The sequence below is a fragment of the Lemur catta genome, chromosome 7 (assembly GCF_020740605.2).
Source record: "Lemur catta isolate mLemCat1 chromosome 7, mLemCat1.pri, whole genome shotgun sequence".
NCBI classification, from domain to species: Eukaryota; Metazoa; Chordata; class Mammalia; order Primates; family Lemuridae; genus Lemur; species Lemur catta.
Genome location: NC_059134.1, coordinates 59093992 through 59670707, shown reverse-complemented (window position 1 = coordinate 59670707; position 576716 = coordinate 59093992). Strand labels below are relative to the sequence as shown.

Below are 576716 nucleotides of genomic sequence, written 5' to 3'. Positions count from 1 at the left end.
CTATGGCCTGACAAGGGCGAGGCGAGAGGGCTGAAGGTCTGCGTCACCCCACCAGGCAGGTCACTCAGGCCAGGCAAAGTGCTGAGTGAGGGCGAGGGAAGCCTAGGATGGCTGGTAGAGGCAGGAGATGAGAATATCAATTATGGCCCTGGGTATCAATTATGACCTGCTATAATAATAAGAGTTAACCTGGATTTTAGCAGATTGCACCTGGCCATCAGCTTGAGAATTGGGTTTAAATTTCCCTTCCTGGGGAAAAAGTGAGAGCATCGTTTTTTTCTCGCACAAGGTCCGGATGTGAACAGGGGTGAACAGATCTAAGTGGTGCAGTGGATGGATGCACAAGATCCTGTTTATTTGCACCCAGATGTGCTCCGCCTGACTTGCCCACTCCTCTCCCTTGCGGCCTAGGCCACTTGCCCTGTTTTCTGACTGGATTGGCCCCAGGCATGGCTCATTTCATTCCAGTGGTCATGGCCCTGGCTCTGGTCATCTCAGCCTGCCCTCAGGGTGGAGGACCAGGCTTCAGCACAGCTTCCGTCACAGCCACTGCTATCGGGGCCGCAGCAGCTCCGGCTTTGGGGCTGACCTGTCTGGACCCATGGAGGCTCTGGCTTTCCCAGCCACTTCCCAGAGTGGTCAAGTACACAACCTGCAATTTGTAGGGAATTAACGCCCCATGGGGATGATTTGACCAATGAGAGAAAGAACACGAGAAGATAGCTGGGCACGGTGGCTCACGCCTGTAATCCTAGCACGTTGGAAGGCTGAGGCAGGAGGATCACTTGAGCCCAGGAGTATGAGAACAGCCTTGGCAACATAGTGAAAGCCTTATCTCTACAAAAATTTTAAAAAATTAGCTGGGCATGGTGGTGTGCACCTGTATTCCCAGCTACTAGGGAGGCTGAGGCACCAGGACTACTTGAGCCCAGGAATTCGAGGTTGCAGTAAACTATGATCAGGCCATTGCACTCCAGCGTGGGTGACAGAGTGAGATTCTGTCTCTAAATTCTGTCTCTAAATTAATTAATTAGTTTAAAATTTACAAAGGATAAAGAAAATGAGAAGACATGAGAAGGAGATAAATGGCTTCCTTTTCCTCTCATGCTGGATTAGTTTTAGTTGCATGGGTTCCAGGAGGCCTCTCTGGAGAGTCCTGTGAGCAATGCTGTTGGATACTGTTGTGAAGATGCTGCCAGCTCAGTATAGCACACCTTGCAGTTGCTCCTGACTTCCCTGCCTCACTCCCCTTTTCCCTCACTCTTGCTTCTTTCTCAATAAAGCATCAGCACATTTGCTTTGCCTTAGGCTGTTCCAGGGAACCTGGGTGAGGAGAGAGGTGTGGCCAGAGAACGGGATATGTGAAACTGAGCTAGTGGTCAGATTGAGGTTACTGTAATGACAAGGTCTAGAAGATGACCGTGGAAGGGAGCAGCTTAGGTAGAATGGATGACCAGCTCACTGGAAAAGAGAATATCAAGGAACCTAGAGTCTAGGTCACTGGAATAATTGTCTATGGGGACAGGGAAATCCTCAGGAATGTAGGAGAAAGTGACCAGGAGCTGAAATTGTTAAAGCATAGTGGGGAGGGGACAGAGATGCCTACATACAGAGGGGTGGTGGATAGCATAGATTCTTCATATTCTGTAAGAGGAAGGGCATTTGGGGCTAGTAACGAGGAACAAGGAGAACATGTATGTCGCCTCCAGGCCCAGTGGCACAAGGCCTGTGGAGGGGACTGCAAAGTAAGCAGCATCCTCAGAGCAAGAGGATGAAGAGAAAATTTGACCAAAAGGGTGAGGATGCAGAATACTCTGCTGATGAGTAACCTTGAGCTCCAGGGTGCACAGTGGGAAGATTGCAGGAGATGAGGAGCTATGGAGGATGGGCAATGTACAGGCTGAATGGGGATAGAGCTGGGGAATGAGAGATCACCCAGGTGGCTACATGCACAAGGCTAAAGGGCCTAATGAGTTCATCCACCAGGAAGAGGGGAGTGAGCTCTTGCCCAGAGTATGCACTTTCTGGGGTTCCCACTCAGCCCTGCTGATGGCGGCAGGGAGTCCTGCAGACATCAGTGGTAGAGCCTGCTCTAAAAGCACAGCTCCTCCCTTTTACCTTCTATGGACAGGAGGCCTCCAGGATAGCAGAAGTGTCCTCTCACTGCAGTTGAAAGGGCAATAGCCTCCTGTGGGTCCCAATCATACAAGCACTGGCTGCAGTCTTTGCTGTGAGATCTTAAAGGTGCTGGTGTTAGGCTGAGCTGCCTGTGTTTTCATTGTCCTCCTATTCTGCCCTCTAGCAAGGGACTGTATTTCTTTGCTTGCACTTGGTGCATGTCTACTTATTTCTATGACACCATCAAACTTAGGCAAACTTTCACATCCTTTTATTTTTCTTTTCATTCCCTCACCTATTTTACATAACTCTTTGATCTTTATCTTCCTATGAAAAAGAGTCTATTTTTAATCTCTTGACATTTCCCCCATTCTCTTTTTCTGTTACACTGACTCCTTCTTTTACCTTAACTGACTTTGTTCTTGTTTGACTTCATTCGGTGCTAGCCGGGATTGCTTCCCACTCCTCCAAGCAATGTGCAAAGCCCCCTCCTGCTTGGCCCCACTCTCAGAAGGATTTGGTGACCTGTGCACAGCAACCTGAGTTTACTGACTTTGTGCATTTTATTGCTATTAATTATGTTTGATACCTTCCCTTCTTCCATGACAGTAGAGTTCCTCTCGCTCAGTATTAACCACCGAATATTTCTCCACCTTTTACTTACTTTTTCCATCTTCCATAGCACTTCCCCCATCCACAAAATTACCCTCACTTTATGCAAATATTCCCCCACTTTCTGCAAGTACAAGCTTACTTTTAAAACTATTTTCCATGCTTGATGTATGTCTTTTGAAGATTTTTTTCTCCCCAAGACTACTCCTAAAGTTTATACTCTGGGGTATGACCAAAATGCCAGTGCAAGACTCACAGTTTGGGCTGATCAATATAAGACATTAAATTAATAATCTTCTGAGCTGTGTGCACATTCTTACCACCTTTTGGTTCCCTTTGTGACAACTTCCCCATAACTATTTAGGATCTTTATGAGCTCACAGTTCTTTTAATAGACTCCACTAGTCCTGATTCACTGTGGTCGTTGTTTCCCTCTCTGGAGTTCATGTGGTCACTCTCTGACCATCACAGCCCTGTTTTTAGGCTGGACTTTCTGACCTCATCAGATCTGCCCCAGGTATCTCTGAATGTGTCTTTCCGTTCTTGAATGACACGATGTTCCAGGCTCAGTATGAAATGCTTCCTACTTCAAGAGGTAAAATCAGTTTCTTTCCCAGAATCTTACCAGGTTGATATTAGAGTTTTCTCGGGCCACTTTGATGACCTATCGAGAGTGTTCTTCTTTTTGCTTCTCCCCCACCCTCCCTTTTTTGTAAAGAGTCATGAGTCTATCATATCATGTATATATATTATATCATGTTTCAAGTTACTGCCACCTTTACCAAGGTTCTTATTACTTTTCTCTAATGTTTGATATGATTAGCCAATTTCCCTCCTTTCTTTAGCTGATAATTTTTTCATTTTTCCTCCAACATTGATTTAAAAACTGTGGAACCAAACCACATGTTTTAATTATAGTTTTGTCCCCCAATTTATAAGCCTCCAGTTTATTTTCTCTATTAACCCTCAGCTGTAGCATTGCTGGGCTCCCAACTGTGCATGTCCAGATGATCTGACCTGTAAGCATTACTCACATAAGTGCCAGCCTTCCCAGAGTAGCCTTCCTCTCAAAGAGAGTACCAAACACGAAGGGTAGCATATGGACAAATAGTGTTGCTCAAGGTTTCACTTAAATTTCTCCTCTAGTTTTCTCCATTTGAGCCTTAAAATTTAAATCTATTTTCTTTCCCCTTTACATTAATATTTTCCCTTTTACTTGATGCTTACAAATGGTTTGTTTTGGTTTTAGTTGTTTAGAACAGAACTCCATTTTCTCAAAGATCCTAGGATATGTATCTTTTACTCCCCTTCCTAATCCTCCCAATATGCTTATAACATTGGGATTTATTTATTTATTACTTCTGTAACTTTAAATGCTAACTTACACGTTTATTACTTGTTTCATTACCTGTAGACTATGTCTCTTGACCCCAAGTGGTTTTTCGTTATTGTTGTTTGTTTGTTTTTTTAGAGACAGCCTCTCACTCTATTGCCCAGGCTGGAGTGCAGTGGCAACATCATAGCTCACTGCAACCTCCAACTCCTGGGCTCAAGCAATCCTCCTATCCGAGCCTCCCGAGTAGCTGGGACTATAGACGTGCACCACCATGCCCAGCTAATTTAAAAAAAAAAAATTTTTTTTTTTGTAGAGATGGGGTATCCCTGGCTGGTCTTGGACTCCTGGCTTCAAGCAGTTCTCCCATCTCAGCCTCCCAAAGTGCTGGGATTATAGACATGAGCCAGAGCATCTAGCCTCTTGACCCCAAGTTTGAAAGATATTCATGCTCTTGTTCTCTATTTACTTTTCCTTCTACTTTCCACCTCTGTTTCTATCATCTGTACTTTTTCTATTGTCAAGGTTAAAAACACTGATATTCTCTTCTGTTGCCATGATACAGTCTATTCAATCAAAAAGTTGAAAATCAATATGCAAATGCATAAAGTCTGTGTCAGTTAAGAATATTTCTGTTATACACAGGAGAAAACCCAACCCAAACTCACTTAAGCAAAAAGTAGATTTACAAGCTCACATAGCAGAAAAGTCCCAGATTAGGGCTGGCTACAGGCGTGATTTAAGCAGGAACTTGTAAAATATAATCAGGACACGGGTCTTCTCTATCTTTTGGCTCTGCTCCCCACTGCGTGATAGTTTCATTCTCAGAGAGGGTTTCTCTTCCCTGTGGTTTTGATCTGGCTGCCAGCAACTTCGGGGGCTACATCATTCCAGGTTCATGTCCAGCAGGAAAGAGTGAAAATCTTTTTCTCACCGTTTCCAGCTGAAGTCCTAAGACTCCCTGTGATTGGACATTTTAGGGCAAATGTTGCCTCTTAGCCAATCAGGTCGCTAGTGAGTGCTTTGTATTGTTGAGCTTAAGCCTGGCTTACATGGGCCACCCTCAGCCTTGAAAGCAGAACCCCACTTAAATCAAATGGCTGATTGAAGAAGGGCTTTGAGCTAGTTGGGAAATAGATATCATATAATATTTTATTTCCTTATAATTTCTCTGGCTCTCCCAGGCAACAGCTTCCTTCAACCCCAAAGCAAAGCCCATCTCCTCTCCCCTCAGGAATGTCAATTCTCATAAACAGACCCTTGGGTGGGAGTTTCAGGCCACACACCTTCAATTTCTGAAAAGGCTCTTCAGGGACAGCCAATTCCTGAGAACTTCCTGGAAAAGATACAGAGAAAAGGAGAGAATTGTAGGGCACATTCATCAGGGAGGGATTTTGAAGCAATTTTTTAAAAACAGAAGACAATGGTTTTCTAGAAAGGAACATGGCTTTCATCTGCTCCTTAAGTTTCTCCAAATTCTCAAGGATATCAAATCTCTTGAATCCATGTTCTCCAGCTCCATCCCTGCTGGAGTTCCCCATGCTCTGGCTCCAGATGTCTGGTAATATTTCATTGTTTATTTTTCAGATGTCTAGTAATACTTAGTGATTTATTTTTAAGAATGAACCATAAAGACCTGACTGTATGAACATGTACTGGGCTTGTTTATTGGGTGGATTCGCTCTAGGCTGATCCAGTAACTAGCCAGCCACAGTGCCAACATTAGAGAAGCATGTTCTAAATATCTGTTTGAGAGGCAGATACCTGCCTGCTGGGCTTTCTGTGTGCAGGTGGGGCAGGAGAGGGTGCAGTGTTCTGTCTGTAGAACGATGTATTTCCCAGTTTCCATGTGCAAGTCTTCTTTCTTCCTGTGGCTGTCCCAGTGTTTCTGAGTATTGAGGCTTTCTTGGGTTCACAACCCTGTCCCCTACCGTCCCCTTGCACATTCCAGGCTGCAGCTTCCTGCACCTGCTTCATCTGTAACTACTTCTCTATAGAGCCACTTTCTTTCACTTAGAAATATGTTGAAATTTCTCTTACACTGATCTCCTCTCTCTCATTTTCTCTTTGCTGTGGGTTTATATATTTCTAAATTTTCTATCATGAAAAGGGTTCTTAAGTGGGAAAAGACACAAACACATGTTTTGTATACTGAACCAGAAGTCAAAAGATTTCTTTAGGCCAGGTGTGGTGGCTCATGCCTGTAATCCTAGCACTCTGGGAGGCCGAGGCGGGAGGATTGCTTGAGGTCAGGAGTTTGAGACCAGCCTGAGCAAGAGCAAGACCCCGTCTCTACCAAAGATAGAAAGAAATTACCTGGACAACTAAAAATATGTATAGAAAAAATTAGCCGGGCATGGTGGCGCATGCCTGTAGTCCCAGCTACTCCGGAGGCTGAGGCAGTAGGATTGCTTGAGCCCAGGAGTTTGAGGTTGCTGTGAGCTAGGCTGATGCCACGGCACTCTAGCCTGGGAAACAGAACCAGACACTGTCTCAAAAAAAAAAAAAATTATTCTATTGTGTATAAGGACTAAAAGAAGAAAAGTAGAGAAAGACTCCAACCATTTAGTACCACCTGACTTCTTAGATGGAAGCCCTGTGCATGCTTCACGCCAAGATGGATGTGACTTATCGCGGGCAAGCTGTTAGGGGCTACTCCTGGGCCATGGCTCAGCTCTGGAGGTCTTCGTTTTCCCTGTCCTGGAGAAACCCATGGAAGGGTTGAGAGGGAGGGATATGCCTAATGGAATGGATGCAATGTAAATAGCATTGGCCTGAGTTGTGACCAGGGCTCAGATACCTTGCAGGATCCCCTCTACTCTATGTTCCACTCTTCCATCCCACCCCTGCTACTCCTGAGCATTCAGCGGGACCTGCCTCTCACTGGGCTTTCTTTCTCACAGCTTTTCCATCAGACAGGGAGAACTTATCATTCACTGGCTTATTTCTCTTAAGGTTTAGTCAAGGTCTGATACTCATTGGGCTCAATGACTTAATTTTGCTTAGGGACACAAGTTTAATAAATTAGCATATGCTTCTGACTGTATCATGTTGGTGAGTACAAAAAAACTTTTTTTCATTCTTGATATATTCTGGGCCAAAACATGCTAATTATTTAAATTCAGGACATTACCTCTATATTAACGAAGAGGAAAAGTATCTGAAGAAGAGATTTCCCTACATAGGATGAAACTGGCTTCACCTTTTGAATGCAAACCCTCAAATGTAGATGGCCACAAACAGAACTTTATGAAATACTCTGAATTTAAGCAGAGTGGGTGTTTGCCATAGACAGCTGTTGTTTGCCACTGTTACTTGCCACAGTGTGAGATGTTTGCTGAGTCAATGAGTATTGGGCTAGAATGGTTTGAATACTTTTCGCTCAAGTCAGTATTCATTCTAGAGACTAGAATAGACAGAGACTCATTATGCAGGTAGCATTAAGTACCATAAGGTGTAGGGAGATGGGGTTTAAGAAGCTGAAAAATAGGCCAGGCGCGGTGGCTCACGCCTGTAATCCTAGCACTCTGGGAGGCCGAGGCGGGTGGATTGCTCAAGGTCAGGAGTTCGAGACCAGCCTCAGCAAGAGCAAGACTCTGTCTCTACTAAAAAAAAAAAGTAGAAAGAAATTATCTGGCCAACTAAAATATATATATAGAAAAAATTAGCCGGGCATGGTGGCGCATGCCTGTAGTCCCAGCTACTCGGGAGGCTGAGGCAGGAGGATTGCTTAAGCGCAGGAGTTTGAGGTTGCTGTGAGCTAGGCTGACGCCACAGCACTCACTCTAGCCCGGGCAACAGAGCGAGACTGTGTCTCAAAACTGAAAAATAGAGGAAACCTGTTGTTGAGTGTTTGGAAAAGGTGGGAGAGCAATCATTAGAGTTTACCTACTTTCAGTTCTCTCTAAAGTTGACTCTGGTTCTGAATTCATTTAAAAGGTCACCGTACAGGATGTTCACAGAATATTATTTTTAACAGTGGAAAACGAGAAACAGTATGAATGCCTAATGCTAGAAAAACAGTTACTGGATGGAATAATAATGTAGTCTTTTTAAAAATAGACTTAATTTTTAGAACAGTTTTAGATATACAGAAAAATTGGGGTGATAGTACAGAGAGTTCCCAGATACCCCACACCCAGTTTCCTCTATTATTGACGTCTTATAGCTGTATAGTACTTTTGTTACAATTAATGAACAAATATCGACACCTTATTAACTAAAGTTCATACTTTATTCAAATTTTCTTATATATTTATTTTAATTAAACAATGATTTTATTGCTTGAGTTCATAGGTACATTTATGCAACCAGGGCAGAGGCTGTGGATGACTCACACTTCCAATTGGGAGGAAGAACTCGCTTGGTCTTGTAATATCAAGCCAATCGATGAATTCGATTCTATCGGAATCAGACGGAATTTAGCATCCTTATCCTTTCCTATTCCTCTCAAGATGCTTTCGAATAGCAACCGCTTTCTTAGTTAAATGGTAGAGGTCCTCAGGAAGATCAAGAGCGAGTGCTTCAGACTTAGGGATTCTCAAGGTTTTATTTCCTGTCACAAAACATACTTGTGCAATGCCATGTGAGTCCCTCAGGATCACGCCGATCTGTGAGGGTGTCAGCCCCTTCTTGGCCAGTTTGTAAATCTGCTCTGTCAAAGGCAACTTCAGCCAAGTGGGGACACTGCAGCGAAAGGGCAAAGCCAACTGGGACAGGCACTTCCTGGGAGCATGCATGCGACCCATGATGGTGGAGATCAGGCAGCTAAAAAAGCCAGATCTTTCTTAGTTTTTACCGAATGTTCTTTCTGTTTCAGAATCCCATCCAGGATACTATATCACCTTTAGTTGTCACATCTCCTTAGAATCCATTTGACTGCGGCAGTAGTTATAATGTTGTCTTTTTAATAATGAATCTGATAAAAATATATGAGTATATTTATACATAGGAATAAACACTAAAAGGAAACATAGGCCAGGTGCAGTGGCTCACACCTGTAATCCCAGCACTTTGGGAGGCCGAGGTGGGAGGATCAATAGAGGCCAGGAATTGGAGGCTGCAGTGAACTATAACTGTGCCACTGCACTTCAGCCTTGGTGACAGAGCAATACCCTGTCTCAATAAAAGAAAAAAAAAAAAAAGAAGGAAACATAAAGAAATAATACTGTGTTGAGTAATATGGTTATGGTTGAAATACATATTTACATTATTTGTTTTTATCATATTCTAATGTTGGTTCAATTATAAATTCTGAACTCTTCACCTTTACTTCTCCCCATACCATGTTTATATAATTTTTGACTCACAGATAAACAGCCTATAGACATCAACTCCAACACAGCAGGTGGGAACCCACAAGGAGGCCTCTGTAGCCTCATGTGAGGTTTGGTTGGGCTCTGAGCTGTGAGTAGAATGCCACTTCTTCTGGACTCTTTATCTCCCCATCCCATCATTTTGAGACTGAAATAAAACAGGTATTTAGTCTTCAAGTTTAGACAGGGAAGAGTCTTCTCAATTTCTCAGCCTAGAAATCTAATTCTTTTTTTTTTTTTTTAAGATGGGTCTCACTCTATCACCCATGCTGGGATACAGTGGCTCGATCATGGCTGACTGTAGTCTCAAACTCCTGATCTCCAACAATCCTCCCACCTCAGCCTCCCCAGTAGCTAGGACTACAGGTGCACTCCACCACACCTAGCTAATTTTTTAGAAAACTTGTTTTGTAGAGACAGGTCTTGCTATGTCGCCCAGGCTGGTCTTGAACTCCTGGGTTCAAGTGATTCTCCCACCTCAGCTTCCCAAAGTTCTGAGATTACAGGCCTGAACAACTGTGCCCAGCCTTTAGAAATCTAATGCTTTAGTAGGTTGCAAGATTTCTTGATCTAGTTAGAGAATAATCACCATGTGGTTCTTTATTTCTCTCTCTTAGGCAGCGTTTCCCTTTCTTCAGCATCAAAGTGCTCCTCGCCTCACTGCGTGCCATATAGAACTGATTCATGTGCACAGGTGAGTGTAAGGGAGTTTTCAGCCTATTCTGCCCAGGCTCTGGGTAGACTCTGCTACCAGAGAAATAGGAAGGATGCAGAGAAGAGGGGAGAACAGAGCAGGCTTTCTGGAATTTGAAGGGTTTTGAAACCATTTCAGGGAAGTGGAAGGCCTTAGTGGCAGAGAGTGGCCAGATGGTCACCAAACTTCTTTCCTCTTCTTCCTGGGAACACAACTGCTATACATTTCCCAGTTTCCTTGCAGGTGGGTGTGCTCATAGGACTGAGCCCTAGTCAGCAGAATTTGGGCAGAAGTGATATACGCCACTTCTAGGTCTAGCCCATAAAATCTTCTCACCTGAGGAACGTTGGTCAAAGAGAAACAATCATGGTCACCAGCCCACACCTTAACTGCTCAGCACACATACCCGTCTTCTCCTATGTACAATCCCAAATCCACCCCCCCCCCGAACATTATCCACATACCACCTCAAACTCACTAGTGGGTGACAATCCAATCACATGTAACTTCTGCATCCAGCTCCAAGTCCAGGATCCCCGGGTATGATCTGCATCCAGTCTTCATATTGTTTCTCATGATCCAACCCATGAACTAAGAGATGAGGGTCTCCACCTCTACCTAGCAGTTCCAAAAGTTTTTAGCCTGTCACTAGAAACACTTCATTTTTGCTATCAATTTCTGTATTAAATCTGTTCGTTGACAGAAATCCAGGGTGTTTGGCAAAGTAATTAAAGAATCTGAGGCCAAGAGAGAAAGAAGTTGGTTGTGGCGTCTGTAGCATTTATAATTGGGATCCGTGAAGCAGTGATATTCTGCCATGCAGGCTGATAGACCAAGAAAGCTAGACTGAGAGAAGTGAATGGGGAGACCTTGCAGAGTTTATATTTACAGTTTCCAAATTCCCCCCTTGAGGGCCCACTGCACTCTCCCTCGGGTTCTGTGAGACACTTTTGTAGTTTTATAATAAATTATCCCCCTCTTTCTGTTCCCCAATTCTTTTTTAGCTTAATTATCTTGAGTTGGTTTTCATAACATGTAATTGAAGAATCCTCAGTAATACAGTCATGCCAAGTTTAGAAATGCAAAAGAAGATGGCATCTGCTAATATTAGGTTTTATCTACTTCCTTGACTCAAAAGAGTGGATTCCAAACTGATGTATTCAGCTCTTTCATGATTTCCAGTTTTCTTTCTCTTGGAGTATGATAATCACCTTTTAGAATTTCCCCTATGGGAATTTATTTATACTTATATTTAAATTTTTATTTATACAAGAATGATATCTTTAATTGGTTGACATTTCTTAGGTTAAGAGATCCCAGCTAGAAAGAAAATCTAACCCCTGAATCAGAGTTTTAGGTTAAAAATCCCCACCATTATTCATTCTTAACATCCTCATTCCTCCCTCAAGGAGCTGTGTTTCTGAAATATTAGTTTAGAAACAGCTGTAGAATGTACTGATGGGGTGGAACCTGCACACTAACAAGCAAATTAGGGAGCCATTGCAATAGAGAGAGGGGAAATTTTTTCCTAGATCATGGTAAAGGGAAAGGGAAAGAGGGAATGGCTTTGGGAGATGTGCAGCAACAAACCAATAGGATTTAACAACCAAGTACTTAAATTTACATATAAATTTATATTTATATGTAAATTTACATTTACATAAATTAAAAATACATGTATATAATAGAATATATTTCACAGGAAACATACAAATAAAAGGATTCACATCAAATATATTTGAGTGGTTGCCTATTGTTGGGAGTGGGGAATGGGAATAAAAAGGAATAAATAAGTAGATAAAAGAAGGGAGAGGCTTTGAATGGACCAGTGATGACAGAATGCTGTGAACAAAGGAGTTTGATGGACTCAACCCTCTGATCTAAGGTTAAAAAAGACTTCAGTGAAGGAGGTAAATATCCCAGGGATATCACTGGGCTTGAGGAACCCCTCGAGTGGCACTCAGCCTTGGAAGGCATGCTTTGATAAAAAGAAACACACATGGCAGAAAAGAAGGAAGAGAAACCATGCATGTATAGAATGTGTACTTGACCATGTGATTGTTCACAAAGTTCAGGGATAAGCAGGATAGAGGAGAGAAGTTAGAGGAGAGAGGCAGAAAGCATGATGGAAGCAGGATTCAAATTTCCAGGCATGGTGGCATGTGCCTATAGTCCTGGCTATTCAGGAGGCTGAGGCTGGAGGATCACTTAAGCCCAGGAGTTTGAGGTTGCAGTGAGCTGTGATGATGCTTGGGTGACAGAGTGAGACTCTGTCTTAGAACAAACAAACAAACAAAAAACAGATGCCCTTTTTGAGGGGTAATTAACATGACCTTGGAATATGTCAAAATGAGCATACTCATTAGCAATAGTATTAATAATTTAAGCCAACAGGGTTTGGAGATTAAGGGGAGTCAGCAACAAGCAAGATATAGGTAATTAAGTGAACCAGAAAATGACCATCAAATTCATTTTGAAAGTAAAAGTATATTTTTCCTCAAGACAAAAAGGGTCAGAGTTCCCAAGGAATCAAGAAGCCTAGCTGATCTAAACTGGAGGATTTGTGGGGGTCTATGAATAAGAAACTGGAGTCTAAATTAACCTAAGTCCTCCTCTGAAAATGAGAATTTAGGAGAAGCTGAGGGAAGGGGCCTGGGGCGGGGTGGTAATTGGGAGGTGGTGTGGGAGTGAAGAACCAAGTTCTATACTTGGCGAGAAGTATTTTAAGTGGGGAAATAACATCGCTTTAGAATTCTAAAATTTAACCATATCATGTAATTGTTCTCTGGACCCTGGGGCAGCCCTGCTGGCTGCCTGAATCTCGCATGTTCCCTTGTCAAAATGGTGAAACCCAGTTCCTCAAGGACAGTTGATGAGTAGGAATATTCTATTTTCCCACCTTTCTATCCTCTCCCCTTCAAGTTCCCATGTCAACCATCTCCTTTTTCCTTTAGTCAAATTTTTATTTGGAAACAAAAACTGTGCAATCAAACAGGGTTGGGCTCAGTGGCTCATGCCTGTAATCTTAGCACTTTGGGAAGCCAAGGCAAGGGGGAGCGCTTGAGGTCAAGAGTTCAAGACCAGCCTGAGCAAGAGTGAGACCCTGTCTCTACAAAAAATAGAAAAATTAGCTGGGTGTGGTGGTGTGCCTACAGTCCCAGCTACTTGGAAGGCTGAGACAGGAGTATCGCTTGAGCCCAGGAGTTTGAGGTTGCTGTGAGCTGTGATGATGACCGGGTGACAAGGTGAGACCCTGTCTCAAAACAAAACAAAACAAAACCCCCAGATGCCCATTGTGAGGAGTAATTCACAGAAGGAAGATCATATTTCTTATATTTCCCATGCCCATTTGGGCTCTGATGGAACATTCTGTTCTACTTCTAATGATTCAGTTTTATTGAGTTATCATGATGGGGGTGGGTATGAAAAAGAGTACTCAAAAATGTCAAGGTAAGAAAATACTTGAGAGCAAAAATCTGCCTCATTCATCTTTATAGTTCCCTGAGCTCAGCCTGGCATCTGGCACACAGAAGGTACCAAAGCCGTGACTGTGGTGTCAATGAGCATTGAGCCAGATGTGCTAACTCCCCCACGCCTAGGGTCAGGATTCGCCCTACAGCCTGGAGTGGGGCTACAAAGGCAAGTGGCATGACGTTGGCTGTGGGGAGGGGACTGTAAAAGCTAGAACCCAGGAGGTCCTGACTTTCCAGGTTTGGAAGATGGAAAATGGCCAATGATTATTAACTTCCCATATTTTATTTTTTATTTTTGTGACAGAGTCTCACTCTGTTGCCCTGAGTAGAGTGCCGTGGCATCAGCCTAGCTCACAGCAATCTCAAACTCCTGGGCTCAAGTGATTCTCCTGCCTCAGCCTCCCAAGTAGCTGGAACTACAGGCATGCACCACCATAGCCGGCTAATTTTTTCTACATATATTTTTAGTTGGGCTGCTAATTTCTTTCTATTTTTAGTAGAGATGGGGTCTTGCTCTTGCTCAGGCTGGTATCGAACACCTGACCTCGAGTGATCCATCCGCCTCAGCCTCCCAGAGTGCTAGGATTACAGGTGTGAGCCACCGCACCCGGCCTAACTTCCCAATTTGTTATAGATAAATATCCATAAATAAGATACTTAGAGAAGAAGCAGGTTTCAATAATAGGGACATTATGTGACTATTAAAATGATGACTATGTAGAAACTGCACGTGCATATTAATGAATGATGATAATCCAAAAAGAAACACACCAACATTAAAATAGTTTCAGTGAGAGTGAAGTGATCTTAGGTGAGATATTCATTAATCTTTATAATGCTCTAAATGTAATTTTCAATGCTTAAAGAAAAAATACTTGACTGCACTTTTGCATGATACATAGTCAGTGAGCAGATACTGACTTGGAAACAGCATATGGGCATCCACACTCAGGACTGTAGCTCATTCTAGGTCTCACCACAGGCTCTGAACTGTGGGTAGAACACTTAGCCACTCAATTTTTAACCTCTTTCTCCTATATCATTTTGAAGATGAAATAAAATGGGTATTAGGCATATCAAGTTTAAACAGGGATCTTGTTCCATCATCTTGGAATTTAAGTGGAGAATATTCTGTAGCCCCACAGCATGAAGTATCTAGGCACAGTTGGAACATGGGGAAGATATCATTTTCAATTTCCTGTTTTCCTGTCTTTTCCCCCAGTCGGTTCTAGACGTTCTCTGTTCCTTTAGTCACAACGCACATTAATCAATGCAAATGGATTCTTGTGGAGCTGCTGCCAAATTTACACATTCAGTATTGGATCTGATCAAGCTCTGCTGGAAAGCTCTGCTATGTCTAAGTTCTGGATGGCTATGGAGGAAAGGAGTGATCAGAGTAAGCAGGGCTTCCAGTACTGTTGCCCAGTTTGTGCACTGCCTAAAGATGCCTTTCTGAGGGGGTGCGTGAGGACTGAAGCCCAGTCCCTCTTTCATTCCACAAGCTATGTGCACCTGTAGCAGCTGGTTCAGAAGACATGCCATTTTCTTCTCACAAAGATGTTGTCCACTTGCCAGAGTGTGGCCCCCAGAGGCTGCATGTGCTCAGAGGAAGGCACTTTTGTTTAACTTGTCCACATAGAAGGAGGCTTCTTACATCCATTCAAAGCACATACACTTAGCAGCTGCCTTCAGCGTGGGTCAGGGTTACTCAAAGAAAGCTCCTTGGGGGAGAAGGATTTTGAGACAACTCTGATAGAAGAAAGGAAGATGGTTTTCTGGAGTGAAAAACTGGGAATGCACAGACTTATTTAGGGAAGGGACCAGATGTGGTGGATACGCTCAGTGTCTTGCCGGTATTCCCCCCAGACGCTGCCATCTCTGTATCTGTTGCATCTCTGTCCCCGAGGACTGTTTCCAGGACGTCTCACACCCTGCGTGCTGGAAGTGCTGGGGAATTAGCACTCCCTGGAGCAACCCAAGCCAACGACTGATGACAGTTGGTAGAAAGCACCCCAGCTCCCACATCTCTCTAGTGAGGTCATTCTGAGGTGTGTGTTTTGCACCTTTAACCAGAATTTCCCATGGGATTTAGCGCTAGTTGCTCTCTGTGGCAGTTGGCTTAATAACACACAAAGGAGCCTTTATTGGCACCTTCCCCTCCCTGTGTCACTTCCCTCTCCCTCCTACAGTGGCCCCTGCATCTCCTCCCAGACTACCTGCACTTCGCTCTTTAGGTCTGCCTCTGCATGGAACGCACAAAGGCATGGTTTGCCCAGCTGGGACAGAGACCCCGCTGGGACTGAGGCGAAAGTGGACACAGGACTGGGGGCCGATTGGAAGGACTCAGAGACCAGACTGAGAGTTTAGATTCGATTTAGGAGGCAGTTCATGTGCTAGATAATATATGAGTGATATAGTTTTCTTTCAATTTATTATTTTAATATTTGATTTATTAATTCCTAGGTTTCTGCAAACCTTGCATTTTCCATTGAGTTATGGCTAATGAAATCTTGCCTGAAGATAGAGACTGCAACTGTCTTATCTACCAGTAGCCAGTAAAAAGAAATTCTAAAGACAGAAGTGTTACTGAGGTGCAAGACAGATGAAATTCAGAGCTATGAAACCATTCCCAAGACCTTGTTAGAGAAAGATAAATCACAAGACTATTGCGAAAATAATCACAAGACTATAGCTCTTATAAGAGGGTTTTGATTTGCAGCCATCCTTTTCAATATTTTATATCCTAAAGAAAAAGGTAACCATGTAAGGTTATCTGAATAGTCTCCTTAAAAACGCTGGGCCTTCAAAATTTTAACATTATTTCCTATGGTATGAAACCTTGAATCCCAAAGCATTGCATAATAATTGGTTGTCATGGGAAACTGCATAATTGTAACTGGTTTCTGTAACTCTTAAATGTATATAAATAACTTACATCCCTTTGTTCTGCAGAAGAGTCTGAAAATTCTATATGTGATTCTTTGCATTTAGACTCAGAATAAAATTAATAAAGTCAGTGACTCTGGCAGATACTTTGTCCTAAGACAACACATTTGGGAAATTTAAATAAGAAATTTGGCAAATATGTCATATTCTCTCTGCCTTGCAGGCTTAGAAACACAAATCAATTTTCCAGAAAGGCATTTCCCTCTGCCATGAAAGTTCAGAAGCCTAGAATCATCTTTAACATGTGGACTCTCATTAATCAATCTCACAGAGAAGGCTGCATTTAAAAAAAAAACCCAGCAGAATGTCAGTTTGTTAATTCACACAGGAACTCTTTCTGCAGAAGGGTGTGGACACTCAGATTCTCTAATCAGAGCACTTCTGCCCTGCGGGCAGCTACCCAAGGACCCAAATTATAATCAGAAATTTTGGTGTGCATAAATTCAAAACTAAGGGAATTTGACGATTTGAATGGTTAATGGCTTCAGGCCAAGTGGAGGCGGCACTCCCATCCCACTCCTGGGACTACAACAGATGGATTTCTTGGTCCAGAGTCCTCCCTCCCATGGGTGATATTTGGATGGACACTGACAGTGTGTCTTTGTGACTGTTTTCCATACTCTTGCCTAACCAACAAATCTCCTTGTGATGGACACATTTTTTTCCTTAGGTATTTTTAATACATTGAACCAGTTCACACAGGCATGGGTTCTTAACTATGGATTTCTGAATTGAATAACTAGAGACTCTTGAGCACTTGAAAATTGAATGCCAATTTTGTGTCTACACATATTTTCTCTGGAGAGGATTCGTGGCTTCTTATCAGACTCTCGGTGTGATTTGTTATCCAAACAGGATTATGAACCGCTGATGTAAATCAAGTCAAGTCCTGCCAGCCTGGGTCCCCACTTCTCCTTAGAATAACTTTTTAATGTTCCCACTCTGATTCATTGTGTGCTGTTTTAAAGCTTAACTCTTCTGGGGGTCCCTTATTTCTAGGTTTAGGGGGAAAAGAGAGTTCCTCACTGTGACCATGAAAGATTTGATAGAGAGAAAGGGGAGGATATTCTCCACAGAGTGATCGATGTGCTCCAAAAGAGAAATGTCCTGCCCATCAGGAGTCTAGATGTATTTTTTAAAATGTACCCTCTGTTGTTTTGGAAGTTTTAAACTTGATTTCTTGCTTTATTGGTTAGCCTGTGTAAAGGTCTGCATAGGGACTATTGCATTAAACCTGGAAAAGCTGGAAAGTATATGTGGAAATGGATTCTAAATGCATTAGACCAAAGAGGATGAAATGTAAATTTGATATGCATGAAATTACCAACAGGAGTGCACTTACATGGATTCAGGCTATGGCATTTAACTTGAGTGCCCACAAGTGGCTTTAACAGCTTGCTTGGCTAGTTTGCGGAAGCCTGGACTCAGCGGTGGCCTACAGTCAATGAGATAAAGGTGTCAAAGGTCCAAAATCTCAGGAAGATGGGAATCTTGGAGTGGACCTAAATGTGCAATTTTCTCAGCCACCCTCATCCATAACCCGGGGGAGGCTCGGAAAATGCTCTGTTTGCCACGGCATTGAGATATGTGGAGGTGATAGGCACCCCTGAAAAGCAATGCCAAAGACGGGGGTGGAAGATGTCACCGGAGAACTGGTTTTTCTGATTTTAGTGGGAATAACAAGATTCTGGATTATCTGAGGCCAGGTGGTGGCTCTTAGCTTCAGAGTCAAGGTGGGTGAATTACCACAATATGTTACGGGAACAGATGGGCCAGTAGATCATTTTGATTGTCAGAGATCTGCGATAGCAGCTAGTTGATCATGGGGTTCCTAGGAATGATCAGATGGGCAGTCTACTAGAGTGTGGCATTATCTACATAATCGAAAAACAGAAACCTGACTCAAGTTACCACAGTGGGAATTTACTGCCTCATACCCAATCATCAAACCTAAGCCAGTTCACAGGCCTGTAGCCTATGGATTGAGAGAAGGACCCTGCAATGTGGCTGTAAGTATACATCACAAACTTTCCTCCAAGCCTCCAGAAAGGCCTGCAGCCACTTATGAAAATGACTATGCATTGGGAGGAAAACTCCTACCTGGGAGCTCTTAGACATTGGTTCTGAGGTTATGCTAATCATTGGGGGTACAAAATGCCACCTTGGTCTGCTGGTTGGAACAAGGGCTTATGTGGGTCATGTGCAGTCTTGGCCTCAGTCCATCTGTGTGGTGGGTCCGGTGGATCCAGTTATCTCCCTAGTTTCTGTATATGTGAAGTAAACATACTGAGTAATTGGCTAAATGCCCCATTGGTTACCCAGAACCCTGTTTATTGTCTCTTGTTCAGCCCACCCCCGTGGCCTCTATGGCTTTGTGACAAAGATGGCCTGGAGAAGAGAGACATAGATGGGCCCCCTGGAATGGGTGTAGAGTATGAAGACAATCAAGTCTCACAGAAATGCCCAACAGGGACATCTGCTGTAGATAAGTCACTCAGTAATCAGTTGGACAAGATGACCAGTCATGTTGATGCCAGTTGGCCTCTCTCCCCAGCCCCTCCAGTGGTTGCTCAATGGACCAGGCACAAAGTGTTGTGGGGGGCAAGATGGAAGCATGCACGAGTGCAACAGCATGTATATCCCATCACCAGGGATAATTTGGCTACTCCACTGGTGAGTGTCCAGCTGCCCACAGCAGAGGCCAATAATGAGCCCCCAATAGGGCACCATTCCCTGGGGAGACTAACCAGGCATTTGGTGATGAATTGGTTTCATAGGAACCCTTCCTTCACTGAGGACAGAAAGTGTCTTTGTGGGAATAGATACATTTCCAGATTTTTCTTCCTTGCTCCCAGTGCGTCTGCCAGAACCATTATTCAAAGAATGTCATCTTTACCACCATGGTACCCTGTACAACATTACTTCTAAGCAAGAAGCTAATTTTATAGTGCATGCAGTATGGCAATAGGCTCATGCCATGGAATTTATTGATTTTAGGATATATAATATGTTATCACCCAGAAACAGTTGGCCTAAAAGAATCACCTACTGAAGGTCATTCTGCTTATTGCCAATAAGCAGAATGACCTACTGAAGGCCAGTTATGGTGCCAGCAAGACAGCACCCTAACAAACTGGGGAGCAGTGCAGTCATTAAATCAGCAACCAATTCTGCACAGCTGAGACATGCAAGTATAAGAAGCAGGAGGGTACAGTAGGAGTGGCCCAGCTCATGAATATATCTAATAATCCAGCTAAAGAGTATTTATTAATACTTCTTGTCCCCTATAATCTAGGTCCTGGCAGGTGTAGAAGTCTTAGTTCCTAAGGCAGAAAATGCTTCCAACAGAGAACACAGTCATGGTCTCATTCAGTTGGAAGCCACTGAGCCAACAGGCAGAGATGTGGGCTCCTCTATTGGCTGGGATAACTCATACTGATTATTAAGGGGAAAGTGGGTTATTGGATGTTTGGGGACAACATAGTCCAAAGAAGTATCAAGAAGAAACTCTAATTTTGAGTCATTTCCAGTATACCAATTATTTTATTTTATTTTAAATTGACGTGACAATCCAGAGACACGTGGTCCAACATGAAATGTGCAGAAGTGGCAATTCCCTTCTAAGCTTTGGTCTGGGAGAGGCCTGTGAAGTCAGTCTAGCCTAGGGATAGAAACAGAAAACTCAATCTCTTTACGGGTTGCACAGGAAAGATACAAGGAGTGGAGAGGCTCAGTTTATCATCACTACCTGAAATGACAAAGACTCCTGAAACAAAAGCAGTTCAAAATGGAGTCAGAGCAGGAAGAACTCGAAGACAGCAAAGAGGCTTACTGCAAATACTCAGTCTCATCCTACTGGGCCCCTCTCCTGTTCTCAGGTTCTGCAGTGCTCCAGATTCTGGTAAAATCAGGTCAGAGTGTGGTGGAAAATAGGACCACAGATTTAAAGATGGCAGTAAGATTCCATCAATTTATAAAAGCTCCATGCAAGAGGAAATGGAAAACACTAGAAAGAATCAGTTCCTTGATTTGCCTTGTTAGGTACATGGTTTATGTTGTCCAAGCAAGAAAATAAGAGGTAAAATATTTTCTCTAGATGCACTAAATCATGAGACAAGCTGGATAAAGCAAACGATCATGCCACTGAGAAATTTTCTGTTGGAACTTATGGAAGGTTGAAGGTGTCCAGGATGCAGGTGTAAACATTGTACAAGTCTGGAGTTCTGGACCCTAGAATGGTGGTTGACGATCATTAGCATAGAAATAATGCACCCAAAATGCAGCGAATGCGCATGCCTCACTTCCACTGTCTTCTGTGAAGTTCTGTGAAGTTCTTGTTCAGTTAGTAGATGCCATCAATTTTAGACACAACAGACCACCTTTTGACCCCAGCTCGATGGCTAGTGGTACAGGTAATGTTTCCTACCCCTGGATCCTCATCCTGCTGACAGCTATTCTTCCTTCATATTTTATGGGACAAGACAACTCTAGGGTGGAGATATGACCAGGGTCTGTTAGAGATTATGGATTCTAAATGAGAACAAAAATCTTTCTGAAATGATACAGCTAAAAAAGCCATAAAATTTAATTCCTCATAGGACCATTACTGTGCATTGATTATACATGTTTCACACATGAGCTCTGTGACACGCAAGTGTGAAATTTCAGGCTGAACAAGAAATCCATGTTGTAGGTTCGGGGCAGCACTCAGCACGCGCTGGTTCCTCAGTGAATGGGTCAGGGGGACACTGCTCCTTCTTCACAGGTGGCTGCCCAGGCAGGCCTAGACGTGGCTGGCAATGCATTTGATGATCGGCATGTGGGCTGTACTGAAGAAACGGAAGAAAAGAGCTGTTAGAAGAGGAACTGAAAGCAAATCAAAAATTTAAAACTAAATGTAAAAGGGCAGAGGGAAAGTGGAAGTAAAAACAAACAAAACCGAAATAAGCAATTCAGTGATTTCCATGGAACAGCTCTAGTGGCCTGTCCTGCGTGTACTGCAATAGAATTAGCAGAGCTAGAAGAGAATTCCTTCCACATTCACGTAACCTTCAGTTCAAAGCCTTCCGTTATTTGACAAGAGCTCTTCTCACCACAGGGTACCGTTACACCATTTATAGAGGCTCTTGCACCAAGTTTCATTACAGCGGAGAGGAAATGGACATTTTGGGCAATTTGCCTCACATCTTTTTCTCAACAAATAGCTTCTCATCCACCATATTTTAATGAAAAGTCTCAGTCTTTGTCATCAGAGCCTTCTTAGGAGCTTCTGTGAAAGGTGTGCTTTTGGTCCATGCAAAAATGAAGTGCTGATTCCAGAGTATAAGGTGTTTCAGAACATCACCCTTAAAAAAAAACAAAAACCAAAATACCACCAATTTCCACTGCTTCTCCAGTAGCTCAGGTGAGTCTGGGTCTGTGTCGAAGGTGGGAGTGTGCGGCCATGATGAAATAGAAGAAGGGGTGCTCTCCTACCAGAAGCCACCAGGGCAGAGAGCAGTGGGCCTCCAATCAACTGAAGAGTGCTAGGTTCCTGCAAGATCTGCGGGGCACCAGGCAAAATGAGTTAAGGAAACCACTGCTATGTTGGGGACATAGCAAGGGGTCAGGGAAGCGGGTAGACCTGGCTCCAGGGAGAAGGGTGTGTCTGCTGCAGTAATCAGGGCAAGAGACGAGGATGCCTGAACTGAGCAGGTGGCCGTGGTGATGGAGGCAGGTCTGGGGACTGGTGCTCCAGGAGGAAGAGTGTGAAGGCTGGGCAGGCTGAAGGGTGTGGTCAGAAAATAGGTGGACCTTGGGATTTTAAAGGTAGAGTCATTTCAGGTTCTGATTAGATTCTAGGATATTTTATGGAAGTTTGTTCTGAAATTTCTCTGGCAAATAGAAGCATTGTATACACAGAAAACAAAATCTTAAAGACGGATTTCGGGGGAACTTTGATCTTTCACGAGGAGCTTTTGTGAGCTTTATAAATTTACATCAGGCCTTAACGGAAGAGGATAGTCGGGTAAATAGGCCAGCAGAGAAAAGCTGCCACCCAACATTTGAATCAACCGATTACCACCAGATACTGGTAAAGAAGCTAGATTTCATTGGGAATCAGAAAACCAATTAACATGTGAGTAGAACACATATTTCGCAAAGTCATACTCAGCAGAGAAAGCATTTATTGCAAAAAAGGATTTTCAGAGCCATAGGTACCTTCAGGGCTGGAGAAGGAGAAGCACAGAGGACTCTGCACATGGTTGGAGGAGCCCCAGGCCCAGACAGGAGAGGCCTCGCTCATGCAGGGAGCAGCACCAGGCTGCCAAGTTCACTCAGAGCTGAGGACTTGCAGCCCGAAGCACAAAGACCTAGAAGAGGAAGAACTAAGTAATTCATCAGGCTTGACAGCTGCAGCAATCTAAGACCTCCTCAGGTTGGCCTTTCCAGTGGAGAGGAAAGGAATGAAAGGGTGATATCCTTAGGCTCTCTCCTGAGCCTTGCAGGAATTGCTGGCGGTGAGAGGGGATTCCAGCTGGGGGTCTGGAGGAGTGGACTGAAAAGCCCTCTGCCTAGCTTCTTGATAGAAGGGTGGAGCTGGATATTTAACTGGTCAAAACCTCCTGTCGAATCCACCTTCTTGAATTATCTCTCAAGTCTGTTTCCTGTTCTCTGTGGCTTCTGAGGAGATGCACAGGGATGTTCCCAAGGTTTGGATGGGCTGCAGTAGCTAAATATGGCCACTGGGTGGTGTCCGTGCAGCGTCAACGCTGTAACCTAGAGGCATTCCCTGAGCCAGGACCCTGCATTGCCCTAGAGAAGCAGCTGGGCGTGACTCCGCCCAGGCCAAGTCAGTAAATAAGACAACATCTATCTACAGAGTACCTACTGGGTGCTGGGCACTGCAGAAGGTGTTTTACCCACAATAGTAAGAATCATTGTTAACCTTTACTGAGCATTTTCTCCATGCCAGACGCGGGATTCTGTGCATTGCGTGGGTTCTCTTCTTGAATTCTCACAATAATCCTAAGAAACAGATGTATTCATTAATTTGTTATCTCTATTTTATACATAAGAAAACAGAAGTACAGAGAAGTTAAGAAACTTAAAAAAATTCATATTTGATGCTTTCAAAAATGTACAACAAATTCATTTAACTATTGAATGCCTACTAGGTGTCACGCGCACTCTTGTAGGTGCGAGGTCATATTTTTAACCCAATATTGTGTGAGAGAAAGCAGGTCTCAGAATGTGAGGGTTATAGTCCAAGTATGCGCAGCTTGCCAAGTCGGTATTTTAACTTAGGGCTGTGTATCTGATTCCTGCACTTTCCTCTGCATCCATATTAGAACCCAGTGAGAGGGCCCCGGAGCCATGCCTCCTCCCAGCTGGCTCTCTGCTGGTCTGCTAGACGACAGGGCCCTCACATGCACCTGCTGTGTGTCAGGCACTGTTCTGGGCATTTGGAGGTGAACGAGACCAAGACCTTGCTTCCATGGAGCCCTGTGTGGGAGTGGGGGCTCAGGGAAGACAGCTGTTCAAACAGCTCATTCCAGAAATCATTAAATACAACTGTGTTGAGTGCTGGAAAGCAGAAGCACAGGACAGGAAGTTGTGACATTGTTTCAGGGAAGCCAGCCTCATGTGGGAAGTCAGGACAGGCTTCCATGGAGAAGGGACATTTATGCTGAGAGTTCAAGGTTGAATAGAAGTTGACTGAGCAGTGAGTCAGGGAGGAACTGTCTATAGTAGGAACGAAAAGCCCGAGAGGCTGGGAAAGAACTTGCCCCTAATGGTCAGAAGGGTGAAGGGTAGCGAGCAAGGGAAAAATAACAAAAATCCTAATTCATCGAGGTAAACACAACTAATTTTTCATGTGCCTCATTCCATCCATTTTTGGTTAAGAGCATGAGCTCTGGAACCAGACAGCCTGGGCTTGCATTCTAGCTCCACCATGTATTGGTTGTGTGGCACTGGGCAAGTTCCACCTTCCTGTGCCTCCATTTCATCATCTGTAAAATGGGAGCAAAATTGACCCTATCCTTTAAGGCTGTTGTGAGGATTAAATAAGTTAATATATGTAAAGCACCTAGCAGAGCACTTGGTACATGGTAAGTGCTTTCTATTAGTTATTACTATTATTATACAGTTTGTTATATAAAAATGTATATTCTGCTTCCTTTGTTTTACAAGGAAGCATCTCCCCATGTCGTTAAAAATTTCTCTGTAAATGCACACTGCGTGTGAGCTCATGTGGCTGCAAGAGCATGGAGGGAAGATAAATGCCTCTTAGAGTGATAACGTGGTTACCTCAGAGAGAAGAGGGTGGGAGGACTTTATCCACTTTTCCTTTATACAGCTCTCTATTGCTCCTCTGGGAACAATGGCAGCAGCACAAAAGAACAAATCAACTTAAAGAATAGAATAGAAAGCCCAGAAACAGACCCACACATATATTTATGACAAAGACTTCATTCCAACTTATCAGAGCTATTTTAAACAAATGGGTTGATGGGATGACTAGGTTGAAAAAAAATGAACCTTGACCCCTTCCTCACAGCCATCGAAAATAAATTTAGGATAGATCATAGACTTAAATGTGGAAGCTAAAACAAAACAATCAAGCTTCTAGGAGGTTATAGGTAGAATTAAGATTTCCTAAACAGAATATAAAGGATTGAAAAATTGGATTTCATTAAAATTAAGAACTTCTGTTCATCGAAAGACACCATTAAGAGAGCAAAAACACAAGTCATAGACTGGAAGGAAATATTTGCAACAAACATATCTGACAAAGGGATCATAGAAGAATGTTTAAATATTATATATGGAATATCATATACAAATAATAATATGTTTATAGCACCAATATGAATATATCATATTTTGGAAACATTAAACAGCAATAAGAAATAACAAACTAGGAATATGATACATGAAAAACATGGATGACTCTTAAAGACAATGTTAAATGAAAGAAGTCAGACACAAAAAAGTACATAGTATATGATTCCATTTATATGACATTCAAAAATAGGAGAAACAAATGTATGGTGACAGAGATCAGAATAGCAGTTACTGTTGGAATCCGTACTGATTGGGAGGAGGCACAGGAAATCTTTTGGGGTGCTAGAAATATTCTATGTCAATCTGGGTGATAGTTCCACAGATGTATGCATAAGTAAAAAATGTTTGAATTTTAGATTTGTGCACTTTACTAAGTTATATGTCAATAAAAAACCTTTTAAAAATCTTAGAAATAAGATTCAAAGGAAAATAATCAACTTATAGTGAAAAATAATTAACCACACAAAAACATAAGGTACCATGGGCAAGAACTAACAGAAATGACAGCAGAAAGATATTCAGAAGAAATTGCAGTAATGGAATTTTCAGAGTTTATGTAATAACATGACCTGTAAGGTTTTTTTTATTTCAAAGTACTACAGGAGTACAAATATTTTTGGTTACATGGATCACTTTTATAATGCTTGAGTCATGGATATGAGTGTGCCTGTCACCCAGATAGTGTTCATTGTACCCGTTAGGTAGGTTTTTGCCCATCCCCTCTTCCCTCCTTCCTCCCCCCTGCTTGGTTTCCGTTGAGTTTTACTTCCCTCTATGCACATGTGTGCTCATCGGTTAGCTCCAATTTAACAGTATGCCCCATAAGTTTAAATAAGTAGCAGAAATGCTTTAAAAACATGTGTAAGAAGTAAGAAACTACAGGGAATTACCAAGTCTGCTACTTGAAAAAAAGACAAATAGACTTTCTAGAAATAAAGTCATAAAATAATTTTAATTAAAAACTCAATTCATGGGACTCCCACTTCCCTGAAGATAAAAGAGGTGTACTTTTCCCTATTCCTCCCTCTAAGTACAACTAAAATCCCTGGATATTACATGTAAGAAAAATATATGGCTTTGAAAGATGTAGAGAAGGCAGAGCAGACAGGGACTTTGGGACGGAAGGAATGACATAGTGATGAGCTCCTTACATTTTCTTCTTGCTTTATATCCCAGACTTGGAACTGAAGAAGCCAGCAGGAAATGCCAGCAGGAAATGCCAGCAGGCACAGACAAAAAAGGCCCAACCAAAACCTGCTCTTTCCAACCAAGGGACCAGGAAAGGGACAGTATACAAAGACATAAAACTTCTAGACAATAACTCTGTACTCCAGGCAAACATCAAAGAAAAAGCTGTGATTCCTCCAGCGCCCGTGCCTGCAAAGGCCAAGTGGGGTGTGTAGATTTATACCATACTACGCTAATGAGGCACCCCAACCCGCTGCCAGGTTAATGTCACAGGAGACTGAGTAGAAAGCTGGGACTCCCATCCCTGCTGGGTGGTAACAAGGTCCTCTCCCCAGCTGCAGTGTCGGTGGAGACCAGTGGGAAGCCCGGACTTGCACTCCCACCCGGTAGTCACGAAGAGCCGTCCTCCTTACGTGACACCGGAGGCTGGGTAGAAAACTTGCACTTCTAGCCCCATCGGGTAATAATGAGTTGGCACCACCCTTTTTTCTCCTACTGGAGTGATATCATCTTTAAAAAATCAGGTAAAACAGAAAATTTAAGTAAGATTCAGATCTCATAATATAATACCTACAATTTCCAGGTTTAAACAGAAAATCACTTGTTATACCATGTTAGTCTGTTCAGACTGCCATAACAAAATACCATAGATTGGGGTAGCTTAAATAACAAATTTATTTCTCACAGTTCTGGAGGCTGGGAAGTCTCCAGTTTGGTGCCTGGTGAGAGCTCTTTTCCTAGCTTGCATGTGACCACCTTCTAGCCAGGTCCTCCCATGGTCTTTCCTCTGTGCTCACAAGAGAGAGAGAACAAGCTCTTTGTTGTCTTATTATAAGGACACTAAGCCCATCACACCAGGGCCTCACCATCATAATTGCATCTAATCCTAATTACCCCCCAAAGGCTCCATCTTCAAATACCAATATTGGGGCTCAGGTTCAACATAGGAATCTGTTGGACTCAAACATTCAGATCATAACACAAACCAAGAACCAGGAAGATCCTAAATTGAAGCAAATAAACACCATCCATAGATGCCACCAATAAGATGACAGCGATATTAGAATTATCTGACAAAGATTTTTAAGCAGTGTCATCAAAATGCTTTAATGAACAATTATGAACACACTTGAGACAAATGAAAAAATAGAATGTCTCATCAAAGAGATAAAAGATATAGAGAAGAACCAAGTGGAAATTTTAAAATTGAAACACACAGTAAAGGAAATAAAACTGCTCAGTGCAAAGGCTCAACAGCAGAATGGAGGAGACAGAGAAAAAATCAGTGAACTGGAAAATAGAACATCAGAAATTGCCCAGTCTGAACAACAGTGAGAAAATAGACTGAAAAAAATTAACATATCCTTGGGGACCTGCGAGACTATAGCGAAGATGGAACATTCTTGTCACTGAGTCCCACAAGAGAAGAAAGAGGGTGGGGCTAAAATGTAATTGAAGAAATAGTGGCTGATTTACCCCATGCAGGATAAATCTAAACAAATCCACTTCAAGACACATTAAAGCCAAATTGCTGAAAACTAAAGACAAAGAACAAGATCTTAAAAGCAGCAAGAGAGAAATGACTTCTTACTTACGGGGGAAGAACAATTCATATTACCACAGATTTCTCATCAGAAATGATGGAGGAGACTAGAAGAAAATGGTGCAACATTTTTCAAATGCTGAAAGAAAAAAGGTCCCAACCCAAAATCTTTTTTTTTTTTTTTGAGACAGAGTCTCGCTCTATTGCCCCCGCTAGAGTGAGTGCCGTGGAGTCAGCCTAGCTCACAGCAACCTCAGACTCCTGGGCTCAAGCAATCCTCCTGCCTCAGCCTCCTGAGTAGCTGGGACTACAGACGTGCCACCATGCCCAGCTAATTTTTTTTCTCTATATATTTTTAGTTGTCCATATAATTTCTTTCTATTTTTAGTAGAGACAGAGTCTTGCTCTTGTTCAGGCTGGTCTCGAACTCCTGAGTTCAAATGATCCACCCGCCTCGGCCTCCCAGAGTGCTAGGATTACAGGCATGAGCCACCGCGCCTGGCCTGTCCAGATAATTTCTTTTTATTTTTTTTAGTAGAGACGGGGTCTCGCTTTTGCTCAGGGTGGTCTTGAACTCCTGACCTCTAGCAATCCTCCCGCTTAGGCCTCCCAGAGTGCTAAGATTATAGGCGTGAGCCACCATGCCCAGCCCCAACCCAAAATCTTATATCCAGTGAAAATATCATTCAAGAATGACAAAGAAATCAAGGTCTTCATGAAAAAAGAGAATGTATCTCCCACAGACCTACCCTAAAAGAATGGCTGTCTCTAAACAGAAAGGAAAGCAGTGAAAGAGGGAACCTTGGAACAGCATGAAGGAAGACTAAACAGGGTATGGAAAAATATGGATAAATAAATACAAATGTTCCTTCTCCTCTTGAATTTTCTAAATTATATATGATAGTTGTAGCAAAAATTATAACACTGTCTGATATGTTCCTAACTGCATAGAGAGGAAATGTTTAAGACAACTATATTATTAATGGGGAAATAAATGGGTTTAAAGGGAGTAAGATTTCTATCCTTCATTTCAACTGGTAAAATGATGACACTAGTAGACTGTGACAAGATATGTATGTGTATGTGTGCATGTAATTTCTACAGCAACCACTAAAAAAAGCTATGCAAAGATATACACTCAAAACACTGTGGATAAATAAAAACAGCTCTAAAAAATGTTTAAGTAACCCACGGGAAGGCAGGAAAAAGAAAGCAGAGAAAGAAAAGAACAGAAAGAAAAACAGAAAACAAGAAATAAAGCAGAATAATGAAGCCCTAACATATCAATAAATACCTTAAGTGTAAATGGGTTAAATATACCAGTTAAAATACAGAAATTAAAAGACCAGATTAAGAAATATTACTCAACTATAGGCTATCTATAAAAAAAATTCACTTCAAATATAACAATGTAAGCAGGTTGAAAGTGAAAGGATGGAAAAAAGGTGTATCATGAAAATATTAATTAAAAGAAAGCAGGAATGACTACATTAATATCAGATAAAGTAGACTTCAGAGCAAAGAAAATTATCAGAGACTGAGAGGGACAGAGATATCCAAAGACACAACTGACCAGTATTCCTGAAAGCTCTCATGGTAAAAAAAAACAATGACAGTCTGAGAAATGTCACAGCCAAGAGGACCCTTTTTTACCAAAACTAAATGTATTGTGGTATTGTGGATAGGATCCTGAAACAGAAAAAGGTAATTAGGTAAAAATTAGGAAAATCTGAATAAAGTATGGATTTTAGTTCACAATAATGTATCAATATTGATTCATTAATTGTAGCAAATGTACCATACTAATGTAAGATGTTCACAATAGGAGAAATTTTGGGCAGAGGATATATGGGAACTCTTTGTACTATGTGCTCAATTTTTCTGTAAATTAAGAACTATTCTAAGGAAGTGTATTAATTTTTAAAAAATAACAATGGTCTCCTGGATATTAAAAAAATGATGGCCACAGTAAAAGTAATCAATGGAAAATGCCAAAATATTGACATTATCTTATCAAGCTTAATATTCACGTACCTTAAGACAAAGCAATTATATTCCTAGGTATTTTCCAGGATTCAGGTACAAGAATGTTATAGCAGCAAAATCCTGGAAGTAAACAAATGCCCATCAATAAGAGAATAGATGAATAAGTCATTGTGATAGTTCATGTTATGTATCAGCTTTACTGGGCCATGGGGTACCCATATTTTGGGTCAAACATTACTCTGGGCCGGGCACAGTGGCTCATGCCTGTAATCCTAGCACTCTGGGAGGCCGAGGAGGGAGGATCGCTTGAGGTCAGGCATTAAGAGACCAGCCTGAGCAAGAGTGAGATCTCATCTCTACTAAAAATAGAAAAAAATTAGCTGGGCATGGTGGTGCACACCTGTAGTCCCAGCTACTCAGGAGGCTGAGGCAGGAGGATCACTTGAGCCCAGGAAGACTGAGGTTGCTGTGAGCTAGGCTGATGCCACGGCACTCTAGCGTGAGACACTGTCTCAAAATAAACACCAAACATTATTCTGGGTGTTTCTGTGAGAGTGTTTCTGGATGAGATTAACATTTAAATTGATAGACTGAGTAAAGCGGATTGCCCTTCCTACTGAGGGTGGGCCTCATCCAATCAGTTGAAGGCCTGGATAGAACAAAAGAGTTGATCCTCCCCCAAGTCAGAGAGAATTCTTTCCTGCCTCACTGCCTTTGAGCTGGGACATCAGGTTTTTCCTGCATCTTGACCTGAAGTGAAACATTGGCTCTTCCTGAGTCTTGAGCCTGCCAGCTCAGACAGGAACTATACCATCCTAGTTCTAAGGCCTTCATACTCAGACTGAAACCAAGCCACTGGCTCTCTTGGGTCTCCAGCTGGCCAACTCACCCTGCAGATCTTAGGGCTTACCCACCACCATAATTGCATGAGCCAAATTCCTTGTAATAAATCTACCCATATATACACACAAATCTTACTGGTTCTGTTTCTCTGGAAACCCTGACTGATATAGTCACAGTATACCAAATCAGACAAGACATGTCAAAAAAAGGAAAATTATAGGACCACTCTACTCATGAATATGGATATAAAAAGATCCTTAAAATATTAGCAAATCTAATCTGCGAGTGTGTGAAAAAGCAATCACACCATTGCTTAGTTGAATTTAACCCAGCTATGCAAAGCTGGTTTAATATTAGAAAATCCACAACTGTAAGTCATTGTATTAACTGATTAAAAGAGAAAAAATCATATTATAATGTCAATTGTTACAGAAAAATCCTTTGCTAAAGTCCAACTCTCAACCATAAGTACTTATGGAAAATTAAGAATAGAAGAGAAAATCTGAAACCTAATATAGAGAACCTATTAAAAAAACCAGAGAAATCTCATCTTAAATGGGGAAACTTTGGGAGCGTTCCTCTGAAGTCAGGAAAGATATCATCACTTTTTTTTAATATGGTGTTGGAGATTCTAGCCAATACAATACAATAAAGAAACATGACATTAGCTACAAAGTATTGGAAATAATGACATAAAAATGCCAGTTTTTGAAAATAACAAGCCCAAACAAATGTACAAATAAATTATGAGAAATATTTATAGCTGATGGTAGATATATGATTACCAAGTCAGCCGGATTTCTATATACCAGCAGCAAACAGCTATAAAATATAATTGAAATTTAAAATAATCCAGGCATATCAAAGAATAGCAAGTCCCTAGGAATAAATCTCACAGAAGATCTTCAAGGCCTCTACAGAGAAAATTGTAAAGATGTCAATTCTCCCCAAATTGATCTGCAAGTCTGATGTGATTCCAATAAATATCCCAACAGAGTTTTCATGGAACTCGGTACGATGCTTTTAAAATTTATGTGGAAGAGTAAAGGGCCAGGATTAGCCTTCTTTCTGTAGCTGAAAGGAGGGAAAGCTGGTGCTTGGGAAGAGACAGAAGGAGAAGAGAACCAAAGGCCCACAAAGTGTCTGTTCCCAAGTCCCCTGAGGAACTTCTCCTCTCAGCTGACCAAACTAGCAGACTCCCAGGTCAGAAACCAAGATAATATTTCCCTCTGTAGTGTGGAAACACTCAACGTTAATTTCACTTTGTTAGAAGAAAGAAGTTGGGGACAGAAAGGAAGAGCTCAGAATAAATGTCATTCTACCCACAGCTCAGAGCATACAGCCAAACCTCAAATGAGCCAAAACCCACTGCATGTGGTTTCCGTCTGCTGTTTGGAGTTAAGGTTTGCTGGCTGTGTACCTGTCAAAAAGTTTTCAAAAGGGTGGGAGACATAAAGGCAAAGCTTTCAGTATTTATGAAAGAATCAACTCAGAACATGATTTTAAAAAAAAGAATTTAAATTTCACTCATGAGTCCAAGCATCCCAATGCAAAAACTATTTTTATTTTCTCATGTTAATAGTCTTAATTACTACATATAAATATAGGCACATAGTTTTTTGCAGAACCATCACTTTAAGGGCTACATCATATTCATCCACTAACTGTTCCTCTGGTTTTAGACATTTCCGCCGTTTCTGATTTTTATCACTTTTATAAAGAATGCTCTATAGGCTGGGCATGGGGGCTTACGCCTGTAATCCTAGTACTCTGGGAGGCTGAGGCAGGGAGATTGTTTGAGGTCATGAGTTGGAGACCAGCCTGAGCCAGAGCAAGACCCCCATCTCTACTAAAAATATAAAAATTTGCCAGGCACGGTGTCGCGCACCTGTAATCCCAGCTACTCGGGAGGCTGAGGCAGGAGGATTGCTTGAGCCCAGGACTTTGAGGTTGCTGTGAGCTAGGCTGATCATGACACTCTAGCCCAGGTGACAGAGTGAGACTCCTCAAAAAAAAAAAAAAAAAAAGAAGGCCTTATAAACATTTTGTGCAGTCATGTTCTCCATCATTTCAGAACCAGGGTCAGAGAGATTGAGAAGTATGCTAGGTTTGTAGTCATTACCTTTTCTCTCTTCCAAATATTCAACAAGATGCTCTAGCTATCTTTTAAGCTCTATAGATACCCTTCCCCTACAGTTTACTTAATGTTATCTGCATAATAAATATGATTCCAGTTTCTAGAATGAATCCCAATCATTAAGAAGGGTTATTTAAGCCACTCCAGCCTGATAGTAATTAATAATACAAGCATTAATCGAGTATCAACCATGTGACAGGCAGAATACTGAAGAGGGCCCCTCCCAGGCAAATCTCTGAATTCCTTAAGGTAGAGAATATTTTCCAAAGTTTTGTCTGTGATTATGTGCATTGAGCTCATGACAGACTCTCATTTCTAAGACTAAACCTTGGAAGAAGTAAGCCACAATCTGTAGGCCACGCTGTTCTGATGGGCAGCTTTGAGAAAGCAAGGCCACAGGGTAAGATTCTCTTCAATGCATAAGAGTAACGGAAGTGATGTGATGGAGTGCAGTGTACAGGATTCCCCGAAAATACCTGAGCCCTGGTCATGTGCCGGGCCTTATGGGACTGAAATTACATCTATTTCATTTGAAGAAACCACTCTTTGACCCCACTCCTCTCCTGTGGCAAAAAATCTCCTCCTTTTTCCACGACAAGGAAATTGAGGCCCATGCAGCTAATCTAGGACCAGGAACAGCCATTAATGTGCATTGACACCAGGGAAAAGATGTCTGCCTCTGGCCAGCTGGCTACTGGTTCACGCTAAGGTGAAGTGCCAATAAATAGGCCCAGTACATGTACCCAGAGCTCCCAAGTCAGGCTCTCATGACCTTATTCTTTCTTCCTCTTTCCACAGCCACCTATCCCATGGCCCCAGCATATAAAAGCTCTGTTTGTTACTCCATCTCTGAGATGTTTCTGGCTTAGGCTTTGAGCATCTCCCCATTAAAGTCATCTCCTTTAATCAAGTCTTTTCTTACAAGTCTAAAGTTCAGACTTGCATTTCCCTACCTTTACATAGTCAGTAGGCTTTGTATCTTTAATGGAATACCAATCACTGGGGCCACCCAATAATATATTTTTGTCCAAAATACCCCAATGGGATTATAACCTGTGTTGTAACATTTTGGCACCACTCATTAAGAATAGTTCAGAACCAAAATTATTAGGTAGATCTACAGCAAAAGAAAGGTTAGATTTCTTACTTGTAAGATCTGAAAAAATGACTTGCCTCCAAGTATACATCAGTACAAGAAGACTATGCTCTTGTCCTCTTCAAAGCTCTATATCTGTGAAAGTTCAGCTACAAAAGCTAGATACCACAGAACGTCTCCAAGTATTATTTTGGTGGAGCCTTCTTTTTCTATATATGATGGAATAAGAGATTTTAGATTTCTGGCAGCCTGGTCTGTTGTATTTTCCATCTAAAAAGTCACCTAGTGTCTGAATCCAGTTACCCAGGAAACCAATTGATTCATTACATGAATCTAGGACCAAGAGGAGCTTGTAATACCCAAAGGAAATGGTGTACAAAATCAACAATCAGTTTGGTTATATGCTTTAGCCTGTTCACAATTAAATTGTAGACACATGTTGGACTTATACCAAGGAGTGAGTGATGAAAGATGCAAAAATGATCCTCAAAAGCACTCACCTCTGTACCCTTCTCCTTGACTTAATCCCCGCAATGGCTCAAGTAATTTGTAAAACCAAATGTATGGGAGAAAAGGATCTACCAGCAACTTCTGCTTTTTCCAGGATCTACCTGCAAGCCACAATAAACACACACACACACACACACACACACACACACACACACACACCTCAATCCCATGGAGAGAAAACATAAAATTTCCTACCCTCTTCTTGGGACAGGAAAAGGAAATGGTACAATATCAAAACACAATTAACTAGTTTGTAAACTATCCTGCCTCCCTTTCAAATCCAATCTGAAACTGAAAGCACATTTTCCCCCAGGATAACAGGGCCAGAGCACGGCCTCCTCAGGCACTGTGTCAGAGGGCAATGGGGACCAAATCACCAAGAATCTGCAGGAGATCAGGTACTGACAACTTTGAACTCTGTCCTGTGAAAGGGAAGGGTCTCTGGAGGTGAGGAAAGTACAAATGGCCCCTGACCAGGGCTTGGTGTTAGGATAGGGCTGGGAGAAAAATCTAAGAATTGGGGTGACTACAGTAAGCGAGGTGGGGTTATCAAAAGCCAGAGCTATCAACTCCAGTTCTGGGAAGAAATATTCCAGCTAGAAATATTCCAGAAAATTTCCAGATCTGGAAAGAGGAAAACATCTTGAAGGACAGATATGCAGTTCATCCATCCCTCTAGAAATTTAAAAATTTAATCTAGGCCGGGCGTGGTGGCTCACGCCTGTAATCCTAGCACTCTGGGAGGCCAAGGAGGGTGGATCCTTTGAGCTCAGGAGTTCGAGCCCAGCCTGAGCAGGAGCGAGACCCCCATCTCTACTAAAAATAGAAAGAAATTATATGGACAACTAAAAATATATATAGAAAAAATTAGCTGGGCGTGGTGGCACATGCCTGTAATCCCAGCTACTCGGGAGGCTGAGGCAGGAGGATTGCTTGAGCCCAGGAGTTTGAGGTTGCTGTGAGCTAGGCTGATGCCATGGCACTCTAGACTGGGCAACAGAGTGAGACTCCGTCTCAAAAAAAAAAAAAAAATTTAATCTAAGATCATGCAGTTTATCACCTGGGCCCCGAGAGGCAGCACAGCTGGTGCCTGTGTCCCACATGGTCCCTTGTGCCAAAGGGCCTTCCCCTTCCTATGGTTAGTCAAGTCTAGATTTTTAGGCCAGAACAAGAATATGCTTAACTTCCCCATTTCCCTCCCAACTCCATGCACATACCAACTTCTATCCTCTTCTTTCATCTAGGAAACCTCTGAAATCTCCATATACATTAACTCTCAGCCAAAAATCCAAGGTTCTAAATTAAGCTCATAGACATAGATGCCTGGGCAATGGGAAAGGAAGTTGCTGGCTCCCAACTCTCATTCTCCATTAAGGCTCAGCTGGGATGCTGGACCAACGTGATCTAAGTATGATGGAAACTGGCTTTAAAAATTCAAATTTTTGGCTGGGAGCAGTGGCTCACACCTGTAATCTTAGCACTTTGGGAGGCCAAGGCATGAGGATCACTTGAAGCCAGAAGTTCAAGACCATTTTGAGCAACATAGTGAGACCCTGCATCTACCAAAAAATAGAAAAAATTAGCTCAGCTTGGTGGCACCTACCCACCAAGTAGTTCTAGCTACTCGGATGGCTGAAGCAGGAGGATCGCTTGAACCCAGGAGTTTCAGGCTACAGTGAGCTATGATAGCGCCACAGCACTCGAGCCTGGGTGACAGAGCAAGACCCTGTCTCAAAAAAATAAAAATAACAAAATAAACTTTGGGTAAGAATTTTATGAATTGTCCATAAGAACATGTCCACAAAGAGCCCATTCACAGATGATGACTTTAGAAGCCATCTGTTCCCATCCTTTTTGGTGAGATTGTCATAACCTTACACTTACGATTGTACCCAGAAAAATAAGGACAATAATAATAATTTTCATCTAACTTTCCACATTTTCTCTCCACTCTCCTGGTATGAACTACCAAGCCCCATGGTCTGGCACTCAGTTTTATGCTTGCAGCTCCTCTACTGAATTCCAGAGCCCTATATGGCCACTCTTCTGCTGACACATCCATCTGGATTCCTCAAGAGTGGTCAAACTTGCCAGGCTCAAACCCAAGCCTGGAAGCATGAGTTGTGGGCTGAGGAGTGGTGAAAGACTGGAGAGAGAGGCAGAACCAGATCGTGGAGGCGCTCGCTCACCAAGCTGAGCTTCAACCTCAGGCTGCTCCGTGCTTCTCAAAACGCAGACTGCATCAGAGTCACCTGGGGAGCTCATTACACATGCAGAACCACCAAATCCAACAGCCTGAGACTAGAATCCAGAAATCTCTGTTGGCAACAAGCTTCCCAGGTTCTTATGCACGTGAAGCCTTGAGAACCACTGTGAGCGGGAGATAAGGAGCGGCTAAATGATTTTAAAGTATACAGGATGTAAAAGCCAAGTATTCTCTTATCACTGGTATCTTAACTCAGGGCCAGTGAAAATCCTCCTCCAGGAGGATTTTAACCATTTAAGGAGGACAGCTAGGGTCTTAAAATTCCTTAAAGAAGGCTATATGAAATATTATAGAAGCTTTTACAATTTTGCCTGAAGATCAAAAATTAGAATTTACTCTTTCTATAATAATATCAGATAAATATAAATATTTGTTACTATAAGGCTGTACAATTAGAAAACACCAAGAGCCAATTAAGAATGTTAGAAAAATATTATCGGAGTATAAGATGATGAAGCAATTAAATTAATAAATAGCTGTTTGGGAATCTGTGTCAGATAGCATCCGTTTCAGTTGTGCTCAGATAGTTCAAGTGAAAGCTTTCCCATACAGCCATATAATTTTCAGACATAAAAGATTACTTTTTACAATTATAACACATTTCAAGCTTTCCCATACAGCCATATAATTTTCAGAGATAAAAGATTACTTTTTACAATTATAACACATTTCAATTTGCAAAAGATTTCAGTTGAACACCCATGTTTATATTACTTTTGCATAATGCTTTAGCTGTTTAATATTCATGAAGAAATATAAATTTTCATATAAAATCAAAATATGCCATGATCAAAATTCCCAGTTTATCGTTCTATAAAAAAATGCAGTTATCATCACAGAGAAAACCATAAAATTATTTCTTTTAGAATTAAGGGGAAATGTTAAGTTTCTAGTTCCAATTTCATTTTAATCACTTTTGAGGTTTAACAGCATTTAACACAAAAGCCCCCAAATTCAGAATAAACTTTTAGAACAATAACAATAAAATATCACCATTATTATTTAATCAAAGAAAGCAGGGTGTGGTTGGTTCAACGTTGGCTGCCATAGTTTTGATTGCTCTAGAACCAGAGATTGCTCCATGACAAGATTAAATTAGACCAAAAAGAAAAATTATTTGTTTCAAGTGTGCCATTCTTAACAGACCACCATTCTGGATAAGCTGAGATCTTAGAACACTATTTTAATTCAATACAATATATTCCTATCAATTAAGCCCCCCAAGTGTTTTGTGGAGGAAGGAAATCCCTTGTCTGTAAAACAAAGGTTGCCTCACATACTGAAAGAGTTTTCAAGATCACACATCAACTTCGGTATCTTCTGAATGCTTCCTGCTAGATTGGGGAAGATGCAACTACTCAAATGCTCTGCCTTTTACAGACAAGGTAAACACTTGTCTCTCAGCGTAATTTTTTCTACAAAGATTGCAATCTAGATACTTGTTTATTCTATCTTGACATCATGCTAAAGTAAGTTTTTCCATGTCCATGAGGTCAACTCTTAGTTTAAACAGTTGCTTATAGTTAGTTTATGGTAATTAATAATTCTTTTATTTTAGAATCCAGAATGAACAGAGGGTGGCGCAGTCTCCACTGGAGTACAGAACTCCCAAGTCTGTTATTTCTAGTGTGTCCCCTACTGGCTCCGGGACAAGCACTATGGGGCAAGCACTATCCTGTCAAGACTAACCCAAAATGCCATGGAAGGTAACACAATGGGTCTAGAGTGTAGAGGAGAATTGTCATGATTTGCCAAGGGCTGCAAGCAGGAAAGAATGACGGGAGCAGGGCCCAACCCTAGGCGGGGTGACTGTCACGCCTCATTCTTTGACCTGTTTTGCTACAAGTGTAAATTATATCTCCATCCTTCAAAAAGAAGTTAAAAATAGCACATTTTCATCAGGTCCAGTAATTAATCAGGCAAGCTGATCACAGGGAAAGCTGACAACGCTGAGGGATACTCAGAAGTATTGACTTCAGTTTGAGCCCCACGTTGACAAAACTTTGAGAAGAATTTTTTAACCATTTGTGAAAGGACTCAGAACGGTTCTCTCGGGGGAGTAAGATGTCAGGGCCTAGGAAGGGACTGCTAAAGTGTGATCTGTCTCTCACTGGCAGTCTGAATGACACGTGGCTCTGCCTGTTCCCAGGATAAGCTGTTTCAATCCCAGCTCCCTACTGTGGACTAGATGTCAGAGTCACCTAGTCCCTGCTGCAGGATCCAGGCAGAGCTGTTCACAAGGACCCCTGGGCAGCTGTTCGGAAAGCAGTGTGCATAGGAGCCTGGGCTCTGGACTTGAAGTAGAGATTCATTAATACAGAGCAGATGCATCAGCACACTGGGAGTGCAGCTAACGTTCACACCTCACTTACATTGTCTTATGCTTATTTGCAGCTATTTTCGAACTTGAAGATAACATCTCTTCCAGGCAGAGCAGTTCATGTCTTCATGCTAACTTGGTCACCAACACAATGGGTAATATCTGCCACCCATTCCCAACCTACATCCTGCTACCTTGCTTTTCTCTCACATCGTTGAGACAAGGGTTCCCAGATTTGGGCCTGTGGCTAGAGCCTGTTAGAGAGCATGAATCTGAAAAGTATTTAAAAATAATATAGTAAACAAAACAGAGTTGCAAAGCTTAGCTTTCTCTTTTTACACGACTCAAAGTGTAATAAGATTGTGGTCCTGCATGTACCGTACAAGAGCCCTGCGACAGGAACATGTGAAAGCTCGTACTGAGCACGAAGCCCACGCTGGGGGCTCTGGGCAGCATCCCACACACGCTGGTTCCACAGCAAACAGGCCAAGAGACTCTCCTCCTTCTTTACATGTGACCAGCCAGACATGGCCAGCCACGCTCGGCAGGGCTTACAATGCATTTGATGACCAGTATGTGGCTTGTACTGAAGAAATGGAGAAAAAAGCACCCCAGCTGTTAAAAGTGAATAAAAAATTAAAAATTGAATGGGAAAAGGCAGAGACACGATGGAAACTCATAAAAAAAAATAAGCCATTTCAAAAAATTAAATGATTTTGAAAGAACAGCTCTAGTGGCCTAGGGAACATTGCAATAGGTTTTATAATAATAGTCCTGTAACAGAATTCTGTCAAAATTCACAGGACTTTTGTTTAAAGCCTTGCATTATTATTTGACAAGAGCTCTTCAGCTTCTCACTACAGGGAATTTTTACACAGTTTATAGAGGCTCTCCAACCAAATTTTATTATAGTGGAGAAGAAAATGTACGATTTGGGCAATTTACTTCAGCATTGTTGTTTCCAAATGTACCTGCTTCAATATTTCTTAGAGAAGATGAGACACCATTTGTCATCACAACCTGCTTGGGCATTAATATCAAAGACTTCTCTTTCCACCCTGCTGAAGGCGAAGTGCCAATTCCAGGGTGTGAAGTGTATCAGAAAGTCACCGCAAAAGAAACAGATGAAAAATACAATGTAATTTTGCTTGAGAGTCCCCCCCAAAATGAAGACTAACTTCAATTGCTACTGTGATGGTTCTCCTAAAAAATCCCAGAAAACATGACAGCAATTTCAAGAGCTCAGGTGAGTCTGGGTCTGTGTCGAAGGTGGGAGTGTGGGGCCATGATGAAATAGAAGAAGGGGTGCTCTCCTACCAGAAGCCACCAGGGCAGAGAGCAGTGGGCCTCCAATCAACTGAAGAGTGCTAGGTTCCTGCAAGGACAGGGCTGACGTCCTAGAATAGTCTGCAGAGCCCAGGCCCAGAGACATGGGGCAGTTTCTAGTCCAGCCAAGCTGCCAACCTCCCTGCTGTGCAGAAAGGTCAGAAAGATCTGCGGGGCACCAGGCAAAATGAGTTAAGGAAACCACTGCTATGTTGGGGACATAGCAAGGGGTCAGGGGAGCGGGGAGACCCGGCTCCAGGCAGAAGGGTGTGTCTGCTGCAGTAACCAGGGCAAGAGACGCGGGTGCCTGAACTGAGCAGCTGGCCGTGGTGACGGAGGCAGGTCTGAACAGAGATGAATAGTGTTGGAGTGAGGAGATGAAAGAACTGAAAGGTTTTGCATGAGTGGGTCACACAGTAGACCACGTGCACAGGGAGGATGGCTAGAATGACAAAGATTGGAGGTGGTACAGCCAGAGGACAGGAACCTCAGTGGGGGCACATGAATAATGGGTGGAAGTAGTGAGGAAGAGCATCAAGAAAGGCTAGCACCCCCAGCCCCACGATGGGTGAGAAGTGCCACCATGAGCACTTCACAAACCCTTTTGCACTGGGTCCTGGCTTTCAGATCTCTGTGGCTTCCTGAAGTCTCTTTCTTCCCTTGAGCATATACCACATTTCATCCAATCAAAGACACCATCAATTTCAGTACAGTAATTATCTTTCAAGACCTAGCTCAGATATCACTTCCCATGGCAAGCTTCCCTCGATACTTTCAGGTAAACCTAAACATTGCACCATGCTCCGTGCCATAGGTTGGAGTGAGATCACCTCAACCGTAATCAGGCTCAGCCTGCACCAGCTCTGTGACTGTGGGCAAGTTACCTGAGCAATCTGTGTCTCGATTTCCCCATTTGAAAGGTAGAGGTACAAATAACAAATGCTTCAGTAGTATTGCTGTGAGAATTAAAAGAGAGACATTCCATAACTAATGCCTGGCACATAGACACTGCTCAACAAATACTAACTTTCTTTTTTCCCACAGAGAATGCTATGCACATCTCAGCCACACACTCACCATTTACATGACAATCATTCGTGTACAGTCTGGAGACTTTGTCTCCCTGTTCATCTGCACTCAGGGCTTGTCATAATACCTGGCTCGAGTCATAGCTCTAGTACATGTTGCTGAAGTAAGTTAAGCTTTGTCGAGAGGCCAGGGGTCCAGCCAGAAGTGGATCTGAGCTGCAGAGGGACTGAGTATCCAACAAATTTAGACCAAATGCATCTTTATGCTCTGAAGTGGTGCCGAAAACACCTGAAATTTTGGGGTAGAAATGGGACCACAGAGAACAACTGCAGGGGGCCTGTGAGCTTTTACATAGAGGGATTTCGAGTTTAGAGCGAGCCTCATGGAAACAGGATAGCCAGGCCAGCGTAGGACACATGTGGCTCCCGTCTTGAGCCGAATGGTTGGTGTTCAGATTCAGGCAGACGGAGAAGCCCAGGTGACGAAGCCAGATCCCGCCAACTCCAGTGGACGCCAGCTAGTAGAGAAAGGAGTCCATATGTTGCTGCAAAACATGGACTTCCAAGAGGTCCAGACCCAGAAACATCTTCCTGGGTGGAGAAAGACAAGTGAGGAGAGGCTCCCACAACGGCCAGGGGAGCTGCAGGCCCCAGATAGGGAAGGACTTTCTCACCAAGGCGCCAGTAGCTTGGAGCACAGGGGCCTCGAAAGTGGCTTTGGGAGAAGCTGAGGGACCTATCAGGCCTGAGAGCTCAGTCAATGTGAGGAGATCTTAAATCTAGGAACCCAAAGGACGTGTTCTCACAGTCTCTCTCCCTGGCATTTCTGAGTGCTCCAGGAATCCTGGAAAGGCAAGAGGTCTAACCAGGTCTAGCGAGCCCTAGAGCCCACCTGCTTGGTTTTTTTGACCTTAAGGTGAAGCTCTAAAAGTTTGGGAGGCCCCTATCTTGAGAAACTCCATAGAGAAACCTCCCCTTCTCTCCCTCCCATCTGCAGGAATGAGAGCAGGCCCTGCGTCTCCTCTGCGGCTGCCTGGTCTCCTCATCCTGCTGCTTCTCCCAGCTGAGCTGTGACCTCCCCTGCCTGGTGCCTGGCTCTGCGTGGAGTTTGTGGAGCAGGGGTGTGGGATGGAGGCAAGGACAGGGACCTGACTGGCTCTCCAGCGTCAGCAGTATTGGGAAGGGTGAGATTGTTTTTGTGGTCTACCTTAGAGCTCATGTCGCCCATAGATATATGAGAAAACTACTGGGTCTGACTCCAAAAGCGAGCACTCCGTCTTAAAATTTGCTACCTGAGATAACTTCCTGGTCCCTCAGCACTTCACTATGATTAAAAAGCAGTGTTTGCCTACACTGTCACCAGTAGCAGGCCTAAAAATGGAATTTAGTTGTGATGAATATTATGGTCTAAAGAAATAGACCATTTATAATCACACCTTGCTTTTCAGTGACTAGGTATTTCTATAGGTTGTGTTATTTGCTCGAGAAATTCTCCTAAGGCATGAGATTTGACACTGGAATTGTCACAGTTAAGAAGGTTCATGGTGTACATTTCTCATAGATCTCCTTGCAGGACTGTTGATTGAGCCAGAAATACAAGGGCTGTCCTAGATTAATCCCTCTCCCTTTACTACCCCACCAGAAATTCAGGCAGGTACCAAGCCCTGTCAATTAATTTTAATAATAGCTCTCAAATCTATTCCTTGCCTCTTGTCCGCTGTGATTATCTCTGAGGAAATTGAACAGGCACATTCTGATGTGTGGACAGAGCCAGGAAGTCCAGGCGCTCTACTCACCAAGGGTGGGTTTGGCTAAGAGCCACAGAACTTCACTCACTCCTCATTCCCCTCTCTCCCTGTCTGGAGACTCCCCTGCCCTTGACCTACCAGCTATTGAGATAAATTACAAAGACATGGTAAGGAACACCAAATAGTGTAATGGTGCAATGATAGACAGAAAAGATCAGTGAAAAGAAAAGAGTCAAGAAAAAGACCCACGCAAACACAGGCACTAGGTATACAGGTGGGGGGGGGCACAAATAGAGGGAAAGGATGAGTTACTGCATGGTGTTGGGACCATTGTCTGTTCACAGGCAAAAAAAGAAATGGACTTGGATCCCTACATTGCACCTGTTAAATAAAATTCATGGAGGCCATTGTTTTGGGCTAAGCTTCTTTGAGCAAGGCCCCCACAGACCAGACCAGACCAGAATGAAATTACCCATGCTAGGTCCGATTCCCCAAAACAAGAGATTCACTGCGACTCATCAGAAGGGGCCCAGTTTACTGAGTTGATGGTAAGGCAGTCCTCTCTGTCATAACCCTGGAAGGAAAGTAACTTCAAAATGACCAATCCTTTTTTCGTTCTTTATTTCTACTTTCTTCAGCCCTTTTCTGCCTATACAGGCAGCTCCCTCTGCTCAACTCATCAGAACAGCCGCTCTGTTTTTTAGAAGGAAATGTTGCCCGATTCTAGAATTGCTAATAAAAACCAATCAGATCTTTAAATGTGTTGTAAATTTGCCTTTGGACACATCATATGTAAAAGTAATCCCAAAGAAATGAAAGACCTAAATGTGAAAAAATAAATCTCTAAAACTATTATTTAAAATGTAGGAGAATTTTTTTAACATCAGAGTAGGAAGATTTTTTTACAAAAAAAAATATAATAATAAATATATTTCTTGTCCATGCCTAATTCAGGCCACAACAGGGCTCTGCTCAGAGCCACTCAGGGATGCAGGAGGCTCCGTCACAGAACATTCTCTCACAGTGACTGAGGCAGGAAAAGCAAATGTGGTAAATGGGTGACTGCATGGATCCCTGGACCTATAACGTCTGCCCAGAAGCGACACCGTCACTTTTGTTCACATTTCACTGGTCAGAGAAAGCTACATGGTAACACCTAACTTCAAAAGCAGCTTTCCAGGTGTCTGGAAGGAGAAGAGGGGAGGAATATTTGTAATAAGCCCAGTTGATTGGAGAAGTATTTCTTAAATAAGACCAAAAATCATAAGCTATAGAGAAAAAAAATAAATTTGACATATGATAACAATAATATGAATAGCTAAAATATATTGGGTGATTACTGTGTATCAGGCACTCATTATTCTAAGCACTTTACATGTTTACTCATTTAATCCTCCTGATAACCCAACAAGGTAAGTTCTATTATTTTCCAGTTTTACAACGGGGGGATTGAGCAATTATGTGATGGCTGTCAAAGAATAAAATACAGGCAAGAAACAAGGGAAGGGAACACACCAGGGGTAGGTCAGGGGTTTTTAAGTGTTAGGAGGGGTTATACTAATTAGGCAGTGAAAACTGGCGTTCCAGATAGGATGGAACCCATAGATCTGCACAGAATGGGCTAAAGGAAATCCTATTGTTTTCTGGTCAGAAAAAAGTCTCAGTTAGCATCTGGCACGCAAGAGTAGTTAAAAATTCATGACTGTTTATCAACTTCAGCAGGGAAAAACCAGTTGTGTTGAAATGAAACATTCAGTTTTGATGTCTCCTAGACAAGCGCTTCTGGAAGTCAGTAATTTTCCTTTCACACAACAAGTAAATTAAGTCAGAATCAAACATTTAAACTTCTGAATGGCAGAAGACACCACAAACAAGCTGAAAATGCGGAAGCAGATGGGGAAAGGATCTTTGCAAGATTTCTAATGTGTATAGAACATGTACAAATCAATTTTTAAAGAACAAACAATAGTAAATTGGAAAAACATATGAACAAGCAATTTATCAATGGGAGACATTTTTAAATGCTTTTGTTTATGCAAATTGCAAATGAAATGCAAATTGAAACAATAACATATTATTTTACCTATAAGATTGGCCACTAGAGCCTACCAAGCTTTTGCTATTTAAGTAACATCTTATCCTATCTTTGAATCTGCATGAGATTTGGTACCTCCTGTTGTTATATTTTCTTTACATTGTTTATTTAATATCCAAGTGAGAATGTTTTTGATGCAGCCTTTAGGGCTGCAACTTACGCAACACATTCTAAGCAATATCACAACATGAACTATTATTGCCACACCAGTACAATATTGTGCACAATTTTTGTTCAATTCAAGAATGCACAAGATCAAGGAGTGTCTAAGGAGGCTTTCACTCAGTTTTTTGTGTTTATTTTTCTTCTGTCTCCAAACATCCATGACATTTCCACTTTCTCTTTCCATTTGCCAGACCTCGCTCTTGTGGGCTCCATCTTTCTGCTTCTCTGCTTTTCCTTCTCCACAATCACACTTCTCCAAGTCTCTTTTCTTTTAAGTCATTGCCCGTCCACCCGTCAGACATTAACTTGTAGGAGAATCCAGCTGCACGCTTAGCCTCGGGCCTCCCCAGGACCCTTGTCTCAGGAGGGGATGAGCAAACTGGGCTTCAGAGCCTCTCCTCAGGGTTGAAAGACTGGTTTCTCCTCAGTCCATTCAAGATACGATGATTGCAGTTAAATGCAAACCAAAAATGGCAAAGCCTGATCTCCTAAGACCAGAATCCGAGTTTAGGCATCTTCTCTTCTCCTGGGCATCAGGGGTCTTGACCACCCTGGCTCTACCCAGACTCTTCAGCCTGTCCAGAAGTTTCCACTACAGCCGTCCAGCATCAGGAGAATTCTGGGAAGGCTTCATGACATACATCTGCACGGGAAACATTTCAGTTGATCGGAAAGCCAGAAAGTTTTCAGAGATTATGTGTTGGAAGTTTAAAGGGTGAAAGTGAAATAAGGCAATGGAGGTGGCAGAGGTGAAGAAGAGCCACGGTTTAGGCACTGGAGGCTGATCTACGAAACAGGGCCGTGACGTTCTTCAGCAAAGGTGTCTGTGGGAGTTTGGCCAGGTTCATGACAGAGCCCTGCTAACTGTCGTGGGTCCGCCATTGCGGCCTACAGAACCAGGTGGGAGAATTCACAGAGGGACCTTGCGTACTGACTGCTACCTCCACTTCCCGGGACCATGAGGCACCCACAGCTCCTTGTTTAAAGCGGCATGTCATACCTAGGAACAAGGTGGCATTATATTCACAAGGGTCTTACTGGGTATTGGTTACAAATGCAGGTTCATGGGCCTCCACCAGCAAGGGTCAAGGGGGAGCCTCAGAGTGAACTGTGCTTTCACTAGAACTCTCCCTCACTCCAACATTGACAGCCTGGTCATTGCTTTCTGCCTGGGGATTGTAAGGACCCATCTCTTTTGCCCTTAGCCCCTGTCTATGAAGCCCAGGTCTTCCAGGTCCTCCTGCGTCCTGGGACCCGATTCACATACGACTCCACCCATCCTCTTGTTGAACCACACATGTCACGCTTCCCTCCCTTTGGAAACACGGCTACTGTGTCCCCGGAACCCAAGGCCAGTTGTTAGTAAATTGCTCCATATCCTCAACCTCTCTCTCAACGTTCCCTCCACCCTCTTGCTCTAACTGAAACACACTGTCCCCGAGGACACCGCAGCTGCCTCCTCCCACACACTCAGACTGAGAAACTAGGAGTTAACCTGTGACGACTCCTTCTCTCACACCCCATATCCGGTCCATGAGCAAAACCTGCTGTTTCTATCTTCAAATTATATACTGAATCCAATCCAGCCACTTCTCACCCCTGCACCGCGGCCACCTTGGTCTGAGCCACCGCTGTGTCTCACCTGGCTCATTGCAGTCACCTCTCTGTAGATAATTATTAATACGTTGTTTTTCTCGACTTCCCTTATTGCTCTCCTCGTGTTTGCAGAAGTTGGAAAGTGAAAAACTACACTTCCCAGACTCCATTGCAATCTGGGCCTCATAATTAGCTCCTGCTAATAATCACACACACAAAATACAAAAGGTGGTAAGTGAAACAGGGGTCTCGCCAGGCACTGGCAAGCAGAGATGGACAGATGTGACTATTTGGTGATCAGATTCTGGGCTTCCTGTTCCTACCAGGGCCTCTCCAACCAGTTTCATGGGTGTGAGGGCCAGTTGTGGGGACAGCGATAATTGCAGGAGTAGAACTAGCTTTCTGATAACGGGGTTTTGGTTACAGTGGTGTGACCTTGAAGTCCAGTGCCAGTGGTAATGCCTGACTTCTACTCCTCCAGCGCTTCTGACAACTGTGTATGCCCTTCGTTCCCTGCACTGAACACCTTTCTGTGTGAAATGCTTACAGTGGCTTCTGTTTCCTTTACGGAACCGCAACTGCCACAGCCTCCTAATTGGTCTCCAGCTTCTGCTACTGCCCAGCAGAGTGACTTTGTAAACTTAAGTCAAAACATAATTTCTCTGTTCAAATCCTCAAGTGGCTAAAGCCAAAGTCTTTACGATGCCTGAAAAAGGCCACATCCAATTTGGTACCCCATAAACATTCTGATTTCACCTCCTGCTACTCTCCAAACTGCTCATTCTGCGCCAGCTGCACTGACCTCCTTATAATTCTTAAATATGCAGGCCCATTTTTGTCCTAGGGCCTTTGATTTGTGCTCTTGTTGCCTAGAGCTTACCTCCCCCAGATATCTGCCTGGCTCCCGTAGCTCACTTCCGGTCTTCACTCAAATGCCCCACCTCAGCGAGGCATTCCATGTCCATCTCCAACTGTAATTGCCCCCTGCACACTCACTCTCCCCCTACCCTATTTTATGCTTTTCCTTAGCACTTGTCACAATCTGAAATATTATACACACACACACACACACACACACACACACACACACACACACACATTAGAGATAGGGTCTTGCTCGGTTGCCTGGGCTGGAGTGCAGTAGCATCATCGTAGCTCACTGCAGCCTTGAACTCCTGGGCTCAAGTGATCCCCCCAAGTAGCTAGGACTATAGGTGGGCACCACCATACCCAAATAATTTTTCTTTTTTTTTTTTTTTTTAGAAATGGGGTCTCACTACATTGTCCAGGCTAGTCTCAAACTCCTGGCCTCAAGGGCTCCTCTGCCTCAGCCTCCTGAGTTCCTGGGATTACAGGTATGAACCACCATGCCCAGCTATTTTTTTTTTTTACCTGTTTCATATTGCAACTTGCCCCCTCCATGCTCTTGATCCTCCTTGTCCTTCTCTAAGTTTTCCATTTGCCATAGCATTTACCTTCAAGCATACTATATAATTTATTTATTATGTTAATTTGTATATTGCTTGTCTCTTCTCCACTTCTAGAATTTAAGCCTCCACAAAGGCAGGGATCTCTGTATGTTTACTTCACTCATGTGTCCCAAGCACTTAGAATAATGTCTGGCATGTAGTAGGAGCTTAGGGAATCTTTATCAAGTAAATGAATTGCCCATTCTATGAATGAGAAAACTAAGGCTTAGGAAAGGCTGCTTCCTCAAGGTACCCAGCTACAAAGAGGTAGATCTGGGGTTATTCAGGGCAATGAGTAGGTGGGGAGGGGAGCTGCATTAGTATTTTCAATGTTTTATTAAAATATAGCATGCATACAGAAAAGTGCACAAATCGTAAATGTACAGCTTGACGGATTTTCACAAAATGGTCACAGTCATGTAACCAGCACCCTGGTAAGAAAAGAGAACATTACCAGTGATCCAGAAGCCCCGTACAGTCCCCTCAGTCATTACTTCCCTGAAGCATAGGCACTACTCTAAGTTCCAACACCAGAGATTAATTTTGCCCATTTTAGAACTTTATGTAAATGGAATCCTATGGAATGTATTCTTTTGTGTCTAACTTCATTCACTCAAGATTACATTTGTGAGACTCATTTACGTTGTTGCATGTAGCTGTATTTTACTCATTTTCCTTGTTCTATTATATTCCATTGTATAAATTTTTTTTTTTTTTTTGAGACAGAGTCTTGCTCTGTTGCCTGGGCTAGAGTGGCCAGCTCAATCCTTCTGCCTCAGCCTCCCGAGTAGGTAGGACTACAGGCATGCGCCACCATGCCCGGCTAATTTTTTCTATATAGGTTTTTAGTTGTCCATATAATTTCTTTCTATTTTTAGTAGAGATGGGGTCTTGCTCTTGGTCAGGGTGGTCTCGAACTCCTGACCTCAAGCGAACCTCCCGCCTCAGCCTCCCAGAGTGCTAGGATTACAGGCATGAGCCATCGTGCCCAGCCCCATTGTATAATTTATTTGCCCATTCTAAACAGTGGGCATTTTTTTTTCAAATTATGCCTATTAGGAAGAATGCTGCTATGATCATTGTTGAATATGTTACTGAAAGTTTGGTACTTGTCCCAGAGGCCAAATCAATGAGAACGAAGAATGAGGACAAGTGGTTTGAGTAAAAGAAAAAAGTAGTTTATTAATTTGCCAGTAAATGAAGAGGGCAATAGACTAGTATCTCAAAAGACCACTGTCCTGGCTTTAAGCAGAAAAACAAACATTTTTTTGGCCAGGTGTGGTAGCTCATGCCTGTAATCCTAGCACTCTGGGAGGCCAAGGTGGGAGGATAGCTTGAGGTCAGGAGTTCGAGACCAGCCTGAGCAAGAGAGAAACCGCGTCTCAACTAAAAGTAGAAAAAAATTAGCCAGGTGTGGTGGCGCATTCCTGTAGTCCCAGGTACTCAGGAGGCTGAGGCAGGAGGATCATTTGAGCATAGGAGTTTGAGGTTGCTGTGAGCTAGGCTGATGCCACGGCACTCTAGCCTGGGGAACAGAGCAAGACTCTGTCTCAAAAACAAACAAAAAACCAGGGCTTTTTAAAAGGGGGGGTTTCAGCAGTTGGGTTTGGGGTCTACATGACCAGTGTTAACATGTTGTGGCTTCAGGCTATTGTTGTTTCACTATAATTGGTGGGTTTTGTGGCTCTCATCTCCAGTGAGGATGATCTTATGATCTTTCTCAGTTCTGCTGAGACATCTCCTGTGGTTTAAGACACTAGAAAACAAACAGCAAAGAACATTTTCCTGCCTCTTTGATTACTGGCCTTGGGGAAAGAATGCAGATTGTAATTCCCAAAAAGGGTGTGGGTTTTAGAGAGACAACTTGTAAGACATTTCCTTGCTCTTTTGCTGATCTTTACCTCTGTCATATATATACTGTAGAAATGTGCACACACTGTTGTACATATCACTCATTTCTGTCAGGTATATACCGAGGAGTGGAATTGCTGGGGACACACACATATATATTGTTCAACTTTAGTAGATACTGCAAACAATTTCCCAAAGTGGTTCTATTACCTTCCATTCCCATCCGAAGTATATAAAGTTCCTACTGGTCCATTTTGTCATCAGTACTTGCTATTGTTGATTTTTTAATTTGGCCATCCTGGTAGGTATACCATTGTGGTGTTGTTTGCATTTCCTTGATGTTTATTGAAGTCGATCACTTTTTTTTTTTTTTTTTTTTTTTGAGACAGAGTCTTGCTCTGTTGTCTGGGCTATAGTGCCATGGCATCAGCCTAGCTCACAGCAACCTCAAACTCCTGGGCTCAAGCAATCCTTCTGCCTCAGCCTCATGAGTAGCTGGGACTACAGGCATGCACCACCATGCCTGGCTAATTTTTTCTATATATTTTTAGTTGTCCAGCTAATTTCTTTCTATTTTTAGTAGAGATGGGGGGTCTCACTCTTGCTCAGGCTGGTCTTGAACTCCTGACCTTGAGCAATCCTCCCACCTTGGCCTCCCAGAGTGCTAGGATTACAGGCGTGAGCCACTGCATCCACACCAGTCGATCACTTTTTAAAGTGTCTGTGGATCATTTGAATACCCCTTTGTGAAGTGCATTCAGTCTCTTGGAGTCTCTGCAATTCTCTTATTGATATGCAGGAGTTGTTCATATAGTCTTCAAGTGAATCCTCTGTTGGCTATATGTGTTGCTAATGTCATTCTCCATTCTGTCTACTTTTCCACTCTTTTAAACATGTGTTTTAAATAGGAATAGAAATTAATAATTTTAATGTAGTCTTATTTGATTCAGTCTTCTTTTATGGTTGGTGTTTATTGTGTCCCATTTAAAAGATTTTCTCTAGCCCCAAGTCAGGAATTTTGCCAGTGTCATCTTCTGGAAGCCTATTGTCTTGTCACATAGAGATCATCAACCCACCTGGAGCTGATTCTGGGGTATGGTTGAAGGAGGAGTCAAATTGCATTGTTTTCCCTATAGATATCTGCTATGGTTTGAATGTGTCCCCCAAATTTTATGTGTTGGAAACTTAATCTCCAAATTCATATGTTGATTGGTGGTGGGTTCTGTGGGAGGTAATTAGGATTAGATAAAGTCATCAGGGTGGGGGCTCCATGATGGGACTTCTGGCTTTATAAGAAGAGGAAGAGAGACCTGAGGTGACATGCACAGTCTTGCCCTCTGCCATACTATGATGTAGCAAGAAGGCCTTCACCAAATGTGGCCCATGTTCTTGTACTTCCTAGCCTACAGAACCATCAGCTAAATAAATCTCTATTCTTTATAAAGTACCCAGTCTGTGGTATTCAGTTACAGCAGCAGAAAATGGACTAAGAAAATATCCAAGCCAACTGCCCAGCAGGTCAGCGTTTGAGTAGAAGACCAGCTCACTGCTCTGAAATACTTCCAGAAGTTTCCTGAAAGGTGCCATGCCCTCGCTGGATCTCAAGGGAGAAGCAAGTCTCTGATCCCTGTGTTTATGAGAACAGAGATTCCTAACAAGAAGCTGTTAAATGGGTGGAGTGTATTTTCTTACAGTGAGAACACAGTCTCTAAGACTGAAAGCCTTGGCACCTGTATAATGGTTAATTTTATGTGTCAACTTGACTGGCCTAAGGGGATGCCCAGATAGCTGGTAAAACATTATTTCTGGGTGTGTCTGTGAGAGTGCTTCTAGAAGAGATTTGCATTTGAATCAGTAGACTGAGTAAAGAGGATCCACCTTCACCAATGTGGGTGAACATCAAGGGTGAACTCTCTCCCTCTCTCTCCCTGAGATGGTACATCCATCTTCTCCTCCCGTTGGACATCAGGGCTCCTGGTTTTCAGGCCTTCAGACTCAGGGACTTCCACCACCACCACCACACCCCCCCTGTCTCTCAGGCCTGTGGCCTCAAACTGGGAGTTACACCGCCAACTTCCTTGGTGCTCAGGCTTTTGGGCTCAGACTGAATGACACCACCAGCTTTGCTGGGTCTCCAGCCTGCAATGACATATCATGGGATTTTTTTGACCTTCATAATTGTGAGAGTCAATTCCCATAATAAATCTCATATCTATATCTATATAGGTATCTTCTCTTGGTTCTGTTTCTCTGAAGAACCCTAACTAACACAAACTGTCAGCCATTTTAGTACTTGGCAAGGCTGGATAAGGTCTCTTCCAGCGAAGTACCAGTGATGTCTTTCTTTGATAAACATCATGTGATCTCAGTCAACAGCTTTTACCATTATTCTGTCTGTGGAGGTCAGTTGGTAGGTTGAGCCTAAAATAGAATGCTCTGATGCAAGTGATTGTTGATGTGCTTTGAAATGATGGACATAGTATCATCTGGCGTACAAGTGCTCTTATGGGGAGTGGCCATGGGGGAGTAACTAGAAATAGCGCAGGCCTCCCACAGACGAACCATATGGGAAGAGTCCTGGTCTTCGCTTTGCAATAGATGTCATGTTCATAAGAGCTGTGGGAAGGGCATCTGAACACTCTAGTCTCAATTTCTGCATAAATCCTGAGCAGTTTATCTTTTTCAGAATTCCATTTTGAAGTTTCATTACCTTCTCTGATTCTATAAATGTGAGCCATAAAGGTATTTATGAATAAGTAGGGCTTTACAACTATTAACAGACAAGGGTAATTCAAGCTTAAGAATAAACCTTTAGAAAACTTTTAGAACTTTTCGCCAAAAGGCATTGTGTCAACAATTGCACTTGAGGGAACTCTCGTACACTGCTGGTGGGAATGTAACTTAGTGCAACCACTATGGAGAACAGTATGGAGGTTCTCCAAAAAACTGAAAATAGAGCTACCATATGACCTAGCAATCCCACTGCTGAGTATATATCCAAAGAAGGGGAATTCAGTATATCATAAAGATATCTACACTCCCTTGTTCATTGCAGCACTATTTACAATAGCTAAGATTTGGAATCAGCCTAAGTGTCCATCAACAGACGAATGGACAAAGAAAATGTGGTGCATATACACAGTGGATTATATAGTCACAAAAAATGAAATCCTGCCATTTGCAACAACATGGATGGAACTGGAGGAGATTAATTTAAGCGAAATAAGCCAAGCACAGAAAGACAAATCTTGCATATTCTTACTCCTATGTGGGAGCTAAATAATAAAACAATTGATCTCATGGAGACAGAGAATAGAATGACGACTACCAGAGGCTGGGAAGGGTAGCAGGGAGGGAGCATAAAGTGGGGATGGTTAATAGGTTCAAAATTATAGTTAGATAGATAGAATGAACAATATTTGATAGCACAATAAAGTAACTATAATCAACAATAAGTTCAGGTATACTTTAAAATAACTAAAACAGTGGAATTGGAATGTTCCTAACACAAAGAAATGATAAATGCTTGAGGTGATGGATACCCGATTACCCTGATTTGATTAATTCATTGTATGCCTGTATCAAAACATCACATGAACCCTATAAAGATATACTATTATGTACCCATAATAATTAAAAATAAAAAACTAAAATAAAAAAATTGCACTGGAGCTTGCTTAAAAAGTGCATACACTTACTAAAATGTATTCATGTGGCCAACACTTCACTTGTTTAAAAGCAACAAAAATAATGTATATAAAATCAACCTGTGAGAGAAGGTTGAGTTGCTCTCCTGTCTTAATAGGTTTTCCCACAATGTAGTCTTGAAAAGCATTTAGTTCTTACAACACTGTTGAAAAGTTCTGAAAACTAGCACATTCCAAACGTGCCAATCTTCCCTGGAAGCCTCTTTGTGTTTGTTGGTACTGAACCATGGGTTACACGCACCAGATGAGAGAGAAAACCCTTGGTGCTGCCAGCAAACCCTTTTGGGAGCACTGAAGATGGTCCAGGCAAAAAGACACTTTGGTCAGTCTCCAAAAGTTCTGATTATAGGTCCTGATCTTGGAGTAGGGGAACATATGAAAGAGAGGTTAGAGGATGTCAGTTGACTATAAATGAGAAAAGTACCTGAGAACAGGAAGTGGCTACAGCCAATTCAGTTGCTAATCAAAGTTACAATATTTTATGATAGCCATAGTAGAAGGTTACATAAGCACCATAAGAAATTTTAGGTTCTTCATTAGTGTCTTAGTCTATTTAGGCTGCTATAAGAATACCGTAAACAGGGTGGCTTATAAACAACAGAAATTTATTTCTCAGTTCTGGAGGCTGGGAAGTCCAAGATCAAGGTGTCACCAGATTCAGTGTCTTGCAAGGGCCCATTCCCTGGTTCATAAACGGCCATCTTCTCACTGTGTCCTCACATGGCAGAAGGGGCAAGGGAGCTCTCCAGGGTCCCTTTTATATGGGTGCTAATCCCATTTATGAAGGCTCTGCCCTCATGATCTAATCATCTGCCAAAGGCCCTAATTCCTAATAACATCACATTGGGGGTCAGGATTTCAACATACGAATTTTGAAGGGACACATTTAGTCTGTATCATTCCACCCTTGGTCCCCCAAAATTCATGTCCTTTTCACATGCAAAATACATTAATTCTATCACCATAGCCCCAAAAGTCTTAATTCATTCCAGCATCATATTTAAAGTGTAAAGTCTCATCTAAATATCTTCTAAATCAGCTATGAGTGAGACTCTAAGTATGATTCATCCTGAGGCAAACTGCTCTCCAGCTGTGAACCTATAAAACTAACATGTGATGTGCTTCCAAAGTGTAGTGATGGGACAGGCATAGGATGGACATTCCAAAAGGGAGGAAATAGGAAAGCAGAAAGGAGTAACAGGTCTGAAATCAGTCCAAACCATGAGGCAAACTCCACGGGGGCTTAAGGCTTAATCCTCTTTGGCTCAGTGTCTGATCCTCCAGGCCTAGTGGGGCAGCCAAGGACAACAGTGCCACCAGAAATTTATTTCTCACAGTTGTAGAAGCTGGGAAGTCCAAGATCAATGTACTGGCAGATTTGGTGTCTAGTGACAGCTCATTTCCTGGCTCATAGATGGCTGTCTTTTTGCTTTGTCCTCACAAAGCGGAAGCAAGGAAGTTTCTCAGAGTTCCTTTTCTAAGGACACTAAGCCCATTCATGAGGGCTCTACCCTCATGACCTAGGCTCTACCTCCTAATACCATCACTCTGGGCGTTAGGATTTCAACATATGAATTGGGGGTAGGGGGGATACAAACATTTAGTCTATAACAATTAATGAGGAAATACTGGATTTTTAAAAAATAATTGTCTGCAGTCACAAAGTACACAAAATCATAGTAAGAACCGATACAAATGTAAACTGACTTTTGAGGAGTGAGAATATATTAATAGAATTTAGAAGAGGCAAAAAGTTTTACTACCTGAGCTGAAAATATAGAAGAATTTTTACTACCTCATGTTGAGAACATACTGCATAGGCAAAGACCACTGGCTTTTAACCACTAACTTTAATTTGTCTTAATATGCGTGCACATACCTTTTATTGAACACCTTTTGCACACCAGCTCACGTTCCCTCAGCTGCAGTGGAAGTTCCATGCTGGTTCTGTCGCTACACCTCTCTGCAGGGAGCACTGCCTCTTGCTTCCTGGCCCCAGGCTTCTCTGGTGCAGAGGCACAGGGTGCCTGTGAGAATCCACTCTGCATTTCACATCTGTGCAACCCAGAAGTATGGGGAAGTCACAGTTCCATGGAGCAACCCTCAACCAGTGGGTAACCACCAGTCATAGTGTTACTGAAAACTCGGCACTTGTCCACATCCACGAGGCTGAAAAAGAACAAGGACAAGTGGTTTGAGGAGGAAGGAAAGAGAGTTTACTTTGCCAGCAAAGGAGGAAAACTGGTAGACCTTCTTGTCTCAAAATCCAAATTTTTCCTGCACATTCACAGAAATACAGAGTTTTTTTTTTTTGGAGACAGAAGCTCACTCTGTTGCCCGGGCTAGAGTGCACTGGCATCATCATAGCTCACAGCAACCTCAAAGTCCTGGGCTCAAGCAATCCTCCTGCCTCAGCCTCCTGAGTAGCTGGGACTACAGGCATGTGCCACCATGCCCGGCTAACTTTTTCTATATATATTTTTAGTTGTCCAGTTAATTTCTTTCTATTTTTTAGTAGAGACAGGGTCTCGCTCTTGTTCAGGCTGGTCTCAAACTCCTGACCTCGAGGAATCCGCCCACCTCAGCCTCCCAGAGTGCAAGGATTACAGGCGTGAGCCACCACGCCTGGCTGAAATACAGAGCTTTTAAACGATGGGTTCTCAGCTTCAAGCAATTACTGTTCAACTATAGTTGATGATGCTGATCATACCATCTTCACTGAAGACAATCTTGTGATCTCCGCCCAGGACCTCCCTTTACCAGGTCCGGCTGGGCCATCCATCTCCTGTTGCACAAATAACAAAAGACTTATCCTGCCCCTCTCAACCACTGGCCTGAGGCAGGGATGCAGGCTTTAGTTCTCAAGAGGAGTGGAGGATGTTTAAAGGAGACAGAAAATATTTTTGCCATTTTTTCACCAGCCATTCCCTCTGTTACAATAGGATAAACGTGTCTGCCCTTTGTCCCCTAAGTGGATGGTTCTGAGATTCATTTCGTAAACCCCTTCAGAAGGTCCCAGCAGTCCCCAGTGTCAGTGGTCTGCTCCATGACACATCCTTGTCTTGGCTTCGCTCCTTCCCTGTTCCATCCTCTGGTCCAGCCCTTCTGCTTCCTAGGGTCACTTACCAAATAAGCCACCTAAGTGCAAGCCCCTGTCTCCAGTTAGACACACACTCACACATAATCATACCAAACAGTGTACTTAAGTGACAATATATAGTTTTTTAGAACATAATGAATATCATCAAGCACCTTACAAAGCAATGTATATGATATGTTGATTAATTTGAATATTTGAATATTTCTTAATTTGAATATTTCGAAGAGCAAATGTGCTTATACATAGAAAATAATACATAGGTTAGAAAGCTGCCTGGGGATGATGTGGCAACTGCATAATTTACTTTCTCTCTCTAGATTTTAATTTCTTTAAAAAGCTCCAGATAAACAATAGTAACTTATTAACACTTCTTCTATGATTCAGAATCATTTACAGATTTTAGCAAATATATTGTTAACAATAAGCAATCATTGTTGATTATAAGAATTTGAAAGAGAAATATGGAAACAAAACATTATCCAGGCTAAGTGGATTAACTGTAGATGCACATAATTTCAATATTACATAAGTTCCAGTAACACAAGAACCAATTTATAAAATATTGTTTTTTTAAATAATTCAACTAGTTGAATACTCATATTCACATTAACATACTCTTAAATATTAGTGCACGTAATAATAATCAGGAAACTTGGAAATTTCACTTAATTTAGCTTTTGCAGAGATTAAAAAATTAAATTCAAAGTCTTTCAAGAACTAAAATGCCATAATTACGTCAGGTTTTAGTCTGAAAATGTAGGTTCTTGGCTCATCCATGGCCGAAGAATGACCAAACATGCCAAAGTTAGGCAAGCATGAAAATGAGGTTTATTGAGGAGAGAAAGATAGGGTTATAGGGTAAGAGCAAGATATAGGTTTACAGAGCGTGATACATATGCCACAGATGATGACTGGACCCACTGTGGCAGCAAAGGGAGAGCCAAAGGAAGGGCAAAGAGGAGGGGCTGGTTATGGTCTGCATCTTCTTTTATAGTGCCCGGGTAGGGCCCTCCCTCATGGTTCAGAGGTCATCATGGAACCACTTTGATTGGACAGTTCGGAGTCACATGACCTGAGCCTTAACTACGCATGTTGGTTCTAGGTCACTTTCCCGACTTTATGGTACCCATGTTGCTTGGCCTGTGGGCTAGAGAGTCCTCTGCATTCTTTTGTAGCTGGTTCGCCAAGTTCTGACTGGCAGATTCATAGGGCATTCCCGCCTCCCCCGGGTATGGAGGATTAAGGTGGGGCAGGACTAAGATGGGGGCAACAGCACCCACTTTCATCCCTAGGAGACCCGGGATCCCTCACTATCTACCTAACAATTGAATTTTTGTTTCCCACTGTGGTAAAATCAGGGAGAAAACCTATAGTCATCTTTTAACTAAAATTCACAATACAGTTTATTTTATGTCAGGGTTTGCCATGAGGGAGAATATTAAGGGCACATGCATTAGCATTTGACTTCCTTCTATTTGTTTTTCGACTTTATATCTGTTTATTTGAGAGCTTTGCCTGTAAAACCCCTAACTGATAAAGGCATGTTGTTGCAAGATACCTGGGAGACAAATAAGGCAGAAGTCCTTCTGGTAAAGGGTGTTTACACAGGCAAGATCGGATGGCTCTTACCTACTTCTTTTCCCTTTCCTCCCCAAACTCCAAATCACAGCGAACTCCAAATCAGCAGCTAATTTCAAAGCTAATTTGCTCCACTCAGCCCCACTCTTGCCCTGAGAGCTTCAGTGACAAGTGTTTAACATGAATTCTTCAACTGGGAAGGATCACACAAAATACACATTCATACCCGGAACATGTTCTTCCTCCTAAACACGAGGATTCTCAGGGACCCACACAGATTTCGGATTCTGGCAAGATTCTTGGTCAAACAAAACCAACTCCCAGAGGATAATGATCCCCAAGGGTGAGGGTAAGAGCCGCTTGAGCTGGGATCAGTAGTCACTTCCCATAGGCCACACCACAGAGCTAAGCCACAAAACTCCTAACATCTTGGAAGACACACCCATGGCCTGAGCCACGGGGAAAGCTGAGCTAATTAAAGTATCAGATGCCGACTCAGAAGAAACTCACCTTTTTCTCTTAGAATTAAATCAACTAAATTGTTCCAGGTTATTTCCTTAGAAAATAATAAAATGAGAACCTTTCATGGGATGCACTGAGATTGTTACAAAATGCAGGAGAAGGTAGCAGGGTGCCCACCCACAGAGCAGCTTTGTGGACAGGCCAGAAAACACTTTGGTGTTCTTTCGAATCAGAACGATGCTGGGAGCCCTCGCCCAGACACGGGGGCTCCTCCAGGCCCAGGGGCAGCCGAGTTCGCTCCGTGAGCATTTGCCGTCTACAGTGGGCACCACGGCCGCCAGGGGGCGGGCGCTCCCTCAACCCTGGCCCTGCTGAACACCCAGGGCACCGCGGGTCTTTCTGGAACTTTCCGGCAGGCCAGGACCTCGTTTCCCTTGACTTGTGACAGAGGTGGGTCATCAAGATAAAGTAAGGGGAAAACACCCTTGAAGACATTAAAACTGAAATGTTGAAAAACACTGTCAGTAATACGTGTACACATTGTCGTTTACCCATCAGATAATTGAACAAGGACCAAATTACTTTAGGAAAAGGGAACTCTGGAGAGGAAATGAGGGGAGTGCCCAACTGGATAATTCGAATAAAGACCCTGCTGAACTGCTGTCTTCAGTAATTTATAAGCTGGGTGGTGGTGGCATATGCTGAAGCCACAGAAGGAAGCCTGGAGGCTGCGTGCAGGCCACGTGGCAGAGTGGCTCAAGGGCTTCCTTATGTTTATTTTACACAGTAATAGAATTCCCTAAGCTTTGATTAGAAGTCTTAGGACTGAAGGGTTTCTTAAAGTCTTTATGACTACCAATTTTTGGCCTAATGTGAATTTGCATGTTATTGGGCCTGATCTGCATGTTTATTTTGTAACTCAGCAGGAACCTTGAAGTCATTAAACCAAAGTTAGATTTTTCTCTTTTCCCGTCCAAAAACATTTTGAATAAAGGGCTTAGCTTTGAAAACAGGAATAGTGTTTAAATTTGTATTAACAACTTAGTTTCTTTTCCAAAGTTATTTACACATATTTTGTTTTATTCTTATAAGAATATGAAACTTAACTTTTACATAAACTTATTAATACTCAATTGAGTAGTTTCATTTTTTTCATTTGGAAGTCATTTTTTTCTTAATAGAACACCATTAAAAGATTCATTCTTTTGAAGACTAATTTCTTTAGTCTATTTAAATGTATTAACATAAAGTATAGAGTACAATTTCCAGCTCTAGTCTCTTTGTAAACACAGTGTTCTGTGATTTAGAAGGTTTTCTTTTTCTCTCAGCCTAGAGGGCTTTTCATAAAGGGCTGGCACATTTAAAGTATTGGAGGTGTGGCTTGACTTCTTAATTTTTCCCCCTGGGAGACATTGAGTTCCTTTATCTTAGATTTATATAAGTTCTCAATGGTCTCCTGAAACCAGTGTGAATGGGAAATCCACTAGAGAGACATTGTAGCTGTATTCTCCACAAATCTACAGAGGAGGCCTAATTAATTCAAAAGTATCTTTGATATCAAACTCATTTCTTTGTCATGCATAGTGTGTCCAGACCAGGCTTTCAGAAACAAGCAAGCTGAAATATCTGTTGGGGTTCCAGAACCCCCTTGGGTTCCCCACCTCTAATCAGTTCCTATCAATGCAAATCCAACGCAGTTGGGCTTTTACACAGGGGAGCAAATCTCTCACACAAACAGAAGAAATTATTCAATCCTTGGACAATCTGAAGACTAAGCAGTAGCATTTTTCCCCCAAAGAAAAGAAAAAAGACGCCATTCAGAAAAACACACAGCCACCCTGAATTTCCCTGAACTGTTATACACGTATTTATCTTCTAAGGAGCATGAGTTCTCTGTTTCTGGTGCAAAACAACCTTCTCTGGTTCTGAGTTTTGCCTCTTGGAGCCTTTAGGGAAAATTCACTTAGCTGGGACTTAATTCAAACAGAAAGAAAACACTCCAGCTTCCAATCAGATAAAATTCTAACCCAGAAACTAGAAGCATTCATTTCAAGAGACAGAGGCACAAAAGTTCTTCCAACATATTCTGGCTGCCGGCAGGTTTATGGAGTGGACTCCACCTCTGTTTATGTGGATTCATACCCAAGAACACCTGGCAAAATCCACAGGACAATAATCCACAACAATAGAAAACAGAAACTGCAGTTTTCCACTTCCCGATGTTGTGTAGATGTTCTTGGCCAGCTGCTCCCTCATGCCCTTATTTTGAGCTGGTTAGAAACAGATCTCAGAAACAGGCATGTGCTCTGTTGGGACTCAAATGGATTGTCATTGCCTGGGTTCCCTTCCCCAAACACAACCCAAGAGAAGGAGATGCCTGAAAAGGATTTATTTAAGAGGTGATTTCAGGGTGCAAGAGTGAACTGTTTAGGTGACCAGCTATCCCTGTTTACTGGGGTCTGAGGGGTTTCCTAAGATGTGGGCCTTTCAGTGCTAAAATCAGAGAAGTCCCAAGCAAACTGGGATGAGTTGGTCACCACAGGAACTGGGGAGCTAGACGCAGAAGAGGAAGGAAAGCCAGCTCAAGGCTGGGCTAATGAGTTGGTTTGATCCCAGGGGACCTCCTGAGGTGCCATATAGGGGGTGGAGGTGGGGAGCATTTATCCACTGGTTCCCATCTCCTCTTAAGTCAAGTGTTGCCTCTTGGGGTGTTAATTCTTCCCACATTCAGGGCTCATAGGCATGAGTGCCTGTGAGTTCCCGCAGGCATTTCCCACTGAGACTTCAGAGAAGCCCTGGGCAGAAAGTGAGAGAGACTCGGTACAGCAGGGAATGGCGCAGCTGGGGCAGTTGCTTACGCCTACACAAATCTGGTTCCTGCACCAATGGCTGGGATCAACACTGGACTGCCAGGGTGTGAGGTCGGGCATAAGAAGTGTCCAATACATGGAGCTTAATTTTGCCTCCCTCTGGTTGGCTCATGTGTGATCTCCCCATGGGATTACCAGGCTCTGCTCCTGGTTTCCCATTAGTTTATTAATTGAAATGAGATAAAACTCTCAAACTCTTTGCTTAAATAAGAAATCAAGCAGAGTACTTTTGTTTCACCTTGTGCATATAGAAGAAGATCCATACTAATGATCTCCTCTTGGCTAAAAAGAGAAAATTCATAGGTATTTATACCTCCCTCCAAAGCTGAGATGTCATCACCTGTGTAAATCATTATTAAGTGAGACAATGAATCAAAATCACAGACATTTAGGGCTTACTGTCGCAAGACATAGCAACAACCTCTGAAGCCCAGAATCTTGCAAAACTCTTTTTTGGAAATCATATTTGCAAGGATGATTTATATGTATTTTTTTAATTTCTGCAGTTCTTTTAAGCTTTTTCTTTTCTCTTTCTTTTTTTTTTTTTTTAAGAGACCAGGTCTCCCTCTCTTGCCCAGGCTGGAGTGCAGTGGCCTGATCACAGCTCACTGTAACCTTGAACTCCTGGGCTCAAGGAAGCCTCCTGCCTCAGCCTCCTGAGTGACTGGGACTACAGGTGCACCCCAGCACGCCTGGATAATTTTTCTTATTTTTTGCACAGATGAGGTCTTGGTACATTGCCCAGGCTTGTCTTGAACTCCTGGCATCAAGCAATCCTCCCATCTCAGCTTCCCAAAGTGCTGGAATTACAGGCATGAGCCACTGGGCCCAGCCTAAACTTTTTATTATGGATAGTTTTAGAAATAAACAAAAGTAGAGAAAATAGTATAATGAATCTTCCTGTACCATTAACAACCATCAACTTTTGGCCATTCTTTTTCCATCTCCCTCAGTTAAGAAAGCATGCAGCGGCAAGCAACAGAAAACCTAATTATTTAATCTTAAACAAATAAAAGCACTGTGAGTCTCAGATAACATAATGTCTAGAGATATGCAGTCCAAGGCTGGTGTAAAGTTGAAAAATGTCTTAAAAAATTCAGCTCCTCTTGTTTTGTTCCTCTATCTTTAGAATGTGGTTGCAAGGTGGCTGCTGTATCTCTAGAAATCACATCCTTGTTCCAGGGAGGAAGAATGAGGAGGGACAAAAAGCACCAAATAATATGCCAACTGCCTCAGGTTTCCTTTGAAAACCTTTCCCTGAAGCTCCACTCAGTAACTTTTACTTACATCTCTTTGGCTAGGACAGGATCATATGGTATCTACTTGCTGCAGGCGAGTGTGGGAGGTAAGTAATTTTAGCTGGGGACATAGCTGCCCTGAATTAAATCAGGGTCCTCTTAGGAAGAACAAGCTCCTGCCTTTTTGTCCCTGCTTTTCCCTCTGCCTCAAATGCCCTCCCTCCATTGCCCACTAAGGTTATTCTTTTATTTAACAAAGATTTATTGAACATTCACTCCCTGCCAGTCCCAAGGCCAGGTTTTGGGGCTCTAAAGAGAAATAAGAAGTAGTTTTTGCTTTTGAAGAGTTCCTAGTCTAATCTATAGCAGGAAGTCAATACCAATATCTAAACTTGATAAATCCAGAGTCTTACAAACACATTATTTAAAGATATAGAAGTAACTCCTCAAAGATAGTACATAAAACCAGAAATGGTTCAAAGGTGTTGGTTGCCTCTGGAGACCAGACTAGGGACACAGAGGTGTAGAACTGGGGACCGTTAATACCATTAAATATTAGAAGCTCTTCCATACTGCGTGGTGTTTTGTTTTGTTTTTCACCATGTGCCTACATAATTTTAACAAAATATAAAAATAATTCTAAAAAATAATATTGCACTAAACATCTTTGTGCATAAAGAATTATTGCCATTTGGGGTTATGTTTTCATGATATAGTTTTAGAATTTCTGTGTTAAAAATTACCGATACAAACTTTGTTTCCAGAAAGTGCAGGGCTGTTGAAGAGTTTAAAGGGAGTGCCACGGAAACCACCAAGCAGATAGCAGCCACTCAGTACAGATTCGCTACAAACAAATCAGTCACCCAGTGCTTTGTCCAGATTTCAACCCCTTCCCAACAGCTGCCACAAAGAAGTGCAGCTCTTTTAGTGACATTCCTCTGGGTCTTTTGCTAATACAAACAGTACTGCAGGGAGCAGCCTTGTGCCAACATCATCCAGGTTTTTGGCAGTGCGTCTTTGGGATAGATTCCTGGAAATGGGTAAATGCATGTGTAATTCTGTGAATATTGCCACCTTCCCCTCCACAGTGTTGTAGCATTTTCCACTTCTCTCAGTAATGTATGAGCAGGCTTTTCCCTCACAGCCTCACCAAGAGAAATTACTGTCCAACTATGGAATTTATAGTCATCTGGTGGGTGACAAGGAGTCTCTCAATGTAGTTTGAATTTCCAGTTCTCTGATACTTACCATTTCCCTTTGCACTGCCCATTCTAAATTCCCTTCACCCTTCACCAGCACTTCGGCTGGTCTAGCTGCTTGCCAAGGGGGTGACCCGGACCTTTATCCCTGAAAGGTCTGGGCCCTCGGTTGCCCTGCCCTTGGCAGGCCACGGGTGCTGCCATTGTCCATTCAGTGTCATCACGGAGCATGGAAGCACCACGCTGCATCGTAGGGCATCCCCGAAACTCCAGACATCCCCCTTCTATGCCCGCTCAGTGTCTGCAACCATAACTCTTCCTGAAAACCAGCGTCAACAACGCCTGGCCAGCATCATGCATCCATTTTTGCCTTTTGAACCCCTGGCATGGACATCCAAAAGTGACCAGGTAGCAGTTGTAACTTCAGGTCAAGTGGAACCCTACCGTGTGCCCTGATGGAAGAGCTCACCTCTCCCTGGGAATTCGGACTTCTGTGCAGCAGAACCTAATGTTGTAGGAATACAAAGCACACCTTGTGTGAGTGGGTCACAGGAAATGGCGGGAAGAGGAGCCACTCCTCCGTCTACCCTTTGGTTCCTGGGCCTCTGGCTTCCAGCTGACGCAGACAGAGCACCACGTAACAGCCGCTGGTTCGATACGTAGTCCACGTCCTCCAGGACGGCGCCTTGACCCTGCAAGGTGTCATCCCCAGGCTGGAGCCTTCTCTAAGCCTTTCAGACTTAGCGAAATTCTAGGCAACATTCTGCAGTAGGACCAGCGGGTGCTGTGGGAATGTGCCCACTGTCGTTCCTTCTTCACCACGAAGTGAGGCCCTCAGGCTGAGGCAATGCGAGGCAGGGTTCTGTCCCAGGAAGCCAGAAACGCTGTCAGCTCTGCGTTGCTGCTGGCAGAGGTGCTGTAGGCCGGGAAGGCAAACCCACATCCAGAGATGGTTTAAGTTCCCATAAGGAAGAATCACTCCCCCTTCCAGGCTAGAAGGGGTCTGCTGTAATCAGCCTGTTTGATCTCCAGGGCTGGAGCCACACTGGGGACTTGCTGGCCTGTTCCCTAATCAGCAGAGGTGGCAGCCAGCTCTGCCTCGGTGGGTGGGGCCCGTGCTGTTGGGCCAGTGAGTAGCCTCCGTCTCTGCCACTGTCACCATTCCTGGGTCCGTTGCTCAAGCACTAGAGTGGCCAAAGACAGGGGCCAGCTGGCATCCTGTCCACCGGGCTGATGAGCACTTCCTCTGTGAGCACTGACGTGAGGCCCGGCCACGTCCACACTCGGGGCCCAGCCCAGGTCCATCCATCCACACGCCTCTCCCCTCCACACGGTGCCTCTTTCATCACCACTGGGGAGCAAGTGTATTTCTCTACCGCAGGCCACCCCTCACGGCACAAGGTGCTTGCAACCAAATGTGCTGCTCTTTGCCCACTAGGAGGATTTTCCTTCTATACTCCTTTTAGGGACCCCGCTGCCGGGGGCCGTGGTGTGGCGGCAGTGGTGGGGCAGCAGTCCATTCTCGGCTCACACCAACCTACAGGTGAACCAGGCCTGGATGTGTCCTTCCTCCATTGTCTGGTAACAGGGAAGCCCCATGAGGCCGTAAGTGTGAGCTGCAACAGGTTATGTGACAGGGGCTCTGAGCACCTGCTTATGTAACTCATCTGTGCCTTGCAGACCTCCTCAGGCCCAGATGTACCATTTCCCTCGTGTGATGGATTGCTGCTGTGCCTGCCTCGCCTCACTATGACCTAACGGATCCAGCAATACCTAGCTTATGATAGGCAGCGCCTGTCTCATAAGTACTAGGTGTCTGTCCCATGGTCAGTCTCTGCTAGGGCCCAGTAGGATATCAGAAGTGCTTTTCAAATGCATAATTCTCTGATGCAGAAGGCCTGTGCCATGCATCTCCCATTGGGGCCTGCCAGAGACTCCGCCCAGCATCCCTATCTCCATGGATACCTCTAACACTACAGGCGAGTGGCGGAGCAGCTTGCACTGCAACCTGGTCCTGATGCAGAGCCCTCTCTTCCTCTGAGCCCCAGTTGAAACTGTTAGACTTCTGACTACTTGGTAAATGGATTGGGATAGTATTTCAATGTGGCATACGCAGCCTCCAAAATCCAAACAACCCATCAAACATGTGTGTCTTGCTTCGCAGTAAGGAGTATAAGGTGAAATAACTCCTTCTTTATCTCAGAACAGATGTCCCAGCATGTCTCAGACATGGACCCCCTAAAACCTGCACCTGTATAGCAGGCTCCTGAATCTTTGTAGGGTTTGTCGCCCATCCTTTGACACATATGTGTCTCATTAGGGCGTTCAGAGTAACGTCATATTCTTGTTTACCAGGCCCAATCAGCATGATGTCACCAACACAGTGGACCAGAGTGATGTTACACAGAAAGTCAAGATGTTCGAGGTCTTAGATTACATCGTGACAGAGAGCAGGAGAGTTATATAGTCTAGAGCTTGGCTGTGAATGAGTATTGCTACTCTTCCCACAGACATGTGAAGTGCTTTTGGTTCTCCTCACTAATGAGGATTGAAAAGAACACATTAACAGAGTTAAAGCCGAGTGCCAGAGGCTGCGCTCATCTAGTCCAATAACGATGCTACCTCTGGCATAAGAGCTGCATTCCAGGCCACCGCTTGGATCATGTGGCTACTACATCATCCAACTTGATCCAAATGGGTTTTGCAGACACCAATACAGGTGAATTAAATACAGGATATAATGTGGGCCACCGCCCTGCATCTTTTATGTCTTTAAGAGTGACACTAATTTCTGAGCCCAAATAATTTCCAACCTGGAGATTCAAGAACTAAATAAATGGTTTTAGTTGTAAGCTACTATTTGGAGCATGGTGTCATGCAGCAAAAGCTGCATTGGCTGTGCAGGTTGTGAGTACAGAGGAGAGATCTGAACAGGGAATGTAGATTTAGGAGTCATAGACAGTAACCGAAGTCACGGGAGTGGATGAAACTACCTTGGAAAATCATGTAAAGGAAAAACGGCTGGAAGCTCCCAAACTCAGCATTACCAGACCGAGTTCAGTGATTGCTATCTCAGAAGCTGGGCGCACTATTGCCCCCGGCACCTACGCTGGAGACCTGAGCCTTCCCCGGCACACATGTCTTCCGTGGTCTGGCCCTGCCAGCCTCACCTCTCTCCTTCAGCAAAAGGGAACTTCCTGATGCTCCCAGAGTGTGCTGTGCTCTCTTCCCACCACCGTGCCATTGCCTGTGCACCTATTCTATCTGGAACACCCTCCCCAGCCCATTCTTCATCTAACTGACTGCCATTCCAATCTCATATGTCACTACTTCTGGGTAGCCCTCCCTGACTACCCACCACCAGGAGAAAGGAGCTTCTCCTACATCTTTCTGTGCACAGCCCACCACAGCACACAGCACTGAGAGGACGGCTTTGTCTCTGCCAGTCCTTTCCAGCCTCCCCACCAGGCTACGGGGTCCTCACGGACGTGGACTGTGCCTTTTAGATCTGTAGGCATCTGTGTCTACATATAATGGAGAACTTAGAGTGTCTCCCTGGGAACAGATAAATGTAAGCTGGGTCCTGCTTGTGATGGGAAGGTTTCAGAATGGCCAGTCTGAGTTAATGACAAGTCTAATTATTTTTTCCTCTCTTCCTTCTATAGAGTGCATAGCAATCACTGTTGATGAACTAACACTCGTTCTGTCATTCTCAAACCGTTTTTCCTTTGTTCCCATAATTATAGAGGCTGAAAACCTACACAGTTGTTTTCCCAGGCTCTCCTGTAGTTAGGTGTGGCCACGTGAAAAAGTGTGGCCAATAAGGTGAAGCAGAAGTTCACTATGGGTTTCTGGGAAAGGTTTGGCTTTTCTGATTCAAAGTACACTTGGGCTGGCATTCCGCTTTCTGGCGTCTTCCTGCCTGGAATACAGATGCAAAGCCTAAAACTCCATGAGCCACCTTGCACCCTGAGGCAACAAGCCAGCACACTAAGGGTGGTCCGAGTGCTGATGGCATTTCAGAAGCACTGCCCAGCCTTGGGCTCCCGCCTCCAGATCCTCCTTATGGGAGGGAATTAAGTCTCCTGACTGCCGAAGCCACTGCTTGTCAGGTGTTTCATCCTTGAGCAGAAAGCAGTTCTAACCCAGAACACACACAGAGCAGCCGGAACCAACTGCCAGGAGAGCGGTCCAAGTCAACGTCACGCTGGAACCAGCGTTAAAGAGAAACCTATCAATTATTGGGTAATAGGGGTTTGCTTGTTTCACTTCAGCTCTTGGTGCTGCAGGGGAGACTTGGAAACAAGAGATGTAGCCTCTGTCCTTAAAGTGTTTTACAGCCCAGTGGGAAGCGGTCTGGTGAAAGAACTCCCTGGCAGCAGGCCTTAGTGCTGGATTTTATAAAGCTCAGGGGAGCTCAGTAAAGGGGAAGTGCCTTAGATGAGGCTTCCTGGAGAACGAGAGGCTTGAAGCCCGGGCTTCGGAAGACGAACAGGATTTGTTGACTTGTCATTAGCCCATCGATGTTCTCCGCCTGGAGAGGTCGTGAGCTCAGGGAGGGGACCTGCCTGACCAGCCCCCAGCAGAAGTGCATTGAATGCTAATGCCCTTCTGAGCCTCCTTACAAGGTGATGTAGAAAAATGTTTTTCTCCTCTCACAGTCATTTATTCAACAAATAGTTTTTGGCCCTTTACTACGGATGTAGAACTGCTTTAGGTGCCGTGGGTGCACCTGTGACCAGGACACACACACGTCTCCACCTCAAAGAGCTTCCTTTCTAATGAGGGAAACAGATGCTAAATGAAAAGCCCTCAAAGCTGGAGGGGGAAGGATTAACAAACTCAGGACTGGGCAGTTTCCTTCCCTTCTTTTAGGGCTCTGCCTTCCCAGATGGATCACATATCCGGGTCCTGTTGTCCAAACGATTCATTAGACAGCCCTGCTTCCTGGAGCACATTGGGAAAAGTGGCCTGGGGGTGCAGGGGGACATCAGCTGCGGGCGTCCTGTGCAGCCCACGTCTTGTCTCCTCGGCCCGTGAGCCTCTGCCGTTCCTACAGCCCGGCCAGGCTGAGCATCCCTTGCCACCGTCCCCATGCCCCTTTCTTCATCCCAGGGACAGCGTGTGCCACTGTTTCACTCTATACTGCCCCCGTCCTTCCTGATGTGTGGTACCATCTCTCCAACTGATACACTCCAGCCACACCGTTCTTCTCCACTTCAAGGCGTGCACTGCTCCCTCACCCGAAAGGGCCCTTCCCTTCCTCCTCCGCCAGAGCTGAGCTGGTCATATAGTCAATCATCCCAAACTGGGACACTCTGAAGGGTGAAAGGGGCACTATTAATAATCGGCTCACACAACAGGCAAACCAGGGCAAAGGGTCTCCTATCCAGAGCTCGATTCTGATGTCTCATCCTCCAGACAGCCTCTTCGTCTGTGAGATTTCCGTTTCCCAAATGGTGTTCTATGGAGCATCTGGGAGATCTTAATAGGAGCTTGAAAAAAACAAAAACAAATTGAAAATCCCACATTGAAATGATTTTGAGAAACTCTGAGTTAACCCAAGATGAACAGATTTCTTTATGGTAGGACTGCCCCAGATTAATATGTGTTGATAAGAGCACAGCACGTCATGTGTGCCAAACCTGCTTGACCATGCAGTTCTGTGTGCAGACAGCATCTCACAGAAGTAACACACTTTGAGAAATACTGTCCTAGACAAATGGAATTGTTCCCAGACTGTATGGTTATCTCTGTCCTGGGGTTTAGTATTAAGATATGAACACCAGGGTGGAGATGGGCTCGTACCAAGCTCTGCCTCTTTCCAGCTGGGAGCCATTTTGCATCAGGATGCTTTTAGCTGCAAGTAACAGATATCAGTAGGTATTATGGTTTATTACTCTTGTCAACTAATAAGAAATAAGACCAACACGGTGGAGCAGCAAACACGAAAGAAGGCTTTTTAATCAGGGTCTTAGGAATTGCAATTCAGGAGACACAGATTTAGCAAGCAGCTAAATTGCACTCCATCCAGGCAAGGTTGGGCAGGGGCTTAGAAAGGTTTACTATAAGTCCATACCAGGGGAAGAATTTGGCACAGTCAATGTTGATGATGGCTTGTTGACAGTTTCTAGGCGATGATTAGCTTAATTTGGCGCCACTGTCTCCCCAGGAGACTTATGATCAGGCCCAGTATAAACAGTTTAAATCAAATGCAGCTGCTTCTTAAGGATGTTGACGACTTGGCCCAGTTGAATGGGTCACATTCCAGTTGGGTGTGTGCGTGACTGGAGTCTAACTCCTCATGCCATCAGGCTCCTTTTAGATACCTCTGACATAACCTTCTCCCTTCTGGATTTTTTTTCTCACTCTAATGACAGGAACTCCTGAGCATAGTGTTTCCAGCACAGAATGGTCCTCAAGGACCCAGATACTGTCCATGTCTACCCCCTGCCATCCTCAGCCTGTTGCTTCTGTCCTCTCATGGACATGGGGTGGCTATGGCAGCTCCAGGCACAGCACGCAGAAACAAAGACATCCAATCAGGAAAGGCATTTCCTGCCCCATGGGTCTTTATGATTTATTCTTAGTATGAAAAAGGTTTTCCAGATGCCTCCCCCAACACACACACCTAGACGTCTTCTCCTTAGGTCTCCATGGCTAGCAGAGTGACCAACCAGCCCAGCGTGCCCAGGACTGGGGGGTTTCCTGGGACTCAGGGCTACTAGTGCCAAAACCTGGACATTCCTGAGCAAGCTTGGATGAGTTGGTAACTGGATAGGAATGACCATGTGAATCACGGTACTACCACAGTTGGGTTAGACTAATCAGGGTCTACAGCCTGAGGCTAGAAAGGGGGGGCCAGCTTTCCTGCACATGGAATGATGGTGACCCAAATGAAACCTGCTTTCTTACAGTGAGGAAGAGGGGGAAAGTCTGATGGGTATGTACTCAACAGGGCTGCCTTATCTGCAAAAATTCTCTCCTCGTGCTGTTGTTGTGAAGATTAGATGAAATGATATATGACAGAGCCCTACACAGAGAACCAATAATAGCATCTTTTTATTAAGCACTTACCATGTGCAAAGCACTGTGCCGAAAGCATTACATGTGTTATGTCACTACATCCACACAACACCCTTGGGAACAGCGATGTAAATCCCTGAGAGATAAAGAGGTTAAGTGATTTCCCCAAGGTCACGCAGGTGGTACGCAGCAGAGCCAGTCTCAGAATGAAGTCTAACACCATGATGTCCCTCTGTTTTTTAATAATTAATTTTACTTTTTTGCGGCTGGGCGTGGTGGCTCATGCCTGTAATCCTAGCCTTCTGGGAGGCTGAGGCGGGTGGATCACTTGAGGTCAGGAGTTTGAGACCAGCCTGAGCAAGAGTGAGACCCCCGTCTCTACTAAAAATAGAAATAAAAATTATCTGGACAACTAAAAATATTTATAGAAAAAATTAGCCGGGCATGGTGGCTCATGCCTGCAGTCCCAGCTACTCGGGAGGCTGAGGCAGTAGGATTGCTTGAGCCCGGGAGTTTGAGGTTGCTGTGAGCTAGGCTGATGCCACGGCACTCACTCTAGCCCGGGCAACAAAGTGAGACTCTATCTCAAAAATAAAATAAAATAAAATAAAAAATAAAAAATAAAAAAATAATTAATTTTACTTTTTTGCATTCTAATTCTTTTAAATATGGTATCCCCAACATTATATATAGGATAATTCCCAGTTATTCTGAATACATTTTATTCCTTGACAATGCAAATTGCCTGAAAGTGAGGGATACTTGTTCACTTTTATAAAGATTATTACATAAGAGGAGCATGTGTGAAAAAAATCAGAAGATACAGATACCAACAAGTTAATCAGTTTAAATCTTTGCACATTATCCTTTGTAAAACATCACAGGACATGATGGTTCTTTAGTCGTAGTGGCTCCTGTGTGAGTGTGTGGGCCTTGTGCCCTGAGCCAAAGCACATTCTCCTTTTGGAAAAATTCTCCGGCTGAGTTTTCCTCTTCTTCCAAATTACAATTGCCCTTAGTTACATGATCAAAAGGATCATGTAATGTGTCCTTGTTAATGACCAGCTTTTCAGTCCTGTGTAGAGATTTTTGGCCCACTTTCCATTCCCTCCATAGCTGAGCATCTGTGTCAATAAGCGGCATCAGAAATTTCTCAACCTTGGTTAATCTTTGCTTTGGTTTCTGCTGCCACTGACTCAGAGCCAGGATCCAGGCAAATCACATTTGCAGGAGGTCTATTGACCCCTTCATTCGGATGTCTTTAGCTCACTTCTGGCATTTGCTATATTTACATCCAGTAAACTTCTTTCATCAAGATTTGCTTCCCTTTCTCCTCCAGCAGAGCTTTGGCATCTGGGTACTGAGAGCTTCCATGAGGTCATCTTTTGAGAGACAGAGCAAGCCTGAGTAGCCAATACTTTTAATGTTTGTCACTCTTCGATTGCAGTTTTGCTGCCTTTAATGTCACACGTGCTGATCTCACCAAAGTAGCTGCTGTCACTCAGTATCACAAACTGAGTGATCCGTCATGTGCCACCGTGGTGAGTTTGTCTCCCTACATTCCTCATCCAATATCCCCTTTCTTGCAAACATAGATTTGGGATCCAACTCCACCAATGGACTAGCTTCATAGTCAGCAAAATATGTACTTTTTAAATGCTTCTAAGTGACCATGGACAGCAATTTCTGATTAGTTTATCAGCTAGATACTTCTAGACTTCTTTCTTATCAACTGGCTTTTGTTGATCCATAAGTAGTCAAACCCTAACCTTCTTTTTAATAGTCTTTGCTTACATTTTGAAAATGCCTGTATTGCTAAGCAAGTGCTATACTGTTTGATAGCATCAATTCTTGCTTAAAATTCTTCCCTGGCTGCATTCTCATGTTGGAAGTTATAGAACCTATTTACCAATGATGGCAGCAAAAAATTAACATTCTGATTAAAAAATCAACCACACAAAGACATACTCAGAGTCCCTCCCAAGAAGTGGTGTTTCACTAATGGTAGTCAAAGTCAGTATAGACCAGTAAAGGCTATATATGTATTTTCTAGAGAAATGGCCAAATTCAGGATTATTAACATTAGGATAGACCCATGTATCACTTCCAAATCCAATAGCTTTGGAAATAGAATGGTCCACAAATGAATTTCAGTGGGAAATGATGATGATATATATAACAAGGTTGGAAACCTCCAAGGTGTCTGGGTAGTTAGTCCTCGTTTCTGTTCTCTGGAAGAACTCAGACATGTGAGAGATCCTTAACAGTCTGTTTGATCTAATTTCTGGAGAGTTACATCCTAGCTTAAAATATGGCAGATCATTTGGTACCACTGACAGAACAAGTTTAAATCGTAAGTTTGATTTATATTTTTCTATGAGTTTAAGCTTTTCCTTCATCAGCAGTCCTTGTTCTAAGTAACCTGCCGTGTTTGTAAAAATATACCCAATATACACATATTTCATATAGATATACCAAAAAGATAGACCACATCTGATAAGTAATCAAAAATGAGCCAATATTCTGGGTAATCAGACCAAAGTCCATCAAAGCTCGCTCTTGCAGTAACCGTAATCCAGTTCCATATTAATAGGCAAGGTGATGCAAAGCAGTTGTAATACGTGTTTCCTCAGAGATCAATAACCATGACTTCTTTCTTCTCCATTTACTTCTTTATTATAAGGGATACAATTTGAGAACAGCCAAATGGAAGAGATGCACAGGGTGCGGTATGTGGGGAGGGGCGTGCATCTTCCATGCCCTCTCCAGGACTGCCACCTCCTGGCACCTTGCTGTGTCCACCAACCCTGAAGACCAACCATGGTTCCCTCTTAATCCCTCTACCCCACTGCCTCCCACATGTGTGCATCAAAGGTCAATTTCTTTCCCTTTCTCCTCCAGCAGCTGGCGCAGCCTGCAGCATATAGCAAGCATTCATTAAATATTTTTAAATAAGTACATGGTAACAGCTGACATTCATGCAACCATTATAGTTTATAAAGAACTTTTGCCTGAACTCAGGATTTTCTCCCTCAAAACTGGTCCTCTTCCAGGGATTATCCTCCCAGCAAATGGCACCAACATCCATCCAGTTGCACAAACCAGAAAACTGAGAGTCACCAGCTCCCTTCTTTCCCTTCCACACATTCATGCCTGGCCCATCGCCGAGAGCATCTCTCAGATCTGTGCATTCCTCTCTGTCCTCGTGACCCTGGTCCAAGGTACCATCACACTCTCACCTGCACTGCTCAAGAGTCTCCTGCCTGATCTGCCCACAGCACTGAGCCCTCCAGACTCTTCCCCATGCTGCAGCCACGGTGCTGGCCTCAGTTTCTGACCAAGTTGCCTGCCTGCTTAAAGCCCACAGTGTTCCTTCCTTTGGGATAAAGCCAACTCCTCAGCATGCCTGGCCTCTGCCCACCTCCCTTGCCTCATCCCCCACACAGTCCTCTCTCTCTCTCTCTCTCTCTCTCTCTCTCTCTCTCCAGCCACCACCACCAGCCTTCCTGAAGTCCCTCCTTCTGCGGGGCTTCCTCCTGCCTCGAGATCTTGGCACAGACTCTCCCCTCTTTGCCTCTTAAACCTCCATGCTTAGTCCGGGCATCTCTTTGTCTAGTGAGCCCCCAGGCCACCATGACTTGGTCAGATCCCCTTGAACACGGTCTCCTGTGGCTTCCTCAATAGCCCCGTTGCAGGTTTACATCGGCTTTGGGTTTATTGGATTAACATCTGTTCCTCAGCTGGTCTGTAAACTTGCTGTCTGGCTTCGTCTCCCTCTATACCTTTCCAAAGCCCAGACAGGGACAGCACGTGCTGTGTTTCCAGTAAGTGCGTGTTGAATTAGTTAGGTGACATTTCACTCCGGTTGCTCTGAGCTCCCTCAGGGTGGGATCCCTGCCTCAACACGCCCTCCCCCCTGCCACAGGTGCGAGCTGGGCCTGGGCAGGTGTGTAGTGAGTGACAGACGCCCACACGGCTGACAGGGATGGGAGGGCGTGTCAGGGGCAACCTGTAAGGGAATGGGGCAAGCAGGACAGGAAAGGTGACAGAGCTGAGGGAGGACATGGTCTGAGGTAGCTGCAGCCTCGGCCTGATGGGGGACAGAGGGCCTGGAGAAGAAGGCATCGATCGCACGGGAGCGTCGCACCACCCAAGGCAAGGTTCAGGCTTCTGTGTGCGTGTCCCAGATGGTCTTCGGTGAGTGGGCTGCCTGCCAATGGGCCCAAGATGCCAGAGCTGGAAAGTGACAGTCACCAGCTCTGCCTCCTCCTCTCTCCAGCCCATCTGTACCCTGTGGCCTGAGGGCCCCACTCTGACCCGCTCACTGTGTTGGTTTCTAGGGCTGCTATAACAAAGCACCACAAACTGGATGGCTGCAAACAACAGAAATGTATTGTCTCCCAGTTCCCTGTGTCTCTGTGTCCAAATTTCCCTCTTCTTCTGAGTCTTCTTACATCAGTCATTGGATCAGAGCCCGCCAAATCCAGTATGACTTCATCTTCACTTGATCACATCTGCAAAGACCCTATTTCCAAAGGCCCTATTTCACTCTCGCAGGGACTGCAGGTTAGGACTTGAGCCTATTTCTCGGGCAACACAACTCAACCCACATGCCCACTGACCTGGAGTGCCGCCGTCACCTGCTTTGAACTCAAGTCTCTTCTGCCCTTTCTGAGTCTGAGGCCAAAGCCTTCTTCCTGGGCCTTCCCTTCTCACCTCAGCCTTTGCCTGAAGATGAAGTTATGCTCCCTCATTCCCTGAAATGCACCTGTATGAAGCCCCACATTTCAGACAGCTGCAGTTTTGACGGTGGCCAAAGTCTCTCATGCCTTTTCTCATTTAATCCTCATAACGACCTCAAGAAGGTTTATTATTATTTTCATTTTATAGATGAGGAAATCGAGATCAGAGAAGTTAAGTGCCTTACACAAAGTCACACAGCAAGGAAATGGCAGATGCAGGTGTGCCTGGAGCTATAGCCCAGGCCCCTAACCGCTCTGCGGCCCAGGTGCTTCCCTCGGTGGGTGTCTGCCAGCGACCAGGAGGGTCCTTAAAGCACATCCACCAACTTAGAAGAGGGTCACGAAAAAACTACTAAAAGAATAAAAGAGAACAGAAAATTGAGGGCTTGCATTTGGTCACCCAGTCGCAGATTACATGAAGTGGTGAAAACAGATGCTTGGGGGCAGTTTTAGGTGACATTTCTTTAAGAAGGAATTTTTCACTGATGATATTTTAAAATTGATTTGATGACACATAATATAAATTCAGTTATTTTTCCCTGCCCCACTTTTATATTCACTCACAGCGAACATCGTTTTGCATCCTGGAGCTGCCAGTGTCCTGGGAGCCAGTTTGTTTTGGTCCGTGTCCAGCGCTGGTCACGCAAGCATGCTTCCACTGTGAACATGATTTGCGCTGGTGGGAGGCCTGACTGTTTGTCGTGCACCCTTGGTTTTGCTGAGCAAACTATTTCCTCCTGTTGAATAAGGTGACTCTTGCTTGGCTGTGACCACCACTGAGATACTCCTGAAGATATGTGGGCCAGCCGCAAGCTTCTCAGTAGACACAACCGCTCACATTGGATTTTCAGTAATAATTACCAGCATCTCACTGAAGCATTCAGTGACTTTCTGCCAAGTGCATACACTGTGTTGGGTACTAAGGACACAGAAATAAACTAGACTTAATCTCTCCCCTCAAGGAACTCAGGTTTTATTGGTGGAAATAGACAATCAGTCAACCCCCATCAGCAGCCCTGCATCAGTCGGTGCTTAGTTGTGTCCACCACACAGGATTAAGCAGAAGGAGAAGGGAACCAGGCTTAGTGCTACACGGCCAAGACAACAGAGCTGGAGACAATACCACCAGCCAAAATGCCCAGCTACACCATGAGAATTTTCTGGTGGAAACGATGTCACCACCCTGCCACCTGTAACTTGGCACCTATGTGAGGTGCTGGATATCAGAAACTCCTCCATGGGTATTGCTGGAATACCCAGGCACCTCTGTCACAGCTGCTTTCCGGGTGATTGTTTCTATCCGCATGCAGTCATCAATGCCTGTGATGTACTTTCACCTCTGAGTCTTGCCAGGGGCACCTTCTTGATGGAACTCAGGTCACATATGAAACCCAAGCTATAGTGACATCTGGGAAATGTCATTTTAGTTTTCCAGCCTCTATAACACAGGGAGGCAATCTAGAAGGGATTGGGCAAGTCGGTGATTGTATCTGCAATTTGGCAAAGATATATGGGCCGGTGAGCTGGGCCAGATCACAGAGGGTTCACTTGGGTACAAAGATTGGTGAGAATGGTGACTCAGACCAGGTACAGGGTGCTTTCCTTTTGGTTCACCACTGAAACAGCAAATGAGCTGGTAGAGAGAGGCAGAGACACAGGTATGAAGGTAGCTCCCTGCTGTTGCCCTGACTGCTCATACACGTGCACTTGGAGCCAAATGGTCAAAGAGAGAGCAAGAAATCCACCAGGGCAGGGGAACTTTCACTGCCCACTGGCCACCCCTTATTCTGTCGGGCTGGGGGAGACTCCACATCAGCACTCAGGGGTCTACTCACTGTCATGAAGTGGATTCTTTGTGCGAGTGACAACTTCTGTGCCCCTCTCTCTCTTAGTATCATCGAACCTATATTAATCTGGCCTTGACCCACCACAGCCAGAAAGACGGGTTTCGAGTAACCGTTGTCAACTGCGATGGGATTCCAAGATTGATGGCTAAAAGTGAGGTTGGAGAGAGGGGGACCTCTATATTAAAGCTTCTGGGCTTTTTATTTTTATATTCTTTTTTATATATAATATAGAAATAGAAGCAGAATTTACCTTTGGGAACAGAGTGATCAATTGTTTGGGGCAAAATATTTTAAGAGACGTTTTGATTACTCAGTGGTAAATTCAAAATCCTATCCTGATATGGAGAAGTTCTGAACAATGAAATGCTAAACGGTGCTGCACTAAAATGTAAATGCTGACTGAAAGGCATACCTCAAACAAGAGGGACAGAGGGAAATTAGTTTTCCTTTTCACCAGGCATCAGACAAGAAGGTAGAAAGCCCTGATTCCAGGTAGGGACACATCCTTGGTGACAGAGCAGGAGCTAAGGAGAGAGACTGCCACTGAGGATGCTTCTCTTGCAAGGAGGTGTGTTAAGTCTGAACCCTAAGGACAAGAATACAGTGGCTAATTTAAAATATTTCTCCATCTCCACATTATGATTTCTCTTCTGTTATCCTAGTATTTCATTAGAATTTTGTAGAACTCTCTTATCATGCTTTGGGAATTATGAGAAATGCATTTATCTATACTTGATGAAGATCATATCAAGGAAAGATAACAAAATCATAGATTGAAGAAATATTATTTGCAAACCACATACACAAAAAAAGAAATGCTGCGAACCTCGAACAGGATAAATACAAAGAAAACCACACCTAAGCACATTGTGATAAAACTGCTGAAAACCAAAAACAAAGATAAAATCTTGAATACAGCCAGAGAAAGAGATGCATTATTTTCAAACGAGCAATAATAAGACTGACAGCTGACTTCTCATCAGAAACAATGGAGTTCCAAAGACAGTAGAATGTTATCTTCAAAGTGATAAAAGAAAATATTTCCTAACCTAGAATTCAATAGCAGCAAAAATATCTTTCAAGAATAAAGAAGAAATAAAGACATTTCTAAATAAACAGAAATGAGAGACTGCATCAGCCACAGGCCTGCACTGAAGGAAATATATTAATAATGCTAAAAGGGTGTTTTTCAGGTAGAAGAGAATGATCCCAGATGGAAGCTGGAAGATGTTAAATTAACAATAGAAATAGATAAATAAATTCTAATATTAATATATTCATAGAATGGAATACTCAAAACATATACATACAAGATTGTTCATGGGAACATTGCTCCCAACAGCCAAAATGTTAATATCGAAATGTCTGTTAACATTCAAACATGGAGTACTATATAGCAATCAAAATTAATAAACTTATACTCTCATCTAAGATGGAGTAACAAAGATTAGATTTACCCTGCTGTCTAAAATAATAAATGAAAAAGGGACAAAATACATGAAATGAAGGTTTTCAAGGCATTGGATACCAGGCAATGACTACAATTCCTGAGAAGTAGGAAACAAACATGGTGAGGCCTATGACTGCTCAACTTATTTCCTGGAGACAGTTTACATGCTGTTGCACCAGGATGGGGACCCAGGTGAAGCCCAGAAGTTTCCCTGAGTTGAGGAGATGGAGTTATGAGTCTGAGGAGGGTTTGTAGGCTGGAGCACACAGGCCAGGGCACCAGAGAGGAAAAGGCTGCACAGGGAGAGAATTCTGGAGACTTTCATAGGGTCCCCTTCAGTCTTCAGCTGAGTTTTGATCAATGTATGCATCTGAGTCCAGACTCTGCCATGATCAATGTGCCTGTTTTGAGTACCTACTACTGTGTGTCAAACTCTGCGTAGGGATGTGGGAAACCAGAGCTGAGGCAGATCTGTTCCTGACATTAAGAGGCTCCCAGGCTAACTGGGGAGAGAACCATGTCCCCCTGAAAGGCACACGCTGCCCAGGTAGCCTGAGCCGAGAGACAGACGAATGCTTCAGAAGCCGGCGGGGTAAGCTGCTCTCACCTACAGGCAGGTACAGGGCATGGTGTTGTGGGAGAAACAAGCCAGCTCCCTGGTGTGCGGGGTGTGGGGGGTGATCCCAGGGTAGGGCCTAAGGTTGGTGATTTCAGGGACCAGAGACTGCCATCCCTCGGACAGGGGAGAGAACCCTGGGCCAGGAAATGGGAGCTGCAATGCCCTCATCTCATATCGCTTCCTCCCATGCAAATTCCAAGACCCTCCCCCCACACCCCAATCCTCAGCCTCCTCCAGGAAGCCCCTTTCATGACCTTGGCTCCCTCCCTGCTCTGACTCTTGTGAATATTTCACGCACAGAGGAGGGGTGGGGGAGGCATCACTTCTGCCCGCTCCTGATGGCAAGGCTGGCCCTGCCTTCCCAGGGACCCTTCTGCAGAGGGAGACCACTCAGCAGGCAGACACCCCTAGGGAACACGGGGTCTCACTCAGGTAGAACCAGATGGACCTCAGTCTTGTTTGGAGAACAGCTGTAGGGGCTGGAGGACTCCAAGAAACACTTCCTGTTTTCCCTTTGGAGTCTGTACAGGGTGTAGACTGTATAGGACATAGGCTGTATAGAGCCCGAGTGTGGAGGTGTCTGTGTGTACAAGAGAGAATGAGATGTGAGTGTGTGTGCATGTGTTGGTGTGAGAATGCCTCTGTGTGTGTGAGTGAGAAAGGGGCATACAGGTTGAGCATTCCTAATCTGAAAATCTGAGATCCAAAATGCTCCAAAATCCAAAACTTTTTGAGTGCTGACGTGACAACACAAGTAGAAAATTCCACACCTGGTTCAATATACACAAACTTTGATTCATGCACAAAATTATTAAAAAATATTGTATAAAATTACCTTCAAGCTATGTGTATAAGGTATATAAGAAACAAATGAATTTCATGTTTAGAATTGGGTCTCCTCCCCAAGATCTCTCATTATGTATACGCAAATATTTCAAAATCCAGGCCAGGCACAGTGGCTCACACCTGTAATACTAGCACTTTGGGAGGCCGCGGCAGGAGGATCACTTGAGGCCAGGAGTTCAAGACCAGCCCGAGCAACAAAGTGAGAGACTGTTTCTACAAAAAATAAAAAAATTGGCCGGGTGTGCTGGCACACACCTGTAGTCCCAGCTACTCAGGAGGCTGAGGCAGAAGGATCACTTGAGCCCAGAATACTTTGAGTTTGCAGTGAGCTGTGATGATGCTACTGCATTCTAGCGCAGGCAACAGAGCAAGACCCTGTCTCAAAATAAAATAAAATAAAATAAAATAAAAATATATACATATTCCAAAATCAAAAAAATTCCAACATACTTCTGGTCCCAAGCATTTTGGATAAGGGATACTCAACCTGTATATGAGTGAATGGGAATGAGGTTAGCACCCAGGGAGGGAGGTTAGCCCCAATAACATCCCCCACCCCACCCCAGCCCCGCCACATACCATTCTGTGACCTCTGGGAGGTGAGGGCAGCAAGGGTTGGGCACCACCTGGTGGTCACAAACTGCACTACATGCCACCATCCACTTCCCCGCCTTTCTCCCTGCTACCCTCCACCCCCACAACACATGGGCACACACACACACACATACACACAGAGCTGATCCTAGCTCCTTCTCTAGGGCCCCAACCCACTTCGTACTTACTGCGCCTACACCCCACAACAGTCCTGCACAGACTGAAGATGGAGATCGTGTCCTCCCGAGTCTCCTTCCTCTATTGCAGAGAAAGAGCCCTTGGAGGGGAGTCAGACAGGCAGGGCTCACATCCTGACCTTGGCAGATTATTTAACCTGTCTGAATCTTAGGCAACTTGGCTGTAGAATGGACTAACAGCATATACTCCGCAGAATCACTGTGAGGTTTAAATAAAATGTAAAGTGAAACCATTAAGCTGCGGGGGCAGGGCAGCTATAAGAAGCCAATGAGGCCAAGCCTTGTGCTCTGTGAGCTGGTGAGGGCTGCCCGCAAGCTCTACGTGGAGCTTCGTCCCACCCATCCTCCCACCCCTCCCTCTGGCCCTCCTCCCCTGGCATCCCCAGACAGCTGCTCCTCCACCTGTTCAGGGAGCCCACCCCTGCCAGAGCTCCACCCAGCACCAGGGCTCTTCATGGGGCAGCATGGACCCCGCCTTCCAGGGCACCTCCCAGTCCTCTCTCTGTACCCCCATCCCATTGGCCACCAAGCCCTGCCAATCCCACATCTCTGGAATTCCTCTCCTCACCCAGCCCTGGGCACAGAGCACCACCCATAGAGTGATCCTTGCCCACACTCCCCTTTTGAAATCATTTCTTTGCTTTCCAACAGGATCTTCCTAAAAGGCACGTCTGAGTCACTCTCCTACTGAAAACCTTTCCCTGGCTCTCCACTGCCCACAGAATAAAGCCAAACTCCGCAGCCTGCTGTTCCAGGCCCTTCTTGATCTGGCCTTTTCTCCCCTCCCCTCTCCACTCCTCCACCGGCAAGTGCCTCCCTCCTCTGGGCCTTTGCCAGAGCAGTTTGTCCTAGCAGGAGTGCCTGTCCCCCTTTACCTGCAGGAAAGCACCACCTGCTCATGTTCCCACCCTCACTGTTGTTCTGCTCAGGGTTACGATCCTGCCTGGAGCCCCACGGCTGGGCATCGCACTGGGTTGTCACAGCCTGCATCTGAGCTTGGATCTGTCTCCCCAGTAAACTGTGAGGCCCTCGAGACCAGGGACAAGGATGACGTTAGCCCTGGGTCTCGGCACAGGGATCTTCACGCAGGAGGAAATATTTGCAGGTTGTTTACTCTATTTGGTGACAAAGAGGGCTATGTCACAGCATGGGCCTCAAGAATGGGTTGGGCTGGGGCCAGACAGCAGGTGTGGGGTGGGGAGGGGAGCAAAGTCCCTAGGGTTTGTGCCCAGGCTGTGTTTCCCCTCTGCCCAAAGGCGTGTGGAAGAGACATACGCACACACACGTTCAGGGCTGGGGCTCCTAGGCAGAAGAGCAGCTCTGTCAGCCCACACCGACCCTGCTGTCAGCCAGGTGCTATTAGAATAGCCATCCCTTATTAGTCTGGAGCCAGGAACCACTGACCACCACCCCACCTTGGTCCCACTGGCCAAGCCTGTGTCCTGTGCTGTGAGAGGACAGAGATGGACCATAGGAGCCCAAAGCAGCCGGGCAGGGGAGGGGCCTGGAGGGCCATGACCCTAAGGGAAAGCGAGAAGCCTTGACAGGCTGGGGCCGGCGGAAGAGGAAGCACGTGGAGCTGTAGTCCCAAAGGCAAAGCTGGCATCCCAGGGGCATTGTGGTGGTCACAGGATAGCTCTGTCCCCTCCTCTCTGCCCCTCCCCCAAGAACAGAGACCCCAGCACCCAGCCCCCTAACATATCCTTTCCTGATCAGGAAGAGATGAACAGGGGGAGGGGGAGGAGTGTCAGCAAATGGGGGACAGGCCCAGAGACTTACTGGTCAGAGCCTCCTCGTGGCCCCCACCTGGAGTCTGGAGTCTGACTCTGGGATATCCCTTTGACAGGGCCCAGAGAAACTGGGATGTGGGACTTACGGGGACACAGACAGGCATTGCTGCGTCTAGGGAGAGGGTTCCGAGGTCCAGGCCCTGGTTATACGGGCACTCATGACCAGGGCAGGCCACCTCTTCCAGACAGCTCCCGTGACTGCTTCGGCCTCTCAGTTTTCCCTTTCTAGGCTACAATCTCTGCCAGCCAACATGTCCTCTCCCTGGTCCATGGCCAGGCCTCCTCACCCACCATCCACCCACGAACTGCACCATCTGGCACAGGGCTGGCCCAGGGAATACCCCAACAGGTCTCTCGCTCTCCCAGAAGAGGGGCTGGGCCCCAGGGGCAGGGGCTCCAGCAGCCAGGCAGTGCCAAAGGGCATCCGCCTCTCCCAGTTCTGTTTACCCGGACACCCCATGCACAAAGTCTGCAAATAGCCCCATGGGGGAGTATTGGTAGAAAGAAATAGATTTATTCTCATGTACAAAGCGGTCAGCCCACGGGACCATATACAACAGTTGCACAGAGTCCTAGAAAAACGCATCTCTCTAAAGGCAACTCAGAATAGGTAAGGCAGGTGGCCCCCCTCCCCCCACCCCACAACACACAGAACGAAACAGAGAAGAAGAGAGAAGCCAGTGGCCGGGCTGACCCAAGAGGCCCGACCCTATGGGGTCTCCCAAGCCCTGGGGCACAGGTGGATATGGCCTTGAAGAGGAAAGAGCCCTGCAGGGCTGAGGCCAGGCCCCTCTCTGGCTGTAGGAATAGGGGAGGGGCTCAGGCCAAGGGGATACACTCAGGGGGCCACTGAGGGACTCAGGGTTGGGCTCTCAGTGCCCGAGGGTGTCAGAGACAGCCCACAGCCTCTGTGGGACTCCACAGGGCTATAGAGTCATTTTAGATACTGGTCTCTAATGGGTCTTAGAGATCGGATTGTCTCACCTTCCTGTTTTTCCAAGGCAGGGGGACTTGCCCAGGGTCACACAGGCAGGAGGAGGCGTGGCTGACGCACCCCTGGCCTGTCTCCCAGTGCAGGGACCCTTCCTGCCTGTCATTCTCATCCTGCTTTCTTCCTGAGCCCCCTCTCCCCAGAGCACTGAGCTGCCCCTCTGGCAGCTTCCCCCTGGAGCCCCTGTGTCCCCCAGGTCCCCTCCCCCCATCAGTATGGTGGTGGTCCTCAGGGCACCTGCACCCCATGGCTATTTCTAGTCCTCCAGCAAAACTAATGACTGTTTGTAAGACCCCACCCTCTGCTCACTCAGATGTCCCACCTTCCCCTTCCATGGGGATCCTGGAGACCAAGGGGTGGGGGTCGTCCAGCGGGCAAGGGCACAGATCTGGTGTGGCAGAATGGGGCACAAGAGAAACCGTCCAGCTGCTCAGAGAAAGAATGGCTTGGGGAGGACTTGCCAAGGTGTGGTCACTGGCAGAGAGCAGGGCCCACTGTTCATCTGGTCACCCCTGTGCTCTCAGAGGACAAATTACAAAGTCTCGGTGAGGCTGGAAGTCTTGCTTCCATTATACAGACGAGAAAGCTGAGGGCCAGGAAGGTCAGTACTTGCTCAGCATCACACGGGAAGTCGTGGTCTAGAGCCCAGGACCCGTGGCTCTGGTTCCCAGTGCATCTGGCCAGACCAGCGGAGGGATGTGGGAGGAGGCCTGGGCAGGGAAGGGTCCCGGAGAGCATCACTCAGCATCAAGGCTGCAGCAGCCGTTGATGGGGACCCTAGTGCCATCCAAATCAGGCACCTCATACTCCTCATCCAGGAAGTCCAGCGAGTTGTTGCTTGGGAGGCCGCGGATGGTGAACTTGTGGGACACTTTGGTCCAGTGCTCACGGTTAGAGGCCACGCGCTCATACAGCTCCGCTGCTTTGGGGAACAGGTCCTGCAACAGCCTGTGGGTGCATGGGGCACGGTTAGAGGTCAAAAATCAGACTGTGGGCAGCAAGAAAGATTAGGGCTATACCACAGGTAGAACTTCCACAAGAGTATAAGGCCCAGGACTGGACCCACAAGGAAAGCACGATGGTCTGTTCCCACTGGGGACCAAGGAGAAAGCGAAGGGCCCGTTTAGGGACAAAGCAGGGAACAGCTGTCCCCAGAGGCAGGGGTGTGGATCAGTTGGAGCTGGGCCAGGGCAAACTCAGCTCGTGCCTTTGCTGTGATGTCCTAGCCGGCCCCAGCCTCTCTGAGCAGGCCGCCCAGCCACCTCGTGGGCTCACTCACTTGTAGATGGGCATGGCGATGTGCTCCATGAAGCTGATCTGCAGCTCGGGGATGTAGGCCTTCTCGCGGTCCATCATCTCCATCGGCCTGTTGCCCATGGCCTTCTCCTGCCGGTGTCAAGTCGTCAGGCCTGCCCCTCCCGTTCCCCCATCACGTACCGGGGTCAGGCTAACCCGGCCCTCCCGGCCCCAGGCCAGGAACCCTCCCCCAACACGGACATCCTGGGGTCACTCCACACATACCAAGTCTCCCTGGGAGAAGAACTCTTTGTAGATCAGCTCCTGAAAGGCCAAGAATCTCATCACATCCTGTGCATGGGATCCATTCACCCAAGCTCCCCTGACAGCCCGTTCCCAGGAGGGCACACCGAGGCCCAGTGATCAGTCCCACCTCAGGACCTGTCTTCACCAGCCTGAGTCTGGCAGTGGGATGGCCCCAGATGGGGAGGAGTAGCTGGGTTCTGGCCCACCTTCCACCAGCCACTGACTTGCTGTGCAAGTAAATCTGCATCCCTCTCTGAGTCTTCCCGTCTGTCACCTTGAGCTGGTCTAAGATTCTGTCTCCCCCAAATATAGCCCAGCTGACCACAGCACAGAGAGGGTGCTCTGGCCGCAAGGGGCCACACACAGCCAGGCAGGTGTGCAGCCTGTGCCTTCCCAGGGAGGGGCGGCACTTACCGCGATCTTCCTTGTGGTCTTCCAGCCCTTGGTCTGGTCAGAGAGGTCACAGGAGGTCATCAGGAGGCAGAGGAGGAGTCTGTGGTGCTGCTTGTTGGTTCGGTCGTAGCCCACTGTTGGGGGAAGACGGCATCTAGGAGAGAGCCCAGCCTCCTTGCCCCGTGAGGACGAGGCTCCCAGGGCCCATCCAGAGTGGCCCAGGGAATTGGGCAGTCTATGCGGGCGCCAAGGGGCCAGTGCTGGGTCTGTCTGGTGGGACTGTGCAGCCAGGCAGGGGTTAATGTCCGAGGGGGCTGTCACTCAGAGAAGCAGGCTTATCCCAGGGGACAGAGGGCTGATCCCCTGGGGACACTCCCCAACAAATCCTTCCCTGGCTAGCCCTCCCCAGCCCTGAGGCCCGGGGCTCACAGCAGGCACCTTCGGCCATCTTCTGGAGGTCCTTGAAGATGCGGAGGTGGTGGGCCAGGTCCGTGGCCAAGATGATGTCCCGCATCAGGTCCAGCATGCGCTGGTAGTCCTGGGCCGGGGCAGGTGGAGGGGCGTCACGGCTTCCTGCCGGACACCCCCACCCATTCGCACGCCCCCATGAGCCTCCACCCCTTGGCTCCTTCTCCCGTCTCCAGCCAGCTCCCAGCTCCCAGCTCCCATCCCCACCCCCGGCCCATCACCTTCCGGGAGAAGTGGTCGAAGATGTTGCAGCCGTGGGTGTTGAGGATGGCGATGGCCTGAGCAAAGTGGTGCCTCTGCGGGGAGAGGAGTGATGGGGGCCCAGCTGGGACAGAGGGGCTCCCCTCACCGCTGACCCCAAGGGAGGGAGCAGGGCCTAGATGGGCCCGGCCCCCAAGGTCAGCAGAGCAAACAGACAGTGGGAGTCAGGGGCCCCACTTCCCTTTCTGAGCTCAGTGTGACCCTCTGTGTAACCAGGGGCAAGTCCCTGGCCGGTTCTGAGCCTCAGATTCCTCAGCTGTCACATGACATGCAGGGACCTGACAAGGTAAGCTCTGAGGGCCCCACAAGCTGGAAAAATTCTGAAATGATCCCTCGGAATCCTGGACACTAATTCATGCAGAAAACATTTGTTTGCTGACAAGGAGAGGCAGAGATGAGTCGAGGGCAAGGCCCCCATCTCCTGCCGCCAAAGGACTGTCACTCAGAGGAGGAGCAGGCTTATCCCAGGGGACAGAGGGCAGAACCAGGGCTGCCACCAGGCCTCCAGGGACAGAGACAGAGAGAGAAAGCACCTCGTCTCTAGGGGTGTGCAAAGCAGGGGCAGCCTCTGCAGGGGTTGTGGGAGGCAGCGTGGGGCAAGGTGACCTTGGAAATTTGGTTCCCACTCTGTTCCAAGCCCTGTGCCGAGTGCAGGGAACTCAGAGATGTCTCAGACTCTGTCCTTTCCCCCAGTGGGGGTGGACAGACGCAAAGCAAACACTCGAAGGCAAAGCTGAGTGTGCTGGGAGTGGAGCTCATCCCAAGCTCGGAGGAGGGGCTGCACGGGGCGTTCCCAGACAGCCATAGGGAACCGTGCAGGACACAGGTCCTCCCGCCACACCTGCACCGCTCCAAGCCCACTCCAGGAAAACGAGCCGACACGCCCTGGAAGTGGCTGCAGCCCTCGCAGCCTGTCTGCAGAGCGTGGTTTGGACGTAGGAGCTGAGTCTCAACTCTGCAAGTCTCTAGCCTTAAGGGGACGAGGGGGACAGGGGTGGGCAGAATGGCAGTACCTCCATGACAGAGCCCTCAGAGCTGTAGAGTGCCGCCAACACAGATTTCTGGAAAAGCCCAGGAAAACTCCAGTCACTCCTCACATGTGAATCCGAGTGCCCCTGCGTTAGGCTAAGCATTGTCCTGCTCCTTCCCGCCCTCCCCTCCCTCGCCTCCCTATCCCAGGTACCCCGGCCACCTGGGCCACCCTGGAGAGCCGCCTCCTGTCTCCAAACCTGGCTCCTGGTCTCACCACTTTCCTCAGGCTGGGAGGGGGTGAGACTGCCAGACTCCCCAGGGGGGTCCCCGCTGTGAAGAGGGCAGGGTCTCACCGAGGCCACCTGGAAGGAGTTGTTCGTGCCTCTGTGATCCAGGTCATGACACATGCAGGAAATAAACAAGGCAAAGATCTCGATGTCCCTGGTTGGGAGGCAGAAAGGAGAAAGAGGTCAGGCCACAGCTTCCTCCACAGGCCTCTTAGAGGAGGGACAGCTAGATGAGATATTCAGGAGCCAGTTGGACAGAAGGTGGGGACACCTGAGTCCCCTTCCTAAAAAAATGCTTAGCCTAAGCTCTGGTTTGGAGTTCTAAATCAGGGCCATTATTCACTGGCCCCGTGGCTGTGAGCAAGTCCCTCCTGGAAAGTGGGCTGCTGTTCAGAGGATCTGATGAGGTGGTGCATGTAAAGTGCCTGCCACTCAGGGAGTGCTTCCTTGTCCCAGGGAAAGGGACCCCAGTGGCTGCCAGATGTGGGGAGATGCAGCCACTCACTCGAGGTAGTTGGCGAGCTCCAGGTTCTTGTAGAGCAGGTAGCAGAAGTGGGAGACAGAAAAGGCGTGCATCCAGTTGTGGTAGGGGGGGTCCCGGTAGCCCTTCTTCACCATCAAACAGAACCTAGGGGAGGGAGACGGCAGCAGAGGGGCTTCAGCCTCTCCTCCTCCAGGAAGCCCTTCAGGCTCTGCCCGGTCCCGGGTCTTGCCATTACTGACAGTCCCAGCGTCTGGGAACTGCTTCCCTTCATGGATCCTCCCCACCCTCTAAGACTGGGCCTCCCCTAGTTGACCTCCAAGAGACCCTTCCCCAGAACACTGGGGACAATGGATGTGAAAGTGGCAGACAGAGAGAGGCGAGACTGGGGCTGTCTGTGCGTAGACACACCGGGCCAGTGTCGGGCAGTCGATTTTGTAGTTATTGATGAAGTTCATGTCCTGCAGCATGCTCAGGATGGCCTGGGGAGGGTGGTAGGGAGGCACAGACAAGAGAGACAGTCAGTATCAAGATGGGGTCTCTGCCTGGATCCTTCTCCGAGCCTCACACTCAAAATTTTGGAGTCTTAGAACCTTAAATCTGAACTAGAGAACCATAATATAGCCAAACCCAGCATTCTCAGAGCTGCGAACTTTTAGAAATCCAAGGGATCTAAGAAGGAAGATGCAAGAACTCTCAGAACCAAGCTCACACCAAATCTTAGAAAACAGGGAGGGGGTGCAAACCCTGAGGGCACATGCCCTTGGCATCGTCAGTTCAGAAGCAGCCTTTGGGACCATCCAGTCCAGCCCCTGGCCCCTGGGCAGGCCCACGGCCCCATGATGGCAGACTACACACCCACACCATCTCCAGGGAGCCTCCACAGCCTTCCTCGAAGACTCTGTCTTACCAGGAAGTTCTCATGCACATCTGACTCAAACCTCTGGCTGCACACCCTCCCCCTCCCTGGTCAAGTGGAAGAAGGCCAGCTTACCATGGAGGTGTCATCCTCGGGCAGAGAGCGAGGGGTATAGGTGAAATTGGCAAAGTTGGAGTCAATAGCAGCCACCGGCTGGATCCCGTCATGAAGAAGTTTAGTATATTCGTCATCAGACACCTAGAGGGGACCAGCCAGGGCATGAGAAGGCAGCCTCCACCCCAGCCAGGGTCCTCAGCCTCAAATTCTCCCTCACCCAGAAAGCACCACAATTGGGCCATCACTCCATGGATTGTCACTGGGCAGGAGATCCCCATCCTCCCTTCACAGCCCTGTAGCCCACCTATTGCTCCCCCCTGCCTGTGACCACCCTTTATCTGCAACAGCCTATCCTCGGCAAAGATGTCACCCCTTATGACACCCCCAAGCCATGGCAGCCTTTCATAGATACTAACTCTAGTTTCCCACTTTTAGGGTGAACTGCACAGTGTCTAACCTTAATCCTTTCTACTATAGTTGTTTTTTTTTTTTTGGTGTTTTGTTTTTTTCTTTCTAGTCAAGTGCATTAGTGAGAAGGGGAAGGGAGAAGTAGTAGAACTATAGTTTTGATCATATTCACAAAGTCTGGGACTTTTTGGTTTGCACACAGGTGACAGGAAATGTCCAAATGAACAGTGACTACTCTATACTCTGAACTAAGGTTTGGGCCAGCTTTTACGACACGGGGTCTGGGAACAGGATGACATATCAGCAATGATATATCATTGCTGCATGACCAGGGCTGCATGACCGCCGTACCTGGAAAGCTCTGGGGAAGGTCCTGGCCTTCAGCAATTCCCAAGATGGGAATTATTCCCTGAGCCAAGCTCTTCCCTGGGCTGGTCCTGCTGGCCCCCTCCAGCCTTGGGGCTGAACTCAGAAACAGCTTGGAAGAGGGCTCTGTAAGTAGGTGCAGGGAGGGTGGCCCTAAGGGAAGCAGGAGGCCTGGTGTGCCTCTGGGTCTATCTTCTCAGCCTCAGGAGACAGTAATCCAAAAGCCCAGCCTAAACGTGGGCCCCTGAGGATTCTGGGAGGACAGATGCTCCCTGCGGCCTCACTCACCTTCATGTGGTACATCATCATCTCGTTGGCCAGGTGGCTGCGATACTGGGCCTCGTTCACTTTTTTATACAGGAGAGACTGGGGGAGAGAAGGAAAGGTGGGGCTCAAGGAAGGTGGCTGTGAACTCTTAGAAATGCCCAGACCTGGGACAAAGGGGTCTGGCAGAAACCCCCTTCCTGTCCCATTCTGGCCCCAGTCTGAGCCCTTGCGCTCCAGCCCAGAGTATAGACCCCACCCTCACCTTTATCCACACACCCCTCACACACACACCCTGCCCTCCCCTGCCCGCCCCTCCCCTCCTCCCCAGGTCCTCTTAGCATTTCATATGGCACTTTGCACCCCTCCGGGCCTGCCCCAGTCTTCAGTGATGGAGCCCAGGGCCACCGCAGGGAAAGAGAAGCAGGAAGGGGGATAATGTCAGGGACCTAGGGGTTGGATTCCCAGGCCAGAGCGGCCAGCAGGCCTGGACAATGAGATCCAACATTTCCTAAAAAGAATCTGAGCCAGGGCTTGGGTTGAGATTGCTTCCAGAGAAGGGGGAAAGTTTTGACAACTGGAATTTCTCATGGTCCTGGGAGGCTGAGTGGACAGGGCAAGAAATAGCATTTCCAATTTTCAGATGGGTCACTGAGCCCAGAGAGGGCCAGTGTGTACTGAAGGCTGCACAGCACCCCAGCAGCAGGGCTCCCAGTCCCAGACCAGGGGACCCACCCATCTGGACAGAGCAAGGCAAGAGAGCCAGTGGGGCGGGAGAACGCAGGGTCCCGCCCCGCCCCCCCGCCCTCACATGGGCGATGCTGATGCCGCAGTAGATGGAGAAGGCGGTCGCCAGGTCCTCGTCGAACTTGCTGAACCACGGCCCATTGATCTTGTTCACCAGCTCGGCCACACCGATGACCTCTGGGGAAGGGACAGGGGCTAGGAACGACTGGTTGAGGGGTCCGGCAGGGACCTGCGCTTGCAGAGTTCCCACAGGTGACGCCCCAGGCGTGGAACCCGCGACCCCTCTGCTTCCTGAAGCTGGAGGTGGTGAAGGACCGCCCCACCCTCTCGGCCCCGCCCCGGCCCCGCCCCCGAAGGCCCCACCCCTCTCGGCCCCGCCCCGCCCCGGCGGCCGCGGGCTGCACCCTGGTTCTCGTTCTTGATCGGGAAGCACAGGATGTTGCGCGTGCGGAAGCCGGTGCTGTCGTCCACGCCGCGGTAGAAAAGCGGGTGGGCATACGCGTCCGGGATGTTCAGGATCTGGCCCGTGGTCGCCACGTGGCCTGCGATGCCCTGGTCGGCCGGGATGCGGATCTCGTAGCTCTGCCGCCGCAGGGATGGAGTAGAAGAGGGAGAAGTTAGAGGCCCGGCCACAGAGGGGACCATCAAACGTCGGGCCTGCTCCCCAGAGCCCCCGGCGGACTCTCAGACACCCCCTGGGGCCACGCACTCCCTCACCTCATCGTCCACCACGCCCCCGTCGAACACCTTGGCCACCAGCTCGTTCTGATCCAGCAGGAACACGGAGCAGCTGGGGAGGAGTTCCGGGAGGGTTGGTCTGCAGGGCCGGCCCTCTCTGCCCACCCCCACCTCTCATGACTGGAGGCGCAGGCTGGATCTGCGAGGCTGGGAGGGGTGCTTGCAGCTGAGACACTCCTCAGCCTGGCCGATTCCAGGCACTCATCCATTCAAATGATTTTTTGTTTGTTTGTTTTTTGGAGCACCTACTGTGTGCCAGACACTGTAAGGGGCTGAGGACATGTGGCAAGCAAAGCATCAGAGCTCACAGTGGAGTGAGGGAGACAGGGATAAACTAAAAGATCACTCCAAAGGTGATGGGGTCCCACAAGAAGCCAGCCAGGGAGAAAGGGGGAAGGAAATGAGGGATGCGGACTGAGGCCCAGAGCCTCCGTCACCAAAGCCCCTGGGTAGATTCACTCACATCTCCGCGTTGCTGAGGTTTCTGGCCTCTGTGATGATCTCCTGGAGCAGGACAGAGACATCGTCTGGGGGAGGGAGAAGCGCGGGACAGTGGTGAGACCAGGCTGGAGCGCCAAGGCCAAGCCCTCCCCACCTCTCCTCCCCAAACGCCAGCCCCCACACCCACCCCACACCAGGCTTGGAGGAGAAAGTGCGCTCACCCAGGTGAGTGAAGAGGTTCTTTGCCACTTGGAGAAGAGCCTGGAATGGAGGAAACGGAGATCACAGGTTTGGGTTGCAGGGCTACCCTATCCAGCCTGCTGCCTCCCACACCCCCGGGGTCTTCTCATTCTCCCCTAGGGCTCCCGGGACAGGCTGGAAACCGTCAGTGTCCAATTATGCCATCTGGCTACTGAGTTAAGGAGCAGGGAGGAATAGCCCCAGTGCAGGTGGGTGGGAATCTCATGCGTGTCTGGCGTTCACCTAGGGCCCTAGCCGCCCAGATGTGGCTGTAGTACCCAAGTTGAACACTAGAGGGCGACCACACACAGTGCCTGCAGCCAGTGGTGCGGTTCCAAGGAACTACTGACCTTCCTCTTTAAGAGGCCTCCAAGTCACTAAGTTACCTAGCTGCCTCCAGCAGGGCAGCCATCCGTCCAGAAAGACCTGGGCATTTTCCCTGGTGATGGCTTTCTGGGGCTGAGAGCTGGGTAAGTTGGTCTCCAAGAAAGGCTGAAGGTGCATCACTCACCTGGCACTCACACTTGAGCTTCTGCTCCTTCTGGAAGGCCAGGGTGCTGGTGAGCACTGTGCTCGTGTAGTGGAAGCAGTGCTGGATCACGCGCTCATCCTGGTCTGTGAACCTGAAGGAGGGGCGTGGGAGTCACCCGAGAGGGAAGGGAAGGCAGGCTTCTCTCCCCGTTCTCCTAACTTCCATTCGGCCAGCATGTCAGCGGGCTCCCCACCAGCTAAGTGTAACTCCTCCACTGGGGAGGCGCTACTGTGTGGGCACTTGGAACCCCCACCCCACCCCCACGCCCCTAGAGTGGGGGCTCCCTGAGGGGAGGCTGCAGTCCTCCTCAAACCAAACTGTGCTTTCTTCCTTGGACTGCTGCTTCTTGAACCCAGAGCCACGGCTCCCTCCTCGAGGTGGGCTTTACCCAGACCAAAGCTGGGTCTCCTCCCTCAGACTAGAGACTTGCCCAGGCTAGAGGGGGTGCTCTCCTGCTCTTCCCCAGGGCCCCTCCAGCCTCAGGGAGGGACAGTGGCACTGCCCTGTCTTGTCCAGCTCTGGTCATTACCCCATTCTCCCTGGACTCTGCTGGCCCTGATTTGGTACCTCCAGCAATCCTAAGGTGGAGGGTGGTGCTGGCCCTACTCATGGAGCTAGCTCTTGCCTTACAAGATCAGCCCCAAATCTGCTGAGGCCTTCCAATCTGGTCACCAGATGACTTGTCATTGGGGAGCTGCATGGGGCTGGGTGGACCAATGGTGGGGTTCATGGGGTGGGAGCCTGCCTCAGCCCCCATCTTTCTGCCCCCAGATTTCCCTGCCTAGGCCCCTGCCCACTTTTTGGCTGGCCTCAGTGCTCCTCACTGCCAGGGGATCCCCCACTCGTGCCTGCTGTCATGTGATTCAGGTCTAGCTCCCAGTGCCTGGCACCCTGGCTCTGTCTACACACCTTCCTTCCCATGGCATTTGAGGCCCCTCAGTCTGGGTGCACCCACCTCTCACCCCTCATCCATGGGCATCTCTCAGCTTCAGCCACACTAAGATCATCATTCTGAGAAAACCTCAGGCTCTTTCACACCTTCATGCTTTTTTCTACACTGTTCTCTCAACCTAGAATATCTATTCCCTCAACCTAGAATATCAACCTATTCTAGAATATCTATTCTAGGTTGAGGGAACAGTGTAGAAAAAAGTATCCCTCTATGCCCTGAAAATAAGTTTCAAGTCTGGAAGGCAGGGCCCATGCCTTTTCACCCATGCCCTGTGCAGAGCCTGGTACAGGGGAGATATTTGGGAGGTGTTTGCTAATGTCTTAACTGTACCCCACCCCTGTCCTTGCCATGAGCCGGATCCCACTCCCAGCAGAAGGGAGTCTGGAGTTCCTGTACTCTGCTACTTAGCTGTGTTCCAGGAAGCTTGTCTGCAGTCATGGTGCTGAGCTGAGCCCCACCCTAGCTCACGCAGTCATTCAACACTCCCTACCTGAAATGTGTGGTACCCAGAGATGGCCCTGCTCCTGCCCTGGGCCTCAGGGCTGTCACCAAGGCCCCGTCTTGTTTTCCTTTCGAAATCACCTTTCCTCCAGGTTGGGGGCCATACAAGAACCCAGTCCCATAGCCGGCAGCCAGAGATCATGTCTGCTGCTAGACCCCCCACTCACTCTGCATTCCCCTCCCCAAAGGCCTTCCTGAGGCCATCTGGCCAGCCCTCGGATGGACACATTAAGTGCTCAATGTGTGTTTGCTGAATGGCATAAATGCTCCCACCACCAGGATGCCTACCAGTTCCAAATGTCACGGCTAATTCTGCCTCATCCCTGTGTTCATTTCCCCAGGCCCACCAACTGTCTACAGAGCTCCATGCTGGCAGGTCCTGCTGCTCAGATCTAGGACTCCCTGGTCTCTGCCCCACCCCAGCAGGCCTCAGCCGGGGCTCTGACACCTCTCTAGCCTCCACCTCCTGCAGGAGCTCCATGCACTCAAACCCAGCCTGCTTGCTCAGACCCCAGGGCCGGCACCCTGTAGCATCTCTCTGCATTAGGACTCAACCCCTCATCTGCCTTCTTCTCCCTACCTGGATGACTCAGCACAAACTGCGAGACCTGCCAGCCCAAGTGTGAACCTGCACCCGGGACAGACATGGGTAACCACACACAGCACTGTTTCTCTCTGAATTAAGATCCATTCACAACACAATGATTCAGGCAGCTACTACCAATTAATGAGTTGGTGTAGCACATGAAGTCTATTTATGATACCATTCCTATACCCCAAATTTGACCTCGGTTCTTGAGATGTGCTTACTAAGCCTCTAAGTCTGTTTACCTGGACCCTGTGCCCTGCCCGCCCCCCTCCACCCCACTCCCTGTCCTTCTGCTTTGTATCACCCTGTCAGAGGCTCAAAAGACCCACAGCTTTCCCCAGCCCCAAGCCCATTCCCTGTAGCCATTGTCCACTATGTCGATGATGCTCTGTGGTCCCAGAGGGTTCACCCATCCCAGAGTGCACCCACACCTCCATCAGGCAGTTTCCAGCAGGAACGCAGAAACAGGGGATGGTAAGTGGGGGGAAGGCCAGCACCCTAAGAGCAGATAATCCAAACTGCAGGAAGTGGGGGGAGAGGAGGGGAACCAGTTTGGGCCTCAACGGGACTTTCAATAAGTCAAGGTGGGTGATATAATTGTCTGTGCCTCAGGCGGCAGCAGCTGTCTGGAAGCCCCCAGACCCCCGTGGTCTCTTGCTCTGACAAACTGTTCTGCCCACCACTGCTGGGATAGTAGCCCCTGCCTAGTACCCTTCCCACTCTGTTTACCCTGGTGACACCCTGGCCAGCCTCTCAGCTACGTCTCTGGATCCACATCACCCCAACCAGACTCACAAATCTCCTCCAAGCTTGTTGAAGGCGCAGGCCAAGGCCACCACCTGGTCAGTGGCCCGGCTGATGACAGGGACACAGAGCATGGCCTGCAGCTCACAGCCCAACATGCTTTGCAGCTGTTGCACATCCTCCTGCCAAGGAGAGGCAAGTCAGGGCAGGGAAGAAGGGAGGGAGCATGCTTCCCTCCCCAGCCCGCCACCACACTGCAACAGGCAGTCCCAAGGGACTCATGCAGTGGTAGAAGCTCTGTGATATAGGGACGGGATGGTAGAAGGTGCTCTGTGATATGGGGATGGGATGGTAGAAGGTCCCAGGGTCTTGTCTCCCCCATTCCTTGGCTGCCTTGTCCCAGAGACCCTGGCTCTGGGGGCTGGAAATGGGGTCTCCCCTTTTCCCCTCCCCTGGTCCAGCCAGGCCATGACTTACAGAGGTGAGGTCCTTCAGGTGGATGGACTTCTTGTCTTCCACCACCTGGCCCAGGCCTCCTGTCAACTGGGGAACGAGGAGTGGCTGAGTCAGAACCCACCTGTCCCCAGGTCAAAAGGTCTCAACCCATCCCACCCTCAAGTCTGGAGGTTTCAATGAACTCTTCAGTCAGTCCAAATGGTGTGGGGGGGTCAAAGCCGAGGAGCAGAGAGATGCAGGGGCAGTCTGGCCAAAGTCCCTATAGAGGACTCTAGGGTCTTCCCTCACTAGGAGAGACTAAGCAGACTCTAAGGATTCTCACTAATCTCAACAGATTCTAACAGATCCACATCCAGAAAGAAAACCTTTCTGTAGATAAGAGAGTTCTCCTAATACAGCCTGATCATGAGAGGTTGTGATCCTTTGTAACAGTTCTAAGTAGATCCCAAGATCCAGATAATTCCATCGCATTCCAGGAGATTCTAGAGGATCCAAGTACTCCAGGCAGATCCCAGACGTGTCTGTCGGCCTTAACGGCCCCTGCTGACTCCAGGGGACAACGGGACTCACCGGAAAGCTGACCTCTTCCCCCAGCACTTTATCTCCGATGACCTGAGGAAGGAGTGGCGGGGCTGGTTAAAGGAACGGCAAGGTTCTTCCCCTTGGAGATCGGAGACCCTCGCCCGGCCCCGCGGTGGACCTGGGCCCTCACCTTGCAGGAAAGCTGGAGATTGTCCTCAGACACCAGCAGGAGGCAGCAGTGGGATGCCCGGGTCTCCTGCTGCAGCTGAGAGGGAGGGACAGACAGAGCGAGGGGGTGACCGCGGATCTGGGGCCACCCCCACTCCCCGCCCCCCTGCCTCTCTGGAGGAGAGAGAGGGGCGGGACGTCGAATCTGAGCTGGGATGGAGGGCTCGAGGGGGCTCTGGTCCCGGCAGAGAAACGGGGGAGGCGGGGGCTAGGGGCACAGGGACTCACGTATTGGAGGACTTTGAGCTGCAGGGAAGAGGCATCCAGGTCGTAGAGCTCCCCTGCAGGGGCAGGACGCGGCTCAGAGCGAGGGCTCCGCCCTGCCTCGGTGGCCGGGTCCCCGGGCGCCGCCCAGTCCGTCCCCTCCGCCCGGCCTCGGGCCTACCTCCCGCTGCCCCCGACCGCCCAGCCCCCCGACCCCGCCTCCAAGTCCTGCACGGCCCCGCCCACCACGCAGGCCCCTCCCCTCCGGGTCCGACCGTGCCCCGCCCTCACCGCACAGTTGCAGGATCTTTCTGTCCTGGTCCGAGTACGCTACCGAGCCCTTTCGGTCTTCCGCCGCCGCGTCCGGGGGGTTCTGGACGGCTTTGGGAGCCTCGCGGGGCCCGCGCTGCTGCAGGGCCTGCACCCTCCGCAGGGCCACCAGGGTCTGGAGCGGGCGAGTGGTCAGCGCGCCACGTGCCCCACCCTCCTCGCGCTCATCGCGCTTTGCTCGAGCGGTTCCCTCCGCCCATCCCGCCCCAGTCCCAAACTACTCATCCCGGGGCGCTCCACCCTCCCGAGGGATCCCACTGTTCCTGGAGCGGCCTTCGGCCCATGAACAGGAAAGCACAGGGTCTGTCTCCACCTCCAGCCCCCAGATTTTTCCAAGACAGGGCAGGGTCAAATTTCTCCGTCTCCAGCACCCACGGGGAGTCGTAAGTCCTTGTTAACGTCAAGAAATCATAAAATCTCAGGCATAAAAGAGCCTCAGTATCATGTAGATCGTCCTTCCTAAGTACAGAAGCTCCTAGACTTAGGATGGGGTTATATCTCCATCCTAAAGTCAAACAATTGTAAGTCTAACCATTGTTAAGTCGGGAACCATGTGTATTTACAAGGTATTTGACCCATTTTATCTAACGATTACCCTAGGTAGGCCAGTGCTATCATGATCCCCATTTTCAGATGTGAAACTGAGGCTCAGAGAGGTTTAGTGACTTGCCTAAGGTCACACAGCTCGAAAGGGGTGGAGCTGGAACTGAAAGCCAGGTCTGTCCATCTCCCTGGCCAAGACATCTTCCCAGCAGCTGTGATAAGGGTCTTCAGCAGCCCCATCCTATCATGGTTCTCCCTCCAACTCACATGCTTCTCCACTGCCTGCAGGCTCCACTCCTCGCTCTCACTCAGCTGGCCACAGTGCACCTGGAGGGATGGGAGAAGGGAATCAGCTGTGACCTCTCCCAGCCTCTGTCTCTGCCAGAGTGCCCTCTGCATGCCCAGCACACAGCAACACACACACTCCAGTCTGCGGGCCTTGATGGTAAGCCCATGCTCCTGACCATGTAGATAGCTCCAGGAAAACCCCCTCCCGCAGGAAGCCTTCTGAGGCTAATCCAAAGAAGTGAAATTTTTCTTGAAATTTTTCTATCTCTGCCTTTTCAATCACCGTCCCATCAACAGCAAGGTCCAGGTGTATAGTCTGGGGGATGGAGGGACCTTAGACCCCTCCTCATCTACCAGCGCATGGAGCCCTTCAGACCCTGATTATAGAATTAGTGGTGTTAGCCTCAGCCTCCCAGTTAGGGTTTGAGCTACCCCTAAGTCTGGGATAGAGGAAAGGGTCCAACATGATGCCTCTGCTGTGGGGAGGATGAATGAGTTGATGAAGTGCTTTGCCTTACATGTGATTCTGACCACTGTGTGATGCAAGCTTCCACCTTGCAGATGCACCAAGGCCCAGAAAGGTTGAATGACTTGCCCAAGATCATGTAGCAGAAAGTGGCACAGCGAGGACAGCACCATGCCCTTCCTCCCCTTCTCTGCCCACACCTTCTGCTCCCCAGACCCACTCTCACCACCACCCCCAGCATCGTGTCCCTCTCCACGTTCCCTGTGCCAGTCACCAGGGATCCCCTCAGCGCATCTCTCATACTCTATGAAGTCCCTTCCCCCACCCCTGCTTGTATGCTTGTTGAGGAAAATGAAAGAAAGGGGGGAAGGAGGGGTGGCAGTCCAGGGGCCCACTGCAGGCCCTGCCAGCAAGGCTCCCCACCTGCCTCACCAGCTTCCAGCACCTACTCAAAGCTGCTCACCACCTGCAGGGCTCCCCACAGTGCCTGCACTGGGGGGCCCTCCTTTGTCCTCCCCCTACCCCCACTCAGCAGTCCCTGCCTGCCTTGACTCTGGGTCCCCTGCCAGGAGCAGATGGGGAGGAGGAGACCAGCAGGTTGTCAGGAAGCTCACAGTCTGGCTGGGGCGGGATAAGTGGGGGATGTGACGGGGGCGGCACAGAACCTCATACCTGAGGAGGAAGGAGAAGGCAGACTAGGTGGGTAGCTCAGAGGGGAGGGCATCTGGCAGGCTTCCTGAATTGGCACTGAAGCATGGGGAGGACAAGTAGGGCCTGAAGAGAGGGGGACACTGCAGCAGGAAGCTGCCCTGGTAGTGCTGGGGGGTAGGTGGTGTGGCAGGAGGAGGACCCGGGCAGGGGTGTGGTCCATGGTGCCACAGAGGGAAGGGCCTTGAGCGACAGGCTGAGAAATTGGACTTTAGCCGGAGAGTACTGGGGAGCCATGGCAGACTTTAGCATCTGAGGGCCATAGTCTGCTGGGGGGGTAGGGTGAATTGGAGGGAGCAAGACTGGAGACAGGAAGACCTGGAAGAGACCTGGGCTGCCAAGGATGGTGCTGCAGTTTAAGCTCTGGGTGAGTCTTTATCTATGACTCCCTAGAGCAGGGGGTTGAAAGAAGCTGGGGCCGTGGTTCGTTTGCACGTGGTTTACATAAATATGTTGGCATTTTACTCTTAGTATGTGGAGGAATACATGGCTCTTGTTCCTTCCACCTGGAACCATCTCTCAGGAAAAGAGAAGGTGGGGACCCCTTTGGGGCTGTGGGTGCAACCAGTTCCTGGGCTGCTAAAGCAGCCCTGTCCCAGGTACAGAGCTGGGAGATGCAACAGGCTGCGGGACAGGAAGGAAGCACAGAGTCCTCCTCCACCTCCCTGGACCTTCCCCCACCTCAGCACACACTCCTGGGCTGCTTCAACCCACCCCACCCAGCAAGTGTACAAACACACACACACACTCTCCTGGAGAACCTCAGGCGCCCACACACATGCACTCACATTCACCGTCCTATGAAGGCATGCGCAACACACACGCACACACGGTGCACACCCACACTTACAGCGTCTACACCATCCACACATGCACATTCATGCCTACATGGGAAACTTGAGTTCAGATACCCAAGAGCCATACACACACTTCTGGCGCCCCCATACACAAACACACAGGATCCCTCCAACACTCTCACACGTGGTTTTTTGTTCACCAACAGGAACACCCACTTGCACCTGCTCTTGCTAATCAGGGTGGGTGTCAGGAGTCCAGTGAGAACACTCAGCAGTGAGCACTGGGGCTTTAGACAGGGCTAAATGCCCAGCACTACCCACAGTCCCCTGCCCTCACCAAGTTGGACGTGGCTAATGGCATGAACGCCACATCGCCATGCAAGGAGCTGGTGTGGCTGGCACAGCTGGGGGGAAGAGTGGACACAAATCAAGCATCAAATGCCAGACGTCAAGGGCCGCCCACTCCTCAAAGGGACTTATTATCCCAGAGTTGAAGAACAGAGCCAAAGACTTTCAACACAGAGAATCTGCAATCAGGGCGCCTTGAGCTGTGAGCTGCAAAGGCCCGGAGCTCAGCCACACAGCCCTGCACATGGACAGTGTGCTCCTCAGAGCCTCCGCTGGCCGTGTCTCCGGCAGGCCCGAATACTCCGCGCAGGACTCCTGGTTTCCTTGCGAGCACTTGCCGTCCTTTGCAAGTCTATCCTCATTTCGCTCACGTGTTTGTGAGCTTGTCACCCCTAACCCTCCAGACTGTAAGGTCTGTGAGAGCAGGGCCTGCCTGGTCTGTCTTGGTCACTTCTGTGTTCCCAGCACCTAGCACACAATGCCTGGCACATAGTGAATACTCAAGAAATAGGTGTTCAGTTGATGGATGGGTGGGAAGGTGGATGGGTGGGTGATGGATGAGTGATGGATCAATGGATGAACTCCAAGACCAGAGACTCAGAGAGGTAAATGGGCTTGTTGAGGAAGGAGCTGGCAACTCAGCCCTCCCAAAGATCTGCCCTGTGGCACTCCCTCTACTCTCTCACTCTCTGCTCTCGGGATCTGGTAGCAACCGGGAGATCCTGGGCTACCTGTGCTGCCTCTGGGAGGATGTGAGATCCTGTGGCCCGGGGAGCATCTGTCAGATGTGCATGCACTGGGGAGAGGGGTGTCCTGGGGAAGTGCATTTCTACGTGATTGGGAAGGTGCAGGCTTGGAGGAGAGGCAGCTGGTAAATAATCCAAACCCCTTTCAAGAGTTCTTCACTGCCCAGGGTATTTGAGGAGGTGAGGGGATGGTTGTGGAAACTTCTGGCAGCTGAAACCCCAGGTAGCATCTTCCTCAATAGCACACACATCCCACTTCAGCCTCACCGGGATCATACTCTTCCCCCAACACATCACTGCCCTTGCCCCATCCCTTCTTTGCTCATCCTGTCCCTCTGCCTGGAATACCCTTTCCCTTTTCTGCCTGTTGACCTCCTACCCATGCCTCAAAGCCCCACTCAAATGCTCTGTCCACTATGAGGCAGCCTGGCTGCTCCAGCTTCTATCACCAGAGCACCTGCTGGCAGCATTGATTTCATTTGGCCTGTGGTGGCCTGAGGGTGTCCCTGCCTTCCCCCAGATGGAGCTTCTGAAGGGCAGACATGGTCTGCCCCAGCACCCAGTGTGGGGTGGGGCCCAGAGCAAGGTTCTGCTGGGTGGGTTAAATGTAAGTGATCTGACCCTACTACCCTCCCTGAGCCAGACACACAGGCATGTACACACATACACACACACACACACACGCACACACACACACACACTCTGGCCTTTCCTTCCCCCAGGAGAAGGCTGAGGCCTGGGCTCCTGGCCCAGCGTGAGCCAAAGTGAGTAATGGTCACAGTGACCAGACCCCTGCTACACGATGAACCAGCTCCACATGTCTTCCCCTGGCCAGAGCTGCTTCCCTTCTGACCCAGTCCCCGCAGCCTCCACATACGGAGTCCTGCTCAGGAACCTGGCACCCACAGGCCCTTTTCCCCCAACAGAGAAGGAGGTGAGCGACCTACCGCTGCTGAGCCCCACCCCTGCACACTGCCCTGGCCCTGGTCCTCCGGGACAGACAGGGAGCAAGGAGGGGGGAAGCGGCCCACCGGGAACTCGGTGCCAACTACAGATCCTGTCCCTGCGGGAACAGAAGCTGGGGTGGGCGGAGCAGCTTACAGGAGAGACTGAGTAGGGGCCTCGTCTGCCTCAGTCAGGCAGATGGGGCTCGGAGGAGACCGAGCCAAGTATCCCTCCCCTCCACCCCCCTCCTCTCCCCTCGCAGCCATTCCACACCCACCGCCCTCTCCCCCCAGCAGCTCGGGAAAGGTCAGGCACCTGGGAAGCCTTTAATTCCATTTTAATGAGCTCTGGATGCACCAAGGCTGGCTCATTTATCTGTCTGCACCCCCAAGCCTGCCCCTTATCAGGGTGGCAGCCACCTTGGAGGAAGCAGACCCCCCCATAATGGTGATCTGAGGTGTTCTCCCTTTGATTCTTAGGACAGGACAAAGATTTTGAACCCCCACCTGCATATGGGAGAAAAGACTGGAAGAATGGCAGGACCCCGCCCCTGCAACGCTCTGCCACCCCCGCAACCCCCACAACCCAACCCCGTAGAAGAGCAGAGACCTGGGAACTCTACAAGGGACCAGGGACCGCAGAGGGCAGCGAGGGACCGCAGAGGGCAACGGGGAGCCCTCCTGGGTTCCCAGCCCTGCTCACCTCTCAGAGCAACCCCCTTCCCACGGAGGCCCCTCCCTGACCCCTCCAGGAAGCCCACCCTAGTTGCCTGGCTTCTCCCCAGACTCAGCCCTGCCGTGGGCGTCCTCTCCTCAAACCCCCCGGCTGAAGCCACCCCGAATGTCTGCCTGGGTTTCCCCCACTGTCTGTATAGGTCAGTGCCTTATGTCATTCCTCCCTCCTCAGGGCCTCTCAGTCACTTCCCACCTCACCATGTTCATGCCCTTTTGGACACTGACCCCAGTCCATCTGGGAAGATCCCAAAGGAGAACCAAGGTCAGGGCTGTGCCAAGGGCCGTGGGGCTGAGAGTCCACATGGGGCTCGTGCACCCTCAGAACGTTGCTGACTGGACCGGTGGCTTCAGCCGGCTCGCTCAAGGGGGGGCGTGGGAGATGCCCCAGATGCCTCCCAGAGCCCCAGTCCCCTCACTCCATCCCAGCTTGTAGCTCTCATCACTCACACGCGTGTGCGCACGCACACACACACACACACACACAGCCTCCATCCGCCTCTCCCTCCCCTGGTCTCCTCCCCCCGACCCGTCCCCACAGCCTAGCAGGCTCTTACCACGATGACAGCTGCCACAGCCCCGGCCTCCTTGTCCACCAGTGGTATGACCAGCACTGAGGGGGAGAGGGCAATGAGGTGGTCCTGCAGGGCCAGTGAGGCTCAGAGACTCTGAGCCGGGACCCAGGGAGGGAGACAAAGACGCAGACAGAGAGAGGCCGGGACAAACACACAGGAGACCCAGAGACCCAGAGAGACAGAGAGGCGAGTCCTGAGGCAGTGACAACAACCACAGCAGCTACCCCTGCACAGAAGGAAACCCCGTCACTTGACAACTTGCTCGTGATCCTCCCAGCAACCCTGGGAGGGAGGGAGGCAGGAAAGGCTGAGCACCCCTGTTTCATAGATTGGGGAACTGAGGTCCAGAAAGAGGAAGTGACTTGCCCAAGATCACACAGCAAGTCAGGTCTCCTGACTCCCAGTCTTGTGCACTTTCCACATCGAGACAGAGGACAGAGACCTAGAGAGACTGAGACATGAGGCAGAGAGACATGGCGGACAGGGGGCACGGAGAGGAAGAGAAAGAGAAACGGGGACAGTGACAGAGAGAGCATGAGAACAACTACAGCCCCATCCAGCAACAGGCACAAGCACGTCACAGCCACAGCCATGGGGCTCCGAGCCCTAGTGTGTGCCAGGCCCTTAACATGCGTCCTCTCGTTTGCTTCTCCTCGCAACACCCCTCAAGGTATTGTCCCCATTTTATAGTCAGGAAGTTGAGGCCCAGAGAGGTTAGTAGCACAATAGAGAATTAGATGGAGGGACTGCTAGAGACATAGCGCAAGAGAAAGGAGGAGACAGAGAGATGAAGACAGGGAGAAGACAGACATGACCTGGGGCGCGGGGGCCATAGTCCCTCCCTGCCCCTGCCCAGCTCCCAGCCCTTACCTTGGGTGTCGGCAGCCAGTGGAGCCACCAGCCTGGCCAAGGGCTTCCCTGGCAGGTCCGAGGGGCCCAGCCCATTGCAGCCCAGCCGCTTCCGGGAGACCACAGCCTCTCTGAAAAGAGGACATGATCCCACCTTGAGAGCCCTTGGATCAAAGAGGAGCAGGCCCCAGCCTGGGGACACACAGCAGGCTGGACCCTGCACACGCGGGAGGATCAGGACAAGTGGACCTGCCTCAAGGCAGACTCGAGGGCAGCAAAGATAAGAGTCAGAGACCCTGGCCCCAGTGTGGAGGGGCAGCCAGCCACAGTCTGGCCTCGGACACCTTGCCAGTAGATGCCAGAAAGGCTTTTGTGTGGCCCCGTGCAGATTCCCCAGGACGTGGGGAGAGCAGAGAAAGTGAACGCAAGGGCTCAGATCGAGGCCACCTGGGTCAAATCCTGCCTTGGCAAGTGACCTGACCTCTCTGAGCCTCCCAAGGAGAACTAGGGTGGGGAGAGTAGGACCCTCCCCATAGCAATCCCAGAAAACAATTGTAGAGCAACTTTTGGTGCTAAGCACAGGAGGGAGACTTCGGAGGTAACCACCCTAACTACAGTTCATTGAACATTTCCTATGTGCCATGCACAGTCCGAGCAACTTTACGTAGATTAACTCAGAATTCCCAGCAATTCTATGATATTATCATCATCTTTGTTTGCAGGTGGAGAAGCTAAGGTGTCTTTCCAAGGTCACATGGCTAATAAGTGGTAGAACCAGGGTTTGAACCCAGGCAGGTGGCACCAGAGCTAGGTTTAACTACTATGCTCTAACTTTCCCAAAACCTGTGGGGGTGTAAGCCTTTAACAGGGGACGAGCATGAGTGTCAGGGTGTGACAGAGGGAGAGGGGAGCGGGGAACTGAGGCAGGAGAGGTCGGTGTGGGAAAAATGAGTTTCTCTCTGCCCCACCACACATACCACCCCCGCCCCCACCCTCCTGGCTTCTGGCTTTTCCTGCTTAATTAAGCACCTGAGTTGTCACCGAATGTCACTCCTTGCTGATTAATTGTCCTGGGCTCCTCATCCCTCATGCTGCCTCCGCTTAATTGTGCTTGTTGGAGCTGCGTGGCCTGGACAGAAGAGAAGCCTGGGGGGCTGGGACTCTGGTGTGTGCATGTGCGGTCACTAAGGACAGCCCAGCAAAAGTCAGAGGGGGAAGAGAGAGGGTGCGGCCTGCAAGTCACCGGATCAACAGGTCACACCAAAGAGGTTGAGCATCTCGTTCAATGTCATGCAGCGTTCTGAGCGGGACCCCTTCCCTCCTGGCCCCTTTGAACAGAAACTACAAGAACCAGTGGTGTCTCCCACCCTCCAACCCTCACACCAGGGGCTGTAATTTAAGGCTCCTGGAGTGCTGGGCTCTAGTTATGGACTGTCCGGAAGTCACCCCAGGAAGGAATAGGGACCTAGGTCTGCAGGAGGGTGACAGGAACGATGTTTCCTGATGACTAAATTGATGAAGGCTGGGGCTTCATGGAAGCAGGTGGTGACCCTCAGCCAAACCCCACCCAGCCACCCAGCCGCTTGGCCTGGGACAGTCGGGTTATCAGGAAGCCACAAGGTGGCGCTGTCCCCGCGTTGCTGGTCAGTGAGTGCGGGAGCCTCATCCCACTGACCCGACTGTCCTCCTTGCCACCCCTAGACAGGGCTGCCTTGGCTTCTGCCCCCAGGACCCTGACGGAGGAATCTGTCCGCAGTCTTTCTTCTCTTCTGCACAAAACTCCCTCCTGTGCACTCAGGACCGTATGACGCCCAGCCTCACGAGCTCCAGACCCCAGACACCAAAAGGCCACCTGGAGGCCTCTCCTGGCACACCTCCCAGTGGGTCCTTTGCAGCTTGTGCGAAAACTGTCCTCGCTGCCCCTTCCCTCCCCTCCCCCATCCATCAGTGAGTCCCTGCCCATGTATCCCTCACAGCTGTCCCCTGCTGTCTATCCCCAAGCCCCTGCCCAGCTCAAATGGAGACACCTTTCCCCTGAACCCTAAAGCAGCCTCTCCCCTGGCCTCTGGCCTCCTATCTGGGTCTCTTAAATTCAAGGATAAGTGTTCTACACTAAAAACATTACGGGAGCATTCTGCTTAAAGTCTTTTATTCCACAGGGTCCCCCTGGGTCAGGTTCAGGGCTGGGGGCTGCAATGAGGAGCTAGACACGTGCCTGACCCGAGGCGGCCAGTGTCATGCAGCCCACACTTGAGTCAGGAGACGAGGGGTCCAGCAGGGAGGACAATCAGGCCCCCTGCCCAGGTACAGGACAGGAGTGGGGCCAGAGAAGGCCTCGTGGAGGAGAAGATGCCCGAGTTGAGTCCTGAAGGACATGCAGAGGTTGTCAAGACAGACAGGAAAGGGAACTGCACGTGCAAAAGCTCGGGGGAGAGAAGATTGTGTGTCTGCTGAAAGGTCCAGACATAAGGCGGCTGGTGCGCTGGACAGCAGAGAGCAAGGTTAGACAGGGCCAGGGCCCTCAGGAGCTGGGCTTGACCCTGAGGGCAGTGGGAGCCCTGGGAGAGATTTGAGCAGGGGAAGGTAACGGCAGGGTTTGATTTCAGACTGATCATGCTGGCTGCCTGGGTAAAACTCTCACTCTAGAGAAAGAATCTGACACCAGAAATCTGGTCTTAGTGGCCCTGCACAAGACCAGAGAGGCTGGGCTGGGGCAGATCAACATGTCCTGGGGTCTGCAGGGATCCTCAGTCCTCAGGAAGCCTTGGCACCTTGCTCTGCAACCTGTCCTTCCCTGGTCCTGCCACGTCCCACAGCCCCAGTGGGACCAGACCATGCTCACCTCAACCCACTCCCACGGCAGCCCCTTTCCTCTGCCTTACCCTTCCCAGAACTGCTGTGCTCCTGAAGGCTTCAGAGATGCCCACTGACTACAGAGGGGGCAGTGCCAAGGCTGAGTCTCCCCCACCCACACAGGACTGGGGGCTTTGTCTACTGCTCAGACCCCCCAGTGTTCTCCCCCAACTCAGATCGCCTCCCTGCCTCCTCTCCAGTACCTCCCTTCCTCATTCCCCGCCTCCTGCCCCACCTCTGGGGCTGATGCTGGGGTTTGGGGGGGACTCTGTACCCCAGGGCCAGCTGTCCAGGCTAATGACTCAGCCCTGGGTGCCTGGGTGGTCATGGTCTACCCCACCGAAGATAAAGACAGATGGGCAGAGTGGAGAGAGGAACGGGCGTGGATTTTATGACAGTTCCGTGCCTTTAACAACTATTTGTTTAATGGAAAAATAGAGGGAAAGGCTCTCTGTTGGTAGGGTCAGTGGCCTGGAAAAAGCTGAGTACCTAGGCCCTCTTGCACCTCTCTGAGCCCCTGCGTCCTTCTCTGATTCTCTTCTTCAGCGAGGCCCTTCCCCTTTCCTGAGCCCTTCCCCCCACCAAACCCCAGCCCTACCTGAGCCCCCAAGCCCTTTCCTGAGCCCCCACCCCCCACGGAGCCCGAGCTCTCACTGAGCCTCAGCCCCTCCCTCTCTGTCTGTGATCTGTCTTGGAGACAAATTATGACCCAGGCCAGGACCTGGACCCTCTTCTCCCTTTCTGTCCCCCAGAACGTGAGGATCCGGGAATGGGAGCTGGAGTCCGTAGTAAAAGGACCCAGCCATGTTGTCCTGTATCCCAGGTCTCCCATCTCCCAGCCCCGGTTCTTCCTGTGGATGATCTATCCCTGGGGGAGGCCACCATGGCCCAGACCCCTTTTCTGAAACTGGGATCCTCCTCTGGTAGGCTCTGAGGAAGAAATTTCTCAAGGCTGGGCCGTGGGATCCCCAGTGGTAGTAGAGGGAGACAACCAGCCAGGCTGGAGGGGGCGGTGCCTCAGTTGCAGCTGAAACTGAGATTTTCGCTGCACTCAGCAGCAGGTAATCAGAGGCTTTAAGATGGCAGAAGAAGGGCTGGGGACCGAAGTAGGCTGGGGGATGGGGGTGAGGACACCAACAAGAGGGAAGCGAAGTCTTCCAGGAAGACGCTGGCCCAGGCAGCCTTCTAGGACTCTCTCCTCTCCAGCCCTGTGGCCCTTATGCCACCCTTAGAACGCAGAGCCTCACCAGCCCTTGGCATTAGAATGCCCAGACGTGGGTAGACGGAGGCCCAGAGCAGTTGCATGGGACTGTGACTGCAGCTGCGTTGTCCTGGATCCCAGGTCTCCCGCCTCCCAGTCCAGGGTTCTTCTTGTGGACAGATCCATCCCTGGGGGAGGCCACCATGGCCCAGACCCCTTTTCTGAAATTTGGATCCTTCTCTGGCCAGGGAACTGGGGAGCAGGCTTCCCAAAGAGGATTCTGGCTGGGCCATGACAGATAAGTGAAATGGGGTTGGCTGAGATGGAGGGGGAGCGAGGAAGGGCTTCACAGGGGAGCAAACAGCACAGGTAAGTACAGAGGCAGGAAAGCCAAAACACTCCGGGGCAGGGGCTGGACATCCGAGAGCCTGCAGAGTGTTAGGGGCAGGGGCCTTGTCACCCCCACCAGCCCCACCTCCACCTTGCCTCTTCCCCCCTACCCGAGCCCTACCCGAGCCCGTGCTCGCACCCCCGTGGGCCTTATCTGTCTTTATGATCCAGCCTCCACGTCACACCTGCTGCTGTTTGCCAGCCTGCCAGATGCCCAGGGTTTCCTGGAGAAGCACCCCCCTCCCCCGGCACTGCCAGAGCCTTGGGCTCCGCTTCAGCCTGCAGGCAGGTACCTCCACCTCCGGATGGGACCAGAGCCACAGAGGTCACCATTGGAAGAACCCTGTACCCAACCCCATCCATTTCACAGAAAAAGAGACTGGGTCCAGAAGAGAAGTAATTTTCTCAAGGTCAGCCACAGTTAATCATTGGCTGAGGCCCGGGACTGCCACTGGCGATCACTGAGCTCCTACTGTGTGCTGGTTGCTGTGCTAACACTTGGCACCCATTACCTCGTTAAGCCCGTACAGAGGCCCTCCGGGAGGGACACAGTGAGTCAGGGATGGGCCTGGCTAGAATACCAGGCCTGTCTGACTCCCATTCCAGTGCTCTTCCCTCTTCCACATACGTAGGTCTCCAGTCCCCATCCTGCTGGGGGCTCCGGGGAGCAGGGCCCAGCCAGCCCTGGGGCCTCTCAGCCCTCCCTGTGGAGCGGGCTCACCACCGCAGCCCACTGTGCGCAGCACCAGAGAGAGCGCTGAGCCTGGACCCGGCCGGCCTGATGGACGCTGATCTCCTCGGCCTCGCGGAATCCCTGACCCTGTCTCCCAGCAGGCACCCGCTCCCATCTCCACTGAGCTCTGAGCTAATTGCATTTGAACATTCACTTCTAATTGCTTTTTTTTTCCCAAAGGCCTTACTGAGTGTGAAGTGTCTGGGGGAGGGTGCTAAAGGGCTGTGGAGGATCCGAGCCCCCTCAAAGAGGCCTGAAATACAGACTCCCACCCTCTCCTCCACGCAGCAGGCAGCCTGAGGGGAGCGAGCATGCGTGGGGGGGAGGGCAGACCCTGTGGATGACCCCTGCAGCCTGAGCCTCATATCCTCCACCCCCGAGAAGGCCGCCCAGGCTGCTTCAGGGAGGCTTCCTGGAGGAGCTGAGCTGGTATTAGGCAAAGTTCTTTAGAATTAGGGGTGGGAGGTGCTGGCTCAGAAGAGAACAGGGGATATTACAGCATTACTTTTTCTTTAAGAGTCCAAAGACCTTCCAGATGAGACACGGAGGCCAGAGAGGGGTGATCAGTGGCTTTGCTCACACAGTCCTCGAGGGGAGAAGTTGTCAGGAGAAGCAGAAAGGAACTCAGTGGGAGAACAGGAGGAGAAGACTCTGAGCTATTGGAGAAGAGCCAGCTACTTCCATGGGGACGCGCCAGGGAGAGACCAACCTCCTGGAATCCAGGGTTCCAAGTCCAGGAGGGGCCTCGGGACAAGTGCAGCCTCCCCAAACAAGAATTCTCTCTATGGCCTCCGCGAAAGGCCACTGGCTGCCCAGGCTTAGCTACTACTGGAAAAAGCCACATCCCTGGGCTGCTTGGCCTGTTTGAAAAGCCTTCCTCACAGGGGTGGAGAGCTGCCTTCTGGGAACACCCGCTGGTGCCCACTCTGCCCCAGGTCCCTACCCAGTGCTGCTTGGGCCCACGATGGCCCTTTGGTCAGTGCTTGGAAGGCCATGGCCACAGCCTCCAGAGCCACCTCCTCCCCACCAGCTCTGCTGCCCTCAACACGCTCTCATCTGACAAGCTCCACTTTCTCTCCTGTCCCCTGAGCGGCCAGAAGCCAGGAGACCTTCCCAGGCCTGTCTGGGCCTCATACCTGGCATGTGGCCTTGGACATGTCTCATGACATCTGCCCACCTGGAAAATGAGGTTGAATTCAGTGGGCTCAGGGGTATCAGGGGACCATGACTCTAAAGTCAGCGATTCCAGGATTCTATCGTAATGATGGTACCCGACAGATAGCACTCATGAAGATCAGCCTATTTTAAATGTTTTACATGTGGTAAACGCATTTAATCCTCCCAACAACCCTGTGAGATAAGTATTATTGTTATCACCTTTTCACAAACAAGGAAACTGAGGCACAGAGAGGTGGTGTGATTTGCCTAAGGTTACACAAGGAGCTGGGGTTTGAACTCAGGCAGTGGGGCTCCAGGACCCTCAGCAGGACGCTGCGTCTGGTCTCCCATTCTTAGATACAGGAGGTTGGCACCACGAGCTCCTGTAGGCCCTGCATCCTGGGACTCTGGGTCCAGCCTCAAGGAGGTTCTCGTAGCGCGGGATTCTAACTGAGAGACGCTGCAGCCCCAGCGTTCTAAGACTTTGCTCTGAGGAGGCCACAGCAATTTGGAAGAACTCTATGGGCAGAAAGCCTACCTGCTGGCACTTTCCCTGGGCCCACCCATTCCCCCCACAGAGAGAAGACATTGCTTTTGCTCTTCTATGCTGGGGTCAGTGACCTGGCCAAGGAACCCCACCTGGCAGAGAGGCTGGGTCAAAGCTGGACGGGGAGGGGCAGACCAGATGACCTTGCAAGGTGCCTCAGCCCTAAGAAACGTTGGCCGTGCAAGAGGGCAATGGGGGGGTGCAGAGAATGGCTCACCGGACTTTCCCCTCCTGGGGTAGCTCATGTGGGGGGTCTGCACACACCAGCCGGGACTCCCCATCCAGCAGGTAGGTGTAGACAGTCTCCTAGGAGAGAAGACACTCGTGAGACCCTGCGGAGAGGCCCTCCCAGCTGCCCAGTCTCAGCCTGTACATGAGGGTCTGCATGGCAAGGTCACAGACCCCCTGGGAGTGGAGCTTTGCATTTGTTTGTTTATTTGTTTGTTTTTACTCCCCAAGTGATTCTAAGGTGTAGCCAGGGTGGCAAAACATCCTTATGGACTGCCTCACCTTCTCCTTTTGGGAGGAGTTCTGGGCAGGCAGTCATCCATGAACCTGCAACTTTCTTTACCTATCACCCCAAATCCAAGGTGCTGGGGAAAGAGTTTGAAGGGTGAAGGTGCAGACAAATGACCCTCCCCAGGGGAGATCTCCCTGCCTGACTCCAGCCTCAGGCATTGAGCAAACAGCAACTTAGCATCCACTCTGGCCCACACCAGGGAAGGGGCTCAAAATGCCCCAGGAAGCTTCCCTCCCACAACTCCACGAGAAACCACAAACCCATGACCTGAGAGGGCGCTGAGGCTGCTGCACCTATCCTCAGTGGGGGCCTGGGAGGGCTTCCTGGAGGAAGTGAACTTTAAGCTGTAACTGAGTGAGAATTAAACACATTCAGGGAGTGGGCCGAGTGCAGACTGGCTCCGAGCCCAGTAGCAGGTACGCAGGTAGGTCCTGAGGTGTAGAGACCATCAAGCATTCAGGAACTGACAGCGGGGGAAGGGACACGGGGGTGGAAGGCTGGGGTCAGCCTGGCTGAGCAGGAAGGGCCTTATGAACAGGGCTGGGGGAGGGGTGGGCCATGAGCCAAAGGGAGAGACATGAGCAGATTTGTATTTTGGACGGATCATTCCCCAGGGGGAGATCAAAGCTCTTGCTCCAGGCTTGTTAAGTCTTCAGCTCTTCAATTCGCCCTCCCCAAGGACCCAGAGCAGTCTTGGGCCTCAGTTCCAGGCCATGTCTTGGCAAAAGTAGTTGCCTTCACTGACCTACAGGCAAAAATTCACATTCCTTCCAAACAGAACTTGCACCCCTTACGAATCCCTAACCAACCCCCATCCAGCACAGCGCTGCAGGGGAGCTCTGCTCTTTCCTCTGTGGGAGGGTAGAGAAGGCTCTCCGCTCTGCCAGGGCTGTGAGGGGTATCCGGGAGGGCTTCCAGAGGAGGTGACAGTGGAGCTCAGTGTTAAAGGCCCACCCTCCGTGAGCGTGGCATCCTCAGCAGAAGCAGTTTCCTTCCATGACTCTGAGAGTCCCCAATCCTGCCAGCCACTCTTAATGCCCTTGGCTGTCCCCAGCCAGCCCCTACCTCCTCCCAACGCCCAGGAGATGCCCTGGCCACCATTTGCAGAGACGCTGAGCCAGGTTCAGTGTAGGGCCGGAGGGGAGTGAGCAGGGCAGACATGCTCTTGTCTGGCTTGGAGCCCCCTTCTCCTCCTGGGAGGGGAGTCTGGGCGGGGAACTCAGGGTTAAAGAATTCAGTGGGAAGGAGGCCGCCCACTCCTCTGCTATATCCAGCCTCCTTGTCATCCTGCTCTTCCAGCAGCCTGGGAGGGGCCTGAGATACTTGGCTCTAAGAGGTTAAGACCATCCAGGGTCACACAGAGAGTCCTGCCTAGGCAGAGAGAGGGGTGGGTAATCCGTCCTCATCAGGGCAGAGGGGGACAGATCCTCACTTCACTTCCGGATGTCCGTGTGTCTCCCACCCCCTCACTCTCAGCCCTCTGAGTTAAAATTAGCTGAGTTTATTGGAGAGAAGGAGGGAACCATTTCAGACACAACAGCACCATCTGCATTCGGGGCTGCCTGCCACAATGGGTGCTGATGAGGAAGCCAGGTGCCAGCAGCTCTCCTCCCTGAAGAGGGGGGACCCCTCCCCACCTCCCAACCCCTTCCTGGGGCAGAGCCGACCTTAGCTCCCTTAACCTCACTGGAGGTTGAGCCCTCCACACGGTCGAGCCAGGGCTCCCCACAGTCAGGGCTTCCCTAGCGCCTGCAGGTCTCGGGTGGGCCAGGCTCCTGGACCGCAGCTGTTGTCCCAGCCCCCAGCTCTGGGAAGACCATTAATCCAATGCAGCACATCCACGCTGGCACACCCGCCAGGGTGCCCTGCCTGTGCAAAAGGAGCTGTCCCTTCCTCCACCCTGCTCCCAGGGCGGCCTCAGTGGCCACAGGGGCGCTCAGGGCAGCTCTGTGGAAACTGACTTGCTGGCTTCCCCCGCCCTCCCTCTCCAGATGCGCCCCGGCCCCAGGCCAGATGTTGCCTCAGTCCTATCCCTCTCTGGGAAGATTTATTTTGGGGCACCAATACGCCACCCACTTCCTACCAATTTCATGCTCAATAAAGCTCACTCATTAGCCCTCCTTCTGGGCTCTGAACTTCTAGGAGGTTTGGGGAAGGCAGAGCAGAGGAGAAGGAAAGGGGGTGCTTAGGTGCCAAGTCCCATTTGTCCCTGTCATGCTGTGTGACCTTGGGGGAAGTGCCCTCCCTTTCTGGGCCTCCGTGGTTCATCCATCAAGCAGATTCAGGGACAATGGGCTCTGGCGGGGTGGAAAGTTTGCATTCTGAGTTGGCCCTATTTCCTGGAGCAGAGGCTGCCCTTGGCTGGTGTTTAGAGTAGGACAGAGTACATTCAAGGCCATCCGGGACTCAGTTTGGGCATCTCCTCCTCCAGGAAGTCTTCCATGCCCCCTGGGCTGGATCAGCCCCTCTTCCCCAGGCTCCAAAAGTCCTGCTTCCCTCTATCTGGCAAGATTGAGACTCCTGCTGCTTTGGGCTTTGAGGGCCAGTTTATCCACCCTCCTGTCCAAAGGATGAACGGTAGCCATTGAAGCCAGGCTGGGCAGGGGCCTAGGGCAGCTGAAGAGGGGCACAATTCCCCCAGCGTGCCACTCTAGGCTCAGGCAACCATGGTCACCACTCTCTACCTGCCCCAAACCTGCAAACCCACCCATGGTATTGGATGGGACAGAGAGAAGCTGAAAGGTTGCTAGAGACCATTTTTCCAGCTTCCTGTCTCCAGGTAGGGCACTTTAACCCACTGCAGATCTATTCATCAAGGCTGAGCCCTATTCTAGCACCTCCCAGCCCTGGCTTCCAGGAAGTTCTTGCGCATGTCTACCCTCAACCTCTCCTGCTGCACATATTCCAAAACCCACCTGACTCCACTCTGTCCTAACTGTTATCCTAGGTGAATCCTTTCCATTATCTGAGACACAGTTTTTCCAATTAACTTCTAAGGCCCCTTCTGGCTCAGACATTGCAGGATTCCTATGCAAGTTCATTGTCTGGTGCTTAGCTTCAGGCCTCCTCCTCCAGAAAGCCCTCTGAGAACACTCACCCAGACCCTTCACTTTCCCATGAGAGTACTCTGGGCGGGGACCCTGCCTCTACCTTCCTTCTTGACCTTGGGTAAGGTGCAGCACAGATCTGGTCAAGGTTTAGGGGGTGGGGTGGGCACCTACCACTCTGGGAAGCACAGCCGACAGGGCCTCCTTGACAGCCCGCTGCAGGCCTGCAATGTCGATGACGGAGCCCAGGCTCAGCAAAGCGTCCTGGAAGAAAGGAAAGGGCGGTGAGGGCTTTGCCAGGCAGGCCAGGACAGCGCCACCTGCCCAGGGGGCTGTGAGCACAAACCCCCCAGCTTAGACCGGAGCCTGAGGCTCTGAGACACTTGAATCCTGGGATCTTAGCATCTGAAAATCAAACGATCTTAAGGTCATAGAATGTCCGAGTCCTCTTGTCTTACAGTTGGGGAAACTGAGGCTCAGAGGAGGGCCAGGGACTTAGCAAAGGCCTCACAGTGAGTCAAGAGGCCAAGCCTGGACTAGGCCCCTGGTCTCTTGTCCTTTAGTCGAGGACAACTCTGGCATAGCAGGGAAAATACAAGCCTCCACATTAAAACAGAACAAAGCAAGCAAATAGAAAAACCCAAATTTGAATCCTAGCTCTGCTATGTATTAGCAGTGTGTGTCCTGGTTGAGTTACTGAGCCTCAGTCTCCTATCTGTAAACCGGGGGCAACTGTGGCTATTGCCCACCACTGGCCAACATGAAGACAAAATGAAATTGAGCACTGAAAAATGAAAATAACAATGAAACTGAGCACTGAAAGCGCCTCCCAGAGTGCCCAGCACAGAGCAGGGGCTCAGCTGAGTGTTCGCTGAGGCTGGGTCCCACTCTCTCTTCCCGGAACACAGGGGGTCTCACCCACGCTTGTTTTCCAGCCTAGCGAGGGCCTGGGTTGAGAGTAGCAAGAGTCCAAAGGGTGCATGACCCATAAGGTGGGAGAGCAGTTGGGCCACCCCTGGCAACCACAGGAGAGAAAGAAGTCAGCCTTGACGGCTTCACAGCCTTCCCATCCCAGGAACAAGCCTCATCCTTGCAGAGCCGGAACGGAGGCAACGAAAGTCCCTGCTTCTCGCTCTATTAACTTGGCCAGAGCCATGGGGATCAAAAAGAAAGGTAACAAAACCGGGGATCCAGGGCCAAGGCAGGATCGTGACTCACACCATCCACTCAGCCATGCCCTCCCCCCAGCCCTTGGAAGTCCTTTCAGATGTCTTCCCTGTGGATGGCTGGGTTTGTGTTCAAAAAGTGAAGTGATTAACTACAAGGTGAAGGAGACCTGGCTTGGCCTCCATTCATGTGGAAAGGATATGAGGTTGAGGGTCTTAATGGGCCACAAACTCAGCATGAGCCCACAGGGTAAGTGTGGCTGGTGAGAAATAAAAATGCAGAAACTGTAGGCTGTATTGATAGAAGTCTCTTAACCCAGATAGTTTCCTCAGACCATCCCCACTTCATTGTGCCCCATGTGAGGACAAGATGCGACTCATCCATAGGAGGTGACCCATGTAAGGAGGGAACTGGAAACCAAGTCCTGCACGCGATGGACACTGGATGACCTAGGGACGCCTCGCCCAAGGCAGAGTAGACCCAGGGTTATCAGTCTCCAACTCCAATCCCTGAGATCCTCCTGGCTGGGGGAACTCAACTCTGTGGCTCCACGGACAGCCTGGGGACCCACAGGATTTCACAGGAGGCTGGCCTCGGTCCAGTGGGCTGAACGGCCTTCTTCCAAGCAGAGTCATGCCACAAAGGCAGAGGCCACCAGGAGAGAGGGAGGAAGTGAGCTGCCCATCCCTGAGGGTGTGCAAGAATGGGCTGAATGCCCATTTTTCAGAAAAGCTACAGACGGGAGTTCTGTGCTGGGATCTAAGTGAACCTGGGGTTCCGACATCAGCTTCAGGTTTCACTCTTGGATCTCCTTGGCTGCAGTTTCCTCCCTCACCCCCACCCAATCCTGTGTTCCCAGGAGGAGGGGGCAGCAGTGGGCTTTCTCCCCAGATGCTCACTGGGCATTGCTTTCCCCACCCCCAGCCAGTCTCCCTTTGATTCCTCCCACCACTCAAGGAGGAAGGCACATCTTGGTCATGGGGAGAAACCTGCCCTCAGACCCTGGCAGCTGCTGCTTCCAGACAACACAAGCCCCAGACTGGATGGCTTGTCCTTTGACCCTTAGGCGCTCCTCATCACAGTTCACACACCCTCAGCGCCACACAACCATAGACCCCCACATCCTCGCGGACACCCCAGCCTGCCTTCAGACACCCTCCACACACACACACACACACACACACACACACACACACACTCTCTCTCTCTCTCTCTCTCTCTCTCTCTCACCAGCTACTTCCTCATAGACTCACAGGGCAAGGGCTTGAGTAACACCTGACACCTGCGCACATTACACACGTAGGCTGTTGTGGCCTTCCAAGGTCAATTCTGCAGAGTAAAAAGGGGAGGAAAAGCTGGTGCCCCACATGGTCCCAAAATAAAGTCTTCTAGACCCAAGCACCCCAGATTGGGGCACTAAGGGCAGGGCGAAGAAGGCAGTGCTGACTTAGGTCTAGTCCTGCCTGCAGGCAGGGAGGTCACGAGCTGACCCCTGAGAGTCCCTGCTCTCAGTGGAGTTTGACATGTGTGCTGTAAGGTTGGGGAAGAAGGGCCCAGGTGATGGAGTGAGCCTGATATGGGGAAGAAATTCTGCAAAGCCACAGGCTTCAGATAGCTAAATCTCCCCATTTGACAGATGGGGAAACTGAGGCTCAAAGAGAAGCAATGACCCACCTGTGGTCAGCCAGCCAGTCAGGGCAGAGCCGGGTTCAGAACCCCAACCTCTGGATCTCTAGCCCCTGTGTGGCTCCTGCTCGGCACCCAACCCCAGCTCCTGCCCCAGGGGGCTTAGAAAGAACAGTCTGTCCTTTGTTCTGATTGGTGAGCTCTTCAACCTGCCCTTTGCTTCGATTGGGGGATGCCCTGAACTGTCCTTTACTGGAATTGGTGGGTGCCTGTCTGGCCTTTGTTCTGATTGATTGTCTTCTGTGATTTTTCAGGCCAAGGGCAGGATAATGGCAGTGGGGGGAGTGGGACAGGAAAGTTGGGGAGAGTTGGGGCAGCAGCAGGGAGGGGGCTTCACATTTGTGCCGGAGTGGGCTGGATGCAGACGTGGCCGATGAAGCCCAAGGCTCACTGCCTGGCATCCTTCTGTCCACCCGCCTCCTGGCCCTGCCCTGCCTGGCCCAGGCGTGGGGCTGTTGAGTGCAGGAACTGCAGCTGGGAAGGGCCACTTCCGACTGGCACTCAAAGGGGACTTCAAAGCTTGCTCAAATGCCACCCCCTCCATGAATCTTCCCCAGAGCTCAAAGAAACCTCACCTCCATTGCACCAACTTAGGGAAAGAAGCAGCTCAAATTCCAAAGCCCAGGAGGTGTGGGCTCAGAGGGCGGAGTGGCTGCCTCAGGGAAGAAAGGAGGGAATCAATGGGGAGAGCTGAGACGGGGAGTGGGAGAGTCCTGAATTGGAGGCACAGATGGAAGCCAGGCTCAAGTCAGGGGCTTGAATCTTTAAAGGAATCTTTCTTTAAAAAAAGAGGAAAGGAAAAATACAGACACAGCCATACCTGCGTGAATGCCCATTTACATGTCCCTCACAAATACATGTTGCCATGAGCACACCTCTGCCCATACATGCACACGCCCTCACAACAACATGCACCACAGATAAAAACGCAGCTATGTATCCAATGCACGTGCAAGTATGCACTTGGGCACGCACACGTGCACACATATACACACAAGGCCCAGGCTCGGGGAGGGAGTTCACATTTCCTGCCTTAAAAGGACAAACATCAGTACAAATATCAGCATAATGACCAGGCAATTTCTCAGACCCCAGGGGAGAATTTGTGGTGTGCAGAAAAGAGCAGTGATTTCCAGTCCTGTCCCAGATTGACTACAGAAGTTCTGTGTGGCCTTAAGCAGGCCCCTTTCCTCTTCTGAGCCTCAGTTTCCTCATTAGTAAAAAATGGGTCTTCCTGGCTCTGCAGCATATAGTTTTATGGTTTTATGGCTTATTTTAATGCAGATGGATGGATGGGGGTTGGATGGATGAATGGATGGGTAGATGGGTGGGTGGACGGATGAGTGGATGGATGGATGGATGGAGGCTTCCTTTTCTTCTCAGCTCCCTACCTGCTGCTCTGGGGTCCAAGGTAGGGCCAGTCAACACCACAGACAGCACCACTCCCATGCACCAGTCTTCCCCCAGGTACCGAGAGGGGGAGCCTGTTCTGAATCAGCCCTCTTCTGAACAGGATTGGGACACAGTTTGTGGCTGGATCTGCATTTCTGCACTTGTCCGGGGACAGGAGAGGGTCTGGACCAAATTCTAACTCCTTCTTAAAACTTACGATTATATGAAACCACAGACCTTGGCCTTGTCCCCTCTGGAGCCACCAGCACAGGGACTGATGCTGCTCTCAGGGTGGGGTCCCTGCCACAAGCCGCTGTGTCTTCCCCAGTCCACAAGTCCTCCTACCGCTCTCCCCACGGCCTGGCACTGACCCCACGCCTCTTCCTCTGGAACAAAGCCTCACAGTGCCCCTCTCGCTGGCCTACAGGAGGGTAATAACATCAAACTCAAGAGTATAAAGTACCTCCCAAGACTCAAGCTGTGTTACTGGAACTGTGTTCACGCCGATTTATCCGACTCTTCTTGTGCTGGGTCCCCTGTGAGGCCCTCGTCGCTCTCTGGGCCTTTGTGTCCCCTTCTCTAAAGGGACATACTCTGTCAAGACCCACCACCACCAGGACCTGGGAGCTCCTCTCCCCTTCCCTCTGGGTCAGCCCCCCCCCCCCCGCGTGAATCTCTCTGCCTCCTCCCCCGCTCCGCTCAGCCAACCTCAGCCAACGTCCACCTCTGTCGCAGCCTGCGCTCCTGTCTCCCCTGGAGGAGGCTTGACGTCTTTTCCCACCTCCACACCTTCTCTCTTCCTCTGGCGGCTTCTCCTCCCACTCTCCCGCGCTCTCTCCGGCATACTCCCTGCCCCCCAGCTCCTGTCTCCCCTGCCCACTCCTCCCCCAAACCTCCAAGTGCTAGCCTTGAGAACTTGGGGAGAGAGCACCTGACCCAAGATGGGCACCCACAGAACGGGGGAACCCAGGAAGGCGGCCATGGTGGGGACAACCGGGGGTGCCGGGCAGATGCTCATCTACACTGCTTTTGCTTCCTGCGTCTTGTTCTGGTGGGCAATGTGCACAGTCCCTTAACTCCCCAGAGAACGAGGCTCTTCAAGAGCAAAGGAGAACTTATCCACCGCTGTGCCCAGCGCGTGCCTGGCATTAGCAAGCCCAGCTGCTCCATCAGGTGACTGGCAGAAACCCCCCAAAGGAGGCCTCCTGGGGGCTCAGACCAGAGAAGACCCCTTTGGCTGCACCTCAAACCCCAGCCTGAGCCCAGCACCCCAAGCTTACTCTGTGACTCCTGGCAGCTTTCACAGCATGCCCAGCCTGCAGAGTCAGACACAAGGAAGCAGAACAAGGCGGCTCCTCCTCCTTCCTCCCCACCGCCCACGCCTGCCACCTGCCCAAGGAGCCGCCTCTGACAGATGCTGGTGCCTTGAATCTCAGGGAGGAGCTGCCCGTGAGTGCTAAGATCTTGCACCCCCAGACCTCCCCTCAATAAGGCTGAGTTGGACCAGGGGTGGGAGAATAGAGGAAAGAGGCTTGGTGACCCTGGGGAGACCTCGTCTGAAGGAGGCAGGACAGAGACCCAGGCCACAGCTGGCCTACCCCAAGTAGGGGTGCCCTGCTTGAGTGGGACATCGGGCTTTGGGGAAGGGAAGCCACCCCAAAGCACCTACTGTGGCTAGAGGTGTCAACTAGTGGTTGTCAAACTTTAGTGCGGGCCAGAATCACCCTGGGGCTTGTTACAATACAGATTGCTGGCCCTGCCCCAGAGTTTCTGATACAGAAAGTCGGGAATGAGGTCCAAGGATTTGCATTTCCAGACATTCCTAGACGATGCCGATGCTGCTGGTCTGGAAACCCCTTGAAACCCCTGCCACACGCTATCTCTGTTCCCCTGCAAGCCTGGGAGGTGCCCATCCCACGTTGTAGGTGGGGAGGCTGAGGATCAAAAGGGAGGGGCCTCGCCCAGGTGAGAACAGCCCATCCTCTGCGGCAAGTCTACACCATTTCCCCATTTCTGCCACGAGGGGACTCCTTAGGGAAGGTCTCAAAGGAGAGCGAGGCCGGGGTAAGGTGGGGTGGTGGGGTGACAAGGGACAAGGGAGTATGGGAGGGGACACTTGCAGCTGAGGAGCCTAGCCCTAAAGGAGAGGCTGCCAGGGGCCTTTCCCCAACCAGTCTTTCTCTCGTCTCCTCCCTCCTGGACGGCCCACCTTCCCTTCCACCCCGCTCCCCCCCAACTGCCCACCCCTCGCAGACTCCGGCTTCAGTTGTTACTCCAACAGGGCCGCGTCTCCAGCCTCCGAGCCACACTGGAGACACGTGCACTGTAGAATACACCTGAGCCCAGTCCTGGCGCCTCCCGTGGGCGTCCCCTCCCTGACCCCAAGTCGCTGGGGCCTCCTGGGCCTCTCACCCTCTCCAAGTCAGTCCCAGCTTCTTCTCTAGCTCCTGCCTCCTCCAAAGTGCCCTCCCAACTATCCCAGGCCCCTTGGGTCCCTCGAGGGTGAGGCGTGGGGCGGATGAAGGATGGAAAGAGGGAGGGTGGGAGCTGCCTGAACAACCACTTCTCCATGGCCAAGGCCAACCCGCTGGGATCCCCTCAGTCCCTAGCCCAGGTCTGGAGTCAGGAAAGAGGGGATAAGGGGACAGGTAGAGTGGACAGAGGGAAGGAGGGGGGCGAGAGCTAGTGTGGGGAGGGGGGAGCTGGCCCTTCAAGGCAGGTACCAGAGAGGGGGCAGGGCGGGCTCAGGGCTTCCCCCACTCCGTCCCCACCTCCCGCTGCCTCACCTACAGCAGAGGCAACAGCGGCCCCCATCTCTGTCGCCACATTCTCCCCAAAGCACATCACCAGCATCCCCCTCTCCACTGCCATCCTGGTCACATCCTGGTCACCTGGCATTTCTAATTCTCCTCATCTCCTGGCCTGGGGCCCACAAGGCAGAGTTAGGCGCAGCGGGGTAGTGACAAGCAGGCAGACGCAAGCACACTGAGTCAGAGGAGCCTGGGCGGGGAGGAGGGGTGAGCTCCCAGGCCCCAGGTGTGTGCCAGCAAAGACTAGGGCCCCCCAGGGAGTCTGTGCCCCCAGAAAAGGGCCTTGGTGAGTTGGCTGGCCTCCATCCCTGGGCTCCATGACCCCAAATGTCTGCCCACCCTCCTCAGCCTCACCCCCTCGCACGGCCTTCACGGTGGGACCAGGCGTCGTGGTCCCCACAGGAGAGGAGGAGGGTGCTGAGTAACCAGCTGGGCCAGTGTCAGAAAAGGAGGAACTGACGGCCAAAGGCATGATTGGATGAATGAATGAATGAATGAATGAGTACCTCCTTTCTCTGAGCCTTCCTCTCCAGGCACATGTGACTCCTCACCTGGGCTCTCACATGCCCCTGCCCCCATAGGGCATTGCCACTCTTTCCCAGCTGGCTCCCCCATCGGACTGGGAGCTCTCGGAGGCAGAGGTCGCATCCCACTCCCCTCTGGGTCCCCAGCATCACCCAGCCCATCACAGGTGTCAGAAGGTATTTACTGAGCTGTAAAATGACTGGCTGAACTCCTGAGTGCCCAGGGCTGTTGGGCTGGGAGTGCCACATGCCATCATTGAGCAGAGGGGTGGACCCCACGACCCCTGGAGGCTCCCCCAGGTAGGGGAGACAGCTGAGACCTCCGAAGCCTCCCAAGTCTGGCATAGTGATGGTATTAGACAAGGGGCCTGAGAATGAGGGTGCCTTGTGCTGAGAGTGTTTGCCAACCTTTCCAAGGCACTTCCATGGGCCAGGAGGCACTTCCTGCCTCAGGATCATCTCTCCGTGCAGACTGGGCAGAGGGCAGCACATTAGGAGGGAGGGGCTCTTCCCCAAGAGGAGCACCATCATTGTCACCTTTCTTCACGAGTGAGGTCACCTCCTCCAGGAAGCTTTCCTGGTTGGTCATCTGTCCTCCTCCCAGGCCTCCTGAAAATTCCCACAGGACCAGAGTCTACCAGGCCCCAGGCCTCGTGGAGTCCAATCCCTACTTGGTGGGGTAGACTAAGGCCAAAGGAGGCAGGGGAGGACTTGCCCAGGTTCTCACCTGAAGTCAGAAGACCCATGTCTCAGCCCAGTCCATCGGGCCACACTGGGCCACCTTTGCCCAGGGGAACCATCTGTCTTTGGGGCCATTCTAATGCCCTGCCTTGGCCAGGGGATGGGCTGAGCCGCTCTCAGATGGTGGGGGCAGGGTGGGCTGGGTGTCTTCCTCCGGGCCAGGGACTGGGTCTCTTTTCTCCCAGTCGTGCCAGACACTGTGCCCACAATGGGAGGTAAATGCCCAGCGACACCAGCATAGGGTTGGTGTGGGCCTGCAGAGGGCAGGGATGAAGGGCCAGCCTGGGGAGGGGGTGGGGAGGGGAGGGGAGGGGAGGGGAGCGCAGGCCTGGCCACGCTGGTCTCCTCAGGGACAAGGCAGAAAGCAGGGCACAGAGCCCTGGGGCTTCCCCAACTCTGCTGAGCTCTTTGTTTCCCTGTCTCTCAGCCTCCCTGGGTTCTCCGTGTCTGTCTCTCTCGCTGTCTGTTCTCTGGTGTGTGTGTCTCCCGCAGCCTCGCGCCGCTTTATCCCATGACTGTATTTGGCTCTGTCGTCAGAGCTTGGCCCATCCCAGCTGTTCCCCAAATCCCGGGGGGAGGGAGAAAATGGGAGTATGAGAGAGAGAGACAGGGACACAAACAAGGACCAATTCAGAAAGAGAGGGACAAACATAAGAGCCAGGACACCCTGGGCACAGGGGCTGGAGAGGCAGGGCTGGCCAGGGAAGCTCCCCAAGGAGAAGCCCCTGAAGATGAAGCCAGAGTTGGGGGGAAAGGTGGGGTCCACCCTCTCCCTCTGTGCTCACTCTTGGCCCCCTTCCCTCTCCCTGCCCCTGCAGGAATGTGTGAGCATTTTTATTGTTCCTAAAAATAACCCTTCTTTTTTGGGGGTTGGGGTGAGGAATCTTCTGGGCAGGGTTCATCTCAGGCATGCCCCTGCCTCTGGACACCCCTCCACTGTGTTCCCACCTTCCACCTGCAGTGCTCTGCTAAAACACAAATGTGACTCCACCGCTCCCTTGCATAGACCAGTCATGGCTCCTGGGGGGTCCCCCCACAATAGGCTCTGAGCTCCCAGGCTGTTGGGAACTATTTGTAAAGTGCTCGGCACAGAGCCCGGAGCAGGGCTCGTGGGGGACGAGGAGCCACTGCCCTCCCTCCTTCCAGGCCTGCATGCTCTGGCCTCTGGCCCTTCCCCAACTCTCCAGACTTATTCCCCCCACCCACTGCATCCTTCCCCACCTCTGGGCCTTTGCGCCTCCATTTCCTGGTGTCCTCTCTCCTCTCCTGTCCTTCCAGGCCCAGCCCTCTCCCCTGGTCTTGTCCTCTGCATTGTCACTGGGACTCTCATCCTGCCTCCTTCCTCCCCTGCTCCCCTTGCAGAGCTAGCAAGGGGCTGGAGCAGAGGCGTGCACCGAGCCCTCCTGCAGCCACGGAGAGAGTGTGCCAGAGACATCGCAGGCTCTGGGGCCCCACGCCCTGCCCTGAACCTGGGCCCCCCAGGCCCCTTCCCAGCCCCCCCCAGCTTCGGTTTCTCCTCTGGACCCTGGGCCCCAAGTGTCTCTGTCGCTCTATTTCTGTCTCTAGGTGAAAGTGCATCCTGTCTCACCTCCTCCCTGCCTCTATTTCTCAGAGGAGAGGAGCAAGCCCCAGAGAAGGGAGGTGATGGGCCGAGGAGCCCACGGGAAGCTGGCCATGGGTCTTGGTCACTGTGTCACCACACAGGGTCCCAGTCGGGGGGGCTGCAGGGCAGAGGCAGGCTCCTCACAGCCCACCACCCCCTGAGCCCACGCAGGCAGGCAGGCAGGCAGGCACCCACAGTTATTTGCCTTTGGAGGGCCCAGGAAGCCAGAGAACAAACATCCGGAGTCTCTGGAACTTCTCCTACTCTCCCTCCTCACATCCCGAGGATCCGGGAGCCAGTATGAGTACACGTGTGTGCGCACGCGCGCGCACACACACACACATGCACACACACACACACGCGCATACACACACACCCAGGTAAACGTGAGCCTGGGGTATCTCGCAGCATTGTTGTGCCTGTGGATCTGTGCAGGTCCCTTAGAGGCCCAAAGCCCTGAAAAAGATGCTGACGGCTCCCACCAGACTCTTAGATCCCACGTGCAATTCAAAATAAACTTCATCTTGGAAATGAAAATTAAAATAGCTTTTGTGTGGATTCCTGATTGCAAAATTCTGGATACACTCATGAAAACTGACCTTTTCTCTCCGTTTGTGTGGAGCTCCTGCATTGCTGGTGACCTGAGTACGTGTGGGGACTGCCCATTAGTCGGCCACAACAGCATGTCCCCACAGGCCATCACGTGGCCATGGCAGAACACATCCGCTGGGTCACTAGGAGAATGTCTGTGTGAAAGAATGTAGGTCTGTGCTTCCGTGTGCGACTGTGTGAGAGTGTAAACATGTGTGAGTACCCCGTGTCCCTGTCTGTGCGTCAGCCATCTGTGTGGGTGGCCCCTCGGCCTGTGTCCATGCATACGTGATTTGGGTCACCGACGTGTATGTGACCCTGGGGTGTGTAGCGAGCGTGGGGCTGTCTGGAGAACTGAGTGAGCTGCTGGCTGGTCTGGTCTCTGAACGAGTGAACGAGGGTGCGGCTCAGAGCGTTGGCATCTGGAGGGTCTAATTCTCCTCCGTGCACCCCCTCACCTCCTCCGTCTCCTCTCCCAGATCAGGGCTCACTTCCCTGTCCTGCCACACACTGCGTACACTGGAAAGTCCTTTAACCTACCTGGGCTCTGTTTCTTGGTCTGTAAAATGGTACCTTCCCCCAGAGCTGCAGACAAGATTAAACTGGAGCCATCCAAGTCTTGAGTAAGCTGACTCCCACGGGGGGCTGGGGCCACCTTCGTGCAGTTAGAAAGTGACCCCAATCCTCTGTGCGGATGTGGCCCTGAGGGGCAAGTCCTGGTGTGGAGAGTGGGCTCAGTTTCAGCGTCACCTCCTCTCTGTTGGAACCCCTGTGCAACGTACAGCCTGCACGGTGAAGAGGCAGTGGCCTCGCAGGTGACCAAGACATGGCAGCTCCTTTTCTTCCCACCCCCACCTCTAGGTGTGCAGCCTGGGACTAGAGGGTCTCTGGCTATGGCACTCGGTGGACACATTCCAGATGAGGCTCTGAGGACACTTGCCCCTCCCGACTTCCCCGGGGGCTCTTTCCCCGCGGACCCACGTCTGGCCCTCCCTCCCCGAGGCCCAGGAGATGGCCCTGCAGAGGCAGGAGGGGGGCTGCCCAGAGCTGAGATGCAGAGGCCAGCTAGGCTGGCTGGGGGCTCTGAGACCCCCAATCCAACTCCCATTGTCAGAAAGGGAGACTGAGGCTCAGAGAGGGGCAGGGACCCTCCTATAGACACAAGTGAACCCTGGAAGTCCTGGCTCCTGTTTCCAGGCCTCTGTAGCTGGGTTTAGGGAGACCCAAGCTTGGGACTCTGTTGGTTCCTAAAAGGAGCTCAAAGGAGTGAGCAGAGGTCCCAAAAGACAGGCACTTTGAGACCTGTGCCCTCAGCTGTCGGTAGGGACCTCCTACCCATCCCCACCCTCCCCACCAGGGCCAGATCCCCTACTGGTGTGATTAACCAAATTACGGGGCTTTTTCTTGAGCAAATTGCATCGGCCTAATTGAATGAGGCTGCAGAAGCCTGGGCAGGAGGCCGATGAGGTGAGGGCTGCAGCAGGGGAGGGGAGGGTGTAGGAGCAAGTGTGTGGGGGGGGTGTCACTGGCAGCACTGGGCAGGACGGAGGGAGGGAGGAGGGCCATGAGTGTGAGAAGAGGACGCCATCACGCAGCACACCCCCTCTGTGCTCCCACTAGTTCCCCTGTCATCGAGGGGCCTGGGGTGCAGGGGTTGAGGGTGCTGCTCCCCAGAGAGCTCGGAGCGTCTTCCAAGTGCCAGGTACTGCGTTCATTTCGAGCACGGCTTCATGCAGTCCTCCCAAGGGCCCCATTTCATACTCGAGGGAACTGAGGCTCAAGAGGTGACATGATTTGCTCCATGTAGCGCTCTGCAGGGCTGTCTGACACCCTGGGCCCTGCCCTTCTCCAGCGCCCACAGCATCCTGCCTCCAGGAAGCCTTCCTGGCTATTCCCAGAAGGGAGGAGGCCTCATGCCAGCTCACACCTGGACCCAGACACCCTTTCTGTCCCCTTGGAGGTTTGTTCCCATCCATCCTATCATGCCCGTCCTCTGACGGTCAGCAGCTGAGGTTGGGGCTGACCCCACTTGGATCACACATACCCCGTCACCCACAGCACGCCTTAGGCCCCTCTCGCTCCCACGCAGTGTCACACTCATCACTCCAGGACAGCACACAGGGACACAGTCACTGCCACCTCCATATGGCAGGTCCCACATACTCAGTGACATACAATTTTCTCAGTGTCCACAGAATCCCACATCACTGAGTGTCACAGGGCCACTCACAGTGATATGTCACCATCACCCACATCCTCAGTGTCACACATCATGTCCCCAGTGCCACTGTGTCACCCTCACACAGTATTGGACACACAGCTGCATGGTGCCTCTGTGTCACACTGACACATTTCGGCATCACCCAGGACCTTCTAGACTTAAAAAAAATCCACCCTTGGTGAAATGACATCATGTCTGGGATTTGCTTTGAAACATTTTAGCAAGGCAGAAATGAAATGGGAGAAAATATTTGCAAATCATATATCTGATAAGGGGTTAACATCCAGAATACATAAAGAACTGTAATTCAACAGGAAAAAAGCAAACAACCCAACTTTTAAAACAAGCAAAGGACCTGAATAGATATTTCCCCAAAGAAGATATTCAAGTGGTTGACAAGCACACAAAAGACACTCAACAGCACTAATCATCAGGGAAATGCAAATCAAAACCACAATGAGAAACTACCTCATACCCATTAGAATAGCAACCATTAAAAAAAAAACCACCACAGAAAATAACAAGTGTTGGCAAGGATGTGGAAAAACCAGAACTTTTATACACTGTCATGGGAACATAAAAAGATATGGAGCTGTATTTCTAGTATGGTGATTCCTCAAAAATTTAAACATAGAATGACCATGCTCTGCTTCTGTACATACGCCCCGAAGAATTGAAAGCAGGGTCTTGGAGACATATCCGTACACCCGAGTTCACAGCAGCTAAAGTCGGGGAGCGACACAAGTGTTCCTTGACGCACGAGCAGAGGAGCACAATGTGCTATGTGCACACGATGGAATATTATTTGACCGTAAACAGGAAGGAAAGCCTGTCGTGTGCTACGACATGGTGATCGGTGAGGACATTATGCTAGGTGGACATAAAAGCCAGTCCCCAAAAGACAAATACTATACGGTTCCTATCACACGGGGTATCCGGAGTAGTCTGAAAATCACAGAGACAGAAGGTGGAAAGGAGGGGCCAGGGGCTGAGGGCAGGGGAGAACGGGCACCGTTGTTTAGTGGGTGCAGAGCTTCAGTTTGGGAAGACGCAGAGAGTTCCGGAGATTGGCCGCAGAACAATGCGAATGGACTTTACACACCTGAACTACACACTTGGAAAAGGCCGTGATGGTAAATTTTATGTTATGTATATTTTACCACAATTAAATATTTTTGTAAAAACTTAAGCAAAGAAAAATGAAAGCAAGGGAGGGACGGGAATAGATGAAGAAAATTGACCAAACCTCGGTGACTGTTGAATTTGGGTGAGGGGTATATGGCAGTTTATTGTGTTATTCTCTCTGCTATTGTGTCTGTTCAAAACATTCCATGATAAAAAAAATGTAATCCCCCTCGACACCGCGGCTCTTTCCAGCGACCTCGCCCCTTCTCTGCATCCCTTGCAGCTGGGACAAAGGGCGGTCTGGGCTCGTGTGTTCACCTCCCGCTCACCACCCCACCCAGGCCGGTCTGGCTTCTGGCCCCAGTGTGTCTCTGAAATGGCTCTTGTCAACCTGACTTGTCTACAGGGCCTGGGGCAGCAACTTCCCAGTCCCCACCTTACCTGAGGGCCAGCACTTCCACACACTGCCCCTGCTCCTTAAACCTCTCTCCTCCCTGGGCTTCTGGCTTCACACTCTCGGTCCCCTCCACCTCCCGCACCCTCCTCCTCTGTCTCTTTGCTGCTCCTCCCCAGCCTCTAGATGATGGAGTATGCAGGGATTCAGGTCCCTCCTGTCGCCCAGCTCTCTCCCTGGGTCGTCCCAGCCAGGGCCACAGCTTAACAAATCACCCATGCTTGTTGACTGCCACATATGTCCCCAGCCTGACACTGCTGCCCTCTGGACATCGTCACCTTGGTGATTGACTTAACACGTCCAAATCACAGCTCTTGATTTCTGCCTCCTTGTCCTCCCTGCCCCCTAACCTTGACCTTCCCCATCCTTCACCCATCAGAAATACCTCTGCCATCCATCACTTGACTTTTTGAGCTAAAAACCAGAGAATTGCTCTCAGTCTCTCCTTCTCGCTCACCTCATTCATCAGCAAGTTCTGTCTTTTCTGCCTCCCAAATATCTCCAGAGTTTGTCCATATCTCTAACTCTTCTGCCATCCCGTGAGCCCAGGCACCGCCACCTCCTGTCTGCACCCGCTGACAGAGTCCCCTCCACACACACCCTGCAGCCAGAACAGTCCTTCAAAACCATCCATTGGACCATGTTACTTCCCTGCCTGAACCTATTGGTGTCTTCCCATGAGAGAGTCACACTAGGTGTTGTGTGTGTACAGTCCATGTTGTCACAACCATTACCTAGAATCACACATGCAATGTCGGGCTCACAGTCACATGGCATCACATGCTTGCTTTCACGCACTTACTGTCACTCCATGTCACACGCTTGTTTGCACACTCAGCCTCACTGTAGCATGCGCTTGGGACATACACTGGGTTTCACAATTCGGTGTCAGACACTCAAGCCACAAACTCAGGACCCCACCCCTCACAGCACAGTGCCGTCTGCTCATGTTACGAATATGATTCTCATGGTGTCACACCCTCCGTGCACCCATCGTCACCCTCAGTGTCACACATGTGGTAGCAGACAGTGTGCAATGTCACACACCCGGTATCACTCAGCATTACACCATCATATCAATCACACAGCATCTCGGTGGCTCACACTTGGTGTCAGAGTGCCACACACCTAGTTTCACACACTTGGTGACTCACCCAGTCCCCACCCAGCACCCCAGGATCACAGTCACATTCGGTATCACACGTCACAAGCTTAGTGTCATGCACACGGTAGAACACCCACTGTCCCAGTCAGTGTCTCAGTGTCACCCTCAGCATCACCCAGGTCCCACCAGCTCCCCCCCCAGGCACAGTCTCCAGAGCTGCTGCCCCCTGTCAAAGCTGTTTCCTGTTGTTGTGCTCAGAGTCCTCAGCCACTGCTTGTTCCTTCAAGGATTTCCTGTTGTCAGGGCCCCAGTCAGGCCTGGCCTAGTCTGGGATACGCAGCCCCAAGCCCAGAGCCAGTCAGCAAGAACCCTGGGCCCCTTCCCCTCCGCCCCATGGATCTGGCTGGGCTCCTGGGATCTCCCATCCTCCGCATTCAGTCAACCCAGACGGCCTGTGTGCCCGGGCTTGTGCTGGCCCCACTGGCATGGGCAGAGATGGCCTCTGGGCCTTGCCCTACTCCTAGGTGCCCGGCCTGCAAGAAGCTGCCTACCCTGTCTGAACAGTGTGGACAAGACTCTGCCTGAAGCTGCTGGAAGCCTAAGGAGGGGAAGGAGGAAGGCGGAGGACAAAGGGTTATGGGCTCTAGAGTTGGGGAAGACCTCCCAGAGGAAGCCTGCTGAAAGCCAGGAAATATAGAGGAAGAGGAAGAAAAGACGTCCCAAGTCAGGGCACCAGGCAGGAGCAAAGTCTTAGAGGCCGGAACCTGGAGGAGACAGGGTGGACAGGGATGAAGACAGGAACATGAGAGAGAGGAGCTTATTCTGTGGGATTTGGAGAAAACAGGCTTCTCTCCCGTCAGCTCCCTCCTCTCCCTCGGCCAGCATCCAGATCCAGGCTCTAGGCAGGGGTCTCGGGCACGCCCCCTCCCCCTGGCCCCGCCTGTGCCCCTCGCAGATTGCCCCCCATGACTGCCAAGACCCCTCGCCTCCTGCCCCAGCCAGCCTACAGGAAGGACGCGCGGAGGCCAGCGCACACGCTCCCCACACCGCCTGAGATAAATATTTCCCGGGAAACGGAACTTGTTCTCTCTGTGTTTACAGCCAAGGGCCAGGCAGGACAGTGGAGGAGGGGCCAGCGAAGGAACCTCATCCCTGGCCCATGGCATCGGGCCGGGCACTGCCTGGGACCTGCTGTGTGCATCTGAGCCAGGCAGGCCCACAAGCCTGGCCGGGTCTCAGCCTGAGGCTTCTCTGGGTGTGAGTCCCGCGTTTTGAAGCCTCCCTCCTCAGACTAGGCTTCCCTGATGGCAGGACCTGTGATGCCCATCTCCCCCTTGTCCTCCGGCAGTCAGGAGCAGGGACAGATGGATGGGCAGACAGAGAGGCTGGAGTGGCAGCTGAGGCCACCTCCCTGGCCCCAGGTCCCTGCACCCCCCGGGCTTGTGCAGCCCGACAGGTGGGCACAGACAGATGGCAGGGCCTCGGGGCCCCCATGGAAGCCAGATGCTATGGCCAACTTGTTGGCAGCGGCTCCCCTGGGGCCAAGGGACATCATCGAGGCCACTTGCTCCTGATGTGCAGAATCCAGGAGAAGGCAGGCACATCTGGCAGTTAAGAGCATTCACTCAAGAATTTTAAACATAAGCCTGAAAAGTGCAGCCTGCAGCAGCCCTTCCAGCCTCACCGCAGTGCTCCCTGCCTGGTAAGCTGTGCTCCCTGCCATGTGCAGCCCTCTCCCCCGGAGCCCCGGCAGCATCCCTCACACCCTTGCACAAGTGTTCCTCCCCCTGCGAAGCCCCTACAGCCCCCAGTGGCAATCCTACCTCCACCACCACCCTGGCTCCTGCCTCTGCCTGTCACCGTGCCACCATGGCCATCAGTGGCCTCAGCCTCATCCCCAACTCCGAAACTAAGCCTTGCTCAGCCCAGGACTCAGGGGCAGCAGGCTCTGGAGCAGGGTTCTGAGCACTGAGCCAGCCTCCTGAAGTCCTTCTGGGGCTGAGTCCTTGTTCCAGTCTCCTCTATCCTGTGCTGGTCCTTGTTACCCTCAGCTGGTCCTGTCAGAAGCTGACCACATGGACCTCTCTGAGCCCAGCTCATCTCTGGCTTCGTTTGGCCTTGACCCTCTCCATCCTTCAAAGTTCCACGTCTGCCTCCTCCAGGAAGTCTCTAGGACTGCCCAACCCAGCAACTGTGCCCCCTTCTTGAAACTACTTGGAACAATCCTACTCACAGCCATTCTTGTTCATTCAACAAGTGTTTATTGAGTACCTACTGTATAAGCGGGCCTATGCCAGGCCCCATGTAAGCCAAAGAGAAAGACAGGAGACACAGCCTTGGTCCCTGCCCCCTGGCTCAAAAATGACATGGGAAAGGACACATAACCCACATGACCATTTGGGGTAACAAGTTGCCCAACTGACGCTCAGGGAAACTTGGGGTCTGTGAGTGTCCAGGAAAGGTAGGAGACTGACTCAACCTAAGGTGGAAGGGGCAGTCTGAGAGGACTTCACAGAGGAGGTGACATTTAATCAGGACCTTGAAAAGAGAGTAGGTGGGAAAAAAAGGAAAAGCCACTCCAGACAGAGAAGTCAGTGTGAGCAAAGGCGGGGAGGCTGGGAGAGCTGGCATGCGCTGGGGAGTGGGCACAGCCATTCGGCTGAAGCATGGGGCAAGGGGTGGACACGAGGGGACCCAACAGGCAAGGCCAGCACTGCCATGCCAAGGGGGTGGTCTTTACTTATCCCAAGGGCAGCAATAGAGGAGCCAGTGCCGGGCAGTGCGTGTGGGTGCTCAGTGTGGATAGCTGTGCCCTTGTCCACGTCTGCCTCTCCCCTAGCCCCTGCCCAGCTAAGGCTCCCCAGTCCCCAGCTAGGCCCCAAAAGCCAGCACAGAGAGGGCATGGACTTGGTGCATTTGGTTCACCAACTCGCGTGGCCTCAGCCCTGACTTCCAGAGAGAGCGAACATGCAGAGGCCTGGCCCTAAAGGAGGATGCCAGGCTGAGCTGCAAGGGCCCCTCCTCCAAGCCAGCTGCCGGCACAGGGGCCAGGGAGCCATCCCAGGAGGGTGTGCTGAACAGATGCCTGTTGGGTGGGGACGGGTGCTGGCAGCTCTGCTCTCCTGGCTGCTGCCCAGCCATGTCGGGAGAGCATGCCATGCCTACAGAAACTCCACGAACCTCGGTCCAGCCCTGTGGTGCACCCTGTCTCATGGTGGTACAGCCTAGTCCTGGCTCCAAGGATGGCACCCTCAAAGGATGCAGCGAGGGGGCCAAGGACCTGCCATGGGTCAGGCACCTCACACATACTGTCTTTGTAACTTCTTCTGACAGCTCTGTTGTGACAATGTCCAATAGTAGTGATTATGTCCAATAATGATGGAGGTTCTTATCCCTGTTTGGCAGGTGAGGAAGCTGATGCTCAGGCTGGTTAAGTGGCAGGTTCAAGGTCACAGCCCTACGAAGTGATAAAGCCGGGACTTGAACCTGCTCATCTGGCCCCACGGTCTGTCCACTGCGTGAGCCCATCTTGTCTCCCCAGCCTCTGCCCTGACAGGAGGGCTCCTCCTCAGACTCCCCAGTCCCTCTCCCCTCCTTTCCTCCCGCTGTCCCTCCAGTCTGAGCAACACCCTAGGGTCCTACTCTCTGTCTTGTCCTCTCCATGGTGGGGAGTCCCCGAGGGCAGCCCATCGCTTCCCCAGCAGGGCTGAGCATGAGCCTGGGGCTCAGGCTGGGGCTGTGACGGAGCCCAGGAATGGACCCTGCCAGGAGGCCAGGCACACACTGACCATCTTTGGGATGGGTGTGGGGTTGGAGGCAGGACAGAGCTGAGGGGCTCAGGGGCTAAGACCCTCAGTCAGAGACAGGAGGCAGCAGGACCCACACAAAAGAAAGGCAGAGGGAAAACACAGGATGGAGCGAACGGGGCGGGCCCAGGGAGGACTCTTAGAGAGGACAAGGCTGGTGGAGCTGGGCAAGGGGCAGAACGTGAGCTTGCAGAGGGCAGGGCCAACGGCCTGGGCAGAGGGGGCTGTCACACGGGCATAAGCAAGGAGCCTGGGGCAGACTCCTTCCCTCGGGGCCCAGCCCCCATTGCCCAGAAGGGTCTCATCTTCTCCAAAGCCCCCTCTCCCCTTGTGGCTTCCTGAGCGGATGACAAATCCAGTCTTTCCTGGCGGGAGGCCGAGGCTGCTGAGACACTGCAGGCTCCCAGGAACACCATCTGTCCCAGCTCTGGGGGGAGCCCCCGCCCCATGGGGAATGCCATGGCAATAAATAAATTAATAATGACTTTCCAGGCCTCCCCCGCCTCCCTTCGCCAGCTCCCGGCAGCAGGACCCACTCCCACTTGGAGGAACGTTCTCAGGGGCTTGGCCCTGTGTCTCAGCAGGGAACCGCGCTGAGGCCCTGCTGTGAGCCAGGCCCCACGTGGGCATCTCTTTTCCTGTCTTGCTCAAGGGCAGGGAAAGAGCAAGCCTTGAACCCGAGACACATTCGGCTCCACTCTCCGCTTTGCCCCGATCCGCTCACTGCACGACCCTTCTGGGCCTCAGCTTCCCCAAATGCAAAAGGGGGATAATAGCGGCCCGGCCTCATGGGCTGTTGTAAGAATCAAACGATGTCTCTAAAGTTCCTGGCACACAGGAGGGGCTGATACAAGCAGCATCTTTCTCTGCCTCCCCACCCGGCCCGGGCAGACTCACGCTGTTCTGGCTTCATGGTCTGATTGACACACACACCACACACACCACTTCTCTGTGCCAATCTTTGACGTCCACAGCCCACCCCATGTTCGCTCCTCAATGCCCCTCTGAGCATTGAAGAGTCCCACGAGGCACCCCAAAGATGTGATCGGGGACTGGGCATGGCACCCCTCATTTCAAAGGAAAGGCACTGACTGAGCCCCGACCAGGTATCCATCAGAGGGCGGTGGAAGCTTCAGGAATGAAACAGGCACAGTCCCCAGGCTCAAGGAGCTCACAGTGCAGAGAGGAAGACAAGCCAGACGTATGCACAGAGTCACATGACGGAGAAACAGGGTGCCACGGCACAGCACAGTGGGCGACAGACAGCAGAACGTCCCAGCACCTGGCACCTGATGGCCAGGGCAGGAGAGCTCAGAGGAGGGAGCGTGAGCGAGCTTGGTCCCACAGTAAGGCGCAGGGAGGACTTCCTGGAGGAGGGGAGGCTAGAGCTGAGCCCAGAAGGTTTTAGGAAGGTGAGGGGGGAAGAGGCCAGCGAGAGCGGGTTGGTAGGGGGCAGGAATGGATGAAGGAGGGACTGTGGCCAGGCTGGGGCTGCAGAGGGGCCGTGGGATGGGGAGCACGGAGAATTTTTGAGCAGGAGAGTGACAAGTTCAGGCCTGTGTATTAGAAAGATCCTTCTGGCAGCCATGTGGAGGCTGAGGGCGACTGAAAGCAGGCAGCCGGTGAGCGCCCCAGGGAGAGATGACAAGTCCTGGACTCAAGCAGACAGCAGGAACTGAGAGGAGGAGAGGGACTCAGGGAACACTTAGGGCAGAGAATCAACAGGGATTGTTGGGTGAGGGTGGGGCGGATGAGGGCAGAGTCTGAAATGACTCCCAGGTGAGTTGGGAGGAGGGGGAACCCTCAGGGGGAGGGAACCCCAGGCTGGGTATGTAGAGGGTGAGGGGAAATGGTCTTGACATGGGGTGACCCTAGGCTGGAAGGGGTGGGGCTGGGATTCGACTCCAGCCTCTCAGTCCTCCCGGGGTGAAGGCACCGCTCAGACTGACCTTCAGCCTGCGCCCCCACCCCCCAAGCCCACCCGCATCTCCCTCCACTGAGCTCTCACCTCCAGTCGGTCGTCTCTACTCCCTGGGGGTTCGGGCTCCTTTGCAAGGGGGTCCTGGCCGGCTGCAGAGACAAGAAGGCCAGGGGCTGAGGCCTGCCAGGCCTTCTCCCCTTCTCCCCAGCCTGCCCCCAACCCCCATCGGCCCCCAGCAAGCCCACGGGTGGCCTCCTCCTCCAGGGAGCCTTGCCTGGCTGCACCCTGCTCTCTCCCCAGAATCTCTCCTTGTTTGCCACGGGCACCTCTGGCTCTGCCACATGCTGGCTCTGTTCCTCAACTCTGGGAACAAAGCCATGTTCCTTCTCTCTGCCTAGGGCTCCTAAGGAATGGAAATGACCACCTCTTTACCCGTTCTGATGCCCCCTCCACTTCTGCTTCTCTCCAGGGAGCTCCACTACCCTCTCTGAGGCTCAGTCTCCCTATCTATAAAATGGGATCTGTGATGTCCACCTCACCCCGTCACCGGGCCTCCACGGCAAGTTGGGCCTTTACTCACAAATGACCAAGGGGCTCCCTGCTCGGGGCTGCTGTGAATCCCAAATGCATGTGAGCACATGTGTGAGCCCCCACCCCCACCCTGGCACCCAGTCATCTGGGCTCAGATTGGAAACCCCAACCCGCATCCCACCAGCACCATTTCCACAGCTCCGTGAATGCTGGCAGCGAAGACATTGCCACAGCAACCTGGAGACACACCAGGGACTCGCTCACTTGTCCTTGGGAAGCCCAGCGCCCGGGTGGCATTCAGAACCCCCAGCCTCTCTGAGAGGCGCTGCCCAGGGATGGCTGCTGGGCTCCTGCCCCTCCCCACCCCCACCCCCAAGCCTCCCCGGCATCGGACAGGCGGCGGGATATTCTGAGCCTGGCTTCGTTCCCGTCAGCTGCTGGCCGCCATGCCAGCCTGGCGCGGGTGCAGGGGCTGATTTGATTTGGCAGCTTTGGAATCGTGTGGTGGGGACCGGAGGGGGAGGGGGATGAGACACCCATCCCTGCTAGGAAATAAACAGCCTCAGGCGCTCAGCGAGCTGGGGGGAGGGCACAGTCTGGCACAGGGGTGCTTCAGGGTTCCCCACCTGGTTCCCCCTCTTCTCGCCCAGGCCCTGATGCCTGCCCACGACTGCTGGAGTCTCTGGCTCTCCTTGGGTTGACCGGAGGGGTGACAGGAGCTGCACCTGGTGTGTGGATGCTTGCGGATGGTTGTAGCGTGGCTGCGGCAGGGTGCCTGGTTGCCCACATGTCCCTGTGGCCGGTGGGGTCTCCTCTCTTAGCTGCGCCTGCAGCTGGGGCTGAGTGTCACCCAGGGTGACTGGGTCTGTGTGCGGGGTGATGGTCTACGTGTGGTCATCTCCCCCAGTGACCGTGGCCATGAGGCTGGGCCTCTGCAGGGGACTGACTGCAGCCCAGGGCGTGACGAGGTCACCCAGGTGCCTGACGCCACTGCAGGGCCGGGTGTGCATTGGCTCCTTCCCTCTGTGCGATGACCCCGCTAACCTGGCCATGTCCGTGTCCGGCAGAGGAAATGACGAGGGCCGAGATAAGGGCCTGACCCCAAGGCCCGTCCCTTTTGTCCACAAAGACTGAGCCTTCTTTTCCACCCACAGCCAGATGGTCTACGCGCTGAGCTGCCTGGAGACAGCCCCCACCCCTACCCGTGAGAGGAGGCAGCGCTGGTGTCAGTGGATTCTCCGCTCCCTGCTCAGGCCTCGCATGGCTCCTGGAGAGGCTGCTGCCCCTCATCTCCACGACTTCTGGTTCCCCTCCTCCCGATTTCAGGTGTGGGGAAAGTGACAGGATGAGGGGAGTCTCACCCAGGCATTCACAGTCGGGATTCCGTAACCCCGCCCCACCTCAGTGTTTGCCACCCTCCTCCCTCCTGCTGCTGCCAGAGAATCTGGACGCCCCAGGATGCTCCCGGACGCCCCAGGAATCTGCAACAACCCAGCAATAAGCTCTGGTGCCCTGAGGACCTGGAGCACACAGCCCCCAGCTAGGGAACTGCTGCTGGGGAACCAGGGGCTCTGATCCTCTGACCTCTGCACTGTGGGGTTGGACTAGGACCCTGGTCCCAAGGGGCCCACAGGCCAGGGCTGTCCCCCAGACACCAGGCGGGGAGATCAGGGTAGGGTGGAGCCTGCTTTGGGAAGACGCAGCCCCTCATCTGTCACGGCCTCCCCATTGTACCAGTAGCACGGATCCTCCGGAGACTTCAAGGCACTCCCCACCCAGCCACAGGAAGCTGAGCACCTCCTGGAGACACTGAAGGAGGGCCCAGGACTGAGGGGGAGACTCAGCCCTGCCCTCAGGGTCACAGAGGAGGAACCAAGGCTCACAGAGCTCAGATGTCACGAAGGGGCCAGTGGGATGGAATCAGTCTGCAGAGGGCCTGAGGGGCTTCCTGAAAGAGGTGTGGGGGGCCTCACGGGAAGAGGAGGACGCCAGGTTCCAGGGTGGGCTCCTAACTGTGTGATCAGGTTTTCACTTGGGATTTGTGTATACTCAGGATGTGCTTGCATGTGTCTGCGTGTCCATGTGCATGGACGCGAGTCCCAGTCATGGAGGCCTGGCTTCTGGTCTGTGTCCCAAGGGCAGTGTCTGTCCAAGGTAGGGGTCAGCCAGGCGGCAGGTATATAGTGAAGAAGAGAAGATCCGGGCTGGGGAGAGGAAGGGAGAGCAGCCAAGTGCAGTGCGCCCGCGCCCCAGGGGCGGAAGGAGCACAGTACTGAGTTCTGCCACAACCTACTGTGCAACTTCGGACAGGACCTTCCCTTCTCTGAGCTGGTTTCCTCATCTGCAGAATAAGACGGTTGCACCTGGTGATCCCCGAGGGCCCTTCCAAGTCTAACAGTCATTTGAGAGAGGCTTACATACACCAGAGCCAGAGACTCAGGAATGGGGAGAGAGCCTGAGGGCAGGCGGAGACAAGAGCAGGATGGGACAGCAGGAGGAAGGGGTGGCCCAGAGAAGAAAGAGAGCCCAGGGAGGCACACTGTGGGCCGGGCAATCCTCGGGCTGAGACAGGAGAGGGGAAGCAATGGAGCTTTGTGGAGGACAGGGAGCAGCTGTCACCACCCCTCTGCTTCGGGACTGAGGGAGAAGATGGAGGGGTGATGGACAAGGCTCCACCCCCTAACCTGAGTCACCTCGGCTCCTGTTCCCCAGGTGGCCCAGGAGGACACAGGAGGCTGCTGCAGTGGGAGCGCCAGGACTGGGAATTCAGGCCCTGCCGTGCTGTGTGACCTGGTCCCACTCTGATCTGTGAACCCACCAGTCTGGGGAAGCCCTCGGACTCATGCAGCTGTGCTGGGCTTCTACGGACCCAGCGGGATCGGCACTCTGGAAGGATGAAGTCCTCCCCTTGAGCCTAGACCCCTCCCCAGCTCTGGCCTGGATGCAAGGCATGGGCAGGACGCAAGACCCCTCGGCTGGCCTTTTGCCAGGATGGGCTGTGGGCCTACGACATAGGGGAGCACCTATCAGCACTGCCAGCCTCTGCCTGGGATCTCCCTGCCTTGACCCCTTCTCCCTGCCCCCTCGGCAGGAGCAGGGTCCTCCTCCTCAGCCTGTCCTCGGGGAGTGCTGATGGGACACCGCTGGCTGCTCTGGCCTCTGCCCTTGTCTGGGCCCTTTGTACTTGGGGCCCTCGCAGGCAGGGGTTCGTGCGTTTCCATGTCTGTGTCCAGGAAGTGCTCATGTCCTGTTTTCCCCCTCCGGCCGTGCTGTCAGGGAAGGGGCGGGGTGCGCAGGCCTGTCCTTCCTCCACTGTGGCCATTTCTGCCCAGAGACTTTGGGGGCTGGGAGTACTGGGTACTCATCCCTCTCTCTGCCATAGTCTGAAACGGGAGGAATGGAGGCAGGGATGACGGGAACGACCCCCTCGCCCTGCAAGCTCAGGGAGTGGCAGATCTCACACGTACACACACCACCTCTGCTGTGGCAGGAGACACAGCCTGTGTGACCCGGGCTGAAAGGGTCTCCGTTCTCCTCCAGTGCCAGCCCAGCCCCTCCTCCCCTCCCTCACTGGGGGTGGGGGCAGCGCCCACCATCCCAAGCTATCTGTCTCCATTGCATCTTGTTATGTTTTTAATAACTGAACATTGACATTAACAAGGCAGGTGGTTGCAGCTCTTCCCAGCAGCCCCATTTAGAATCATTGAATCATCAAGTCATCAAATCCTAGAATCCTGGATTCACAGAATGTCCGTATCTTAAGCTCCTGGAGCCTCAGCATCTTAAAGTCACAGAACTGGAGCCTCAGCATCTTAAAGTCACAGAATGTCGCCATCACACAACCACACGTCCACACAGCCCTGGCTGGGAGCAGAGAGTCGCTAGAATCGCCCCAGTCAGAGCCCCACAAACTCACAATTCCAGATTCTCAAAGTCATACACCCCTAGAGCTAGGGATTTCATATCCCTTGGAGATACTGATCCCCAACTTCCTCCTTTTACAGGTGAGGAAATGCAGCCCAGAAAATGGGCTTGTGCAAGATTACTGGGGAGCAGGGAGCCAAGCAATGCCCCACCAGAGATTGCAAGACTGGACCTCCATGTTCCCGTGTTCTGGGAAACAGTGTAACTTTTAAATGCTGAAATACCAGTATTTATGGTGGGGTGAGGATGCTCCTCCTCACTCTCACTCCCAGCTCTCCCCGACTCTTCCTGACTCCCCCACCGTCCCCCTCCCTGAGCCCACACCACAGGGTCTCAGCCCGTCTCACTCTCAGCTCCTGCAACTCTCTTGCCCTTCCTGTCTCCCCTTGTAAGCCCCACATGGAGGCAACCATGGATCGGGGTGCACAGGGCCAAGTCCCTCAGGGTGGGAGACAAGAAAAGCAAAATGCCTGCCCCGAGGCCACCGGCCATAGGGCAGGCTCCCCGGAGGAGGGACCCTGGCGGCTCCTCTCTAGGGAGCAGCACGGGGAGGCCCTGGAACCCCAGGGCGCAGCCACATCAGAGCAGCTTCCAGGGAGCTGGATCCGAAATTGACTTGACGGAAGCAGCTGACGCCTACAATTTACATTAGAACAATCACGTATGTTCAGCATTTTCATAAATTTACATTTTTACTCGTTTTGGAATGTGCTCAGACATTTTTTGATTTGGATTTTATTAAGTATTACGTTTCACAGACTGTTTTAATTCTTGAATTCTGAACACTCGTTGCCAGGGCAGATTCCGAGTTCCCCCAAGTTACAGGTGAGGCTGCAGCAGCCCTGAGTGGGGTCCAGGTCTCCGGTTAGCTTCAGAGTGCATGACTTCCTAGGACACCTGAGACCACCGGGTCCTTAGAGGGCCCTGACACAGGCCCAGGCATCTTCCCTGCTGGGCCTCTCAGAGCCTGCAGGACACCTACCCAGACCCCGGCAGGGCTGCATTCTCCCTCTCCCTTCACCTCTGCAGCTGGCCAGCTCCCTGCTCCATCCTTCAGACACTTTCCTGTCCAGGCCTCATCACCCCCTGCCTGGACCACACCAGCCTCCACCTCAGTCTCCACCCCGTGGCCCAGGGAGCTTCCTAACACACAGGTCTGATAGGTCACATCCCTCCTCTCAAGGCTTCCCCCAGTGCCAGGTTCCCTCTGGAAAAAGTCCATGGCTTACAAGTCCTGCCAGTCTGGCCCAGCTGGCCTCGGCAGCCCCGCCCCTTGCCTTCTGCCACTCCCTCCCATCCCAGACTCGGCCCAGGGTCCAGCCCCACGGAGGGGGCCAGCCGCTGGCTCTCCTCCCTCTCTGCACCAGCAAGCCCTCACAGTTGCCATCCCTCCCCTGTCCAGAGCTGCCTCCTGGCTCAGCCCTCAGCCCTCAGATCTGTTTCCTCCTGGAAGCTCCCCAGCCTGCCCCTCCCCTCCCACTCTGGGCTGAATTAGGGGCCCCTGCTCTTTCCCACGTGGCCCCTGAGTTTATCCCTCTCATTCTCTCCCCACACACTCTACCAGCATCCCAATCTTCTGCCTGCCTCAGCCCCGGTGCCTAGGTCAGTGCTCCCTGCCACGGGGCTGATGCAGTGTCCTTCAGACTCGGGGAAGGTTCGGGGAACTTTAAGGCCCGCATCCTGCTCATCTCTACCAATTCTCTCTGTTGACCACATAGTAGATGCTCACTAATGTTCACCTACAAAGGCCTGACAGTATGCATGTGTGGCTTGGACAGAAGGACAAGGGTGCTTGGAGGAGGTGAGAATCCCTGGGCGGGGCTGGGGGCTTCCTGGAGGTGGCATCTGGGAGGATCCTCCACATGTCAGTCCTAAGGCAACAGCTGGGGACAGGCTGCAGGAGATGCCCAGGCCAACCCTAGGGCCACCAGAGTAAACCATCAGAGTGGGACCAGGGTCTGCAGTGAGAGAGACTCAGTGCCCCAGGCCCAGGCCTCTGGAGGGGCTGGCTATGCATTCAGGGAAGACTTCCTGGAGGAGGGGCTGCTTCTGGCTGCTTTGGGGCAAGGAGGAAGGTAGAGCTGAGTCAGGTTGGAAATAGTGGTGAGGGACAGGGATGTGAAAAAGGAAACTCTGTCCCTTCTTGTCATTTACCCTTGGGAGGTCAAGGTCAAGAAGGTGGGTGGGTGGGCAGGAGGAGCAAAGAAGGCTGAGGCAGAGTGGAGGTAACATTGGTGCCGACACCATGGTCAGGGCGGGTATGGATGGCTGGGGCTGGCAGGGAGCAGGTCCCCAGCTGTGGCTGGGAAACATTTCCTGTCTCCTTGCCAGGGGGGTCATTAATAATCGTTTACCCGCCGCAGGCAGCACGGAGGCCAGCCAGGGAGCAGCACGGTGCTGGGGCCAGAGCCCAGCCTTGTGGCCAGAAGAGCTGTATTCTGGTACCAGCCCTGCCACCTCGTTGTGAGACCTGGACCAGCCACCTGACCTCTCTTGGTCTCTGGGAATGCCAGTGAAAGGACAGTCTGATGAGGATGCTGCCTTGAGTCTCCTCCCCGCTCTGGGCCTCAGGTTCACTAGTCGGCAGCTGGGTTGCCAGCCCTGCAGGGTGGTTATGGACAATTGATGCTAGATATGAGCATCTGGATTAGCCAAGCCAAGCTCAGGATGCATGAGATGAGGAGAGGGAAGGCCCAGACACAGCAGGGCTCATGTCTGGCAGGAGCCAGCCCCAGCACCATGGGGTGCACACACCGGGCCTCACAGAACCAGGTGCACCAGGCGGAGGAAAACCCAGAAGGGAGGGCCAGCTGCCCAGGACCAGGGGACTGACTGTGACTAGACACAGAAGGTGGGAGTTCCCTGAAGCCAATTTGGTCACCATTATGACCCCAGGACTTAAAACTGTGCCTGCCTGGTACACAGCAGGTGCTCAATAAATACTTTTAGACACGTGAATGAGTTAATCTGTTGAATGAGACATTTGTGGAAAGGACCTTGGAATTTGGAAAGAACTGCCTAAAAGATGATGATGACAACAATGACAATAATTCCGGCCAAAGACAATGGGATGGTGAAAGGTGACATGGAAGCCTGAGAAGGCTGGAGGCCCAGGGATGGCAGTGCAAAGCCAGGTAGCATCGTTTGGGGAGGGGCCAGCTGCCTTGGAGATCCCTTTTGCCAGTTGGGTCAGGATGTTCCTCAGCCTCAGAAGGCATTTCTGTGCCCACCCCAAGACCCCTTTCAAGGCCCAGCTCAACCCCATTCATATCAGAGAACCTTCTGGCACGTGATATTGAGGCATCAACCCCAGCCCCTCCCCCAGACTGACGCTGATTGTCTCGGCGTCTTCCAATCTTTAAGGAGTCCTGGACTTTCGTCTTCTCCAATACTGTCCAGAGCCCTCCCGGCAAGGTTTTCCTGTAGCTTTCTCTGGAGGGTGTGACCTGGCTCCTCCGACTGACTGCATCTCCCCCATCACGCTAGAGGGTCCCCCAAAGTCTGACCGATCTCCCCTTTCAGAAATGGTCTCTGTGAGGACAGGACTATTTCTCCTCTATCAGATGTGGGGTCAACAAAAATAGAGAGAGATCGAGATCTTCCAGGTTGTCTCCCAGCCCAGGGGTCCTCCGTGGGGCTGCAGCCACAGAAAGAAGGGAAGAGGAGAAGTGCGCCTGGAGAAGGGGTGCTTGGCTGCTCAGCACCCCCAAGGTGACATGAGCCAAGGGCCATGATGGACTAAGACCGCACAGTTGGCAAACTTGCCCAACTCCACTCCCAGCCCACGCTGCTCTTGCACCAAGGGGCGCCACTGGAGCTGCCACCAGGCCTCACTGTCTGCCCCCGGCCCTCCCTTCCCCTCGGCAGAGCACTGTGAGGTGTAGTAAGCACAGCGACCTTGCCCACACATGCATCCTCTCTCCACCCCTCCAAACCCCGGCCCCAAACACCACCAGTCAGGCTAAGAGGAAAAGAACAAAGGTTCCCCGACCGCGACATCGCCTGCCGCCTGCCTGTCCAGCGCCTGCTCAGCCGGAAACCCAAAACAAAGGCCTTGGTCAAAGCGAGGAGGATGAAGGGCAAAGGGTAGGGGCAGCCTGGGCTGGGGGGCATGCAACAACGTCACAGGGCATCTCTGGGGACCTAACTGGGAGGGAAGCAAAGACAGGACAGCAGCCAAGCCCGCCCTGCACACACACGTCACTTCACAAACATTTATGGGGCACCTGCTATGTCCCACACAGCCCAAACATTACAGACCTCATTCCTCCCACCACACACCTTCCGCACACACTTCCTTACCTGCCACGGCAAGTTCTACAGCCCTCAACACCCCACCCCAGCCCCTAGCTCACTGGACGCCCCTCACTCCCTCCTCACCACACACGCAAAGAGCTCACAGGAAGAAAAGATCACACAGTCCAGACCTCACACCAAAAAGTCACAGAGCTCACACACCCACACTTCACACCACACTCACACCCAGTCTCCCACCATGCACCTCACACACCTCTCACTCACCTCCCAGCCACAGACATATGCATCCCATCAAATTCAACACACATACCACCCAGACTGAGACACATGCGGACACACCCTGCATAGGTAATGTGCACACCTAATGTCACACGTTTGTGGGCACACACAGCCCCTCAGCATAGCCCTGCTGGCACACTGCCTCCTTCCACTCCAACCCTGCACGTACACACACACACACACACACACACACACACACACACACTTGGTTAACTGGCTCCTGGCCCAGGACCCCTTGGCCTGGGCTGTACCCTTTCCTGGCCAGAGTTGCGGAAACAGCCACCAGGCAGATACATGACACCCAAACACCAACACACAGGTTCTAATATACATATTCCCCAAGCAAACCCAGAGTGTGCCACAGTGGCTCTGAGCCAGTCGCCTAGGCTGCGAACACACCCCCCCCAACTCCTCTCTGACAAGACATCCAATGGAACCTATCAGGCCCCCACAGTGGCCCTTCCTGGCTATACATGACCACATGTACAGCCCCCATGCAAGCCGCCCCCACAACTCCACCCTACAATGACAGACATCCAAACACATACACACAAGTTCCCTACACACACAGCAGTCACACACCCAGCTAGCACTCCACACCCACAACGCCGCCTCCCTCGCGGCACACAGCATGCAGCCTTCCCCATCATCTTCCCACACATGATCCCCCTCATGAGGACGCAACCAGACTTGACACAACACACATGATCACACACAAGGCACACCCAACACACGCAACCCAGCCCACGCCACACACACATGGAAACACTCACACAGACACAGGCATCCCAGACTCACCCCACTACAGGTGACTGGCAGCAGGTTGCAGTCTACTCCTCTCGCCCATCCCACGCCCAGCTGCCTCTGTCAAGACCAGGGCAGCGGGGATGGGAGCTTTATAAGTTACAAACACCAGCACCCCACCACGGCATCCCCACCCGCCTCAGATCCCCGGGCACCACTCGGGGGCAGCACGCTCCATGTTCAGGCCTCTCCACCTGAGCCCACAGCACACTGTGCCTCAGAACAGGGGGCGCTGACCCTGCACTCTGAGCCTGCCCCCTCCTCATCCCAAAGCAGAGGCAGATATAAGAAGGGATGACCACAGAGAGAGACCTCAGAACAAAGACAGAGACCTAGAGAAGTTGGAGAGAGAGACAGATAGACCAAGAGAGGTGGGCACACAGGGCAAGAGACCAAAGGAGAGAGAGCAGCCGAAGGGCAGAGAGAGCCCGAGGAGACTTGGAGAGAACCCAGAGGAGAAACCCAAGGAATGCAGTGGCACCAGCACACCTGGAGAGAAAAGAGAGGGAGGGGGAGACCAGAAGGAAAAGACCAGGCGACCCCAAATACAGGAGGGAGGAAAGGAATGGGGTGGGGGGTCCTGTAGAGCAGGCAAGAGAAGCTCTGATGGAAAGAGGGCTTTGGACCCTGGGTGGTCCTGGCTGACTGAAGTCCAGATGTTTGAGTAGGCATCTGGATGGGTGCATGGTTGAGTCTGTGATGTGGGGCTTCAGGGGCGTGGGGTGAGGCCCCAGCTGTGAAGTGGGGTCCCAGCAGAGCGCTGGGGGTTCAGGTGTTCTGGGTGTGCTCGAATCCCATATGTATAGCGAACGTTCAGAGGATTGGGCAGGGGTCCTCCACTTATCTGGGGCTGAGGCTTAGGCAGAGCTGTCAAGTGTGGACTGGGGTCGCACTGTGAATGGGGAGTTCAGTGCTTGGTGTGGACTCCCGTCCCGGATCCGAATGGGGTTCAGAGTCTGTGCTGGCGTTTGGACTGTGAGCTGGGGCTTCAAGGGCTCGAGTATGAGCCGCAGTCCCAGCACAGGAGTAGGATTCAGAAGTAGGGGAGGGTTCCTTGCCTCGGGTTCAGGAGGAGGGTTCAGAGGGCTCGGGCCAGGGTGGACCCCGGAGCCGGAGACTGCATGCTCCGCGGAGGACCCGGCCCGGCACTCGCCGGGCACCCCGTTCCCCTTGTGCCCAGAGCGGGGCCCCCCTACCTGCAGGCTGTCGGCGCATGGCTGCGGCGGCGGCGGCGGCTCGTCCGGCTTGAGGAAGACCTGCTGGCCCCGCCTAAGGAATTGGACAACAGCGATGAGGATGTGGTGCAGCACCAGGACCATGCTCGCAGCCGCCCGCCCGCCCGCCGGCCCGACCGCTGCGCTCGGTCAGCGCGTCCGCGACAGCTTCGCCGGGTCCGCGGGAGTGTCCGCCCCGGCCCCGCCCCCTGCCCGCCCCCAGGCCGCCCGGCCCCGCCCCCGGCCCGGCCCCGGCCCCGCCCACTCCCGCTGCGGCGGACGGCACCTCTCAGCCCGTCGGATCTCGGACCCCACCGGAGCCCTCCTCGGCTCTCGCCTCCCCCTCGCCCCGCTCCCTAGATTCCCTGCATTCCTGCAGCGTGTCTGCTATTAGGATCCCCGCCAGGTAGCCGGCTCTGAGGCCCCGCTCCCCTCCCGTGCCCCGCCGCCCTCCTCTCGGATCTCGGAGCCCCCACCCAGTCTGATCGCGTCCTCTCCCCCCACCACCACTGTGAGTCCCGGAGCTCGGCCCGAGCCGCGGGCAAGAGACCAGCGCTCTGGGGGGAGGGGCGGGAGAAGATAGGGGACGGGGCGCGGACGCTACAGGAACTCTGGGCTTGCTCCTGTCCCTCACCCCTGGAGGAAAGGGAAGTCAGGGAGAATTTCAGAGGTCGCTCCGACACGGACAGGCCCTGGAGCAGTAGCAAATCAGCCAGGGAGACACGTGCGCACAGACACCGGAGCGCACACGCGGACAGGCGCACCACTCCGGAGTGGGGGCAAGGGCACTAGGCACCCAGCACTGGGCAAGCAGGTCTGCGTCGGAGTCCCCGGAGGCCGGAGAGGACGCAGGCCGCGGGGCCACACAGTCTGCAGTTCCGCGGTGGGACTCGCACGCCCGGAGCGCATTTCTCCGCAGAGCGGCCTCTGGGTTCAGGAGCCTGCTGCAGCCGTGACGCTCCTGCGCCCCCTGCTGTCGCATCGCGGCGGCGCAGCCAGGCCTCAGTTGCCATCTGCTTGGCGGGGGGAGGGGGGTCATTGGGGTCAGCTCCCCGCCTGGACTGACCCGGTTCTTAGCTTCTGCTTGGCGTGAGAGCGGCTGGGGAGGTGGAACGTGTCTGGACCGAGGGTGCGCTTGAGTCTCGCTCAGCCTATGCCAGCCACTTGCTACATGACCTTGGTCACATCCCCTCCCCTGTTTCCTGGGCCTCAGTTTTCCCATCTCCCTCACAGGACTGCCAAGAATACCAAAGCCAGGAATGGTGGGAAGGCAGAATCCCCTGACAGCCCTCACTGTGGTCTGACCTGAATCTTTCCCACTGCACTGCCCACCCCTCTCTCTGCCACTGTCCACCCAACTCTTGCAGGGTGAGTCAGTGAACCCCCAGCCTCCTAGCCTCCCCACCTCACTTGGGTGATTCATCAGGGCCCTTTCTCCCTGGGGAGTGATTTTCTCAATGTTGAGTCACTGAGCCCAGTCCTGGACACAGTCCAGGCACCTGGCACACAGACTTGGCAGAGTCCTGGCCATCCCACCCGCTCAGGGGGTGGCTCTCCATGCTACAATTTCTCCCACCTTTCTTTCTGAAGATCAGCTCTGGACACACTTCCTCCCCTGCTCGAACCCCTTCAGTAGCTCCCTACTACCAGCACAATAAAGCCTGAACCCTTGGCCTGACATACCAGACCCTGTAAACTGAACCCTGACTTGTTTATCCAGCTTTGACTTCCTCTCCCCACCGTTCCTTAAATTTAGTCTTGCTCTACTCAGATCAGGGACTGACTCATTCTCACCTCCAGGCCTTTACCCGTGCCACCCCTCCCCCAGTGCCCTCCCAAATCCTTTCAGCCTGCTTATCATTCAGGGGCCATTTGGAGGCCCACCTCTTCCAGGAGGCTTTCCCTGGATACTATCTTAATCCTCTGGGTAGCCCCTTTTGTGTCTTTCCAAGAAGTGTGTCTGGGACTTAGGGAGAGGTGGGGAGTCAACGTATTTTACTGCATCTTAAAAACACGGGCAATTTGTCCTACTTATTTACACTGTAGAAAACATTACATGGGCCAAGATGTGTAAAGGCTCTGGCCGCCAAAAAAGCTTCCTTTCCTTTTTTTGGACTCGGTTTTCTCCTCTGTAAAAGAGGATGACCAAGGGAAGGGCTATTGTAAGGACTAAGTCTGAGTCCTGAGCTTGGTGCACAAATCTCTTGGTAAATCCTGAGCATGTGTCACTGGCTCAGTCCTGGGCTCTGGATCACTTGGGTGGGACACCGGTGCCCAGGAGGTATCTGTTGTGGCCACTGGTCAGAGCTACTTCTTCTTCAGGGGAAGCCATCTCGGACCCTGGAGTCAAAAGCCAACCCTGGCCTGGCACAGCCACTGTCCCTCGGGCTCCCAATCCTAGGCATGGGCTTCACAGCACTCACTTCTTGAAAAGTTATTTCTTAAATCTTACTTGAGTCTCTCGTATTGCAGCTCGCTGGATGGGGTACCAGGTACATGCTCCACATCTCCCTCAACTCAGAGATTCTCTCTGTGTCGATCTTTCAGATTCAAGCATTCCTCAGGGGTCTGAGTCCTAACTCTGTCATAGACTTACTGTGTGATGCTGGGCAAGCCGCAGCACCTCTCTGGGCCTCAATTTCCCCATATGTGAGACACTATTACTCTAGATTCAATAAATAAGCAAACTTCTTTCTTTCAGCGCTTGGTAGGATACAGAGCCCTTTCACAAACATCCTCTCATGCAACCCTTGAAATTCCCCAGCCAGCCCCTTCCCAGAGGGGGCAACCAAGACTCCTTGAGGTGGCACATTTAAAGGCCTTGCCAAGCTGTCGTAGCTAGGAAGTGACCCTGCTCCACTCCCACGTGGATCCCTGCCCTCACTCCAACTCTGCATTCTGTGAGCCTGTGCTGGCCTCTCATCCTGGCTCATGTTAGGATCACTTGGGAGCATTTAAAAATGCTGATGCCTGGAACCCCCATCCCAGATATTCTTAAATGTTCCCAGGTGATTCTAATTTGCTGCCCAGTCTGAGAACCGCGGATCAGGTGTACATTCTGCCTGGCTCGCCTCTGGAGACAAGGGTCAGGGCTGGCCCCCAAGCGCTAAGTGTGTACATCTGGGAATGGGAGGCTTTAACATTTATTGAGCATGTACTATATGCCTCACATTTCATCTTCTCAACATTATACAGTAGGATCTATTATTAGCCACATTTGACAGATTAAGGAAAACTGAAGCACAGAGAGACTAAGTAACTTGTCCACAGTCACACAGCTAGTAGTAAGTAGCAGAGCCGAAATTCAAACCGAGCCCATCTGGTTCCTGTCTGTGCCTTAAATTCATTCCCTGCTTCTTGAGCAAAGGCAGGTAAGAAAAACAGATTTTCCCAGCTCTCCTTTTGTCCCCAACAATGCGGTGGCTAAGGATCCTACTATCCCAGTCCCTGCACCCTCTCCCCATTTCTAACACCAGAAAGCCTACCCCTGCTCCAGCTGTCCTCCCAGCTCCAGCTCAGGAATGCCTGACCCAGCCCCTCTAGACAACCTCCTTTTCTCTCACCACCTCAGGGCCCACTTGGCCTGTGCCTAGTGGCTCAGCTGTTCCAGACTGGGTATTTCAGGAAAAGGTGACTCAGCTGATAGCCTACCCGACCTCAGGCCCTGTCCAGGGACCAGCCCTGCCTTGTTCCTAATAATAGTGATGCCTTCCATTGGTGGGGCCTTGTGCTTACAAAGTTCTTCCTCACCCAGGCCCCATCCAATAGCCTCAGGAAGTACTACTTTAGCCCCATTTGACAAATAAGGAAACTGAGGTTCAGAGAGATGTAGACATTTACCCAAGATTACCCAGCTGGTTAGTACAGGAGCATGGACCCAGGCCAATTGACCCCAAACCCAGTGCTCTTTCGTAAGGATGAGCATCTACTGTGTAGCCCAGGCCCACTAGGGCAGATTCACTTGACCGTGCCACCCCCCTGCGCATGATCTTCACTGGGCTCCCTGTGGCCTCCAAGGCAACATCCAAACTTTTAGCACGGTATGCAGATGACTTTTTCCTGCTTCTTCTCCTACCGCTTCCTACCATCAGCCATGCCTGACTCCCCTGCACTCTGAACTTCTGGCTTTTTTTCCACTTCCTTGCCTTTGCTCAACCTGTTCCCTTCCCACTTTCAATGCCCTTCCAAAGGCATAGCTGCCTGTCAATGTCGTGCATTTGTTTGTCCATTCATTCATGCCACAAACATATACTGAGAATTTACTGGATGTTATATATTGAAGATAAAGAAATTAAAAAGTCAGATTTTCAAGATACATACGGGAAGAAAACCCCCACCCAATAAGAAGTAGCTCCCACCAAGATTTCCCCAGTCTACACTGCCCTTTCTCCTTCTCACATCTTTCTAGCCCTTCCTCAAGGGCAGGGACTGTCAGATCTTTTCCTGAGTCCCCGTGGTCCAGCTCAGGCTGGGAACACTGTGGTGCCCAGTGAGCTCTGGTGAAGTAGAAGGAGGGTTTCCCTCTTGCCATCCCTCTGTCTCCCACACTTGGTACTGGCAGACCCTCCTTAGGGCCTAAATCTGTTCCCATCCCCCATGACCATGTGTCCTGCTTCCATGAGCCTGTCTGGCGCTTGACATGCCTCTATCCTGCTGCTGCTGACCGTGGTCAGAAGCCCAGGGTTCAAACCCAAGCCCTTCCCTGACAGCTGGATGACTTTAGGCAAGACTCCAACACTCTGTGGCCTCAGACTTCTCAGCAGCTACAAAAGTGGTCCTGGTTCTCTTTGAGTACTCGGGCAGCTGCGGTGAAGGGAGGCAGGATCCAGGCAGGCCTGGCTGGGTGTGACAGGCCCAAGGACTATGAGCAAGGACCAGATCCCAATATGGGAGGCTCCTCAGGAGAGAGTGTGTATGGCTCGGTCTCTCCATGACCTGGAGTAGAGCCTGTGGACGAAAATAGAGCCCCACTGCCAAGATCTCTGCAAATGGACAATCCGGGAAACTTCCTGGAGGAAACCGACATCTCTGTGGGTTAACTCTGTCCTCAACACTTCAGCCTGGGGTGGGCATGGGTGTGCACCTGGGCAGGGGTGAGCCACCCTTAGGCAGCTCTGTGTGTGATGTGCACGTGTGCAAGGCTGCATCCGGGTGTGTGAATGTGATGTGTGTGAAGATGGGAGAGGGTGTGAGTGTATGTTTATAAGTTTGTATGATTGTGAGGTTGTGTGATACTTCCATGGTATAGCTAAACTTATGTGTGTGCACACAGATACGTATGTGTAGCTATAGAAGTGGGCACATGCGTGTGTGCATGCCAACAGGTATGTGTCTGTGTGCAGGTACAAGTGTACATGCAGGTATGCGTGTGCAGTCCTGTGTATGCACAAGTGTCCAGGTGTAGCATGTATATGCGTTCATGTGTGTGAATGTGTGTGTGTGTGCTCAACTTCACACCTGACCACTAGTCCGGGTCCAGCTTTATGTCCACTGGCTGTGGCTCCAGATGTGGGGTGGTCCTCACAGAGAGAGGATCTGACCACAGGCAGGTGTTGGGGACAATATAGATTTCAGCTCTGGGTGTTCAGGACCTGCTCCCAGCAGCTCTGAGTCAGGAAGGGCACAGGCTGAATAAACTCAGGCTCAGGGGATAAGGTGACATGGGGTGGGTCAGCCACAGGTCCCATCCGTTTCCGTATTATTTGCATACATACTTGTCTTCTCTGCAGCAGATGCTGGCTCTGTGACCCTCCTGGGGGAAGGGAACCCATAGGATTCTAGTCCAGGACCAGTCCAGGACCTGCTGGCTGGCACGGGAGCTAAGGTCCAGGAGACTTGAGCCATGACACACCTTGGGCCTTAGCCTCTGCTCCCCATCACCCACAGACTCCATCCTTTCTCTACATGGGCTGCCGGGCCACACACAATCATACACACACGCCCCCGACGCACGGAGTCTCTCCACAGACACACACACACACACACACACACACACACACACGTCCTCAAACACACGCTGCCCTGGCTCCTGCACATGCTGCAGTGCCTCCTTCCCCCCGGTGCCCACACTTGCCAGAGAACCCTTTTCTATACCTGAGTCTGACTGCCTCACCCCCACCCACATGGCTCCCCGGTGCTCATGGGACCAAGTGGAACCCTGTCCTGGCTTCCAAGGCTTTCTAGGCTCTCAGGCTGGGCAAAGCCTCCTCTCCTGCTGCGCCCACACTCTGCCCTCTGGCCTCACTCCCCACCACTCCCCAGCACTTCTCCTCACTGTCTGGAGGAGCCCAGCCTCCCCACCACGCTGTCAGCTCCAGGGGACAGGACTTTTTTCTGTTTTGCTTACTGCTGTTTTGCCCCAGCATCTAGAACAAAGCTGGACCCAGAAGAATTGCTCAGAAAGACACCTATGGACTACAGGAATCAGTGGTTTTCCTTCAAGACAGGTCTCCCCTTTTTGTAGGACTTACCCAACTGTATCTGTTTCCCTGTGTGCCCCCCGCATCCCGCATCAGACTGGGGCTCCTCTAGCAGAGACTGGGTCTGATTCAGCTCAGTGTCCACGTCCAGCATGAGGCCGGGCATAGAGAGCAGGAGTCGGGGACAGATCAGGGGCAGAGCCTAGGGTGTGGCAACCCCCTCTCTGAGGCTCAGGGACATCTGGAAGGTGGGGCCACATGGACCAATCATCCCAAGGATGTAGTCTCCAGACTGCTTCCTCTCCCCCATATGAACCCCTTTCTGAAGTCACTCCGCCAGGCCATCCAGCCCCTGCCCTGCTCGCACACTCCCAGGGGCGGGGAGCTCACTTTCTCACCAGCCAGCTCCTTCCCCAGTGGGGTGGCTCTGCGTGACTCTGACTCCTCCCACAGAACCACCCTGTCAACCCCTGATCATTCTGAGCCACAGATTCCCATGGAAACCAGGAAGGAAGATGAGCAAAGGGAGGGACAGATTCCAGCTTTCTCAGCAGCTCTAACAACTTTTTCAGCTTTGGGCAGAGGTGGGAAAAAGGAGCTCTTGGCTCTCAGCCTACCCCTGGGACAGACAGTGGGCTCAAGGCACTCAGGATCCCCCCACCTCAACCACCATCCTCAGGGGCCCGCAGCAGCAGGGCAGAGGCAGTCTGGAGGAACTCTCCGGCAAGCTCCACCGAGCCACATCCCCTCGCTGAGCTCCAGTCTGCCTCGCATCCCCATGCCCCACCCCCCCACTCCCAGCCCCGTCTCTTCCCCTCAGTGGCACCTCCTGCCGCCCAGGCTGCAGGACCTGGGGTGGGGGAGGGAGATTTCTTTGACTCCAGCCCTAGGAGAGCCACGTGGAGACTCGTTTGCCCTGGTGGCAGGCTGGGTGGGTGGATAGAGAAGGCAGGCTGGTCCTCTGCCAAGGTGGCCACCCAGAGCCCCACCCAGCCCCACCCAGACACCTGCAGCCCCGAGGCTGCCCTGCTCTCCGCCACCAGCTATTCCTGTGCTGGCCCCGCTCCAGGGTGCCTTGAGCTGCAGTCGGTCAGGGATCCCAGTGCACCCCAAATGCACACACCAAGGCTGCTAAGAGCTGAGCCCACCAGAAACACCAGGACATCTGGAAATACCCAGAAAGTATAAACAACGGAGACCCAAGGCCCCATGCTCTGAACACTGCTTGACAACTCAGAAACTGTCCTACAGGGCTTCAAAGCTCCAAGAACTCCCAGAGCCTCATTCTTTAAGAAAATCAGAGCGTCTATTATAACACCTTGCCGTTCGAAGAGTCTGTGCTTCTTACGTTATTCTATGAATGCGAGAGCCCTCGGTCTTGAGACTGTAGGAGTCCAAGATCCTATCACCCTATTAATTACCCCTACTGCCTGGGGTGCCCTGACTCCGGGACTCCAACACCCAGTTTCCATGCCCTTCAGAGCCTGATGGTCTGTCCACTTGAGTCGCTGTGAGACCAGCTAATGGGGATGTCACTCCTGTGCATGCCACTGTGGGGGATGCTGAGGACAGGGATTGGGGGAGCAGGAAATGAACACCCCAGCCCAGGCAGTGTCAGGGGAGCAGAGGGCTGTCTGGAGGTGCAGACAGGGAGGAACAGGGTCCATGGGGGTGAGTCAGTCGAACCCCTCCACTCTCCAGCTGTGTCACCTTACACAAGTGGCTCCTCAAGGCCCCATGTCCTCACTTCTAAACTGGGGGTCAGCTGGTCTTCCTGGGAAGGTGGTTGTCAAGAATAAATGAGATGAGGCTCTTAAGTATGGAGCACAGATCTTGGCACACAGAACAGTTCAGAAAAGGACAGCACTGTTGTCCTCATTCCCCACCACACCTCAGAGCCCTCTGGCAGTGCCCATGGTTTGGATGTAGGGATGTTAACCCTTCCCTGGCTGCCCCAGTGATGTGGGACTCTGCCCCCCATGCTTCCCCCAAGCCCACATCATCTCCTCCCTCCCTTCCCCACCTTCCCCGGCAGCCAGCAGTCCTCAGTTTAGCAGACAGGCCAGAAAAGAGGGGAGAGCTGGGCTAGAATCAGGAAAGCCCTCCTACTTCTGGGCCTCAGTTTCCTTATCTGTACAGTGACAGAGTGGGGCCTTGTGTGGACAGCCCACGGCCCTAGGATTCAGCCTGTGTGGTCGTGGTGGCCCCTGTGGGCAGGCCTGGCAGGGAGGAGGAACCAGTGGAAGCCACTTTCCTGGGGCCCAGTGACAGGGTGGGGGCAGGGGACCATATGGGACTAGGCAAGGGGACCCCAATGTGGCTCTCCACCCGAGGACTCCCAAATGCTAGAAGAGAATTTCATCATTTATTTGCACCTGGCAAAAACCCACTCCCAGGAGACCGGGTCCCTCATCCCAGAGCCCCTCAGCCTGGCTGCTTCTGGCCAAACCGTTTCTAGGTTTGGCCCCAGGTCCTCCCCTCACACCCCTGCATGTGTGGGGAACAGTGCAGCCTCCACCCCTTTGCTTACACCATTCCCCACGCATGGGGAACCTTCTCCTTCTCTGCCAATTAAATCTTAAACAGCTTTAAAGGGGAAGGGAGGGGAATGGCCATCGGTGACCACCTTCTAAGTGCCAGGCCCACCCACTCTATTCTTTCATTTATACTTCGCGATATTATTAGCCTGATTTTAAAGTTGATGAAGCTGAGGCCCTGGGACCTGAAGTCATTTGTTTAAAGTCACGCAATTAGAAATGGTACAACAGCAATTCCATCCCAACCCCTCCTGGCTCCCAGGCTCATGCCTTCTGCACAGGCTGACTCCTGGGAGGAGAGCCCCGGGCCTCCCTCCTGACTCCTTCTTTGGCTTCGGGGCTGCCCTAAAGCAACTCCTCCCAGCCCAGCGGTCCCCAGAGCTCCAAAAGGCAGTTCTTATGGTCTTTTCATTCGCCCCAAGTTGGAGGCAGCCTAGAGCCCCGGCGGTGCTTCCTGATTGATCGAAAGGCGCTCGATCAGCAAAGGCTCCTGTCCTGGGGCTGGGAGACTTGGCGTTCTGTTTCTAAGCACCCGTCGCTATGGAAGCCAGGTGCTGCCAGCCCAAGGCCTAGCAACAAGGCATGGCTCGGGGTGGAGGACATCATCAGGAGGGAGCTTCCTTGGAGGCAGCCAGCAAGAGAGAGGAAGGGTGGGCTACATGTGTTCTCCGGGCTGGAGGGCTGGACCTGCTACCCTGGCTGGGCTTGCAAGAAGAAGAAGGAGGCAAAGAGGTCAAGACCAGGCAGGCCTGAGAGACAGACACAGAGATGAGGGCACAGAGCAACATGCAGAGACAGGCAGAGGGAATCCAGAGACGGTGAGAGGCAGAGACACCATCAGAGAGAGAGATGCAGGAAGGCGGAAGAAGGCAAGAGCTGGCCAGAGTGGCAGAGACCCCTTAGAGACAAGAGGCAGGGAGGGCCAAACTCCCAGCAAGGCCCTCTGCACTCCCAGGGAGGGAGAGGGTGCACCAGACAGTGGGGGCGAGCACAGGGGAATGACAGAGATGGATGCAGGACAGAGGAGACGAGCCTGAGGCAGGAGGCAGTAATAAAGGCAGAGGACCAGGAGTAGAGCGGCCAGGCAGGGCAATGCGGTGCAGAGGCGGAGCAGCCAGCAGCAGGGCAGACTGCCAGCAATACCAGGGCAAAGCCACCACGTCCTTGGTCCTTCCTCCTCCATCTGCCCATCAGTGGCATGGGTGTCACCAGCCTTGCGCCACCACCCCACCACCCTGGCCTCTCCCCTAGAACACAGAATCATCTAGGCACAAACCTCACAAAAGAGTCTCTGGAGGTCAGGGGTCACATGTCTCCCTTACCCCCAAGGAGACAGATCTTGCCCAAGATCTTACAATGACGCAGTGTCTGAGTAGCAGCAAGTCAGGCCTTGGGAATCCCAGCCCAGCCTCCTTCCCAGCCCCACCCCCACCCGAAGAGAGACCACACGCCTTTGTTGCCCAGGGAGGCTCTCTTAGTGCAGAGAGCCACACTTGTGGGCATACCAGGGTGAAAGAGAAGATGGCAGGGCCTAAGATAGGACCCCTGGGGTGTCAGAGCTCCAGCCCCACCCCCATGTTTACTTCCTTCTTCCTCAGCAACACGCCCGGTGTTAGGGCATGGGCCCCAGGACACAGCTGGCCATCTCAGCGCTGGGACCAGGCAGGCAGGCTCTGGGGACCCCGTGCAGCCCGTCCTTGGGGTCAGGGAAGTGGCAGGCACTTGACAGGCAACAGCTCATTTAACGCCCCCAGGAACCGGGTAGGGATGAAGAGGAAAGCGCTGTGCTCTAACACCCGCAGCCCGCAGCCTGCCCAGGACAGCCCCAGCTCTCCTGACGCCAGTGCAGGCTGGGGGGCCTGGTGGAGGCTCCTCCATGGGCTGGGGGCAGCCAAGAAGGCGGGTGACCAGGCTGGCTCAGGAGCCCCTCTCAGAGGGAGGGTGTGGGGTGGCCTGGGGAGGGTCCCAAGTCCTGCTCTGGCTGCCACCGCTCCTAGCACCAGAAGCCCCTTCTCTCCTTGTCAGGATGGGTGACAGCACTTGGCTAGACTGTCAGGTGCTAATATCTCTCTCTCTCTCCCTCCCTCCCTCCACTCCACATCCCACCCCCCACCCCACCCCCGCAACTCACAACTCTGAGCTAACTGTCCGTGGGCTTGCTAACACTGTCAGCCGCACCTGACAGCCAGCTCTGGGAGCTCACGTGCCCTCAGAGCCACCCTGCCAGTCCTGGTCTTTCCAGACACAAGGGAGGAGCAGGACAAGATGAATGAAGTGCCTACTATGTGCCCCTTTACATCTATTATCTCATTAAACTGCCCATGGAGGTCTCCGAAGGCTGTGTGGTGGGTTGCCTCGCCTCCCCGCAGCTCCCGGCCTCCCTGCCCGTCTTCACCACAACAGCGTAGGGCGGCTCTCGCAGCACCCACCCCAAGATCTGCCTCTGGGGCGGGGCGGGCCTGGGCGGCCGGGCAGCAGTGGGCACACGTAGGCACCTGGGAGCTGGGAGTTTGACCCTCAGTGTCTGCAGTGCCCATGGCAGGGGCAGTAAGGGGAGAGAGGGCAGGCATGGGGCCGCAGGTGAAAGGCAGGTGAAAGGCAGGAGCAGAAGGGGCAGGGGGAGGCTGGCAGCTGCACACCAGCCTCACCCCACACACTCTCACCCTACATACACTGGACTTGAGCCGCAGCCTAGAAAATCGACCCGTGGTGCCATACTCCCCTGGGCCCCAGTTCCTGGAAGGCGGCGCTGCAGGGATGATCGATCCACTGCCTCCCAGCCTCCACTTCCCACTGCCTGGAGGCTGCCTCCTCCACGCAGCGCCCTGGCCCGCCAGTGTCACAGCTAGGGTGAGAGTCGGGGCAGCCTGGGGACAATAAGCAGTGACTCTTCATCACCTCTGCAACCCAGCATTCTGCTCACTCCTCAGGAACCCAGACTGGGTAGATGGGTGGTGCAAGAGCAAGAGCCAATATGGTAGTTCATGTTCATGTGCACATGTGTGCCTGTGCTGAGTCAGCAGAGCAGAGGAGCTGTGAATGCAATATGTGAGCCATACAGAGTGAAGTTCAAATCCCAGCTCCTCCCTTTCCTAGTGCAAGTCACTTAATCTCTCTGAGCCTCAATTTCCTTATCTGTACAGTAGGGTTACCAACGAACTAACAGGATGCATGAGATTATATATACACAGCTCTGGCACAATGCTTGGCATATAATACTTTTTTGATACATGAAAGCTTTTATTAGTGTTACTGTGAGCACACATGCGGGTATGCATGTATAGGTGCCCATGGGAGGCCCAGGAGGGATTTCGGGCACTCCAGCAAGGTGGTGCAGGTGGGGATGCAGGCTGTTCCCTGACCTGGAGGCCCTCTAGAATGGGGGCTGCAGCTAAACTCTCAGCTCAGCCTCAGAGGAGCAAGACCCTCTGCACCCTGCTGTGCCCCAAAGAAAACCACCTGTGCCGGGCAAGGCTGTGTGGGGAGATGGATGGCTTGGTGGCCACCAGACAGGACTGGTGATTAGGAGGCTAACGGCCCGGCATCCGGAGAGGAACGGGAGGGAGGCTGAGCTGCAGGGCCATCCATCAAGGCTGGCAGGCCCAGCAATGGCGCACAGCGGGCTGGGAGAGAGGCACGGGGAGAGCTGAGAGTGGGGGGGGAGTGTAGACAAGCCGAGGGCCCGGCAGCGGGGCCGGCCCAGACGCTGACCTGCTGTAACCCTGGATGAGTCACTGCTAGCTTGGGACCTCCGTTTCTTCAACAGAACAACGGGGCTAAAGGTCCCTTTCTGCCCAGATAAATTTCAGCACAGTGGGCCCAATATCAAGCCCCAAGGCCAAGAAGAGCCCTGAGGAGGGTGTGAGGGGCTCAGGGGTGCCCTGGCCTCCTACAGGTGCCCAGCTCAGCCAAAGGTCCCTGAGGGTGAGGAGGAAGGGACACAGCATAGGTCTGGGCTGAGTGCCCGATGACCCAAGTTAGAATCAATTTCTGGGCCTAATCCCTTGCTGACCTTAGCCAAGCCCCTGACTTCCCAGATCCTTCCCTGGACACCCCCCTCCCTACCACACACAAACCAAGCCAATCCGCCTGACACAGTGAGGAGGGGCCATCAGCACAGCCCTTGCCCATGCAAATTTCATTCAAACTGAGGGCAAAGTCACCCATGTGCTCTCCCCACCTTTTGGAGATACCTCGGCCAGCAAGGCTGGGGCAAGAGGTCCTAGCTGGGGTCTAGCAGGACCTGAGCAGAGCCCAAAGTCTCAGTCTGTCCCTAATGACTAAAGCGAGCTTTAGCAGGTCACTTTCCTGCTTTGGGCCTCAGCTTTCCCTCTAAAGTGAACCCTCCCACTTAACAATCGAATAAGCAACAACAAAAGTCTTCAGCGCTCCTCTTTCCTCCCGGGACAAACGGCGAACTCCTCACCGCATCTCCTTCCTCCCAGTTCTTGGCCAGCCCCAAGTCCTCCGTGTTCTGTGCTCCACATCCCACATCCGGCCACGCCGAGCTTTTGCCACCCTCCCGTCCCACACCGCTTCACCTCTGGACCTTGCTTCTCTACTGGAAACCCTCCTCCTCATTTGTCAGGGCCAGAAGCGACGCCTCCCCTGCAAAGCCACTCACACAGCACCCTGGCGAGCTGAGCCAGGCCCTCCTGCGGAGCCACCAGTGGGCCCCACACACCTTCCCTGAGGCCTAGGCCAGGATGTGTCTGTCCCCTCACCTCCTTCAGCTCCCTCAGGGAAGGCCCAGGCCGGGCCTGATTCCCAGGGCAGGGGAAAGGGTGGGCAGCCCAGGGCCTCCAACAGAAATAGGGCTCAGAGACGGTGGAAGGAAGGGAAAGAGGAGGAAAGGCTGGAGGAAGGAAAAAAAGGAGGAAGGAAGAAAGGAGGGAGGGTAGAGAAACAACTGTCCCCGAGGTCTCTTTGGATCCAGCAATCTGAATAAACCCCAGTCCACTCCTGAGAGAGCCCCATGCCCTGGCCCCTGCCCCAGGCCCCCCAGGCCCCAGCCCCTGTCACACACACCAGGACAAAGGCCCAGAGCCCAAGAGGTCTGTGGCCTCCGCCGCTGAGCCCTGACTGGAGGCTAAGAGCACCACTTGGTCGTCATAGCGATGCTGGCTGCTGTCATCACTAATTCATCACCTGAGCCCTGGGAGGCCAGCGAGGTGTGAGGAGAGCTGGTCAGAGCTGATCAGAGTGGCCACTGGGTGCAGGAGCCTTAGGGCCTGGGGCCTGGGGGAGGGGCAGGGATTAAACTCTATCACCCCAGTCCAGCTGTGTCCCTCCCTCAGCCCCCAGCGCCCTGGTAAGGAGGAGGAGCACAGCCCTTCCCCTCGTCTGCCGTGCGCACCCACTGTGTGTCCAGCTTGGGCCGGCCACAGAGGCGAGGGCAGCACCCCGCCAGCCCCTGCGAGCCGGTGCCCAGGCCCAGCTCTCTCGAACAGGGCAGGGGCTGCCCCTCCTAATACCTCAGGGCCTGAGGAGGGAAGGAAGGAAGGAAGAGTTCGCATGTTGTGCCCTCTCCAGGCGGGCACGTACCAGGCATCTCTAAAAATTAACTCACTTACTCCTCCCAGAAAACCTGCAGGGCAGAATTATTACTCCATTTTAAAGATGCCTGGATGCTCTCTCTGCCTAACCCCCTCAGCCAATCCTATGCCCTCCTCTGGGAAGCCTTTCAGGAGGCCCCACCTGATCTTACCGCTGCCTCCTCTGAACTCCCAGCGATGGTGGGCGAGGGTCCCAGTCTCCCCCATCAGGCTGGGTTGGGGCTCCTCCTCCTCCCAACCCAGGTTATAGGGGCCACAGTGGGAGGCTGTTCCCACCCAGCTACCCTCCTGGCAACAAGACCACCCAACCAATGTGGGCTGGATCTTTCCATGGTCCTGAACCCTCCCGGGCCTCTCCCTGGAAGTCACCAGCTCCTCAGCCTGGAGGAGAAAGGCCCTCTACACACACTGCCTGTATTCTTCACTCACAACCAGGAAAAGGAACCTATTTGGAACAGGAGAATGCAAATAAAACTAACATGCAGTCACACAACAAAGCATTTATTGAGCACCTACTATGTGCCGTCCATGCATTAAGCTTGGGATACAATAGTGAGCAAAACAGACCCAATCCCTGCCCTTGTGGGGCATTTGGTCTAGCAGAGCCAGCTTTGCTCAGAGTAACCGAGGCCTGCTTTGCTCAGAGTAACCCACCTAACCCTTACACTATGTACGAAGGTGGCTGGATATTGTTATGCCCACTTTGCGGTGGAGGAAATGGCAGAGCTTGTGGTGATAAAGGAATCTGCCCAAGGCCACATGTGAGTAACCAGTGAAGGCAGCATTCAAACCCAGATGTGTCTCACTCCCAAGTCTCATTCTTGGTCTGTTCCTGGGTGGGGGTTCAGGGGTGTCACAGACCTGGTCCCTGCCCTCAAAGAGTTTATAATCTAGTACCTGTCCCAGTTCTCCAATAGGCGCCACTGGAAGGTGTTCCTTGTGTCTGATCTGAATCCCTCAGCCTTGGCCTCTCTTTGTTAGGGCCTCGGTGGGCCTGAGGATCGACTTTCATCTTCTTGCAGACACCTGGGGTGCTTCCACGAGCTTCCAGCCCTTTCTCCACCCCCACCTTGCACAGAGGCCTCCCCCCACAGGAGAGAGCGAGGTGTAGGCTCTAAAAATACCTTAATCCCTCCCTGCTCGCGCTCTAATTAAGCTGAGTGAGTCACTACTTTAAGTAATTTATTGCTAGTTACATAATTGCTTTAATATTTGCTTCTGGAACTGGGGAACAAAAGTGTCCCCCTTCTTTTCAGGGAATTGTTAATCCACAGAGTGGGGTTTACAGTCCTTGAGTTGGGGGAAGGATGGAGAGAGGGTGGCATCATCGTGGCCGGCCCCACCCCAGTCTGGACCAACAGATGGCCTTTTCCACCAGGGCCATGGGGCAGCCCTGGTCCCAGGAGGGGCAGGTGTGTGGAAACACCAGTCCTCTACTCTCGGTCACCCACTCTGTGGTTTCTGAAGCCGCTGCTTCCAGCTGATCCAGCCCTCACGTCCAGGGCCTGCCCGCAGGAGGCCATGGCCCGGGCATCCCTTCCCTGCCTGGCCGCGGGCACCACCGCCCAGAGAGGGAGCAGCTCCTTGGCATCTTCCTCCTCCGTGTGCCCAGGCTGTCAGCGCCAGGAAAACCCAGCACCTCTTACGGCCCTGTAAGAAGCCACCCCCCAAAAGGGATTGACTACAAAGGGCATAAGGGCAGCTTGGGGGGATAAAAATATGCTTTTCTTGATTGCCATGATGGTTACATGACTGTATATATTTATCAAAACTCATTACACACTTCAAATTGGTGACTTTATTGTTTGTAAATTATATCTCAATAAAACAGATGTAAAAAAAACAAAAACAAATTTTAAAAAAGATGTCACACCCCTACCTTCTGGGCCCCAGAGCAGTAACAGCTGTGCAGAATTGGCCAGCATGCAGAAACCGAGCCGGGGAAATGCAAAGAACCAGCTGTGGAGGGCGCATAGTAGGTGCTCACACGGGAGATGTTTATTTGTTTCACTCGGAGCCAATTAGCGAGGACTCGCCAGGCACCTCCCGAGTGCACCTGCGCATCCCTTGATCTCATTAGCTCTCCCTGCTCTCCTGCAGTCCGGAGAGAGCTGAACCGTGGGCCAGGTCCATTACACACTTTGTCTCATTTAATCCCCGCCACAGCCCTAATGAGGATAACAAGGGGGGCTCTTTTATCCTCCCCTTTCTACAGACAAGGGAACAAAGGTGGCAGGACTCACACAAGCCTTGCAGTTAAGAAGCCGAGGAGTTGCGATTTGAACCAAGGGACAGTCCCCAAGGCTTGTGCTCATGATCAGGCTCCTGCCCAGCACTAACTGGTGTGGGCAGGAAGCCCGCACGGAGGATGTGCCCTCTGACCCCAGGCCTTGCATAATGAAGATTTCTCTGGTCTTGTACATAGGGGCAGGGCACACCCAAGCAGAGAAGGCAAGTGGGCGTGCGTGCACTCAGGGAGGTGGCGAGAGGCAAGGCCAGCTTCGGGAAGGAGGCAACTGGGTCAGGCAGCAAGCCTGGAAGAAACACAAAAGAAATCAGCAAGGTCTGAGAAAATGAGGCAGGCGGCGTCAGCTGTGCCACCCTGGGTGCTTAAGTGCTTCTCAGGCCCTGAGTAGCCAGGGCTCCTCGCTGCTGTTCCTGGCTCACTACCCACCAAAATCGTCCCTGTCCAGTTTCCTGGCCCTAATCGCCCAGTCATACCCACACTCGCCCCTCACTGGGCACAAGCAAAATCTTTCATCCCAGACCTTGACAGAGACTCAGTGGAAGACAGTCAACGATGCCATGTGGCAGGAAGAGCTTCAAGGCTGGGGAGCATGGAAAGGCCCTACCAAGGAAGGGGAAGTCTTCCTGGAAGAGAGGACACCAAGACCTAAAGAATGGTAGGGATTAGCCAGGTAGAAATCAGGGGCATCAGGGAAGGGTGTTCCAGGCAAAGGGAACAGCCCGTGCAGCAGCCCAGAGGTGACAGATGCCGCACGCATGGGAAACCACAGGCCACATCTGCGCTGCCAAGTGTGAGCGTTTCTCAGGCGCATCACGCATGTGCTGAATCACATCTGTGCTGCATGTCTGGGTGTGTATGCCAGAATTGTGTGCATGGGTGTCTCAGTGCTGTTTCTTTTTTCTAGGTTAATTTTTAGATTAAGCCTGTGTGTGTTTCTCAGTGTATGCTGATGTCTATGTTGTGTGTGCATATCGTGGTTCTCTTCACGTCTGTGTGCTGTGGCCTGCTGTTTTGTGGGGGGAGTTCCTCTGTACCTGTTGAGTTTGTTTCTCTCCATATATTTGTGTTAGTGTGTGTGTCCCTATGCCTAGCTTGTGCCTGGGTCTCAGTGCTGCATGTTTGTGGCCAGGACACTTCCTTAGCTCAGGCAGCTGGGGCTGGGAGGAGAAGCCTGGGGCAGGGAGGTGCTAACACTGGGATCCAGTTGCACCCAACAGCACCTAATGACCACTTCATGGGGCAGAAGGCTGCATGGGAGATGCTAATTGACACTGATAATGAGTCAGCTGCCCAAGGGCCAATGAGGCAGAAAGTGAGTCCCCACCAGCACACGGATGAGCTGGCTGGGCCCAGGTCCCTAAACTCCGAGCACCATAAGGGGCTACCCTCACCAATTCAGCTCCCAGGGAGGCCCAAGGCCCAGGCTCTGGACAGCAAGAAGAACTGAGACCCAACTCCTGGAGGAAGGTCTTCAAAGGGAGGCCTTTTATGAGACTTGGCAGTGGAGGGGCCAGAAGTGTCATCAGGAGATGATGCAGCGGTGACACAGCTTTGCTCTTGGGGGCCTGTGTCTCAGGGGGTGGCCTATGGGTGCCATGGATGGGTACTCCGGAGCATGGAGGCTGCAGGCAGCATGAGGCAGGGAGGGGTAGCCCTGAAGGAGGGTCTAGAGCTGCCGCACACGTGCACTGGTGCGGACACCGAGGAACGAGGGCCATAGCTCAGGCGGGGAGCTGGGGTAGAGGCTGTCACTCCTCCTCTGACCTGTCTGTGCAACTCATACGTCCTCAGCCACCTTCAGTCCTGCCCCTCACCTGGGTCTCCACACCAGCTTCCTCACTGGCCCCCCAATTTACCCTTCTCTTTGAGCTTCTTAAACCAGAAGGTAACCCCAGCCTGACCCTGCTTAAACCCCACTCTCCTTCCCTGTGTGAGCTGCGCCTCCATGCCTTCCTCTCCACCACTGGCCCGTCCTCCAGCCCCGGAGACCTGGACCTGCACCCTCCCTCTTGCTGTCCTCCACGCTCTGCTGTCCTCCACGTTCTGCTGTCCTCCACCCTCTGCCGTCCTCCACGCTCTGCCGTCCTCCACCCTCTGCCGTCCTCCACGCTCTGCCGTCCTCGACCCTCTGCCGTCCTCCACCCTCTGCCGTCCTCCATGCTCTGCCGTCCCCCACCCTCTGCCGTCCCCCACCCTCTGCCGTCCTCCACGCTCTGCCGTCCTCCACCCTCTGCCGTCCTCCACCCTCTGCCGTCCTCCACGCTCTGCCATCCTCCACCCTCTGCCGTCCTCCACCCTCTGCCGTCCTCCACCCTATGCTGTCCTCCACGTTCTGCTGTCCTCCACCCTCTGCTATCCTCCACATTCTGCTGTCCTCCACCCTCTGCTATCCTCCACGTTCTGCTGTCCTCCACCCTCTGCTGTCCTCCACCCTATGCCGTCCTCCACGCTCTGCTGTCCCCCACCCTCTGCCGTCCTCCACGCTCTGCCGTCCTCCACGCTCTGCTGTCCCCCACCCTCTGCTGTCCTCCACCCTCTGCTGTCCTCCACGTTCTGCTGTCCTCCACCCTCTGCTGTCCTCCACGCTCTGCTGTCCTCCACCCTATGCTGTCCTCCACGTTCTGCTGTCCTCCACCCTCTGCTGTCCTCCACGCTCTGCTGTCCTCCACCCTCTGCTGTCCTCCACGCTCTGCTGTCCCCCACCCTCTGCTGTCCTCCACCCTATGCTGTCCTCCACACTCTGCTGTCCCCCACCCTCTGCTGTCCCCCACGCTCTGCTGTCCCCCACCCTCTGCTGTCCTCCACCCTATGCCGTCCTCCACCCTCTGCCGTCCTCCACCCTCTGCCGTCCTCCACGTTCTGCCGTCCTCCACCCTCTGCCGTCCTCCACCCTCTGCTGTCCTCCACGTTCTGCTGTCCTCCACCCTCTGCTATCCTCCACGTTCTGCTGTCCTCCACCCTCTGCTATCCTCCACGTTCTGCCGTCCTCCACCCTATGCCGTCCTCCACCCTCTGCCGTCCTCCACCCTATGCCGTCCTCCACGCTCTGCCGTCCTCCACCCTCTGCCGTCCTCCATGCTCTGCCGTCCTCCACGCTCTGCCGTCCTCCACCCTCTGCCGTCCTCCACCCTCTGCCGTCCTCCACGCTCTGCTGTCCTCCACACTCTGCTGTCCTCCACCCTCTGTCCTCCACACTCTGCCGTCCTCCACCCTCTGCCGTCCTCCACGCTCTGCCGTCCTCCACGCTCTGCCGTCCTCCACCCTCTGCTGTCCTCCACCCTCTGCTGTCCTCCACGTTCTGCTGTCCTCCACCCTCTGCTGTCCTCCACGTTCTGCTGTCCTCCACCCTATGCTGTCCTCCACCCTATGCCGTCCTCCACCCTCTGCCGTCCTCCACGCTCTGCCGTCCTCCACCCTATGCCGTCCTCCACCCTCTGCCGTCCTCCACGCTCTGCCGTCCTCCACCCTCTGCCGTCCTCCACCCTCTGCCGTCCTCCACGCTCTGCTGTCCTCCACCCTCTGCTGTCCTCCACCCTCTGCTGTCCTCCACCCTCTGTCCTCCACACTGCTGTCCCCCACGCTCTGCTGTCCCCCACCCTCTGCCGTCCTCCATGCTCTGCTGTCCTCCACACTCTGCTGTCCTCCACACTCTGCTCTTGCTGGGCCCTTGGCCTGGAACACCCTTCCTCCTCTCCTCTGCCTGGAAAACCCCTTTTGTTCTTCAGGGCTAAGACCCAGCATCACCTCCCAGGAAGTGTCCTCATCAGCGGTCCTAGTATTCACTCCACAAAGTTGATGGCCTGTGTCTGGGTGTGCCTGTCGCTAACAAAGAGGAGAGCAAGGACTGTCTGGTCCCTCTCCATGGCCAGGGTAAAGTGACAAGCACAGGGCAGGGTACACCAGGGCATCACCCAGGACAGGTGGGATGAATAAGCAGGTGACCGGTGGGGGACCAAGGCATACTGAAGCCTGCGAATGACATTCTTTGGCAGCCCCGTGCTGCCCGGGTAGGGAGCAGGGCAGTTGTGGCAGGAAGCAGCTCCCAGGCCGACGGTGGCCGACTAGGTGCATGCGGGCACACTCAGGAAGCACTGGCAGTGCCTGGCCACCCACAGGACCTGTGGGTGTTCACAGGCAGGGCCTGGCTTCTGACTCCAACTCTGAGACCAACCGGCTGTGTGACCTTGGGCAAGTGCACACCCTCTCTGGGCTTCAGTTTCAGTTTCCCATCATCCATTTGTCCTTCCACATCCAATTTCCACCCTCTCCTGCTGGGTTCTATGTCCCAGAGGTTGACCATCTAGGCTCCCTTGCCCTAGCATCCACAGGGCAAGGGAACCCAGAGGCTTCTGCCAATGTGGGCCGGGCACCAGCAGGAGAGCAGAGGGTGCGAGGCCAGCGGGCTCGTGTGAGGTATCTAGCCCTCACCCACCTGCCCCCTGTGACACGCAGTGGCTGCGGCTATAGCCCCTAGAGGGCCATGCCTTCTGCAAGGCCCCACTCTGGGACCTGGGGCCCTCTCCTTGCCCCTCAGGCTTCTTGGATGCCAGTCCCGAGCACCTCGACAGGCCCTGCTGGTTCCCTTAGCCCCTCCCCATCTCCATAGTAGTTGCTTCACTAAACTGCCTTCAATTAAGCCATCGAAGTGTATCATCTGTTTCCCTTCTACAAAATAGGGCTAGCTCCTTGAAGGATTGTTGAGGTGATTAAACAAGGTAATTTTAAAAACATAAAGAGCTCTCTGCACACGTTAGTTCTCTCCATCTGGCCCCCAAGTCCAGCCCCACTCAGAGTTTAGGATAACTCCAAGCACTCTGGTGTGGGAAGGACATGGGACAGCCTGCTTCTCTCCTCCCTTCCCCCAACCCCCGCCCAGCCCTGCACCCCAGGAAGCCTCCCCCTCTGCTGCAATCAGGGCCGATGCCTAAGCCCCTCAACCATGAGCCTCCCACTCTAGAGCCCCCCATGACTCAGGACCTGCCTGTCTGCTCCTCCTGCCAGTGCTCAACAGCAAAGCTGCCTCGGAGTTGCCTAGTTCTCTCCAACCCACCCCCAGCTCCACCCCAGAGTGTCCTCCCATCCAGCCCCTGCCTGCAGCCCTAAACTTCCAGTTTCCCAGGGAAGGGGATCTCCCTGCTTCTAGCTGGGCAGTCATTCTAACCCCACACCTTCCCACTGCCCAGGCCCCCAGGGGGAGCGCTCTGGGGACGCAAACCTTCCCCTGCCCGAGAGGCCAAAGCACGTCGTTCTCTGGTCCCTCCATGGCAGCTACTGCTTGAAGGACCTTCAGAGAGTTTGCAACTAACTCCCCTGCTGGGGCAGAAGCCTCATCTGCAGCCTCCCTAACCAGGCTGTCCAGCACTGGCTCGCACCTCCCCCCGTGGATGGGAAGTTCCTCCCTCCCTCCCAAGGCGTCCCTTCCCTGTGGGCACCGCCCTGCCTCATTCACATTGAGCCAAGCCGGGCCTCCAGGACTCCCCCACAATCCCAGCACTGTCTCAGTACTAGGAGCTCAAGGAGAGATTATAGGGCAAGCCTTGAATGTAGAACAGTAGAAACCTAGAGAAAAAACACCTGCTGCAAAGATGAAGAAATTGAGGCTTCTAGAGGAGGCCCCGCCCCTGGCCCCACTCCACCACTGGGCTCCTCTCCACGGGGTCTCCATGCTCCATGGAATGGCAGACTTCCCAAGTCCCCAGGGGGAGTCTCACAGCGGGCAGAAGCTCTGGTAGAAACTTCAAAGGCAGCATCTGTGGCCTGGGAGGAGCGGCCATGCCCAGGCGCTGGAGGTGGCCTCACACCACGGACTTGGATCTGCTCTGAGTGCCCGGCTGCTCTAGGGCCTGCAAGCAGGGAGACTTCCAGGCCAGACACACCTCCCTCTCTGCTCTGAGCCCTGCTGAGTGACCTTGGGTTAATCACTGCCCCTCTCTGGTCTTCAGTATTTGCATCCATACAAGAGGACTGGGCTGGGAGTCCCTGAAACTCTTAGTGAGGTATAGGCGTGACCACTAGGAGTTCCTGGGGAGAATGGAACCTAGCTGCTTCCTGGCCATGTCCAGCTCCTCAGTCCAATAGCCTAGGGTCCTGGCTGGCCCAGCCTGAGCCTGAACACAAAGCCTGACTAGGAAGGGGTCCCAGAATCCCTGAGGGAAGCCCAGCCTCACACACAAGTAAGAGGTATGACAGCCCCTGCAGCCCAAATCCACACACATCTCTCGCTACCTTCAGGCAGGTGGGACGCAGGAGAGAAAGTGCTGAGTAGCCAGACGTTGGGCATGGCCTTAGCGGGTTAGCAGAGCAGGTGTCTGGGCCTCACACACATTGACCCATCCCTGCACTCACGCTCGAACACAGGCACCTGCAGACACACAGATACACACCCACACAGTTTTGCTAGAACATGTGTACATAACACCTACACATGCACACAAGCCACACTTACATGCATAGATCCTTTACCAGTCAGGCATAAAAATGGACACACATGCTCACATGCATGATTATGTCCACACTTTTATACAAAACTGACCCACACATTCTCACCCTCTCAGACCCACAAACACACACGTGCAACTGGAAGCTCCCAGTTGGGTACACGCACACACACACACACACCCCGAGACACAGATAGACACCAGGAAACCAACCAATTTCACCCTGCATCTCAGGATCGAGCAGATCACAAGCCAATAGAAACCCAGACCCAACTGCAATGTCATTCTACATCCATTTCCAAATCTTGCCTGTCCCAGAACTGTGAGGAGAAAATGTCTTGTCCCCTGGATTAACCCCCTTCCGTGTGTCTGTCCCTGCCGTGTGGGGTCCAGCCTCTCCTCGGCCTTCATTCTTCCCTATGCCCCTTCAGCAGAGCCCTCTCATCCTGGGCTCGGTAGACGCAGAGAGCTACGAGCCACCCTTCTCTTCACTCTCCACCTCTGCTCCTCGTTGGGACTCTTCTCTCCCACTGGCCCTGCAAACCTAAGGAAGACCCAGGCTGCGACGGACAGTGTGTGACAGCACCCCTGCTGGAGACATGTGGCATTGCAGCACAGCTCTGCAGTATGCAAGTCATCACTCCCAGCCTAGGGCGGAGGGGAGTTGGAGAGAAAAAAGAGGAAGAAGATGAAGGGGAAGAGGAGGAAGAAACTGAGAAGAAATTTGGAGGACAGAAGAGGAGCAAAGTGCTGGGCACACCAAGGACAGAGGTTAGAAACCTCGAGCTGACCTTGGTTTCTCCACTTCAACCCATTCAGCCCAAGCTGCAAGATCAATTCTCCCGAAGCCCAACGTTAATCAGATCCTGCCCCTGGCTCAAAACCCAGGGTGGATCCCGGAGGGCCAAACTCTGAGCCTGGAATCAGGTCTCTGGGGCCCAGCTAGCCCACGGCTCAGCCTCACATCCCAAAGAGCACAGCCCTTCCCTTCTGTCCTTCTGTCCCCTGAGCCGCGTCTTGCTCAGCTGCTCCTCTGCTGAGATGTCCCACCCCCAACTTTAAGTGTCCGTATCTTGCCTGTTCTCCAAGCCCTGGCCTTTGCCATCTGAAAAAACAATCTGCGGAAAGTGCAGGAGCTTTGGAGGCAGACAGGCCTTTGCACCAGGCCTGGCTCTACCAGTCCCCGGCTAATGCCTGTGGGCAAGTTGTTTTCCCTCTCAGGTCCTGTTTCTTCATCCAGAAAACAGCTGTCTCTTGGGTTTGTAGAAAGGATTAAATGAGATCATAGATGTGAAAACAGTGTTCAGGTGCGAGTAAACTTCTGTGTGAATGTGTGGAATCATAATTATGGCTTAATCCTTTTATCCCTGCTCTTGCCCATGCCCCCAGCACAGCAAGCCAGGCGATCCCTGAAGGAAGGGGTTGAGGCTGCTTCCTCTTTGGGCCCCACACCTCCCAGCACCCACCAGGGCCTGCTGTCAGCCGGCCTCAGCAGCAGGGTGTGGATTTGGATCAAAGGAGGCAGTTTCACACCAGACTAACTGCAAATTCACACCAGACTACAACTCCCAGAATGACTCACAGACTGCCAAGGGCGTGGCCACAGGCTTAACCCCTTCCTCACCAAGCCCTTGCTTCCCCTGTGATCTCTGGGGATTGGTCTCAGACCAGCCAGAGCAGCCTAGCAAGGTGGTCACACGTCTCAGAGATCCTGCAGCCCCTCCCACAGAGTGTCAGTACTTCTCACTATAGCCACCACCACCAGGGGTCCATTTCAGGCCTCCTTGTCACTCCCACGTGATGACAGCCTCTGGGCTCTCCCCCTCCCGGCTCCACCCAGTGTTTCTAGAGTGTTTCGAGAAGTGTCGGTAGTGTGGGCAATTCATAATGGCAGTAGCTAACCTTTATGAGTGCCTGCTGCATGCCTGGGGCTAAGCTCTGCACTTCCAGATTCTTCACAACCATCCATGCCGGGAAAGCATGATTACCTCCACTCCACTGTTCATATGAGGTTCAGAGAAGTTAAGTAACTTGCCCAGGACTACACAGCTATGGAGTAATGGTGCTGAAAGTTGAACCTACACCTGTCTGCCACTTTCTCTGTTCTGTCTTCAATGCCTCATCTGAACCATCCAAAGAATGAGAGCCCAGAAATCCTAGGATCCACAGACCTCCACAAATACACTGTTGGGAAGTTCTCCTAGATATCTCACTCAAATCCCTTTGGCTGCACCAAGCCCTGGTTGCCTCGTGTTTTCAGGGAGGGCAGTGAGAAGGGTGACTTCAGGGACTTCAAGAACTGGGTCATGTCACTGGGGACCTGGCCTTTCGTAGGGAGCGAGCAGCTGAACAATGGGAGATAAATGTGTGAAAACATCCCTGTTACTAAATATATCAACTTCCCAGAGGATGGGGGTGCTTACAGGGAGCCCATGGCTCCCACCCTGTAGGCCACAATCTTGTGGCTCAGACAAGCTGGGGTGCTCAGAGCAGCAGACAAGTCTGTTCTGGCCGTCCCAGGGGCTGGGGCAGAGGGGCGGGAGCCCAGCATGGAAAGGGGTGATGTCTCATTCTTCCAACCAAAGCTGCCAAGCCCCAGCCGGCCGATTTGCATATTGCTTTGCATTCATTTGCATGCCGCTTTCTGGATGGGGCCCACATTCTTCAGCCACTGCCTCTCTCTCATTTCCAAGGTCTCTGTTCATTGAACACCCTATTCTCAAGCAAGGCAGGAGTCCTTGGCAGGCCTGGTCAGGAGCACTAGGAGACACCAAGAAGTTGCAAATTTACAGTGATGCTGACACATCAAGGCTGTTGGGGACACCTCCAGGGCACACAGTGCTTCCTATAGTCTAACCTCAATTCCCCACTCCTCTCCTGCTCCATCTCTGCCCAGTGCTTCTGCAAGCCTTGTGCTTCATGCTTAGGCCACTCTGAACTCCTACAGTCCTCGCATAAATGAAACCATGCTTGCTCTCGCCTCATGGCCTTTGCACGCGGTATTTCGTCTCCCTGGAGCTGTCCCTCAATTCTACCTGCAGTGACTATTCCTTCTAAGGCCAGCCCCACTGGTCCCTCCTCCTAAATGCCTTCCCCTGACACTGGCACAGGTAGGGAAGACTCTGGGCTTCCCTCCACATGGCCCTGGCTCTGTCCTTCTCCCCCCGGGGCTGTCATGTTCCACAGGGCAGCAGCGCGGTGAATGGCTGCTGAATGAATGAACACTGAATCCCCACCCCACTCCCGTCTCTCTCAGCACCCCCAGTCTCCCTCTCCCTACATGACTTCACTCACCCCTGGGAGGGTCAGGGACTGACAGTCCCTCCAACTCTCCCTCCTGTCCTCAGGGACTTTTTCCCCTCGGCCCCACAGCCCACTCTCTCGAAGCCAGGAGATTCTGCAGCCCGTCTCCACTGGTAGGAAGTTCTTCCTGTTGTCTATCCTCACTTCCTTTTCTGGCCATGCCTGCATCTTGATTATTATTTTCAGAGAGGAGTCCGGGCCTGCTCCACCTTAGTTTCACCAATTGCAGTTAATAAGGCTGCTTATTCCTCCCACTCTCTGCCTGGGATGTGTTTGTACCACTCCTGGATCATTATGCCCCAGCCTGGCCCTGCTGAGGAGAAGGACAGTGACACAGGATGGAGAAAGGACATAAGGTCAGGCTGGGTAGCCTGGAGCAGCTGGGCCACATAGAGAAGACCCAGGGCAGGTATAACCACCACAGGGGAAGGAAGGGCCCAGGAGGGAAGGGATGAGCAGCCCGCTGCTGAGGGTGTGCAAGCATGGGGCTGAGTAGATCTGCAAGCATTCTGCAGAGGAGTCAATCAACTGCTAGAAAATGACCCAGATGGTCTTAATGTCTCCTCCCACCCGGAGACTGCACTGAGCCCAGGTGCCCAGCCTTGTGCTGTGAGTGTGGTGGGGAACCGGGAGGAGGCAGCTCCTGCCTTTCCGGAACACCTTGGCCGAGCGGGTAAGGGACTCACATACAGGGGACACTGAAGGGGAAGGCCGAGTCTGAGCCACATTTTTAGTCATGCACCATCAGGGAGAGAGACGTCAGGGTGGGTCATGGGGTCAGAGGGAAGGAAGAACCAAGGAGAGCTTCCTAGGGGAGGCTTCCTTTCAAAACTCCATTTCCTATGAGGAAAATGTCACGCTCCTTAGCCTGGCATTGGAGACCCTACAGAACCTGGTTCCTTCTGCCCTCGTTTCCTCTTCTCAATTCCATTTCTTGCTCCTGCCAACCCAGCTCTTTCTGTCCCTTGAACATGGTACACTTTTTCCCACCTACCTACTTTGACGTGCTGTTCCCTCTACTCTTCCCTGCCTGGGTAATTCCTACCCATTCATCAAGGTCCAACCCAAATGTCTCGTCTTCTGAGGCCTGGCTTGCTGTGGGCTCCCACACTTCCTCTGCACAGCACTGCTCACGTGTGGGGTTGCTCGTTTCCACTCCTGCCTCCCTCATCAGACTGGGCACTCCCCGAGAGCAGGGACTGGGTCAGTGTCTGCTCTGTGTCCCTGGTCACCAGCCCAGTGGACACCAGCAGGTACTGAAGTCTGTTGAATGAATGAGGGAGTGAGTGCAGGGATGGAATCATGCTGAGTGGGCAGATTGTGCAGGCCCAGGCAGCAGGAGCCTGGGGAGTGCAGGCCTGGCCCGATAGCAGCATGGCTGAGGGTGAGACTCCCAGTCCATTAAGACTGAAGCAGGGGTACTGTCAGGAGCTCTGCCTCCCCCCACCATTTGGCTAGATCCCAGCCAAGCCATCAGCAGTCCCCGGGGATAGGAGGCTGGAGTGGGAAGCAGGAAGAGTGGCAGGAGCCGCTCAGTGGGCAGGGGGAACAGGTTGGGGCGGGGTGCAAGGAGCATAAAAGCAGTTAACCCTCACTGAGCTGACCCAGCTCAGACAACCAGGAGGTTCTGGGAAGGGACTGAAGGAGAGGGATATTGAGTCTGGTCTGATGAAGAGATTCAGCCCCAGCCTTGCAGCTAGAGGAAGGTGATGAAGCCACAGCCTCAGTTTCCCTGTCAGGCAAGAGATGGCTCCAAGATCTCCAGCCCTCTGCGTCTTAGCCAAAAGCCTCACGAGGGTCTCCCCACTGTCCTAGCCTAGCCCTGCTTGCCCGAGCCTTCCAAGAGATTTTTCCCTGCTGACAACCTGACTCTCTGAGGTCCCTCCACTCCACCCCCAAGCCCAGTCTAAGGCTGAGCCACCCTGACACAACCTTCCCCATCCTCGTCTGTCCAGCCTTTCCCAAGTTCTCGAGCATCTCCCTTCAAAAAGCCCCAGACCTCACTGATCCTGCACTGACTTGGCCTCCACTTCGGCCTCCTGGTCCCACCTCTGTCTTCCAGTTCAGACAGTGCCACTGAGGCAGGTTTCTAAAACCCAAACCTGATCATGTCCCTCCCATACACCTTCCTGGGCTCCCCAGGGCCCTCTGGATAAAGCCCGAGAGACCTGGAGTTGAAAGTCCTGCAGGACACACTCCTGCCTACCCCTGACACCTCTTCCCCCCACTCTCTTTACCCAGCCTCCTCCCTGCTCCAGGCACAGCCCGGTCCAAGCCCAGGGCCTTTGCCTATGCGGGTCCCACCTACCCCCACCTGTTAGCGGGAAGCTGATCTTTACTGCTTAATTATTCTCCAGCTATTTTATGTCCACGAAGCTTAGGAGGCCCCAGAGGGCAGGGCCCTTATTGCCTACATTTTTTCCGCATCTCCCCACAGGGTGTAGAATGAATTGTCCTGGGCTCACAGAGGTGCTCACACAGTCAGCCACCCCCTCCCTGCCTCAGGGGGCCACAGTGTCCCAGCTGTGTCTTCGATCATCAGGGGAAGGAAACAGCCACCCACACACACACCAGCCACACAAGCACCAATATACGCACACATTAATATACACTAGCACCATGGTCACACACCCACACCAGAACACTTATGCCAACACACACCCACACACACAGCAACACTATTATTCACACACTAACAAATACTCACGCAAACATGCATGCACACGGAATAGACCCCAAAATGCATATTGATTCACTCTGTTTTACAGACATAGCACACATATTAACATGCATGCCAACATAGAAACTCAACCTAACACACACACTTACGTACATATACACACCAGTCTGCACTCACACTCAGACATGTGCAGATAAACTCTCACAGTCACACAGGGATGTTCACAAACAGGCTGCTTCACAGCCAGCCATGAAGGACCCCAGAACTCTACAGGCCTCTCTACACCCAATGTGTCCCTTACTTCCCACGTGTGCACACATGCCCCCTCACACAGCCTGTATGGGCCTGCACTTCCACTGACTTGGACACACACACACACACACGTCACCTGCCTGCCACCTTGGCAGCCCTTAGCAGAGGGGCACCTTCATGGAGCCCCCCATTCACTTGCACATGCACCCCCTGCACGTGGGCATCCACAAGGCTGGCACACAGGGGCCTCATTCCAACCAGCTCCATGGCTCTCTTTATCTTATCCTGGGACAGATGCTTTGGGGTAAAGTTGCATAAGTGGTGTCCCTGAACCCCAATCCCCAATTCCATGGAAGGTGGTTACCCATGACCCTCTCTTGCTCCAGGGCACCTATTATTCATATTCATATTCTCTCTCTTTCCCTCCCCCTCCCTCCTTTACACACACACACACACACACACACACACACACACACACACACACACGCCCCCTTGGTGGCCCAAGGCACTGTCCCTCTCCAGGGTCCTGAACCAGCCTATCTCAGCTCCCAGAGCTCCTGGGAACTCCTTAGCAAACCTCCCCCATCCCCAGCCCCTGAAGAAATGCTTCAGGTTCATTATCAACCCCTCCCCCAGCCAGCAGCCCCTTCTATGGGACCCCAGTCTCATCACCTCCTAGGTTGGTGCCAGGTACCCCTACAAAGAGGCCCCCCAGGCTGTGGTCTGGCGACGGGGGAGGGGGTGCCCAGGAGCAGGATAGATCCTTCCACGTGGCTCAGCTCCATGCCAGCCCCAGCCCCTTGGAGGGACTCCCAGGACCGTGTCCATGCCACCTCTCACAGCCGCTCACCCACACCCCAGCCCCTCACTAGTACTCACGGCTCAGCCGGTCGCGCTGCCGGGTACTGCTGGCTCCTGCAGAGGATGGAGTGGCCGCATGCCTGCCCCATCACTCCTCATCGTCCGCCTTCCCAGCCAGACTAAGGTGGCACCTCGCCCTGTCCCCTCTGCCCGGAGTTCTGGGCAGGGCGCCCCCAGCAGGCACAGGGACCAAGAGCAATGGCCTGCCCCCCACTCTGCCTGGACTCAACACCCCAATCCAGCTCTGCTGCCCTGCTGCTCCCGCCTCTCCGGCTGCCACTGCCTCTGCTGCTCGGCTGGCTCTGGGAGGAGGTTGGAGCAGGTCTGATAATGCAGAAGGGGGAGGGAGGAGGGAGGAGGGACGGAGAGAGGCCCAGACAGAGAGGCAGAGAGGGAGGGAGGAGTAGAGAGACTCCGGCTGGGAGGGAGGAAAAAAGACTCACACACACAGAGACAGAGATACACAGACGGAGACAGGAAGGGGGAGAGAAACACATGAAGAGGGAGAGGAGAGAGGGATCAGAGCCCCAGAGAGATCAAGATAGAAATACAAAGAGATCAGAGAGGCATAGGGAAAACACACACACAGAGGAACAAAGACAGAAAAAAGAAAAAAAAATAGAGGCAGAAATAGAAAGAGAGAGGTGGGGGAAAGCAGGGGGAGGGAGGAGTGGCTGATACAGGAGCCCAAAAGAGGTGTGAGGATGAGGGACTTACAATCCTCATGGGCCAGGGACTTGAGGGGCAAGTGTATGGGACCCAGACCCTCTGCTGCCCCAACACAGAGGCCTTCAGGGTTGGGGGGACACGCCTGTGCCCTCCTCAAGTCAGAGAGGGCCAGGCTTCCATGCAGAACTAGCTGCTATCTCCTCTGGGCTCCCTCACTGGCTTTGTAGCATGTCCTAAGGTGCATCTCAGCATGGAGTCAGGTACATAGGCGACTCGGGGCACATTTGCTGATGGCCTTTGGACTCAGAGCCTTGTCATGGAGACCCCCTTTTGGTGGCTCTGCTTAGCTGGAACACTGTGGGAGCTGATGCTTGAGCATGGACTTCCACTAGGAGTTGTGGACACCCTGGCCCCAGCCTGGCCCACATGGCCTTCACTCTCCATAGACTCTAGGCACAGGGGGGCCTGTTACACCTCTGCCCTGCCCCCAAAGCTTTATGCTCAGGAGAAAGCTTTAACCCAATGGAACACAGGCATTGTAGGCAATGGGACAGATAGGGAGTTGTCTCCGCAGAGCTCCTGCTGTATGTAGGAAAAAATGCTTCAAACCTTGAGGAAGGACATGGGGATTTGAGTGCTGGCTCCACCATTAACTTTCTCATTCATTGGCCTACAGCTGGAAGACCCCATCAGAAATGGTTCAGACTGTGCCTTGCCTAGGAGAAGCACCCAGGTTGCAGTGGCAGGAGGGGAGACTTGCAGGCTGTGACAGACAGAAGCACAGGGTCTGTGGAGCCCAGAGGGACCCAGTCAGTGGGGAGTGCAGGGGGAGGGGGGAGGTGTTGGCAAACATTTCAGGAAGATAAAATCTGAGCTGGGTCTTTAAAGGCAGAAGGGGGTACATTCTAGGGTAGAGGAGCTACAGTAACCCTCACCAGTGACCCCGTCTCTCTGAGCTATGGGGAGAATACCCTTGCCCACACAACAGGCTCCAGGCAGAGAAGTCCATGAAACTGAATGCTGAAGGGCATGGGGGTGCACGGTGGAAAGGGGATGGACAACCAGTGACCGAGCTTGTGCAGAAGGCCTGTCCAGGCTGAGTGCTACAGTAAGTAGTTGTCTTACGGCCTGGGAAATGTTAGGAAAGAAAATGTGAGGGACCCTTTGCTCCCACTGTGACTCCAGAAGGTAGAATTAGATCTCTGGAACCTCTGGGCAAATTGTTTTCTCACTGGAAGAGAACGAGGCCCAGGCTGGTCCTAAACCAGCTGAGCCAGCGTAGAGCTCGTGTCTTGCTTCTCAGCATGGCCTGTCCCGGAGACCTTGCTACTCCATTCCTGCCAGCTGGGAAGGCATTCTCCGGGCTCAGAAACCTGTGGCCCTGGACCACGGCCAGTCTGGGTCCTTCACAGCCCCCCTTCACAACCTGCAAACGCACTCGGGAGGCCTGAGGAACCTGGTAGAAAGCAGCTGAGTCAGAAGAGTTCAAAGGAGGGCACCTCCTGCGCGTGGGTGGGTGCAGGTGCGACGAGGTCTCACCTGGCCCTCAGCCTCCTTTCTGCCTTCCCACTCTGGAGACAATGGTGGTGGCCTCCTCCTCAGAAATCTCTTAGGAATATACTTAAGCTATTAGGTGGTAAACAAGGTCTCCTCCCCATCCCACTAACACACCACACTTCACAGTTACCCAGAAGTAGAGAACCTGCAGGAACCAGGCGCAAGATCCAGGACTCAGTAGGTCTAATGGGCACTCCGGGACTTGGAGCCACGGGGGTGGAATTCAAATCCCAGCTCTGCCACTTGGCTGGGGCAAGTTATTTCACCTCTCTGAACTTCAATCATCAGAAATACTGGGTCACAAAGTCCAAGCTCGATAGGTTGTGAGGTTTGGCAGACGTCTGTAAAGTTCCCAGTAAACAGTTGTCCCTCCCCTTCCCCCCTTTACTCCCCCACTGAAGATGTCGAATTGATGGAGCCAAGAGAGTAATAGCCCCAAATATTGGGGTAGGGGCTCCTGTAGGGCAGTGCCGGAATGGGGGAGGTGCAGAAAGGGGAGAGAGCGGGAGACGGCCCTAAACTGTTCTTAACTCCTCCTCCACCCTCCTGAAAGCCGAGCTCTAAGCGAAGCCAAAGTCCCTGGGCGCGGACAGCGAAGCCCCGCCCGCCACAGGCCCCGCCCCCGCCACAGGCCCCGCCCCGCCGCGGGCCGCTCTCCTGGGTGCTGACCCGTGCGAGCCACGTTTGTAGGCCCCGGCCGCCGCCTCGCAGGGGTCAGCAGACACCGGTTTCTGCTAGCTGGGGAGCTAGGGGTGGGGGGCAGTGAGAAGTGGGAGGAGGAAGGACGCTCCTGGGAGGCAGGGTGGCTGCCCAAGGCGATGGGAAGATGCAGGTCTGGAATCCGGCCTCCACGCTGCCCCCGTAGCCTTGGAGGACTGCAGGTTCCACAGGCTCCAGCTGCCTCCTCACTGCTTCTCAGCGCTCGCCCCCGCCCCTCCTGCGCTGCCCTCTGTCTTCCGGCCGGCCCTCCTCTGTCTCCCTCACTGGCTCGTCCTATCCTCGCCCCCTCAATGTGGACGCTCCTCACAGGAGCACCGGCCCTATCTCCCCTCATCCAACACTCCACTGGGAGCATGGAGCCTTCCCCCAACAGACCAACAACTTCGGGCGTCCCTACTGCCCAGTCCTCTCTCTGGAGCTCCAGATGTCTGGCACAAGCTGCCTTCTGGACGTTTCCTCTGAGAACACGCCAAAGGCCTCTCGTACTCAAATATTCAACATCCAACACATCTTTTGTCTCTATCAAAGGCATCAGTTCTAATCTCCAAGTTGGAAACTTCAAAGTCACTTTGCCTCTTCCCCCTCCTACACTTCCCGTATCAAGTCTGTTCTGAAGGCCTATAGATTCCACTCCCCCATCCCCTGTCCCCCCCCCACTTCCTCCCCTCTCCTGGTCATTCCCTAGCACCCTACCCCAGTTCCACCTCCACCCTGCAGCTAGAGGCAGCTTTATAAGACATCTGTCTGGTCGTGGAACTCCTCCTCAGAACACATGCTCCCCCCTGTCCTCGGACTCAAGGCCAAGCTCCTCACCCTGGCATTTGAGGTCTCTCATGATCTGCCCTGACTGACCTCGCCATCCTCTGCTCCAGGTGGGGCAGGGTCTGGTCCCTAAGCACATGCTAGTCCTTTCCTCTGCTCATCCCAAATCCTGGCCCACCCTTCCTAGGCCAGTTCAGCACACACCTTGTCCCCCACCCACAGGGGACAGGGTGGGCAGGTGGGGTCACTGGATTCTGGGCTCATCAGCCTCTCCCTTCTCTGACTTGCCAGCTGTGCCACCACCTGATCCCCCTGCTCAGGTTCATCTCATTTCTTCTATGTCTCTATGTCTATTTCTTCTATATCTCATTTCCTCAAAGGTAGGCCAACATCCTGTTTACCTCAGCCCTAGTCCCCAGCTTTTGGGCAGCCCAACAGGTACAAGCAGGAAATGTTGCTGGAGGAACGTCAGAGGGAAGGGGACAGATGGAAATGAGCTGATGCACCTCAGAGCTCAGCCCAGGGTCACGTAGGAGCAAGCCCGGAGTAGACTGCAGGTATGTGGGGGGAACACAGGTGGTGGTAGAAGGCAGCCCCCACCCCCAGGGCTGAGCTTACAGAGGATGAAACAGCCCTCCAGCTCTCAGGGGAAAGGCTGGTTAATTGGTGGAACACAGATTTCATGAAGGGTTGGCCTGAACACCCCTGGGTGACTCCTCTGGCCAGGGGTCAGAATAGGCCCACATCAGGGTCTTGGCAACAGAAGCCCAGGTGCAGGGGAAGGGTGGAGTGGGGAGCTCAGGGAGCCTTCTCCCCTCCTCCTCAGCCAGGAAGCTGCCACCCGTGGCTCCAATGACAATGGCTGGAGAAGCACCACGTCCTTGAGAAGGGATTGGCACAGTTCCCTGCATTCCCACACTAAGCAGAGACCCCATCACACAACGGGTGACAAAGCCTTTGCTGGCAAAGGAATGAAAGGCCACCACAGCCTCTAGAAGAGCTCTAAGTAGAGAGGGTCAGGTTTTAGGATTGGTCGGAGCTGCCCTACGAGGGAAGGGGTGACCAGAGGTGAGCACAGTGACCTCCCCCTTCCTGTTGGGCAGGGGGATGAGGTGGGGAGGAACAGATGGCAAGGTCAGGGAAGGGAGAGGCAGCCAAAGGCTGCTCAGCCCCTCAGCCCAGAATCCAGTGCCCCCTGCTGCCCACTCTGTCCCACACGTGGGGGTGGGGGTGTGCTGAGCTGGCCCGGGAAGGTTGGGTGTATTTGGGATGGCAGAGGACAGGAAGAGAGGGAAGTGCCTTTGCCTAGGGTTGAGGTTACCTCCAGGGATAAAGCAGGGAGCATAAACTGCTAGAGCCAGTAGAGTCCAGTCCCTCATTGTACACATGGGGAAACTGAGGTCAGAACCATGCCCAGGTCACACACTAAGAGCAAGGCTGGGCCTAGGACTAGTGACTCCTGGCCACTGTCCCACCAGACTACTTCCACCTCTCCCTCTTCCTCACCTCCTCCAGTTGGGGCAGAGGCCCAGGAGAGACGGCTGTGCATATAGCTTGTGACTCGGGGGAGGGAACCCCAGGAATGTGGAATGCCAGCAGGTATGGGTCAGGGCAGAAGTGGCCCCCGTGGCTTCATGTTCTGGGGAAGGTTCTGCTCTCCCTGGGGCCTCAGCACCAGCTCCCTCTCCACCACCAGCCTCCGATCCAGCACACCAGGATCCTCCTTGCCAGCAGGCCCTGAGCCTCCCACTCAGCCCTGATCCACCTCTTCCCCCCTAACTCCCCGCACCTGAGGGGGGGATGGAGGGGGTGTGACTCAGTGGGATAAAGGCAGCTGCTATATTTGAATTATTACATAAGCCAGGAGGGAGGCAGCTGCAACGTGACTCCATCAAGGTCGGGAGACAAGTCGAGGCTGGGCCCAGGAGGCAGGGGTCTCCTTCCCTCCATCCCCAGGCTGCAGCCTGGGCATTAGACATGACTTGAGAAGAACCCAGGGACTGGAAACTAGTCTCTGCATTGCTGGACTCCAAGAAGGTCTTCCCTAGATCTAACCACACTGGGAGGGCTCTGTTCCCTCTCTATCTTCTTAGAAAAATAATCTCTGTTTTCAAGAAACACTAGGGCTAGACCCAGACTAAGTCCCAGATCTTCCCCCATGAACTCTCTCCTGCAAGAAAGAAAGAATTGGAAACACAGTTTGCCATTCCTCTGGAAAAGCACGCCCGCTGGGGATGCCCCGTGCATGAAGCCTCAGCTCGCCTGTACCATCTGGGAAGGACCCGTGTTCCTGTCCTAGCTACGCCACTTGCTGGTCATCCTCCTCGTAGGCCGTGTAAGAATTAAATGAGAAGACACGTGCAAAGCCTCAGCACGGGAGGAGGTGGGTGCCCCACAACGGTTTATCAGCAGCACTGTTTGCATCACCATTATCATTGCCACCAAGGACTGGCTGGAGACTTCCCAGGTGGCTGGAACTGAGGTTGGATAGAGCCTTTTGCCACCAGGGACCTCTGACCTGGATGGAAAGTGGGAGACCAGAGGACAGAACTGAGGTCTGAGAGTCAGGAGCTTGGCCAGACTTGCTGTGTGACCCTAGGCAAGCCCCTGCCCTCTCTGGTCCCCAGTTCTGGAGCCTGTGTTTGCAAGGATTCCTCCCAACTGGGATTAGTGACTTGTGGCATCACAAGCTGCAGTGCAAGCAAAGCTGGCCAGGGTGGGATGTACTGGGGTGGTGTGAGCCAGAAGCAGACGTGGCAGCCAGTGGCGAGCACCAGCACACGGCCCACGTCCTCAGGGCGTCTTGGCAGCTCCTCCTCTGCCCACACCCCAAGGAGGAGGAGGACTGTGCCCACCTGGATGCTGTTACCATGATCCTGATCTCCATGGTGCCAGGTACACAGCCCTCCCCTCTCCCAAAAGGAGCTGAAGGTGACCGGAGCTGAGTTTGGGACCTGGGGTCCCTTCCGCCTGTCCTGCTGTCCTGTGAGGTCCCCATCCTGAGCCCCCCAAGAAAGAGAGCAGGGAGGGACAGTTTCCACTTCAGAGTCAAAAGAGTCACAAAGAGAGGACTTGGAGTGACTTGTGGAGGGAAGATATGCAGCAGTGCAGGGAAGTGGCAGGGACGGGGGAAGGTAGGGAGAGCAGGGGAGGCAGAGGGCAGGGGAGAGGGAGGGCACACTAGAGTCCCAGGGCAGAAGGGCTCCCCAGGCTGACAAGCGGTGGGAGGCACCGTCCAGCCCATCTCTTTAGTCTCAGCTGTTTGGAGGTGGGCGGTGGTGGGAGGACAGAGTGGAGGAGGAGAAGGAGCAGGAGGAGGGGGAGGAGGAGGCGGAGCAGGAGGGAAGGGGAGCAATTTTCCTAGAGAGCGCTGTGTGTGTGGGTGTCCATCCACGTGCTGAGTGTGTGTGTGAGTGTGTGTGTGTGTGTGTGTGTGTGCAGCATGCACTTGCAGATCTGGAAGTGCAGGCTGAGGTGTGCAGGCACGTGTGTGCAGGGCCTGAGTGTGTGTGGCATGTGTGCGCCTGTGCCACTGTGTCTCCAGGGTGATAAATACAGCAGTAGGAGCTGTAACCAGGGCAGAGGAAGTGCGGAAATTTCCACAGGCTGAAAGTGGTATGGCAGAGGGGACATGCTAGGGCTGGGCCAGTCCTAGCTGACCAGAGACCCTGTCCCTGACAGCTCTTCCCTAAGCCAGCCCCTAGCTGGGTGCAAGTGACCTGGGCACATACACACACCCTAAGTGCACACAGTACAGTGGGATGCGAGGGCAATCCAGCAGAGCTTCCTGAAGGAGGTGTCTCCTCCTGGAGAGGAGAAGCTGGGAGGTTCAGGCCAGCTGTATTTATGTGTGTATGAGAGAGACAGTCCCCCAGAACAGGTCTGGGTCACTTAGTTCACAGAGCTGGCTAAGAAAATAGGAACTGTTCCATTTCCTGGTGGGAACACTGGGATATGGTCGTATCTCAGAGGTAGCGGGCAGAGGCAAAGACCCAACATGGGGGCATGAGGGGTAGGCCCTGGGGTGCCCCCAGAGCACTCAGCTTCAGCCACAACAGGCCGCTCACTGCAGGGTCCCATCCCCTTGCCTGTACTCACGCCATTCCCACTCTTGGAGATGTTGCCGCCTCTCAGCTCCACCTAGACCTTCCAGGCTCTCCTCCTCTATGGAGTTTTTCCTGACCAAAGTCCCCAACCAGAAGGGCTCTCTCCTTCCCCCACACCACTTACTCATCTGCGCCCCCTCAGCATTCAGTTAAGCTCTGCATACAGTAAGTGTTCCATGAGCCCTTGGTGAATGAAAATATATTGGGCCTAGAGTCTGGGAAGGGGATTAGCAAGGGACAGTGCTAGGTGCTTCACACGTATTAGCTCATTTAATCCCCCAGCCCACTAGGAGGTAGCTACTATTAATACCCCCAGAGTACAGACAACAACGCCGCAGATCAGAGACCTAAGTAACTCAGCCAAAGCCACACAGCTTGTAAGCGGGGGCGTCGGCACCTACACACATGCTTCCCAAGACAGTGAGCCGTGGGCAGGCGGCTGGGGAGCCACCAGTAAGGGGCCAGGAAAGAAGGCCTCAGCTCCAGGCACCCCCTCCAGCCCCGGGGCTCAGGGCAGGGGGAGCAGGAGGCAGGGCCCATCTCTTGCTCTCCCCTGCCCCCAGGGCTCCTCAGGCCTCTCTGCAGAGTAGACGGTTGAGCTGGAAGGAGGTGAAGGAGAGAGGCAGGTCCACCCACCTCCCGGACCATCCCCCACACTCCCCCTTGCCCTTGCCATCCAGGCTCTGACCTGCCACAGCCTTTTCTCCCAGGGCTCCCTGGGCTCCGCTGGGGCTAGGCCTGAACTTGGGGTGGCCCTTGGAGCCCTGTTCCCACAACACTCCCACCCCTACCCCAAATCGTACCCCTCCCCACCATGTGCACCTGGCAAGGTTTCCAGTCCTCAGGGCCAACTCAGGAGCACCTTCTCCCCCAGGACGCCCCTCCCTCTCCCTGCCCCTCAGCAGGCCAGGCTCTGGGCTCCTCAGCCCAACCCCCCAACCCCGACCTTAAATAATGTGTGAACAAACCACCCAGGGTCCCAAGAGGCCCGATTTTTAGGAATCCCTGTGATAAGAACTGGCAGAGCCTCCTGCCCTAACCCACCCAACGCTGTTAGGCTCCTGTCATCCCCTACCCCAGGGAAAGGCACTTTCAGAGCCCCTTCCTCAGGGAACACACAGGGCCACCTGTAAGAGGAGAAAATGGCTGGAATCAGAAGGGGAATCGAGGAAGGACACCCCCCAAAGTAGGGCAGTGGAAATGGGCCTCAGGCCTGACTCAGAAGAATTGTGTGACGTTGAGAAAGTCACCTCCCTTCTCGGGGCCTAACTCACCGCCTGCCGAGGGCAGACAGGGCACGGAGCGCAGGCATGATTCACAGGTGCTTGGTAAAAGGCTGTTCCTGCCTCTTCCTGGTTCCTAGAGCCCAGGAGTCAAAAGCACATTCCTGTACTGTGCTACCTTCCAGAATGTCACCAGCCTGGGGCCAAAGGTAGGGTTGGGTCCCACTCCACACCCCAGCAGAGCCAGGTCTGGGCCAGGACGACCACCCTGGGGTCCTCCAGACCCTGTCCTGGTTCCAGGAATAATCTGTGGTCCACGGCCTCCCCCTCGTGGCCCAATGCAGTACTGCAGCCAGTCCCCTGAGCTGGGGCAGTGACATTAGGGTCAGTGAAAAGTCAGATCCATGAAAGAATTCCAGTCCCTGAGCACTTGGACAAGGGGGCCCATCAGCCTTGTCCTGGCTGGAGGTGGAATGGTCAGACATTCAATCCATCAGTCTGGCCTGGTGCAGCCCACCAAGGTCAGGGCAGGAGGTTGGAGACTCAAGGGACTTAACCCCAGCCTGTGAAATAGGTCAGCAGACTCAGAGAACCAGTTCTAGTCTTCTGGCATATATCTCCCCTTCCTGACAGAGAAAAGGAACCTGGGGTCCATGTCCCCAAGTCCCCCACCAGACCCCAGGCTCCCCCGCTGAGCCAGATCATGAGTCAGAGCTCCTGTGACCCATCCTCCACCCGCTTTGCCCAGCCCCACTGGCTGAGGCTGACGCTGGGAGGTCAGCCTGAGAGTGATGGAGCGGGTGGTAATGAGGCTCTAGGCAGAGGCAGACGAGGTGTCTGGCACTTTCCCAGGGAGTCCCAAATCTGTCTCTGCACAGCTCGTTATCTCCCCTGCTGGCCAGGGCCTCATCTTCCTGCAGGAGACAGCCAGGCAGTGCCCAGTGAGGGCAGCTCCCCGGTGCAAGGCAGGCCCCACCTCTGGAGGGGTATGCATAGGGGGTATGCACAGGGGCTGAGGTCGTTCCTAATTTAATTTACTAAAGCTCCTGCGACTCTGTGACCTTGTGTCTCCAGCAGGGGCTGCTGTGGGGATGCACTGAGTTACTGACATGACACATCCAGGCCCCAGCTCAGAGTGAGACCGCAGCAAGGACAGGAGCTCAGGGCCAGCTGGGGGCTGTCCAGGTCTGGGTCAGCACTGGCATTTCCAGCCTGGCTGTGCAATGTGGATGGCGGGGAGCTGCCTCAGTGCCTGGAGAGAGCAGGGTCCAGGTCCCAGCTCCAGGCCCTAGGCACTCGCCTCTGAGCTTTCCGACCTCCTGTCCCCTCCTACCCCAGGATAACTGATCCCTTCAAGCAATCACAGGCCTCAGCACCACGGGGTAAAATATACAGATATATTTATATTATCAAAAAACCCCCGAAGTGGGGAAGGGGCATCAGGCAGCCCGGACCCTCCCAAGCAGCCCAGATGGGAAGAGGGGCTGAAGTCCCCAAAGTCCAGCTCTCAGCTCTGTGGAAACTTACCCAAGAGCTCCCTCCCCACCCAGCTGAGTGTTCTGGTAAAGCACCCACTTTTTGTTGTCCTAGAGTTCACTGCAGGGGGGCTCCCTTCCAGCGGGGGCCCCAGGGCCTCAAGCCACGGAAAGGATGGAGGTCCTCCAGCGCTCCTGATGGATGCACACCTCTCCAGCCCACAGACTCAGGCGCAGCGACACCGAGGGTAGGCAGGTCAGGCCAAGGGGGCCGAGCACCTGGACAGAGCCGGGAGGGCTTCCCGCCCAGGCAGACCCTGCTGCCCTCCACCCCTGGCCAGGGAACCCCATGCTGCCGTCAGGATGGAGGATGCGGGGATGTGGGTGGGGCTTCCTCATGCACCCCCTGCTGGCTTGAACAGGAAGGCTTCCAGCGGAGAGTCCCAGAGCCAGGGTGGGCTCCCTGCTCAGACGTTGCGCAGGAGCTGCAGGAAGGCAGAAGCCCAGATTCTGTAAGCACTTTGTGCAGGCTCAGAGGGGCCGGGCTCCCTGCTGAAGCTTCTGCAGCCACTCTCCACTCCCTGCCTGAGAGTGCTTGAGTCAGCTGGGGTCCCCGGGGCCAGTAAGGGGGCTGCTGTGAACCACGTGAACCAAAGGGTCCTGCCAGGGACAGAGGGAAGGGCCCGGAGGGTGCTCAGAGGTGAGCTGTGCAGTAGAAGGCCGGCATCCAGCCGGGTCCCCAGCCCCCGTCGGGAGGGAGAGACACTCACAGAAAGCGGGTCCGCGGTGAAGGCAGCCACACTCCGGCGCATTTCGTTTTCACTGCCACGCAGGGGGATCAGCGAGACACTGCCCAGCCGGACCTCGGGCAGGGCCCGGGACACACGCGAGGGCTCTGAGGGCCACACCAGGCCGTCGTGCTGGGGAGCAGGCGGAGGAGGGGGCTGGGGCCTGGGCTCGACTTCAGCTCACCCAGACGCTCAGCTCCGCTCCGGATCTGCCCACCCTTCCCAGAAATGCCTCCAGCTATGAACTGAGGTGACACCCTCAGCTTTGATCCCAGCCGATATGAGAAGCAGCTGTGAGGAGAACATGACTGCATCCCTGGCAAAACACAGCCAACTCTGTTACTCAACAACTCCCATCTCCGGATCCACAAACCTCTCCAAGAATGCAGCACCAAGAAAACATTTCTCCTAGAGGAACATGTCTGAGCCTCCTCTTACCAGGAACAAAGAACTATAGAATCCACCCTGTTTCCCTTTGGGCCTTGATTACCAGGAAGCTCAGAGCCAAAAGAAAAACTTAGCTACAAGAAAGAACTCAGTCCAGGGTCCTGGCAGTTTTGTCTGCCTTTTCCCTAAACAATTCTGAGCCCTCGTTTTAAAATCTTTGTTTTAACTCATCTGTTTTAAGTCTAACCCAGCCTCTGGCCCTGCTCTGGCTCAGGAGTCACCCCCACCCCATTCCTGCCGAGGCCACTGCAGCCACCGCCTCACTGGCCTGCTCACCTCTGGGCACTGCCCTGTCCCTCCTCCCCTGCAACCACACCCAGAGTGAGCCCTCTAGGATCTAAGCTGCACACCACTCTCTCTTGCTTAAAACCCTCCTGGGGTTCTCCACTGCACACCGGGTCAAGTTTAGCTTCCTTGGCGCGGCCTTTGAGATTCCTTCCAGTGCCAGCTTCTGGCATTCCTGGCTTCTTCGTTGTCACCCCACTGGACAGTCTGTATTGCTCCTTCACATCTCCACGCCTCTGTATAAACTGTCCTCCACGTAGAAGCCGTCCCCCTCCTCTTAATGTGGGGCGCATTCTCCCTCATCCCCTAAGACTCAGCTCCTGTGGCAACCTCTCCCTGCTGCCACCTGCATCCCACCCACCAGGTTGGGGTCCCTGGGCTTTCCTTTGTCTCCACCGTGCTGATCACACTGGGCTATAACTGGCCGCTTCTGGGTCCGATTTCCTTTTCACACGGGGAGTGCCTGAGAGCAGGGGTCTGTGTGCTCTCTGTCCCTAGCAGGCCTGGTTCAGGGCTGGACTACAGTAGGCACTAGGAGGGGTTTACTGAATCAACAAACCAATGCATTAAAAGCAACTCAAAATCTCCTTCAAGCGATGGGTGGCCTGAATAGCGAAGGCACAAATGTACCCATTCTCTATAATGGAAGCCTCCAGGGACCCCACCCCATACCCCACACCCTGCACCTGGTACCTGCACAAAGAGGAAGGTGGCGAACCACTCCCGGAGCTCCATCTGCGTGTCACAGCAGAGGTACCTGCGGGGCAGGGCACAGGTCTGGACACTGCCAAAGGCCTGGCTGAGTGGGGGACACCCTGCCCATCTCCCCTGCCCAGGCTCTGCCAGCAGGGCACAGATCTGGGCTGTGACTGGGACCCAATCAAGGGGGATGTGCTACCATCTCTCTTCAGCCTGGAGTGTCAGGATGGAGCCTTCACTCACCACTGCTGCTTCTCGTGTTTCTCTGTCTCGTGCACCACTGTGAAGCCCCAGCTGCAGAGGAGGACGAGAGGGAGTGGGGTCGCTTGATAGCCTGCAGAGGCCTCAACGCCCAGGTTGCCAGGACAGAGCCCAGAAGCCTGAGTCAGAGCCAGGGGCAGAGTTCAAGGCCTTCTCACAAGAAAGAGGACATCCTGGCCTCTTTCTCTCTCAGCCCTATGGGCTTCTCAGGGCCTGGGCTCCCTCCAGCCCCAGCCCCAGCCCCACCCCCAGCCCAGGCCTGCCCCCGTCCCAGAGAGACAGCCAGGCACAGCCAGCGGATGAGGAGACAGTCTGAAAACCAAGTCTTGTGACTGCAATTCATAATGGCAATAGTGGCATGCGTCACTTTTCAACTTCCTAAAATGTACAACCACCCTGGAAACAGGTGTGCCATTATTTTCTCTGTTCAGATATGGGAACTGAGGCCCAGACAGGTCCCAGACACCGTCAGTGACAGGACTGTAATACAAGCCAGTGGTTCTCAAGCAAGAGCGGGCATCAGAGCTCCCCGCACAGCTTGTCAAACACAGAGTGCCGGGCGCACCCCCAGAACCCGAGACTCAGTAGGAACGGGGTGGGACTTGAGGATTTGTGTTTCTAAGGTATGTCCCGGTGATGCTGCTGTCTGGGGCACCACACCTTCAGAACCACTGCACTGACTTCTGTCAAGTTCAAAGCCCTCAGCTGTGCCTCCCCCATCACATCTTAGCCCCCAAGGCCCCAGCTGCAAGCCTGTCTCCTCAGTCCCCACTCACCAGGTGGGTGGCCGGAGTTTCTTCTTCACTCCCAGGTAGACTTTGAGACTCTTGACAGGCCACTCCTTCTCCGGCCGGTGACTCTGGGATGAGGGAGGGGAGAAGAGGGCACTTCAGTCTGTTTGAGTGGCATCGGGGCAGTTCTCCTGACTGGGCACTCCCCACCCCCCCTGCATCCCAGCACAGATCGCCTCCTCCAAGAAGCTCTCCTGATGAAATCCTCCCTGTTCCCAATCCAGCCCAACCAGCCCCCAGGCCTCTCGCCCTGCAGCAGCATCAGACAGTCAACCCTCAGTCCCCAAGGAAGCCGTCCCAACTGGGACATCCACAGCAGCGAATCCCAGCCCCACCCTGCTGCCCTGCAAATTGAAGAATCAACTTGTAGTATCAGCCGGAATGACAGTGCACACAGAGGGAGACCTGCTGCGCCGCATCCTCCAGCACCACGCTGGGACGAGCAGGTGCAACCTGAGTGCCCTGGTTGGCTGCTTGGATCTGTCTCTCAGGTTATTCATTCACCCCTCCCTGCCCCATGGAGGCTCCAGGGTTGACCGTGTGAACAGAAGGGGATACGCAGCTACCAGCTCTTTGGTTCCCTGGGAAAAGGCTAATGACTCGAGCTGAAGCAGGACAGCTGTTCCATAGATAAAAGGAAGAACTTCCCAATAGCCCAGGTCAGGAAGCGAGAGACCAATGTACTGAGGAGGGGCACCAGGTCACCAGTACATTCACCTCTGGCGCCCACCTCTGCATATGGGTCTGGGCTTGGGAGGAGCAGGCTGGCGTGGAGGCAGAGGGATGGGAGCAATGACCCCCAAGGAAGAGGCTGGTTGGGTCAAGCTAATGAGCCTTCCTCCTGCTCTGGGGGCCACTTGCTTGAAGCCCTCTCCTACCAGGCACCCCTGGAGCCCATAGGGGCACCAGGGTGAATGGCAGGAGAGGGGGATCCACTTACAACCGAAACTGGGGGTCAAAAATTGAGCTGCCTCCATCCTGTTTCCCACCGTTGCTCCCAGCCACCCCCAGGCATGGCTCCTCAGCACGAACCAGAGAGGGGACTAAGGGAGCCAGGGGAGGTGCAAAGTTTCAGGAATTGGTAGACTTCCCTGTGATATCACAAAAGAATGGGCTGCATCGAGATTGATGGAGAGTTCTGTGCTGTCACAAAGGGTGTGATTTAGGAGGGCCTTAGTAAGGACTTTCACCCTGCCTTTACCCTGATACCTCCTATTGACAAGGGCCTGATGGCAGAGCCCCAAGTCCTCTACAGATAGCCTGACCTGACATGTGCTGAAGAGGGCCTGGAACAAACTGGGCTGCAGGCAGGGGATGATCAGGGCTGTAGACAGGGAGGAAACTGAGCAGTGGGAAGGGGGAGATCAGGCTGTGGATACGAAGGAAACAAGGTGTGGGGAGAATGTAACAAGGGAGAAACCTACATGCAAGCAGGGCAGAACCCGCCTGCAAACCAGAAGACACCAGGTAGAAGGAGTGGAAAGACCACAACAGAGGCTGAAAAGCGATCAGGCTGCAGGCATGGAAAGCACAGGGCTCTGGGCATGGCAGAGCAAGGACGTGGGAACACTGGGCTCCAGGTAGGGAAGGAATCAGGCTTTGGGAATGGAAAACAGGCTGTGGGTGGGAGGAGAAGAGAACTGGAAGCTAGGAGTCAAGTGAGTCGAGGGTGGAAGGGACAGGCCCATGGATGTGACAGAGATGACAGCCCCAGTCAGGCACAGAGAGAATTGCAGGAATTGAGGCATCAAGGCAGACTGTGGCTCCTTGAGACTCTGAAAACACAGCGCTCGGGCCTCTGCTTTCCCAGGCATTGGTGTGCGGGGAGTATGCGTGGCATGTGTGTGACGTGAGGGTGGCTGAGGCAGGAAGTTTGAGGGGGTCAGGGAAGGCGGGATGTCAGTCAATGCAATTTCTTTTTGAGAATGAATCCCCAAAGGACTTCATTTCTAATCAAAGAGCTCATGTTTCCAGCATCTCCAAGGTACAAGGTCATTGGTGGAGAATGAAATTCACCCTTGCTACTTAAGGATCTCTGCTAGAACCAAGAACTTTCTAGAATGTGCCTTTTCCAGGTGCCTCAAGGTCTTTAGCAACAAGAGACCCAGAATAAGGCTTGAGTGGCCATATATCCTGAATTGCTTGGGACTGTCCCAGTTACAGATATCCTATCTTGTTGCCCCATAAACCAACAAAAACCAGAATTACCAACACCTCGGTAACCAAACCACACCTGCTCGGGGCTGCTGTCAGGCCAGAGGTGCTGGCTGTCACTAGGGTATGGAGAGTAGCACTCACCCTGCACTGAAGAGCCCCTGCCTGCTGCATCCTTGAGTTCCTGTCTTCCAGGAATGCAAAGTGTGAGTTTTGACACTAACAAATCTGGGTTCAAATCCTATTCTACCACCTACAGATGGCCCTGGGCAAGTCAGTCAAAGCCTGTTTTCTCACCTGTGAAATGGGGATAACACCTTCCTCACAGTACAGTAGTAAAGGTTACATGTATCAGAGTGTGAGGGGCCAGGAGCCAAGCCTGCTTCCTTAGGGAACATTAGGTCTGTTCCCTTTTTCTAGCTCTCCTGCCTCTCTGCTCCATGCCAAAGGGTCAGCAGCTGCTTTTCCAGGTGCCTCAGCCATCCTCCCTCCCTTCTGCCCACACTGACGGTCTTGCTCTGCTCCATGGGGCCAAGCACCCCTAGAGAGAGGGGGCTCAAGAGATAACATCCCAGAACCAAAAAGACTGACTGGAGGGGCAGACAGGCTCAGAAGCGAGGCTGTCATCGTAGAGGTAGGCAAAGGAGAGTGGAGGAAGTGTTTCCCACAAGGGTCAGCAGGAGCCCAGGCTGCATTAATAGAGGTATAAAGTGCAAAGAGAAGGAGGTGAAGGTTCTCTCCTTCCATGACAGCCAAGATCTGTCCACATGTCCTCAGGAGATACAAGGGGCAAAAAAGGGCTGAAGACACTGTTGGGACAGCTCAAGAAGGACCCGTGGGCTTGGAACCACGTCTCTGCTGCTCACCTCTGCAGGGCATCTAGGCTCTGTGGCCCTCGAGGCACAGGTGGGAGCCACGGGGCATGATGGGAAGCAGATTCGCACCTGAACCTGAGCAAAGGGCTTCTCCCAGGCAGAAGTATCCCCCTAGGAACAGTGCAGCCCCAAGGGAGGAGTGGATGAGCACCCCTCTCCAGAAGTGTGCAGAGGCTGGGCAACTTGCCAGGGTTACAGACAAGACTCCTATCACAGGCGGAGCATGGTTCATAAGCCTCTCTAGGCCCACCCGGATATTTTAGGATCAGGGCAGTAGCAACAAGGACATTCTGATAGCCCCGGAACTCTTTCTCCAGGGTTGGAAATGGGTTGGCTCCAGGGGTGACAGGAGATGAAGATCAGAGCTCTAATTCAAACCTAGGGGCCTCCATTACTGGCTCCTTAACTTCCACAGAGTCCTTTGGAAAATTCTAGAACATCACATTGATAAGGGACCCTATCTTGGGGAAAGGACCCCGGGATGGGGTTAGGGATGAAGAGCAGGAGCTTAAGCCATGGGCCCTGGCATGGGGGCCAGTGTCAACGGGCAAGGGGGCAGGGAACCATGCCTGGATGGCCAGGAGCCTTGGCTACATCCCCACACTCCCACCGGCTCACTTTGCCCCCCAGGCGGTGTAAGGCAGCCAGCAGTCGGCCCGCAGCTACTCACGGTCTCAGGGGCCCCGCTCCACGGCCTCTGGCTCTGTTTGATAGAGGATCAGGGTTATGGAAGAAGTCGTCCCAGGTCTAGAGCCAGGACAGCAAGTGCAGTGTGCGCGAGGCATGTGGCACATATGTGCAGGTGGGGGTGCCAAGATGAAGTCTGGTCTGGGAGAACACCCAGCATGTGGACAGAGTGGGTGTGGAGTGTGGGCTGGGTGGGGTACAACCTGTGACATGACAAGGCATGCATGGCCCACAACTTGGGGCTGTCACCACAGAGCATGTTTTTGAGGGTGCTATGACAAGGCACAGCCAGAGGGGAGAGACTACGGGTGTGATGTGATGGCATCCAGGTACCAGGGCCTAGTGGGGCTACAGGGAGCAGTACAGTGGCCACCCAGGGCCACAGCTGGAGGGTCCCTAAGAGTGTACAGCTCCTCCCCACCACTGTGCCATCCCAAGTCGCCATGATAGGGATATTCCCACTTGCAGACCAAGGGGAATGTCTGATCACACTGAGGGGTGCAGGTGCCCATGGCAGGGCAGAACCCAGTGAGGCCACTTACCCGGACCTCCTTGTAGAGCCGCAGGCAGCTGCTGTTGAGGATGAAGTAGCGATCGTGGAAGCCGCCTGAGGGCAGGCCCAGGCCCAGGAGGCTTCGGTCCTCTCGGAACTTCATCATGCCGTGCTTGGTGTCGCCCACACGGCTGGCTGGGGGAGGAATGGAGTGGGCATGGGCTGCACCAAGCCCCTAGCCACGGACCCAGATACCCCAGGGCCAGGTCCCAGGATAAAGGAAATTGTCCCATTCTGCCCCAGCCCCCATACAGGCTCGCCCACATGGCACCCTCTGCCTGAGCTGCTCCTGCCTGGTGCCACCAGTTCCTGCCCCGGTTCTGGATAGAGGGTCCCACCCTGCCTGCCCCACCTACCCAGGTACAACAGCATGGCCTCCATGGACTGGTGCTTCTTCACCACCAGGTGGCTGTCTGTGCCCAGCCCGTGCAGGATGGGCAACACCTTCTCAGCAAAGTGCAGGGGGCGCTCTGAGGAGAGGTCACACCCACTGTCTGTCACATGGCCTGACACCACCAAGGGCTGGCACGTGGGCACATACCACCTACACATCCACTGTCTACTCCCACTGTCTGCTGGCACCATGCCACGTCACCATCATGACCACCCTCCCCACGACCAGGCTTCAGGCTTGACACATCTGGCTGTGACCAAAGCTGCTCAAACTCAGCATGTCCAAAACCAAGCCCATGATCTTCCCCCATCAGGGAACTAGCAGCACCACCACCCACCAGGCTGCTCAAGCCATAAACAAACCCTCCTGCCTCTCACTCTCCACGTGTTAGATCTCCCTGCTGTCCATCTCCTACCACCCTGGCCCATATTACTGTCCTCTCCTTGGACTAAACCATGACCTTCAAAGTTGTCTCCTGCATGCACTCTCACTTCCCTTGCTTCCTCTCCCTACCCAGCGGCAAGTAGCAATCTTCCTAAACTCCCAATCGCTAACCCTGCTGTGGCCTTGTGTTGCTGCTGGGCCCCATGTGGCCGTCTCTGCTTCTCCAGGATCTCCAGCTCCGCCCATGCCACAAGCCCCATGCTGCCCTCATCTCCTTCAAAGGGCTGTGCCTGTGGCCACACAGGGCTTTGCTCGCGCTGTTCTCACTCCTGGGAGCACTTTCCCCCCTTCACCAAGTAAGCCCTGCTCTTCCTTCACGTCCTAGCTCAGGGAAGCTCTGGCAATGCTGTGTGTCTTTCCTTCACAGCAGTTAGTACAGCTGTAGTTGTACATGTATCACTGGCAGTGATGGTTACAGTAATGTCTCCAACCCCAATAAACACAGGGACTATGTGTCTGGCTCCCCAGCCAGTGCCTGGCGCTCAAAAAATGAACACATACACCCTCACCCCCACTGCCAGCAAGACCACCCTTCACCATAAGATGCCTTTATCACCCCCTCATCACCATGGGCCTGTCATACCATCACAACCACCCTAACCCAACCCCTGCCCCGCCCCATCCTCCTCTCCTGCATGGTCATGACCACCAAGAGTGGCGTCACCCCACAATCCCATTATCAAATTCAGCATCATCATCCCTGCAAGCAACACCATCCTCGCTGACACCTAAGAAAGCACCATCACTTCTAACGCCATCCACCCCCTTCTCTGTCCCTCCTAAAGCCACATTACAGGCATCACCTCAACCCCTCCCAGCAGCCGTCACCACCACCGAGATCATAGGCTCATCAGTGTGACAGCAACATCTGCCATCCAAAACTAGTTTCACTGCCCCGTTCCCACATAGGGTAGGGGAGGCGAGACAGGGGCTGCAGCCCAGACGAGACAGGCTACACTACTCTGCACCAATCTCAGCAGGCACTCACCTGCCTCTTCCCTCTCATTGACTTCGAAGCACGTCCAATAGTCCTTCTCCCTGATGCCCACGTTCCGGCGATCCAGGATCTCCAGGGTGAGTTCTTCAGCTGTCATAGACGCTGGGATCTGCAGGGGACCAAAAAGAAGGAGGTCAACCTACCCCATCCCCAGCCTCTGCTCTACCACACCTTCCTGTGTGATTCAGGGCCTAAGCCCACTGGGATGCAGAGGGGTGGCTGTGAGTGGTCCTTACAAGCAGGCCCCAGCACCAGCCAGCTACAGGTCCCAAACCAGGGCTCCCCTTGGGATGGAAGTGCCACACCCATGACCATCTGAGCCTGGCCCGCCCACCCTGACTCTTCTGACCCCTTGGCTTCTAGGTCCCCAGCCTCTACCTTGACATGCTGCTCGGCCTCTGCCTTCTTCTCTTCCAGGTACACCGTGCAGATGAAGTCGCCGGCATGCTGCAAGGAGACAAGGTCCAGCTGGAGGCCTAGGGAGCAGGTGCAGGCGGCTGGCCCAGCCCCCCACCCAGGCCTCGGCCTTCACCTGGGTCCCACTGGCAGTGCCGGCCACTCGCATCTTCACAATGGCAGTGATCTCCTCCCTCTGCTTCCTCAGCTCCTCCTCATCCACCTGGGAAGGGGAGAGGGGCAGGTACAGGTGTCCATTGCCATCTGGGGGGCTGAGCCCTGCCCTCCACTGCCCACTGGCCAGGGACGCACACTAAACACCACCACGTAGTGGCTAATGAGATCTTCCACCACACGGCCAGCCTTGTAGTCCTGCCCGTCTGTCTGGAAGAGCGTGGGCCCAAATACAATTGCCAGGTTGTGCGTGTTCATCTGGTTCGTGTCTGAGAAGCACTGGACGCTGGAGAGGGGAGGAGGGAGCCCTTGAGTGAAGAGTCCGGCCTGTTACTTCCCCATCTCACCTCGCCAATTTCTGACAGAGACTGGCCTAGTCACGTGGACCACTAGCTAAGGGGGAGGCACAGTCCTTCTGGCCATGTCTTGGGGAGGGCTGGGAAGCTGGGAGAACTGGTCAAGGTACCCTGGTCCCAACCTGAAAAATCCTCTACTCTCCCACCTGCAGGAATTAAGCTGAGAGACAAAATGTCCAAGATTAGGGCAGATCGTAGTCAATACTTAGTTCCCAGGTGTACCTGGTTCCCAGGGTAGGGCGGTCAGCCAGGCTGGGGGTAGAAGAATCTTCTCGACCCCATCCCCCCAGTGTCTCACAATGGTATTTCCCCCTCACCAGTATAGGTGGCTGATAAGGGCCTTCACTGTGGCCCGGTTGACAGGGGGCAGACGCACCAGGAGCTCTCGGTACCTGGATACCTTCTCTTCCTCATCCTCAATCTCTGGGTGGGGGAGATAGACCAGGTCAGAAACCCCCCACAACCACCCTCTGGCTGCTCTGCCTCTCATGCTGGGTGGAAGCAGCAGTTCCCGTGCTCCCCAAGTCAAAGCAGGCCAGGCACTCAGCAAGGATGAGGCACGTCAAGGGGCCCTGGCTCTATACAGAGACTGTGGGGATAAGCAGCAAGGAGGCCGGGGAACTGGAGCCGGCCGTGCCCCGGGCACGCCCAGTGCTAGTGCCCAGTGGGAAGGGGCTGGGAACGCTGAGATACAGCAGACGGGGCTGCACGGCCCACCTGAGGCCTCCAGCCAGGCCAGGCGCTGGGCACGGGTGAAGAGCCCATCGGGCAGGTCGCGCAGGAAGCGCTTGAGCGCCGAGGAGACGTCGTCCACGTGCTGCTCGCCCTCTTTGAGGCGCACGGAGCGCGCGTCCTGCCGCAGGCTCTCCAGCAGCCGCTGTGTCTTCGAGGTCTGCCCGCACTTGCGGTAGATGCCCTCCGAGGTCAGGCCTGGGGCGGAGCAGGGCCAAAGGTTTGGGGCCTTAGGCATGGCGCCAGGACGGGCCACTTCCCAGGGCTCCCGGGAACCAGGTGCCAGGGACTCGCGGGCGGCTCCCTGGGAGGGCGGGGCCTTGCCGTGGGGCGGGGCTCACCGCACTGCGTGATGTAGTCCACACAGCGGTACACAATCACCGGGATGTCTGAGTCCCCGAGCTGCTGCTCCGACAGCGTGTCCCCCAAGCTGGCTGCTGCTTTCTGGATGGCCCCTAGCCAACCCATGAAGTCCAGCTTCCGCTCCCCCTGGATGTACAGCGTCCTGGGCCCGGGACAGGCAACTACTGAGGGCCTGTCCGACCACCCCAGACTTCTCAGAGCCCCCGAGGGAGGCCCTAGCTTACCTCCTTCGTTCCACCAGCACCAGCACCTGGTTCTCACTGTCCCCTTGGACGGCTGTGGAGGGGCCAGTCAAGGTAAGGCCTTGTTCATGATCCCTCTGGGCACACACAACCCTGGGACCCACCCACCAACATACAAGGTCACTGAGATGCACCCCCAGGGCAGGAGAGAATGTGAGAAGGCAGGCTGGCTCCTTCTGGCCAGGCCGGGATAGAGTTCAGACTTCCAGGCAGGGGCTGGGGGCCTGGGAGCCCAGGATAGGGTGCCCTGGAGGTGGGGGGCCCAGGTCTGGGCACGCACAAAGTTCCTGCAGTTTCCGTAGTTGCAGTGGCTCTTCACAGGGCCCCTCTGGGAAGACGGCGTGGAGCTCAGAGCCGGTAAGGGAAAACCAGCCCTCCTGGGCCTGCTGTAGGCTCAGGCCAGCTTTGTAGGGTAGACGCCCAAGCCGCTCAAAGTCCTGGGCCAGCAGATCCTCTGCCAAGGGAGGCACAAATGCCTGGGGGGGAGGCAACCAGGGGAGGCTGCATCAGCCAACGACCCTGCCTGACCGGGACATCCCAGCCTCCCCAGATACTATCAGGGATGGCCCTTCTCTGGACCCCACAGCGCCAAAGCATTCTCACCCTGTGTTGTAGCACTGATTGCCCTGCTGCTACCCTCTGGACCCCATCTGTCTCCCCAACCTGCATGGGAGCTACTGAGGAGCCAGGACCAGGACTGGTTCATCCAGGTCCCCAGAACTCTGAGGACTGATCCCCTGGAGGCTCACAGAGAACTGACTGAGACAGCACAAGGGACCCCAGAGGGCACCTGGCTCTAGTCCCTAAGGCAGAGCACTCCCCTGTATCTTCCCTCCAGCCTCTGCTCACATACCCCTAGGGACAAGGAGCATACTTGTCCAAGATGGCTCCGACTGTTATTCATTATTAAACATTTACAGAGCACCTACGGAACACAAGGCCCACAGCCTTTCTGCTGCAGAGCTGAGACAGGTCTCCTGACCTCCCCCAAGAGGGCTGCAGATTGCGTCAGGCCCTTGGCCTGAGAAGCCTTCCTGGTATCTGCTACCATCGCTCCAGCCCCTGCTCCATCAGAGACAGGGGAGCTGGGATACACGGATCAGCCAGCAGGCCCCACCCTGCCCTTGTCAGACACGCCCTACCCACACCATGCTAACCCAGGCCCACCTTAGCAATGCACTTGACCCACTCATGAGCCAGCGCCGCACTCTCCAGCCCAAACAGGTACAGCCGTTCTCCCTCCGTGTACACCTCAAAGGTGTGTTCAAAGCTGTAAATACACAGGCCAGGACTCAGGCCCACTTCGCCCAGCCCCAGCCCACCCCCCTACCAACTGCCATTCCCTGCCCCTTCTGCATCGCCCTCCTGATTGCCCTTCCTGGGCCCCCTAGGGGTGGTGGAAAAGCCTTGGGCTGTGGCCTCAGGAGACCTGGGTCAGCCCTTGTACAGCCCCAGTTTGCTGTGCGACCCTGGGGAGGTCCTGCACTTCTCTGGGTCTATTTCCCTGTCTCCCTAGTGGGGATTGGACCTTATAGCAACACTAGTCAGTTATGTGCCCAGGGGTGCTCACCCGTGGGTGTCGGGAGGGGGCACTGCCAGGCACACAATCTCGCTGGCCCGAATCTCCCCGTTGGGGGTCACTGCCCGCTCATTCTCATAGTAGCTCAGGACCCCGTCACTAAGGACACACCAGCGTCGGCTGAACTCTGGGGAAAAGTTGGGCAGGGGAGCCATCAGAGAGCCCCCAACACCACCTGTAAACCACCTCTGCATCCTCCCTGGACCCTATTCCCACCTGACCCATGTGCTCTTCATCCTAACTCAAAAGTTTCCCCTGAATCATCCTCCTCTCTGCAGCCCCGCCCCCCTAGCCACCCTGCACCTCATCCTCTGCCCCAGACCTCTGCAGCAGTCTCTTCATTGGTCTCCTGGCCTCCAGCCGGCCTCTTCCAAGACCTAAGAGTGACCTGGCGAAAACCAGACTCCACCCTTCCTCCGATCAAAAGCATTCCATGGCCCACCTTGTCCTCAGAACAGGTCTCTGCTGGGTCTGCCCCTGCCCACCTCTCTAGCTGCCTCTCTGTCACTCCTGCACATACCCTGCGCTCCTAGCTTTTGCCCACCTGTTCCCCCCACCACCCGAGTGCTGCAGGAAGCCTTCTGTACCCACCCCGGTGCAGAAGCACCCGTCACTCTGTATTCTGCCTCCTCCTCCAGTGGCTCTGAGGAGACTGACAACATCCCATAAAGGAAACAGAAATGGGAATCTGGACCAGGAAATGTAGTGGAAAGAATAGAATGTCAAGGCCATGCAGGCTTGTACAGTTCATAGCACTGAGCTTCACAGTGGCTCAGAGCTTCCTGGCACCCAAGGCAAAAAGGATGACTCAGACAGTTACATAAATGACATTATCAGGCAGAGGGAGGTAGACCGGAGGCAGTGAGGCTGTGAATGGCATACGGCCAAAGGAATCTCCCTGGGAGTTGGGGGGCTTCATCCCCAGGACGGCTCACATAGGAGGTGTTGAGGGATACAGTGAGCAATGGCCTCAACAATGTCCCCACAGCAGACATTGTCTCTCATCCTGTCTGTGAGGGCCTGCCATTTGCCAAGGATGGGCTCCCTCCAGAAGCAGCAGCCCTGCCTCAGTCTCCCTTCATTCTGCAGACATGTGCCAGTGCCCACTGTGTGCTAAGCACCGTCTCAGGCACTGGGCGCTACGGTGGTGCCCAGGAGTTGTTTCTGTTCCCATGGGGTTCAGAGAATCGACAGATATACACTTTAGAAGACGAATTAATACCATACAATTCATGTGAAGAGAAAGTAGCGTAAAGGGAGAGAGACGGGCATGCTATTTTGGATGAGGTGGTCAGGGATGATGTCTCTGCAGAGCTGACATTTAAAGAGACACCTGATTAAAGTGAGGGACTAGCTGGGCATGGTGGCGTGTGACTGTACTCCCAGTGACTTAGGAGGCTGAGGCAGGAGGATCACTTGAGCCCAGGAGTTCGAGACTAGTCTGGGGAACACAGTGAGACCCCATCTCAAAAAAGAAAAGGTGAGGGACTGACCATGACAGTATTTGCAGAATAGCACTCAGGGCAGAGAGAAGAGCTAGTGCAAAGGTCGTGGTGGGAGTGGCCACAGCATATCTGAGGACTGGCGAGCAGGCTGGCAGAGCTGGAGCACAGTGAGCGAGGGGGAGGGGTCAGAGAGTAACAGGTGGGGCCCCGGGTGTGCAGACTCCTGTGGGAGGTGGTAAGGACCGCGGGTTTTACTGGGAATGGAAAGCTGACATAAGAGAAGGACCCGGCCTTTAAGTTTAGTCCTCAAACCCTCTACCATCCATGGGCTCCAGATACCAGATGCCCCCAGAGGTCAATAAAGGCTTCTTCAGTCCAGAGAAAACTCTGGCAGTGACCTGCTCTGCAGTGCTGTGCCCCACCCCCACTCCCAATTAGTCCATTTATTAAGCAACTACTGTGTACCAGAGGCCATATCCAGGAAGCCCTCTGGGGTGACTCTGCCAGAGTCCACTTGGCACCCTCGTGGGTCTACCAGCCTGGCCAGGCCTGGCTGCCCTGGCCCTGCAGCCCAGCCGGAATGCCATGGGCCGGGACGGTGTCTGGGGTGGGACCCACCTTCCCGGGCACGGCGGTCGTGCAGTGGCTTGCCGGCAGAAGCAGTCTTGTAGAGGAAGCCACTGTGGCTCACAGTTGGCAGAACAACCGAGTAGTGCTTTTCCAGGGGCTTCATCGAGTCCAGCCGAGGTACCTCTTTGGAGGGGGAAAGAATGTCTGGTCACGCTAGCCATCCAAGGGGTGTCCCCACCCTACTCCCACCCGGGCCGGGCATCCAGGCTCACTTTCAAGTCTCCAGCCCCAGCTCCCCAGCTGCCTGACCAACAGCCTCCGGCTTCTACTCCCACTTCCAGGGTTTTGCCCAAGCCATTTTTCCATCTCTCCCCACCTGTGGAAATTCTACTCCCTTCCCAAGGCCCAGCTCCAGCACCTCCCCTTCCCAGGGAGCCTCCCTCACTCCCAGCCCACCCCACTCTCCCTGTTGCAGGCATAGTCCACTGGCACAAGGGGGCCATGGGGCAAACTCAGCAACAATCCCTGGAGAGAGGTTTGTCCCAGACACTGTGCAGCTCAAGGAAGCAGCCTGGCTCCAGCCCTGCTCCCAGCAGTTAACAATGGGGGGGGTGTCTGCCCCCCAAGCCCACGCCAGCTGGGTGGTCTCCTGTGCCTCCCCAGACACCTGGGCTCTCTCCAGCCCGTCGCACCCCACCCACTCATGGCCCTGAGCCCAGAGCCCCAGCCACTGAACTCCACCCTCAGTCCTGGGATGTGGCCCCAGAGGCCAGTCCTGGGCCACGACCGGCGCTGCTCACCCCCATGGCCCCTCCTCACCCACTGTGAGAGTGGGAGCCAAACGGGACCCAGACCAGCTCTGTGACTGAGCTCCACCCAGAGACAGCAGCAGACAGGGCCACCACAGTAGGTGACCCATGCGTGGAGAAATGCAACACACCTCCCCCCAACAGCAGCACAGACACTCTGCACATGCACAAACCCCGAAGTTCTCAACATCCCTAGGTGCGAGGAAACAAAGATCCAGAGCGGCTCAGGGGTACAGAGACACTAGCACATGGACACCACCCTGAGGGGCCCACACTGCAAGTCAGGAAGGGACATCCCAATACCTAAACAGAGTCATAGGGACAGAGACACAACGGGACACACATATGAACCACAAATGTACACTGACATGCAAACCCAAACACACCCCAAAGCACACACACTGCTGCACCCAGGGCCCCTCGAGGAGTCACAATCACAGCTTGAGAGTGGTGCGTAAATCAAAGCGCACAGGGCACTGCAGGGCCCCTGGCAGACCCCCACTCCACAAGCCCTCCAGAGGGCCAGACCCTGTCGGCGGGGATGCCCCGTCCTCGGCCACGCTCACCTGTGGTCCGGTTGTTCCGAAGGAATTCCATCTGCAGTGTCTGCCCTGCCTGCTCGGCAAGAGCCAGGGGCGTGGGGGCCTCAGGGTCCCCCGAGAAGCAGCTGATCCCAGCCCCACAGCCCAGGAGCGCCTGGGTCTCAGCCAGGTCTGTGGTGGTGACTGCAGCACACAGGGCCTAGGACGAGGGAGGGGAGGTGAGCCAGAGCAGGGACATGGGTGTGGGGGAAGAGAGGGAAGAAGAGGAAGGAGTCCCACCAGTCTGGGGCGGCCCATCCTCAGACTGAAAGAGAGAACAGGGAGGAAGAGAGAAGAGGAGCAAGACAGAGGCCAAGGGAGGGAGGGTGGGCAGGGGCTGCCTCGCAGAGGCCGGGGGTCCCAGCTGCCGGGCCTCACCCGTGCTGGCGGCCCGGACACAGCTGCCCCGTCAGCCAGCGAACCTCCTCAGATCTTCGGCTCCCTCTGCCTTGTGGAGGGGCGGAGGGGATGCTTTGTAGCTAATTCCTCCCACATTTGAATTCCTCACCGCCTGCCCAGCCCTCCTAACCAATGGGAGCTGCCGCCCTCCTGGCTCGCAGGCCAGACTGGGCTGGGCAGGGGGCAGGACACAGGACGCCTGGGTCCCTGGGAGGTGGAGGGCTGGCTCCTACTGCGCTCCTAGCTGGACTGTGCCGGCCAGGGAGGGGCAGCTTGGGGGAGGGGCTGAAGGCCAACCAGAGGTCACACATGGCATCCCCCTGCCTAGGAGCTGGCTGCCTCCCGCTCAGGCGGAGGCAGATAGAGGCCCAAGGCTTGGCTCCCGGCCTGTCAGGGCCTGGGGCCCATACGGGGCCTCTTCGTGAGTGGGGTGAGGATGGGGGTGGGTCAGAGCAGCCCAGCTGTTTTTCATGAGCCTGACAGGAAATAGCATCCCCATCAAGTTCACTCCTCTTGGCAGGATTCAGAAGGAACAGGACAGGGTGCGGGAGACAGAGGAATCAGGAGGGAGGCAGACAGATGCTGGGGAAGTGGCCTTGACCCAAGGGTCAGGCCTGGCGTCTCCCTGCACTGCCCCAACTTTCCATGTTGCTTAGGCAGGGCCCTCCTGCCCTCTGGGCCTCAGTTTCCCCCCATGCCAGCTCATCACTCTGAGGTGGTAGAAGAGATGGGATAAGACAGATGAGGGATGGGCAGCAGGAAGGAAGGGAGTGGCATCAAGGGCCCCAGCGGTGCAGCGCCCTGACCTTGTCCAGCTCCTCCTGGTTGCCAAAGAGCGGGTGGTAGCGGCGGTACTTGCCCTCACGGTACTTGGCCTCCAGGTGGCGCCGCCGGGTGCGGGGGCTGCTGCTGGGCTGCAGGGCCTCACTGGGGGGCACATTGGCTGCCCAGAAGTGGTTCCCAGCACCATTGCCCAGCTGTAGGAAGAGCTGCGGGTGTGGGCAAGAGGTCAGGCCAACAGCCAGGGGCTGTGTCCGGCAAAATCTCGGTTTCTGACGTTGTCAGGCCAAGGGGCTGGGGAGAGCCAGGCCATCTGCCCCCTTTCCCAAGGGGAAGGTGAGGGGCAGCCTGGCCTGGTGGTGGCCGTGGGCGTTCCACCCGCTGGGCTGAGCCCAGGTCCTCGGCTCGGTGACAGGACAAGAGGCAGAAGCCTGACAGGTGGATGCCTCAGGCCCCACCTGGTCCCTGGGGCCCTTTCTGTTGCCCCGCCCAGTCCCACATCTGGAACTCTGCATTCCTGAGGCTATCCTGGCTGGGGGCGGTGCCTGACCTGTCAGCCAATGGGGTGGGCAGGGATTTGGGAAACATCTCCTGTCCCTGACATTCCTCTCTGGGAAGAGGGGTGGGGCAGACTCTGGGGGAACACAGGGCCAGCATTCAGGGAACTCGTTCATTGGTTGATTCTCCTCATTGTTCTGCAGCCAATTCCTGGGCCCTACCTTGCCCTTTGTCAGGCCCTATGTGGCGCACTAGGGCACAGCAGAGAGCGAAGCAGGAACAGTCCCTGCCACTCTGACTCACTCTGTGTCTTTGCACAAGTTGTTTTCTCTCCGTAGGCCTCAATGTCTGTAAACTGGTTATTCTAATCCTAATTCACAGGCTTGTTGTGAAAGTCAGTTAACATAACGCAAAGTCTTTAGCACTTATGTGCCAAACACACTGTGGGGACATAGGAAACTGAGTGACACCCAAACTGCTCTGGAGCCTGCAGCTTGGCTGGGGCTGTGACCAACGCCCTGTGTGGTAGCTGCCTGAGTCTGGCCTCCTGTCCTCCCCTGGGAACTTCAAGTGCACGGGCACAAATGTACACGTAAGTGTGCACTTGAAGTGTATATACACATACCCACTGGTGCCAGGGGTGTGCAAGGTAGGGGAGACGGCCCCGGGTCAGCCAGGAAGTGGATGGAAAGAAAGGGCAGGGCTTGGTGGTCAATATGGATTTGCTGTGTAATCTCAGGCAGATTACAGCCCTGTCCGGGGCCTCAGTTTCCACATCTGTACAATGACATGAGAGTTGAACTAGATGGGAGGTCAGCAAATTCTTTCTCTAAAGGGCCAAATAATAAATATTTTAGGCTTTACAGAACACATACAGTCTCTGTTCCATCTTCTTCTTTTTTAACAACGCTTTAAAACTATAAAAACATTCTTAGCTCACTGGCCAGTTTGCTGACTCTGCCAAAAATCGGTTTTCCCAAAATCCCCACCCACTAGATTACCACAGAGGTCTCTTCTGGCTCCTGGATGCTGGGGTCAGTGAGATGGGGGAGAGGGGGCTGGAAGACCCCAGCAGGGCTGCCTGCGGCAGACCCCAAATATCCGTGGCAAGCAGAGGCATCCCCACCTCGATGAGTGTTTCTGTCCACACCTTCTTGTCCATCTTCAGGCTCCGCACCTTGGAGACGCCAGCGCCCAGGCCCCGGTGCTCGCCTGCGGACAGAGGGCCGGGCCCAGGATCATCCGGCGCTCCCCTTCCCGCGAGCACCCCCAACCCCCACTGCCCATCCCGGGGCCGACAGGCACGAGAGGCCACGGGCAGCACCAGGGGAGCCCTGCAACCCTCACTGGCCTCCTGCACCAGCCCCTGGCACTGGCTCCCTAGAGCCCTGCGTGGCCCCTCGCAGGCCACTCTTGGCACAGCTCTGCAGAGTGATGGCTTTAAAATGCAAATCCCTCACTTCCAATCCCTGCTTTCAACCCTCCTGTGGCTCTCAGAATTAGATCTCAAAGCTTTACCTGCTTCCCGTACATCATCTTTCTGCCCGGACTCTCTTCCCCCATCTCCCCATGGCTGCTCCTTCCTGTCATTCAGATCTCAGCTGGCACGTCGCCTCCGCAGAGGGCTTCCCCAACACACGACACGTGCTCTGGCTAGCACTCGGTATTCCCAATACTTCTGCTGGTGCGGGTGTGCATTTCCTGCCTCTCCCCACTAGAGCGGAAGCTACACGTGAGCAGGAACACTGGCTGCCTGCGTTAGGGCTCTATCCTCAGTGCCTAGAACAAACCTGGCACACAGTAAGCGCCTAATAAACCTCTGTGGCATGAAAGGACCAGAGGAGTTGGGGCTGGAGGGAACGGAGCCTTGCCCAGCTACAGGCCCCACAAGGGACCCCTGTGTGGGGAGAGGGGCTGGGGGGCACTAGCAGCGCCCGGCACTGCCTGGCTCTGGCCTGGCCTCCCTGAGCCCCCTCCTATGAGCACTCAGTCCACTCCAGCAGCCCATGCCCCCACACGCTGGTGCCTTGCTGACCTGGTCCCCAGCTGGGGCGTCACTTTCCTGCACCCAGACCTCATGGCCAAGGCCCCTGGACATTTGCCCTAGAAATCCCACAGACCTCAGTGTTCTTCACTGAGCTCAGCAACCTCCCCAGACTCGTTCCTCCCGGTGGGTCCCCACTTCCGAGGGTCCCCACCTCCATCCTCCCAAAGCTGCTGCCTAGGCACTGTCAGCTCCTACAAGGGCTGAATTCTCAGCGCCTAGCACAGTGTCTGGCACGAGGCAGATCCTTCATCGATGTTGGCGGAATGGATGAATGAATCTGGGGCTCCACCCTCTTTCGTTCCCATCTCATCTTCCTCATCTGATCAGCCACTGAGACTTGTACGCTGCGGATCCTAAACACCCCCGACCCCAAGTGCTCATCGCTTCCCCAGGCCAGGCCTCCTCCTCCTCCTCCTCGCTCTCCTGGACCCGGCAGCAGCCTCCTCACTCAGCTTCCGCCAGACAGCCAGAGTCTGACCCACAAATCTGACCCTGTCCCTGCCTCCTGTCTCCCTCCGGACAAAACACCAGCTCCTCCCTCTGCATGCAAAGCCCCGCCTGGCCTGGCCCCTGCTGGCCCCTCTTGCCTGGCCTCCCCCACACTTCTGATGTGACAGGGATGCAAGACCCCAATAGTTCTGCGCGCAAATCCAGGCTCACTTGCCAGATGACCCTGACCAAGCCACTTTCCCTCTCTGTGCCTCAGTGTCCCCACACCGATGTGAGTGGTTGAATCCCTGGCTTGCGACACAGGGACTGGAGGTTAATCAGGGTGGGAAAGGCTTGGCGCACAAGAGAAGCCTCGGTGCCAGTGGCTGCTCTGACTGCTGTCTCCACTGCAGCCCATCCTGCCAGACAGGTCACCTGCCACCCGACTGGCCAGCCCTGCCAGGCCCCTGCCCGGTGCCCCGACCCCCACACACCTGCGCAGCGCTTGCAGATGACGACACAGAGGTTGATGGAAGCCCAGTCAGGTTGGGCAGCACCACAGTCGGCACAGAACCTGTTGGGGGCCGCGGCCCAGATGCGCTCGGCCACCTCTGAGGTGGACAGGGCCTCGGCGATGGCTCCCTGCATGGCCTCCAGCCACTGCTCCTTCTCTAGCTCCGAGTCGGCAGAGAAGCTGGAGACACAGGAGTGGGGGACTGGTGGGGAAGGGCTCGGAGGGACTTGGGGGCAGCACGAGGGGGCCCAGCATGAAGTGTTGGGGGCACAAGGCATTGGGAGCTCCTGGGCAGAGGAAGGAGGCACCTGGGCCTGGTGGGGAAGGTGGGCGTGGACAGAGGCACCACGAACCTGAGTGACACGGGGGTGGGAGAGCCTGGGGGGTTCTGCCCAGCCTGCGGAGTGGAGAAGGACGCTGGGAAGAAATGACGCCTGAGCTAAGACTTGACAGATGAGAAGGGCTGAGCCAAGTGAAGAGGTGGAAGGGCATTCTAGACAGAGGGAACAGCATTGCAAAGGGGCAGGATGGCACATGGGGCAGTCCAGGACCTGCGGGCAGGAGGGCAGACTGGCAGAGAAGAGGCTGGAAGGCAGACAGGGACAGGCCTGTGCCAGGCAGAGGAAGTCAAAGTGTACCCTGAGGACAATGGAGAACCTGCAGAGGGTTTAAATGGGAAGGAGGGGAGGGCACAGAGATGTCTTAAAAAGACCTCTCTGCCATCCCCATCCTCAGCCACCTTCCTATCCCAGCCCCAGCTGTGACATGCGCTGGGGCCCCACCCCACAAAGAATGCCATTGGCCCAAGATATCCAGACACCCGCGGCCCCGCCACGCTATTCCTGTTGTTCAGGGTGGGAAGCCCTGGTTGAACAATAAATGCCTAACTGCCTGTAAAAAATAAAAAAGAAGAAAGGCCTTCTGGCTCTTTCCCTGCTGTTGCTGCTGCCACCACCACAGAGTCACACACGTGTTCAAGAGTCCACTCCACCCATAACCCACAGCCACGGCTGAGGAAGGCATGGCTGCTGGGTGTCATGGCTGTGAACACCCACCACGAGAGGTGCCAGGGACTGCCCTCGTCCACGACATCCTGGCATGTGGAATTCGCAAAGCCGCCAAAGGCTCAGGCAACTGCCAAGCCCATCTTTGTGTGCTTACATCCGACTGTGACGAGCCACATGTGTCAAGTTGGTAGAGGCCCTTTGTGCTGAACACCAAACCAACCTAATTAAAGTTAACGACAATAAGAAACTAGGGGAGGCTGGGCGCAGTGGCTCATGCGTGTAATCCCAGCACTTTGGGAGGCTGAGGCAGGATGATCACTTGAGGCCAGGAGTTTCAGGCCAGCCTGAGCAACATAGCAAGGCCCTGTCTCTATAAAAAAATTTTTAAAATTAGCCGGTCATGGTAGTGCACACCTGTACTCCCAGCTACCTGGGAGGTGGAGGTGGGAGGATCACTGGAGCCCAGGAGTTCGAGGCTGGAGTGAGCTACCATTGCACCACTGCACTCCAGCCTGGGGGACAGAGTGAGACCCCGTCTCCAAAAAAATTTTAAAAAGAAAAAAAAAAAAGAAACTAGGGCAATGAGTAGGCCTCTGTAAAACTGACAAAGAGGGAAAACCCCACAAAGTGACTGGCCGCAGTTGTGCGGTAGTTAAGGATTATAGCAAACAATCTCAGGCCAAGGATATCATCAAAGAGTATTTCAAATGCAAGAAATGAACACATAAAAGCTTGGCCTCTCTCTCAAAAAAAAAAAAAAAATGCCTCTGGCAGCCAGAGTGGATGGAGCGGGTAGGCCCAGACCACACCAGCAGCCAGCGGGAGGAGGCAGGAGCCTCGGGCTGTGGTGAGGGCAGAGGGAGGGAGCGACCAGGTGGGGATGGTTTGCCCAGGGGTGAAAGGAGAGGCCGGGAATCCCATGGCTGGAGAGGGGCCCTGGGCAGCGCGGGGTTGGGGAAGCTGAAGGCAGGACATGGCCACAGAACTGGGGACGGCAGGCCTAGAGCTCAGAGGAGGATCTGGGCTGAAGGCAGAGAGGCGGTGCTGGTGACAGTGCCGCTGCTTACCGGGCAGTTACTACCCAGTGCTACAAAGCTCCCCAGGAAACTGAGACACAGAGTAACCAAACGATGTCCCAGGTGACACAGCTAGTCAGTGGTGGACCCAGGGTTCAAACCCGGGCACAGCGCAATGCCTCAGAGATGGCAGCTAAAGACCTGGGAGTGCATGAGGCTGCCTAGGGAGAGGGCAAAGGACAGAGACAGACAATGAGCGAAAGCTGAGGTCAGGAGACCAAGACGGCAGAGCCTCGGAGGCTCAGGAAGGAGCGCGGGGACAGGCCCAGAGACAAGGAGGAGCTGGTCAGTGGACAAGAGCACTCTCGGGGCGTAGTGGGGGCAGCAGCGGAGAGGGCGGTGGGTGCAGAGGGGCGGGCAGGGGAGGGCAGTGATGGCCAGAGGGGCGCGGCGGAGCATGAGACCTCCTAGAAGGGAGGGATGGGAGCAGGCCGGCTCCCGCACAGGTGGGGCAGCGCTGACAAGGGCTGGGGAAGCCATCCTGGGAGAGGGGGCAGCTTCCTGTGCTCTGCAGAAAGGAGCTCCTGGGAAGGAGTGGGAGAGAGCAGAGGGGAGGGAGGGTTCACCTGAAGATGCGGTAGGGCGTGGTGAGGTCGAAGCTGCGCCGGTCCACTTCCTTTACGTTGCCCACGTTCATGTCCACAAAGGTGATGCCGATGCCCAGGTGGTACTCCTGGCAGGCGGGTGGGACGGGATGAGGGCAGGGCTTTGGGGCAGGGCTTGGGCCCATGTAGCAATGAGGAAGGGGTGCAGGGGCCAGGGCGGAGGCAGGAGGGCTCAGAACTAGGGGCAGGGGACAGGCAGACGAGGGGCTGGGCTCAGTGCAGGGAAGGGGGAATGGGAAGGGCAGGGCTCAGGTCCCAGGGGGGCCTGGGACAGGGGCAGTAGGGGGAACCTAGAGCCGGGGAGGGATGGGGGGCACCTGGAGTACAGGGGAATGGGGCGGGGCTGGAGCAGCAGGAGGGACGAGGGGGACGGGCATGAGCAGGGGAGAGGTCCAGTGGCCTGGCCGACCCCGTAGCACCTCCAGATTCTTGTAGAGTTGCACTTTGTCTCCGACCACAGCCACATACAGCTTATTCTTGAAGCCACGCAGCTCCAGGCTGCCAGCGCGGTCAGGCTGCTCTGAGCCTGGCACTCCCAGCAGATATGCGCTGGACAGCCGGGCCCGGGCACGCTGCTCGGCCACCGCCTGCTGCAGGGCCTGCATCCACGCCCGCCGCTCCGCTGCGGGAGGAGCGCGAGGGTGAAGCCTGGGCTCAGCCTTCAGGGAGCGCGTCAGAGCTCTCCTGGCCCTCGAGCCCCTCTGGCAGCACCTCTGCCAGAAAGCCCAGCCCGACGGGCCCACCTACACCCTGCCTGAGTTCTCTGATTCCAGCAAGCTCAGGCTACAGTCCCAGCTGTGCCGCTGAGGCAAGTCACCCCACTTATCTGAGCCCGTATCCCCCTTTAAATAGGGCAGGGTGGTTCTGAAGAGTCTGAGTGTGCCGAGCAGAGCCAGTCACAGAGGGTCCCCCCGCCTCCCCAGGTAAGATGTCAGGGACAGGTGTGCCCTGCTTCTCTCCCCCACTTCTCTGGCCAAACTTCCAGTCTTCTCCCCACTCCCCCCACCCCCCCCCACACCCCCAGACACACACACAAACTTCCCACCATCACTCTCTGCCCGGAAGGCAAAGGTCCGGTTGTTTGTGATCACTTCAAACTTCTGGTCCCCGATGGCGGCCACGCGGGAGATGCAGGCCACAGAGATGAAGCGCTTAGAGTAGGCGTCCTGGGGAAGAGGGAAGAGCTGTAGTTCGGGGCCCAGCACCTCCATGCCTGCCCCCAGCCTCAGCTGAAATGGAGGCTGCAGTTCTGTCTCTGCAGGTGGTCAGGGACAGCCCCTGTGCGGACCTTGACCCCAGCCCAGAGCCAGCCAATGGGTTAGCAGAACACGGTTTGAGGAGTCAGACTAGAGCTCTGGGGAGGACTCCCCCAGGTCCAATGTCGGGGTTCAGCCTAGGCTGGAGTGGGGGTCGTGTCAGGGACCGAGGCAGGCCTCACCTTGTTACTATCAAAGTAGCGCAGGTAATCAGCATCCAGTCTCACCCATCGTTTCTGGTAGATATAAGATCTGGAGAGGCAGAGGACAACAGAGCAAAGGACTGGGGCTGGGATAGGTTCCAGGATTATCTCAGCCCCCTCAGGCAGCCACACACAAAGTTAGGATCAGCCAAGTTCAAGGGAAGAAGGGTCCCAAATGGCCACTGAGAAGAAGATGGACTTTACCTACAGCAAGAGTGACTGAAGTCAGACTCATAGTAGGACTTCCCAATTTTAAGGACAATAAAACATAGGTTTGGAGGGGATAATTGGTGGTTACACTCTGTCTGGAGGGAGACCTGTGTGCAGAAATCTTGGGCCCCTCTGGTTTTCAGATCCATGATCCCAGTGTCCTGGAGTCCTGGGGCACTGCCCGCCCCCACGCAGAGCACCAGCAGGACCCAAGAGGCCTCACTCACCCCTGCGGTGGGTTCTTGTCCAGCCAGCCAGCCTTGATGATGGGTGTGATGGGGGTGGAGCCCCCAGGCAGCCCGTCCATAGGGTGTGGCGGGGGCTCAGAGGTCAGGCTGGGCAAGGGCAGGCTCAGATTGCTGGTGTGCCATCCGCCACTAGGGACAGAGGAGGGGTGAGGGCTGGGCCGAGGAGATGGAGGGGTGGGAGGGCTGGGGGAGGGCTGGGCTTTGGGAAGGAGGGAACCGTGGAGAGGAGTGGACGCTCACTTGGGAACACCCTCGTAGGCGTGGTCGTCCTCATCCTCATCCCCTCGGTCGTCGTCGTCCCCAGAGAGCTCCTCCCCCTCACTCAGCAGACTGGCCACACGCACGGCCCGTGGGACTCTGTTCAGAGGGGGCTCCTCCTGCCCCCCAGACCCACGCAGTGTCACCCTTCCCTTCCACCCCAGGTCACACACACCCAGGGGCTGCCATGTGCCCCGTCCAAGCAGCCTGACCCACACAACTCAGCACTTTTACTTCTGTTTCTTCACGTTCCTCTCCCCACCCCCCAGCGGAGCCCACACAGGGCCCAGGGTCACAGGGACAGGAGAACCAGTGGCCGACACCAACCTAGGGCACAAAGACAGAAAGATGAAGCGACAGAGAAACAAAAAGACTCAGGCTAGAGAGATAAGACAAACGCCCAGACATGGGAACACAGAAAGGGAAACAGAGGCAGGCACGCCAAGACAGATGTGCTCCAAACACAGGAGGAGGAAGGAGGCCACATGCACCACCCAGATGCAGCCAAAGCCTCGGGCAGAAGCCCCAGACCACAGCTCCAACCCGTGGCCCAGGGCTCTGGGGCTGTGCTCGACCCCTGACCCCGGTATGGCCCAATGATGGCGTCAGGGGGACCTCCCCTGGAATATGGCTGCCCACTCTCTATCTGGTGGTCCCCAGAGTCTGAAAGGCAGCCAGGAAGTCCTCCCTCCACACCCACAGGCAGACGACCCAAACCCTCCCCACTGCCCTGCCCCACCTTCTGGGTCATCACGCCGGCGGGGGCCCCCGGCCCCTCCTCTGGGGCCTCATAGTAGTCAGAGTCATCTGGTGAGAGAGGGGTGGGGACACTCAGAAGCTAGGGGCCTGGCCTGCCCTCCTGGGGCACCTCAGCTTGGTTTCACAAAGCCACCCCAGGCCAAGAAAGACTCTCCTGCACCCCCCACCTTGGCCTGGGTTTCAAAAAAGGCACAGGGGACAGGAAGTGCTATTTATACCCTTGGGGCCTCATAGGACAGCCCTCAGGGGCGGCCAAGGAGAGGCCCGGCCACCACAGGGAGGTCTGAGCAGGCGGCATGCTTGGGGGTCAGAGGGGAGGACTGTTCAAAAAAGGCTAAAAAGGCAACAAGAATCAAGAAAAGTGGACAGCCCAGGACAAGCAAACCACCCACTGCCATGGGAAATATTCGGAGACTAAACCATGGGTGACTCAGAAAGTCTGCCATGTCCCCACACTTAACAGTCAGTAGGTCAGACAGGCGGGTGCACTTGGAGATGATGCTCAGGGGGGCGGAATGACCTGCCCAAGGCCACACAATGGCCTGGTGGCAGGGCAGGACAGAACACAGAGGGTGATCCTTGCATACTCTCCAGGGGCGGATCCCAGGCGACCCACCCAGAGCCCCGTCCCCTGGCGGCAGCACCCACCGAACTCCGGGAACAGGCGTTGAGGCTTCGGAGGGATCTCAGGCGGGCAGGGAGGTGGAGACGGGGGCTGGGGAGGCCCCGGGGGGAGGGTGGACAGGGGCTCCTCAGGCTCTGGCTGGGGAGGGGATGAGAGTGGTGGCGGCAATAACTTCTCCTTCGAGGGAAGGCTGGAACAGAACAAAAGTTGGGCATCACTTAGCGACAGAGCCAGGACTCAAACCCACCAAGCCCCCAGTTCACTCATGCATCACGCAAACACACAAACACAAAGAGCACCGCCTCCACACAGCCCTCCTCACCTCGTTGCCCTGACCAAAACCCTTCCTGGCTCCCCAAAGCCTGAAGAAAACAGGAACCCGCTGTCCCCAGTGCTCTAGCTTTTCTCGCCATGTACCCACTGGGCCTCCACTCTGGAAGAGGGATAAAGACCAGACTGGGGAGTCCAGGAAGGCTTCCTGGAGGAGGTGATGCTTGACCTGCGCTTTTAAGAGTAAGAAGGCATTTGATGGCAAAGGGAAGGGATGGGATTGAAACGGGATGCAAAGCCCAAGGCACAGACCAAAGCCTCGGAAACTCCTAAGGTCCTGAATTGTGGGTCTCTGGCCCAAGGTCACCTTCTTTCTTGCCCAGGCTTGGATATTCTCTACCTCCTGGGTGCCCGCAGACCCCTCAAACTCACTCATCCCACCATACTCGTCTTCTAGGACACCAGCTCCTCAGCTCTGCTGCCACTCCCCCAAGAACCCTCCCCGACTCTCCAAGGCCAGGTTCGGGCCCCCTGGGCTCTCACGGTCACGATGCTCCCTGCAGGCTGCGCATCTCCTGAAGGGCTCTGGCATCAAGGATGTGGGTTGGAACCCTGCCTCAGTTTCTCAGTTCCTGTGTATCCTGGGGCAAGCACCTAGCCCCTCTGAGCCTCAGTTTCCTCTTTTAAGACAAGGACTGTATTGCCGACCTGGCAGGGTGGCTGGAGCATTAACCAAGATAGGATGTGTCATGTGCCAGCATACGGGATGCCCAGGGACCACCAGCTGGACAAGGTGCCTGAGCCCTGGAGGCCTGGCCCCACCAGCTGTCTCTGCCAGGGTCCTGCAGGGGCCAAGGAGGGGCATCGGAGCAGACGGGAAGCTTCTCCCGCTGGTTGTTTCTGGCTTTGTCTGTTGCCCCAATGTTCCTGGCAATGACTCACAGTGTGTGACTACCGCAAAAGCAAGGAAGGGCTGGGAGGGCGTGACAAGGTCTGCCCGGGGCATGGTCATGGTGCCAGACCTTTGCTCGAGCTAGTGCCGCCACCAGTAATACCCTTATCCCCGTTCTTGGCCTAGGGACATCCACTCATTCTTTAACTCTGAAACCAGGTGCCCCTTCTCTGAAAGTCTTCCCTGACCCTTCCTTTTCCCTCCCCCCGCCCGTCTGCACTTCCCTCCATTAGGAGCTTCATACAAATTGTTTCAAATGACATTTTTCAAAGTATCTCCTTTGTGCCAGGTGATGTGCTAGCACCTAAGCCAGGATCTGAACCCTGACTCCATGCCTGTGTGCTTCTTAGGACACGTGGCTACTTCCACATCACCCTGTGCTACAGCTGTCTCTTCTCCATGTGTGCATAAAAAGTTAACAAAACCCTTCGCCGTCCGTGTGAGCGATGTTCAGCCAGCTTTCCAGCTCTGATCCCCTAGAGACCTGCTAAAGGTGGTATGACAGCCGTGCTACTAGGCAACGCTGCCTTTGGCAGCAACGGCCTGAGAAAGGAACTGCATCTGGACCGAGAGGAACTGTAAGTAGACTCTATACCTGATGAGAAGCCGGGGCTTTGGGCTGCCCCACTGTGGTGACTTGTAAACTGGGCACATCTCATGCAGGGGCCTGTGGGGTTGTTGGAGACATCCTGGCTCCTGGGACAATAGATCCCTAAGCCAGGCCGGCTCCCTGTGAGTCTCAGTTCTTCACTCCTGAGCTGTCACCTGGAGGGCCCCAGAGAAGGGCTCCTGGACACCTGGCCGTGTGGACCGTGGCATGGATCACTACAAGGACCCCCCAGCAGACGGAGACCTGCCACTGCCTGGCGGCAAGCTGCTCCCTATGCTTCCCTGGGCATCTGACGCCAAGCGGGGCCTGCGGTAGTCTTGAGAGTTTGAATGTTTAGCTGGACCTAGGAACCCGCCCCCGGTGGGCACTGCACAAGGCTGTCTCCCTCATGTGGCCCCGAGTCCCTCTAGGGCAGGGGGCAGCATCTGACTTGATGCCCCCACAGTCCAGGATGGGGTGTGGCTGAGTCAGCAACAAGAGCAGGCTGGCCAGCTGGGTGGCTGGCGAGGAGATGCTGGGTGGATAAGCTGATCCTTAATGTGGGAAGGGAAGCAAACTTAAGGGTGAATGATGACCGGGCAACTGAGGGAATGCCCGCAGGCCCAACAGCATGACCCGGGGTGCTGGCCCCAGCTGGTCACGTGTGGTGTCCTTGGAGGCTTCCTGACAAGCAAATCGATCCATCAGGCTGCTGCCTCCCAGAGTCCAAGAGGAAGGGGCCCTTGGAGGCCCGGCCTGTGATCAGCCAAGAGCAGAACTCCAAGCTGCCAGGCCAGGGCCAAACTGTGGTCCAGAGGAGTTGGGGACAGGCTCCGTCCTTCTGATGCCAAGCAGGGCTGAGTGGGCCTGGCTCCTAAAGCTCCCCCCGGATCTGAGGGCAGAGCTGAGGGGAAGGGAGTAGCAATGAGGAAAATTGCCCACCGGCTCCCACTCACCCCAGGGTCAAGCAGCATCAGCCCTCCCACCCCTAGCAGCCCAGTCCACCCCCATCCTGCGGCCCAGCAGGCGGCGCCCTGAGGCAAGCTCTACACCTGCCTTCTTCACTGCCGTATCCCCAGCACCCAGCAGGGATTTAGAGTAATAAACAAACACCTGGGTTAATTAATTCTTAATAATTGTGCGTGTGTGTGTCTATGTCTGTATGTTCCCAGCCGTCTTCTAAGCACTTTACATGGACTCATTCATTTATTCATTACAAGAGCTCTATAAGGTAAGGCTTATTATTATCCCACTTTACAGAGAAGTAAACTGAGGCACTGAGATGCTAAGTAATTTGTCCTTGGTCCCCAACAGTCCAGCACCACTGCCCAAGGAGGCCACGCCAGGATCCGAGGGCTACTCTGAGGCCTGCTGTCTCTCACTGACCACCAGATCCAGGACCTGGAGAGAATGTCATCACAGCTCTGACAGCCAGCTGTCGTGACCATGGCCAGAAGGAGAGGGCAGCAGAGGCAAAGGGCTCCTCTCCCAGCAGAGCAGTCGCACACGGAAGGGACTATGTCCCTCTCATAAACCTCCAGGCCCCATTCTAGCCACCTCCTCCAGGAAGCCTCCTGGCTGACCCCTGCCTGCCTGTCTACTGCAGGGCATCAGAGTCCCAGTGAGTCATGGCCAGGCCCAAGAAAGAAGAAGAAAGAAGAAGTGGAGTCAGGAAGGCATAGCATGTGGGAAAACCCCAGGAAAGGCGCAGTGACCTGCTGCCGAGAACAGGGCCCACAGAATGCCCACATGCCAGCTGGAGCCCCAGCCCCCCAGGCGCCTGCACCCTTAAGAGGGGGGCCCAGCTCCAATCCTGAGGTCCCACTGAGGCCCAGCGGGGATGTTACCCAGTGACTTCTCACCCACCAGCGCTGAGCACGTCCTCGGTGGCCCCATCTCCCAGCCTTTGCTCGCAGGGCTCCTGCTCTCCACCCTCTCCCTACCATCCCAGCCCCCAAGCTCAACAGGCCTCGCCCTCTAGGCAGCCGCTGAGGGGCCCCTACAGAGCTGCTCCCCACTTTCTCCCATGCCCCTGGCTCCCTGTTCCTTCAGCCCCTTCTTCTCTAGCCAAGGGATGAGCGGAGCCATCTGCTCTCCCCACTACGCCCGGGCAAGACTGGACACCCTGGGCAGGGACGGGGGCTGATCCACCCCAGCCTGGGCCCTCCCCCTAAGAAGAAGTCAGTTTCACTGGATTAGGGAAAACACACACAGCAGACCTTATATCTGGAGGCTGGGCGACATGCGGGGGTCCCCAAGCTAGAAGGGGTAAGAGTAGGGTGACCGTGTAATTAGTCATATAAACCAGAAACACTTCTGAGAATTAAAAGAGGCACTATTCATACCTGTGTCGGGACAATAGGTGTAAACAGGGCCTGTCCCAAACAAAATGAGATGTGTGGTCACTGAAGCTACCAGACAGGGCTTTGGAGCCAGGCGGACCTGGGTTTGAATACCAGCTCAGCTGCACATCTGTCTGTGACCTCAAGCAGGTCACTTCACCTCTGAGCCCCCGTTTCCTCTCTGTCTCCAGGCTTACTGATAATTCAACAAATGAGAGCCACCCCCTCACATCACCAGCACAACCTCCTCCCCCTGGCTGTGGCTGAAGGAGGCTCAGGCCCCACAGGTGAGCCAGGAACCTGCTTCATAACTACCACACCCTCATCCTCCTTCAAAAGGCCTGAATTATGACCCTGCCCCCTACACCGGCCTCCCCTCACACCTCAGGCTGATTTGGGGCCTCCTTGGGGCTGCCCCAGCCTCCACGCTTCCAGTCACCCAGTATGGTTGTATCAGTGTTTGCTGCACACGAATTAATCACAGAGGACCAAGGACCCAGGCCTATACCCCATCCTAGAGTCAGGACCCTCCCCCTAAGATGTCACGCAGGCCTCTGAGGGACCCAGCCCAATCCCAGCTCCTGGACCCTCACCAGCAGTGCCACAGGGTGAGGTAGGCCCAACAATCGGGGGACATCTGTCTCCTACCCTGATGTCCCCTTTCTACAGGGGAAAGCTGTCCCAGCCACCGACTTCCTCATTCATGCCCTGACCTCCTCAGGGGCCCAGGCCATGGTCCCACTCAGCTTGCTTCCTCCGTGGCTGCTTCCACCCCTCCTCCTCCATCATGAGACCCAAAGGGCAGCACCTCCAGCGCTCTTTTGGCTCTGTCCTGTTCACTTCTGCCCAGGCCCCAGCACAGACAGCTCTTCCTGGGCTCTCACTTGCTAGAATGGGATGTCTGCAGCCTGCCTCTCAGCCTCTGCACACGCTGGACGCCCCTAGAGCCAATCCTCTCCATGCCACCTGCAGTGCCCAGCACAGAGGGGGCTTCGGCGAGTGTGCATTGAACGAATGAATGACCACCATCCTCCTTGCAGCCTGGTCACTGGAGAAGGTCAGCAGCTCCCCCTCCTCTCGGTACAGTAGCACCCAACTAAACCTGGAGCCCACCCTCACAACCAAGGCCTCACCCAGCTCTCAGCACTTCTCCCTGGGACAACAGCTACCACTTGCTAAACACCCACTACGTGCCAGGCATTCTGTTGGGGGCTTTTTCTTTCTTTTTTTTTCATTTAATGACGCAGGATCATTAATTTCATTGTACTCAGGACACACCCCTTCCTCCAGGAAATCTACCCAACTGCTCCCTCCTCTAAGCTCACACAACCTATGGGGCTGTTTGTCCAAGGCACTTCACCACCAGGCCTACGCCAAGCTTCCCAACAGGCCAGCCCTGCTGTCCTGGGCAGGAGCCGGCGGAGGCCCTGTCTCCCAGGGCAGCTCTGAGTGCTTCCCGGGCTCCTGAGGACAGCAGGGGGAGGAAGTTCAGCCCTCAGGGAGCTCACAGAAGTACTGAGTCCCTCTCCATTGTCCAGCCAGGGCTGGCCAGGCAGGAGGAGCAGGTGCGGGTGTCTGCTGGGCCCCATGGAAAAGATAAGCCACGGGCGGCAAGCAGGAATAGAGCGGGTAGGTGCACAGACAGGACCTGGTTAGAGGCCTCTCTGTCCACAGTGAGCTGAGCACTGGGTCACTGAGTTCATTAGGGATACGTGGCAACTGCGGGGAGGGGACACCAGCCCCTACGCTCCACAGACACCCACCACACCACAGCCCTGGGGAGGACAGGTAGGAACCACGCTGACTAAGTGCCAGCCCTCTGCACATCTCCTATCACCCTGGACTGGGGGTGGGGGGTTCAGAACCCCCGTGAACTTGACAGTGAGATAAGCCAACCTAAGCCTCCCCAAGGGAATCTCCAGAGGGGTGCAGGGAGCAGAGGCCAGAGCTGGGGGTCAGCACCAGGTCTCTGAAGGGCAGAGAACCCACAGCGGAGCAGCCTGTGGGGCACCGTCTGAGCAAGGCCCAGAAAACAGGCACTGTGGGCTCCTGCAGACCCAGGAGAGAGGTTCACGGGGAGCTGGAGACCTGGAAAGCCCAGGGGAGAGGGGGAGAGGAGAGAAAGGGAGGAAAGGAAAAGGCAGAGGGAAAAGAGGAGAAGTGGAGAAAGTGAAAGAAGACAGAATCCTGAGAGCAAAGGAGAAGGGGAGGAGAGCACCACAGAAAGTGGTGACAGACAGACACGCAGACAGACATGCCCTCCTGTCTCTCCTGCCCTCCCAGGCCCTCGGGTGGAGCCTCCCTCCCAAATGCCCGACAGCCCCCCAGGGCTGGCCCACTGCCCCTCGCTCACCCTCAGACGCCTGCTGGGTCCTGAGGCCAAGGACTCCCGGCTCCGGCCAGGCAGGCTCAGGGTGTGCACAGGAGTGTTTGTTTTGTGCCTGCCCCTGCGAGCCTGGGTCCCACCTGGACCCTGCTCCCTGGGTGTGTCTGAGGCCGCGTTCTCTGGGAGGCGTCTGGGCCCAGGTACGGCTCTGCGCGCCTGTGATTTGGGTCCCTGAGTGTTTGTGAATCACGTCTCTGCGTGCGGGTGTGTGACTGTGATCTGTCCTGGAGAGAGAGAGAGAGTGAGTGTTGTGTGTGTGTGTGTCTGCACCCAGCTCTGGCTCCAGCGGCTTCCTGCCCCCTCCCCCGCCCCCTGCAGCCCCAGCCAACACACACTTCCTGAAAACACTGACTGAGAAATAAAAGTCACCCAGAATCCCGCGGGGCTGACGCTTCCTCCCCGCCTCCCGGCTGCACCCCACTTCCAAGCTGGGGTGGGACAGCCGGCAGTGTCTGCTGGGGCCTTATGGGGAGGACACCCAGGAAGCCCTGACCTGGCTGGCCCCTGAGGTGGCCTCGCCCCCTTCCCACCGCCACAGTGAGGCCCAGAGAGGCTGGGAAAGAGGCTCTTTGAAGGGAGCAAGTTCTGCCCCAGCAACAAGTGATCAGCCTTCAGGAAGACCGGGGATTGGCTGGGCCGCAGGGCAGTCAAGGGCACAGGAAGGAAGCGTGCAGTGTGCCTCCAGCTGGGCAGCTGCCCCCGCTGGGCAAATGCTCCCTTTTCCTGAGGGATTCCCAGGCACCCGGGTATCAGAGAAGGAAACCGAGGCTCAGAGCAAGCTGGGAGGGGACCTGTGGAGTGACCCTGGAACCCCAGATCACAAATGACCCCTCACCCACTCTGAGAGAAGCAAGTTCAAAGGGCTCACGTCAATGACACATGTAGCTGGGCAGGCCTGGCCCGAGGCCAGGAGGCAGGGTCTGAACACTGGCCTCCCTCTGCTGGGCTGGGAGACTTCGGGCAAGTTTCTCAGCATCTCTGGATTCCTCAGCAAGTTCCCTACCACAGGCTTACATACGGAAGAGGTTGAGGACTCTAGGGGTGGAGTGGGGTCCCCCAGGCCGGGCAGAATGGTGAGCCTGGTTCTGAGAGCCCTGGGCCTTGCCAGGGCAGGGAGGAGACAACCCTAGCCTTGCTTCTTTTCTGATTTGCTGACAGCTTGGTCTGTAGCCTAGGCTCCTGCCTTGGCCTCATTGTTCCCACCTGCCTCCTCTGAAGGCCTCTCCCTTCCCAAGACATCTGGGGTCACAAGGGTTGGGTAGTGGGATCGGGAAAGGGATTTGGCGGGGTGAGCTCAGGGCCCTTTAACCCTATGGCCCAGTGTGTCATACGCATGTTAACATATACCTTACATGCAGCCCAAGCTCAGCACCGGCAGTACACACACTCCCGCAGCATCAGTTCACCTATACGATGAATACTCACCGGAGGCCTATTAGGTCCCCAGCACTATTCCAGATGTTGGGGATTTGGCAGTAAACAAAACCAGCAAAGCTCCTGGCTCTAGTGGAACTGACATTCTAGTGCATTCAAGTGCACACTCTTGGCAGCACATGTACACACATGTGCACATGCTGGCTTACACCTGACAGTACCCAAATAACACACATGTCAATCCACTACCCAAACAGCGTATGCATACTCACAAATGTGCTCACACACTGTTGGGGTGCCCACCACGGCAGTACACATGAGCACATGTACGTGTGCACACATGTCCCAGTGAACTCACACACACACACCACTTCACGTCACCACTGAAACTGCACAAATCCCTACATCTTTTACATCTTAGGATCATGCATCGTCATCCTCAGAACCTGTGTGAATGTGTAAATACTCAGATGCACTACTACCCTGACAGCTTAGACAACCATCCACACACCCTGCCCATGGCTGCACACACACAAACTGGCCCAGGCATGCCCTCACACTGAGTCAAGACCCCGAGAGTATACACGTGCACACACAACGATCCCCAAATTCCACTGGGGATCCTGGGGATAGGCCTCAGTCACCACATGATCTTGTGTGAAAGGCCCTAGGTTGTGAGCTGGTGTAGGAAGGCATGTCATGAGCCACTGTGGTGGGACCCCTGCAAGGGGGGCAGGGGCAGGCAGAAGCAGTGTTCCGCCATGCACCATGGAGCCTCAGGGAGCCATGGGAAGGGGCCAAGAGGGGACAGGATGGCCAGTCAGGCTCCATGTTGGCCCCTGCCCTGGTCACTACACTGACATGAGGCCCCATCTGCTGTGAGTTTTTCTACCACAGGGCTTTGAAGACTTTGTACACCATGTGAGCCAAGGAGTGCAGATGCCCACGACTCCAAATGTTAAAGACCCCAGGACATGGGAAGCCAGGCTTGGCAGCCCAGCCCTAACCCTACTCTGCCCCAGAGAATAGTCCCAAGTTGCAGGAAATAATTTTCTACCAATCCTCTCAGCACAGAATGGACTGTGGGTCCTCTAACTGCAAGGGCCAGACTCCTGACCATGGGGGCCTGGCCTCCCCCAGAGGCTGGCTAAGTAACTACGTTCAGACTTAAGCTCTGAGAGTAGGGGCCGGCACTCTGGGGCCCAGGGCTGTGGACAGGACTCTCACCTGACCAATCTGAACTTGGGTATCAGTGCCAGGAGGGCCACAGAAGGCTGTGGAAGACCGTGGAGGGCACCTGATGGGGAGACAGGCCCAGAGGGGCAGCTCGTCATCAGAGTCACACGGCTAGCTGGGCCTGACCCAGCTGTCCTGCTTCATGAACAGGAATCTAGGCCTCTACTACCCCACTGGGGTTTGGCCTCCTCAGCCTTTGTGAGATCCCTAAGGACAGGGCCCTGCCTCCTCCCCTTGTTCACCCACTCCCAACCCCCAGAGACAGAGAGACCGACAAGACAGTCTGTCTCCTCCCTCCTCGCCCAGCCCCAGCCCCCGCCCCCGCCCCCGCCCCGGCCAGATGATGGGGTTCAAAGCAAATAGGAATTATTCCTGCCTGCAGAATGGCCACTAGAGGGCACACTGGCACCAGGAAACTCCAAACTGAGCTTCCAGCAAGACACTCAGTACCTGCTCCCAACCCTGTGAACCCAGGAAGGGCGCGAACCCTTTTTGTGCTTCCACCAATCAAACCTCAAAACACCACAGCCCTGGCTTGGCCTTCAAGGCCCCTGGGTGGCCTCTCCCTGGGTGGAGAGAACTTCCCAGACCCTTCACACACAGGGCCGCCCACCCCGAGTATTTACTTGGCATTGATCCAACCAGTGCCCAATCCCTGCTCTCAGCCTTAGTTTCCATGCTTGAAACCTCCCAGAAGGCTTGCTGCAGGGATCAGCGACATCACGTAAGCAAAAAATCCAGCAATGACAGGGACCACGAGACCTCTCTCTGTACATCCCTTCCTCCTCCAAGAGGCCTTCCAAGATTAGCCTGACTTGGCCCAAGTGCTCTAATAAATCCCTGAACACACATCTCATCCTGTCTAGGGATGATCCCTCGTGGCTGTCCCACCCCCGAAAAGGGCAGGAAGGGAGGGCACATGTGAAGGAGATTAAAATGGAACAGCCACAGAAGTAGGAGGAAACTCAAGAAAACAAGGGGTACCAGGAGCTACAGAGTGGAGAAAACAGTTCTGAGGAAGAAAGAGGGTGAATAGGACGAGGCCTGAGAAATGTCCCAAGATTTTGGTGACATGTAGCAGTGGGACGGGGACAGAGTGTGAGGGAACACAGGCACCAGGGACTGGACAGTTCCTGCGCCCCACCCCGAGAGCCACTGTCCTAGGCGTTCCATTTCCTCCACGTGTTGCCTCCTGGTGCCAGCATGTACCCCATCCTCCCACAGTGTCTCACACCTGCCAGTCCTAACCTGAGCTTCAGGCTTCCTCCCAAACTCACTCCTGTCCCTGGGTCAGTGAGGGCGCCGTTGTCCACCCAGCCACACAAGACAGAAACCTAGAGGCCTTCATGGTGCACCCCCCTCGCCAGGTGGTCCCCATCCTGTCCATCTAGGGCCCACACCTGGCTCTAATCTGCCTACTCCCCTCCAGGCTTGTTAGCGCAGCCTGAGTGGGGCCTCACCTGGCCCTGTGGCCTCATCAGCCTCACCAGCAGCCAGTCATCCTTCCTGCACTTAGATTCTTTTGCCTAAAACTTCCCTGGCCCCCGAGCCTGGCGTGCACAGCATGTCCCACCAGCACCCTCCCCCGGCCTCACCTGCACCTGCCCAACAGTCCAGTCGCACGGTCGCCGAGAGTGCCCAGACAGTGCTTCCCTCCTCCAAGCTTTGTGCACGCTGCTCCTTCCGCCTGAAGCCTCTTTCTTACCCCAGCACTCAAGGCCACAAACTCCCCGTGCACCCTCTGGGATCCCCTGCCACGTGCCTCCCACCCTGAGTGGCATCTACTCACCTCACCAGCAGGCGGGGGGGTCCAGTGCGGGGAGGCACAGGGGGAATGCTTGGCTCTGCCAAATGCCGCTTGGCGGGCAGCGGGGGTAGCACAGGCTCTGGGGCAGCTGTGGACGAGGCGGCAAAGCAGGTGGGCGGAAGGCAGCTCCTCCGGGGTGGGATGGGCGGGGCAGTGGGTGGCCCCTCATCCTCTCCAGCAGCAGGCAGCGGCTCGGGTGGAGAGGCAGGCGCAGGCGGTGAGCGGAAGACATGGCGCTTCATGGGCACAGGGCGTGGGGCAGGGCGGGGTGCCGGGGTTGGAGGGGTATGGGCCCGGAGCAAGCCAGCCAGGATTCGGCGGCGGTGGCCGGGGAGAAGCATGCCCATGTCCACCAGGCGGGTATCACTGAGGCCCTGGCACTCAGTGGCCCACACCAGCCCATGCTGCTCAAAGAGCCCGGTGTACTGCTCCAGGTGCAGCGCCCGCAGCCACTCGGCCACTGACAGTGCAGCATCCCCGGCCTCTGTCATGGTTCCCGCAAGCAGAGGCCGGACTGGCAGGGCTCCGTCCAGACCTGGAATAGACAGATGAGCACAGGTCAGAGGCATGGCTGCCCAGGAGTGGTCCCCTGATCACCTGATCGGCATCCTTCATGGCTCTCATGCGTGGATTCAAGTTCTGTCCTTGAGCTTCCTCCCCTGTGTTCCATATGCCGGGCAAGGCCAGGTACTGCCAGCTCATCTCTGAACATGTGGGCTTTTCTCTCTGCCTGAAACTGCCTTGCCCTGCCCCACCCTGCCCTGTGGCCTCCTAGCATCCAGCTCACCTCTCCTTTTCTAGGCAATCCACCATAACGCCTGGCGTTGATAACACCCCATACCCCCATACACAGCCTCGGCCACTGCTGCAAGACTGGCCAGTGGCATAATCAGTGCTGTGTCTGGCACCCCCTCTTCCCCACTGCCCTCTGCAAGACCTAGGCCAGGGCCCAATTCCCTCTGAAGCACCAATTCCTAGCTGAGGGCCAGGCCCAGAGGTTTAGTGAGTACGGATGGGACTGAAGGACACCACTACTGGTCCCTCTGCTGCCCAGTCTAGGAGCTGAGCCTCACCTCACCCCACCTCCGGCCCCCGGAGGAAGCAAAATGCTCCTGGAGGTGAGTGAGGCCAGCGTCACACAGCCTCTGGGGTCCTGGCCTTGGAAGTGAACAACCCTTCCTACTGCCAAGGCAGGGTAAGGCCATTCATTTGTTCTTTCAAAATACCCTTGCACTGGGCAGTGGGGTCTCAGGTTCCATTCCTGTACTCACGAGCTACTGGCCTGTTGGGAGTCAAGAGACGATGTGAAGAGAAAGTGACCAGAAGAGAAGGTGATTAACAAATCAAAGAGGAGAGTCATCTGATCATCTTCACAGACACTAAAGGGCATATGATAAAACCCAATACCCAGCTTACTTACACAAATGAAAATCTTACTAAAGTGGAAATACATGGATACTTCCTTAAAAAACCAACACCCTGTTTAATGGAAAAATAATAGAAAAATTCCCATTAAAGTTAGAAATGAAACAGAGATATCCATTTCACTATTATTATTATTCACATTGCTCTGAAAATCCTAAACAAAAATAAACAGGAGGTACAAAAGTTGGAAAGGAAGAGATAAACTATCCATCAGTTGTCAATAATGTGAGTTTTGAATTGGAAAGCCCAGGCCGGGCGTGGTGGCTCACGCCTGTAATCCTAGCACTCTGGGAGCCCGAGGCGGAGTTCAAGACCAGCCTGAGCAAGAGCGAGACCCCTACTAAAAAATAAAAAGAAATTAGCTGGACAACTAAAAATATATAGAAAAAATTAGCCGGGCATGGTGGCGCATGCCTGTGGTCCCAGCTACCTGGGAGGCTGAGGCAGAAGTATTGCTTGAGCCCAGGAGTTTAAGGTTGCTGTGAGCTAGGTTGATGCCATGGCACTCTAGCCGGGGCTACAGAGTGAGACTCTGTCTCAAAAAAAAAAAAAAGAAAGCACAGAAGCTCAACTGAGCAACTGTTACAACCATTAAAAGAATTTAGTAAGATAGTTGGGTTCAAAATTAGTATAACACAAATCAACATTTATAAACAAGAGCCACGTAGAAACCAGGATGAAAGACCCCATTTATAATAGCATCACAAAGTATAAAATACCAAGAATAAACTTCATAGGAAATATATAAGATCATATGAAGAAAAACTTGGAGTGTTAGGGACAAAAAGAGGACCTGGACAAATGGGAAGGCATAGTAAGTTCTGGAGAGAAGACATCATAAAGATATTCATTCTAAGTTAATTCATAAATAAATATATACAATCTTAGGGGTTTTTTTTATTTTTTATTTTTTTTGGTTTACACCTATGCCATAAGATACAATCCTATTAAATATACACACAGAACGGTTTTTTTGACAAGCTGATTTGAAAGTTTATGTGGAAAAATAAACAAACAGGAAAAGCCAGGAAAATTCTGGAAGCAGGGGGTGGGGAGGAGAATAAAGAGTAGGAATTGGCCTCACTGCATTTTAAAATATATTGTAAAGCCATGATAATTAAAACAGTATATGGTACCAGCAAGTGGATAGATCAATTAAACAGAACAGAAAGTTCAAAAGTAGACCCAAATACATATCAGAATTTTATGTATAATAAAAGTAGCATCTCAGCTGGGCGCGGTGGCTCATGCCTGTAATCCTAGCACTCTGAGAGGCCGAGGCAGGAGGATCACTCGAGGTTAGGAGTTTGAGACCAGCCTGAGCAAGAGCGAGATCCTGTCTCTACTAAAAAAATAGAAACAAATTATCTGGACAACTAAAAATACATATAGAAAAAATTAGCCGGGCATGGTGGTACATGCCTGTAGTCCCAGCTACTTGGGAGGCTGAGGCAGAAGGTTTGCTTGAACCCAGGAGTTTGAGGTTGCTGTGAGCTAGGCTGATGCCACAGCACTCTAGCCAGGGCAACAAAGAGTGAGACTCTGTCTCAAAAAAAAAAAAAAAGTAGCATCTCAAACTAGTGGGGAAAAAATGCATTATGAAGTTGTTAGACAGCTCTGAAGAAATAAAAAAAAAACTAAGGTGGACCCCTACCTCACACCTTACAACACAATAGATCAAAGATTTCAGTATAAAAAATAAAACCATGAAAGGATTTTTAGAAATCATCTCAGAGAGGTAAAAGCCTTTTGGAAATGATACAAACCCAGAAAGTATAGAAAAAAGACTGAAATATTCAACTCTATAAAAATCAAGCATTTCTGCATGGTAAAAAGAATCATAAGCAAAGCTAAGAGATAGGCGTGGCACAGTGGCTCACGCCTGTAATCCCAGCACTTTGGGAGGCTGAAGCAGGGGGATCACTTGAGGCTGGGAGTTCGAGGCTATAGCCTCGATAAGGCCTGATAAGGCCACTGCACACCAGCCTGGGCGATAGAGCAAGACCTTGTCTCAAAAAAAAAAAAAAAAAGCTAAGAGATAAATGATAAACTAGGGGATCACAGCCACTCATATTCCAAACAAAGGGCTCATCTTCCTGAAAGTTGACAAGCACCCAGAAATAAAAAACAGATCAATAACCTAACAGAAAAAAATGGACAAAGAATACGAACAGAGAAATTCACAGAAAGGAAAACCGAAATGGCTCTTAAACATATGAAAATGAACTTAACATTCCACGCTAAGAAATACAAATGTAAAATATACTGGAATACTACTTTCCTACCTATCGGACTGTCAAAGAGCAAAAGTCTGAAAATACAGGGCATTGGTAATGGAGGGGGACATTCCCCTCCCCGGCCCTCTAGGGAAGGCAATGCCACACTAACTACGAAAACCCCAAGAGATGCAGTCTTGTGACCCGGCCACCCTTAACCATTTATCCTGCGCTTTTATTAGCATACGCCCAAAATGACGCATATATAGTTAAGGTTGTTTGGCAGCAGCCTTTACATATAAGAACAAAAGATTGGAAATAACCAAAATGCCCATTAACTGGAGAATGATTAACTAAATTATGGTGTAGTCACACAATAGAGTTCTAAGTGGCCATGGAAAATGAGGAAACACCTTACATATTAGCATGGGACGGCCACCAAGATATTCTGTTAAATGAGTAAAGAAAAGTACACAACAGTTTGTGTAACATTCTGCCTTTTTGTAAAACAAAACAAAACAAAACAAAAGGAAGGGGTCAGTGGCTCATGCCTGTAATCCCTGCAATTTGGGAGATCAAGGCAGGATCTCTTGAGGCTAGGAGGTCAAGACCAGCCCAAGCAACACAGCAAGATCCTGTCTCTACAAAAAAAAAAAAAATGTTTAATTAAAGAAAAACCCAAAAAACAAAAAACAAAGGGAGCACGCACAGTGGCTCACACCTGTAATCCTAGTACTCTGGCAAGCCAAGGAGGGAGGATTGCTGAGGTCAGGAGTTTGAGACTAGCTTGAACAAGACCCCTTCGCTACAAAAAACAGAAAAATTAGCCGGGCCTGGTGGCACATGCCTGTAGTCCCAGCTACTCAGGAGGCTGAGGCAGGAGGATTGCTTGAGCCCAGGAGTTTGAGGTTGCTGTGAGCTATGATGACACCACTGTACTCTAGCTGGGAGCAACAGAGCAAGACCCTGTCTCAAAAAACAATCACCACCACCAAAAAAAACAACAACAACAAAGGAGACCGTGGAGCAGTGCGCATCTAGTGGCAAAGGCATAAAGTATCTCAGAAAAGACACAGGGGGAAGCGGACAGCAGTTGCCAGTTTCCTCTGAGGAGGAAAACTGAGGGGACAGAGGCAGATCCAGAGTTCATGGGGCCTGAAGCTTACACAATTTGGATGCCTTTTTTTAAGAAAAAGAATATATGAATATCTTACTTTTGGGAAACATTCACAAAAACACACAACCATGTGTGCATGTTGCTCGGGCCCCTCTCTGGATCCTGGAAGGAGCCCTGAACCTCAAAATCCACTTCCCACAGGGAGGGAAACCTTTCATGCTACATCCTTTTCTATCACCTAAATTTTTAACTATGTGAATGTAAATAATAATAATAATTTTAAAAGGCTACTCAAAGGACACAAAGGAAGACATAAACAGAAATACACTCAATGTTCTCTGATATGATCGGTCTCAACATTATAAAGACATCAGTTCTTCCCGGGTTAAGCTAGAACTTTAACATAATCCCACCTAAAATTACCAACTGGAATTTGTTTAGACAGATTCCAAAGCTCATATAAAATCATATTAAAGATTTATTGTTAAGTGGAAAAACAAGGTACAGAACAGTGTTATGTAAACAACTGGGTTAAAGAAAAAGAAAAAATATACATATACTGTGTACATGCAAAGATGTATGCAGAAACTCTGAACGGATATAAGAAACTGCCTTTGGGGAGGAGAATTGGCAGCTGGGAAGACAGGAGACACTACACCTTCTGTATCTTTTTAAACTTGTACTATTTTCCAAATAAATAAATACAACTTAAAAGAGAATGTGATAATCATGACTAGAGCCTGGGAATGAGAAAGAGAACAAAACTCACCAGGCAAGGTGGGGAATCCAATAAGCAGACACATACACCCGACCCCCCAATCCAGCCTGCCAGCCCCTGCCCTGTCCCCCTCAAAGCCCGCTGGGAAGCTCTTAGCAAGCTCTGGGCTCACCCTCTGCCTCCCAACCTCAGTTCTCAAAATGGGAAAGGCGACATCAGGTCTTGGCCCCATCAAGCCTCCCCTGAGCCTCCCCTGACCTCAATGTGGGGGTCTAGCCTGCCACGCCACGCCCCATTCCCACCTTCCCACCTCCTGACTCACCTCCTGGGCCACCAAGGACGCCCGGGTCTCCCAGAGACGGCAGCTACTCTGAACAGCTCCTCATCTCAGCCTGAGCCGGGAGCTGCAAGGACAGGGATGGAGGAGAAAGTCCATGAGGCAAGTCTGCTTTGAGCACCCAGGATACCAGGAGGAGGAGGCAGGAGGGGAAGGGCAGAGGGAGGGGGAAAAGAAAGGGAAGGAAGGGGAAAGAGAAGGAAGAGGGGAGGGGTCAGGGAACCTCATGGAAGCCGGTGGTGGAGCTCAGACCAGAGGAGGGCTTCCAGCAGGGGGGAGGAAGGCAGACAACAGGCCTGCCCGGCATGGGGGCCGCACAGGTAACGGGGAGGCAGGGCTGCCGCTCTCTGGCCTCCCCAGGTGGGGAGGTGGCTGGGAGGTGAGCAGGGGCAGCGGTGGCAGGGACTGCCAGGGAGGGCAGAGAGGAAGGGGCAGATACAGTGTCATCTGCAGGTGGTCTCCCCAACACAAGTGTCAGGAGAGGTGGGAGACCCTGGGAGACCCAGGGGCACAGTACCCTCTCCACTGAGCTTAGGGACCACGGAGCAGGCTGAGGGCACAGGTGGGGCAAGTGAGTCAGGGGCATGAGACCCCAAGGGCCTAGTCCCTAAACATGTGGGGAGGGTTGAGGAAAATGGGCCAAAAGAGGGTGTTTCCAGGCAGAAGGATAAAGAATGGGACATCCCTGAGGGCAGGCCACCACCCCTGCTGCTCTGCACAGATGGCCAGGGCTCTGTGGGGCTAGGGGCTGGGGTGTGGAATGCACCGGCCCTACCCTCCTACACCCCAGGGCCTGGAGCAAAGTCAGGTCTCGTGCCACTAGCGTAGGGTTAACCCGGACACCACTATGCTCTGCATAATGGCTCCATCAGGTATTCATAACCATTTTACATTTTATTAGTTACATATTTATCTTAAGTAGACTGCAGAACTATCATTGCTTAAAATAGGGTTAAAACAGGTATATAATTTAAAAATGAGTATTTAAAAACGCATTTTAAGTAATTAGTAAGTACTTCGAGTGAAAGTATTGGTAAAAATGGCGGTGCTACTCCAATGACAATTTAAAACAAGATGAGGCCACATCAATAGTGCCTACTGTATGCCAGGCACCTAAGCACTTTATATACTAACTCATTTAAGCCGCACAGCAGCCCTATGAGGTCCATGTGACTGTTATCCCTATTTTAAGATAAAGAAACTGAGGCACAAGGGGGTTAAAAAGTCACACAGCTTGGAAGGGGCAGTTGCAGTACAGTCTAGTCCCATGTTGTCTGACACAGCAGCCAGCAATAGCCTCATATGGCCACTGACCACTTGAGATGCGGACCCCAGAATGAGGTGTGACTTCTGAACACACTGGACTTTGAAGACTTAGTACAAAAAAGAATACAAAATATCTCAATAATTTTTCTTATTGATTACATGATAAAATGGTAATATTGGCTGGGCGTGGTGGCTCATGCCTGTAATCCCTAGCACTCAGGAGGCTGAGGCCGGAGGATCGCTTGAGGCTGTGAGTTCAAGACCAGCCTCAGCAAGAGTGAGATCCCATATCTACTAAAAGTAGAAAGAAATTAGCCAGGCAACTAAAAATAGAAAAGAAAAAAAATTAGCTGGGCGTGGTGGTGCACACCTGTAGTCCCAGCTACTCGGGAGGCTGAGGCAGGAGGATCACCTGAGCCCAGGAGTTTGAGGTTGCTGTGAGCTAGGCTGACGCCATAGCACTCTAGCCCGGGCAACAGAGCCAGACTCTGTCTCAAAAAAAAAAAAAAAAAAAAAAAGGGTAATATTGTGGATATTTGGATAAAATATATTACTAAAATTAATTTTGCCTGTTTATTTTTAATGTGACTACTGGAAAGTTTATATTGCATTTGTGGACTGCACTCTATTCCTACAGGACAGCGTGGTACTCAACTCTTAACCCCTCAAAATATAAACTGAGCCCCTGCTATAGGCCAGGCACCACGCTCAGGGTTTAACCCAGATCGATCGGTGATGGTCCCAACCACCCTACAGGAATGTCCAGGTCTGGGAAACAGGAAACTACTCTCCCTGAGAAGAGCCCGGCCCCCTACTGGGCCTCTCTCAAGTTCCTACTCCAGCACTAATGTCTCTGGCCAAGGTCAGAGACAAGGGGACTAAGCACTGACACCCCTTTGGGACAGCCCTGTGCAAGGAAGACACTAGAAGCATGAACCAGACCTCAGACCTGGACTGGCTTCAGGAACCTCAGGCGGGAAGGGATTGGACACCACCAGGCAGCGAAAACAGCCCAGGGGGCCCTCACCAGGATGGAGTCAGGGAAGGCTTCCCGAAGGAGGCAGCTCCCTGAAAAACAAGTCCAGAGCAGTGCTCTGCCAAGTCAGACTACAGCCTGAGGCAAAGAAAGAATAGGAAATACTGGTTCTCTCTTTATTGAAAATTTTGGTGTTTTATATTTTGTTCATCATAGATTTCTGCATTAATTTTGATTTTTTTTTAAATGGCATTAAAATAGTATAGACCTTGATTACTGAGCTTTTTGACAGCCTCTTAAAATTCTGCACCAGAGGTGAGCACCTCACTTGCCCTACCCTAAGCCCAGTCCTGGTTTGGGGGTTTAAGCCCCTCAGCTGCCATGATACATCAGAGTCCTCACCCTCAGGGAGGCAGGGACCTAGCGGAAGGGAATGTCATCCTATTGCAACGGCACAGCCATGACTGCCCCTCCTCCCCCATTCCCAGGGCCCAATTGGGCTTCAGCACCCCCATCCCCCCCGCCTCTGCTTCTCCCATCTCCACCCAGCATCCCTCTGCTTGCCAGCCTCGGTCCCACCCCTGCTCAAAACCTTTCCACAGTGCCCAGTGCCCTCAAGTGCCGCTCAGCCCATCATTCAACTTGGTGCAGCCCTGATATTTGTAGATGAAGAAACGAACACCCACAGGGAGGAAGTGACTTGCCTAAGTTGTCAGTGACATACCCCAAGCCCCAGCCAGGATGGGCCGGCCCCATCCACGACTTCCTCCATGTCATTTCTTACACCAGGCGCCAGCCTGGCAAACGGGGAGCCCTCGAAATTGTCTGCTGACAATGAGTGAATAAACCACACCCTCCCACCTTCAGGTACTGGCTCCAGGCTGCCTCCTACAGAAAGTCCCCCCTGACTGCCCCCTCAGGCTCCTGGGCTGAGCCATGCAGCTCAGCACTGCTCCTACTCGCTCTCTGGTTGCTCCGTTTGTTGGGGGCCACTTACCCCCAACTCCCAATATAGCTTGGGGTACCCTTACAGTCTGTACCCCTTCTTGTGCCCCCTGCCCCCCACGGTGGAGCCCAGGACCTAGCTGGGCTCATGGGGCACTCAGTCTCAGCCCAGAGGTGAGTACGGGCCATCTAGAATCTCTAATCCTCGCCAGCCAGTCCTTCTTCAGGTCTGGCTTGAGTCCAGTCCTCTTGCTGCAGCCGAAACTTTTGCCCTTCTGTCCTCTGACTACCATTTCAACCCCTAGGCACAGTTTAAATCTAATCACCTCTTCTCTGTCCTAGCTCAGCAACTCCCTCGTGACAGTCTTACCCACTACTGACTAGTGACACCAGTTTCACCAGCTGGACAGGAAGCTTGCCGACAACAAGATGACCCAGAGCCTTCGCCAAGGACAGGCATGCTCCAGTGTCCTTCATTTCCTAAGGGCCCACTGTTTGGCCACCGTGTGCCCAGACCCTGCTAGACTTCCACCTTCATCTCATCCCCTGGGATTCTTGCTCCCTTTCATGGAGGCCGTGTGGGTGGAAACTTACCTAGGTCACTTGCTGAGCCTACAGGAGCCTGCAGAGCAGGTGAGAGCCTGTGGTAGAGTCAGGGAGGTCTCCAGAGGGGACTTCTGACCTGGGCCTTGGAGGGTAAGTGGGAGAAAGGAAGGAAGCCATTCCAGGCAAAGGGGACTGAGTGTGCAAGGCCCAGGGACAGAAACGGATCTGGAGAATCTGGAGATGGAGATGTTGGTGGGGCAGGAACAGAAGATACTTGGAGAGGTTTGGGGACTGGCCCCAGTCGCCTGCAGAGCCTGCTGGCCTATGTGGGTGTGGCGCTCTCTTAAGGCTTCCCAGGGGCCTCCTCTGCATTGTGATTTGCATGAGTGAGTCAGCCCTGGGTCAGGCAGCCTTAAAGGTCCTAACCCCTTCCACATCCAACTCTGGGGCCCTCTTGGCCAGGCCTCTTCTCCTGATTGCATCCCCGGCACCCCCTCTGCACAGAGCCCTGCTCTGGGTTCAGGGAAAGACCCAGCCCTGCAGGGAGCAGGAAGGGAGGAAGGCAGGCCCAGGAATCCAGACCCCGGGCCTCAGCTTGTCCAGCCCCATCCCCTGCACAGCCCACCCGTGCCCGCAGGCCCTAGGTGTCCCAGCATTGGCAGGCTGGGCAGGCAGCCCAGTGTCCAGACCTCAAGAAACCCCTTGGAGCTCCCCACACAGGAACCAAAAACACACACAGCCTGCTTCGGCCGGGTCTGGGTCTGCAAGCCACACCCCACAGGTACCACACACACACCCCTCAGGCTACCTCAAGGGCCACACGCCTCCCAGGGCCACACACACCTCCCACCCCACCCGATAACCACACAGCAGATCTGCCCCTCCCCACCACACACAGCAATTCAACTGTGTACAACGCACGGCCCCAGGGCCCCATGACGCTCAACACGCCTGCCCTGTCCCCCGGCCCAACCACCAGGTGATACCTCTGGGCAGGGCCACCGCGATGGCCACTCTCCTGGGCCTTCTCAGGACTCCGCTAACTCAGGCAAGGAGCCTTAGAGATACTTCCCGTAGATATGAGGAACTAGGTGGGGGTTGGGTTCCCAGACCAGAGGGTGCAGAAGTACCCCCCCACCCCCGCCACGGGCACAAGCCAGCTCCCTCCAGCCCCACCAGGCAAGGCAGCAGCAGGTGCAGCCCTCGGGTGGGCAGCTGACTGACTCCGGGCCAGGAAGCCTGTCTGCTGTCTCTCAGGGACTGGCACTCACTGCATACTGGTCCCAAGAAGGCACACTGGGGTTTCCTGCCCCTCCCCAGCCCCGTATCTCTGCCCTGTACCACTCCCTGGCACCAGGAGATTCCTGCCCTATCCTTTCTGTGGTGATGCCTGTCTTCTGGAGTGCTGGGGCCTGACAGGGAGCGGCCCTTCAGGGCAGAGAGGACCCAGGCGGGGCCCCAGGGCCTGGGTGAATGAAGAACTACCTCAGCTACCTACTACAGAGCTGGGGGCCTGTCGGCAAGTCCCTGGGCTCCAGGCCTGAGCCCCCTTCCCACCCAGGATGCAAAGCAAGTCTGGATTCCAGTTCTGGCTCCACCACTTCTTGTCTGAAGACCTGGCAAGTCACATCACATTCTGAGCCTCAGTTTCCCCCTCTGCAAAGCAGAGCTGTCGGTCCCTGCCTCATAGAGCCTGGTACCCAGATAACCATGACCTAACCGTGGGTTGGGGTTAGGGTTAGGGTTCGGGTTAGGGTTACCTGTTACCACAACCAGATTTGCTTGTCTCCCGCTCACTCCTCCACTGCGAGGTGGTCACTTCCTGTTCCTGACCAGGGGGCCCTGGGTGCTGGGCTGATAGCCAGGCTCTAGTCTAGACCCCCTCAGTTACCCCAGACACCAATGACTACCACACCCCACCTCCAGCCATGTCGCCCTGCAGAGCTCCAGACCGGACACACCACTGTGTCCTGGACCCCCTCCTAGAGTGCCCAGGCACCACACATGCCTCATCCCACACCGAACTCACCAGCTCCCCTTCCGCGGTGGGGACAGGGTGGACGGACAGAGGGGAGAAGAGCTAATTCCAACCCATGCAGGGCCTTTAAGCAAATTAGAAAAAGATACCTCCTCTTCCAGGAGCCCCACACCAGGGCATGCAGCTCAGCAAGAAGAGGACAAGCTGGGTTTCAGTCCTGCCTCTCCCCACTCTCACATCCCCCCGCAAACAGGTACTCTCTGGCGGTGCACAACATGCACACCCACACAGAGGACCTGGTGGGAGGCAGGGCATTTTAACAGCCTTCTTGTAGCAGCCCTATCAGCATCACCCTAATAAAACACTAAACCACAGTTTTATTAATTACTAAGGGACATTAAAGCCTAAGGACAGTGGACATCCCCTACCCTAGTTTCACACCCAACCCTAACTCCGATCTGATCATGAAAGACTTTCACTTTCTATAACCTTCACATCTGTATGGTTTGAAGTTTTTACAATTGTGTATCACTTTTATAATTAGAAGAAAAAATAGTAAATGTATTTTAAGTCATTAGAACTGAGTTTGTTTCAGTTTGTTCCCCCAAACCATGACTGTAAGGTAGCTTTATGACTTTAAATATAACATGCATGGATTACTAAAGGAGCTATTGTAAGTGACACTGCTGATTTCCTGGGCCATCTGGACTGCAGAGTGAGACCCCAAACCCCATCCTCCCAAGGGGCTAAGCCATAGCCAGTGAAATGAGGTCTCCCTCCCCAGCACTCGGAGGCCAGCAGCACAGGTGGGAACGGACTGAGGCCCACTCCTAAACATGAGATGCCAGGGTCCCCACGGTTTGTCCTCCAGACAGCATCTGACCCCACCCTAGCCCTGACCCTCACCCACCACCACCCCAAACCTCACCCAGTGCCCCCGTCATACCCAAGTGCCACCTCAGAAGACGCTCAGGTAGGGAGCGAGGGGTGGGATGAGGTGGGAAGGGCTGCAGTACTTCTGTCACAAACAGATGAAGCTCAAAGTGAAATGGTCTGGTCTCCCCCATACGAGCCCCCTCCGGCCCCACCAGTACTCACATCCCCAAATCGGTCACTCAGGACCTCTCCTCCCCTTCCCCCCAACTCCCTCCTGGTTTGCCATGTTTCTGGTGCACCATCCCCTCCATCCCGTCGGCCTGCCTCCTGCCCTCCCCCCTCTGCGGCCAGGCCCACCCCTAACTCCCATCTGATCCCACTGGGCTGCCTAACTCGAGGCAGAGCTCCTGACCCGGGCGCTCCGCAGTCCTTGCCCAACCCGCCTTCCCTGCTCTCCCAATCCCTCACCCCACAGGCCCCACCAGGACCACAGGGCTGGGCCTGGCCCCCGCCCCTCCCCCTCAGGCACAGACACACCCTACGGGGGCTGGGGACCCCGCAGCACCCCCCCACCGCAAGGGGCCAGGGGGAGGCCTGAGGTACGCTGAGGACTGCCCCGTGGGGAGCAGGGCCCTCTGAACGCTGTGAGACAGAAACAGGAAGAGACGGGGCTGACCGCAGGAGGGTGGGGGTACACAGGGCTGACCACAGAGTCACAAGCAGCAGGAGTGGACAGAACCAGAGTCACCAACGCTCACCCCACGCTGAGGGGCCGAGGGCCAGCACCGGCCCTGCCGGGGGAGGGTAGAGGAGGCAGCCAGGCTCGCTCCTCTGTGAGGTGACTGGAAACCTGAAGCTCCTGCCCCTGAGGACGAGGGACTTGGTGGCTCCAGAGCCAGTGGCCCAGGGGAACAGGGACCCAGACCTCCCTCTCCCTAGATGGCCCCTGGAATACAGAAGCCAGGAGATAAGCGGGCCCCTTGCTCTGGCACCTGAAAGGGGAAGCTGCCCGTGTTGGCTGGTGGAGGTGCGCAGAGGGGAGGGGCACGGGCTGGGGCCGGAAGGGAGAGGGGGAGGCAGAGGCACCGGCCCTACAGGCTTTGGCCGCTAACTGCATGTGTGACCTCAGCCTCCCCCACTATGTAACCCGACAACAGACAGGAAAGACTCCCTGACCCAGCCTCCCCACCCCAACCCTCCAACCCGTTCTCCAGCAGGGGCACAGGGGGCCATTCTAACCCGCTCACCTGATCCAGCCATCCCTGCTTAAAGCAACAAAAGGTCATGCTTATGGCGTGCTTATCCTACCAGGCACTGCGCTAAACACATTACATGGACTGCCTCACATAATCCTCACAACAACCTGGGAAGCAGGTGGTCTTAGCCCACTGTACAGATGAGGCAAATTGAGGCTCAGAAAGGTTAAGTAATTTGCTCAATGTCACACAGGAGCCAGAATCTGAACCAAGGGTGCTCTCAGAGGAGACAGTGTGGAGACAAGCAGGGTCCGGGGAGGACACATGGAAGTCAGGTGGAAGAGGGGGGTTGAGTATAGACTGAGAAGAGCCTTGAAGGCCATGCTAAGACACATCCTTACCATCCAGACAACAGGAAGCCGCGGGGACAACAGGGTGTTTCAGGGACGGAGCACACTGTGACAGATAGGGGTTCCTCCTGCTGTGGAACTTGGGACTTCACATAACTTCTCTGAGCCTCAGTTTCCTCATCTGTGTAATGGGATCATGACAGCTCCACCTCACAAACTTGCAAGTATAAATATATGCCTTCGAAACGGATCCCAAAACTAACCAGTTCTCGCCCCCCAGTGACTTCCCCCTCCCTCAGAGTAAAAGCCAAAGCCGGCACACGGCCTACCAGGCCCCTGGGATCTGTCTCTCTGTGCTCCTGCCTCAGGGATGGGCACTCGAGCTCCCCTGCCTGGAATGCTCTTGCCCAGACATCCACATGACTCCCTCCCATACTTTTTCGGGCACCTTTTCAAATGCAAGGCCTTTCTTCCCTGACCACTCTACCTAAAAAAGCACCCTCATCAGTCTGTCTCCCTAGTGTGTTTCATTTTTCAGCATGTCACCTATCACTACCAGACACCATATTACATGTATAATTGTTAAAGTCCATCTCCTCAGCTGGGAGGCACAGACCCTGGCTTGCTTAGTCACAGCTCTGTCCCCCACAGGCTAGGACAGTATCCAGGAAACGCTCAGTAAATATCTGAAATGTATGAATGGAAATCCACAAAGGCCTGCGGCAGGGGCAGGGTGCACACAGAGGTAGGAATGGGGTGGCCAGGTCTGCTGGGGCTGGCCTGGAGGCCTTTGATCTGGGTCTGACCCCAGCTCACTGTGCTCAGGAGGTTCGGGACAGGGGCCCGCCTGGCGAGAGGGGCAGGGAGAGGCTAGGTGGACAAGGCAGGTGTCAAAGTTCAGACCAGAGGTCTAGGAGTCGGAGACCTGACTCTGAGGTTCCTCAGCACCCTCCACGGCCGGGCCTGCCCCTTCTTTCAACCTCTGGGGCTGCCCTAGCCACTTCCTGCTGGGAATCCCTCACCCACACAGCGGAAGTGTGACTTTCAAGCCCCTCACACCGACCACTGCTCAACCATTCCCCAGAGAGAGTCAGAACCACCCCAGACTTCCAGGAGTCTCTGAGACCAACTCCAACCCTACCCCTCCCCAGCAGGCGCTGCCTCTCCCCTACCTGCCTACCCCTTCCATGGGTCTCCCCTACCCAGGGGGGCTAAACGGGCCTTGATCCACTGGCTCCTGCCCCTTGGCCCCACTCTCTGGTCTCATCCCTCCACTCCAGCTCCCAACACAAGCACTTCGCGGCCAGGCCTTCGCTTACGCGGCTCCCTCTGCCTGCAACAGCCTTCTCTACCTCAGCCTTCAGGCTCAAGTCACCTGCTCCAGGAAGCAGTCTCTGGCTCCCAGGGTCACAGCCCGATCACACCAGATGTTACTATCTGTGACTGTATCTGCCACATATACACTTTCTCACTCACCTCCACCCTGGCTGAGTCCCCTGGGTCCCAAAGGCGGCACACTTGTGAGTGTCTACTGACTGAATGTGCATTTCCCAATTTTACACAGGCAAGTGATGACTTGCCCATGGTCACACTGCAAGTCAGTGGCCGAAGTGTGGCTAGAACCCAGCCTCCGGCCACCAGCACCAGGTACCTCCCATGTCACTTACTGCCCCCTAGTTACAGCTCTGCCCCCCGTCTGCCAGAGCCCAGCCCTGCCTTCCCCCAGCACTCCACACCCCTAACCACTGCTCCTTAGCCATTTAGGAACCACCTAGTCCAATTATCCCCATTTTCCGGAGAGGAAAGTGAGTCCTGGAGGCGCAAGACCCAGCCAGGGCCACACAGCAGGTCAGGACCAGGACCACGGTCCCGGCCCCCAGCCTGAGCTCAGTCCCCTCCAACAGCCTGTTCCTTGGAAGAACTGGGGGGTGGATGGAGTGCCCTCAGGTAACCTCAGAGATACTGAAGCAACTCCCACCTCCAAGGCTAGGCCAGCTCTGCACTGAGAAATGTGGGTTTTCAGGCCATGGGCAGTAGAGTATCCTGGTTCATTTCCCTGGATCAGAAACTAGAAGAGAACCACTAGACACTCTCTGGATCCTCAGACTCCCCAGGCTCAACACACCCATCTTCAGAGCTAAGAAAAAGACAGAGGAGGAGGAACAGGCTGGGTCTGAGCAGGGGAGGTAGGCCTTTAGCCAAGGCTCCGACACCCGTCCATCAAGCAAGGGAGACCCTGCCCCAAAGCTGTCCTCTAGTCATCTGAAAAAGCCTCAGAACCCAGCCTTGCCTCGGGGTGGCGGTGAGGGGAGGGTCCTGTTCTCCCCACCAGCACAGCGTGGCCACTGGGAACAAACTGCTGCACTTTGCTGCAGACCCACACAGCAGTCCACCCAGATAAAGGTCCCTACTAAAGAGACTGAGAGACTGAGGCTCAAGTGGGTGAAAGCCTTACCTTGAGCCCAGCTCACACATCAAGGCGTGTAGAGCCAGGCCCCTCCTACCCCAACCCCCTGGGACATTGAATCTGACCACACTCACACAGATTCCCCCTCAAGGGGTGTGGTGTAGGCAGGGGCTGCGAAGCATGACCCAGGGAAAGGCTCACCCAGCCAGGCCGAGGGTACTTTCCTGCAGGGAACAGGCCTCCTTCCCTGTGCCTGGGGTGCTCTGAGTACAGCTGCTGGGCCCACAGGCTCAGACAAGTGCCACAAAGAGCTGGGGGAGGCACCCTGAAATACTCCAAGCCCCTCAGCCAAGGCCCAGCCTCCTGCACCCTAAGGTGGAACAGTGTCTCCGCCTCAGGCTACCTGACTCAGACCTCTGCCCACCACTCTCTGTAAGGGCCCCTGAGCCTGGCTTTGACCCTTGAAGGCTTGACCTGGGTCTGCTGAGCCACACCCCATGCTGGCCCCGATGTCCAGCAGTATGATCCTGACTTTGCTCTTGGAGCCAGCCAGCCACCAGCCTCCCTGAGCCTCCCCTCAGCCCAGCCCTGGTGTCCCCAGGGACAGCCCCACTACTACTAGTGAATGCAGAGGAGAAGCCCCTGTCTCTGCCCAACACCAAGATGACCGCCTCTTCTGCTACCACCTAGTCCACAGGGTTCCCAGATTTCAAGAAAGGGAGGCAGCTGGGTGTGTGTGCTGGGGGTGGTAGGAACAGAGAGCACACCAAGCCTGGGGGCCAGCTGGGCCTCGGACCCACCAGGCAGCCCTGAGAAACTCCAGGCCTTGTCTGTCCAGTGCCAACCTGGCTGAGGTGTGGCACAGGGCTCAGTCTCAACTCAGGGGTGACCAGGCTCAACTCTAGGCTTTTCCGATTCTTGGAACCTAGAATTTCAGAAATTCAGAAACTGGGAATCACAGGCACTTAAAACCCTAGAATACTTGAATCTCTGACGCCTAGAATCGCAGATGCAGAATCTTAGATCCTAGCTGCCCACCATGGGGAGGGGAAGTGAAAGGAGGGGTGGTGGGGTGGGAGAAAGGTACCCCCCCACACTCATTTCACCTGTCCGGTTTGGTTGGTTCCTGTCTTGTCCCATTCACACTCGGGGGCGGGTGGGGTGGGCCTGGGAGGTCCCAGGAGCCACTTCTTCCTGTCCCACCCCCTACCCACCCCCCAAGCTCCAGGGAAGTTGCATCTATCGAAGACAAGTGCTCAGCCAAAGGCCTCTTGCTGAGCTAGACGCCCAGGACAGACCCTGGGGTTCATGACTCCAGGTAGACCCCTGGTTCCCCCTGTATTATGGCTGTGGGAAAAAGAAAAGGGGATGCCCAGGGCAGGGCAATGCTCTCTGGGCTAGCAGGGAAGCTGGTAGGGTAGGCCCAGGCACCTGGGAGGCTGACATGCAGTGAGAGCTCAGCCCTGCCACTGCTCCCCTGTCCTCTCCCCACCACTGGCCTGGCCAGGAGGAGGCTGGGCCAGGCCAGGGTCCCCTGAGGCCTCTGGGCAGCCAAGATTCTACATATGGCCCCTGGTCTCTGCCCTAAGAATGGGGACAAAGGAGTGGCCCAGAGAGGTCCTGATCTTCCTCCCCACCCCTACCTTTACCTTTGTCCTCACAACAATGAGAGTAATGACAAGAGGAAGATTTTGCCACATGCCCCCAGAGGGGACTCTGATCCCTGAAGCCTCCTCTGGGCCCCTCTGGCCCTGAGCCCCGCACACTCGAGCCCAGGCAGGCTCTGCGTCTTGGCTCTTGGCTCTGGAACCATGTTGGAGGTTTGTTCAGTCACTGAAACCCACTGCAGCAAACCCTAAGCACCCTAACAGGAAGCAGGTTCCCAGTTTGGTCCTGTGACAAGACAGTGTGAGCAGCGCCTGAAGGAAGCCCAGGGCTTCAGGAGGCCCTGACCAGGCCCCAGGCAGGGAGGAGGAGTGCAGGCCTCAGGCACCCGCCACCCCAGGTTCCAGTCCCAGCTCTCTCTTCCCTCAGCTGAAGGCCTGCAGGCAAGCCACTTACCTTCTACTGACCTCGGTCTCCTCATCAACAAAATGGGGTCTGTGAGACCACTGTATTAAACAAAAGCCAGGGTGGGCCAGGCATGGTGGCGCACACCTGTAATCCTAGCACTTTGGGAAGCTGCGGTGGGAGGATCACTTGAGCTCAGGAGTTCGAGACCAGCCTGAGCAAGAGTGAGACCCTGTCTCTATAAAAAACACAAAAATTAGCCAGGTGTGGTGGTGCGCCCATAGTCCCAGCTACTTAGGAGGCTGAGGTGGGAGGATCGCTTGAGCAGAGGAGCTCAAGGTTGCAGTGAGCTATGACGAAGCACTCCAGGCTGGGTGACAGAGCGAGACCCTGTCTGAATTTAAAAAAAAAAAAAAAAAGCCAGCGTGGACAGGACAGGAAAAGAGCAGAAACCAGACCTCCACAAGGTGCTCATCCCAGGGTTGGGGACCTGGGGGCTCAGAACTTGATGGCAATTAGTCCAGTCTGAAAGCAGGATACCCCTGCAGGCATCCCAGCTCCACAGCTGGTCACCAGCAATGTTGCGTAACCAGGCAGCCCTCGGGACAGACAGGGTGCCTGTCACCCTGACTGAGGGTATGGCTGGGTTTGGATCTCATCTGTCTACATCACCTCCCAGTGCTCAGGGTTCTCACTGTGAAGCAATGGAAATTCAGATTCCCAGCTATTCTATGTAATGGACGATCTTGGGCAAATTGATTAACATCTCTGGACCTTAGTTTCCTGATCTGTAAATGGGGACACACATCTACCCCACAAGACTACTGTGGAGGACTAAATGAAATCAGTACATAAAGTGTTTAGCACACTGCCTGGCACACAGTAAGCTTCAAAGAAACAATAGCCACTGCTACTATTATCACTAGTACTAAACAATAACTTACTACTATTAAATAATTTGTTATTGAACTAGTTACTTAACTCCACATCCTCTCCCAGCCTCTCTGACTATCCCAGTGGTCTAGGACAGGTGTCAAGGATGAGAGAGAGAGAGAGATTCCAAAGGAAGGCCGTGTGGAAGACAAATCTTGCACTACCCCCATACCATCCCTGACATCTGGGTCATCAGCCTCTTTGAGCTGGGACTGCCCTCCCCAGAGCCCTGGTTAGAACGTACAGCTCAGGGGCCTGGCCAGGGGTGGGGTAGGTGGACAAGATGTCCTCTCTGATCACAGCTGGGAGCACTGGTGTTAAGTCAGTGGCAGGCCCTGAGATTTGTGGGAGTGCCCACTGGAAGGGCCTTTCTGGGCCCCTCACATCCTTATGCTGTTCAGGCCCTGGAGTGGTCACTCTTCACGCTGAACCCTCCCTGGAACATGAAACAGTTCCAGGGCTGCGCAGGGGGCTGAGTCTAGCCTGACTAAGACCATAGGATAAGACCAGAGGAGGGACTGAGAGAAGCCGCCCGAAGGAGGGGCCGGGTCTGTTTGGCTGGGGTCACACTCTGCTTGAGGCTGCCTTGGCCACCACCCAGGGGAGAGCCCCTCACGCAACCCTGGGCAGAGCTCAAGGGGTGAGATCAGGCTGGGGGAGGGGAAACCAGGCCAGAGGAGGCAAATGCCTTCCTAGGCTCTCATCCCACCTCTACCACTTACCCCCTCCAATTTCCAGCAAGTTCCTTAACCTCTCTGTCCCTCACTTTCCTTATCTGCAGAATGGTACCTAACTTCTCAGGTTGTTAGCAGGATTAAATTGGTTAATAAATATAACGGTGTCCACAACAGTGCTATAGGCATGTTTGCTGACAGTGCCATTCTCATTGATAATATTACTCAGTTCTCTCGGAGGCTCCGTTTCTTCTCCTGTGACACTGGAGGGTCATCCTTGTCTCATGCCATGATGTAAAGTTAAATAAAGTACAAAGTACCGTGTGCTCTGTCTGCACACAGTAGGTTCTCAGTGAAAGAGAGCTCCCTCCCCTTCCCTCCCCTTTCCCCACGAGAGGCCAGACTAGGAGTCAGAGTCGGTCCAGAACCCCACCAGGGCTCCCTGTGGGATCCTGGCCTGACCTCTGGCTCTTGGCCTCAGACTCCCCAACTGTGACAGAAGCTTCTGGACCCGGTGGTCTCTAACCATCCATGGTGATATCTGCTCCAGCCTTTCCCTCTTCCTTCCCCATTTCCAACTGATATCCTACTGCATCCCCTCCTGATATAACAGAATCCTTGGGAGCCTGAAGCAGGGTAGAGGTATAGGGGGTGGGCAGGGGGCACCAGCCCTCAAGCAGCTCAGGGCCCAGTCCAGGCCCCCAAGGGTTAAGACCCAGAGCGAGGGGCGGGGGCCAGGGTCAGTGCTGGACAGATGGGCCTGGAGCCCAGGGCCGCCTCCCCTCCCCCTCCCCTGGGAACAGAGGCCACTTGTTTGGGCATTGGCGGATGGCTTTGAGCTCGGCCAAGGGAGAATAGGGTGGGAAGGAAAGAGGGCCCCGGGGAGCAGAGGGGACTCCCCCCTGCAGCCAATGTCCCAGGCTTGGTCTACCACTAGCTCTCACTACTCTCAGAAGCCCCCCACCCCACTGAACTGACCCCTTCCTTTGGGTTCTCCCTTTCCTTCACTCAAACGCTCAATGCTACGGGCAGGACTTGGATTCAGATAGGCCTGATTCTTGCCCCAGCACAGTCTCTCTTTGGGGCACGTGGCCAGGGCTGATCACTCCATCCTGCAGATGGGGAAATAGAGGTTCTGAGGAGTTTGGGAGTTTGCAGAGTCACATACTGGCTGTGGGCTGCACAAGCACTCTGGGCCCCAGGTCCCAATCAGCCCCATGGCTCTGCAGGCCCCCTCCCCACAGAGCTCCAAGGAGACCCTTCCTAAGCTGTGCCACTACATAGAAGTAAAGGGCTGGGCAGGAACGAGGGGCAATAAGCAGCCTACCTGTGAAAGCCAAAGTCCCAAAGGACCTGCGGATTTGGATGGGGAGAAAACTTCTGGGAGGGGAAGGGAGACAAGCAATCTACACAAAAGGCTGAGACTTGACGCCAGGAGAAGCATGGCTGGAGCCTGGGTAGTGAGGGCATAGGGCTGGGGCCCAGTGGGGAGGACTGAATGCCAAACAAAGCCTGGGGGTAATCATGCCCTGGTGGCCTCTGCCCACTCCACCCCACCAGTCATCAGTACTCTGCCTGGGACACCCTACTCCTACCCTCCCCCAGTGAGCAAGTAACCAATGGGGAGGCAGGGTCCCCCAGGCATGGAACACAAGGATGAGTTCTCTCTACACCCCTGCCCCTGCTACCCCTCCAGCCACACTCATCTTCCTGCCATTCCTCAAACACACCACCCAAGTTCCTGCCTTTGCACAAGCCATGCCCTCCTTGGACGGCCCCTATCCTTAAACTGCCACGTAACCGCCAAGACCCATTCCAGTCATCCCCTCCTCCCTGGGCCTGCACCTGTCTACACCTGTCTTCGTGGCTCTGCTGGGCTCCTTCTACCCTGTAATGATCTTGCTGGGTGGTCTCCCCGAGCCTGGGCACTGGGTGCTCTCCAAGGACAGGCATCATGAGTGCCTCTGTCTGGGACTCTGGGACCCAACAGGCAGTAAATCCTTCCTAGAGTACCCCCACATATCTGGCCCTGAAGACCTCTCCTCCCACTTAGTCTGGGGATCAGGGAAGGCTGCCCAGGATATGGGCTTTTGGGGAAAAGAGTGCATATGGCAGAAGCCATACTGTGATGATCAGAGTACCCCAGCACCAAAAACCACCCCTGGAGATCTGGGACCAAACACCCACCCCATGCCATGCAGGCTGTATTCCAAGACTACTCTCCAGTCCCAACCACCAACTCCCAGCTTGACCCCATTCAGTGAACACACGTCTGCTTTTTCAGCAACTGGGCCAAGTAGAGGCTCTTGGGAAGCCGTGCCCCCATTTACTGGTGGGGAATTGAGGCTCAGAGACCGGAAGTAGCCTGCCCAAGGTCACTGGAGCCCCAGGTCCAGGGCATAGGATCATACGGATCTGCATTAGTGTAGCAGTCTCGGCGGTCAACCGGGGGGAGCCTTCATTTCGCAGATGGGAAAACCAAGGAACCCGAGGGCGGGCTGGCTCTGGAGCTTGGGAGCCCGTGTCCCGCCGGTTCACCCTCCTCCCTACCGTCTCTGGTCCAACCGCTCATCCTCAGGAAGCGACCCCCAGCGCTATTACCAAGCAGGAAAACCATCAAGAAGTCCTGGGGAAGTAGGCGCCGGGCGCGGAGTCGCCGCGCGGCCCCGGCGTTCCCCTCTGCAGAATGGGGAACCTGCAGGACACATCTGGCGAGGGGGCGGCGGACGGGGAGGCCCCGGCAGCCGTACTGACCTGTTTTGAGCGAAGACTCCACGCGGGGACCAGGTGTCCCGGCGCCACCACCAACTCAAGCCGCCTCAGCCAATTCCCAGCAGCCGGCCAGGCGCGCCCACCCCACCGGGTGCTTCCGCCCGCCCCACGTGACGCCCTGAGGAGGGAAGGGCGGGACAGGGGCCGGGACCCGCCCCCGCCCCCTGGCCCCGCCCCTCCGCCTAATCGCTGTCGGTGAGTCCGCTAGCCCGACCCGTCGATCCGTGCGTCTCTCTCCAGCCCCTCTCGCAGCTTGCAAGCCCACCCCACCGCCCCTCCGTCTCTCTCCGAGTCTCCCCGGCGCTCGCCCCTCTCCTTCTGGTGAGTCTTTCCCTTGAGAGGGGTAAGTCCCCCGCACCCCCACCTGCCCACACCCCCAGGGCGATGGTGGCAGTTGTAGTCCAGACAACTGTGGTCCCTGACTCTCCCTTCCCTACAAGAAGTCCTTCCCCCACCACATTCTTCAAGGGTATTCCACTTCTCTTCCTGGGCGCTACATATCCCAAAGGCAAGGTGCCGGGGAAGAGTCCTGGTCAGTCACGCCTCCCAAGGATCCCAGCACCCAGGCCTAGAGACGGGGAGAGTCTCACCCATCCTCCCAGCACATATACAGGTGAGGGCCCCAGGCTTGGCAGGTATTTCTGGGTCCTGTATCCAGGGTCACCTCTGGGGCAAGCCAGAGACCTTAACTTCTCTGGGCTTCTATTTCTCCATATGCACAAAGGGGATATTTGGAAGGACAGCTCTCACCAGGGTGGGCATGGGGGTTTACCTTAAGAAAAGGAAAGTGTCATTAATTTGAGCCCCTACTACATGCCAGGCCCAGTGCTGGGCAATTTATTCCTTTTATCTCAGTCCTTACTCTCTATTTGAAGACAAAAATAGAGAGTATGGAGTAGGGAAATAAAGCTCCAAGAAGTTTCAGAGCTTGCCCAAAGTTACAAAGCCAGAATTGGACAAAGATGGGCTTGAAACCCATCTTGGTGAGTTATAAAATCTCCTGCCCACTGCCCACTGGCCATTTACCCTGTCCCTCTAGGAAAGAGTGGACTGCGTAGACTGTGTCTTCCACTGGCAAGGCCAATGCAAGGAGCCTTCTGGGAGGAGAGAACATATGGGGGAAAAACACCGGAGACGAGCAGAGCTCAGGACCCTCCTCTGAACTTGGCAATAGAAGGCACCTGGGGGCCACAGAGAACAAGGGAGACCCAGGCAACCCTCTAGACCTCAGAGTAACCAGGTGGAACACCGGATGAGAAGGCACCATTTAACACAGTCCTGAGGTCTTCAACATGACCTAGGAAGGGCATGAATCACAGAGCCTGGTCCCTCCAACTACAGCCCTGAGCTCCCTCCTCCAGGACATGCTGCCCCAACCTCAGCTCTGAGGCCCCACAGCCGCCTCCCCCTCCCTTCCCTGACAACAGGAGAGTGTCAGCCCCCAGTTCATAGGGGCCAACAAGGACAAGTGGATGGATGAAGAATTAACTAATGAACAGACTGAAAGAACCGCACAGACTATAAACAAGAGGAGGGGTAACAACCTCTCCCCGCCCCCCACACGGGGAAATGTGGAGAAGGCTGAAGGATCAAAGGTCAGGCAATCAATAATAACATTAACAAAATTAACTGTAGAACAGGGGGCCAGGGCAGTGGCGGTGCCCTGGCAGGTGGGAAGTAGGCACAGTGATGAGCCGGCTGAGGCTGTGGGATCATTTATTGGGGCTGTGTCCAGCCAGGCGGCAGCGCCCGCCTGGGCCCGAGCCCAGCGCCCCCGTGAGGCGCGGGGGTGGGGGAGAGGAGAAAGTGCGGGAGGATCCGCCGCCCCAGGGCTCCGCCCAGGTTCTGTCTGGGTCCCTGCAGCAGTGCTGTGCTCAGGTGAGTGAGGTGTCATCGTCGCTGCCCTCGCCGCCAGCGCCGCCCACGCGCTCCTCCCGGCTCTCGGCCACCGCGCTCTCGTCGATGTTCTCCAGCGAGTCCGCATGCTGCACAGACAGCTCCGACAGCGCCAGGCTCGGCAACGGGCTCTGCTCCGGGTGCAGCCACGGCTTGAAGTGAGGCTGATGCTTCTGCTTCCACTCCGGGTACTTGACGCACGCCTTGTACATCTTCTTCATGGCCTGCGGGCGGCCGACCCACCCCGCGGCGTCAGGGGGTGGCCGGGGCGGACGAGGTCTCCCCCACGAACCTCCAGCGCCCTCCAGCGGCTCAGCCGCAATATCCTGCCTCGGGCTCCAGTTTCATAACTCCGCCCTTCGGCCCTAACCCCGCCCCCAAGCCCCAGTCTCCATCTCTGACTCCACCCCCTCATCCCAGAGTCCTCTCCCCGGCCTCCATACCCCACAAAGTCCCAAGGCCACTCACCTTGGGAGCCAGGAACTGAGAAGATTTATTCACCACCCACTTGGGTAAGGAGCCTACGAGGGCAAGGAGAGGGTAGTGAGAAGGGAGGAAGCGGCCTCAGGGACCCATCTCCCACCATATACACACCCCAGTCCCCTCCCTCTGCCCCTACATGGGAGGCGGGGTATGTGATGGAAGTCCTACCAGACTTCATCCTCACTCCTTCCTTCCACCTCAGACCTCAGGCTCAACTCCATTCCCCCTTCTCCCTCTGCTGAGCCCCAAAAGACTGCGTGGAAGAAAACCACAGGTCCTAGGTAACCACAGGCTACACATGGGTTGAAATCCTGACCCACCAAGCCCCGGCCTGCTGCCTCCCTCTACTCACACTGACGTCCCTTCTCATAGCTAAGCCCTCTAGCTGAAGCCCTGATGCTCAGCCCCTCCTCTGGCTGCCCTTCCGAGCCCCCCGTCCCTGACTACATAGGCCTCTAGCTGAACACCCCATCCTGGCCTGACCTGGAATCCACAGCCCGGTTCTCAATCCTGTCTCATTCCCAAGTGTCGGCTCCACCTCTGACATCCAACACACTCAGTGAGGTGCCAGGAGGAGCCCTGGGTCTGGGACCCTGTGCCCTTGGGGGTTTGGAGCATTCCCAGGCAAAGATGCTCAAGGCTTACCCATCCTCTAGTCATTCATTCACTCACTCACTTGCTCACTCCACATTCACTGTGACATCCCTCCTCTCCGGGCTAGCCCTGGGGACCCAGAAAGGAACTCACTGTCAGGGGGCCCAACAGTGTGCCAAGTGTTATGGAGAGGGGAATGGGCCCACAGAGCAGGGGGCCAGTGACTGGGGACCAGTGACTCCCCTGGGTACCAGGGATAAGGGAGGTGACATCTGCAGCAGCCCTGAAGGGACAAGTAGGGGAGGGGAGGTGTATCTAGGCTGCAGGAAAGGGCTGCCTAGACAGGGAGGTGTGAAGGTATGAGGTGTGAGGAGGGACCAGGGAACCTGGGTAGGGGCTTAGACTTTACTCTGAGGGCAATGGAGAGTCACAGCAGAATTTGAAGCAGATGAGAGCCATGAGGAAATAAGTACTTTAGAAAAATTTCTCTGGGAGCTGGTATAGACAGACAAGGTGGCTGCGCATGGAGAGAAACGGCAGATTCAGGAGCTATTTAGGAAGTAGAATCAATAAGAATCAGTGACCGGATTTGGGAGCTAAGCAAGAGAGAGTGGCCCCAGATGACCACAGGTTCTTGGTAGGAAGGCAGAGACTTAGGAGAAGGGGCAGGTCAGAAGGAAAGATGGTGAGTCCAGTGCTGGACACGGTGAGTCTCGGGGGCCTAGAAGACATCCTGAGGGAGATGTCCAGGGGGCCGACGGCCACAGGGATCTGGATCTCAGCAGAGAGACATGTGGTCAGCTGCCACTGAAGCCATGAGAGTGGCTGAGCCCTCCCAAGGGAGAGAGGACTGAGGTCTGGACAAGCCAGGCCTCCAGGACAGGGAGAGGATGGGCACCAGCAGGGCAGAGTAGGAGCAGCCAGCGAGCAGGGAGCAAGTCAGAGCACGGGGATGTCTGAGCCCAGGAAGAGAGCTCCAGGCTTCCTCAGGACAGCCGTGGCTACCAGCGTGGCCCATTCTTTTCCAAGCATGTAAAGTCTCAAACCTTGGTTCAAACAAGGCTTTAGATGAAGCTACCCCAAAATACAAAACAGCTCCTAACAGATGTCTTTCTGGACCCCTAAGTAGATCAAGCCCCATCCCCTGTGGTATAGGGAAGGATCCCATAATAGGCTGCCAGGGCCAAGCCCTCACCTTTGGGGTCCACCTGGGCCAGGTAGGTGATGACGCAGCTCTTGGGCCCCGTGCTCTGGATGAGGTAGCCGGTCTGGATGGACACAGCTCGGACCAAGTCTTTCCGAGGTGGGTATTTCTGGGGATGGAAGGTACAGGGAGGTAAGACTTAGGGTAGGGGCAAAGGGGATGTCTTTGGGAGTACACACACACACACACACACACACACACAGAGTTCACATCCCCTGGTGTCTATTCCAGGTGGGGCCTGATTCCGGGTGAAGAGAAAGGGAAGACTCAGACTAGGTCATCCTGCCCCTCTTGAGGCTTTCCCTGCTCCCCTCGGGAAGGCCACCAGTGTGGGGTCAGGGCTCATAAGCACACACAGCACCCAGAGACTCACACACTCACCCTTGCCCAGGCCAGCCATACCTGCCTGTCATTCCTGCCCAGGGAAAGCAAGGCGGCCCAGCCTCGGGGGAGCCAGAGGACCCTGCCTCTTACCCCTTGCTCCCCCCTTTCCTGGCCAGCCCCGTCCCAGAGCCCAACCAGCCAAAGTCAACCCATCCCACCCCCTCACCACAGAGATGGCTGCACTGCCCTCTTCTGATCTGCTTGAGATCCCCAGGGAGCTCTCCTCACTGTACAGGAAGGACACCAAGGGCCCAAGGGCCCCATGCCCGCCAAAGTTCCAGGGAAGTCATGGTGGCAGCCATGGCCCAGCCTTGCCTGGCACCTTCCCCTGCCCACTCGGCAGGGAAGGCAGGTTGACTCACGGGATGTTTGACTGAGTAGTTCATAATGATGTAGTCAGTGCCCATGGGGAGCCAGGAGCGGAGGGTGATGACATCACGGTTCTTCAGGGGCTTGGGACACCTCCCTGTGGAGGGCAAGGGACAGTTCAGCCAGACCACAGGCCTGCCCACCTGTAAGGCATGGTATGACAGAGGCCAGAGACGCAGGGATGCATAATTAACTGTCGGCTGCCCTGATCCAAACAGGTACCCCCCTTCCAGACCACAGTCCCGTCGCTGGAACCAGGGAAAAAACAGAGAACCCTGTCCTACCGTCTCTAGCCATCCCTGCTTCTCACAGCCTCACACAGCCCTTACCTCCCTGGCCTGGCCTGTTTGTCTAGGTGAGCGTGAGTATATGGGGAAAACAGAATGACCGTGAGTGTGTGTGTGAAAATGTGTGTCTGTGACATGTGGCATGTAGCTGTGGGTTGTGTACATAACTGTGTACATGTGTGTATGTGTGTGTGAGTGTATATACATGAATATGTCAGTGTATATATGTTTGTGAGTGTATGCATGTGTGCCCAAGTGTCTAGGAGTAGACGAGGACGTCAGGGAGGGCAGCCCTACGTCCCAGCACTCAGGTCTCTGAGCAGCCTGGCCAGGGGAGTGAGTACAGGAGGGAGGGTGGGAGGAGGCTCGGTGGGAGGCCTGACCGGAGGCCAGGAGGCTGGAATCAGGGCGCTGTGCCTGCTCACAAGAGTAATAGCCCACGTCAGCATTGACCGTCAACCGGGCGATGTCGAAAGTCTCAATGACGTTGCTGTCCCATTTCTTTCGGTACTCAATGTCATGTAGGACATCGTAGAGTGTCTCAGCTGGCACATCGCGGCACTCCATCCGGCACTGCAGACAGACATATGGGTTGTCAGGGTCACGTAGGGCTCAGAGCCCTGGCCAGGGGACCAGAAGGCAGACAAGCAGAGTGGGGAGGAGGAGGAGGAGGACAGGGAGGAACAGGGGCCTCTGAAGCCAGCATGGATTCACTTCTTGCCACAAGCCCTGTCCAGCTCCCCTAGAAGCCACCTGTGCCAGGAGACAGGCAGCCCCTGAACCCTGTATCCAGAGCCCACCTCCCTCAACTCAGCCCAGTCTCCTCCAGTGGCCTTCCCAGTCAGACCTTCCCGGCTCCCACACACTAAATCTCGGTGTCTGTGCCCTCCCATACCCTGGCGAGCTGCTCATGGTCAGAGGCTCCCAGCTGGTTCATCGTGGAGCCTCGTATGGGTACATGTTAAATGAAATGAAAGCATAAATGAAAAAACAAAGGCCTAAATGGATGCTTTCTTTCCTTCCTGGTACTTATCACCAGGCCATACCACCTATCCTACTTTTTGTATTTTTTTTTCATTCAACAAACATTTTTGGATTTCTTTCTATTTATTAGCCTTGCCCTGCAAGAGCTTTCCAACTAAGGAAGAAAGCAGCTGAGCACACCTTGTTTTATTTAACCCTCCCAACAACTCTGCCAGACAAGAAATCCAAGGAGGAACTTGAGGCTCAAAGAGGTTAAGTAACTTGCCCAAGGTCACCTAGCTGGTAAGTAGCAGAGCTGGGATTTAACCCAGATCACATGTCTGGAAAGCAAGTAAAAACACAACCAGGTTTCCCTAGATTTTTCACCCAGCAAGATATAACTCAGTCAATGTCCTTGTTTGATTTTTTATCACCCAAGGGCCCAACCCCCAAGATCAAGTTCCCCTCAACAAATGGACAAGTTTTCTTGTGTAGTTTAAAAAGGTCTCCCAGAGCAGACATTCAGACAGTGCCGAGGGCACCCACACATACCACGTTCTACTCACAAGGGGATCCGTGAGGGAAGGGTCACATTGCCTTCCCCCACATCCCAGGACAGGCCTTGGCCACACAGTGGTGATGGGGATGCCACAGGAGGGACACACCAACCCCAGTTGGGTATTCTAGGCACCAATAACTCATCAAGCACTGGATGTAACTTCAGTTTACAGAAAATACAGAGGACAGAAGAACAAGCTGGGTGACACCACATGAGAATACAACCAGACCAAGCCAGATGGTAGGACATTCTGCAGGGCTACTCACCCGGTCTCTTCTACAGGTCAAAGTCATGATGAAGAGACTGGGCTACACTGAGGCACTTATAGGATACAACCACCGTATGTAAAGTGTGACCCTGGATTGCATACTGATTTGGACAAAACAGCTATAAAGGACATTTTTGGGACAACTAGAGAAATGTGAATGTAGTCTGAGTATTAGATACACTGAAAATTTACAGAAACAAAATGGTGGAGATTGCTGCCTAAGAAAAGCAGGTTACACAATGGAATGCACAGTATAATCTCATTTGGGGGAAAAAAGTATGCATAGAAAAAGCTCAGGAAGCACAATTACTAAAGATATTAACAGTGGCAATCTCTAAATGATAAGAATGTGATAATTTGTTTTCATTTCACTTGTCTGTATTCCCAGTTTTCTTAAGTGTGTAGTACTGCTTCTACAATAATGAAAAATTTTTTAAAAGGTTCCCCGGAAACACCGAGGTGCACTCACCATGTGCAGGTACTGTACTAAATGCTTTACACATATTACCTCATTGTATTCTTACGGCAGTGCTCTGAGGTGTTAACCCCATTTTAGAAATAAGAAAACCAAAGTTCAAGGACAGACTCCAGCCTGCAAAGACTGTGACCCTGAACAAATTCACCCTCCCTCTCTGCCCCATTTGCTTTTCTGCTTCATGAGGGGTATGACTAGATCCAATCATTTAACTAGCAGCGCTGGGTTCCGGCCCGGTACTGAGCCCAGAAGAGTCAGACATGAATCTGAGGCCTGAGAAGCTTCCAGTGGAGGGAGGAGCCCTAGTTGGAAATGGGGAGGTGTCCTAAAGTGCCCAGTGGGGGCAAAGAGGAGGAGATGAGCTCCTTGGGGTGGGGAGGGGATCAGGCTTCATGGAAGATCTTAGAAGGAGGTAGGTGTTTGCCAAGCGGCCCTGGCAGAGAGAGCAGCCAGCCAAGGTGCAGAAGCAGGCAGGAGTACGTGGCCTGTGGGCAGCTGAATGAGTTCCATCTGGCCTGAGTCTCCATGGTGTGGTGTAGCCTAGTACTCAAAAGGCCCCTGGTTCCAGGTCTTCTTGGAGAAATGGGTGATTCCAGGGATGGGTCAGAGGAAGGACAGCCTGGAACACCTTATTGTGCCAGAAAGCACTCAAAGAATGATAGAGACCTTGTCCAGTGGACACCGGAGCCAACTCGAAGGATTCCCACTGGTAGAGTGACCAAGTCATCAAGGTTTACCCAGAAGTTTCCTAGTTTTACCACTGAAAGTCTTGCGTCCTAGGAAACCCCTCAGTCCCAGGCAAATTAGGACAGTTGGTCACCCTACTACCAACTAAATCTGGGACAAGCTGTGTATTAAAGTAAGTAATGACAGAAAAAGATTATATTCTATTACATAAAATAGGAAATCAGAATATATATAGGTATGAATAAATAAATAAACAGAATGTTTGATGAGGAATGGAGGATTTACATAGTTTCAAAGTAACTTCCCATCAAATGCTTATTAATTACAAAGAGAAAATGAATAACTTCATAGTAGAGCAGCCTGGCAGATACCACCTTAATCAAGTGATCAAAGTGAATATCATTAGTAATAGGACAAATTATGATCAGGTGTTGCCTCATAGGATGCAATAAAAAGCATACAGGCATCACTTAGGTGCTATCTCTGCCAAAGATGCATGACATAAATCTAATCATAAGGAAACATCAGACAAATCCAACATGAAGGTTTGTCTCATTTTACAAAATAATTGGCCTATAAGTGTCAGCATCCTGAAAGTCAAGGAAAGACTGGGAAACTGTACCAGACTGAAGGAGACTAATGAGATGTGAGTAAGTGAACAAAGTGACGGGAGGGAAGCGATGGTGGGAAGAGGGTGGAAGAAGACAGCAGAGGCCGTGTCCAGCACCATCGCTAGCATCCGCACAACCTCCCACCGAGCAGCCGCAGGGAAGTCCAGGTGCTGCTCCAGGCATTCAGTACATGCTCACTCTTCACCCCAAACTCACAGCGTGGGCGCTGTTATCATTCCTGTGCTGCAAAATAGAAAACTGAAGCTCAGGAGATTAAGCAAATTGCCCAGATCATACAGCAGTAAGCAGCAGAGCAGGGACTGAAAACTGGGTCTGCCTGTACTCTTCACCATCAAGGAACACTCAAGTGTGGCTTCAGAGGAAACCAGAATTCCTCTAAATCTAAGGAAGCTGGTTTGGCTTTGCAAGTCCTCAAACATGTTATCCTGGACAGCAAGTGTATGCAGGGGCAGCAACAACAAGACTCTGCTTGGTAGGTTAGAATCCAACCTGGGACCTGGGCCTGGCTGCACCCGCAGGTGGATGCACTGGGATGGGGCTGACACTGCCCATCCTCCTTCCAGAGACTCCCAGATCAGGGCTGTTGTGGCTCCACAGCGCAAAGCCCACCTCTGAGACAGTGGGCGGTGGGCGGAGCATGCAGAGCCACAAGACAGACCAGGTGCCCAGTTCAGTGTAAACTCTGCAGAGCACTTTAAGATAAAGAGGGAAACCAAAGCTTTCCCAGGCTGGTGGCAGACTCTTGTGGAGGAAGGCCAGCAGCAAGGCCCCTGCTCAGAGGGTGAGAACCCTGGCTGTGGCAGTAGAGGAGAGGAAACTGAGGCAGGTCAGTGGCCGGGTCAGGCAAGTGTCCACAGGTGTCCCCAGCCTGGCCTGGCTCTTGCCCTTTCCACAGCCCCCAGGAGGTGCCAGTGGGGGAAATTACATCCAGCTTTGTTCCTGGGCTTTGTTCCTTCGAAGACTACAAAGGAAGGTGGTGGCCACACCCCGCCACACCCCGCCACACCCTACAAGGTGTAATTCTAAGAGGCTTTGGGAGGGACAGGTGGTGGGGTAGGGCTGAGTCACTGGAGAACACCTGGTGGGCAGGCCTGTGATAGGAACCTACAGCCACTGGGCCGTGGGTGAGTCAGTCATCTCGGCTGGTCATCCGGCTGGTCCCCCAGAGCTCCCCCTGGAAACCAGAACCGATGGGGGGTTGCTCTGCCAAGGAGCCATGCTGGGCTTCAAGGCCTCAAAGTGTGGTGACAGCAGGGAGCCTACATCAGCCATTTTACAGCTCAGAAAACTGAGGCCAGGGGGGAACAAGTGATGCCAGAGAAACCACAGGCTGTGTCCCTGGTACTCTGCTCTCTCCAAACCCTGTCAAGTTCTTGAGGTGGAGAACTGGCATTGCCCAGAACCCCTGGGACTAGCACTGCCCTCTCAGCACCCCAAGTTCCCCAGAGCCACAGTCAGAAGGGACTGGGCTAGCAAGAAAGCCCGTCGGGGAAGACTCGTGCAGGCTCTGGGCTGGCAATCCTGGCTTCCAATCCCAGCTCTGCCCCTTGGGCATGAGACTAAACTCTTAGGAGCTTTTGTTTCCTCCTATGAAAAATGGGAATAATAATAGTATCTATCTCATGGGGATGTTGTGATTGAATGACATAATGCATGTAATATGCCCAGCACATAGTAAATGCTCAAAAAATAGTAGCTGTTACTACTCCAGCAACCTTCCACAAGTTGCCATGCACCCTTCCACGCGTCCAGGGCTGGGCTGCATTTACACATACCTCCTAATATTTTGTGCCCTGGGCACCTCCGTTGCCTGAGCCTGGTCCCCTCTCTGCCCTTCCATTCTCCCATTCACCACTTTCTGAAGCCTGCCCTGTGCAACTGGGCAGTGGGGAACCAGAGGGGAACCAGACCTGGGCCCTGCCTCAAAGATGCCCTGCCAAGTAGAGTGGTAACAGACAGGGACACAAAGTTGCAAGACAGAATGAGCAGGGCTAAGAGTGGGACGCAGAGCAACTGCAGAGGCCAAGGGAGACTGAGCCCAAAAGGATAAGGTACTGAGCCACTGAAGGGCAGGGCAGGGCATTGCAGCCTGGAGGCTTAAACAAATAAGTACAGAGCTGGGTCCAAGGCCCAAGCTGTCTCACTCTACCACTCACCTCTCTCCCACCCCCTTGCCCTGTGTGCTCTGGGATGCCTTGCCAGCGCTCAGCATGAGAAGGCGGAATCTCTACTGGAGGGAGGGGTCTCAGTATCTCCCAGGACACAGGGAGATGGCTGACCTAAGATGGGAATGGAAGTCAGGTCCCCTCCATAGGGCTGTGTCCTGGCCTTGAGAGCCAAAAGCCCAGGCAGTTACAAGTAAACAGACACACAGACAGGTCGACCCAAAGCTACCCCTCTCTCCAAGACCTCACTTAGCAGGGCTCTGATATCCTTGCCCATGGGACATGTGGGGCACAGAGATTATCCCAAAGTCCTAGGAACCCAGGAAATGATTTCAACCACTACTCTTCGGGTTACCACTGGGGAAACTGAGGCCCAGGGAAGGGTAAGGGGTTCATTTGGGCTCTGAAATGTCCCACATGCTGTGATAACTTCTCAACACATTGCATTTCAGCAGGCAGTTTTGTAAAGTGAATAACTGTTAAGCAAAAATTACCCATTCCCAACAGAACCATATTCAAATAAGAGGAAGAGCTCCTGATTGGGGTGGGGCACAAAGTAGCAAATCAAAAACAGCCCAACCTCAATAACCATCACCATGTGCTCCAAATCACTAACCAATTCATCACCCCGCTAAGGAGACAGAAGCACCTGGACCAGGGACTCCACAAGGGCTAAAATTTAGGTCAAACCACCTCTGCCAGCTGCCAGGTGCTGCATCCTTGCAGACATCACCACTTACCCTCCCAACACCCCAGTGGGAATTATTGCCCCCATTTTATAGATGCTGAAACTGAGGCCCAGAGAGGTACAATGCTTGGCCAAAGCCATGTAGCTAAGAGCAGTAGGTCAGAGAATCAGAGCCCAGGTATGACTGACCCCAAAGTGGCAGGACTTTCTGCTACCTTCATCAAGGGGCAGGACTGGCCCAGCTAAAACAAAACACACCGGCAATGGGAAGATGTCTTAGTTCTTAATAGTTGGTGGTTGTGCCGCAGCACTTCAGGGAGGCAGAGCTTACACGTTCTTCCTCTGAACAAAGTTCCTAAATCAAGCTCCAGATATTCTGAAACCCAGTGCTGGGGCTCTGTACCTGGAAGCCCCCTCTGAGAATCCTTCGGCCATTGCACGGCCCCATAGACCCCGAGGGGCTCCACGGGCTCACAGTTCACACAGCAGCTCTGGGCCGTCTGCGTCAGACAGGCCTCTGCCTTGCCCTGTGTGGCCCTGGCTTGGGCAAAGGACTGGAGCTCTGAGCCCCAGTATCTTCCTCTGCGGAGCAGGGGTAATCCTCCCTTCAGAGCAGAGCTATGAGGATTAACTGAGATTTGTACACAGTGCCCTGGGCAGTAGCCGCCCTTCCTCCAGCCCCAGGCCCCGGCAACTTTCCCTGACTTCTCAGGCCCTGCCCAAGGGAGCACCTTCCTGCTAATCCCCAAAGGATAGGACACACAGGGACAACAAGGAACAAAGTTTAGGAAAAAAAATGCGAAGATCCCTCCACACGGTGGGTGCACAGGGAGAGGATGGGCAGCCCTCTCACACCAGGGCCCTGCACGCCCTGCACAGATCCACCCCTCCACCCTCGCCACATGGGATCAGGAGGCTCTGAGAGAGGGGGAGACTGGCCCGGTGGCACACAGCAGGTCAGAGGCTCCCGCTTCTCCTCCCAGGCCCCCCTCCCCTCCCCCTCCCAAAGGCCCCAGGGGCCAGCATTGCTCTGGGTTTCTGGGGCCCCGAGGATGCAGACCCCCAAGACCCTTTCCCTTATCCACCCCCGCAAAAACATCCCCAAAGCTGCTCCAGGGCACTGACATGAGGGATAGGGGAAGAGAGGGCAGAAGAGGGGCCTGTCTGATCAGTCCTGCCATGAGGGGTGCTGAGGCAGTTCCTCCTCCAGGTCTGCCCAGAATGCTTTCCCAGGACTTCCCCTCACTGGCTCCTTTCCTGTCATGTCTTCAGACGTCAGCCTGGCTGTCCCCGTCCAGGTAGCCTGCCGTGTCCCACACCCCAGCACCTCCCTCATGGGCACACACTGGAATGTGTTAATTTGCCTGCAGTGCTGTGGCCCTTGAGCATCTCGGCATCCCCTGTGCCTGCACAGGGCCTGGCAGACAGCAAGTGCGCAGTAAAGAAATGCTGTCTGGACAGAGGGATGGACAGGGGAGCCAACAAAGGGGCTGTGCCTGTGTGAGTTTCTCTGACTTTCGGAATGCTGTGGCCTTGGCCCATGGCCCTCAGTGGTCTCTGTAACTCAGAAGGAAATGTAGTCGTGAAAACCCCCAGACTCTTGTAAATCTCTATGAAACTTGAGGACAATTAATATTTCTGCCATCATCCTCTTAAAAAGGAGTAAAGGGGTGGAAGCTGTCAAAAATACCAAGAGATAGTTTCAGGGGAGATTCTAAGACTTGCTTTAAGATCTTTAACAGGTCTGACAGTCAAAGAAAAATCAATTTAAATTGTACTGAGATACCAATTTATACTCAGTGACTTAGCAAAAATATATAAAATACCCACAGCTTATGAGGATGTGGTAAAACCATTACACAGTTAGTGGCAGTAAAAACTGGTTCCACTATTCTGGAAAGCAATTTGACAAATATTTCAAAAATCATAAAAATGTGTCTTTCTTTTCTTACTCTGTTGTCCAGGTTGGAGTGCAGTGATGTCATCATAGCTCACTGCAACCTTAAACTCCTGGGCTCAAGGGATCCTACTGCCTCAGCCTCCCAAGTAGCTAGGGCTACGTGTGTGCACCACCACGGCAAGCTAACTTTTTTTTTTTTGGTAAAGATGAGGTCTCACTAAGTTGCCCAGGCTGGTCTTGAACTCCAGACCTCAAGTGATCCTCCCACCTTGGACCTGCAAAGGGCTGAGATTGCAAGCATGAGCCACTGTGCCATGTCTTTCAATTCATTTCCCAGAACCCCAAGACTAGAAATTTATACTCAGGAAAAAATATAAAATAAAAAGTTCTATTATAATATTCATGAGTATATTATTGCATTTGTAATTAGCAAATTATATTGGAGGACAATCTGGAACAGCACCAACAGCAGGCCTGGTTGGTTAGGAAATACATGTCACCCTAATGGTTACTGCACAGCCACTGAGAGTTGAGGGGTCCCCTGGGCAGGGCCAGTGGCTGAGCCAGGTCTGCACCCTCCAAACCCAGAGCAAGCCTGGCAGTGAGCAGCTGCTGGAAGAGTTTGTGAATTAATAATTCTGTAGCAATATGAGAAAATTCTACAGATGCAATGTTAAATAAACAAAACAGGTACAAACTAGTACCTGTGCCATGGTTTAAACTACGTGTCAATTATCTACACCTCTAAGTGAGAGCTGGAAGGAACCAAGGGAAAGTTTTACTCAGGGAACCGAGGCTTTGGGTGGTTTTTTATTTATTTTTCATTTTTGGATTCTTGTTACTGGTGCTACAATATAGCTTACACAATATATAAAAACCATACTTTTTCCCCTCCAGTTAAAAGTGTTGTCCAGAACCCTGAAGTCCTTGTTCCCTGGACCTGAAAGCCTTGACTCAGCTGAGCTGGGGCCCGCGGCCGCCCGCACCGATGCTGAGTTAACGTGGAAATGCTCCGTGTTGTCTGGCTGGGCTTACGCATCCCTGAGCTCCACCCAAGGCTGGGAGGAACTCGAGCTGGGGGTAGTGAGCACAGGCAATGACAGGGACAGAGGGAAGCCAGAGATGCAGGTGCAGAGAAGAGCTCCTAAGCTGAGCCCTGAAGGATGCCCAGGAGAGCAGATGGCACCCAGATGACAAGGACAGGGAAGAAGGTCCTGGCAGGGGTGATAGCACCAGTCTGGGAAGTAGAAACGGCCTGGAGTGGCTGGGGGAAGGAGAGGGCTCATGCAGCCACGAAGTGACTGAGTGAACAAGGATGGAGGTAGGAAACGGCACTGTCCTTTGGGTGCTCAAACCGTTCGTTTATCCAGCCTTTCATTCAGCAAATGTTAATGGTGTGCCAGCTCTGTGCCAGGCCCCGGAATCACCTATTTCCATCCTTTCAATTATCTAGGAGGGAAGATTATGCCTCCTGATAGAAGGTGGCTCAGAAAAGTGAAGTGGAGGAACCATCCTGGAACCTGGTATGATCCAAAGTCCATTCCTGAGGCTGCTCCCCGTTCATTAATCAGGCTCTGTGCTATGTAGGACTCAAGGAATTCCAGGTGGGCCGGTGCCTGGCCAGATGAGGACTGTCCCTGAGGGGTCTATCCTAGGGGTTGGGGCTTTCGGGGGGTGTGGAGTGGGGAGGGGTGTTGGGGCTGGCTGGGCCCAGGTCAGGGGAGCTGGAAAGGCAGGGAGAGTACATGCGGCATGAGCCCAACACAAGGTCTCTTTCCCCCATCTTTGGGCTTGGTATTCCCTTGGGGAAAATGACAATCCCTGTGGCCCTCTCCTCTGAAGCAGAAGGCATCTGGCAGCAGCTACCTCCAACCCATCTTCTCCCAAAGTTGCACCTCCTCCCCCTGCCACCGCCCCCCCCCCGCCCCCTCCAAGCCTGTGGTGGGGAATGAGGTGCTGTCATGCCCTCTCCTGGGAGCTCCCTGCGCAGACCAAGCCGAGACCTCTCTGCTGCTCTCTATCCAGGATGAGTGACTCATCCCTGCTCTGACGCCCTTCCCCTCCTCTAGTCTCTAGCAGCCGCCTGCACCCCCCACCCCAGGCTCCAGAGCGGCAGGCCCCAGCCCTGCAGCAGTCCTGCTGGACATCTCAGGGGCTGACCTGCCCTGCAGCTCTGCACAGCCGCCCTGGGGGAGCAGGGGGCAGACTGAGCAGGGAGGGCTGAGAAAGAGAGGCAGAGCGTGGCTGGCCAGAAGAAAAGGGAGGCCATGGGCGGTGCCGGTGAGACAAGGCAGGAGCCAGGACTGACACACAGACCTCAAGATAGACAAAAGACCAAGAGGAAAAACACCTCCCAGGGCTTCAAGGACCACCTCGAAGCTCCCCAGTAAAACTCCAGACTTCATCTTCAACCGCCTCCTGGGCATCACCCCCTGGACAGCCCTCGGGCTCTCACACTCGCCATGGCCAGTGCAGTCACAGTATCTTCCCCGGTGCCCACTCCCCCTGCCTCCTGTGCCTGGAACCTGGGCGTGGTTCTGACTTGCCCCTGTGCTCCCACGCTCTCCCCACAGCCAACTCTGCCCCTTGGATTCTACTCAGCCATGACCTTCCTGGCAGCCCCTCTTCACCAACCCAGCCAGGCAGCCTCACCATCCCATAGCCACAGCCCCTTCTCTGGTCTCCTGGCTCCCAGGCCCATCTGTCCCCTGTAGCCAGGGAGGTTTCTAAAACCCAGAGCTAATGCTGGCAATGACCAGCTTGAAAGCCTCTGCTGTCTGTCTGTCTCTTTCTGCCTTCAGGATAAAATCCAAACCCCAAAAATGTCCTCCCCACCCTGGCTCCACCTCTACTCTTTCTCACCCTCAGCCCTGCACCCCTGCCCCTGGGGAGCCCACCTCACTGAGGGACTCACCAAGACCTCAGCTTGGTACCTGACTCCTGCTGGGCCCCCAAGCCCCACCCAAATACCACTTCCTGGGGAAGCCCCTCCCCCTCCCCCCACAATGCTGCCACTCACTGGCCCCTCAGTCTGAGTATAAATCTCCGTCCCAGCACTTCCCACAAAGGGCTGTCGCTGTCTCATCTGTCTCCCCACTAGGCCTTGAGTCTCCCAGGTCTGATCCATCTCCAGGCCCCTAGCACCAGCACAGTGGCTGGCAGAAGAGGGGGTGGGAGGCATGAGAAGAGGTTTGTTGAATGAATAAATAAATGGACAGGAAAAAAATGGATAAAAAGAGACAAGTAGAGATGTTAATTCAGGACAGAGGCAGTAACCACTGAGGGAGAGGGGAACAGAGGTGGGGTAAAAGATGCACCCCAAAGGGGAGACCTTGAGACCCAGAGATAGGCCCAGAGGCGAGGACAGCAGGCTTCACAAGGGGAAAACCACAGCAGAGCCAGGGCTGAGCCAGGGGGTGAGAGCTGCCAGGAGACAGCTGAGGAGACATAATTGGATCAGAGACAACTCTGCTTCTGCAGTGAGGGGGTGTGACTCACACACACAGAGTAAAGCCAGACACAGAAACACACACAGAGTCTCACACTCAGGGGCACAGACACAACTGTAGGCACACGCACATACATTCAACACGCTTTTACTGACCCTTGTCAGTGCCTGCTCCAGGCCTGTCACCTGGGCAGGAAGCGGGGAGATGGGGAAGGACCGTCAGGGGCTCACAGTCCACGCAACTGAGGGCCATATCACACACACCGTCTCCCACAATCCAGCTCCACACACAAGGGCCCAGACACAATCCTCAACCCCACCACGTTATTCTGTCCTCCTAACGCCCAGCCATCGCCTGGTATCTTAGTTGCTTGCTTCTGTTCTGCTTGTCACCCCCTCAGGATATAAATCCCCTGACAGCAGGGTCTGATCTGTGTGGTTTGCCACTAATTTCCTGGATAGAACACAATACTTGGCATGTAGTATGTGCTCAGTAAATGTGTTGAACGAATGAATGAATGGTGAAGACACACAAGGGAATTCCACCTTCTCTGGCTGTCGGGCCTCTGCTTCAAGACTCATCACCTCCCTGGCCCAGCACCAGGTCCCAAGCAATCTGGAAGAGTCTAAAGACAGAGAGGGAGTCCAGGAGATGGTGGAGGGGATCCCAGGGAATCAGGAGCAGTTGGGGGTTGTGGCTTGTAACCCAAAGGCTGAGATTAAATGGCTCGGGCACCATGGGGAGACCGGAGGTGGCAGTTCCCCTACCTCCCACGGGGTGGGGGAGGCAGTAAATATGTACAGACACTGTTCATCAGCCCCGGGACACAGGAGCCCAGAGAAACATCAGAGTGGCAAGTTCCTGCCTTCAGGGAGCCCAGGCTGAGAGGCAGGAAGGAATGGTTATGCTAAAGCCCAGGGAACAGCTCCAGCTGCCCTGTGCCACCTGCCCCAGGCTCTGTGTAATGACAGGTGAAAGGAGTCCGCTTTGGCATTGGACCCTCCACTTCTCATGTTTCTGAGGGGCCCCAGAGCATCAAGGCCAGCACAAGCAGCCAGAGGGGATCGAGAGAGGCACCACGAGGGGTGGAGACACCTCAAGCCGGGCACCTGGTCTAAGCTGCTTTCCCCTCACCTGCTGCCAGAGCATGATCATCTGCCCAGGTCAGGCCAAAGGGGAGTGGTTCAGGGCTGGAACAGGGTTTCTACTCCCATCTATCCTCGGTGGCAACCTGCCGCCCGGGCCAGCGGCCACCAGCTCCTCAGGAACAAGCTGGCACAGCCCAGCCAAGGCCCCAGGGCCCTGCAGAGGTCATGGCGCCCACAGCCCTGGCTCCAGGTGGCCCAGCCAGGCGTGGAGACGCAGGGGAAGAAAAAAACCCATCTGTCTCCAGGACTCCCTCCTTTCTCTCATCTCCTGAAACTTTAAAGACTCTCGGCTGGAAACTGAGCTGGGGCTCGTTAAAGTTTAAAAGACAGAGGCCAGGGAGCTGGGTATGGAGGGCACAGAGCCAGCCTGGGCTGAGGGCTCCTTGAGTCCCAGCGGGGACACAGACGAAAGGCACCCCTCCACTCCACTCCCACTCATTAGGGGTTCCTCGGCCTGCTGAGGGCAGGCACCAAGGGGGCTGTACATCTGTGCCATCTTGCACCCGGCCCGCGCCACACTTCCCAGTTTGCACACTGCAAAGAGTTATGCTCTAACCACCGTGTCCCATCCATTATCCCTCCTAAATCCCTCTGGATTTGATCCCTTGCTCCATTCCCCACACCTTCAGTGTAGGGCATCAGCACCTCTGCCCAGACAAACACAGCAGCAGCACCCTCTTACCAGCCCTTGTCTAGAACCCTCCCATGGCCTGGGGCCTTGGTCTAGCTCTCTAATCACCTCCAGCCCCTTGAGTTCCAAGCCCATACTGAACCATCACCTACAATTCTCCACATGCACTACCCTGTTACCTGCCTCCGGGCCTCATTCCTCTGTATGGAATGCTTCCGATGCTATCAAGCTTGCACTCCTCCTTCTCCACCCAATTCCAAAGGGATCACCTGAGAATTCCTCCTCTATGAACCCTTCCCTGACCCCCAAGGCTGATTCAGATGCCCTCTCTGGGTTTCCTCAGCTCGCGTGATAAGTATCTGTCTCAGCACCCAACTGGGAGCTCCTTTCCAACAGGGCTTGAGTTTGACTGTCCTCTCTACCCCCAGTGCAGGGCCAGGCAGAGGAAGCTATCAGTGGATGTTCACTGAATGAGCGAATGAATGAATGAAGAGTCCAAAGACAGGCAGGACAGCACTACTGTCCACATACGACAGAGGAGGAAGCTGAAGCCTAGGCGGGGCACCCTGCCCAGAGCCACATAGCCAGGACTCTGGCTCCTGTGCTCTCTCCTCTACGTCCTCAACACAACCCAGGCACCTCGCCGAGAAGACTTCCCTAACACCTCCAGCCACCTCTGACTTCTCCCTTCTCTGAGCTCCCTGACCCCAACGTGCAGACACTGACTACCCGGGGTTGTACTCACTGGGAGCCTATTCCCTGAAGCCAGCGCTACTTCTTGCAGTTGCCCCCATGCCAAGTCAGAGCTAGAGCCAGCAAGGTCTGGGCCTAACCCTGGATGCAGAGTGCCCGTGTAGGGACCTTTCTGGAGGCACAGACTGGCAAGGCCTTAGCCATCGCCCTTACTCTGTGCCCGGCAGTGCAGTCTCCCCCAGCCTGGCCTAAGGTTAGGACGGCCTCTACAAACCACCTGCCCAGCAGCTTCCCATAAAGACGGGTAAAATGAGCCCCAGAGGGGGCAGAGGCCAAGCTAGAACCTTACAGTCCAAGGCCCTAAAACCAGATTAATTCCATCCCTGCCACCACAGACAAGAAGACTGACCCACAAAGGTGAAGTGACCCCTATGGTCACATAGCAAGGACTGGCTCTTGCCCAGCTGGGTCCCCTCCAGGGTGCCCTCTCACAGTGACACAGCACAGGGACACCCAAAGGCCCAGCAGTGCTAATAACCAGGTTTAAGGGAGTGGGGGGATCTCAGCCTTGGCGACCCAAGGGCCTGGGTTCTGATCCAACTTCAGCCATTTCCAGCTGTTTGGCCTTGTGCAAGTAGTTCCCTGCCCTGAGCCTGTTTCCACAGCTGCCTGATGGGGTTAATGAGACTTACCCCACAGGGCAATAGTGAAGACTCAGTGAGGAGGCGTAAAGAAAGCACCTTGCCCATCCCTGCCCCACCTTCCCCACGACCCCTTTGAGTCCCAGAGACTGTTAAGAGTGAGAAGGGCCCTTGGAGATCCCTGAGCCGTCCCTCATGTCACAGCGGGAGGATGGGTGCTGAGGGCAACACTCTAGAGCACAGGCTTGGGAGCTTGGAACCCAGGGGCCTGTGGTGTGGGGGCAGGTGGACAGTGAGACAGGGCTGGGAGGGCCACCGGAGCTTCCTCCAAAGGGCAGGGGAGGAGTTGGGGGACAGGAAGTAAGAGGAGACAGGTCACCACTGACCAGCTTCCTGTGGCCAGAGGAGCTTCAGGTTCTCAGCCACACTCCCCAAGAGATCACCCACACCTGCTCTAGCGACAAGCCCCTCGAGGCCCCTGCCCACACAGCCCACTCCTGTTGCAGGCCCAGGCTCTCACAGGCTTCACTCCTGCCCCTGGGCTGCTTGCAGTAGGCAGGAGGTCACCAGGAATTGTCTGTCCTCTCTCCACTACAGTCTGGAAACCTCTGAGGAAGAGTCCAGGTCTCCTCCACTGTCTCTCATGCAGCACATATCAGGAGAACTGGAGCACAGGAGCACTCAGGGCAGGGCAGGGCAGGGCAGGGCAGGCGCTCTGCTGTCTGTCCGTCTGCTCCTCACCTCTTATCTCTTCCCAGGGCTCCAGCCCAGGTGCTGAGTTCAGAGGCTCTTGGAGCCAAGAGGGCCCAATGGCACAGATGTCCAAGCAGCCCAGAGAGAGGCAGGGATGTGCCCAAGGTCACACACACAGCAAGAAAACACCACAGCCAGGACTGGACCCCAGCTGGCCCTGGTGGAATGACAGACAGAACCTCCTGGTCTGTCTCACACCACTGCGGATGCTGTGGGGAAGCCTGGGCACTGGGAGACCTGGGTTCAGACTCCGAGCTGCCTTCTGCCTTGTACCCAGGATCCATGTTCAGCATCTGTCTTTGGGGCAGGGCCGAGCTCTCAGGAGGTGGTGTCTGCCTCTCTCCAGGACCTGGAGCATAATGCAGGCCTGCGGCCAGCCTAGGCTGGAGGCCAGGAGGGAGGGAGGAGGGAAAGGGTGAAGGGGGCCTTCCACAGCCCCTTCCCTTTGGTCTGGCTCTGACTGCCAGGCCCAGAGCCATGGTGGCTTCCAGGGACCTCTGGACACAGGGAAGGGGGAAGGGAGATGAGGAGGAGGAAGTCAATAAGGTAGACCAGATAGGTGGAGCCCCACCTCCACTCTGGGATCAGGCACACAGGGCATGTCCAGCGGCCAGCTGGCTTTCCCTGCTCTGGGGACAGGCCCAGAACAGGCTGGGGCAGGAGAGAGGACAGGGGAAGGGGGCAGAAGCTGAACAAACACCTGCAGCTGAGCCCTAGCCTCCTGGAGTGACCCAATCATCCCTGGGGACTCTGGCTTCAGACCTGCTGTGTGACCTTGACAAGCCACGCCCCCTTTGTGGGCCTTGGCTCTCACATCAAACAAGAATGGGATGACGAGAACACCCTGTCCCTCAGTCCTTCAAAGAGTTATTGATGGGGTTAAAGGCCACCGTGTAGACTAACAATATGAGCCCTCACAGAAAGGGGCAGGGGCTCTGGAGCCAGGCTGACCTGGGTTCCTCTCGTGCTGTGGCTGCTACATGACCTTAGGCAAATGACATTACCCCTCTCGCCTCAGTTTCTTTGTCTGTAACGTGGAGACATCCTACTACTGTCCAAGACTGGCCTGAGGGTAAATGAGATGATGGAGAGAAATGCTAGTAGCTGCATGGAACCTGGGAGTCCTGGAATCTTGGGGCCTCTGCACATGTCCCGGAGCTCCATCAGTAGTTGGGGGCTGGCTTCATGGGATGCCTATAACCAAGGTCCCAGCCTCTTCCCTGGGCCTGGGCTCTGCTCACCTCCTGTCCCCACCCTCTCTCCATTGTGGGGATCAGAGCCGAGGGGCAGCATGGGGAGAAAAGTAAGACAGAAGGGCCAGGCTGGGAGGCTGGAGATCTGGGTTCTGGGCCCAGCTCTGCTGGGACTTGGCTGTGTGACCCTGGGCAGGTCCCTGCCTTTCTCTGGGCCTCAGTACTCTCACCTGCACCCCAGGGGTGGGGGGCAGTGTAATGAAACAGTGATTGTGAAGGGCTCTTTGGCATCTCCAACCTCTGCTCAGTCTGAGAGGGAAGGAAGGTCAGGGTCCTGGCTGCCAGGGAAGGTGTATGCCCTGCCAAGAAGCCTACATTGCCCCAGTTTTCCAAGTCCCTGCCATCCCCAAGGAAGGCCATCTGATAATTCTGATCTGGCCAGGAGTAGTCTGTTGTGGCAGGCTGGCCCCCAGACTCAGATCTGCCAACTCCTAGTCCTGGGCTAGGCTGGGTTTATTCATTAACCAAGCCAGATGGAGGAGGCAGCTCCGCCCTGTTGACACAGAGGGTGGGAGTACTGGCCTCAGTTCAGACCTCCTCCCCCCTCCCTCCTGGAGCGCCAGCTCAGTGGGGAAACTACACTTCCCACCTCCAACTGCTCAATGCCCACCTCAAGCCTTTCCCAGGTCACAGTCAGGCTCTCCTGAAACTACCTTGCTCGCTTTTCAATTTGTTCCTTTGTTCCTTCCTTCCCCCTTCCTTCAGCCAACATCCCTGCTCTGTGTTGGATGCTGGGGACCAAAGGAGGAAAGGACCTGCCCCTGCCCTCAGGGGGCACCAAGCTGAGACATACCAGCTGCCCACCCCTTTCCCTGCTCCTCAGGCTCAGACATGGGTCAGGGTCCTCGGGCCTGGGCAGAGAATCCCAGAGAGGGAGACACACATGGAAACGGTCAGATGGCCAGGGTGCAGTAGAGACACCGAGGGGAGAAGAGAAGGCAGAAAGGGAGAGCCAGAAAATCATGTATGGACAGATGGACAAAGCTGTAAGTGATTACAGCAAAGTGAGGCAGAGAAGCACAGGGTCAGAGGGGAAAGGTCAGCTACTTCAGGCCCTGATGTGTGTCCAAGATGCCCAAGCTGAGTCTGAGACCAGATCCCAGGCAGGAAGGGGAGAGTGGGTCTTTGAGTCCAGTGTCCTGGCCCCTGCAACAGGAATGTTCCAATAGAAGGGAGAAGTCAAGGGAAAGGGAGGTGAAGGGCACAGCCTACTGCCAGGAGCCCAGTAAAGGGAGACCTACCCACCCTGGAGACATGGCACTCACAGCAACGCCAGATGCATTGGGAGCAGCTACTGAGGCCCCTAGACTAGAGTCTTCACCAGCCTCTGCCCCATCTAGTGCCCTGGGGGAAGTGGGTTCATAGTGGGTTCATCCCAAACCCCCAGCCTTCCTTGCACAAAGAGAGGAGAATCATGGGGTGGTGGGGAGTGGGGGAGATGGCTGTGAGGGGCTGATGTGCCTGCAACTGCCCTCTGCACTCGCTTCCCTTGACCCCAGGCCTCCCTCCCCCAGCTCATAGCCTTCAGGATGAGCCAGCCACAAACCTGAGTCCCTGCAGGAGACTGGGAGCCGCCAGGGAAGGAAGGGAAGGAGTCAGTCCTCATACCCCAGGGTGCAGAGAGTTGGAACGGAGACCCAGTTCAGGCTGAGAACCAGGAATTAGAGAGAGAAGGGCCCAATCTCCTGCCTGGGATCAGGTGAAGGCTTCATGGGCAGAAGGGTCCCTGAGGGAGGCCACTCTCCTAGATGGGCCTGGCAGCAGCCCACCTCCCTGGAGCAGGCAGGGGCAGGCAGAAACCTGGGTTCCCGGCGAGTGAGCCAGAGTGAGTCACACCCCCCTCTCCAGGCCTCTGTTGGCCCATCTGTGTGATGCAGGCTTGGCCCAGCGGGCTGTGCCTCCTCCTGGTTCCTGGCAGGAGACTCTTTCTGGGCCCAGGTGCACAACCAGGTGTCTGTGGCCCAGAGAGAGGACCAGAAGGCTCCTGTGAGAGGCAGTAACGGTGCAATGGAAGCTGCAGGTGTAGCAGGGCAGCCCTACCTTGATCTTGTGCAGTGCCCGATCCATCTCCACAGCCTGCACCCACACAGACACGCCAGCCTTGCTGTAGGTCAGGTTCCAGCCCACCTCGGCCTCACACTCTGACCGGAAGCTGCGGAAGTCCTGGTCGTCGGGCACCTGGACACTCTCCCGGCCCAGGACTGGCCTAGGCCCCTGGGGCTCCATTGAGGCCGCTGGCTTCTCCATGGGAGGGGTGGGAAGGCCCAGGGCCGTGGTCCTAGTCCCGCTCTCCTGGGTCCTTCGCGGCGGCTCTGACAACGTCAACGCGGTTGCAGATGCTGACGCCACCTTCCTGGGACCTGCAAGACCGGTTTGGGGACAGGAATCAGCGAGCTGGGGGCGCGGGTGCGGCTGTTCAGGGTCCTGGGCAGGTGGAGAGCTCCAGATAGAGAGGGGCCGGCCCCCAGCTGAGGGTGGACCGGCACAGGACGGTCATGGGGCCACCTCCCAAGGAGCGACCCCAGACTTCCCTGGGGCCCGCGTGGGGACTGCGTATCGGGTGCGGGTTGCCCGCGGGAGCCCGTCGGGACCCGGGGGACGGCGGGGACCAGAGGTGTCGGGCGGTCTGATCAGGGCCCCGCGCAGCGGTGGCCGGACCTGCTCAACTAACTCGGCAGCGGCGCCGGCGCGGGGTGAGCGCGCGGGGCGAGTGGTGGGGGGGGTGGGGCGTCCGCCCGGCCGGGCCGCTCACCTGCGCCCGCTGCTCCGCCGGGCCCCGCCGGGGCTGGGGTGCGCGCGCCTCCCCGCCGCCGCCGCCGCCGCCGCCGCCCGGGAGACGGGGGCCGCGCGGGGCTCTGGGGGGAGGAGCAGTGGGTCCTGCCGCCCGGCCCCGCCCCGTGCCCCCCGCCCCGGGCGCCCCCTCCCGGCTAGGCTCGGGGCTCCGGGGGCTCCGCTCGCCTCGGCTCGGTATTTTCCAGGCTGCGGAGGTAAAGCCGACGGAGCTCGGAGCCCCGCCCCGCCACGCCCCGCAGGGTCCTAGCGCCCGCCCCCACCGCCCCGGGAGGGGACCCGGCCCGGGAGGGGCCAGTCCTCAGGCCAGGGTTGGGGACGGGTGAGGAGTGGCCAAGACGGAGTGGACTCTGAGAGGAAGGGCCACGAGGTGCTAGAAGAGGGATTCTGGAAGTTAATTGTGAGCCCCTTCTCTCCATCCCCCTCCCATACTCACAGGTACACACCTCTGCAACAACCTGCAATATTTACATACAGGCACGCTGTCCCTGTCCCCGGAACAACCCGGAGGCACCCCCACACAACACCCCAGAGATCCAAAGATGGGCACACACTCCCACGACAATCAAGAGACTAACTCGCAGGGATGACAGCCCCACAGCTTGCATCCCCCACCAACCTAGAGACACATCTGGCCTGCATACCTCCTACCCAATTCCCAGTGGGGTGTGCAAACCCAGCAGGAAGTAATCCAACCCACAAGGCTCAAGGTTCACAGGCTGGCCAGACTTGGGCAAAATCCCCACTCCAACCTCACTCCTACCTGGGAGCTTTAACCAGAACCCCTCCAGCCCCAGACTCTTGGGCCCTTGTCCACCAGCGTGCACACGCCTCCCATGAACTAGACTAGCTCTCAAGTGTATCTGACTGCAGAGCTCTGGGGCTCCCTTCCCTCCCCAGGCAGAGCTGGCCAGAGCTCCAAGTCTCCGGCCACCCCTTCCAGCCGAGGAGAGAGGCTGGCCCTGCCACCTGGGTCCTAGTCCCAGCTCTGCCTCCATCTACTCTGTCTTAACTGAGGCCAACAGCTCAACTTCTCTGATGCCAGACCAGTATAAGTGTGGCAGCGTGGCCCAAGGCTGACCATTCACTCACCCCAGTAACTGGTTCTGGACCACCGGCCTGTGGTGAACTCCTCTGGATGGGCAGCTAACCGGGCCCAACACATGCCTGCCCCTTGCCCAGTGTCAGAGCAAGTCCTGACCATTCTGACCAGTGCCCAGGTCTCAGCCCCCTCTCACCCCAGGGGTCCTTTCTCGGCCCTGGCTGCCCCATCTTTTCTGCACCTTAGTTTCCTACGTACAGAAGAAGAGAATCAGAATGTATAACCCTGAGGCACTTCCTAGGCTCACCAGCCTAGAGCTATGGGATGGAAAAGCTTTTCTTGAAGGTGCTAAGAGAAAAACAAGGAGTGTAGGAGTCGTCACGGTGGGTTCACAAATAGAGGTGTTTCTTCCTGAAGTGTTGGGGCTCCAAAATGTTTGCAAATCAGGCCACATTTTAAAAATGAGTGGAGGTGAGCAGGGAACCATCACGGCAAGTGACCCCAAAGGGCATTCTGCAAAGTGAATCCAGTACAATGAGTTGCAGGTCCCCATGAGGCCTTCGTGAATGACCTTAGATCTCCAGGCCTCCCATCTGCACTGTGGGAGGTATAGTCAGATAATCACCCCACCCCTTCTAAACCACACTCTTTCAAAGTGTCTGGGAATGAGTGGGTGGCAAGGGGCTGGCTCTGGGCTCAGGAGGCCCAGGCTCTGACTCTGCTATCTACATACCTTGCCTCTAGCCCAACTCTAGGCAGGTCACTGCCCCTCCCCAGGCCTCAGTGGTTTTATCTGACACCCTCACTCCCAGGGTGGTGGGAAACCAAAAGGGGACCGCAGTAGAGACAAAGCCTGCTTTGTGAACAGTATTCTCTGGGATCTGCCATGAGGAATAGAGATGACAGCTCTAGACTGGTGGCTCCTGCCTTTTTAGGGCCTCAATAACACACATCCCAGCAGACAGCAGTCACCAGGGCAGTAACCCTCTCATACCTACCATCCAGTCCAGAGTAAAAGAGATAAGGCTGTGTGACACAGCAGGTAGCAGTGAGGGCAGACTGACAGAAGGACTTCCTACCCAGAGAACTGCCAGTCTGACGGACAGACAGAAACCCAAGGAGGTAGAGATGGCAAGAACCAAATTATTACTCAAATCCAAACACAGAGTAACCAACAATGAATCTTTTGAGTTTGGGGTCAGTACAGGTGGGTTACCTAGGACTCTTGGGCTCATCCCTATGTCCTAGGTTCAGGCCAAGCTACCTGGCCAGCAGGTGGGCATCACTTCATCCTACTCATTAATTTACGCTTGCAAGCCCCCCTACCCCTCCCCACCCTAGGAATTTACCTATCTCCGCTGTGGGCTCATGACAGCCTCTCAAACATGACAAAGCAGATTCATATCCTGTCTCAAAACACCCCTGAGCAGCAGTGAAAAGGGCCCATCTGCTTGAGAGCAGAAGACTGAGCCCAGGAGGGCTGGGAGGGGCTCTGGAGGAGGAATCTGGAGAGGACCCACAGCCTGGCAGTATAAAGGGCCTGTGGACCTCGGTTCAGATCTTGGCTCTACCCTTTCCTAGCTGTGTGACCAGAAGTAGGTGATGTGTCCTCTCTGAGCCTCAGTTTGTTCATCTGGAATAATACCACCTATCATCTGAGAACTACTGCACTGAAAAAAGTTGTACATGTTACAGTTTTACCCCTAGATAAGTAACCAAAAATATAACTGGTGGGAGTAGGTAGGGCAGGGAGGAAATACACTGTCCAAAAATGCATGGCTCCAACAAAAAGTGTTAAGGTAGCATCTTGACATGATGGTTGGTAAGATTCTCATGAAAGATTAAACAGTGGAAACAGCTGGCAAAGCCTGACCCCTGCTCTGCACACTGCAGTCCCCTGCCCCAGACCCAGTCCTCTCCACAGGAGGTGGATGGAGGTGTCTCCCTGAGCCCCCAGGGCAGAGCTCAGCTCTGGCTCCTCTCTGGTCCCAGCTCCAGAAGGGGGCATCACTGAACAGGAGCCAGAGTGGGTGTAAAAGGTGAGAGCTTGTATGAGAAGGTGCTTTGCAAACTGAGAAGCACCATGAGAATGTGAGGAATCATTACCCAGGGCGCTGGGCAAGCCTGGGTCTTACACGTGTCTCTGAAGAGAGTGCAGCTGGGGCCGTGGCAGGCATGGCCTGCCCTCCCCTGAATCACACAGCAAGTCAGAACCCACAAGGGGACCTCTAGTACCTCAGGACGGACTGTGACTCCTGGAATGGGGGGAGGGGGTCCCTTGGAAAGATTCACACTAGCCCTTGCTCACTGCCCACTGACAGCTCTTGGAGCAGGGGTCAGGGGACCTGCCTGGAGCCACCCCATGACCTGGTCCCTAACACTGCCCTCAACTCCCTCACCAGAACTAAAGACTGTCAGACTAAAGTCACCTGGCCCTACCCTCTCACTATACAGATGGAAAAACAAAGGCCCAGCTAGCAGGGACAAAGCAAAAATAGGAACCCCGGTCTCCCAGCTCTTAACCTGAGGCTCCTGGCCTCCATTACACACCACCCCTTCCATCTGCCCATGGGTGACCTTGGCACAGTGACCACGCTCTCTTAGCCTCAAGATTCAGCCTTCCCAGTGCCCCACACCCTGCCCAGTGTCCTGGACAACGAGGGGCCCAAAAGTCTTGACTTGCTCCTGGGTGCCCACCCCTACTCACCATCTAGTTGGACGGATGGATGGCTGCCTCGATCTCCCCCTGGGAGATGAGAAGGCCCCCCTTCACCCCTTCCCTCCCCACCCCCTCCTCAGAAGTAACCCTGCCTGCCAGTTCCAGTCCATCAAACTCCCAGGTTGTCCAGGGCAATGAGGCAGTGTCCTGGGGGCACAGTTCTAGAAGATTAGGCAGTGACCTATGTGATGTCACCAGGAAGCAGCAGAATGGAGGGGTGGTTCCAGAGGCCCTCAGGAAGGGGTGCAGCCTCTGAGGCCCCCAGGGCTGGCTTGGCCTTGAGAGGGACTTTTACAGTGTCCTTTACAGTGGGAATATGCCTATATCCCAGTCCCATCTGGAACGGGACCTAAGTGTTTGCCCAGGGTGGGACTCCCAGCACTGCTGGGCCTCTCAGAGCTAACAGCCCAAACCCGCCCTGAGGGACCCGCTGGAGGCTCAGGGTGCCACCAAGTCAGCCACTCCCAGTGGTCACTTTCATCCTCACTCCTCCTGATGTCCCAATCCAGTCCCACACAGATACACACCACCTGGGTCTCACCCAGAGCCAGCCTTACACAGGTACACACGCTTGGTCACACCAGGCCACACGCAGCAGCACAGTGGAGTTGCCAGATAAAATATAGGACGCCTAATGCAATTCGAATTTCAAATAAGCAATGAAGAACTTTTTACTAGACACACATCCCGAATATTTGCTAAATCAGGCAACCGTACACCTGAGGCCCTGCCTCACCCACATCGTAAAACCTTGAAGTGCCACACTCACAATTCAGTTCCCACACAGACCTCAGTCACTTGCTGCCTCGGGGATGCACACACCAGCACCCAGCTCACAGTGCTGGCGGGCACACGCACACGGCTCCCACATCCTCTCTGGGAAGGGGCACTGGGCCAGAGGAAGAGCCTTTGCTACTCATTTCATCTCACCTTCACGACTACCTCAGGCGGAAGGCCCGGTGAGGATCATTAGCCCCAGAGGAAGAAAGTAAAAACCCAGCAAGAAACAGAACCTACTCTAGGGGTCCCAGCATGTAGTCCCCTGGGTGTGGGAAGTCAGGCTATACATGGGCCAGGCTATGTCCCTCGGTTGGTCCAGGCTCCCCAAGCAGCACTCATGCCGGAAAAGCCTCCCAGAGGAGCCTCTTCCCTCAACAACAGGAACAGCCTTGGGGTTTTGGGGCTGGACCCCCAACCTCTCCCATCACCCAAAGGGTGATCCTGAGCTCTCCCCAGAGGCCCCTCTAGTTCCAGGAGGTGGAACTGTCCTGAGTCAGGGCACTGAGGGCCCAGCTTTGAGATTAAAGATTAATAAGAAACCAAAAGAAGGATGTTGTGTGGTTGCCAGAAAAGGGGCCGTTGTCCCAGGGCTAGAGTTCTTCCCATCTTGGTAGAAGGCCTAGACAATCTTGTCCTCCCTGAAGACACCCCCACCCCCACCCGGCCTGAGCACTGGGCTGAGGGGAGGGCCTGGGGTCAGGCACCTCTGACAGGAAACGCCAGGGCTTTTGGAAGGATGCATTGACCTGGCAATCGAACTCAGTTTTTGCAGGCTGCAGTGCTCCACAGGCGGCAGCAGCAGGAGGGCCAGCATGCAGGGGTGGGGGCCACCTGGGCCTGGGGCCCTCTCTAAGTGGGGGAGTCCCCATGGTTCTGCTCCAGGCTCTGCAAGGCCCTGCACCTCTCTAGGCCTGTCCTGTCAGAGTGGCGGTGCTCCACTGCGCTGAAGGCTCTATAAACTGTTAAGTCCTGCGTGGCGGCGGTGGTGGTGGTGGTGGGCAGCGCTGTTAGACTTCTCCCTCCCCCAAGCCTGGGGGTGCGCTGGGAAGCAGGCCCCTGCAAGGCCCAGAGGGCAGCTCCCAGGGCTCAGGGGTGCAGGGATTAGGGTGGGAAGGATGACAGCGGAGGCAGGAGAGCTGGGGCAAAGTTCCCGGCTCAGCAGTCTAGTACAATGGCTTGGGCTAGGGAGCCAGGCTGTCTGGGTTAGAAGCTCTTAGTATGTGGTCTAGAGCAATTTACTTAACCTCTCTGTGTCTCAGCTGTCCCATTTTTAAGAGGGGTAGACCAATAGGATTCCCGTCATTCCCACGGGGATGAGGTGAGTTAATCACGTGGAGTGCTTAGCACTGTACCTGTGCTCAATAAATGCCACAGCTGCTATCAGTTCCTGTCTCCTGAGCTACCTTTCCCCCAGGTCTGGCATCTGCCCCCAAGACATGGCCCCTTTGCGGTATCTTTGTTCCTCAACCTGAAGGCAATGCCTCCCTTCTCCACCTGGGTTAACTTGGAGCCTAGAGGGTTGACAGGGGAGCAGAGGTGGGTGTGATGACATCTTGTCCCCCTCCCTCACCCGAAACGCAAGCAGAGCTGCAAAAGGCTTGGTTGGGTCCCTTTGGGAGGTCTGCACTCAAAGGAATTAGCTCCCCACATCCACACAGCCCCTCCTCAGGGCCTGACTGACAACTGCATGCCAGGACAGCAGCAGGGCACAGGGAGTCCGGCCATGCCCAGCCAGAGGGCAGCACAAAACTGAGAGGGCCACACTCCAGGGGCTGGTTCCCAGGACTGTGCCAGGGCTGGCTGCTGTGGGTTACCTAGAGGCTCTGAGAACGGGGCTGAAGGATCTTCCCTGGGTCAGGGTTCATCCTGGGGTCAAAATCCACACCTAGAACAGGCCCTACAGCAGGCTCAGCTTCAGGGCACTGCTGTTCAGGGCACTCCTGCCAACCACTACTTCCTGCCCTGAATCCCTGGTGTCCTGGATCAGCGGGTATCTCCCCAGTCCTCCCCTGGGGAAGGCTGCCTCTTTCAGCACCTTCTAAATTTAGGGCTTGGGCTCTGTGACTCATTCCTGAATCTGCTTTGCTCCCCTCCTCCAGGAGTGTGCTCCCACGGTATTTTTATCCTCTGCAGCCTCAGATTGATTAATAAGGCCCCAGAATCCTGCAGCAGCCACACACCCCAAGGAGAGCTCCCAGTCCCTGGGCTCCTCTCTGACTGGGCCCTTTACCTGCCCTGCCCTTACCTCTCCACCTTCCCAACTCTCCCCTGAAAACGGAGCCTGCTGGGGGCCACCCTGGGGGCTACTCCAAGCAGGACTGTGGTGGTAGTGGGGGAGAGAGGGGGAGCCAAGCCCTGTCCCTCCAGTCTGGCTGCCGGCAGAGCCCTCACCTCAAGTCAGGAGGCCTGAGCGTTGGACCAGACTCACTCCCACTTTACTGTGGGGCTCTCAGTGTGTTCTTGGTCTCTGAGCTTCTCTCTTCCACTCTATAAATAAAGGGTTCGAACCAGACTTCCATGAGGGAGGCTTGGAACAGAACTGAAATGACCACTGGGCCAGGCCTCCAGCTTCAGACAGGGTGGGCCAGTGTAAGGTGTCTGATGTTGGACCCTGTCTCCCACCCAGGCTCCCCTCTGCCCCCAGCCCCTGCTCCACTACAGGGAAACACTTCAGAACCTGCTGTTAGCTTTCCTGGATGTCTGCCCTGCAGGGAGGAAAGGCATGCACAGCCCTACACCGTGAAGAGGTTGGACAGAGCCCAGGCTCTGGTTCTGGTCTGACTATCCAGGGCCAGAGTAACATGCAGCTTTGGGTAAGAATCTCCTTCCTCTAGGCCTCGGGCTGTGGGGAAAGGAATCATGTGTATGTGCAGGTTAAACACTCGAGACATCTCTCCCCTGCCAGGCTCCCAGGGCTAGATGAAGAGATGGGGACATGGGTCCCCCCGCTTGACTTCCAAAAAGGTAGGCACCCAGGGCACGGTATGGAGGCATCTGGGAGAGAGCAGACCTGGGCTGCCGCATCTCTGTCCCTGCCCGGCTCTAGGAGAACCGCATCTGCAGCCTGCCTCAACTTGTGTTCATGAGTAACAACAGTGGCTAACATAAGAACGCTTACCATGGGGCTAGGGCTGTTCTATGCATTTAACAGTTCTTAACTCACTTACACTTAAACCTCGAGACAGTGCTGCATAAGGCTTAGTGTCCCCACTTTAAAGACGATTTGAGGCTTAGAGAGGGACAGTGACTCACCCAGGGTCACAGTGTTGTCACTGGGAGGGCTGGGTAAAAGTCAGGTCTAACTGCAATCCTGGCTTCTGCTTTCTACCCCAAGGTAGCTCTTCTCAGCATATACATTAGACAATAAATGTTTGATGAAGATGTTTGATCACTGTCATGTAATGGAAAGATCCCTATTCTAGTCCAGTTCTACCCCAACTCCTTTGTGTGCCTAAGAGAGTCCTTTTCCTTCTTTAGCCTCAGTTTCCAAAGCTGAAAACAGAAATGTTAACCGAAGGCCCAGAGAATTAGATACTTGGGAGGTAGGGAGGATCTTGGATTTCCATTTCCACAAATACCTGCCTTTCATGACTTGCCTGAAGAGGCCCAATCTGTGATCAGAACTCAGGGCCTCCCAGCTCCTCCCTCTAACTGCACCACTAACCTCTAAAAGCACTCCAGAGAGAAACAGCTGCATAGATCCCAGTCCTACTGCTACAAGAGACAGAGAAAAGTTCACTCCCTTGGTGGGCAGCTGGATGACCCTGCAGGTGGCACGATGTGCCTATGGTGCTACCTGGCTGTTCCACCTTTCTGGGGGAGTGGCTCCTACAGCCTCAGCTTAATGTGCATCACTTCCTCTTCTCATCACCCAGGCCAGCCCAGGTATCATCTCCAGCTCCACTGGCCCCAAGTGGAGTCACCTGAGTACTCAATGCCTCCCAGGCTCAGGACAAAGTCCAACACCTTCCCACTCCTTTCCATTCAGAGTCTGTGCCTTTAGCATTGCCCTTGCACCTGTCAAACCTGGGCTCTTTTCCTTACCTGGGCCACTGTCCTGAGCAGCAGGTCTGTACAGCTCCAGCAAAACTGTTCTCTTCCTCCAGAATTCTCTAGATCCTCCTTAACTTCCTGCCTCTGGTGGTCATCTCAATAGAGCAGGGCCCTTGTCCATCAGGCCGAGATGGGGGTTAGAAGAAGGGTTGGAAAAGGGGTTCTCCCAGGTTCTCAGGGTACAGTTGGTCTCTCTAAGCTTGTATCCAACGCAGACACTGATCCTTGGGGTGGAAGGTAGGGCTCCAGGTCCAAAGGCAGAAGGGTTAGGCTTTAGCCCTTGCTCAGAGACAGCTGATGCTGAGACCTAGGGCAAGCCCCTAGCCCTCTTGAGGCCCTCAGTTTTGCAATCTGTACAAGGAGGAAATGGGTTCCTCAATCTGCAATAACCTGACTACAATAATTTTTTGCCTTTATAGACTGCTTAAGTGAATTCCCCAAAAGTAAACTAAATTGTTTTCACCCCTGGATCTCATTTGATCCTCACAACAACCTATTCCCATTTAAAAATTAGTAAGTTAGGTTCCTAAGGGTACAAAATTACTCAAAGTCACACAGCAAGTCGGAGGTAGGGCCTGGCCTAAAGTCCTTTAATCCTGATCCTTCTCTGGCCCTTCACACTCTGTGATGCTGGGACTGTGCGTGACTTTCTCTGACCCGTTGACCCTTTTGTAAAAGGACTGTTGTGAGGATCAAACTAGGAGAGGCAACGAAGCGGGCCGTGCTTTGCAAACCATAATAGAAAAGACAGAAAGATGACTGAACCGTTACGTTACTATTTATTAGTTATCTTCGCTAGGGCGCCCCCGCGTGCTGACCCCGAGACGCTGCGCTTGCGCAGGCGCTCCTTGGTGTTTCTAGAGGCCGCGCACTTGCGCGTGCGCTTCCGGCCCGGGGCCGCCCGATGGCCCCGGGGTTACTCCACTTCGGACTAAGGGTGGCGCTGCCCCACGCCCCCTAGTGGTTGTCGCCGCTCCGTCACCATGGCTCTCTGGGGCCCCTGTAGGCTCCGCTTTGGTTGAGGCGTCTCCACGTCCCAGAGCGGCAGAGATCTGAGGGGTGGCCGGAGGCGGCCCCGCACACTTGCCGTCCTCCTTCGCACCGGGGACGCCAGCGTCTCAGTCACTGCTACACCGAGCCCCAGAGGCCGGCTCTAGCCGCCATCGCTGTAAGCACGGTGACCGCGGGCAATTGGACCGGGACGGCTGGCGCACTGCCCCGTGGGAACTGTAGTTTACGGCTGGGACCTTTCTGGGGCTGGATCGCTGTAGAAACTACATTTCCCAGGAGACTAAGAGCCAGAGTAGCAGGACAAGGGCCCGCGGCACGTTGGGAGATGGAGTTTGGGGACGGTGGTGGGTTTGTGCTGTCAGGGAAAGGCTGTGAGGCAGCGGAGCCAAGTGCTGCGAGTCTGGGCTTGTGGATTCGAGTTACGCATAAGTTACACGGTAGCTGCCCTAGGAGCAGAGTAACATTGTTAAGAGCTGTGTTTTAGAAAGACTCCTACTTATCTGTCTGCATCTCCTGCAGGGCTTCCTCCCCCATCACTCCTAGGAGACTGCACCCATGGAGTCACCATTGCTTGGAACTCCAGTTTTCACCCTGCTGCTGTTGTATAGAGCTTTCTGCAGTGATAGAAATGTTCTGTATCTGGACTGTCCAATACAGTAACCACTAATCCGTGGACACTAAACACTTGACATGTGGCTAAATGCCATGGAAGAATTAACATTCTCACTTAACCTAATTTATTTTAAATTTTAATTTAATTACTTTTAATTAATTTAAATTTAAATAGCCACCTGTGGGTACGGTTACCATATTGGACAGCCCAGTAAACTAGACCTCTTTGCATCGTCAACACCAACAGTCACCTGCCTGTTCTTGCTTACCCACTACTCACAGTCTTTGCAGCTTCCTCAGTCGCTGTTCCCTTTAAACCTAAAAATTAGTCTGGTCTGTAAAATCTGCCCTGCTACTCATCAGGCTGGAAAATAGAGACATAGATAATAATCTGAAAAGCAGCTGTGACATTAACAGGAAATATTTTCCCCAAGTATGTACTGCTGCTGTAAAATATAATGACCCTTGCTTTGAGGACTACTTCTTTCTGAGCATCGATGTTTTCTAAAATCATATACTACTATATCAGAAACTTTGCTGTTTGAAGTTACATGAATAAGAATGAAAAACTCTTGCCTGGGGGATTTAAGTCACTAAGTGAACGGAATTTACAAGCCAGGTGCAGAGATTCAGATAAGGAGTTTTGAACACAACATTCCACATCTATCTTAACTTTATTGTTTCTAAAGAAGCAGGACTGTGGGTCCACTTAGCAGTCCAGATCTGATGTTGACCCCCTTTACACACAGCTCTGCTTTGCTTTGAGCCTATCAAAATCTTGCTTCATTTCAAGTTCACATCTCTACCCCCCTCAAACCCTGTAACTATCTTTTCCTTTGTGTTTGGTGGGACACCCCATGGTTTCTCCAGTGTGCTGTCCGTCTCATTGCAAGGGGTCAACAAACCTGACTTCATCAGGCTATGGGTTTTTCCCTGGTGGTCTTTAGCCAATTGGGCTGGGACACTCTGAAATACTGGTACGCTGCAGGTCTGTCACAGGCCCTCTCTGCACTCTGCACACTTTCTTTGGATGACCTCATTCATTTCCACGCATATGCTTACAACTCCCTAACTTCCCGCTTAGGCCTTTCTCCTGCCTGTAGGACATCTCCCTCTGTTTAACTCACAAGTTCTTTAAACTCAGTGTGTTCAAAGCTGAGCTTTTTTTTTTTTTTTTTTGCTGATTTTTTTCTTTGTTGGAGGGCAACCACTCTTCACTGCTATGTTCCAAGTAATAAGTAGGCACTAACCACCTCTCATCATGGAATGTGTGAGAGACACTACTTACCTGGGCCAGGTACTTCTTCACCCTCTGTCCTCAGACTGCATCACACTGAATCAGCTGTTTTTCACATAGGTCAGTGTCCTAAAACATTAGAAAGTTGGAGGTTTTCAGGTGGGAGGAGATACAAATGAGCTTGATTTACTCTATCTCTTGTCCCTGTCCCTTCAACAAAGGGTTGGGCCTCAACGTGGAGGCTGCAGAGGAGGTCCCACCTGTCTCCCCCTTCTCCTGATCTGAGCTCTCATGGTCCCCTTCCCTGAAACCCTTCCAGTGTCTCCACCCCACCCAGTCCCAGGTCCCTTCTAGTGCTTTGGGAATTTCGCAGCCACCTGCCTTCGCTGAGCCTGGTGGCTTTCTCCGGGGGCCAACTGTGAGAGATCTGCACAGGGGCAGGCCGTGGCCTGTCTGCTGCTGGGAGGGAGGGTGAGTACTGTGGGAGGAAGCTTCCCTTTAGCTGTGCTTGGTTTTCTCTCTAACACTTCTTGAAACCAAACACTTCAACAACTTGAGGATCTATTAATAACATCCTTGTGAAGGACCCTCTTGCCACTTCATCCCACTCCACCTCTGCCACATCTCATCTGCCAAAGAAATATGCATTCCTGTTACTCACGTAACTTTGACCTAGCTCTTTAAAAAATAATATGGGGTCATCTTCTACTTTTTTACCCATTTCAAAGCATTTTTCACATTAGCCAATATTGAATGATGCTGAAATCACAATTGTTCTCCTTGGTGGGAGGAGAGGTGTAGTTTTAGCCTACCCCATCCCAAATAATATTTTCCCTTTAAAGAGTCAACCTAAATAACAAGCAAGAAAGAGGCTCTCTAAAAGAAAATGTTTATTTGGGAAAGAGCATTGCAATGGGAATACATGTGCCTAGCAAACTATGTGTGTATTTAGGGATATAAAGAAAGACAAAGGTTTTTAAAGGGAAAAATGAGGAGGATTACATAATTGTTTTGAAATAATTATCTTTGGCTGCAAAGACCAGTAACAAGGGTGACGCCAGTCCGGGATTGGACAGGCAGTTGCTAGGCAGATTTCCTCATAGAAGTATTTTTTTGTTTAAGGTTGTTTTGGCCTTTGCGCAAGGTTGTGGTTTTTGCAGTCTTTTGTGATAATGTTTGTTATCAGGCATACAAGTGTAAGAAATCTTTTTTAAATTTTCTTTTTTAAAAATTTATTTATTTTTCACAGACAGGGTCTTGTTCTTTACCCAGGCTGGAGTGCAATGGTGCGATCATAGCTCACTATAGCCTCAAACTCCAGGGCTCAAATGATCCTCCCATCTCAGCCTCCCGAGTAGCTAGGACTACAGGTACATGTCACCATGCCCTGGCTAGGTGTTTTAAAAAAATTGTTTTGGTAGAGATGGGGGCCTCACTATGTTGCCCAGGCTAGTCTTGAACTCCTGGCCTCAAGGGATCCTTTCACCTTGGCCTCTCAAAGTGCTAGGATTATAGGGGTGAGCCACCACGCTCAGCCAGAAGTCTCTCTTCATATCCTTCCCCTGGCTCCATTTGTTAGAGTTTTTTGTTTTTTAACACTAGTGGACTTCACTCTGATTCTAGCATGTTTTACAAAAGTAATAGTCAATAGTGAGTGCATGTGTTCTGCAGGCAAGGTCAAGGGGTCCCAAGACTCCTTGCAATGGTCTCAATGTTGATGCCCCCCCACTCCAATTCATATGTTGGACCCTAATAACCAAGGTGATAATATTAAAATGTGTGGTCTTTTGGAAATGATTAAATCATGAGTGCTTTACCCTCATGAATGGGATTAGTGTCCTCATAAAAGAGGCTTGAGGGAGCTCCCCGGCCTCTTATACCACAGGAGAACGCAGAGAGAAAGCACCATTTTTGAAGCAGAGAGGGAGTTACCAGACACTGAATCTGCTGGCACCTTGATCTTGGACTTCCCAGCCTCCAGAACTGTGAGCAATAAATTTCTGTTGTTTATAAATTATCCAGTCTAAGGAATTTTGTTATAGCAGCCCAAATGGAATACAGAAGAAACCACTTAACCCTCGCCCTGGATATTTTTAATGATATCACACTTTTAAACTGTTTAATTTTTGGTTCTATATTAATTAATTATAATCTTTGGTGGGCTATTGGTTATGGACAAAACAATTAATTGATAAGAAGCATAACAATATACCTGTAAATTTGTCTCAACATGATTGTTGCCAGATTCTTGTGTTTATCTGATCAAAACTCATACACAACACATCCAGATGTCACTAAGACTACACAGTCACTTCTAGAAAAGAGAAAAAATGGTAGATGTGATGATCAATCATATCCCATTTGATGTTTCATGCACCAAGAATAAAACCAGCCCACTCCCAAAGGTGTTATTTGTGAAAACTGCATGCATGCAAACAGCGTTCTGAACCTTTTGTTTCATCATTTAGAAATAGAACAGAACATTAGAAACAAAAAATAAACCTGCTGAATTTTAAGAAGTATTAGACACATATTTCCAATGTCAGGATGCAGAGATCAAGCTCCTTCTTTGGCTTGCATTGGATCCTGTCTTATGGACGTACCAGGATATATGTAACCATTCGTCCTGTTGCACACTGGTTTGCAACTGCTGGGACCAAAGGTGTGTATACAGGCAGTCCCCAGATTACCGATGACCTGACTTACGGTGTCCTGTGCTTACAAATGGGCTCCCAAGGCTCCCCATAAGGATAATTTATAATTAAATAATTAAATGAATAATTTGGGACTAGTTTCTTCCGTACATATAAATAAACCTGCAAGGCGTAAGCAATTCATTGGTGCAGCATCTTTATGCGAGTAGCTGGTCTCATTGTTTCTATGGTCCCTTATGCATAGCATCACTCTCATCTTAACTTTTTTGATTTTGTGAGTCTGTGTTTACCCTTATGTCCATGCCTCCAAAGCAAAATTCCCCTGCAAGTCCAGGTGAGCCTGTAGTGAAGAGAAAGGTGATTACAATGGAAACGAAAGTAGAAATAATTAAGCATTCAGAGAAAGGCCAGGTTCCATCATTCACTGGGAAAGCATTAGGCTTCAGTCACTGGACTATCGGAACAATTATAAAGGCTAAAGTGGGAGTAACGGAACATGTGAAAGGAAGTGCTCCAATGAAAACATCAATTATTACTAACCAGCAAGTAGATTAATTATTGAAATGGAAAGGTTATTATTGATTTGGTTAGAAGATCAAAAGGAGTGTAACATTCCTATTAGCCTAGTGTTGATACAACATTAGTGAGTCTTAACCTTTAATATTCTTTTTTGAAATTTCTCCTATCTCCTATCTCAACTATTTGTATGAGTTTGTTTTTATGTTCTGTTTATTTGAATTTAAAAGGAAGAGCACAATAGTTTTTGTAACTTATTATTACAGTACAGGGGTATTATTATTACAGTATTACACTGTATTATTATCACATATGAGCCATTATAGTGTTATTATTACTATATATGTGCTGTTCATCAGGGATCTGAGTTACGTACAAATCCAACCTAAAGATGTTCTCAGGAACATATTTTATCCATAACCCAGGGACTGCCTGTATATATCAGATACGGGCAAATTGTCCTCCCAAGAGATTAAACCAATTTACACTCTCACGAGCAATGAACAACTCTCCCATACCCTCATTAACTCTGAATATATTCATATGCTGCTTAACTTCTAAGAAATGCATCATCAGGTGATTCTGTCATTATGTGAACATTATAGAGTATACTTACACAAACCGAGATTGTACAGCCTACTACACACCTAGGCTATGTGGTATAGCCTATTGCTCCTAGGCTACAAACCTGTACAGGGCATTACTGTACTGAATATTGTAGGCAGTTATAACAGAGGTAACTGTGTGTCTGAACACAGAAAGGGTACAGTAAAAATATAGGTTTTATAATCTTATGGTGTCTTTGTTGTCTATGCAGTCTGTTGTTAACCAAAATGTTGTTATGCAGAATGTGACTGTATTATTCAATTTCTTAATTTTTGCCAATCCGATGAGTAAAAAATGACCTCACATTTTAATTTTACCTTATATTTCACTGATTATGCATAGTTTTATTTTTTTCTGGATGATATCTTTTTCTTTCTTTTTTGGGGGGTACATCCTAGAAAAGTGAATTTTCTTTTTCTTCTTCTGATAAAAACCATTGCTCATTTTTCTTTATTTTATTTGATTTTTTAGAGATGAGGTCTTGCTCTTTCACCCAGGCTGGAGTGCAGTGGTACAATCATAGCTCTCTGCAACCTCAAACTCTTGGGCTCAAGTGATCCTCCTGCCTCAGCCTCCAGAGTAGCTGGGACTACAGGTGTACCAACACACCCAGCTAGTTTTCCTTTATAATACAACCTTTCATATTCTACAAATAAAACATAAATATTTTTACTCAAAATCAATCACTCCTTTATCATATACTATTCAAAAATTACAAAATTATTTAAAATTTCCTAGGAGTGTTTTGTGACTCAAAAAAGGATTGGCCAGGCGCGGTGGCTCACGTCTATAATCTGAGCATTCTGGGAGGCTGGGGCGGGAGGATCGCTTGAGGTCACAAGTCCGAGACCAGCCTGAGCATCTCTACTACTAAAAATAGAAAAATAGAAAAAAATTAGCTGGGCAACTAAAAGTTAGAAAAAAAAAATTAGCTGGGCATGGTGGTGCGTGCCTATAGTCCCATCTACTTGGAAGACTGAGGCAGGGCTGGGCACGGTGGCTCACACCTCTAATCCTAGCACTCTGGGAGGCCAAGGCAGGTGGATTGTTTGAGCTCAGGAGTTTGAGACCAGCCTGAGAAAAAGCAAGACCCCATCTCTACTAAAAATAGAAAGAAATTAGCTGGACAGCTGAAAATATGTAGAAAAAAATAGTCAGGCATGGTGGCACATGCCTGTAGTCCTAGCTACTCAGAAGGCTGAGGCAGAAGGATTGCCTGAGCCCAGGAATTTGAGGTTGCTGTGAGCTAGGCTGACGCCACGGCACTCTATCCTGGGCAACAAAATGAGACTCTGTCTCAGAAAAAAAAAAAAAAAAAGGATTATGAAACCTTGCACCCAGTATGACTCCTCACCTGAGAGAAATAGCATCTCTGTACCTCAGAGCCAGGCAGAGCCCTATTAACACACCCTCCAATGCACACAGCCAGAGCTCCTTTTATGGTGTCCCTAGGCACCCAAGAATCAGTCATTCCTAAAGAGAATTCATCACTGTTGCCAACTTTAGCCCTTGTTCTTCATGGGTACCATCCCCTTCTCCTGGGCATGCCTTCTGGTGAATGTTACCACCCACCTTCTACAGAAGTATTCCTTCAACAGACGGGCCAGGTCTGGGCTGATGATGCTAGAGATGCAGAAGTACCTGGGACCCAAGCCCTGCCTCAAGGGGAACCCCACAAATCATAACACAGTGTGATGACTGTGGTGATAGAGGACATATAGGGCTATGGGGGCCCTGGGGCTGGTATCAGAGAAGCCTTAGCTCAGTGCAGGGCCAGGAAAGTGTTCCTGGAGGAAGTGATGTATGAGTGGCAGCCAAGCTGACTAGAGGGGAAGATACTCCCAACATTAGGCACAGCATGTGCAAAGGCCTTGAGGGTTTAAGACAATGACATGTGAGGGACTGAGCCCAGTTCATTGTGGTTTCCAAGCAGAGCAGGCTACACTGCTTTGGGGTGTCACTGGCCTTCACTGCTTTCTAAATCCTGTGACCCATCCCCATCAGAATCTCAACATTCTTATCACCTCCAGGGCCTGCACGGCTCCCCAACAGCGCCCGATTTCTCCTTGTTTCCTTAGGATGGCCAGGGCTGCAATCACTGAACCCAGGGCCTGCTGGCATGCCCCAGGGTGAGGCTGTGCCCAGTGAATCCCTCCTTTTGTTTCTCACACCAGCCTGTGCCTGCACAGCTCTGGACAGGCGCCTTGCTAGAGACAGTTTATCATAGTTCCCTGCAACCCATGATTCGCTGTCAAGCGTACCACAAGAGATGTCTCTGCTCTTCCAGCAGCCCAAATGGAGTGAACCGCTCGGTCCTGAGTCGGGACACTGGGCTGCTGCCAGCTCAGCCATTCAAGACCTTGCAACCAACCTCAGGCAAGCAAGCCCCTTCTCTTCTCTGGGCCAGGACCTTTCCAGATAAAATCAGCTGCATCCCTTTACTCTCAGGGACCTAAATTTTCGGCGACCATCTGGGCCCCTAAACTTTGCTCCCCACATGGGCGGTTCTGCCTACTGTCTGTCCTTCCATCCCCGAACCCATTGGGAGTTTTGATGCCGTGGAACTTCTGCACTTGTTCTTCCCGCCGCCTGGAGTCACTTTTCCCTTTCCCTCCGGCCAACTACTACTGGATCCCTCACAAACCCAACTCAAATGCCATCATTTTCGAAAAGCTGGGCCTCTTCCCTTCAGTCTCTTCCTCTTCTGTGCTTTCTTATCTCGCTGCCATACTATGTGTACCTTATGTCTGTGTCCACTCAGAATCCGGTGTGAGGGGTCTCCATGGCCTGGCTTAGAGCGCGGCCAGGTCCTGACGCGGCCCGGGTGAGACTCTGCCACTTTCCATTCGGTCCGGGCGCCGTGGGGTTAAGGAGCGCCGGCCTTGGGCCCCGCCTCCGGAGCGCGCCACCAGGCGTGGGGGAGGCCATCCCCCTTGTTGCCTGCTTATTGCCCCTCACAGCAACAGGAACCACTACTTAGATAAAAATGTTTGGCGAGACCCCAGCGGTGTAGACCCTGAGAGGGCTTCCCTCGCCGTCTGCGTTCAGTTCTTCCCCCGGGAACGCGCTTAGTACAACCCGGGGATTCCCCGCCGCGGCCCGCCCCTGACGTCACGGAGTCCCCGCGAGGCCCCGCCCCCGCCCGGCCGCGCGGTCCGGGCGGTAGGTGAGCGCCGGGGCGGGAGGGCGGCCATGGCGGGGCCCGCTGCCCCCGGCGCCCGCTGGAAACGCCACATTGTGCGGCAGCTGCGGCAGCGGGACCGCGCGCAAAAGGCGCTCTTCCTGGATCTGGTGCCGGCCTGTGAGTGCGCCCCGGGGGCCTTGGGAGATGGCCGTTGAGGGGACGGGGCTCTGGGCGCGGGGAGGAGGATTGTCTGGCTCGTTGGGCTGCGACCCCAGTGTGCCAGCGCCTTCTCGCTCCCGAGGGCCTGTGCCTTGCGCCTGGAACTTGTCTGTTACACCCACCCCCTACTGGCCAGGATTCCTGCCCCTTCCAATCCAGGCTCTGCTTAGAACCCCTTTCCGGGCAGAGCCCCGTCCTCGTACCCCTCAGGGCCCGGCTCTGCCTCCCACGAGCTGGGCTTCCTAGATACAATTCGTCCCTGAGTGTTGGTTTCGCAGAGTCTCTTGTGCCTTCGAAGACCTCCCCGGCGGTCCCCAGGGTAGGGCCGGATCCCGGTAGCGCAGTTGGGGAACGTGGGACTGTCCAGAGCAGACACTTGTTGGCTGGTCCGGGGAAGGAGTGGAACTGTAAGTCTCAGGCTCTGCTACCGATAGGTGATCCTGGCGCAGGTTTGTGGTGCCCCTGTGTGCCAGCCTAACCCAGCCTGAGGAGAGTCAGGGGTCCCCAGGCTGTGGGAGGGTGCTGGCTGAGCCCGGGGAGGTATGGGTCAGGAGGTCTGGTAGTTCAAGACAGGGTGAACAGGTGTGCATCTGTGTGTAGCTCCTCTGGTCGCCTGAGATTGTATGTATGGGGTTCAAAGTCCAGCCACAACCACCTTCCAAGCTGCTGGTCCTCTCCCTTCAGGGTTATGAGGCCAGCGCCCTACCTCCAGGCAGCCGCACTTCTCCACTCCTCTGATGGGCCTGGAACTATCCAGTTTGAGGGAGAAGTTACCCCCATCTACTCTCTGGGAGCTGCAAGTCTGAGGGACTAGAGAGACCGGGAGGGCTGAAATCAAACAGACTGAAGGTTCAGTCATCTTCGTGGTCTTGGGCAGGTCATCTCCCCAAGCCTCAGGTTTCTTACCTGTAAATTGGGCATAGGAACCTTTTTTAGATTTGCTGGGGGGTGGGGCAGTGCAGTGCCCTGGGGGCTGAGGTGGGATTTTTGTGAGAATTAGGCCAGACCCAGGAGCTCAAGATGATAGGCAGGGCACTGGGTAAGGGAAGGTTGCTGAGGAGCTAGGCCTGCGGTTACCACCCCCACCCTACTCTGGAACTGATGGGAAAGAGGAAGTGACACTGGATGGGGGGAAGGGGTGTGTTTCAGGGTCAAACCACCAAACTCAAGAAGGTCCAACCAGATAATTGCCCAAGGACTTTGTTTTCTGGGGACCTCACACCAACCCTGGGGAAGTTAGGATTATTTTTTAGTCTAGATAATTAGAGCCCTTGGAGGGGAAGTGACTTGCCAGAAGACATAGGTAGGTGGGCCCCTTCTGGGGCCAAGCCCTGCTCTGGGGCAGGGATGAATCAATCCCAGGCCCCGTCTTTCTCTCAAGACCCTCAGCAGGCATCCCTGGATGTTCCCAGCATAGTCCCCCTTCTGTCCGTGGGAGAGCAGGTCCTTTTCTGGGTGGGTCTGGGGGCCAGTGCTATGAGGAGGCTGTGCCAGGGCTGAAGGTCCTGTAGATCTGCACAAACACCCCTCCAGCCCACCAGAAGCCTTCCCATTCCCAGCATCCCTGGGCTCCTGCAGCCCTCCCGCCAGAGGTAACTTGTGTGCCAGGGGTCTGCTGCAAAGTGTCTCCAGGCTCACCTCTGCACCCCTAGATAACCGTCTCCTAGAGAAGGCTGAGCTGCTGGACAGGTTCTCAGAGAAGCTGCAGCCAGAGCCAAATGATGTCACTCCTGCCACCCACCAGGACCCCTGGTGAGTATATGTGTGTGTATCCATGGTCACAATGGGCCGTCTGTGCCTGGGCGCTGCCCCAATGCCTACGCTGGGTTCTCTCCTGGCACCTCATCGGCCCCTGGCTGCTGCCCAGCGGTGGTGGTGTGGGGGGAGGCGGGCCCTTGAGCCTTCCCTGGGCCAGCTGCTTAGAATCTCCTCTCTCCCCACCCTTCTCAGCCCCTCTCTCTGCATTTGTCCTATCTCCTTCCCCTCCCACCCTGCACTCCTGTCTTTTCCCCTTCTCAGTCTTTTTCCATCCCCCTGTTCCTCACCTGATGCCTACAGAAAGGGTCTTGCTGCCTGTTCCAAAGAGGGAGTGATGGTGAGAACCAGGAATGGGTTGGGGCTCAGAGTTGCAAGGTGCTTCTTGAGGAGGGTCCTTGGCTGGGGCATCCAGAGGATGGGGGCTTCCCAGAGCAGAAGAGTCACAGACTGCTCATTTCTGGAGACTTGCTCTTCCCTTTTGGCTTGCTGGCTTCCGTCTTCCCCAGGAGGAAGTTAATGGCTCTTGTTTCAGGCCTTTCATGTGGCATCCCCTTGGTGCCTCAGGCACTGGGGTGAATGGAGGGACGATGAGCACCACTCTCTGATTGGTTGGCAGGGAGAAGGACTCAGGGCCTGACTCAGACCAAGTCCCATCACTGGCCACTCTGAGGGTGAAGTGGCAGAAGAAGGAAGAGAGGCTCCAGCTGGTGTGCGGTGAGGTAAGCTGGCCAGGGGTCCGAGAATGGGGTGGCCAAGATCCAGAACTTTGGGGCTGGGAGACGTGGTCTAAGGCAGCCAGCAAGTGAGGGGTATTTGCTGTCTTCGCTGCATTTCCCAACTCAACTGCTACAGGCATTGAGTGAGCACCAGTGTGTACCCGGCCCAGACTTGAAGCTGGGCAGGGGACAGAGTAGCCTTGGCAGCCCAGGATGAAGTGGGCTCCGATAGCAGCTGGAGGGAGTGAGGTATGCAGGGGCAGCCCACTCCCCGTCCAGATAGCTTAGCCTGCTCTGCTCACTCCTCTACTCCCCCAGAGCCTAGCACCAGTTGTGTTCAATGTACATTTGCAGACTAAACGAATAAGGCTTATTTAGTCCGTGGGTAGGATGTGTTCCCTCCACCTGACACTATTGGCCAGCCTCACCCCCTGCAATGCAACGCTGTTTCTTGGCTTCTCTTTCACCACACTCTCCTGGCTTTCCTCTCACTTCTGTGGCTGTTGCTTCTGAACTTCCTTCTCCGGCTCCTTTCCCTCCTCCCTGTTCCCCTCCCTTTAAGTATGGGTGTTCTTTGAGCTTGGATGGCTCACTGACTCCCATGGCATCAGGGACTATCTCTTTGCTGACTCCCAGGTTTGTCTGTAGTCCAGCCTTCTGTTCTGAGCTCATGACTCTCTTGCTCGGTGGCTTTTTAGATATCACATGTAAAATCAGACTGGCCATCTCCCATGTAATAATATGGCCAGCACCATCAACTCCCTGCAGGCAGTGGGCTAAGCATTTTCTCAGCTAATCCTTCACAACTTTCTGGTTGCAGAAGAGGCAACTGAGGCTTAGAGAGGTGGAGCCAGGCTTTGAACCCCCTCCCATACAAACCCACCTTTTGTGATCTCCATTCATTCATTCAACGTTTATTGACAATTGCTACAGCCAAGGAACAGGGAATGCAGTGGTGAGCAAACCTGGCCCCATGGGGCTTCCAGTCCTCTGGAGGAGACTGTGATAGGCCAGTAAATACACAACCGGTCACAGCATGCAAGTCACCTGCCCAACAAAGGTGTTGGCATGGGGTATGAACTCATTTGAGAGCCTCTCCCCCAGAGCTGCTGTTGCAGTGGCAACTTGATGTTTGCTTGAGAGGTGATTCTCAAACATCTGACCCTAGCTGCTGGGCTGTGAGCCCCCCAAGACCTGGGATGCCTTTAGTTTGCCACTGCTGTATCCTTGGGGCCTGTCTCCACAGTCCGTACTAATGAGTATGTGTAGGCTGAGTGCCGATGAGGTGGACTGTCCTTCCCGTAACTGTCCCCCAGTGGTTGCCATGCACACTGGAAACTCAAGGCACTCTGACCCCTCCCAGCCCTCTGTCCAGAGCTGGTCACCAGCTTTTTGACTCTGCCTCCAAATCCATCAACTTCTCTCTGTTTCCTGTACCACATCTGACCTGGTCTAAGTCACCCTCATCCCTCCCTGGACAACTCCTCCTTTGGCACCTCTCATCGATTCCTCCTATAGCATTCAAAGTGATATCTTTTAATAACAAAAATGATCTCCATTAAAGCCAAGCAGTACACAAAACATGCTTGTTGTAAACAATTCGAGAGAACAGAAGCCCATAGAGTAAAAAGTAAAAGCCCCTTTCACCACCTCTTCCCAGTATCAGCGTGATATAGATCTTCCAGAGCTTTTCAGCCCAGCTCCCCCATCGGGTTCTCCAGCCCCCTGCGGCATCTCTTTGAGCTCACAGCTCCCTTTGCCCCCAGGCTCCTGTGCACCCTTTGCCCTCAGCACTCCTTCCCTGGGCACGCAGCAGTCTGTTCCTGTTGGGTGTGCCACAGGATGGAGGGGGCCTTTCCTTTATTTCTCCTTAGTACTGTTTCCCATAACACAACCATTTATCATTATTATTTTAACGTTTTATTTTGAAAAATATTATTTTGAAATAGAGATTCACAGGAAGTTGCAAAGATAGTACAGAGAGTTCCTGTGTACCCCTTCTTGGTTTCCCCCATTGGCTACATCTTATGTAAATATGGTACACACAACCAGGAAACTGATAATGGTATGAAACTGTACATATAGTTCTTCATTCTTTTATCACATGTAGATTTGTGTAACCATCAAGATATGGCACTATTTCATCACCACAAAGATCTCCTTTTTGCTACAGAGTCTTGCTCTGTGGCCCAGGCTGGGGTGCAGTGGCGTCATCATAGCTCACTGCAGCCTCAAACTCCTCCCGCCTCAGCCTCCTGAGTAGCTGGGACTACAGGTGTGAGCCACTGTGCCTGGCTCTTACTCCCCCTTTTTAGTCACACTCAACCTTCTTCCCCCAACCATCCCTAACCCCTGGCAACCACTAATCTGTTTTCCACATCTTACTTGAATTTTGAAAAGCATCAAATAAAAAAATATCAAATGGTGTAACACACCAATGAAAGCAAGTGACATATGAGGAAGTAGAAGTGGTGATCAGATTGCTCAGTGGTGAAAAGAATTGTACATGTTATAAATTGGGCCAGTTATGAAAATAGGTGTCCTGCCCTCCCCAGACCTATTCACACAAGGAGTCGTGGTGCAGGTGGCCAGCACCAGCCTTGCTCCCCACTCCGTCCTCACCAGGCCCACATGAGAACACAGGAACAGGTTAACAACAAGAGCCCCCAGCCGTGGCTTGGGACAGAGGCACTCAGAGCCCGTGGCCCTCATGTTCCTCTTGCCACAATGGTGAGAAGTCCCTTACCTGGGGTCTGCCTTTCTCACTGACCCCCTCAGCACCAAAAGGCGGGAATAGGGCTTCGCTAGCTCTTGGCTGTTAGCTGAGGGAATGTGGAGTGAGACGGGGGTATAGATGAAATGACCCTCACCCCGCGCCCAGCCTGGTGGGGCAGCTTCAGCACTGAGTCTGGGCCCTGTGCTCCCACAGTGCCTTGCTGTTCTTAGCCTTGTGTGCCTCTGCTCGGGGCTCCTCCCTGTTCTCTGAGACTGTACTTGTGCAGGCAGGGGTTGGGGCTGGCACAGGAAGCCAGCTGTTGGAGACAAGGGGAACAGAACTCACATCCCTTGAACCCCTCCTGTAGACCAGCGCTTTACTTCTGTGGTCCCAACTCCTGGCTGGCGGCTATCAGTCCAGTCCGTGGCCTGCTAGGAACTGGCTGGGGGCACATCAGCGCCTGCTTCCACCCGCCCCCTGGAAAAGTTGTCTTCCATGAAACCGGTCCTTGGTGCCAAAAAGGCTGGGGACCTGTGCTACCTGGAGGATAATGTACTTAGTTGGCCTGGGCTCAAATATCAGCTCTGCCACTTAGCTGTGTGACTTTGGGCAAGACACTTAACCTCTCTGTGTCAATGTCCTCGTCTGTCAAAGGAGAATGGCAGTGCCTACCTTGTGGTGTTATGAGGATTAAAAGAATGTGTGCAGAGTGCGGAGCTCAGAACAAGGCATGGCACATGCAAGTGCTATAAATCGTCTGCCAGTATTTGAAATGTTATTCCTCATAATGCGCAACCGTATGAGGTAAGCACTATTGTTCCCATTTTACAGGTGAGGAAATGGAGCAGATTCCTCTTGCCAGAGAGGTTCAGTGACTACCCCAGAGTCACAGAAACTAAGTGGCACAGCTAGGATGGAAACCTAGGTGTCAGACTCCTGAAGCCTCAGCTTTCTTTTCAGTAGAGAGGTGGGCGGGTGGAGTAGCGGACTGTCCCATCAGCCCCGTCTGCCCGAGAGGGGCTGCAGGCCGGGTGTGAGTCCTGCACAGAGGTGCCCATGCCCACCTTTCCGGCCCGTCCGCCGCCCCCAGATGGCCTACCAGGTGGTGGAGAAGACCGCAGCCCTGGCCGCCCTGGAGTTGAAGCTGCAGGAACGGCAAAGCAGGTGAGGCGCTGGCGGGTCGGAGAGGGATCGCGCCCACCAGTGGGAGGCTCGGGACCAACTCTGCCGGAGGCAGGGAATGGCGTGGGCCCGAGAGCTGGCCCACGTTCCCAAACGCCCCCAGGCCTGTGGTTGGCATCAGAGGACCCGAACGGCAGGCCACTGAGGATGAAGGCTTGGTTGGAGAGCTGGCTTACCCAGCGGGCTGGCCGCGTGGCCAGGGGCAAGTGTCTCGGCTCTGAGGCGGGTTCCCTTGCGCAGTGTCGGAGGCGGCTCGGGACCCACCTACCGCTCTCCCTGCCCTCCAGGCTGGCGGCGCTGGAGGTCCGCGTAGCGCAGCTGCGAGAGGCGCGGGCGCAGCAGGCCGGGCAGGTGGCGGAGCTGCAGGCGCGGAACGCGGAGCAGCGGTTGGCCTACGAGGCGCTGCACGCGAACACCGGGCTCCAGGAGGCGACCCTGCGCGGGCTCCAGGAGCAGGCGCGCGACCTGCTGGAGCGGCTTGTGCAGCGCAAGGCGCGCGCCGCTGCCGAGCGCAACCTGCGCAACGAGCGCCGGGAGCGGTAGGAAGCTGGGCCCCGCCCCCTCTGAGGGTAGGCCCCGCCCCCTGAGGAATAAGGCCTGGCGTCCCGAGCCGCACTTCCGGGCGAGCGGCGCGCCTGGCTCTCAGGATCCTTCTCTACCCTCCAGGGCCAAGCAGGCGCAGGTATCCCAGGAGCTGAAGAAGGCTGCCAGGCGGACTGTGAGCATCAGCGAGTAAGAGCGGGGACGGGTGGGCTCTGACCCCTGTGTTCCAGAGCCGCCCTGCTGTGCTCTGCCTCCCGCCGCCCCCTCCTATGTGCCGCTACCCGCACCCCTGACTGCACGTGTGCACAGCCGCGGTCCCCAGGTCCCCAAATAGACGGGGTCCACGGGATTCGTGCAGACATAGGAGCCTGCACGCGTGCATACCTCACGTGCGCCCACAGAACCCCTCATCACTGGGAATTCGCATCTGCACCGTGCCCGCGCTGGGGCAGGGAGGGGCCGGCCTGGATCCTTGGCCTCTCTGAGCTTCATTCCCTCTCCCAGGAGCCCAAGCACCCTAGGCAGTGGGATCCGGGAGGGGGCTGAGGCCCCGGCCCTGGCCGCTGAGCCGGAGTCCCTGGAGAGAGAGGCTTGTGAGAAGTGGAAGAGGCCCTTCAGGTGAGGACCCAGGTGGCTGCCCCAGAGTTCTGAGCTGAGCCCCAGCCCAGAGGCTGCCAGAATCTTCCTCCAAGATCTTGGGGCCTGCTCTTGGGTTGGAAGGTAGCTTGGGGAGAGGCTGAGGTATAACTCAGACCTCCCAGGACTGGTCTGACCTCCCTTTCCTGGAGCCACTTGAGATCAGTGTGGTCTCAGGGACCCCACTCCCTGCCCCCTACTGAGAAGGGGGATGGGATGTCAGACTTCTGAATGTCACCAGGGAGAGCCTGTGGGCAAGGCCCAGGGCTCAGCTGTCCCAGGCACATGTGTGCAGGCACAGGCGTGCAAGCGTGTGCATACTCAGGGACGTGAGGCACATGTGTGTACAAGCTTGAGTGTGCGTACCTGAGTGCCTGTGGACTTACGAGCGTGTGTAGATATGCGCTCACTCTGATGGGGCCTGACTGGGGCTTCAACCCTTGGGTGCCTTCTGTTCCATCTTCCCCATCTGTCTCGATTTGCCTGTCACTGAGGCTGCTCCCTCTGACCCATTCCCCAACCTGAAGGCTCTTCTCCTCAGCCTTTCCTTGCAGGTCCCCAGTGTTCAGGCTGCAGGGCAGTGAGGGGACCTTGAGGAGAGGCATGAGGTGCTGGTCCCAAAGTCATCAGCAGCCCTGGTCAGCCAAGTCTTCCCAGGACACACTCTTTGCTGGGCATTTCTGGGGTTGCTCAGCAAGCCCAGGCTCCCCCCACCAGCCTTGTACTTTTCCAGCCTGGGGGTACCTTTGCCTTCTCCCCTCCCCATAGGCCCCAGTCTGCCGGGAGCTTTTGTTGGCAGGCACTCATGGGGTAAGGCAGAAGTCCAGTTCTTGTCCCATGCTTGAGAGGTTAAGAGCTTCCAGATCTCCGGCAAGGTGTAGGGATGAATGACGGCTGTTTGCACACACACGGGCCAGTCCCTTAGCACCTCTCTCGGTTCTGTCCCAGGTCTGCCTCAGCCACCTCCCTGACGCTGTCCCGCTGTGTGGATGTGGTAAAGGGGCTTCTGGAGTAAGTGTGTGTTTCTGTGTGTGTGTCCCTATGTGTGTGAAGGGGTTGGGCCCCCTGGCACCCCGTGTGAGACTCCCTGAGCCCAGGCTTGGTCTGTGTATGTGCTTGGCCTGTCCATCCATATAGCGCCTGGCTGTCTGTGAGTCTCTGTTGGGCCCAGGAGGTAGGAGCCAGGTGTGTGGCCTCATCCCCAGTCCCTGCTCAGCTATCTTCCAGGCTCTGTCCTTACAAGGCTCTGTCCTCACCCAGAGGCCTCATAGGGAACCAAGAGCTCCAACCCAAGGCCAGACAGGAACTCCCACTCAGATGGGACACTGAGGCTCAGAAATGTCAGGGACTTGATCAGAGTCACAGAGCCAAGCAGTGGCAAGGCAGGACTGAAACCTCAGTCCTGAGTTTCTCTGTACCCACCGCCCTGCCCCGCACCTGTGTCTGTCTCTGTGTTCCCTGCCCCATCTCCACACTGACCCTGGGGTCAGAGGCTGGGTTGGGGAATGTGCTCGCTGTACCGTGGGGCCGCGTTCTGCCTCCTGCCATGTCTGCTTTCCACTGTTGCTGCCTCAGGGCAGCTGGAGGCTCCCCTGTCAGAGGCTCTGCTGAATGCCCTCCTGTCCCTCTGCCCCAGTTTCAAGAAGAGGAGAGGTCACTCAATTGGGGGAGCCTCTGAGCAGCGATACCAGAGCATCCCTGTGTGCGTGGTCGCCCGACTTCCTACCAGGGCTCAGGACGTGCTGGTGAGGAAGGAGCTGGGTCACACGTGTGGGGCAGCGGGAAGGGAGGACAGGCACCAGGGTGGTCCCAGGAGGCTGGGGATGTGAGGCTGGGCTCCTTGGCAGGGGCAGGAGGCTGCCTTCCACAGCTTGTGGTGGGAGCCACTCCAGGACGTTATAACGGGGGCGGGGACTGGGGAGGCAGAGACGGGAGGCCAGGCAGGGCAGTGGCGTAGCTGGGAGGCTGCTGCAGGGGTCCGGGCAGAGGCGATGAGGCCTGGTGGGGTCAGGTTTGCAACTCAAGGTTTTGGACGGAGAGACCTGAGGCAGGGATAACAAGTCAGCAGAAGGCTGTGAGGTGTGCACGGGCACGTGTGAGCAACAGCCTGTGTGTGTGCGCAAAGAGGACTGTGTGGGGAGGACCTGGGGCCCCAACCTGCCCTTTTCCCCACAGGCTGCCCACCTCTCTGAGGTCAGTGCTGTTTGTTTTGGCCCCAGCAGCAGCCTCGTGGCCACTGGAGGGGCTGACCGCCTTATCCACCTCTGGAACATTGTGGGAGGTAAGGACCCCTTCCCTGCAGGCCAACCTAGTACTTTCTGTCCAGACCCCATCCTCAGCAATGCCTTGGTGGCAAAGGTCTTGGACCTCTTTGTGTTTCCCCACCTGGAACATTCCGTGGCAGTGGCTGGATAAGTCCTTGGCAAGAGTGAGACTCTGAGCTCGCTGCCCTGATGAAGGGTGAACGCTACCAGCCCCTGGGGTCCAGACCTGCAGGATGGGGAGGGCTGAGCTCTGATGGTCCCTGGTGGGGAGGGTCCCCTATTGTGAGGTCCTACAGGGACAGGCCCTGGGGAGCAAGTCCCAAGTCCATCAGGCCACCTCCTCTTCTAGCTTCACTCGGGCTCTCAGGTCTCAGCTGAGTATCTGCCTTGTCCCAGCTCTGTGTTCTGTAGGGGGGTCGGGGTGGGGCCCTGGAGGCTTCCTTGAAAAGGCAAGTCTCCAGCTGGCCTGGTCCTGGCTTGCTGTGTGACCTAGGGACAGTCTCTTCTCTTCTCTCTGGTCCTCTCCAGCCTGTGAAATGACTGGCTGCTCCCTGAGACCCACTGGCAGCAGTTCAGGGAGGTGCAGCCTCCAGCCCAGGCCCTCAGAACAGACCCAGAGATTTTGTCCTCTAACCTGGAGAAGACTGATCTTCCCGCTGTCAGTCCCAGTTCCTCTATTTCAGGAAGTTCTTGACCTCATTTCAACTGTCCTTTCCCCTGGCCCTCCAGGTCGCCTGAAAGCCAACCAGACCCTCGAGGGAGCTGGTGGCAGCATCACCAGTGTGGACTTCGACCCCTCGGTGAGGAAACTTTGCCCCAGTGACCTTGGGCTCCCATACCCTCCTCCCTGGGCCCGAGGCTCTTCTGCCTGCCGTGGCGACCTGAGCCTCGGGAGGCTCCGGGGCAGCCCCTGCCCCAGCTCCCTGGCCTCTGCCAGGCCCAGGCTCAGGACCTCTCCTTCCACTCCCCTCTCCAGGGCGCCCAGCTTTTAGCAGCTACTTACAACCGGGCTGCCCAGCTCTGGAAGGTGGGGGAGGCCCAGTCCAAGGTGAGGCCTGACTGGGGAGGCAGCCTGGGGGTCAGGGGTCATACCTCAGGACTGGAGGGTTCTTACGGGGTCATGGCCATGCCCTTGATCCATACCTGGGATGGGGGCGGGGCAGGAGACACTGTCTGGACACAAGGACAAGGTGACAGCTGCCAAATTCAAGCTAACGAGGCACCAGGCAGTGACTGGGAGCCGAGACCGGACAGTGAAGGAGTGGGACCTCGGCCGCGCCTACTGTGAGGCTCAGCCCCCACCTCCCTCCCCACCAGCCTGGAACCCCCTGCCGGGGCATGAGGGACCTCGCCCTGCTTTCTGGGGGTGGGTCTGAGATTCACAGGCCCTCCTCCATCCTCCATTGGTGTTTTCTGCCTAGTTTCTTGGTGACCTTAGGCTCTGGGTAGGTGAAGGGGTGGAGTGAGCCCTGGGCTGGGAAGCAGGAAACCTGGGTTCTAGTCTTGGTTCTAGACCCTTCTGGGCCTCAGCTTCTCTATATGTCCCATGGGCTGGCTCCCAACAACCGTCCTCTGAGGCCCCGGATCTGCTCCTTGGTCCCCAGGCTCTAGGACCATCAATGTCCTTTCCTACTGTAACGATGTGGTGTGCGGGGACCATATCATCATTAGTGGCCACAATGACCAGAAGATCCGGTTCTGGGACAGCAGGTGACAGGCGCTGGCTGTGGGTGGGGTGGTGGAGGCCTGGGACAGGGCTTCCAAGCTCTCATTCCTTCCTGTGGCCACGGCAGCAGGCGTCGTGGTGGCATCTTGGGGAAGTGAGGCTGATGGCCTCGGTGCTGGGCTTGGCCCCTGAGGGCCCAGCTCCCCAGGAAACTGTGCCACTATCCTAGTGGCCGTTAGTCCAGTAGCCAAGATGGAGAAGCACCTTTTCCCATTCAGTTACCGCTATTTCATCAAAGGAAAAAAATTCCTTTAGTTGTTTTGTAAACCTAAGAGCCCAACTTTGGGCTTGAACAGTTTATAAAAGCAAAGCTAGAGCCCATGCTGGGCCTGCCTCAGGCTTCTATTCACTAGTCTGCAGCAATTGTGTTTGCAACCTGCCTCTCTCTTTCACATTTGTATTATTTATTTATTAATCCCTAAGTGTTCAGGATTTCTTGCACATTTTTTTTTTTTGAGATGGAGTCTCGCTCTGTCACCTGGGTTAGAGTGCCGTGGCGTCAGCCTAGCTCACAGCAACCTCAAACTCCTGGGCTCAAGCAATCCTCTTGCCTCAGCCTCCCGAGTAGCTGGGACTACGGATGTGTGCCACCACATCTGGCTAATTTTTGTATTTTTTATAGAGACGGGGTCTTGCTCTTGCTCAGGCTGGTCTCGAACTCCTGAGCTCAAGTAATCCTCCCGCCTCAGCCTCCCAGAGTGCTAGGATTACAGGCATGAGCCACCGTGGCCAGCCTCTTTCACATTTTTAAAGACAGAGTTTTCCTTGCTTTCTTCCCAGTGCTCATTTTAGTGACCCAAGGGTTTCAGGGCCTCCCCAGCTGTCAAATCAGAGTCTGCCTAAGTTCCTTGAGGGAGGGAGCTGGCTGCAGTGGGGAAAAGGGAGGTCCGTCACCGTCAGCCTTGGCCCCAGGGATCCGAGGCCCTGGGCTGCCTCTGGACTGACTTCGTTAGCTGGGAAAGCTGCCGTGCCCAGCCCCTGCCTGTCAGGAGTGGCCAGGGCGGGCTGTTCCTCATCCCTGTCTCTGTCCCTGCTCCTCAGGGGGCCCCACTGCACCCAGGTCATCCCTGTGCAGGGCCGTGTCACCTCCCTGAGCCTCAGCCATGACCAGCTACATCTGCTCAGCTGTTCCCGAGATGACACACTCAAGGTCATCGACCTGCGTGTCAGCAATATCCGCCAGGTATTCAGGTACCAGCCTCATGCCCACTGACTCCGGGGCCTTTGCTGGGGCAGCCGAGCCTCTCCTGTAAAAGGCCCTCTTGGCGCCCCCTCTGGAGGCCCCTCCAGACCAGGCCCTGCTGAGATACCCGACCCCTCAAGAGAGAGAGGACGTCTTGCAGCTCCTTGCTGAGGGAGGGCCTGGTGGCTACCTCCATTCTGACCCCGACCTTGTCTGTCCTCAGGGCTGACGGCTTCAAGTGCGGTTCTGACTGGACCAAAGCTGTGTTCAGGTGTGTCCGTGAGAGCGTACGCCTGTGCCTGAGTGCGCCCCGTCGGCCCCTGTGTGTGTCCTCCCCCTCATGCCCTGTTCTCTCGCTCTGCTGCGGCCACTGCAGCCCGGACAGAAGCTATGCCCTGGCCGGTTCCTGGGACGGAGCCCTCTACATCTGGAACGTAGACACCGGGAAACTGGAGAGCAGCCTGCGGGGACCCCACTGGTGAGTGGGGACCCCACTGGTGAGCAGGGCCACCACCCACTCGCCTGCCCACCCCAGCTCCAGGGCCAGCGCCGACCGGCCTCAGTCCTGCTGAGCCGATTCCAGGCTCTGACATACTTGGGAGCCTGGAATCCCCAGCCCTTGTCCCTGCACCCACCAGAGCCCATCACGGTTCTCAAGGTACCTTTCCACACGCACCTGGGTCTGTCCTCAGCACAGCCCTGCGGGCTCCTTTCACAGATGGGGAAACAGGCTCAGCGAGGGCCGCAGACTGCCCAGCTCCAACAGGGAGGGGCAGAGCCGGGCTGCAGGCCCAGCTCCCGGTGCCCCCTGAGCCTGCCCCTCCGTCTCCTCAGCGCCGCCGTCAACGCCGTGGCCTGGTGCTATTCCGGGAGCTCCGTGGTGAGCGTGGACCAGGGCAGGAAGGTTGTGCTTTGGCACTAGGGCCACGGCACCCCTGCCTGGGCTGGAGCTCTGGTCCGAAGCCTGAAGAACAGCTTCCCTCGAAGAACAGCGTCCCCTTGGCTCCCCAGGGCTCCAGAGCAGTGGGGCGGGGGCGGAGTGGGGGTGGCCTTGGGATTTAATGGGGAAAGGGCCCGGCAGGACCTGGCCTGTTGGTTTAAAAACAAAGTATAGGTTGGGTGGAATATAGTGGTTTTTGTTTGGTTTTTTTATCTCTGTCTGCTCCCTTTCTCTCCCCAAAGGAGAAAAAATTGTATCTAAACTGTCTGTTTGCCTCCCCGCAGCATTCAGGGTACAGGGGGACCTTTGGGCTGGTGGGCTCGGGGAGGTCCAGGCTTGGCCCCTTCCTCCCGCACAGAGCTGGGCAGCGCCGGCCGCCTCTGCCCGGGAGATGGGTGCTGCCCAAGGCTCACCGTGCGAACAGCAGGAAGATGGGCCCAGAGGCAGCAAGGAGCCGCAGGGTGGGATCCTGGCTCCAGCCTGGTCCTGAGGCCAAACCAACACCTTGGGCCATCCTGCTTCAGGCACCCAGGGTAGACTGAGGCTGAGGAGGGGCTGTGGGAGCTCTGAGGAGGCAGCAGGCGAGGCAGCCTAGAGGGGTCCTGGCAGAAGGGCCCTAGAGAATGTCATCCTAGTCCTGGGTACACCAGGCCTGCCTTTGAGTGGGGCCGCGTCCCTCCTCCAGAGCCGGAGCCCGGGCCTGTGTCTGTGCCTGGGGGAGGGCAGCGCGGGCCGGGCCGGGCGGAGGCTTCACATACACGGGCACCCGATCTAATCTGCACGCAAGCCTCTGCGCACAGGGCAGAGCTGATAGGGCAGGGCAGGGCCGGGACCCGCCACTTCCTTCACCAGCCTAGGGCTGGGCGCAGGCCTGTGGAGGTGGACAAGCGTTAGTTACATGTCAAAATCTCCACTCTGCTGACTCCCAGATCGTCACTGCCCTGAGCTCCAGATGACATATCCAGCTGCCTCCTGCATGCGACCTTTCCCCCTCATAGCCCATATCCGTGGGTGCCAGAGCAGCCACCTGCTAGACTTGCTGCCCCCACCCAGTCCCCTCCTTGCATGGCCACAGTGACTCTCCCAGGTGTCCCACCCTTAGGGGTTCCCTTGCTGCCTTCAGAGAACCCCCCAGCGTGACATGCGACCCTGTTGGCTTCTCAGCTGCATCTTCATTTCCTCGCTGTTCTGAATGTCTTACCCACGCTTTTCTGCCCGGAATGTTCTTTCCCCCGAGCACCCAACTCAAACTTTTCTTTCAGGACCCCCCCCGCCCCCCCCCCCACACACTGCGAGCCCTTCCCTCGTCTGCTGGGCTGGGTGGAGGCCCCCTCCGTCCCTGCACACCCCTGCTGGTACCTGCCTCCCTCCATTTTAACCCGGGGGCTCTTGGAAGAAGCCACATGGGAACAGAGTGTCCCCTGGGATCAGGCCTTGCACAGAGAAAGCCTCAGGGAATGTTTATTAAGTGGTTAAATTCTCCTATTCAAGGTCTCCACAAGTCTCACCGTCTAAGATTCTAGGGTTCAACCACTCTTCAAATCTGAGACGTCTCAGCCCTGCCCCAGCCCGCATGCCCTGGCTGCCAGTGGCCACCAGGGGTCGCCCGCCGCCCAGTCTCGGCCGAGGCGCTCCCGCCGCCACCGCTACTGAGCGCTTAGGTGTGTCGGGCCCGCCCTGTGCCTTGTAGGCAGCATCTTATTTGTCCTCCCAGCCACTCTGCGGTGGACATAGGGTCTGTTTTCCACGTGAGAAAATGGAGCCTCAGAGAGGCTCAGCAACTAGTGACGCAGCTGGATTGTGACTGCATCACACACATTCTTTTTTTTTTAAACAAAATGTCAGAGAATTCAGGCTCCCAGTTGGGCAGGGCTCCCCCAGGCGTACGCCCCCTGCCTGGTGTGATCCTGGCTTTGTGTGTGACCTCACTCCTTCCCCGCACCGTCTCTCTCGGTCCTGGGGCTGCGCCTGGAGGGTCAGGTCCCCTTGCAGTGACAGAAACTCGAATCCTGCAGTTACCAGCTGCACCGTTGGGGGCAAGTACCTCAGTGTTCCTCTCCCACCTCACAGGACTGCAGTCAAGCCTGCTTGGGTGACCCAGAGAGGGGCTCAGGAAGTGACTTGACTCTATCCCTGGGACAGTGACCCTTGCATTCCCCTGAAGCCTTCCCTATTACTTCATGGGGGCAGCTCTTACCGCATATGCTTGTCACTGCGGGGGTGGAGCCACCGCACCTCAGGGAGCACATGTTCACCTTAACTTGCTCGGAGGAGGAGCAAATCTGGAAGGCCAGAGACAGGCGGAGGCGTCCCAGGGACTGAGGCTGGCAGGAGAAAAGGGCGCTAGCACAGGCTGAGCAGAGGCCTGGGGGAGGCCAGCTGGGAAGGCTGGACCTTTCTTCCAGCAGAGGGGCGGGCATAGACCCCTAGTGCTAGCAGCCCCTCGGGGCTTTCAGTCTCAGTGCTTAGGCGCTCAGGGGCTGCCTGCCTGAATTTGAGTCCCCAGGTCAAAACTGGAAGGGCCTGCACTCTTGCTATGCAAAGCAACTAAGGCCCAGAGAGGGGGCAGGAGCTCACCCAAGGTCCCCCAGCAGAGCTGGAATCGGAACACTGATTGTCTCTTTTCTAAAAACTGGATTCAAGTTCTGCAGAGGGGCTGGCCTGGTCTTCTGGAGGCCCTGGTCTAGATTTGCTTCAGTTCTGTCTTCCTGAGAGATCGTGGGCAAGTCACAGCGACTTAGGCTCTCATGTCCCCATCTATGAGATTGTTCCTGTCCCAAGGCCCTGGGCCTCCCTAAAGGTGACACAGCTCTTTCCCAGAGCTGTTGTGTAGGCGTGAGTACTGCCGCCTCTGCGTGTCCTGCAGTCTCAGGCCTTGGTGAGCCTTGAACGCCTAGGGAAGGAGAAGTGACAGAAGCCCCTGTTCTGGGCCCCTACTGCCCCTTGGTCATCTCCTGCTGTTCCCGAGTCTCCCTGGCCAGATGTGAGCCCCTGGGCAACAGAGCAGGGCCCCAGGGACTGGAACATGGCCTAGGGCAGTATGTTTGCTGAAGGGACAAAGAGCAAATGAACAGAGGTGGTCTGTGGAGAAATTCTGATACTACCAGACCCCATCAGTGAGATTCAGACATACCTTGTGTGGGCACAGGCTGTTTTCATGCTCTGATGTACATCCACTCGTCAAAAATATTTTCAGCTTACCTGCACATTATCGTATTTGATCTTCCCTGAATCTTAGGAAGTTTGTATTATCTTCTCCTTCCCACTTTACGGATGAGAAAGTAAGGCCCAGAAGGGTGAAGGGATGGGCCTAAAGTCACAGCTAATCTGCAGTGGCACAGGGACCTGAAGAAAAGTTTTGACCCTGCCCCTCCCTGCCCGTCACCAGAGCAAGCGGAGGAGGGCGTAGGGCGTGTTCAGTACACAGTGTGGAAGGGGCGTGAACCCTGTTCATGGATTCATTTGTTATGTCTCAGGATAAAACATTCTAGGAAAATATTCCCAGACCAGAGCTCTAAGAAGCAGACATGGCAGAAGTGTATTTTTTTGGCCACTGGGATCGAGAGAAAAATAATCCAGGAACAAGATGCTCTTTGGCATTCCTTTGGGTCTTGGCAGATCAAGCAGTAACAAAGCAAACACAGGAGGAGTCAAGGAGGAAACTTAACTGTAGGATTTCAGGACAGATTACGATTCTCCCCCTGCCAACCTAAAATTTCTGTCATTTGGTTGTATTTTTGTCATGAAAAACAACTTCATAATGAAAAGAATAAATGTAAAGATTCGAGCAGCCAGATTTTGTCTGAAGGCCACTAGGAGAGGGCTGGGCAGTAACTGGCCCTAAAGCCGGAAGCTGCGGTTGGGCTCCTCGGGCAGTCAGTGAACAGCGCGGCCTGCGAGGTAACTGCAACCGAGAAGATGGAGGTTTGTTTTGTCCCAGTGTCCCAGGGGGAGAGTCCAGTGGCTTGAGTTTTCAATTCCTGGCCATCTGAAGAAGTTTATGTATTAGTAAGTCTGTTCTCAAATACGATAACCTCTCACTCGGCAACTAGAAACGGAACTGATCCAGAACATAAAAGCAGGGCGAGCCCTTGGAAATCTCCTCCTTCCATCCTTGTAAAGTTGGGGGTGTGGCAGCTCAGAGGCAAAGCTCACCCCTCAAGCAGTGGCAGGGCTAAGGCCAGATGACGTGCTCCCACCTGCTTGTGGGCGAGGGTGCTGGGGTCAGAGGAAGGGATGTAGGCTGTGAATCTGTGGCCTGACTGCATCGCGTCAGTTCCTGTGATGAAGGATGCCAAAATTTAGCTATGACACTGGGGTGAGGCATTTGGTCCCAGACGGCCTCCAGTGCCAAGAGCACACTCGAATGTGAGCAGCTTTTCCTGGCAGGGAAGGCAGAAGTTGGAAATGATATTTCATGTCCCACATGTATGTGAAGCACTTCACACACACTCCTTCCTGTGGGCCACATAACCCTGTGTTACCGGGTGCCTGGGAGGCCGTCGGGGACCCCGGCTGTGAGGGTGAGCACACCACGAGGAGGTGGGAGAGGGCATGCGAGGAGTGTTTGTGGTGACCGTCCTGTGCCACACACTGTATGTGTGGATCCACAGCATTATTCTCAGCTCTGACGAGGACACTGAGGCCCAGTCCCCATGGCTATCAAGTGGTGCAGCCGGATTTTAACTCAGACCTTCTGACTCCCAAGTCCATGATGTTTCATATGCTGTTGGTGGGAGCAGACACGGATATAATCCTTTTGAAGGCCAGTTTGACAAAATCCAACAAAATTAAATATACACACCTTTTTGATTCCCCTTTAGGAATTTACCCAATATTTATATGAGAACACATTTATGTAACCAAGCAATGTGTACAATTATGAGTTTTATGCAGGAAAGAGATATCCTGTAAGAATACACACTGCATGTCCCCAGTGCTAGGAAAGGAGAGCTTGCAGGGCCCCTCCCCAAACAGGCCAAGCCCTGGTCCTCAGGGTGGCTGGCTGGAAGCCAGAGGGACTCAGCCTTTAAACAGGAGTCCTCTGTCTACCAATAAAATCTCCTTTCACACGACTTATTACTCCTCACGGTGGAGGTTCAGGAAAGGAGAGAGGCAAAGTAAAGACCATAACTTATTTATTTCCACCTCTAGTACCTGGCAGGTGGTGGCTTCAGGGACTGTGTGTCCCACGGATGGATTAACTGACTTCCTCCTCTCTGTCTGTTAAGTGGTCTACAGGAGGGCCCAGGAATATCTGTAAGAAGCATGGTCTTTTTGGAAAAGTCTGTTTACCCAAATCTTTCTATAGGGAAACTCAGAAAATTTAATTCTGTTGTTTTATTATTCAACATTTTATACATAATAAATACAAACTTTTTACAGCCACTGTAAAGAAAGCACATCTGCACAGAGGCTCCCCCTGAGCCCTGCCCTGTGCATTGTGATGCTGGGTTACATGTCCTGGAGGGAGGGGTTATTTTTTAAAAAGGAGGCATATTTTTACAACTTTGTTTTTTAAAATAAAATTAGCAGCTCTTCCAAAAAATATTTTAAAATATAACAAAAGACTTCAAATAACCCTCTGAGGTGGTGGAAAACCCAAATTCAAGGACAATTTGGCTAGCTAAAGAGAAAATACAAGACCGGGTGGTAAGAACTGCTCTATTTATAAGCACGTTGAAGATTTTTAGTATGTCAGAAAATTTTAAAATCTTAAAAAAAAACCACCCTTTACATTTCTTTTTTAAACTTAAGAATAAGTTTGATAAACACAAAAAGACCTCAAATAGATCAACAGGTTAAGAAATGCAAAAAACAAAAACAAAAAAAACCCCAAATCACAGAGAAGATTCATCAATGGGTATTGTCACCGAAGTGATCAAATGACTAACTGAAAATTTCTTCAGCTATGACCTTACTTTTGGTCAAAAAAATCCCATGGGGACATTTGGCGAGCATTTCAAGTTTTTAAAGATTCTTAGGAGGGATGGAGTTTTCAAAGCATAAGACAACTTTTGGATTAAATTCTGCAAATCTGATTTCTTAACAAAAGTAAAAAAAGCAACTGGCACACATCCCTTAGTCCTTAGGTATTGCACCCCTACCTTCCAAAGGAGCGGACAGAGTCCTACTCTGGGCACCTGCTGCTGCGGCTTGCTGGTCCACAGAGAACGCCACTCCTGGCTCTCCCCATGACACACGAAGACACACGAAGTCTTTTTCTTGTCCATCTGCATTTGTGCAGGGTGTGCAATCTGTCAGTCTTTTCTCACAGGAAGCTGGTTTCCTCCAGGAGCCCACAGGTTCTTCCTCCCAAGAAAATGTCAGGGCACTGGGACCTGGAAGCTGCATTTTCCATGGGTGACAGCTGGACTGGACCGGTGCACTGGCTTGAGAATAAAATAATGCTACAGGCCTCCCCATAGAGAAGCTCAACAATGCAGGTATGTGTCCTCGATTTATCTAGACGTTCAAATTCTAAGGATACTGGTAAGAAGAGTATATGCTGTAAAAATTAAGATGAAAAATACCCAAATACAAAAAGAACATTAAATCGGCTTGTTTCAGATCTGGAAGCTCCATTTCTGCTTTAGCCGTAGCCTCCCTTCTATTAGTCTATGTGATGGACAAGATGTGGCTACTGGTTCAGCCCCTCCATATTAGCTCCACTAATTCTAAATGAATGGTATCGGTATTAATACAAAGGACACTGTTATCATTTTAAATGTGTTAGTTGTGGAAGAGATGTGCGTTAATGCAACTGGTGCTAAACTCAGGGCAGTCCACTTTTTTCACTTTCTCGGTCTGGGGACTAACCTTGGGGAGGAGCCAGCCTCTCCTGAAATCCCTCCTTCTGTTTCCTTAGATAGCCAACATGATCTGATTAATACTTAATCAGATGAGCAAAAGCCACTTGAAGAAAGATGCGAATCTTTGCCACATCCTGTGGCCACAGTAATATACTGTACAAGTGCACTCGATCGGTAATTCTGTGACTGTGTCCTGGAACGAGGCCTGGTCTTGAGTCTCATATAAAAACGGACCACTGTTAGGCATGAGGGCTGCCCCACTCTCTCTGCCCAGGGTCCACTAGGATTTGTGCTATGGTAAGAGAGATGACATAGAAAATGACAACAAAAAAAGGCACAAAATATTCAAAATGTGGGAGGAGTCCACCAGGCCACCCAGTCACATGTAATCCTCCTTGTTTTTGCTCTGTTCAAGAGTCATCATCATGCAAAGGTGCCTAACGCAAGACTGGCCAAACTCCCCAGCCTGGCCTTGATTGTAGCAGTAACGGGTGGGCAAACCCATCATCACACAAGTGTGATTTCCACGTCCTCGATCTTTTCTGCTGGCCTTCGGTGGTTCTGCGTGGGTGGAGGGGGAGCTGCCCGGACCTGAGCAGGAAACAACCACATGGATGGTCAGTCAGCTTCCTGGCGCAGTGTCTGAAGCACCCCCAAACCCAATTACTCATCTGTCCAAGGACGCGGGTACCCTAGGAGTCTCAGAAATGCTCCGAGCACAGGCTTTCAACCTAATCTTTACTATTTCCCACACAGGGAAGCAGTTATTCTTCTCAATGAAATGTCAAACCTACAAATCAGGTTCTTGCCTAGGCTGAAAGCACAAGAGTCACAGGGGCACAAGAGTCACTGTAGTCCCAAAATCCTTCTCCAAAGCAAAGGCCTGGAGTTGGAAGCAAGAGGGAGCAATGTTTAGAAAACTGAAATCATTTCAGCTTGTCTTAGGAGGAGAGCTGCAAGAGCCCAGGCTAGAGAGGCAGGCTGAGATTAAGTCATGAAGGGCCTTGTTAAGCCATGCTAAGAAATCTGTGCCTTATTCTGTAGGCAAAGAGCAGTTTTTGGTGGATGTTAAGCAGTATTAGATCTGTGAAATGACAACTCAGGTAACAGTTTGGAGAAAAGATCAGAGGTGGGCAAGAGTTCAAGTAAGAAGACAACTTAGGAGACTTGGAGTCCACTAGATGAGAGTTACGTTGGCCTTAACTAGGGTGCCGGCAATGGGGTAGTAGAGAGGTGGAAAGATTTGAGAGCTGTTTCCGAGGTCAACCTGGCAGGACCTGGTGATGACTGTGGAAGGCAGGGCCAGGGAGGTATCAAGACGGATGCCAGAACACCTGTAGGATGAGGGTTCCATTCACCAAGACAGGTGATATGGGAGATGGAGAATGTCTGGAAGGGAAGATAATTAACTCATTTTTGCTGAGTTCTGGGGGTTTGGGACATATAAGTTGAGACGCTCCACAAGTCTGAAACTCAGGGAAGAGATGGGATGGGTAGTTAGAAATCTGGGAGTTGCGGGTATATGAGTGGGTATCACAGCTGTGAGAATAGATTAGATCACTTGGGAAGAGTGCTTTCAATGACTTTAGGAGAAGCAGCCCAGGGACAGAACCATGACAAGTGTCAGCAGAGATGAGTAGAGGCAGAGAAGCCTGTGGCATGGACAGGTAGGGCCCGCGAGTCAGGAGCAAACCAGGAAAGCGCAGTGCAGCATGCACATCCGTCCGCTTCACTCCGTTCCCACCCTCACCCGCAAGGCCATGCCACCAACACCTCTTTCTAGGACACTGCTCCAGCCTTGTAAGGGCTCCCCATGTCCATTCTGACACCTTCCATTCATTCTCTACTCGGCTGCCATAGCAATGTCTTAAAATGCAAAACTTGCCACAACACTGTCCTGCTTACCACCTTACAATGGCTTTCTATCACATTTAGGATAAAGACCCAAGTCCTTAACAAGACACTCAACACACATCAGCTGAATAGATGAAGCCAAAGGAAGCCAGTCGTTCAACTAATGGTATCAAAAGCTGATAAAGTTCAAGGAAAATAAAATTGCAGATTATGTGCTGGATTACCAAGGTGACAGTTACGACCTTGGAGTGCAGTGAGGGGCAGAACTGAGATGTCAGTGAAGTGAGGGAGAGTGGAGGCAATTATTTGCAAGAATATATTCACCCTGAGAATAGAAGCTCTTTGAGGCCATGATGCGTATCTTATGATTTCATCTCAGTGTTCCTCAAGGAGGCAAATACTGGCTTGGAAAAGAGGTTGTTAATAAGTGCTTGCTGAGAAAATAGTGCTTCTTTTTCATAATGAGACCACTTTAATGCTCACAAAGCTTGTTATAATTTAAATACACTTTCATAGTTATCATCTTGCGATCTCACCATGGCTCAGTGAAAAAAGTTCCAGTGTAGACTAAACGTTCTAAGATGAGTTGGGTTTTTTTTTGTTGTTTTTTTGAGACAGAGTCTCACTTTGTTGCCCGGGCTAGAGTGAGTGGCGTGGCGTCAGCCTAGCTCACAGCAACCTCACACTCCTGGGCTTCAGCAATCCTACTGCCTCAGCCTCCCGAGTAGCTGGGACTACAGGCATGCGCCACCATGCCCGGCTAATTTTTTCTATATATATTTTTAGCTGTCCAGATAATTTTTATTTCTATTTTTAGTAGAGACGGGGTCTCGCTCAGGCTGGTCTCGAACTCCTGACCTCGAGCAATCCACCCGCCTCGGCCTCCCAGAGTGTTAGGATTACAGGCGTGAGCCACCGCGCCCGGCCATGAGTTGGTTTTTATCGCTTCCTTTTCAATAGCTCTTTTTACCTTCTCAAACCCATTTCCCCCTTGCTTGGCAGAATCAGCAACAACACATGGGCCACGGGGAACCATTTCTAAGTGTGTATCTGGAAGAAGTATGCATTCCGGAATCCTGCAGAGAGGAGACTTACAGGTCGCAGTTTGCCATACGAGGTCTCAGGAGTGTGCCTGGATGCCTGTGAGAATCCCGGAGATTCAGCGTGAAGGCTGTTTTCTAAGGGAGAAAACCAAAGCAGTTCACTTTATTTGAGTTGTTGAGAAATGAAAATGCTAATGCAGATCTGTTTGCCCTTCAGGCGAATATGTGGATTTCTGAAGTGAAAATGCATATAGACCCATGCCCAGGAGAACCCTTACCATTTGCTGAAGGAGACCGGGGAAAGTACTGGGAGCTCCTCTTATCTGGGCTGGGGTAGGGGCTGCTGGGAGGCTGGTCGTACAGCGGCAGTGGAGGCAGGGAGGCATGCGGCTTGGGGGAGGGAGAGATCTGCAGCAAAGGGAAGGAGGTTACCAGGCGCCCACCTCCTCAGGCAGGAGAGAGCCTGGCTGCTTCTCTGACTGCTCGGCACATGGTCCTTTCTCTGGAGCTAAGTTAAGACTATTAAACCTTGTCAGCCTCATTGGAAGCAAAGGAGCCTAAAATAACCACCCTAAACCCCAATTTTGTGTTGCACTAAACTTTTTACTTTCACAGATCTCATCGTATTACTGATTTTAGTTTATTTTAAACAGTTATCAAGTCAGACCATTCTCTAAGGTTCTACTGAAAACATACCAAATTAGTCAATTAGTAAACTCAGTGAAGAACGAAAAAGGGGACAGGTCGTATATTTTTTGGTGAAGATAAAATAACTGGCTGAGTTTCTGACTTCCCCAGGCTTTGTACATGTCAGGCTCAGTGGTCACAGTCACCATGCAAACGAGATCGGCAACCACGTTTTTTATTCTTCCACCTGCCAGGCCTGCTGAGGGAAACGCAGACAGGACAAACCAAACTGTGACCGCAAGTTTCCCTATGACGAGCTAAGTCCAAGGCCATCTGAGAGTGGAATGGGGGATCTAGCAGCTGGTTAATTCTCTGAAATGTACTGGCAGGATCTGAGCTAGGCAGGGAGGCTCTGGTAGTGAGGGAGAGAAATAGCCAAGAGTTTTACTACATAAACTAACATTCCCTCTCTGGTCTGTTTCCTTCTCTCCACCAAACCAAACTTTGGTATGTTGCGTACAACTTAGCATTTTGGTTAACCGATTCAGAGAATAGAATATGGGAGAAGGGAGGTGTAATATGACCATATTCCACAAGGGCCTGACAAGTCTCTGGTTTCTCAAATTCAGTTTTGCAGACACACTGAGGGCTGGAGTGGTGAGGGTGAGGCAGAGACTACAGCCCACTTCTGTTTGGCTCAACAGACCCCTGGGAGTAATTTTCTTTAAACATATTTTAATTCAGCTTCCTCCCCTCTCAGGTACCTGAATCTCCTTCATCCATGGAGTGTCGCCATTTTCTGAGGCTGAAAGTTCTTCCACTAGCACCGATGGGAAAACTCCAATCCGCCCACTGAATTCCCCTTCCCAGAAGCCATCATCATCTTGGTTTTCTTTGTTCAAGATACGGATGATCGCTCCCTCAGGAAAAGATAACTCATCATCTGTCTGGCCCTCATAATCATAAAGTGCTTTCACAAAACAGACTGGGGAGCAAGAGAGAGACAAACCTGGTGAGAACGCTGGCAGCCAGGCTGCTCCCCAACCACCCTTTTGCTCAGTGACAACTAAAAGAGCATCACATAGAATAGGAGTAAAGTTGTAATTTCTTTTTTTTACTCACTGAAGATCAACTTTAGGTTCTACTGTACAGGACAAATGTGACCAAATAAAGGAAAACATATTATAGGATAGCAATAAAGTTGTGCTTTTTAACCTACTGAAGGCTTGCTCCAGGGCAATACAGTTTAGGTCAAATGTGACCAAATAAAGAGTGCCTTGTTTCAGTCTTTACCACTGGCATCTCCGTTGAGGCTGCCTGAAACGAGTTCTGCTTCCGTGGAATTGCTGGATGTGTGGGACCGACTGTCCAGAGCAGCCAGGGACTGCAGCATGCTCAGCAGGCTGTTCGACGTGGGAAACTGTAGGTACTTTTCTGGCACGTAACCCACTTGGCCGACTTTATTTCGAGCCTGGGTAAAAGACATGTGACAAAACAAGTTTGCACACACAATTTGGATAGGGCATAACAAGAACCAAAACAAACTCCTAAAAATGTCACAAGAAGGGGTGATATGAGCAAAGGAATCTACCTTTACCCAGTCTTCCATATCTCCATCTTCAATCACTTCTAACACCTCATGTTCCTCAATGGTCAACTCATCTGGTTGAGAAGCCTGCAATGTAGGATGGTCATGGACAAAATTAAAAAGGTTAGATAAAGAGCAGATGTGAACTGATCATAACAAAAATGGGAGATTAAAATATTGAAATGATTTTGAGAAACGTATTGAACAGAAAAATTTCAATGCTGTAAAACTATCATAATGAGGTGAAGTTTTACTTTCAAAAACTAAATAAAATAAAACCACAACAAAAACTGGAGAAACTGAATCGTCAAGAGGCAATCAGGTTCAACGGACAGAGCACCATGCTGGAAGTAGAAGACCTGGGTCCCAGCTCCAGCTTAGGTGTCTACTGGTAAGTTATTCAACTTGATGCCTCCATTTCTTCAAAACGACAGTCTTGCCATTCTCCGGAGAATGGGGTAGAGGGGGCAATGTGGGATGAATAAGCACAGAACATGAGGACTTGGGAAACAGAGGCAAAGAAGGTGGCAGTGAGTTGGAACTGCTGTAATGGAGGTGCATGCTGCGAAAATGCAAAGAACTATGTACATGAATTAGATGATAGCTTGAGCAGTGCCTAGGGTTGATCTGGAATCACTGTAAGACAGTGGCCAAAAGGGGAAAATTGTGGGAAAGGAAATGATTGCGATCAGTCAAGGTTTGCATTTATTATGCTCCAACTGAACTGTTAAGACTAAGCTGATCCACTTGGGTTCTTCTGCACGAGCTGCTAACTGTAATGGTTTTATTATCCCTGACAGCAGGAATCCACTGGCATCAGCCCCTTAGACATTGCCCCTGAGATTGCAAAACCTGAGAGGAAGCTCTCAGAGGCTCTGTAGAAGGGTCAGAAAGTCCACTTGGCTTTGCCTCCTAAAGAGCCTTGCCTGCCACTGTGATAGGCAGCAGCTTGCTGGATTCTTCTGGCTCTCTAGTAAATAGTCTTAAAAGCTTTCCCCAAGTACCGAGATCAGTTAAAACTATCACCTAAGAACATAGAATTCTTCAAATCTCACAATCTCAAAGTGTAAAATCTTTCCAAGTTATGTAAGCAAAAACAAGGCAAAAAAATGGGTCACTTTCCTAAACCCAGTTCCCATTTCATGAACACTAAAACATTTCATCAAAACCCAGATTCTGGATGTTGCCATAGCTCACTGAGAGAGAAAAATTATGTTGAAAATAGCTGACTAATCAGAATATTCCAGGACCAGGTTTTCAAGAAAATCACCTCTTATCTCAAAATATGAGGGGGAAAAAAACTTGCTCATTTACTTTTGGTAGCTTTTCCAGTGGATTTATTTGCTACTCTGAAACCACACTATGCCTTGAATATATCAGCAAAAGGTACCTTTGTAATAAAGATGTTTTCCTAATTCCATGGTAAGACTTAAAAAGTACCAACACAACCAGACATTGATGTATGTGAGAGCAAAGCAGGAGGGATAGAGCACCTTTAAATATATTGCTGCCCTTGTTAACAACAACAAAAAAAAGCCATGGAAGCCAAGCTTGGTGGCATATGGCTGTAATCCCAGCTACTTAGAAGGCTATGGCAGGAATATTGCTTGCGCCCAGGAGTTTGATACCAGCCTGGGCAATGCAGTAAGACCCCATCTCAAAAAAAAAAAAGTCACAGAGGTCCATGCGAGTTGTCCAACATTGAAGCACTAGTTGTCCAACATAAGCAGACACTAGATTGATCATACCATCCTTAGGCAGTGATGTCCAATTCTTCCACTTAACAAGGTCAAGTCCTTTAGACAGCGATCAAGACCCTACAGAGTTTGGTCCCATAGGCCTCTTGTTGCTTTGGACTCAGCACACCTGTTCTCTGAGCACACCATGTTCTCCCTTGCCTCTATGTTCTTACCAGGCTGCTCTTTCTGCCCAGCATGCTCTGCTCCCTTTTTTCTATCTGATGGATGGATTTAGATTACTGTGGGTTTCAGTTCAGCTTCAGTCTGTTTTTATGGGCAAGCAACTGTAAGATGTCTTTGAGCCTCAGTTTTCTTTTGTTTTTCCTACTAGAATATAAGGCTCCACGAGGGCAGAGATTTTTGTCTGTTTGATTAATGCTATATCCCAGAGCCTTGAAAGAGCACAGCACTGCTATATGGAAGATGTTCAAGTAATATTTGTTAAATGAATGGGGTATTTGATAATGTCTTCCTTATAGGGTTATTGTAGTTATTATTACTCATGATTTGAGGCTCATCTTCTCTGTTTTCCCCCACCAGCCATCCTCATCCTTTTGTTCTTATAAGGCTTTGCGTATCCCTTTAACACTGACCACCATGGCACTCTAGTTAGCCGTTAGTCCTGTGGGCTTCCTACTAGAAAGACTTAAGGCAGGCAGGGACTGTATTTCTTCTCACTCATCCCAACTGAAGACAGCAAGTGGTCAGTAAATAGTTATTAAATACACACATGGTCTCATACTGTCTCCTTAAGTCCAGTGACAACCAGAACTCCATTCCCACCAATATCTCTCCAAATTTTCTGTCTTTTCTTTTAAAACAATATGTTTAAAAAACAAAATTTCCTGATTATAAAATACATGTTCATTGCAGAAAAGTTGGAAAATATGCGTAACTGAGGTCTTAAGGTACATACAATTTGGTATCCTACTTTTTTATTTGACAATGTGTTTCTTTTTACATAAAAACTTACTTATGTAAATTTCAATAATCTCCATAATATCATGTTATGGTTATGGTACATGAGTGGTAATTTAACTATTCCCTTATTGGACTTCTAACTTGGAGCTATTATAAAGTATATAAAGTAGTACTATAATGAAAAGACATTTTTATATCTAAAGCATTTTTCTATATTATGATTTATTTCCTTGGGATGGATTAATAAAGTCAAAAGCTATTAACATTTTTAAGGCTTTTGAATCTAACAAAGCTTTTCTTTGTTCTTACCAGATTATTCTAGGCCTTCTGTGTTGGTCTGGACTATAGGAATCATGATTAGGCTTAACATCAGTCTCTGTCTATTCTAATCTATCCTCTAAGGTATCTATAACATGAGCAGGGTTACCTTCTCCAAAGTCCAGTCTGATTTTAGGACATCCAGTGGATCCTACTAGCCAGGATAAAAACTAAACTTCTGAGTCTGGTACAAAGGCCCTTTAGTATCTGAAAATAAACAGCTTTACATCCAACTGCTGCTATTCCCTCACTGGATGCTCCCACACCACTGAATTTAACATTTCCTGAACACCCTATACTCTTATCACATTCTGTATCTGCTGCTGTACTCTTTGCTTAGAAGGCTCTTTCCATTCTCTGCCTTCTCACTGTATCTAGAAAGGTCTTATTCATGATCTAGTTTAAATGCCACCTCATCTATAAAATTTCTCCCAACTATCACAGGTTGAATTAGTGGCTTTACCTTTGCTATAAATCTTTTCATACATGGTGTCTATTTTCCCATTTAATATTTATCCCCCCTCCAGATTATCCATTCCTGGAGGGTAGGAATAATGTCATATTCATTCTTACATCCCCAAAAGTTATCGTGTATTGGGCACTCAATAAATGTTTATTCAGTGATTAACTGATTGTATAGATTTTTATAGTCTGGTTTACCAGAGGGACATGCCTGGGATACATCAATAGAAGGAATGTTGGATGAATGTGAGCTGTTTAAAATCACTCAGACACTTAGGACCCTTCTCCATTTAAGGACCTTAAATTTTAGTTCTGGAACTTTCAAGTAAATATAACAAAAAGAGGTGACATCGGGAAACATTCCCAACCCTAGTTTTATAATACCTTATATATAAAGATCTTTCCAAGTATCTCAGAAGATGATTTCAAATTTTCTAAAGATTATAAAAACAATTTACATTGGAAAAAAAACCAACTCTTTTAGAAAACAGAAAGTATTATAAATTTAAATATATAATGAAAGGATATTAAACTCCTTTAATTTCTCACTGATTAGTCTGAAAAGCATTTATATTGAGAAGTAAATACTGCCACCTTTTGGCTACACAAGGATGGTGGTGGTGGGCGTGAGACTGTCCAGGGTATGATAGTTGAAGATTCTCTCCAGACCCTCCCTCTGCTGTTATCGCTTGGCATTGCCCTTTCTCACTGACGTCTCCATCAGAATAGGGGCCAGAGAAAGATTCGTCATTCATGCCCTCCTTCCATCATTCATTATTCACCCCACAATTGTTTACTGGTGATCTACTATGCACCGGGCATTGTCCTAAGTGCTGAAGACGCACGGTACACAGACACAGATAAGATTTCTTCATGGACCTTTAGTGGGGAGTCAGACAAAGAAATATGAAAACAAGTAAGTAATAAGTGCTATATAGTAAATAAAAGAGGTAAGGGCATAGAGAGTAGTGACTGAGGAGGTGATTATATATTTAGGCGGCTAGGGGTGACACCAGGAGGCACTATTTGAGCTAAGCTTCAGTAAGGAGCAGTGGGCAGCCAACAGATTTGGGGAAAGGGAGTTCTAGGTAGAGGGACCAGCAAGTGAAAGACATGAAGTAAGGAAGGAGCCTGGTGCTTCTGAAGCCCGACGGGAGGCCAGAATGGCTGGTGTGCAGTGAGTGGGTGGGGCTGGGAATGGTCTAACCTGAAGCTATGAAGCCAGGGAGAATGGCTGGGGCCAGATCAGGCTGGACATTAACAGACCCTAGGGAAGAGTTTGGGTTTTTTTCTACATGTAATGGAAAGCTTAAAAAGGGTTTTTAAGGAAGAGGATTAAAATCATCTCCTTTATGTGTTAACAATAATTCTGGCTTCAGAGTAGAAAATGGACTGTTGGAAGGCCAGTATGAAAGAGGGAGACCAATTAGGAGGATTTTTTCCCTTTCACAGTAATCAAAGCAATGGCTTAGACGGAGATGGTGGCAGCAGGGATGGTGGAAGTGAGTAGATTCAGGATGGGTTTTGGAGGTGGACTCAATAGCACTGGCAGGAGGAGAGGAGTGAGGGAAAGAAAGGAACGGAGGAATTGAAACTCAATTTACTTTGTGCTGAATAAAAAATTAGTGGGAAAGCAGGGCAGGGGTGAGAGAGATTAAGAACTATCATACCAAATCAGGTTTGGAAACTGGCATCTATCTACCCAGGTCCCTCCTTAACACGGATAACTAGAGTTGTTTACATTGGGATGAAGAAAGGCAAGGTTTTAAAAACTGCTTTGTAATACAACTTTCCTTTGACATCAATTTTGAGGGTCATCCTAATGGAGGTTCCTATGCCAAGGAGGTGACTGATAATAAGGATTAAGAATTCTATTTACTGAAAATTTACTAGATGTCAGGCATTGTGCTAAGTGCTTTGCTATAAAAGTATTATCTTATTTGATCTTCATGTGGACCCTACAATGTTGTTCCTATGGTATAGATAAGGAAACTGAGGCCTACAGAGACTAAGGGATTAATGCAAGGTCATACAGCTCATAAGTGGCAGAGACGGGATTTTAACCCAGGTATTTTGAAGCAGAGCCTAAACTCTTCACCATTATGTTATGTTACCTCTAATATTATTAACCCTACAAGAATTTTAGGCTAAGCACAGTATGAGAGGCTGGGTAGATACATTCACATGTATCCTCAGAGTTATCACAATTTAGTAACAGCAATATGTTGGAGAAATACAAACCTTGTAGGAATAAACAACTTTGCACGTGAGTGGATAATTTCTTAAGGTGCCAGAAGGGCTGGAACTGCTGTCATCAAAAACATCCATGTTATCTTCAAACTCTTCTCCTTCTTCTCTTTCAGTATCTGCATTAAGCTAAGAAAAATGAGAAGCCATTGGCTATTTTGCTTACTTCAAAATGGCTTAAAGCAGGAAAAACACTTAAAATTTGATTGTTTAAAAATGTTAATTTACCCATTTAACTCCACATAGAAATGACAATCTGTCCTCACTTGCATTTCTCATGTTTTGAGAGGACAGAGTTTATTTGTTTGTGTGTTTTAGAGATGGATCTTGCTCTGTAACCCAGACTGGAGTGCAATGTCATGATCATAGTTCACTGCAGCCTAGGCTCAAGTGATCCTCCTGCCTCAGCCTCCCCAAGTAGCTAGGACTACAAGTGCGCTACCATACCTGGCTAATTTTTAAATTTTTTGTACAGATGGGGTCTTGCTATGTTGCTCAGGCTGGTATCGAATTCCTGGCTTCATGTGATCCTCCTGCCTTGGCCTCCCAAAGTGCTAGAATTACAGATGTGAGCCACTATGTACGGCTGAATAGAGATTTTTTTTTATAACCAAGAGTAAAATGTTTTTGAAATATATGAGAAATATTTGTCAGTATTGTTCACTTTTCACCAAAAAATACTCACTGACAAAGACCTTTTACCATTTCTAAATGGTCATATTAGGAAATATTAAAAAGATTTCTAAGTGCTACCAAAGGTGTGGAGAAACAGGCTTTCATCTATGGCTGAGAGAAATGTGAATTCATACATCCTTTAAAAAAAGTGACCTGCCTGAAATTAAAAACTAAACATACCACTTGTCCTAAAAATTCTACTTTTGTGAATACATTACAGAGAAATAAAAGTACTAGGAAGTTAAGACTGTATATTCTAATATGTTTACTGCAACATTGCTTGTAGTGACAAAAGTCTGGATATAATGTATATGTCCATCAGTAGGGGAATGTTTGAATAAACTCTGATGTATTCATATTGTAGATGAATAAAACCTGCTAAAAATGAGTTCAAGACTAGAGGCCATAAGTGGTGGCTCACGCCTGTAATCCTAGCATTCTGGGAGGCCGAGGCGGGCAGATTGTTTGAGCTCAGGAGTTCGAGACCAGCCTGAGCAAGAGCAAGACCCTGTCTCTACTAAAAATAGAAAGAAATTATATGGACATCTAAAAATATATATATAAAAAATTAGCCGGGCATGGTGGCGCATGCCTGTAGTCCCAGCTACTCAGGAGGCTGAGGCAGGAGGATCGCTTGAGCCCAAGAGTTTGAGGTTGCTGTGAGCTAGGCTGACGCCACAGCACTCTAGCCTGGGCAACAGAATGAGACTGTCTCAAAAAACAAACAAACAAACAAACAAAAAACCAAATTCATAGAGACAGAAAGTAGAATGGTGATTGTCAGAGGCTCGGTAATAGGAGTTATTGTTTAATGGGTACAGAGTTTTACTTTTGCAAGATGGAGAGAGTTCTGAAGATGTATGGTGGGGATAGTTCCACAACAATGTGAATGTACTTAATGCCACTGAACTGTTTACTTAAAAATGGTAAATTGGCATCCAGGTGAAGTGGCTCACACCTGTAATCCTAGCACTCTGGGAGGCTGAGGTGAGAGGATTGCCTGAGGTCAGGAGTTCCAGATCAGTCTCAGCAAGAGCGAGACCCCATCTCTACTAAAAATAGAAAGAAATTAGCTGAGCAACTAAAAATAGAAAAAATTAGTCAGGCTTGGTGGCAGACGCATGTAGTCTCAGCTACTTGGGAGGCTGAGGCAGGAGGATCACTTGAGCCCAGGAGTCTGAGGTTGCTGTGAGTTAGGCTGACTCCACAGCCCTCTTGCCTGGGCAATAGAGCAAGACTCTGTCTCATAAAAAAAAATGATTAAATAAAAATAAATAAATAAATGAAAAGGTACATTGGCATATTTTAACACACGCAGACACAAGCAAAAATAAAAAGCACAGTCCCTTTTGGGATATAATGCAAGAAAAATAATTTTTTTAACCCAGTTTCAAGGTATATCAGCCACCATAGCTAAGAGGCATATATTGATTAAAATGGTATTAAGTATAAAAAAATGAGTTACATCCACATGTATTTACCTAGAGCATTGTCCATGATATATTAAGTACACATAATATTTATGTGAGCATAGATATCTAATAGGAGAAGGCAGAATGAGAAAAATAAAGACCAGAGAATAGCAGAAATGACTGACTTGCTTTTTATATTCCTCTGTACTTTTTGAACTATTAGAATAAGCATGTTTTACTTGTTAAGTTAAAAATCCAATAAAGAAGAAACAAAACAGCCTCAAAGATTTCTTTGTTTCTTGCTACATATAAGCACTTATTTGGCTACGATTTCTTATGTTCAAGCATACAAAGGCATCAAGGTTTACATATTAAGGTTACAAGGAATGGACAGTCAGGATTGGAGTTCACAGTAGAAGCATTACTTAATTAAAGTATCAAATACCTACTCTATGTTGAACACTATGCTAGGCTCTTTGGTATGAAATGAAGGACACAAGTCTCTGCTTTCAGTAGTTCACAATCTAGAGTGAAGAACTACCACAATGAGATGCCAGGTACAGGAGGCCCTGTGAATGTGGAAGAGGCCACCTGAGAGGAGGGCCAGGGAAGGTGCCCTGTGATACAATGAGTCTGAAGTAGAGGCTTCCTATATAGTCAAGTTCCACTTCTTAATGAATTAAAGGAATTTCTCTTGAGCATTATCACCAATATTCTAAAACTAACTTTCCTCTTAAACTTTCCTACTTACTGTTTCCCTAATAAAATTCTATAGAACTGTATATATGTATCAAAATACCACTCTGTATCCCACAGATGTATAATTATTAAGTATTGATTAAAAATAAAAGGAAAATAATCCCATAGAATTGTGGGAGTTCCAAAAGAATAAACTGTATCTTTTTCTTGCCACAGTTATTGCCTCAACTTCAAAGCCCCTGAAATAGTCTCATTTTTAACTATTATTGTTATTATTATTATTATTTTTATAGACAGGGTCCCACTCTGTCCCTCAGGCTGGAGTGCAGTGGTGTGATCATAGCTCACCGCATCCTCGAACTCCTGGGCTCCAGTGATCCTCCCACCTCAGCCACCCAAGTTGCTGGGACTATAAGTGCATGCCACCATGCCTAGCTAATTAAAAAAAAATTTTTTTTTTTAGAGATAGGGTCTTGCTATGTTGCCCAGGCTGGTCTTGAACTCCTGGCCTCAAGTGATTCTCCTGCCTTGGCCTCCCAGAGTGCTGGGATTACAGGCATGAGCCACCATGCCTGGCCCTTACAACTATTATTGAAAATTCTCGGTCGGGCACAGTGGCTCACGCCTGTAGTCCTAGCACTCTGGGATGCCGAGGCAGGTGGATAGCTCAAGGTCAGGAGTTCGAGACCAGCCTGACCAAGAGCGAGACCCCCTGTCTCTACTTAAAATAGAAATAAATTATATGGACATCTAAAAATATATATAGAAAAAAAATTAGCTGGGCATGGTGGCACATGCCTGTAGTCCCAGCTACTCGGGAGGCTGAGGCAGGAGGATTGCTTGAGCCCAGGAGTTTGAGGTTGCTGTGAGCTAGGCTGACGCCACAGCACTCTAGCCCAGGCAACAGAGTGAGACTCTGTCTCAAAAGAAAAAAAAAGAAAAGAAAAGAAACGAAAAAAGAAAATTCTCCATAACTGAGTGAGGCAATCTTGTGCCTCATTTTATAAATTCTTCATCTATGGTCAGTCAGGTCAGTGGAAAAAGAGGCTCAGATCTCGACCTCTCAAATCTCATATTTGATTCTATTTTTTTCCAACAGGACGTTATATCACATAAAAGAATCGTGCAGAAATTGCCATAATGCTAACTTTAAACATACTTTATATGCTTAGAAGACACTGCCTTTACCTTCTAGGAAAGTGCATAGACATTTAAAAAAAACTGTCAGTATTACAAAACACAAAACACTCATGTTTATAAAAATGTGGGTAGAGGCTGGGCGTGGTGGCTCACACCTGTAATCCCAGCACTCTGGGAGGCTGAGGCGGGAGGATCACTTGAGGCCAAGAGTTTGAGACCAGCATGGTCAACACAGCAAGATCCCGTCTCTACAAAAAATTTCAAAATTAGCCAGGCATGGTGGTGCATACCTATAGTCCCAGCTACTAGGGAGGCTGAGGTGGGAGGATCACTTGGGCCCAGGAGTTTGTGGGTGCTGCGAGCTATGATTGCGCCACTGCACTCTAGCCTGGGTGACAGAGCACAAACCCATCTCCAAAAAAAAAAAAAAAAAAAGAAAAAAAAATGTGGGTAAAGAACACGTTTCCAAAAATATATACAGAATGTTAATATGTACTGTGCTTTGGTACTGGGAATTAATCCAAAACATTTTATAATATCTTGGCAACAATGGTTGATACTAAACATTCCTTTCTCCCCTCCCTTTATTTTGAGTTCATTTTTTGATTCTCATGGGAGGGAATAAAAGGCTTCAGTGACAACAGAGGTTACTGTCATACGCTTCTGCTTTGCTCTAGCAGCTTTCCAAAGCATATCATCCTAGAACAATTTCTTCCTTTTTCCTCTTCCACCCTCTTAATTGTTACAATGTTTTCTTGACCCTGCATTTCTAAAATCACATCCTTCCTCTGTTTCTCAAGGACTGCTCTCTCATCCGTTTTTCTTCCTGTCACTTGACAGGACTTCAATCAAAACTATTCTTTCTAGCTATACTTGCATTTTTTCTTCCTTAGATGTAAAATGCTTACTCTTGTTGCAAGGGCAGATAAGAAGAATCTTTTTGAGTTGGTTTTAGTAGCCAGCTTCTTGTACTCAGCAAAATAACCTCTGGAGGGCTTTGTTTTGTGGTACTGTCATGAAGTAGAAAACCGGGGGATCACGGGGTCTGGCAGACTTGTCTGAATGTTGACTATGCCACTTACTTGCGTCACCTTAGGCAAATTATTTAACTTCTCAACTTCAATGACCACATCTCTCTAATGAAGATAATTACTTCTTCATAGGGTTATCATAACTGATGCTGTGGGGGTACTGAATAAATCATTAACTTTTATTGTTTTTATGAGGAAGGGAGACTCTAGATAAAGAATCTGATAATATCCAATACAGAAGAAGGCAGTTCCTTTTTTTTTGAGACAGAGTCTGACTCTGTTGCCCAGGTTAGAGTGCCATGGCGTCAGCCTAGCTCATAGAACCTCAAACTCCTGGGCTCAAGCGATCCTCCTGCCTCAGCCTCCCAAGTAGCTGGGACTACAGGCACGCGCCACCATGCCCGGCTAATTTTTTATATACATTTTTAGTTGTCCAGCTAATTTGTTTCTATTTTTTTAGTAGAGATGGGGTCTCGCTCTTGCTCAGGCTGGTCTCGAACTCCTGAGCTGAAACGATCCGCCCGCCTCGGCCTCCCCAAGTGCTAGGATTACAGGCATGAGCTATCGCGCTGGCCTGCAGTTCCTTAATATTGACTAGTAGAACCTCTGAACTCCTTTGGACAGAGAAGTGATCCAGTGACCATTATTCCAAATACAACATCTTATAAAAGAAGACATTAAAAATATCAGGAAAATGGATTTTTGCTTCCAGGTCAGATGGAGTATCAGAGACCAGATTTAAACTCCTATCAGAAACAGCTGAAAAAGTGGTCCAAATATATGAAAGAATAGTTTGTTTTTTTTTTTTGAGACAGAGTGTCACTTTGTTGCCTGGGCTAGAGTGAGTGCCGTGGCTTCAGCGTAGCTCACAGCAACCTCAAACTCCTGGGCTTAAGCGATCCTACTGCCTCAGCCTCCCGAGTAGCTGGGACTACAGGCATGTGCCACCATGCCCGGCTAATTTTTTCTATATATATTTCAGTTGGCCAGATAATTTCTTTCTATTTTTAGTAGAGACGGGGTCTCACTCTTGCTCAGGCTGGTCTCGAACTCCTGACCTCGAGCAATCCACCCGCCTCGGCCTCCCAGAGTGCTAGGATTACAGGCGTGAGCCACCGTGCCCGGCCCGAAAGAATAGTTTTTAAGACACCGGATATCATGCACGAAGGCAAGTGATCCCTGGGGGATGGGAAACAAACAGCTGCCAAAACTTACGGTGTGCAGAAAGTGTCTAGGCTGAGACATGGGGAGTAGAAACCCACGCAGAGGATAGTGATCTCCCTCGACTGAGGACATGAAAGTAAGAATACAGGAAAGCCAAAGTGGCTAGAATTCAGACCGTAGAGTACAGTAGTCCCCCCTTATCCATAGTTTTGCTTTCTGAGGTTTCAGTTACCTGCAGTCAACTGTGGAAATGTGGTCTGAGAATATTAAATGGAAATTTCCAGAAATACACAATTCATAAGTTTTAAATTGCATGCCATTCTGTGTAGCGTGATGAAACCTCGCACTGTCTACCTCAGGCCTAACCTGATATGAATCATCCCTTTGTCCAGTGTATCCATGTGGTACATGTTTCTTGCCCGTTAGTCACTTAGTCATCTTGGTTATCAGATTGATCCTGTATCACAGTGCTTGCGTTCAGGTAACCCTGATTTTACTTAGTAATGGCCCCAGAGCATAAGAGTAGTGATGTGGCACATTGTTATAATGGTTCTATTTTATTATTAGCTATTGTTGTTAACTTTTTACTGTGCCTAATTTATAAATTAAACTGTGTCATAAGTATGTATGTATAGGAAAAAACACAGTGTATACAGGGTTTGATACTATTCACGGTTTCAAGCACTCACTGAGGGTCCTGGAATGTATCCCCTGCAGATAAGGAGGGGCTACGGTAATGAAGAAGAGAGAGATGCATAGCGAGAGCTTGAGAAATCTGTAGAGGGTCCCCCTAGTCTTCAGCTGAGTATTGATCAGTACGTGTATGTGCAGAAACTATCCAAAGCCAGGGATACAACTACCAAAAAGGATTAAAAAATAATCCTCAGAGCTCACACAAGTTTGAGAATAAAACCTCATAAGGCACAGAGCGTCAGGTAGAGTACTCAGAGGGTCAAGTAGGGACACCAAAGACTTGAACAACACTATCAACTACCTTGACTTAATTGACATTTATAGAACATAACCCCTAACAACAGCAGAATATACATTCTTTTCTTTTCAAGTACACATGGAAAATATACTGTATACTGAATCACAAAATAAGTCTCAATAAATTTAAAAGGATTCAAGTATGTTATCTGACCACAATGGAAATAAATTAGAAATCAATAATAGAAGATATCTGGAAAATCCCCAAATATTTGGAAACTCAGTAACATACTTCTAAATAACCCACCAGTCAAAGAAGTCAAAAAGCAAATTTGAAAATGTTTTGAACTGAATGAAAATAGCACAACATATTAGGATTTGTGGAATGGACCTAAAGCAATACTTACAGGGAAATGCTTGGCACCAAATGCCTATATTAGAAAAGAAGGAAAGTCTCAAATCAGTGACCAGCTTCTACCTTAAAAATTAGAAAAGAGCAAGTTAAATCCAAATTAAACAGAAGAAGGGAAATAATATAATCCTGAGCAGAAATTAATAAAATAGAAAACAAGAAAACAATAGGGAAAAATCAATGAAATAAAAAAACTGGTTCTTCATGGAGATCCATCTAATTGATAAACTTCTAGCAGAATGATCAGAAAAAAAGAGAGGAGACACAATCAATATTAGGAATGAGAGAGGATTCCTATGATGCCCTATGGATTCTCCAGATAATCAAAAGATAAAGGATCAAGGAATATAAGCAACTTTTATGCTAATAAATTTGGTAACTCAGATGGAATGTACAAATTCCTTTAAAGAGACAAATAACCAAAGTCCACTCGAGAATAACCTGAATAACCCTGTATCTACTAAAGAAATTGGTTTTTTATTTAAAAACTCCCATAAACAATACTCCATGACCAGAAAACTGGTCTGATGAATTCTACCAGTTACAGACGAAAAACAATTCCACACAATTCTATAAAAGGCTTGTAGAAAGCTGAAGAGGAGGGGATGCTTTTCAAATCATTCTTAGACAAGCATTATAACAAAACCAGACAAAAACATTACAAGACAATGAATAGAGATGAAAAAATGCTTATCAAAATTTTAGCAAATCAATTCCAATCAATATATAAAAAGGATACTATAATCATGACCCAAGTGGGGTTTACCAGGAATGCAAAGTTCGTTTACTATTTGAAAAATCATCAATTGCAACTTCATCATGTTAATAGATTATAAAAGAAGAACATCTGATAAGACCCAACATCCATTCCTATCAGCAAACAAAACAGAAATAGAAGAAAATTCTTCAATGTGATAAAGGGCATCTACAAAAACCCTACTGCTAACACCATACATAAAGGTGAAAGACTGAATGCTTTCTCCCCAAGTTCAGGAACAGGGCAAGGATGTCTGTCAACTCTCACCACTTCTATTCAGCATTTTACTGGAGATTCCAGTTGTTATAGTAAGGGGGGAAAAAAGCATCCAAATTGGAAAGGAAGAAGTGAAACTGTATTTGCAGGTTACATGATTGTATTAAAAAATCCTATGGAATCTACAAAAAAAGCTACTAGAACTAATAGTGAGTTTAGCAAGGTTGCAGGATACAAGATCAATATACAAAAATCAATTGTATTTTTCTACATTAGCAATGAACGATCAGAAATTGAAATTTAAAAATCATTTACAATAGTGTCAAAAATTATGAAATAGGGATAAGTCTGACAAAGGATGTGTAAGGTCTATATACTGAAAACTGCAAAACATTGGCCGGGTGAGGTGGCTCACGCCTGTAATCTTAGCACTCTGGGAGGCCAAGGCGGGAGGATTACTTGAGCTCAGGAGTTCAAGACCAGCCTGAGCAAGAGTGAGACCCTGTCTCTACTAAAAAGAGAAAGAAATTAGCCAAACAACTAAAAAAACAAATAGAAAAATTAGCCGGCATGGTGGTGTGTGCCTGTAGTCCCAGCTACCCGGGAGGCTGAGGCAGGAGGATCGCTTGAGCGAGTTTGAGGTTGCTGTGAGCTAGGCTGACGCCATGGCACTCTAGCCCGGGCAAGAGAATGAGACTCTGTCTCAAGCAAACAAACAAAAAACAAACAAACAAACAAACAAAAAACCCTGCAAAACATTGCTGAGGGAAATTAAAGTCCTAAATAAGTGGAGAAGTATTTTATGTTTATGGGTTGGAAGGATCAATATTGTTATGATGTCAATTGTCTTCAAATTGATCTATAGATTCAATGCAATCCTAATAAAAAAGCCTGGTAGGCTTTTTTGGTAGAAAACTGATTTAAAAATTCCCATGGAAATACAAAGAATACCCAAAACAACTTTGAGAAAGAAGAAGGTTGGAGGACTTACATTACCTGACTTCAAGACTTATAAAATTACCGTAATTATAGCAGTGTAGTACTGGCATCAAGCGAAATACATCAATGGAATAGAACATAAAGTTGAGAAATAGACTCACACATATATGATTAATTGACTTTTTGACAAAGATGCAAAGGCAATTTAGTGCAGATAGGAGAGTCTTCCCAAAAATGGACAAAATAAAGAGAGTTAAAAAAATGAAATTTGACTCATTATTTTTACCACATTCAAAGATTAGCTCATACTGGATCACAGATTTAAATGCAAAATCTAAAACTATAAAACTTTTAGAAGAAAACACAGGAGAAAATCTTTATGACCTTGTGTTGGGTAAAGATTTCTTAGCTACTGCACCAAAAGTGTGATCCACAAAAGACAAAAATTAATAAGTTGCATTTCATCAAAATTAAAAATTTGTGCTCTTTGAAAAACATTGTTAAGAAAATGAAACGATAAGATATAGACTGGGAGAAAATTATGTAAATCATATCTGATAAAGGATTTACACCCAGGGTATAAAAAGAAGTCTTAAAACAATAAAAACAGCCTAATAAAAAAATGGGTAAAAGATCCAAATTGATACTCATCAAAGAAGATATACAGATGTAAATAAACACATGAAAAGATGCTCAGCATTATTATGGAAATGCAAATTAAAACTAAAACGATACACTACTTCACACCTATTAGAATATCCAAAATTAAAAAGACTGACCATACTAAATATTGGCAAGGCTGTGGAACAACTGGAACACTAGTATCCTATTGATGGGACTACAAAATGGTACAACTACTTTGGAAAACAGTTCGTTTCTTAAAATGTTAAACATATAACCATTATATGACCCAGCCAAAGCATATATTCATAGTAGTTTTACTTGTAAAAGTCCGAGACAACTCAAATGTCCATCATCAGGTACATGAATAAACAAACTGTGGTACCCATACAATGGAATACTGCTCAGCAATTAAAATAAATGAACTACTGATACATGCAACAACATGGATGATCCTCAAAATAACACTGAGTGAAAGAAGCCAGACAAAAAAGAGTACATATTATACGAATCTGTTTATATAAAATTCTAGGAAATGCAAACTAATCTATTGACAAAAAGTGGTTGACTGAGGGACAGGAAGGACAGAATACAAAGGAGCATGAGGAAAACTTTTAGGGGAAATGGATATGTCCATTATCTTAATTGTGGCTATAATTTCACTGGCATATACAAATATCAAAATATATCAAATGTACATTTTGATATGTGCAATCTGTGGCACCTAGCAAAGGGTCTCATGAGGGCTCAATACATGCTTATTGAATTGAATTAGACTGATCCTACTGGGAATTTGTTTTTTTTTTTTTTTTTGAAACAGAGTCTCGCTCTGTTGCCCGGGCTAGAGTGAGTGCCGTGGCATCAGCCTAGCTCACGGCAACCTCAGACTCCTGGGCTCAAGCGATCCTACTGCCTCAGCCTCCCTAGTAGCTGGGACTACAGGCATGCGCCACCATGCCCGGCTAATTTTTTGTATATATATATATTTTAGTTGGCCAGATAATTTCTTTCTATTTTTAGTAGAGACGGGGTCTCACTCTTGCTCAGGCTGGTCTCGAACTCCTGACCTCGAGTGATCCACCCGCCTCGGCCTCCCAGAGCTAGGATTACAGGCGTGAGCCACCGCGCCCGGCCCCTACTGGGAATTTGAAATGACAATTTCACTAAAAGTATGGGCATTTTGAATATGGAGTTTAGTTTAATAAAAAGATCATTCATTGCCCATTTGGAAATACCATAAATATGAAAGCAACTGAAGATTTTTGCAAGCGCATTCTATTATTTTCAACAGTCTACATTTATTTCATTACAAAAATCCATTATTTCTTTTCTTTGAAATTAGCTCAACCTGACAAACAGATTTTCATATTTCAAAAACAAAGTCCATTGGACTGTAAATACTATGAGGCAGTACTGAGGCAGCTGGGAACCAAAATACCATCCAAAAAGTTAAAAATATTTAATCTGTTCCCCTTTCAGCCACATTACTCCACCTGGTCTTCATAATGAGTGGAGACAGAATTTATTTCTATGCAACTCTACAGATGTTCACACTTTTAGGGAGGCTGTACAATAAAGGAGACTGTCAGTTTGCCTTTGTATTACACAATGGTCGCAGGAAGTAGCTGAAAACAGGGAAATGATGTAAACATTGTCAGCTATAGTTTGAAAATCTAAGAAAAAAAGAATAGAAAGAATAAAAATAAATTAACCTTAAACAAAGGTCTATAGATCTCTGACCCTGTAATCACACTTCTGAGAATCTATATTAAAAAAATCCACAATATGGAAAAAAGAAATACATATAAAAATGTTTTATAGAATATTATTTAGAATAGTGAAAATCTGGAGGCAATATAAAGACTGAACCCATAAGGGAATACTAATAGTTAAGTGAATTAACGTACACCTTTCTTATGAAACACTATTATGGACATTAAAAGAATCATAAAGATCACCCAGCAATACGGAATGTTACATAAAAAATGCACAAAATTAACTTTATTATGATAAATATGTTTAAAAAGAATAGCAGAAAGAGGAATACATTATCAAAACATCATGTATACTGTAAATATATGTAATTTTTACTTGTCAATTTAAAAGTAAATAAATAAAAGAGGAAAGAAATACACCAAATTGCTAACTGTGCTGTTCTGAGGATGCAGCTATTGATCATTTTCTTCTCTCTTGTATTTTCTATTTTTTTGTAATCTAGTTATATAGCTTTTTCTATTGTAAAATTAATATAATTTCAAAAGTTGGGTTGTCACCTGAGTATGGGTTTTGAGTAAGAGAAGCAGGACAACAGGAGAAGGGAGGCTGAGTGACAGCAGGGGTCACTGGCAGCGACCCGACCACGGAAGCTGCACGCAGGCTCGGTTACTCATCAACTGAGTAACTACATTGGTAGACTGCGCTCCTTTTAGAGAAATGTTGCTACATTCTGGGATTCTTTCCTGTTTTTACTTCCCAGTCCTATATTCTGTACCACAGCATGATACAGAAGGCAAAGAGTTATTAATAATATTCAAGTAAGTATAGTTCCTTCTTCATTCTATAAGGTAAATAGACTTTATATTTAAAAAAATTTATCTTCAATAAGGTACTTTTCAGTTATAAAGTTAATGTCTAACAGTAGTATTAACCATGTTTTCCAGATGACTAATGCTTTTGTTGGCATCTATAATGGAAGAAATAATCAGGTCCCCAGAATGTGTATTCTGCTTCATGTTCCCCAGCCAGTTAGCTGTCAGTGTGAAGAGACAGAACCTTTTCTAAATTATTTCAGTGCTGTTATTTAAAAGCTGATTAAATAAATATTGGGTTAAGCTATTTTGTGCCTACATCTCCCTTTTATTTATATTGTTAGTAGTTCTTCCACAAAATTTAATCTCTCAGGTCAAAGACACAGGCTCCTTAAGACTGACTAAGGGGAGAAAAAAGTGGGATGTGATCACAAAATGCTCCCTTCACAAGGGATGTGACATGTCTCTAAAGTGGCTGTTATCTTCAGATAAGTCTCAAAAATACCCAATTTATTCAACACTTAATATATGCCAATGTAGTAAGTGTTGGCACATCTCCTTCATTCCCTTCCTTCATACTCAGAGGCCCTTCTTTAATTCCTGTTAAACTTCAAGGATTATCTCAAATGACAATTCCTTCATGAGGCAAACTTTCTTCCCTATTCTTCTAGCTGATACTGAGCTTTTCTGATAGCATTTCAAAGAATCATGAGATTCTGGAGTTGGAGGAGACCTTAGAGTCATCTAACCTAACTTACTCTCAGAAACCTGGGAAAAGTGATGTTTTTCAAGGAGTGCTGGAGTTAGAAGTAAGCAATTTCAAGTTTGCTACACGGTAGTCCAGTCATACATCACCTTGTATCTGTCTGCGCTCCCAGCTTCTGTGTTCATCTCCAATGTGCCCAGGAAGTACCCACAGTACCCACCGTCAGGGGATATGTGCCTGCTCAGTTGATTTGGTTAAAAAGGGTGCTACCCTAAGGAAAATTATGGGTTTGATTGGTTGGAAACAGTGTTGTTGTAGAAGCCAAAAGCAATTTTGTGCCTGGAATTTGCTGTCATCAAAAACTATACAACAGACCAATTTGAAGTAGATCAGAATCACGACCTTTAAAAGATGAAACAGGAAGAGATATTCCACGATATGGAGCAACTCTGTTCTAATGAAAGCACGGAAAGCTCTTCTAATCCCAAAGTCAAGCAGGTGATGTATGCTTTCCCCCCCAGCTGGATTATCATTAATAGTGAAATAAAAATAAACCTTCAATAGGTTGTTTTTCCTTAAAATATACACCCACATGCAATCCTTTTAAATGTGCAAGTGTGTTCCCATTAGAAAATCAGAATGCTATGTGAAAAAATTGACAAAACTTCCAGGAATGTTTCTAAACTTTGGCCAATTTCTCTAGCAAAGATGCCTTATATCTGAAGGGCACAAGCATTTTAAAGAGAAATTATGGATACAGTGGGAAGTTGGGAGATTAGAGTTTTAGCTTTTAGTTTGCCACTGTTCCACCCTCCACCCCCCCACCCATCTATCTGTTCATTTCTTCCTTCAACAAATATTTACTAAGTACCTACTATGTGCCAGGCGCTTTGCTGTGCAGAGCAGTGAACCAGGCATATATGGCAATTACATTCTAGAGAGGAAGACAGACAATAAATAAAAGAAAACAATAAAGAAGACAAGTTCAACCAGCCTGAGCAAGAGTGAGACCCCGTCTCTACTAAAAATAGAAAGAAATTATCTGGACAGTTAAAAATATATAGAAAAAATTAGCCGGGAATGGTGGCACATGCCTGTAGTCCCAGCTACTTGGGAGGCTGAGGCAGACGGATGCTTGAGCCCAGGAGTTTGAGGTTGCTGTGAGCTAGGCTGATGCCACAGCACTCTAGTCCAGGCAACAGAGTGAGACTGTGTCTCAAAAAAAAAAAAGAAGACAAGTTCAAACTGTAATAAATACCACTAAGGAAATAAAGAGGATAATAGAGTAATGGGTGGGGAGGTGGCAGCAGGAATTACTTTGGTCTAACCAGTCTTAACTAGTCTGGATGTTTATTTTCATTTACACTAGAGAAGACCTCTGAGAACTTCAGAAATACTAGATTAAGTTTTCTATTCCACTACTTCCAGGCAAGAAACATATATACTCCATGAATGGGATAATGAGTTTGGAAGATAGGCATTGATAACCCAATTAGTGACAAAACATTCTTTGCTGCTCATTAAAAAAAGCAACACACTAATTTTTTCCTGTCTCTTTCTTTTCTTGCAATAAGTTTAAATCAATTAGTGCCAGACTGAAGAAAAAAATCCCAAACCACTAGCAAACCATTATCTTTAAAAAAATTTTTTGACTATTGTTAAGTTTGGCTAAAGAGTCAAAGAACAGCATTTGTCAATGAAAGTCAATGTATCATATCCAAGAAAAGAAACTGTACCGAGTGTAAAGTGCCATTACTGGTCGCTACAGGAGGGCGGGCCCATCGCTCATTTTCTAGTTCTTCCATTACTTGGTTCATGGCACTCTTTAGCCACGTGTCCACAGAAACACCAATCTGCTTTAGCAGGTCCAGCCGGGCTTCAGCTTTCAACTTAATTATCTAAGAGAACCAAGAAAATGGTCAAAAATCAAGGCATTTTTTTTGCAAATTAATTGTTATTCCCGATTTATTAATTAGAACAATCTTGATATTCACCAGCAATTCTTCCTTGACTTAGATGCTAATTTTATACTTGAAGAGGGAAAGAGAGGAAGAAGGGGAGGAAGAGGGAAAAGAGAAAGAGAAAGAGAAAGAGAAAGAGAAAGAGAAAGAGAAAGAGAAAGAGAGAGAGAGAGAGAGAGAGAGAGAAAGAACATGAACACAAGAATGAGAATCAGGGCCTCCTGACAATGGCAAATATCATACTTGCATTTTGATAAGAGCACAATATTGATGGTACAGTAAATATAACTTAAAAGAGATTAATGTGCCATAAAGTCTGCTTTCTTTCTTGTTTTCAAGGCCATACCTCAGAATATCCTGAAATCCAGCATTTTCGGTAGCTTTCTAACTCATCTCCTGGACTTTTCTGCTCTATAATTCATCTTTTACAATCTATGAACGACCTCATCATATCAGTATTACCCCTAACTGCCTACTAAGTAAAGAATTAACATATTTTTAATTTGGAATACAATATCTTTCACCATTTGGCTGACTTACTTCCTTCTACTACTCCTTTCCACATACTCTATGCTCCCACACCACTGTCCTACTCACTGTTCCTCCAACACATCACGTGCTCTCATGCCTTTGTCATGCCAGTTCCACTGCGTACAAGGTCTTTTCATTCCTTTCTGATGCCTGGTGAACTCTTATCTTTCAAGGGTCAGTTCAAGTATTAATATTATCCTTGCTACAAAGATTTTCCTAAGTATTTCTCCTCCTTCCTGAGGCAGTTAATCACTCCTTTCTCTATGCTCCTAAAGCATTCCATTAACATATAGATCCAATTATAATGTGATAGGGATTAAATTATACTTAGCTGTTTAACTAAGAAAACCTTTTTGATATAACTGAGAGCTCCCTTATGACTTGAGCACCAATACTTAACACTATTCTCCTGTTATGTGTTCAGTAATCTTTTTTGAGTACCTACATAAAAGCAATTCTACTTTCCCAAGAAAAGATTTTACTTTGAACAGACTCTACCACTTCAGTTGAAATTAACCTTGAAAAGACTGCTTTCAATGATACTAAGTTATGAACTATTGTTTCTCTTTAATAATAATAATTTTTAATATTAAAGCAGTTCTCTTTAATATTCTAACATTCTTCAGCACAAGCTTAAAAAACTTCGCCTTTGACTTGGCCATCTTTTGTTGATTAACTTGTTTTTCGATTAACAGTAAAGTCTTTTTGCTTTTAAATTAAATTATGATGCAGCTGTCAAAAGTAATAGGGACTGAGAATAAAAAGTTCCTATTCTCCAAATTCAAGAAAGGGAATGTTGTCTGCTCTTTATCCCTCGTTCCATAAACCATAAGCAAGTATCCTTAGAACCAGTTTGAAACCTGTCCTGATCAAACATTAAGTGCTTTGCTCCAACAGATATGCCTCTGAAAGTCAGCCAATCAGTGACAGCTCCGTGCTTTGGAAAGGCAGTGAGCCCAGCCTTACTCCAATAATCATGCTTCTACTTCTGCTTCTGATAATCCTCCAATCTCTAAGTACCATGGCTAAAAGTGAGCCAATCCCCAAAACATTCCCGGTTTTGAAAACCTGCCAATCCCTATATCAGTTTTTGCTTTGTTGAAACAGAATGTGTTTTGTAAGTATCATTCTCTTTTGCTTAGCAAAGCAATTATTTCAGCTCCATTGTTTCACATATGATAGTGGTGGTCCCTTCCTTAACATTTAAGTTTCCACTGAATTAATTTTTAAGGCTCTCACTTGGTGGCTTTCTGTGGGACTCTCTCTTTTTTTTTTTTAAACACATACATTAATAAAGTTTATTGTTTTAAAACATGCTTTATGATTTTCTTTTTAATCTTGCTCCGTAACTTTAGAAACAAAAGGTCTACATCTAATGTCCATGGGTAATTTTAATTTTATCATTTTTGCCAAGTCTCAAAAGTAGTAATGAATAAAGCAGAGCCCTTACTGACATGAAGTTTACCTCTTGCTAATGAAAAGTCCATATATTTATTTGGGTGTTAGAGCAGTGTTTTTTGACACCCCAAGAACATTAACTGTAAGAGGGAAAGGTGACCAGACAGCAGGGTACTTAAAAACTTTTGGCTCTGGGTTGCATGTTTTTTAAAGCTTCTTGTCTTTTGTTGCTTGCAAATAAGATTTTCAAATTTTCTGCATTATAAGAGTTTCTGTCTTGGTATTTTCATGATAGGGGAAAAGAGTGGAGTGTTTGCAGGAAGGTGGGGGAGGGAGAATTATTCTCTCACTCAGCTGAGAGTGAGTTGCCTTTTGATCTTTTTCCTTGGCAGAACACAGCCACAGGAGCTACTGAATAGGTGATTTCTAACAAATTCGTACTTCTGGTTCATCTGAAGTGATTGCTGTACTTACCCTGGCTTCCAGGACTGTCTCCTGTCACCCTTCCTGGTTTATCTCCCATCTCACTGGCTAATTCTTCCCTGCCCACCTTTTACTGTGACAGTGTCCTGCATGACTCATATTCAGTTACTCTATGGCTTTAAAGATAGCCAATCAGAACTGACTCCCATTGGATGTCTTCACTCCTGACCTCCCTGCTGAGCACAGATGTTCCTCCACCCTGCCCTCCTGATTCCTGTCTCTGAACATGCCTAATACGTATCTCAAATGCAACATGTCCAGAGAAACTCTTTCTAAAATTTCAAAATATTAAGGGGGTACAAATGCTTTTGTTACATGGCTAGCTTTTGTAATGCTCGAGTCAGGGCTATTATTAGCGTGCCCATCACCTGAACAGTGTTCACTGTACCTGTTAGTTTGTCCCTGCCCTCCTCCCCGCTCTGTGGGACTCTTGGACAAACAAGTGCACTCACTGATCCCTTTGGTACACAGTTTTGATTACCTTCTGGATTCTCTGCTTGGGGAATTGGTATCAAAGACAAATCTGTGCTCTGACTTGCCTTACTGGAATTTCAAAGCTGAATTAATTTTGTTATCCTAGGATTTTTAATCATATAGATTTTTAGAAATTGAGATAAAATTCACATTATATAAAATTCACCATCTTAACCATTTTAAAGTGCACAAGTCAATGGGCTTGGGTATCATATAGATCTTTATATAACATAATCCGAGTTTTTAGCTTAGAGGTATACCATTTAGTAAATACTTTTGCAAAAATCTGTTTATTCTTTTAATAATTTCTCTTTCTTTGGTAAAAGCCTTATTGACATATAGCTCATATACCATACACTTCCCTCATTTCAAGCCTGCCATTCAGTGGTTTATACTATATTCATAGTACATGCAACCATCACTGCAAAAAATTTTAGAACATTTTATCACCTCCGAAAGAAACCCCATGCCATTGAGCTACTGCTCCCTTATGCCCCTGTTTCCTGCAGCCCCTGACAATGACTATTCTACTTTCTGTCTCTATAGATTTACTAATCTGGAAATTTCATATATATGAAATCATATAACATGTGGTCTTTTGTGACTAGCTTCTTTATCTTAGCATGTTTTCAAGATTTATCCATGCTCTAATATGTTTCATTATCTCATTCCTTTTAATGGTCAAATAACAATCTGTTGTGTGGATATACCACTTTTGTTTATTTGGTTGCCAATTTATAGACATTTAGGTTGTTTCTATTTTTTAGTTATCATGAATAATATTGCTATAAACATCTGTGTGCAAGTTCTGGTGTGGATATATGTTTCCATTTCTCTTGGGTATACACCTAGGACTGGCATTGCTGGGTCATAGAGTAACCCTAAGTTTAACCATCTGGGGAAATGCCCGACTGTTTTTCAAAGTGGTTATACCATTTGATCCCACCAGTAGGGTATGAGGGTTTCTCTACACCCTGGTAAAGACTGAAGGCCTGCCTTTTGATTCTAGCCATTGTAGTGGGTGTGAAGTGGTATCCCACTGTGGTTTTGCTTGCATTTTCTTGATGACTAATAATGTCAAGCATCTTTTCATGTGTTTATTGGTCATTTGTACATCTTCTCCGAGACAGGGTCTTGCTCTATCACCCAGGCTGGAGTGCAATATGTGATCATCCTTCACTCTTGCCTCAAACTCCTGGCCTCAAGCGATCCTCCCACCTCAGCCTCACAAAGCACTGGGATTACAGGTGTGAGCCATTGCACGCAGCTATTATAAGACTTGTTAGGTATTCTAGTAACAGGTCCCTTATTGGATATGTGATTTGCAAATATTTTTTCCCATTCTGTGTGTTCTTTTACTTTCTTGATAGTGTTCTTTGAAGCATGTAAGTTTTAAATGTTGATGAAGTCTAATTTACCAAGTTTTTCTTTTGTTGCTTGGGCTTTTGTTATCATATATAAGAAACTAATCAAAGGTCACAAAGATTTACCACTATGGTTTCTTGTAAGAGTTTTATACTAGCTTTAGCTGTTACATTTAGGTGTTCGTTTTGAGTTAATTTTTGTATGTGATGTGAGGTAGGGGTTGTTAAAATAATTAACTGGGAAGTCATTAGACTGAGGCAGCTCTAGCATCCTGGGTTCCTAAGTTACTAACTACGGACTTTCCACTGGAATGATGCAAATAAGCCTACTGTTCCACTTTAACCAATCAAATATTTTATTTGCTTTGCTTCCAAGTTCACCCTATAAAAGCCTTCCCCTTGTATTCCTTTGGCAGAACCCTAAACTGTTACTTTAGTAGGGAATCAATAATGGTAGATAAGGATATTTGCCATCTTTAGTATCTTAAAATAAAATACTCCAAAATAAAAAACATTTTTCTTATATGTACTAGGAACTATATTATTATACTATTTCATGAAATCCACAAAACAATTCTTACTAGATATCATAAACTCCATTTTATAGATGAGAAAAATGATTTAATCAAGGTCATACTGACTGTGGAAAATTGCTATATTAATGGTTCCCAAAGAATTATGCTTCTTGGTATTCATGTAGTCCCTTCCCACCTTGATTCTGGGCTTGTCCATTGATTTTCTTTGGCTAATGGGGCATTTGCCAATTTGACAGAAGCAGAGGCTCCTCGGTAAGTGCTACTGAGACTTGACTTTTTGGAATGTGCCACTACCATGTGAGGAAGCCAAGTTTCGACTCTTTGGGGATGAAAGGCCACACGGGGAAAAAGTCCAACCATCCTGGCTGAGCCCAGCTCTCCAGTTGACCTTTTGGCTGAATGCAGCAGCTTGAGTAACCTCAGGCAAAACCAGCAAAATAAATGCACAGTCAACATCCAGAATGGTGACAGACACTAAACCATTGTTGATTTTGCCATAATGTTTGGGGTGAGACATTGTGTTCTGAGAATTTTACTTTATATTTTTAGTTTTAAAGTAACAAACACCGTCTAGTTTAGCACATTCATGGAAATAATAAGTCATTCTGCCTAAATGAAGACTCTGTGCGACTGATACCTACTACTGCTACTACTGGGAATGGGAGGGGCATTTGGTGGAGTTAGAGTACCAGACAGTGACACCACGGATGGAGGCTGGAAATGGAAAATACAAGAAACGCCCTTCAGAAAACTTTTGAGACTTGTCTCAAAATAATTATTCCTGTTCCACCAAGGTCTGAAACTGGCTTCATCCAGAGCGTGGAGAAACAAACAGGAAAACCTTTTCTACCACAGGCCAATGTTTCTCACACTAGGCAAGGGCTTGCCAACCGTGCTTGGCCAGCACTGTAGGGTAGTGGTTTAGCCATTACTCTGAATTCAGAGGGGAAAATGGCTGTTCATTGCACACCCTGCCCTCATCGCTATGAGGCTGTAGATCAGACTGTACCAGCAATGAAGTGGAGGTGGGGTCGCTGGGGTTTCTCTAGACCAGACAGATGGCAAGCCTGTTCTGATTCCGATCGCTTCCATGGGGCTGTGCCAAAAACATGCTCATATTCCCTATGCTTGCCTGCGCTGCCTCTCTCCTTACCCCACAACCACTGAGGCATTTCCTCAAAAGCTCTAGAGTCCTGAAGGGGTGTTTGAAAATCACTAGTTTAGATTAACCCTCACCAATGCAAGAATTCCTTATATAGAGCCCTTTTTTTTTTCCTGTTTGTGATCATATATAGAGTCCTTGACTGATGCTTGTCCAGAATCTTCTCACATACTTATTAGTGATGCACTATGTCCCAAGGGTGCTTATTTTGTCGCTGGGAAGATGTGACTGTTAGAAAGTATTTGCCAATACCAAACTCACACCTGCCTCCTTCCTACCATCATCTTTTAATTCAATTTCTGCCTCTTGAGGTTGCAGGGCATAAATCTGTGCTATCTCCTTTTCTCTGACTAGTCAAATACAACCAATCTGCCAATACCAATCTTAAGTCTTCTCTTCTGTGTTACCTGCTCTGACAACTCCTCCCACGGTGATTTCTGTGTCCTCCAGTTTCCTTAACTACATAGACCACTCTGAATCCTGCTATGTGGTGACACCAGGGCTTGGCACTTAGGCTTTACTGCCTTAGTTATCTTCAGCATTCTTTATGCCTTCCTAATGTAACTGCACCAGACCAATCTGGTTCAACTTTTATATAACAAAGTTGTGAGTTGTTTTTCAGTTGCCATGGACCCCCAGGTTGAAGGTCATATAACCCAAGCATGACCAGATAAAGCAAGTATGCACACCCACAGGTGTAACTTAAGTGCTCAGACCCAGGAGCAGAGACTTAATTAAGAGGTGAACACTGCATGCCAGGATTCAGGATCAAATCAGAACAAGCCCTGGTGTCACCACATGGCAGGATCCAGTCACAGCACGCTTCCTGGCATCACCCCATCGCAAGATCCTACCAGATCACAGCTTGTTACCCTCTGACTATAAAACCAGCCTAACCCCCTTGTTCGAGGACACACTGCTTTGGGAACCATCCCCAGTGTGCTCTTTGCTTGTACCAAGTAATAAAACCCCCTTGCTATAACTCATTTTGCTGCTGGGTCTGTTGGCCTGATATCCACCAAGCAAATGAACACTTCTGTTTAGGAAGTAACACTAACAAGAACATAATCTCTTGAGACCTGGTCAGTCTCATTCTTTTTAAAATGTCTATCTTCTTATCCCTTCACCATTTTGCTGCTGAGTAGAAAAATGTGTATACACAGGTCCTCCATGAACTAGCCATAACCACAATGAGTTTACCTACTTTCTAACACATTTCCTTACAAAACTTCTCTAATCATATCCAACTACCAAACTATGCCCTGTGTCTTCCCCATTTGCTAATACTTTCTTGTTGCCCATCTCAACCTCCTCCCCTTTTGGGCAGGGAGTTATTAGCCCCGGGTACATGAATATTAGACATGCACAAAATGTACACTTTTTTGTGGGAGCTCTCATACAATCCTCAAAGGGTCCCATGACTCCAAAAACATGAAAATCCACTACTATAATTTTTTTTCCCTCTCTGCTTAACCAAACCTTCCCCATTCCTAAAAGTCCAGCTCACGCCCCTTAATCCAGGGAATCTTTCAGGGTAGATTTTCTAGGCTCCTGAAATTATATGTCAATTTCTCTCCCATTAATTTGATGAATTTATTACGTATTTTGCAAAAATTTTAAAATTAGTATCTTCATTGTGACTTAATTCTTTTGTTATTTAATGTTTCATGATTGTAAACTCTTCACAGTGTGTTCAGTGCCTTTTTGTTACAGGTACTACTGTCTATAGAGCAGGTAACTCAACAATACTACCGTGAACACAAATGAAGATGGTGAATCATCTTCATCATAATATGTGTGGAAACTCAGTTTTAAATGCGTATATCACGGCTGTGACATTGTTGTTAGAGCTGGGCAAAATGCCACAATTAGCTGCCGCCTTACCTCTGCTTTACGAATATTTTCTCTAGCTTCATCTATTTTCTGTTCCAGCTCTGCTCGGCTTTGTTCTGATACAGCAACTCCATGACATTCCAGATCATTTAAAACCTATTAAACAGGAAAATAATGATGAGTGTTTTCAATTTTTATCTTCTTTCCTTAAGTGACTAGAGTATTTGGATAATTCAAAAGGCTTTAGTGACTAGTAGCCATTATTCCTTTTTTTAAACCTTTAACTTTATTTATTTATTTAAAATTATCAAATAATTATAGACTCACTAGTTGCAAAACTAGTACAGAGAGTCCTTCCACCTGGCTTCCTCCAATGGTAACAACTTATATAACTACAGTCTAGTGTAAAAACTGAGAAACTGATACTGGTGCAATCCCTAGACCTTATTAGGGATGCACAAATTTTAACATGCATATCTTTAATTAAAAAAAAATTACGTGAATATAGAGTATTGCTGTAAAGCAAGAACTAATACAAAAATGACAAAAAGTCTCCATTATACTCTCACAATCTACCATGTTTCCTCCACCCCAAGATAATTACTGTCCTATCAATTTATATGCATCTTTCCAAACCATTTCTTATCTATTTCCATACATACTGGCACAAACAGAAAGCTTTGTTTAAAAAAAAATGAAATGAGAGATATAATCTGCTCAATGTGTCTAAGAAATCTTTTCCTGTTTTCTTTTTAATTAATCTACAGACTTAATAATTTAACAGTATCATATTTTATTTACTCTTACTCTCCTACTATTTAAAATTCCAAACTTCTCAACATTATAAATAGTACTGTACAACCTAGTCAATGACTCTTTGAATAGTCTATGAGAATATTTATTTAAATAAAAACACATAAGTGAAAATCATACATTTTAATTTTAATAGACATTGCTAAATAGTCCCAAAAAGTTGTACCTACTTTTCTACTAACAGTGTGTGAGAGTACGTTTCCCTCTATTTTACCAACGTTGGATATTGTCAATCTTTAAAACTATGCCAATATGATATCTTTTAAAAAGATCTCATTATTTTCATTTTTGTTAATGTCTTTGATTAACAGACAGCATGCTTCCATATATTGCTGGCCATCTGTATTTCTAATTCTATCAACTGGTAGCTTATAGCTTTTTATCCATTTTTATACTTTGCCTTCTTATTATTTAAATATATTTCTTTTTAAGTATTAGTCCTTTTTCTGTTATTGATGATACAAATATTTCCTCTCACTTTATTGCCTTTCTCTTTATGTTCTTTTGTGTGTTGCTTAAGAAGGTATTGGTAATATGTCAAAAATAGTCCATATTTTTTCAGTCTTTATTAATCTTGTATTTAGCACTTTGTCTTCAACTTTTCTGAAATTTATTTTGTTTATAGTGGAATCTAACTTAATATTTTTTCCCAAATACACACATAATTGCTCTAACACCATTTATTCAATCCTCTCTCTGAAGATTTGAAATGCCATTACCATGTTTTTTATTATGAAAAATTTCAAATATACTCAAAAGTAGAGAAAATAGTACAACAAACTCCCATATATTGACCACTGATTCAAAACGGGTCAAGATTTTTCCACATTTGCTTTACTATTCCTCTTTTCTTTCTTTACTAAACCGTTTTAAGACAAATTCCAGATTATCATATCATTTCACTTCTACATGCTTTAGTAACAGTCTTTAAACGTGAAAAATTTTTATATGACCATAATACCACTGTCAGATCTAACAATAATTTCTAATATGATGTTCCTCATGTAATTTCCCTGCATGCCTCAAAAATGGCCTTCCATGACTGGTTGGTTTGAATTAGTACCTAAATAAGTTCTTACACCTAATTTCCAAATATACACCAATAATTTTCTTTTTTATTATTTTATTGTTAACTTTTGTATCATATCACAGTTTTAATTACTATGGTTATTATTGTATGTTTCAGTATGTGAAAAGGCATGTAAATCTCTTTACTGTTCTTGGCTATTCTTATACATAAAAAAAAATTCCAGATATATTTTAGAACCATAGTGTCAAGTTGCTTTTAAAAATCTTATAAATTTCACTGGGATTACATTAAGATTACACATAAATTTAGTAAAAATCCACATTTTTTTGCATCTCTCCAATTACTCATGTCTCTTTTATACTCTGGTTTAAAAAGGTCTGTCTTCTTATAGGTCATAAGATTTCACTGGTTTATTCATGAGTATTTTATTGCTGTGGTGAATAATTTTTTTCCAGCTGCATTTGCAATTTACCAATGCTGGTTAATAGGAAACTAAACATTTAAAAAAAATGTAGCCTTATATCTACTCACCTTGCTGAACTCTAATGGACAGTTGGGCCTCTTATATTTTTAGGGGTACAGTATCATATCATCTATAAATAACTGACAGATGTACCTTTTCCTAATACTTAAATCCTTTATTTTTCTTTCACACATGCATTGACTAATCCTCTTAGGACACTTAAAAGCAGTGGTGATGATGGGTATTGTTTTCTTGTTTTATCATTTTAACAGGCAGACTGGCCCTGAAGATGTCCATACCCTAATTCCTGAACTGTGGATATGTCAGATGTAATCTGCAGATATATTAGGGTTATGGACCTTAAGATAGTAAGCTAATTCTTGATTATCTGAGTGATTATGAGAGGTATCATCTAATCACAGGACAACTAACAGGCAGAGAATTTTCTCTGACTGGACTGAAACATGAGATGTGCAGAAAGGAAATCAGAGATTCCAGGCACGAGAAGGATTCAGTGCACCACTGCTAGTTCTGAGATGTAGGAACCCATGCCAGGGAGAGCATCTTCCAGGAATTAAAGGTAGTCCCCACCTAACAGCTAGGAAAGAAACAGGGAACTCAGTCCTATAGGTACAAAGAACTGGATTCTGACAATGGCTTGAATGAGCATAGTAACAACCTTGATTTTGGCTGTGTTAGTTTGAGCAGTTGAGGCAGCCAAGCCCATCCAGACTTCTGACCTACAGAACTGTGAGATAAATTTTGTTGTTTTAAGCCACTATGTTTGTGGTAATTTGTTATGACAGCAATAGAAAACTATATGAAAGTATAACGTTTATTTTAAGTTTCAAGAAGATACCTGAATGTATCAAGAGTGAAAAAGTCAGAATCAGAAAGTCTCTATCCCATTGGCTGGATATTTTATTTTTTAATCATTAAGGGATACTGAATTTTTATCAAATGCCTTTTTGGGAACTATGAAAATAATTATAGAATTTTTCTTGTTTACTCTGTAAATGCAGCTTATTACATTGGTAAATTTTTTAAAGAAACAGGGTCTTGCTGTGTCACCCAGGTCGGAGTATAGCCTTGAACTCCTGGGCTTAAGCAATCCTCCTGCCTCAGCCTCCTGAGTAGCTGGGACTACAGGTGTAAGCCAGCAAGCCTGGCTAATTTTTCTTATTTTTTTTTAGAGATGAGATCTTGCTATGTTGCCCAGGCTGGTCTTGAACTCCTAGCCTCAAGCAATTCTCCTCCCTCGGCCTTCTAAAGTGCTGGGATTACAGGCGTGAGACACTGCGCCCAGCCTCCTATATTTAGCATTTTAAAAAGTTGGTAGGCTGGGCTCGGTGGCTCATGCCTGTAATCCTAGCACTCTGGGAGGCCAAGGCGGGTGGATGGCTCGAGGTCAGGAGTTTGAGACCAGCCTCAGCAAGAGTGAGACCCCGTCTCTACTAAAAAATAGAAAGAAATTATCTGGCCAACTAAAAATATATATAGCAAAAATTAGCCGGGCTTGGTGGTGCATGCCTGTAGTCCCAGCTACTCGGGAGGCTGAGGCAATAGGATTGCTTAAGCCCAGGAGTTTGAGGTTGCTGTGAGCTAGGCTGACGCCATGGCACTCACTCTAGCCTGGGCAACAGAGCGAGACTCTGTCTCAAAAAAAAAAAAAAAAAAAGGAAAAAGAAAAAAAAAAGTTGGTTACACCTTTGTCAAAAATTCTTAATTAATTGACTGTATTATGTGTGGGTCTATTTCTAGACCCTTTATTTTGTTCCATTCATCTATAAGTCTATCCTTATACCAATACCTCAACATCTTGATTACTGTAGTTTTATGTGTTGAAACCAGGTAGATTATGCCATTTAATTTTATCCTTCTTTTTCAAACTTGTTTTGGCTATTCTAGATTTTCATTTTCCATATATCTTTGAGAACCAACGTATCAATTTCTACAAAAACCCTACTAGGTGTATGACCTGGATTGCACTGACTATACGGATCAATTTGGAGATAACTAGTATTTTTTTAAATAGTGAAATTTCTATTCTATTGGTCTATGTGTGTCCTTATGCCAGTACCACACTGTCTTGATCACTCTAGTTTTATAATAAGTTTTGAAATCAGGAAGTATGAGTCCTCCAACCTTGTTCTTCTTTTTCAAGATTGTTTTGGCTATTCAGGGTTCATCAAAATTACATATGAATTTTAAGATGGGTTTTTCTATTTCTACAAAAAAAAGTGTTAGAATTTTGATAAGGATTGCATTGAATCTGTAGATCATTTTGGGTGTGATTATCATTTTAACAATATCTTCCATTCCATGAACAGGAAATGTCTTTCCATTTACTTATGTCTTCTTTAATTTCTTTCATGAATACTTGAGTTTTTAGTGTACAAGTCTTTTCCTCCTTGTCTAAATTTATTTCTAAGTATTTTTTTTTCTGGTGCTATTGTTAATGGGACTGTTTTCTTAATTTCCTTTTTGGATTGCTCATTGTGAGAGAATAGAAATGCAACTGCTTTTTGTGCATTGATTTTGTATCTTGCAATTTTGCTGAATTAGTATAATAGCTCCAATAATTTTATTCATTTTTTGGTGGCATCTTTAGGGCTTCACACATATAAGATCATGTCATCTATGAACAGAGATAGTTTTACTTCTTCCTTTCCAATTTAGATGTCTTTTCTATCTTTTTCTTGCCTAACTGCTCTGGCAGGACTTCCAGAACTATGTTGAATAGAAGTGGAGAAAGCAGTCATCCTTATCTTGTTCCTGATGTTACAGGAAATGTTTTCAGTCTTTTGCCACTGAGTATCAATGCTTTTTAAGAAATTGGTTATGATATGATTTTCTTTGTGTTTTACTTGCCTGGAGTTTGTTGAGCTCCTTGGATCTTGGTTTATAGTTTTTATTAAATTTGGACAGTTTTCAGATATCCTTTTTTTCAGAGATTTTTCTGTCTCTTTATTCTCTTTCTCAATCTCCCAATACAAGCATGCTAGATCACATATGTCCCATATAGGTCAATGATGCTCTGTTCATTTATTTTTTAGATTTTTAGAGATGGAGTCCCACTATGTTGCCCAGATTGGTCTTGAACTCCTGGCCTCAAATGATCCTCCTGCCTCAGCCTGCCAAGTAGGCTGGGATTACAGGCATGAGCTACCACGCCCAGCTCTCTGTTCATTTTTAAAAAGTATTTTATTTCTCTTTATGTTTCAGTTTGGAAAGTTTCTGCTGCTCAGCTTTCAAGCTCACTGTTCTTTCTTTTGCAGTGTCTAATCCATTGAATTTTTCATTTCAATATTATATTTTCATTTCTAAAAGTTCTACTCAGTTCTTTTGTACATTTTTTCTTTCTTCAATATATTCATTGTTTTTAATCTTTGAGCTTCTTTACTATTGTAAAGTCCTTAGCTGCTAATTCTATCATCACTGGCATTAATGAGTCTGTTTTAATTAATTTTTCTTTTGGTCATGCATTATATTTTCTTGCTTCTTTTAATATCTAGCAATTTTTATTTGATTTCTGACATTGTGAATGCTACAATGATGGATTTTTTTTTTTCTTCCTTTGAAAAAAAGTATATTTTTTTCTGGCAGAAAAGTTGCTTGTGGATTAGCTTTATCTTCTGGAAACCTGTTTTAAAGTTCTGTATGTTAGTTCTAAAATAGTCTTACTATAGGGCTAATCGAGCCCCATTGCTAATGTATGACCCTTCTGTAGTCTCCTGAGTGCCCCAGGTGCTCCACAAGTACAGTTGACCCTTGAACAACACGGGTTTGAACTATGTAGGTTCACTTATGTGCGATTTTTTTCAATAAAGTTACATGGAATGAGCCTGCCTCTCCTGCCTCCCATTCCATCTCCTCTACCTCTTACGCCTCTGCCACCCCTGAGACAGCAAAACCAAACTCTCTTCTTCTCTTCCTCAGTCTACTTGGACGACAAGGATTAAGATCTTTATGATGATCCACTTAATGAATATACTTTTTCTTCCTTATGATTTTATTAACATTTTCTTTTCTCTAGCTTACTTCATTGTAAGAATATAGTATATAATACATATAACATACAAAATATGTGTTAATTGACTGTGCTATCAGTAAGGCTAGTCAACAGTAGGCTATTAGTAGTTAAGTTTTGTGGGAGTCAGAAGTTGTATGTGGATTTTTGACTGTGTGTGGGGTTGGTGTCCCTAAATGTGTTGTTCAAGAGTCAACTGTAGTCTCAATTTTGTCTGGTCAGAAGTTGAATGTCTTCCAACTCTATGTAACCCTGGGAATTACCCAGCTTATATCTCCATTGTCATTCTTTGCCCAGTCTTATGGAGTTAATCCTATGCAAGCATGGTTTAGTATTCAGCAACAGATTGAAGGGGAAACCATGTAGAATTCTGAAACTCTTTCTCTGCATTTCCCTGCTGTCTGGTACTCTGCCCTGAAAATTCATGCCCCTTCAGGCTCTCTGAACTCTGTTATCTCAACTCAGTGAGTCTGTGGTGCTCTGCTTGTGTTCTCCCTCCCTGCATTGCACTGTAGAAAGGGCCTCCAGGCAGAAAACCTGGGAGGTCTTGGGCTAACTTCATTTGTTCCCTTTCTCTCAGGCATCATACTCCTGCTATTGCTTGTTGTCCAATGTCTGAAAACATTTGTTTCATATACTTGGATCAGTTTTATAGTTGTTTATACAGGAGGGCAAGGGTGACCTGTTAATTTAGCAAGGCCAGAAGAAGAATTAGCTTTAGTGTTTAAAAAAATCATGGCCAGGCACGGTGGCTCACGCCTGTAATCCTAGCACCTGGGAGACTGAGGCAGGTGGATCGTTTGAGCTCAGGAGTTCGAGACCAGCCTGAGCAAGAGCGAGACCCCCGTCTCTACTAAAAATAGAAAGAAATTATATGGATAGCTAAAAATAATATATATAGAAAAATTAGCTGGGCATGGTGGCACATGCCTGTAGTCCCAGCTACCCAGGAGGCTGAGGCAGGAGGATTGCTTGAGCCCAGGAGTTTGAGGTTGCTGTGAGCTAGGCTGATGCCACAGCATTCTAGCCCAGGCAACAGAGTGAGACTCTGTCTAAAAAAAAAAAAAAAAAAAAAAAAAAATTCTTCATTTTGTTGCTTAAAATATACCTTACTAGATTAAAACCTATCATAGGTCATACTATAAAAGCGGGGAAAGTTGTTGAAATTTTCTGTCTCTACTTCCCAAAAGAAAGACACAATATGCTTGACAACAGAGTGAGGAAGCAGATTTATTTATTTATTTATTTTTATTTCAGCTCTTCATGGGGGTACAAAAGCTCAGGTTATATACATTGTCCATGTCCCGCCCATCCCCCTGAGTCAGAGCCTCAAGCGTGTCCATTCTCCAGACAGTGCACCTGGCACTCACCATGTAGTCATATGTTTACTTTCAAATATAGCCAAGTATTCTAGTGGAAGAAAATCTTTTTCTGTGCCTTATATTTTGAGGTATAAAGCTGCAATAACTAATTTTACCACTATTTATCTTATGTGTGGGAGGACAGATAAGTTGTTCACAAATTCTTTGACTAAGATAAATATATTTGAGGAACTGTACCCAACAAGCCTCAAATCTGATTTAAATGATGAGCTGAAGCCTGATGCCAGGGGGATTTTGGGTGAAGAAAAGAAGTGAGTATATTTTGCATGCGAGAAGGATGTGAATAGTTATGGCCAAAGGTAGACTGTGACAGACTGTGATTTTTTAAAAAATAGCTATTATGATATTTCCCATTCCACATGTTTTTCCAGAACTTTGCTACTTCCCCACCATGAAGTGGAATGTCTGTCCTCTCTCTCTGAAACTTGGATAGGCCTTTATGACTGCTTCAATTAGTAAAAATATGACACAAGTAACACCATGTTATTTCTGAGGCTAGGTCAGAAGGATGATACATCTTCTATTTGTCTAACTGTTGGGACTCACCCTTTTGGGGCCCTGTGCTACAATTTAGGAAGTATAGCTAACCTGAAGCTGCCATGTTGGAGAGACCGTGTAGGGAGACCAGAGAGAGAGAGGCGCAGGAGGAGCCCCAGCTGCTCCAGTTCCCAGTTGTTCAAATCTTTCCAGCCTAGGCATCAGATATTTCAGTGGGGAAGCCTGTGAAATGACACCAGGACCAGCTACTATCTGATTACAAGCACGTGAGAGACCCCATATGAAAACTGCCAAGCTGAGACCACCTAATACTCAGAGTAGTGAGAGATAATAAAAAAAATGCTCTTGTTTTATGCCATTAAATTTGAGGTGGTTTGTTATGCAACATTAGATAAATGGGCCATTGAATCTGAGATGCTGTGAGATAGTGAAAAGACATCAAAGCAGGCAAGAGGCCACATGGATACACAGTAACGAGGCCCAAGTTGGAGATATTAATTTATGATTTGCTGATAAGTGGAACCATGGAGGTGGATGAGACTGCCTATAGTGAGGGTAAAGAGTAAGAAAAGAAGACAGCCTAGTACAGAAATCTAAGGAATTTAAATATTTGTAGGATGGACAAGTAGGAATCTATAGAAAAATCTAGGAATGGCCAGAGAGGCAGAAAGAAAGCCAGGACAATGTTGAGTCATGGAAGACTAGAGAAGAGAATGTTTTTAAGGCAAAGGAGCTGTCAGTTGTGATGAAACTATGAAAAGTTAAGAAAAATGAGAAATCAAAGTGTCCATTTTGGAGCTAGCAACATAGACATCTTTGGTGATTTTGGTAAGTTTAGTGACAGAGAAAACTAAAATGTAATAGGCTAAAAAATAAGTGGGAGGTGAACATATACAGATAAGTATAGACAATTCTTCTAAGAAGTTGATGTAAAGGCAAATAAAGAGGAAGATATAGGTATAAATAAATGAAATTGAGAAAAAATGTACTAAACTTAAAATAATTTCTTTGTGCTTAGAGTTTAGTCTTGAAGATCTATTTTCATGGAACCTACAATTGTGTCTTCAAAAATCTTGTCCTGGCAGATGAAAACCTACATTAAGTTAACATATGTATGTCTCTTCCCCTTCCCAAAAGACTAAAACACACTGTCACTGGCCTTCTTAGACAATTCTATGGCAAACAAGTGAATTAGTGTATTGCTGCTAGAGAGCTTAAAGAATTTCCAAGATAAGCAGATAACTGAGAACATACTGCTGACTGTGTTGAAAAAGTACAGAAAAAACATATATGGGATATTTTTCATATGAATGAAGCTCAACTCCTTAAGTTGGCTTGACATTTGGCTTAAGGTGAATGTAGCCAGGATTCTCAATTACACTTACCCGTTGTTGGTGAACAATGTTTTTGTGCTCACGCGCCACACGGGTGGCCCATTTCCGAGCTTCCTTATTGAGACTGTGCTCCTCTGTGGTCCCAGTTTCTGATTCTAATTGCCGGCTCTATAACACAGGAGAGAACAGAGAGAAAAGTATTGCTATCCTGATTGCAACCACCAACACTTTGCAGTTGGACCAGAAGGGCCTTCACTTAATCAGCACTCGAAACACGAGGCATGCTCCACTACGGTCAGAAGCAATGTCTCGTGTCACAGAGAGTCAGCAGAAGACTAAGAAGACAGTATGAAACCATAAATGAACACAGGCTTCTTGTCTTAACATTGCTGAACATGAAAGCTTCATCTCTAATACTGTGGACTGATCTTTGGGTGTAAAGGAAACTATGATAAGAAAAGAAGAAAAAAGTATTCATGCCAATCTACTATATGATGCTAACATCACTGCACAGATAAAAATGAAAACAACAATGTGATTAAAGAATTATTGAATAGAAGTGAACAGAACAAAACAATATATTAACAGCAACACAATCCTCCCCTTGTCTCCCATCCCAAAATGCTGGGTTTCATTTAGTTAGAGGTACATCACCAACTTTCCACCAAACCTCAAACTAGTTTTTGCCCTAGTTTGTCTGGGATTTAATGTCCTCATATAAAAGATAAGGGTGCTAGATCAAATGAGCATTAAGGGTCTCTTCTAGCTCTAAAATGCTATGATTCTGTTTCACAAAGAACAAATTGTAAAATCTAAATAAATTGTAGTAATAGTTAACCCCTAATTTGTGCAAGGAACTACGGAAAGTGCTTCACATAACTTCTATAACAACCTTATGATGTGAGTCACACACCATTTTATGGAAAAGGAAACCAAGGCCCAGAGAGGTTAAGAAATTTTTCCAGTGTCTCCCAGATATTGTGTTAAACATCAATTAAACAAGTCTGATTCTAGAATCAGGGCTATTAACCACTAACTTATTTTAATTCTCTCTAAACTCTCAAGAGCCTATGAAAAACAAACTTTATCAAAATTAATCAGGAAAGAAAATTTCTTAAATATGAATTATCCAAAGAAGATTTTTAATATAAAAAGCAAAATTTTAAAATGAAAAGAATTTTAGAAATTCTTTTGCTAGGTCACATAGCTCAAATTTGATGATATAAGCAGAATTTGCTAAACTAGATTTAAAAATTAATATTTTTGTTGAGGGACTGTGATGAGGTACGGTTGAAAAATTTTTGCTCTATGCAGACATTTCTGCGAAAGCTAGATTATATAATAATGACAAATGAACTAAAATAGAGCAAAATAATCAAATTTCTAATCTAACCAACTTCTAATTAATTCTTTGGGTTATTACAAATCTGGGAATCAACTTTATTATTATATTTTGCTTTGCAAATGGATTTGGGTGTTCAAATTTATATCGGTTTTCAGAAGCTGGGGACATTAAAACGTTAAACCCTGAATGCAGATGTAAATGAAATGTACAATAGCCAGAGGAATCTGATGTATAAACGTAGAAAGATATACTCTGAAGAGTCTAGGAATAGGCTTTTGAGTCAGATAGGCTTAGTTTTGAATCCACTCTATGCCATTTACGAGCTTTATGATCTTGGGTATGTTATTATGACTCTTAGCTAAATCTGAAAATGGTGAATATGCCACCTATCATATTTAAAACATTCTGGTATAGTATCTACATATATTAAGTATCCAATAATAGTAATTAATAATGTTAAAGACCCAGTTGAAAATTACCTGAAACAAAAATTTTCTCATTACTGTTCATGAAAAATTCAGATAATTACTAGGTTCTTGAGAGCCTAAAGAAACCAAAAACAAGACTGAAGATACACTGAAAGATTAAGGCAGACCTCAAAAAAAAAATTTGTGGGGAGTGGACAGACAAGAAAGAAGGCAACTGATGAAGAAATTTAATTTTATTACAGAGCAGCTTTTCAGGAATAAGTAATTGGGTTTAAATGTGTGCTGGCACACAGGCCATAAGCCACTTGCCACACAGAATCTGTACCTTTTTATTGACTATTCACTGTGCTTAAGAGCTGGGTAAGTTAAGACAGGGATTTCCCCCCATTCTCTATGGGTTTACTATTACTTAGACAGGAGTGTCCAATGATCAGGACAGATAAATGCCACTAATTAAAAGATGTGATTTTGAGATCCTCTGGGTGGGGAATGACACGTAATTAAAATTCAAATTAATTTATCCTTTTCATGAATTCTAAAATCAAGCCATGGAAGACATGTAGAAACTCCTATAAGACAAATCTTGGCCAGGCTCGGTGGCTCACGCCTGTAATCCTAGCACTCTGGGAGGCCGAGGCGGGTGAATTGCTCGAGGTCAGGAGTTTGAGACCAGCCTCAGCAAGAGCGAGACCCCGTCTCTACTAAAAATAGAAAGAAATTATCTGGCCAACTAAAAATATATATATAGAAAAAGTTAGCCGGGCATGGTGGCGCATGCCTGTCGTCCCAGCTACTGGGGAGGCTGAGGCAGTAGGATCGTTTAAGCCCAGGAGTTTGAGGTTGCTGTGAGCTAGGCTGACGCCACGGCACTCACTCTAGCCCGGGCAACACAGCGAAACTCTGTCTCAAAAAAAAAAAAGACAAATCTTGACAACTGAGAATTTCACAGAAAGCAAAATACAGCCCAGGTCATTAAACAATACATAGAGAAATGTTCTAATGCCCCTTCCACTATCTAAGATCAACATAAATCAGGATCTACCGTAGATCATTATCTTTTAAGATGGTGGTATTAATAGTGGTCGATTATAGCAAAGGAATTGCTAATGACTGCTTCTTTTTAAAATGCTGGCTAATTTAATATTTAGTTCATTCTTTTAGCATTTTTCCTTTATCTTTAAAAAACGTATTTGGAATATATAAAAGAATAATAACAAATATATAAGCTTTTTTTTCTTTTTTTGAGACAGAGTCTTGCTTTGTCTTTCTAACTACAGTGGAATGGCATCATCCTGGTTCACTGCAACCTCAAACTCCTGGGCTCAAGTGATCCTCCTCCCTCAGCCTCCCAAGTAGCTGCGACTATAGACATGAGCCACCATGCCCGGCTAATTTTTCTATTTTTTATAGAGATGGGATCTTGCTCTTGCTCAGGCTGGTCTTGAACTCCTGAGCTCAAGTGATATCCCAGCTAAGCCTCCCAGTATATAAGCTATTAAGCATACAATTTAAATAACATTTTTATCTTCTTAAAGCAGAAATATAAGAATTTAAAAATTAAGTATCAAATACCACTGTAGTCTGGCTCTGCAAAAGTTCACTTATTCAACTGGATTATTTTTAAAGAGGTATACATAATAACACAACAGTTGAGAATAATAGTAGCACAAAGCACAATAATAATTCAAATAAATTAGAACCTGAAGAAGAATGCTGTAAAAGAACTTTTCTACCAACCCTTTTTTTTTGTTTGTTTGTTTTAGAGACATGGTCTTACTCTGTCACCCAGACTTGGAGTACAGTGGCACAATTACAGTTCACTACAGCCTCATACTCCTGGGTTCAAGCCATCCTCCTGCTCAGGCTCCTGAGTAGCTGGGAGTACAGGCACATGCCACCATGCGTGGCTAATCTTTCTTATTTTTTGTAGAGATGGAGGTCTTGCTATGTTGCCCAGGCTGGTCTCGAACTCCTGGTCTTAAGTGATCCTCCCACCTCGGCCGCCCAAAGTGCTGGGATTACAGGTGTGAACCACCACACCCAGCCTCTGTCAACTTTTAAGTATAGGATAAGTAGCTTTTCCTTTGTCTGTGTCAGTTACCTATTCTATAAGGTAAAAGGGGGTAAAGTAAATGTGATTCCTGAGATCTTTGGAAACATCAGAATTTTAGAAATCACACAAGTTTTAGTAAACAATTTTAGAAGCACATAGGTCTTTTCTGGAAAATAAGTTTCAATCTAAACACAAGCCTATTCTTTTGAATACTCTTCCCTCTGGTTGGAATAACTTTCCTATCTTTTTGTTGTTTTTGTTCATTAACAAACTCCTAGTCATTCTTAAAATCTCAATTCAAGTGCTACCTTCTTTGTGAAATCTTCCCTGCCTTTTCCAGACTGACTCAAGGGCTCTTTTACTTTGGACATATCTCTATTATATCAATCTATTCATTTGTTAGATATTTATTGAGTTGCCACTCTCAGGCAAATATCACATCATGCTGTGACTGCTGCCTGGTTTCCTGTTTGTTTTTAGGCAAGGTGAGGGCCTGAGCAGTATCTTAATCTTTGCATTCCTGGCATCCTGCACCTTGCCTAATAGTACATAGAATGTCCTCAGTAAATGTTGGTTAAACAAATATAATCTAATCCCCCGATTCCTATGTGAGAGCCAGGGTCCCAGATTATTGGAATGGTGCCTTCAGAAATGACAAGAGAATAAGTGTACTGCATTAGAACCAGTTTCTAACTGGTGAAGAACAAGATTATCATGTGTGGGAAAAACAAGAATTCACTGAGTGAAGTTTTGGCCAGGATTTTATTTAGAGGTAAGGCATCTGTGGATTTAATTTTGTTTTTAGAAAAACAAAAGCCACTGTTTCAAATAAGTCAGAGAAGGCTTTCAAAGCCTAGCAATTTTTTTTTTTTTTTTAACAATTCCCAGTCCTTTTAGAACAAAGTATTAAAGTCTTTTCAAAATATATAAAATTACTAAATAACTTTAAAGAACTAAACTGAGGAAATTAACATTCCAGTATTCTTGATATATTAGTCTTTAAGTCATTTTAGCTATTTTGTCCTTAGATACCCTCTTAAGATATGATTTCAGTTCATTTTAAGTTAATACAAGGGCATAGAAGGCTCAGATAGATACCTGAATAAAGTGAGCATGGCTAGAAAAGCTGATTTATTGTTTTTCAAGTCTGTAATCAAAATATAACTATTTGAAGGACAGAAAAATAGATGGTCATATATAATGAATGAAAACCACTAACATAGTAAAATACTAATATTCTAATCCATTTGAAAAAAATAATTTGGGGGTTGTTATGCCAATGTCATATGCCAGGAATTATCTTACTAACCCTCATTCAAGGGATTTGTACTACTTATCTTTTTCAGTTTACTGGTAGATAAGAAAGGTATTGATTTAAAAATTTGATCCATCTTATTCATTTTTTTTTTTTTGAGACAGGGTCTCACTGTGTTGCCCAGGCTAGAGTGCAATGGTGCAATGGCATGATCATAGCCACGGTAACCTCAAACTCTTGGGCTTAAGTGATCCTCTTGCCTCAGTCTCTCTAGTAGCTAAAACTACAGGTGTGCACCACCACACTTGGCTAATTTTTAAAAATTTTTTTGTAAAGATGGGGTCTTGCTATATTGCCCAGGCTGGTCTCAAACTCCTGGCCTCAACCAATTCTCTTGCCTCAGCCTCCCAACGTGCTGGGATTATAGGCCTGAGCTACTGTGCCTGTCCTGATCCATCTTTTTCTCTATGAAGTTTACTAATATACTGTTAATTATTATTTGTTTCCAAAAGAACCTCTTCAAGTAAAAAGCATCTGGATTTTTGTAGGTTATTGCATTCCAACCACTCATGTTTGTACAGGTTCACAATCTTACAATTTTGAAATTCAAAATGCTCTGAGAATTGTAAATTTTTTGGGTAAGTTTGGAGCCAAAACCCATTTGAGGCAAAATTTGACTTGAACTAAAGGGAGGTTATTTATAGTTTTTATTTATTTCACTTGGTATAAATATTCATATGCTTTACTGCAAAAATACTGTGTGTGATCATGGGGTGTTTCCCTATACCTTAATCTGGGTGCTATGCAACATATGGTATATGGATCACCTTTCTAAAATCTGAAAAATTCTGAATTTTGAAACACATTTGGCCCAAAGGCTTCTGGTAAGAGATTATAGACTTTTAAGTCACATATTTTGAACATATCATACTCCTTGGAGAGGAGTGGAGTGGTGCCCCTTAAGAGACATAATTTAATTTACTCTATGATTGGATAGCAGCACCTTTACTTAGAAGAGAAATGGGAACTCATCTGAGTAATTGGGTTGAGTGTGCCTAGTCTCTCAGGGGAGTAAACTGGAGAACAACTGGTGTGGGCTGAGCCTTGGGACAATTCTGGAAAACTCTGGACAGCTGGGGAAAAGGATATACAATCCCATTAAGGTTGCTGTGAGAAACTGATGAGAACTTTGAGAAAGGAACACCATTCTCTTGTCTTGGGTTAGAATACCAAAGGTAAGTCTAAGCAAAAAATATATCCCTGAGTACTGACATGAATATAAAAAACAAAAAATCTTGCTGTGTCTAATACTCTCTAGAACATATCTAGAGGCATAGCTAAATGGAACAGCCTTAGGAGGAATATGCCTTTACTTTGGTAGCTTTTGTAGAGACTTTGCTTTAAGACCTACAATCACAAGCTAGACAAAAAGGTGACCTTCCAGGCTCCTGTGTGTTAATACATTACTAGGGAGTCTATGCAAAGCTGTAGCTAGAGAAGCTCTGTTTAGAGAAGGAACCAGATCAAGAGAAAGGTGACTAAACCAGCAGAGGGTCTACCATGTAAGACAGTAGGATTTCTATCAAAAGAAAGGCTGAAGAAAACAGGATAGCCCCTTTAACACTTAATTGTCAGTATTGCCGAGTCTAGAAAGCGACACTCATGTCTTTACTCAAACCCTTTCATTTTTGGACACTGTGCCCAGCATAACGTAAGAGGATGGTACCTATTTACCCAATGAGAGAATTTCCCAGAGATTCTCTATCACAGACTTGTTTATGAGACAATGACATATGCAATACAAAACTGCTATCAGCGAAAGAGCCACCCATAACAATGAGAATTTTCAGGTACATTTCCCACATGGTATACTAACCCCATATACTCTTTTATAGACAAGGGCAATTTTTAATTTTTATAGACAAGGGCTACATATTTATTTTAACAGATGTATAAAATTCCATCCTTAAGTAAAACTTTATTGTGCAAAAGTCCTAAATTACAGCAAGCAGACAGTTTACTTACTATAATTGTTAATCTATAGAAGGCAGAATTAAACATCAGAAATAGTGGCTGGAATAACAGAAAAAGATCACGTCCGAAATTTAATGTTAGCTTTTTGCTATTGTCTGTGAAGACCTTGTTATCTGCAGTTCAAGAAAGGTAAAGAGAAAAAGGTCTTCTCATTCCCACCAGGAAATCTGGGGAGAAAGTTTCCTTAAGTTTTTCCTGCCTGTATCAATCTACTTCCCTAAGTTTTGTGGATATGCATGTTTCCCACATTATTTCCCATTCCAGATGATCTTGTCCTTTTTCACAGGATGTGAGGAAATGCCTCTAATGACACTCATTACCAGGTCAGGTAATGAAAGGAAGACTCACTGAGATTTATACAGGGCAGAGGTGCTGAAAAGTACAAGTTGCGTATTTAAAATCAGAGTGGTATTTGCTACTATTTATTCCACACAGATTGCCTTTTATACTTATAAACTGCTAAGAGAGAAGATGATGAGATCTTCCTTATGGAATAAAATAGGAGAACTGAAGTCCCAATGTACTTTTAGTGATCAATCCAATAAGGGAGTTGAAAGCTAGGGATTAGGACTGCAAAAGTATTATAAGATTTCATAATCTTTGTAATGTCTTCTATATTTGGTATTTTGGTATTTCCTGTAGAAATTAGGAGGAAAACCTTTAAAAAAAGGAAATATGCTTGTCCTGTGGAAAGGTACCAAAAAAAAAGGAAAGTCAGTTAACATCTATTCTGTACCTACTACTATGTGCCAGGCATTGAGTCAAATGTTTAAGTATCTTATTTAATTTTCAAACCCGGTAAGGTACAATTGGCCTCCTGAATCCATGGATTCAACCAACTGCAGATCAAAGATATTAAAAAAAAAAAGAAAATGGTTGTGTCTGTACTGAACATGTATAGACTTTTTCTCTTGTCATTATTCCCTTAACAATACAGTATGACAACTATTTATATAACATTTACATTGTTTTAGGTATTATAATCAGAGATGATTTAAATTATACAAGAGGATATGCATATATGTAATACTACACCATTTTATATTAGGGGCTTGAGTATCTGTGGATTTTGGTACCCGCAGGGTGTCCTGGAACCAATTCCCCATGTATACTGAGGGACGACCCTTGTTATTTTAGACATGAGGAAGCTGAATTAGAAAAGCTAAAAATAGGCGGGGCACAGTGGCTCATGCCTGTAATTCTAGCACTTTGGGAGGCCGAGGAAGTAGGATTGCTTGAGGCTAGGAGTTCGACATTAGCCTGGGCAACACAGTGAGGCCACGTCTCTACAAAAAATAAAAAAAATTATCAGGGCATGGTGGCATGTCCCCGGAGTCCTAGCCACTTGGGAGGCTAAGGTGGGAGGACTGCTTAAGCCTGAGAGTCTGTGGTTACAGTGAGCTATGATAGCACCACTGCACTCCAGTCTGGGTGACAGACCAAGACCCTGTCTCTAAAAATCAAAAGAAGAAAAGTTAAATATGTATAAATACAATGAACTGATAGTTTTGGACACCAATACCCATGACTTCTCCATTGTACAACACCTGTGTGAATCTCTAATACCAGTATGATCCCTGTGATAGCTGAATAACTCTCCAACATTGAGATCCTAATAAATATACTTGTCAACTTTCTCTCACAGAATATGCTTTTTGATGAGGAGGGGCACATTTTATGTTATATTCCATATCCTCCTTAGAATAACTCTGCATTAAAAATGCATTTAAGCAAAGAAAAGTGTAATTTACCCTTTCTAGAAGAATTTCTGACTTTCTGGTATTATCTGAGAAATGGTATTTGAGGATATAAGTAAAGGATACTTTATTTTATTTTATTTTATTTTTTTTGAGACAGAGTCTCAATCTGTTGCCCAGACTAGAGTGCTGTGGCGTCAGCCTAGCTCACAGCAACCTCAAACTCCTGGGCTCAGGCGATCCTCCTGCCTCAGCCTCCCTAGTAGCTGGGACTACAGGCATGCACCACCAAGCCCGGCTAATTTTTTCTATATATTTTTAGTTGTCCAGATAATTTCTTTCTATTTTTTTGGTAGAGGTGGGGTCTCACTCTTGCTCAGGCTGGTCTCGAACTCCTGAGCTCAAATGATCTGCCCGCCTCGGCTTCCCAGAGTGCTAGGATTACAGGTGTGAGTCACCACGCCCGGCTGGAAAAGATGCTTTAGAAAGCAATAACTCTATATGGAAATATAGACAAGGGAATCTTTTTTCAATATTAACCATGAGACAGCTACTAAGTTACTACATCACACAAAACTTGCCATTGGTCACTGTTACATGTAATCATCATATGGTTAATTCTAAAATTCCCAATTTTGTGGCTGTAGAGAACAGACATACTTGTGGCATTATAAAACCATTTTGACATCATTCTATTTCCTTTTGGTACATCATTCTATTTCTTATTGTTTAAACTTTTTTTGTTTAATTAATTGTTTTTAGAGACAGAATCTTGCTCTGTCTCCTAGGCTGGAGTGCAGTGGTGCAATCACAGCTCACTGTAGCTTCAAATTCCTGGGCTCAAGTGATCCTCCTGGCTCAGCCTCTCGAGACACTGGGATTACAGGCATGAGCCACCATGCCTGGCCTAGAATATCATTTTAAAGTCTGAGACAAAATAGTCATATATTGGCTGGGCATGGTGGCTCATGCCTGTAATCCCAGCACTTCAGGAGGCTGAGGTAGGAGGAATACTTGAGGCCAGGAGTTCGAGACCAGCCTAGGCAATAACTGCAACCCTTTCTCTACAAAAAAATTAAAAAATTAGCTGAGTGTGATGGCGTGTGCCTGTAGTCCCAGCTACTCGGGAGGCTGAGGTGGGAGGATTGCTTGAGCCCAGGGATTCGAGGCTGCAGTGAACTATGATCATGCCACTGCACTCTAGCCTGGGTGACAGAACAAGACCCTGTCTCAACAACAACAAAAAATCATATATTAAGATAAAATTAAAAGGAATTTTGATTTATCAGCAGAATAAAAGATAAGCCAAAAATGTACAATAATTCTAAGCCTTAATTAAATTCTTATGATAATACTGTGACCATACGTATTCAATTGGACACTTTGGCCTTTTATAGGAAGAATGTTGCAATTTGGAATGGGATTACATTAACAAGTTTTTTAAAAATTTTAAGATGGGTATATGCAAATCTTCAGAAGAAAATAAGAATTACATTTTATCACAGCATTAGCTTTAAAAGTCCTATAAACTTTCCTAAATATATCTTACCTAAATTTAGATAAGACAAAGGCATATACAAAGGATATATAATAAGTACCTACTGAGTAAATGGAAAATTAATATGTTTAACCTATAAGCAGTTCAAAATTCCTAATTAAAATTATAAAATTCAAAATAAAATTAAGGAACAATACTGTCCTGCCTCTGCAATGAATCTCATCATTACTATCCTACCTGAATACATACTTCTCCATCTGCCATCATATATAGAACTCGAACATAAAATCTGGTTGCAACCTACATTTATGGTATTGTTTAACTTCTCTTTCATTACCCCAAGATTACCTGCCATTTCATGTATAGGTTGTGTACTTTCAAACTTCTCTGGCTCTCACACTTACTAGCTGAGTAACCTTAAACAAATTTCTTAACCTTAGTTTCCTCAACTGTAAAATGGGAATTAAAAATAATACCCACAATAGTCTTGAAGATAAAATGAGTTAATATAGGTAATACAATCAGAAAAATGTCAAGCATGAAATAAGTGTTCGAAGAATGTCATCTATTTCAATTGTAGTTTTCATTTCCTGGCAGGTTGTTTCTCAATCTCTGCAGAGTAAACTTCAATTCACCTTCAAGATCTAATCCATAACATGAAAACACAATCCAATCATAAAATAGCAAAAGATCTGAATAGATATTTTACCAAAGTGGATGTACGAATGGTGAATAAGTTCATGAAAAGGTACTCAACGTCATCATTAGTTGTTAGGGAAATACAAATCAAAACCGCAAGAGATACTATTTCATACCCACTAGGATGGCTGTAATCAAAGAGCCAGACAATAACAAAGGTTGGCAAGGATGTGGAGAAACAAGAACCCTACCACAATGCTGGTAGAAATGTAAAATGGTACAGCAACTTTGGCAGTTTGCCAGTTTCCTAAAAAGTTAAACATAAATTTACCATATGACTTAGCAACTCAAGAGAAATGAAAACATATTCATGTCAAGGCTTGCCCAGAAATGTTCATAATAGAATTATTCATAAGAGCCAAAAGTGGGAAACAACCTACATGTCTATCAACTGATGAACAGAGAAACAAAATGTGATAAACACATACAATGGAATACTAGTCAGCAATAAAAAGGAACAAATTATTGATGTCGACAACATGGATGAATCTCAAAAACATTACACTAAGTGAAAGAAGCAAGACGTAAGAGGCTACATATTCTAAGATTCAAATTATGTAAAATGTCTAGAAAAGGCAAATCTGTAGAAAGTAAATTAGTGGTTGCCTACGACAGGGGGTGGGAATGGAGATTGACGGTAAATAGACACGAGGGATCTTACTGGGGTTATAAAAATGTTCTAAAACTTATTTAGGAAGATAGTTGCACAATTTGGTAAATTTACTAAAAATCACTGAATATACATGAAATAGGTGAATTATATGATGTAAATATGCCTCAATAATGTAACAAATAGCACCACATCCGGATGCACTGACTGTACCAATCACTGAGCACCAAGAGCACTCTATCATATACAGTACACGCCTTATTGCCTTTTATTTATTTGTGAACATGTCAGGGAGCTCATTTATAGTTTGGGGTCTGTAGTTTAGTATGTAGTAGCTATTCTCAGCATCTATCTGAGTGATTGGCACATACATTAAGAGCTCACTGTTTATTAAATTGAAATGTGCTTCAGAACAGGATGGGAACAATAGCAACTTCAGAAATACAACTGAAGATAGAGGTGTTTAGTTCAGCCTACATGTCCGAGATTCACCTGGCGGGAAGAGTGAGTTAACTGGCATTAGCTGGTGCTCTCCACTCCATGACAGGAGTTGGCTACCAACTCCATGAGGAAACTATAAAAGCAAGTAAACAGTGGCTCTATCCTCACAAAGAACAGTACCAATCTAACTGAGTAAAAATAAGTATTTGGGATTTTATTCTTTGTGGGCAGAAAGAATAGCTAATTTACAATAAAACAGAAATTACACACAAAAATATTTTGTAGTTAAAAATATTTTCAAAATCACTCTAAAGACTTTTTCAATGGTTGATAATCTGGAATGATTTTTATAAAAGCATTAAGCATTTATCTTTTTCCATTATGAAAAAACTAATTGCTCCCCAAATGCTGAACATTTCTTCTCAGAAAACAGAATAGCATAGCAGAAACAACATTAAAATTGCAATCACAACAGTAACTTATCATTAATTTTACTATATGACTCTGGACAAATCTTTTTTTCTGTCTAGGCTACAGTTTCCCCTTTAATAAAGACAAGGTTAGCTCTGAGGTTCTTTCCAGCACCCCTATTGAGGTAAAATAAGATGCTTCAGACAAGATGAAAAGTGAGAAGCTCAATCTTCTCACTATAAACAGGAAAGGAAATTCCTAATCTATAAGGGAAAACAGAAAGCCACAGCTGATGCATGCAGTGGCCCAATACCAGGTCCCACCCTCCAATAACATGCGAACCCACCCCGCCCCCCTTAACCCACACCCCATATACCTCAGCTATGGTCATTCTCAGAGCACTGACAGGGGAGAGCTCAATATCCACCAGTTGGGCGGCTTTTAAACTCTGCCCAGTAAAGATTGCACAAGGACAGAAAACATAGCATAGAGTTAGAATTTTAAGGCAAACAGGGACACAACAGCTAAGAACACTGTCTAGAAACACACAGCATCAAGAAATAAAGAAGCATTTAGGGCTGTAGTTGAGCCTTGCAAAGGTGAGATGAGAGTCACCGTTACTCTTATTTTCCTTGTGGAAAATGGCAAACATAAAATAATCTCAAATTTGTCACCATTTTAGGTCAAGCTTGACAAACTTGTCCATACCCTGTTATCTTCTAATGCTCTACTTCATTCCTCCCAGGCCTCACAGCAGTCAAATTACAGAACAATGTGACTGAGTCATTAGCAAATGATGATCAAAAAAAGGGCCAGGGTTATGCTGATTCCAGATTTCTTTATATAGCCACTAACAGGGCTTCTTAAAATGCAAGAAAAGTAATGAATGTATCTCCAGCAAATGTATTTCTATTAAACTGATACCATTAAACTCTGAAACTATATCATTGAGAGAATGTGCTAGTAATGCCAAGTGCCTTCTCATTTTGTAGAAGTTAATTTCATTTTATGTTATTAAATTATCATTTTGGTTCTTTTTTTAAAATCCAAATAATGGCAAACATTTCTCACAGAGCAAACTCAAACTCAAGGACAAAAATATATGATTAATGCTTTTTAAAAATTGCCAATTTGAGGTTTATGTTGGTACTTTAACATACAATGAAATCTGAAAGGAATTATGAAAGGCCCATAATTTTTTATAAGGCCAACCAAAATATTTGCATGTACATATTAATTATTCCAATTATTAATTCTATTCTGGTTAAAATTTAACCACTGGTTTCTTTGGAATGGTACAACATGATGAATTTCATGGATAGAAAGTATATATGAATAAATACATTGAATATTTTTCTTCTTCCCTCAGTTGTTTTCAGATTTCAGTAACTTGTCTTATAACTTAACCTCATTTAGTAGAAAGTTGTTAGCATAAAGACTATGGTATGGTGGGTGTATTAGCCACATTTTAGAAAAGAAGAAATGCCATAGTTTCTCTTCATCCTCACAGTTGTTTTGTTTTTTTTGGAGACAGAGTCTCCCTCTGTTGCCCCAGCTAGAGTGCAGAGTGCAGTGGCAACATCATAGCTCACTGCAACCTCAAACTTCTGGGCTTAAGCAATCCTACTGCCTCAGCCTCCCAAGCAGCTAGGACTACAGGCATGCGCCACCAAGCCCGGCTAAATTTTTAAAAAACTTTTTTGTGGAGACAGGGTCTCATTATGTTGCTCAAACTGGTCTCGAACTCCTATCTTCCTGCTTCTGCCTCCCAAAGTGCTAGGATTACAAGTGTGAGCCACAGCACTTGGCCACACTTAGCTTTTTCTGTCTATTCCAAGGATAACTGAACAGAAACACAAATGACCAGAAAATAAAATGAAAACTTGGAATTCTCTTACAGTATCACTGTCACAAGGCTGGAACTGGAAGGGCTGGGGTTTGTGAAATACAGCATTCTCTTGTAAAAACAGTTGAAGATTATAGTCCCGTACCACCTAAAGAGAAAATAAAATATCTTTAGGTCTTTAATAAGGTTAAAATGTCCAGTAATTACATTCTAAAGTTTAAGATTTATTATGCTATTTTCTATACAAATGAAAAATCATCCAATACTATGTGGTAAAAAAGAAATGATAATGTTACACATTTTATTTTTTATTTTAGATAACAGGAATTACATACATGTCCTATTTTCTCAAGAATCTAAATTTGGAAAGTAATAGTTCAGCAACTAGCTCAGATTTGGGGATTAGACAATATGCAATATTTTAAGACAACAAGAAGATAGTTATTACACAAAAAGCTATTGTTTGTAATGGGAGAGGGGGAATAGGAAAGGACACTGGTCTTTTTGGTCTCTCCCAGCTCTTCAGTTTCATGGGCCTCTTAAAGTTTGTTTTACGGTGATTGTTATCCACTAGGAAACTGCCAGATAATCCCATAGCACAAAATAGTATTTTTAGAGTACTTCTTGGCACCTTTTTAAGAAGGTTACATTCTAATTACTATCTTAAAGCATATCAAGAAGATAGAACAGAAAGGAATTTTCGTATAAGGAGAATTCTGACACACAGAAAGCCAGCTATCTAAGAAGAATTCATTGCACTATATACCCTGGGAAACAGTGGAAATCAGTAATATTTGATTATGTAAAAACCTACCTTTTATTTTGCTACATTGCCCACCCTTTATTCATCTTTTTATTACAGTACATTATAGTTCGTTAGCCCCTTTGCCAGAGGATGGGCAGGGGAAAGGTCAGAGTAGCTCTGTGGCGCTACTTTAGTAGTCCAGGGAAAAGGGATTATTGAGGAGGTATAGAAAGTAGTAGGTGTATTTTGCATTTTATTTACCAGTGCAATCCCAGTTCTCTATTGCTTTCCTCCCCCTCACTCAACCAGGGCAGAGTTCACCAGCTCCAGTGTTAAACTCAGGGGTGAGGGGATAGATATATAGATGAGTAAGATGAACAAACAAGGTTAGTATCTGTAAGGAATTTATGAATATAATCTGGAAACTGGGACAACCAAACAGGCTACACAATTAAAATATACTACGGAAGCATGTAGAAGGTAGGAGGAGAGAACAAGATAGTGACAGTAAATCAGACTGAAGATGTGAGATGAGAAGTGAATGGAAGAATTTGGTCAGGGAAGGCTGGCTGAACATATTCTCAAAGGGAAATGTGTTTTGTTCTCTTCTCAGATTCTAGTTTTAAGCTAGAATAGCTATGAAAGCTCATTATACAGCCCTCAGAGCCTCACTAATCACCATGCAGAAAAGCTAAGAGGATCACGCCTTTAGTTGCCAAACCTATCCTCCAGCACTAAAAACTTTCTTTTTTGAGACTCTGTCTCAAAAAACAACAACAACAAAAAAAACAAAACAAAAAATCCAAAAAACAACAGTATAATATAGCCTCATGTTCTCATCACCTAATTTCCAAAACATCCACTCATCAAAAACATCCCATTATGGCCAATGTTGTTTTACCTATAAAGCCACCTACCTCTTTCACCCCTAATTCTACTGAAGCAAGTCCTAGACACATAATTTCATCCACAAATATTTCACTATGATATCTAAAAGACAAGGGCTTCTTTTAAGAAAACATATCCATATTAAAATTACAATCCTTGCAAAGTAACCAATAAGTGTTCAAATTTCCCTGATTGTTTCTTTTTTTAAAAAAAAGTTTTTCAAATCAGGATCCGAATAAAGCCCCCACAGTACAACTGGATGATGTTGTTATTTAGGTTTCTTTTCATATATAGGCTTCTTCATCCTATTGTAATTCTTCACCTCTTATAATTTAATTGCTGAAGAAACTGGGTTTTTGCTCTACAGATTCCTACAGTCTGAATTTTGTTGACTGCATTCTGTTTCCTGTATTTCCTATAAATTGGTGCTTGGATCTAGAGCCTTAATTGGATTCAGGGTTTTTTTTTATTTTGTTTTTGGTCTGCGTGGCTTTTTGTTTTTGTTTTTATTTTTGGCAAGGTGATGTTTACTTCCATAAGGACGCTTGCCTCTGACTTGCCCCTTTTTATGATATTAACAGTAGTAGTGGGCTGAATGGTAGTCCCCCACCCCCAAAAAGATACGTCCATGTCTTAATTCTCAAAACCTGTGAATGTTACCTTATTTGGAAAAAAGAACTTTGAAAATGTAATAAAGTCAACAATTTTGAGATAAGGAGATCATCCTAGACTACCTGGGTGGACCCTAAACCCAATGATAAGTGTCCTTATAAAAGCCACCAGTTTATGGTAATATGTTAACGCAGCCCTATAAAACTAATGAAACAGCCTTTGATGATAAATGCCTAAATTCATTAGGTGTTGCAAAAAATAGAGATTTTTCGAATTCTATCATTTCCTTTTCATTTATTAGCTGAGATACTTCAATAAGAGAAACTTTCCCAAGTCAACTATTTATCTACTTTGAGGTACAGTTTAGTTACCTTGAGTTACAGTTTGTATAAGCAAGGGAGGATAAATGCTAATTCTTTTTCTTCATTATCTGGTTTTCAAATTGAGTTGTTCCCCTAGCAACCTCCAATGAATGACCAATTACAGCTTTAATAAACTATTACTATGAACTTATGAATGAAAAAATATTCAATGTGTATTTTATAATTGTATAAATTTCCTGCAGTTATTGTCATTATTAAAGCTCAATTTTTTCTAACATACCATTTGGTAGCAATCCATTAAATTTTAATACTATAAATGTACCATGTATATTTATGTACTGTGAGCCCACTGTAATATCTAAGGTTTTTTTTGTACCCCTCCCCCATCTGGAAGCAACTTTTACTTCCTTGGGGGTGATAGCACCCTTACTGAGAATGCAGGCCCTAGAGGTAACCACCCTCCTGAATTCTGTGTTTGTCATTCTCCTTCTTCTTTTCTTTTTTTTTTTTTTAAATAGTGTTACTACATCTGATATACTTCAAAATGAGATTGCTGTCTTGGATATTTTTGAACTTTGTATAAATGGCATCTTTGTGTATTTATCTGAAACTTGCTTTCTTTGCTCATTTGTGAGTTTCATCCGTATTAATGTATGTGCTTACAGATCTTTTATTTTTATTGCTGTATGATAGTCTCCATTATTCATCCAACTGTCAGTTGGGTTTGTTTCTAGCTTTTTCCTCTTACAAAGAAAGCTGCTATGAACATTCTTCTGAAAGATTCCTGGAACACATGTGCAAGAGTTTCTCTAGGATATATTATCTAGAAGTGGAACTGCCAGGTCGGAAAGTAAGTACATTTTTAAATTGACTAGATAATGCCAAATGTTTTCAAATTGGATGTACCAATTTGTACCCCTCAGGGTAGTGTGTGAGTTTCTGTTAATCCATATTCTCACAACACTCATTCCTGTCTGTCTTTATTTTTGTCAATCTCATGCATGTAAAATGCAATCTCACGGTGGCTTTAATTTCCTGATTATTAATGAGGAAAGTCTCTGTATTAGTTTGCTACGGCTGCCATATCAAAGTACCATGGACTGGGTAGCTTATATATCAGAAATTTATTTCTTCACAGGCTAGCAGTGCAGATCAAGGTGTTGGCAGGCCTGATTTCTTCTGACAGTAATTCTCCTTGGCTTGTAGTTGGCCATCTTCTTTTGGTACCTTCACGTGGTCTTCCCTGTGTGCCTGTTTGTGTCCCAATTTCGTCTTTTTATAAGAATACTACTCATACTGGATTAAGGCCCACCCATATGATCTTATTTTACCTTAATTACCTCTTTAAAGAGTCTATCTCCAAATACAGTCACATTCTGAGGTACCAGGGTTTAGTTCTTCAACATATGAATTTTGGAGGGGACACAATTCAGCCCTTACCAACACCTTTTTATATGGTAATGGCTATTTATATTTTTTATTCTGTGAGATGCATATTGTATGATATATTGGTAATTCATTCCTCTTTATGGGTGAATAATATTCCATTGTATAGCTATACCATATTTTATTTATCCAGTCATCAGTTGAAAAACATTTGGGTTGTTTCCACTTTTTGATTATTATCAATAATGCTACTGTGAACAATCATGTACAAATTTTTGTTTGCACTCCTATTTTCAATACTCTTGAGTACACACCTAGGAGTGGAAGTGCCAAGTCACATGGTACCTCTGTGTTTAACTTTTTGTGGAATTGCCAAACTCCACAGTGACCACACCATTACATTACCACCAACAATGTATGAGGGTTCCAATTTCTCCACATCCTTGTCAACACTTATTATTATTTTTTTAATTAAAGCCATACTAGCAGGTGGGAAGTATCTTATTGTGGTTTTGATTTGTATTTCCTTAATGACCAATGATTGCTGAACATCTTTTCATGTGTTTGTTGACCATTTGTATATTTTCTCATAGAAATGTTTATTCAGACCTTTGCCCATTGTTAAATTGGGTTTTGTGTTGTTGAGTTGCAAGAGTTATTTATATATTCTCAATATTAAACTCCTTTTTTTTCTTTTTTTTTTTTGAGACTCGCTCTGTTGCCCGGGCTAGAGAGCCGTGGCGTCAGCCTAGCTCACAGCAACCTCAAACTCCTGGGCTCAAGCAATCCTCCTGCCTCAGCCTCCCAAGTAGCTGGGACTACAGGCATGCACCACCATGCCCAGCTAATTTTTTCTACATATACTTTTAGTTGGGCCGCTAATTTCTTTCTATTTTTAGTAGAGATGGGGTCTCACTCTTGCTCAGGCTGGTATCAAACTCTTGACCTTGAGTGATCCACCCACCTTGGCCTCCGAGAGTGCTAGGATTATAGGCGTGAGCCATCGCGCCTGGCCAATATTAAACTCTTATTGGATAAGTGATGTGAAAATATTTTCTATCATCCTATAGGTTGTTTCTTCACATTCTTGATAATGTCCTTTGATGCACATAAGCTTTTAATTTGATGAAGTCTAATACCTGTTTTTTCTATTGTTGCTCATGCTTTTGATGTCAAATTTAAAAATATGATGCCAAATCCAAGGTCATAAAGATTTTTCTTCTGTAGCTAGATCATTGACCCACTTTGAGCTAATTTTTATGAAGCAGGGGTTCAACTTCATTCTTTTGCATGCAGATATCCATTTGTCCCAGAACCTTTTGTTGAAGAGACTATTCTTTCCCCATTGAACGATCATGATACCCTTGTCAAAAATCAATTGACCACAGATGTTTGGGTTTATTTCTAGATTCTCAATTCTATTTCATTGGTCTACATGTGTATCCCCATGCCTGTATGACACTATCTTGATTACTGTTAACTTTACGTTAATAGTAAGTTTGAAATTGGGAAATGCGAGTCTTCTTTGTTTTTCCTTTTCAATATTGTTTTGGCTATTCAGGGCTATTCATAGTTCCATATAAATTTGAGGACTGGCTTTTCAATTTCTGCAAAAAAGGCCATTGGAATTTTGATAGGGACTGCATTGAATCTGTAGATCCACAAATCCCTTCTATTCCTAATTGGGGAATATTACAATATGAAATTTCCCGGCCAGGCGCGATGGCTCATGCTTGTAATCCTAGCACTCTGGGAGGCCGAGGTGGGAGGATTGCTCGAGGTCAGGAGTTCGAGACCAGCCTGAGCAACAGCGAGACCCCTGTCTCTACTAAAAATAGAAAGAAATTATCTGGCCAACTAAACTATATATAGAAAAAATTAGCCGGGCATGGTGGCGCATTCCTGTAGTCCCAGCTACTCAGGAGGCTGAGGCAGTAGGATCGCTTAAGCCCAGGAGTTTGAGGTTGCTGTGAGCTAGGCTGACGCCATGGCACTCACTCTAGCCCAGGCAACAGAGCGAGACTCTGTCTCAAAAAAAAAAAAGAAAGAAAGAAATTTCCCAATCTATGAACATTTATTACTTCCATTTATTTGGTCTTTGATTTCTTTTAGCAATGTTTTGTAGTTTTCAGAGTACAAGTCTTTAATGACTTGGTTAAATTTATTCATAAGTATTTTATTTATTGAGTACTATTGTAGTAGAATTGTTTTCTTAATTTTCTTTTTTGGTCATTCATTGATAGAGTATAGAAACATTACTAATTTTTGTGTTTTAATATTATACCTGCAACTTTGCTGAATTTATTAGCTCTAGAAGATTTTTTACAGATTCTATGGGATTTTCTACATATAATCATGTCATCTGCAAATAGAGGTATTTTAATTCTTCTTTTTCAATTTGGATGCCTTTTATTTCTTTTTCTTACCAAACTGCTCTGGCTAGGACTTCTAGTAAAATGGGGAATAGCAGTGGTGAAAGTGGGCATCGTTTTCTTGTTCCTAATCTTGGTGGGGGAAGCTTTCAGCCTTTCATCATTGAGTATAACATTGGCTGTAGTGTTTTCACAAATGCTATCACATTATGTAAGTTCCCTTCTATTCCTAGTTTGCTGAGTGTATTTTTTTAATCATAAAAGAGAGTTGAATTTTCTTAAATACTTTTTCTGTGTCTATTGAAATGATCATTTCCTTCATTTTATTAAATTTACTTTGTTTGGTTAGTCTTCAGTTAGTCTTTAGTTAGTCTAACATTAGACAATTTGATTTCCAAAGATATACAGAATAACATTGTTATTTTCTGAATTGTTAAAAGAACTATGTTATTAATTGGTAGGAATTTCCTCATGGAGACAAAGCAAGCACATGTAAATAAACTATAAAGGCCAGTAGAGCTATCTATGTAGCTACTGTCCTAGAAAAAATATCTATGATAATATCTACTTCAGTTACATATACAAAGCATTTCATAAAATATTAAGGAGAAAAGCAAGCTTTATAAACAATTGAAATTTAACAAAAGCTCTTAGGGCCAGCTGTTTCCATTTAGGGGATGAACGATACAGACAGCACTTTAACATTTACAGTATGTCAGTATGAATTACCACCAAGATATCTTTGGGAATATGTCACATTTATACATGTGGAAAAAAATAGATTTTTTTCCTCCCAAAGACGAAGTAATAATGGTGTAAAATAGAAAACCTAAACAGTTTCAAACTTCCCTTTGGATTATCAAATCACTGGGTTGCTTATAGCAGCATAACAAGCTCTTTGTAACAGAAAAACACATGGCATAAAACTTCTAGGTGTGAGCTCTTCTGGTACCTGGAACAAAAGGGCACATCTCCTAGACACATCATTCTTATTAAATTTTTATTCCTACCACTTTCAATCTAAATGTAAGAGCATCTCATTTATTTCTCATCTGGGGGGGAGTGAGATACTCATATGAGTAAATGCAGAAAATGAAAGCTTACCTCTTTATGTGTCCAAACTAGTTTATAAATTCATAATTCATGTTCTATTAACATAATATAAGCTAAAGAGATAATACAATAGAAGATCATGGAAAGCACTATGTATGAGTGTGTGACCTCAAGCAAGTCAAATAAACTTCCCAAGTCCGCTTTCCTTTCTATAAAATAAGCATGGTAATACCAAACTTGTGGGATTCAAGATATATGATATGCTACAAACTCTCAGGAAATTGTTAAGAATGTGTAAAATAGTAGCTATTTGTTATGACTATATGTTTATCTACTTTATAAACCAAAGGTAGTGTATCCAGTCTAACTTATTCTTAGAAAAAAATTTCAAGGAATTTTGTTAGAGGATAACCTCTCTGATAAAATTAGGACAAATGTGATAGAATAAAAATAAAATCCAATTTCTAATAAAATTTGAAATGAAAAATGGCATCCTACCACATACTCCCACTGAATGGAAATGACAAAACTCACTTTTAAATAATCACTGGTTAATAAAGGGGAAAAAATGTAGAAATAACAAAAGCGCTACATCTCACAGAATGCAGTTAAAGAACAAGGAGAATTTTTTAGCCTTACATGGGTTTACTTGAAAAAAAGAAAGATTGAAAACATATGACATAAATAGAAAAAGAAGGGGATAAAGGAGAAAGAAGGATATAAATGTATGTATTACTACTGAACTATATATTTTAAGATGATAAAGATGACAAATTATATATTTTACCTCAACGAAATTAAAAAAAAAAAGAACAAATAGAAAAGCTTGAAAAAGAACAAGAACATAAACTGTAAGAAAGTAGAAAGAAGGCCAGGTGAGGCGGCTCCCACCTGTAATCCTAGCACTTTGGGAGGCTGGAGTGGGAGAATTGCTTGAGGCCAGGAGATCGAGGCTGCAGTGAGCTATGATCTGGCCACTGCACTCCAGCCTGGGTGACAGAGCAAGACACTAAAAAATTACAGTATTAATTTTTTAATCAATTATAAAATGCTATTTTCTCCTTTATGCTCTGTTATTATTTTTTGCACTGACCCATAACCTGTTGCTCCCTCCAAGTGACTGAGTTGGGTGCATTCAAAATTCATTTGAGTGGTAGATAAAACTGTCTCAAAAAAAAAATAAAAGTAGAGAAAGTAGAAAGAAGTGATGAAGATAAAACCAAAAATTAAGTAAACAGAAACAACACTGAAAAGCAGAACAAAAGCTGGCTCTTGGTAAAGATTAATAAAAAGACCGGTAAGTATGATTGAAATAAGAGAGAAATCACAAACAATATTAGATATAAAAGGAGAGAACTCTTGAGGCAAACAAGTTTATAAGGCAACTTATGCCATCAAGTCTGATAATTTAAATGAAATGGATAATTGTCTAGGAAGATGTAAGTTACTAAAATATACTGAAAAAGAAACAGAACACCTGAATGGACAAATAAACACAAAAAATTTGATCATTAGTCAAAAATCAACTATTCCATACAAGGAACAATATTCTCTTATGAAAAATTTCAAATATACATACATTAAAATCAAAAGAATTATACAATAAATACCTATATACCCACTACCTAGATTCTGCAGTTAATATTTTTCTATATTTTCTTTCACATAATTTATTATCTTACCCATCTATTCATTCGTTCAATTCTTCTTTCTACATATCAATCCTTTTATACATTTTCTTATATTCTGGGAGGTAAAAATACAGGAAAATAGGTATATGGCAGGACTCTAAAGCACCAGGCTAGTAATCTTTATATTTCCATATCAACCTAGCATTTTTTTATTTTTCTAAAAATAGAATTGGGGCCAGGTGTGGTGGCTCATGCCTGTTATCCCAGCACTTTGGGAGGACTACTTGAGGCCAAGAGTTTGTGACCAGCCAGAGCAACACAGTGAGACCCCATCTTTACAAAAATTAAAATATTAGGCAGGCATGGTGGTGCGTGCCTGTAGTCCCGCCACTGGGGAGGCTGAGGCAGGAGGATCACTTGAGCCCAGGTGTTTCAAGTTGCAGTGAGCTATGATGATGCCACTGCACTCTAGCCTGGGCAACAAAGTGAGACACTGTCTCAAAAATAAATAAATAAATAATAAATCAATAAAATAAGTAAATAAATTAATAAATAGAATTGGGAGTTCTGGTACGCTGAAAATAAAGAATATATACACAAGAAGCATTCAGGATGAAGAGTCTGTGTCTCTTTTCTTTCCTGTCTTTGGACACTACTACATGAAAGTGAATATTCTGGACCCTTTCTAAATAATTTCTAAGGTATTAGCCAGTTCTCACTCTTCCTGACAAACAAGAGAATTGAACTGGATCTTTTAAAGCAGTAGTCATAAAATGCATATATTTTTATAAATGCATGCAGTCAATAAATATTTATTGTGCATTGAATTTATCAAAAGAAAACATTTACTGATCACAGGAACAATTTATCTTCCAAAGGATAGTTTCACTACTGCAAAACGTGTCAATCTATCAGATCCTGAAGGAAAGAGATTATATTTATTTTCTCTGTACACAGTGTGAAATGTCAACAAACTTGATGGATCTTAACACTTTTAAAGGAAAAGAATACTATCAATAACAGCATATAAATAGTAAAATTTAATTAAAAAAACCCAAGATATTATAGTATTAATTTTTTAATCAATTATAAAATGCTACTTTCTCCTTTGTGCTCTATTATTATTTTCTGCACATAACCTGTTGTTCCCCACCATGTGACTGAGTTGGGTGCATTGAAAATTCATTTGAGCGATAGATAAAACTTTATCTCTTTTTTTTTATTAAAGATAGGGTCTCACTCTGTCACCCAGGCTGGAGTGCAGTGGTGGGATCATAGCTCACTGTAGCCTCAAACTACTGGGCTCAAGTGATCTTCCTGCCTCAGCCTCCTGATTACCTAGGACTATAGAGGTGCGCCACCACATCCGGCTAATTTTTAATTTTTTTGTAGCAATGGGGGTCTATGTTGCCCAGGCTGATCTTGATCTTCTGGCCTCAAGTGATCCTCCTGACTCGGCCTCCCAAAGTGCTAGGATTACAGGAATGAGCCACCATGCCCACCCAGAAGATAAAACTCTTTAAACCATTCTTCTCAAAGGCAATGCACATGGCAATGGACTGATGTTGTGAGCTAGTCTGTATCATCACTTCCTTTTTCGCCCTTGGTGCCACCTTCACCAACACATCAACAAGGAGAACAGAATATCCTCCAACTTTGCTAGAAGGAATGCTGTTTCCAGGAAATTTGTCCTTTAAAGCATTCCTTTGATATCATTGGTACCTTCATTTTGTTTGTATGCAAAAACATTTTAGATTCTAAAATGGAAAACACCACATATTGCACTAAAGGTAACTCACCTTGCTAGAGTTTTCTAACAAAAACTGGAATGTGTTCTGCACAGCTTGGCATGTTTCTAGCTCAGTCCGGCTGAAGGCTATTAAATAATCCTTGAGGTGGTCATACACATTTCCATCAAGAGCCTGTAACAGAGGAGTAAATAAAAGCAAAACAATTATAATAAAGCTTTGACCCCTAATGCCTTCTGCCTATGAGAAAAGTAGGTATGTTCAGTTTGAAATCTATTAATAATAATAAATGGACAAAAGATACAGACTGTACACAAGCAAATATGTACAGTTAATGATCACTTGGGAAAATGTTGAATCTCTAATAAAGAGGAACCAAGAGGTAAGATCCAATATTGGTAAAGCTGTGGAAGAACAGGACGCATTTGGAGACAGAATGCTGGGTTGTGATCTTTGCTCATCTGCTTATTAACTTCTGTAGTCACTTCATAACAGAGTGGGTGTAGGAGTTAAATGAAATAATAAATGTGAAAAGATTCAGGTGCAGCGCCTAGAACAGAGTAGATACTCAAGAAACATTAATCTCCTCCATTTTTCCTCATCCATTATTGGCAGGATCATAAATTAGTACAGGTATATTTACTAAAGAGCAGTCAGAGAAGAAACACAATAGAATTTTTTTTTCTTTTGAGACAGAATCTTGTTTTGTTGTCCAGGCTAGAATGCAATAGCATCATCATAGCTCACTGCAACCTCAAACTCCCGGGCTCAAGTGATCCTCCTGTCTCAGCCTCCCAGGTAGCTGGGACTACAGGTGTGCGCCACTACACCTGGCTAATTTTTCTATTTTTTGTAGAGATAGGGGGTCTATGTTGCCCAGGTTGGTCTCAAACTCCTGATCTCAAGGGATCTCAAGTGATCCTTTCACCTTGGCCTCCCAAAGTGCTAGGATTACAGGTGTGAACCACCACACCCAGCAAACAGTGGAAACATTAAATAAAGAGAAGTGAGTGCAGTAGTGTGCAACTATAGTCCCAGCTACTCAGGAGGTTGAGGTGGGAAGATTGCTTGATCTCAAGAGTTTAGGGTTACAGTTGAGCTATGACTGCATCACTGCACTCCATCCTGGGCAAGAGAGTGAGACTCTGTCTCTTAAAACAAAACAAAACAAAACCGTAACTCACAGTTCAGAGATAACTGTTTTGTAGAAGAAACACCAATGTAGTATCTATGAAGGGTTTTAAACACTCTCATTTGCTTAAACATTATAGCTGGACTCTTTGAAATTGAAAAAATGAAGAGAAACCCACTGAACATTTGAGAAAGATTAAGCTATGATGCATATACTCATTAAAATATATACAGCCACCAAAATAAAAACTGTGGAAACAGTTATAGATGAAAAGTATGTATCGAATAATTTTAGGTTACAAAAAGCAGAACAAATAGAATACATACATACTAACAACTATGGAAAAATATAACTATAATAATAATTGGCTGGGCGCAGTGGCTCACGCCTGTAATCCTAGCACTCTGGGAGGCTGAGGCGGGTGGATCGTTTGAGCTCAGGAGTTCGAGACCAGCCTGAGCAAGAATGAGACCCTGTCTCTACTAAAAAAATAGAAAGAAGTTATATGGACAACTAAAAATACATATAGAAAAAATTAGCAGGGCATGGTGGTGCATGCCTGTAGTCCCAGCTACTAGGGAGGCTGAGGCAGGAGGATCACAAGAGCCCAGGAGTTTGAGGTTGCTGTGAGCTAGGCTAACGCCATGGCACTCTAGCCTGGGCAACAGAGTGAGACTCTGTCTCAAAAAAAAAAAAAAAATAATAATAATAATAAAAAAGGTTCTGGAGTCTGGCCCATCAATGTTTTCTTAAAAATTGAGGTAAAACTCACCCAATACAAAAGTCACCATTTTAATAATTTTAAAGTATACAATTCAGTTGCTTTTAGTATATTCACAATGTTGTGCAACCATCACCATTATCTACTATGATTACAAAACATTTGATCACCCCTCCAAAAACCCCTATACCCATTAAGTAGTCACTCCCTCTTCCTTCCTTCACTCTGGCCCTGGCAACCATTAATCTGCTTTCTATCTCTATGGATTCACCTATTGTAGATATCTCATGTAAATGGAATCATATGATATGTGGCCTCTTGTGCCTGGCTTCTGTCACTTAGCATAATATTTTCAAGGTGTTAGTACTTTATTCCTTTTTACAGCTGAATAATAGTCCACTGTATGGATTCCACTGTCTAAACACATTTTGTTTATACATTCATCAGCTGATATAAATTTGATCTTTTCCCACTTTTTAGCTATCATAAATAATGCTGATATGAACATTTATGTACAAGTTTTTGTTTGAACACCTGTTTCTATTTCTCTTGGGAATATATGGGAATATACCTAGGAATGGAATTGCTGGGTCATATGGTAATTTTGTTTAACTATTTGAGGAACTTTCAAACTGTTTCCATAGTGACTGCACCATTTTACCTCTCTACAAGCAATTTACGAGGGTTCCAATTTCTCCACACCCTTGCCCATACTTGCTATTTTCTGTTTTGGGAGGTTTTGTTTTGTTTCTTTAAATTATGAAAACCATATTAGTGGGTATAGGGAATAGTATCTCATTGTGGTTTGCATTTTCAGTTCTTTAATGTTTAATGATGTTGAATATCTTTTCACGTATTTATTGGCCATTTGTATATCTTCTTTGGAGAAATGTCTATTCAAGTCCTTAACTCATTTTTAAATTGTCTTTTTGTTGTTGAGTTGTAAGAGTTCTTTATATATTCTGGATACTAGACTCTTACAAGATATATGTTTTGCAAATATTTTCTCCCATTTTGTGGGCTGTCATTTCACTTTCCTGATAGTGTCTTTTGATGTACAAAAGATAATGATACAGTATAACTTAGCTATGTTTTCTTTTGTTATTTACATGTTGGTATTCTCTCTAAGAATCCTCAATGGAGGTCTTATAATAAAGAGATTCTTTTTGCATCTTATGTTTGGCTATTCCATTAAACTTTTACTACAAAACTGATTTTTTAAAAATACACAAATTGTCCCAAAAGTATTGAGTAATGAAGCTGCACCCTCTATAGTGCTTATACCACTAGATGGCACCATTGAGCACTTTAGATATAGGCAGTGCAAATACCTTTAACGTAATGTTCATATAATTATATAACATCATCAGAGAGACTGTTGGTGTTAAGTCTAAATAAAATTTCCTACCTTAGGACATGCTTTTTCATGAACGTGTTAAACGAAGAAACATAACGTCTTCTGACATAGGTTTCTGCCTTAGAAATGCTCTTGGTGGATGATCATAACTTTGTGTTTGCCAGAAACCAATGGAATATTTTATTTAAATACAGCAAATGGTAATATAGGCATCATGAGCTCAGAAAAAGAAGGCATGCATTTAAAGGTGAACCAAAGGCACACACAGTTTCTATGATCTCACTGCAATATAAATTGAGTATCTACTGTGCCAGGGCACTGTGCATGTGAGTGAGAGGGAAGAGAAAGGGTAAAAAAAAAAAAAAAGAAAAAGAAATCAAAGTCCTTTTGTTACTTCTGTTTTTGACCTTACTGTAATCAGGATTACTTCTGATTGAAGATAATATTTCCCACTAAAGTAACTATACTATTAATTTTGATCAAACTACACCCCAAATCAGGAATTGTATGTTCATTCAGCTTCTTAAATCCTACCATAAAAATTCTAAACACTTTATAAAGGTGTTCAAGAAGTAACCTGTTGCTACAGTATATTTTACTTTAGCTATAAAAATATATTATCTCACTAGGTCATGAGATAATAACTGACACACAAATCCCAGGGTATGTCAGCAGACATGATGATCTGAACTTGGTTGTCAAAGCCTTACCATGTGGAGAATGAGTAGAAATACTGATTTTTTGTTGATATTTTAATAGTTTTGAATTTAGATGTACAAACATCTTTCTTCACTTAAGTTCAAGGAATGTCAACCAGAATTACAGATGTGCCATTATTAGTTGCCATTAAGAGCTAAAAAATAATAATAAAAACCATTGCAACTTGGTGACAAGTAGTACCTAACTACTTATACTAGAAGATTTACTTCCAATAGGGGTTTGTGCCTATTGAACTTTTTAAAAAAAAGGTAAAGCCCTACTTAACACTAATAAATCCTAGTTTTTACTATACTAACAGTTCACAAGTACAAGGGCAGAGTGTGGTGGGGCTCACACCTGTAATCCTAGCACTTTGGGAGGCTGAGGTGGGAGGATCATTAGAGGCCAGGAGTTTGAGACCAGCCTGAGTAACACAGTGAGACCCCATGTCTACAAAAAATTGAAAAATTAAGTGGGTGTCGTGGTGCATGCCTGTAGTGCCAGCACTCAGGAGGCTGAGGCAGGGGGATTGCTTGAGCCCAGGAGTATGAGGCTGCAGCGAGCTATAATGATGCTACTCCACTCTAGCCCAGGGCACAGAGTGAGGAACAAACAAGCACAACACAAGTATATTTCAGTCCTGCCCTCTCCTTCCTTGGTAGGTAAAAACTGTAGGTCTTTAGGAATAAGGAAGATCCTTCAAATATTCCCTGCTTTTTATATTCTAAGGTCTATCAGTTGTTTTCAAATTTAAGTGTGTATGAGGGTTCACTGCAGAGTTTATTAAACACATATCATTTTAGGGCAGTGAAGCTATACTGTATGATACTTTAATGATAATAGATACATGTCATTATACATTTGTCTAATCTCATAGAATGTACAACACCAAGTATGAACCCTAATGTAAACTATGAACTTTGGGTCATGATAGTGTGTCAATGTAGGTATCACTCCGTTGGGGGATGTTGATAGTGGGAGAACTGAGTGTGTGCAGGGGCGGGGGTATAAACAATCCCTGTGCCTTCTGCTCAGTTTTTCTGTGAAACTAAAACTGCTCTAAACAATAAAGTCTACTTAAAAAAAAAAAAAAACAAAAATAGAAACACAGATTGCTGGGCCCCACCCCCAGAGTCTCTGATTCAGGAGGTTGGGGGTGGGGCCTGAGATTCTGCATTTTCTAATAACCTGCTGCTGATCTGGGGACCATACTTTGAAAACTGCTGGACTATCCAGTTCCTTTAGCTGACCAGGTTGAGCATTCATGCAGACAGATTCCGGTGACTCTGCAGCAGAAGTAGAGTGGCTGGAGGCAGAGAAGCCTATCATCCTGAATTGCATCACCACCACCAATAGGTACTATTATTGTGGATGGAGCAGCAGCTGTTTTCAACTGAGAATCATACTCTACTTCAGATGCAGACCAGGAAAGAGCTCAAGCTCTGAAATAATTTGATATAGGTTCGAGTCCCAGAGCTTTTGCTTACCTGATCATTTTGATGGTTTTCTCATTTGTAATTAGGGAAAGTGAAAATACCACATACTCCACAGGACACAGTGAAGATTAAGTAAGGTAACAGATGCGGCACAGTGTTAGTCTCTTTTCTTGCCTTGCTTTAAACTCTTCAATGGATTGGCCACATATTGATAATGGTTAAAACTGGGTAACGAGTATGTGGGGGTAATTATACTGCTTTTTTATTTTACTTCAGTGTATGTTAAAAATTTTCCATAAAAAGCAAAAAGAAAACCTGAATATCATATTAGGAAAATAAACTGATTTCACAAAACTTTTTCCTATGGCTCCCACTGTATATTTTGAAAAGTCAAAATTCTTTAGCTGGTGTTTAAAGTCCTTCACAATCTAGTCTCAGCCTAGCTCTCATTAGCACCATCTCTCATCACTGTTCTCTGCTTTGTACTTTCCATTCCAATCACACTGAGTCATTTTGGAAAATGACATTCATTTTCATGTTTCCAATTAAGTTATTCCCTTGGCCTCGAATGTTCTTCCCCCCTTTCTCCCACTTAAATACTAGTAATGATGGCTAACACAGGCGACTAACATTCACTAATGGCCTACCACGTTCCCAGTGCTTTATAAAACTGACTCAACTAGCTCCTCCTCAGTGCTCCTCAGTCTTCTTCTATATGTTGTATGAGTATTATTGCAAAACAGTGGATTCAGTCTTATTCAAGACACATTGCCTAACAGATAGCAGATGCTCAAAAATATTTACAGAATAAATAAATGAATGCCTTACTCTAGAGTTAAGTACTGTAACAAATATGCATCAAATTAGTTAGCTTACAGGCAAGCTACACCCAACATATTCTGGCCCAAAGAAAATGTACCATTAATCATCATATACCGAACACAGTAAAGGCTTCCCTTGGCTTCGATAACCCAAGTAAAGCTTAATGAAATTACATTAGGTGGGAGGCAGCCCAAATGATTGAAAGACTCTTTCAGCAGAGATTAATCTTAATTTTTTTTCACCCTATTCAACACCTAGAATTCCCTGAATTTTAATGATCACCTTTGTAAGACTGTGGTACTCATTAACCTGCATATGAACTAATTTTTCTGGTGGGTAAGAATAAGATAGCTGGAGGCCTTCCAGCCTGGGTGGATTATTGTTAGTGTGCATAGAGTTAATGCAGGAGGTGTGAAAATTAAAAAATGGTTGGAATTCAAAGCACAGGAAGTAGATGATAACCCTATGATTGGCTCTAGCCCCCTACCTTAAGTTACCAACGATGGCACCTAGAGATGAAGTTCAAAGCAATTCTGGGTAGTACTGTTTTAACATGGGTTGTGATTAGAAGGCAGATTCCATAAATATTTATATGCATTTTGATTAAAAAGCCAATGATTAGAAATGAATCAAAATATAATCAAATCAAAGAGCTTGAAAATACTTTCTACAAACTACTTCATCATAGTACTTATGACACTGTATTCAAACCATTTATATATACAGCTGATTTCCCCAACAGACCATTCGTTCCTTCCAGACAGGCAGCACTTCCTTCCTGCCTCCCTTTATTCCATCCTTAGCAGAGAAAGCCTCTAATAACTGAAATGAACTGAACTGAGAAGGGTGGGAGCTGCAAAAGCAGACCCCAGTTTTATAAGAGGGAAAGCACCAAAGACACATTTTGAGAGTAGAGAACAAGGCATTTATCTTAATTGGGTCACCTTTATTCTGGTGAAAAAAATATGTTGTGAAAGTTGATTATGAAATCGGGTCATTCTTATCATACTCAACTAAATCAGAGTAGAGGGGCCAGGGGAAGAAAGCACACAACATCTGCTCCAAGAATTAAATTTTTTATAAGCCCAGCTGCTGAAACTGCCTGTGGTATGTAATCTGATACCAGTATTATCTACTAGGTACTAGCACAACCTATTGTGACTCTAAGACTAGTTGTACCCACTGCTGTCACTCACCAATCAGAGCTTGCCAGTTCCCCAAAACTTTACTGGAGCCAATAAACTTTCTTTCAAAAGAATATGTAATACTTTTCTTTTTTATAAAACCTACAATCTTCTCTTTGTTCTTTAGACATATCAAAGACTACCCAGTCTGTGTGTATGCCCTGAATTGCAATTCCTCTTCCCAAATAAAATGTTTTAAATTTAGGGATTTGTCTCTGTATTTTATTTGATTTTGACAATGTAATTATTCAAACTGACAAATTTTTTTAAATTTTTAATTTTTTAACCTCCCCTTAAATCTTGCATAATAGGGCATCCAATAAACATTTGTCAAATGGAATTGTATAGACAAGGTCAGACGCCTATATATACACCCTCACAAAATCTTGTAATAGCATTCTGGGTCAATGCTAATTGTTTTGCTATTGTTGTTTTACATTTTTATCACACTGACTTGCATTTTGACCAGACACTATTTCCCTTCTCTGACTTTCAAACCTATAAATCAAACTATCTCTTAGAGTAAACCATTTTCTTCTCCATCTGCTTTTCTTTTTGTATTCCTAGCTCAGTGTGTGATGCCATTATCCACTCCCTTGCCTATGGCAGAAACCTGGAAGACAAGGTTTATTTTTTCCTCTGCCTCATCCTCCCACATCCATTTAATTACTAAATCTTGTTGACTCTACTTCTTAAATATTTATCAAATCCAACCCCTCCTCCTAACAGCCACAGCTATTACCCTCTGGTCATTCTGTCTCATCTGGTTTATTGCAACAATCTTCTGTTGCCCGAATCTACTTGTCCCTCTCACCAACTCATTTCCATTCTGCAGCTAGGAGAATGTTTCTAAATTGTACGTTTACTTGACTGCTCAACACTGTTCATTGCCTACCCATTCCTTTTTGGAAAAGGTTTTAAAAAATCTTCATCATGGACCATGTTATCTGAACTTGGCTTACCTCTTAAGCTTCTTCACTTATTACTTACTACTCCCCATTCCCTTCCCCATTACACTTTCCCTACAGTGCCTATTTTTTGGTTCCTCCAATAATCCTCTTTTGTCTCTTGCTTTTACACATTTAAGTGAGCAAGACACAAAATGTTCTCAAAATACACTTGTTTCTTCAATTTCAAGTGAGCAGATGTGCACAAATTTCAATTCAAAGAGACCTGTACGAAGACCAATAAATTTCTTAATGAGACCTTAGCGTTCATATATATGCTCTGAAATGGTAGGAGAAGCATTCTTTCGAGGTTTATACAAATATGAGTTAATCTGGCAGTTCCTTGACAGGCTCCAATATGAAAAAATTTGGTACGTAACTCATCCAAATATGCATTTAAAAAATCGTCAAGCTTTTTCTTGACTATTTGATACAAATTCTAGGGGAAAAATTCTGTAATTTGTAAACTCAGAAAACACAGGGCCTTTGATCAGCAAGCAATATATTTTAATGATCCAGTGGTGTTTTTAAAAAATGGACTTGGAATGCCTTTATGCAGCCATGTTCTTTCCAGGTAGCTATTAGACCACACACTCCCTTACATATTACCTCTGCCCTCTTTACTCATTTGCTCTACCTGACTCCTAAAATCAGTAGAGTTTGGAACCCAAACTTATAATGGTAAATATTCAAAATAGTAAAAAAAATTTGGGTTATTCTAAAGACAAATTCAGAAACTTAGAATTCTAGGGTGTTCCAATGAATATTTATTATACTGGAAAGTATAAATCCCCTGGAACTTGTTTGAAGAGGAAAATTACGATGAATTAGGAATTAGGAGAAAAAATGTGTCATTTTTCTAAGCATTTGATGCAATTTCCCCTACGGTAAGAACTTTAAACAGTGGCCTCCTTATTTGGATCAAGGAAGGGCATAGATGCTTTAGTCACAGAGTTATGCTGAAATTCTGAGTTTCCTTAACGCGGCCTAGAATAACAAACTCTTCTTTTCTCAGAGCAGTGGGCTTTTCTAAAATAGTGTTTGGTAAAAAGTCAAGATGATGATAAATATGAATTGTCTTAAAACCAAATCATGAAATTGTACAGTCTTCCTCTGCTGATATTAGAAGAAAATACTGATTGCCTGTCATCTTTCTCAGAAGACTCCAAGCTGTACCTAACTAGGTTGCAAAGAGAAAGTAACTTTTTACAAATTTAAAACATCGAAGTAAATACTGGGCTGCATATGCAACACTGTAAATATCTTAATATGAGGTTGAATTTGTCATTGATATAAAGTAAAATTAGAAACACATCACCTAATTTTATACTTGGTTGTTTTATTTAAAATCACTGAGTTACTTCAGGTTCTATGAAAGAGTAAACAAAGTTTCTGTCTGTGAATTATGAAACCAGGGAAGAAAAAATTCAATACTGCTTTTCATCAGAGTCCATGTTATCCTCTTGAGTCATCAACTAGCATGCAAGAGAAGTCAGATGCCTGAAAGAGGTTTGGTGTACTACTTACAGTCATCTGGTTGTGAGTGTGCTAAAACCACATAATATTTAGGTTGCAACCCCAAAACAGTATGGTCCAATATAAAGCCTTAAACCATATACATGTGCATTCAAATCTCCATTGTACCACTTCCCAGCAACATTACTCTGGGAAGACACTGACCATTCTTGAGCTTTAATTTCCTGATCTGATGGAGTTAAAAGAGTATGGTACTTGTATTAAAATAGTAAAGCTTAACCATTTCTATGTTTTATCAGAGAATTTCATCTATATCCGTTACAGGACTACAGTATGGAATTTTGGTGATGGACTTGGTTTTTTGTTGTTTGTTTTTCTTTTGAGACAGGTTCCCTCCTCTGTCATCCAGGCTGGAGTGCAGTGGCGCAATCATAGCTCATTGTAACCTTGAACGCCTGGGCTCAAACAATCTTTCAGCCTCAGCCTCCTGAGTAAACAGGACTACAGGTGCGCGCCACCACGCCCAGCTAATTATTTTTATTTTTATTTTTAGAAACGGAGTCTTGCTATGTTGCCTTGAACTTCTAGCCTCAAGAAATTCTCGGCTGGGCGCGGTGGCTTGCGCCTGTAATACTAGCACTGGGAGGCCAAGGCGGGCGGATTGTTTGAGCTCAGGAGTTCGAGACCAGCCTGAGCAAGAGTGAGACCCTCGTCTCTACTAAAAAATAGAAATAAATTAGCCAAACAACTAAAAAGAGAAAAAAAAATAGCCGGGCATGGTGGTGCATGCCTGTAGTCCCAGCTATCCGGGAGGCTGAGGCAGGAGGATTGCTTGATCCCAGGAGTTTGAGGTTGTTGTGAGCTAGGCTGACGCCATGGCACTCTAGCCCAGGCAACAGAGTGAGACTCTGTCAAAAAAAAAAAAAGAAAGCAATTCTCCTGTCTTGGTCTCCCAAAGTGCTGGGATTACAGGCCTGAGCCACTGTGCCTGGCCAGGTTTGGTTTTTGAGTCAGACTCTATTATATACTTTTTTTTATATACTTGAGTAGTATCATCTGTTCTATAAAATAATATAAAGTAATACTATCTCTTCATGAGGTCTGTTAAATAGATATTTTCTATGTGCCATTTTAATTCCCTTATTTCTTTTACTACATATTTTGAAGTTACCTCTGTAGTGGCTGCCCAGATACTACAATTAACATGTTAATTTAAAGCAATTTGGTTTGGATTAATGTAACCTTAATTTCAACAGTATATAACAATTTTGCCCCTGCATAGCTCCATTCTCTCCCTTTTCTGTGCTATTATTAATCATAGAAATATATCTTTATACACTATAAGCCCATCAATGTTTTATAATTACTGCTTTATGCATTGTCTTTTAAATCAGACTTTATATTATTTACTCTTTCTCAGACTAGATAATCTCAACTGATCTTTACAATCACAGATTCGTTCTTCTGCCAGCTCAATTTTACTGCCGAACCTTTCTAGTATATTTTTATTTTGGTTATTATATTTTTAACTCTAGCATTTCTATTTAGTTCCTTTTTATAATTTCTATCCCTTTGTTGATATTCTATATTTAGTGAGATATCCTTCTCATACTTTCCTTTAGTTCTTCAGACATGGTTTCCCTTACCTCTTTGAATATATTAAAAATAGGCAATTTTAAATCTCTGTCTAGTATGTCCAATGTAGGGACTTCCTTGGGGATGTTTCTACTGACTCTGTTTTTTTTTAATTTAAAATTTTTTTTCCAGTGCTCTACATCTTTCGGAGAAACTTCTCTAGTAACGAACTATAGAAATGACCCCTGAAAAGTATAGTCTTTATTGACTCCTTTTCCCCCTGTGTATGGGCTATACATTTCTGTTTCTCTACATGTCTCATAATGAGACGGGGGGTGGGGAGGGGGGATGGGTGTATGCCTACACGATGAGTGCGTTGTGCACCGTCTGGGGAATGGTCATGCTTGAAGGTGCTGACTCGGGGAGGTGGGGGGTGGGGGGAGGGGATGGAGGTATGACTACATGGTGAGTGCCAGGCGCACTGTCTGGAGAATGGACACGCTTGAGGCTCTGACTCAGGGGGATGGGCGGGACACGGACAATGTATATAACCTGAGCTTTTGTATCCCCATGGAGAGCTGAAATAAAACAACAACAACAAAAAAAAAAACACAAAAAAAACTAAACATTTAAATAGCATATTTCTGCTCACCAACCATACCACCCCAATAACAAAGAGGATCTCTTCCTTAGCTATGGTCCTGATGACTAACAGGTAGTGAGGATATGGACACAGCTGCAGAGCTGGTGGCAACTAGAGCTGGAAGACCAGAAAGTATTTAGCATGAAGAACATATATAACTTCAGTTTTAGTTTAGGAAGCAACATCCCTGCTCTTGGCAATCTGACTGTTCCTTACCTTGAAATTTTAGGGAAGATCAATATACATTTCTTGGACATATGGGACCATTAATGGAAAAGAAATAGTCTGATCCCCTTAGGAGTTTCAATTGCTGTCTTCCAAAATAACAATTGGTGGTTGCACTAAACATGGTCTTATCCTTTACAGCCCCAAGACAGCCTCCAAGAGGAACAATCTTAGACATATGGTATATTCATATAACAGCTAAATTTCTCTGCACCTGCTTTATCTATGTAATTTGGGATACTATGACAAAAAAAGCCTGTGATAAGCACAATAATAAAATAATTATATTCAACAGTTCACTTCAGTAGAGTATTTCTTGAGAACCTGCTCTGTGCCAAGAACTATGCTAAGGGTTGAGTCTGTGTTTGTATGTGTTTTTGAATATATAACCACGAGAACTTGGCCAAGCAATGGAAACAAGCATGTAACAGGATAATTTCAGTTACATGGGGTACTAGAAGAGAGGCATCTGGACAAATATGGAGGTTTAAAAAAGATTTTCTGAAGGAAATGATGTCTAAATATATTCAGTATTATGTTAAGACACCATGGGAAATATAGAACATAAGATAAAATATGTGAAACAGAATAATGTGTTAATTTAATTTAATTAAAATATGGAACAAAGTAAGGATAAGTGCTATGTCTAAGTAGCAAGGAAAACAGCAGATTAATGTTGGTGGAGTTTCCAGGGACTATGTCTCTGAGCGGGACATGAATTCAGATAGGAAGAAGGCATTCCAGGTAGGGAAATACACCCACAGCACCCTCAGTGGCATAATTTAGTTGCCTGAGGTAAAACAATGAAGAATGCTGAAGGTAAGGCTTGGGAAGTAAGGTAAATTCAGATTGTGGAGGATTTTGAATTCTAAGATTCATACAGGAATTTAGATGTTAGCCCCACTAAGACTGTTAGATAACGCCATTTTAAGAAGTTCAAGAAACCTGGAAAGGCCCAAAGAATTGAGAAAGTCTCAAAGATCTAGACAAGAAGGGCCTAGGGTAGTTGGTTAAGGGTGTCCAAAGCAGTAGCAGCCTTGGGAAGAACCAAATCTAGCTCCCTTTCCGCTCTTTTTCTACTATCCTGGGGTCTATGTGTGCCTATAGCCAAGAAAACAAGTCAGGGACTCACAGGGTGTCCTCTTCCTTCCTAGAAGAGAGGTGAGCAGATCACAACATCTTACTAGATGAAGAAGCTTAGGCATCTGCCAGCAGGTAGTGGGAGTCTCTATAGGTTTGTCAGGAGAGGGTCAATTTTCTTCATTTTTTTACCCAGATTCTACTAAAACAGTGGGGAAGGGACCTGTCTTGAAAGTCGTTCAGAATTATATTAGTCACAATTTTTATTAACAGAATGATTCAATTCTTAAAACTATTGAAATCAATAGTTATCAAAGCTAACTCAAGACTAATTTATCATTTTGACTACTTCTATCTTCTCAGTAAATGAATTAATTAGGTTTTAAAATGGTCTTTGAGTTGTACTCTAAAGCAGATTTAAGATTATTAATATTTTCTAAAAAAATAAGTTAGTATAGAGCCACAGAAGTTTTGGTCTTTACACATAATAAAAGTGGTCTCTGAGCTACTAAATATGTAATGCAAGCTATTTTCAAATTTTAATACAGTAGCCAAATTGTTCCTTTTGGGGGGTATATAGTTATTCAGAATATCAAATTGTTCAAGTACAGTGCCTGTGAAAAAAGAATTTGGCTTTCCTTATTATAAACACTCAGATGTCCACACTGAAGTCAATTCCAGCAAAAACTTCTGCTGTGCTCAGCTGTATCTGAATTACAGAAAAAACATTAGCTGAGGACGTTCAGGAAGGACGGAAGGTCAAGAAAGAGAATCCAATTCTCAGAACAATGACAGCAATTCCTCCCTAAAAAATCACAACTAAGCATTTTTTTCCACACTTAGTAAAAGTGTGGCCGCAATATATTATGCCTTAAAAAACCTTTCTAAGGAATGGATTTAAAATTATAAAACAAAAATCAGGTTTTAGTTTCCTTATTCCAAAGTTATATTGTAACTTAATTTTCTTTAAAGTGGTATAGAGGTTTACACAGATGTTAAAAGCTGCCTGTTTGGTGAAAACATTTCAGTTTATCTGCCAGATTTTGATCTCTTATAGGAAATCAGGGAAGACGGCTGGTGACTCTTTCTATTACCAAGTAGTAAAGTCCCAGGGAGCTTCTTCGAGAACATCTGTGGACTGTTTATACAGTCCCCTCTGGCAAGAGTCCCCTAGTGTGTTATACGGCAGGGCTCTAGCCTGTGTAGAAAGTGCAAGCAAATTCAAATTCAAAAGCCATTTATGGCCTACCACAGATGACTCTTGGCTCTCATTTCATAGAAGTAGGACAAATAAATTTTAGCCCTAAGTAGGAATTAGCTTTGCCATCATCCTTAACCTTTTAAACACATCACCACCAAGATTCTACAGACTGAAAAGTCTCACAAAAATATTTAAATGGCTGTGTGTGTGTTTATACTGTGCTTATGACACATGCATCATACTTTAGATACTGAAAGGCCTTTTGTAAAGTATGTTACTATTTCAGTTGATATGAACAGGTTTGATCAGAAACATGCTAATATCTAAAACACAGTTGCCAAATATTTTAATATTAAAGGAAATAATATATGTAATGAGGTTAGCACAATGTGTGGCAAGTAATAAATAGTCAATAAATAAAGCTATTTTAATACTTTTATTCTCTTTCAAGGGACCAGAGGCCATATGGGTCTGGTTCACTATTGTGTCCCCAGTGAATAAAACACAGAAGGTATTCAGTAAATATTCGTTTAATTATAAATGAATGGCCTGAAATAAAAACATTTGCTAAAAATCACCATATCTTCCATGACTAAAATAGTACCTAAGAGGATGTAAGTACTATACTTAAATTATAAATTATATAAATACTTTATATATTTATAAACATATAAATTATAGAAATAATAACCATAGAATTTATGTTTATAAATTTTTTTTTTTTTAATTTTTTGAGACAGTTTTGCCCTGTCTCCTGGGCTAGGGTGCCATGGCGTCAGCCTAGCTCATAGCAACCTCAAACTACAGGGCTCAAGCAATCCTTCTGCCTCAGCCTCCCGAGTAACTGGAACTAAAGGCTTGTGCCACCATGCCCGGCTAATTTTTTCTATATATTTTTAGTTGGCCTGCTAATTTCTTTCTATTTTTAGTAGAGATGGGGTCTTACTCTTGCTCAGGCTGGTCTTGAACTCCTGACCTCGAGTGATCCACTCACCTCGGCCTCCCAGAGTGCTAGGATTACAGGCGTGCGCCGCCGCGCCCGGCCTTGAGTTCATTTTTATACATGGTATAAGATAAGGGTCCAACTTCTTCCTGTTGCATGTGTATAGCCAGTTGTCTCAGCACCATTTGTTGAAGACTATTATATCTCTTGTAGAAAAGCAACTGATGATATATGTATGAGTTTATTTCTGAACTCTCAATTCTATTTCATTAATCTATATGTCTATCCTTATGTAAGTATCATATTGTTTTGGATTACTATATCATGGTAGTTAAGTTTTTTATTTTTATTTATTTATTTATTTATTTTATTTATTTTTTTTTGAGACAGAGTCTCGCTTTGTTGCCCATGCTAGAATGAGTGCTGTGGCATCAGCCTAGCTCACAGCAACCTCAGACTCCTGGGCTTAAGCGATCCTACTGCCTCAGCCTCCCGAGTAGCTGGGACTACAAGCATGCGCCACTATGCCCGGCTAATTTTTTCTATATAGATTTTCAGTTGGCCATATAATTTCTTTCTATTTTTAGTAGAGACGGGGTCTCGCTCTTGCTCAGGCTGGTCTCGAACTCCTGACCTCGAGCAATCCACCCGCCTCAGCCTCCCAGAGTGCTAGGATTATAGGCGTGAGCCACCGCACCTGGCCTTATTTTTATTTTTTAAAACTGGGTCTCACTCTCGCCCACAGTGGAGTGTGGTGGCGAGATTATAGCTCATTGCAGCCTTGAACTCTTGGGCTTAAGCAATCCTCCTGTCTCAGTCTTCCAAGTACCTGAGACTATAGCCACACATCACCATCCTAGATATTTTTAAAAATGTTTTGTAGAGACAGGATCTCGCTATGTTGCCAGGCTGGCCTCAAACTCCTGGCCTCAAGCAATCCCCCCGCCTTGGCCTCCCAAAGTGTTAGGATTACAGGCATGAGCCACGGCACCTGGCTTCCTTGTAGTAAGTTTTGAAATCAGGAAGGGTGAGTCCTCAAACTTTGTTCTTCTTTTCAAGATTGTTTGGGCTATTCAAGGTACTCTTAGAATTTTCAAGGTACCACAAGAATTTTAGAATCAGCTTCCCCATTTCTGTATAAAATACAATTGGAAATCCTATAGAGATTGCATTGACCTGTACATCAATTTAGGGAGTAAAGGCTGTCCCCAGGTTATGGAAGAGATATGTTCCTGAGAATGCCTTTAGGTTGGACTTGTATGTAACTCAGATGCCTGATGAACAGTGCAGACATGGTAATGCTACTACTAATAATACTATAATGGCTCATATGTGGTAATAATACAGTGCAATACTGTAATAATACCCCGGTACTGTAGTAATAAGTTACAGAACTATTATGCCTAGCACTCTGCGAGGCTGAGGTGGAAGGATCGCCTTGAGGTCAGTTCGAGACCAGCCTGAGCAAGAGCGAGACCCCATCTCTACTAAAAATAGAAAAAATTAGCCGGGCGTGGTGGCGCATGCCCGTAGTCCCAGCTACTCAGGAGATGAGCCCAGGAATTTGAGGTTGCAGTGAGCTCTGATGATGCCACTGCACTCTAGTCCGGGTGACAGAGCAAAACCCTGTCTCCAAAAAAAAAAAAAAAAAGTTAAGACAAAAGTGATGCTGTGCATAAGTGACCATATAAACAACGATACTAGCTGCTAGCATAAAGATGCTGTGCCAACAAACCACTTATGCTATGTGGGTTTGTTTACATTCCAGGAAGAAACTAGTTCCTGAATTCTTAATTTAATTATTTAATTATAAATTATACTTATGGGGAGCCTTGAGAACCTGTTTGTAAGTACAAGTCGGGTCATCTGTAACTCACGTACTGCCTGTACTGCCATCTTAATAATATTAAGTCTTCCAATACATGAATATGGAATGTCTTTCCACTAACTTATTACAGGTCTTTATTTTCTCTCAACAATGCTATGTAGTTTTCAATGTACAAGTCTTACACCTCCTTGGTTAAATTTATTCCTAAAGATTTTAATGCTTAATTTTTTATGCTATTGTAAATGGATTTATTTTCTTAATTTCTTTTTCAGATTGTTCATTGCTAGCATACAGAAATACAACTAATTTTTGTGTGTTGATCTCATATCCTGCAACTTTGTTGAAATCATTTATTAGTTCACAGTATTTCTGTGGATTAAGATTTTCTCTATATAAGATCATGTCATCTGAAAATACAGATAATTTTACTTCTTCCTTTCCAATCTGAATGTGCGATCATAGCCTACTGCAACCTCAAACTCCTGGGATCAAGTGAATCCGACCACATTTTTAGTACTTCTTAAATTTCACATAAATATATTATATATTCATAAACAATATACAATAATGTTTTAGGCTTTTAAGAAATTATGTAAAGTGGCATTGTCCTGTTCTGCAACTTGGTATTTTTAATGATACACTGTGTTTTTGGAATTTATCCAAAAATATATGTAACTCAATTCATTTTAGCTTCTGTATTGTATCCCATTTTATAAATTGCAATTGATTTATATAGTCTGCTATTGAAAGGCATTTGAGTTGTTTCTAATATTTTATTATTAAAATGCTGCTATGAACATTTTTGTACATACTTTCATATACATCTGTACATACAAACATGTACATGTACATGTTTTCATAGAACTGAAATTGCTGAGTGGCTCATCATGCCACTGGACTCTAACCTGGGCAACAGAGCGAGACCCTATCTCAAAAAAAAAAAAAAAGAAAAAAGAAGAAAAAGAAATTGATTTTTAAAAATGTGGTCAGAAACAAATGGTACTATCTTCAGAAGAGTGGCTGTCTCTGGAAGTGGGAGGGAATGAGAAAAGAAGGAATAAAATAGGTGGGGGTGATACAACAGGATTTAAGCTGTTTGATTTCTTTAAAAAATTTATCTGAATTGAATGAAATTACTATTTCCTAATTTCAAGGGATATATAAACATATTATTCTTTGTATTTTTTCTATATGTTTGAAGTATTTTCTTTTTTCTTCTAATTTGAGGAAATAAGGGATTTCTTTACTACTGGATAGAAGTCCAAGATGACTGAAGAAAAGCTCTGAGAGGAAAAAGATTAGCAAGAGGCCCAATCAGGAGAAAGGCAGCACAGAACAGTATGGAGATCATGGGATAGGAGAGCACAGATGATATGCAAGGCTCAAATCCTGGGTGGAGACTTGCAGTTCTCTAGGAAATGGATCTAGTTTACAGCGAATTTTTCTAGGAAATGGATCTAGTTTATAGTTAATTTAGGGGCTTTAAAAAAAAACTCCCTTCTGTTTCTTGGTTTTCCCTAATTTCACTGATCATTAAAGTTTCTACCTTGGATTATGGGAAAGCAGTAGAGGTGAAATTCACATTACCTTAGTTAGTTATTAATAGTTTCAATGAAAGGAGAGGAAATTGAAGAGAAGGACAGATGAGATGAGGGGGTTGGGTAAGAAGGAGGTGAAGGGGATAGAGACGGAAGTGAGAAGTCCCTGAGTAGACACAAATAAAAAATAAACAAAAAATCGTATAATTTAAAAACTGAATTGAAAAAAAAATCATTGTTAACACCATTAATTACTGTTTGCTGTTTACTGTGTCTTTTTCTACTAGCTATAAACTCATCCTGCAAGGGAAAGGATGCTGTCTGTTTTGCTCACTGATCTCAGGCGCTCAGGATGGTGCCTAACACTTAGTGTTTATTCAAGATATACTGGCTGAATGAATGAATAAGACAAGATACGTAAATGTTACATTTTGATATTTTCTTAGTTCATTAGCTGCAAGAAATTTTAGTTAGCATATCTATAATTGAGATATTTGTTCTAAGGTACATAAAAACATTCTAAACTGCTGTGCTAAGTACACATTAAGATAAACTTACTTTGAAATTTAAAAGGGAAGAAAACATAGAGACACCTAAAGTTTCTCAAATATAATAATATGTAATTTAAAAAAGATAGACTGGTTAATAAATATTCAGACTTTTATCATTATTCATTGTGATGCTGCCAACTTTAACTTTTATTGCATGACCTGGCATTAAAACTAAAGAATTGCATCATCAATAATTACAATGCTCAGAATGTTAACACCTGATAATGTCCTCTAATACAAGTCAGTGAAAATATGCATTGTGGAAATATCTAGCATACATTACATTAAAATATATGATGGTATAAACAGAGTAATAGCTATCATTTACGGAATATCTATCACACGCCAGGAGCTTTGTGCAGTATCTCTTGCTTTCACAACACTGTGAAGTAGATAATATTCTCACTTTATGGACCAAGAAACTTGAGTCCTGAGATATTAAATATAATGCCCAGGGGAATTTCTCAGGCTCAACTACACATTCATACTCACAAGACTATTATAGGACATACTTGGCACCAGTCTACTCAAAGAGATATAGGACAAAAATGATAGTCTGGCAACAAGGCAGCACCGGATGTTCCTCTTTGTGGGAATAGTCTTCGCAGTCATCTGTGCATCTTGGGTATGCACACAGCTACCCAAGAGCTAGTCTCCTTGCATCCCAGCCCCCATTTTTATGCTCCAGGTGAGATTCGGGTCCAAGAAAATGAGACTCACATCAGTGAGTTTGGGAGTCACTCTGGTTTAACAGCCACATGCTCCACAGGGGCCAACATCTCTTATAGCAATGCTATAGGTATAAACTGCAGGTCGGTCCCTGAAAGGGACATGCAGTCACTAGAGCGACTGTCCTGGGGTAAACTCAATAATATGGTAGTCTCTTACAAAATATTTATAGGTCTTTAATTGGATGTAGTTTACTAAACATTTTTGACATAGCACATTTATCAGGACTCTAGACCATGCATTAATTACTAACAGGGGAAACAGAACCATCAATGGGTCAAAAATTGGTTGGGGGGAGAAAGTTTCTTAGATATTAACAGTAACGTGTGGCCCTCCAAAGGGCCCCAGCATATGAACAGATATACAGTATATATGTGGTGTTAACATTTCATATGGGTGAGGGCAATTAGGGAAAAAAAGTCTTAAAAAACTCATTAGGGGAACAATAATGTTTTGGGACAACAGAGTTAAAAAGTTAACACAAGGTCAAATTATCATGCAGAAGGGAAAAGAATTTTTTAAACCTTTACCCACATTAAGAGACTTGGTCAACATTACACAACTGGTAAGAGGCAGTATTAGAACTTTTTTTTTTAATTTCAAAATATTAAGGGCTTACAAATATTTTCGTTACATAGCTTGCGTCAGGGCAATAAATGTGCCCATCACCCAAATAGTGTTCACTGTACCTGTTAGGTGGGTTTCTGCCCCTCCCCTCATCCGCCCTCACAGTTAAGGCAGCATTATTATAGAACTTACACTTAGGTTTGTATGATTCTAAAGTCTGATCATTTTCTTTTCTTTTCTTTTTTTAATTTATAAAGAAAAGAAACATATTTCTTATAGTTATGGATGCTTACAAGTCCCACATCAAGGAGCCACATCTTCTTGCTGGTATCCCTAGGTGGTACGCGGTATCAATGGGGCCTGAGCATTTTCCAATATATCTTATTCCTCAATTAACAGCTTTAAATTTAGTGGAAGACCTAGGTTTTATGTTTAAATTTGTTTACACTTCCCTTAGGTAAGAAATACAATGTGTCACAAGAGAGGCTTGAGCTCTTCTCTTCCATACTCACACCCAGGCCCAAGTCCAGCAGAGGAGCAGAATTTAAGAGGTTTTTCCCATAGTGCCCCCTCTGACCTGTGATACATACCTGTAAATTGTCTGACTACAACTAAAGCTAACGTCAGTATTTACTTGACTCACATAGCAATTGATCACAAGATTTTGTTCTATGCAAATGAACTAATCAGACATAGTCACCAAGTCTAGCACGAAAGAGGATCATAATAAAAGATTAATAATCACACAACTCTACTGCTGGTCCTAATGGACATATAAGAACCCCCACCCTCCAGCACATTCTGTTGGAACAGCCCTTACTTTGAAATCTCCCAAAAGTTAGTCCATAGATTTTCCTAATTACAAATTAAAGTCAGTGTGCCAAAACCCCTACAGTAAAAAAATATATATTAAAAACATAATTTTCTAATTATAGATGTAATACATGTTCAGTGTAAAAAAAATCCAAAGAAAACAAAAATCACAGGTAATCTCACTATCTAGATAATCCCTTCCAAGTATTTGATGACTATCCATATATATAAATATATATAAATATGTGAACATATACTTATAAAATAGACTTTAAAAACAAATTTAGAAATCTATTTTACATATCATTTATGATCCCCATTCTAATCAGTTAATATAGTGTTAACATTTCTCATGGCAATATAATGTTATAACCCTGCACAACATAATTTTTATGACATAACATGGATATATCATAAATTATCTATTGATTATTACCAAGATTTTGATTACTTCAAATGACTGAATGTATTATTTTTGAACATGTTAGTTGCTTTCAATTTTCAAGCCCATTATAATCATCACGCATGTAGACAAATACTTTCACAGATATCTATTTATTTCAGAATAAATTCCTAGAATGTAATTGCCACAGCAAAGTATAGTTTATGTTAAGGCATTTGATATATATTACCAATAAGCCCTCCAAAACAACTGTATTAATTTACACTCTCAACAACAGAATATGAATGTATTCACAAAATTTTAACTTGCCATTTTGATGGATACAATTAACATTAACATTGTTATAATTTCCATTTCTTTCATTATTGGTGGGATAGTGGATTTTCGCAGTTACTAGTCTTTTAATTTGTTTATATTTGTGATATTAGTCACAATATAAAGTTCATCATTTTAAAGTATACAGTGCAGTGGCTTTTAGCATGTTCACAAAGTTATGTAACCATCACTACTATCTAATTCTAGAACATTCCCATCACCTCAAATAGAAACCTCACACCCATTAAGCTGTAGTAATACCATTTCCCCCCACCCCAGCACCTAGAAACCACTCATCTACTTTCTGCCTTTATGGATTTGCCTACTCTGGACATTTCATATAAAAGGAATCATACAATATTATAGTCTTTTGTGTCTGGCTTCTTTTATTTAACATGGTGTTTTCAAGGTCTATCCATGTTGTAGCATGAATGAGTACTACATGTCATTTTAAGGCTGAATAACATTCCATTGTATAGGTATACCATGTTTGTTTTGTTTATCCATTCATCAGCTGATGAACATGAGTTGTTTCCACTTTTTGACTATTATGAATAATGCTGCTATAAATATTTGTGTACAGTTTGTCTGAATGCCTGTTTCCAATTCTCTACCTAAGAGTGGAGTTTGTAGGTCATATGGTAATTCTGTTTAACAGTTTGAGAAACCACTGAACTGTTTTTCCACAGTAGCTGCATCATTTTACATTCTCAACCAATTTTTTTCATGTTCTTACCAACACTTGTTATTCTGTGTTTTTTGTTTTGTTTTGTTTTTAAATTCTAGCCATCCTACTGGGTATGAAGTGGTATTTCATTGTGGTCTTCATTTACATTTTCCTAACAACTAATGGTGTTAAGCATCTTTTCATGTCTTCTTTGGAAAAAAGTCTATTAAAATTCTTTGCCCTTTAAAAAAATCAGGTTATTTTTTTTTATTGCTAAGTTGTAAAGCTTCTTTACATATTCTGGACATCAGATCCTTATCAGATATATAATTTATAAATATTTTCTCTGATTCTATAGTTTGTATTTTCATTCTCTTTATAGATTCCTTTGATATGCAGACATTTCAAAATATGCAATCTATTTTTTCTTTTGTTGCTTATGCTTTTGGTGATATCTAAGAAACTACTGCCTATTCTAAGGTCACACAGAATTACATTTTTTGCCTTCTACGAGTTTTATAGTTTGAGTTCTTACATTTAGGTCTTTGATCCATTTTGAATTAATTTTTACATATGGTGTGAGGTAGAGGTCCAATTTCATTCTTTTTTGCATATGGATATGCAACTGTACCAGCATCATTTGTTGAAAGACTATTCTCTCCTCCATTGAACTCTTTTGGTACTTTGGTCAAAAATCAATTGACCATTGATATACAATCACTATTCTTTTGCATTTCTTTTTTAAACTGAATTTGTAGCTTTTCCTTATTTCTTTTTTAGGATTTTTTTTTTTTTTTTTTGAGGAAGGACCTTGTTCTGTCACCCAGGCTAGAGTGCAGTGGCATGATCGTAACTCACTGCAGCCCCAAACTCCTGGACTCAAGTGATCCTCCCATCTCAGCCTCCCAAGGAGCTGGGGCTATAGGTACACACCACCATGCCTGGCTAATTTTTTTTTATTATTTGTAGAGACAGGATTTTGCTATATTGCCCAGGCTGGTATCAAACTCCTGGCCTCAAGCAATCTTTCCACCTTGACCTCCCAAACTTCTGAGATTACAGAAATGAGCCACCTTGGGGGTGTAATTTTTATTTTTCTTATTGATTTATAAGAACACTTTAACTCCCATGTTATCATTTGGCTTATCGGATATTTAGAGGCAGCACAAATAGTGGTTGTGGTGGAAACTATTTGTTGTTGTCCACAAAAATCTGTTCTCCCTTTCTTTCTGGGTATATAGTGTGAGAATGCAATTCTTAGCCTCCTCTGCTGTTAGGTATGGCCATGTGATTACATTCTAATACAATGTGAGCAAAAGTAATAAATGCCACTTTCAGAACTAGATCTTAAGAGAACAGGTGTGTCTTCTCCATGCTTTCTTTCCCCTACTCACTGGCCAGAACCCTACTAAGCCAATGACTAAGGTTTAACCAGGCCATGATGACAGAAAGTGGTAGAGCCACCCTGCTACCTGGGTCCTTGAATAACTTAATGAGGCAGAACCTGCTTATCTACCGTGAATTATTGCATGAGAAATAATTAACATATATCTTGTGTGAGCCATTGCATTTTGGGTTTCTATTTTAGTTCTTTAGCTTTTATCCTAATTAATACAGAATTAGTATCTTATAGTGGGACGTTGCTGTAACAAAAAAACTAATAATGGTGGCATCTGATAAATGGTAGAGTTGCAAGGCAGTGAGGAAACAGATGCTGCAGATTGGGAAGCTAGCAGTATTTTTTATACCATGGCAAAACATCTGGCGAGAACATGGAAGGCAGACTAGGGTTCAAGACTGTAGCTCTAGGGCAGAGTTTCTCAACCTTGGGACTCTGAGTTATACGTAACTCACTTACTACAAGGCTTGGCACTATTATTAGTTCAACAAATGTTAGCTATTGTTATTGTTACTATTATTATACATTTTTAAAATTTGGGATTGTCAAATATATCACCATTTTTCTATCTAGTGCTTGCCTTTGCTAGAATACTTAAAAATCTCATTGCTTCACTAAGAACAGATAAACATTCACCCATGTTTTTCTCTACTACATCTCTCTTTAATAAACCTATAATTTACTTGGACCTGGTATGCTGTAAGGACCAAAAGTTTTCTTTTTCTAAAGAGTCTCAACATCACTACTTTAATAAATGTGATTTTCCCAATTATTTGAACTCTACCTTTTCATGGTCTCTTTATAAGTTCCTAATATCTAACTGAAATCAGTCATGCTTGCTGAGGAAATGAGGCTAGAGTTCAGTATAGCAGAAAAAGTTCTTACTCCCATAAAGCTTAGGGAAAATACTGTTTTACAAGAATACTATAACAGCCACACTCTTTCTTTCACTTAAAAGATAACTCTTAGAATCCATATGCTGTTGGCACTCTCAACAGGCACACTTTAGAGCATTTTTATTTTTGGTAAGAACCAAAAAAGTCCCCAAAGCTTCATGGTATGTTTGTGCATGTCTTACCAAATGAAGATAAAGTTAGGGAGGAACAGCACCCACAAGTTTTAATGCTTGGAAACTCCCTGTGTACTTTAATTTATATGGGTCTTGGTTGGTCACTCAGATGAAGCAACTCTCTCTTCTCTGTTTTAATGCCAGAAAGATAAATATGGCCCATAAGGGAAAATACTAATCTAATATTAGCCTTCAGTATTTTTAGAGGAAAAACATTTCCATATAATTTTTTGTTTACTTGTGTTCACCAACTATTTTGGTAAGAAAATTTGGTTAAGATACACAAAAAATTACTGATAAAGATGGGACATTAAGTTATATTGATTAGTGGAAGATGAGAGAAGATAGAAAGAGAATGAATATTTAGAGAACACCTACTATGTGCCAGGCACTTATACCTATTTACAACTAATGAAAAGGATGTTGTTAGCTTTATTTCCATAGCTGAAGAAACAGGATCTCACAGGTTAAGAAATACAATAAAGCAATGAAAGTCTACTCCTAGAAGAAGGCTTTCTTGATAGAATTATCTGCTTTTTCTCAAGGTTAATAGTTCACCCTCTCTAAAGCCTCAGATTATCTTAAAACAAATACAACTACTCCTCCACTGGTTCTAACACACTTCAACTTTCAAAAGTTTTGTTACTGAAAGTGGAAAAAATAAGGAGAACTTATAAAATTATTGTATTCCAATAGAAATTGAAATAAAATATGGTATTCATCAGAAAATAAAATATGCCAGAAAACAGGAGATATCTAATAGTGTTGGGTCAGAAAGAAAGGTTATAGTTAGGAAGAAGAAAATTCTTTGAGAAATGGTCTTGAGAAAAGATGGCAAGCATCAGAAACTTAGGCAACAAGGTAATTTCCATATCTTAGATCTCCAGAACATATGGCTGGTAATAAGTACACTTCCCACCAATTCTACTAACAGCTTCTCTTTCAAAAGATCTCTAATTTCTAAAACATCTACATGTGGAAAGTAAACTCTCAAGGCCAGTTGAGTTAATTCTCCTTGTAAAACAAATAAAACATCTATCTAATTTACAGTTTCATAAAAGATACTGCCAAATATATCACCCAAATCAATTTCGACCAAATGAATTTATTAAACATGAATTCACAAAATGTCATTCAGCAAATATTTATCAAGAGCCTATTATTTGTCAGACATTATTCTAGATGCTGGAGATATTACATGAGAAAAAAAGACAAAAACTCTTGCTCTTAATAAAAGAAGTTTTACATGAGTTTGTAATAAATACAATAAACATATACAAGGTAAAGGAATAGAGAGTGAAGAAAAGATGGTATCTTATATTGGGTAGTCAGGGAAGGCTTCACTCATGAAGTCAGATTTGAGCAAAAAGACCCAAATGGAGTGAGCAGATGCTAAGTTAATGTGGATTGGTGGCAGAAGAGCTTGCTTGAGGAAACAGCAAGTGCAAAGTTCCTGAGGTAAGAGTGTGCTTGATGTGGAACATTAATGGTTAAATTACAGTGAGGGAAAAGCGGTAGATAACAGAGGATCCCGATCAGAATTTTGCATTTTAAACTGTATGAGAAGAGAAGCTACTAGCAGGTTTTGAGTAAAAAAATAACATAATCTGATTTAGGTTTTAAAAGGATCACTTTGACTATCGTGTAGAAAACAGATATTAAAGGTAGGTAAGGAGCAGACAGCCAATTAGAAGACTTTTGCTAAAGTACATGCAAAGATAATAGTGTTTTGGATTATAATGATAGCAGTGGAGGTGGGGAAAAATGGTTCCATTTAATAATTCCATTTAAAGGAATTACTGATGGGATGGATTTGGGGTTTGCAGTGGAGCAACAAGGATGACAATAAGACATCTAGCCTGAGCAACTGTAAAGATGTAGGTGCCGGCTGGGCACGGTGGCTCACGCCTGTAATCCTAGCACCCTGGGAGGCCGAGGCAGGTGGATCGCTAGAGGTCAGGAGTTCGAGACCAGCCTGAGCAAGAGTGAGATCCTGTCTCTACTAAAAAGAATAGAAAGAAATTATCAGGCCAACTAAAATATATATAGAAAAAAAAAATTAGCCAGGCATGGTGGCGCATGCCTGTAGTCCCAGCTACTCGGGAGGCTGAGGCAGTAGGATCGCTTAAGCCCAGGAGTTTGAGGTTGCTGTGAGCTAGCCTGACACCACGGCACTCACTCTAGCCAGGGCAACAAAGCGACACTCTGTCTCACAAAAAAAAAAAAAAAAAAAAAAGATGTAGGTGCCATTACTGAGATTGGGAAGATCAAAAGAGTAGCAAGTTTGGGAGGGGAAATTCAAAGCCTGAGTAGGTAACCAGGGTGGTCAGGAGATATACAAAAAGATTGAGCAAATACGTAAATATAATTAGGATGGTGGAAGCCAAATTTACCATTGTGAAACACACATATAGAAAGGCGGAAGGCTAGAAAGAAGCCTTAAGTATTGGATTGGAATTGGACGTTTCAATGTGAATTTACATCTATACATATGCAAACACACAGATATAGAAATATATACAGCAGGATGTATATATAATAGAGATAGGAAAAAACCACAGTGTTTTTCCTATTCTCACTCACCACTCAACACTTCTGACACCAGATGTGTGGGAGGTTTTCCCTACAGACCAAACAATTCTCCACCAGACATCAGCTGGGTATCCTCTAATTCAATTCAATTCTGACACTATTTTCCTGAAGACAGCATCAGATTCCACGGGTTAAGAGTTCAGTCCCACAAGACTGCTTCCTACTTCAGATGCCAGTTGGAAGCCCCAAGTTGTGACCTCTATACTTCTGACTGACCAGCTATAACAATCAGGGTTCCTATGTCCTCTTCCTTGGGTTCAATCAATTTGCTAAAGCAACTCACAGAACTCAGGCAAACACTTCATTCATGCCTACCCATTTATTATAGAGAATATTATAAAGATACACACAAACAGTTAGATAGAAGAGATGCATAAGGTAAGGTATGGGAAAAGTATGCAATGGTTGGTAGATGGAAGTCTGATGAGGAACAGGATATTGGCATAGTCTCTCCACAAAATACTTACTATCTGTCTCAAGCTGTTCAGGCTGCTATAACAAAAAAATATAAACTGAGTGGTATATAATCAACAGGAATTTATTTTTTTACAGTTCTGGAGGCTACAAAGTCCAAGATTAAGGCAACAGCAGATTCAGTGTCTGGTGAGGGCCCATTCCCTGGTTCACAGTGCCTTCTCACAGTGTCCTCTCACATGGTGGAAGGGGTAAGGGGTATCTCTTGGGCCTCTTTTTTATGGGTACTAATCTCAATCAGATCAGTATTTCACTTCTTTTTTTTTCAGACATGGTCTTGCTCTGTTGCCTGGGCTAGAGTGCAGTGGTGTCATCATAGCTCACTGAAACCTCAAACTCCTGGGTTAAAGCGATCCTCCTGCTTCAGCCTCCCAAGTAGCTGGGACTACAGGTGTGCACCACCATGCCTGGCTAATTTTTCTATTTTTTTGTAGAGACGGGGTCTTGCTCTTGCTCAGGCTGGTCTCAAACTCTTGGTTGTAAACCCCATTTCTTGCTACACCCCTACTAAACACTATACAATAGAGATACTGAACTACTTATATTTGTAGTCCAGAATTAATGTTGTTTCTATAATTGGAATGTTCTCAATTTGCCTGTCTTCCAGGAAAACTGAATTTGATTCAATTCTATGAATTTTTACTGAACACTCTTCTATGCAGTAAAACAGTAGTAAACATCACATGGTTCTTCCCTTCAAGGCCTTATATTCTACCAGGTGAGACAAAATAAGTCTTAACTTAAAAACTACTTCTATAAAGCCTTTATTGACTTTCCTTCCATTTCCTATGTTCTCATTACATTTGTATTTACTGCCATTACAGCATTTCTTATTGCAAAATAATTGCTTACTTGTCTGCTTTACTTCATTGTAAGCTCTATGTAGACACTGTGCTTTTTCATTTTTCTGTCCCTAGTATTTAACACTGCAAACAGATTCATACATTAATACATATAACAGATCTATGTTTAGGATACTATGCTAGGCTCCAGGGACATAATGGTGAGCAGAAAACACACAATTTTGCTTTCATGAAGTTTATAGTATACTAGGGGTAAGAGGGGAATGCAAAGAGACAATACAATCAAGTATATAATTACAAATTAAGAGGAATATTTTGAACGAAAGAAACCTGATGCTAGAAGAATATCTAATAGAATTCAATATATTAAATAGTTTGGGGAAGGCTTCCCTAAAGCAGTAGATTTGAACTGAGATGTGAACCTGATTAAGAGTAAAGAAAGTAAATGGGGATAGTGGGGGAGGGATTGTTTTGGCAGTGGGAACAATATGTGCATAGACCCTGGTTTAGGAGAGAGCCACTAAAATGCGGAGAGTGAGGTGGGAGATATATGAGATGAGGATAAAGAGATAGGCAGATAATAACCAAAAAGGAGAAACAACCCAAATGTACATCAACTGATGAATGGATAAACAAAATGTGGTATATCCATACAATGAACTATTACTCAGCTATAAAAAATAATGAAGTACTGATACATGTTACAACATGAATGAACCTTGAAAATGCAATGCTAAGTGAAAGAAGGCAGACACAAAATGGCCATATATTGTATAATTCCATTTATATGAAATGTCAGGAAGAGGAAAATCCATAGGGACAGAAAGCAGATTAGTGGTTGCCAGGAGCTGGGCAGTAGGGAGGACAGGGAATGACTGCTAATGGGGTTTCTTTTGGGGATGTTGGAAATGTTCTGGAATGAGATAGTGGTGATAGCTGTACAACCTTGTAAATATACTAAAAACCACCAATTGTACATCTTCAAATGGTAAATTTTATGGCATGTGAATTATTTGTAAATCAAAAAAAAAAGAGGTAGGGAGAGAACAGAGCACACAGGGCCTTGTAAGTTATCTTGAGGTTTTCCAATTTCATCATCAGAGCAATAAGAACTAACTAAAAGTTTTAAGCAGGGTACAATATAGATGCTCTAAAATTTTATTATTTTTTTAAGAGACAGAGTCTCACTCTGTTGCCCAAGTAGAAGTGCAGTGGCGCTGTCATAGCTCACAGCAGCCTCGAACTCCTGATCCTCCCACCTCAGCTTCCTGAGTAGCTAGGACTACAGGCATGCGACACTGTGCCTGGGTTCCAAAATTACTTTCTGAATAAACAAAAAGACTTATATAACCTAGTACTCTGTTCTTAACACAGAGAGCTCTGTCTTTTGAATTGAAACTAATTTATAATGCTGCTAGAAAATACCCCTTCAGATGGTCCTAAGCTTTTGTTCAAAAGGGCTACTCCTCTCCAGAGGTCATTTGTCAGATGTGCTATCTTATATGTAGTTATGTCTTGATGTGTCATTGAAAGATAATCCATGAAGATCAACTAGGGCAGAGATTGCAACAGGCAGGATTAGAATAACTGGCACAGGTATCTCAGTGGGGAGTCCTTAATGGGAATCCTTGCAAATAATATTTATTTCCAATTAAACTGATAGATGATAAATTACAATTTTCATAAATGGGGGGTTATTCTGATTTCCAAAATGATAGTACTAATACGGAATTCCAGAAAACCCTGGAAACTTTCTACTGTTCTTGTCAGGATTAAAGGCCTCGAACTACTCTCCGAGCACAAGGCCTGCTTACAGAAGTCAGGATGCTTTTGACCAGTCATCCTCACTCCAGAGATCCGGCAGTGCGCTTCTAAGTGCCCAACTTTCATTTTCTGGCCAACACTTCTCCTTGATGCTTTAATGGTTTTGTTATAGTAATGTTAAAAGATATTTCTGCAAACTGGTAACCAAAACAAAAACAAAAGCCAGCTATTCTTCCCTTCAAATATTGAAAAGTAATAATATTAAGGCTTCGTCCAAGATTCATCTTACATGAAAAACATGGTTTTTGTTATACACACACACACACACACACACACACACACACACATACATATATTACCTCCTTTTATATAGATTTTCTTTGAAATCAATTTAAAATAGTATACCTGGGGTATCACTTAGGCGGCTGATTTTCTTGAACCCCAGGGGCCTCATCCTTGTTGTTAGGACTAAATTAATACTTAAACTCTCTGGTGTAGAATGACAAATTCAATGATAACAGTCTACTTACTCCCTTCAAAAACCTTATGAGAGAATGAGCTGCATCCTAATGCTTATTATCTTCATCTACAGACTTTGTCCTTCTTGGATCATGTTAGAATGATTTCATTTCATTTAATTTGGCTTTGAGTTATTTATATCTGGAATAAAAATCAGATTAATGAATTGTGTAGAATAGCTAATTGGCAGTTAGGTTTTACCACCTTGTATTGTCAGTCAACTTTTTAGAGTGCATGTCTGAGAGAGAGAAAAAGGGAAACACAGGACAAGGCAGAAAGAGGCAAAAGACCAGTCTTTGTCTTATTTCTTTACTTCTTGCTCTGTGTCTTGTACAAAGTGGAAATTTAGGCAAAATTATCTTCCCTTTGCTTTAAGACACCACAGAATACAAGAAGCATCGCTGATTTAAAAAACATTAAAAGATTAGGAAAAAAGCTCGAATCTTAGAATCAAGGAAATATGGCACATTTTGACTAGTTAATTTAATAAGAAAACAATTCAAACGTCTTGACATGCAATTAAGTTAGAAATTACAAAGCCGTATCTGAGAATGGAGTTCTGCAAACTCTATACCATGTTATTTATTATAAAGAAGTTAAATTCTTAGGTCGAAATGCTTTAACTGAATGAAATTTAAACCTACACATTGGTCATGCTGGGTAAAACACGACCAAATCACATAGTGAGGCCTGACCCTCATTACAGGAATTAGGCACTGTGCTCAGAAAAACCCTTGTCTGTGGTCAGGGACTATCTTAAACTGTGACTAAACACCTCAATGACAGAACATAATCTCTACTGTATTTTGTGACATCATTACATCACCCTGAAAACCATAATTAACAGGCACTGGAATACTGGAAAAATAAATGCTATTTGCCTTTTCAAAATGGTTTGAAAAACAATAGAGAGAGGTGATAAATGGCTGATAAACCAAGAAAACTTGCTAAAGCCACAAATGGCTAAGAATGTTAAAGATTGTATCTATTCATATACCACTTCCTTTTTTTCCCTTTTTTTTCTTGAGACAGGGTCTCACTCTGTTGCCCAGGCTGGAATACAGTGGTACAATTACTGCAACCTCCAATTCTTGGGCTCAAATGATCCTTCTACCTGCACCTCACAAATAGCTAGGACTACAGGTGTGCATCACCATGCCTGGCTAATTTAAAAAATTTTTTGCAGAGATGGGGCTCTCAGGTCTCACTATGTTGCCGGTCTCACTAGGCTGGTCTCGAACTCCTGGCCTCAAGCGATCCTCCTGCCTTGGCCTCCCCAAGTGCTGGGATTACAGGCATGAGCCACCATGCCCAGCCCCCACTTCCTTTCTTAACCCCAAAGCAAATGCTAGCAGTATCCACTGCCTTAAGTTTTTAACCAACAATAAATGTTACAGAATCTAGGAAGATTGCCAAAACCTAATAGCTACAATCCAGTAAGTAAAAATAATTTGCCATTTCTAATGTATGAAAATGGCCTTATATACAAAAAACTCTACAATAATAAAATCTAATGGAAAAATATCATACTTTATAGAAAACTGCACTGAAAACTAAGATAATAAATAACCATATATTCACACTTAAACCTGCTTGGTTAAAAAAAAAGCTACTTTACTGGAATTTTAGAATTCTTTCTTCAAGGTCAAATAATTTTTTTTCAATCCCATTTAAAAAAATCTATTGCCCGCACTCCTAGCAAGTACTATCACGCCTCTCTTCTAGACCAGAGGAGCCAGTGGTTTCTCCTGTACATCACTTTCACTCCCCTTCTCCTAAGAGCTCATCTCTATGAAATCCCACCCTCTGCCACCACAGCCTGCTGCTATCCTACTCATTGTACAAAGCCTGGCTGAGATGCTAATTGCTCTATGAAGAAAAGACCTCCATGAAAAAGAAGACCACTGCAACTTCTCCTCTCTCATTAATTCAACACCAATTTCAGGTGCTATGTATATAACAGGGGACAAAACAAAGTATGTGCTCCCAGGAAGCTTACATTCTGGTGACATCTGTGGCCTAAAGCTATTTGTACCACTTGCATTCATAGAAACACATGATTGGAAGGGAGCAATTCATGCACATATAGGGTTGTTTTGATGATTAAATGAGATAACGTGAAGGTAAAGTATATGAAATAGCTCAATAAATGATGACTATTACTATTACATGCTTTTAGATTATAGTTATTTGTGTGGATGTCTTAGCTCTACTTCTAGTTTTTAGGGTCTCTGACGGCCATGATTCACAAAGCATTCATCTTACTTCTTTGGTAAAGAGGCACTTACAAGATACTTTATTCTTTAAAGGTAAAGAGGCACTTTATTCTTTAAAGAATAAAGAAAATAAAAGTTACAAGCTTTCTGATGTCAAGTTTTCATCTACAATTGTTCTTTTAATTTTTTTTTTTTTTTGAGACAGAGTCTCACTCTGTTGCCTGGGCTAGAGTGCCGTGGCATCAGCCTAGTTCACAGCAATCTCAAACTCCTGGGCTCAAGCAATCCTACTGCCTCAGCCTCCTGAGTAGCTGGGACTACAGGCATGTGCCACCATGCCCGGCTAATTTTTTCTATATATTTTTAGTTGTCCAGCTAATTTCTTTCTATTTTTTAGTAGAGACAGGGTCTCGCTCTTGTTCAGGCTGGTCTTGAACTCCTGAGCTCAAATGATCCGCCAGCCCCAGCCTCCCAAAGTGCTAGGATTACAGGTGTGAGCCACCCTGTCTGGCCTTCTTTTCACATTTTAAATCAAAGTTTTCCAAAATGTAATCTGCAAGCTCTTAGAGGTCTCTGAGACCCTTTCAGGGGGGTTGTTAAGTCAAAACTATTTTTTAAATCAATACTAAGATGTTATTTCTTTTTTCCACTGTGTTCACATTTACACCAATGATACAAAAGCAATGGTGGGTGAAACTGTGGACACCTTGGCCTGAATTCAGGCCATGGCACTGGGCACTAAACTGCAATACTGGTCATTATATTCTTCACTGCTAAGCACTCCTAGTTTTAAAAAAAATTAAGAAAGGAAGGAAGGCAAGGAGGGAGGGACACTATGTAACCTCTGAGACTATTTCATGTAAGGTGATACTGCTTGTGACTGGCATGCATTCCACTTCCACTTACCCCTCATATTTGCCTTTGGAACCCAACCAGAACATTGTGAGGAAGCCCAAGTGACAGGGAGATGCCAAGTGCAGAAACTCCAGCAGATAACCCCAACAAGGTCTCCATGAATAAGCAGTATCAATCACCAATATATGAAAAGGTAAGTTCTCAGAATTCAGCCTTTAGCCTTTGAGTTTTTCTAGTTGATGTGGATTGGTATGGAGACAAGTTATCCCTACTGAGCCCTGCTTGAAGAATAGATTTGAGAGCAAACTTAATGTTATTGTTTTAAGCCGCTAAGCTTTGCAGTAATTTGTCATGCAGACTAACATAGTAACTAGAACAGGTCAATATATAAAAACCAATTGTATTTCTATATATTAATAAAAAGAATTAAATGGTAGAATTCAAATATAACAGGTATAGTAACAGCAAAAATATGAAATACTTAGGAATAAATTTAACAAAATGTGTGCAAGACTGCTGAAGTAGGCAGAATTATAAAATGATCCCAATGACTCTTGACCTTGTAAAATCCCCTCTTCTTTAAGTGTGGGTAGAACACATGAATATGATGAGATATCATTCCTGTAATTATGTTATGCTAAATGGCAAATGGGAGATTATCTTGGTGGGCTTATCCTAATCATATGAGCCCTTTGAAAGCAGAGAGTTTTCTACAGCTAGTAGCAAAAGAAGAAGTCAGAGATTCAAAACACGGATGGGATTCAACATGCCTTTGCTGGCTTGGTAATGGACAGAGTCATGTGCAAAGGACCTGAGAGCAACCTCTACGAGCTGAGAATGACCCTGGCCTACAGCCAGCAAGAAAACAAGGAACTGTTTCTTTCTATGACCACAAGGAACTGGATTCTGTCAACAACCTGAATGACCTTGGAAGTGGCCTCTTCACTAGAACCTCCAGATGAGAACACAGCCTGAGAAACACTTTGATTTCGGCCTTTGAAGACCCTAAGCAGAAAACCCAGGTAAGTCCACCTGAACTTTTGACCTACAGAACTGTGAGATGATAAATGGCAGGTAGTTTAAAACCTCTAAGTTTGTGGTGATTTGTTACATAGCAACAGAAACCAAATATAACTGCAAAGAGACAAGAGAGAGTTTAGGGAGGATGGAAATATTCTAAATATTGATTGGGATTACATGGTTATACACATTTGTCAAAATTCAACCAACCTTATACATAAAATAGATGCATTTTATTGTATGTTAATTATACCTCAATAAAGTTAATTTAAAAAGAAAGAGTTGGTTTCTTTAAAGTTTTCCCCTTAAAACTCTTGTCACCCTATACATTACTCTCATGAATAATTTTATGCATTTTCTGCTTCAGTATCCCTCACTTATTGTTCATTCCCCAGCTGAAGACACTAATTAGCTCTCAAACTAGACTATTCAATTGCCTGTTATACCTGTTCACTGAAGGGTGTCAATAGATTACCATGTTCTTATTTACATTTTTAAGAGATTACTTCGAAAACGTCTAGAATGAAGATCATTTAGGTAAAGCTTAGAATTCTATAAAAAATTTGCTAGCTGGAAAACATTGTCTTAGAACATTTGTTTCCAAACTATATTTCAAGGAGCCCTAGTATTCAGCTTAATGCTTTAGGAACCAAGGGAAAGAAGTAGAAGGTGGACCAGGCAGGTGTGGGGAGTGGGGAAAACACATTAACAGGGCCGGACACAGTGGCTCACGCCTGTAATCCCAGCACTCTGGGAGGCCGAGGCAGGTGGATTGTTTGAGCTCAGGAGTTTGAGACCAGCCTGAGCAAGAAAGAGACTCTGTCTATACTAAAAAAAAAAAAAGAAAGAAAGACAGAAATTAGCTGGACAACTAAAAATAAATAGAAAAAAAAAATTAGTCGGGCATGGTGGTGCATGCCTGTAGTCCCAGCTACTCAGGAGGCTGAGGCAGAAGAATTGCTAGGCTGACACCAGGGCACTCTAGCTCGTGCAACAGAGTGAGACTCTGTCTCAAAAGAAAAAAAAAAAAAAATGACCCTGTAGGCCAGCTCCTAGAGGTTGCTCTTAGGTCCTTTGCACATGAATCTGTCCATTACCAAGCCGGTAAAGGCATGTTGAATCCCATTCATGTTTTAAATCGACTGACTTCCTGTTTTCACACTAACAGGAAACAGGTTCATAAGCTTTAACCAAATAACTTCCCTTTTTTGGGCTTTATATATAAAGATTCTTTGTAGGAATTTGTTTTAACAAGTTGTTCAACTGCTAAAAATGTTTTAAAATCATTGCTTTAGAAGTTTACTAAGGATTGGCAAGAAGCATCCTAATCTTCTCTTTCTGTGTCACAGGGAGCCAATCATAATATAACCAATACAGCAGGGAAAGGATCTATTACCACATATTTCATAAGCTCTTTGGGGGCTGCTCCAGAGAATTATAATCCCTTGTTCCTGGCTCACTGCTAGTATGGATCATGTCCAATTTATCTCTATATCACCAAGTGCCTATCACCTAGGACAAACTCAAATGCTTCCTGAGTTTAAAATGACATGCAAACAATGTTGAAAGGTAAAATAAAAGGTACTATAACAAAATATGGCATTCTTTTGTAAATCTCCTAACACATACCACTTCTAGGTAGATTCCCTTAAGAATCTCTTATACAAGTGTACAAGACCAAGGAAGCATGTACAAGACCACTGATAACAGCATTGTTTATAACAGTAAACCAATAAACTAAATTTCCATTAAGCAAATCGGTAAGTTACTTGTAATATATACACAATGAAATACTATATGGCGAAGATAAAAATAAACCAAAGCTAAAAATCCATGTAAATGAAATTCAACAAATATAATGTTGAGTGGGGAAAAAAGCAAATTGCAGAATATTATAGGGTACAACACCATCTAAGACGATACCATCTATTGTCAGAGTAATGGTTACAATGTGGTAGATGACAGGGAGGTGTTTTTGGAGGAATCACATGGGCAGTTTCCATTGTACTAGGAATGTTTCATTTGTGAAGCTTAGTGGTGAGTAAATGGGTGTTTATTTTACTATTCTTTGAGCATATTTATACAGTTAGAAAATTTCATAAGTTTTAAAGTTCTCTATCAACAGTGAACAAACTTAGGCCTCCAGACCAAATCCAGCTCTCACCTAGTTTTACATTAAATAAATGAAGATTTACTTGAACACAGCCACATTCATCTGTTCATGTATTGTCAACAGCTGTACTACAACAGCAAAAGTAAGCAGCTGCAAAAGAGAAGCCTAAAATATTTACTGTTTAGCCCTTCACAGAAAATGTTTGCCAACTTCTGCTCTATAACAAGTTACAAGTAAAGGTCTAAAGCATGGTCTCCAACCTTCTTGGCACCAGGTTCGTGAAGAGAAATTTTCCATGGGAGGAGTGTGTGGGAGTGTGTGGAGACAGGGCTCAGGTGATGGTGCAAGCATTGGAGAGCAGCTGTAAACACAGATGAAGCTTCACTCTATCACTTGCCACTCACCTCCTACTGTGAAGCCTGGTTCCTAAGTTTCACGGAAGACAATGTTGCCACAGACCAGGTATGGGGCAGAGCTCAGGTGGTAATACTCGGCCCATTCCTAACAGGCCGCAGACCGGTACTGGGCCATGGCCCAGGGGTTGGGGACTGCAGGTCTAGAGTACAAATGAAGAAGCAATTAACTGTGAAATAACTGAATATAATCATGGCCATGGTTATTGGGAAAAATGACCAGCAGAGCTGATAAAAACAGATGGGGGGGTAGGGAATGGAGGATAACAAATGTCTTAGTACATTTTGTGTTGCTATAACTGGGTAATCTGTTATATAAACAACATAAGTTTATCTGGCTAACAGTTCTGGAGGCTGGGAAGGTCTAGGGGCCTAGAGAGGGTCTTCATGCTACATCATCCCATGATGGAGGGTGTGAGGGAAAGAGAGTCAAAGAAAGAAAGGGGAAAGGGGCCGAACTCATCCTTTTATCAGGAACCCACTCCCATGATCACTAACCCATTCCTACAATAACAGCAGCAATCCATTCATGAAGGCAGAGCCCTCATGATCTACATACTTCTTAAAGGTCCCACTTCTCAACACTGTTGCATTGGGGATTAAGTTTCCAACACAGGAATTTTGGGGGACACATTCAAACCATAGTAACAAGTAAAAACTAAATAAGCTTTAGAGTACCACTGTCTAACAGAACTTGAGATGATGAAAATACTCCATATCTGCACTGTCCAATACAGTAGCCACCAGCTGCATGTAGCTTTTGAGCACCATAAATGTGGCTATTGTAACTAAGGAACAGAATTTTAAAAATTATTTATTTTTAATTAATTTAAATAGTCACAGGTAGCAATGGGGAAGGCACACAAATGGATAATTATAATGGCAAGACTATAAATAGATAAGAGAATCATACAATATTTATAGAATTGGGCCAAATGATTACTCTCTCCAGGAAAGAGGATGTAAAGAAAGAGGATGTAAAACTAGAGAAGCAGAGAGAAGCTTGAGATCTGGGGACTTTCATGCTAACTTACTTAAGTGAACAAACATTACTAGGTGAATCAGAAGTACAACAGCTTAGAGAGATGGCAGAGAAACCAGAAAAGCCACAACTGGACTCAAAATCAAAAAGATGAGTTATACAATCTACATATGAATGAGGAAGCCTTTTGGAATAATTAATGCTCAGTCAGGAAAGCCATAATAGGATTTGGCTTTCTGTCCTTGGCTTATTTCACTTAACATAATGTCCTCTTGGCTCATCCATGTTGCTGCAAATGACAGGATTTTATTTTTTTATGGCTGAATAATATTTCATTGTGTATATAAAGCACATTTTCTTTATCCATTCATCTACTGATGGACACTTAGGTTGATTCCATATCTTTGTTATTGTCAATAGTGCTGCATTAAATAGGGCTGTGCAAGTATCTCTTCAACATAATCATTTCCTTTCTTGTGGATCTCTACCCAGCAGTAGAGAGGAGAATGGTGGTTCCCAGAGATTGAGAATGGTAGGGGGAGAGAATGATGATAGGTTGGTTAATAGCTACCAAAATACAGTTAGAAGAAATGCATTCTAGTGTTTGATAGCACAGCAGGGTGACTACAGTTAATAATAATTTATTGTATATTTCAAAATAGCTAGAAGAAAAGGTTTGGAATATTCCCAACACCAAGAAATGATAAATGTTTGAGGTAATGGATATTCCAATTACCTTGATTTGATCATTACACATTGTATGAATGCATCAAAATATCACATGTACCCCATAAATATATATAATTATGTATCAATAAAAAAGGACTTGGACACCAATAATGTTTTTCCCTTCACTTGACTAAAAAATTCTGCAAAAGATACATCAAATTATATTTTCTAGCTCTCTGTCATATAGAAAGATGTTTAGCTTTTATTACTTTGCCTAATTATCAACTAGTCCATATATGTTTAGCTTCCACTGATGATAAACATCTGTCTAGAAATAAGGTCCTAGTCTTATTAAGCTTTTAAAGTCATTAGATTGACATTTGTTCTCTCTTCTACTATGACACATTGTACTCATTCTTCCTCATCCAAACCACAAAGAAAATATTCCACAAACTTCAAAAAAGAAAAATATTAGTTAATATATTACACAAGAACATGCTGTAAAAAAGGAACATTTGAGGAACAAATTACCTCACTTCCCAGTAGCCAGCTGTGTTTCTTTCTATAGATCTGATGAAATCAGTTATCTGATTTCCAGGATCTAGCAATAGTTTTTTGTTTGTTTATTTTAGTTTAGAGTTCAAAAAATTCTGCCTGATAATATACAGACACAGTAATATATTTTGTATCTGTTCTAATTAGTACTGGCATAAGGAATAAAAAGTATTCCTTGGGGAATCTGTTTCAATACTTGTATTTAGATAATTACATAATCATATTACTCAAAATAAGTAGAACGGGAGAATTTGAAAATTTCAATTGATAATTTTATTTTACAATTCTCTCAGAATTTATGTCATTTAAAGTATACTACTGATTATTATACTAATTTTTATTATCAAGATTGGACTGGTATGTAGACAAGAAGCTAGCATTGTATCTAGGAAAGAACCCAGGCTTTGAGGTCACAGAGATCTTGATTTAAGTCCTGGTTATTATACATATTAACTAGACCTCACTGAGCCTCTGATGCCTAATTTACAAAACAAAGATAATGATATTTATCTGGAAAGACATAAAAACTAAACAAAATGATGTTTTTTAAAGCAGTGGTCCCCAACCTTTTTGGCACCAGGGACTGTTTTCATGGAAGACAATTTGTCCATGGACTGGGGATACAGGGGATGGTTTTGGGATGATTCAAGAGCATTACATATATTGTGTACTTTATTTTTACCATTATTACACTGTAATATATAATGAAATAATTATACAACTCACCATAATGCAGAATCTAATGCCACTGCTGATCTGACAGGAGGTGGGGCTCAGGTGGTGATGTGAGAGATGGGGAGCTGCCGTAAATACAGACGAAGCTTTGCTCACTCGCCCACTGCTCACCTCCTGCTGTGCGGCCTGGTTATTAACAGGCCATGGACTGGTACCAGTCCGCAGCCTGGGGGTTGGGGACTGCAGTTTTAAAGTACCTAGACAGAGTAGCTAACAATGGAGTACCTACCTAACAATGCTGGGCACCTAAATAGTTGCTCCATTCCTACTCCCAAGCCCTGATGGTCTCTTCTACACTCACTCCCCCATCCCACCAAAAACAAAAAACAACTTATTTAAAATATAATATTAATAGAGTTTTCATTATTTAAAAAGACAATATATAACATATATACCAAGCTTCAAAATTAACAAAAACACTTTTCATTATCTCATTTGCTCCTCACAGAAGCCAAAGGAGATAAGAAAGCACAAGATTATCTCCCACTTAACCAAGGAAGATGAAATAGGTCCAAAGAGCTAGTATCATACAAAGAGCTAATAGCACTGGCTCTGCTATCAGAGAGACCTGCCAGAGTTGAATCCAAGATTTGTCATAATTTTCTCATTAGTAAAATGGGAATGATTCATCCTGTGATGATTAAAACATGACTGTTCCTTCATTTGTTCAATAAGTATTAACTTACAAACATTTAATATGTATTAAGAGTCACTGTACTACATAGCAAGGATGAAGTCTCAAGTGAATCAGCCATAATCATTGTCCTCACAGAATGTACAGTTGAGTGGGAAATAAAACATTTATCGTGTATGCACACAGATACATGTAAATCTGCAACTAAGCTAAGTGCTACAAAAATTAGGTAAACCACTTTATTGGTGGGAAGTATAACCAGGTTAAGGAGCCCAGGGAAGTCTTCCTCAGAAAACCACATAAGAAAAGAGATCTGAACAAATGACAAAGAGAGGTGTTTGATTAGCCCAGGATGAGAGATGTAAGGATATTGATATTGGGCTTTCTCCCCACAAACAATCCATCAGATCACCCTATAATGAAGCTCAAAGTTCACAAGTCTTACCACAGGTAAAGACAGAGGCTATAGAGGGAGAAGAAAACTTTAAAATAAATTCTATTATTGATACTCTCAGAATTAAAAAGATAATATACAGTTATATAGCATGGAAATTTGGTATAAAAATTTAGGGAACAAAAAGGAATAATTGGACATTAAAACCATTTTGAAAAATTAAAAATTCAATAAAAGAGTTAAACTATGAAGTTGAAGAAATAGACCAGAAAGTAGAAGATAATGACAAAGATGGAAAATAAGAGAGAAAAGAAACTTAAAGAACCAGGCCAGGAAATCCAATATCTTTTTTTTTTTTTTCTGAGACAGAGTCTCGCTCTTTTGCCCTGGCTAGAGTGCCATGGCATCAGCCTAGCTCTCAGCAACCTCAAACTCCTGGGCTCAAGCGATCCTTCTGCCTCAGCCTCCCCAGTAGCTGGGACTACAGGCATGCGCCACCATGCCCGGCTAATTTTTTCTATATATTTTTAGTTGTCCAGATAATTTCATTCTATTTTTTAGTAGAGACGGGGTCTTGCTCTTGCTCAGGCTGGTCTCAAACTCCTGACCTCAAGTGATCCTCCCACCTTGGCCTCCCATAGTGCTAGGATTACAGGCGTGAGCCACCGCGCCCAGCTCCAATATCTTAATAATAGGAGTTCCAGAAAGAGAAAACAAAAGGGAAGAATTAATCCAAGAAATCAAAGGGTATACAGAGGACATTCCATAGGCTTCTAAAAAGGAAAAAACAAACAACTAGATTAGATACAAAGAATCAAGAACTAGTAATGCTTTGGATTCTCAATACCTACATAGTAAATAAGAAAACAATGAAGTATTGACGCCAATATTTGAATGACAATAGTTTTCAATCTTTAATTCTATATTCAAGCAAGAGCACAGAATAATGTCATTTTCATAAACATAAAATCTCAAAAAACTTACCTCCCGTGCCCACTTTCTCAAGAAGATACTGGAGGATGTGTTCTACCAAAGGGCAGAGTAAACCAAGAAAAATGAAGACAATATGATACAGAAAACTAGAAGTTCAACACAGGAGAGAAGCAAAGGAAAATCTCAACATAACTGCTTGCACTGGGCACAGAGGACAACTAATCCAGACCAGAGGAGTGCAACTCAAAAGAGCAGACATAATGAGGGTTGTCATCACCAAGATCCTATAAGAATAGAATGTCTAGGACATAAAAGGAGAAAATATAGTAACAAATTGTTTTGGTCCCTAAGAAGGCAGGAAGGGATGAGATATGATCCAAAGAGGAGGTGAAAAGAGACAGGAAAAACTCCACTCCTGAGACTCCTTGGATGAGTCTTGAATATAGACAAAAGCAGGTAGTGGGACAACAATGCTAGGATACCTGAGCAGTGTTGAGACTGCTCCATTGGTTCCACTACTAATTTATGATCGATCATCAATCTGCTCTCTTGAAAATTTTCTTCAGCAGTACTTGGCTGCTTACATGCAGATTATCTGGTTATCTGGATTATCTAGATTCATCAGGGTTAGGATTTCATTTCATTTCATTTGCAGAGGGCCAAGATTAGAGTACAGGTTAGAGTAGTATTTAAATAATGAACTATGAACTCTAACCAGGATAAAGAAGAAAATGAGAAAGGATAATATATCTAAAGTGATTAGGATGATTCCAGGGCATTATTAAGCAATTCTAAAAATGACAGCTGTTATTATTACTAACCACACTCCTCTAACAGTGATTTCATTATTCTAATTTGTAATCATTTCTATATATTTCTCTCTTCCATCACAGTGAGCTCTTTGAGAATGAGTAGTGAGTCTTACTCATTTTTGCCTCTTTCCAAAGCCTAACCCAGTAGATGGGACACTGTGACTATTAAATGTATATGATTAAATCAATGAATCAAATCCCCTTCTTCCAAGCTATCTATATAATTTTTGAAAAGAACATTCTAATTAGGGCATTATCACCTTGACATCAATTCACAAAAATAAATATTTTGAAGAAAGGCATCTAAGGGCCATTGTCAATTCAACGATGGACATTTACTAAGTAGCTAATAGTAAGATTGATGGGAGTTTTCCAGTACTGTAGACTATAGAATTAGCATGAGGAAGAAAATGAGTTAATATATACTACATGAAAACTGAGAATATGTTTTCTCATTTTAAGGGACAAGAGGGGTTCTTGCCTCTATTTTTAATCAATTTAGTACCCTACAATGTTTCACAAAATGAATACTCTGAAGCATGATCTGCCCAATGCTGATCAAACATATGCATGAGGACTTCAGAGTAAGTTCAAGAACACATAATAATCTGAGCGCTGGCCAGGCTGATTAACTTCTTTGTTTTTGGTAGAGGGCAGATTCCCAAAATAATAATGTACCATCCCTGGTTTACTAAAGGCCATCTTTTTTGGCTACAGATTCAATTTTAAAAAACAAAGGATTTTATTTTTGCTGCTGCTTAAGCTAATGTTCATTTTAAAATATTCATAAGCAAAAACATATACAGCTTTGATCTAATGGTAGGCATATATAGGATATAGAGTCAGAACTTTAAGCAAGCTGTGCTAAAAATCATCTTCAGTAAACATGTTGGAAACTGAGTATATGTTATTTCCCTTTAGAAACCATGTTAGAATGGGAGGTCAAGTCTCCAGCTGGTCCTTGTAAGTGTGAAGCACTATGTAACACCTAATAGGACACTAACACACCTGAACCTCTAAGTCTAACACTTTAAGGAACATGTATGCAGAGTTGTCATCTGGGATGTCAAAACAATTCCTTGTCTCTATATTCTAATGCTTATTCTAACCAGCAGAAGTCACAACAGGATTGAAGCTAGGTAATGGGGATTTCAGGCAGTCAAGAAAAAGTTAAGAAAAAATTTTGCAATAAGATACTTCTTGGTCCAGTTTGACTCCCTCCAACACTCTTGTTTTTCCCCGAAGGTCCCAGGATATGTCTTGTCTCTACTTTCAAGGAAAGAACTTGTAGTTTCTGGCCAGAGTTGATCTCTTTCCCAGAGCCACTATTGAAAAAAGAGCACCTGCTCTGGCTATATCCCCAATTTCAATTGCTGATTCGTAAACCACGCAATTCAACTACAGCAGTGTATTTGGTTTGACAGTGATTAAGAACAACACATTTGAGAGGGATGGGTTGAAAATAAGAGAAAGAAAAAATAAAAATGTTTGGGTTCTTGAGACAGGAGAGAATGAGATACAATCCAAAGCAGAGCTTGTTTGCCAGCAACAGTAGGGAACCTGGCAGAAAGTTAAAAATGTTTTCTTCTCCTCCAACCCTTTCTCTTTACTTCAATGAAAGTTAAAGATACATGCATATAGGTGGTATAAACAGGGAAAGACAAGATCAAGTTTGGTTTGACAAACTGTAATCCAACCTATCCGTGTTTCAGAATAATACCTAGAGTACAGACATCTTCATATAACTACTAAACTTTCTTTTGTTTGTCCCATAGGCAACTCAAAATCATAAAGTATTAATGTATAATTTTACCTATAAATTAAGGATAAAATTATGAAATTTTTAAAAATCTAAGCTTTTTGAAAATAAAAAATAGCCAACCTAATTATCATCAAACATGGTTGAAGGCCAAAATTCTGCTTAATAAAAAGTTCAGGCTAAGAGATACACTAAAAATATATACTTTTTAATATGAGATATATAAAATATGCTTTTTTATAAAAATATTTTTATAAAATACCATTTTTTGTAAAAGTTTTTTACATAAATGCTTTTCAGAAAATAAGAATACAACCTAACAACAATAAAAAAAATATTAGTCTTTCTCTGATGATTCAGAAGATACTTGAAGATTCTGCCTGGCTTCAATACTTGATCAATAATGATGCCTTGAGTCTCAGGAAATAGCTCAGAAGCAGTTTCCCAGCTCAGGAGTTATTATCTCATTTTTTAATAACAATCTTATATCATACATATCAATACTATATAGCAAATATCTGCCACAGCTAGGGAATAATACAATCCCTTACTGTGATTTGGCTTTAAACATTTTCTTACACTAAAAATTAATTCTGAATTACCTGAAACAGAGATTATCCAAACAGTATCAAGTATATTCCAATGAAATCCAAAGTAGCCTGACTACTACCCTATAGACTCAATCCCATATACTCAACACCCAACTCATCAGTTGTTTTTGTTTTTAATGAAGCAAAATTACCACAAATATTAAATGTATTACCTTCATAATGTTAACTAAATCTATTTGATAGTAGCGATCCTGATGTGCATTTGCTGCTGCTAGTGTAAGAAGATAATCATTCCTTGCGTGGGTAGCCTTGGAATTACATTCAGATCGCCGGGCTTTTAACTAAAACATAGTAAAAGAAAAAAAGTCATTGAAAACTCATATTGCACTGCAAAACATATAAGAATACTACTCTCAGTTGACAGTTGATGGCTTCACACCAAGAATAAGGCAACCATGTAGGAAAAACATTTATGTGTATATAATAATTATTCATCACTAATGAGGAATGAAACAGTGATTAGTCCTGTTACACATGGTAAGAACATTTTCAAATATTTATTAATTACGCTTAACAGACTTCTGGAGCTTTCTAGAAAATTTCAAAATATCTTGTTTGTTTTATTCAGATGAGATAATAACGTTTCCAAAATTAAGTACATACCTTGTCTTTGAAGACATGGGTAAATCTAGCAGAGTTAGAAAATAGTTTTTAAAAAATCAGCACCCCTAATGTGCCAGAAGAACTGCATGCTAGTTGGGAGCCTGGCAGCCAAAACCAGGTCGCTAAGCTTACTTAATCAGGCATTCCACAGCTGGAAGGTTCCACAGGCAAAACTCACTTGCATCTAGCCCAGAATATCTGCACTAGGGTCTATGCTTGAATGAAATAGATTTTGTAGAACTTTCTAAAGCCTCTGGACTAGGAGCTTAAAACAACAGCCTACCTAAGCAGGTAAGGTATAGAAACTTATCCCTAAAGCAGTCTTGAGAAGCAAGCTGTGTCCAAAGTGTTGATGTCTAGGTGAAAAACCTCCATGAACTAGGATGGAGGGTTACGAGTTAATGACTTTAAAATGCTTCTCTACGGTAGAAATAATCCACCTCCAGCCCTCAAAAAGATCCAGTTCTTTATTTTATAAACTGAGAGGTTTCTCAATTGTGAAATACACTTTTTAAAAACTCACCTTTACACTTGCCTTCTGTAAACTGATTCTTGATTGAAAAAGACTAAGTTTAGATCTATAATAAAAATAGAAAAGTATGTTTAATAAAATAATCAAATTATATCATAATAAAATTACTAAATATTACTGAATTATTTCAAATGACTTTTTGAAGATACTGTTTTAAAAATGAATTTGAAAATGGAAAACCAAGAGCAATTATTATTTTCCTTTATTTTATTACAGGAAGAATTTAATATTATGGTAAACTAAGAAATATTAGGATTAATAACAATATACTGAATGACAAAAAAATTTGATAAAGAAAACATCAAAATATATTGGTGTCTCCTAATAAACGACAGTCCTAATCTATAGGTTATTTCCAGTATCATACAACTTTACACACTTTAGTTTTTGCAAGGAAGGTCAGACAAACCCAGGGACAACCAACCTATAGAGGCAAGGGTTAAGCAGGCTTTCAGGGCTGTGTGTCAAAGGCTGTAACAACACCAGGAATGTGATCTACAGGCTGTAGAAAGCCCTTATTTCCCCCATTAAAAGTTTTTCTTGTTTGGGTACCTGCGTATGTGCCCCCTCTACTCTTAAGGGTATTCCCAACTTACTGAGAAAGTCCCTGGACCCTCTGCCCTGTATATTTTGTTCTCTATTTAATATTCTCCCACTCTGGTGTTCTTATCTCCCTTGATCCCTTTCAGTTCAGGAAGGGAACCATAATCTAACAGTCAGTAGCAAAAATATGTTGATTTGACCCAAACAACTAGAGATAACCATAGGGTGAAAGTCAACACACAAATGCTAAGGAGCAAGCAACACTCCCAGGACCAGTGATTTTTTTTTGAAGGTGCAATGTTTGTCTTGACTGCACTGTCATGGTGATTGCCAGGGGAGAATTCAATGCATGTGCTGGCAGCTATGCCCCATGAAGTAAAGTTGCAGACCAACTTGGGATTGTAAGATGGAGCAGCCAGCCTCTGCCGAGCCAATGTAAAGGGGATAGCAAATGCAGCCTCTTATCTTTCTAACAAGAGAGAAAACATTCAGGGATGAACACATGTGCGTCCCAACTACTTGCCCATCATTAAAAAAAAACACTGGTCTAAGATATTCCTGTTATTTTCTACCTTGTCATATTCATATTTCATGGAGTTTTTGTTTTTATTAATCAGATTCCTATTCATTTTGATCTAGAAAAGCAAAGGCCACAAACTCAAATCTTAGAGAGAGAGCCTTTCAGGGTAAGAAAGATTGTTTATGGGGTATTTCCAGTTCTTCTTTTTCCATAGTCATTATCCAAATAGACCGAGTTGCACCTGGATCTTCCAGTATAAGGTTTTAACTTTCTAGCTTCTGCTTTATTTGCTAATCTTCATATACTTCTTGCATGGTATTAAGGTAGGCATCAGAGATAGAATAAGAGAATACTTTCTATCAAAGATAACAATCTAGAAAAAATAAGACAGGATTTTTACAAACCATATGCTACACAAATACTGAACTATATTGCATGCTACTCTTTACTATCTACCCTTCAAATGTTAACATTCCCTGGGGTTCCAAACTCAACTTCTCATCTCATTCTACAAATGATTTCATCCTTATAACTATCACCTGATAGGCAACTGACCCCCAAAGTGAGATCTTAAGGCTTAAATTCTCATCTAAGCCAGCTATTTGACTACCTACCAAACATATTTAATTCAGTATCTCCCAGGCTCTTCAGAATCTACATATTCAAAATGGAACTCATTATGTCCTTCAAAATTGTATACCTCTTCCTTCTATGGTCTCTCATCATCTGTTAAATCATCTATCAAAACTATATGTAGTCCAGTTTCATTTCCACTTCCTGATCTTCCTTCCTATCTCTACTTAGGAAAATCATATTTATTCTTCTAGATTCTGCCCAAATGTCACTTCTATAAAGCCTTTCCTTATCATTCAGCAAAATTAATCTCTATATTTTCATGCTTTCATAACAGTGTTTTCATATTACTACTGTAAATTACTAGTGCCTAGGTGAGTGATTTTAGGCATTTAATTTCTTCAAGCTTATTGTGAATAAACAAATCATAAAGTTACTTTTAAACACATTTTCTAATTCTAGGTTTTAAACTTCTTGAGGGCACAAAATTTAGCTTACTCATTCTTGTACCCAATATAACGAAATTACTCAACAAACATTTAGTGAATGAATGAAGATAAAGAGGCACTTCTTTCTCTTGTATTAATTTTCCAGGAAGGTTACACACTGAATTACTATGTCTAACTTGTCGTACATCTCTGATTTTGTCCCATGTTAGAAGGCAGTTCCTTGTGATCAGCTCTGTGAATTAGACCATCAAATCTACACTTCTTAGGAATAGCCTACCACTGTCCTCATTTTTACCCAGTGAGCTATGGCTAAATTAGGTATTTAAATATGCTCTACCAATTTGTCAATTCTCTGTTGTAGAATCCCTGGGAATTTAAAAAAGAAGTTCCTAAAAACCACCATGCCAGGATATTCCTAATGGGATCTACTAATCTAAAAACTTCAGGTTGGCCAGGCGGGGTGGCTCACGCCTGTAATCCTAGCATTCTGGGAGGCCGAGGCGGGAGGATCACTTGAGGTCAGGAGTTCGAGACCAGCCTAAGAAAGAGCAAGACCCTGTCTCTACTAAAAAATAGAAAGAAATTAACCGGACAACTAAAAATATATAGAAAAAGTTAGCCGGGCATGATGGCACATGCCTGTAGTCCCAGCTACTCAGGAGGCTGAGACAGTAGGATTGCTTGAGCCCAGGAGTTTGAGGTTGCTGTGAGCTAGGCTGACGCCATGGCACTCCAGCCCAGGCAAAAGAGTGAGACTCTGTCTCTAAATAAATAAATTATTTATTTAAAAAAATGTAAAAACTTCACGTCTTTGTGAGAAGATGGGTTGACTGACTCTATGAAAGTACAGGAAATATTTGTATGCTCAAAAAATAAAACAATAAAGAATAAACTAAATTGGGGAAATATTAAGTATGTTTTTCTGTAACATCAAGTACTTGATGAGTACTCATTTACCATCTCTTGCTACTAAATAAATGTTCTAGGAGCCCCTGCATTTTCACAAGTTGCTAATAAGGTTGTTTAAATTTCCTGCAGATAAAAACCATATTAGAAAGACAGGCCCCTCCTGGCTGGTCTGTTTGTATAAGTGTTCAAAGCCTTTCTGATTTCATGACTAGGAATTCAGACTCCTAGAATCTGTATCGGTCAGCACATTGAACCAGAGTCTCAGTTCTCCTTCTCACAGACCTCTTCAGAGTACAGTTCTATAACATAGGTTTATTTTTTCTCATCAACTTTTTACCTGTCCTCATCATTGCAAAAATCTCCATCACTTGCTTTGTATCTCCTTCTATTACCAATTGCCAGTTCCTTTCCTTGTTGTTCTCAAAACAAAGGACTTGTAATTCATATATATTGAAAGGGAAATTCACACAATTGCTAAAGCATACATTAAAAAGTATATTTACTAGAATTTCAGGTAGAAGAAAGAACAATGCCTGGGGCAGGGTTTCTATATGGAGGTCAGTGCTCCTGTTCATTTCATGTGTCCATGGTCCTCCCGTGGCATCCTGAGGATCAGAGATTTCCAACTACAACTGATTTAGAGTCTAGCATGAGAAAAATGAGGCTCTTAAACCCTGATATTCAGACACCATAGCAACTTTAACTAGAATTTTGATAAGCTTTCATGTCTGTAAATACAATGTTCACTTATCTTCTTTCCTTTTCAAAATTTAATTTAATGTGGGAAAAAACCCAATGTAGCAAATATTCCCATTTTGCTATATTAAACTGAATAAAAATCAGCCAATATAAAAAATGTGATCTAAAGTATATAACCTATGTAGGTCAAATGAAATCAATACTACCTGAGAATGAGTCTATGCCCTGTATTAACAAAGGTATTAGCAAAGATAACATTTATTTGCATAATCATTTCTTCAGAAATGCTAAAACACATACTTTGCCTCGATGTCAGCTTTCTCCCGTACTGCATGAGCCATCTGTTCAGTCTCAAAGTACTTCTTTTTGCCTTTAGCTAAATCTTTCACTGTCTCTTGTAATTCAGTTTGGATCTTTGTCAACTGGTCCACACACTGTAAAACATAAAAGTGCAATTATTACAATTTTAGTTTTCAGGCTTACAGAAAATGACTTTGTCCTAAGGACTATGCATTATGCCTTCAGGATGGAAACCCAGGAGAAGAATCAGCACTTTTAGTGTCCTTCAAATTACTCATTCAAATCCAGTAAACAGCTGGTACTCCCATGTCACGTACTACATCAAATATTGTCACAGTTTGCCTAACAACTGTGCTTTCAGAAATAACCTGAGTGCTGCTGCTGACTGACATTAAATTAAGGTAAGGCATAAAAAGAGCTACTATGAAAATGCTCTTACTGTCGGGAGATGTAATGGTAATAAAGGCAAAAGAATAATGCAATCCTATATTTCTTCATAATCTTAATAAAATCTCTTTACATGTTTTAGGGTAACTGATGGTATAAAGGGTACTGAAGAATTCACCCCTAGTCATGGAGTGAAACCTGAGAATTCTGATTTGATAAGCCCAAGATGAAGGAGAGAAGCAGGAAACCTGCATACCACAAACAATTATTTATTTAATAATGTTCTTCAATCCTCTGATCACATAACAGTTATTCATCAAAACTATCCCCTGCCCAACCACTTGGATACACATATACATTCTAGGAGAAGGGATGGACATGATAATTCAAAGAAATGTTTAATCAATAAATTCTTATGACACATTGGGGCCAAAGTAACATTGGATCCTTCTTGTTATCCAAAGGGGAAGTCATTTCCCCCAGTTTGAAACACACCACTGAGAAGTTTCATAGCCCAAGGCCAGCTCAGAGAAGTCACCAACTAAAAACTTCTGAGCCTGTAATACCACTGGCAGAAACTGACAAAAGCTCAGGAAAGCAGGAGACACTGGTGAAGGACTATTGTGCAAGGCTGAAGAGTGTGGAGGTGACCAAGGACATGAGAAGAGCAAGGATAAAGCAAGAATAAACTTAAACTTACACATATGGCATACAGGCTACTTCCCCAGAAACTGTTAGGTGTTAAGAAAGGACTACTTTACAGGGGGTGAGAGATCTATAAGGTTCTGTGTGGGTAGGTAAAAGCAAAATAACCACTCACATTTATCAAGCACTTAGTAAGTGTCAGCCTGTGAATAAACAGTTTTAAAAAAACAAAATAAAACCCTTTCTCTTCTGCACAAAAATTGGACCTTTGTTTAACTTTCTAGGTCTGTGTTTCAATAGAAACCTGATGAGAAGACCTAGTGTCAGCTGTGTTATTAGGCAACATTGCTTATGAACCCTGACAGGTAAATTGCAACAGTTTGAAAAAAACTACAAATGAACTATAAATATCTGATAAAGAAACCATGGCTTTCGGCTTCTGTGAGTACAGTGATTCCTGTATCTGGGCATATCCCTTGTAGGGACCCTAGAAGCTCTGTCTATAGAGGTGTAATAAAAGATTTTAGTCTCCTTTAGGGCCTAAGGCTGGCCCCACACATGTGCGTCTCACTCCCTTGCCCCAGACCTCTCACCTGGAGAACCAAACAGAATGACTGGTAGGCTGTGTGAACTGAGACATACGCTGGTAGGAGAATTAATTCCATTAATGCCAGACGCCACTTTGCTGGCAAAGTGCAATTCCTGTACTATGTCCTTCTACGTAACCTCTTGAGAGGTGTGGCCTACGATAATCACGAGAGTCTGAATGCTCAGTTACACTTAAAAAGACCCTTGTGGGCACTGCGCAGGCCCTATGTTTCGCAGTTTATAGGTATTATCACATTTCATTCTTAAAACGACTCTGTGAAAAAGTTATTCGGAGTAGTAGTCCCATTTTAAGATGAGGAAACAGACTCAGAGGTTAAATAATTTGCTCAAAGTCATATACCAAGGAAGTAATGACCATGTAACCCATTAAAGTGTGTACCCTAGTTTTGTGATGACCATGTTTTTAAGGTCTCATACAGAGATACTTTACCTTACAATAGTAAGCTTTTTGAAAAAATTCATATAACACAAAATTCACCTTTTTAAAGTATACAATGCAGTGGTTTTTAGTATATTCACAAGGTTGTACAACCATCATCATGATCTAATTCCAAAACATTTTCCTCACCCCAAAAAGAACCCTGTACCCATTAGCAGCCATTCCTCATTTCTCCCCAACCTCCCAGGAACCACTAATCTATTTTATGTCCTCTGGATTTCCTATTCTAGATATTTCATATAAATGGAATCATATAACATGTGGCCTTATGTGTCTCACTTCTTTCACTTATCATGATGTGTTCAGGGTTCATCCAAGTTATAGCATGTATCAGTACTTCATTCCTTTTTCTGCTCGTTGTATGCATACACTAAAAGTAAGCATTTATCTTATAGAAAAATCTTTCCCCTTAAATTTTAATAGCCCTGGGGGGATAAGAAAAAAATTTAATAGTCCTTATTGTATACAAAGCTCTTATTTAATAAATGATACAATGACAATCTGACATTCCCACAGAGAAGTGCTAAGCATCCTAATAATGTTGTGCTTGCAGTTGTGAAGAGCTGAGGGAGTGCTCCATGGCTACAATTTGATAATAAGAACCAAAAATTGGGCATGGTCTGAAAAATACAAGTGTGTTTAATGAGAAAATGTGATAGGCTATTTCAAAGAGTCAGGTATAAGGTATCTATATCCAAAGTGTTCTAAACTGAAGGTGCCTGGCCTCAGGTAAACTAATCAATATGGTTTAGGCCGAAGGGAAGCCCAAAAGTCCTGTAGTAATATACATGCACTGAAAAGGTCTGCTAATTTTCTTTTTTATTTTTTAGTTCATTGACTTTCTTTATTGCTTTTGTTTTCTATTTCATTGACTTCCACTTTGACCTTGATTATTACCTTTCTTCTATTTGTTTTGCATTTATTTATTTATTATTTTTTTATTTCAGAATATTACAGAGGTACAAACATTTTGGTTACTTGAATTGCTTTTGCACAGTTTGAGTCAACGTTATAAGTGTGCTCATCACCAAATAGTGTGCATTGTATCCATCAGGTGCGTATTTACCCATCTCCTTCTCCCCTCTCCCACTTGCTTGATTTCTGTTGAGTTTTACTACTGTATGTGCACATGAGTTTTGATCAATTAGCTCCAATTTAATAGTGAGTACATATGTTGTTTGATTTTCCATTTTTGCAATACTTCACTTAGAAGAATGGTCTCAAATTCCATCCAGGTTGTTACAAAGGCACTAATTCACCATTTTTTTATGGCTGAGTAGTGCTCCATGGTATACATATGCCACATTTTATTAATCCACCCATGTATTGATGGGCACTTGGTTTGATTCCATATATCTGCAATTGTGAATTATGCTGCAATAAACAATTGAGTGCAAGTGTATTTTTGATAAAATGACTTTTTTTCTTTGGGTAAATACCTAATAATGGCATTGCTAGATCAAATGGTAGGTCTACTTTTAGTTCTTGGAGATATCTCCATACTACTTTCCACAGAGGTTGTACTAGTTTGCAGTCCCACCAACAGTAGATAAGTGTTCCTTTCTCTCCACATCCATGACAGCAGCGGTTGTTTTGGGACGTTTGGCTTGAACTCCCCACTCAAGAGACATAGGCTGGTTGAGTGGATAAAAAAATACAAGCCAAGTATCTGCTGTCTCCCCATCTAACCCACAAGGACTCATTCAGATTCAAGGTGAAGGGATGAAAAACAATATTCCATACAAATGGAAAGCAAAAGAAAGTTGGTGTAGCCCCTCTCACATCAGATAACATAGACTTCAACTCAACAAAAGTAAAGAAAGATAAAGTTGGTCATTATATAATGGTGAAGGGAACAATTTCACAAGAAGACATCACAATCCTAAATATTTATGCACCCAACACATGTGTGCCCAGATTCATAAAGTAAACCCTACTTGATCTAAACAAAATGATAAACAGCAGCATCATAATAGCTGTAGACTTCAACACCCCACTGACAGAATGGGACAGATCCTCCAAGCATAAAATAAATAAAGAAACAATGGCCTTAGATAGGACTGTAGAATAAATGGGACTAACAGACATTTACAGAACATTCTACCCCAAAACAAGAAATATATGTTCTTCTCATCAGCTCACAGAACATTCTCTAAGACTGATTACACCTTAGGCCACAAAACATGTCTCAACAAATTTAAAAAAATAGAATTATACCATGTATCTTCTCAGACCACAGTGGAATAAAATCAGAAATCAACTGAAACAGAAACACTCAATTCTACACAAAGTCATAGAAATTAAACAACCTACTGCTGAATGATTATAGGGTCAAGGAGGAAATCAAGATGGAAATCAAAAGATTCTTCGAACTAAATGACAAAGGAGACACAGGTTATCAAAATCTGTGGGATTCAGCAAAAGTAGTCATAAGAGGAAAATTCATAGCCTTAAAATGCCTATATCAAAAAGACAGAAAGATCACACATCAACAATCTAATGAATTGTCTCAAGGAACTGGAAAAGTAAGAGTAAACCAATCCTAAACCAAGTAGAAGAAAAGAAATAACTAAGGTCAGAACCAAATGATGTCGGTAACAAAAGAATTATACAGAAGATTAATGAAACAAAAAGTTGGTTCTTTGAAAAGATAAACAAAATTGATAGGTCTCTCACTAGAGTAACCAGAAATAGAAAAGAAAGGACCCTAATAAGCTCAATCAGAAATGAAAAAGGAGATATTGCAACTGATACCACAGAAATACAAAATATCATCTCTGATTACTATAAAAATCTCTAAGCACATAAACTTCAAAGTGCTGAGGAAATGGAAAAATTCTTGGAAACACACAACCTCCCTAGGCTCAATCAGGAAGAAACAGAAATCCTGAACAGAACAATATCAAGCAACAAAACTGAAGCAACAATAAAAAATTTCCCAACAACAACAACAACAACGGGTCTGCTAATTTGAATATTGTAAGAGGAAAGTAAACACTGTAAGCCAAAGGTTTCCCTGGGAATTGCACACCATCTGGAGAGGGTCTCAATATATCCATACAAATAAATATCATGGGTACCTGTGCATGAGCAAACATTCACACACACATGCACTCACAAATATGTGCATAGCCACTCGCTCCTTACCTCTCTCATTGGAAGAACAAGACATCTGTCCTTAATCCTGAGACCAAACATCTTATGGAGATTATTTAATTCATTTCATCTATAAGAAGTTTTAATTAACACATTACTTTCTATATGTGCCACAATGCCAGATGTATTTTCTTATAATTTATATCTTTAAAAGAATTTCTCTAGTAAACTCAACTTGATTCTATTTCTACTTGCTTTCGCCCCTTTACATAAGTTTCTAAAATACTGCATCGAACATTATTAGAAATAGCCTGTGTGTACAATGAAGAGATCTCCCATGATCCTTTCTTCTCTAGCATTTAGTAAATTCGCAATGAAATATTTTCTACCACCCAAGTGAACTGTTTCAATTCAGAGTAATTTGGATTCTTATAAATGCTCTGTACATAGCAAAATACCAAAAATATTTATTAAATAAAAGTCATCAAACTTAATTTGCAAAAGAAAAGATTACCTGGGAATCCCTTTCCAATTTTTAAAATAAATTTCTTCTATAGGAATCCAGTTTTCTGGAGTGGACTAAGTTATATACTTAAACAGAAGCTTAATAATGCCTATATTAAGAAAAGCCTTGGTGTATATACGCAAAGGAAATGAAATCACTACCTTATAAAGATATTTGCACTCCCATGTTCATTGCAGCATTATTCACAACAGCAAGATATGGAAACAACCAAAGTGACTGTAGATGGATAAAGAAACTGTGGTGTATATATGTACAATAGAATATTGTTGTGTTAAAAAAGAAGATCTGCCATTGCCACAACATGGATGAACCTAGAGGACATTATACTAAGTGAAATAAGCCAGACACAGAAAGAAAAATACTGTGTGATCTCATTTAAATGTAGAATATTTTAAAAAAAAAACAAAAAAAGAACAGGAAAAAAGTTGAATACACAGAGGTAGAAAATAAAATGGTGATTACTAGGGGTGGGGCAGGGGAGGAAATGAGGAGATAGATACAAAATTGCAAATATGTAAGATGAGTAAGTTTAGAGATTTAATTGTATACAACATGAGGAGTATATTTATTAATATTATATTGTATTTGAGATTTTTTCTAAAACTTTAGGTACTCTTGCCACACATGCATAAAAGATAATTATGTGAAATGATGCATATGTTAACTTGCTTGACTATAGAAACCAGTGCACTATGTATATGTATATCAAAACATCATGTTGTATACCTTAAATTTATACAATAAAAAGAATAAAAAATCACGAAATTATTAAATGATACTTCAAGATACAGTCATCATTATCTAGAATATAGAAACTACAAGATGACTGTTTTCTTCAACAAATATTCTTCAGAGAAAAAACGAAGGAGATCCTTAGATCAAAAGAGACATTAAAGAGAGAGTAGGGGTCAGAGGGTGGGGGAAATGGGGACATGTTGGCCAAAGGGTATAAATTTGTAGTTTTAAGATGAATAAGTTCTGGAGACCTAACATACAGCATGGTGACTGGTTAATAATAATGTATTATACACTTAAAATGTGCTAAGAGAGTAGATCTTAAGTATTATCACCACACACACACAAAAAGGTGTGAAGTGGCAGATATGTTAATTAGCTTGAATTTGGTAATCATTTCTCAGTGTATACATATATTAAAACATGTTGTACACCTTGAATATACACAATTTTTGTCAATTATACCTCAATAAAGCTGGAAAAAAAATAAAAAAGAAAACCTTTGATGTGACATATGCACAGTTCTTTCCCAATAGTTGTCTGCAATGAGCAGGCACAAAAATGATGTGCATTAATGCTTACATTAGTTTACATTCGGGCTAAGGGATCATATAAATGACAAACTTGGATGTTACAATTCACGATCCTACTGAAGAAATTAAAAGTATGGTCACTCAGTATGACATAGATTCTATAACAGACTTGTTAATAATTTGAACACAGAAATAAAAAAAGTAACCTGGGCCAAAACATCAAAGTCCTATAAACTATTAAGTTCTCTGACCTAGTAATCATGCCTGGAAATTTATCCTAAGAAAATAATTAAAAGAAAAAAGTTAACTTTTACTGCAGACTCAGTGGTAATATCTAAAACATAGGTATAATTAAAGCAAAATAAATGGAAAATTCATTTAGCAATAAAAAAATAATAAACATAAAGGTTGTGTAGAAACACAGACAATTAATTAGGAATGGAAAGAATGGGGGAAAGGGAATACCGTAAAACATTATGTACTAATTACAACTATTATAAATACTAAGGGATAAAAGGAGTAAGAGAATTAAGTAGTTTCCCTATTATCTAAGAGTTATATGTATTTTTTTGTAAACCTGTTTAAATATTAAGCTTCAAGGATTTTTTTTTTTTTTTTTTTTTTTTGAGACAGAGTCTTGTTCTGCTGCTCGGACTAGAGTGCTGTGGTGTCAACCTAGCTCACAGCAACCTCAAACTCCTGGGCTAAAGCAATCCTACTGCCTCAGCCTCCCAAGTAGCTGGGACTACAGGCATACGCCACCATGCTCAGCTAATTTTTTCTATATATTTTTAGTTGTCCAGTTAATTTCTTTCTATTTTTAGTAGAGACGGGATCTCGCTCTTGCTCAGGCTGGTCTCAAACTCCAGAGCTCAAATGATCTGCCCGCCTCAGCCTCCCGGAGTGCTAAGATTACAGGCGTGAGCCACCACGCCCGGCCTATAAGGATTTTTTAAAGATTGTATAGGATTTAGAATTAGGAAGTAGTATATTCAAATTCCTGCTCTGTTATTTACTACCTAAGTCTCTTTTAATATTTTTCTAGCCTTAGTTTCATCATTTGTAAAATAATATTAAATAATACTTTTATAACTATTACATTGTTTTAAAAATCAAATGACACTATAAGGAATATGGTAGCAGTTTATAAACTTTAAAGTGTTATAAAAATGTAAATCAATATTTCAAGAAAGGTGAGTAAACCTAGTATAAATGAGAAAGTATAGACAAAAGCATGCTAAGTAAATATAAGAATGGCCAAAAGTCTTAGTTTGTTGTGGCTCTTGTTCTGATTTATAAGCAAATGTCAGCATACAGAAAATGATTTGGAAAAGGCTAAGATATAATTCTCATCATAATTTTTCATTATCATTCTCATTATAATCTCAGGCCATTCATAATTGTAATGTGCCTGTGTTTATCCCCAAATATTATAAAAGAAAACAGCCCTGGTAGAGAAAATTTTCAAAAGAACGTGAACTTTAAAATGTTGTAGAGAGATAATTTTAAATAAAAATTGGTCAGATCATGATGGAATAACTTGGATCAGACTACCTTCCTCTAGTCTGGAAACTGTAAAAGTTGGACAAAATACATTTTTTAAAACTGTCAGCATTAAAGAACAACAATGTACACTGATCTGAAGGGACTATGAGACCTGTGAGAACGGAAATACACCTAGGTGAGCTCTACATTAAAGCTGACTTTTTTTCCTCAGGGCATTTGTTGAATCAGGGCAGAAAGAAATATGACATTAAAAAGGTGACATTCTTGTTAGACAGTGGAGACAGAGGCTGGAGTTCAGCAATGCCAAAAGAGCAGGAACTTGAGAGGCAAAGATCTGGAACTTGCTGAAAAACAAGTCCAAAAATCTGTATGCAATTTCCCCTTGAGTTAGTAATTGTGCTTGGTGAAACTCCAAGAAATCCAGTAGAGAACAGTAGCTGAGAGGCTAATGACTGAGCAGAGATCAGAGGATCAGAGCAGATACATGATGTTGAGAAGACAAAAGTTAGAGTTCAAGTTAAAGTAGAAGGGTCTTGGTTAACACCCTATGCTTTCAGTTAAAACCCTAGGAGTAAGTGAAACAGACCAGCCCTAAAAAGCCTCAAATCAGACCCTAACAGGACCAAGGTGATCTAATAGCATGCCATCTGCCCGCCAGAAGAAAATTTAACCTTCTTTGGAAATAACATGTTCCAGAGCCTCTACAATTTTTATCCACAATGTCCAACACTGTGAGGCATACTAAAACAGCAGACTCAAATAACTGAAAACCAAGAAAAAGAGCAGGTAGTAAAAACAAATGTATAGTGATTCAGATAATGAAATTATAAAAGAGATTAGGAGTAACATGTTTAAGAGGATAAAGGAAAAACATGAAGAATTGTATCAGAAACACAGAATATAATTTTAAAAAGTCAGATACAAATCCTAGAATTGAAAAATACATTAAGATTTCAAAAGATAAGTTTTAAAATCAGATTAGAAACAGCAGAAAGAGTGTTAATGAACTACCAGATAGAGCGATGTAAAATATTCAGATTGCAGTACAGAGAGAAAAGAGTGGAAATACAGAAAATGCAGAAAAAATACAAAAGACATATTGGACAGAGTCAAAAGGTCTAACAGCACAAAAGTCATAATTGGGAGGTAGATGGAATTATTCTGTTGGAAGGTTTTTATATTGTTCATGAGGTGGTAAAAAACTAATTAAAGGTAAACCATAATAAATTAATTTGGAACAAAGTTTGGGGAATAGTAAAATTATCGATTCAAGGCAATATAATAAGTTAGGGAGGCATATTGGAATCCCAAGGGCAATTACTAAAAGAATAATATAGGATTATAAAATTAAGAGGCTAACAGTGGAGGAAAAATTAATAATACAAAATAAAAGTGCAAAAAATATACAAGATTGCTCAATATGACTAACTGTCAGGGAAACGCAAATTAAAACAACAATAAAATATTACCTCACACCTGTTAGTGTGGTTATTTAAAAAAAGATTAAAAATGTGGCAAGGTTGTAAAGAAACTGGAACCTTTGTATATTGTTGGTGAGAGTGCAAAATGATGCAGCTATTATGGAAAGCAATTCTGGTCATTTTATTGAAACATTTGGGAAGATGGAAAATCTGGATGGCTATCTGTAAGATTTATAAATATGGCAGTTTGGGGGCTACCATTTGGAGAGAACTGCAAATGAATGAAGTCACTGAGAAAAGCAGAGCTAATAGATGGAAAGAAAGTCTAAATTCTAATACCATCATTTCAGCCCCATGCCTGAAGTTGTAGAATTTTCAGTTATACAAGCTGATACATCCTCTTCTTGGCTTAAGCCAATTTGAAGTGGTTTTCCGTCATTTGCAATGTCAGAGTCCTGACACGTATGTCCTGTATGTACTCAACGTTTAACAATTGCTTAGATGGAACATAAACAGCATTATTATCAGCTATAGTATACAATAAGCTAATTCATAGATATGAGGACCCATCAAATCTCACCAAACATTGCCCAGGAATATTGGTTAAATTCAACTCTGAGAGCCATGCCATGAAGGGAAGAGAAAAGCACCAGAGGTAGCTAAATGATTTTAAAACATTATAATATTGAGAAAGGTAAAACTTTCCAGTAATTCAATTAGAGATTTGGTAAATGCACTGAAAATTTTAAAAGCAGTATTTCCTCCTGGCTAGGAAGTTATACTAGTATTAATTCTCTGCCTTTACCTTCTCCACAGTTTCTGCACTATCAGAAACACACATACATTTTCTTCCAACTCAAAATCACTGGTCATTGGTCATAACATTTATTCACCATGTTTGTTTTGAAAGAAATATTTTTTGACAAAAGTAAAACATAGGCATTCTTAAACAAATGTATTTAAAGCAACTGATATTAGGCAAATGCTCTAAAAAATTTTTACACATATAAACATACACTTTTTTGGGGGGGGGATAGAGTCTTGCTCTGTTGCCCCAGATAGAATTCAGTGTTGTCATCACAGTTCACTGCAACCTCAAACTCATGGGCTCAAGCGATCCTCCCACCTCAGCCTCCCAGAGGGTTAGGATTACAGGTGTGAGCCACTACTACCAGCCCACATATACCTTTAATATATTGATTTCATGCTATTGAAATCATCTTTGGCAAACAGGGAAGATTAGGGTTTTTTAGTTTTTATTTGTAAAACAGTTCAGAAAATCCAAAGAACAATTATAATCAAAACACTAGATGGCTTCTAAAATATTATTTTTTAAATAATTACTTTAATATTTTCTAAAGTATTAATACTTCCACAAGAAAACAATTACTTATTAGGTACCATGGAAATCTCCATTTCTATAACTCTATTTCCAAAAGGGCACAATTCAATCATCTACTTTTGACAGCACTTTAAAAACAAAAAATCACATTAAACAATGACATTTTCCTATGAACTTTTTATTTCTGTATAATCAAAGAAATAGGTCTAGCTGAAAAACATTTACTCATGTGCAACCTATATAATTAAACTTTAGACTCCATTGGTTTTTTTTTTTTTTTTTGGAGACAGTCTCGCTCTGTTGCCCAGGCTAAAGTGCTATGGCATCAGCCTAGCTCACAACAACTTCAAACTCCTGGGCTCAAGTGATCCTCCTGCCTCAGCCTCCTAAGTAGCTGCGACTACAGGCCTGCACCACCACATCCAGCTAATTTTTTCTATTTTTAGCTGTCCGGCTAGTTTCTTTCTATCTTAAGTAGAGCCAGGGTCTCGGTCTTACTGACACTGATTTCAAACTCCTGACCTCAAGTGATCCTCCCGCTTCAGCCTCCTAGAGTGCTAGGATTATAGGCATGAGCCACTATGCCCAGCCTCCATTGGGTTTTTAAAAATAGGTTTATTATATCAGTCAAAATGTGTCAACTTCCTTTAAATTATTATGTAAAACGTTAAAACTAAGAAATTAATGTAATTCTTGCTTTTCAAGAAATAGTGGGATTAATAACATTGTAACTATTTTGATATAAGCCAAACTATACCAATACTGTGAAACTAAGATCTGTTTACTTGAGTTAAGCTGAAAAGTGTTATTTCTAAGAAGTATTTGCTGAGCTTTCCAAACATCCATAGATTCACATTACAATCACTTTTATCAGTTAGTAAAATACAGTAGTTAATGGAAACATGTTAAGATGAGAAAATCCCAGTAAAATGTCAACCAGAAACATTTGTGATGCTCAAAGTTTTAAATACAATTTAGCATAATCTTGCAGGTTACAAATGTAGTACTGACATATTAAATGCATATAAAAATAGAAATAGAAACAATACCCTTTTTAGTTGCTGTTCTTTTAAGCTTCTCACTGTCCTTGCAGGCTCAGAAATGAAGTTTTTATAGTTTTCACATATATTGATCCGAGACTGGGCTACCTGCATTGTTCCCTCGAGAAAGGATTTCCAAACAGGATACATGCTCCTAAATTCAAAGAGGGATAGAAAAGTATTAGGCAGGGAAAGGGAAGAAGTTGGCTAACCTGTTCTTCACTGGCTAACACTGACAGAATAAATGTCTTCTTTATAACTGTAAATGTATTTAGACTGGTTTATAGGCAGTATCAGCACATATAAGAAGAAGCATGGCATATACTATATTCCTCTATAGCTCAACAATAGGGAGTTTTAGCCATTAATAATAATGGAGCAAAGGGATACAAGAAATACAATTCTAGACAAAGCTAACACTATAAAAATTAGTCAATATTTCAGACTCTCCAAGCCTTTCATGGTCACAGGGTCATCATTATGAATATCAAGTTTTATTACTTCATTAAGGCATTTCCTAATTTTACAAATGAGGTAACTGAGGCTCAGAGAGATTTAGATAATCATTCTAGGTCAAACAAGAATGTAGCAGTATTGACATATAAGACAAAAGCTGAGTACTTCTAAAGTATTAATATATTCTCTTTCAAATAAATCATATTTTACATAAACTGATGTGGCTGGAAAAATATATCATGAACAATTGCTTCTGTGATTGAGAAGTCTATTTTGTCTGACAAAAAAAAAAAATCTATAATTTGTTGTTCTACCTCTGTCTCTCTCTCTTGTAACAAAGCTTAGCCAGCATCACACTGTGCTTTGGTGTCATTCCAAGCAAATCCCATCACCTTTGCTTGATAAATGTGTTCACCAATCTCTTGGTAAAGTCAAAAAATTATTCAGCCTTTGCTTTTTCTAGCCACTTTCCTTTTCAAGCTTCTCTCCTATGTTGGTAAGTGCCTTAGCCAATCCAGCATGCTCTTAACACTAGTTATAAACACATTTTATAACAATGGGAAGTACTTTGTTTTCAAAAATGAGTATGTACAGTAAAATTTTGATAGATTATGATATTCATCTCCTGAGATTTCCCTTCTGTTCATATGGATTTTCTACTACAGCAATGTGTAAGACCATATGCTACATAAAATTCTAGCTGTGGGTCAATAGCTGAAAGTGTAAAATCAAGAAAAAGAAAAATTGCCTTGGTCCTTATCCTAGTTAGAAGAGAAAAAAAAAAAAACTTGACAAACTATAGTTTTCAACCAAGGAGGCTAATGAATTAGTTCATACACCAGATGAATCTGTTTGGATAGAAATATTCATTTAGGCAGAGGTAGGCCAGGTGTGATGGCTCACGCCTATAATCCTAGCATTGTGGGAGGATCACTTGAGCCCAGGAGTTCAAGACCAGCCTGGGCAACATAGCAAGACCCTGTCTCTACATATGCCTATAGTCTAAGCTATTCAGAAGGCTAAGGCTGGGGCAACAGAACAAGACCCTGTCTCTAACTAACTAAATAGGCAGAGGTGTATCACCATCCCTTTGGAAAGATTCAGCATAAACTATCAGCATAAAAGCACCAGACTTAAGATTTAAGTCTTAGACTTAAGATTGAGAATTAAGAATAGCAAAATTAATGCCCTCCATGGCCTTACAGCATGACAGCCAATGGAACTTACAGTATCAACTCATCACAGGCCCTCGTAAGCAGTCCAAATAAATTTTCCCAGAAAATACACTGAGAGAAAAATTCAGTACTATGCTTTGTAACTATTAATTTATACTTAATGGAACCATAATGAAAAAGAACCATTATGAATTGTGATGGGGGGAGGAACGTTCCATTTTCATTCATCCCTTTGCCCCTTTAACTGCTGCTTACCCTTCAAATCTCAGCTTAAATGTAACTTCCTTTGGGAAGTCTTTCATGATCACCACCAAGCCAACCCCCAGAATCAGTCAAGTTGCTCTTTGTTATTTGTTCATGGCTCGAGCACTTCTCCTTCAATTGTAAAAAAAAAAAAAAAAAAATTTTTTTTTTTGAGACAGAGTCTGGCTCTGTTGCCCTGGGTAGAGTGCAGTGGTGTCATCATAGCTCACAGCAACCTCAAACTCATGGGCTCAAGTGATCCTCCTGCCTCAGGGTCCTGAGTACATGGGACTACAGGCATGCACCACCACACCCGGCTAATTTTTCTATTTTTAGTAGAGACGGGGTCTCACTCTTGCTCATGCTGGTCTTGAACTCCTAAGCTCAAGTGATCCTCCCACCTCGGCCTCCCAGAGTTCTAGGATTATAGGCATGAGCCACTGCACCTGGCCAAATTACAAATATTTTTATGTGGTTTAGTTAATGTCTATCCCTCTCACTATAGTGAAAACTCCATGAAGGCAGGGATGTATGTCTTGCTATTGTATTCCTAGGGCCCAGTAAGTATAGAATGGTTACAATAATATGTGTTGAATAAACGAATGAATGGATAAATGTACAAATTATGAAGACCGTACAATAAAAAAATAAATCTCTTTAATAAAAAGAGAGTTTAAAAAGAGACCTTTAGAGATTAGGTGGTTTATATAGCAGGCAAAAATATCCTGAACAATGAGGTACCGCGAAAAGCATAGAATTCAGTTACCAGTCAGAAGACCGACATTCAAGTTCTTGTTTAACCAATATAATCATATGTAGCACACCTCACTATACTTTCATTTCCTCAGCTGGCAAATGGGGAAATAACAAAAATACATGCACCATGTAACTCACAGGACTATTTTAACAATTAAATGCAAAAGATGTGAAAACTCTTAGTACACAGATTCTTTTAAATGAAAAAATGGTAATAATAGCAGAATTGTGACAGAAATAGAAATCTTGTTAGCATAACAGTGGTAGTTCCAATGGTAGTGACGTTTCCATTCTGATTAAGAAAAAATATTGCTGTTCTACTTCATGAGTCTGAAATTAAAGAAAAAAAAGAAAGAAAAAGAAAAAATAGTCATGGGTCATAGAGTGATTTTTAAAAGAATTTTACTTCATCAGGTTTCACATGAAGCAATTCTGAAGGATAAGGAAAGGTATCAAGCATGTATGGTATTTTGCTATTCCGCTCAGTTCAGGAAATGAGGCTAAAAATTATAAAAGAAAGGAGATTCTTTTAAGAACCTATCATATGGTAGGTACTGTGTTACGTATTTTACATTTATCCCATCATTCAATCCTCAGCACAACTTTGTAAGATAGACATTATCCCTATTTTACAAAGGAGAAAAGTGAGGCTCAGAGAGGTTGTGAAATTTTCCTAACGCTATTTACTAGGAAATAGCACCTCCATGGTCATAACCTAGACTTTGTCATTACTAATAACCACCGCTCTGCTCTTATCCCAACTTCAATCATCTCTGACCAGCACCTCCTGATTCCACTCATGCCCTTTAGGAATGTGACTCCAACAATTACTCAACACTATAAGAACCCACGATCCATTTGATCCTACCTCCTTTCTACGGTCTCTCACCCCTCTTATCGTCTCCCTTCTCAGCTCCTTACCCAGCCTAGGATTCATGGTCTCTCATAATCACTCCTTTACGTATACCCTTATTACCCTTGCATCTCTCCTTCCATCTTTATAACCTACAAGCTCCTAACTTGGTTAAATCCAAAACTCTGTTTACACCATACCAAGGTCTGTGTGAGAATGTGGCTGGAGAAAAAGATAATTGTTTTGCCTGGTCTCACTTTAAATTGATGTCAAATAAATTCTAGTAATCACTTAGTGCTGCTACCTGGTCCTTTAATCCGGTGGTCCCCAACGTTTTTGGCACCAGGGACCAGTTTCATGGAAGACAATCTTTCCATGGACTGGGGACAGGGGAGATGGTTTTAGGATGATTCAAGAGCATTACATTTATCGTGCACTTTATTTCTATTTTTATTACATTGCAATATATAATGAAATAATTATACAACTCACCATAATGCAGAATCTAATGCCACTGATCTGACAGGAGGCAGAGCTCAGGCAGTGATCTGAGCAATGAGAAGTGGCTGTAAATACAGATGAAGCTTTGCTTGCTCGCCCACTGCTCACCTCCTGCTGTGTGGCCTGTTAGGACTGGTACCAGTCCACAGCCTGGGCATTGGGGACCGCAGCCTTAATCCATCTATTCTCCTACTCTTCTACACAACTATTTCCCAACTTATCCTCTCTTCTCAAATGTCTAATATTACCATACTTTCAGCTGACAATGAAGCTACCAGAAGGCAATGTCCACATGTTCCCACCACATCTAACAATCTCCTTATCTCTGCACCCACACATTCTGCCATCCTTCCTATTACGTGTATGAACTACCCATGCTCCCATGCCCTATAGGCCAATCCTTCACATTCATGCTACATTATATAACCTCTCACTCAAGAATGTCAATCCAGTAATCTCCTACAATGTCAATTTTTCCCTCTCTACTGGATCATTCTCATGAGCAAATAAATATGCTATATTTCCATTTTAAAAAATACAGCTCTCCATCAACTCCCCATTTCTCTCTAGCTACTACCCTAATATCTGCCCCCTTTCACAGAGAAACTTTAAAGAATTGTCTCAAATATTTCCTTGTTTTTTCCTCCTGGTTTCTCTTGATCCATTCAAATCAGACTACAGTTATCTACTACTTTTTTGAAATTGCTTGCCCGGGTGATCAAAGATCTCCCTATGGCTAATCGCAATAGTTAATTCAAGTCTTGATCCTATTATTCAACACAGCAGCAGGACTGACCTAGTTAACCCTTCTTGAACTGCTTCCTTCAGTTGGCTTCCAGGACATCACTCTCTTGGTCTGCTCCCACGTTTACTGTTTCCTCTTCATCTCACTGCCCTGTAAATGCTGAAGTGCCCCAGAGTCAGACCCCAGGCTTCTTCTCTTCTGTAACTACATTCTCTTTTTAGATGAACTCATCCATTCTCATGGCTTTAAAGACTACCAATATGCTGACTACTCCCGAACTTTTAATTCCTGCCCAGACATTTTCCCTAACCCCCAACTGCCTATTTAACATATCCAACTTGGGTATTTAGTAGGCACCATAAATCCAACATGTTCAATACAAAATTTTTGATTTCCCTAAAATCTGTTCTGTCAATCTAGTTCATCTCATTAACAGCTTATTCAAACCCTCTAGTTGCTCAAGTCAAAAACCCTAGAATCATCATTGATTCCTCTTTCTCTCACATCCCACATCTGCTCCATCAAGAAATCCTCTTTGCTAGACTTATAAAATATCATGGAATCTGATTACTGCCTACATTCTCCACTGTGATCACCCTGTTTTGAGCCACTGTCATACATTGTGTCTGGACCATTCCAACATCTTAGCTGCCCTCTGTTTCTGCCCTGTCCCCCCCAGCCCCCCCGACCCCGCCACCCGCCAATGTCTATGCTCTACATAGTACAGCAATTGAAATGCCATTGCTCTCTGGCACTCTGTATTCTCCTTACTATGGTTACTGATCCTTATCACCAATTGACATATATGTTTAATTATTCACTTGTTTATTGTCTGTCTTCCCTCACTAGAATGTAGGCTCCATGCAGTGGAAGTTTGTTTTGTTAATATTTACCGCTATATACACAGCACCTAGAACAGAGTATAGCATAGCAGGCACTCAATAAATATTTGCTGTAGGAGGGCAGGGGAATGATGAAGCCTCAATTTGAACCCAGATTTGTCTGGCTCCCAAACCTCAGCTCTTATCTCAGCTCTTCTGGCCTCAAGTGATCCTCCTATCTCTTTGTATTATTTCTTACAACTGCCTGTGAAACTATAATCATCTCAAATTAAAAGTTTTTTTTAATATAACAAATAAAATTGCAGATCTTCCCTAGTCCTAGAAATATAGCTTCCTACTAGCACTACACCTCAAGAAGACTCTTAAAAAATGTGATAAATTCATTATCTAAGATTAATTTAACACAGCCACAGTAGCTCATACAGGTAATCCCAGCACTTTGGGAGGCCAAGGCAGGATAATCTCTTGAGACCAGGAGTTCAAAACCAGCCTGGGCAATATAGCAAGACTCCGTCTTTACAAAAAATAAAACAAAAATTAACCAGGCATGGTGAAATGTGTCTATAGATCTAGCTACTTGGGAGGATGAGATAAGAGGATGGCTTGAGTCCAGGAGTTTAAGGCTGTAGTGAGCTATGATGGTGTTACTGTAGTCCAGCCTAGCCAATACAGCCAGATCCTATCTCTAAATTAAAAAAAAAAAGACTAATTTACATAGCAACTGATAACAAGGAGAAGGTATAGTGTTTTAATAAGCAAGTGTTCATGTATTATTGTTCCTGATGGTAGGAAGGGAGAATATCCTAAGCCCAGGTAACAGAAGTAAAGGCGGAGAAGACTGATTTCACTATATTGAGGTGTGATGAGAACTGAAATACAACTGCAGCTGCAGTGCCCAAGGGTTGGGGAACCGAGGATGAAAGGAAGAGAAATGACCATAGTTTAGGAGAAAAAGGTAAGTTGAGGCCAGGTTTCCTCATGACTTTGAATATCATAAAAAGAAATTTAAATTTCATTCCATTTCCAAGAAGAAACAACAGAAGATTTTCTAGCAGGAGAGTGACAGTAGGCCTATTTTGTAAAGATATAGTTTGTGGCATTTTAGCAAATGGAATTGTGCAAGGGAGTGATCACAAGCAGAGAAGCAGCTGCTTAACATTCCAGATACAAAAAGAAGACATCTAGAAAGAAGTTGAAGTTGGGAGCAGCTGACTTGTTTCCCAAGCCAAAAAGTTAATAAAAATGTATGATCATTATAAGTTTATAGACAATATTTAAAGACAGGAATATGGATAAGATTACTTAGAAGAGTCACTAACTGAGGGAACTTTAAGAAACATAGAAAGAAATAAAAACTTGTCCTCAAAGATTGATTTTTAAAAAAAGGGTCAATAGAAAATAGCATTACAAAAGTCTAGTTTCCAGGCAAATTAGGGTGGTTTAATGAAATTAAATGGTGCACATATCATCAGATTGGCAAACAATTTAAAAGACTGATCATATGCACTGTTAGTAATAAATAAAAAGGAGCAGTTTTAAATCACATTAGAAGAAATATAAAATATATTGATACAGTTTATGCAGATCAATTTCCAATATCAACATTTTAAATGTATAAATCCTTTGACTCAGGATTTCCCCCTCTGAGAATTTACCCAACAAATAATCTCATAATGTACAAAGATATACCTACGTGTGTTATTCACTGCAGCATTACTTGTAATAGTAATAAACTAAACAACTACAAATAGGGGAATGGATAATAAAACCATAGTTTATCTAAACTATGGCACTGAACTAAAGCAATCATTTAAAAAAATGGGCGGATCTGAACCTTCTGGCATGAAAGGATGTCTAGAATAGACTCTTTAAGTACGTGGGGATGTTATAGAAGTGTAGGTAAATAATAATTGCAGTTCTGTTAAAAACAGCAAACTGTGTATGTTCATGTATGAATCACACAGAAAAAAATATGAAAGAGAAGACCACATGCTTTTAACAGCAATTACTCTAAGGGAGTAGGAATGCGCTAAGGCTGGACTTTTATACTCTATATTCTTCTGTACTATTACGTATTTATACAAAGCATGTAATACTTGGATAAGATTTTTAAAACTACCAATGCAAATATAAATAGAAACAAATTAAATGGAAAATTTAAAATGACTAAAAGTACAATAAACTACAAATAAACAAAAAAATTGGCAATTGCCATTCTCACCCTCAATCTTTCTATTATCTTTTGCCACAATGGCACCACCGTCCTCTCAACTGCCTAAATTGAAAAACCTGGGAGCCACTGTATAATTCTTCCTCTCCCTCCTCTACCTCATTCTTTCAGTCAGTAAATATTTATCAAGTACCTTCTATGTTTCAAGAGCTATTTTAGATATCGAGAAAACTGTTTATACATTTGCCTCAGAAGAAATTTGACAAACGAAAAAACCAAAATTCTGCCCAATCAGTTGCAAGTCCTCTAGCTTCAGGGTCTGAAATCTCCCCCACAACCTGATTTATACAATAATTTCCATGGTTCAAACAAGAGATGACAAGGGATTAAATTGCTGTAATTCTAACCTTTCTGAATTTTTCCTCACACTCCTCCTCTAATACACCTTCATACTATTACTAAAGTGAAGTTGATCACGTCATTCCTCTTGTGGAAATTCTACAATGCCTCCATTATCTTTCAAATAAAAAAATAAACCCCATAACATGAAAATTCCCTTATGACACCCACCTATGTATCCTCCATCTCCACCACTCCACTTATCCTCCAACCCATACACTTCACACTAGCCATACTGAACTGCTCGCTGTTACCAATACTCACATTTTCTCATGTTCCAGGCCTTTAAGGTGTTACTTTGGCTTAGAATTCCTTTTACCAAACTGCCTGGCAACCTCCTGCACATTCTTTAAGATCCAGTTCTACAAGCCTCGGTTTTCTTCTATGGCCCCAAAGCACCTCTACTATGACCCAATACTGCAACAGTTTATAGTGGTTATCTCCTATATGCTCCTGAAGGTCAGGTACCACATCTCCTGGTCTCTCTAATCCTAAAGTCTACTTTAACAGCTGGCATGCAGTAGGTATTTCATATACATCTCATGAATAAAGAAAGAATGAATGAGTGTTTAAATAGCTATGTGACCTTGAGTAAGGCATATAACCTGAGATGCAGTTTCCTAGCATATAAAATGAGAATAATTATATCTACCTCACAGGGTTGTTTTGATAATCATGGGAGATGAGTTAAACTTCCTGGCATAGTGTCTGGCATATAGTAAATACTTAGGAAATGTTGTCTTAAAACACTTTTTAAAATTAGGTTTTATAAACTAGTCTGGAAGCATAGATTATTATCCTTATTTCTTTGGTAACCTGAATCCTGAATTTCAAATAAACTTGGAAAATAGCTATCTATAAGTTGGATGCTTTTTCACTCCACAACAAGCAATCTCTTTCTTGGTCAGGCTGACTCCCTTATACCAGCAACACTGTACATATCATGCTCACTCTCACCTCAAAGTTTTATTCTATGTCTTTTTTGCCTAGAATTTCATCTCTTCTCTCTTCCCCTTTAGCTGAACTTTGTAGATACAGGAAAGTCCACAAGGAAATCTTATTTTTATTTCCTGTTTTGTTTTAATATTCTCTATTCTCTATTGTAGTTATACCATTTTATTATTTATAGCTACCATGCCACCTTCTAAGTTATCAGTCTGCCACTGTGAAGAACTATTAAGGTTTCTTGTATATCCTTCAGTTTTCTACCCTCACTGCCACATTCTTAAGAAATTCTCTAATGATGTCAGTCTTCACTGACAATTCAGTGACTTGATTTCAACTCAGACTCCAAACCATATACTCCAATACTGAGCTCTTAATTACCCTGGATTCTCTGCTACTGTTTCATGGGTATTAGTCTTAATATCAACCATACTGTAAGCTGTGAGGTCTTTCTCTTCTGGGTCCTCAACACTAAGAACAACCCTAAATACAAAAGACATAAACACTTTCAAATTAACATCAAAAAAGACATCACATTCTAAACAAAATTACACTTTTAAGATATCAGTAGGTCACTGAGGACACAAGTTGTATTACGTTGTCATCTACCTTCTTTAAATTTGTAAATGGGATATTATCTAGCCAACTTCTGGATACCTTGTTTATACAAACACATTTCTAAAGTAAGTATTGTGCTAAAGGGATGCTCTTTTCCTTAAAATATTTTATTTAGAAACTTGTTGCAATAATGTGTTTCATTGTAGGTCACTCAGAAAAGCATTTGTGTTCCATTGTCATCTATCTTCTTTGAATTCCATATGTAGGTACTAATTAGATAAATCATAATCTTGGCTTAAACACATGAAAATGATCTATTTATATAGGTTATCTACATGTTATGAAACATTAAAAATTTGATAATTTTTATACTATTACATAGCAGAGGAAAGAAGTAATTCTTTTAAAAACGAGAGTATGACATTATCTATATGTGACATGGCTCTGACATGGCTCATTTTTAAAGAAAACAGGCAAAAACTACTTAGTAAGTTACCTGTAATCATTCCGATCATCAGCTTTTACTCCAGGCCAATCTCTCTTCAGGTATTGACTAGCCAACTTCTGGATACCCTGTTAAAAAATACATATTTTTTTCTAAAATAAGTATCGTGCTGTAAAGGAATCTCTTTTCCTTAAAATGTATTACTAAGAAAATCCCATTTTTCCAAATTTAAATTTAATTCCGAAGTAAAGAACTGATGATAAACAGAACACTACAACTTATTTTCATTATTGTCCAGTTTCCATTTCTAGGAAAAGAGTAAGTGTAAGGATGAGAAAATTGAAACTTAATTGATATGTCTTTCACTTCACCAAACTATTTAACTAGCCATAAAAACAAACTACCCCTGACATGTCACAGGGAACACAGCTGTCCATCTCCACAGAGTTCTGCTTACACACCTTGAAATCTCCGTTTCCCACTATTTCTCAGCTGTGGCACATACTGCATTTATAAATCCCAGCGGCCAAACTCTTATATACCAGGAGAGTTAAAAAACATATTCAATTTGGAGCAGACAAATATACATTGGCTTGTAAAATTAATAAACAAAACTCGGTGCTGTTTATTAGAAATTCTCAAGATAGAAATTCTGAAGATAGATTTTAAGGGTCTTTTTTAAAAAAAAATATCACGGCACAAGTCACTTCAAATGAAAAAAAAATAGTTTTAAAAAGAAATATATCCACTTACTATCATCCATACAACATGAATCTAGATAAAGCAGAATATTTAACTATAATATGTGGAGGAGGGAGGTATAGGGATTGGAACAGAGAAGATCCTTTTGTTAAGAAGTGAGATTAAACTATGCATTCCAATTATACAATGCATTACTTTTGTTTTCTTCACTGATTATTCTTAATTATGGGTACATTATAGTTGTATATATTTATAGGGTACATGTGATGCTTTGATACAGGCATACAAAGTGTAATAATCAAATCAGTGTAATCAGGGTATCCATTCACCTCAAGCATTTATCATTTCGAGTTAGGAACATTCCAGTTCCACTCTTTTAAGTACACCACAAAACTTACTGTTGACTATAATCACTTTGTTGGGCTACCAAATATTGTTCATTCTAACTATCTAACTATATTTTTGCACCCATTAACCACCCCCACTTCATCCCTGCTCCCTGGTACCCTTCTCAGCTACTGGTAACCACCATTCTAATCTCTTTTTTCACAGGATCAAATGTTTTAATATTGAGCTCCCACACATGAGTGAGAACATGCAAGATTTGTCTTTCTGTGCTTGGCTTATTTCATTTAATATAATGTTCTCCAGTTCCATCCACATTGTTGCAAATAACAGGACTGCATTCTTTTTTATGATTTAATAATATTCCATTGTATATATGTACCACATTTTCTTTATTCATTCATCTGGTGATGGACACGTAGGCTGATTCCAAATATTGGCTATTGTGAATAGTGCTGTGATAAACATGGGAGTGCAAATATCTTTTTGATATACTGATTTCCATTCTTTGGGATATATACCTAATAGTAGGAATGCTGGGTCATGTGGTAGTTTTCTATCTGTAGTTTCTTGGGGAACCTCCATGCTGTTCTCCACAGTGCTTACACTAATGTACATTCCCACCAACAGTATACGAGGGTTCCCCTTTCTCTACATCCTCGCCAGCATTCATTATTGCCAGACTTTTGGATAAAAGCCATTTTAACTGGGGTGAGATGATATCTCATTGTAGTTTTGATTTGCATTTCTCTGATGAATAATGATGTTGAGCATTTTTCCATATACCTATTGGCCATTTGTATGTCTTCTTTTAAGAAAGTCTATTCAGATCTTTTGCCCATTTTTAAATTGGATTACTTGATTTTTTCCTATTGAGTTGTTACAGCCCTTTATATATTCCAGTTATTAATCACTTGTCAGATGGGTAGTCTGCAAATATTTTCTCCTATTCTGTGGGTTGTCTTTTCACTTTGTTGATTAATTTCTTTGCTGTTCAGAAGCTTTTTACTTGATGTGATCCCATATGTCCAATTTTGCTTTGGTTCCTGTGCTTTTGAGGCATTACTTGGGAAATCATTACCAATACCAATGTCCTGGAGTGTTTCCCCAATGTTTTCTTTTAGTAGTTTCACAGTTTCAGGTCTTATATTTAAGTCTTTAATTCATTTTGATTTGATTTTGGCATATAGTGAGAGATAGGGGTCTAGTTTTCATTTTTCTGTATACTGACATCCAGTTTTCCCAGCACCATTTATCGAAGAGACTGTCCTTTACCCAATGTATGCTCTTGGCACTTTTGTTGAAAATGAGTTCACTAAATGTATTACTTTTAAATAGGTACATATGTGATATCCTAACATTATAACAGGGCCTAATGTGGATATAGAAATCATTAATGTTGGGATACTCATTTATACAAATGCAACTCTGACAAGAATACAATGATGAAGTAAAGAACAATAACATTAGTTAACAGATTGCCTGCTTTAAGCAAGGGTTGTTCAAGTAAAATGAATGCCACACTCTATATACATGTATATACATGGTACCTTTCTATTAAGGTCTGCTACCAAATCAATTTGACTCAATTAAATCCATTGTTTAATGCCTCTGTTTACCATTAGTTCAATGAATCCAAAGGGTAGCAGGAACTACAGAGAAGCTTCTTTGAATCTCAAGTTCCTCCTGAACTTAGCAATAGTTTGGTTTCACTACTTCCAGGTATTATATATTCTGAGAACTCAAATCCACAATATTTCCACTTAACATATCTTATACTTTGAGGAATCCAATTACTAAGTCTTCTCTGAATATGTATTTTTTCACTTCTCTACCTTGTTCCTACTGTTCCCATTGCACGAAATACCTTTAAACCACTCCCATTCCTACATGCTGAATTCTTACCCCTCTTTTTAAACTGATTTTAAATTTCCTAACATAAAACATTCTTAAGTATACATACGCAAATATGAAAAGTTTCAGTGCCTAGGTATTTAATTTCATTTCATTAAAGTATAATAGTTTTATCATTCTTTCTGCATTTTTTAGCTATATTCTTTTAAGAATTATGCCTCCTGAACTATTTGGTTATACTGAGGTATAGTTCTTAGAGGAAAGACAGGATAAATACCTGATTGTCCAGTTTTGGTCTGAAAACAAACGATGCATTTTTAAAGTAACATTATGAACTCATGTATTTTAAATAATAGATGTATTCCAATTAATTGCAGTCACTATGCTGATGCTGGAATTGTCACATTTGTGGCCTGAAGGAGCCCCTCCAACTTGGCTCCCATATCATTACTCCAATAGACTGTGATTGCTTCTTTGTTTTCTATTACAGTTCTTGTCCTAGACTTCCAATATGCTAGTTCTCCAAGGAATCCTGATTCCTTTCAGAGAGAAACCAGAGACCACTATCTAGGCCAGTCCTTATCCTTCAGGTCTTTGTGTCTTTCTCCAAAAGCCCTTTTCTAATCACTGTATATATACAAAGTAGCTCACCCTCTACTCAGTTACTCTCTCTCACACAAACCTATTTATTTATATGTCTTAATGACTGTTACTTTATGGTTTAAATTTTCTTGTCTGTTTATTCACTAAATGCTCCATCAAGTAGGGATCTTGTCTGTCTTTTTTTTAAATCACTATATTCCCAAGCTATAGAAGAGAGCCTAGAATTTAGTTGAGGCCAGTAATATCTACTGACCGCATGAATAAATGCCACCTACATTATTCCATTTCTAATGTATAATACCCATCTCCTTTTGTGTTTTTGCCATTCTGAGTTAGAAATGTTTGGATCAAACTTTCTCTGGTTCCTAATTTTCATATACTCAAACAAAAAACCGTACCAGATTTCTGAGATTTATGATTAGGTGGCTTTAATAAATAAGTTTCTTAGTAAAATTACAGTCAAGGCCAGATGTGGTAGTTCACACCTATAATCCCAGTACTTTGGGAGGCTGAGGTAGGAGGACAGCTTGAAGCCAGGACTTAGAGATCAGCCTAGGCAACATAGCAAGACGCCATCTCTATAAAAAATAAAAAATTTAGCCAGGTGTGGTAGCGTGTGCCTGTAGTCCTAGCTACTTGGGAGGCTGAGGTGGGAGGATCATTTGAACCCAGGAATTCAAAGTTATGGTGAGCTATGATCGCACAATTGCGCTCCAGCCTGGGCGACAGAGTGAGAGAGACCCTATCTCTTAAAAAAAATTTTTTTTTGGATCATCCTCATTACTGGAAAAGAATACGTGTGTAGATATTCTAAAGCAAGACCAAAAAAACAAAAAAAGAAAAGAAAAGAAAAAACCCCACTGAAGTTTATTCCCTATTAGAAGGCACTACACATTAATTTTTGTAAAGGTTCAAATAAGTCAAGGTCCCTGAATTCAAAGAATGCATTACCTGTTGAGATGTATAAGTACGCAACATAAAATGCCAGGCAACACAAGGGTTACTGCCAAATAAGTGGTAAAATGTGACATAAGTACCCAAATAAGGAAAAGATCATCTGATATTTTCTTAACAAATCACATTTAAATAATACAATAGTGACTTTTTCAGTTTAATCACTGCTAAAATGTTTACAGAACATGAGATCCAAGATGAGCCTCAGTTCATGAGTAGGACTACGATGGAAGGCAGAACAACAGCACTCTAAATTTATATAGAACAAATGAACTAAACAAGTACTTTCACACATTTATTTCTCTTAACTCTATGTTAGCCCTTGTTATAAAGGGCTACACAAAGACACTGGACATTAAGAGGACACATAATTTACTTAAGATCATACAGTTCATATTTAGTTAAGTTTGAGCTGGAATCACAAGTTATCAGAAGTCTTTGCAAAAGATATCATTTTAGAGTGGAATTTATCTAATTCTTTAAAGAAATTGTGAAATTACTTTAACTTATTAACTTTTTGTGCATTATAAATTGTAATAGCAATTTCTAGAGCTCTAAACCACAAAGCTGAACTGTATTAAACTGAATGAGCCCTTCAGAGATGAGATGAGGGATTCATGAAATAGACAAACAATGAGATCTTTAGATGAAAGACTTTATTCAAGTTAGTTCACAGAGGCAGGAATCATGATTTCTGTGTGTTCCATGCAGCTGTTCAAGATCTAATCTGCATGGATGCTCAGAAATACTCTGTGGCCACTATAGAGAAGGTCCTAAATAATATTTCATGTCTCTGAAAGCATTCTATATTTAAATTAACCGGTTTCTCTTTTAAGTTATGCTTAAAGCTACATCTCATGAATAAAAGGTTTACTTACATAAAAATAAAATTCACCCTCATTAATTTGCTAAGGAAAGTAAACCTATGGCTTGCAATTTTTTAAAAAGTGTTTTTTAATAATTCTCTCCCCCAGCCCACAGGAAAATTGTTTTTATTAAATTATGCCCACAGTATTGCCCTCCAAAACTGGTCTACTATACATTTAATATTTATTTATATTTACCTGAATGGGCATCACTGATGCATAATCTTGATTTGATTTCAGTACCGTTCACTCCAAACAGTGGTTTCCACAAAGATGTACTATCAATAAACTCTTTGAAACATCTAATAACATCCCATTCCAACTTTTAAAAAAGCCATCAGTGTCTGATGTTAGACTTGCTTTGTTTTACCTCTCAATAACACTTGCTGTATTGCTTTCTCAAGTGAAGAAACAAAGAAAGCCACTGTTGAGTAACACTGGGAAATGGACTGATGACTTAACCTCTGGCCCCTTTTCCACACCAAGCTGAGCAGGAGTGTGCTCCATGGCTCCGGCACAGGTTATTCTGTACCCATTTCTCCCCCAGCATACAGAGAAACTAATATTTCAATTATACTAAAGGATTGATATCAGATGGCTCTTTTAAATTTTAGGAAACCATATTATTTACATACTATACATTTTTGTCATGAAATTCCCAGCATTATGCAAATGATCTTTTATAAAACGAACAAGTTCACTGCATAAATTGGATACTGATCAGACTGATATAAATCATGCAATGATTGTCTTTACTGTATTCTTAGATTGCTCCCACTCGAAAGTTTTGAAATTGTTCTGTGTGGTATATAATTGTATAAGGTAAAAATATTAAACAGTATATTGTTTAAATTATATAATAAATTGCCTTTACTGACTTTTCCACTAATTTCATGAAATGAAATATTAATCTCAGGTTATATATGTTATATGTATCAAATATTAAAGATATATTTTAGCCTTTCCCTTTTATAAAAATAAAAATTTTATTTAAATTAATTATGTAAGAAAAAATAAGATCTACTGACATTTTAAATGACCTATCCTATTTCATTTAAAGACCAAACATAGAATAAAAAATAGATAAAATTTAATACTCGTTCACGACAAAACTCTCAAAAAACTAAAAGTAGAAGGAAACTTCCTTAATCTAATAAAGGATATATATAAAGACTTTATAGCTAACATCATACTTTTTAATAGAGAGTGAATGTTTTTGCCTAAGATTGGAATAAGGCAAGGATGTCTTTTATTACCACTTCTTTTCAACATTTTACTGGATGACCTACCTAGTACAATAAGGTAAGAAAAAGAAATAAAAGGTATACAGATTAGAAAGAAAGAAACAAAGTTACCTTTATTCACAGATGCCATGACTGTCTATGCAAAAAACCCCTACGAATCTACAAAAAACTCCTGGGACTATTAATAATAATAACTGAGTTTAGCAAGGTTGCATGATACAAGGTCAACACACCAAAGTCAACTGCCCTTCTACATACCTACAATGAACAATTAGAATTTGACACTTTTTTAAAAAATGAAGTACTTGGGTATAAATCTAATAAAATATGTGCAAGATCTGTATGTGGAAATGCTAAAATACTGATGAAAGAAATCAAAGAATATCAAAATGAATGGAGAGATATTCCATGTAAATGGACTGGAATATTATTCAGTCATAAAAAGAATGCAGTCCTGTTATTTGCAATAATGTGGATAGAACTGGAGAACATTATGTTAAACGAAATAAGCCAAGCACAGAAAGACAAATCTTGCGTATTCTCACTCATGTGTGGGAGCTCAATATAAAAACACTTGATCCTGGCTGGGCACGGTGGCTCATGTCTGTAATCCTAGCACTCTGGGAGGTTAAGGTGGGTGGATTGTTTGAGCTCAGGAGCTCGAGACCAGCCTGAGCAAGAGCAAGACTCCATCCCTACTAAAAATAGAAAGAAATTATATGGACAGCTAAAAATATATATAGAAAAAATTAGCCGGGCATGGTGAAGCATGCCTGTAGTCCCAGCTACTCGGGAGGCTGAGGCAGGAGGATTGCTTGAGCCCAGGAGTTTGAGGTTGCTGTGAGCTAGGCCGACGCCACAGCACTTTAGCTTGGGCAACAGAGTGAGACTCTGTCTCAAAAACAAACAAACAAACAAACAAACAAACAAAAAAACCACTTGATCCTGTGAAGACAGAGATTAGAATGATGGTTACCAGTAGTTGAGAAGAGGAGCAGGGAGCAGAGATGGAAGACTTCACATTGTTAAGATGTCAACTGTTCCCAATTTGATCTATACATTCAATCCTATCCCAGTCAAAATTCCAAGAAACTTTTTTTGTAGATAGCAACAAACTGACTTGAAAATGCATAAGGAAAGATAAATGTAGCAGAATAGCAAAAAGAATTATGAAAAATAAGAACGAAATCAGAATACTCTCATTACCTGATTTCAAGGTATACTACAAAGCTGCAGGAATCTAACTGTATCATAAATGTATGATATAATCACACAGATGGGTGTGGAGGGGGAAGGGGAAAATTCTGTAACTCTGTAAAACAATATTTTTACAAACTGACCCAAGTAACTTTGGAAAACAGTATTTTGGCTAAAAAGTATAAGACTAAAGACAAAAAGAACTATATATAAATATAAACACTGTACACTAGTTGATAAAGTTGCTTCTCACTGGGTACAGGTCAATAATTCTGAAACATGGTTGGGGTGAGTGTGTGTGTGCGTGTGTGTATGTATGTACTGTGACTAAACAAATAAGTAAACAGATGACAGACAGTGGGAGCCAGGTTGCTCAACATTGGAGAGTGGGAGTTACAGATAAGCAAGAGGGAGAAACAAGAATGAACCATTTTGGGATGAATTAGAATCAGAGACATCTAATTCAATATATATACAAAAATAATTACAGATAGATGTATATATCTGTAAGAGAGAATCAACTCATCATATACAAGGAATCCTCATTAAGATTGTTAGCAGACTTCACGTCAATAACTTTAGAGGCCAGGAGACAGTGGGCTAATATATTCAAAGTCTTGGAAAAAAAAAAAAACATTTAACAAGAATCCTATAACCAGCAAAACTGTCCTTAAAAAGTGAAGGAGAAATTAAGACATCCTCAGATAAACAAAAGCTGATGGAGGTCATTACCACTACACCTGCCCTGCAAGACATGCTCACAGCAGTCCTGGAGGGTGAAGTGAGAGGACATTAGACAGTAACTTGAAGCTGTAAGAAGAAATAAAGATCTCAATAAACATCAATACACGGGAAATTGTAAAAGTTATTATTATTATAATAATGGTTTGTAACTCCACATTTTGTTTTGTACATGATTTAAGAGACCAGTGTACTAAAAATTATTAGGTTTTTATAAGACACATAATGTTTAAAAATGTAATAATTTTTGACATTAATAAATGAGATGGGTTGGAAGAAGCTGTAAATGAGCAGAGTTTATGTTGCTGAAGTTAAGCTGGCACAAATTCAAATTAGAGTGTTATAACTTTAAGATGTTAAAGGTAATCCTCATGGTAACCACAAAGAAACCACAAAAGGAAAAAAAAAACTTGCTACAAAAAAATTAAGCAAACATAAAAGAGATAGTAATGTATAAAATGAAGAACACAAAAGCTATAATGCATATAGAAAACAAGCAGCAAAATGACATAAGTCCCTCCTTATCAGTAACTACATTTTTTTTTTTTTAAGACAGAGTCTTGCTCTGTCACCCTGGCTAAAGTGCAGTGGCACAATCATAGCTCATTATGACCTCAAACTCCTGGGCTCAAGCAATCCTCCTGTCTCAGGTGTGCATCAACATGTCTGGCTAACCTTTTTTATTTTTATTTTTTTAGAGACAGGGTCTTGCTATGCTGCCCAGGCTGGTCTCAAACTCCTGGCCTCAAGCAAGGCCTCAGCCTCCCAAAGTGCTAGGATTACAAGTATAAGCCACCATGCCCAGCCAAAGATCACATATATACTACTTTAAATGTAAATGAATTAAACTCTCCAATCAAAAGACAGAAATTGGCAGAAATAATTTTTTAAAAATGATCCAACTATATGCTGGCTATACTTTAAGATCCAAAGAAGATTACTGCAGTATTCAGTAGAGATTATGAAAGTTTGAACTGTGGTGAAAGCATTGGAAATAGAGAGAACTGGTCTGACCACAAAGATACTTAGCAGGGAAAACTTACATAACTAGTAATGGTCTAGCTATGGAAAAGATAAAAAGGAAGGAGACAGCAATGATCACCCATGGGGTTTAGCCTTTATATAATTGGTTGGATGATGGTATCGTCCCCAGGGATGAATACACTAGTAGGCTGTTTAAAGAAAAGGTTGCTGGATTAACCCTGACCATACAAGGTATGGCAGAAGTATAAGAAAAGAGAAGTCCCTCTCTCTCCTAAAGTGAACTATATCAGGAAAACTTATGTAGAATTAGGTACAATGGAGTTGGGTCTGAAAGAGTAAATAGGAATTTGACCATCTGAGAAAAGGAAGAAAGGCATTCCAGGGCTTGGCATAATTTAAGTTAGAAAAAAGATGATGACATCAAAAATAGCAGGAGAAATGTGGGAGATGAGTTGGTGAAATAAAACTTTTGACTTGTAAGCATTGAACTGGTTTAGAAAAGCTTTTTTATGCTTGTATACAATGAATTTTTCTTTAGTGCCCAGGAGATCTCTACTTTTAGTTTTCCATGAAGTTATTCTCTTTCTTTAAGAAAGTCCCTCCAATGTCTTTCTTTCAATTCAGAGTAAAAACACTATTACTATCATAGTGCTTAAGAGAATCACAAAACATCTTAAAAGGTGTTTCCTTGGAAAGTTACAGTTCTAATAATAACTAGGATGTGTCATCTTAAATTAATTTATTCTGCTTACACAAAATTCATGGTGTTGCCTTTAAAATACACAAGAGACACAGAAGTCATCTATCTGAAATATGCTTAGTTCTCCACTGAATGCCGCTATTATTATGGCAATTTCATAAAAGAAAAGTATGTGCATAAATCCTGCTAGACTTAAACACAAAGGAGATATTAGCTGTCCAGTTTATATACTGCTGCTGTCAGTATGAGTGTATAAATTGGAAGTTTGCTTAATAAAAGGTATCCTCCCTTATAGGGAGGCATAAGACCAAATCTACCCAATGTTAAATATTAAATGCCAGTGATCTAATTATTTTCAAGTTCACTTCAACCTTCTTCTTCCCCCCAGAAAGTCTTGTTTTATCCTGTAGGGTTGCTCCATTTATTCCCAAAACAATTTATACGTAAGCTGTAATCAAGAAAAAACCCTATACACTAGAAGGAACTAACTGAGCATTGCTCTAAGATTTCAACAGTTTTTAATTCATTTTCCACTTTTCAGTAGATTGCTTAATCAAGAAACGGTTATACTTTTGTGACTGCTTCTTTACTTCTGTATTTTATGCACTTTTCTTTCCAAATTGCTGGAAGCTACTGGTAAAACAATATTAGAAAAATTATATTTTTCACTGTTATAGTCATCTTCCAATAAAGATTTAAATTATTAGATGGCAAAAATTGAATTTGAGGGAGATTATTTTAAATGATTTAAAACACTATCAACTGGAAAGCATAAATTATACATTTTGGATTTTTAAAGTAAAATGTCTATAGTTTTGGCTTACTGAGAACAATAATGAGTCATTAAACATTGTTAAAATTGTAATTTTAAAAACGTTTTTATTAAAGTTATACTTTCAAAGCCATGATTATACCTATTTGTAAGCCTCTCTGATATGAAGGTTTTCACTGAGGGAAAAACAAGCTGGTGAGTGTTGTTTTTAAACAATAAAAAAGTGTTATAGTAGCATGACTGAACTGCCCACTTGATCTCAAAGACAGCTGTAAAAGCAGTTCCTTCTTTCAAGCACAAAATGGAATGTATTAAATCAGCAAGCAAATAATAATTTCATGTGCTTGACGGCACTTATCCGGATATAGAGGGGGGAAATCCAGAAGAGCAGCCAAAACTGTTGGCTGAACCGAAGCATTCAAGGCAATGGAGAGCCATTTAAACTCCACTTCCCTTCAGATGGAAAATATATATAAGTAATCATTAGAACTAATATGTGAGTACTTACTCTGTGCCAGATGATTCACATTTGTTAATGAACTTTTACAATCATCTTACATCTACTTCTGCAGTAGATGCAACCAAGGTTTTAAAAAGTTAAATAATTTGCATAAGATCACCCAGCTAGTTAAGCATAGATTCAATTCCAGGTCTTCTTTCAAAGTTTAAAACACTTTTTGACTACTCAATTCATTCAGATATAATCATATACTGTCCTGTGCCACATAACGATGCTTTGGTCAATGACAGACCACACATATAAAAGTTGTATAAAATTATAACACATATAGTTATACAGTACATAATACTTGATAATGATAACTATGTTACCAGTTTATGTATTTACTATACTATATACTCTGTATCATTATTTTATAGTATACACCTTCTACTTATAAAAAAAAGTTAACGTTAAACAGTCTCAGGTAGGACCTTCAAGAGGTATCCAGAAGAAGGCATTGTTATTATAAGAGAGGACAGCTCCACGTATGTTACTGCCCCAAAGATCTTCCAGTGTGACAAGATGTGGAAGAGGAAGACAGTGATATTGATGATCCTGGGTAGGCCTAGACCAACATGTACGTTTGTGTCTCAGTTTTTAACAAAATGTTTAAAAATTTTTTTTAAATAGAAAAAGCTTATAGAGTAAGGATAGAAAGAAAACATTTTTGTACAGCTGTACAATGTGTTTGGTGTTTTAAGCCAAGTGTTATTACAAGTCAAAAAATTAAAAAAATTAAAAGTTTATAAAGTAAAAAAGTTACAGTAAGCTGATTAATTTATTATTAAAGAAATTTTTAAATAAATTTAGTGTAGGCTAAGTATACAGTGTTTATAAAGTCTACAATAATGTACAGTAATGTCCTAGACTTTCACATTCACTCACTCACTCAAAGCAACTACCATTCCCTTAAATTCCACTCATGCTCAGTGTCCTATATAGATACATCATTTTTTATCTTTTACACTGTATTTTTACTGTCCCTTTTCTATGTTTAGATACACAAATACTACTGTGTCACAACTGCCTATAGTATTCAGTACAGTAATATGCTGTGCAGGTTTGTAGACTAAGAGCAATAGCTATACCATATAGCCTAGGAGTGTAGTAGGCTACACCATCCAGGTTTGTGTAAGTAGACCCTATGATATTCACACAATGACAAAATCACCTAATGATGCATTTCTCAGAAGGTATCCCTGAATGTATCCCAGTTGTTAAGCAACACATGACTGTACTGTCTCAAATCACTATACGTTTTGGCTAAGGGCTGTCTATAAGTTCTTTACACAGGAGGGCTATAAAAACCTAGTACAACTCATTGTCTTTGTTCAGTAAATAACTGCTAAAATAATTCATTACCCATTTTTGGTAAACAATTACACACACATTTTAAATTAATAGACTTTATTTTTTAGAATATTTTTAGGTTTACAGAGAAATTGAACAAAAAATACAGAGTTCCTACATTCTAACCCCGCCAATAGTTTCCCCTATTATTAACATCTTGAATTAGAATGATATATTTGCTATAACTAATGAAATAACATTGAAACATTATTAACTAAAGTCCATAGTTTACATTAGGATTCACTCTTTGTGTTGCATAGTTCTATGGGCTTTGACAAATGAACATCATGTGTACACCACTGCATTATTATAACAATAGTTTCATTGTCCTAAAATTCCTCAGTGTTCCATCTACTCATCCTCCCTTCCACCTCCTCTTCTCTCAAACTCCTGGCATCCAATAATCTTTTTACCGTCTCTATATGTAATTTTTTCTTTTCCAGAATATATTTGGAATCATATAGTATGCAGCCTTTTTATACTGGCTTCTTTACTTAGCAATATGCATTTAGTGTTCCTGTATGTCTTTTAGTGACTTAATAGCTCAGTCCTTTTTACCACTGAGTAACACTGTCTCATGTACCACAGTTTGCTGATCCATTCACCTTTTTACCACTTAATAATACTCCATTGTCTGATGTACCACAGTTTGCTTATCCATTCTCAGTTGTTTCTAAGTTTTGGCAATTATAATTGCTGATATAAAGCTGATAAATATTCATGTGAAGACTTTTATGTGAACATAAGTTTCCAGTACATTTGGATACATATCAAGGAGCACAACCGCTTAAGACTGTTTGGCTTTCAAAAGTAGTAGTACTGTTTTGCATTCCTACTAGCAATGAACAAGAGTTCCTGTTGCTCCATATCCTAGCCAGCATTTGCTGTTGTCATTGTTTTAGATTTTAGGCATTCACATAGGTGTGTAATGGTCTCATTGACAATTCCTGTTTTTTCGCCATCCATGTATCTTCTTTGCTGAGGTGTCTGAGTCTCTTGCCCACTTTTTAACTGGGTTGTTTGTTTTGTCATTGTTGAGTTTTAAATATTCTTTGTATATTTTGCATATAAGTCCTTTATCAGATACATGTTTTGCAAATATTTTCTCCCAGTCTGTGGCTTATCTTTTCATTATCTGAAAAGTTTCTTTCACAGAGCAGAGGTTTTAATTTAATATCTACTTTTAACATCAGGTTGTCATTAAAGGAATCTTTAGGGACCAGATTCCTAAAAAAGAAAAAATTAGGCTCCAAGGTTAGATTTGACAATTAAGTATGAAATCATACATAGGTGTGTTTCACTCTAATGCAGTGAACTGATTTTGAAAAATTACATATAATTTAAATTTTTGTAAAAAATGAAAAAACCTCAAACACTTCATAAAATAAGAAATTTTTACAGTGCAAATCGTTGCCTCATTATTTAGCTGTTTTGAAAGTTTCAGTCATCATCATGTTCTCTTAAACCATGGATAATCTATTTTGTCAAAGATTAGATGGCTATATGAGGATAGTTTTATATTTGGATTTTCTGTTCTGTTCCACTGGTCTGTGTCACTGCCCTTGTGCCAATACCAGGCAGTTTTAAGAACCACAGCCTTGTAGTATAGTTTGAAGTCTGGCAAATCAATACCTCCCATTTTGTTTTTATTGCTTAAAATTGCTTTTGCTATACGGGGTCTTCTCTCATTCCATACAAAGTGTATAATTATTGTTTCTAAATCTGTGAAAAATGATGTTGGTAATTTAATAGGAATTGAATTGAATCTATAGATTACTTTGGGTAGTATAGACATTTTAACAATGTTGATTCTTCCAATCCACGAGCATGGTATGGTTTTCCACCTATTTACGTGTTCTGCAATTTCCTTCCTTAGTGTTTCATAGTTCTCTCTACAGAGGTCCGTTACCTCTTTAGTTAAATATATTCCTAGATATTTTATTTTCTTTGTTGCTATTTTGAAGGGTATTGAGTCCTTAATTTGGTTCTCCGATTGAATGTTATTGGCATATATGAATGCCTCTGATTTGATTTTGTAACCTGAGACTTTACTGAATTCATTAATTAATTCCAGGAGTCTCTTGGTTGAGTCCTTGGGGTTTTCCAGATACAACATCATATCATCAGCGAAGAGTGAAAGTTTGATCTCTTCTGTCCCTATTTGGACACCCTTGATTCTGCTCTCTTGCCTGATAGCTCTCGCGAGGAATCCCTATTGAATAAATGGTGCTGGGAAAACTGGATAGCCACATGTAGAAGACTGAAACAGGACCCACAGATTTCACCTCTCACAAAAATCAAATCACGGTGGGTAACAGATTTAAACCTTAAATGGGAAACGATTAGAATTCTAGAAGAAAATGTAGGAAAGACTCTTACAGACATTGGTCTAGGCAAAGAATTTATGAAGAAAACTCCTAAGGCAATCACAGCAACAACAAAAATAAACGAATGGGACCTGATTAAATTAAAAAGCTTCTGCACAGCCAAAGAAACAGTCACTAAAATAAACAGACAGCCTACAGAATGGGAAAAAATTTTCGCATACTACACATCAGATAAAAGACTGATAACAAGAATCTATTTAGAACTCAGGAAAATCAGCAAGAAAAAATCAAACAATCCTATCAAAAAGTGGGCAAATGACATGAATAGAAATTTTTCAAAAGAAGATATAAGAATGGCTAACAAACATATGAAAAAATGCTCAACATCCCTAATCATCAGGGAAATGCAAATCGAAACCACAATGAGATATCACTTAACTCCGGTAAGAATGGCCTGTATCAAAAAATCCCAAAACAACACATGTTCGCATGGATGCAGAGAGACAGGAACACTCATACACTGCTGGTGGGAATGCAAACTAGTGCAACCCCTGTGGAAAGCATTATGGAGATACCTTAAACAGATTCAAGTAGACCTACCATTCGATCCAGCAATCCCATTATTGGGCATATACCCAGAAGAACAAAAGTCATTCTATAACAAAGACACCTGTACCCGAATGTTTATAGCAGCACAATTCACAATCGCAAAGATGTGGAAACAACCCAAGTGCCCATCAATCCACGAATGGATTAGTAAACTGTGGTATATGTATACCATGGAGTATTACTCAGCTATAAGAAATAATGATGATACGACATCTCTTTGGTTCTCCTGGAGAGAGTTGGAACCCATTATATTAAGTGAAGTATCCAAAGAATAGAAAAATAAGCATCACATGTACTCACCAGAAAATTGGTTTCCCTGATCATCACCTAAATGCACATCGGGGAAGGATACCAACTGGATATCAGACTGAGACGGGGGGGGGGGGTGTGTGGGGGGAGGGGATGGATGTATGCCTACATGATGAGTGCGTTGCGCACCATCTGGGGAATGGTCATGCTTGAAGGTGCTGACTCAGGGAGGCGGGAGAGGGGGAGGGGATGGAGGTATGACTACATGGTGAATGCTAGGTGCACTGTCTGGAGAATGGACACGCCTGAGGCTCTGACTCAGGGGGATGGGCAGGACACGGACAATGTATATAACCTGAGCTTTTGTACCCCCATGAAGAGCTGAAATAAAAAATAAATAAATAAATAAATAAATATTTATAATATAGGGTTGACATATGCCCTATTCTCTAAAAAAAAAAAAAAAAACATGGATAATCTGTAATGATATCCTTTTCTTTTCTTTCTTTTTTTTTTTTTTAAAGACAGAGGGGTTTTTTTTTTTTGGTTTTTTGTTTTTTTATGAGACGGGGTCTTGCTCTGTTGCCCAGGTTAGAGGACAGTGGTATGACTACAGCTCCCTGCAGCCTAGGACTCCTGGGCTCAAGCAATCCTCCTGCCTCCACCTCCCAAAGTGCTAGGATTCCAGGCAGGAGCCACTGCACTGGGCCCCATAAATACATACATAAGTAATTTACCACTCCTAATGCTTCTAACAATACCAGTAAATAGAGTAATTTTCACAAATTCAATTAAATAAATCTTGGTTACAAAGTAACGTGCTCTTTTCTGCTTTTGAATGGTCTTTTATCAACAGAAGTGCTATTGCTATGGGGTAGCAGAGTTGAGAGCAAAAACCACTGGGCAGATTTGAGAGAGAAGCCAAGGAAAGCCAGTGAAAGTTTCACAGAAGAAGTGATGTTTGAGCTGGACCTTGAAGGAAGAAGAAGAAGACGGGATTCTCATTGGCCAAGGAGAGGGGTAAGTATATGCATGAACAAAAGTGTCAAGTATAAAAGAACAAAGGAATAGGGGAGTGAGAAAACACTGGGTTTAAATTCTGGTTCCACCACTCTCTAGTAGTATAATGCTAAATAAGTTGTACCTCTCCTTTAACAGTTAACTTCCTTACCTGTAAAATAGGCATGTAATAATTGTTAAATTACCACTGACATTTAAAGTAGAGTGCCATAATCAGATCTTTATGTCAGAATGATGACCACAGTGCTTATATGGAGGATTCATTGTAAAGAGAAAGAGGCTCATGGGTGAAACTTGAAGACATAAGTGAAATAAGCCAGTCCCAAAAAGACAAACACTTTATTGTATGATTATACCTAGAGGTACCTAGAATAGTCAAATTCATGCACACAGAAAATAAAATGGTGGTTGCCAGGGGCTGTAAGAAGGTAGAAATTATTTAACAAGTATAGAGTTTCAGTTTTGCAAGATGAAAAAGTTCTGGAGATTGACTGTACAACAATGTATACATGCTTAGCAGTACTAAACTGTACAGTTAAAAATGGTTAAAATGGTAAATTTTATGTCATGTGTATTTTACAATTAAAAATAAATTTAAAAAAATTTTAAATCTAAAAGCATTACACACAAACTGAGAAGAGTGTGGGATTTTCCTTTCGTAAAGCATGAATTCTAACTAACATTTGTACCAGTTTTTTTTTGTATGGCACAAACAGTTGCCTCTTCCAATCAAGGATAGCAATGTATAATATATGCAAGGACTTTCAGTTGATAAAAATACCCAAGGGAAAGCCACCAGTTTGAAAATATTTTTGCCGACAGTTGTAAGATTACTACATGGTAGCATCCCCCACACACACATACACAATCCATGACTGCTTAGTTTCTATATGTATGTAGGTGTATATGTATCATCACAATATCTTGTCAAAAAGCCAAGATACTTGCTGGACAATGTGCACTTTTTATAGGTACTAGGACAGATTCTAAGGGTATGTATAAGACAAAGTCCCTGTCTTGTCCTCTAAGAGCTGATGCAATTAGAGAGATTACAGACAATGAAAAAAAGTAGGACTTGTAACTTTCTTAACAGAATTTACAAAACTCAATTTAACATACATAAATGTATTCTAGTGAGTATATCATTTTACACCAACCAGGAAAAGCAAAAAAGAAGGATTGTATATGTCTCCAGAGCCTTAAACACAGAGTTTAACATTCAAGAATAATGTTACAGCTTCTTGAGCATTATAAGGTCTCTCACCTGATGACTGTAACTTTTTAAAGACAGTGGTCAAAACTTTAATCTATTTAGAAACCTCACTGGAGATACAAATCAATAAAGGAAAAGAAATTAATAGTACTAACATTTAAAAAATTTACACAACAAGATGTTTTGATATACATATTGATAGTGAGATGGTTATTACAGTCAAGTAAATTAACATACCCATCATCTCATGTGTTTACCTTTTTTTTTGTGGCAAGAGCACCTAAAAATCTACTCTTCAGCAAAAATCCTAAATACGATACAAAATTATTGACTATAGTCTTCATGTTGTATATTAGATCTCTAGACTAGTTCATTCTACATTTTGTATCCTTGACCTAAGAAACTGTGGGAGATAGACACACACACAGAGGAATATTATTCAGTCTTAAAAAAGGAGATCCTGCCATTTGCCACAACATGGATGAATCTGGAGGACATTATGCTAAGTGAAATAAGCCAGACACAGAAAGAAAAATGCTGCACGATCTCATTTATATGTGGAATCTTAAAAAAAAATGGTGAATACACAAAGATAGAGAATAAAACAGTGGTTACCAGGGTTGGAGACGGGGGGATAATAGTACTAACATTTGTACTGGGTGTTATACTTACAAAGTATTTTTATATGCATTCTATTGTTTGATCTTCACTAAAACCAAGTGCAGTAGTCAACTAGAATTTGACAAATAAGGGACTATACAAAAAATGAAGTGACATGTCTACCTAGAAAGCAACACTGCCTATACCCAGAAATCCAAGCTAAGTCTTCTGACTCGAAGGCCAGTCCTCATTTTCATAATTCTATTTCTCATCATTGATGTAAACTGATGTATTAATAGTATAGATAACCAACAAATACAAGGCAAGAGCTGGCATAGCAGCCTTTTTGCACAGAAAAAGCACATTCATTGCTTAACAAGTTTAGTAAGTGCTTTCGACAGGACAGGCACTGTATTAGATGTTGGGGAAATAGCAGTAAACATCACGGGTATCATCTATACATATGTGTATATATTATATTATTGATATATAGTAAATATTATGAGTATCATCAATATATATCAATACATATCAATATCCTTGTGGTGCTTATATTCTGCCAGGGATTAATTAAGTTATTTAATTAATTAATATCCATGAAGGGGAAACTAACTAACTAAATTATGGTCATCAATACTCTACACAATATTATGTGGGTGGTCTCAAATATTTAATGAAAATGCAAGCTGCAGAAAAATATAGATAGCATGATCCTATTTTTGTTTAAAAAATAATATATGTAAGCATATATGGTCCAGAATACATATAAACTTGGAAGTAGAATTGCTTTTACTAATAGTTTTTATTCTTAATAAATAATTCTGAATTATTTAATATTTTAAAGTAAATGTTTATTATTTTTATAACTGAAAACTCAAGAAGTCACCACTTGGTATAGGTATTACAAAAGGAAAGTATATGGGAACATAAGGCAGAGAGATGGGGTCAGGGAAGTCTTCCTGAAGGAAATAAAAATTGAAATCTAAAACAGAACTTGTAAAGAGAGGCAGGGGACAAGTGGGATCATGGCACCTTCAAGGCACTTTAGTATGGCTAGTACAGAGATTATAAAAGGGAGAATGGCTAAAAGGTGAGGCTGGATAACTAAGCAAGGGCCAGATCACACAAACATATTTGGACTACTCAAAATATTATGAAGCCATTATTTTATTATAAGCAGATGAATGCCATTATCAGATTAAAATGTGTTTTAAAAATCATTCTAGCTGCAGTGTGAGAAAAATGCATTAAGAGTAGTTAAACTAGAGCAGGAGGTTTCTACTCTTGTCCTAGCCAAAGATGATGGACATAGTATGGAGGAAAAGGCTTTGAAAGACGTATATGGGGCAGGTTTTAGTGGAAACAATGTTAGAATAATGAACTGAAGGGACATAAATAGGTGATACTTAAGGTTTGCACTTCTAAACATAATGTGATTCCAAACATTTTAGCTATACTAGATTTAGTATAGAAATGGAGGAATTACAAGGAGCCACACAAGACATTATCCACAAGAGTATTTCTCCAACATTAAGGTAGATATGAAGCAACTACAAGCACACACACCCTCCCAACCCAGAGATAGACTGTATTAATTAAATACTCAAACTACCGAGTGCTATCCAAATTTCAGTAATTTATGGCTATTGGCAATAGTAAAAAGATCAGTGCTTTGAAGTCAACATTTGATTTCGAGCACTGCCTTTGCCATATACTAGTTATAGGTATACTTAGATAAGTCACCAAGCTAACAAGCTTAGGTGGGTTTTCTCCAATCTCCAGTTAAAAACTAGTATACTGTATTTATTTATCTGGTATGACTGTGAAATTTAAATATGATGATGAACAATGCTTATAACACAGAAATATTCAATAAGTTGTTTTAAATAAATTTTATTTACCATGTAACTATTACAAATAGAAATAATGAAAATTTAAGAGAATTTTAATACTATTAGCAAATATATAAAGAGTTGCTTTTTTCCTTCTAAAGTTTTAAAAATACATTTATAGATATGTTAAAGCTGAATTTTTAAAAAGGCTTTTAAGATCAAGTGTTTACACTTGCTTTAAAATATTAAGCTAGAAATTCTCAAGTATCTTGTCTAATTTGACTTCGGGAGCACATAAAGATGCAAACATTACTCTTCCTGATAGAAGCAATTTTCAGCTGTCTAACTTACAAAGATTACTCACCAGAAACTGTTACAGAAATGTTAAAATTAGGTACCAGAGGCTGAGCCTGTATTAATAAAATAAAGATCAAAGTTCCCACTCTTGTGAAAACATCTCAAGTTTTGAACCACATCAATAAAACATAATATCTCAGAACTCAGCATATTTATCCACTCATAGTAAAGAAAAAGTCAACCACAGAAAGCTTCAACTCCTGATACTTCATACCTTACTGCCATTTCTTTTCAATTTCAATAAACTGATTTGCACAAAATGAAGGTTATTTGCAAATTTTAAAGTAAAAGTAAATACAGTATTTCAATTTACTTATCAAAGATCAGGTAAATTTTGACACAGAAGTTAGTAGCAAAAGAAAACAAATTATGGAAGCACTAAAAATCAAAAGAACTAAGACTACAAATGTGTCCATTGACAAAACTAAAAAGCTTCTGGGTACAAAGTACCACCTTTAAAAAAACCAGTAATGAATTAGATAAAAAAGAAATCAAGAAAGCAGCGTCATTTACAATGGCTAAGACCCCTGCCGATAAAAAAAAAAAAACACCTAGGAATAAATTTAACCAAGTAGGTGAAAAACCTCTCCAAGGAAAAGTACAAAATGGTGATGAAAGAAGTTGCAGAAAGAAAATAAAATACCTAGGAATATACTTAACCAAGGAGGTGAAAGATCTCTACAAGGAAAACTACAAAACACTGATGAAAGAAATCATAGATGACACAAACAAATGGAAAAACATCCCATGCTCATGGATTGGAAGAACTGACATTGTTAAAATGTCCATACTACCCAAAATGATTTACAGATACAGTGCAATTCCCATCAAAATACCAACGTCACTTTCTGCAGATCTAGAAAAAATAATTCTATGCTTTGTTTGGAACCAGAAAAGAGCCCAAATAGCCACAGCAACTTTAAGCAAAAGGAACAAATCTGGAGGCATCACATTACCAGACTTTAAGCTATAGTACAAGTCTATAGTAACCAAAACAGCATTGGCACAAAAATAGAGACATAGACCAGTGGAACAGAACATAAAACCACCCACATACTGCCATCTGATTTTTGACAAAGTAGACAGGCAATAATACACTGGGGAAAAGAATCCCTATTCAATAAATGGTGCTGGGAAAACCGGATAGCCACATGTAGAAGATTGAAACAGGATCCATATGTCTCACCACTCACAAAAATTAATTCAAGATGGATAACAGACTTAAACCTAAGACATGAAACTATAAGAATTCTAGAAGAAAATGTTGGAAAAACTCTTCTAGATACCAGCCTAGGCAAAGAATTTATGAAGAAAACCCCAAAGGCAATCACAGGAACAACAAAAATAAACTGGACTTGATTAAATTAAAAAGCTTCTGCACAGCCAAGGAAACAATCAACAGAGCAAATAGGAATCTCTAGTGATACTGTAAAACTATTTATACAGTTTATGAAATAGTTTAATTTAGAGAATATCATCTGTAAATATGCTTAGCAACACAAACAGGCAAACAAACGAGGTGCTGCTAAAAACCCCTCCTCATACGTATATATATAATCATCTTGTACACCCTCAGGAATGTGAACAACATACTTTAGAGACCACTGATTTAGAGCATGAGCTTTAGTCTTAGACTTGACATGTATTATATATGTGAAGTTGTGCAAGTCACTTGATCTTAGTTTCATTCTCATCATTTGTAAAATAAGGATAATACTTCAGTAGGCGAATGGATAAACTATGGTACATCTAGACAACAGAATATTATTTAGCGCTAAAAAAAAAATGAGCTATCAAGTCATTAAAAGTCATGGAGGAACCCTAAATGCATATTACAAAGAGAATGAAGCCAATCTGAAAAGGCTACATACTGTATGATTTCAATTATATGACATTCCGGATAAGGTAAAACCATAGAGATAGTAAAAAGATCAGTGGTTGCCAGAAGGTGGGGAGGAGAGAGGGATGAAGACAGAAGATTTTTAAGGCAGTAAAACCACTATGTATGACTATATGTATTATGTATCTACTCCAATGGAAGATACATGTCATTATACATTGATCAAGACCCATAGAATGTACAATACCAAGAGTAAACCCTAATGTATCATGGACTTTGGGTGATAACGTGTGTGGTTCACCAATTGTTAACAAATATACCCTGAAAACTACTCTAAAAATTAGTCTATTAAAAAAATTAAGGACAATGCCAACTATCTCAAAAAGCTGTTGTGATAATCAAATGAAATAATGAATATAAAGTACCTGATGTGTATACTATTGCAGGTACCCAACAATGCCTTGTAGCAGTATTCAATCTTTCATTCATTTAATAAATATTTAATGAGCTCTAGCAAAAGTGATTACTATCATAACCAGATAAATTTTTCCCAAAACAACTCTGGCAAGTAATTAAAAAAAAAAGTTTACTAGTTCACTGACCATTTATTTGATGTTGAGACTTTTGTTATATACATAGTATGATTATAGGGTCTATCAATTAATTTTAATATATAAATTTAATTAGTTGGTCATTTTGTATTTGAAATATCAACATTATGTCACATCTAAGTTTTAAAAGTAAACTGAATGCAAATGTAAACATTCATCACAGGCTGAATATAGATGATTAACAAAATTACTCAACATAGCAATATATGCATTATTGGGACAAAGACTTCCTAAATTCACATATGAGTCATTGGATTAATTATCCAATGAATGAATGAAGTAGGACTGGTTACTATTTCAAGACCTTAGATATATATTTCTTATTTTTTTGCTCACTTTAAATGTTTAACTAATTATTCCACATAAATGAAATGGATTACTAAAAAAAGACAACACAATTTATAATTTATACAAGAATGAATACAAATCATTTTGAAGTTTCTTTCTAAATTTGCACATCCCTAATTAATATTCATGAGGATAATTTCACAAAAGCAGTTACAAAACTATGCCAGAAGGGGCATGGAAATATATAGTTGTGCCAGTAGAAAACAGAGTAAATTTCTCTCCTCCCAAAATGAAGGATTTAAATTCAAGACAAATATTTCCTAAATAATAGTTTCATAATATTTTAACCAAATTATTCATTACTTAGAAGTAACACTGTAGAGAACCAGATAATGTTGCACAAAGGCTGAGTTCATTTGTTTTGGACAGGTGGCCAGTCTGCAGCTCTGTGTCCACAGCCCAAACACGCCCACAATGGCCCTAAAGATGATTATGCAAATGCCAGCCAACCCAGCTATTTTCCCAGGAACTGGAGAAGGGCTCCTAGTAGAAGCTGTAATTGTTTGGCAGTCATGTGGAAAAACAAGCAGAGGGGGTTTTTTTGGTTTTTGTTGTTTTGGGGATTTTTGTTGTTATTGTTATTTTTGCTGTAGGCAGTGTTTTCATTAAGGACACTACTACAATATGTGTGAGATGTACAAACACACACACACATACACGTGTGTGTGTTTGATGTGTATTTCTCAAACACCATACACAGCTTGTTCCATCCTCTTCCCCAAGTTCTCCTTGTTAAGCACCTCTATTTTCTTATCAATATCTTCTCTGTTGGTTACACCTTCCCTTACCAATAAGATATATACAGAAATTTATAAACTTTTGTTTTAAAAAATATTTGTTTTTATTGATACATAATGATTGTACATATTTAAGGGGTATGTGTGATATATTGATACATGCCTACAATGTGCAATGATCAAATCAGGGTATTTAAGATATTTAACACCCTAAACATTTACCATTTCTTTGCATTGGGAACATTTCAAATCTTCTCTTCTGACCACTTCACCTTATAAAAGCATGAGATAAATATTCTCTGGTAAAGCAGGAATAGAAAACATTCTTGTTTCATGTACATACAGCATTTTTCCTTTTCATCCAGAGGCATAATGAAACAGGCTAAAGATAGAAACCCATCAGATCTGAAGTACAACACTGACAAAGGAACACTGTCCCCTAGAGTTTATTAACCATTGCTATGTTATCAAAGTGTTTTTGTTTTTGAGTAAAGTCATCAGTTTCCTTAGTTTCTAAATGGCAGTTTTTAAGTTACCTGATCTAACACCTGATTTAACAATTCTCTCTATGAAGAGTGACTACTAATAGGTATGGGTTTCTTTTGGGGGTGATGAAAATGTTTTAAAATTGATTGTTATGATGGTTGCACAAACCTGTGAATATAATAAACACCACTGAATTGTACACTTTAAAAGGATAAACTATATGACTGAATTATCTCTCAATAATGCTGTTATTAAACATATACATTTTTTTCCCTGCCATTCTCTAGGGAAGTATTATATTTTTCAGTACCAACAGCATCAGGCTTGGCTATGTGACTTGCTTTGGTTGATGTAATTATGAATAGAAATGATGCATTATGTTTCTTCAAAGCAGAAGCTGTAAGAGTTAGGACATAGTTGGCCATGCTCTCTTTTCCACTTGCAAATATTCCAGATAGAGGTTACTCCCTCAGACTGAGTACCAGAATGATGATGATGGGATGACAATGTGGGGCTGAGTCATTGCCACCCCACGTTGTATTTATAAAATGAGCAACATACAAACCTTTGCTTTTCTAAGCCACTGATATTTTAGGTTTGTTTGCTACCACACAGTCTCACCTAAGGTGTACGCTATACCTTTATATTAATATATATTATGATAAAACAGGCAAGATGCAGTGGCTCATGCCTGTAGTCCCAGCAGCTTGGGAGGCTGAAGCAGGCACTTGAGCCCAGGAGTTCAAGGCCATAGGGAACTATAATCAGGCCACCACACTCCAGCCTGGGTGACAAGGCAATACTTTGAGTCTTAAAAAAAAAAAAAGAAACAGCGGCTGTAATAATAAGTAAGATATTTTAAAATATTACTTATTTTATATTTTTATTTTCTATTTTGTATATACTTTCAATATGTATTAATATAATGTATCAGTATGGGATGAGTCATTTAAAAAGTTTTTAACCCTGAAAGACCCTGTCTCTAAAAAAAAGCATTTTTTAATAAAAAATAAATAAACAAACCAAGAGGCTAAACAGCAACCAGGCTGGACAGATGCCTACACAAAGGAAACAGTTAATACTTCACAATCTGCACAAAGATTAGTTAATAAACAGAATGGCTAAAATTTAAAAGACTGAAATATCAAGAGAAGATATACAACAACTGGAACAACCATATTCTACACTAGAGAATGTAAATTGGACAACTTTGGAAAACCGGCCATCAAAAAGTTGACTCCTCTATGACTCAGGAATTACCCTCTTAGGTATATACCCAACAAAGATGTATATATACTTTCATCTATAAAAATGTTCAAAGGAACACTTTTCATAATTGTCAAAAATGGGAAAAAACCCAAGTGTCCCTCAACAAGACAAATAAATAATAGTAATTTATATAACAGAATACTCCCCAGCAATGAGAACAAACTTTTGTACACTGTATAACATGTATGAATCTCACAAACATAATTCTAACTATATGATTCTAACTAACTGTATATTACTATATGATTCCATTTATACAAAATTCAAAAACTGGCAAAACTAACCCAGCTGCTAGAAGTCAAGATAATAATTGTGTTTTGAGGAGTTAATGACAGTAATGGGCACAGGGAGGGTTTTAGTGTGCTAAAATGTTCTAGTGCTTGATCTGGGTAGTTGTTCACAACTGGCACTTTACTTGCATACTAATACATGTGCATATGACTGTATGTACATTATATTTCAATAACAGTTAATGTTAAAAAAGAAACACACTTCTAATACCTATTAGTCCAAGGAGAAATCACAATGAAAGTCAGAAAATATCTTCAGCTGAAAAATAAGTAAACACTACATGATAAGTCTTATGGAATGCTGTCAGTGCAATATTTAGAGAGAAACACATAGACTTAAATAATTACATTCAAAAAGAAGAAAGTCTGAAAATCAACAATCCAAGCATTTTTCTTTTCTCCAAGAAGTTAGAAATAAAAGACAAAATCATAAATGAATAGAAAACATAATAGAGAAGATCAACAAAGCCAAAAGTTAATTCTCTGAAGAGACTAATAAAACTGACAAACTTCTAATGAGACTATTCAAGAAAAAGAAAAAAAGAGGCACAAATAATCAACATTAGGAATAGAAAAGAAGAAATCAATACAGAAACTGCAAATAATAAAAGGAAAATACAAAGTTATTATGAGCCATTACACCAACAAATTTTGAGTATCCGATAAAATATACAAATTCCTGAAAAAAATGTAAATAAATACTTAACCAAAATTTACATGGGAAGATTACTGTCCAATTTCACTAATGAACAAATATTAAGTAATAAAATTCATCAATATGTTAAAATAGATCAAACATCAAGACCAAACATCAAGATAGCATTCCATAATACTCATCATGTAATGTTTGTTAATTTTCAGTTGAAGATACTTTCTGATTTTCATTGTGATTTTTCCTCAGAACAATGGATATTAGAAGTGTGTTTTTTATATTAAATTTTTATTGAAATACACATATAGACATCAGTCATATTACCATTAAAGAAAATAAATAATTTAAAAATATTCCCACAAAGAAAACTCCAGGATCCAGACAGCTTCACCAAAAAGGACTTCCTAACAATGAAGAAAAAAACAGTCATTTCTTGGTATATGTTGGGGATTGGTTCCAGTATCTCCAAAGGATACCCAAATCCATGGTGACTCAAGTTCCTTTTATAAAATGGTGTAGTATTTTGCATATGCTTATACACATCCTCCTATATACTTTAAATCATCTCTAGATTACTTATAATACCTAATATAAGGCTTACACATCACTTCATTTGTATGGATTGAACGTAGTACACAGTATGAGGCAAATTCAAATTTTGCTTTTTGGAATTTTGTGGAGTTTTTTTTCCTGAAATTGATCCACAGTTGGTTGAATCCATGAATAAGGAACCCACAGATACAGAGGGCCAACTGTAATTCCAACCTTACAGAAATTATTTAATAAGGGAAAACAAGGAACATTTTCCAATCGTTTTATGATACTAACATGATCTTGGATATCAAAAGTATGAGAAGGAAAATTACAAATTTCACTCATGAACAAACACTAACTAATGAAATCCAACAATATATTAACAAAAGGTAAAATGTCAAGATCAGGTTGGCTTTATCCCCAAAATGCAAACATAGTTTAGCATTAGAAAAATCAATTTTTGCCACAAATTAAAAGTGAAAAATCATATCATCATCTCAATAGATAAAACAAAGTATTTGATAAAATCCAACATCCATTCATGATAAAAATTCTTAAAAAACTAACAACAGAATGAGGCATCATAACTTGATATACAAAAAATCTACAGCAAATATCACACTTAATGATAAAAGATCAAAAAGTTTTTCTTTGGGAACAGGAACAAGACAAACATGCTGTAGTCACCACTTTCATTCACTACTGTACTGAAGGACTGTGACAATGTGATAAAGCTAAAAAAGAAATCAAAAGTCACAGGCAGTCCTCACTTTCATGGGTCCAATATACACAAATTTTAATTGCTACAGTTTAATTAAATGAAAAATCCCCCCAAAAAGTTTAAATTTTGGTTACCATGGTATACTAAATATGAATAATTGCATAAAATGCACACTTAACTGTCAGCTCACTGGTCCACAAATCACTGCAAACATATAGGTATCATGATCAGTGACCAATCACAACACTTCTTTCAAAATCTGTCAGTGGTTGTTCACTGAGCATCTGTTATTCAGCTCACGTACAGCCAGTAAAGCATGTAACTGTGTGGTGTCCTTGTCTCCCAGTGATAAGCCCACAAGACAGTTTACAAAAAAAGGATAATAAAAAGAGGGAACTGGCCAGCAAAGATGAAAGTGCAGCTGAGGGAAAAAAAGTGATAATAGAAGTGAAATCCTAATCAAACTTACATGGAGTTACAGAAGAAATAGATAACTGTGGAAATGTTGACCTACAGCTTTGTGAGAGACCCTAAATAGGCAGTCAGAGGGTGAAGGAGAATGTATCAACATAAAAGAAAGGGGTTGTGATGAAAAGGATGACGTTATCCCAGATGAAGTATTGCTCACAAAGAACTTCACATTGCAGGAACTCTGAGGGATACAGTAAGTCCTCACTTAATATCATCAATAGGTTTTTGGAAACTGCAACTTTAAGCAAAACAATATATAACAAAACCAATTTTTCCAGTGGCTAAATTGATATAAATAAGAGTTAAGTTCTTACAGCATATTTCTGGTCACAAAAATATTACCAAATTCCTAAATAAAGACCCAAAACACTTCTAATATTAAATAATTGAAATAAATGCAAGCTATACATAAATTTAAGAAAAACTTTATTAATAAAAACAAATAAGATAATTATTTACCTAATTTTTGGTGCATCGGTGAGTGACAGTAGTCACAGCGGTGGTGGGTTAAATCAAGGAATAAATGCTAGCAAAGCAAAAATTTTAAGGAGTACCTTAAAACCATCATGCAGTTCAAAATCAAATGTTAAGATATATGGAGGGCTCGCTGAGCACTTTCACACTGCACAGTTTACTCTTGTATATTTGTATAATTATCATATACTTCAATAATTTTTATTTACAATAATTTATATTCATTCATTTGTTCATTTTCCAACCCACTTATTCCAGTCCTGGTCATAAGAGGCCAAAGTCTATCCTGGCAGCTATAGGCACAAGCAGGGAACCCACCCTGGACAGGACACCATTCCATTGCAGGGTGCGCTCAACACACACCCCCATACTCACTCAGACTGGGACAATGTAGACATGCCAATTCACCTAAAGTGCACATCTCTGGGCTGTGGGAGGAAACTGGCATATCCAGAGAAAACCCATGCAGATATAGAGAGAATATGAAAAATCCACACAGACAGTAGCCCTGGCGGGGGATCAATTTTTTTTCTCATTGACATTATAAGGAAACAATGTTGAATGAAATGATGATATTCAAGGATCTGCTGTATTTAATTGATACATAATATTTGTACATATCTATGGGGTACATATGGTATTTTGATACAAGCATACAATGTGTAATGATTAAATCAGGGTACTTAGGATATCCATCATTTTGACCATTTCTTTGTGTTGGGGACATTTCAAATATTCTCTTATAGTTATTTTGAACTTTCTTAGCACCTACATATGAATGACAACATGTGATATTCGTCTTTCTGTGCCTGGCTTATTTCACTTAACATAATGTTCTCCAGTTCCATCCATATTGCTGCAAATGACAGGATTTCATTCTTTTTTATGACTGAATAATATTCCATTGTGTATATGTTCCACATTTTCTTTATCCATTCATCCATTGATGGACACTTAATTCCACATCTTGGCTATTGTGAACAGTACTGCAATAAGCATGAGGGTGCAGGATCCCTTTGATATACTGATTTCCATTTCTTTGGGCAGATACCCAGCAGCAGGATTGCTGGATTCTATGGTAATTCTATTTACAGTTTTTTGAAAACCTCCATACTGTTTTCCACAATGGCTGTATTAACTTATATTCCCACTAACAGTGTATAAAAACTCCCTTTTCTTTGCATCCATGCCAACATTTGTTATTTTTTGCCTTTTTGATGATAGCCATTTTGAGATACAATGATATCTCACTGTGCTTTTCATTTATGTATCCCTGATAATTAGTAACATTGAGCATTTTTGCATTCACCTGTTGGCCATTTATACATCTTCTTTTGAGAAATGTCTATTCAGATCTTTTGTCCACTTTTTAATGGGATTATTTGGTTCATTCACTGCTCAGTTGTTTGAGTTCCTTATATATTCTGGACATTAGTCCCTTGTTAGATGAATAGTTTACAAATATATTGTCCCATTCAACAGGTTGTGTCTTTACTTTGTTGGTTGTTTCCTTTGCTGTGCAGAAGCTTTTTAGCTTTTCTACTTTTGCTTTTCTCGCCTGTGCTTTTTTTTTTTTGAGACAGAGTCTCGCTTTGTTGCCCGGGCTAGAGTGAGTGCCGTGGCATCAGCCTAGCTCACAGCAACCTCAAACTCCTGCGCTTAAGCAATCCTACTGCCTCAGCCTCCCGAGTAGCTGGGACTACAGGCATGCGCCACCATGCCCGGCTAATTTTTTTTTCTATATATTTTAGTTGGCCGGATAATTTCTTTCTATTTTTAGTAGAGACGGGGTCTCGCTCTTGTTGGTCTCGAACTCCTGACCTCGAGCGATCCACCCGCCTCGGCCTCCCAGAGGGCTAGGATTACAGGCGTGAGCCACCGCACCCGGCCTTGCCTGTGCTTTTGAGGTTTTAGCCATAAAATCTTTGCTTAAACCAATGTCCTGGTATGTTTTCCCTATGTCTTCTTCTAGTAGTTTCAGAGTTTTGAGTCTTATGTTTATGTCTTTAGCCCATTTTGATTTTTATACGGGTGAGAGACAGGGGTCTGGTTTCATTCTTCTGCAAACAGATATTCTGTTTTCCCACCACCATTTATTGAAGAGGGTGTCCTTTCTCTAATGTATGCTCTTGGAACCCTGTCAAAAATCAGTTGGCTATAAATATATGGATTTATTTCTGGGTTCTTTATTCTGTTCCATTGGTCTATGTGTGTTTATACCAATACCATGCTGTTCGGGTTACTAGAGCTTTGTAGTACATTATAAAGTCAGGTAGTGTGATGTCTCCAGCTTTGTTCTTTTTGCTCAGGAATGCTTTGATTATTTGGGCTCTTTTGTGGTTCCATATGAATTTTAGGAATGTTTTTTCTATTTCCGTGAAAAATGTCATTGGTATTTTTATAGAGATTGCATCGAATCTGTAGATTACTTCAGGTAGAATAGTCATTTTAACAATATTAATTCTTCTGATCCGTGAGCATGGGATGCCTTCCCATTTGTGTCCTCTACAATTTCTTTTTTATATATAATTTTATATATAAATATATATAATATATATAACAATATATATATAATTTTATTTCAAAATATTATGGGGTACAAGTGTTCTTGTCACATGGATGAATGGTATAAGGCTGAAGTCAGGGCTTTTAAGGTACCTTTCACAAGAATAGTGTACATTGTACCTGACAGGTAAGTTTTTATCCCGCACTCCCTTCCCACCCTCTCAACTTCTTAGCTTCCAAAGTCCTTTAAACCACTTTATGACCATGTGTAGCCATCGTTTACCTCCCATTTCTTAGAGGAAACATGTGATATTTGCTTTTCCATTCCTCAGATACTTCACTTAGGATAATCTTCTCCAGCTCCATCCAAGTTGCTCCAAAAGACATTATTTCCATTATTTAATTCCTATTTATGGCTGAGTAGTACTCCATGGTATGTATATACCACATTTTCTTTATCCACTCAACAAGTAATGGGCATGTAGGTTGATTCCATATATTTGCAATTGTGAACTGTGCTGCCATAAACATTTGGGTACATTTGATATAATTACTTTTTTTCCTTTGGGTAAATACCCAGTAGCGGGATTGCTGGATCAAATGGTAGGTCTACTTTTAGTTCTCTGAGGAATCTCCATACTGTTTTCCATAGAGGTTATACTAATTTACTTACTGTCCCACTAACAATGTATAAGCATTCCTTTTTGATCACATCCACACCAACATCTACTGTTTCTTGATTTTTGAATAATGGCCATTCTGATAGCGGTAACAAATTATGGTTTTAATTTGCGTTTCCTTGATGATTAGTGACGTTCAGCATTTTTCATATGTGTGTTGGCCATTTGTATATATCTTTTGAAAAAACTCTGTTCGTGTTTTTTGCCTACTTTTTAATGGGGTTATTTGGTTTTTTCCTTGCTGATTTGCTTGAGTTCTTTGTAGTTTCTAGATATTAGCCCTTTGTTGGATACACATTTTCAAATACTTTCTCCCATTCTGTAGGTTGTCTGTTTACTATGTTATTTCCTTTGCTGTGTAAAACTTTTTAATTTAATTAAGTCCCATTTATTTACTTTATTGTTGTTGCTATATTTGCCTTTGGGGTCTAAGTCATAAATTCTTTGCCTAGGCCGATGTCTAGGAGCATTTTTCCTATGGTATCTTCCAGAATTTTTACGGTTTTAGGTCTTACATTTAGGTCTTTAATCCATCTTGGGTTAATTTTTGTATATGACAAGAGACAGGGATCCTGTTTCATTCTTCTGCATGTGGCTATCCAATTTTCCCAGCACTACTTATTGAATAGGGCATCCTTCCCCCAGTGTATGTTTTTGTCTGCTTTGCTGAAAATCAGCTGGTCACAGCTAAATGGTTTTATTTCTGGGTTCTCTATTTTTGTTCCATTGGCCTATGTCTCTACCTTTATACTAGTACCATGCTGTTTTAGTCACTGTAGCCTTGTAGTATAATTTGAAGTCAGGTATTATGATGCCTCCAAGTTTTGTTTTTTTTTTTTTTTTTTGCTTAAGATTTCTTTGTTTATTCAGGTTGATTTTGATTCCATATGAAGTTATGAAGTTTAGGATTATTTTTTCTAGAGCTGTGAAAAATGATGTTGGTATTTTGACGGGAATTGCACTGTATCTGTAAATCACTTTGGGTAAATGTCAATTCTTTTAATCCATGAGCACGGGATGTTTTTCCATTTGTCTGTGTCATCTATGATTTCATTCATCAGTGTTTGGTAGTTATCCTTGTAGAGATCTTTCACCTCTTTGGTTAAGTATATTCCTAGGTATTTTATTTTCTTTCTGTAACTTCTTTCATCACCATTTTGTAGTTTTCCTTGTAGAGGTTTTTCACTTACTTGGTTAAATTTATTCCTAGCTGGTTTTTTATTGTTGTTGTTGTTGTTGTTGTTGTTTGTTTTGTTTTGTTTTGTTTTGTTTTTAGGGGGAGGTGTAGCTATTGTAAATGGCATTGCTTTCTTGATTTTTTTTTATCTAGTTCATTATTGGCATAGAGAAAGTATATTGGATTTTTGTATGTCAATTTTGTATCCTACAACTTTACTGAATTCATTTATTAGTTCTAAGAGTTTTCTGGTGGAGTTTTTAGGTTTTTCCAGATCATGTCATCTACCAAAAGAGACACAGTTTGACCTCCCCTTTCCCAACTGGATGCCTTCTATTTCTTTCTCTTGCCTAACTGCTCTGGCTAGTACTTCCTGCACTATGTTGAACAGGAGTAGTGAAAGTGGGCATCCTTTGTCTTGTTCCAATTCTTAAAGAAAAGTCTTTTAGGTTTCTCCCGTGCAGTATGATATTATCTGTGGGTTTGTCATATTTGGCCTTTATTATATTGAAGTATGTTCCCTCCATGCGCAGTTTGTTGAGAGTTTTTATGACGAAAGCATATTGAATTTTATCAAATGCTTTTTCTGCATCTGAGACAATCATATGGTCTTTGTCCTTCATTCTGTTGATGTGATATGCCACATTTATTGATTTGTGTATGTTGCAACCATCTTTGTATCCCTAGGATAAATCCTACTGGTCACGGTGTATCATCTTTCTGATGTGCTGTTGGATTCAGTTTGCTAGTATTTTGTTGATGATTTTTGCATCTGTGATCATGTGGGATATTGTCTTGTAATTTCTTTTGTTGTGTCCTTGTCTGGTTTTGTTATCATGGTAATGCTGGCCTTGCAAAATGAGCTAGGAAAGATTCCCTCTTCTTCAATTTTTTGGAATAGTTTGAGTAGAATCGGTGTTAGTTCTTCTTCATAAGTTTGGTAAAATTCAGCAATGAAGCCATCAAGTCCTGGGCTTTTCTTTGTTGTGAGACTTTTTATTACTGATTCAATCTTGTTACTCATTATTGGTCTATTGAGATTTTCTATTTCTTCCTGGTTCAATCCTGGTAGGTTATATGTATCCAGGAATTTATCCATTTCCTCTAGGTTTTCCAGTTTGGCCCTGAACAAGTTGTTCATGATAGTCTCTGATGATCCTTTGTATTTCTGGGTATCAGTTGTAATGTCTTCTTTTTTCTTATTTATTTGAGTATTCTCTCTTTTTTTCTTGGTTAGTCCAGTGGTTTATCAATTTTTTTTTCAAATCTTTTCAAAACACAAACTTTTTGTTGCATTGTTCCTTGGTATTTTTTTTAGTCTCAATTTCATTTAGTTCTGCTTTAGTCTTTAACATTTCTTTCCTTCTACTAATTTTGGGTTTGGTTTGTTCTTGCTTTTCTACTTCTTAGAGGTGCATCACTAGGTTGTTTATTTGAAATCTCCAGTTTTTTTATGTAGGTGTTTATTATTATAAATGTCCCTATTAGCACTGCTTTTTCTGTATCCAAAGGATTGATATGCTGTGTTTTCAATCTTCATTTGTTTCAATTTTCTTCTCATTATCTTCATTGACCCAATAGTTGTTCATGAGCATGTTGTTTAATTTCCATGTATTTGTACAGTTTCAAAGTTCCTCTTACTATTGATTTCTAATTTTATTCCCTTATGGTCTGAGAAGATAGCTGAAGTGATTTTGATTTTTAAAAAATTTCCTGAAACTTGTTTTATGGCCTAACATATGGTCTATCTGGGAGACTGTTCCATGTGCTGATGAAAATAATGTGTATTCTACAGCTGTTGAATAAAATGTTCTGGGTATGTCTTTTAGGTCCATGTCTAAAGTACAGTTTGAATCCATGTTTCTTTGTTGATTTTCTGTCTAGATGATCTGTCCAAAGCTGACAGTAGGATATTGAAATCCCCAACTACTATTGTATTGTAATCTATCTCTCCCCTTTAGATCTAATAATATTTGCTTTATGTATCTGGATGCTCTGGTGTTTGGTGCATATATAATCAAGGTTGTTATATCCTATTGCTGAATTGATCCCTTTATCATTATATGATGACCCTTTGTGACTCTTTTTATTGTTTTTAACTTACAGTCTGATTTTTTTTGTTTGCTTTTTGGAGACAGGGTCTCATTCTGTCACCCAAGCTGGAGTGCAGTGGCATGATCATAGCTCATTGTAACTTCAGACGCCTGGGCTCAAGCAATCCTCCTGCCTCAGTCTCCAGACTAGCTAGCTCTACAAGCGCATGCCACCTTGCTCAGCTAATTTTTATTTTTGATTTTTTGTAGAGACAACATCTCACTATATTGCCCAGGCAGGTCTTAAACTCCTGGCCTCAAGTGATTCTCCTGCCTTGGAGAATCCCAAAGTGCTGGGATTATAGGCGTGAGCCACCACACTCAGATTAAAGTCTCTTTTATTTGGTGTAAGTATGCTTATGGCCATACCTGCTTTCAGTTTCCATTGCATGGAATATCTTTTTCAACCCCTTGACTTTCTGTCTATATGTGGTTTTACAGGTGAAGTGAGTTCTTGCAGACAGCCTGTATGTGGGTCACGTTTTTTACCCATTCAGCCAGTCTATATCTTTTAAGTAGGGAATTTAATCCCTTTACATTCAAGGTTATTATTGATAGGTGAGGAACTTATTCTTGTCATTTTGTTAATTGTTTCCTGGTTGTTTTGTTTATCCTGTGTTCCTTTCTTTCTCTCTTATTGTTTATCACTGCAGTTTGGTGATTTTCTGTAGTTGTAACATTTGAGTACTTTCTCTTTCTCATTTGTGTGTCTGCTCTACCAGTGAGTTTTATACTTCCTCTTGTTTTCCTGATGGTACATTGTCCTTTTCCTTCCAGATGTAGGACTTCCTTAAGCATTTTTGTAGGGACAGTCTAGTGGTAATGAATTCCCTCAAATTTTGCTTGTCTGGGAAAGACTTTATTTTTCCTTCACTTATTAAGGATAGCTTTGCTTGGTATGATATACCTGACTACAGGCTTTTTTCTTTCAGCACTTTGAATATATCACCCCATTGTCTCCTGGCCTGGAAGGTTTCTGCTGAAAAATCCACTATTAGTCTGATGTGGGTTTCCTTCAGTGTGACTTGATGCTATTCTGAGGGAAAAAAAATGTAAAGATCACAGAACAATGTACCATTCCCCATTAAGATCACTGTGCACAGTTTCAGCTTGCATGGTCATTTTTGCACAATCCCACACTATCGTGCAAAATGAGGACTGTCTGTATTGTAAGGACTAGACAGAAAGAAACAAAACTGCCATTATCCTCAGATAATATATTACGTATAAAGTTAAAAGATAAATTATTATAATTAGAAATGTCCAGCAAGATTGTTTAATACAAAATCAAAATTCAAATTCCACATAAGCAAATATGTAAAAATAGGTTTCTTAAGAGACATAATCTACACTAATGGTCCTCAATGCCAAAATCCAAAATGATCTTACAGCAAAATTTATCTCTAACTCATTTGGCAGCAAAACCTGTTCTAAACTGAAGTAAAGCTATTTACAGTTTTCATGTATCACAAAAGGTGTGAGTACTCTTATTTTTCACTGGGAAATATTAATATTAGTATATTGGATTCTAGGGTGCTATCCCAGATGCTGTGGGGGATGTAATATATGGTACATGCACTGCATAACTTTCCTAAAACCCAAATTTTGAATTCTGAAAACATCTAGCCTAAAGGGTTTCAGATAAGAAATTATTCCTACAGCACCAAAAAACACATTAGATATCTAGGACTAAATATAACAAAAATTTTCAAAAACTAATAATATCAAGAAATTATAAAACTTTTATTAAAAGATATTAAAGAATACCTTTTAAAATGGAGAGATAGGCTGGGCATGGTGACTCACCCTGTAATCCCAGCACTCTGGGAGGCCGAGGTGGGTGGATTGTTTGAGCTCAGGAGTTCGAGACCAGCCTGAGCAAGAGCGAGACCCCGTCTCTACTAAAAATAGAAATAAATTATATGGACAGCTAAAAATATATATAGAAAAATTAGCTGGGCATGGTGGCACGTGCCTGTAGTCCCAGCTACTCAGGAGCCTGAGGCAGGAGGATTGCTTGAGCCCAGGAGTTTGAGGTTGCTGTGAGCTAGGCTGACGCCACGGCACTCTAGCCTGGGCAACAGAGTGAGACTCTGTCTCAAAAAAAAAAAAAAAGGAGAGATATACCACATTACTTGATTAGACATCTGATGTTACAGAATTGTCAATTCCTTCCAAACTGATCTATAAATAAATGTAACCTCAACCAAAACCCCAAATGGTCTTTTAGCAAAACTTGCCAACTGATTCCAAAATTAGTATGAAAGTACAAAGGGACAAGAATAGTCAAAACAATGAACAATGAGAAAGGACATGATATACCAGATATCAAAACTTACTGGAAAGCTATACGAATCAAGACAGTCTGTTATTTGTGTAAGGATGACAAATAGACCAATTAAAGAGAAAAAACATCCCAGAAACAGACCTACAGAGATATGGACAATTTACGACAAAAGTGACTTTGCAGATCAACACAAAAGCACTGTATTTTCAATAAATGATGCTCACATCTGGGTATCCACATATAAAAAAATGAAACTGAACCCTACTTCATACTATAGACTAAATCAATTCCAGATAAATTATGGATCTAAAAATACTATAAAAGAAACCATGGGCATCTTGCATTTCTGCATGCCTTAAAAGCAGGAGGCACTGACTGACTTTGTTCCAAATAATCCCTTCAAGGATGTCTGTATAACAAATAGCTCCGAAAGACAGAAACAGTGTTTCCTTAGGGAGCAAAGGGCAGATTTGGTTTTGTATTATAAAAGACTGAGATTTCCCAAGCTAGGGGTTCCTCTACTGTAATGCAACCTACTGTCGCATTTGACCCTCTCTACTTTGCCCTGTGGAAATTGAGGCTCAGGGAACTAGCACCCAAATGCTAACACTACTGTTACTGCTATTGCCATGAATAATAAAGTCTTTTGTTTCTGACCCAAGAGCCTTGTTTCTTCTTCCAACATCCAGGGAAGTATGGCAGGCTATCTTGTTAGTTTGCAAGTAGGGTAAAATCTCAGACCCTTCATGGTTCTTGACAATCATTCTAATAACAAAGTTTTAAAAAGAAAAATCATAAGCCACACATTGGAAGAGGATATGTTAACCCATATTACCAAGTCTTTTATTCTGAATATATAAGTCAATAAGAAAAAGAAATACAAATTAACAGAAAAATGGTAAATACTTGCAAAGGCTCTTCACAAGAGGATATATCCAAATGGTTTTAAAACATAATAAGGTTTTCAATCTCCTTAACAATAAGGGAAATACAAATTAAAAGCAGATAAAATACCATTTCTTACCCACCAGATTGGCAAATATTTAATCTGGTAACACTTAGTGTATTGAAAATGCATGATATGGGAATCTCACACACTCCTGATGCAGTGTAAATTGCTACAACCATTTTGGGAAACTACTTAGTAAAACTGGAGGCACATTTAACCCTATGACTCAGCAATTCTATTCCTAGCACATGATATAGAGAAACTCATGCATGTGTGCACCAGGAGATATGCATATGAATGATCATCACAACATTTTTCACAAAAGCCAATAAATGAAAACAATTCAAATGCCTATCAACAATAGAATAGATAAATATATTGTGGTATGTACACAAAATATAAAACTATACAGCAATAAAATTTAAACAAATTATAGCAATAAAATACTATTTCTGTATTTTTCAATCAATAGATTCAACAATAATATAGGTTGACTCTTATGAACTCTAGGGGAACAAGTTAAGAGGGTATAATAAAAAGGGACACATCAGGAGCTATCAGGGTGCTGCAGTATTGCCATGTTCAATGTCTCTTTTTTTTTACTTAGATGACAGTTACACAGAATTTGCCAGATAATTATCTATCTCATGTACATTTCTATTCTTTGCATTTGTATTTACTTCTATTATTTTTCACAATTAAAAAAGTTTATTTTAAATGAATGGACCATCAAATCTTTAGAGCTTAGATGGTATATATCAATTTACCCATAAACATTTACTAAATTGGAAGAACCCTCTCTCCTAATTATGCTATTTTCCCACTTCTTTTATACCATTGGTATATATTATTACTATATACAGGTATGCAGTAAAAGCTTAATTAACCTGAAGGAAGGAAGATTTTGCCCACTCTCTCCTACCCACTTCCTGCTTTATTTCTATTGAGTTTTACTTCCCTCTGTGCACATGTGTGCTCATCGGTTAGTTCCAATTTAATAGTGAGTACATGTGGTGTTTATTTTTCCATTCTTTAGATACTTCATTCAGGATAATGGTTTCTAGTTCCATCCAGGTTGCTACAAAAGACATTATTTCATTCTTTTTTATGGCTGAGTAGTATTCCATGGTGTGTGTGTGTGTATCCCATTTTCTTTAACCATTCATCAGTTGATGGGCACTTTGGTTGATTCCAAATTCACAACTGTGTATAGTGCTATGATAAACAAATGAGCATCCAAGCAAAACAGGTCCCAGTCAGGATCATCGCAAGAGATTTGGAAATAATAGAGACAGACACAAAGTGTAGTGTAAAGAGATGGGGAAGTCAGGGGTCCTCCAGCATTCCGGTGAGCCAGGAGGCACTGAGCAAAGTCCCATATCAGTATTTATTGTTACAGCAAACAGTTGTCCTTGTTCATAGAATTATGTGTACAGATCATTTGTTTAGGTTTCAAGGCTCCCCAGAAGTTTCAAGGGACCCTTACCTAATTCTGTGTACAAGAGTAAACGGTTACAAAATTTTTCTAAGATAAACATTTTAAGCCCTAAGTTAAGAATAGACCTAACTGAACATACAAGTTAAAGATAAAATTGCATAAAGCAGGAACTCTGAGTCTACATACTAATTTAATCTATTTCTCTATATACTGAGACATGTGGTCAGGAGTGAAGCAGAAATAGCCTTGAAGACTATGATAGTTCCAGCTACAAGTTGTCTGCTGGGCTGGCATCTTTCAATCAGTTTCTTAGCCTTGGGCCCCATGCCAAGCTCTGCCTTGCACAAGCTCCAGGTGCTGGATGGCAGGCCTTGAGATCCGGCGCTACTTTGCAGTCGCCCCTGATCGGTGAAATGCCCCGCTTGTTGCTAAGCAGCTTCTGGTCTGTGAACTAACACGCCCACAGATTCCTTGAAGGCAAAGCCCTGCAAAACTCCTGAAACTTTCCATGTCTCTTAATTCTATATTCCAACATTAGCATGTGTGTCTTTTTGATAGAATTACTTCTTTTCCTTTGGGTAGATACCCAATCATGGGATTGCTGGATTGAATGGTAAGTCTACTTTTAGTTCTTTGAGGAATCTCCATACTGTTTTCCACAGAAGTTGTACCAATCAGTTGGTTGTAGGTATATGGTTTTATTTCTGGATTTTCTATTCTGTTCCATTGATCTATGTGTCCACTTTGATACTAGTACCATGCTATTTTTGTTACTATAGGCTTGTAGCATAATTTGAAGCCAGATTTGTTCTTTTTGCTTAGGATTGCTCTTTTTTTATTCCATATGAAATTTAGGATTGCTTTTTCTTTTTTTCTTTTTTTTTTTTTTTTGAGACAGAGTCTTACTTTGTTGCCCAGGCTAGAGTGAGTGCCATGGCGTCAGCCTAGCTCACAGCAACCTCAAACTCCTGGGCTGAAGCAATCCTACTGCCTCAGCCTCCTGAGTAGCTGGGACTACAGGCATGCACCACCATGCCCGGCTAATTTTTTCTATATATATTTTTAGTCGTCCAGATAATTTATTTCTATTTTTAGTAGAGACAGGGTCTCGCTCAGGCTGTTCTCGAACTCCTGACCTCGAGCGATCCACCCGCCTCGACCTCTAGGATTACAGGCGTGAGCCACCGCGCCCAGCCTGCTTTTTCTAATTCTATGAAAAATGACACAGGCATTTTGATGGGAATTGCACTGAATCTGTAAATCACTTTAGGCAGTACAGACATTTTAACAATATTGACTCTTCCAATCCATGAGCAGATGTTTGTCCATTTGGTTGTCATGTACGACTTCATCAGTATTTTGTATTAATAGTTGCCTTGTAGAGATCATTCATCTCCTTAGTTAAGTATATTCCTAGTTTGTTTGTCTGGTTTTTTTTTTGTAGCTATTATAAATGGTACTGAGTTCTTGATTTGATTCTCAGCTTGGCTACCAGCATATAGAAATGGTACTGATTTGTGTACATTAATTTTGTAATCTGAGACTTTACTGAATTTTTTTATCAATGCTAGGAGTCTTTTGGAGAACTCTTTAGGGTTTCCTAGATATAAGATTATATCATTGGCAAATAGGGATAGTTTTCTTACTTCCTCCTTTCCGATGTGGATGCTCTTTAATTTCTTTCTCTTGCCTGATTGTTCCGGCTAGGATTTCTAGTACTATGTTGAATAGAAGTGGTGAGAGGGGACATTCTTGTCTTGTTCCATTTCTTAAAGAAGAATGCTTTCAACTTTATCCCATTCAGCATGATGTTGGCTGTGGGTCTGCAATGTATGGCTTTTATTATTTTAAGGTATGTTCCTTCTATACCCAGTTTGTTGAGGGTTTTTATCATGGAAACATGCTGGATTTTATCAAATGCATCTATTAAGATGATCATATGTTTTCTTTTTCAAGTCTATTTATGTGGTGAGTCACATTTATCAATTTATGTAGGTTGAACCATCCTTGCATCCCCAGGATGAAACCCACTTGATGGTGGTGAATTACTTTTTTGATGTGCTGCTGGATTTGGTTTGCTAATATTTTGTTGAGGATTTTTACATCTATCTTCATAAGGGATATTAGTCTAGTTTTCTAGTTGTTTTAAACAACTTAAATCATAGAATATAGATCAACCAATGTGAATATCAAATAATTTACATCCACAATATGAACTATAATGCTGTCAATAAAAAATGAGATCTTTACGTATTCCCTTGAGGAAAACAGCAATAAATATACTGTTAAATATGAAAGCTAAGATGCAAAATAAATTTGGATATAATCTTTTTTTATAAATGAAAAAAAAACTATATATTTTTTTAAGAGACAGGGTCTCATTCTATTGCCCAGGCTGGAGTGCAGTGGCGTGATCATAGCTCACTGTAACCTCAAAGTCCTGGGCTCAAGCAATCCTCCTGCTTCAGCCTCTCAAGTAGCTGGGACTACCAGCGTGCCCAGCTAATTTTTTAGTACAGACAGGGTCTCAATATGTTGAGCAGGCTGGTCTTGAACACCTGATTCTAAGCAAACCTCCCACCTCGGCCACTCACAGTGCTACGATTACAGGTGTGAGCTACCATGCCTGGCCAAAAAAACTCTACCTATTAACAAGCACACATAACAAGAAAAGATTCATGCCAAACATAAGGGTGCATTTGAAAACAAATAAAAGGCAATTAATTTTATGTTTTACTGTATTATTTGAATTCTTAAAACCACCACTATTTCTTAAATGAAAGAAAAAGAATCTTATGAAACAGAACATCAAAATGTTGGGTAGAAGCTATTTAGCCAAATAATAGGAAAGAAAAGCTGTCAGTTTCATTGTTTTTATTTCAACTTATCCAAGGTTATAAGAATACAATCACCCATAATACAAAATACTGTAATATGTACTTGGATTTATACTTCAAAAAAATTAACTAGAAGAGTAAACAGAAAGCAAGCAATCTTCTTGTACTTTGTTTTGGATTCATATCCTCACATAGAACAAAAAATATTGGCCATTGACAGCAGCTATTCCTGCCAAGGATAATGCAAAAAGAAGCCCTAAAATAAAGTATTAAGCCATGATATAACATAAAACACATATAAAAACTGTTAAATGATTTCTAGTGGCAAAGATAGTTATGCTCCTTCCTCCACAATGTGAATGGAACCCCTTTCTCTTTTCCTTTCACTTAGCATCAACATGACATCCAAAAGTTCTTGTAGGACTATGACTAGCAAATGTTATAAAATGTATTGACATTTTTATAATGTGAAATGTACTGTATCCCTCAGAATTCACTCAGTAAATATTAGCTAAATGACTATAGATACAAATGATGCTGAGCTCATGACTTTGTTATCTCATTTAAGCTGAGTAACAACTATGAGTTATTTATTAACCCTACTTACTATGTTGAGGAGGAAATGGTTTAAGTAACTTATGTAGGGTAATTATGTTAACAAATGGTAGAGCCAGAATTAGAATTCTAATGGTCTTATGTTATTTCTTTACATAGTACATACTTTCTATGACAACACGAGTTATTTTCAAAAGGGTAGGAAGTAAAAAAAAAAAATCACAGAAGATAAGAAGGAATAGAAAAACAGAATAGAAAGTAATAAAAAAATTTGATAATGGTAGCAAATCAAACATCAAAAAGTAAAAATGTGACCCAAAGCATATGAGGTGTACCTAAAGCAGTAGGATATATCTGTATATCCTGTTTAACAACTGTAGTTCCTTGTTCAGAGGGATCCCTCACCTCATGCCATGTACCTCAGCACTTATGGGACCCAAAATTTACCTCCAATCTCCCTTTATCCAGAGTTTACGATGGTCTAATACTGGCTTAATTTGTTATTTACAGGTAATAGGCATTTCAGAGACAGTTCCCCCAAAACCAAACAGCTTGGTTAATTGCATATGAGCCAGCTATTGCTTAATCAATGCTATGTAACAACTCCAAAAATACAAATAGATTACAACAATAAATGCTAATTTCTTGCTCATGAATCTGCGAGTTGGCTAGAGCATCTCTGCTTCAGGTTGCAGGTCAAGTTCAGGTCTCCCTCACATTATCTTTCATTCTGGGTAAAATTTCTTCTTACAGTAAGTGGCAGAAGTACAAGAGAGCTGAAAGAAACTTGCCATGCCTCTTAAACCCTCATTTTAGAAATGGCCTATGGTCACTTTCATCTCCATTCTGTTGGCCCAAACAAGCCATATGACCAAGTCCAAAGTCAGGAAGGCAGGGATGTATACCTCACTTCAAGAGAAAGGGTGGGGAATTAATATTTGCTGAGCAATAATCCAATTTACCATAAACTCTAAGAGAAATTCCCAGAACAATTTCACTTGTGTTCATTAATGACCACGTAAACATAGCAAGGTTGATCAAGTAACTCACTACTATCAAATCCTCATGTGGCAAAGAGCTAAGAGGAACAGTAAAATTTGAATACCAGAATCAAGATGCAAAAACTTCTCAACATACTGGCACAACAGGCTAAACCTAATACAATGGAATCTCATAGGGGTAAAAGTCCTGCCCTGGGTTCAGCATACGATGGAGAAGATCTGATTTAATGACAAGACATGTAAAAAGGCTTTGTGGTTTTGAGTTTAAGCTCAATAAGAGCCACTAATGAGATATAGCTCTGCCTAAACAGATAATCAACTTAGCTCACATTTACAGTAAAAACATAGTTCAGTGCCCAGAGCATATGAAATACACCGTAAAACTTTAGAGAAAACATAAAAACACGAAAGAACAGCCTGAGCCAATCACAACCACAGGAACATTAAATTGGGTTCTGATTTGTTTCAATGCCTGAGGAATAATGACAGGGAACAAGATACGTAAAAGGTTTAAAACTGAGTTTCATCAGACATTCAGTTGTGAACTGAATAAACTATACATTTTAGAACTAGGAAGACTGCAATTGGATGTCAACCAGTAAAAAGAGATAAGAACAGGAATGAAAGCTGTATTCAAATTCCTAAAAGACTATCATGTACTCAGGAAGGTTACTTAAAAGGGAAGATTTTTGCTCAATATAAATATTAAATAGATACTTTCTAACTATGAATGCTTTTAGAGACAGTGAAAAACTGTCACTGAATAAATTCACGTGGAAGTTACCAGGCATCAGTAAACTTTTTTGTAAAGGATCAGAGAGTAAATATTTTTTGCTTTGCAAGCCATAAGATCTCCATTGCAACTACTCAACTCTGCCTCTGTAGCAAGAAAGCAGCCATGGACGAATGTAAACAAATGGGTGCGGCTGTGGTCCAATAAAACTTTACTTACAAAAACAGGTGTCAGGCCAGATGGCCACAGTTTGTCAACCTCTTCTCTACATTAAAAAGAGGGAATAAATGCAAAGAGGGTTGGACTATGTGACCTTCATACCACTTCCAGCTTCAACGCTCCATAAAAAGTCATTAAAGCAATTCAATGATATGCTGAAATTGGTGGCGCAAAGGACCTATTTAGATAGACACAGAGACATATCACATGCAGATGTATATGTACATTTATGATACACATAGAAAGATTACTATAAACACACATGGAATAGGTCACCCTCATTAAAGTGGATTTGAGACATAGCTGCTGAATACATAAGGCTCTTAAATAGGCCCCTTTTGTGGGAAGACATTGGAATAATCAAAAAATAGATACAGGAACCAAGGTACCACCATAATAATTTTTCAGTGTCAGGTGAACAAACAAGACAACATCAACCAAGACCATGGTTTTTAAACAAGTCTTTCAAAAGCTACATGGGGAAATAATGGGGACATTTACAAATTGTCTGCTTAAAGCCTCTTTATATTTGTTAGGTATTATGTCTCCATATACAGATATGGGGAAAAAATTGTCCCACTGAATACCAAACAAACCAAAGGAAAGCTATAATCGGGTTTCACCAAAGGCACAGAATTTCTACCCTAGTAGAACACCCCTTCCCCTTGCTACAATGGTCCTCTATTACTCCATAGGTCAGAACAAATGTCCTCCAAGTGTATATTTCTAGTGTACAACAGGTAAATGTAAAACTTAGAGTAAGCATTCAGAAATTTTTATAGCAATTTGACATTGGTTAATTTGCCAACTATAATGCAAGTATTTTAAAAATCTCAGAAAATGTAAGCATTTATTTTCATAATTTGTATAATCATTTAAATTTTAATCAATTTATAATTTTAATCAATTTACAATTTAATATTTTTAGTTAAATTAAGGAAGTAAATAAGTATTTTACCTCTAATTTACAAACAGCAAAAAGCCTAACTTGCCTTTGGCAAGAAAAGATACAACTTCTCTGACTGAGGCAGCAGTAGTAAACCAAACAATAATAATCAAAGTAATTTCAAAGAAGTAAAGACCAAAGAGTTCGCACTATTTTATGTAAAGTATGATGGACAGTGAAGTGCCAAAACCACAGTATGTTATTTGTAGAGATATACTGGCTATGAAACAATAAAACCATCAAGATTTAAGTAGCATTTATGTAGAATATATAAAGAAGTTTACAACAAAAAAAATGTATTTGAAATAAAGAATATGGAATTACAAAGCCAATAGAAGTAAACATTTATTTTCACATATAAATATTAGTGCTTTCAGGCTTCTTATATAGTAGCTCTTCAGGCTGTTAATATGGTATATAAACACATAAAAACACACACTAGCATGGGCATTAGGGGAAACCCCACCAAAGATGTTTGCTTGGAAATGTTCAATGAATCTACAATAAAGAACCAATTTCCAATGATGCCACAATTTCATACATTCAGAAATTGGCTAATAATACAAGACCAATTCATAGAAAAGATCTATCAAAGTGTTTTTAATTAAAATTTGATAAATGCAAAGATAACATGGCAATTCCTTTGGTACATGTGTGCTTTGAATATGATGATGTTGTGAAGGAAGAATAACTTTTCAGCTTCCCTGCCAAACATAACTAACTTCAAACTGTATAAATCTATGAAAAATTACATAGTCAACAAAGGTGGTTTGTAGTTTAAATTCTGTGTAATATTATATTCTGATGGTACAACTGTAATGATAGGAAAATATTTTAGAGTAGTTACCCAGATTAAGGAGTTTACTCCAGAGTATAAATCAATGCACCACTTCCTTCATTGAGAAACTCTTATTATGATTAAAAAAAAAAGGCCCAGTCTAAACAGTATGCTTAGTGACACAGTGTAACTGTGGATTACTTAAAGGCTAATGCAATGTACTAGAAAGTGATGATATGGAAACTGATGATACACTACTGTTACTCCATGCTGAAGTTCCATGGTTGTCAAGGAGAAATATTCTGTCAAAAATGAACAATGAAATGAATTCTTAGTGTTTCTGCAAGATAAAAAAAGGTTTGGTCCTAATGTTTTGAATTGGACAGCCAGACTTACTTGTCTTATATATGTGGTATTTTTAATAATCTTCATACTTCCATGTAAGGAAGGCAAACAAGTTATCACTCAATGGCCAATAAAAATCAAGGGGCAAAAAGGTAAGTTAATAGCATGAAAAGATCAGAGTTTCTACAGATACTTATGACATATTCCACAATTTAACAATAATTTTCAATGAAGTAGGTATAATCAGATATCATATCAGATATCATACCTAAGTTTCTACAGATACTTATGACATATTCCACAATTTAACAATAATTTTCAATGAAGTAGGTATAATCAGATATCATACCTGTAAGATTATCACTTAACATCTTACAAATTTGATAGAACATTTTCAATCTTCTTTCCTATCAAAAGAAGATCCACATAAACGCAAGTTATGGATCCACAACCCATTTCTTTGATTAAGAGATGATTTAAATTTAACTGTAACTAGACAGAATAAATTCCTGGAATTGACTACTAATGAGATTGAAAATGAATTCTGAAAAAAATCACTTGCTTCACCTTGGAAAAAGTTAGACATGAATATCCTGAGCTGCTAAAATTTCTTTTAAATCTTTTCTTCGATTTTCATCAACATACTTCTGAGTCTGGTTTCTCTATACTGAGTGTTTTTGAAACAAAACATAGGAAGAATTTACATATACATTATCTCTTATGAGTAGTACTGCTGTCAATGCAACCTAGATTACATAAATTAATATCAAAAAGCAAATTTATGTCACATTAAAATGTTTAAATATTGATATACACAATGTTTCCTTAGTGTGTGTATAAAGGCATTTAATAAGTGGAGAGTTTCAATTTTACTCAACTTTTTGTTTAGTATTGTAGAATGACAAAGAAGTTTTATGGCAATTCTCTATATTAATATGCTAGAAGATACTTTCAAGTAGTAACATTTACAGTTTTCCTAATTATTTTTGGTTTTCCTATGTATGATTATTCAAATTATATTTATTGAAATATAATTTGTAGTCTGTGTAATCTAAAAATTTTAAGTCTGTGTGTTTTATCTTTTTTATCCAATAATTCATTTTTATTATATTTACAAAAATTTCCATCCATAAATTACATGAGGGGGAAAAAAGGTCCTCGCAATAGATAGTTTGAGTGCACAGGTTGGCAAATTACAGCTTGCCATCTGTTTCACTAAATAAAGTTTGACTGGAACATAGTCACATCCATTTGTTTACCAATTGTCTATGGCTGCTTTCACTCTACAACAGTAATGTTGGGTAATCTGGCAGAGACCATATGCCCTCAAAGCATAAAATATTTACCGTCTAGTCCTTTGCAAAAAAAGTTTGCCAACCCCTGCTGTGGATGGCTGAACAAAACCCACTGGATTACTTCTCTATTTTCCTTCCCCAATCATTCAATAAGCAAAGACAGCACTATCAGGACTCCTAAGACAAATAAAACATTCTGACCTTTAGACAGAGAGAGAGAAGAAATGAAGCTTAGATACTGTTTAGGTATTACCTTTGCTAGGGAATGATGGGCATGTAAACCCCTCAACATAGTCTCTGTCTCTTGGTATCCTAAAATTCCTCTCTAATTTTTATTTAAAAAGAATCAAAGTTATGATCTAATCCAGATAGGGCAAGAAGCACCAAATCCAGAAGACCAAAAAGAATTCACATACATAATAAGTATTCTAACTATATTGGTGGGGGAAGAAAAGAGGGGGAGAAGGAAAGAGGAAGAATAGAAGAGAGAGAGAAAGGACCTACTCCCACTATAATTTTTATCTAACTACATGTTCAAAAAATGATATCCTATATAGATTTCAAGAAGGAACAACCAAAATGGTAGAAAAGATAACTTGAGCTTGATGTGCTTTGGATTTTATTTGCTACTTGGACTCTAGTCTTAAAATATTATATTAAATGTATAATATTTAATCTAACTCAATGTCCACAGTTCAATTACTTTAAAATTATAAAATATTTTTGTAAAAACTTTTGTTTAGAGTATGTCATTATATTCTTTCATGGTTTAGAAATGCAAAGTCTATAAAATGGAAGGATATCCTGTTATTCTGAGAACAATGCCTCATTATTACATACCTCTTGAATAATTTCCTACTATGATTTTCTGAATTCTATTACAATATAAATCATATACATAATGAATATAAATTCTTGAAAGTTGCTGACATACATAAGTTGGGATTTGTTTTTAAAATTTCAACTTTAGAACAATAGTGCTAGAATATTTTGAGTATTGATATCAAATAGTCAATCTATTGACAAGACTATTTGAGTTCTTCTTTTCAAGAGGTTGTAAGCTACAAAGAATGATGATATAGAATCCCTGACTACAAAGAATTCATAACTAGCTGAGGTCTTCTAAACGGTTTAAAAGCAAGCAATGCTTCTAATGTCTAATGGTATGGAAAAATTTGCTTTCAAAACTCCTATCAGTAATCATGTCCTAAAGTACTGCAAACTGTAGAAGGAAAATACTACAATTATATATGCCACAAAATACTCAATAAAATGAGCTAAAATTACTATGGAGCACCTTTTAGGGGAAAAAAAAAGTTCAAACCAAAGAAAAAGCAAATCTAATTTTGAGTATGAACAATGAGAAGGCTTAGCAACAGAATTAGCCAAAATGGGTTCAGTCTAAAAACTAAAGCATATAAATACAGAGAGAGGAAAAAGTATTATAACACCAACTCTAAATGAAATAAAAAGTATGTGTATCGGGGTAGGGACAGAACTTTTAAAAACAAAGCATGCTTGAGGAATTTAGAGTAAAGTGTCCTGATATCTGCAATTTACTTTGAAGTGTGCCAAAAAACTAATTGGATTAATGGATGAGAGAAGAATCAATAGATTAGATAGATGTAGGATAAAGCAAATATGCTAGATGGTGGGCATATGAGTGTTAACTAATATTCTTTCAACTTTGCTACATATTTGGAAATATTCAAAATAAAGAGAGCAAAATAAAGCATATTTAACCTCCTTTCAGTATGATATTATTAATAGTTTAAGAATTTAGTGAGTGTAATACACTTGGCTACATGTGCCAAATTTTATTCACAAGAACAGATACAAATGATTTGAATTACTAATACAGAAATACAGAGAAATAATTAACAGCAAACAAAGAATAACAGAAAATAAATAGGAGAAAGTGAGAAGGTCTCATTAATTTTGCACTTAAGACATCAGAGAAAATATTTTTTCAAGTGGGGATGGTACTTAGATAACAGCCATCCAACCTTCTAGAATCCTCAATTATAGAACTGTTCCAAATCTAAGTCAATGTCCTCTTAAAAAAAAAAAATCTTTGGTAGCAAAGAAGCAGTTGTTCTCTGCCTGAAGCCCTGTACACAGATTTAAAATTCCGGATTTAAAACCTGTTTTAAAACACTCAGATTTTCCTCACTCAAGTCTCCTGCAGTTGTTTTCAGGATAGTTCTAATTTCACTGCACTACAACTGGATTTTTAATCTACACACATACACACACACACACACACACACACACACACACACACACACACACACACACACAATGTCTACTTAGAATCTCCAGGCATTTATTCTGTTATGAAGTGTCTCTTCACAAGAAAGCACACTTTAATAAGAAATACAGACAGATAACAGCCCTATATAGTAATATCATTATCCTATTTTACAGATTGGTAAATTGAAGCAGAGGGGTTAAATAGACTGCCCAAGGTTACACTGCTAGTAAGTGGCAGAGCTGGGATTCAAACCATATTCTTAATTATCAGTCTCTACTCACCATTTATCAAATTCTTTTCCTCCAGAAAACCATTTTTAGCAAATATTCAAAAACAGATAAAATCTAAAAATATTGAAAATGGGCTTCACTGTTTAAGCCAAACAGGCAAAAAATCTGAGCCAAATGGGCCAAAGGGGACTTCAATGTTTAAGAATTGGTATACCTTCAGGCCGGGCGCAGTGGCTCATGCCTGTAATCTTAGCACTCTGGGAGGCCGAGGCAGGTGGATCGCTGAGGTCAGGAGTTCGAGACCAGCCTGAGCAAGAGCGAGACCCCCGTCTCTACTAAAAACAGAAAGAAATTATCTGGACAACTAAAAATATATATAGAAAAAATTAGCCGGGCATGGTGGCACATGCCTGTAGTCCTAGCTACTTGGGAGGCTGAGGCAATAGAATTGCTTAAACCCAGGAGTTTGAGGTTGCTGTGAGCTAGGCTGACGCCATGGCACTCACTCTAGTCTGGGCAACAAAGCGAGACTCTGTCTCGAAAAAAAAAAAAAAAGAATTGGTGTACCTTATTCCAACAGTAATTAATATTGAATGTCTTATCCAGAGAGTCTTTCCTCATCATTACTAGCACATATTGTTTCTTTTTGCTTATAATCTTGTTGCATATAATTCTGAATTGGAAACTATTTCATCTTATACTATAGTTATTTGCATATCTGTTTATCCTACTTGATTATAAACCATTTGAAAATCAATTTTTATTTAACTTTGCATCTACCCAAAAAAACTGACTTAAGACAGCATATGATCATATTATTTAACAACCCTTTGAGTTCCATTTACTTATGTTGAGCCTCTAAAAAGAATGTTTCTTTTGAACCCTTTGTTATCAGTTCACTAAAAAGAAATATTCCTTGAATCAATAACGTTTGGTTCACATTTATTAGTTTATAAAGACTAAGAGTATAATTCTGCTAAATGATAGACATATATATGTATATAAAGTGTTGTGAAAATTGAAGAAAGGTAAGTTATTAAATAGATATAAGAGTTTAATTCTACTAAAAGAAATATACAAAGTTTCTTTAAACTATTCAAATGTAAACTTTATTAAATGATTAATTTCTGAAAGTATAAGGGAATTATGTATACTATGAGCTACTTTTGACTCTAAATTATTAGTAAAAAGACATGCTTCAATTTCCTTGTAGCAATACCACTTTCTCAGCTTAAGAATAACATTTTATCAATTCGTACTCTGAAATGTAATTTTCAACACAGCAGATATGAAGAGAGCATCCACTTTCCATGCATCAAATGTTATTTAAGCACTGATGATACACCAGGCACTGCACTAAGCATTAGAAATAAATAACAAACAACATATAATCCTGTACTCAGGACTTTGTAGGTGGGAGAGTGAGGTGAGAGTGCAACCATGCAATATTTTCTAGAGAGTTGTTGGTTCCCTCTTTTAAAATAAAAGCATTAGATCACTGCTCCTTTCTCAGAAAAGCCAAGAAGCAAGCCAACATAGAGAATTAGAAAGGGCAACAGCTTAGGCTACAATAATGTTGGCTTACACAAGTAAATTTCTGTTCATTAGTCTTTTTCTATACATCATATCAAAAGGTTGGATGGCATTTCATCCAATCGGGAAGTTATGTTTGGGACCAGCTGATTTAAGATACAGGAATAAACGGTTCTGGATAAAACTACTAATAGATATCCACATGCATAAGAATGAAACTAGGTCCTTATCTCATGCCATATACAAAAATCAAATCAAAGTAGATTAAAGACTTAAATCTAAGACCTGAAAGTATGAAACTACTAAAAGAAAACATTGGGGAAATGCTTCAGGATGTTGGTCTGGGCAAGGACTTCTTGAGTAATATCCTCAAAGCACAGGCAACCAAAGCAAAATTGGACAAGTAAAATCACATCAAGTTAAAAAGCTTCTGCACAGCAAAGGAAGCAATCAACAAAGTAAAGAGACAACCCACAGAATGGGACAAAATATTTGCAAACTACTCATCTGACAAGGTATTAATAGAATAACTAGAATATATAAGGAGCTCCAACAACTCAATAGGAAAAAATATAAAATAATCTAATTTAAAAATGGACAAAAGATCTAAACACATTTCTAAAAAGAAGACATACAAATGGCCAACAGGTATATAAAAAAATGCTCAACATCACTGATCATCAGAGATACGCAAATCAAAACCACAAGGAGATATCATCTCACCCCAGTTAAAATGGCTTTTATCAAAAAGGCAAAAAATAACAAATGCTGGTGAGGATCCAGAGAAAAGGGAACACCTGTATGTATGTACATTGTTGGTGGGAACGTAAATTAGTACAGGCATAAACAGCATGCAGGTTTCTCAAAAAACTAAAAATGTAAGTATCATACGATCCAGCAATGCCACTGCTGGGTATATAATGAGGAAAAAAAGGAAATCGGTATATCAGAGAGAGATTTGCACTCCCACATTTAGTGGAGCACTATTCACAATAGCCAAGATATGGAATCAACCTACGTTGATTGCCCATCTACAGATGAATGGATAAAGAGAATGTGGTACCTATACACATGGAATGGTATTCATTTATAAAAAAAGAAATCCTGTCATTTGCAGCAACATGGATGGAACTGGAGATCATTATGTTAAGTGAAATAAGTCAGGCACAGAAAAACAAATACCACATGTTCTCACTCATATGTGGGAGCTAAAAAAATGGATTTCATGGAGGTAGAGAGGTGATTGGCTGTTACCAGAGGCTAGAAAGGATGGCGGGACTGGAAAGGAATGAAGAGAGTGTATTTTTGTACCTGTTGGTTAACCAACAGGTACAAAAATACACTCAGAAGGAATAAGATCTAGTGTTTGATTGTACAGTAGGACAACTACAGTTAATAATTTATTGTATAGTTCAAAACAACTAGATGAGAAGAATTGCAATGTTCCCAGTATAAAGAAAAGATAAATAGTTGAGGTGATGGATATCCCAATTACCCTGATTTGATCATTATACATCACATGTATGTATGAAAATATCACATGTACCTCTAAAATATGTACAACTATTATGTATCAATAAAAATGTAAGAATAATAGTCTATACTTCACAGCACTGGTGTAAAAATTCAGATAAAAATTTAAATAAAATAGTGGTGACTAACATATATTTATATTAGTAATATATATTTATATATTAGTGTTCCAGAAACTCATGGCTATTACTATAGTTTAGGAGGTTGAATATCATCTTTTCAATCACATTTGTAGAGGTAGCCACATCTAGAGGCTCAAACTGATACCTGAATAGGAAAATTATACTTAGTTACTATAATGGTTCCCCAGGGCTGCTGTAACAAAATACCATAATTGAGTAGCTTAAAACAACAGCAATTTACTCAGTCACAGTTCTAGAGGCTAGAAGTCCAAAATCAAGGTGTCAGCAGGGTTAGTTTGTGTTTGGAGGCTCTGAGATTGAATCTGTTCCATGCAGAACAGACTTCTACTGACTTCTACAGACTTCTACTGACTTCTGGGGGCTGCCAGCAATCCGTGGCAGTCCTTGGTTTGTAGATTGATTTATCACTCCAATCTCTACCTCCATCTTCACATGTTGTCTCATCTCTGTGTGTCTCTCTGTCCAAATTTCCCTCTTCTTAAAAAGACATCAGTCATTGAATTAGGGCCTCCTCTAACACAGTATGACTTCATCTTAATTGATTACATCTGTACAGACTCTATTTGCAAATATGTTCACAACCACAGATTATAATGGACATGAATTTGAGGGCACACTATTCAACCCAGTATAGCTACTTTAGATCCGTAAGCCTGAGGAGAGTGTGCCTGACAGCAGTATGCAAGCCAATCTATAAGGATACATAAAGAAAATTGTTGAACTCTCTGCATAAAGAAGCAGTTAAATTGTATTAACATTTAAGCACAGATACACCTTTGATGCATTCCACACTTGCCCCTCACTTGGACAGAATATCAAATAGTCAAATGCTATGTACAGAACACAAGGTATTCTGGGGAAGAAATGATGTTCTACAACACACAGTGGTTACAGTAGCATTCACTGTCAATGTATTTGAATAATTATAGTTTATATGTACCTGGCTGAGTCTATTTGTGGTTTAAATATCATTTTAATTGAACTCACACAAAATAGGTAAGTGGCTTTAAAAGATTCTAATAAAGAAACACTAAATACTAATAATTCAAATACAAGCAAATGGCAGAGCTGACACTTTCTACCCATACAAAGAGCTCTTTATCAGTAGCAATATAAAGTAGATAAAATGACCAATAAAATCTGATAAGAAATAAGATAACTAAAGTTTTGCCCCTGGAAATATAAGCTAATAATAGCAGAAAGACATCAAAAGATTTTTTTCTCATTTTAGAAAGCTTTTTTTAAATTTTTTATTTTTAATTGTTATGGGTACATAATAGTTGTGTATCTTTACAGGGCACATGTGATGTTTTGATACACGCATACAATGTGAATTAAATCAGGGAAAAGATATTGATAATATATTTCAAAATATTTATCTCATTCTTTTAAGATTTTATGCATATTTTATAATGTATACAATATATCAGTACACAGTACAGGTATATAACTTAGAAATAAACATACACATATATCACTTAAAATTTTTTATAGATAGAACTCACAATCAAAATATATTTGAAGACCACTACTTAAACAGACAATCCCTAGAGTAGAGAAGTAGAAATATCCTTAAGAACTCCAAAAGGACAAATATTGTGATTGCACTTACATGTAGTATCTAGAATAGGCAAATTCATAGAGTAAGAAAGTAGATTAGACATTATCAGGGTCTATGGGAGCAGCGTATGGGGAATTATTGCTTAATGGGTACAGAATTTCTGTGGGGGGTGGTGAAAATGTTCTGGAAATAGTGGTGACTAGATTATTTAAAGGGAAGGAAGTGGAGGGAGGAGAAAACAGAAGACTCTAGCAAGTTACTTTACTTCCCCTGAAGTCTACATCTGTTAAATGGTATTAACAGTAACTATAATACTATATCCCCAGAAGGTTATTGGGAAAATGTAAGTGATTTAATGCATGTAAAGTGCTTAGAACAGTGCCTTAGACATAAGGTCTAAATATAGATTGTTTAACTCCCAATACTGAGAAAGTTAGAGTCCACAGCATAAATTGAAATCTATATAGAGAGGTTGAGACAGGAGAACTGTTAAAAAAAAATCGTTTTTTGATCAGTGGGAGGAGCAGGGGACTCAAACTCAACTCATAGGACCAGGCAACCAGTAAATGAGTAAAGACACATGCAGACGAGTATGCCCCGTAGAAGCCAAAAGAAAAAGAGGCACATTAACATACAAAAGGCTCAAAACCATAGCTCTAGTTTGAATTCTCCCCTATATCTACCCGTTTTATCCTGCCTGGCCTAACCACTAAATTCATTAATACAAACAAAAGATTTGGGGAGGAAAAGAATATGGAGGAGCATAAGCAACGATTTCTTCTCACCCCTTTAAGAGGTGTGCTACAGAATAATCATAAAAAGATGAAAACTTACTAGCAAATTTGTGCCCAAGAGTACTAACATTTACTAATATCCACCATTTCTTATTTTAATGTAGTTGTTTTAAAACCTTAAAAATCAAACTATATCAAGTATTTTGAGATTAAAAATTGGTCTGCTCACAAAGGAATATTATTTAGCCATCAAAAAGAAGGAAATTTTGTCATTTGCAGAAACATGGATAGATCTGGAGGACATTATTTTAAGTGAAATAAACCAGGCACAGAAAGACAAATATTTCACTTTCACATTCAAATATGGGACTTAAAAAAAAAATTGATCTCAAGGAAGTAGTGAATAGAATGGTGGCTACCAGAGATTGGTCAGGGTGGTGGGAAGGGGTAATGAAGAGATGTTGGTGAAGGAGTAATTCCATTTAATAGAAGGAAGAAGCTCTGATGTTCAGTGGTACAATGGGGCAACTATAGTTGATGATAGTTTACTGTATTTCAGAATAGCTAGAAGTTTTCAAATGCTCCCAACATAAAGCAATGATGAATGTTTCATGTGAATCTTGTCCCAGTTACCTTGATTTGATCATTGTATGTTGTGCGCTTGTTTCAAGATGTAACATGTAATCCATGAATATGTACAATTATTATGTAATAATAAAAAAAATAAAATAAAATAAAAATTTTAAAAAATGGTCTGCTCTTCTTTCCATATGTATTTCTAACCACTGTTGCAAGCTAAGGAAAAATAAAATAAGAATAAAAAATCATTTACAAAATATGCATCAACATGAACACACACACACACACAACCCTCAATTTTGCTCTGATGAACTTTCTGTCACGATAGTTATCCTGTCTCCCTATTTTTATACAGGATGAGACTGGAAAAGAGAAAAGCTCCAAGTCCACCATTTCTCTAACAGGATCAGACAGAAAGCCAACTGCACACAGCTAAATTAAGTTACATTTTTAAGTTTCTAGAAAGATGAAATTCACCAAAAAAGAACCCCTACCACATATACATAAAACTAACTTCTTGGATAGTATGCCCAGGTCTTCTTAAATATGTTCTTTTTTTCTTCACCTTTTTAAAAAATACTTCAATAGCTATAAAGTAAATATGTTTCTTAAAAGAATAAAAATAGCAAAAAATTTTAGGTGCCAGAGTGTGATACCACAGGGTATTTGCCGGCATGTCCATGTTTACTCTGTGTTTGTCCTTAGGCAAGGAGCCGCCCTTAAAGTCCACAATCTTTTCCTGCTCTTTCTCTCCAGCCACAGTAACCTTTTGTATCCTTCCTTCACTAGCAGCATTCTGCCAAAGACTACAGGAAGTACATTAATACACAGAACTTGCCTGTAGCAATTTCAGTTTGAGTACTGCAAATGATTTTTACCGACACCTCAGTGGTTAGCTAACTGCAGTTAGAAGCCACACTTGATTTTCCCCTAATTATCAATGCTGCTCAGTGATTCTTATATGGCTTCTGCGTTTTCAGAGATTCATTTGTTGTTTATAGAAATAGATATGTGCTACATCTGTTATTTCTGGAGAATTATAAAGTGAACATCACAAACCATGCTTAAAAATGAAACATTAGGCTGGGCGCAGTGGCTCACACCTGTAATGCCAGCACTTTGGTGAAGCAGGAGGATCACTTGAGGCCAGGAGTTCGAGAACAGCCTGGCAACATAACAAGACCCTATCTCTACAAAAAAAAAAATAGAAAAATTAGCCGGGCATGGTGGTGCCGGCCTGTAGTCCCAGCTACTTGGGAGGCTGGGGTGGGAAGATCGCCTGAGCCCAAGCATTAGAGTTTACAGTGAGCTATGATCACACCACTACACTCCAGCCTCAGCAGCAGAGCAAAAGCCTGTCTCTTAAAAAAATAAAAAAATTTTAAAAATTAAAAAAAATTTAATACTCTTGTAGGAAATTTAAACTGCCAAACAACTTGACAAAATTCACTGCTCAAATCCCTTCAACTGTAAATAAGATTCTGCAATACTATTTTCTTTCTTTCTTCTAACATTCCCCTTAAAATGTATTATAAGTTTACTTTGCATGTGCTTGAGATACAATTTTTCCAACTGCTGTCATATGATCAATCCCACCTGAAATCATTTCCTTCACAGTATTTTTCTGTTGGATGGCTTATCTATATACTCTATGACTCTCACAAATACTCAATCTTTTTACCTAATCAATACTTTGTATAGAGGATAACAGCATACACCACTAGCAATAACTCTATAAAGGTCATTCTTTTCCAGTTAACCATAATGCCATTTAAGTGGCTTTGAAGAGAAAGAAGTTAATATATTTAATTGGAAGACTACACAAAACCAGAGAATAGAAACTCTATAATACAAGAACTTTTTTATTCCTTTTTGGGCATTAAGAGTGATCAATAAATATTTTCTCAACATATAAAAACTAGTAGATATTAAAATAAACTTCTAATTTTAAAATAGTACTTTATCGAAAAATAAAATGTGGCAAATCCTTCTAGAGCATAGATTCCCATTTCTCTTCACACTCACAAGAGTGAGCTCCTGACAGAGACAAACCACCAGACAAAAATATTAAAAAGGAACCAAAACACACCCCCATATTTTTAAAGATTGTTTTAAAACTAGTAAAACTGATAGAGGAAATGAAAACTTCAAACCCAACTGCCCACATAAATTGCAATTCCATTTCTTTTTGATGTATGAAATAGTCTTGCCTGGTTTTTGTGTTACAACAAGGAGGTCCATTTGTCATCTGTGGCGAATGTATCTTGCTCTTGCTCTGTAAACCTGTATCTTGCTCTTGCTCTGTAAACCTATCTTTCTCTCCTCAGTAACCTCATTTGATGCATACCTTTAAAAAAATAATCTTACCTATTTAGATTACATACCAATGACAAATAATAGCCAAAATAAGGGAAATTCCTAAAAAAGAAGCTCTATAATGATGTTATTACCAAACATTATGATTAGACAGTAGGGTAACAGAAAGATGTTTCGCATACTATTTCCAATATAACTACTAGCAGACTCTCCAAAGTGTAATGCCAGCACTTTGGGAGGCTGAGGTAGGAGGATTGCTTGAGGTCAGGAATTCAAGACCAGCCTGGGCAAAATAGCAAGACCCTGACTCTACAAAAAAAAAAAAAAACTTTAATTAACTGGGTTTGGAGGCACAAGCCTGTAGCCCTACCTACTTCAGAGGCTGAGATAGAAGGATTGCTTGAGCCCAGGTTTCCAGGCTGCAGTAAGCTATGATGATGTCACTGCACTCCAGCCTAGGTGACAGAGCAAGATCCTGTCTCTAAAAAATAAAATTAAATTAAAAAATCTCAGGCAGCATATTGGGGAAATTAACAAACTGATTCTAAAATGCATATGAAAATAAAAAGGGCCAAGAATAGTGAACAGTGAAGGTGCTTAAATTGATATCAAGGTTTATTACTGTAAAGCCAAGTAATTAAAACAGTATAATACTGGCAAAATATTTATAAAAATAGATCAGTGGAATTTCAGGAACAGACTTATACATACACAGTCACCTAATTTGCCAAAACATACCACTTCAATACAGGGCAGGTGTGCAGGTATTGGGATAGACTTTTCAATATATTAATATGATGCTTCCTCAACTAGATATCCGTATAGAAAAATCCTGAATCCGGTCCAACACCACATACAAAAGTTTACTTCAGATAGAACAAAGAACTAAATGTGAAAGATTAAACAATAAAAATTCCAGAACATTGAATAACATACCTCAGGGTAGACCTTAGGATAGCAATAAACTCTTAAATAGGACATAAAGAGCACTGACTACACAAGAAAATAAACTATATCTCATCAAAATTAAGAACTTGTTTTCATTAAGAGAAATCATTAACAGATAAAAAGGCAAGCCACCAAACATGACATTTCTGCATGAGATTGCAAGGTATCTGCAATACATACACCCAACAAATGAATCAAATCTAGAATATATAAAGAAATACTATAAATTGACAAGAAAAAGGCCAACAAGAGACTTTAACAGGGACTTCATAACACAAAATATTTAAATGCCCAATCAAGATATGAAAAGTTCCTCAATTTCATTAGTCATCAGGAAAATACAAATCAAATCCACAATTCTTTCCCATCATATTCTCACCAGAAAGGCTAAAATGAAAAACACAGACAAAATCGAGTGCTTAAAGCAATTACAACTCTTATTCACTGCTCATAGGATTGTAAATTGCAATAATCACTTCAGAAAACCATTTCTAAAGCTACATGACATATAATCTATGACTTAGCAATTCCATTCCATAAGTATAGCCCCAATAAACCACATTCATACAGTCACCAAAAGACACATATGAGAATGTTCAGTGGCACAATTCATAACACAATTAGAGCCACTATCATGCTTATAATCACAGAAAACAGGCAATGACAAGTACTGGGTAGGACATTACAGGAACTGGAACCTTCATACACTGCTGGCGGGAATGCAAAATCATAGAGTCAATTTGGAAAACAGTTTGGCCATTTGTTGAAAAGTTAAACATAAATTTACAAATGGCCAGGAAATTCCACTCCTAGGTACATACCCAAGAAATATGAAAACATATGTCTAAATAAAGACTAGAATATGAATGTCTACAGGAACATCATACATAACAGCCAAAACACGATACAATCCAAACGTCCATTAGTTGGTGAATGGATAAACAAAATGTGTTATCCACCAATGAAGGTATGTCCTCATACAGGAAATGCAAATAAGCCTGAAATAATCAGTGCATGGTGACAAAAGCTATAGAAAGAACACATCAATTGTTTTAGGGGTTTCTCTACTACTGACAAGAAGTAAAAATAATGTTTAGGTAACCAAACAAGAAGGCAGACATATATTTGTCTACATACTCAGGACATAAATTAAAAAATTAATTAGGAAAACATTGAGGAGTAAGATAAACTGAGAAAAATCATCCAAAGGGTAAATATGATGACAACATCAGCAACTGGCTCTCTGTAAATGTGCTCAATTGTCCCAAGGAGAGAGACACTGGAGCATTTTAATTTCTGAATGATTACTTTATGAAATCTTGAAATATACATTGCTAGATATCTTATATAGTTTGCATATATTATTATATAGGAGTATATAAACAAAACCAGGTATAATATATTTGATAGACATTTAAAGAAAATTTTCAAGGGTTAATTTGACCATTCTGTAAAATATAATTCCCTGTAGTATATACACACATATATACACATGTATACATATTCCTATATATAACATAAATGTGTGTGTATATATGTGTATTTGATAGGAAAAGAGAAGTTTAAATATGTCATTCAGAGTTACTAAAGTAACAAAGGTACTAAAATAGTGCCACAATTATACTGAAAAGAGTAGGCTGGAAAGGAATGAATTAGTAAGTTTCTCATTTACTACAAGTAATCAAGCAATATGTCTAGAGTTGATAAATCAAAAATCAGTGATAAGCACATTATTTAAAGATATGGAAATAATCACCGGGAGAACCAAAGTAGGCATCTGCTTTTAATATTTTCTCTTAGGAAAGAGACTGGGATTAGAGCAGAGGACTGTACTTTTCATATAATTTAATGTACTATTAATATTTTACATTTTTAATCATGAACATGTCCTATTTGCTTGATTAAAACTTTAAATCTTCTTACAGAAAAACATATCATATAAAATTTTTCACTTCGTATTATATTTTTTAAAACATATCATAAACTTTTATTCCAGTTTTAAAAATATACATGTTCTATATTTATATATATGAAAACGTATCTATAAAGGATATAATAATTGTTCCTATTTCACAGGATTATTGAGAGGATTAAACCAGATAACATATAAAAAATACTCAGCAAAGAGCCTCAAACAAAGTAAGGATTCAACAAATGTTAGCTATCATTACTAGTATTTATTATATATACATAGAAAAAGGGTTCAACATAATTTTTAAAACTGATGCTATTCATTAGGTAAAGCACTTGTTAGATGATAAGCACTCAACAACTACTGACTGAATGAGTTCTATCTGGGTTTCAAGGAATAGATAATTTTCTTCTAAAACTACCAAATCAAATAAAGACAGACAGCTATCTAATTAACTATAATAAAATTAGAATAAAACTAAAACTAAAACCTGACAAAGCACACACACAAAAAGAAAATTATGCCCCAATTTCATTGTTTACAATGAGAATAACAACAGCAGCAGCAATAGTGGTTACCATGCAGAACATTCACTGTATGTCAATTTTTCCTAACAATCTCCTGTATTTTAAAATTTTGCTATAAATACAACTTTTATAATTTGAGGGCAAGAGGTAACAATTTTAGAATTCTAGCCCACATAGAAAGTAACTACTTAAAAGGCCCAAAATTTCCAATTATGTTAAATTGGTTTTGTACATGTAAGAATAATTACTGATTCTTATACAACAACAAAATGAAATATTGACATAATTTTTTCTTGGCACATTTAGCCATCGAGACACAAATAAAGGTCTAATTAAAATTAAAGAAAGAAATGCTTAAATTTCCTTAGAAATAGCTCCATACCATCTATTGAAAGCATACCACTCTTTGTCAACAGTATCATAATAAGAAATAAGTGCCTGACTGAATAAACATAAAAATTAAACTGGACAGAATGAGGCATATAAAGGAGAATAAATAAACATACTTGTAAAATGTATTCATTATTACTCTTATTTATAAATATTTTACAAATATTGTAGAAAATGTCATCTCCCAGAATGTTCACAACCTTCTTTGTAATAAGGAGCTACTTAGGTCCCCACTTGAAGATTCAATAGCCAGAAATAAGAAAAGGAGGATATGGGGATACTAAGGCTTCTCTCCCAATGAGCATATCTGCCCTTAAGCCAAGGAGAAGAGGTATACCTAAATGGGGCCTCCAATTCCAAGCTTACCTGTGCATACTCTCTTTCAATAGCAGCCTTCTTCTGACTGAATGTCCTAAAAATATAAATAAAAATTAATTACCAAAAGTATAACTTAATAATTTCATGTAAATTTATCAACACATCTTCAAATACTGCCTAGTAAGATGTGTGAGAGAAAGAACAATATTTCGTTCACCTTTACATGCTTAGAAGTACTGCTAACAGCATGGTCTCTGTAGTCAGAGGATCTCCATTCAAATCCCAGCTATACCACTTACTAACTGTATGACGTTGGCCAAGTCATTTGACTTCTCTGTGCTTCAGTTTCCTCCTTGGTAAAATGGGGATAAATAAGCACTCACCTCATAGGGATATTGTAAAATTTAGTTATTTGAAATACATAAAGCACTCAAAATAGTGTCTAGAACATAGTAAAACCTATATAAATGATGGCTACTGTTATAAGAATAGCTACTATGTAGTAGGCACTAAAAATGTTTACTGAACCTAACAACCAACATAGAACTACAGAAAACAAGGTGAAAAGAAAATTTTGATCAGCTTCTGAATATAAAAAATGGTCAAATCATTCCTTTACTCCACTTTTTTACAAGACTTACAAAACAAATTACAAAGCCACTACAAATTGTGATATGATGGAGGCATACCGTCTATGCATGTATTATATTTCACAGATTCTACAGTACATACTTTTCATATATTAACATTTATGGCAGCCTGAGCAAGAGTGAGAACCCGTCTCTACTAAAAATAGAAAGAAATTAGCTGGAAAATTAAAAATATATATAGAAAAAATTAGCCAGGCATGGTGGCGCATGCCTGTAATCCCAGCTACTCGGGAGGCTGAGGCAGAAGGATCGCTTAAGCCCAGGAGTTTAAGGTTGCCGTGAGATAGGTTGATGCCACGGCACTCTAGCCTGGGCAACAGAGCGAGACTCTGTCTCAAAAAAAAAAAAAAAAAAAATTTATGATACTGAGATGCATCTTTTAATTATGATTGGAAGTATTTTCTTCTATCTTAATGGCATATAAAATAACAGTGTACCTTACAAACAAAGGTATTCTAGAGTCAACAAAAATATGATAATATTATAATTGACCCTGAATATCCTGACTCTAAAGACTTTTCTGTTATGTGCCAGGGATCTGTGCTCTTAAAACCACTCCACCAAGGCAGAGATATAGAATAAGAAGTGTGAAAAAGAAAAAAAAAAGAAAAGGGCTGAAATAGAAAAAAGGGCAAGAAGCCAAAATTCCCACTCTGAAAATTATTTCAATTTACCAATATGTTGATTTCTTATATAAGTAACTATTCAAGATCTCACTATATTTGTTTTAAGTAACTAATTTCTTTTGTTTTTGAGACAGAGTCTCGCTCTGTTGCCAGGGCTAGATTGAGTGCCGTGGCGTCAGCCTAGCTCACAACAACCTCAAACTCCTGGGCTTAAGCGATCCTCCTGCTTCAGCCTCCCGAGTAGCTGGGACTACAGGCATGCACCACCATGCCTGGCTAATTTATATATATATATATATATATTTTTTTTTTTTAGTTGTTTGGATAATTTCTTCCTATTTTTAGTAGAGACGGGGTCTCACTCTTGCTCAGGCTGGTCTCGAACTCCTGACCTCGAGCTATCCACCCGCCTCAGCCTCCCAGAGTGCTAGGATTATAGGCGTGAGCCACCGTGCCCGGCCTAACTAATTTCTTAATATAAAAAAATAACAAAAGGGAAAAGTCTCACTTTAAATCTAAAGATTGATGCTCATTTAAGGGTGCTTTAAAAGACCAATAATAATAAAACTAAGATTCTGTATAATAAATGTCTTTGGTGGATGGAAGATTAAGCAAGGGGAGAGGATTCTGGGAAGATGGTGGATTAGGAAGCACCAGGAATCTGATTCTCCACCTAGACGACCATGACATGGCAGAATTTGTCTCATGTAACAATTTTGGAACTCTGGAGTTAACTGAAGGCTTGCTACTTCCAGGGAAGCCTTAGATGATAAATTGTGATTAATTCTGGCCATTTTCAGCTCTTAACACAGTAGCAGCCACTAACCCCAACACCTAAGACCATGGCAGGCAGCCACGCATATGTTCCTGGAACACCTTTCAAACAGCTACTAGAGCTACAGTGGGCAAAAAGGACCCTGTCCTTAAAATACTGGAGATCTGTACTCTGTTCACAGATTGCTCCTTCTTACCATAGAGGTACAAAGAGGGGGGCGGCTGTTATTGTTGCATCTCCCTCACATTGAAGCAATTCCTCCTCTCTCTGGCTGAAGTGATTCCAGAGGACTTAAAGGGAAAGGGCTAGTGCCTTTTTCTTCCCCCTTCATTTTTCTTTCTTTCTCTCTCTCTCTCTCTTTTTTTTTTTTTTTGTTTAAGTGACAGGGTGGCACTCTGTCACCTAGGCTGTGTGTCAGTGGCACAATCAAAACTCCCTTCAGCCTTGAACTCCTGGGTTCAAGGGATCCTCCCACTGTAGCCTCCCAAGTAGCTGAGACTTACAGGCATACACCAACATGCCTGGCTAATTTTTTAAAATGTTGTGTAGAGATGGGATCTTGCTATTTTGCCCAGGCTGGTCTCAAACTTCTGCCCTCAAGCAATCATCCCACCTCTGCCTCCCAGAGTACTGGGATTACAGGCAGGAGCCACGAAACCTCCTCCCCTTCATTTTTCTCTTGTTCCCCTTTTGTGAGGCAGGCATTGAAGATTAGGACAATCAAAAGCAACAGGATACACAAGAGAAATTAGAAAGTCACCATGTGTGCCTGGGGGAGGGTGCAGGTTCAGAAAAGACCTCAAAAGACCTAATGTTAACATATCAGGCACAGCTTAGTATACCTCAGTACAAACCACCTACAACAATTACAAATTAAAATTTTTTTTAAAAATCAGAAAACCCCAAACAAAGAGGAAAATCTGATCTTCAGAGTTACTACACTATTATATTCAAATGTCCAGTTTTCAACAAACTCACAAGGCATGAAAAGAAACAAGGAAGTATGCCCCACTCAAAGAAAAACAATAAGCCGATTCAAATTGTCCCTGAAAAAGACCTGACAGTATATCTACTAGACAAAGACTTTAAAACAATGGTCTTAAAGATTTTCAAACAATTAAAGGAAAACAATGGTAAAAGTAAAGAAAACTAGATGTGAGCAAAATGTAAATATGAAAAACAGTGCTAAGGGGAAATTTTATAGCTATACATACTTACATTAAAAAACAAGAAAGATCTCAAGCCAACAACCTAACTTTATAACGTAAGGCACTAGAAAAAGAAGAACAAATTAAACCCAAGATTAGCAAAAGGGAGGAAATAATAAAGAATTGATATAAACAAAATAGAGAACACAAAAAGTAATACAGAAAATCAATGAAAACAAAAGTTGGTTCCTCAAAAAAGATCGCAAAAATGACAAACCTTCACCTAGATGGACTTAGGGGGAAAAAAGAGAAAAAATCAAATTACTAAAGTCAGAAATGAAAGTGGTGGAACACTACAACTGTTCTATAGAAATAAAGACTATGAGAGACTATTATGAGCAATTGTACAGCAACAAATTAGACAACCTGGATGAAATGGACAAATTCCTAGAAACACAAACCTACAAAGGCTAAACCACAAAGAAATAGAAAATCTGAATAGACCTATAACTGGGATTGAAAAAGCAACCAAAACTCTCCCAGCAAAGAAAAGCCCTGGGGACCTGATGGCCTCACTGGTGGATTCTCCCAAACATTTAAAGCACCAACCGTAATTTTTTTCAAACATTTCCAAAAAATTGAATGGAAGGAATACTCTCTAACTCATTCTTTGAGGCCAGTATCATCCTGACACTAAAGCCATATAAAAATACTACAAGAAAAGAAAACTACAGACCAATATATCTTATGAACATTGATGGAAAAAAATCCTCAACAAAAACCTAGCAAACAAAATTCAAGAGAATATTAAAGGGATTATGTACCATGATCAAGTGGAGTACAAGGAAGATTCAGCATATAAAACTGATCAATGTAACAGAATGAAAGGAAAAAAACACATGATCACCTCAGTTGATGCAGAAAATGCATTTGACAAAATTCAACATCCTTTCATCCAGTCAACACACTTGAAATAAAAATTACCTCAATATACTAGAAGCCATACGTGAAAAACCCACAGCTAACATCATATTCAGTGGTAAACAACTTAAAGCTTTTCCTCTGAGATCAGGGACAAGATAAGGGCACCCACTTTTGCCACTTCTACTCAGCAGAGTACTGAAAGTCCTAGCCAGAGCAATTAGGCTAGTGAAAAAAATAAAATGCATCCAAATTAAAAATGAAGAAGTAAATGATCTCTGTTCACAGATGCTGTGATTTGAAATGTGGAAAACCTTACAGGTTCCACAAAATACCTATTAGAACTAATAAGTCAATTCAGCAAAGTAGAAGGATACAAAAATCAAGACATAAAAAATGAAATTAAGAAAAAGTCCATTTACAATAGTATCAAAAAGAATAAAATACTTAGGAATTAACCAAAAAGATGAAAACTATAAAACAATTCTGAAAGAAATTAAAGAAGACATAAATAAATGTCTTCTGGCTATATACTCAAAAGAAATGAAAGCAGGATCACAAAGAAATATTTATACACCCATATTCCTAGCAGCATTATTCACAACTGCTAAAACATGGAAGCAAACCAAGTGTCCATTGATGAATGAATCAATAAAATGTGGTATACACATACAATGGAATATTATTCAGCCTTAAAAAAGGAAAATCTGACATATACTACAACATGGATGAACCTTAAGAACATGATGAGAAGTGAAATAAGTCAGTCACAAAAAGGTATCATATGATTCCAACTATATAAGGTACTTAAAATAGTCAAAATCATAGAGACAGAGAGTAGAATGGTGTTGCCATGGACTGGAGATGGGGAAATGGGGAGTTCTTGTTTAATGAATTTCAGTTTTGTGAGATGAAAAGAACGGAGATGGACAGTGGTGATGGTTGCACAACTATATGAATGTATCTAAAACCAGTGAACTGTACTCTTACAAATGATTAAGACAGTAAATTTTATGTTATATACATTTTACCACAATTTAAAAATTAGAGGAAAAAAGGGAAGACCCTTTTCCCCATGGGATACTGTACATTATTATGAAACATTTAATATATATCATAGTCTTTTATATATAATACTTTAAAATGCAAATATTTTAGTCTCATTAAGAGAAAACATATAAACTATTATATATGCAAATCTATATACTGTATGAATATATACATACTGTATATACATTCATACACCACATAAGAAGTTTTGGTCAATGACAAGCTGCTTATGTGATGGTGGTCCCACAATTATAATGGAACTGAAAAATTCCTATGGCCTAGTGACACTGTAGCCATCATAATGTCATAGCAAAACACTCACTCACATGTTATAGTGATGTTTAAACAAACCTACTGTGCTGCCAGTCATATAAAAGTATAGCATATAGAATTATGTACAGTACATAATACTTGACAATGATAAACAACTGTTAATGGTTTTTGTATTTACTATACTATACTTTTATCATTGTTTTAGAGTGTACTAAAGTTAACTGTAAAACAGCCTCAGGAAGGCCCTTCAGGAGGTATTATCAAAGAAGGCCCTGTTATCATAGGAGGTGACAGCTCCAGGCATGTTACTGACCCTGAAGAACTTCTGGTACAACAAGATGTCAAGGTGGAAAACAGTGATATTCATGATCCTCACACTGTGTAGCCCCAAGCTAATGTGTCTGTCTGTGTCTTAGTTTTTGAAAAAAATGTTTAAAAAGTAAAAATAAAAATAAGAATTTTTATAAATGGAAAAAAACTTATAGAACAAAGAAATAAAGAGGCTGAGCGCAGTGGCTCATGCCTGTAATTCTAGCACTCTGGGATGCTGAGGCAAGAGGATTGCTTGAGCTCAGGAGTTCAAGACAAGCCTGACCAAAAGTGAGACTCTGTCTCTACTAAAAAAATAAAAAAAAATTAGCTGGGCAACTAAAAATAGAAACAAAAATTTAACCAGGCATGGTGGCGCATGCCTGTAGTCCCAGCTACTCGGGAGGCTGAGGCAGGAGGATTGCTTGAGCCCAGGAGCTGGAGGTTGCTGTGAGCTAGGCTGACGTCACGGCACTCAAGCCCGGACAACAGAGTGAGACTCTGTCAAAAAAAAAAAAAAAGAAAGAAAGAGAAGATTTTTTTGCACAGTTGTACAATGTGTTTGTGTTTTATGCTGCGTTACTATAACAGTCAAGAAGTTTTTTAAAAATTTAAAAGTTTATACAGTAAAAAAGTTATAGTAAATTAAGGGTAACTTACTATTGAAAAAAGAAAAACATTTTTTTATAAATTTAGTGTAGCCTAAGTATACAGTGGTTATAAGGTCTACGGCAGTGAATAGTAATGTCCTAGGACTTCACGTTCACTCACCACTCACTCACTGACTCACCCAGAGCAACTTCCAGTCCTACCCTATATGGGTATACCCCTTTTTATCTTTTATATTGTAATTTTACTGTACCTTTTCTATATTTAGATGTGTTTAGATACACAAATACCACTGTATTACAACTGCCTACAGTATTCAGCACAGTAACATGTTAGACAGGTTTGTAGCCTAGGAGCAATCACCTATATGTAGTAGGCTATATTATCTAGATTTGTGTAAGTACACTGTGTGATGTTCACATAACAATGAAATTACCTAATGATACATTTTTCAGAACGTATCCCCATCATTAAGTGATGCATGAGTGTATATATACTGCATATATATATAAATAGTATTGAAAATTTTCTCTGGGTCATGGGATAACAGGCTTTCACTTTCTCCTTTTGCTTTCTATAATTTCTGCTGTTTTAGTAAAAGTATATATATTGTGTTTGAAAACAACAAAATTCTTTTTTAAAAAATGCACACCCATAAATATGTGCTCGTATCATTTTTACACTCATGTTGTTTTTCTAAAATTGGACTTAGAAATTATTATGACTAGTGCTACCAAATATATTATCTCCCGACCAACCAATATAAATACCTAAGCAAAAGAGACTAACTAAAATGAACTAGCTCACACTTTCACCATTAAAAAAAAAACCTAAAAACTTACCTATAAATTTGTATGAGGTGGGATTTTTTTAATTTTATAAAAGATACAAGTAAATATTTAAATTATTGATTATCCTTTTAATCTTAGACTTAACTCATCTTCAAATAAGGATATTGATGTGAAGTCTGAGAGAAAATAGGAACTAACTCTTTTACTCTGAACATACATATCAACTGACTTAAATATCCTCAGTGGCATTTTTAGTTATTATTAAATAGCTACATGTCTATAAACTATTAATAGTTTCCTGTTGCAAAGGAAAAAAAACAAATCTGGGATAACAACTAATAAAAATCAACATAAGGCGTGGTGGCTCACACCCGTAATCCTAGCACTCTGGGAGGCTGAGGTGGGCGGATTGTTTGAGGTCAGGAGTTCGAGACTAGCCTGAGCAAGAGCGAGACCCCGTCTCTACTAAAAATAGAAAGAAACTATATGGACAGCTAAAAATATATATAGAAAAAATTAGCCGGGCATGGTGGCACATGCCTGTAGTCCCAGCTACTTGGGAGGCTGAGGCAGGAGGATTGCTTGAGCCCAGGAGTTTGAGGTTGCTGTGAGCCAGGCTGATGCCACGGCACTCACTCTAGCCAGGGCAACAAAGTGACACTCTGTCTCAAAAAAAAAAAAAAAAAAATCTTCCCATCTTGATTTCTGCAAGGGATTCTATGGCCCTGACCTCACTGGGTCACCATGACTCACTGGGTAGAGGGGGGTTACTGTTTTCATTCCCCTTTCATAGATGAGGAGTCCAAAGCACTCTAGCCTGGGCAGCAGAGTGAGACTCTGTCTCAAAAAAAAAAAAAAGACATCTGCACTCGAATGTTTATAGCAGCACAATTCACAATTGCAAAGATGTAGAAACAATCCAAGTGCCCATCAATACATGAGTGGATTAATAAAATGTGGTATATGTGTACCGTGGAGTTCTACTCAGCCACAAAAAACAATAGTGATGTAGCACCTCTTGTATTGTCCTGGACAGAGCTGGAGCCCATTCTACTAAGTGAAGTATCACAAGAATGGAGGCCGGGTGCGGTGGCTCACGCCTGTAATCCTAGCACTCTGGGAAGCCGAGGTGGGTGAATTTCTCGAGGTCAGGAGTTCGAGACCAGCCTGAGCAAGAGCGAGACCTCATCTCTACTAAAAATAGAAAAAAATTATCTGGACAACTAAAAATATATATAGAAAAAATTAGCCGGGCACGGTGGCGCATGCCTGTAGTCCCAGCTACTCGGGAGGCTGAGGCAGGAGGATCACTTAAGCCCAGGAGTTTGAGGTTGCTGTGAGCTAGGCTGACACCATGGCACTCACTCTAGCCCGGGCAACAAAGTGAGACTCTGTCTCAAAAAAAAAAAAAAAAACACCAACAAGAATGGAAAAACAAGCACCACATGTATTCACCATCAAATTGGTATTAACTGATCAACACTTAGGTGCACATTTAGTAGTAACATTCATCGGTGTCAGGCAGGTGTAGGGGGAGGAGACGATGGGTATATTCACACCTAATGGGTGTGGTGTGCACCATCTGGGGTATGGACATGCTTAAATCTCTGACTCGGGTTGGGCAAAGGCAATATATGTAACCTAAACATTCATACCCCTGTAATATGCTGAAATTTAAAAAAAAAAAAAAAGAGAGAGAGAGTGAGTAAGATTGGTGTCAATTCTTTTTTAACTGTTGGGTAGAATTCACCAGTGAAGCCATCTGGTCCTAGACTTGTCTGTTTGTTGGGAGGTTTTTTGATTACTGATCCAGTTTTTTTACTTGTTAAAGGTCTGCTCAGAATTTCTATTTTTTTCTGGAATCAGTTTTAGACATTTGTGTGGAAATTTGCCCAGTTCCTCTAGATTTATCTAATTTACTGGAGAACAACTGTTCAGTGTTCTCTTGATCCTTTCAATTTCCATAAGGTAGCAATATCTCCACTTTATTTCCTGATTTTAGATAGATTGTTTGCTTGTTTGTTTGAGATTGAGTCGCTCCCTATGTTGCCCAGACTAGACCTGAACTCTTGCATTCAAGCAATCCTGCCTCAGGCTCCTTGGTAGTGGGACTACAGATGCGCACCATCGTGCCTCTTTTTTTATGTGTGTATCTAGCCAACGTTCTGTCAATTTGTTGATCTTTTCAAAGAACCAACTTCGGTTCTATTCATTCTCTTTATTATTTTTCTATTCTATATCATTTACCTCTGATCTAATTTTTATTATTTTCTTCCTTCTGCTGGCTTTGGGTTTACCTTGCTCTTTTTCTAGTTCTTCAGCGTATAAAGTTAGGTTGTTGACTTAAGATCATCTTTTTAAACACAGGCCTTTACATCTATAAATTTCCCCTGAATACTAGTTTCACAGCATACCATAAATTTTGGTATGCTGTGATTTTTATCTCTAATAGCCTCAAAATATTTTCTAATTTCCCTAGTGATTTCTTCTTTGACCCATTAGTTATTTAAGAGTGTGTTGTTTAATTTCCACATATTTGCAAATTTTCCAGTTTCCCTCTGTTAACTGGTTTCTAGCTTTATTCCACTGTGGGCAGAGAAGATACTTTGTATGATTTTGATCTTTTTAAATTTACTGATAATTGTTTACAGTCTAACATATGATCTATCCTAGAGAATGTTTTATGTGCACTTGAGAAGAATGTATATTCTGCTTTGTTGGGTGGAGTGGTCTATATATGCCTACTGTGTCTAGCTGGTTTATAGTATGGTTCACTGGAATAGAATTGATAGTCCAGAGAAAAACCCAAACATCTATGACAAACTGATTTTTGACAAGGGTGCCAACACCATTAAATTGAGAAAGAATAATCCCTTCAACAAATGGTGCTAGGACAAGATTTCCATGTGCAAAAGAATGAAGTTGGACCCCTATCTCATTTCAAATATAAAACTTAACTCAAAATAGCTCAAAGACCTACATTTAACAGCTAAAACTATAAAACTCTTAGAGAAAACATAGGGATGACCTTGAATTTGGCAATGGATTCTTAGAACACCAAAAGCACAACTGAAGAAAAAATAGGTAAAATGGACTTTATCAAAATTTAAAACTTTTATATATCAAAAGACATTATCAAGACTATAAAAGACAACAGAATGGGACAGACATTTGCAAATCATATGTCTGATAAGGGTCTACTACCTGATAAGGTGAACTCTTAAACCTCCACAACAAAGAGACAAACAACCCAATTAAAAATGAGCAAAGGACGTGAATAAGCAGCTCTCTGAGAAGATATATAAATGGTCAACAAGCACATGAAAAGATGCTCAACATCACTAGTCATTAGGGAAATGCAAATTAAAACTACAATGAAATGCTACTTGATACCCAACTAGGATGGCTATAAAACAAACAAACAAACAAAAAACAGAAAATAATAAGTATTGGCCAAGATGTGAAGAAATCAGAACCCTCATACATTGTTGGTAAGAAGAATGTAAAATGGTATACTGGCTGTGGAAAATAGCTTGGCAGTTCTTCAAAAAGTTAAACACAGGATTATTATATGACAAAACCTATAGCCAGTATGCTTTATAAACACAGAGGTAAAAGTCCTTAACAAAATATTAGTAAATCAAATCCAGCAGTATATAAAAAGGACAATACATAATTACCAATGGGGTTTATCTGAGGAATACAGGCACGGTTCAATATTCAAAAATTTAATCAACGTGACTCACATAGAATAAAGGAAAAAAGCCATACGATCATTTCCATAGATGCAGAAAAAATATTTGACAAAATCCAACACCATGACTTAAACAAAAACAAACCAAAAAAAATTTTAAAAAGTCCTCAGGAAACTAGGAATAAAAGAGAACTTCCTTTATTTGATTAAGGGCATCTATGAAAAATCCACAGCTACATATACAATGCTCAAGGTCTCAATGCTTTTCCCCTAAGATCAGGAAGAAAGCAAGGATGTCCACCCTCACCACCTCTATTCAACATTGTGCTGGAGGCCAACATAGTGCAAAAAGGCAAGTAATGAGGCATATCAATTGGAAAATCAAAAGTAAAACCAGGCCGGGTGCGGTGGCTCACGCCTGTAATCCTAGCACTCTGGGAGGCTGAGGCGGGTGGATCGCTCGAGGTCAGGAGTTCGAGACCAGCCTGAGTGAGACCCTGTCTCTACTAAAAATAGAAATAAAAATTATCTGGACAACTAAAAATATATATAGAAAAAATTAGCCGGGCATGGTGGCGCATGCCTGTAGTCCCAGCTACTCGGGAGGCTGAGTAGGATCGCTTAAGCCCAGGAGTTTGAGGTTGCTGTGAGCTAGGCTGATGCCACGGCACTCACTCTAGCCCGGGTAACAAAGTGAGACTCTGTCTCACAAAAAAAAAAAAAGTAAAACCAGCCAGGTGCAGTGGCTCTACAATAAATTTAAAAAATTAGCCAGGCATGGTGGTGCATGCCTATAGTTTCAGCTACTCAGGAGGCTGAGGCACGAGGATCACTTGAGCCCAGGAGATCGAGGCTACAGTGAGCTACAATCACACCACTGTGCTCCAGCCTGGGTGACAGAGCAAGATCTGATCTTAAAAAAAAAAAGGTGCCAGATCAATGAACTGCAAATGTATCATTACACTAAATAAAGAGCTAAAATTAAGTTCCTAAAAGAAAACAGGAAAAATCTTTGTGACACTGGGATAATCAAAAAGTTCTTAAACAGAGAAGGAAAAAGCACAAACCATAGAAAAAAAATTTAATGACACAGATTTCATCAAAATTTAAAGCTTTTACTCCTTAAAAGACACAGTTAAGAAATGACAGGCAACGGACAACGACACTGAAGGCCAAGATCCTCCTCATGGTGCCCTGCAAAAGTGGAAAAACTGTTTTGGCTACCTTTCTGACAGAATTTTCTGATATCACAGAATACAATGTAACCCAAAGAGTAAGGATCCTGGAATTTGAGAACTCATACACAATCTGAGCTATGAGACTGTGGCAGTGACGCAAAGTTTGAGTCCTGCTGGCCGGCCGCAATGAAGAATGCTCATGGAGTGGTGATCATCTTCAATGCTGACATCCCAAATCACCAGAAGGAAATAGAAATGTGGTATTCCTCCCTTGTCCAGCAGCGGTTCTTACAGGATACTCAGTGCCTGGTAATTACACACCACAAACCAGGCTCTGGAGGTGATAACGGAAGACTGTCTTTGTCACCACCCTTGAACAAGCTGAAGCTGGTGCACTCCAATCTTGAGGATGACCTTGAGGAGATCTGGATGGAATTCATAAAGTATTTATAAAGCATAATTAACCCTGTATCTGAGAGCAGAGACAGGGAGGAGATGTCAGTTATTACCTAACTGGCCTTCATCTGGGACTTCCACATCCCAAATGGAATCAACATCTTTCCCAGTGCAGACTTGAAATCTTATCCAGCTACTGATGTTTTCTACTCCCTGTGGCTGTGGAAGAAATTTTCCTATCTACTATAAGGTACCAGTCAGCCAGGGAGTTGACTCATACCATCTATTCTCTGTCCTTAGTTCAGCTGAGAATATCCTATCATTGAATTCTGACTCACTGGCCCCAGACCTTTCCAAAGCTGGAAAATTGGGTTTTTTTTTCCCCTTCACATATGTCAAGTTTTGAAACTTGTGGAATTGTAAATATCATAAACCAATGATACAACAGTAGTTTAATCCATGTGTATTGGTTTGAATGTGATTTTCATTCCCTGATTCACTGAACAAGTATCAACTAGTTGAATATCTGCTATATGTGTGGCACTGTCCTAGCTGCTGACCATACACAGCATAAACAAAAAAGACAAAAATCCTTGCCCTTATAGAACTTGAATTCTATTTTTCTAAATAATAGTAAGGTAGAGACAAAAACTTAAGTACTACATCTTGGGTATGAAAAAAAAAAAAAGATTCTTCATTGTTTGTAACTGGTCTAAATCTCTTAAGTTCCCATCCTCCAGATGAGGCAACCTGGAGTACTTAACAATGCCAAAAGAAGGTATAGTTGATCCTCATTCATGGATTTTATATTTGGGAATTTGCCTACTAGCTAAAATTTATTTATAACTCCAAAATCAATACTGTGATGCTTTCTCAGTTATTTGCAGACATGCACAGAGTGGCAAATAATTTGAATTGCCCCAATGCACACATTCCAGCTGAGGTCAAACAAGGAATGCTCTGCCTTCTTGATTCAGCTGTCATACTGTAAACAAGCATCCTTTTCCATGGTCTACTTTGTTGTCACGTTTTTGCATTTTTGTGGTTCTTGTTAGTGATTTTGCTGTTTAAAATGGCCCCCAAGCACAGTGCTGAAGTGCTATCTAGTGTTTCTAAGTGCAAGAAGGCTGTGTTGTGCCTTATGGAGAAAATACATGTGTTAGATAAGCTTCATTCACGTATGAGTTATAGCGTTGTAGATCATGAGTTCAATATTAATGAATCAATGTATATTAAATGAAATGTCTTTAAAAAGAAACATATAAAAAAAAGAAATGATCAAGCCAAATGATAAAGCAGACTGGAAGAAAAACATATCTGACAGAAGGCTTGGATCAAGAATACACAAAAAACTCTTATACCTCAACAATAAGAAGTCAAACAACCCAATTTTTAAATATGGGCAAAAGATTTGAATAGACACTTCATGATAGAAACTATCCAAATGGTCAGTAACAATGAAAAGATGTTTAACGTCACTAGTCATCAAGGAAATGCAAATTAAAATGAGATACCACTAAACACCAACTAGAATGACTAAAGTTAAGAAAACTAACACTAACAAGTGTTGATAAGGATTTGGCACAATTGGCATGCTCATACATTGCTGATAGGAATGCAAAATGGTACAGCCACTTTGGAAAATATTCTGATAGTTTCTTTTGTCAAAAGACTCTAAGTAATCACACTCCCAGGTATTTATCCAAGAGAAATGAAAACATATGTCCATACAAAGACACATACACAAATGTTTATAGCAGGATTATTTATAATAGCCAGAAACTGGAAACAATGAAATGCCTATCAATTAATGAATGGACAAATAGCGGTTATACTTTATTATGGTTTAAATGTGTGTCCCTCTCCAAAATTAATGTTGAAATTGAACTGCCACTGTAACAGTATTAAGAAGTGGAACCTTTAAGATGTGATTAAGCCATGAGGGCTCTGCCTTCATGGGTGGAATCAATGCTGTTATAAAAGTGTGAATTCAGTCCCCTTCTCTTTCTTTTTGCCCTTCTGCCTTTCCATCATGTGATAATGCATCAAGAGGTCCCTCACCAGATGCCAGCACCTTGATCTTGGACTTCTCAGTCATTAAAACTGTGAGCCAATAAATTTCTCTTCTTTATAAATTATCCAGTCTCAGGTGTTCTGTCATAGCAGCACAAAATGGTCTAAGTCAAGACAAACTCTCACTATGGAAAACTATTTAGCAACTTAAAAAGTGAAATATTAATATACACAACATAGATGAATCTCAAAAACATCATTATACTAAGTAAAAGATGTCAAACATAGTGTACCTACTATATGATTCCATTTATATGAAATTCTAGTAAAGACACAACTATAGTGACAAAAGTAGATCAGCAGTTGTCTGAAGCTGGAGCATCAAAGGGCAAAAGAAAGCTTTTTAGGATGATGGAAATGTTCTATATATTCAGTGTGGTGGTGATTACTCAACTAATACAATTACTAAAATGTATCAAACTCTATACACTTAAAATGGATGAATTTTATTGTATATAAATTATATCTCAATAAGGTTAGTAAAAAATAAAAGTGATAAATACCAAAATAACAAGCATTATTCCTTTATGTACCACTACTTCAGAACCTGCAAAAAACACTGAAATTAAAAAATATATATTGGTTTTTTGTTTCAGAAAACTTAACCTGCTTCCATTTTCTTAAGATTTGATTAGTTTAGGTATCCTCTCTTCCAGAAATCATTACCTGAATCCCTATGCTGGACCAAGTATCTATCTTCGGTACTCTCAAAGCACATATCTGTTTTACTGCTAACTATGTTTCATTGAAAATATCTACATTTGTGTCTACCTCTCTTGTACATCTTTGTAGCCCCAAGCATTAGCTTCATGCTGGCACACAGAAGTTCAATTACACTAAAATGAACCTCTATAAAATGTACACATAAAATATATATACTACTACTGCCAAGTGAAGAAAAATATACTTTTTAAGAAAAAAGCTCAGAAATGTCAAAATAAAAATAAACGGAAAAGAAAGGGCTTATCAATACGAGCACCGTTCGTGTCATTTTAAATTTATGCAAATTTTAGATGTTCATTAAACCTAATTATAATAAGCCACATTAACTTGATGTGCTATTCTTCTAACAGTCCCAAGAACCAAGGAAACCCTCCTCCAGAGAAGGTTTGTAACAGCCTTTAAATTTTTAAAAAGCACTCCTGTATCTTTTATTTTTGTAATGTCTGAAACAAGGTATCTAAGGTCCTAGTAAATACTATTGGTACAAATGCCAAGGCAAAAATGCAAAGAAACATTTCCATTATTAAACCCTTTAAACAGCTCCTAAGGACCTGACAGTCAGACTTTACTGTGCACAGAGCTCATCTTAAATGCAGGCTGTAACATAGTTGCTAGTGGCTAAGGCTGTAATTCCAGTCCAGCTCAGTTGGTCCCACTTGGCATTAGTGAGAAATGCTATGTACACTTTACACCTGGTACAACTAAATACAATAGCACACATGGTATTATCATTTTACTCTGCTTCTCCTAAACAGAAAAGACAGTACAATTTTTCATTTAAAGTAGGAGAGCTAGAATAAAAATGGTGAAATTCTAAATTATGCAATATAGTTTTATACATTCAAAATGTATTTAGAAGGAGCTTAGCCATGGACAGAGCCCCAGAGACTGTCATATTAAAACAGTAATAATAATCCCCCCATGAGTAAAGCACTTTATGCTTTTCAAAGTCCTTTCCCATCTTACCCTATCTACCCTTCATAACAACTTTGTGAGGTAACCAGAATAGGTTATTTCCATTTGATACATGAAGAAAGTACAAATCATGGCAATTAAAAGACACACATAAAATTACTAGTCGTTCTGGTTAGGTAGGAGGAAGAACTGGGAAAAGAACCTAGAATCAATCTTATCTAAGACTCTTTCCACAATACTATGTTGTAAAAGATGGTCATAAAAATGAAACCAATGAAAAAGGACAATGAAACATGATCATAATCAATTTTATATTTACTCCTTGCTTTATCCCCCTTCCCTTCCACTGTCCGCAGTACACCCTCAAACAAGATACCATCATGCCCCAGAATCTAACAGGCTCTTTATTCACTGACATTACTTTCCTATCGAAGAACTCCAAAAGAAAGATACACCAGGGAAGTGGAAAGGGGACAAGTAAAAAATCATAAGACCTACATTTTTCTAATCCTGACATTGGATAAGTATCTTCACCTCTTTCTTTGTGGTTCATATGTTCTATGTCTTTAAAAAGTAGCTGGGCACAGTGGCTCATGCCTATAATCCCAGCATTTTGGGAGACTGAGGTGGGAGGATTGCTGAGGCCAGGAGTTCAAGACCAGCCTGTGCAACAAAGTGAGACTCCATTTCTACAAAAGATAAAAAAATTAGCCAAGCACAGTGGCATGTACCTGTAGTCCCAGCTACTCGAGAGGCTGAGCCAGGAGACTCACCTGAGCCCAGGTATTTAAGGCTGCACTGAGCTAAGACAGCACCACTGCACTCCAGCCTGGTGACAGAGCAAAGACTCTGTCTCTTTAAAAAAAAAAAAAAAAATTAAGTCTTCCCTACCCAACAGATTGTATATTTCCTTTTAAGAATTTTAATTTCATTTTATATATTTAGCCTGTTAGTCAATATGAGATTTATTTTTAACATAATATGAAGTAGGGATCTAATTTTATTTTTCCCCCATTGAGAAGTCAATTGTCCCACACCACTTACTGAATAGTCAATCCATTTCCCATTCATCTGTAATGCTACTGCTGTCATACACCAATTTCTGATACATGTCTGAGTCTTTTTCTGGGTTCTCTAGTCTTTCACTGATCTATTTGTCTATCCCTATGCCAATACCATATGGCTCTAATTATTAAAGCTCTGTAATAGGAATATATATTTGATAAGGTAATTCTCCCAAACATCACCTGATACTTCAGAATTGTCTTGGCTGTTCTTGGATCTTACTCTTACATGTGAAATTTACAGTTTGAAATATTTAATGAGAAAATAATTTTTGAGGTGTTTATTGGAATGACAGAAAATTTAGGCTAGAGAGAGAAATGATACTCTAATACTGGGTCTCTTCATCCATGAATATGGTATGTATTTCTATATTAATGTAGGCCTTCTTTTATGTCCTTCAAAAAGTATTTTTTAATTCTTTCTATAAAGTTTTGGCATACCACTTAAGATTTACTCATGAGTGTCTTTATTATTGGGTATATTTATTATTGTTCTTGTGAATGGGATCTATTACTTTTACAATTTCAAAGAGTATACAAGCAATATTGATTCTATTATGGTGATTTTATAACTAATTATATTGCAACACTCTTCTTAGTTCTTACATTTTGCACCTACTCTTAGATTTTTCTAGCTATACAATCTTATTATTTTAATAATGATGACAATTTTATAATTTTATGTCTCTCTTCTTTCTTTCTTTTTTTTTAGAGACACGGTCTCACTCTGTCACCCAGGTGGAATGCAGTGGTATGATCATAGCTCACTGTAACCTCAAACTCCTTGATTTAGTTTTTATTATTTCCCTCTTATTATATGTTTAAGCATATTTTGCTCTTTTTCTAATTTGTTGAGATGAACATTAAGCCCACTAATTTTTAATCATTCCTATTTTCTTTTTTCTTTTTTTTTTTTTGAGACAGAGTCTCACTTTGTTGCCCGGACTAGAGTGAGTGCTGTGGCATCAGCCTAGCTCACAGCAACCTCAAACTCCTGGGCTTAAGCGATCCTACTGCCTCAGCCTCCCGAGTAGCTGGGACTACAGGCATGCGCCACCATGCCCAGCTAATTTTTTTTTTCTATATATATTTTTAGTTGTCCAGATAATTTATTTCTATTTTTAGTAGAGACAGGGTCTCGCTCAGGCTGGTCTCGAACTCCTGACCTCGAGCGATCCACCCGCCTCGGCCTCCCAGAGGGCTAGGATTACAGGCATGAGCCATCACGCCTGGCCATCATTCCTATTTTCTAACAAATTCCTTAAAAGCTACAAATTTCCTTTTGACTCATGTATACCCTGTAAGTTTTGTTATACAGGGCATTCATTATTGTGTGTCATTTAGTAATTTTCATAATGATTTCTACTTTAACTCAGAAACAGTTTTGTTTGTTTTTAGTTTCCAAGCACAAGTAGGGGAGGATGGAAGGAAAGTTTCAACAGTTTATTGTGAAATTTTTCAATCATATAGCAAAGAATTTTACAGTTAGCACTATTATAGCCACCACCGAGATTCTGCCATACATTTTATTATACTTGCTTTATCACATAACTCTTCATTTACCCATCTCTCCAGCCATTCATTAATCCATCTTATTTTTGGTGACTTTAAAGCAAATTGTGGGGCCAGGAGCATTGGCTCACACCTGTAATCCCAGCACTCTGGGAGGCCGAGGCAGGAGGATTGCTTGAGGCCAGGAGTTTCAGACCAGCCTGAGCAAGAAGAGTGAGACCTCATCTCTACAAAAAGTAGAAAAATTAGCCGGGCATGATAGTATGCACCTGTAATCCCAGCTACGCAGGAGGCTGAGGCAGGAGAATCACTTAATCCCAGGAGTTTGAGGTTTATAGTGAGCTATGATGACACCACTGCACTCTAGCCTGGGTGACAGAGCAAGACCCTGTCTCAAAAAAAAAAAAGGCAAATTGTAGACATTTGTACTCTTCCTTCTAAATACTTCAGCATGCACAGTATTAACCAGAGTCCAAAATTTCTTTAGTTTTTTATGTAAAACTACATACAATAAAATGCATAAATATATACATTATCTGAGTTGTGACAAATGTACACATCTGTGTAATCCAAACACCTATCAAGATATAAAATGACAGCATCAACCCAGAAAAGTTCCCTCATGCTCCATTCTAGTCAATGCCCACCCTTAACCTCCAAAGAAAACCACTCCTACATTTATTTCTTTTCTACCACAAATTAGTTTTGCCTGTTCTAGAACTTAATTGGAATCATACAGTATGTATTCCTTTTGTATCTGGCTTCTTTCATTCAGCATGTTTCTGAGAGTCACCCACATTGACTGCATCCATAATTCACTCCTTCTCATTGCTGAGTGGTACATACGGAGATTTTTCTCCATTGGGGGGAGGAAGAGGATGTTATCTCTTTATTATTAATTTTTATTTTCATTGCATTGTGCTCAGAGTATATGATGATAATATTATAATGATGATAGGAAACATTAACTAAGTCCTCACCATATAAAAGGCATTGTTCTGAACTCTGCCTCTCACAATTCTGAGGGACCACTATTATCATCTCCATTTTACAGATTAGAAAACTAGGGCACAGAAGTATTTGATAACTTACCCAAGGTCATACAACTAGGGGGAACCCCAATTTGGCTCCTGAGCCTCTCTTAACTTCATGTACTACACAAAATGTATGGCATCAATTCCATGGAATTCTTTGAGACTTCCTTTACAGGCTAATAAATAAATAATCAATTTTTCTGTTTATAAAGAATTCATACTCTCTATACCAGATATAGAACTCTGTATGCAACTAATTAAGCTTCTTAATTATGGAACTCAAATCTATATACTTTTAATTTTTTTATTTGCTTGATATATCCATTTCAGAGAGAGGTATGTTAAAATCTCCCACTATGATTACAGATCTATGGATTCTCCTTACAATTTTGTAATTTGTACTTTTTATATTTCAAATGTGTGTTGTTAGGTAAATAAATCTGCATGCATGTTGTGCTTCCAAATGGATTATTCCATTCACTTACAAGTATCTTCATCCCTATTAATGATTAGACTCCAATCTTATTTAATAATAATACAATACCATTTTTCTTTCTAGAAGTGTTTCCTTGAATATTTTATTGCTTTGTTTTCAATTTTCAGTATCATTATGCTTTTTAGATATCTTACAAGTATGTACCAATTTAGATTTATAATTTTTAGGTTAAAAAAAGTAAAGTTAAAAAGCAATAAACTGGGGGGAAGTACTTAAAATAAATAAAATTAACAGCCTAAAATATAAAAAACTTTTAAAAAATAAGAAAAATTAACATTCAAATAGAAAATCAGACTAAGGACAGATTAGCAAAGTAAGGGTGATTAACAAAATACATAAAATAATGTCACAAAGTCAAATATGAAAAAAATCCAAACTTGCTAATAACCAAAGAAATCCAGAACTCAAGCAATAAAATCATTTTGCCTATCACAATGACCAATATTAGAACAATATTAGAATAATGATAATACATGTTGCCAGGTTTGGAAATAAGGTACCTACATAGTGGTGGAGGTAATTTTGGCAGAAAGTATAATAGCCATTTATACATTTATTTAACCCATCAATTCTATTTCTTATAATTTATCCTTAAAAAGTTACATAAATACACAAGGATGTGAATAAGAACACTGAAAATTACATACTATAGTGTAGTATATGGTCTTCATGCAAACAAAGAAAAATAAAACTTGAGTTTTAAGAACAAGAAGTCTACATTTTAGAAATCTATTAAATATTTATTGTCCAACAATGTCTCATTCAGTAACAAACATTTCCTCAGTATCTATATACCAGGCTCTGAAATATACAAAGATAAAAAAACAGTCTTGCTCTCAAAAAGCTCACAGTCTGGAGGGGAAGACATACCAAAAAACAAATGATTAACATACAATGTGATGAGTATTCTAACAGTGACAAATACTGGGTGTTAACGGAGGACACAGGCAGTCAAAAACATAGGCTCCCTATGAAATCTGATCTGGTACCCCTCGAGTCAATTTTGTTGTTTGTTGTTCAATGTTTGTTTAGAAAAGAGGCAGTGGGCTGCTAAGAAGAGGAAGGACAGTAAATAATGGCCACTAGTTGCAGGGCTCAGCCTCTTCTCTTTCCCAGCAATTTAGCTCTGGCTCGAAACTTGCATATCATACTAAAACTTACTCCTAATTTTACTAAACTTTCTTAAAAGGCAATTAAGCATATCCCTTGGGATCAATCTCTCTCTCTCTCTCTCTCTCACTCTCTCTCTCTCTCTCTCTCTCTCTCTCTCCCCTACTCACGCGCGCGCACACACACCCACACCAAGAAAATTGTTTCTATTTATTTCTCTCATCCTTATCCCAGAAGGAGCTCTGGTAAATGCAATTTTCTCCCTCATTTCATATTTCAAATACTGTTTTGTTACACCCCACTCAGCTAGATAATCCATTATTCCAACTCTGCACAGAGGAAGGATACCTAAAAAGGAAAAAGAGAAGGAGGGGTACCAGAAAAGGCTTCCTGGATTAAAGTGTTATAAATATATAACCTTAAAAGAATAAAAAAATCAAAAATTAAAACTGTGATCTTAGACAAATCAGTGAATCTTTCTGGGCTTTCCCTCACCTATATGAAGTGAATAATAATATCTACCTATTTGGTTACTTAGATTTAAATGAAATAATAATAATTAAAAAAGAAAATGAATCAAATTTTATGTTTTATCAAAGAAAAATAATGACACTTTGATAGTAAATGACTCCCAAACTCTTACAGGTACAAAAATTGCCACATATCAGAGGCCTAAGACTATAGGAAGAAATATTGAGACACAGACTCTGCTACAGCTAAGTGCACCCTAGTGGCCTCAGAGAAAAAAACCACCCCACAAGGAAAGCTAGTACATAGGCAACCCTTCAGTAGCAGATGGCACTATCCTACACAAAGATGTCACCATTTAGCCATCTTCTCACTTGGTCTGCTCTTCAGAACACAGGCATGGCTATTTGTAAAAGCTGGCCTGAAGCAGAGATGAACCACATGGCTAAGGAATAGAAACTTAAATTGCCTTTGTAAAATTAAACAGGCAAAATTAGAAAACTAGTGTTCATGATGGCAAAAAGGAAGAAATATTTCATTAATGGCATTAATCTAGTCCAATGAAGGCATGGCAAAATTTGAAGTATCTATTACTCAGATGCCCCGAAGATGGTATTTTTTTAAACTAGGTACACTTAGAAAAAAATGTCTGTATTGGACTCTGTGAAATTGCTAAGAATGAATCTGCCATCCTAAAGTGCATTACACTCTATGAAAGAGTGCAAGAAATAGCTTTATAGTATGGCTGGAAGTATAGTATAGCATTTGGAAACAATCTACAAAATATACAGAATAAGTAAATGTCATTTAGTCTCATTGCTAAATGTTTTAATACTGTATAATACAAGTTATATTTAGGATATGCACAGTTTCTCTTAATCACCAAACATTTATGAAGCCATAAGCAGCCTAATCCTTCCTTGTCCTACCAAAAGAAATAACAAAATAATTAATTTAAAAAGACATATAAAGTATATATTTTTAATTAATTAAATCACATACACACGAAAGGGAGAGAAACACCTTATAAACAAGCCAAACCAACACTCTCTTATTAATCTATCATTCAGTAAAATAAACTTGAAAAATCACCAATTATTTCACTGACATTTTCAACCTACAACAAATTTAAGGTTGATGATCCAATTAATAAATTTGTACATCTTGGAATTCTACCTCTCCCACAGTATCTCTTAGCCAAGCCAGTATTTCCTGAAATGTCTGAGGTCAGAAAAAAGATCTGAAGTGCACACTAAACAAAAGTGATAACTCCTAGAACAGCAGTTCTCATCTTTAACTACAAATGAGAATCACCTGCTATGGCTTTTAAAAACACACATGCCCAGGCCTCTCCCCGAATCATCTACCAACTGAGAATCTTAAGAGTAGGGCCTGGGGATCTGTAACGTAAATTGCACAGGTGACAGTTGCTTTTACAAAGCATTGCTGGCACTTGTATTTGAATAAGCTGTGTTTAATTCTGGGAATTAAAAATATTTCAAAGATTATGTCATCATCACATCATAATGGCAATATTCAGGAAGTTGAAAATACTGTATAATCTTTTTCATCATATAACTATCCCCCTCTACCACTTCACAACAAAGCCTGGGGAGCATCACGTATCAGACTTATCAAATGCTGTCTACACAGAGCTGCTTGTTCTCTAGTTACATGCATCAGAAAACTGACTCTTATTTTAATGGTTAACCTTTAAACTTCTTTGCCTTTCAGATTTGATCCATTATAAATCAAGAGAAATAATGTCATCAAACTGAGTTACCTAAAAAAGATAATCTTATCACAAAGAAACTGAAGTCTGTCATAAATAGGCCTTATCGGAATGGAATCATAGAAATCCTCCAATGCTTTTTATCATAACATTCTTTATGTACAACTTAGATCAATTTAGCAAAAATTGATAGGCAATAGAAGACTACTATGTTCTCTCATTTTTCAAAAGTGTTGCTGTCATAGTTCACAAAAATATAAATAGGGATGCATAGGAGTTAAGACCCCTAACTAAGACTGCATTGTCTTTCTCTCTTTTTTTTTAAGAGACAAGATCTCCTCTGTCGTCCAAGAGTACAGTGGTGCTATGATAGTTCACTGCAACCTCAAACTCCTGGGCTCAAGTGATCCTCCTGCCTCAGTCTCCAAAGTTGCTGGGACTACACAGGCATACATCACCATGCCCAGCTAATTTTTTATTTTTTTAAAGCCAGGGTCTCACTATGTTGTCCATGGTGGTCCTGCATTCCTGGCCTCAAGCAATCTTCCCCTCTCTGTCTCCCAAAGTGCTGGGAATACATGTGTGAGCCGCCACACCTGGCCCTCTTTTTTTTTTTTTAAGACTATTTTCAAATAAAAATATAACTTTCCATTCAAATTTATCAATATTAATCAACTTGCCAAAATCATCTTGTCAGCAGATCTATAATCAAGTTCACCTTTGCACACCATGATTTTAAATGTTTTCATCTTGTTTATGACCCAGTTTAACATGCCTAGTATTCTTTTCCAGGAAAAAAGTGAGAGACATTCATTAGTCAGACAACTCTTTATTAAAGTGGAACATATGTTCCTTTGAGATCATGACAGAGAACACATATTAAACATTTTAATCAAATGAAAATTTTTAGGCCGGGCGCGGTGGCTCACGCCTGTAATCCTAGCTCTGGGAGGCCGAGGCGGGTGGATCGCTCGAGGTCAGGAGTTCGAGACCAGCCTGAGCAAGAGTGAGACCCCGTCTCTACTAAAAATAGAAAGAAATTATCTGGCCAACTAAAAATATATATACAAAAAAAAAATTAGCCAGGCATGGTGGCTCATGCCTGTAGTCCCAGCTACTCGGGAGGCTGAGGCAGTAGGATCGCTTAAGCCCAGGAGTCTGAGGTTGCTGTGAGCTAGGCTGACGCCATGGCACTCACTCTAGCCCGGGCAACAGAGCGAGACTCTGTCTCAAAAAAAAAAAAAAAAAAAAATGAAAATTTTTGATATTTGTATAAGATGCAAATATAAGTTAACATACAATTTTTACTACATTTGCCTTTAAACATTTTGAGTGCAAGATACATCTCATCCTTCAATTATGTTGTACATCTAAAAGATACATCATAAATCTTTCACAGCATTCTTCCTGGCAGAGTCACATAAAATTAAACACTCCTTTGTTAAAACGATGCTGACACATAACATATAGGAGGTTTGAAGACTTAATTTTAATACATGTGTACTAATATATCAAAATTAGACCTAGATCAATGACAAAATACACCAGAACAAAATAGGCCATTGTCAAAGCTATTTTTAAAATTTTATAAACTAACAGAACTTTGAAAACCTAGTTATTTTCCTGAGAGTAATTTGGGACTATTGTGTCTCTTCAGAATATTTGTTCTCATGTTCTGCAAAACAAAACAATGAAATTGGAAAATAACAATTTATTTTCTAGGTAAGAAGCACTTCAACAACTTTTATAAACCTATTGGCTTCAAACTTGTAAAGAAATTTTTTTACTAAAGAGAGTTTACTAACTAATATAAAGTAGCATGAGATTATACACTTGCTACCACCAATATGAGCTGATTCTAAGCTATTCGTGGAGTATATTTTATTTTAGGTACATTGCCAAAGGTAAAAATAAACATAATTACTTGACCAGAAACAAATCTTGCTGTAACACATAGCAAGACTTTAGCTCTATTCAGAAACTGGGTATCCTTCACTTGTCACCACAAAACTGCCTGGTCGTAACTTAAGACAAAAAAGGCATTTTCAACTGTGGAAATATCTCAAAATGTAACCTAAACACCAGATACAATTATCAGAAGAGCCAAGAGATCCACAAAAGTCCAGTGTTTGACACAACACTTCAACAATCCTAGAGCTGAAAAAACACGAAACTCCAGACCATGGATCTTCTTCCACCCAGTACTAATCAGCCAGACTGAAAGATCTGCAAGACACTGAAACTTACACCTCTTCTTTGGTATCTATTCCAAGTAGTAGTTCTTGAAATAAGATAGTATACACTCCATCCACAGCGTCTTGTCATGGTGGGGACTGAAAATGCTGTGCCCCAATTATTTAAAATAATCCTGAGTGAAAAACATCTGTCTTCTACTTTTAAGGAAATTGAGGACAGGTATCAAAACCAAAGAAAAGATGGTCCTATGTTCAACAGATTTCTGCCAAGATCTAACAAGGGGTGAGAAGATAAATATATGTCTAAAATAGGCTCTCTTATTTCTTGGAAATACTATGAAAATTTCACTTCATTTCAATCACTAAATCATATACCTTTAGAAATAGTTTTTATGAGAGAGCTCAGATTTTGAAGTCGGGTATATATCAGGTTCAAATCCAGCTTCCACTTCTTCGTTCTTCAATCTTGGGCCACTTAACCACTCTAAGCCTTAGTCTCCTCATTTATAAAATGGGAATAATAATAATAGAATGCATAGATGCTGTGAGGATTTGAGATATAATTAATGTTCAATAATAAGCATTGACAAGTATGTGGCAAAATCAGAACCCTCATACACTGCTGGTGAAAATGTAAAATGGTGCAAAAACTTTGGAAAATAGTTTAGCAGTTCCTTAAATAGTTAAACATAGAGTTACTATACTACCCAGAAATTCCACTTCCAGGTATAAATCCAAGAGAAATGAAAACACATATGCATGAAAAAACTTTACATGAATGCTCATCACAATCTTATTTATAACAGCAAAAAGTGGAAATAACCCAAATGTCCATTGACTGATGAATGTATTAATAAATGTGGTATATCTATATGATGAAATATTATTTAGCAATAAAAAGAAATGAAGTATTGATACATGCTACAAATGTTGATGAACCTTAGAAACATGCTAAGTGAAAGAAGCCAGTCACAAAGGAACACATATTGTATTATTCCATTTACATAAAATGTCCAAAATAAGCAAATCTATAGAATCAAAAAATAAATCAGTGGCTGCCTAGGCCTGGGCAAATCGGGAGAAAGTGGAGAGGTGATGACTAAGGGGTACAGGCCTTCTTTTTGGGGTAATAAAAATGTTCTAAAACTGACTGTGGTAATGGATGTACAACTCTGTGAATATACTAAAAGCCACTGAATTATACATTTTATATTGGTGAATTACATGATGTGTAAATTATATTTCAATAAATCTGTTCTAAAAATTCCTATGCTACAGTGTACATACAATCATATATGAAATATCCAAACTCATATCCAAAAACAGAGGATTAATTAAGATTATATAGGCCGGGCGCGGTGGCTCACGCCTGTAATCCTAGCACTCTGGGAGGCCGAGGCGGGTGGACTGCTCGAGGTCAGGAGTTTGAGACCAGCCTGAACAAGACCCTGTCTCTACTAAAAATAGAAATAAATTATCTGGACAACTAAAAATATATATAGAAAAAATTAGCCGGGCATGGTGGCGCATGCCTGTAGTCCCAGCTACTTGGGAGGCTGAGGCAGTAGGATCGCTTAAGCCCAGGAGTTTGAGGTTGCTGTGAGCTAGGCTGACGCCACGGCACTCACTCTAGCCCAGGCAACAAAGTGAGACTCTGTCTCAAAAAAAAAAAAAAAAAAGATTATATAGATATTAAATATGTATAAATACATCATCTTAATTATGTATTTAAAAACAGTACAATATCTTCCTAGAATAGATTTGAGAAGCATATTTCCATTTCCAACCATGAGGAAATAAATGATACCAGACTAGCCCTCCCCAGGTAATATGTATAAAACTGGACAAAATATATGACTCTATTATTTTCAGGTACTAAACAACAGGCAGCACAAGAAGTGCATACCATTCACTCCAGTGTTCTGTGTATGACACTTTCCTAACTACACCACAAGGAGGTAGAACCTAAGCCCAAGCATGATCCTGTCACTGAGCTAAGATACAGAGATCAGAGTTCTGGGTTACTGCAGTAGCTATTAATAGAATTTATAAGACAGGGTACTGTAGAAAAGACATCAATGCAAAAGGGGTGGCCCCAGAAGTCTGCATGGGGATTCCTTGAGTGCCCTTGGCTGTGGGTAGTGCTACACATAAGCCAGGGCAGGACTCCATGAGGGCTAGTAGAGTTGCTGCTGGAAGCCTGAGAGCTAAACAGATACAAGAAGTGGCTCTCTGCTGGAAGACATTGGAATTCAAGTCCATTTGGAACAGAGAGACATTGCTGCACACCTTGGGCACTCAGGCTTTCAGCTAAAACCCTAGAAAAGTCATACACTAGAGTAAAGGCCAAGTCTTAGAACAAAAACCAAAACTTAAATATAATTGCCACAACATATGATAAAATCAATCCTGAAAGGATCAAAAACAATTTCACGCCTGCCAAAACAAAACTCAACACTCTTTAAAAAAAGACAATACAATGACATTCCTATAATGTTTCATCCACAATGTCCTAATAATCAAAAATCACCAGATATGCAAATAAGCAGGCAAATTTGACCCATAATCAGGGGGAAAAAACAGTCAACAGAAACAGATGACGAGATGATTCCAATGTTGGAAACAGCAGGAAAGAACTTTAAAACAGCTATTATAAATACATTCAATCACTTAAAGGCACAATATCAGAAATGAAAACTTCACTAGATGGGCTTAACAGTAGATTGAAAACTACAAAAGAAAGGGCCAATGAACTAGAAAACAGATCAATACAAATTATCCAATCTGAAGAACACAGAGTATTATCAAACAGTTTAACATAAGTGTAATGGGAGTCCAAACAAAAAGAGAGTGAGCATAGGGCAGGAAAATAATCTTTGAAGAAATAATTGCCAAAAGTTTCCCAGGTTTTTTTTAAAAAACATCAACCTATTGATCCAAAAAGCTCCAAACAAGGTAATTACAGTTACCACACTACTCACATCACACCCAAAACTGTAGGAAATCAAAGGGTAAAGAGAAAAAAAGCTATCAGGCAGGGAACGGCACATTACATAGAAGTAAACAGGAATATAAATAATAGCTGACTTCTAATCAGAAACAATGAAGGCCAAAGACAATGGAGCTTCCAACTGTCAACCCAGAATTCTATATCCAAAAACATATCCTTCAAAAATGAGGGTGGTTTGAATCCAGCTCTCCTACTTTCCAGCAAGATGGCCTGTGCCTCAGTTTACTCATAATGAGAAATTAAATGAGAATTTATAATTGTAGCCACTTCACTAAAAAAGGATTAAGAGATAATATATGTCCAATACTTATAAAAAGTATGTAAGACAGGCAGCATTAAATAAAAGGCAGCAGCTATAAAAAAAAAATGAGGGTGAATTTCAGATAAATGAAAGCTAAGAGAATTGGTGGCAGCAGAATTACACTAAAAATGCTGAAGAAAGCTCTTCAGGATGAAAGGAAATGATACCAGATGGAAACTCAAACCTGTATGTTGGTCTTAGGAAAGAAAGAAGAGAGTCAGAATTGGTGAATATAAGACTTTTTTCCTTCTCTTAATCTCTTTAAAAAATAAAGCAAAAGTAACATTGTATTATGAGGTTTATAAGTATGCAGCACAAAGTCTGGGATGCAGTAACTGTAATTAGACTACTGTAAGGTCTTATGTAAAATGGTACAACATTAACTCTAAGCAGACAGTGATAAATTAAGAATGCATGATAGGCCAGGCGCGGTGGCTCACGCCTGTAATCCTAGCACTCTGGGAGGCCAAGGCGGGTGGATCATTTGAGCTCAGGAGTTCGAGACCAGCCTGAGCAAGAGTGAGACCCTGTCTCTACTAAAAATAGAAAGAAATTAGCTGGAAAACTAAAACTATATAGAAAAAATTAACCTGGCATGGTGGCGCATGCCTGTAGTCCCAGCTACTCAGGAGGCCGAAGCAGGAGGATTGCTTGAGCCCAGGAGTTTGAGGTTGCTGTGAGATAGGCTGATGCCACAGCACTCTAGCCTGGGCAACAGAGCGAGACTCTGTCTCAAAAAAAAAAAAAAAAAAAAAAGAATACATGATGTAATCCTTAGAACAAGCACTTTAAAAACAGAGGAACAGCTAAAAATGCAAGGCAAGACATAAAATGGAATACTAACAATATTCAATGATTAATAACTCAATATAACTAAGGAAAACTATTACAGACAATATCACTTTTAGTAAAAAAGACCAAACAATTCCCCCACAGAAGAAGTTGGCCAATAATGCAAAATGGATTTTACAACAGAAACAATGTTTTAACTGATGACTATGACACAAAACCTTTGGATAACGATAGCTAAAATAAAATTTGAGGTTGGACAGGAATCTAACCACCTAATATGTTTGCTTGTGTGGGGACAAAAGAATTCCACAATGCAAAAAGAAAGGAACACAGTAGTACATAAACCCTGTTTCCCCAACTCTGAGCTATAACCAACTGGAAACCAGTCATTTTATGAAGGAAACCTTAGTAATCAAGTATGCTTAATACTTGTACATATTAGAAATAAATTTTAAAGTCTATTAATAATGAAAATAACTTCACTAAAAACTCATTAAAAGCCAAAAATGGCATTTTAGCATCAAATAATATAAACTTTTACAATATCTGTTATGTTTAACAGACGTGCAATAAAGTAACCAATATTACTGAATCATTTAATTTTAGTTTTGAGAGTAGGTAATATTCACATAGTTTAAAATTCAAAACATACAAAAAATCACCATCAAATTAGTTTCACTGGTCATCACCTAAGAGCACACTTAGGAATAACATTAATCGGGTGTGAGGTAGATGTGGGTGGGGGAGGGGATGGGTGTATACATACATAATGAGTGCGATGTGCACCATCTAGGGGATGGACACGCTTGAAGCTCTGATTCGGGGGGGTGGGGCAAGGGCAATATATGTAACGTAAACTTTTTTGCCCCCATAATATGCTTAAATTAAAAAAACATTCAAAAAGGATATACAATAAAAAGTCTCTGTCCCCTCCCCTCCATCCCCCAGCCACCCATAAAGAAGAAAAACAAATATCACTACTATGTAATCAGGGGATATATATACTCTAATAGTTTCCTGTGGGACCACAGACATGGTAACACTTTTCATAACACAAGAAATAACAATTTCTTTTTGAATTGGGATTATTTTAAAGCTCACCAAACAGAAAACATCTGGATGACAAGAGATTCACATACGAATGCCAAAAAGAAGATCAAATGGAATAAAGTATGACCAAGGAATACTGGAAGAACACAACAAAATAAAATAAACAAAAATATCAGCTAGATATATAAATTAGTCCTGACCAACACATGACAGAAAATCTGCACAAGTGAAACAAAGAACATGGTTACAAGTTTCTGTTCCTAGTTCCCAAATTAGTCACTGAAAAGCCAGCAACACAAACCAGACTTACAAAACTAACTCCTTCTTATGCATCAGATCATTCCTGAAGACTGACACCAACAAAACAATGGCATCTTTGGTACCCCAATGAACATCTGAAGGACTTACAAAGAAAAACATCAACTTACCAGCATAGGTCTCCTAAGGTAAAAGGCTTTCTACTTTCAAGACTGAATTGCCAATTCTCAATTATTAAGGGGCAAATTATTCAGCTAGGGGCGACTCTAGCTCTTATTTGTCCTTCCTTCCTTTCAGTTTAGCCATTTCACTAATGCTTTCACCTGAGAAGTAAAATGGCGTTCACTAAAAATACAATTGCAAGGTTGTGTACACCTGTAGTCCCAGCTACTTGGAAGGCTAAGGCAGGAAAATCATTTGAGCCCAGGAGTTTGAGGTTATGGTGAGTTATGATTGCATGACTACACACCAGACTGAGTGACAGAGTGAGACCCCATCTTTAAAATACTTTAAAAAAAAAACCCAAACCCCAAAGTAGTGCCTATAAAAGGTACAGCATGTGGAATGTAATAGATGCTCAATAAATGCATGTTAACTGTAATTTAGTAAGTAGTTGAGAACATCAATTTAGAAATTATGGTTTGTGGTTTATCCCCTAAAGAGTTAACCTGTAGGTTGAAAAATGAAATCGACCTCAAAGATAAACTGCTAAAGAACTCAAGTGATGCTAACAAATCTCTTTCACCAAGATCAGTAGTCTTAGGCCCCTCCATCTTTCTGTATGTTGATAATGATTCTCCTCATGATTGCTAGATAGCTTCTGCAACTCCAAGCATTATATTTTTGTATAACAATTTTAGGTAGAAGAAGAGGAAAGGATGATTTCTCTTTAAGCAAATTTTTCCTCCCTCCCTCTCTCCCTCCCTCCCTCCTTCATTTTCCCTCCTTCCTCCTGTCTCCTTCCTACCTTCCTTCTTTTCTTCCATTAGGGAAGACAGTTTTTACCTGAAATTATCCCAAAAGATTTTCCCTTCTATCTCATTGTTCCAGTTTGTTTCATATGCCTGTGCTTGCCTAGCTGCAAAGGAGTCTGGGGATGTGATTATCTTCTGGGAGGTGGGTCTTTGCCAGCAAGAAAGAAGGTAATGGAGGCAGTAATGTGGCTTTTGCTACATTACTATTTTGTCCTATTTGTCACAGGGACCCATTTCCAATTTACTCCTAGTGGTTCCCATGAAAGTATTAAAAAATGGGTTGGGTTTAGATTAGGAGGGATATCACTGTAATTCCAGTTGTCTCAAACAGACTGGGAATAAGGGACTCTTTGGAAACCATTTGTATTTCCTCTTCCCACTCCTTTTTTTATTTATTTATTTTTTATTATTCTTTTTTTCTTTTTTTGTTGTTGTTTTTTTTCCTTCCTCTACACAAGGAAACAACCAACTCCTTTTGAATTAAGTATGTTAGTTCAGAAGTAAGTTTTTGTATTTGTCATGGGTAATGGGCCACTAGGCCAATGGTCTCTTAGAATTCTCTTCTAAGGAATATAAAGGTGGTTAAAAATCTTGCCATTTTTGATCTTCTGATAATTTGGAGAAATGGTGGTCTAAGGGCCCTCAAGTCATTTTTTTTTTTTTTTTAAAAGACATTGTCTCACTATGTTGCCCAGGCTGGCCTTGAACTCCTGGGCTCAAGCAATCCTCCCACCTCAGCCTCCCAAAGTGCTGGGACTACAGACGTGAGCCACCACACCTGGCCCTATTATTTTAATTATCAAGATAAGCCCATAAGGAATTATAATTGTTATTATTTTACAAATGAGAAACATGAGGCTCAGAGATGTTGAAGTGACTTGCATCCAAGGTCACACAGTTAATAAGAGATTAAGAACTAGGAATCAGATCCAGGTTGTATGCTTCTAAACTAGTGTTTGTTCCAGCATCTCACATCTGTCCTACCACACAGATTACCTTCACAATCTCTCATATTTATATACCTGGGTGTGGCCAGGAAAAGTGAATACAAAATTATTCCTTTTTTTTTTTTTGGAGACAAGGTCTTGCTCTGTTGCCCAGGCTAGAGTGCAGTGGCATCATCATAGCTCACAGCTCATAGCTCACTTCAACCTCAAACTCCTGGGCTCAAGCAATCCTCCTGCCTCAGCCTTCCCAGTAGCTGGGACTACAGGCACATGCCAGCATACCCAGCTAATTCTTCTATTTTCTGTGGAGACAGAGTCTCCCTATGTTGCTCAGGCTGGTCTAGAACTCCTGGCCTCAAGAGATCCTCCCGCCTCAGCCTCCTAAAGTGCTGGGATTACAGGTGTGAGCCACTGCACCCAACACTATTCTCTTTTTATCTTTTTTGAGACAGATTCTATGTTGGCCAGGCTGGAGTGCCGTGGCTATTTACAGGCATAATATTAGTGCATTACAGCCTCAAATTCCTGGGCTCAAGCAATCCTCACACTCAGCCTCCCAAGTAGCTGGGACTATAGATACGTGCCACTGTGCCAGCTTAATGCTTCTATTCTTAGCCCTAATGGTAGGTAACGTTCATTATTAGATCTTAGTTTAATTCCATCAGGAGAGTATCCTCCATTCAAGTCTATAAATCATAAAATAACTTCACCTGCAGTGGGCTGCAATGGCTATCCCATGCAGAACTCAAACTTTTTAAATGTTAGGAGCAGATTAAGAACCTATGCATAATAGTTTATGAGCTAAGAAACCATTTAACAACAATAGGAAGAGTAGTATTACTAAAACCCTGACTCTTTTGACTCAAGTAAGCAGTGGTCTGTAACAAAAAAAATTTATTTTTCCAAGAGACCATCTCAAACTATACTTCCTCCTCTGCCTAGTTAGCATTTCCTTCTTAGTCTCCCCCTCAATAACTGACCATAATATGGAAGTATATATTTAAATTTTTAATTAATTTAGTCAGCTGAAGTTCCATTTTTTCCCCTCTCAAATGTTATTTAGGTGTGGTCCTACTTGATCTTTTTCCTTGCAGCCCTCAGTTTTAAAAAATTCCTCCTCTCAAGGTTTACATCATTTTTAAGCTCTATTTGAAAGAACACTAATTGAGAAGCAATGATTCTTCAGTGAATGAAAAAAAACCTGAGTCCAGGACCTGATCTTCTACTTTCAGTTTTCATCATATCCATTTAATAAAACACCATTGATTGCAAGACACATTATTTTACATTTCACTAAGAAAAAATGCGGTCAATTGACACAATACTCTATCACTTAGAATTTTTGTTTATACTTAATAAAAGATCTCTTTTAAACTATAGTCAGATGTTTAGCATATATTACTCTTGTGCATAATAAAAAAAATAACTGAAATAAATTGGTACATAAACTGGTCACACTCAGAGTCAAAGACTTATGAATCGCTTTTTGAATTAGTCATTGATATCCACATTTTTCCACACATTATCATCACCTATGCCATCAAAAGCCCAGGTGATCCAACATTTGTATTCCAACCACTGTCTCTGGGATTCTCTTTCAAGCCTGCTGATACCTATCCTGCAAGTTCTATGCATGAAGAGACAATGACAACTGCATCACAGCCAAAAGCAACTGTAAGATGCATCTTGATTTCACAATGTAAAAAAAAAAAAAAAAGGTATAATTTATGAAACACAATAACTTCCTTTGTTACCTTAAATAAGACAACATCCTTCTTGAACTTCAATTTCCACTAATAATAGTAGCTACCAATGCTGAATACCTACCATGCTCAGCATTTCACATATCTCATTTTACTTTTATAGAAAAGGAAAACGATAAGCATTAATCTTGTTTTACATATATGAGATATGAGGCTCAGAAAAGCTTAGAAACTTGCTCACGATTACACAGCTAATAAGTGGCAGAGCTGGATTTCAATCTCTGGTCTACCTACAATGTCCTTATTTTCTCCACTACTTCAGCAGTTCTCAAAATCTAATGCACATAAAAATCACCTCAGGTGATTCTGTCACAGAATGGGAAAAAATACTGCATATATTTGCAAATCATATACCTGATAAGATACAGATATAAAGAACTCTTTTGTGTGGGGGGGGGGACAGGGTCTTATTCTGTCACCCAAGCTGGAGCCTCGAACTCCTGGGCTCAAGCGATCCTCCTGCTTCAGCCATTGGAGCAGCTGGGACTACAGGCATGCACACCACACCTGGCTAATTTTTTTTATTTTTGTAGAGACAGAGTCTCACTATGTTGCCCAGGCTGGTCTTGAACTCCTGGCCTCAAGCAATCCTCCTGCCTCAGTCTCCCAAAGTGCCAGGATTTACAGGCATGAGTCACTGCACTCAACCTGATATAAAGAACTCTTACAACTCAATAAGAAAAAGACAACCCAATTATAAAATGGGCAAAGGATTTGAATAGATATTTCTCCAAAGAAGATATACAAATAGCCATAAGCATATGAAAAAATGTTCAACATCATAAGCTGTTAAGAAAATGCAAATCAAAGCCACTTATGATACCATTCATACCCACTAGAATGGCAATAATCAAAGACAGACAATAAAAGGCACTGGCAAGGATACGGAGAAACATGAACCATCATATATTATTGCTGACCGGAATATAAAAAGGTACATCTTCTTTGGAAAACAGTTTGAAAGTTCCTTAAAAAGTTAAACATAGAGTTACCACATGACCCAGAAATTCCACTTTTAGGTGTATATCCAGGAGAAATGAAAACATGTGTCCACACAAAAACTTGTACATGAATGTTCACAGCAGTACTATTCATAACAGCCAAAAAGTGGAAACAATGTAAATGTCTATCAACTGATGAACGGATTAATAAAATGTGGTATATCCACACAATGGGATATTATTCAGCAATAAAAAGGAATGAAGTACTGATACTACAAAATGATGAACCCTGAAAACAGTATGCTAAAAGAAGCCAGTCAAGAGAAACCACATATTGTAGGATTCCATGTAAACATATTCCATATCTATAGAGACAGAAAGTAGATTAGTGGTTGCTTATGGCTGGAGAAGGTGATGAGGAGTAACTGCTAATGGGTACAGGGTTTCTTTTAGGAGAGACAAAAATGTTTTACAGTTAAATTATGGTAATGGTCATACAACTCTTTGAATACACTCGAAAACATTGAATGCTACACTTTAAATGGGTTAATTGTATGGTATGGAATCATGTGTGATATGTAGTCATATCATGTTTAGATGACATGTAAATTATATCTCAATAAAGTTTTTTAAAAACTCTACAACGATTACCTCTAAAATCTCTTTCTAGATATAACAGTCTCTCCGTCTCTGAGATGATGAAAAAAAGTCTTAGAACATCTATAAACAAACTTGAGAATCCAATCCTCAGTTGACTCCTGTGAATCTACAGTTTAGAGAAAGTAACATACAGTACAGTAATTCCTCACATGATGTCTCTATATCTCCAGGTGTCTGCAAAGGTAGGTCAGGTGTTTCTTTAGCCAGTTTCAATTTTTTAGAATATCTATAAGAAATTACATACCCAGCCTTCTCTGGGTAAAGTTTTAAGTGTCTTTGCCTTTGGCTGGACTCACATTAGTAGTTTGCAAATACTGATTCAAAGCTGATTGATGGCTCAGTGTATGAAAAATTTTTTAAAATAGTATTAGTCAATAACATACTTTTTGATAGGCAAAATATTTCAAAAAATGGAACCTATGATGAGTTCCTTGGTTAAAAGCTTGGGAAACATAGATATAGGGGACAGTGCACTAGTCTGGAAATTAGGACAAATAGCTTAGAGTCCACACCAATGTAATTTACTTCTTCTCACTGTGCCTCAGTTTCCATAAAATGAACAAATGTGATAATATCCACCTGACTAAAATTCAGTGATTTTTCCATATTATATAATGATCTCCTAAAGATGTCTGCCAAGAAGGTAGCCCCAGGAAAGAACCTTTCTTAACTGACTCTGTTTGTTACATCATAAGGATAAACAATCCAAGATTACATAGGCTCTAATGTTCAGAAACTTACTTGTTAAGTGGACTTAAAAAGGAAAGAGAGAAAAAAGAATAAACTAAAAAGAAAGTAAAGTGTGCTTTTCTACTGCTGACAGCAAAAGTCAACAGGAAACATATCAGTATAAAATCTCTCCAAAGCATGGAATGTCCCTGATTAACAACAAATGAATTTTCTTTCCTTTTCATACTTCACTCCTAACATACCAGCTTCCAAATGCATCCCTAAAACAAATGAACTGAAGAAGGGAAGGAGAGCCAAGGAAAAAATCTGTATCATAACTGGTCTCCTCCCTTCAAAATTACAGAAGATGAGAAGGGGGTAAAGGGGTAGCTGTTAGCCAAAATCCAGCATAAAATTCTCCTATTTACAGTTTAATGTATTGTGGGGGGTTGTTTTGGTCTTAGTCATAAAAACTTTTCTGTGTCTACTGCTAATTTCTTCATATTAAAAATGAAAAGCAGGCCAGGCGCGGTGGCTCATGCCTGTAATCCTAGCACTCTGGGAGGCTGAGGTGGGAGGATTACTTGAGGTCAGGAGTTCGAGATCAGCCTGAGCAAGAGTGAGACCCCATCTCTAAAAAACTAAAAACAATTTTTAAAAAAGAATAAAAAGATATTTGCACATTTCTGAGTGAATTCATACTAACTTAAATAGAGCATAAAACTGGCAGGGTGACACCAGTGAGAAGGAACACTATATGTGGAGTTTCAGGGAGGAGAGTAGTGGAAGGAAGTGTCAAAAAGGAAAAGCAGGCAAGATTCTTTACAACTTGATATATACAAAAACCCAAGTTCAGAGATGTCTAATGAATTTTTAAAAGGTCATTCCACTTGCTAGGGCAGACCAGAAAAGCCAGACCACCTCCCTCCTCAAGCAACTTTAGTTATCATGAATATCAAGAGTAGGCAAGTTTCAACTTTCAATTCAGTATTATCATTGAAAAAAAAAGCAAATTAGAAACCTAACCTCATGTTTTAGTAGGTAATATAGTATTCTATTCACAACTATGCAGGAGTGAAGGGATTCATTCCATTAATTTAACACAAATAAAAGAACTCACTGAGTCCTTTAAAATAATAAAGAGTCTATTAATCCTTGTAGTGCCAACAATCTCTGCATTTACCTATTATATATAAATAGAGATACAGTGTACATCAAATAGCATAGCACATTTAAAGTGCACACATGAATCAAAGTATAACACAAGGTGAACAGATACTCCTATAGCCCCCTACAAACACAGCTTATAAAATATCTCACCTAAGAACAAATACGGTACATTTAAATATAACCAGTCACATTCATTTAATAATTCTGCCAGCCTAAACAAAGGGTAAAAAGATATAAAAATGAATAAGAGCCCCTAATCTCAAGGAATTCACACGAGGGGGGAAGCTAGAAGCATGTGCAAAATCAAAATCTTTTGAGACCACACAGAACAATAAATTTGCAGTTAGTGGTAACCAGAATTTACCAGTGAAAATGTGAGAGGAAGGGTATCAACAGGCAAAGGGAACAGTACAAACAAAGGTATGAATGTAGAGTGCACAATTAGATAACCAGGTGTCCTGAGTGGCCAGAGCAGAGGGAATAAAAAGGATGCACGGGCATGAAATGGTAGTATATAATTAAGCTAAATAGTAATCAAGTAAGCTTGCAGCTAGGTCACAGAGAACCATATATACCATGACAAGGTGTTCAGCCTATCCAGAAGGCCACAAAGAGGTGATATATAATAAACAATATTTTTAGAAAGCTAACTGGTAGCAACATAGATGACATATTTAAAAGCAGTGATGGGGAATGGAAGATACAAGGATGTTACTGCAATAATTAGCATATTACTGTAAAAACACAAGTGAAATGTAATGGATCAGCAATTAATACAAACTAAACAACAGCAGCAGGGACAATGGCCTACATCAACTTAGCTTAGATGGGCGCCACATCTTACACGCACTGTCAGTTGATCTGCACAACCATTGTGAATATAGGCCATTACTGCCTCATTCTACAAATAAGAAAACTGAAGTTTAGAAAGATTAAGTCATTTCCAGAAATCAGCACAGATAGCAGGTGACAGAGTCTGGACACAGACTCAGGACTGTCTGACTCCAATGTCCATATTCCTGACCATAAGCTCCTGCACCAAGGTACAGGTAATAGGGGGAAAAGAGAAAAAATTACAATCAAGAAGTCTTTAGAAAATATAATCAACAAGATTTAATGGCCATTGACCACCCACATCTCACATGGGATTTTCACTTACACACTAATTTTGCCATCCTGAACTGCTTCTGAAAATTTATTACTTCCCTCATCTAGAGATTTCTACCAAAACACCTTAGTTCACCTAACATGTTAAAAACCCTGAATTTTTAACCATATGAAAAGTTTCAGATATCTTGCACAGGGATTTTTAAGTCTAAAAATTTCCTTGTGCCCACAAGAAGTAAAGAAAAAAAAAAAGACAAATATGAAATTAAAATGGAGTACTTTTCAGTCAGAAAACAACTTGATATGTCTTGATATATCAAAGTTGTATGAAAATAGATTCATATGCTTTAATCAGAAACCCTGCAAAGACAAGTATACAACAGAAATGTTCATAAACAGTCCCTAAGTTAAATATGGGTGAGAAAAAAAGGAAACCCTTAAACTAAAATCTTTGGGCTATAAACAATTCAGCTATCCAAACATATATAATTTTATCATAACATACAGTTAATATTTTTCATGAAACCATCATGATGTTAGTGTGCTACAAGAAAAATAGGCAACTGATAAGGCTTCCAGACTCAATTCCAATCTGATAAATGTATTACTTAAGGAAAATAAGAATTGTAGGCCAGGTGCGGTGGCTTACGCCTGTAATCCTAGCACTCTGGGAGGCCGAGGCGGGTGGATTGCTCGAGGTCAGGAGTTCGAGACCAGCCTTAGCAAGAGTGAGACCCCCCCCCCCCATCTCCACTAAAAAAAAAAATAGAAAGAAATTATCTGGCCAACTAAAAATATATATAGAAAAAAATTAGCCAGGCATGGTGGCGCATGCCTGTAGTCCCAGCTACTCGGGAGGTTGAGGCAGTAGGATCGCTTAAGCCCAGGAGTTTGAGGTTGCTGTGAGCTAGGCTGATGCGACGGCACTCACTCTAGCCCAGGCAACAGAGTGAGACTCTGTCTCAAAAAAAAAAAAAAAAAAAAGAATTGTAGCCACTCTGTTTCAACATACAAATCATCTTCCATCCTACAAAAATACCTTCGTTGACCTGTCAGTTTATATTACAGGATTGTTAAATAAGTGGTATTTCTGTCAATAAAATAAGTCATGCTTCCCTCTATAAAGATACAGATTTTCACAATGTTAGCGAGATGTCTTATCTATTAAATTCAAAGTCATCTTAATTATGAATACAAGTAACTTTAATAATAAAATAAAATATGATAAACACACTTCTCACTGAATTTAACACTCAAAGACAAAGTTCTATTTGTCACGTTCTAACAAATAGTGCTAGCATATAATCATCTGGGGTTGACTGGCTCAACCCCAGATATTAACCATTAACCACAGGTATTGGTTTAAAAAACTACACATAAAATTGTTAAGGTCAATAAATAATTTTACAATTCAGTGGAAAGATTATTTAAATAAGAATTCTTACTTCAATGATATAATTTGACTGATAGACTTTTAAGGTCCTTGTATTTTCATAACAGTTATTTGTACACTATAGGATCCCCCACTGAAGGAAAAAGTTTGTATTGTATTAGTTCCAGTTATAATTTCCAGCTGAGTCAAAGTTCTAACAGCCTTAAAGCAGGAAATCCAAAAGGAAATTCCATCATCAGTTCCTGGGGCTTGGTAACTCAAAGATTCTTTGAAACAGAGATATAAAAGTTCTTCAACTATTTACTATAACCTTACCTCATATCTTCAAGCAAATCACATTCTGCTTGATGTTTGGCTTGAAGTTTTGTCATCTGCTCAACTTGAATGTTTTTCAGTTCTTGTGTAACTTTCACCTAAAATATACCATATGTTTATGAAGGCCTTACTACAACTTTAACAAAAAAAGAAAACTGCTTTTAAGGAAAATACTTCACATTTGTCAGAATATATACCTCTTGCCTCTCCCCTAAAGACCATAAATCAATCCATTATTGGCCATTTAGTTTTATTTACTGAAGATACTTAATGAAAAAACTAGCCAAATAACCTGAAACAGGTTATTTGAGACTGAAAGAAAATACACGGGTATAAAAATTACAGAGTAAAGAGATGCAAAACGAACTGCCAGTCATTCCATTTCATGCACAAGCTCAATACACATCTAGGTGTTCTTAGAGTTTTAAGAGCCTATTTCTCCCAAAAAGGATTCAAAGGCATTAACTACCAGGAGAGGTGAGCAGAGTGTAGATGGCAGACGGAAACCTAAGAATACCTAACACTTAATGACCGAAATTTACACAATCATGAAATAATATGCATGAATCGACCACATAAATTATTCCATAATGGCTGCGAGAAAGCACACTGTCTCAGGATGATGCCCACCACTCACTGACAGCGCATCAAATCACAATCTCTTTCTCACAAAGGAGAAAGCAAAAGTGACCTTCCAGCATATGCAGTGCTTTTAAACTACCCCAGCAAGCCGGTCCCGTGGCGGCTCCACTTCAAACAGTGAGAACAGCAAATGCCAGCTGGCTAGAGCCTCGCCCCTCAGGCCGGGACCCCAGGGTTTGAGGTTACGTCAAGAATCCCGGCCGCCAGAGCGGGACTACCCAGAGGGATGGGGGTGCGTGTTCGAAAGAAAAAGACCTTTAACTGGAGAAACCCGGATTAAGAAAGAGAGAAGAGGAAGCAGACATTCGACAAATGTTTGCCCAAGAGGGGAGGATAGAACGGCCTCCTCCACCTAGTGCCCGGAGTAGACACTCAGTATCCATCTGCAGGATTAAAAAGACAAGGACACAGCCTCGGCCCCTGGGAAAGCTACGGAAGGGCGCAGTGGGGAAGCTGCTGACAAGCCAGGAGCACCCGTCACTCCCACCCCTAGCCATCCAAGCCCGGATCGCAGTGCACACGCCACGCACGGCCTTGTTCTCGCTTTCCTAGGGACAGCACCACCGCCTCCTTGCCCCCTAGCCGGGAGGCAGGACGGGGGGAAGGCAGGCCCCGTCGATCCCCAATTTGTTTTCCCCTGGGGTGGAGAGGCAGTGACTATTCCAACTTCTTTTCGGTCGCCTCGTGGGAAAAGCAGGCCAAACCTTAAGGCTAGGCTTGAAACAAATCCCACGCAAATTTGCAAACGGGCGGGGGTGGCGACAAGCGGCTGGAGGACTCAAACCTGGTGCAGACTAAACAATCACACACGCACAAGGCACTGCAAAGCTGCAGAGACTACCCCGCCTCCCCTCAGTGCAGCCCCGAGAATGCACTTTGCAGCGGACAGCACTGCCATGCGCGCACGCCACACACAAATGCACACCTGAAACTCTTGTGGTCTGGGGGTCTCCGGTGCAGAGGACAAGCCCCGGCCGCCCCTAGGTCAGAAAGGCACCTCGCGCGCGCTCCCCGCTAGGAGCCGGCGGCAACTCGGTGACAAGCGCGAGGCGAGGGCGGTCACGGCCCCTTGCGAGCAGGGGGAGGGGGCGCAGCGGTCTCTCCAGCCGCGTTCCTTGTACGCATCCCCCCAAAACCCCAAAGCCCCCAGCTGCGCCCTTACCTTCCTCGGCGGTGGCTGCATGATGCTGAAGGGACATCAATCCTCCCACGACGGCAGCTTTAGCAAGGGCCAGGAGGAGGAAGAGGGCGGGAGAGGAGGGGGCGACCCGGGGAGCGGGCGCGCGCGCGCGTGTATGTGTGTGTAAAATGAGCGCCTGAGGAGGAGGACGGGCCCCGGACGGAGCAAGGCCGGCGGACGACTGGAGGACCCGGGTCGGAGAGCGAGTGTGAAGAGAAGGGGGAGGAGCACCGGGAAGGCCTGGGGCCCGGGCGGCCCGGGGGGTGTGTGAGGAAGGAGGCGGAGACCGAGAGGGGGCGGGGGCCCCGGAGCGGGGGCGTGAGGGTCTCCCGGCTCGCCAGCGGCGGCTGAGGAGCTGCCGCGTTGTCCGCAGTCCGGGTCCGCCGCCGGCTCTGCTGCTCCCGGCAGCCGCGACGGCCCCCACCCCACCCACCCAGGCAGTCCAGCCCTCGCTGGGCCCAACGCCCCCGCCCGGCCCGGGGAGGAGGAAGGCGGCGCCGCACTCCCCGCTAGGGCTCCACCACTCAGGCCGCGGGAATTTCCGGCCCCACCGCGAGGCGCGGCGCCCCGCTCCGGCGGCGGAGGGAACCGCTCCGTCCAGAGCTGGGTTCGAGGGGCCGAGCCAGGCAGCAAGGAGGGAGCGGGGCCGCAGCGCGAGGCTTCGTATCGCGGCGGGGGATGGGGGGAACTAACGGATTGCTCGGGGGATGGGAGAGATAGCAAGGCTAGCGGAGAGCAAAAATCCCCCCTTTCTCGCCGAGAGTGGCACGTTCCAAACGCCTCCTGTCCCCCCTCCCCCACACTGGGAGCCAGACGGGGGCTTCCCGCGCGCTTTCCCGCCAGCCCTCCGCGGCGCGCGCCTCCAGTCGGGGGCGCGCACGTGGGCTGGAGAGGGCTCTGCGCCGACGCACGCGCACAGGCCGCCCCCGCCTCCTGCCTGGCTTTGCGGCTGCAGAGTATGTGTGTACGGAAGGGCTGGGGGGCGGCTCTCACAGTGAAATTTTTGTGAGCCGTGGGGAGGGGGCAACATGCCTGTGGGAGTAGGAGAATTCCATTTTTTGCTTCCTTTCTGTCCCCCAACATCCCCGTCTCCCTGCCAGCTAGATGTTCACGAAGGGGGCGAGCAAGGACAAGTCCTTTTGCGGCTGGCCGCAGGTGCCAGGCCATTGCGATTGTGGGGCGGAAAGGCAGTTGCCAGGCAAAGGAGAAAACAGCTCTCTACTACAGGACTCTCAAGTCAAAGATCGCGGGCCCTTGTGCTGGAAGGGAGCTGAGAGGTCATTAAGGCCAGGGCCCCCATTTCACAGATGAAGAGGCTAGTGCCCATAGAGTGAAGACTTTGTGAAGGTCACACAGCAGGACTAAAAAATCTCTGGGTCAGGAAGGGTTCTATGGGCTATTTATGTAAAAAGAAAAAAAACAGGTGCAGGATGATAACCATGAGGAAAAGTAGAGGAGGCAGGAGGGGCCATGGAGGAAGGCCTTGTATGGGAGTCAGGACCTCTGTCTGGGTGCCAGTCCACTCTGCCTGCCCTTGACTGCCAGAAATCGGGAAGGTGGAACTTGAACTCAGGTTGTTTACATTGAGTTAGCATAGATTCTTATAAAGAAAAGTGGTAAAATCAGAGCTATGCTTGAGTCAAATGAATCTAGTGCTGTGTGTGTATGAACTAAGAGACCAGTCTTCCTATTTCCAGTTTCAAAAGTCAGTCAGCCCTTCAACAGAATCCTTAATTAGATTAGAGAAGGCCTGGGTCTGGGTCAAGGGAGCAGGTGGGTGGAGACCCCAGGCCCTGACAGCTGTGGGGCAGCAGCTAAAGCCCAGGCTACAGGTAGGTAGGCTGAGCTCCTGTCTCAGCTGCATCATCAGTTCATTATGAAGCCTTGGGCTCGTCAGTTTACCTCTTTCAGCCTTTGTTTTTTCACTTGTATAATGGAGGTATAATAGCAGCCTCACAGGCTTGTTGTATTAAATAGAATTTCTCTTCCCACAGGGCCTGGCACATAGTGCTCAATAAAGGCTCATCGATTCATCATTCAAAAAATATTTACTAAGGTCCTGCTTTGTGTCAAGCCTGTGCCAGGCACTGGGGATATAGGGGTGAGCAAGATAGAATCACCCTAGGCCTTCACCAAGCCTGAATTCCAAACCAACCATTCCATGAATGTCACTAGGCTAGTGGAAGAAGGGTAACGCAGTGCTTGCCCAGACGCAGCGTTCTGCACTTAGCAGGTGCTTGACAAAGATTTGTTGAATCCTAGTCCTGAGTGTAACTGATCTTGCCCAGAGATTAACCTCCCTCCAATTCTCTCAGAAAGTGAGTTCTGAGGCATAAAGGTGCTGGGTGTTAGGAGACTTGAGATCCAGCCTCTACCACTGCTCTGTTGGGCCTTCTCTGGGCCTTGGTGCCCAACGACAGAATAAGGTGGGTACGTGAGCCTAGAACTTAGTAGGCTTTTCACAGATGAAGTCAGACTCTGGGGCTTTATTTTATGAATTTAGGAGAGCATCCTCTACCTGATTTGCCATCATTCTAAAGCCAGGAGTGGCACTGACTTTCTGGAATGATTTCCTTTGGAGGTGTTAAAAAGAACTAAGAGTAATACCAGATGGGCTTACCTGCTAACTCCTTTTTCAAGAATGTGATTTTTTAAAATGTATTTTAATATTTACCAAGTGCCTTTTCCAAACTCTAAACTTGCGTATTATTTTTATGAGCTAATCTTCACTGTAACCCTATGAGATAGTATTGTTTTCTTCATTTCTACAGATAAAGAACTAGAAGCTCAGTGAAGATAAGTGACTTGCCCTGAAGTGATGGATTTGGGAGTAGAACCCAGTTCTCTCATGAGGAATGTTCTTCTATGAAGAATTTTCAAAGGAATTGGGAGTGTTCACTCAGGAAAAAAGCAGCCGTAGGAGGATATAATCAATTATGTTACAAACTCCACCAGACAGGGCAAGAGATTTCTGTGACTTATATAAGCCTGATTTAAAATGTATCATTTTGAACAAGACTGGGGATGGCCAGAACCTTGCTCCTGCAATGCAAGGAAGCACCGTGGTACCAGATCTCTTGAGATTCTTTGAGCAGCATGCACTGTGGCCCCAGAGACAGAACTGGGACAAGTCTTAACTGTGTCTCAGGAAGGAGGTTTTCCAGACAGATCTGCCCCTGGAGGGTGAGCTCCCCATCCCTGGGGCTGTGCGAGCAGGTGCTGACTTCCACCAAAAGGCCACAGGTAGGATTCTCACCCTGGAAAGAAATTAGTAACAGCTCCCATTTATTTTGCCTCTTCATGTTTCAAGCATTGAAGTAGGCGTGTTATTTACATTGTGTCCAACCCTCACAACAACCACTTGTGATACATATGACCCCATTTCACAGATTTCACAGACTGAGGTTCAGAAGTGAAATGACCTACCCAAGGTCACATAGCTAGTGAAGGAGAACGAGGCCTGGTCCCTGGCTCTGAAGCTGTGCTCTCTGAAGTGTGCTACAGTTCAGTCTCCCAGAAAGAATGTGATTCTAAAGGTTGTCAGAGCCAGGATTAAAAGCTGGCCTGGAGCAAGTATATGAGTGGGCATTGGAAGACCAGCTATTCTGATATTCCACAAGGCTTCCCGGAGAAAGTGCAGGGAGGCAAAGTATGCAGCAGCCCTTTAGTATGGCTAGCATACAAGCAGCAGCCCACTCCCAGTCCAGCACAAGCACCCAGGACAGATTAACACTCCATTCAAGGCTCTCCAGAGAAGGTAACCACCAGTCCACCTGCCCACACTGTACCGAGGCACTGCCCACCCTTCCTGCACCTGGGGTCCACAGCCTTCTCTACTGCCTCTTCCTCTGTGTCATTATACCCCACCCACATTGGCACAGGCTGCTCGGGAATGCTTGTCAGCAGGTCCAGATGCCAGCCATTCCCTGCCTGAGCCCCACCAATCCCAGCTGGGGATGCTGCTGCAGACAGTGCAATCTAGCATTGTATGTGGGGGGGACCCCCCCATTCACCTCCTTGCCACCCCCAGTCACCTTTCCCCACCCCCCCACCCCCATCCACCTTTGCTCCTCCCTGAGCCAATTCCACCAGTCAGACTTGGGTGGGAATGTGCCTGTCTCCTCAATGGTCACCTCTCAGGACAGAATCCCAGCACAGTGGAATAAAGCTTCAAGATGGGTGGCCACCCGAGGAAGGCAAGGGCTCTCCTAGGATATACCAAAAGTTTGTGGCAGAACCAAGTCTTTAATTCCATCCAGTGTCACTCAGCAAGCCCCTTATTCTGGGCTTAGTCATAAGCAGGTTTCTGGGGTGACCCAGGCCCTGCCCACCAGGAGTTCTCAATCTCAACACATGGACCAAAGGTCACAGCAGTGAATCAGGACATGCGTGGCCAGGGGAGTCATAGGGACCCAGATCCCACCAGGTGGTAGCAGGGAACAAAGGCCAGAGGCAAGCCCTAAGAGGCAGGCACCAGGACAGGAATTATCCTGCCAAGTAGTGCCCCTGCCAGGAAATATTACAACTTAGGGGATGGAGGGATGAGAATTCAGTCCCAGGGATATGGGAGTTGCTGACAGGCACATGGTTTTGACATCAGGAGGCAGGAAGCCACAGTTCTAATCCTATCTTTGCCAGGTATTCACTGAGTGTGACTTCTGACACATCACTGTCCTCTTAGCCTTGATTTCCACATCTGTAACAAACTCTGTCTTCCTTCTAGAGGGGCTGTGCAGGTTAAGTGAAGTAACAGGATGTCATCTATAAAGGGCTGAGGAGCCATGTAAGCAAGTGACTGCTGATCCTGAGGTGCATCGGTGACGGAGTGACTGCTGTACTGAATGCTGATGAGACCCTTCCTCCTGGAGCTGCACTGTGAGTCCACCTCTGACAACTGGCACCGATGAGTAAAACAGTCAAGTTTGGGTGGAGGGGTGAGGTTACACGGGGGTTGGGTAATGAGTTAGAAGTCTGGTTCCTCCTCTGCCCGGCTTTGAATTCTTAATCACATCTTGAAACCTCTCTTGAGCTGTGTTCCCTTGTCTATAAAAGGAGGATAATGGTTCTTTCCAGGGTCGTGGTGGGAATTAAATGGGAATGCTTATGTAAAGTGCCTGCAGCCATGCTGGCCCACAAATATGAGTTTCCTTTGTTGAGTTTTTCTTCAGTTTCTCTTCATTTTACTCTGGTTTTATTTATAAATTAAAAAATAAAACAGAAGCCAGGTGCAGTGGCTCACACCTGTAATCCTACCACTTTGGGAGGCTGAGGCAGGAGGATCATTTAAGGCCAGGAGTTTGAGACCAGCCTGAGCCAACATAGTGAGACTTGGTCTCCACACAAATATCTTTAAAAATTAGCCACATCTACTTGGCTGAGGCAAGAGGATCGCTTGAGTCCAGGAGTTTGAGGTTGCAGTGAGCTATGATGACACCACTGCACTCTAGCCTGGGTGACAGACCCTTTCTCAAAAAAATAAAAAAATAAAACAGAGACGAGGGGGGAAACAAGAAAAATAAAACAAAAAGAGGAATTCACATGGGGGAAATTGAGCCTGACTAGAGTCCCTGTTCTCCTCCTTACTCATTATGAGGACCTGGGAAGTCCCTGCCTCTCCCTCAGCCTCGGTTTTCACATCTGTAACACCAGGGGTTCCACCAGGGAGTTTCTCCAAGGCCCAGCCTGGGAAGTGCAGGATGCTCCCAGTCCTTGAGCCGCTTCCCTGGAGAGGACCCTGCAGGCTGAGCTGGAGAAGCAGGGTCAGGCAGGGACCAGGGGAGGGAGATAGGAGTTGGGGAGGGACAGCAGCATAGGGAGGTGGCAGCTCTGTCACCACCATGAGCAGGCCCTGCCCAGGAAAGCTGCCTGCCTGTTTTCCCACAGCCTCCCCAGTTAATGCCAAAACAAAACACACTTGCCTGCTCCCTGCCGGAGGGCTGGCAGACATCCTGGCATCCTGCCTCTCCTCCGTGGGCATCCGCCCTTCCCCTGTCTGTGGCACCACCCTCAGCCACAAAGTCGGCTCAGTTTCTGGAGAGGAGCCTCCCCAGGGTCTGCACTCCCCCTCCCATTTTTGGCTTTCCTAAGTGGACACCTCCAACTCCTACGCCTGCCTGTCTTCCCCATGTAACCTTGGCCCTGAGACGTGATCTAATTCTCACTATGCTGCTGTGGGCAGAGCATGTGGCATCAGAATGCCGGTAGCTGCTGTCCGTCACTATGGGAGGGAATTCCCCAGCTTGAGAAAGCTCTTCCAACAGAAGGGAGCAGGTGGTGAGTCTCCCTGAAGAGGCAGACGCTGCCAACGCTGTAGGCAGAGCCAATCGTGGGGTAAGGAGCATCCTATCCACCAGCCCCAGCCTTCTGTCTGATGCTTATCTACATTAGGCTCATTAATGATAATGGCTCATGCTTTATAATATTAATAGTTACTATGTTGCAGACACCATCCCAAGCACTTCATGAAAAAAACTAATTTAATTTTCACAACAGTTGTGGGGTAGGTACTACTATTAGCGCCATTTTACAAATGAGGCATTGATAGGTTAAGTACTTGCCTAAGGTCATGCAGCCAGTAAGTGGCAAACTAAGTTATACCCAATAATCAGGCTATAGGGTCTGTGCTATTAACTGCTAAACTTATCTGCCACAAAAAGATAGTGGTGGGACCACTCATAAAATCCAGGTCCAAACTTGGAGCATGGTAAGATGCTTGCCCTGGTATCTTAGAATCCAAGCATTTTCCCAGATGTGCCTAAGGTGAGAATCACTTGGGGGTACTTATTTAAAATACATGGCCCCCAGCCCCTGCTCTGAAGATTCAGTAAATTTGATGTGGGAGGAGAGGCAGTGCCTGACATGTGGAAATTGCTCAATAAATATTTGTTAAATGAATGAATGCCCCAGACTTCTCTGAGCCTCCTCTCATCTCTAAAATGGGCTTATAGTTCCCTACCCTCCCCCATTTCCAAGTGTGGCTCTGTGTTGAGCCAGTGTGTGTCTGCTCCAGCTCTGCTTGGGTGTGGGGAGTTGTTTATAAGCATGCCCGGCTGGCTCCTAATAATAGCTGTAATAATAATAGCTAACATTTCTTGAATGCTTAGGGGGTACCAGGCACAGCTCTGAGGGCTTTGACTGTGTTAACCCATTGATTCTCACAACATTCAATTATCCTGATTTTAAGAATGGGGTTAAGTAACTTTCCTGAGAGCGCACAATTAATAAGAAGTAGGATTTGAACCCAGATGGTCCTGCTCCAGTGTCCAGAGGTTAAGCGCTCCATGATAGTTGCTGGACTCACCCAGATCTCTCAATATAGATGGAGAGACAAGATCTAAAATTCCCTTACTATTATTTGAGTCTGAGTAAGAAATTCCAAAGCACAGGATCAAAGTGCTGTGGTAGTTCCAAGTGGAGGAAGGCCGCCTCTGTCTAGAGGAGGATCCCGGGAAGTCTGCATTGGAAGTGGGCCTTGACACATGGGAGGTGGGCACATCCTGGAGAGGGACAGAGAAAGCAAAAACTACAGGCTAGGTGGGCCTGGGCCATGTTTAGAAACAGTCGTGAATAAAGAATGCTGGGAAATAAGCCTGCAAAGGTGGACTGCGGCCTTGGGTGGCCTCTTTGATGTTTGCTCTAAATTTTTTTTAAAAGTGCTTATCACACTCTGTAATAGGCACATATATCAGCCATCTCATCATGTATCAGTGTCCTCCCATCCTTACAGACCTCTGGGAAGAGATTTTGTTTGTCACTGGATCCCCAGCACCTAGGACAAGGTGTGGCACCCAGCAGGCACCCTGGATGGATGGACGTGAAGGCCTGAAGACCCAGGGGTTTACCAGCAGTGGAACATTAACAGTGAGCAGCCTGGTCACGGAATAGAAGGCCCAGTCCCGCAGCCTAAGAGAGGATGTGCCTGAGGGCCTGCACGAGCCTGTCCTCTCTGCTCATGTTCAGCCTCTGTCCTCACCTGCTGAGCTGGGACTATGACCTCACTGTTACTCCACCCAGGGGGATGCTCGTGAGTGAGTGGCCCAAAAGGAAAGCATGGGGTGGGTCTGAAGGACAAGACACCTTGGGCTTTGTCACACTAACTCTAGTGCCTTTCCTCCCTGCACATTGGGCATTTAGCATAGGATCTTGGCTAAGAGTTGGGTTAAGTTCTAAGTCAAACTGACCAGTTTGACCTTTGATCCTGCTGCTTTCTAGCTACATGGCCTTAACTGCATAATCTGGATACTGCAAACCTCTCCACCATCATCTCACAGCACCTCCCTCCACTATGTTCTACTGGTCCTGTTTACCCTTGGCACAGCTCTGACCCTCTCTGGGCTTCAGTCACTGCATGTGTTGGGATAGTCACCCTTGAGGCCCATGTGCTCTGTCATTCTCTAGTTCTGTAACCATCAAAACCAGAGAGTGCTTTCTATATAGTGGCAGAATGAATCTAAAAGTGATGCTTCATCTTTTCTCTCTGGAGCAGCTGGAGAAACCTTCTCCAACCCAGCACTGATCATAGAGAAGTGACATAGGCACCTTCCAGATATTGCTTCTGGGTAATGATCTTTTGGGCACATCTGGAGATGTTTCATCTCCATTTGCACCCCCACCCAGACCCTGCATTGTGCCCCAGGAGGCTGACCCCTGTGGGCTGCACCACCAGGCCCCTTGCCCACTGGCTTCCACTTGGCTTTGTACAATGAGGAGATTAGAGGATGAGAGAAGATGGAGGTCAAGGTATTTCTTTCCCTGCTCCCTCCATGATCACGGTTCCTGCCAGGCAGCTGAGCTCTCACTGGGTTCCAGTGACATGATTCCTGATGCCCTTGAGTCCTAGGGCATAAGGGTTTCTGACAGTTGGCGGCCTCTGGGTGGGTGCCTCACCATCCTTTCATTGGTTCCCTTAACCTGCCCATACCTCAGTGCAGTAGCCCCTCCATTAAAGTCTCTTCATTTGGACCTTAGGGGTGAATTGCTTTCTACTGGTCCCCTAACTAATACCTGACCCTCCACCTGGGTGTGCCCATGCAATTCAAGCAGGTAAGACTTTCCCCAGCCCGTGAACAGCCCCTTCCAGTATTCCTGCTTTAGGCCATGCACACTCAGCGCTAGCTTCTTTCAGGGGCCCAAGGTCTGATTCTGACTTATCTGTCACTCTCAAAGAACTCTTGTGGGCAGAGTCAGATGAGACAGGTGCACCTGCAACAAGGTAACAGTGACTAATGTGGTGAACCAACACTACAGAACAAAACACGCCTCAAGGCAGAAAATGGTCATGCCACTGCTCAGGCAGCATGAGCAGCATAGCTGTGGGAAACCAAAGAACCCATGCTGCTCAGGGAGGGCTCTTTGGAGGGCCTGGCAGGGGGTGCCGGAAAGGTTGGGAGGAACCAAGGGGGAATAGGGGAAGGACTATCTCAGGAGAAAGAGTTGAGTAAAGGCTTGGCAGAGGGAAGTAGGATCCCTGAGGGCAACAGCAAGAGGCAGGGACTTGATGGGGCTCTGTGCCCCTTGGCCTCCCTCAGGGCATGGCCCTTTACCCTGCCCCACGCTGGGATAGGACTCTAGCCTGCAGACAGGCGTCCAGCATCACCCACAAGCTACCCCCCCCCAAGGCTGAGCTGCCAGCCCCTCCAACCCTTTCACTTCCCTTGCTAACCACACCTGCTCAGACCACAGCCACAGCAGGACTCAGGTTTCAATTCTCATTTTTCCTACACCTATGTAGGCTCTTGAAAAGTTTCAATTTCTTGACAGGGGCTGGGCCTAACATTTACCTAACACCCTCAATCCTCTGCCACTGCCTCCTTGTAGTCATTTTTGCCTGTCCCTCAACCCTGAATTCCTGTCCTCTGCCCTCCTAACAGCCAGAGCAAGCTACTTTCTTTTCTTTCTTTTTTTTTTTTCTTTTTTTGAGACAGGGTCTTAGGGTCTTACTATGTTGCCCAGGCTGGTCTTGAAGTCCTGGACTTGAGTGATCCTCCTGCTTCAGCCTCCTGAGTAACTGGGATTATAGACACACACTCAAGCCTTCTAATAGGTTATTTTGACTATGCACCCCTCTGCTCAAGACCCTTCTATGGCTCCTCACTGCCCTCCAAATTAAGCCCAAGCTTTTTAATGTGACATTCAAGGCCCTTCACTGTGTGACTCCAGCCAGCCTACTCAACCTCCTCTCTCAGTCTCACCATTCTACCATTTTAGTTATCTTTTTTTCCAAATACACACACTATACGTATACACACACACACACACACACACACACACACACACACACACACACAGTTTTCCAGCAACATCAGCCTCTTTTAGCAACTTCAAACTTCTGAATAGACTTTTCCCTCTACTTTTAAAACCCTTTCCCTTTTCTCTGCCTGATAAACTCATATTCACCCTTTAAACCCCAGCTCAAGACATTCTGTAAAGCCTTCTTCCTTCTCCCAAGTCAGAATTAATTCTCCCATGTCTGGGTCTCCATAACCTTGCCCAGATCTTGATGACAGCACTAAGCACAAGCTGGCTGGACTTCTAGACTTCTCTATTTAGCTATGTCCTTTTCTAAATTCCCCTTCTTTTCAAGACTTGGGATCACTTGTTAGCTATGTGACCTTGGCAAGTCACTTTACCTTCTCTGGAGCTCTCGCTGAGCCCCCACGCTGGATTACTGCTGGGTTAGTCTCTATGTCCAGAGCTTTTCAGTGCCTATTTGTACACTGGTAACCATGATTATCCCATGATTCTGTAACTATCTCCCACCAGGCTAGGAGTCCCTTGCCAGCAGGGCTTGAGTCTGGAACAGTCCAGGTTCTTTGTAACTAAACTGTCTCTGTATCCCCAGTGCCCACTATTCCATAAATCCTTATTGCACGGGCAAATTCAGCCCAAACTCCAATTTTGCAAATGGAGAAACTGGGCCCAAAGATGTACAGAGATTTGCCCAAGGTCATAAACCAGCTTCAGGGCTTTTTCCTTTGCCCTCCCCGAAGTCCTTGGGCCAGCCTACTCTCCAAGGACTGCCCCTGGCCCAGGCCAGGGCTCTGGACCAGACAGCAGGCCTGCACCAAGCCTCCACTGTTGCTGTCCCATGGGCTTACAGGGTAAAAGCTACCAGATGCCCAGTTTTACTTCCCTCCAGGCTGCAGAGACCATGCCGAGAGCAACTGTCAGACCTCAGCACTTCCGTTTCACCCAGAGCCAGGCTTCCTTTCTGTCTCTTCCTGGGGCAGCAAGCAGACTGTGGGCCACAGCCTCCGGGCTAGCTCCTGGAGAGTTTTGTTTCTCCTCAAGGCTCAGCCCAGACAATGCCAGTTGTGAACTCTCTCTAAGGACAGACTCCACCCTTGCGGGGTTTGTGGCAGGAAAGCCTGATTACCCCAAAGCCCTGAAAACTGGAGTCTTTTTTTGTTTGTTTGTTTATTTTTATAGAGCCGGGGTCTCACTCTTGCTCAGGCTGATCTCAAACTCCTGACCTCAAGCGATCCTCCCGTCTCGGCCTCCCAGAGTGCTAGGATTATAGGCATGAGCCACCACACCCGGAAACTGGGGTCTTGACCTTGATGAAACCTCATTTGACCTGTGTGGTTGGGGACAGAAAGGCCACGCATGAGGAAAGTTCTGGAGAATCGTAAGCCTTTGATGTAACCTGTTTATCTTATAGATGGGCAGACTAGGGCCCAGAAAGGGATTTTCCCAGAGCAGAAAAGCAGCGATGTACCCAGGGGCATTTATTTTTAGGGAGGCCTGACCCTGTGCTAAATGGTCCTAATCTGTGGTGCCCTTAATGCTTTCGCCTGTGTGATACTGTTTTGTTTTTCTACCTCCTTTCTACCAGCCTGGCAGGTGCCTCCTCTCTCTGCTGCCTTGGTGAGCACCTGCCTACAGCAGCAGCTTCTCACCCCAACACTGGCTGCCAACTAACCTTTAAACTGTTTACAACCAGATCACCACAGGCTTAAAAGTGTAAAGTGAAAGTGGGAAGTACGAGTAAACGTGCTCTTGGTCAAGGGCTTGGGGAAGAGCTTTTGGAAATCCAGAGGCCTTGAACGCTTAGAATCTGGTTTCAGTGGGGAGAAAAGTTCACACACTAAGATGGGATTCAGGAATGTATTTTCACTGCTCTTTGTCAGTCCTCTCACCAGCTCATATTTAACCCACACATGCTCGCTGGATGCCTCTGGAAGGAAGACCCCAGCTTGCCCCTCCTTGTCTCTCACATTGGTAACTTACCATCATCCCCAAGGCTGCGAGAGGCATTCAAGATCGGGCAGTTCAACCCCAAGTCAGATTCAGAAATCATTTCCTCTATCCATTCTTTCTCTCCAGAACATTTATCAGAATCAGGCCAGATCCAATGCTTGGTGCTGTGAGATTGAACAGGGACTGGCCTTCAGGGAACTCACTATCTGGTGGAGGAGGGCACTGGAGACAAACATGCAAAGAAACCAGGGAGTGTGTAATGTGCTAGAGGAGAGAGCAAGGTTTCTCGGGGAAGGAGATGAATTCACCAAACAGGGAAGGGCTCCAAGCAGTTCTCAATATTTCTACCACCAGAACATGCCCTGTCAATCAGGACCCTCCTAAATCAGACTCCCTGACTTCTGCACAATACTGTGCCTTTCCATGAAGCTTTATTCACTCATTTTGTCAGTCAACAAATTTTCCCGGGCCCTTCATCTGTGAAGATCCTATACTGGGCCCTGCAGACTCCTGGCCTTAAGGACCCCCAGTCTGGTGGGCAATGGATGCATAGAGAGACAATAACCACATAGTGTGGACATGGTGTGAAGAAGGGAAGGACAGAACTGGAGAGCCAGCAAAGGTACCCGAGCCATCCTGGGAAGTCAGGGAAGACTTTTTGCAGGAGGTGATTTATGATATGAAATCTGAGATATGGAACTTCCTGTATCCTCATAACATTCCTCTAAGGTTGGTACTATTATTTCCATTTTAGAGGTGATAAAACTGAGGCCCAGAAAAGGGCAATGCCTTGTCCAAGGTCACATGGTTGGGATGGGAGGTGTGCATTCATCCCTGGGTACCCGGCAGCAAAGGCAGAGGTGACACCACTGGAAAAGCTGGACCTAGGGGGTCTCGTACCAGAGGTGGTGGGATGTTCAGAGGCATGAAGGGAGGAGGGAGGAGCAAGAGCTGAGAGCCTGGAGCTGTTGGAACCAGAAGGTTGTGGCATCTCTCCCTGACATACAGTGGAACAGAGGAGGGGACAGGAATACCCAACAGGACTTCATCTCATGAGTTCAGGACAGCAAAGCTCACTTGGTCCTTAGACACCATCTCATCCAGCCCCCATCAAACAGGTTTGTCCAGGGCAGTTGATAAGGACACACAGTGTCACAGTGCTAGCCCTGGACTAGAATCCAGAGGCTCTGTCCCTCAGCTCAGGGCTCCATGTATGGCCCTGGATGCCACTACATTGTTCACTCCAATCTACATGTACTGATTGGTGCTCTGGATTGGACACTCTT

General features: G+C 45.8%; 6 protein-coding genes, 2 long non-coding RNA genes and 3 pseudogenes across 19 annotated transcripts; 3 read left to right on the top strand and 8 right to left on the bottom strand.

Moving 5' to 3' along the window:
- Positions 1-8365: 8365 nt before the first annotated feature.
- LOC123641073 lies at positions 8366-8811 on the bottom strand (annotated as a pseudogene).
- A 63857-nt stretch (positions 8812-72668) lies between these two features.
- On the bottom strand, positions 72669-74332 carry LOC123642012 (annotated as a pseudogene).
- Positions 74333-84246: 9914 nt separating this feature from the next.
- Positions 84247-178576, bottom strand: PDE2A (phosphodiesterase 2A). Of its 3 annotated transcripts, XM_045555538.1 has the most exons (32): positions 178296-178576; positions 147968-148040; positions 137064-137125; positions 116005-116094; positions 112481-112569; positions 105403-105512; positions 104515-104570; positions 99196-99255; positions 98347-98500; positions 98080-98132; positions 97814-97888; positions 97672-97713; positions 97123-97188; positions 96697-96827; positions 93839-93950; positions 93309-93348; positions 93110-93173; positions 92626-92698; positions 92313-92490; positions 91973-92085; positions 91186-91263; positions 90142-90264; positions 89559-89629; positions 89172-89294; positions 88733-88820; positions 88421-88468; positions 87368-87442; positions 87117-87216; positions 86700-86812; positions 86265-86303; positions 86023-86129; positions 84247-85691 (listed from the first exon to the last, which is right to left on the bottom strand). In XM_045555538.1, the coding sequence occupies exons 2-32, from the start codon at positions 147984-147986 to the stop codon at positions 85481-85483; spliced, it is 2763 nt and encodes a 920-aa protein (XP_045411494.1). In that variant the 5' UTR covers positions 147987-148040; positions 178296-178576; the 3' UTR covers positions 84247-85480. The 3 variants fall into 3 exon arrangements, with proteins under 3 accessions (XP_045411494.1, XP_045411493.1, XP_045411491.1); XM_045555537.1 differs by lacking the exon at positions 178296-178576 and having other exon boundaries at positions 147968-148157; XM_045555535.1 differs by lacking the exons at positions 147968-148040; positions 178296-178576 and adding an exon at positions 138710-138803.
- Positions 178577-188697: 10121 nt separating this feature from the next.
- On the bottom strand, positions 188698-227808 carry ARAP1 (ArfGAP with RhoGAP domain, ankyrin repeat and PH domain 1). Of its 4 annotated transcripts, XM_045555531.1 has the most exons (33): positions 227264-227808; positions 216349-216515; positions 215681-215748; positions 214924-215060; positions 214663-214812; positions 214205-214274; positions 213812-213932; positions 213186-213388; positions 212728-212834; positions 210059-210258; positions 208215-208300; positions 206617-206799; positions 205397-205571; positions 204070-204204; positions 201998-202133; positions 201595-201697; positions 200708-200903; positions 200410-200461; positions 200164-200327; positions 199808-200020; positions 199408-199513; positions 198873-199020; positions 198697-198783; positions 198543-198611; positions 198156-198273; positions 196686-196799; positions 196319-196464; positions 195760-195792; positions 192046-192128; positions 191252-191302; positions 191003-191066; positions 189560-189709; positions 188698-189274 (listed from the first exon to the last, which is right to left on the bottom strand). In XM_045555531.1, the coding sequence occupies exons 1-33, from the start codon at positions 227770-227772 to the stop codon at positions 189257-189259; spliced, it is 4362 nt and encodes a 1453-aa protein (XP_045411487.1). In that variant the 5' UTR covers positions 227773-227808; the 3' UTR covers positions 188698-189256. The 4 variants fall into 4 exon arrangements, with proteins under 4 accessions (XP_045411487.1, XP_045411488.1, XP_045411490.1 ...); XM_045555532.1 differs by lacking the exon at positions 195760-195792; XM_045555534.1 differs by lacking the exons at positions 195760-195792; positions 227264-227808 and adding an exon at positions 222832-223075.
- Positions 227809-251722: 23914 nt separating this feature from the next.
- Positions 251723-275040, bottom strand: STARD10 (StAR related lipid transfer domain containing 10). The gene is made up of 7 exons (XM_045555530.1): positions 274898-275040; positions 274186-274505; positions 255666-255813; positions 254947-255050; positions 254192-254309; positions 252388-252440; positions 251723-252143 (listed from the first exon to the last, which is right to left on the bottom strand). Exons 2-7 carry the CDS (start codon positions 274390-274392, stop codon positions 251898-251900), a joined length of 876 nt encoding a protein of 291 aa, XP_045411486.1. The 5' UTR covers positions 274393-274505; positions 274898-275040; the 3' UTR covers positions 251723-251897.
- A 9245-nt stretch (positions 275041-284285) lies between these two features.
- On the bottom strand, positions 284286-293191 carry LOC123641070. Its single transcript, XR_006736212.1, has 4 exons — positions 292906-293191; positions 288602-288703; positions 286441-286518; positions 284286-284986 (listed from the first exon to the last, which is right to left on the bottom strand). It is a non-coding gene; the product is annotated as an uncharacterized LOC123641070 (long non-coding RNA).
- A 51-nt stretch (positions 293192-293242) lies between these two features.
- Positions 293243-307384, top strand: ATG16L2 (autophagy related 16 like 2). 6 transcript variants are annotated; one of them, XM_045555523.1, is made up of 18 exons: positions 293243-293466; positions 295161-295260; positions 295883-295985; positions 299789-299862; positions 300168-300419; positions 300547-300612; positions 300928-301041; positions 302008-302070; positions 302696-302804; positions 303235-303340; positions 304053-304123; positions 304300-304371; positions 304487-304607; positions 304928-305033; positions 306091-306240; positions 306456-306503; positions 306609-306710; positions 307067-307384. In XM_045555523.1, exons 1-18 carry the CDS (start codon positions 293358-293360, stop codon positions 307152-307154), a joined length of 1854 nt encoding a protein of 617 aa, XP_045411479.1. In that variant the 5' UTR covers positions 293243-293357; the 3' UTR covers positions 307155-307384. The 6 variants fall into 6 exon arrangements, with proteins under 6 accessions (XP_045411479.1, XP_045411482.1, XP_045411480.1 ...); XM_045555526.1 differs by having other exon boundaries at positions 293308-293466; positions 306951-307160; XM_045555524.1 differs by lacking the exon at positions 302008-302070 and having other exon boundaries at positions 293308-293466.
- Positions 307385-312495: 5111 nt separating this feature from the next.
- FCHSD2 (FCH and double SH3 domains 2) lies at positions 312496-563686 on the bottom strand. The gene is made up of 20 exons (XM_045555521.1): positions 563215-563686; positions 561411-561508; positions 520367-520412; positions 456100-456176; positions 445970-446114; positions 433682-433815; positions 429680-429734; positions 428706-428834; positions 382432-382554; positions 371675-371770; positions 357357-357473; positions 347807-347911; positions 339750-339911; positions 324778-324912; positions 319100-319183; positions 318802-318979; positions 318273-318493; positions 317160-317289; positions 316934-317016; positions 312496-314575 (listed from the first exon to the last, which is right to left on the bottom strand). The coding sequence occupies exons 1-20, from the start codon at positions 563233-563235 to the stop codon at positions 314492-314494; spliced, it is 2223 nt and encodes a 740-aa protein (XP_045411477.1). The 5' UTR covers positions 563236-563686; the 3' UTR covers positions 312496-314491.
- On the bottom strand, positions 393906-393991 carry LOC123643010 (annotated as a pseudogene).
- On the top strand, positions 532529-532795 carry LOC123641066 (intraflagellar transport protein 22 homolog). Its single transcript, XM_045555522.1, has one exon. The coding sequence runs from the start codon at positions 532529-532531 to the stop codon at positions 532793-532795; it is 267 nt and encodes an 88-aa protein (XP_045411478.1).
- Positions 563687-565643: 1957 nt separating the features above from the next.
- LOC123641064 lies at positions 565644-570982 on the top strand. Of its 2 annotated transcripts, XR_006736211.1 has the most exons (4): positions 565644-565658; positions 566004-566475; positions 567956-568107; positions 570959-570982. It is a non-coding gene; the product is annotated as an uncharacterized LOC123641064 (long non-coding RNA). The 2 variants fall into 2 exon arrangements; XR_006736210.1 differs by lacking the exon at positions 570959-570982 and having other exon boundaries at positions 567956-568242.
- The last annotated feature ends 5734 nt before the right edge of the window (positions 570983-576716 follow it).

Bases quoted from the DNA above. Each gene is read 5' to 3' on its own strand.
- LOC123641066 (XM_045555522.1), top strand. From the start codon at position 532,529: ATGAAGAATGCTCATGGAGTGGTGATCATCTTCAATGCTGACATCCCA.
- STARD10 (XM_045555530.1), bottom strand. From the start codon at position 274,392: ATGGAGAAGCCAGCGGCCTCAATGGAGCCCCAGGGGCCTAGGCCAGTC. The intron at 255,814-274,185 runs GTAGGGCTGCCC...GTCTGTCTGCAG, and splicing joins GGGCACTGCACAAGATCAAG to TGCCGGATGGAGTGCCGCGA. The intron at 254,310-254,946 runs GTGAGTCAACCT...TTCCATCCCCAG, and splicing joins ACTACTCAGTCAAACATCCC to AAATACCCACCTCGGAAAGA.
- PDE2A (XM_045555535.1), bottom strand. From the start codon at position 138,797: ATGAGGGGCAGCAGCCTCTCCAGGAGCCATGCGAGGCCTGAGCAGGGA. The intron at 98,501-99,195 runs GTGAGTTGGAGG...CGCCCGCTCCAG, and splicing joins TGCAGGCAGTGGAGAAGCAT to ACCCTGGTGGCCCTGCGGAG. The intron at 89,630-90,141 runs GTAAGCTGGCCT...CACCCTCCCCAG, and splicing joins CCGAGGATGACACCTCCATG to GCCATCCTGAGCATGCTGCA.
- ATG16L2 (XM_045555523.1), top strand. From the start codon at position 293,358: ATGGCGGGGCCCGCTGCCCCCGGCGCCCGCTGGAAACGCCACATTGTG. The intron at 301,042-302,007 runs GTGAGGACCCAG...GTTCTGTCCCAG, and splicing joins AAGTGGAAGAGGCCCTTCAG to GTCTGCCTCAGCCACCTCCC. The intron at 306,241-306,455 runs GTACCAGCCTCA...GTCTGTCCTCAG, and splicing joins AATATCCGCCAGGTATTCAG to GGCTGACGGCTTCAAGTGCG.
- ARAP1 (XM_045555531.1), bottom strand. From the start codon at position 227,772: ATGACAGAGGCCGGGGATGCTGCACTGTCAGTGGCCGAGTGGCTGCGG. The intron at 214,275-214,662 runs GTGAGTGAGGCC...CTGCCTCTCCAG, and splicing joins GACAAGAACCCACCGCAGGG to ATCTTATATCTACCAGAAAC. The intron at 210,259-212,727 runs GTGAACCCTCCC...CTGTGTCTCCAG, and splicing joins ACGCCCTACCGCATCTTCAG to CTTCTCTGCCGACTCGGAGC.
- FCHSD2 (XM_045555521.1), bottom strand. From the start codon at position 563,235: ATGCAGCCACCGCCGAGGAAG. The intron at 429,735-433,681 runs GTATGTGTTTTA...TTTTTATTATAG, and splicing joins AAAGCTGACATCGAGGCAAA to ATCTAAACTTAGTCTTTTTC. The intron at 371,771-382,431 runs GTGAGTTACCTT...TTTTCTCTTTAG, and splicing joins TGTTAGAAAACTCTAGCAAG to GTGGTACGGGACTATAATCT.